Source organism: Myotis yumanensis, unplaced genomic scaffold, assembly GCF_028538775.1.
Source record: "Myotis yumanensis isolate MYYU_CA2020_CCGP unplaced genomic scaffold, mMyoYum1.0.hap1 SCAF_7, whole genome shotgun sequence".
Classification (NCBI taxonomy): domain Eukaryota; kingdom Metazoa; phylum Chordata; class Mammalia; order Chiroptera; family Vespertilionidae; genus Myotis; species Myotis yumanensis.
This window is the reverse complement of record NW_027223758.1, coordinates 64,239,824-64,762,764: the sequence shown is the minus strand read 5'-3', so window position 1 is coordinate 64,762,764 and position 522,941 is coordinate 64,239,824. Positions and strand designations below refer to the sequence as shown.

The 522,941-nt window shown below is 42.8% G+C and overlaps 6 protein-coding genes across 15 annotated transcripts; 2 read left to right on the top strand and 4 right to left on the bottom strand.

Moving 5' to 3' along the window:
* Nucleotides 1-39,839: 39,839 nt before the first annotated feature.
* LOC139014625 (large ribosomal subunit protein eL32-like) lies at nt 39,840-40,262 on the bottom strand. Its single transcript, XM_070421576.1, has one exon. The coding sequence runs from the start codon at nt 40,245-40,247 to the stop codon at nt 39,840-39,842; it is 408 nt and encodes a 135-aa protein (XP_070277677.1). The 5' UTR covers nt 40,248-40,262.
* A 22,901-nt stretch (nt 40,263-63,163) lies between these two features.
* MC2R (melanocortin 2 receptor) lies at nt 63,164-64,054 on the top strand. The gene has a single exon (XM_070421575.1). It carries the CDS (start codon nt 63,164-63,166, stop codon nt 64,052-64,054), a length of 891 nt encoding a protein of 296 aa, XP_070277676.1.
* A 27,193-nt stretch (nt 64,055-91,247) lies between these two features.
* Nucleotides 91,248-94,473, bottom strand: MC5R (melanocortin 5 receptor). Its single transcript, XM_070421573.1, has 2 exons — nt 94,291-94,473; nt 91,248-92,897 (listed from the first exon to the last, which is right to left on the bottom strand). The coding sequence occupies exon 2, from the start codon at nt 92,869-92,871 to the stop codon at nt 91,894-91,896; it is 978 nt and encodes a 325-aa protein (XP_070277674.1). The 5' UTR covers nt 92,872-92,897; nt 94,291-94,473; the 3' UTR covers nt 91,248-91,893.
* Nucleotides 94,474-117,017: 22,544 nt separating this feature from the next.
* Nucleotides 117,018-145,751, bottom strand: RNMT (RNA guanine-7 methyltransferase). Its single transcript, XM_070420713.1, has 11 exons — nt 145,694-145,751; nt 142,802-143,247; nt 140,903-141,038; nt 138,415-138,540; nt 136,311-136,423; nt 135,172-135,353; nt 134,273-134,437; nt 130,842-130,959; nt 126,407-126,508; nt 124,769-124,802; nt 117,018-121,438 (listed from the first exon to the last, which is right to left on the bottom strand). Exons 2-11 carry the CDS (start codon nt 143,207-143,209, stop codon nt 121,401-121,403), a joined length of 1,422 nt encoding a protein of 473 aa, XP_070276814.1. The 5' UTR covers nt 143,210-143,247; nt 145,694-145,751; the 3' UTR covers nt 117,018-121,400.
* A 176-nt stretch (nt 145,752-145,927) lies between these two features.
* On the top strand, nt 145,928-166,039 carry FAM210A (family with sequence similarity 210 member A). Of its 2 annotated transcripts, none has more exons than XM_070420725.1 (4): nt 145,928-146,096; nt 154,681-155,188; nt 160,913-161,024; nt 164,720-166,039. In XM_070420725.1, exons 2-4 carry the CDS (start codon nt 154,713-154,715, stop codon nt 164,951-164,953), a joined length of 822 nt encoding a protein of 273 aa, XP_070276826.1. In that variant the 5' UTR covers nt 145,928-146,096; nt 154,681-154,712; the 3' UTR covers nt 164,954-166,039. The 2 variants fall into 2 exon arrangements, with proteins under 2 accessions (XP_070276826.1, XP_070276825.1); XM_070420724.1 differs by lacking the exon at nt 145,928-146,096 and adding an exon at nt 147,158-147,279.
* Nucleotides 166,040-174,716: 8,677 nt separating this feature from the next.
* On the bottom strand, nt 174,717-511,756 carry LDLRAD4 (low density lipoprotein receptor class A domain containing 4). 9 transcript variants are annotated; one of them, XM_070420714.1, is made up of 7 exons: nt 511,367-511,756; nt 452,570-452,650; nt 384,802-385,265; nt 341,662-341,802; nt 197,365-197,519; nt 182,832-182,885; nt 174,717-182,058 (listed from the first exon to the last, which is right to left on the bottom strand). In XM_070420714.1, exons 3-7 carry the CDS (start codon nt 384,839-384,841, stop codon nt 181,528-181,530), a joined length of 921 nt encoding a protein of 306 aa, XP_070276815.1. In that variant the 5' UTR covers nt 384,842-385,265; nt 452,570-452,650; nt 511,367-511,756; the 3' UTR covers nt 174,717-181,527. The 9 variants fall into 9 exon arrangements, with proteins under 9 accessions (XP_070276815.1, XP_070276819.1, XP_070276818.1 ...); XM_070420718.1 differs by having other exon boundaries at nt 452,570-452,647; XM_070420717.1 differs by lacking the exon at nt 511,367-511,756 and adding an exon at nt 511,057-511,162 and having other exon boundaries at nt 452,570-452,647.
* Between the last annotated feature and the right edge of the window lie 11,185 nt (nt 511,757-522,941).

The following is a 522,941-nucleotide window of genomic DNA, read 5'->3' as shown; positions in this document are numbered from 1 at the left end:
TCTCATTTCATAATTTGTTGATAGGAATTAGGTGATTAAGTTTTTGCCTTTTTCTTAGGCATACTCCATGCCAATTTCTTCAGATATTTATCTATCTACCTACCTATCTATCTATCCATCCATCGATCTATTGAAGTTACATGTCACATTGACTCAGAACAGGTCTGTGGAAGTCTTAGGGTATAAAATCAGCCATCTGAATTATTCATCTGGATTCTTTGCCAATTGATGAGACAAAATAGAAGTACCCCAATAGAACTTTCATTCTATTGTTATAATTTTCCTTTATTATTAACCCTATATCCTGTTAAATAAAATGAATTTGTGATCTTATAAAACCCCCTGCGGGCCCAAATGGCTTCATTGGGAAACCTATAAAACATTAAAGGAAGAAATAGCACCAATCTGAACAGAAACTTTAATAATATAAAGAGGAAGGAACTTTTCCAACACTCTTCATAATGCCAGCCTGTATCAAATCTGTCAAGAATATTACAAGTAAATAAAATTACACACCAATATCCCCTCCAACAAAAATTCCAACAAAATTTAGCAAATTATCTATCTTCAACCACATGTTTTACATAAATTATTTCATTAAGTCCTTACAAGATTCTATATGCCAGTACTACTGTTAACCTCCATTTTGTACACGAGGAAACTAAGGGCCAAAGAGCTTAAGTGGTCAAAGTTAACATCACTGATATATGTTAGAGGTAGGATTTGAACAATCTAAATACAGATTCTGGGCTCTGAGGCACTGTCACCTATTACACTTAGTCAGCTAGAGATAACTTTTTTAAACCACTTGATACAATAACTTTCAAATAATGTTCTGAGGTGAACCAGGGGTGCTGAACACATGACTCAGACTTAGAAAGAAGCAGGTTTGGGTTGGATGGAGCTAGAGCCCGTCATTTATTATGAACTCCTCCGCCCAACTTCAACCAGAATGCCTCCATTAAATCCATTTTTGTGAACTGTTTTTCCATTAAACACTTTAAAAAAAATCTCCACCCAAGGATATGTTTGTATTGATTTTAGAGAGAGGGGGGAGGGAGGGGAGAGAGAGAAAAACATCCAACAGTTGCTTCCTGCACGTACCCCCTACAAGGGGATCGAACCCACAACCTTTTGCTGCACAGGACAATGCTCCAGCCAACTAAGCCACACAGCCAGGGCTTAAACATTTTGTTTTCTTTTTTTTTTTTTTTTTCTGTTGCTGGGACTGAGGGCCTCTCTATAGGCCAGACCCTGTTAACTCCCAGGGACTAATCAGATTTTTTAAATCCTTCGTACCATTCAGGGTGGAATCTGGGTGTGGCTGTATTCCTTGCCTGGAGACTGGAGGGAGGGGTTAATATCTTCAGGAGAAAATGGCTGCCCAGGTCCTGGGCTCGAGCGTGACTCAGCACTCAACTTGCTGCCACCTCTCCTGGACCCCCTTCTCTCCCCAGCCTCTCCCCAGATTCCACTCGTCCGCACCTTCTCCCGCTCCTCAGCACCGGTGAGTGTATCCGAAATGCCCTATGAACAGGGTTCAGTGAAAACAAACAAACAAACGCCGGCCGCAGAAACCGAGAAGACTGAGTCTGTGTGAGCTCCTCTCTTACCAGCACTGCGTGGTCTGGTCAGGGCTTCAGGCTGCCCCCTCTGGGCTCAGTCCTCCATAATTATGGAACCCAGATCTCAACAATCCCCCCCCAACCCGGGGGCCAACAGTCCTGCGGATCTCCTTTCCCCCAGTCCGAGGCTGTGCCTGTCCCAAGGGACGGGCTGGGTGCCGTGCGATTTTCCTCTGACCCTCTGGGCTCAGAGGTCTGGCAAACTTTCCTGCCCAGATCCCTGGTTTTTACCTTTCCAGGGGGACTCTGCCCTTCCCGGCTGCAAACTGTCTCACCAGCTGAGCCTCCTTTGCCAATTTGGGGTGGATGTTATTCGTTTCAGCTGCTCATTCTATTTGCTCCAGGACAAGCCTTGGGACGCATCTGCCTATTCTGCGGCCATCTTGTCTCCTCTCCTCTAAACACTTTGTTTTCAAAAGCTTTTTCCTCACTGGAAAAATGTTTAAAACCATTAATGTAGGGTAGAAGGATACCCCAAACATCAGCATCATTTTACAGAAAAGAAATGCAGTTTAGAGGATTCTGGGAAGATGGCAGGGTAGGAAGCACCAGGAACCTGTCTCCACACCTAGACAATGGCCTTGCTAGGATCTGTCTGCTCTAACTATTTTGAACCTTTGGATTCCATTGAAAGCTTGAAACTTACAGGGGAAGGTTTGGAGGGTAAGTTGTGGTTAATTTGGTCAGTTTCAGCCTTTAACACAGTAGCAGGTACCCATACTATCCCCCCCCCCCCCCCCCCCCCAACAGCTCTGTAGCAGCCATATGTGCACATGTTCCTAGAAGAGCTTGCACACAGCTTTCAGGAACTCTGGTGGGCAAAAGGGACCCTGACTTTTAAATACAGTGGGGCCTTGACTTACAAGTGTCCCGACTAACGACTTTTTTGAGATACCAGCTGTCTCTCAGGCGATTTTTTGCATTGAGTTGATCGAGTAATTTGAGTTAACGAGCTCCTTAACGAGCTCGGTCTCGGAACGAATTAAACTCGTAAGTCAAGGCCCCACTGTATGAGGAATCTGTGCTCTGATGGCTGATTGCTACTTCTTGATGCAAGCCGTTCACCCTCCAGCTGAAGGCCCTTCCAGGAGATTTAAAGGGCTGGGCCCTTTTTTCACACATACCCCTTCTCCTTTTCCTCATTTGGGAGGCAGACACTGAAGATTCCAAAACAGTTGCATAAAAACTACATTAAAAAAAAAAACAACAGGGAAAATTAGAAAGTGACCCCGTGTGCCCAAGAAAAAACTCAGAAAAGACCCGAGAAGACCTTAAGTTTACACCTCAGGGGCCGCGGCAAAGCCTACAACAATTAAGAAAATAAAAACAATAAACAAATACAATGACAAAAGCCAGCAAACCCTGAGGACGGGGGAAGAATCTGATTTACAGAATGACCACATAATTAGATTCAAATGTCCAGTTTTTAACAAAAAAAAAAAAGTGACATGGCATACAAAGAAACAGGAAAGTATGGTTCATTTACAGGAAAAACAATAAATCAACCGAAATGGGGCCAGAGCCTGGAAGGCAGAGGAGGGGACAGTGGGGGCACTAAGGCTGTGACTCCACCCCTGGGGAGCCCCTGGCTGCCACTCCACCAGGTTTAGCCCGGTGGGCTGGGCAATCCCTGCGAAGGCCCAGAGGGACATAAGGGCAGGAGCAGAGGCCCAGTACTCTTCCTTGGGGGCATCCGTTGTCGTGAGCCCTGAGCACCTCCAGGCATGGGCAGCACAGATGGACTGCAGCCCCCAAACACCAGGGACCGGGTAAACGCGGTTTGGCCACAGGCCTCCCAATCCATGAAAGTTGCTGGACGACCTGGCCCCTGAGGAAGCCCCAGCTGAGTTTGTCCTCACTGGGCTTACCCGGACACCAGGCTGGCCCCCACTACAAAAGGGGCTAGACTTGCAGCTGACCACACCCCCGCCGTCCCTGTTCTCCTGCAATAGGAAGGCTGAGTCAGCGGGGGTGCCATTTGCTCATACAAGGAGGGGCCTTGGCGTCGGTGCCCTCAGAGGGGACACTGGGGATGGGGACACATGGGCCTGTGCTTCCATGGGATTTTAAGGAAACAGAGGAGCAGCTACAACAAAGTGGAATAAGAAAGGCTGAGAATGCTGACACCATCCAGCATGTATGAAGCATTGCTCATGAGAACTCTCTCACTGCAATTTGCCTTCGGAAATACCTGTTCCTGACAAGGAAAACCTCCCATCTGGAAGGAACAGTGAAGCAGGTGGCAAAATCAACAAAAGCCATTTAAAAATTCCAGTGGAGCAATGGATGCTAGAACTTCATGTGTCATTGCATGCTCACCCAAGAACACGGAATAGTAAGCCAGGGCTATGTTAATTACGGGGCTATCTCCACGCTCCCGTCTGTAACGTGAGGAGGATCATCGCACCATCTCACGGGACTGCTGTGAGGACCAACACATAGCACAGCTTCTGGCACCTGTCACTGTGAGCAAGGGGGCTTCCGGGAGCGCCCTGCCCCGAGGGCAGGTTGGAAGAGAGGCTACTGTCTGTAGAGAATTTAACAACAATAATAAAACGGACTAGAAGTCAGTCTGCTTTTCATTAGTGCCATGGACAATAACATCCCCCTGCCTGCGAGGACGGGACATTCCCAGGGTTGTCACTTCCTCTCTTACACGATAGGCAGTACTTACAGCACCCTTAGAAGCAAAAGACATGACATTTGGACTTATAAAGTAGAAGATATTAGAGAAAGATAAAGTGTGCTTCTTTAATGAGTTGCAACTGCAAGGCAAAAGGTACAGTTCATCTTAAGAAGTCAGCAGTAAAATAAATAGAGATAAGACCACAGAATTCACTGTCATAAGTGAGCTTTCTCATGCGCTCCTAAGACAAGCCAGCCCACTCCCCCAAAATTTCAGGAAGAGCTAACACGTTCTGCAAAAACAGGGAGAAGATATTGGAGCTGCTGGAGACAGGGAGGAGAGAAGTTGGAAGGGTGGAGGCGAGGGGCAGACTGTCATTCTTCTTTGAAGAAGCAGAAAATGGTACTCTTTCTTTCTTTCATTCCTCCTCCTCCTCCTCCTTCTTTTTATTGTGAATGTGACTTCATGTGCTCTCTCAGTGTGCTTTCTTCTTTACTAGTTATTGAGAGTTTTTAGAAATAAATAAGACCAGGACAAAATAATTCATACATGACCAAATACCTTGCCCCAGATCCTGTACCTGACACAGTTACAAGGACTTCAAAGGGATCTCCCAGGAGAGTAGGAGAATAAATTTTGACTATAATGACTTGTAATTTGAAACCAAAGACAAGATGTGACTCTCCCAAGGAAAATCAAATTAGGGGGACATTTTTACCTTGCAAAATTTCTCTGATATCAACGATAATGCCTTTGAAGAAATCTTGTGGTGAACGCCTGCTTAATTCATTCAAATGGAGACATTTGCTTAAAATAATCTTTGATGCACTTAATTTTTTTTTTCAGCGTGTATGTTCAGTACTTTGAAGATCATCTGTGAGGAATATTTTGGAGTCTTTTTCCAAGGATAGAAACAAAAACAAAACTGGGATTGGAAAAATGTTCAAGTCATTTATTTGTGTGAAATTTAAGGTCAAAATAATTCTTCCTCAGATTCCTCTAGGTAAATCATACTTGCATGTTGGGCTATGTTGGTCACAGTGACCTTAACCTTTAGGATGTTTGTCATCAGGTGAGTTCTGTAGGATTGCACCTGAAGTTCCAGCCCTGAGAATTAATGCACACCTGGCAGTTCCCCAGGATGACATGCACTGATCCAGGACCCTGTCTCCTAGAATTGGTCAGCTCAGCACTCATGCATACGCCCATCCCTGCAGTCATCCATTTAAAAAGATGCTCAAAAATCCTGAAACACCTAGGCCTGCTACATAGTGAGTGGTCTAGGTGTTTCATGATAGCTATTTCCTTAATCCTGGCACCAAACTTCAAGGTACCACTGCAGATGTGGACTTTCAATCATCTTATTCATTTATATTAACTCAACATACTTTTATCGATGAGCTGCCCTGTGCTGGACAGTTCCCTCTGTGCTGGAGAGTGCAGCGATGACCACACCTGCCTTTGGTGAATAGGAAACACAGACAGACCTGCGTGTTCATAATTGCTTGCATGCTTGCATGTCGGGACTTCAGCACGGAGGAGGCAGGAAGAATGGAGGAAGGAGCTGTGCAATTTGAGGGCTTTCTTTCCTGTATTCTTGGTGTATGTAGCCTTGACATGATTTGGGAATTGAAAGATGAAAAGAAAATTCTGAAGTTGTATAGATAAGAAGGGTATATTATTGAACAGAAAATATGGTGCCTAATTTAAACTTTGTTCCAGTTTTTGCCATTGGGAGCTCCTTCAGTTGGCAGTGTGTTCTTTTTTTTTTTTTTTTTATTTTAAATCTTTATTGTTCAGATTATTACATTTGTTCCTCTTTTTTCCCCCCATAACTCCCCTCCTTCCAGCTCCCACCCCACCCTCCACCCTCACTCCCCACCCACTGAGTTCATCCATAGGTGCATGATTTTTGTCCAGTCTCTTCCCGAATCTCCCATTCCCCTTTCCCCCCCAAGAATAGTCAGTCCATTCCCTTTCTATGTCCCTGATTCATTATAGTCACCAGTTCATTCTGTACATCAGGTTATTTATTCACTTGATTCTTAGATTCATTTGTTGATAGATGCATATTTGTTGTTCATAATTTGTATCTTTACCTTTTTCTTCTTCCTCTTCTTAAAGGATACCTTTCAGCATTTCATATAATACTGGTTTGGCGGTGATGAACTCCTTTAGTTTTTCCTTATCTGTGAAGCTCTTTATCTGACCTTCAATTCTGAATGATAGCTTTGCTGGATAAAGTAATCTTGGTTGTAGGTTCTTGGTATTCAGCACTTTGAATATTTCTTGCCATTCCCTTCTGGCCTGCAAAGTTTCTGTTGAGAAATCAGCTGACAGTCGTATGGGTATTCCCTTGTAGGTAATTGAGCCTCTTTCTCTTGCTGCTTTTAAGATTTTCTCTTTGTCTTTTGCTCTTGGCATTTTAATGATGATGTGTCTTGGTGTGGTCCTCTTTGGATTCCTTTTGTTTGGGGTTCTCTTCGCTTCTTGGACCTGTAAGTCCATTTCTTTCACTAGGTGGGGGAAGTTTTCTGCCATTATTTCTTGAAATAGGTTTTCAATATCTTGCTGTCTCTCATCTTCTGGGACTCCAATGACTCTGATATTAGTCCGCTTAAAGCTGTCCCAGAGGCTCCTTACGCTGTCTTCACACTTTTGGATTCTTTTTTCATTATGCTTTTCCAATTGGGTGTTTTTTGTCGAATCTTTGGTTTGATTCTTGCACTCCTCTGGTCTGCTATTGGGTATAATATTCTTTATTTCAGTCCGTGTATGCTTACTTTCTAATTTCTTTATCGTAGCATCGAGGGTCTCATTAGTTTTCGTGAGGCTCTGCACAAATTTATGGCAAGCCCTCAAAATTGCGATTCTTAGCTCCATATCCTCCATTTCTGTCATGTTTTTTTGTCTCCGCATCTTTTATGCTTTCTTGGTGCACCCCCTTGTGGTCTCTGTGCGCAGTCTTGTTCTAGCGAAGCCTTAATTGTTGTAGTTAACACTAGAGGGATTTGACCATCAGGCCGACTGGCGGTGGAAATCAGCTGTGGGAAAACTTCAGTCCTCAGGGGAGGTGCTAGTCCAGCCCTTGCCTGAGGCGGTCGGCAAATGGTTGTGCGCAGGGTTTGGGCGGGGCGGGCTCAACAGGGCGGGGGGGAGGGAGCAGCTATGGCCGCTCTCAGTCCGTCCCCAGGGGCTCTGCCTCTCTGTCCCAGCAATCACTGCAAACCTCGGAGGGGCCGTAGCCAGACAGTCCCGCTTCTCCCGTTTGAGTCTGGGTCCCTAGAGACTCGCCCGGATCTGTAGCCCAGAGTCTGAGATTCGCTCCTGATTGAAAACGACAATCGCGCCCTCAGCCGCCAGCCCGCTTTGCGCGCGCACCCTCACCACCGCACCGCCGTACCTTTAAATTTTCCACACTGCGCCTCCGCTGAGCGTCGGAATGCTGTTGTTCTTGCTTCTAGTTGAAGAGACTCTCCTCAGCCAGCCTTCCCGTGGTTCTGGTTGATGTCCGCTCCGACTTTTAGTTGTATTTTTGAAGTGGTTGTCCACGGCGGCAGTCTCTGGTGTTTTACTTATGCCGCCATCTTCGATTCTCCCAGAAATCAGTGGCAGTGTGTTCTGACATATCCTCGTCATCGCGGGTTTTGAGGACAGTTACCTATAGCTCTATAAAACACCCAGGCTCATCTTGTTACTTTGTGTCACAGTCATAGAGTCAGCCATTGCTCCAAGAATCCCTGATTCCTGTCATTGGAGAATGGTATTAGGAACCAAGATCTGAGGGCTAAATATGCTTATTGTTACTGTTGTTTCCAGGCCCTTTCAGCTCACAGAGCAAGAAAATATACTAGTAAGTAACCCAGAAGACTCGTTATGAAAGAAAGCAACTGTGAAGTAGCTCCTACATGGTTGCGCACTTATCTCAGACTCATTCATCAAAGCACACGGAAGGGCAAGACTATTGAATCATCAAGGAGCTGGGAGATGTTTGTCAGTTGTCCATTCCACTAACCTTGCAAGCTGCACCAACTGGGTTAACCTTGGCTCATTATTACCCACTTCCCTCCAAAAGCGTTTCTCCGGTATGTGCTTAGGTCACATCAATCCTTGGTACAAATCCAGATGTCTGAACGATTCAGATGCTCACCGCTCTTTATTCTCCATTCGCCGTCCCGGCTGGTAGCTGCCTTCCTTTACTTAACCAGGGTCATAGAAATAATGTTTGTATTTAACCCACCCTTGGTCTCATTAGCCTTTCAGACTTTAATTTCTCTCTCACCATTAAGTACAATTACTTCCTTTTTCTTACTCATGTTGTTTTGCTCTTGACTGCCTCTTCCTCATTAACCTTCAACCCTGTTTTGATTTTTCCTCCATTAAACATATTTTTTCCTCAATTTCGCCGCTCCTTTTAGCTATTAATCTATGTCTATGTATTTCACTATAAAATATCTTTAAAGACACGTTTATGCTTACACCTAATTCATTCTTCTTTTATTAGTGTTTATAATTTAAACACATTTGTTTTGTTATATACATAATACAAACACACAGGTTCTTATCACAAAATTAGCCAATGTTAATATTTTGTTATATTTGCTTCATATTTTTTAAAATAAAAGAATATTGCTGATATCCATTTGTGATAAACAAACAAACAAACAAAAAAAAACAAACACCAACTATCAGCATAGTGGGAAAGGAGGGAACAAACCTCAACACTAAAGGCCATTTATAACAAACCCACAGCGAGCATCAGACTCGATATGGGAAAGGTAAAAGCATTTTCCTTAAGATCAGCAACAAGACAAGGATGCCCACTTTCACTACTCTTATTCAACATAGTTTGGAGGTCCTAGCCACAGCAATCAGAAAAGAGGAAGGAATAACAGGCATCCAAATTAGAAATGAGAAAGTAAAACTGTCATTATTTGCAGATGACATGATACCAAACTGAGAGAACCCTATAAAGATTCCACCAAAAAGTCTATTATATTTTTATTCTAGGTGGTATGCAACTTGGCAGAGAATAGAAATGCTGATTTTTTAGTGTTCACAGGAGATTCAAAGTGCAGCCAACCAGGGTGAAGTACCATTGCTGAATGCAATGCAGCGGGGTGGGAAAGGAAGGGAACATATAAAGGTAGAGCACCTACACTTGGAAATAAAAAAAGAAACCCATTCTTCATAAAAGAGGAATAAGTGAACCAATTTTAGAAGAAAATTACACCCAATTCATAGAAAAAGGTAAGAAGGTACTCATTAAACTGTTGACAGTTTTACCTCTGAGAATAGGACCAAAGGTGAAGGTCAAGATTGAATGGGGGAAGAATAGTTTTGAAATGTCATTCAGATGCAAGAAAGAAAATGCAAAAAATGGCAGCTCAGCTTAAACGACAAAAAAGTTTATTTTTCTCTTACACAACAATACAGGCCTGTTATGGTGGACTCTGTGGTACGAGACCTCCGAGTCCTTTAATCTCATTGCTCCAGGATGCATACTCTCCACACTCAAATTCACCTCATGGGCCAAGATGGCTGCTTCAACTCCAGCCATCACATCTGCATGCTAGACAACAAGAAGTAGAAAAAAAGGGGGGAAAGACTCCTCCTTCCCATTCTGATAACTTCCTAGAGGCTGCACAGACAATTTCCATTTAAATCTCCTGGCCAGAATTTAGTCACTTGGCCACTCCCAGCTGTCAAGGAAGCTGGAAAATAAAGCTTCCTTGGGTGGCTATATGACTAATAAAAATTTGGGGGTCAAATTACTGAGAAAGACATTTCTGCCAGTGGGGGAAACACATTTTACCATGTTCTTACTTAATCTGTGAAACCTTTATAAATATGTATACACATGTTACTTATGTAATAAAAATGGACATGAAAATTTGGGTGAAGAGTTAAAGGAATTCGAGCCTGGCCTTTATTTTCTTACTAGAGGCCCGATGCATGAAATTCATGCAAGAGTAGGCCTTCCTTCCCCCGGCTGCCAGCACTGGCTTCCCTCTGGCACCCGGGACTCGGGCTTCCCTCTCAGCCCCAGCTTCATCTGGAAGGTCATCTGGAAGGACATCCAGTCTAATTAGCATATTATACTTTTATTATTATAGATGAATGAGATAAGAATGATAATGAGAGAGTGTGTATGAGACAGGAATTTGAATATCAGGAGGAATGTATGGAAGAGCTTTATGGGGTCAGTGCAGAAGAAGGGTTTTCAAATGATGCTCCTGCAGAACATTAGTGTCCCATGGAATGAATCAAATACGTTTCTGTTAAAACTAAACCTCTTCTTAATATTTAGAAAAACATCCAGTTGTTATTCATAACTTTTGCAATTCTAAGGTTTTTCCAATAAGTAAAGCCTTTGGTGTTTGCTGCCACTTGCTCATTGGCACAACTTCTTTTACTTTCTTTTATATTACAAGAAAGTAATAGAAGAAACAAAACAGTAGTATCTTGAAACAATCAACTATGCTTAGTTCTCTTTCTTTTTTTCATGGGACATGCTACTGTGGATGCCAAGTTATATTGCATTTGTTATAATATATAGTTATAATCTGTTAGTAACGTTGTCCCCAAGGTATTTGATAGAATTAAACATTTCAACACTTCCTAACATTAAGCAAAGAGCATGGCAGGCGGGGAAGACTATCATGGCATTGGAGTCAGTCATCAGAGGGGAAAATAAAGATATCCAAAAAGTTAGGCTGCCCATCTGAGGTTGGAAAGCACAGATTGGTAGATGATCCAATCAGGAGTTGGACATTCCCAGTAAAGTTTAGTGCAGTCCAGGACAGGAACAAGAAGCATTGTGTCTGAGCAGTCACTCTTACTGCCCATCAACTTACTTGCTGTGAGGACCCTTGCTTGTTCAAGGAGATAGCTCCTCTTCTGGGAGAAAACCAGTTTCCAGCACAGCGATGAGTCTAATCAGTTCGAGCCAATAGGTGGCAGGTTGCCCAGATCTGACCAATGGTAAGTGAGTGACTCTACTGTGGAGCTTCTTGAAAAGGTGTTTTTGCTGGTAAGATGGAGACATTTGGACAACACCGTCACTGGCAGCAGTGCTGGGACTGCACAGCAGACTGTGCCCAAGAGGGACCTGCTGGCAGCTGAAGCACTCACTCTACAGGAGAGCTGGAAAGAACCGCATCCTGGAGGGAAGTAACCAGTTCTTGGACTAGCCTGTCTCTAGTGGGTGCAGAGAAGCCTAAGGAAACTCCGGAAAGCAGACACAAAGGAAACCGAAAGAGGAAGTGAAGCATCCCTCAATAGATTGCTCATGCCAGAGGATGTTAAGGGTCGGCACTGAATCTTCTAAGCTATTTCCCCTTATTCTTTTAATATTTTCTCATTGTCACCTTCAGAAACTATTGGACACAGTAGCATCCTGAGTATAGAAGCTGTCTTGCCCAGCCAGGAGGTTCAAATATGAACAGGGCTGCCATAGCCACCAGCCATCCTTTCCTTACGGTGAAACTATCTTTTGCTTAGACCTAAAAAATCAAATCCGTCACTGCATTTCATCAGTTTGGAAATTAGTCCATTTCCTCCACTTTCTAGAATCCCCAATCTGCAATTTTATAAAGCTTCTTGCTCTCTGAGCCTCTATGGCACCCAAATATATACCAAATTAGATTTTCAGTCCAATCTTCATTTACTATCAGAAAAATGGGTTACATACAAATCAAGCCATAAAATAGGTTAATTTAACAATGCTGCACGGTTTTAGTTGGAATTATTGTCAGTGTTTTTTAAATAAACAGAAATTATATTTTCCACATCATATACTTGCAATAGATATATTTGTAAAGCTAGAAGGCAAAAGTCTTGTCTTAGGAGACTGAAATTTTATCAGGCGTGTTCACATACGTGCAATTGGCCTTGGAGACATTTCCAAGTGTAAAAGCATTTCTGAGAACTTCATGATTACACTCCGAGCAGAAGTAGGAGTTTTCTGATAATGGTTAGGCATGACAGTTGCACAGTCAATAAATGTTAGGAAATGCCTGATTGTGGCCAGGCCTTTTAGTCATTTGTCTCGGTTATGCATGATGACAGGGACATTGCTTTTGATATCTTCCTGGGAGCTGGAAATCTCAGCAATCCACCCTGAAGCACAAGGGCGAGCAAGAAGGGAAGTATTTCATTATTGCTCAAAGCTTCAGATCCCAGTTGTCAAATATGTCCTCTTTCAGGAAATTATTAGCATACATGATGGGATTATTTCATAAAAACCAGATTAAAAATAAGTTTATTGCTAACTATTTAGACAAAATGTCTCAAGTGATGATAATAAAAATTTAATTTGTACAATAACATTAAAAATAAAAAAGCCTTTGGGGAAAGCCTGTTTTATGTTTATCCCCCAGTGTTGACCGTTGCTGTCTTGCTTTTGCCATTATTCTGGAGTCAGGGGTTTATGTGGCTGGGGCTGGTGTTTGGGAAATGTTTTTATGCTATCGAGAGAAAGTTAACTGAGGTCAACTTGTTAATGATGGGTTTGTTTGCCTTCATTTAATTGTAAGAGTAAAATCACTTTATTATTTAAAAGACAGAAGAGTACCTATTTTCAAATGGATCCCATTAGAAGCCTGATATATTAGTTTACCTTAGAGTCAGATTTAGGAAGATAGCAAGTTCTCACAGCTACCAACTGTTGCCTGATACACTCACAGTAAATTTTAGCCTCCTTTGTGTGTGTCTTTTCAGAACTGAATCCAGGAGAATTCTGATTCTGAAGGACATAAAGATTGTCAATACAAAAAGACTTTATAGCAAGTTTCCAGAATATTCATAGATATCACTTATATGAGTATTAAGCACATTAGATAGTATGTGATTCATATAATACATGCTATTAAAGGATATAATGGTTATTATTCCAAACAAGTGGTCAGCAAACTGCGGCTCTCGAGCCACATGCGGCTCTTTGGCCCCTTGAGTGTGACTTTTCCACAAAATACCACGAGCGGGCACGCGTGTTCAGTGCGATTGAAACTTCGTGGCCCATGCGCAGAAGTTGGTATTTTGTGGAAGAGCCAAACTCAAGGGGCCAAAGAGCCGCATGTGGCTCTCGAACCGCAGTTTGCCGACCACTGTTCTAAACTATTTAACCTAAATAAAACATAACAATATTTCAAGCTTTTGGACAAAAATTAAAACCTCATTTTATTTATTCTCACCGGAGCTCTTGACAAACTGTTACAGCACAGGGGTGGGGAACCTTTTTTCTGCCAAGGGCCATTTGGATATTTATAACATCATTCATGGGCCATACAAAATTATCAACTTAAAAATTAGCTGTTATATTTGGTCAAACATTTAATTAACTCACCCCTAATGCCTTGGCAGGGCCACACCAAATGATTTTGTGGGCCTTATACAGCTCTGGACATTCCCCACCCCTGGCTTTAGACTATGGGGGAAATGGCCTCTTAACGGTTTCCTGTACTACTACACCATCATGCCAATAGTCATGGGAATGAGATGGAATCCTTTATGTCCAGGCGTTTAAGTCTTTACACAATAAGGATTCAGCAAAGAAAAGGAACAACCTAATGATACAGAGAAGGGAATTGGTTTCAAAACCCCTCTCTGATAGTAAGACACAGGAAGAAAAGGAAAATGAGGAAATGAGTCTATTTAATGCCCTGAACTGGAGGGACCCAGGATTAGCAGCAGGAAGATTTCCACCCCGCTACCCCCACTACTAGATACCACTGAAACAGGGCCCAGAGGGCAATAGCCCCAACCCTTCATGAGGAAGGAATGGTCTCCCCCTTGAAGACCCAGCAAGGCACCCAATTTGCACCCAGGGAGCATCTCTATCCCGAGCAGGACTTTTCTGTCTGAGGTGATGCCCTACAGGGGGAATAAACCAGGAAGACCAGCCCACTGGCTACTATTGGGCGCACACTCCATTTTCTACTTCAAATTTACTGAATTGGAAGAATTCCAACCTCTAATAGAGCGAGAATCCTTAGAAAATGGCAGATCTTATCGCCTCCATTTTTGCCACTTACCATCCAAACTGGGCAGATGTACACGCTCCCCGTAACATCCTGCTGACGGCAGGTGAAAGGTGGGCAGTTATAAGTAAAGCTAACAAAGAAGCTCATCGCCTCCATCAAGCGAATCCCATTGGGACCTCCAACCCAGCTGGGCAATTCCCTCGACAGAGCCCAACTGAGACCCGAAAAGCAGAGACCTAGCCTTTCTGGAACATTACGAAAGTGCATCCGGGAAGGGCTTTAGAAAGGGTTGCCTAAACAAAAGAGCCTGACTATAATTCAGGCTGTTCAACAGAAACCAAATGAAGATCCTTCTGAATTTTTAGAAAGGATCTACCAGGCCTATGGAAAGCACACTGATGCTGACCCACAGGCACCAGAAAATGCTCGGATTGGTAAACATGACTTTTATTGGGCAAAGTGCCCCAGATATCAGAAGGAAGCTCCAACCATTATAGGGGTCATTGGGAATAAGTCCCTCCCAGCTGGTGGACATAGCTTTTAAAGTTTACCGTGCCTGGGAAACCAGGAAATTAAAGCAGGCCACCCCTTTTTAGAAAGAGTAGTGGGAGACCAGAAGGAGAAGTGAGACTTGAGGGGAAGGGGAAAAGATCCACTAGGTGCCAATCAATCAAGGAGGAGGGCCATTGGAGAAAGGACTCCCCAGAACTCAAAAACATTAAAAAGATAGAAACCCTCGCCAAGAAGTGTTAGAAAGGAATGATGAACCTGATGGCAAATGAGGAGGCCCAGTGGCTCCCCTAGACACCTGACCTATTACTATTTCCCCACATTCATTTACTTTTAGGATTGATCATGGGATTGATGCATCAGTCTTACACACTTAGAACAACCCAATTTGACAGCACACAAAATGGAACTAATTACTGGTAGAAAGGTGACGTGAAGTTAAACCCAGACCAAGGTCACCAAGGAAGATGATATATTTCCAGTAACAGATGGGCTACACATGTAAAATAATACATGCTTTTTTTGAGCCTGGAGATTTCTTTCTGAGTAAGGCCAGCCTTCAAGTGTGCCCTTTATGGTATAAACAGCCACCACAGCGCATCACCATGGCAACAAACATTCAAATTACAGCATGTGCTGAAAAAGGAGCGCTGGTCCCAAGCCTTACTTTAAAATTATAGAAATAAATAGAACAGTGATGCAAGAGCTATGGTTTTATTTTGAATCTTGTTTGGTTTTAATTATGTGGCTTTAATTTAGTGAGGAAACTTTAACTGAATTACTCCTCAGTAAATTGGGCAAACTTGTTTTATCTTCTTTTTACTGGATCATGATGGCAAGAGCAAAGTGGACACCCTGCACTCTGTGGAGTTCATCTGATAGAACCCTTACCAGTCACTTCATCACAGAAGACAACGCTTGAAACCAGCGAGCTCTGATGTGTGAAATCAAGAATAGTCAGCAGTTATAGCCAAGAACGACTTTGGTCAAGGCTCTCGTGGTTTTACCAACAAGAAGAGGATGAGCTTTTTACTCTGGTCTAGGCTGTAAGAATATGATTTATTCTTCGGAACATCTGGTTGTTGTGCAAGGTGTGTGGTTAGTCTAAGTGCGTCACCCACACTGTTGAATGGGCGGCGGTCACAGATCTCTAAGAATTTATGGATGGGAACAAGGATTTCTGGGCTGCAGTGAGAGAAAGAGAAAATAGCAGCAGTAATATGGCTTAAAGGCTCACCAGGAAATGCTTTGAGATCTTCCAGAAGAAAATTATATGGTAATAAAATTTGGTTCAATGATTTGTTCTGCCATTAAACCACCAAGTTTAAATCCTTAAACTCTAAATAATCCTCTCTGGAAATTTAATAACTGTATCCCCTGGTTAGCCACCTTCTAAAGAAATTCAAATAACTTGCTAAGAAATAGACATTGTTACCCGAGTCCACCTGAGAAAAGACCTGTAAACTGACTCAGTGTTAAATCCACCTGCTGAAGGACGTTCAGGCTTTACATGCGCAAAGGCTTCACACAGGACCTGGGTAGAAACGGAGGCAGAGCATTGGCTGCCTGGGAATGATGGCAGGATTACAGGCAACAGACAGAAAAAGCAGCACCCAGATGAGCTCTGAAACATCCCTTTTTACAGATGGCTACCCCCACCTCCCACCTCCCACCTCCCACCTGTGGCTAACCTTGGTCAAGTGTTCTCGCTGTGAGTGACTGAACATTTCACATTTGCCACAACTGGGGATAGAACTCAACATGGAGAGAGACCAGCACTGACAACATCAGAGGCAGGAAAGAGGGAAGGAGAAAACAGACAAGAACAAGAATGCAAGCCAAGATGGAGGAGAATAAAGATCAAGTGGGTATGCTTGTTACCTGGGATTTATCTCAGTGAGCTGCGGAAAAGCCACCTCTGTGCCCAGTTCAGTTATCAGGATGCCCTTTGTAAAAAGTGTCTGACTTCACACTGAAAAAAATAGAATTAATAAGAAGTATAATAATGCTGCATGCCTATCATGGCCCAGGCCATGTAGAATTTCACATCTAATTTCTTATTTAACCACCCAGTTAATCATGCTGTTTTATAAATAAGGAAACTGAGGAATGGGTGAGGTAAGGGTCATGCTATAAGTCATAGCTAATACGAGGCAGAGCTGAGATTTAAACCTAGGTCTGTCTTTAATTTGAGCTGTACTGCCAGATGGGGCACAGGGTCAACCAATGTTCAGGTCTTTATATAGAGAAAGAAACTATCTGAATGTAAGTACTTATATGAAATTTTCAGCAACAAAGGAATTACTTGAGAATATTCAAGGATTTAGGATTAATAATACAATTAATAAATTACATACTGCCTTGCTACGCAATTAATTTGGCCTTCACAACTCTACAGGCAGCATATTGCATGATCCTATCGAGTCCTCTGCCTGGAACCTGGCATGACCCCGGCTGTCCAGGTCCCTTTGCTTCTGTCCTCCCCACTTCTAGTCTCTGTCTGGTGCGACTCCTTTAATACACAGGCCCGGGTGCTTTGTACTCTGCCCCACTCTTGTTGTTTCTCTCTCCTTAACTCACTTTCCTCTTGCATTGCCCGCCCTGCATTTGGTTCACAGAGAAGGCTCAGTTGTGATGTTTCTCTCTCCATCTGCTTCGAAGGTGCTGCCTTCTCCTAGGCATGGTCTGCTCTCAGGAATCCTGGGCCTCTCGGGGATCTTACCTACCCTGGTCCTCTGGTTCTTCTGTGTATGACTGGTCCAGTCACAAGCATCTTTGCCCACTCTGCCCACCCTAACTACACAGCAGTGCTGACCACAATAAAGCTAGTTAACACATCCTCCACCTCTCATAACTACCATTTTTTTGGTTGTGTGGTGGCAAGAGCAGTGAAGATCTGTTCTCTTAACAATGTTCAAGTATATAAAGCAGTATATTAACTACAGTCACCATGCTGTCCTTTATACATCAAGAATTCATTCTTCTTATACCCAGAAGTTTGAAACCCTTTGACAAATACCTCCTCATTTCCCTTGCCCTCTTGCCCCTAGCAACCACCATTTTACTCTCTGTGTCTATGAGTTTGGCTTTTTAGATTTCACATAGAAGTGAGGTCATAAAGTATTTGTCTTTTTCAGTCTGACTTATTTCATTAGCATAATGCCCTCAAAGCCTATCCATGTTGCCAAAATGGCAAGATTTCCTTCTTTTTTTTTCTTTCTTTTTTTAAAAATTAAATCTTTATTGTTCAGATTATTACATTTGTTCCTCTTTTTTCCCCCCATAAATCCCCTCCTTCCAGCTCCCACCCCACCCTCCTCCCTCACTCCCCACCCACTGTGTTCATCCATAGGTGCACGATTTTTGTCCAGTCTCTTCCCGCATCTCCCACACCCCTTTTCCCCCCAAGAATAGTCAGTCCATTCCCTTTCTATGTCCCTGATTCTATTATAATCACCAGTTCATTCTGTACATCAGGTTATTTATTCACTTGATTCTTAGATTCATTTGTTGATAGATGCATACTTGTTGTTCATAATTTGTATCTTTACCTTTTTCTTCTTCCTCTTCTTAAAGGATACCGTTCAGTATTTCGTATAATACTGGTTTAGTGGTGATGAACTCCTTTAGCTTTTCCTTATCTGTGAAGCTCTTTATCTGACCTTCAATTCTGAATGATAGCTTTGCTGGATAAAGTAATCTTGGTTGTAGGTTCTTGCTATTCATCACTTTGAGTATTTCTTGCCACTCCCTTCTGGCCTGCAAAGTTTCTGTTGAGAAATCAGCTGACAGTCGTATGGGTATTCCCTTGTAGGTAACTGAGTTTCTTTCTCTTGCTGCTTTTAAGATTCTCTCTTTGTCTTTTGCTCTTGACATTTTAATTATGATGTGTCTTGGTGTGGTCCTCTTTGGATTCCTTTTGTTTGGGGTTCTCTGCGCTTCCTGGACCTGTAAGTCTATTTCTTTCACCAGGTGGGGGAAGTTTTCTGCCATTATTTCTTCAAATAGGTTTTCAATATCTTGCTCTCTCTCATCTTCTGGTACCCCTATAATTCTGATGTTGGTATGTTTGAAGTTGTCCCAGAGGCTCCTTACACTATCTTCGTATTTTCGGATTCTTTTTTCATTTTGCTTTTCTGGTTGGGTGTTTCTCGCTTCTTCGCATTTCAAATCTTTGACTTGATTCTTGCGCTCCTCTGGTCTGCTGTTGGGAGTCTGTATAATATTCTTTATTTCAGTCAGTGTATGCTTACTTTCTAGATGGTCCTTTATCACACCATCGAGGGTCTCATTAGATTTCCTGTACATCTCATCAAGTTTATCAACAGACTCTAGAAGCCTCTTGAGAGACCTCAAAAGTGTGGTTCTGAACTCAATATCCTCCCTTGATAGTTTTGTCCTGTTTCTTTGTCTCCGCATTTTTTATGCTTTCTTGGTACGCCCCCTAGTGGTCTTTGTGTGCAGTCTTGTTGTAGTTAAGCCTTGATTGTTGTAGTTAATACTAGAGGGATTTGACCTCCAGGCCGACTGGCTGTGATAATCAACTGTGTCTGCAGTGGAAGAACTTGTGTTCTCTAGGGAGGTGCTAATCTAGCCTTTGCCTGAGGCTATCCGGCAAATGCCTCTGTGCAGGGCTTGGGCAGGGCGAGTCCCACGGGATCAACAGGGCAGAGGAGAGAGCAGTTATGGCTGCTCTCAGTCTGTCCCCAGGGGCTCTGCCTCTCTGTCCCAGCAACCACTGTAGCCAGACAGTCCTGCTTCTCCCGTTTGAGTCTGGGTCCCTAGAGACTCGCCCGGATCTGGAGCTCAGAGTCTGAGGCTCTCTCCGGATTGAAACAGACAACCATGCCCTCAGCCACCAGCCCTCGCCGTGCGCACTCCGCACCTTAGTATTTTACTTCAGCGCTGCGCCTCCTCTGATTCTCGGTTCCTCCTAGTTGTAGAACTTCCATTCAGCCAGCTTTCCTGTGGTTCTGGATGATGTCCGTTCCGTCTTTTAGTTGTATTTTTGAAGTAGTTGTTCGAGGCAGCAAACTCCGGCGTTAACCTATGCCGCCATCTTGGTTTCTCCTCTGATTCTGTGGTTCTATCTCCTTCTTTTTTTTAGAGCTAAATAACATCCCATTATATATTATAACATTTCCTTTATTGTTTATCTGTCAATGGATTATTTCTATGTCTTAGCTATTATGAATAATGTTGCAATGAACATGAGAGTACAGATATTGCTATGATATAGTGACTTCATTTCTTCTGGAAAAATACCCAGAAGTGGAATTGCTGAATCATATGATAGTGCTATTATTAATTTTTTGAGGAACCTCCATACTGTTCTCCAGTGTGGCTGCACCAATTTACATTCCCACCAACAGTGCACAAGCGGAGCATAGTCAAACCTCCAAATAGAGAGGGAGGGATGCTGCAGCAGGAGAAGCAGAGAGCTAAAGATTGGTTGTGATTGAATAGTAAGTGAAGTTGGCATAGAGGATTGAGAAGGAGATACGACTGTCATCAGGGAGAGTTGGCAATTACTGATAAGAAGGTCAGGGTGTGTGACTGTGAGCTCTGTTCCAGATGTGGAGTGTGAGTGAGTGTCCTGGGATGGAATATGGTGGGAGAGTTCTGCAGCTCGAGTATCAGGTGATTCATCCTTCTGAAGGCTGGAACTGCAGCTGCCTAGTCCTCAGGGAACAGAGGTAGTTGGTACATGACAGTGAAAACTAGAGGGAATTGGTGAAAGCGCCTTGCATTCCTTATGCACTAACAGCCCCAGGGCTCCAGAAAAATCAAAGCAAGGCTTCTGGTGTTCAACCAATTTTAATACTTTAATCCATTTTGTCAGTAATATTAATCATTCTATATCTAGTCTATATTAAATAAATAGCAGAGGTAATAGAGAATTCAAGTTGGAAAGGTAGCTGTTAAAATAACAATGTCTATTTTTATCAATTTTTAACCTGTGGCTAATAAAATCAAACAAAAAAAAAAACCTGTAACACAGTTGGCATAGGTTTGGGGTGTAAATGCCATGGTCAACATAGGAAACAATGAAGGAACCACAGATTGCCAAGCCATTTGTTTTCTTTTTTCCTGCCTGCCCATCATCATGGGATCATGGCAGAACCCTGGTCATTTCCCTAATTATCTGTGTGGCACAGCAGGGCTCATGTTGGGTACAACGTTTTTGATCGATGACCAAAAGTAAACCAGCAATAAAACACATTCCATCCTATTGAAAAAAAGCAAATAAAGGAACTAAGAAAGAAAGAAGAGAGAAAGAGGAAAAAGAAGGAGTGCTTTCTAATAGCAAGTCTCAGCAACACCCACGTTCTTGCAGCTTTAGGACAAACAATATGAAATCATTTTCTCTATTTATGACCAAGCTTTGTCTCTGTGACAAGAATATTAAAATATGAACCTTGAGTTCAACAGTGACTTTTACCACCACGACTATACTTTTCTTTGTCTGCATTTCAATTCCAAGAATAATATGCCAGCTTCAGAGGAGGCCAAAGTCCGCAAAGTAGACAAAACAAAGGAAGTTGAAAGAGAAATGAAAGGCAGAAATGAAAAGACATGGAAAATCTCATTAGGCAGAAATGAGAGGATAGGAGGTTCAGTAAATGAAATACTACTCTATTAATGAAGCATAATGAAAAGTAAAAGGTAAGCCTGCTGTGCCCAATGAGAACAAAAGTAAGATTGGGAACAATGGTCCTTCAATAGGCTAAACTACAATGACACCCGCACACATATCACAAGATGAGTCAGGTTGTCAAAGTTACTAGTAAAACATGGTTTTGTGAGAAAGATGCTTTCCCAGAACAGCATGAATTCATCCGAGGGAAGGATGGTAGGAAGGGAGGAAAATGCAATTACTGTGCATGTAAATGATGCATTCGCATCCCACTCTTATGAACCCTGGTCATTTCCCTAATTCAACCACTTGAACTCTAAATGTTAAGGAACACTGCTCCTCTCTTCTCACCTAATCAGTAATCAACTAAATAAATCAAGTAGGACACACAATTTCATTTCTCACTGCTCTCTCCTCAGTCATGTGACAGGAGCCCAATTTGCCCTTGTCATGGGAGCAGTGGTCAGGCCCCATTGGGACACCAGCAGCCTGAGGGTCCACAGGTGGAGAAGGCAACCCCCTCATGATTGGGCCCCAGACCTCTGGCTTTGTGTAGACTTAGCTTGAAGACTTGAATAGAGGGCAGAGAAAAATTCCACCTCCACTGGTTTCCAGGCCTGTAGGTTCCATTTCAGCACTTCCATTCATGCGCATCCCATTCTGGCCACTCCCTCAGCAGCCCCAGTTCTGGGCTTTCTTCCTGTCAATGGCCATTCTCCTCAGTAGCTCTGCTCCTAAAGGGTCAGGTCCACTGATGTCACCGTCCTGCTCAGAACAAGCTACAGAAGAATGTGTGTGACCACCCACTCCCCAGGAAGGCCCTCCTGCTCAACACTCTGCAGGAGGCAAAGTAAAAGGGAGACAGTATTAATAGAAACTAAGACTGAGACAATGTGTTTCTGGGCCATAGAGATAGTAGACATTAATTATAAAGCAGATGATGCTATACGGCTAGGATCGTCTGGTCAGGAAATCATTTTCTCAAAAAAAAAATCAGTAAGGATGAATAAATGCAGACTATCTTCCTAATGAATAAAGAAAAATTTTGACTATTACTTAATAATAAATTGAATTGTATGCATGTAATGCTTAAATAATTAATTGTTAGCTGATAAAGAAAGAGAAATAAATGTTTATTCCAAAGCTATAGTAATACATAGAGACAATGTGGGAATGTGCGGAGACCTAGAAATGGAGACCAGTGGAGAAGAGCAGAGCTAGGGAGGGGTCAGCCTCCTATAAAAACAGGACGTGTCACAGAGCAAGGACTGTGGTCCCTGGGGAAAGGGTTGACCTTTCAACAAATAGTTATTTTTAAACAATATCTTTCCATATGAACAAATGAATGTGTTTTCTTACCTTACAAAAATAGCAATTGCAGGTAAATAGAAGTTTCAAGGCAAAGACAGAAAATATGAAAAAGTTTAGAAGCACATATAGGAGAACGTTCTTATGATATCAGAGGAATGAAGAACTTTAAGACACACAAAGTGGAAATCACAAAGAAAGTGATTGCTAAATATGATGAAATTAAAATTAAATACTTCTACTCATCAAAAGACATCATAAAAACAAGGAAGAGAAAAACCATGAAGTGAGAGTAATATGCGCAACCAGATAAAGAACTTACACAATTAAATATTAAAAAATAGAGGATGGCTAAAAGACATAAACAGGCATTTCACAGAAGATGAAATATGAATGTCCAATGAACATTAAAAAGATGCTTACTCCCACTAGTAATAAGTGAAATGCAAATTAAAATCACAATGAAACACCATTTCACTCCTCACAGTTGGGTACACATTTGGCAATACAAAGCTTGGCTCAGATGAAATAACAGGAACCATCATTTCCTGCGAGTGGGAATATCAATCGTTTGTCATTGCATAGTACAGCTGGACAAGTACATTCCCTGTTTCACTGATTCATATTCAAAGCATAGAGCAGGTACACGTAGCAAAGAGCTAGAAACACACCAGTGTTCATTAACAATAGGTTGGATAGATTTTGGTATATTTAAAGCATGGACTATTAAAGTAGCAGTGAAAATAATAAACTGCATTCATCAATATGAATGAATCTCAGAAACCAAGGTTGAACACAAACTAAAACTACATTGCAAAAGGGTAATCATGGTAATTCTATCTATATAAAAGGTCAAAGGGGGGAAAGCCAATGTCTTGTTTTGGAATATACATACATGTGGAATATTTATTTATTTATTTATTTATTTCCTCACTCAAGGATATTTTTCCACTGATTTATTTTTTTAGAGAGTGGAAGAGAGAGGGAAAGACAGAGAGAAACATCCATGTGAGAGAAACACATCCATTGGTTGCCCCCTGCACGTGCTTAATGCATTTTACTGCATAATGTGGTTAAATACTTATATGTCACACAAAAAAGGGAACCACAAACCCCATATTAAACAGCAGTTTGATAGTCTAACAAATAGCTCCTACAAATCTATAATAAAATGAACATCCTAGCAGAAAAATTGGCAGGATACATAAGTTAGTAATTTTCATGTGAAGAAATACAAATGATTGCTAGGAAATAGAAAAAATTTATCTCTGTACAAATTAAGACTAAAATAACATTTTTCTTCCACTAAGAGATAGGAATCTCTTAACACAATATCGTATACAATTTACAAAGGTTGTAGTTTCCATCCATTGCAGATCTATGTGGTTTAAAATCCTGCCCGCTTGGCCCTGTCATGACACTGATTAAAGAGCTTTAAAAATGGTTTCTGTTTGGCCTAGAAGTGTCTATTTTTACTTCCGAGAATTACATCGAATAATTAGGAGCAATATTTTAACTATACACATTTTTAGTCTACATTGAGAAATAATTTAATTGTTTAACAGCAGCAAGTTGGTTAAAACAAGCATAGAACCTTTCATGTCATGCAGCTATTTAAAACAGAAAATCTCAAGGAAGGTAATCTAATAGGTAAACTTTCTGGGTTGTGGGATTGATTGTAGGTGAATTTAGATTTCTTTCTGCATGTTTATCCATCTTTTCAAAGTTTGCTATAACAAATATATTCTGGTAATAAGAGAAATCTATAAAAGCTACTTCAAAAGAAACATGAATGTGATCACCGAGTTCTGAGTAGTGAAGGAGCAGACACTGAGAAGTGAACTCTCTGTGGGCGTGAGAGCCGGGAAGCTGGCTGGCCTCAGTCTGGGTGTTGGTGAGTCACTTACTACCTCTGCGGTCCCAGCCAAGTTACTAAAAGCACCAAGTGTCAGATTTGTCACATGGAAAACAAGGAAAAGTGTAGCTCTTCCTCAGAGCCTTGTTAGGAGGATTAAATTAGAATTTGAACACAAAGGGCACAGGGTGGGCACCCAGGAGGCGGTTTCTCCAAACACATCCAATGAAAAGTGGAGTTTCAGCTGGACATAATGAAGTCACTGGGGACCCAGGGGGCGGAGAAGGAGAAACAGGCCATGAGAGATGAAAAGGAGCTAAAGGAGGACCAGAATCCAACAGACACCCCCTGCCCAATTAGATACTAATAATGATCACTAGTCACTCATTGGAATGATTGAGGATGGCTCTGTGCCCTTATCCGTGTGCTAGTACGTAATCATCTCGTGTACTTCTCCATACAGCCCTATGCTACAGTCATATTTTCATCTTTGTTTTAGAAGGAAAATGAGGGTTAGACAGGTGCCCTGCCCATCTCACACGAACAGGAAGGGCCAGCACTAAGATTTTATGTTTTTGTGTGTGTGTAATTCAGACCCAGCTTTTGTATTTCCTGTAAGCATCTCTACTTCTAAGAGGCTGAGCCACATCTAACAAAAGCACAGCTTCCTTTAGGTTTGGGGAACTGTGAAAAGTAGTGGCCTCCTACAGAATTGGCTTAATTTTAATTTAAAAAACTATAAAAGTTTATTTAAGCAGTCAATATAATACTGCTGTCATTTTCTACTACATATAACAGGGAAGAGAGAGAAACAAATCTGAGTTCAAATAAAGCACATTACTCTATAACAGCGGTTCTCAACCTGTGGGTTGCGACCCCTTTGGGGGTCGAACGACCCTTTCACAGAGGTCGCTAAGACCATCAGAAAACACATATATAATTACATATTGGTTTTGTGGTTAATCACTATGCTTTAATTATGTTCAATTTGTAACAATGAAATTGGGGGTCACCACAACATGAGGAACTGTATTAAAGGGTTGCGGCATTAGGACGGTTGAGAACCACTGGTCTATAAGGTAATTATTTTCCCCAGTTAACTTTTCTCTCCCACCAATAGGCGGTCCCTCCTGCCTCCCACACTCACGATTTGGGGACTGTGCTCAGCTGCTGGTTAAGGTGCAGAGGCAAGGACTTCAGGAAGGTCATGTGGGCATCTCCCTTTCCCAGCTCAGATGCCCTCAGAAGCTCTCATCCAGGCCCTGGGCACACAGCCCCTTCTGTGGCCTGTCTGAGGCTCATCTGCCCGAGGCTCTTGGTCAGTTGAGTGACTTCTAAATGAAGTTTCAGAGGAAATATATTATCAGTGTTATATTTCCTCATTCTAACTCCTGATACATGGAAATTCCAATATTACCAATATTAAAATAAATCTCCACTGTTAAAAAAAAAAGTATATTTCACTACTTGTATGAGTTTCCTATTGCTGATGTAACAAATTACCAGAAATTTACTCTATTTTTAAAAAAAATGTTTTTTTCATCTTTATTGTTGAAAGTATTACATATGTTCCCTTTTCCGCCCCCATTGATCCCTTTCAGTCCGCCCCGGGCCCCCACCCCAGGCCTACACCACACTGTTGTCTGTGTCCATGGGTTATACATATATGCCTATAAGTTCTTTGGTTGATCTCTTCCCACCTACCCACTCACTGTTTCTTACATGGCAAAAGAGACTTTGAAGATGTGATTGAATTAAGGGACTTGTCAGGGGTAAACTCAGATTTTTTTGTGTGGGTGAAATATAATTACAAGAGTCTTCAGAAGTGGGGAAAAAGGGGGACATATGTAATACTTTCAACAATAAAGATTAAAAGAAAAAAAGAAGTTCACCTGGGCAAATTAGAAGTGCAATGTGTTTTGATCACAACTTTAATAGAGTAACCCTGGTCTTCTTTCCATTTGGTGTCCTGCTGGAATGACTCATCACCACATTAGGGCTGATCTAATGAAGCCCATTTGTTCTTAATGTTTTGTTGTTGTTGTTGTTGTTGTGTGTGTGTGTTTGTTAATCCTCATCCAATGATTTTTCCCCATGGATTTTCAGGGAGAGTAGAAAGGGAGGGGAGAAACAGAGAGAGAAACATCCATTGGTTGCCTCCCGAACTCACCCCAACCGGTACTGGGGATTGAGCCTGCAAACCAGGAACATGCTCTTGACTGGAATCAAATCCTTGACCCTTCAGTCCACAAGCCAATGCTATAACCACTAAGCAAAACCGGCTAGGGCTATTCTCAAGCTTTTCTATTATGCTCCCCTGAAATGAGAAACTTTGTAAATTTGAAAGCGTATGTGGGGTGGGGGAAGAACACGAAAAGCTTGAATAAACATGAGATGTCCTATTGAAAGGACAGAAAAATAAAAAACTGGGATATAAAACTCATCTGAATCAGCATTACCACTTAAAATTTTATTAAGTGCACATATTTGTGCATCCCATACAGACTCTCCAGGGCCTAGTGACTGTGAGTGAAAAGTGGAGCAGGATGAGGTAAGGTCAAGTACTTGAGAGACTTTGGGATGTAAGGGGGGGAGGCAGCTGCTGTAATTACTCTTGTAATTACACTAAAGTGATCATTTACCTCACTCACTAAACTTGGCCCTAACACTTGAGTGTTTCTAGAAATCAAGTTTTCTACCAGACCAGGGAGTCACTTGTACAGCGGATCTTTACGTGTATGGGAAGGCAATGAAGAGTGAGTTTTTGTGTTACAAGTATGAGCAGGCATTTCTAAGGTTGGCTTAGATGACCACCTCTCAATTTGGGACAGGGCATGTCGAGGCTGATTGTCTGGCTGCAGCTAATACCTATTGTCTGTGTTCATGACCACAGGGCAGAGGAAGATACCAAAGATGGGTACCTTTTAGTGTGCTTTCTACAGTTTCTCCTGGCCATCCCCTTGTAAACCAGACCTTTAACCTTTTCCTGAAGGAGAGATGATACACTTAACCATTGGGAAAGAACTAGAAAAAGCCCATTACCATAGGTCTTATGCTTCAGACTGACTTTGTGAAGGCAAAATCTAGGACTCATCCAGTGTGTGGAACCAGTTTATCTGGGTTGACTTGGCTATGCCAGGGAGAAAAAATCACCTGGGTACTCGGTGATGGAGAATCTGGGGCAGTGGAGATAGCACAGGTGCAGTGGGTAAGAATGTGGGCAGAGGTTTAGGGATTGTGACAAAATCTTTAAACTGAGTAATAGGATTATTGGCAGAAATTCAAACCAAGAGAAGAGGTGGCAACGTGCCATGCTGGACATAGTTCAAGGGCATGCAGCACAGCTCTGGAAAGCGAATCCAGGTTTTACCGGCTGTAAAGCATCACAGGACTTTAGGGTGACACCTTTGACTGGAGAACAGGACAGGTGATTAATGGGAAATAAATACAGACAAATAGGGCTCAGATATGGACAATTTTGAGTGTCCAACTCAGGAATTTGGGGAGCCATGCAAGATTTATGAACCAGGGAGTAACTTTTACAGTGGTGTGGTAGGAAACTCGATTTCTAGAAACACTCAAGAGAGGAAAGACTCAACATAGAGGTTATTGCAGCACCATTCATCAAAGTGTGTGAAGATACAAATAACTGGATCTTCTTACACTAAAACATAAGTACCATTAGTTAAATAATTGTGCCATTGGTTATAGGACAGAAATATTGTTTTCCTTAGTTTTTAAAATAAAAAGTTGTATGAGAATCAATAACCCTTGAAAGAAAATAAAGGTGTGTAATGCTCACTTTTTCACTCATTCATCTCTAAAGTCGTTTCAAAGCCCTGAGAAAAAGTGTCTTTGGAAGTTTCATTTTGAACCTCTTTACTCAAGTCCAAAGTGGCAGGTGAACAAAGATGTTTCATTTCACAAAAGGAAATCTTGAGCTAATAGTGTTTTTTTTCTTCTTTTGAAGAAGTCTTTGATCTTACGTGACCATCTGAAATAATAGATAACTTCTCAAGGTCTGTTCATTGAAATAGAACAATATCCCATTCCATTAATATAGCAGAAAATAAACTTCTTGTGAAATATCTAGTCAATTCTTAACATTTAACAAAATGCGAATTATCAAAGAACAATTCTGATTTATCCAGGATACACCTAACGGTTCCTTTCAAAACTTGTTAGAATTGGGCACAGTAAACATTCGAGACAGATAGTACTGTATAGCTACTCTTCTTTTCTTCGAACTAAAACAAACATTTTAGTGTCAAACAATTGGTGGATATTAAAAATAAGTGTCCTTGAAAAATCCTTAGTTAAAAGATCTCTTACTACTAGACAGAGTTGGGGAAAACACGTAGATTTGATCTTAGGAGACTCAAGACTTGTTCTATGCTTCTGTGAAAGTACATGTTCTCCAAACCAGTATTGAATACAGCAAAGTTGGAAACCTGTTAAAGGGAACAAAGTTTCTGTTTATTTTTCTGTCTGTTCTGATTAGCACTACTCTCTTTGAAGGGTCTGAAGTTTTCCTATAAACCATGCAGTTTCCAGCAGGTGCTTTCAAACATGATACTGACCTCTGGGCCACAGGGCTGGATACAGACCACGCTGTCCGCAGGTCTGTGCAGACATTACCCCACGCCTCAACCATAGTGATTGACTCAGGACACAACCTGAGCTCGTCACAATCTTTCCTGGCATTTTTCTAATTGCACAGGTGAAATTAGACACAGAAAACTGGTTCTACAATGGTTCCAGTAGAATGTGTACAACAGACTTAGGAAAATGAAGCAAAAGGCAGAGGAGAGGAGGGATGAGACAGCGGAAGAGATGGGGAGTTCCCAGGCCAGCTCACTGTGAGGCTAGAGCCACACCCTGCTCCTTCGGTAACCTGTTTCACGTGAGCCAGTACATTCTGGGTTTTACTTCCCAGACCAGGGCTTCCCTTCCTCAAACAAGTACTTTGCCCACCACACATCACTATAAACACCTAACTGAACAGAGCGGCTTTGGGCATGGCCACCTCTTGGGGTTGAGGTTGTTAACAGCAAGACAGAACTTCCTACCCTGCTGGCCTTCTCTCGACAATTGTGACTTGTCACTTTTGAAGTTTAAGACAGTTGTTTTGAAGCGTACTGCAATGTCTCCAAAATTAAATTTAGGTCGTGCATTTTCAGTGAGGATCTCCCAGAAGAGATGGTGTGTCCTATGTGCTGCCTCCTTATCCAGCGTCACATGACTGTGACTTGTTCCAATACTGGTCGTGTGTCCTTTGGTCACTTGAGTTAGACAGTGTCCACTGTAGCTCGTCTTATCCCCTTTGTAATGAATGCAATTGACAGGAGAGGCAGAGGAGGAATGATGAGATGCTGTAAAAATCTCTTTCTTCAGCAAATTTCATCCACTAGTTTTAGCATCCTTTGCTACTTCTTGGATGGTCAAATGGTGATGTTTGTAATCCATCATTTCTTTGACCTTTATTAGTTAGCATTCTACTGCAAGAAGAAAACTTTATCCTCTCTGCATGTGGTTATTCATTCATTTATTTATAACATTATAAGCTCATGGACTCCTATTGTATTCAGTGAATAATAATCTATTCCTATCATTATTTACTTTAATGCTCAATTCCCAGATTTAGATAGTGGGAGTTCCTTCAAGCTAACTTCTGTGTCCTTTTGACATCTTCCTATCATTTCCTTCCTTCCTTCCCTCCTTCCTTCCTTCCTTCCTTCCTTCCTTCCTTCCTTCCTTCCTTCCTTCCTTCCTTCCTTTTCTTTCCTTTCCAACCTTTCATTTTATTTTTTAGCATCTAGTTTCTTGAATCACAAAATATTCCAGACTCATCTTGAATCTCTTGCCTCAACATAGAATCAGCTAATTTTTTTCTAAGAAGCCCAACTCCATTTAGCAGAAAATAATATTTAAAAACCAGAACTTGGTGTGCTCATTGATATCGGGGGGGGGGGGGGGGGTCATTGCTCCTAATCCCTTGAGGATGCTCTCATAGCCCCCTTTGAGCTGTGATACTGTGTACTCTGCCTCCCAGGTGCCCCTTCACTTCACCTGGCTTCAGTGTTCCAATTCAGGCCCCGACCTCCCACATGGATGAGGTTCTGACACCCCAGCCTGGGCTGCTGCCGACATCGAATACTGCTTTCTTGTCTGGCTCTGGCTTTGACACGTGGCGCTGGGCTCCATGGATGCCCTGTTTACCCTGCTTGGGCTCCGTGGGCTCTGGTGTCCCATGCTAGGCTGACTGTATTTTGTGGCTATCTGGAAATGCTACTGGCTTGAGTGAGAAGGCACCCCATTTCCAGTGGCATGGTTCTCAACAGGGCATACGCATGTGTCAGGAATGTGTTGTGTCCCTCAGATAACAAGGGTCACATACAGATTGATAACCAATAGACTAGATGTTTTAGAAATGGCTTTCCAGCTGATATTCAATTGAGTGGCTATTCTGTCTCTCTTTTTATAAGAGAATATCTGTATCTGCTTAAGTGACAGGAGAGACTTTTTCCATGGGAGCAGAAAGAGTGCTCCAGTGAAACTATTCAGCCTGGAGGAAACATACGATGTTTAAAACCCAAAAGGCTCAGAAAACATTGAATAATTAACTTCACCATGAAGGAGCCTCAGTATAAAGATTTTTTTCCTTGTGAAGATGCCAGATAGATATGATTACAAAGTCCTGGACAATTTTCCTGCCATTATCTCAGCCTTTCTTTGATAACTTTACCTTTTCATTTTGAAAGCGATTTATTATTTTTTATTAGAAAGGTTAAAATAGTTACTAACATTTTGAAAACCATTTCTCATAAACCTCCATGAGACAATTGGAAAATTCCTTACTAATACTTAGGAAGGGAATTTTAAGTGTCCTAGAATTTTCTGGGTCTTGATTTGCCCATCCAATGTCCCATATTAGAATTATCAATGAGTCGATTAATGAATATTCTACAAGGAGCATATTTTCCTACTGTCTTCGGCATTGCATGCACAGCACATTACTTTCTAAGGATTGCAACAAGTCTTATGTAACAAGGCAATCTCCTCGAGAATGTCACAGAGTTGCAAAGTCTTACATGGGGATTGACAGTCTTCTAAATGCTTGTGTGTCTGTTGGTACATATGGAAATGGGCCACTGAATAACTGACTTTTTTCTTCATAGCTGGTTACTAAACTGGAATAACCAATCAAAGATTGCCATTAAACTCTGCTGGATTATAGCAGCAGCACCTGGCCTTTCCAAGAGTGGCGTGTGTGTTTTTCTTTTGTTGTTTTCTTTTTTTGAGACAGAAATGTTGCAAATGCTGGGTCTCTTTCGAAATAAAGAGCAAAGTTCAGTGGAAAAGCTAACAACCATATTTCTGAGAAGAAACCCTAAGGGTATTCAAGGAAAAACATTAAATGATGCAACCTCTATAAGTTAAAAAACAGGCTGCCCTGACATGCTGAAGGTATTGAGAAAAGAAGTATGTGCTTAAACAAGCATTTCATTGCAGATTCTAGCTGTAGAGATAGATTGTTATTTTCATAGCCAAACATTTAACTAGCTCTTGGAAATTATTTGCAGTAGTTTGGGGTGAAATGATGGACGTGTCTCTCCCTAGACTTTCCTGCATGGATTTCTAGCAGCGCACTGGCCTGGTGCCTGGGGAGCACTGATGGGCGGGCAGAGCTTTACTCCCTTCTATATTGCTGGCTCCAATTCAGTGACATTGATGAGCCAGATATTTTTGTGATAGTCTTTACTTTTTTAACTCCTTCATCCTATAAAATAATATCCTAATATGCAAATTGACCGAATGGTGGAACAACTGGTCGCTATGAAGCACACTGACCACCAGGGGGGCAGACGCCAAATGCAGGAGCTGCCCCCTGGTGGTCAGTACGCTCCCACAGGGGAGCACCGCTCAGCCAGAAGCCGTGAGAGCACAGCAGTGGTTGTGGGAGCTTCTCCCGCCTCTGCGGCAGTGCTAAGGATGTCTGACTGCTGGCTTAGGCCCGCTCCCTGGGCCGCTAGTAATAAAATAAGACCCTTCTTATTTTATTTTAGTGGAGAACCTGGAATTCTTTCTCTCCTCATCCAACTGCCATGCAAACCACAGACATTCTTCCTGGAAATGGATACAGAATTTGAAGTCAAAGGTCTTGGGCATACCATATAACCTCTCTGAATCTTAGTTTTCACCACGTGTTTACCATTTTTAACTATGATTGTTAAAGTTAGGTAAACTAGTTCATGCCGAAAAGAGCTTTGTCTATGTCTACTGTGCGATAGGTGTGTTAGCTGCTGCCATTGTCCTTGCTGGTAGGGTCGGCCCCATAGAGCTGACACAGGGGACTCTCACAGCATGAACTTCATCCTGTTTCCCAGGCTGTTCTAGGAATGTCCTATTGCCTTGGCACACCTGCAGAGGGCAGGGCAGCATCTGATTTAGTCACACTAAGATCAAGTCTAAGACTTGAAAAATGAGAGTTAAGAAATGGTACATTGAGTGGGATTTGGTATCTACAGTCTCCATGAAGCAGTCAGACATTTACCTTGAGGTCAGGGCAGAGTGCTGACCCGTGCTGCTGTACCCCTCCTCCGAGCAAGCATGTGCGTGGAGACCGATATGTCCACTGAGGTCTGTGTACCCAGAGGGTGGGCACTGCTGGGTTGGAGCGAGCTAGAATTCTAATATGATTGAGTTGCTAGATATTTTTCATTCACTATTTCTTATTTTCCCCTTATTATAATGTATTAGAGGCCCAGTGCACAAAATTCATGCACTCTGGGGGGGGGGGGGCTCCCTCAGGAGCAGGCCTAAGCTGTCAGTCAGACATCCTTGACGCTGCTGCGGAGGTGGGAGCGGCTTCTGCCACTGCGGCTGCACTTGCCAGCTGTGAGCCGGGCTTCTGGCTGAGCGGTGCTCCCCCGGTGGGAGTGCACTGACCACCAGTGGGCAGCTCCTGCGTTGAGCATCTGCCCCCTGGTGGTCAGTGCGCATCATAGCGACCAGTTGTTCTGCCATTTGGTTGATTTGCATATTAGCCTTTTATTATATAGGATTGATGAGTAATATAAGACATCTAGGAATGAAGTAGACTGAGCACGAGTAGAATGAAGTAACAGGACAAGACTGAGACTTGTGTGGACAGAAATCTTCTCAGGAAACAGGACCCATGGCAGATGTCACCCCCACCCCTGACTGGAGCACCTACTTTCCTTCCCCCACCCTCACTGGCCTCTTTAAGTCCAAAAAAAGGGTGTATTTTAATTGTACCAGTATGTGTAGTTTAAATTCCTTGAGGTCATATGTGTCTTGGCATATCTCCTTTGGTCATGCTGCACACAACTTTATATTTAGGGAGTTGTTGCAAGAGTTAGCCACAGAAATTATATTCCTAAACAGTAACAGAGCATTGTTTTTTAAGTGTGAAAATGAACTCTTCTTTAATAGCAGTAGGAAAAAAAAAAAGCAGACATGCTTAGACCAGATGATTTCCACATCTAAGTTGGATTTTGGGGCCTCTGGAAATCATCACTTCACGAGGATGTTTTTTTAAAAAACTTAATATAGTGATGAAAATAATAGAAATTCTATTTATTTGGATAAATAATTTATGTTAGAAAATATACAAAATGTTTTCATTTAATTCCTGGCACAACCCATCACTAAGTGCTATTATCATCCTTATAGCTCAAATATGAAGAAACTGAGGTTTATCAGAGAGTCTGAGGGACTTGCTCCATAACCGGACAATGGATGAGCTGGGCTGAGGAGCAGCGTTTTCAGCCTTTAAACCCTGCTCATCACGCCCATCTATTCTAACCTTTCTAATAATAATAAAAAAATAACAAATCACTTCCAAAGTGAAAAGGCGAAGTTTCTTACATGTGATTTTGAGCATTATTTCATGTCTCTGGGCCATCTGTATGTCCACTTTGGAGAAGTGTCTATTCAGGTCCTTTGCCTACTTTGTAATTGGATGTCTGTCTTCCTTTTGTTAAGTTGTATGAGTCCCTTATATGTCTTTGATATTAGCCCTTTATCAGATGTATCGTTGGCAAATACGTTCTCCCGTACAGTGGGCTCCCTTTTTATTTACACCACGAAATACTGTGCAGCAGCAAAAAAGAAGGATCTTTGAGACAGCATGGAAGGTCCTGGAGAGCATTATGCAAAGTGAAATAAGCCAGTCAGAGAAAGACAAGTATCACATACTCTCACTCATTGTGGAATCTAATGAACAAAATAATCTGATGACCAAATTACATTAGAGACATAGAGGATAGAATTGACTGACAAATCTCAGAGGGAAGGTGGGAGTGGGTGTGTGGGTGGATGGGGAGAGATTAACCGGGGAACTTATAGGCATATATGTATAGCCCAAGGATACAGACAATAGTTTGGTGAGGGCCTGGGGAGAGGGGTCCGGGTAGGGGAGGAGGGGGTCAATGGGAAAAAAGGGGGACATTTGTAATACTTTCAACAATAAAGATAAATTTAAAGAAAAGAAATCGCCATGGATACTGTCATTTGCAGTACCGATGGACAGAGGAGACATTATATGGTGGTCCCTTGGCCAATTTCCCTTCGATTTGAAGTCCCCTAATCTTCATCTTAGGATTGATATTTTTCTCCTCTGGAGAAAAAGCAAATGGAATTAGTCATTTGTGTCTGGTAGCTGTTAAAGTAGGTGTCAACAAGATCTAGATGAGCCTTTCCCAAAAATAAGTTCCATGTGCTGTATCCAGTACACATTTACTTCTTAACAAGTTTCCATAAGAAATCTGGCCATGTTCTCAACCCGGCCAGTTTGCTGTTTTTCTTTCTTTCTTTTTTTTTTATCCTCCCCAAGAATTCTAATACCCACCTGGCACCATACATAGTTGTTAGAATATTATTGACTATATTCCTTATGCTATACTTTACATTCCCATGTCTATTTTGTGACTACCAATTTGTACTTCTTAATGCCTTCCCCTTTTCACCCAGCCTCCCAATGCCCTGGCTTGCTGTTTGATGCTGCTAAGAAATGAAATGAAGTAAAGTTGTGTCTAACTGGATCTCACTACAGTCCACATTTCTGCTCCAAAGGAGATTATCAAAATGGTCAAAACAGCTTCTTTTTAAAAAAACAAAACAAACAAACAAACAAAAACAGTATCTGTTTTAGGTAAAATTCCTGTGTTCACTCCTCCAAAGCTAGAGGAGATATTGATTTCTTATCAAATATCTAAAAAGAAGAAGGAGAAGGAAGAAGAGGAGCAGGGGAGAAAAAAAATGTCAACAAGCAGAAAGCTAAAACACCTTGTAATAACATGTGAATGGTGTTACCTTTTGTTCAGGGCATAGATTAAAGGGGCATAAAACAACACACCGATTGATCTGAGTGTCTTGTTGTTCTGAAACCTCAGTTCTATTGCTTACTTTTAAAATGTTGGTTCTTTTCCAGAAAAGCCACCTCTGACTTTGGCAAGTGTACTCAAAGACCTTAAGTGCAAGAACCCATTAATGAGGCGATAGCAGGGAGTTGCAGAGAAAGCACCAGGGAGTTGTGCTGCAGAGAAAAGAGGTCTTTTTTTTTTTTTTTAATATATTTTATTGATTTTTTACAGAGAGGAAGGAAGAGAGACAGAGAGTTAGAAACATCGATGAGAGAGAAACATCGATCAGCTGCCTCCTGCACATCTCCCACTGGGGATGTGCCTGCAACCCAGGTACATGCCCTTGACCGGAATCGAACCTGGGACCCTTCAGTCCACAGGCCGACGCTCTATCCACTGAGCCAAACCGGTTTTGGCAAGAAAAGAGGTCTTAATAAGAAAACCCCTGTGCCTCCCTGCACCTGCTCTTCCTGGTACTTCACACAAGATCAAGTATTTTGACACATGGGAAAAATGGGTGGAGGACTAGCAACCCCTGAAATCATTATTATTTTATGTCAATTGTACCTACTAATATACACTACTAGGGGCCCAGTGCATGAATTCGTGCACCTTGAAAGGAACTGTGGGCCGCGAGGCTGCGGTGGGCACAGGGACAGGTCTTGGCCCATCTTCTGCACCCCCACCTGCCACGGCTCCCGTCCCTCTCTGCCAGCAGCCCCGCTCCCGCCGCCGCTTCCACTCCCATACACCGACAGCGCGGAACAATTGGGGCCAGTGCCAGCAGCAGGTGCGAGCGGCAGCTACTGCCCGATCGCCCCTCAGGAACAGGGGGAGGTGGAGAAGCTCTCAGGGGCGATCAGGGTCAGCAGCTGCCACTCACACCTGCTGACAGCGCTGAGCAATCGGGACTGGCACTGGGCGCCGGCAGTGGGTGGGAGAGGCGGCTCTGGTGCCGACAGTGGGTGCGAGCAGGGCCATCACTGGCAGCAGGTGCGAGGGGTAGCTACGGACCCTGATCGCCCCTCAGGAGCGGGGCGGGTGGAGAAGTCCTGAGGGGCGAACAGGGCTTGCAGCCACTGCTCACACCCACTGATGGCGCCAAGCGATCAGGGCTGGCGCTGGGTGCCAGCAGCAGGTGCAAACGGTGGCTCCAGCACTGGCAGTGGGTGTGAGCGGGGCTGGTAGCAGGTGTGAGCGCCGAGCAGGACCGCGGGGTGCAGGAGCCAAGAATTTTCAGTAATCACCAGAGGCTCGCCCTGATGACAGTGACCGGCGCCCCACCTTGGTCTGATGCCCTGGCTCACCTGCTACACCATCCCGCCGCAGCCGATACCCGCCATGTTCTGTGCTCTGCCACCTGCTGCTGATGCCCGCCATGTTCTGCGTGCACTTCTTGGTGGTCTGTGCATGTCATAGCAACCGGTTGTTCAGTTGTTCGGTTCTTCTGCTGTTTAGTCTATTTGCATATTAGGGTTTTATATATATAAACTAGAGGCCTGGTGCATGAAATTCATGCACTTGGGGGATCCCTCAGCCAGGCCTGCACCCTCTCGCAGTCCGGGAGCCCTCAGGGGATGTCCGACTGATGGCTTAGAGCGGGCCTAAGTGGTCAGTCGGACATCCTTAGCACTCCACAGAGGCGGGAGAGGCTCCCGCCACTGCCACTGCATTTGCCAGCCCTGAGTCCGGCTTCTGGCTGAGCAGCACTCCCCCTGTGGGAGCACACTGACCACCAGGGGCAGCTCCTGAGTTGAGCGTCTGCCCCCAGGTGGGCAGTGCGTGTCATAGTGACTGGTCATTCTGCCATTCAGTTGATTTGCATATTAGCCTTTTATTATATAGGATAGGGGTCCAAGCCCTCTAAATAACTGAAATATTTTGTTTTGAAAACAAATTATTTGATTAGGGGTGGGCAGTGGTGAGGACAGGTGGGCGGGTCATGCCACATCACTGCCATGATGATGCCTCCTGATTTAAGACCCTGCTAGTTATTTCCCCTGCACCATGCAAGAGCCCAAGATCCTCCAGCACACCAAGTGGCTGGCCCGAGCCAAGGTGCGGTGACCAACATGGGCATGGGGATGGTGGCCAGGCTCAGTCTGGGGCTGCTGCTTCTGGTGCTGTTTCTACCCACACAGATTCATTCAGACGTTCCTTTGCACAGCACACCAGAACCTCCTGAACCCACAAAGGTATCCAAATGTGCCTTGCAGTTAGCAGCCAGTCTCCTTGCGGTCTTGTTTGCCCTTCTACATCTCTACCTTTAAGAGACTCAGGCCAAAAAATATCTACAGTTCACCAACCCATATTCTACAGCCCAATCCATATGGCATCTTGAAGTACAATGTGACAAGGAAAAACAGGTCTTTATCAAATCTACTCATTACTAATCTACCAATGCAGAAAATATTGAGAATCTCACATTGGGCTGGTTTAAAGATCTGCAGGTCTGATTATGTAATCCCTGCCCCTGTGTAGTCTCCTTCCACCATGTTCCAGCACACCGCCTGACGCTTCCTCTGAAACGCTCTGCTAGCGTCCTACCATCTCACTAATGGGTTCTTGCACTTAGGGTCTGTGAGTGCTTGACAAAGTAAGAAGTGGCTTTATTTCAAAAGTAAGCATGACCAGTGGATGAGGCAGGGCCGAGAGAATGCCACTTTGGCGAATACATGATAGAGTAATACGCTCGGCCTTTCCTGTTCTCTCGTTGCCTGTTCTCTCCCTCTGGAGTCACAAGCCGCCACGCCGTGAACATCCCTGTGGAGAGGTCCATGTGATGAGGCCCCTGGGAGTGAGCTGGGGGCAGAGGCTTTGGCCTGCACAGACCTTGCCAGGACTGCAACCCCAGGCGAGAGCTTGGCCGGGATCTCGTTAGTGACCTGCGCCAGAGCAACCCAGCTAAGCTGCTCCTGCATTACTGAAACCTCAAAAGAACTGTTGTTTTAAGTGGCCAAGTTTTGGAATAATTTGTTCTGCAGCAAGAGATAACCAACATAATCTAAGCTTCATTTGTATTTTATAGATTAAAACATTTTATGCAGCGTCCATACATAATTTTGTGCTTCTTCATTTATTCCTTCTCAGTAAAATGTTTTTTTTCACTAGAAACAGTCCTTGAAAAAAAAAGGAAAAATATAAGTTAAATGTGTGACATGAATATTTTTAGATGCATTAAACATTTTTTCCTTACACCTCTTGAGGAGGCTTAGGAACAAGGAGAGTATACGAGGGGAATTTTGATGACTTCTGAGGTGTTACTGAGCGTTTTCCTTCCTGGCCTATACTTATTTGAAATTCTGTTAAATCTATTATTTATCAGCATTGCTGTGTGCTCACTTTTCTCATAAGACTTCACAGTGTTTGATTCTCCAGCTCCCTTCTTCATACCCTCTGGAGTAGTTAAATATTGAACTGAATTTGAACTAGAGAAAGTAAAAATTCATGGCTAGTCTTCCTATATAACGTTCTGGTTAGAATCCTTGATGAAGTTTTCTTTTCATTAAAAAGGAATTTTCGGGACTCAAAAAACATTGCCCAATTTTGAGCTTCCAACCCTTGAGGTATTCTCACAGTGGCTAACAGCCCTGATTCCTGACAAAACCCTGCGACTCCTGAGACAGCAAGTGAGAGAGGTTGGCAACCGTGACGATGCCAAGGAATAGCAAACACACACTTTTTGGCACTGCGCTCTACCCATCTGAGTTCTTTGGCCCCGTGTTTCCCAAGTCAGTTCTAATGGCACCTAATGTGACAAAAACCAGGGACAAGACTTGCTATACCCCGCCTGTTTTCAGGCGTGGCTTACAAGTATGTACCTTGCGGCAATATTGTTTTTTGTTTTTTCCCAAGATGGCAGAATTTTATGATTTTAGTAACACAAATACAATGTGTACACAATCTGTCTATTCATTTTCTTCACTGTGCAGCCTGGCATTGGGATTGGTGACTCTGATGGCCAGCTGGGCTGCTCTTTCCACAATGGTTTTGCGGTTCTTTGAGGAGACGTTGTGAGCCGTCTCAGCACAGTGAGATTTATTGCTCATCAGCAGCACTTCAAGCTCCTTGATGTTATGGACCAGGAACTTCCGAAAGCCACTGGGCAGCATGTGCTTTGTCTTCTTGTTGCTCCCATAACCAGTGTTGGGCATCAAGGTCTGGCCCTTGACTCTTCTACGCACCCTATTGTCAACGCATCTGGGTTTCTGCCAGTTCCGCTTAATTTTGACATACCGGTCTGACTGGTGCCGGATGAACTTCTCAGTCCTCTTTTTGACCATCTTGGGTTTCACGAGGGGTCTGAGGGCAGCCATGATGCCGAGTAGATGACTGCCACCTTCGCAGGCAGCGCCAAGGAAGAGAGGGGCTGCAATATTGTTTTGAGAGATTTGCTTTAAAGTTCTCTGAGACAGGATTTGTTTTCTTTTGATGATTTGTACACTAAGTCAATAACGCCAATAATCAGTCTATTTATTAAAGGTGTGCTCCACTCAAGGTCTTTACCAAGTTTTCCTAAAAACCGAATAAAAGATACTGAAGGGCCACAGGAACATTTGCTTTGATGAATGACTTGTGGAATCCAGATCGTGACTCTCAAATCACAACTTTCAAATGCCTATGTTTATTAAATAACACACTTCCCAGGTTTCCTAGTAATCCATATTTCAAAAAAAAAAAAAATAATGTTACTTATATGCTTTGTAACATTATTTTGAACTAGGACTTTGGTTACTGCCCCCACTTTTCATTCTTTCTTATTGGTTTATCCCAACAGTTATTGCCCACACATTATTTCCACGAAAGCCACTGCTTTTTCGTCCATTGTAGATGTTTCCCTTCACTGTGACAGCTCCCAGGCAAATTTGGAGTAACTTCCTTTTCCAGGACCCCTCAAAGCACAGGCACCGCTCTGCGGAGACCACAAATCCCCTCATTGTTATTGAGTTAATTGCTGACTGTTTACTATCCTGCACCCACCTAAGTAAAAGAAGTATGTTTTGGCAGTATGTCTATCATTTTACTTTTTATCCAAGCTCAGAGGTTCCCCCGCAACCCGCTTTGCTTCCTCCCGCCTCCCTAACCTATCACCAATGGAGTTCATGTAACCCACTTACGTCTCCTCCTTTGATTATAATGTATAAAAAAGGTACAAAACTGCCATTCTCCGGAGCATTATTCCAATACGTTGAGGTCCTGCTTCCTGGCAACTGTCGAAAGTTTGGCTCAAATAAACTCACAACAATTCTTTACAGGTTTGATTCTTTTTTTTATGTTAACATAGTATCCCTAACTTAAAACTTACATGCTAATTTTTTGAGAATTCAGGCCAACCACAGAAACCAAAAATTTCATGATACCACAAACTAATGATAACTATTACTAGTTTCATATTAATATATCAATTTCCACTTTCTTCTCTGAAGTTAAATGTTTTTAAAAACATGTATTAATAGCAAAAGAAAAATAAATTCACATCAAAAGTTTCATTTGTAATAAAGTGTTGTCTCAGTGCTTAGACCCCTTGTCCCCTTCTCACGCCTTGCAGATAAATGCTGTGTTGTTACAAAGCCCCCTGAATCCTCACCTGACAGTTTGCTTTGCTTTAACTCTCCCTCCTCTGTGAAATTAAAGAATCATCTCCTCCAAACACCATTCAAAGCTTCTATCTCCCTAACAACGCCCTTACCAACTGGCTATCTGACTTAAAAATAGAGTGTTTTCTAAATAGTTTGAAGTTGAATCATGATTTGCTTATAGTCTGCTCATTTGGCTAAACCCAAGATTAGTGACACATTGTAGCCTAGATTTTATCAGGTTGAGTCCTTCTCTGTTTATTTTAGGATGAATTGGGATATGAGAAAAGCTTCGTCCTTCAAATAGCCACAAGGAGGAAGCATAGTCCTTAGGTGTTAGCAGCCAGGGCAATTTTCTGAAGGTCTAAGCTACTTGGGATTCCCAGGCTTGTCCACCCACATTGCATATCCCAGTTATACAATCTTTTGCAGTCCATTTGACCAGTGTTTGTATCATTTTCTCTCACCTACAATAAATAGCTGTTCATTTTTTTAGCCATGGCCTAAATAATAATCATAGTAAGTTAATAATTATGAAAACTTATTCCAAAGATTGTCCTTATCTGGACTACATTCAAGCCGCATCACAAGGCTGAAAGTTGAGTACCTAAAGCTCAGAGGTGTGGGAGCCCTGACCACAGGATGTGAGCACACACACCTTCCCCATGCACACTGCCTCCCTGGCGACGGCTGAAGCACAAAACTGTGGGAAAGCAAGTCAATCACTGAGTATGGTTTCTGTTCCAAGTGGCCCAAGGGCAAAACAAAATGTTTTTATTTTATTTATCAATTCTGGGAGAGAGATAGAGATAGAGATAGAGATAGAGATAGAGATAGAGATAGAGATGATAGAGATTTGTTGTTCCACCTATTCATAATCCATTGGTTGACTCTTGTATGTGCCCTGACCAGGGATAAAACCCATAACTGTGGTGTATCAGGACAAACCTCTAACCAACTGAGCTACTCAGTCAGGGCAAAAAACAAAATGTATTTACCACCTCAAATTACAGGTTAATTACTTCTCCTTTGCATACATTTTAGCTTTTCTCATACCCCCTAAAAGCCCAAAGGAACACACAAAGAGAGAATACTAACAAAGCAAGTCATTGAGAGAACGAAAGATACAAACATACATAGATAGATAGATAGATAGATAGATAGATAGATAACTGATAAATAGTTAAAGGGAGTACAGAGATACATTTGACAACAGCTCCCACCACCATTCCTCAATGCCAATAATTTTTTATAGCTCCTTGGTAGAATATTATAGTAATTCTGGATAACTAGTAGATCTCTAAGCTGATAGGAATGGGAAAATATAACTTTTATTCTGATTAATGTCAAAGAAAGGTAAAAAAAATACTGTAGGTTTAACGCCCTCACGTTTTTCTTAAAACACCAATTCTAGACTTTGAGGTTTGCAGCATGCTGTTACACACAGGCTCACCTAGGGGCTCTGGGATTTGTGTGAGAATTTGTTTTTGTTTTCCTAAAGCTTTCTGATCCCAAGGAATGTTGCTTAAGAAGCCCTCGGAGGAGAGGGCAGGACCACCCTGCTGCCCTCCTCTCCGTCTGGAGAATCCCCGTGCCCCGAGGAAGCCTGTGCAGTGAAGAAAGGGGTTCACAAGTCTTCCCAGCGGGTTCTACCTGCAGGTCCTAATCTATCGTTTAAGGAAAGGGATATCTATTTCTATAAAATAATGTAAACCAGATAATCAACTAGACATAAATATCAGCTAAGCTGCAGTCTAACATCGAAAGATCTTCATTCAAACATTCATGATAAAAGCACGCTCTAAGTCATGTGGCATGAGGAAGTCTTAGTTGTCAGTTTCAGCCTAAGGTCGATATAAAAGCAGTAACAGAAGTTAAGAAGATATTTGCAGGACAACTGTGTTTTCCCAGGATCTTTGTATTGCAATCACCTGAACCATTTTTTTACATGCACATTCCCTGGCCTTCACTTCAAATCTAATAAACCAGAATCTCTTGGTAAACTACGCTTTTGACAAGTTCCTCAGGTTACACCTTGGACACTAAATCACTGGTAGTAATTTACTGTTTTGCCAACAGCACAATGGGCAGCGTCTGGTGAGAAGAAGCCCTCGAAGTCCCATGCTCTGATGAGTCCTTACTGCTTCTCTGGCATAGCTACATCTTGCCTTCCCAGAGCTGGTCCTGGGACAGTCTGGAAAACGTCAGAAACGTATTCTTGCTGCTATTGTTATGTAAGCCTGGTTGGCATCACCCTAGAACAGTGATGGCGAACCTATGACACACGTGTCAGAGGTGACACGTGAACTCATTTTTTTGGTTGATTTTTCTTTGTTAAATGGCATTTAAATATATAAAATAAATATCAAAAATATAAATCTTTGTTTTACTATGGTTGCAAATATCAAAAAATTTCTGTATGTGACATGGCACCAGAGTTAAGTTAGGGTTTTTCAAAATGCTGACATGCCGAGCTCAAAAGGTTCACCATCACTGGTCTAGAAGTACTACACACTCAGCCACAGTGTCAGTGACCCCCAGGCCCCTTCCTGAGGCCCTTCCTCCTTTACTGACTGACATAATGGGGTTCGGTCTCAGGAGAGCACAGCCCCTTCTCTCTCTGGTTCTTAGCCTCACGTCCCAAGAACGTTGGATCCTTAGCCTGCCTAAAAAGCAAGTATCGTGGATGATTCTCTTCTAACGAGCTATTCATGAGAACCCAGGAAGGGAAAGCCTTATCCCTAAACTTATCCCAATGAGACAGCTCCCTCTGAACCTCCAGTTGGAGTGCAGCAATGCCATTGGTGTCAGTGGTGATACCAGAAGCACATTGTAATCCAGCATCCTTCTCTTCTATGTGACAAAATAACTTCCAGGAATAACAACACACTGAAACGAAAAATAGTCATGGCTAAGAAAGAAATGGGGACCATGGGAAATTCCTTGTTTTGAGCTTTATAAGCATAATTGTGCCCATAAAAACCTAAATAAACGTTATAGTACAAAAATCACATTACATCAAAACTATATTTACACTAACACATTTTTAAAAAGGGAAATGAATCATATTCCCACATGTTGGATCATGGCAGTAATGAATGATATTTGTCCATTTGTGAATGATTTCATGTTCATGTTCCAAAAAGTAGGTAGCCATTTGTAGATTTGTCCATTTATCTTCACTCATCATTGAGGGGAACTTTTTATTATTTCAGTTTTGAGGGTTTTTTTTTTCACATGAAGCAACAAATATATAAAAAGTTAGGAAAAGTCACAAACAGCCAATTTTTTAAAATCCCATTTCACAATAAATTTCAAAAATTACAATACTTTTAATGTTGGGGTCCATTCTAGTTGCTTTCAAAAGTCCCCACAGTTACAAGAGTGGCCCTAGGAAGGGGAGGCCAAAGCTATGGCTTCCTATCCAGTATTGACAATTCATCTATAGTTCTTCAAATCCAGGTGCAAGCAGGCATTATTCTGGTGTAAGGAATGCTTCTTAGTGACATAGTTCATATGCTCTCCTTATCAAGTTACAGGGAACCAGAGCTAACTAAATGCCAAATTCTCATGCAGAGGTAGAGTGGGTTGCCCCCACTCCAACATCTCACCTACACAGTCCTGGAACAGAGAAGCAACATGAAAAAACCTTTAGGTATATTCATTAGGTAATATGGCACAAAGTGGGATTAGAGGCAGTAGAGACTAGAGGCAGGAAGGTAGGTAAGAGGTTGGTGAAATAATCCAATGATAGGCAGCATTTCAAGTAACGCCATTGCCAATGGGAATAAAAACGTAGGAAGGGAAAGGTTAACAGCTGGTTCTGAGACCCGTCCACTAGCTTCAGGAACATCTGAGGATTTGCCCATGTGCCAATCATCCTGCAACATCAACTCAAGGAATTGTTAGGGGTTTATACAACTGCACCCAAGATAAATGAATTGTTGACTGAAAACCAGCTGCTGACAATTTGCCAGAGCAAGTGGCCCCATTTCATCGACAAATTATTTTTAAGCCGTGAGTGATGGTGAGATGCCTCTGAGAATGGGAGCTAGTCCCATGGGCCTGTGGTAGATTGTGCCATGCCAGGGGGAAAGGTGAAAGGACTCAAGATGCAATGGCCTCCTGGCATGGGTTGCATGCACGTACTGTGCCTGATGTCTCCTGGCCATATGCATCCCTGGTGCCGTGTGACTGACATGTGGGCACTGCCTGGAAGCTGGAGACCCCCCTCTCCAGGCGTGTCTTGAGCAGAGTGCCTTTCTGTCCTGTAACTCATATTAAAAGTCAGCCTGATGAAGGGGAAGCCTGTTGTATGTCATGAGTTAATCCATCCAAACCAAGAGCACTATCACTAGTCCCGCAGGACAGGCATTTCAGATGTAAGAAAAATAACAGTAAGGAAGAACTGATATAACACAGTTACTGATTGGATAGGGGGATGAAAATTATGAAAATTGAAATATCCCACTGCAATTACTGGCAGAATGGCAGTGCCACCGATAAGGATATTGGCATGGAAGACACCATTCTGTTAACTTCAGTTTAGGAAATACTGACTATAAAATGCTGTCAGCCCACCCAAATTAATCTCAGAAATGAATGGGAGCTGAAAACAGAGAAGGAAATCATCAACAGAGATGTGATCACTGAAGCCTTGAGCTCGGAAAACGAGCTAAGCAGTGAAAATGAACTTCAGGGAACGCTAGCAGAGGACGGAAAGAATAGCAAAAAGAGAAGAAGGTGTAACAAGCTTTACTTTTTATTGTTCTCTAAAATAGTCTTGATAAATATTAAAACTGCATAATTGTCCAATCAGAACACTATCAGAAAACATTAGGCTAATGTTTTTTAACATTTGCGAGTGACAGACATATCCCCAAGGAAAATACATATGCACACAAATGTACAGTACTTCACAAACAGTTTCTGTGGTTCATGAAACCCTTGAAAGCCATCCAGGGCCATTATAGCAACCACAGGGACCGCTATGAAACTTGTATCCTGGAGGACGCTGGCTACATTTCTTCCCAGGACTTTTGATCATGCCTTTCCATAGATCCACAATGCTCTTCCGTCTCCTTTCCACCCTTCAAATCCATATCTACTCTCCACCTGTTTCTAAACCTAACAATCCCCCCTGAACTGATCTACCCCTCCTCAGAATCCTCTATTTGCACAATATATGTGCTCTAAGACTGTCACAAGAACTCGCTGTTTTGCTGGTCTGGGAGTTAATATTGTCTTCAGAGCACGAACTTTGCACAGAGTGGGTTTTCACTTTTGTAATCTGTCGGTATTATATGGCTTAATTTCCTGGTCAAGTCATAGACATTTGGTCTCTTTATAGCCTTTTCCAACCTGCAAACTCTCATAAATTAGCTTGCCTCCTCTAAGGTCACTTTATTATAACTGACATTTCGCATGTACTGTAGAACATGGTCCTTAGGCTTTGATTAGTCAGGGGAAATGTTCTTGGGCCATATCACAAAAATAGCCTGCAGAAGGAAAATGGCAACAACTGGGTAGGGAATCACATCTCTTTTAAGGTAATAGAGTCAAGCATTGCCTTAACTGGAAAACATCCTATTCTTCTTGTATTTTTTCTTTCTGTGTCCAGATACAGACCCTGAGGCACATGGTGATTTCCCGAGTCCCCATAACGTATCTGTGAAGCTGTCTCAGACACCCACAATGAACTGAGAGTGGGCAGCTGGGGCCTGTATGGAGTGTCTGGATCCTAAAATGCCACTAAGTAAAAACAACACAAAATGGCAAATGCCGAATGTCAAGAAGTGTATAGGGAAACACTTCCTTAATAAGTAAACAGAATAAAAGGCCTGCGTAATCCTAAAGATCTAACTATCTAACAAGAAGAAAGTTATAGCCCTGGCTGGTTTGGCTCAGTGGATAGAGCGTCAGACTGTGGACCGAAGGGTCCCAGGTTCAATTCCAGTCAAGGGCACGTGCCTGGGTTGTGGGCTCGATCCCCAGTTGGGGGTGTGCAGGAGGCAGCCAATCAATGATTCTTTCTCATCATTGATTTCTCTCTCTCTCTCTCTCCCTTCCTATCTGAAATCAATAAAAATATATTTTTTTTAAAAAGAAGAAGCAAGTCATTGCCTAGGTCAGATACAATCACCAAGATGAAAGGAAGTGGACAACGGGATATAAATCTAGAGGCAAAAGGGAAGGGAAAGTGTCACCCCCTGGGATTGACTCATCATTGTTAAAGACAACATCTGACATGAGGGGCCAATGTCGGAAAGATGAAGATGAGTGCATTGTAAGGGTTTTTCAGTAGGTAGAAGGCAGGGATGTTTCCCTGGCAACAAGGAAAAGAGCAATTTGAGAAACCTGAGGTTATTGTACTTTATTCTGGCAAACCTCACTCTGTCTGTGGACCAGGAGATTTGTCATAAGCATTTGCTAAGAGCCCCGGTCTCTTATGTGCATGAGCCTGAGGGTCACTAAAGGTAAAAATCAGAGCTACCACCTCTGCGGAGTTTAGTGAACTTTGGCAAGATGCTCACACTGTGCGGAGAAGTGGTGTAAAGAGCTAAATGGAGAGTTAGGGCATCTGGAATAAGACAGATCTGAATTTGCATCTCATTTCTATGAATTGCCAGCTATGTTACCCTAGGGAAATTACTTGCCCTGTTAAAGCCTCTGTTTTCTTATCTTTAAAATAAAGATAATAATAGCTATTTCACAAGGTTGCTATGAGTGTCAAATGGAAAAAGGTATGCAAGGCATTTAGCTCAATGCCAAGACCACAGTATACAGGATACTCATTTACACATAGTATCTCATTTAACCCTGACATGCAGTGGTACAGGGGAACTGAACTCTGGCACTGGACATCACCTCAATACATCATTCAAGAGATACAGAGCAGAACAAAATAAACTGATGAACAAAATAGATCCAGAGACAGAGAAGCATGGAACAGATTGACAAATCTCATAGGGGAGGGGGCAGGAAGGGCAGAAAAAGATTTTTTAAAATGTATATGCATAACCCGTGGACACAGAAAATAGTGCAGTGAAGGCCTGGTGGGGGTGGTGGTGGTGGTGTGGGTTGGAGGGGATCAATGGGGGGGGGGGGGGAGAACATCTGTAGTAATTTCAACAATAAAGACAAATTTTAAAAAGAGAGAGATACAGGACAGTGTAATAAAAAGAGGCTGAAATGGGTTCCAGCAAAAGCTAGAAGAGAAATACACAGGTAGTTAGGATGGCCTCATGCTTCTATTGAGCAGCAAGTCACATTAAAACTACCTCTGGGGTGGTTTCAAACCCCAGGCCAGATAAGTTTATGGAATGGTGCAAACAATGGCTAAAGAAGTTTAGAGGAGGGCAGAATTATCTAAGGAAGAATCCAACTGTTGTAAAACCTTAGCTTGACCCTAAACTGGAAGATTTGAGAGCCGAGGGCAAGCGAGGCCATGTCTGGGGACAGAAGACATGAACGTAGCCTCCAGGCCGACCTAAATCAGCATCTGGAACAACAGTAACTAATTAGGAGTCTGGACTTAAAATGGAAGGAGTTAGAGAATAAAGGTGTGAGAATTTTGGAGGGCTGAATTTTAAAATTATTTGGAGGGCTGAATTATTAGCCAGAACTTATAACATGTGGTGCCATCAAATTGCTGTTTATACTCATTAATTAGACGTGGAAAGTTAATCTCGCCTGGTCTCCAGGTAAAGCAGAGAAAAAGAAAAAAGAAAAAAAAAGGCAGGCTCATTTGGGGTAGTACATTCCACTGAGCCGACTGTCGTGGTGCTGCCTGCCTTTTGCATGCCCGCCCTCAGTGGTTTGTAGGTTTGTGATGACGCACACTGTGCAGGAAAATGGATTGGGCGCTATGAAATGCAGGTGAAGTACGTGATGACGAGGTGGGTCCCTGTGTGGGGGCAGTAGCTGGAAGGGGGGACACACTTAAGGAGAGGCACAGAGGGCACCCCCCTCGACTCCTAGGATGATGGTTATGAACAGGACCAGCAGTGGATGCAGAAGATCCACTTGTCCAGCTATTTTTGCATCTAGAACAACAAACACTTTTTTTGCAAGGAATATCCACATTATGTTTATTCCTCTTCTGATCACTGCTAACCTGCCAACTATAGCCTGTCCTTCCTGCCATTTGTGGTCTGACACATAACCTCATCACAATCAAGGTCTCAAGCCCAAAGTTATGATGCCTGCCCTGGCTGCAGAGAGAGGGAATGTGGGGAGGAAAGGTGGTGGGAGGAAGGAAGATTCTGACAAAGACCTTGGGAGATCAGCTTCCACTAACCTTGGGAGAGAAGTCCCCAGGGAGGGACCCTGACCGATGTGAGTTCCCAGCACCTCCCTAAAACACCTGAGCCCCCTATGGCCAAGGTGGACTAACTCAGACAGATTCACCCCCGTGAAGAAGGAGTTCGGTTGCAGCAAATGCGATATGACAATTGGCTACAAGTTTCTATTGAGCAGTGTGGCACATTACAAACTAAGTCGAGTGGGGTCTCAAACACCAGCCCCCGCCCCTGTCTTGCCCTTTCGTGGTCCCTGACTTCAGTTCCTCAACCAAGATTTAATCCACTTTTTTAGTTGGGATATGCCCTTGACCAGGAATCCAACCAGCAACCCTTTGGTACATGCCTGGCCAGCGTGGCTCAGTGTTTGAGTGTCGACCTATGAACCAGGAGGTCACGCTTCGATTCCTAGTCAGGGCACAAGCCCAGGTTGCAGGCTCAATCCCAGTGAGAGGTGCACAGGAGGCAGCCGATCAATGATTCTCTCTCATCATCAATGTTTCTATCTTTCTCTCCCTCTCCATTCCTCTCTGAAATCAATAAAAATACATTTTTTTTAAAAACGTAGCCACAGTAAAGCAGAGATTAAGCCAATCCCCAACCTATGAGAAACTCCAGCTAAGATTCTAGGAAAACACACTCCTTTCCACACCACCCAGCCCTGCACATTGAAGGCCTGTGTAGAGAGTAGAACATCTGAGATCATCGCTGTCGAAGTGCGCACTAAGAGTTGGCATGGGAGAGGAGAATAAGAGTCCAGAAACCCAAGCTACACTTCTAGTTCTGTCCCTACCCAGCTATATGACCTAGGGCATGTCACTTTAAATTCTTTGAAGCTTATAAATGAAATGATTGTATTTGAACATTTCGAGGGACATTTTCTGACCTAATACTTTATAGTTTCTAAATCTTAACCTCTATTCTAAATTGTCTTTTTTAAATGTTTCCATTTTCTACCAAAATCCCCTATCCCCAAAAGTTTTCTTTGTTGCCTCCTGTATTTTTCTTGCACAAATAAAAAGGGCAAACATCCGCTGGCTGCTTACCAGATGCTAAGCACTGTCTCCAGTATCCCTAGCAGATCAACACTCATTTTCATTCTTATGTTATAGGTGAAAAAACTGAGGCTTAGAGCACTGAGTGATTTGTTCAAGTTTTCATGACAACCTGGTTACACAAATATATTTTTAACCAATTGGCATGACTCTAGACCCCAAATGTATCCCTTTTTAATGCTATCCCTCTCTCTATATTGTCTCCCCAAGCCACACCACAACCATGGAGGCTGTACCTAGAGGAATTATTTGTCTACTGTTTTATAACATAAGTAGAGAAGACAAGGGAAGTGAAAAATTTCAGTAAAAAGTCTTTGTTTAAATAGCTAGAGGGAGATACAGTGAGAAAAGATGATTAATAAACAATGAAATAGCCAGTCCTCAAGCTCTAAAAACAACACCCAGAGAATGGCCAGCCATTTTAGTTCTTGGACTGTTTCATTTTATAAAACATTTGTTATATATTTAAACATCATTCTTATTGCACTTTGGAAAAAATGAACCTCCTGATGGTTGAGAAATATTGTACCCTGATATCTGGTAAACAGATCCCCAGTGAGTATTTGTTGAATGAATGAATGATTCCTTAACAATGTCCTTCACCTGACAACATGGCAATTGTGCATAACTACAACTTTCACAGCATGCTCTGATCCCCAATCTTCAGGGCCTCCAGAGCTCAGCTGGAAAGTTTCCCACTTAGGAAAAGAATTTATCAAATTCTCGTCATCATTAGTGCCACCAGCCCAGCACTGGGGCCTAACTTTTGGTGATCCCTGCATTATTGCGATTGATGTCTAAGATTGATAGAGTTCCCACATTCATTTCTCATTCTTTTCTCTTGCTAAAAATAATCATTGAGAATTTCATAACTGTAAGCCTCTAAAGTACATAATGTGTAAATAAGCATAATTCCTGCCAAAATAAATATTCTAAATCTCCGTGGAGGGAAGATAAGGTTTAATTAGAATACTCAAGGCAGGTCGTTCCAGGTGAGTGAGGATGAAGTTTGCTACTGTATGAAAGTGCACAACCACCCACACGCTGTTGGACTGCCAGTCCCAGCCACCTCCCCTCTCCAACTTGGCAGGACGCCTGCTTGTGAAATCCAGGACAAAGATCAGATCCACACAAGACAATGGTTCTAAATGATTCTAAATTACACCAAATTTGGAGAATTATGATGTCAAATTATTTTCCACTGTCTGACAAATTAGAGCCTTTGGGGAGAATAAGAAAGAAACTTGTTATTCCAGGAGTTACTCTGCTGTTATTCCAAGAGTTTCAGCTGAAGAATTTCATGCATACAAATAAGAATAAATGTTTTGTAACAAAGTTCTGGAGGAGCACAGAGGAGTGGTGGGTGGCACCAGGTGCTAAGTTAAAACACCCTCATCCCAATGACATGAACATGTTAGTTTTCTGACAAAATGTTCACATTCTTCTGTCGCTGTCCTGAGTGTAGAAGTAGCAAATGAATCCCCACAAATGAGTTTACATCCAGTGGGGATATTAATTTTTCAGTTTCAACCATATTTATATGTATAAAACCATTTCCCGTGGTTTAAACCTTTAATTGATTCATCCTCACTTCATTATCAACTATGAACAAAAATGAACAGAATTTGCTTCTAAGATTCAATTTTTCCACTAGTACAGAACCATATACAATTGAAATAATAATAGTACCCTTTCTCAATGCTGATAGTTCTGGATCCAACTCTATTAATCTCTTCCATGCTCTGGGTTTGTAATTTATTCTCAGGAAGGACATTATACTTTGCATGTTTTTTCTTTTCAATGATAATTTTTTCATACTTTTCAAACATTTTTCCCTTAAAATGGGTCACTAGTCTCAAATTGGTCAATGTCAGATTTATGATTTTATATTCCACATTTAAGAGCTCCAAAATATGGAGCTCTTAGAGGCCTGGTGCACAAAAATTCGTGCACTCTGGGGGAGTCCCTCAGCCTGGCCTGCACCCTCTCGCAGTCCGGAAACCCTCAGGGGATGTCCACCTGCCGGCTTAGGCCTGCTCCCTGGGGGATTGGGCCTAAGCTGGAAGTCAGACATTTCTCTGGCAGCCTGGGAGCCCTCAGGGGATGTCTGGCTAACAGCTTAAGCCCACTCTCTGTGGGAAGCAGCCCTAAGCCATAGTCGGACATCCTTAGCGCTGAGGAGGAGGCAGGAGAGGCTCCTACCACCACCGCTGCACTCATAGCTGTCAGCCCGGCTTGTGGCTGAGCAGAGCTCCCCCTGTGGGAGCGCAGTGAGCACCAGGGGGCAGCTCCTGCATTGAGCATCTGCCCCCTAGTGGTCAGTGCACATCATAGCGACCAGTCGTTCCTAGTTGTTCTGCCATTAGGGTCAATTTGCATATTACCCTTTTATTATATAGGATTGTTTCAAAAATATACTCAAATGCCCCTCTACCTGCCTTCATGCTCTAGTTGTTGCAGTTCCTTCCTAGTCATCAGCGCTTTCCATTGCAAATTCTTTTTGTTGTTGTTAATCCTCACCTGAGGATATTTTTCCATTGATTTTTAGAGAGAGTGAAGTGGGGGTGGGAAGAGCGAACCTGCAACCCAGGTACATGCCCTTGACCAGGAATTGCCTGGATCAGGAATTGAAAACATGACCCTTTAGTGCATGGGCCAAAGCTCTAACTTACCAGGGCTCATATTCATCTGTGAAAATATCTAGCAATAAGTGAAACTCTTAGAAAAGAAAATGATTCTAGTATAGATTATCTATTGCTGAATAACTAATTACACCAACATTTAGTGGCTTCCTTCCAGCATAATGGCTTTTTCAAAAGGGAAGAAGCGGAAGCTGCAGGTATTCTTTAGATATTAATTCAAAAGTTCTGGAACTCGCTTCTTCCGTATTTTTATTGATCAAAGCAGTCATAGGCCCTTCCCAGAATCAAGGGGAGAGACACGCTCCGGATGCCAGAGCATCATGTGTAAACGGGGAGAAACGGACTTTTTAAGGTTATTTTTGGACACTAGCTCCTACAGTCTACCCTCCAGCACAACAACCCACGTCCTTCCCACATAAAAGATATACGAATCCCTCCTGAGACCCCAAAAGTCTTGCTCTCAGGAAAGAGTCAACTCAAACACCAGGATCTGTGATCCAAATCTCAAGATAAGGTTCCTTCATTGTGGTTCCTTGGGTACAACTTCTTGAGGACCTATGAACTGAGGAGATGAACGATTAGTTTTCTATACTCAACACGGGACAGGCAGAGGGTCACTGCTATTGTCACTCCCATTCCAAAGGGAGGGGGCCGGGAGGGGGGTTGTGAGCTCAATTGCTCTGGACTCAAGTCACCAGTTTCTTGATTAGGGCCCAGTCCTACTGCCTGGGAATGGCTCTCTGTGATCCTTGGCTTCATCCCCTGAACCATCCTTTGCTTCCCATAAAAAATGTCCTGTATTTGTAGCTGAGAAATTTCTCTACCTGCCTCCTGCCCATAAGAGCTAGAGGGCCCAGGATCCTCTTTTTATTATAAACTGTCTTTGTCCCTTTAAGTCCAAGACGTTCTAACTCCTTTAAAACCTTTGTTAGTTTCTTATGTATACAATTAGATAAAAGTCACAATCATACTCCATTAGACAAAAGCCATACTCCTTTTTTTTTCTTTTTTTCTGAGATAGGTGTTTCGCTACCTTGAGCTCCATGGGAGACTGCTATGGGAGAGCAACCTTGAGATTCTTAGATGCCCAGTTGTCTAGTTCACAAGAATGCAAGCCATACCCTTTTATTTATTTATTTATTTATTTATTTATTTATTTTGAAGTTGGTATATGAAGATTTACTTCATTCTTTTTAAAAAATAATTCTTTACTGTTGAAAGTATTACATATGTTCCCTGTTTCCCCCATTGACCCTCTCCAGCCCCCCACCCTCACCCCCGGCCTTCAGCATAAGCCATACCCTTTTAAAACTCTGCTTTGAAATCTCCTTAGTCAAATCCTTGGGTTTGTTAGGTATCCATGCTAACTTCCATGTTGCGGAAACCCACAATTTCACCAGAGGTTCCACCACTACATCACACAGCTCCCCTTCCCCCAGTCTTATAAAAATGTCCTCCCTGTCCTTCCAGCAGTCACTAATCGTCTCTTTGGAAACGCCCAGGCCTCGCAGACCCAAAGTCACATTTTCTAAGTTGCTGTTACTGGAGCATTCCTTTTTTTAGCTACCAAATGCTTCTTTAATCAGTGTTCAATCGGAGATGCAAAGTCATTATGAGCATTCTGAAATAAGAAATGTATGATAGGAATAAGATCCTATAAATTGCAGGGAAAGTTGGAGAAGTAGGGCTGTTCATCTATATCCTTTATAATAAATCAGTAAACGTAAGTGCTTCTCTTGAGTTCTGTGAGCTTCTCTAGCAAATTATACAACCGAAGGAGGCGGTTGCAGAAACCTAGACTCAGAAGCACGGGTGGCAATCAGGGACTGGCAACTGGTATCTGAAGTGGGGGCAGTCTTGTGGGACTGAGCCCTTAATCTGTGGGATCTGATGCTATCTCGGGGATCTTGTGTTGGAATTGAATTAAATTGTGGGACGTGCAGGTGGTGTCAGATAATTGCCTGATCTGTGGAAAACACCCACACTTCTGGTACCAGAAGTATTGTGAGTGTGTGAGCAAAAGAGAAACCCAGGAGGAGTGTGTTTCTCTTTACAGAATTACTTTCCAACCCCCAGCATCTGATGTGCTGTCCAAAGGGCATGGCCCTGCATACCTGAATGACAGATCCCTGCCCCCCTTCTCTTCTTGTCCCTGTTCCACTTCTCTCTCTCTCTCTCTCTCTCTCTCTCTCTCTCTCTCTCCTTCCCTCACTCCCTCCCTCTCCCTCTCTTGCTTTCCCATTTGGAAGCATAAGTCTTAGTAGGATGGTGGAGTTGTGAAGAGCAGAAGAAAAGGGGTTGATTGTATGAGGAAAAAAAGATGCCCATGGGAGCTCCTTGAATGCTCTCTAGAACCCCTTTTTTCATCCTCTCTCGGGAAGGAAAAGAGACAGGCTGGGATGGAGCGAGTGGCGCACCTGCAGCATCTATTGTTACAGGTCTAGCAGCATCTCAGCTCACTAGTTTGCTTTTAAATGTTCACAAGCTAAATGAACTTCCCTCTGGCTAAGTTATCTCTTAAAACTGACCACCATTTCAATAACACTTTGGGCCAGAGTATAAGTCCCACAGGCACTGGTGTATGATTTTACATTCTCAAAGCACTTTCACAAAACTGGTCTCATTTAATCTTCCCAACAACCCACTTTACATGAGGAAATGACAGACCCAGAGACCTGGTGGAGTGGGGACTCTACCAGGTCTTCTGGCTTTAAATCGAATGTCCTTTCCACTCTGTCCTTGAACAATTGGAGGAAGATGAGCACCCTCCATCTCGAGGAAAAAATAAACTAAAATAGCAAAACTTAATCTTTACCAGGGCTTAGCCAAACCCTTAGGCAATCTTGTCCCTCCTCAAAATCTCTTTCATCTCTCCTAGATTCAGCTGCCTGGGTCTCCACACAGATAGAATCTGCTGAGACTTGCCTTCTCCAAAGAGCTCCCCAAGCTCTAACACCCCCTCCATCTGGCAACCTGCTGGGGCCGGCCTCTAGGGCCAGCCACCAGTTTTCCCAACCAGCTCATCAGATCCACAAATCTTTGACAAAGTTTTTGTGACACTGCAAATCCCAGGGCTGAGGACAAGGCGTCTCTTCCAGATACCACAACCGTGGCTTTCTGGAGGCACCGCCCAGCTTTTATAGACCATCTCAACGGTGTGGCTCAACTGAGCTCCAGGGAGTATTGCCAGGCACACAGCTACTCCCCAGCGGTCCTAAGCCCGGAATGACCCTGAGTCCAGCAGTGCCCAGCAGAACATGCTCTGCCTCAGGGACAGGCCGGAGGAAAGGCACTTGGTAAGAATGTGTTTCCCGCCTGGGGAATCACACTCAGACCTCTGTTCTCGGTCCTTCCAGACCACCCACATGGGAACATCTTTCAGCTCGGGGCTGGAGCTGATATTTTCAGAAATGGTTACTGGTTTGGAATCTGCCCCAAAGCTCCAGTTCACCCCCAAACTTGGCCCCGTGCCATAGTTACACATTCGGGTTGATGTGCTTGGATACCAACAGCTGTTCCTCACACTTTTATTTCCCTAGGCTGCCTTGAGATAACCCTACCAGCCATTCTCCTCACCAACACATGCATGTACACACATGCCCACATACAAACACATGCATTTACATGTACACACATACATATCAGCCCTCCCCTGCAGGCCTGGCAAACAGAAAACCAGCAAGAACGTACCCTACAACTAAACAATTTTGCTGTGAATGATGGAGGTGTCGGTGGTGGTTTCTGTGTAATGTTATGACAGAAGAATTGGCAGAACACGAGGGCTTTCTTCTTGCCTTGGCCCATGCTCCGTCAGCTGCCCTTTGAGCCCACAATTCCCTCTGTCTCGCTGCTCAGTCTTGTGAAATAGGGATAATAGGGTTATTCCCTTCTTCTTAATGAGATTAATGAATCCACTGTTTGTAAAATGTCTTAAAAAGTTTGCTGGAAATGTAAAAACAAATGCTTCCTAATCCATTTCCTCAAAGCCCGTTGATTGAATTTCTCAGTTTGAAATTCAATGCAACTCGAAAACGATGTTAAAAGAGGAGCAAGGTCATACGTCGGTAATCTGCCATGAACCTTGTCATAAACTTTGGAAGCAGCTTTGTTTAGCTGACCCAGGAAAATGGTGTCTTAATCTGTGTCTTCGACTCCACATTAGCAGCAACATGCAGTCCCCTTCATATGACGTCTTCCAAGGTTACGATAACAAACAAATGCCTCTCCCAGTGATGCATGTGTTCCGGTGCTTCCTGGCCCAAGGTCCATTCGCTGGCTTTTCTTTCAAACCTCATTCATTCTCAGCGATCCAGGCCAGAAAGTTCCTACTGCAGAGCGGAGGGTAAGTGCATTTTCTACTAATATCTCAGGTTCTTACGTTTTGGGATGATACATAGGACAGTTAGACCTGTCCTAAATAGGTTGTATTCAGCATTCCACCTAAGAGCTTATCCTTTTAATTGTGGTCTTTCATCCCTCCCGAGGGAGGATATCATTTTTCTAATTGAACTGTAACAATAAAATCTATTACTTGTTTGTCTAACTAAAGCAGCCTTCCCTGTTGATGAATTTATTAACTTCTCTATGTTCTTAGTCTCAAAATTATCATCAGGCTCTGTACACGGGCTATGGCCGGGCTTTTCTTAATGGAAATAGGGGTGAAAAAAATCATACTTCTTTTACCCTTTCATGAGAATCACCCTTTTACCTGAATACCGTTTGTTTTTACAAGCGCCATAGTTTTGCTGCCCTGGCAATTAGGAAACCTAGTATGCAGTTGGCTTCCTGCAACTCTGCCATTAACATACACACATGGATTATTTGTGGTTCTGGGGCAACACATTCTCTCTCTCTCTGCCTTTCTCATCCGTTAGCCCTGTAGTCCTCTGACTTCCTTGGAAGCAACACAGGGTGTAGTATAAATAAGCATAAGACACATTCCTTATCACAAACTCCTCCAAAGTGGTCATCGCTTAGAAAGCCACGCAGCCACTGCAGACTTGAGACACTGACTCTCCTTGGTTGGCTCTGTCACGGGGACATGCACTCTTTAGAACAGAAGCCCCACTCTTTCTATGAAAACAGCTATTTGCTATATTTGTATTTCCCTAGGCTGCCTTGAGATAATTCTACCACCCATCTTCTTCCCAAACACACGCATGTATACATGCACACACATGCATATACATGTATACACATATATACATATATGCAAAACCCTAAAGGGATAGAAATGGGCAAGGGATAGAGGGGGATACTGAGAGTAAGGCGTTGAGAAAGACTAGGAAGAGGAGCGCTCCCTTCAGTGCACCCTACGCAGAAGTGCAGGAGAGATGCTGACAAGCGGTGCTCCCTCATTCATCCTATAGAATAAAAGCCTAATATGCAAATCGACTGAACGGCAGAACGACCAGACACTATGACATGCACTGGCACCAGGGGGCAGACGCTCAATGCAGGAGCTGCCCCCTGGTGGTCAGTGTGCTCCCACAGGGAGAGCGCCACTCAGCCAGAAGCTGGGCTCACAGTTGGCAAGTGCAGCAGTGGTGGCGGGAGCCTCTCCCACCTCTGCTGCAGGTGGGCAGTAAGGAGCAAGGGGTCCCGGACTGTGAGAGCCCCAGACTGCCAGAGGTGCAGGTGGATATCCCCCGAGAGGTCCTGGACTGTGAGAGGATGCAGGCTGGGCTGAGGGAACCCCCACCCCAGTGCACAAATCTTGTGCACCGGGCCTCTAGTGTATTTATAAAAAATATCCACTGGGCCTTGGTGCCAGGCCTTGCTGCAAGCCTGGCCAGAGTGCCTGCCTGCCTTGAGCCTCTGCAAGCACCAGTTGGTGGAGCAGACAGCTGAAGAGCAGTCTTCACTTTCAGTGCTTCCTGCATCTCTCGTGGCAGAGGAAGAGCTCTGCTCCCACAGCAACTGAGCTCTCACTGCTCTGGAGCAACTTCAGGCAGTTCAGTGTAAGAAATGTCTAAGCCATTTTATTATTAACCTTGTTAATTTTTCCAGGTACGCGTCTCATCTAAAAACTCAGTGGCTAACTAACTTTTACTAGGATCTTTTTGTTTGGTGTAAGCAGCATTCTTCTGCCGTTGACTGTACACATATTGCCATGCCCAGCTTCTCTGCAAGTCACTGAGCATACTGAGGTGGTGAGGACAATGCTCATCCTAAAACTCAGAATCCACTTACCAGGGAAGACCACGTGTTTAATGTGAGCAATGCCATCAGAGAAATACAGACACATAGTGTAGCGGAGCACGGTGGGAAGCTCCCTCATGCTCCTGTGGGCGAGGGAGGCAGTTGAGGAACATCTGCACAGAGAAAGGCATGTGTGTCCTGACCGTGAAAAGGTGGTGAAGAAAGTGGGGAAGGGACACTACTTGTCAATCATACCACCGGGACAAGGAGGAAAAGAATGGGGCTGCCTCATCCCTGAAATTCAGGGTCACTTCAAGGCCCCCTATAACGGATGCTAGACAGAATCCAAAGAAGGAATTCTGCCTAACAGGAAACCCAGGAGAGAACATGGGCCTTGGAGCAAGGCAGACCTAGCAGCTGGAGAACCTTGTTACTTAACCCCTCTGAGCCTCTGTTTTCTTATCTAGGAAAATAGTGGGGTAGCGAGGAATAGGAATAGGAATAGGACCCCTTACATTTAATTGGAGCATTAAAAGAGAACACCTTTCACTGTGCTCCTTCTGACCTTGGACATAGACAGCACTACGAGAGAAGCCACAGTGATACCCAACTGCCTTTAAAATGAAGAGTTTTAAGAACGTAATGATGTATTGGGGAGTTTGGTTTTTTTTTCTGTGAGAGCGTTACTTTAAATTGCTAAGCATACATTTGGGGCCCTGCACAGTGGACAGTGCTTGTAGGCAAGCCAATCCTCTTCCACATCACGTACACCACGTAGCAGCCATGACTCATTAGCAAGTCACCATAACCTTGTCTGTTCTTTTTCTCAGATGTGCATGTTTTATCTCCTCAGCTAGATTTTTTTTATTCTCATCTGAGGGTATGTTTTATTTTTTAGAGAGAGGGGAAGGGAAAGAGAAAGGGGAAGTGAGAGAAAGGGGGAGAGGGAGAGAGAGAGAGGAATAAGAGAGAAATATCAATCAGCTGCCTCCTGGACACGCCCTCAACTGGGGATTGAACCCAAAACCTAGAGATGTACCCTCATAGGGAATTGAACCCACAACCTTTTGGTGCACAGAGCAATGCTCCAACCAACTGAGCCACCTGGCCAGGGCTCCTCAGCTAGATTGTTGTGGGCAGTATGGTATTTCTTATCGTTTTCATTTCCAACACACGTAACCATTTTCTGGTCAAATTTAGGACTCTCCCATGGATTTGCAGGATTGGCAACAGCAGCTCAGCAATGCACATCAGCAGAGCTGGGTTTCAGAACCACCTCTTCCTAAGAAGTGCCCAAAGCTCTGCCAGCATTTCCTTTTTCCTTATCAATTCTACCATCAAATGCACTCAAGACTGAAAATATACACCAAATCTGACCACATTTAATGGGCTCAAGTATAAGACGAGAGACTCTGTCCAGACAGTCTCCATAGGTAGTTCATGCTGGGCACAGGCCTTAGGGGACAGCATCTATTATAAGGAGTTGGCTCACGAGATTATGGAGGCTGAGAAGTCCCAAGATTTGCAGTCTACAAGCTGGAGACTCAGGAGAGCCAATGGGAGGTCCCTGTCAGGAAGCCAGCAAACCCCCCAAAAGAGCTGAGATTTCCATTTGAATCCTAGAGGCAGGAAAAAACTAATGCCCCTGCTCAGCAATCAGACAGGAGTTCTTCCTTACTCATGGAGCCTTTTTTTTTTTATTGTTTAAAGTATTACATGTAGTTTTACATATGTCTCCTTTTTCATGGAGCCTTCTTGTTCAACACATTGGATGAGGCCTGCCTACACTGGGGAGAGCAATCTGCCTTACTCAGACTACGGATTCAAATGTTAATCTCATCCATACACACCCAGAATAATGTTTGACCAAATATCAGGCACCGTGAGGCCCAAATTGACACATAAAGTTAACCATCAAAGGCCTCATTCTCCTCAGCATGTTGAACATGAGTGGATGCTTTAGCCTATAGACTTCCCAGGGCCCAAGTAGGTAGAGCTAGAGTAAGTAACCACGGCAGGTTGCCTGGGACTGAGAGAGGGCCCAGGATGCAGGACTCCCAGTCCCGGGAACACAGGATAAAGTGGTCAACCTAGGTAGAACCCTACCAGCAGCTACCACCTGCCACTCCACTCCTTTCGTAATCATCTACCTACCAAACTCAAACATTTCTGCCTTAATACTTGACCCCTGTCCTTTGTAAGGAAATTAGTTCATTTTCAGGGAAAACTTTAGTGTAAGACAGTGATATGTGCCCTGTGGACTTTGGATCAAAAGCTACACTTGATTCACTCTCCCAACAGCTGCTTTACAACATGGCAGCTGGCTTCCAGCAAGCCTGAATGGAGGGGGATTAAGCTCCATTTCTTGTGGGGAGGAGTATAAAGAATTTGTGGTCATATCCTTAAAACCACCACAATGGCAAAGGAAAATCTGAAACATTTCATAAAATCGTCTGTGTCACCCTAGCTGGTTTGGCTCAGTGGATAGAGTATCGGCCTGGGGACTGAAGGGTCCTGGGTTAGATTCCGGTCAAGGGCACATGCCCAGGTTGCGGGCTCAATTCCCAGTAGGGAATGTGCAGGAGGCAGCCAATCAATGATTCTCTCTCATCACTGATGCTTCTATCTCTCTCTTTCCCTCTCCCTTCCTCTCTGAAATTAAAAAAAAAAAAAAAAATCTGTGTCTAGCCACCTGGAAACTGAATCAGTAAAAATTTCACATGCTTTCACCTGAAGCAGACTTCTCAAAGTCACTCAACTATGATCTAGTCAGCCTTTTCTGCTTGAGGAAAACTGGATCCTTTTACTGCCATAATTCAACTTCAACCTAGAAAAAACTTGCAAACGTTGGAAATCTCCAGAAATACCATTCCTGTGAGTTCAGCCTTTGAAACAAAAATAATAACGTGTATTGCATTGCATAGTAACTTTGGAAATGTACATCAATACGTTTGCCATTATTCTATATGCTCTAAGGTCAGGCAGTGAAAAAGAAAGGACCTGAACATCTCATCAGTCCCCTGAGTCCAGCTACTCCTCCAAGTCAAAGAAAGGTAGTTGTGTGCTTTTCTGATTCTACACATGCCTTTTATTTCCTTACTTCTTTTCTCATTCTCATTTATCTCACATCAAAATGGGTTTCTGAGAAGAATAGGAAAGGGAAAGAGGAGAGGACAAAGGATAATCTTTATTTTTATTTCTGGGCTCAAAATTCCAGTAAAGATTTGTCACTGAGTGCTGAGGATGAAGGCCCAGTAAACTGTGCTATTTAAAATATTACACCATTATATTTCATTGAGGCAATAGAGCTTTCTTCAAGTTAACATGGCTTGTTTTTATTTTGCAGTTTATTTTGCAACTGATATTTTTATATATTCTTTCCTAGGTGACCGTGTAGTTTTTACCTCAGATCTCCCACAAGTACTACCCATCCCACCCCCAAAAAACGATTCTGAAAAATCAGTCCAGCCTTCTGTCAAGTCCAAGTAACATCATTGTCTTAACCACAAGCAGGAGAAATGAAGCACATAATCAACCTTTATGAGAACATCAACGATACAGCAAGAAATAATTCGGACTGTCCTCATGTGGTTTTGCCGGAAGAGATATTTTTTACAATATCCATCGCCGGGGTGCTGGAGAATCTGATCGTCCTGCTGGCTGTGATCAAGAATAAGAATCTCCAGGCACCCATGTACTTTTTCATTTGCAGCCTGGCCATTTCCGACATGTTGGGCAGCTTGTATAAGATCTTAGAAAATATCCTGATCATGCTCAGAAACAAGGGTTACCTCAAGCCTCGTGGCAATTTTGAAACCACGGCCGATGACATCATCGACTCCCTGTTCATCCTCTCCCTCCTGGGCTCCATTTTCAGCCTGTCTGTGATCGCCGCGGACCGCTACATCACCATCTTCCATGCCCTGCAGTACCACAGCATTGTGACCATGCGCCGCGCCGTTGCTGTCCTGGCGGTCATCTGGACATGCTGCACATGCAGTGGCATCACCATGGCGATCTTCTCCCATCGCATCCCCACAGTGATCACCTTTACTTCATTGTTCCCACTGATGCTGGTCTTTATCCTCTGCCTCTATGTGCACATGTTCTTGCTGGCCCGTTCCCATGCCAGGAAGATCTCAACACTTTCCAGAGCCAACATGAAAGGGGCCATCACACTGACCATCCTGCTTGGGGTCTTCATCTTTTGTTGGGCCCCCTTTGTTCTTCATGTCCTCTTAATGACATTCTGCCCAAATAACCCTTACTGTGTCTGCTACATGTCCCTCTTCCAGGTGAATGGCATGTTGATCATGTGCAATGCAGTCATTGACCCCTTCATATATGCCTTCCGAAGCCCAGAGCTCAGGGAAGCATTCAAAAAGATGATCTTCTGCAGCAGGTACTAGTAGAATTACTGATTCTCACCAGGGGGATTAATTATCATCACGGTGATAATATTGTCACGTGATAGAATAACATGACATACCAACAAATACTAATATTGCCCTATCATTCCCTAGTGTGCATGAGGATGAGCCCACTTACTAGTATTTGTAATAGTTTGGTTCTGTGTGAACAGGCTTGCTGGAGTACAACTCTTATAACTAGAGAGATAAAATAATGTACTAAAAGGGACAGAATACAAAGCACATACAGCAATGCAAATTTGAGAGCTTTGGGCTAAGGGGAGAACTTGCTCTTTTATAGGTATCCTGTAAGCCTATTACTGAGTGGCCTTTCCAGGCTTGAGGACACTATAAGGGATTTCTAGAAGTTAAAGTACCAGGACAAGTATTCAGGCCAGAAACAATATGTAGGCCTTTGTAAGCCAAAGGTGCCAATAAATTGCTGCAGCTGAATTTGCCTGTCCCACACTGCCATGCAGAAGGCCTGCCCTTCCTCCCGCCTACCTGTCTGCTTTATTAAATGCCATTCCAAATCTTTTTGGAAGCAGGCAGGATATAAATTATAAATGTCAAATAACCAGCTTTGAGTTTTCAAGAATAAAGGAACCTTCTCTGTCAGACTTCTTTACTCACGCAGTACCCCACTGGCTTTAAAATCCTTTCTTGGTTAAAACTCCTCATGCATTAGAAGCATACATTTCAAAGAAAGAAATAAAAATTTAGTCAGCTTGGTTCCTGTGTGTAAATAAAGGCCAGAGGAAAATTGTGACCATCTGAAGAAGGTATATCCAATCTTTGTGAATTTGTCCAAATGTAGAAGTAAAGGAAAAGAGGCCCCAGGCCCCAATATGTATTTTTTTAAGTAAAGAGAGAGCAGGAGAGAGAGATCATCATGCTTTGATACTCTGGGAAAAACCAATACCAAAATAATACTTCAAGAATTTCAAGAACAGTGTTATTATTGAGATCCAAGGCAGAAACCGATGGAAAGACATTTTATTTCCTTCCACAGATGAGTCTGAGAGACTCAGTCACTACAAAATTTCATCATACCATCAGCTACAGGACAGATGCCAGATATTAAAAAGAGGCATTGCCAATGGGAATAAAAGAAACAGTTTGTAAACTCATCTGTTATTAATAGCTTAAAATATAAAGCTTAAAGAAGAAGCAGAAGGTGGGCGGGAACAGATCAGCCAAAGAACTTGAATGTATATTTGCATCACCCATGGACACAGACAATAGGGTGGTGAAGGCCTGGGGGAGAGGGAGAGGATGGTGTGGCAGGGCCCGCGCCCCCCCCCCACCCCCCACCCCCCTCCCACTCCCTGCTAGAAGAGGTCAATAGTGGGGAATAGTGGACATATGTAATACTTTCAACAATAAATATTTAAAAATTAAACAAGAAGCAGCAGCTTCTGACCATACTCCTAGCGAAGTTGGAGAGTGGCTTAAAGGGGCAAGAGATGAAAGAGGGAGAGGAAACAAGCCAGATCTTAGGATTCACGGGTCTTCAGGATCCAAGGAGCCTTCTCGAAGAGGCAACACTTTACCTCAGTAGAGTTTTTCCTGGGCTGCTGAGAGCAGAAGCCAGCCACAGACAGGACTGCTGGTCTGGTGATGAGTTTGATAATAGATGTGAGGAGGAATGGGATCTTAAGAAGCAGAGCAGATGGCATGGAGTTTAAGGGAAGACAGCTGTAGGCATTTTTCCAGACGGCCTCCTTCACAGTTTGGAGGTGAAACTTAAAGTGTCGCTCGTTGTTCTCTGTTCTGTAATAATCCTTTGGTCCTTCCCCCTCACCAATGAGATATGTTACACTAATGTATATTAAACCAAATTTATTAATAGATAAAGTACTATATGTAAATTTATTTTCCATAAAATCTAAAGCACTGCTCTATAAATGACTTTCAAATGTTATTTCCACCATTAAAAGAACAATGTATAGCATATTTTTCTGTGATTAAACTGAGTATTCTCAATAAATTGTAACCTTTCTTTGATGTTGTGCTGTTCTACGGTCCTATAGAGGTGGGCAGTGCAACCCAAGTCCTGTCATAGATGGTCCCAAGCTGCTGTTCTGCTTTGCTACCAGCTTGGCTACCACTCTCAGGCTCTCAGCTGTCACATCTGACTGTGGTCATAGGAAGCCGCCTAGCTATACCTCTGCTTCTCACTGCCTTCAATTTGTTGTGTTTAATCTAAGATACAAATCAAGGAGGCTACTCTAACGGTGCATAAAGGAAAAACAGGCTGAGTGCTAACTCAGAGACATTTCCAATTCTAGGTTTTCAGCTATATTCAATTCAGATCAGCGTCAGCAGCACTCAGAATTACTGAAATAAGTATGGTTTCCTACCTCTACCTTCCTATGTAATTCAAACAAAAACAGTGTGGAAGTGCGTTCATTTGAGTAAGGAAGACCATCAAGGCTCAGATTTTTTGCACAATTATTATTTTAATTCTTTTATCAAAATATCAAAATTTTTAATGGCTTTGCTAATGCCATTAGCATATTTTCCGTTTTGTTGATGTTCTAGCCTTGGATCAATTCAGCTGAGAATGTCAGTAAAAATATGAAGTATTATAGCTGAGCTGGTGTCCTCTTTAAGGCAGGAATATACTACTTTTGTGCCCCCTCTAATAAAACGGGAGGGGAGTTTCCTCTTCCTCTCTCTCATTGCCCCATTGCTATGGTCTGAATGTGTGTGTTTTCCCCCCAAACTCACACATGTTGAAATCTGACTCCTGAAAGGTGGTAGCATTAGGAGGTGGGCCGTTGGGAGGTACTTGGGTCCTGAGGGTGGAGTCCTCATGAATGGGATTAGTGCCCTTATTAAAGGCTACAGAGCGATCCCTCACCCCTTCTGCCATGTGAGGACACAGTGAGAGAAGGCACCAGCTATGAACCCTGAGGAGGAACCTCATCCCACCGTGCTAGCCTCAAGAACTGTGAGAAACAAGTTTCTGATGTTCATAAGCCACCCGGTCTGTGGTATTTCATTATAGCAGCCCAAACACACTAAAACACCCATATATGCACGGACAGACATGAGTAAGTCAATAAAAACCCCGCTCCTTCAACCACATTTTCACTGGGCTGAGAGAGCAGTCAAGGACCACCCGCAGACCACTTGGTTAAAACCGACTGAGAAGCATAAGCACATCAATAATGAATCCTGGAAAGTTGCCAAAGTTAATGCTTCCTGGATTGTGAGGACATCTAGTAATAATAACAATAGTGCCTATCTATTACTGAACAGTTGCTACAAGTCAGGTATTATTCTGAGCTTTGCATACATTAATTCTCACCACAGTCTTAAGACTACGTACTATTACTATTACCATTTTTTTAGATGAATAAGCTGAGGTTCAGAGATATTAAGTAACTTCTCTGGCACCAGACTCTAAGGTCGTTCTTGTGATCCCTGCCCCCTGGAGTTTCCCATCTTTGTGTAACCCCTACCCCTTGAGTGTGGGCCAACTGTGACTTGCTTCTAACTCATAGAATATGGCTAGCGTGATGGAATATCACTCTCATGACTATATTACATTATATAAAAGACTGCTTACTGGCTTGATAAAGTAAGCAGACATTCTAGGAAATCCATTGGCAAGGAACAATAGGGAGCCTGTAGTTCTTTTGAAAACAATGGAGGCTCTCAGCACTGAACGCTGCTAACAGTCACCTGAGCCTGGAAGCAGACCCTGAGCATCAGATGAAAGTGCAATCCAGCTCATACCTCCATTGCAGCCTTGTGAGATCCTGAGCAGGCGATCCAGCTAAGCCATGCCCAACTATGGAAACTGCGAGATAACATATGTGTGCTATTTTAAGCATCCAAGTTTGTGGAAATTTGTTGTGCAACCATTGAAAACTAATACATTTACCCAACTCAAGTGAGTGAGTGCCAGAGTCAGGAGTCAACTCTAGGCTGCAGTGTGGCCTCAGAGTCCACTCTCCGTGGTGCTATGCTGCTCCACATGCAAAAAAAAAAAAAAAAAAAGGTCATATCATGACAGAATGACTATTCCCTTTTTCTCGTTCCATGCCAGGACAGGCAAGTCAAGAATAACTGGGCCTTCCTTTTCTAGCTGAGCACTTAGCTCCTAATATAGGGTGTCACTGAAAGAGAAGGGCATCATTATCCCCACCCTACTCCCTGGCTCAGAGATTTTTTCCTGAAAGGGAAAGCAGGCCATAAAATAAATAGCTCCTTATCTCTTCCCAAAGTAACTGACTTCATTGTCAACAGAGTGTAGAGAAACCCCAGCACTCTCAAGAACAGAGGAGGCTGTGGCAACAGGCAATTGGAAAAGGAACAATAGATTCATTAGAAATATAGACTGATCTACAGGCCAGGGAGTTTGCTGAGAAAAGAAGGGAGCAGTGGGGTCAGAACAAATCTCAATAATTGACTTCAAGAACTATCCCTTCAAAGGAAGCCAAATTTGATTAGTTTTTGGAGCAATTTATGCCCTAGGACATTGTTGAAAACAATAGTCAGCCAGCAATTAGTGGGGCTTAACATCTGGGTATGGTCAGGAAAAGACCAAACATAGCACTGTCAAAACCACTGTCAGTCATTCGAGGTAATGTAAGCTAGCCCAATTCTACACCACCACCCCCCCCCCTCCCCCCCCCCCCCCCCCCCCGGCAGAAGAACACCAGAGGCATAATACTGCAGGGGGGGGGGGGGGGTAGACTTCATTAAAAATAATCCAGCCAGGCACTAAACAAATAAACTAGCAACAAAGAAGAACAAACCCCAGAAGGGGGAGGGGACCAGTACCCAGAGTTACTACATCGCATTATCTAAAATGTCCAATTTTCAGCAAAAAAAATTACAAGGCATGCAAAGAAACAGGAAAGTATAACCAATAAATACAACGGTGGGAGGGGGAGGACTGGCAACAAGAACAGCCTGTGAGAGCCAACCAGATGTCAAACTTAGCAAAGATGTCAAAGTAGCTGCTATAAATATGTTCACAAAATTAAACACAGAAACCAGGGGCGTGCTTAATGAAGAAAGAGGTAGCTAAGTTTCAGTAAGAAAGCCTAGTGGCATTTTTTATTACTGTCGTCCTCCATTCCCCAGCTGGCCGGGGGTCGTGAACATGGTGGCCCACATTCCTGCTGGCTGGTTCCAGGACTTGGTTCTCAAAAACCTGGGGTTGTGCTTTTTTGACCTGTCGGGCGGTTCCCTGGGGAAGCAGCACAGAGACTGGCCTTGGTTGTACCTCCCTCAATATGGCATTAGGTTCCAGGAGGGAGCTAATGAACACATTTAAGGCATATGTTCTCCACAAGCAGCGGGCAGACCTAAAAGCCTGTGGAGGAGGATGCTGAGGAGGAAGATTGTTGGGCAAATAAGGGCTTTCAACTGCAACCATGTACACCTGGGAATCTGGAGTGCAACATGTATATTCATGGTTCAGAAATGACCTGAAAGGACCCTAAACTTGCACTTGTTTTTATTTATCTTTTTAAATTGATTTCAGAGAAGAAGGGAGAGGGAGAAATAGAAACATCAGTGATGAGTGAGAATCACCACAGCTTCCTGCACGCCCTCTACTGGGGATCCATCCTGCAACCCTGGCATGTGCCCTTGACTAGAATCAAACCTGGGACCCTTTAGTCTGCAGGCTGACGCTCTATCCACTGAACCAAACCAGATAGGGCCTAAACTCGCACTTCTGACTGACCCCTGGGCACTGCACAAACAGGAGGTGAAAGCTAAGGCAGAGCTGAAGCAATCTGGCTTAATGTTGAAAGAGCTTTCTAGCTTAGAGCCAACCTGTAAAGACCAGGAATGTTTATTTTTCTTTCTGCCTCTTGGCATGTAAGGAAGTCTCTGTCAGATCACTGGCTGAACACAGAGATAAAGGAACAGAAACATCAATGCTCACACACAAAAGAAATATAGTCTTTGCAAAAATTGTTTGGAAAAATCACTAAAATGGATGGTTGTAGTCCTCAGCAATGAACAATACCAAACTCTTGGGAGGGGAGAGAATCTGATTTTCAGAATTATCACATTATAGTATTTAATGTGTCTAATTTTCAATGAAAAAAAAAAGTCATGAAGAAACAGAAAAGTTTAGCCAACTCACAGGAAGAAAAAGAAAATTGGCAGAAATGCTCCCTGAAGAAGTCCAGACATTGGACTTACTAGATTAAAAACTTTAAATCAACTATTCTATATAGTATGCTCAAAGTGCTAAAGGAAACCATGAACAAAGAACTAAAGGAAACCAAGAGAATAATGTATATGAAATGTATATAAAAATAATGTAAAAGGAGATGGAGATTATTTTTAAAAGGAAGGAAATAAAAATTCTGGAGCTGAAAAGTGCAATATCAGAAATGAAAAATTCACTAGATGGGGGTTAGAAAGCATATTTGAGAAGGCAAAAGGAAAATATCATTAAGTGTAAAAACAAGACAATTAAAATTATCCAGTCTGAACTTATACGCATATATGCAGAGTCCATGAACAAATAATAGTGAGGGGAAGGCCTAGGAAGGGGGCAGGAGTGAGGTGGAGGAGGTCAAGGATAGGGTGGGGGGCGGTGTACATTTGTAATACTTTCAACAATAAAGATTTTTTAAAATTACCAAAAAAATTATCCAATCTGAGGAGCAAAAGAAAAATAAATTAAGAAAATGACAGAGCCCAGGGGATCTGTGGGATATCAAGTATATCAACATATGTATTATGGAGTCCCAGAAGGAAGAGAGGAGGGGCAAAAGAGGACTTGAAGAAATACCAGCCCAAAACTTCCCAAATATAATGAAAGACATGAACCCAACAGCTAAGAAGCTCATCTTAGCGCAGAAACACAAAAGAGTACAAAATTAAACCTTTCTGACCATGGGACTTAATCTGGTGTTGACTTCTTTTTCTTTAATATTTTTATTAATTAAATATTTCAAGCCTGCATAGTATAGAAAATACATAATGCGTATGAGTGTGTATGATCTAGCTTTATCAAATTGTAACATTTGTCTGTGTCTGTTTTATATTTTTAAAGAAAATAAAACATTACAGACTAGAGGCCTGATACATGAAATTCGTGCACTTGGGGGGTCCCTCAGCCTGGTCTGCTCCCTCTCACAGTCTGGGAGCCCTTGGGGATGTCCAACTGATGTCATCCATGGGGAGCAGGCCTAAGCCATCAGTCGGACATCCTTAGTGCTGCCATGGAGGTGGGGAGAGGCTCTGCCACTGCCATTATGCTTGCCAGCCATTAGCCCGGCTTCTGCTGAGCAGAGCTCCCCCTGTGGGATTGCACTGACCACCAGGGGGCAGCTCCTGCATTGAGCATCTGCCCACTGGTGGTCAGTGTGCATCATAATGACCATTCGGTCAATCTGCATATTAGCCTTTTATTATATAGGATAGACTGAAGACCCAGAGCACTCCTCTTTGCTGCAGGCTCCTCTCTTAGAGCCACCCTACAGGGGTCCTGCATTTCACAACTCAAGGGAGCATCATTCATATTGTATTGGGTGGGAATGCCATTGCAAATGAAGTCATGTGAATGATACTCCTTGAAGTAGTAAAAGATGGTGAAGTCTTTTATCCTATTAATATTTTTTGTATCTGTATGAGCATACATGATATTGTTTTGCATTTAAAAAAGTTTTTAGCCCTGACCGGTTTGGCTCAGTGGATAGAGCGTCAGCCTGAGGACTGGAGGGTCCCGGGTTCGATTCCCATCAAGGGCATGTACCTTGGTTGTGGGCGCATCCCCAGTGAGGAGTGTGCAGGAGGCAGCTGAATTGATGCTTCTCTCTCATCAATGTTTCTACATCTCTATCCCTCTCTTTCTCCCTTCCTCTCTGTAAAAAATCAATAAAATATATATTTAAAAAATGTTTTTATATCAGTGCTATCAGACTAAACATATTTACCTAAAACCTTTTTATTTTGCTTGTGTTAATGGGAATTATCCATGTTGATACCAATAGCAATAGTTCATTCGTTTCACGGCTGTGCATTATTCCATTGCATGAATGTAACATAATCTGTCTGTTCTCCTGTTGCTTGAGATTTAGATCATCTCACATTGTTTACTATTATGAACAAAGCTTCTATGTACATTCTCATATATGTCTGCTTGTGAACATGTCCAAGAGTTTCTCCAGAGCATGTTCACAGAACAGGTACACTGCAAATTAACTAGAAAATGCAAAACTATTTTCCAAAATGATTGTATTAACTTACAATTTCACCATCAATAGACAGAAATTCCTGATTGCCTGCATCCTCGCCAATTCATGATATCCTCAGACTTTTGTCAACTTGACATATCCAGTGCCTATGCCGGATAACTAATGAGGCCGAATGTATTTTCATGTTTGTTAATCTCTCTCTCTCCCTCCCTCCCTCCCTTAAATCAAGAAAACATATCCTTGGGTGAGGATTTTAAAAATAATAATAAAATAAAATGACTAATCCTTATAAATTCTTTTTTTTCTTTTTTTTTAAATAATTTTTATTTCTTAAAGTATTACAAAGAGTATTACATATGTTTCCTTTTTTCCCCCCTTTGACATTCCCCCGGCCCCTACCCACCGCCTCCCGCCCCCCTGCCCCGTGTCTTGTGTCCATTGGTTAATCTTATATGCATGCATATAAGTCCTTCGGTTGATCTCTTAATCCCCCCCAAACCCTCCCCAGGCTTCCCACTGTAGTTTGACAGTCTGTTCAATGTTGCTCTGCCTCTGTATCTACCCTGTTCATTAGTCTATACTGGTCCCCTTTATCTGTCCCAACCTCACTGGAGTAGTCTCAACCTCACCAGGGCCGTCTGAGCCTCACCAGGGCCGTTACAGCCTCACTGGGGCCGTCCTGACCTCACCGGGGCCATCCCGACCTCACCGGGGCCGTTTCAACCTCACTGGGGCCATCCCTCCCTCACGGGGGCCGTTTCAACCTCACTGGGGTCGTCCCGACCTCACCAGGGCAGTTTCAACCTCACTGGGGCTGTCCCTACCTCACGGGGGCCATTTCAACCTCACCAGGGCCGTTTCAACCTCACCAGGGCCGTCCTGACCTCATTGGGGCCGTTTCAACCTCACCGGGGCCGTCCCGACCTCACCGGGGCCGTTTCAACCTCACCGGGGTCGTCCCGACCTCACCAGGGCCGAGCCAACCTCACCAGGGCCGTTTCAACCTCACCAGGGCCGTCCCTACCTCACCGGGGCCGAGCCAACCTCACCAGGGCCGTTTCAACCTCACCAGGGCCGTCCTGACCTCATTGGGGCCGTTTCAACCTCACCGGGGCCGTCCCAACCTCACCGGGGCAGTTTCAACCTCACTGGGGCCGTCCCTACCTCACCAGGGCCGTTTCAACCTTACCAGGGCCGTCCCGACCTCACCGGGGCAGTTTCAACCTCACTGGGGCCGTCCCTACCTCACCAGGGCCGTTTCAACTTTACCAGGGCCGTCCCGACCTCACCGGGGCCGTTTCAACCTCACTGGGGCCGTATCGTTCTCACCGGGGCTGTCCCGACCTCACCAGGGCCATCCCAGCCTTACCGGGGAAACAGGAAGTTTGGCCCTCTGTCCCCTGCCGGCGGCTCCCCACCAGACAAAATCTCCAGGCGTTCCTGGTGGTTGAACATCCAGCACTCCTGCTCGGATCATGCCCTCCACCAAGTGCACAGACTGCCTGTCTGCCGTCCCCCAGAGCCCCACACGAGACTGGAACCGGTGGGCATGTTTGTGCACCTGCTGGTACAGCGGTTCCACAGCGCCGGCCCAGCCGGGCCCAGCCCCGGCCTGCCCCGGACCCGACTCCGCCCCCCGATTGCGTCCCTCCCGGATGCAAGGAGCTGAAATCTGCAGCCTGCTGGGATGGGCTCTGTACTTGGTGCCTCTGCACATCCTACTCAGTCTCATTGCTCTTCTTTCTATGCGAGGAGTTGAAATCTGCAGTTTGTTGGGTTGGGCTCTGTACTTGGTGTCACATCCTACTCAGTCTCAATGTTCTTTCTCTCCTTCCAGTTGTAGAGCTTCCACTGGGCCAACTTTCCCATGGTTCTGTATGATAGGTGTTTGTCTGATATTTGGTAGTTTTGATGTTGTTGTGTGAGGTAGCACGCACAGGTCTCTTCCTTATGCCGCCATCCTGGTTCTCCTGGGTCTGCTTCTTGAGTGTGTCTCCCATGGCTGCAAGCAGTTGAAGTCTGCAATTTGTTGGGTTAGGCTGCAAAAGCGCAGGTGGGTCTTTTTGTGCACCTGGCACAGCTTGGATGGGGATGTAAATTGATTAGGGCTGGGTCTCAGGGAGTCACTATGGTGGAGCAAATAGCACTGGCTGAGTCTGCGCGGCCCCTTGCCTCTCCGCCGGGGCTTTGTGTCCCCCAGTGCCGGCGAGCAGCCGCGCGCCAGAACCTCCCTCGCTTTCTGACCACTGGAAGGCCTTGCCGTCTCTCGCCTTGGGGCCTGGGGCCTCAGAGACCCGCCCGAACCAGCTCAGTTGATTTGAGAGTTTGTAAAAGCACAGTCATTCCCTCTTGTGCCTCTGGCACAGCCCGGATGATAGGGCGGGGTCTCAGGGAGTCGCCAGCGCGTCTCCACGCCCCTCTCCTCCCTGGGACACCAGGACTTCTTGTCCCTCAGTGCCAGCTAGCAGCCGCGCGTGAGAGCTTCCCTCGCTCTCTGACCACTGCAAGGCCGTGGCCGCCTCTCCCTGTGGGATCTGGGGCCTCAGAGACCCACCCCGAACAAGCCCAGAGGATTCGAGGGTTTGTAACTGCTTCCGATTGAAAAAAAACCGCGAATCCATTTGCAGCCCGCCTGGCGTGTGACTGCGTACCTCTGGTTTTGGTGCCTCCGTAGCTCCCACTCAATCTCACTGCGCTTCTTTCTTTTCTTCCAGTTGTAGATCTCCCACTGGGCCAACTTCCCCATGGTTCTGAGTGGTGGTTGTTTGCCTCATAGTTGGTCGTTTCAATGATGCTGTGAGAGAGCAGAACGCCCAGGTCCACTCCCTACGCCGCCTCTTGGTTCCTTCTTATAAATTCTTTTCATAAAGAAATCATAGTAAACCAAATTCTCAGGGGAACGAGGTTCAATGAGAAATTTCTGTTTATAACAAAGATGGCCAAGAAATTTTAAAACAGAGACCATTTATGCAATTTCAAGTAGTTTCTTATTCTATAGCATGTGGTAAAACTTCTCAGTTAGCTCAAATAATCCAGGAAAGCTTTGCACACTTTAGCCCTATGTTAGTGCTACTTTGGTGTATGAAGTAAAAAAGATTGTGACCACAGTGCAGAGAAAAGGAACTAGTGAGGGAGGGTGAAGTCCTGAGAATCAGAGTTCTAAGAGGCAGCCATTGGACATATTCTTAGAAATCCTGAGAATGTTTATAATGTGTTGGGCTTTTAACAGGATGTGAGATGCGAAACTAGTGCTGTCTTATTAAATACTGAAAGAAGGATGATGCCCCAAAGCTGGAAGAACACAATTTACAAGAACATAAGTCTTATTGGAAAAAATTCTCTACAAAGTTTATTGAAATTTAATAAAATATTGTGGTTGTAAAACCAAATATTTAATTTTTTTGCTTTAAAAATTGAAGTGCCATTTTTTGTCATGTGCTCTTCCTAATTTTCCATTTCATATGAGCTATGTGAAAAGAGCTTGTGAAAGGAAAACATTATTTCTATCAAATTTTAAAAATCAAAGTAATATTTGCTTCTCAAGCCTGACCACTAGGAGACTAATGGTGATTCCTCAGAATCCTCAAATGATCCTCAAACCAGTCCCCTTCCCAGGCTTCTATCCCCAGCTACATCTCAACACGTCATATTTAATTGTCAGTAAAACTTAGGAAAGAAATAAACCTTTTGGGAAAATTTGGGCTAAATTCCATTTAGTAAATAAAAGTATGAATATGTAAGGAAAGCATTCTCAGTTAATAAGACTTTTCTGTAGAGACTTTCACACTCTATGTTCTGAATTTTAAATCTCAGAAAATAAGCCCAGAGACCACAGTCACCCGTTAATTAAAAAAGTGAATAATTCCAAGAGGACTTGAACTCCTAGGTTATTTTGCCAATTTTATACAAATGCAGCACTTTTTCCAAGATCTCTTTCTAAGAACGATAGCATACATCTGCAAAGCACACTGCCGTCCTTATTTTGCAGCACAGTCCATCAATACAAAGTATTACTATAGCCGAAACCGGTTTGGCTCATTGGATAGAGCGTCAGCCTGCAGACTGAAGGGTCCCAGGTTCGATTCCGGTCAAGGTCATGTACCTTGGTTGCGGGCACATCCCCAGTAGGAGATGTGCAGGAGGCGGCTGATCGATGTTTCTCTCTCATCGATGTTTCTGACTCTCTATCTCTCTCCCTTCCTCTCTGTAAAAAATCAATAAAATATATTTTAAAAAAACAAAACAAAAAAAACCCAAAGTATTACTATAAATAATAAAGCATCTCAGAACTCAAAGAGCAAAAGGTCAGGACATTTAATACAATATTGTAGTTGCAAAATCAAAATACTTAATTTTTTGACAGTTGAATTTACCACAAAACCCTCACTATTCCATGTTCCCTCTTTTCTGTCGTTTTTTCCTTTCTGAACTATTAATGGCCTTCAAGCTTGAAGTTTTTCACACAATTTACTTAGCCTAAGTGCAAAGATCAAGTAGACTCTTCTAAGTACATAGCGGCATCTGGATGAGTTTCAATCATAGTTCACTCGCTGGCAATCGCAGTACTTGATTGTTGGGAGGAAGCTAAGAAGTTGCCCTTGCAGGAACTTTGGTATAAATGTGGTACTTTTTCACCCAGAGTCCATTTCTTCCAGCAAATGGCTGGCTGCAGCTCAAAGATTCAGAAATTTCGTAAATTTTCTTTAATTGGGACTCCAACCACTAGTCATCAACAAATTTGAGCAATTTTTAAAAATGTCTTTGAAAATTCATTTCAGGGAAAGAAAAAGGAAAACAAATAACAGAAATAAGCTCATCTTGAAAATTGACAATAAATACAATAGCCCTAGCCAGTCTGACTTAGTAGACAGAATGTTGGCCTGCAGACTGAAGGGTCCAGGGTTCGATTCCGGTCAAGGGCACGTACCTCGGTTGCAGGCACCTCCCTGGCCCCGGCCCTGGTCAGGATGTGTGCAGGAGGCAACCAATCAATATGTTTCTCTCACATCAATATTACCCTCTCTCTTTAAAAATCAATGGAAAACTGTCCTCAGGTGAGAATTAAAAATAAATAAATAAATAGTCTCAATTCTGAGAATCCCTAGCACCTTCTCAAGGACAGACATGGCAGCTCCTACCTTCATATCAAAGGGCCTCTCTACATGCTTGATGTTTTCGTTAATACATTCCAGAAGAGTTGTGCATGTGGGTTGATACAGGGAAACTACCTGTGTTTAAATTACACAGGGGGGAGCCTTTGTTACCCTATATGAGAAGTTTATTCATTTGTTAATTAAGAATGTTGTCCTAAATAATTTCTAAAGTCCCTAATAATTCTGAAACTATATAAACCTGAATGCTCTGATTTGCCATTAATATGAAGTCTAGAATATCATGATTAGTGGAGGTCGTAAGGGACTAGATTTGAGCAGATACTTAACAAAGGAAACCAATATTCTTAACTATGAAAAACAGAGGACATTGGTCTCACTTTTATACATTAAGTATGATACTTCCTCATCCATATTTTAAAAAAACATTCAAAAATAGGCTGAATAATCAGACATCATGATAATGAGAAGTGAGGAAGTGGTCAGCCTGAAGACCTTCAAACAAAGTGATCCTACAACCATGACTCATTTCAGATTAATTTAGAAAATGTATTTTGTTTTTTCTTTTGCAAACAGAAGCAATTATGTCTTCTATATTTTACCTATTTTATTCCAGCATTTAATTCTTCCCCACTATCTGTTTTCTGGTTTACTTTTTGCTGCAACAGAAGGGCCAGAAATAGCATCACTGATCAAGTTGGAGAGGCAGGCACCGTCCTTTGAATATAATGTCAGCAGTAGGGTTTCATTATGGAATGTCAGGTGGCCCAAGAAGTACACACAGAAGTTAATTTCCTGTTAACTTATTCTCACTACTATCTTAAGTATCACCAGGAACTAAACAACCTTTATGTGACCACCAACAAACTTCATGTTTAACATGCTTTCAGCTAAATTTCTGGTGGATTACTTCTTGTAGCAGTGAACAACTAAACTATCGTTTTTGAAGCTATGGGAATCTTGGTAGAGCAGATAGAGTGTTGGTTTACATAAAGAATGGGGCTTTTAGGTCAAAATATAGCATAGGATAATTGAGATAGAGTTTCCATAAAAAGAAACAATAGGCCAGTTAAAAACTAAGCCACATAATAAACTAAGCAAAAATTATTATAACCCAAGATCATAAATACAATGTAACGCAGTATCTTCCCTGACAAGATTTGTATTCTCTTTGAGAATAACTGTCCCCTGCTGGTAAGTGAGAGGATGGCACATGCAGTTATCAAAAAAGGGGCGGAAGGATTAAGTTGCTGAGAGATTTAAAGCCAGCAGCTCCCCCGCAGGGATTGTTTCCCGTCCCATGCTGGTTAAACAATGAAAGGCTCCAGGTGTTGGAGAGGAGCCACAGTGCTAGAGTCCTTTTTGTTTTCTCGCCCGAGGGAGACCTTCTGCCCCAGGGGCTCTCCCTTACCCCACTGGACCACAGAGGTGAATCAGTGGGCCTTACAGCAGCCCAGTCCACTCCACTGTTAGATATTCAGTGTGTAGCTAATGTGGCCACTGCCCACTGTCCAGCATAACCCAAGAGAGGAACAGATGTGAACCCAGACCTCTGCTTCTAGGAGGCCCATTGAGCAACCTGGTTGGCTAGAAACGGAACGTTTCAGAGGCAGGTGGCACAAAGGAGTGGCCTTGAAAACAAATGCAAGGTGCCTCGTCCCCAAATAAGCCCCACCAAAGTACGGAGAGTAGATGTGGCCGGGGAGCAGAAGACAGAGGAAGGGAGGGGTGGGGAAGAGTGGAGTCATCTCCAGGCCATACCTGAGTGATTCCAGAAACTTGGGAACAATGCTATATTCTCGAAGGGACTTTCACATTGTGTTGTTCTGGCCAGGAATCATCATACAATATGATCTACGTCACACAAATAATATCAAGAGACAGCTCACAGCAAAAGGCAGTTTAGGATGAAGACCATGCACAGCTGGTCCATATGTATTTCCATCTGCCTAGCAGAAGTATTCAGATCTTTAAAACCATCAAGTGCTGTGAGCCAGGCACTTTCTCTTGTTATCTCATTAAGTTTTAAGTTGATCCTCCCAACAACCCTATGACTTAATTATCATGACCCTTACTTTTTAGATGAGGAGGCAGAGGGAATCACTGTGAAAACCCCTTCACCTTCTAGAAAATAGGTTTGGAGAGAGAAACATTTTATTCCTGCACCAGGCTTAGATTTAAGTGTTGGGAAGGTGCCAGAACTGAACAGAGAGCAAGTGAATTCCAAAGAGCAATGGGAACTGAAGAGGTTGTGTTCAATGACAAGGACCTCCCTCTAAACCACACTCAGTTTAATCCGAGCAAGTCCTCCAGACCTCAGTTTGTCGCCTGTCCAGCCAAAGCCTCCCACTTCTTCAGGATCAGAATGACTTTAGGGCGGAAATTTGTTCTGGTCACTCTTCTCCCAAGTTATCTCACCCCTCATAACACTGGCCCTTCTAGGTAATTTTTTCACCTTGTTGAACCAAATAATTCATAGGCTGGTTAATGGATACAATATTTCAATTATATTTCACGCCACTCAGGTGTGCAAAATTGTCATTTTCTTTTCTTTTAACTAAACTTAATTTCTAATTGCATGCTTACTAGGTCTGATGCAACAATTTAATCTGGTTCTTTGCAGGCAGATTTGTTCGATTCCCTGTTTTCACCATTATTTCAGATTTAAGCTCTGTGGGTTCATTGTTCAGCCCTGACTAGCTCCCATCGCCATTTATCACCCCCTTCACTCCCTCACCACCACCCCCATACACACATACGCAGTGGCACCTAATGGCCAGGAGGTGTTAAGGAATCAGTGACAAGGGAGTGTCTGTCCACAGCTCTCACTTGACACCCACTGATAGCTCTGGTCCCTCCGGTGATTGGTCACTGCCCCTGTCTCTGCTGCTTCCTCTGTAGCTTCCATTGGCAGGGCCACCAGGATGCTCATGTCTGGTTCTGTTCCCTGCTCAGCTCCTTGAAGCTCATTTTGCTCCTACTGAGCATCACAGCAATATACTCCCCACTCATCAGGAAGCTGGGGCCGCGCCCATCTCCTCAGCAGCCTTCAGCCGTCTGCCTTGCTGGTCATGTGAGAAGCTGGACGAACAGACTACATGTCCCATACCCACCATGAAGCAGCGGCCCCCTTCTTGTCAGCCTCTGCCTGGGTTTCAAGGCCTTCAATTCAAACGTAAAAAGGTTGCTATCAAGGAACTCCTACCATTTGCAACATCATGGATGGAACTGGAGAGCATTATGCTAAGTGAAACAAGCCAGTCAATGAAGGAAAAATACCACATGATCTCACTCATTCATGGATAATAAAGACCATTACAAACTTTTGAACAATAATAGATACAGAGGCAGAGCTGCCTCAAACTGATTGTCAAACTGCAGTGGGAAGGCCAGAGAGAGTTGGGGGGCAGGAGGGAGGGGAGTAAGAGTTCAACCGAAGGACTTGTATGCATGCATATAAGCATAACTAATGGACATAAGACACTGGGGGGTAAGGGAGGGTAGGGGTTTGTCAAGGGTGGGGGGGGAAAAAGGACACTTATGTAATACCCTTTGTAATACTTTAAGCGAAAAATAAAAAAAAAAAAAAAAAAGGTTGCTATCAGACAAGGCAAGCCACATCTGGCAATGAAATCTCTTGCATTCCTTCCAAATGCTATTGCTACCACTATTGCTGACTTGATACAGTTTTCCGGCTGACATTTACAGCAAAGGTTATTGAGTGAGCACGCTGTTTTCCATACCTTTTGTCGAGGTGGCCTTGCCATGCCGGTGACTCAGCAGGACAAATGTTACATTGATTCCTGGCCTCTGCGTGAGGCCCACTGCAGATTCTCTTCCCTCCTGAGCTGTTCTGCTCCCTGACGATATCAAGCTGTAATCATCCCACTCATTCCCACCTATTCATCCCGCTGGGTTCATGGGAGAGAGTCTTCTACATAGAATCCCAGTAGATCAATCATAACTGAGAAACCAAACTACCTGGCTTTCACTTGGACACACATCTTCTGACTCAGACAAGTTACCTAACTTCTCTCAGCCTCCATTTCCTCACCCCTAAAATGAAGACAATTATGGTTCCTGCCTCCTGGGGCTGTTAAAATGATTAAATGGATTTCTGTATGACAGGGACTTAGAAGAGTTCCTGGCACATGGGAAGCACCCTATTAAATCTCCGTTTAGGGAACATGACAGGAAGCAGGAGTAATTATAAGTGCAGAAAATTTATTTGCATGCACACAACTTAGAAACAATTTGTAGATTGTCAACTGATGGTTGTTGGTGCCAATTCAGTGCCAACAGGAGTCCCCAATTTAGGATGCAGTGGAGAAGGCAACTTTATTCAGTGCAAAACAGCTCAATTGTGATACAGAACAATTATATGAACAGCACGGTTGTGGAACAGCTCAATCGTGTTACAGCTGGGAAAATGCACTCTTCAGTCTTTGATGGAAAGGGAAATATCACTCTTTGAGTCAGAGGGAAGCTGACTTATACAGACAGAAGTTCCCACCCTTGGTCACTGATTAATCTAGCCCCGTGCAAATGAGGGCTCTAAATCCTTGCAGTTTGATTGGTCCAAAAGGCACTGTCCTGATTGGTCAGACTGGAGCCACTCTGATCAGTGAACCTGCTGATGATTACAACTGTGTAGCTCCAATTGGATGAGGAAAATCTCCATGCTATTGGTTGAAACAGGATTCCAGGAACTTCTCAATAAGGGCTGCCTCAGATGGCAGGAAGGCAGTTCAGTGCAGGAGGCTGGCGGCTTAGTCTAGGCTTCTCCCTGAAGTGCAGTTTGTGTGAGAGACCCCCCTTTAGAAACAGCTGCTAGGCTGGGTCTTTTGTTTGTTTTTGATTTAAGCCCAGTGAAGCCACCAGTAGCCTTCTTAGTAAGTATCTTCTCTCTCAGCGTCCATGAGCTATGACCATGGTGTAAGCCTCTCGAGGTTCCCAATCCTCCTTCCTGGGTTTGATGCCCTTGTCCAGGTGTGCCGGGGATGAACAAAGTCTCTGCATGGTTGCTGGTTCCTACTCCTCCATTACATCGATTCCTCACTGTCTTCTTATCTATGAATGATCATGGGTAATCACAAATCTCCTAATCTCTATGAATAATTCGTGCTAGTCTGTGATGTTTCATACTCAATTCTGGTCACGTTCATATCAAGCCTTGGACCGCTCAGCCACTTTACAAGCAAAGTGTTGTATTTGAGGTACAAAACACTTAAACCTCAACCACAGAATACTCCAACTTCAGTTATTTTTGTTTTTAACAGCTAATGCACCAGGCCTGACATTGGTGAATTGCTTTTATCCATCATGACTTTCTATGCAGTGATAGAATATGAATGAAATTTGCTCTCTGTTGCCTGTAAAGTATCCTCCACAGTTATGGAGGCTGGGCTGATAAAACTCTTCAGCTTCAATGGAAAGAGTAGCAGATCATAGTAGAGAAAATACCCTCAGGGGTTTATTTACAGCACCTACTACCAAACATTTCACCTGTTTGGCTCTCCACTGCTCCACACAGATGTTTTTTAGATACTACCCTACTGGTGTTATATGTTGCCCATTTACACCTAATGGAGATTAGCTATTTAACTGATGGTTGTCCCCTGGAAAATGGATTTTATATTGTGCTAATCTGTGACTTCAATTTTTAAACAAGGGTGCAATGTAGTTTAACTTTGTGTGGATTAACAAAATTTAAAAAGAGACCATCCTGCCCTGGCTGGCATGGCTCAGTGGTTAGAGTGTCAGCCCTGGCACCAAAGGGTAGTGGGTTTGATTCCTGGTCAAGGGCACGTACCTCAGTGGCAGATTCAATCCCCAGCCCTGCGGGAGGCAACCAATCGATATGTCTCTCTCACATTGATGTTTCTCTCTCTCTCTCTTCTCTCTCACTCTCCCCTCCCCACCTCCTTTCCATTCTCAATGGAAAAAATACCCTCAGATGAGGATTAAAAATAATAATAAAATAGAAAGAGACCATTCTATAGGCATTAATAACTACAAATGAGTTGAACTGAATTGAAATAAAATTTTAAACTCTATGAAGATAGTGAATTGTCCAGAGAATACAGCTAATGTTCTGGTCACTGTGGAGATCAAAGTGCAATAGATACTGATGATGAGAGTTGTGGAAAGTAGAAGCAAAACTGGGATGCACTCTCATACACAAGCAACACGGATGGGAATTGGTCCAGGCTCCGCTCTTCCCTTCCACCTTCACTCCTGAGGCCCTTGTATGACACCTCACCCTCTTGTCTGCTTATGAATCCCATGGATAGCTACTTTAGGCAGGAGTGTGTGTGTGTGTGTGTGTGTGTGTGCAGGTGCATGTGATGAAATGGAGTGAGATACTGCACTGGGCATCTTGGAGGTACATTTTCTAATGGGTATACTAGATTCTGTGACTTGGAAAAAGATTTTTTCAGTCTTGACTTTTGTTGCAATTAACAAATTAAAGCATCAGAAGTAGGTCTAAATCATTTTGACTGGGAAAATTTATTCATTTGATCCACAGATATCTATTACAGGCAACTGTTCCAAACCAGAGTCATGAAATGAAGGCACATCTTTGAAGAACATAGGTATTTTCACGACTGTACACCTAGCACCTAGCATCATAACTGGGTCATGCTAGCCACTCAATAAAGATTTGTTGAGCCCTAATCGGTTTGGCTCAGTGGATAGAGCGTCGGCCTGTGGACTGAAGGGTCCCGGGTTCGATTCCAGTCAAGGGCATGTACCTTGGTTGTGGGCACATCCCCGGTGGGGGGCATGCAGGAGGCAGCCAATCAATGATTCTCTCTCATCATTGATGTTTCTCTCTCTCCCTTCCTCTCCCTTCTTTTCTGAAATCAATAAAAATATATTTTAAAAAATTACAACAACAAAGAAATGCAGCAATTTTTTTGAAGCCCCTATGTTTGAATTGAGATAATTTACTTAATCTCACGAAGCTTCAGTTTCCTCGTGGGTAAATTGAGAATGGTAATATTTAACTATTTTTAAGGTGGTTGGGGAATTAAATGAAACAATCCTTTCAAAATGCAATTTGCACTCAAGACACTTTTTTACTAGCTTTCAAGCAATGAGGTTTGGAAAGAATTCTCACCTGGAACTACTTGAACTCATTAACTAGCTGCTCAGAAGGTCAGATGGATGATAAAAATTTGGGGGTATGTTCACTGCCACCTACTGGCGGAAAAAAGTTTGACCAGGGCCATGGATGAATAGACATTTCAGGGACTCTGCCTGTCTCCTCTGACCTGGGTTATGGTCTTTGTTTGAATAGCAGATTCTGTTGCTCTCTCTAGTTAGAAGTCAAGCTAAGACTTGAAAACAAGGTGCCAGGATGAGACAAGTCTCATGCATCTCCTTGCTGTTGGCAAAGCTCTTGTGCTAGATGTGGCCAGGTGCTTGTAAGTAGAATCACAGTTAGAACCAATCCCTGGATTCTGGACCTTGAGAATATTATGTATGCTAAGCAAAATACGCCAGTCAGGAAAAGTCAAGAACCATATGATTTCACTCATATGTACTATATAAGACTGAAACTCATAGACACAGACAACCTGGTGGTTACTAGGGGGAAGAGGTTGGGAGGGGATAATAAAGGGTAAAGGGAGCCACATATATGGTGATGGAAGATGATTTGACTTTGGATGGTGGGCACACAATGCAATATACAGGTCATGTATCACAGAATTGTACACTTGAAACCTACTAACCAATGTTACCCCAATAAATTTAATAAAAAAGAGTCAAAATCAAGGACATTGAGAGATCCCTGAGAGAAAAATTATAAAAGAAAAGAAAAAATTCTACAGATACAGGGCAAGCCTATATGTGGGAAATGGGAGAGATAAGAGAGCCATAGGAAGTAAAAGTGTTGGCAGAAGAAAGTACCCCAAAATCAGCACAGTGAGTGTTATGGAAGCTAAGGAAGGAAGTGTAAAGAAGCAGATAATAGTTTCAAATGTTGCAAATGAAGCAAAGAAGGTAGAGCCAGAGAAAGCTGTTTGGAATTGGTGAATTGTACTTCAGTAGGGGTGGTAAGGGTTAACACCACATTGTCAAGAGCCCACGTAGAAAGGAAAAGTAAGCAAGCATTTTAATAGTAAAGAAAAGGAGAGAATAATAGCTTAAGAAGCTATCAGGTTTATGCTGGGAAATCCTAAGGAGGTTTTTGTATGCTCCTGCTTTCATACCTCATTATTTCTAACTAGAGGACTGGTGCATGAATTCGTGCACATGGTGGGGGGGCGTGGGACTGCTTCGACCAGTCCCAATCAGGGCCCATTGGGCTGGTCAGCCTGGGGAACAGAGGGAGGTTGGCTGGCCACAGGATGTTGGCTGTGGGAGTTCACTGACCACCAGGGGGCAGCTCCTGCATTGAGTATCTGCCCCCTGGTGGTTAGTGCACATCACAGTGACTGGTTGTTTGGTAACCGGTTGTAACGGTCACTTAAGCTTTTATATATATAGATTTTGTTATTATGCCTCAGACTCTACTGAAACAATTGAGTCATGCTCTAGTGTACGGCAAAGGGGCACCTAAGGGTCAAGTCTCCTTTGTAGTTAATTGGGTATCAAACAGAGAGAACCTTCCTTTAAAATGTCTTTCTCTTCTCTCCATCTCATTGCACAACTTGTCCAAGCCCTCAGGCCTGCAGCCTGCCTGACTGTGACAGCTTCCCTCCCATCTCTGCCAACATTAACTCAAATTTGTTCTCAAAATTATTTACAAGGATAGATTTTGTTGGTTCAATGTCATGTCTTTAATAAGAGGCGGGGGAGGGAGGAGAGAAAAACTTTCAATAGCTCTCTGGTTTCTATTCAAGAATAAAATAGATTTTCAAGGCCTTACCTCCTTTATTTTCAAGGCCCACATAATCTTACCTCTATAATTTCCAGTACATCTAAGTAATTTTTTACGCTTGCCCTAACATATGTCATCGGTTCTGGTCAAGCTATTTCACCAACCAAAGGGCAGCTTTTACCCAAGTACTTTCTGATCCCATGTTCCCCTTTTCTCTACAACGATGCATATCTAACCCATCCTTCAAGGACATATAGAATATGCTTATATATTAATCTCACTTTAGTTCTAATATTTCCTCTCTCAAATTTTGCACAATAATTATTGTCAATGGGGAAGGAAAAAAGAGCTAAATATATCCTAATCTTACCTTAGGGTCTTTTCCAAACGTATCCCCTCATCGCAAAATTCTGCTATGTGCCCCACAACCACCTGTGAGTATCAGTACTACTGATGTGGGAATGCATTCCCTCGTTTCACATAGCTATTCCACACAAGTTCATTCTTAGAGTTCTTAAGTTTATTAGCTCCTTGAGGGCAGAGACACTGAATGACCACACAATAGGTGCTGTTCACCAATGTCCAGTTCACCTCCTTCTAGGTAATTGGTAGAATTGGATTTCTCCAGCTCACTTTGATGTTAGACCATGGGACTTATTTTGGCAAATGAATTGTGAGTGAAATAGAAATTCATATGCAAGTATGTTTTAGGATAGGGCTTCCATTATCTTGGGTCCTTGAGTAATTACAATGAGACTCCCTGCTACTTTGTGCAGAACATGTAGCATGATGGAAAACTAAACTTTTATTATCATGTTAAGTCACTGAGACTTTGGATCTGTTTGTTTCTACAGGATGATGTTGTTTCTCAAAGTGGGATCCTTGGACCAACAGCATCTGAGAGCTTATTAAATATGTAAACTCTCAGTTCCTGCTCCATACCCACCAAATGTGAATCTGCATTTTATTTTAATTTTTAAATATTTTTATTGATCAGAGAGGAAGGGAGAGGGAGAGAGATAGAAACATCAATAATGAGAGAGAATCATTGATCGGCTGCCTCCTGCTTGCCCCCTACTGGGGATCAAGCCCGCAACCTGGGTATGTGCCCTTGACTGGAATCGAACCCAGGACTCTTCAGTCCCACAGGCTGGTGTTCTATCCACTGAGCCAAACTGGCCAGGGCTGAATCTGCCTTTTAACATGCTCTCCTCATGTTTCATATAGCTATTAAAGTTTGAGAAGCACTGTCCTTGACTATCCTGACAAGCACAGAAATTGTTGTGGAAAAGTGGCTGGGTCAGAATCTAACATGGGTAGGTACACAAAGAGCAGGGAAGGATGGCAATGCATGTTATGTTTCGGGAAAAGAGAGTTTGATTGATGGATATCAGACATAAGCATATGGGGGAAGGTCTGAAAACAGGATTTCAGTAGTGTGCATTGGTTACTGTTGGCTGCATTTAATGAAATACTACAAGGGAGTGGTGAGCTACAGAAAGAATTAACTGAATGCAAGCAGGAATAAAAGGGATTTCAGATGGTAGAACAACAGTATGAATGCACTTAATACCACTGAACTGTAAACTTAAAAACTGTTAATATGGTAAATTTATGTTATTTGTGTTTTACAATCAATCAATCAATAAATAATAGGATTCTTTACTGATACATTTGAAACCAGATTTAAAATTAAACTTTTTTTTTTAAAGAAAATCCACAGTCAGGGTCTCCAGCATGAGAAGAGATAGCTCTTCTCGACCCAATAAGTAAAAAATTAAATTTAAAACGTTGAATAACATAGGCCAATTAAAACTCAGATGTGGCACTAGGATCAAATCAAGGGGACAGGTTTCACCAGCACTGCAAATCCTCTTAGTAGATTAAGGAAGCTGTCTCAGAATAAATGCCAAGAGGGATATAGTAAAAGGATCCAGTGAATCCTTTCACTTGGACAAGAGGTCTCAGGGAAAAGAAACTAAAAGCAAGACTCTCCCTCACAACCTGATAGACTCAAAGCATATGTGATTAGGATGCGGGAAAGAAAAAGCCACAGGGACAGAGGACAAACAGGCAGCAGCCTGGGAGGTCAGTGCCCATCTGCACTGTCTGTGAGGGAGCACCAGCCACAGGTCGCTGTTGAGCCCTGGAAATGTAACGCCCTGTCTCCTCCTCTTCCTCTGCTTGAACGGGAGTGACCGTGTGGTCCCCTGTCCCACCATCATTTATCAGATAACTTGTCCTTTTAGTTTAATGGTCTCCAGCTCAAGAGGAGCCACATATGAACCTGATGTAGAGACAATCTGGGGCGGGGGCGGGGGTTTCAAAGTTACACCTTCACCACAAAACTCTAATATGCTCCCTGAATCTATCGGTGAAAATTGCCATTACAGACACAGGAGCTATCACAGCTCTCATTTTACAGCAGGTATAGTCTGCGCCTCACAAATTCACATTTATGTGTAGCATCTTGAACTGTGGACAGTGTATTCACATATCTCAAAATATTCCTGTCTTAAATAATTTGTCCCATAAGCTCTTTGATGGCAGAGAGTATCTGATGACCACAGCTTCTAGCCCCCAACTAAGCACATGGTTAGTGACATCCTCACAATACTTATTTACCAAGAGACAGACTTTAAGACAATGTATAATGTCAAGTGTACAGTATTATTTGATTTTTAAGAGTTAAATCATCTTGAACTGAGAAACGGCCATCATTCAGGCAATAAATACCGTCGGGGAAACTTCATCCTGACTCACTGATGAATATACCTTCTCCTTTTGCTGCAGCTGCTGACAAATGGGCAAAAACACCAAAAACACTTGGAATAGCACACATTTTATTAACCACTAGAGGCCCGGTGCATGAAATTTGTGCACTGGAGGGGGGTGTCTCTCAGCCCAGCCTGCACCTCTCCAATCTGGGACCCCTCAGGGAATGTCCGACTGCCAGTTTAGGCCCGATCCCATAGGACATCCCTCTCACAATCTGGGACTGCTGGCTCCCTACTACTCACCTGCCTGCCTGCCTGATTGCCCCTAACTGCTTCTGCCTGCCAGCCTGATCACCCCCTAATCACTCCCCTGCCAGCCTGATCAATGCCTAACTGTGCTCCTGCCAGCCCAATTGCCCCCAGCTGCCCTCCCCTGCTAGCCTGATCGCCCACAACTGCCCTCCCCTGCCGGCCATCTTATGGCTGTGGGTACTGCCATCTTTGAGGGTGTGGCAGCAATTAGCATATTCCCTTCTTATTGGCTGTGGGCACCACCATCTTTGAGGGTGGGACAGTCAATTAGCATATTCCTTCCTTATTGGCTGTGGGTGCCACCATCTTTGCGATGGTGTGAGGGTCAATTAGCATATTCCTTCTTTATTAGGTAGGATTGCTTTATCAAATGAAGTTCCGACAGAAGCAGAAAGAGTTAAAATACAATACCATGAAGTATTTGACAACTATATGGATGTTTTGTGTAGGGAATTTTGTGTTGGAGTCCCAGGGCTGGGCTAATTTACAGATATTATCGAATCACTATATTACATGTATTTCTTCCAACTGAAGACACATCTGAATACGTGGGTTATTTCTGCACTATTTATAGAGATTAAAAGACATGTGAGCATTTCCTTAAAGATCTTCCTAGGAAAGGTCCGACCTTGTCTGAAGTCATGAGGCACCCAGAGCAGAGGAGTAGCCTGGTGAGCTCCCAGGGGGAGCCGACTGCAAACCACAAGGGCCAAAGTGTGATTACGCACAGAATTGGAACCCTGGTGACCTCCCAGAGCACCCAGGGCTGTTAGGCAGCGGATTCAATAGACATTTACTCAGTCACAATAGCAAACAGCAGTGAAGTGCGTACTCTGTATCAGAAGCTACTGCAGGCAACAAAGCCACAGATATGAACAGGACAGCAGAGCGGTTGGCTTTCATGGAACCTGAGTTCCTGAGACATCCCATGTAAACATGGACTGTGGTTTCCGTCATAATTACATAGAGATCACTTACTTCCCATTCATAGATACACATAGCCTGTTCGGCTAAAAGGAACAGGAAACATTTGAAGGGCTAGCTGCCCCTTCAAAACTCATTTGCTAACAACCTGCCATATTCCGAAGATTTGGATGTCTTATGCACTTTCCTGCTTGTGCCAGTACCATTTTCTGTGTGTGTGTGTGGACTCTGAGCTGCCAGGGGTGGGGTCACATCTGTAAGTTATTTATGTGTTCTACACCCAGAAGCTCCTCTGCCCCAAAGGGCTTCAACAGCTCATTATTAAATGACCCTAGTAGTACACTGTTTTATTTATAATTTTCCTCCACTGGAAAGAGTATAGAAGTGAATACCCCCCAAAAAAGAGAAGTCATTAACACCAAAAATAACAGAATGGAATACAGGAGCTATAAAGACCAAGCCCTTCACTTCAGATAAGAACACTGAGACCAAGAGGTCACACAGCTGCTCCAGTCAGCAGGCCTCCTGGTTTCCAGACTATTGCTCTCACGGCTGCCTTCTGCATCATCCCCCTAGTATTGACCCCATCTGCAGCATTTCTTTAAAATAAATACCCAATCCCTGTTGTGCTTGACTAGTTCCCAAGGTATTCTCACACTTCCGCATGCAGTTCTCACGACCACCCTGTTAGGTCAGCACAGATGGGGAACCTGAAATGAGATGATTAAGGCAACATCACCTGTCAATGACAGAGTCAGCACCTGAACTCAGATTTTCAAACTCCATTCCACACGGGAGAAGACGGGACTCCCTGGGTGAGAGATGGGCACTGACCTCCTCTGGCTGCTGGAGTCGGATTGTGATTTGCAAAGTATACAGTGAGTGACAGGGTTTCAGACTCGGAGACAGACCCATCTTAGAAAGTAAAAAATGGCTTGGCTATGGGCATGTGTTACAGTGGGGGTGGGGAGTATGTGAGGGAGGCATGGGGACACTTGGAGCCCATGACATGTCCCCAAGACATTCATCTGGAAACCCCAGACTCAGTCAGAATAAGACAGTAAGAAGAGTCACAGAAACTTTCACACCACATGATGTAAGGTTTATAGCATCAAGTTTTATATCTGGGGAAAAGCAAAATCATGATTGACAGAAGTAGAATTAAGGAAATTCCATCCTTGGACAATTATGAACACAAGCCATTAAACCAAAAGTTCAAGAAAGAAGAGCTATAGAGAAATCCCGTAACAAATAAACAGGAACTTTCAAATGGAAAGAACTTCACTCTATTTTACCCTGGAAAGTGTGGATAAGTCCCAGGGATATCAAGGAAGTTACAAAACAGTTTCTGGGGAGAGAAAGCAATCACATGATGTAAATATTCACAAGTTTTCTTCCATTATGGTCAGCTCTTCATCCTGTGTAGACCCTGAGCACACACTAGATGGAAGATGGATGGGGCCCCCAGCAATGGGTGGGAGTAGGAGAAAAAGTAGTAGGCAAATGAGCCAATAATAAATTGTCACAGACCATTTCCAAAATGGATAAGTTGCATGTGCACATCTGCCCAACCACCACCACAGGAAAAAAAGCGGGGGGGGGGGGGGGGGGGGGGGGGGCGGGGTGCATCTTAAGTACTAATTCAAGAGTGAGAGAAAAGATAAATGGAATGCACAGTTTTGATTTTGAATTATCTTGATTACCCCTAACTGACTTCATTATAAAGTGAAGGAAGGAGAAAAGAAAGCTGCAGAGGGCACTTTTAATAGCTGCTAGGAAACCTACAGGGTATCCCGAAGCCGTGGCAACAAATAATCTCCTTAAAGGTCTTCCGCATCTCTTGGCTGCGAAAGGCGTATATCAGAGGATCGATCACAGAATTGCACATGATGAGTATGAGGTACATGTTGAAGTGAGACATAAAGCAAGAACAGTAGATATTCTGAGGGCAAGAGATCCTCAGAATGAGATGGAGGAAGAACGGAGCCCAGCACACAATGAAAACGCCTAGCAACATGGTCAGGGTGATGGCGCCTTTCATGCTGGTCCTCTGCCGCACGGAACTGTATCCAGGCAGAGCTGCTATCTGCCTGACATGCGTTCGTGCCAGGAGAAACATGTGTATGTACAGAGACACCATGAGGAACAGCATGGTGAAGAACATGGAGATGAGGCAAATGATGACGTAAGTGGACTCGTGGTAAATGATGAAAACAATGCCACAGCCTGTGCAAAAGATCCAGATGCACGCAATGATCGCCCCGCAACGCTTCACTGTCATGATGTGGTGGTAGCGCAGGGCATAGAAGATAGTGACATATCTGTCCACCGCGATGGCCAGCAAGCTGCACATGGAAGCCACCACAGAGATGCAGATCATGGAGTCAAACACATTGTCAATATTACGCACAAAGGTATCCGCTATCACCAGGTGCTTATTACTTATTAAGTATATGGCGATGGTCTCCCAGGTGTTGGACATGCTCACCATCATGTCAGCTACAGCTAAACTGCACACAAAGAAATACATGGGAGAGTGCAAGTTCTTGTTCTTTATTATGGCGCCTATGACCAAGATGTTCTCCAAGAGGCTGATGAGACCCAAAGTCAGAAACACCTCCACGGCGATGCTCATATCTTCACACGGCGAAGACTTGTTCTTGACATTCGGTCCTGAAAGGTTGCCCTCTGTGGCATTCAGGTTGAGAGCTAAGAAATACAGGTGAAATGAGGAATTCATTGCTCCTCTTCTTGGCACCAACTTTACTGCAAAACAGGTTTTCATTCATGATTCAGAGAGGTTAACCGTGCACCAAAGAAACACAGCAGCATTCCAGAAGCAAGCCAATCCTGAGTGGGGGGGGAATGGACTCAGGGCATTCACTGAGTACTAGGATTCTCTGTATTAGAATACACACATCCTGCCGTGGACCCGGATTCCTGGAAGAGTGTCCTTCCAACACGCAGGCTTAGAACTGTCACCAGCCTTCTGGTCCTCCTCCTTCTAGGCCCCCATTCTTTCACAGACCTCATAGTAGAGTGACCACACATCTCAGTGTGCCTGAGACGGTTTCACTTTTTATGCTTGTTGTCCTGGCACCCAAGTTCACTCTCAAAAGTGTTCCCAACACACAGCCTATAAAACCTCTTCCAGTCTCCGGATTTGTACACTCCTAAGGCCTCTACGCCACGGCATTTCCTCCAGTGAGCTTAGATTTCTGAAGGATATGTAGGCCCATATTCTCTTAAGAGAAACAGATGGATGTCTTCTTTTTTAAATAATCTACTATGTAAAATAAACATAAATGTCATGCTTTGTTGACATTAGTAACATTTTTACAATTATTAGAGTAGTAACATTGTGCTTATACAAATATTTGTATTACTCCTGTCCAAGATGGCAGGACCATCTTTTTAAATTTTTCAATTACAGTTTACATTAAATATTATTTTATACTAGTTTCAGATATATAGTGGTTAGACAATCATATACTTTACAGAGTAGTCCTTCCAATATTTCAAGTAAGGTGTCTTCCTAAGATTTGTCCTGACACTCCTAAAATCCACTAGGCTTCAGTCTCCATAGTTATCATTAAGACTGTAACCAAGGTGACTCATTAATTTTGATATAAGCACAAATAGTTACTGTCTTCAATTCACAAATTTAGTTGCACATGCATGTTGAATTTGAGACACACAGAATGCTGTTTTCCCCTCAAGAAATATTTTCCCTGATTCTGCATTTGAATTCCTCAAAGTCTGATTAATAAATACTTGTATAAGTACCACATACAAATAGCACGAAGAAGCGAGGGATTTGAATTGACCAAGAACTAGAGCAAGATCACTCCTTTGTTGCCCAATTTCTCTCCCATGATTTATATTGAAAAATCCCTTTGCCCTCCAAACTCAGCACATCTGGGAGTTAGAATTTCTGCCATCATTTTTCATCATCAATAACAAGTTTTTGCTGAAATGTAAGCATTTGTCACTTTGCCTAGTTCTGTCTCAGGGATAGTGAGTGGCCAATTATACAATTACATTAATCATCATATCAAGCTGTGTAAATACCCAAGTAGCTCTCCTGCCCGCGACAGTGAGGCATGCCTTTGCATTCCTTTCAAGGCGATTTTAAGTACAAAGAAAGTGGGCTATTTACCAGCGCTCTACCCCGCTCCTCTTCTCCTGCTCAGCAGCCCGTGGGCCCTTCGCTCGGGACACTGGCATCCACAGGCTGGGACAGCTGTCGGGAGCCGAACTGCCATCACCCCCGGACGGGACTCCTCAGACAACGCACAGGCGCCCTGAGCCGGGCTGCCGCTCCGGCCTTTGTACAGCCTCACAGCCCCGCCTCCGTGTCGGGCTCCCCGGGGACCCCTTCTCTTTGCTTTTTCCCAGGCGCGGGCCTCAAGCACCACCTAGCGGTCAGAGCCCTGGAGCATGACCCTCCCTTTCGCTGGGATGCAGCCCTGGCTGCTGGCCTTTGCAGCTCTCGGTGACACCTGCAGAGAACAACGTTCTGTTCTTCTGTTTGTGGAGAATCCTTCCCCAAAAGTGCGTTCAAATGTATTTCCTAAATGCTTGTGCTTTTTGACTTTGCTTCTTTTCTCTTCCTCTTATGCATCGATTAAAATGCTGATGGCTCATTAACAGCTCAGATTCTCCTCTCCCTCTACCAGTCCTTCTCTCCAAATGGTCCCCAATGATTATCTGGGAAACCCGAGTCTGGAACCCTCAGTTTTGACCCTGATGCACACTCCCTTGGTGGCCCAAGACTTTAAATCCTCCACAAGGACTGTGTTCGCCATGCCAGGTCGACCACTACCAACATGCTTTTGTTATTCAAGCAAAAAGAGAAGAGATTTTCCTCTGGCCAGATATCCTGGCTTTTGGCAATAGTTTCTGGATCTTCCATTTCTCTGGTACCTAATACAAATAAAACATTTTTAAACGGACAAAAAAGAGACTAAGAAGGTATTAAATAATGATAAAAGCGTCAATGCAAGAAGAGGATATGACATTCATAAATATTTATACACCCAACATAGGAGCACCTAGATACATAAAGCAGATATTTACAGGGAGAAAAGGAGAAAGTAACAGTTATAAAAGAATAGTAGGGAACCTTAATGCCCCACTTACATCAATGAATAGATCATTCAGACAGAAAATCAATAAGGAAATATTAGCCAAAATGACATATTAAATCAGATGAACTTTATAAATATGTATACAATTCATCCAAAAACTGCAATTCTTTTCAAGTGCACATTAAACACTCTCCAGAAAAGATCATATGTTAGACCACAAAACAAGTCTCAATAAATTCAAACACTTTTCATACCAAACACTTTTCCAACCACAACAGAATCAAACTAGAAATCAATTACAAGAAGAAAAAATGGAAAAACAACACATTAACACATGTAGACTAAACATCATGTTACTGAACAATCAATGGGTCAATGAAAAAGTCAAAGAGAAGATAAAAACTACCTTGAGACAAATGAAAATGGGAACACAGCTTTTCAAAATCTACAGGATGTAGCAAAAGCAGTTCTAAGAGGAAAGTTTATAGAGATATAGGCCTACCTCATGAAACAAGAAAACCCCCAAATAAACAATTTAACTTTATATCGAGAAAAAAAGAACTAGAAAAATACAAAGTGAACAGATGGGAGGAAATAATTAAGGTCAGCACAGAAATAAATGCAATAGACTAAAAAAATAGAAAATATTAATAAAACTAGAGCTGATTCTTTCAAAAGATAAGTAAAATTGACAAACCTTTAATAAGACTTGTCAAGAAAAAATGAGAACACAATTAAATAGAATCATAAATAAAAGAAAAGAGATTACAACTGACATGACAGAATTACAAAGGATCATTAAAAAATACTCTGGCCCAGCTGGCGTGGCTCAGTGGTTGAGCATCGACCTACGAACCAGGAGGTCATGATTTGATTCCCGGTCAAGGCACATGCCCGGATTGTGGGCTCAATCCCCAGTTGGGGGCATGCAGGAGGCAGCTGATCAATGATTCTTTCTCATCATTGATGTTTCTCTCTCTCTCTCCTTCCTCTCTGAAATCAATAAAAATTTATATATATTTTTTAAAAAGAATACTCTGAATAATCATATGCCAACAAATTGGACAATCTAGAAGAAATACATTTCTAAAAACATACAATCTTTCAATACTGAAACAGAGACTTTGAACAGACCAATTACTAGCAATGAAATTAAAGCAGTAATCAAAACCCTCCAAACAAACAAACAACCTCCACAATCAGAAGAAAAACATTTAAAGAAGAATTAATATCTTTCCTTCTCAAAAAAATTCCAAAACATTTGAAGAGGAAGGCATGCTTTCAAACTCATTCTACAAGGCTGGCATTACCCTGATACCAAAGCCAAACAAAGACACTACAATAAAAGAAAATTATAGGACAATATCCCCGATGAGCATAGGTGCAAAAATTCTCAGCAAATATTAGCAAAATAAATTTTAACAACATATTAAAAGAATTATACCATGATTTATTACAGGGGTGCAAGAATGGTTCAATAAACGCAAATCAATCAACCTGTTACACCACATTAACAAATCCAAAAATAAAAGTCGTATCTCAATAGAAGCAGACAAAGCATTTGACAAAATTCAACATACATTTATGATAAACACTCAATAAAGTAGGTATAGAAGGGGCATACCTCAACATAATAAAGGCCATACATGACAAATGCACAGCTAAATCATACTCAATGATGAAAAGCTGAAAGCTATTCTTCTAATATCAGTAAGAAAACCAGGATATTCGCTCTCACCACTTTTATTCAACATAGTATTAGAAGTCCGAGCTACAGCGACCAGACAAGGAAATAATAAAATAAAGGCATCCAAATAATAAGTGTTGATGAAGCAAACCCTTGTGCACAATTTGTTCCATTGTAAATTGCTGTAGCCACTATAGAATTTCATCAAAAAAAGTAAAGATAGCCTAACCGGTTTGGCTCAGTAGATAGAGCATCGGTCTGCGGACTCAAGGGTCCCAGGTTCAATTCCGGTCAAGGGCATGTACCTTGGTTTTGGGCACATCCCCAGTGGGGAGTGTGCAGGAGGCAGTTGACCGATGTTTCTCTCTCATCGATGTTTCTAACTCTCTATCCCTCTCCCTTCCTCTCTGTGAAAAATCAATAAAATATATATATATATATATATATATATATATATATATATATATATATATATTTTTTAAGTAAAGATAAAACCACCATACAACCCAGCAATTCCAATTCTGGGTATTTTGAAGAAAATAAAAAACACTAACTCAAAAAGATACATACACTCAAATGCTGATTGCAACATTTACAATAGCCAAGAAAAGAAGGCAAACTAGATGTCCATTGATAAATGAATGGATAAAGATGTGAAATAATGGAATATTAGTTGCCATAAAAAAGCATGAAATCTTGCCATTTGCAACAACATGGATGGACCTGGAAGGCATTTTGCTGAGTGAAGAAGTCAGACAGAGAAAGACAAATACCATATGGTTTTACTTAAATGTGGAATCTAAATGAAACAACAACAAAAGAACAGAAACAGTCTCATAGAGGACAAATTGATGGCTGTCAAAGAAGAGGGAATAGTAGAAATAGTGAAGAAGAATAAGAGGTAACAATTCTAGTTATGCAATTCGAAAGTCACAGGGATATAATGTATAGCATGGGGAATATAGTCAATAATATTGTAATAAGTTTATACAGTAACAGATTGTTACTAAACTTATTGTGATGATCGCATCAGAAGTATATGTCAAATTGTACACCTGAAACTAATATAATGTTGTATGTCAACTACAATTTAAGTAAATATAATTTGAAATATAAATAAATGAATAAGGTGGCTGTAACATTTTGCATCCCCACCAGCAATAAATGAGAGTTGCTCTTGCTCAACATTCTCATCAGTTTGGTGTTGTATTTTGGATTTTAGCCATTCTAGTAGGTATCTTATTGTTCGAATTTGCAATCCCTTGATGACACATGATGTTGAGCAATTTTTATATACTTATTTACTATCCATATATCTTCTTCTTCTTTTTAAATATATTTTTATTGATTTTTCACAGAGAGGAAGGGAGAGGGACAGAGAGTCAGAAACATCGATGAGAGAGAGACATCGACCAGCTGCCTCCTGCACACCCCCCATTGGGGATGTGCCCGCAACCAAGGTACATGCCCTTCACCGGAATCGAACCTGGGACCCTTTAGTCCGCAGGCCAACGCTCCATCCACTGTGCCAAACCGGCCAGGGCTCCATATATTTTCTTTAGTGAGATGTCTATTTAGATCTTTTGCCCATTTTGCAGTTAAGACATTGTTTTATTGGATTGCTCAGTTGGTTGGAGTGTTGTCCCATACACCAAAAGATTTTGGGTTTGATTCCCAGTCAGGGTGCATACAGGAGACAACCAATCAATGTTTCTCTCTCTCATTGATTTTGTTATTCTGAACAGTCTATCTTTAAATGGAATGCTGTGTGTTCCTAAGAAGTGGCAGCAGCAATTTCCGTGGATAAATAGGTTTGAATCCATGTGGACGGGACTTAAAATGTCATGTCCTTCTCCAATTAATGTCGAGCTCTTAAAATGACCTTGGCATAGAATAGTTAAATAATGTACCATCTTGACATGAATTTCTATTTTCAGAAGACAGAGATCATGAGGAGGCTATTTCCAGAGAAAAAAAGTAATATTTAAAACTATTTCCTCATATTAAAACCTCTTCATCTTGGGAATAATTTCAGAGCAGTTGCTTCATAACCTATTACAAACACATAGACATCTATGAGTTAAACCTTATTTCAGTATTTGCCCTTCTCCATGAAAGGGCTTCTCCCTGCCACAGTTGGGTGATGGGTTTCATGAGGGGCACAGAGATGAGGAAGCTCTATTTCCTCTTCAGGGAGTTTATAGTCCAGTTAGGTAGGAAGAGATAAGCCCAGCATAGTGATTATATAACCCAGATGTAATTAAAGAGAAGTACTAACATCTATAGGAATTGAGAAAGAAAACTGGCATGTGTCTAACCTACTATCAAAATCCCAGCAGGACATGGAGTTCTCAGATGGTCAAAGAGACAAACGGGAAGGGGGGGGTGGGCTATTTACAGATGGGGAGGTGACAGAGCCAGCAACTGCAGGAGCCTGACCCTCCTAGCCCTACAGGGGCCAGGGGGAGTGGGATCCAGCTCTGGAATTGATTGGGGGCGGGGGAATGTGGAGAACCACCCAACCCAGCACAGCAGGCCCTGCGATGAGGCATTGCCACCATCAAATTGAGGAGGATCTGGGGTTGGAGCTTAGGAAACTGCATTCTAACACACATATTCCTGGGGCCACTCTATAGGTGGAGCTTCAGTATTTCATGGTTTGATCATTTTTATGAAATATATCAAATATTTTTGAAGACAATGAAACAATTACATAGTTGATTGCACTCTATTATAAAATACACTCACAAATGCACAAACCCAAACACACCCAAACCAATAGCTTAAATAGATCAATATTCCAACTACACAGCTAAGAATAATATAGGTTAGCTAGATATCATTTTTATTGCAATATAATTGACATAATATATTAATTTCAGGTGTACACTATAAATGATTTGATATTTGTATATATTGCAAAATGACCACCACCCTAAGTCTAATTAACATCCATCCCCACCACAGTTATAATTTTTGTCTTGTGATGTAAACTCTTAAGATTTACTCTCTTAGCCACTTTCAAATATACCATACAGTATTATTTATTAATCCTAGTCACCTGTATATTACACCCCCATTCTTTTTTTATAACTGTAAGTTTTTACTTTTGACCTCTTTCACCCGTTTGCCCACTCCGAACCCCCTAAATCTCATCTTAAGACAATATCATATCATTTGTCAGGTGTCCAAGGTCATTCCACATGCATTATCCCATTTGATCCTCTAAAGCTGTGGTTCTCAACCTTGGCTGCACATTAGAATCACCTGGGAATCTTTTTAAAATCCTGATTTCTGGGCCTCATCCTCCAGAAATTCTGTTTCTTTGTTATGGGGTAGGGCCACAATATTAGTAACAAAGAAACAGAATTTCCGGAGGATGAGGCCCAGAAATCAGGATTTTAAAAACATTCCCAGGTGATTCTAATGTGCAGCCAAGGTTGAGAACCCCTGCTCTAAAGAGTCTTTTGAGGAAAGTTATTATTTTGCAGGTGAGAAAACAGTGATGTAGAGACTAAATGACTTTCTTAGTATAATTTAAGCTACAAAGTGAGTAAAAACCCCCAAACCTGAACCCAGATCTTTCAGCTCCAACTACAGTGCTCTTCCCACCATCCCTTGCTTACATTGCCAAGTAAGTTTACATGATCAAATCTGCTATATGTCACAAATACTATTTTTATTTCCACTGGCATGAATGTCACTTTTATGTCAAGAAAAATGATGAAAAATAACAAATTCCAGGTTCCTGTGGAGCCTTCTTCAATGAAAATAAAATAATGGGTTTTCTCAGGCAAAAAAAAAAAAAAAAGTGACAGTTCAAAAATAAACATCTACTAAGTTCCATAAGCAAGAGAAAAGTAACAGTAGAGACTACTGGAACTTATATTTCAAATGAGCTTAATCTGCTGGCTGACAGTATGGTTCCCTTTTGACATAAATCTAGTCAAAGAGGAATCAAAGGAAAGAAGCTTCGCAGTACTATATTTTAAAGCCTATTTAAGCAGGCACACCTTGTACAAATGCAAAGGGGTGCCAGCCAGGACCCCAGAAGGGAGAGTTGGGAGTTGAAATTATTCTGCTCTTTCATTTTTTATTAAGAAATTATAAATTCACTACCTTCCTTCATCATGTGTGGGTGGAAGGACACAGTATTTTGTATGTGGTAAGCAGGAGGGCTGGAGGAGACACACATCACCAGAGGAGCCACCTCCTGCCTTCCCCTGAAGACCCCTGAGACCCACGGCGGCCCTGGAACCCCAGCAGCACAGTGTGTGTGTGTGTGTGTGTGTGTGTGTGTGTGTGTCTGTGTGTGTGTGTGTGTATGAGAATATACAGACATTAAAACCATCATAGGTGCAGCCACTTGGAAAGCAATTTGACAGTTACTCTACCAATAGTAGAATACACAGGTTAAACATAAAGTTACCCAGCAATTCAACTCCTGGGCATAAACCCAAGAGAAATGAAAAGAATATCCACATAAAAACTTGCATACTAATGTTTGTGGAAGCATTACTCATAATAGCCCAAATGTGAAAATAATTTAAATGTTCTTCAGCTGAAGAATAGATAAATAGATAAATAAAAGGTAATATATTATTCATACAAGGTAATATTATTTGGCAATAAAAAGGAATAAAGTACAAGTCTTTTTATCAAACGGTGCTGAAAAACTGGATGTCTTCATGCAAAAGAATAAAGTTAGAGCCTTGCCTTACACCATATAAAAAATAACTCAAAATGGGTTAAAGACCTCAGTGTAAGACTTAAAACTATAAAATTCCTAGAAGCTTCATGACATTGGATTTGGCAATGATTTCATGGATATGACACCAAGAGCACAGGCAGCAAAAGCAATAAATAGACAAATAGGATGACATCACACTTAAAAACCTTTGCACAGCAAAGGAAACAACAGAGTGAACAGGTAACCTACAAAATGGGAGAAAGTATTTGCAAACCATATATCTGATGAGGAGTAACATTCATAATATATAAAGAACTAGAACTCAACAACAACAAACAACCCGATTTTAAAATCGACTTAAAGAGACATTTCTCCAAAGAAGATATACTAATGGCCAACAAGAGGATGGAAAGTTGCTCAATATCACTAATCATCAAGAAGATAAAATACAAAAGCACACTGAAATATCACCCCACATCCATCAGGATGCCTGCTATAAAAAACAACAACACAACACAGCAGAACATTATAAGTATTTTTAAGGATATGGAGACATTAGAACCCTGGTGCACTGATGGTGAGAATGTAAAATGGTGCAGATATTATGGAAAACAGTATGGCGATTCCTCAAAAATTAGAAATAGAATACTATATGATCCAGCAATTCACTTCTAGTTATATATTGAAAAGAATTGAAAACACCCATATTTATTGCCTGATTATTCACAATAGAGAAGAGGTGGAAGTAATCCAGATTTTTATTGGCTGATGAATGGGTAAAGAAAATGTGGTCTATACATACAATGGAAATTATCAGGCCTTCAAAAAAGAAGGAACTTCTGTTATGCCCATTTTACAACATGAATAAAACCTTGTTTATCATGCTAAGTAAAAATAAAAGGCAAATACTGCATGAGTTAACCTATGTAAGGTATCTAAAGTAACCAGACTCTTAGAAACAGAAAATATAATGGTAGTTGCAAGGGGCTGAGAGGAGTGAGAAAATAAAGTAGATGTTCAATGAGTATAGATTTTCAGTTTTACAAGATAAAAATGTTTTAGAGATCTGTTGTGCCACAATGTGCATATAATTAACATTATTGTATTATACAATTAAAAATAGTTAAGATGGTAAACTTTATGTTATGTGTTTTTTACCACATTAAAAAAGCCAACAGTAAGAGGAATGAAGAACTAATATTGACTATAACATAGATGAATCTTGAAAACCTTACGTTGAGAGAAAGAAGCCAGGCAAACAAAATGACTACTCATTGTATGATTTCCATTCATATAAATGTCCAGAATAAGCAAATCTATACAAAACAGAGTACAAGAGTGGCTGCATAGGACTGGAAGGGTTGAGGGAAAATGAGCAGTAACTGCTAATGGTATGGGTTTTCTTTTGGAGTTATGAAAATGTCTGAAAATCGACAGTGGTGAACATTGCACAAGTCTGTGCACAAACTAAAAACCACTAAAGTTTAAACTTTAAGTGGGTGAGTTGTATAATATTCGAGTTATAGCTCAATGAAGCTGTTAAACAAAAAAAAAGAAAATTGAAGTAGTTATATTAATATAGAACAATTTAAGATAAAAATTGTTACTACAGACTAAGAGGATGTGTTACAATGATAAAGACATCATTCTACCAGGGTGACATAAGAATTATAAACACATATGCACAAGGGAGTCCCCTAATACATGAAGTGAAAATGACAGAAATTAAGAGAGAAGTATACAATTCAATAATAATAGTTGGAGATTTCCATACCTCAATTTCAATAATGGATAGAACAACTAGGCAGAAGATCAACAAGGAAATAGAAGACTTGAACATCATAGATCAGTTAGATCTAATAGACATATATAGAACACTTCATGCACGAATAGTAGAATACGCAGTCTTTCAAGAGTACATGCAACATTCTCCAAGATAGAACATATGTCATAAAACAAACTTCAATAAATGTAAGAGGATTGCAATTATACAAAGTATATGTTTCAATTACAGTATCATCAGAGCAGTGGACCAGAAGGCAGCTGGAATTGGCAAAGTCTCCAAGTCTTCCCAGAAAACTCAAAAGGCTAAATGAATATCATCCCCAACACCTGCCACCCCCATTTTCATCAGTGGTGAGGAATAGTCTCAGAACTGTGTGTCTCAATTGGCCATTTAGGTTTAATAGTAAAAGGCTGGTAAATGATTACAAGGCATCATAAAACCTTCAGAAGGAAAGGAGAATGTTTTGTGGTGTATGTGTGTTTAAGTTATTAGTTTTTAAAATCAGTACTTTTCAATGGAAACAACTTGACCAAAAATCTGTCACAGAATTTTGAGACACATTAAAACAAAGTTGAATGAGAAACCTGTGTGTTCTTTTGGTCAACACTGTAACTTTCTATTAAACTACTGATGTGTAAGTTGCCCATAACCCACTTCTGGTGTTTTATCTGCTGATTACTTTAGAATTGGCTTCACTTTATCTTAAGGGGAGGAATTACCTGTTTACATAGTAAAAGCTATGGGGGGGGGGGGGGTCTGTTGGTGTAACACTAAATGGTTAGGACAGATAAGCAAAGAGTAATTTTGTTTATGTGTAAGCTAGTTTATAAAGGACAAGTTCTGTTATATGAAAGCCCACGTGTTACATATAAAATTATGCAGTTACATCAATATTGAGTAAATTTGTTGGTATATCAAATTTTAGTGTTCCAGTTTTACTGGAATATGAATTCACGTTTACAAATACTGAAGCAGTTTAAGAACCTAAAGTGAGGCTTAAGTCATACTGAGCACTGTCTTACTACAGTTAATTGTATCCAGATTCTAGGAAAAATAAATGATACTTGGAAAAAGACTAGGCAAAAGCATCATAAGAAAAAACATAGAACAGCATTTCTTGTTAATATAGACACAAAAATCCTCAACAAAAAGCAAGCAACCAAGTCAACAGCATATTAAAAGTACTATGCATTATGTCCAAGTATGATTTATCCCAGGAACACAATAGTGGTTTAAAATGTTAAAGTCGACATATTGTTTGAAAGGGAACCAAGGTGGCAGCATAGGTGAATGTCTATACTCACTGCCTCCCACAACCACATCAAAATTACAACTAAACTACAGAACAACCATCATCCAGAACCTCTAGAAAGCTGCCTGAATGGAAGCCCTACAACTAGAGAAGAAGAAAGCACACCGAGACTGGTAGGAGGGGTGGAGGTGTGGAACGGGCTGGTCTGGCACCCGGGTGTGCCGCTTTTTTAATCGGGAGGGAGGTCATCTATGTGGAGACTGCCCGTGAGGAGCAAGGGGTCCCAGCCCCACACCAGACCCCCAGCCCAGGGTCCCAGAGCTGGAAAAAGAAGTCCTTATGGGCAGTAAGAACTATAGGCTGTAAAAACCAGTGTGGATTGGGGCTGTGACACAGAGGCTGCTGGAGGAGACCCAGCTGTTCCTCTTAAAAGGCTGGCACCACAAATTGAACTTACCAGGTCCTGCTTCCTCTGAGCTCCAGCACCAGGACGAGGCTCTGGGGGACACATTTGTCTGGCATCAGGGCAGGAACTCGGTGGCAGCTTTCTCCCAGACGGAGGTGCTCGCAGGAATCATTGTTCCTATGCTAGGACCTCCCCAGTCACAGGGCTGACTGGCAGCCATTTCTGTTTGCTCTGCCCTGGTGATTTCTAAGACCCCGCCTCATCCAATTTATAACCCCACCCAAGCTGCCTGCAACAGCTTTTGCATATAAATAGCCTGTCCTTGTTCAGACTAAAATATCTCAACAAGCTGCAGCTGGGTCAGGGAACCCCTATTAAAAAAAGGCCCAAAACCCGGCACCAGCACCAGCCTGCCTTGCTTCACAGCTGGGCCTTATCTGGGCATTTCCAAACCTGATACAAAGAGGAGGAATTGCAGATCTCTCTGTAGCTCCTGCTGGGTGGCCCCAGGCAGTGGCTGACTTTGCACCTCCCTGGAGACCCAAGAACCAGTGTACCCAATGGTCAGTATCAGACCATACCAGATTACAACTCTTCATATCCATAAGCCACACACTCAAGGGGCAGACTCAGTGAGCACCAAAGCCCCACTGAAGCAAGTCCTGCTCCATAGAGATGTCTCCTGCACAGCAGCTCTCCCACTGTAGTTGCAGCTGGTCCTCACAGTCAATTGGCCTGGAGGTCAATTCTTCCCAGTGACAACAACAGCAATCAAGTCTCAACTACGAGACTGTGCTCACAGCCCACAAAGGGGTACACCTAGAGCTCCCAGTTCAGGTGACTGAGCCACTGGGCCCTATAGGACACCTACTACACAAGGCCACTCTACCAACGCAAGGAGACATAGCAGCTCTAACCAATACATAGAAACAAACAGAGGGAAGCAACCAAACATGTGGAGACAAAGAAACATGTCACAAATGAAAGAAATGGAAGAAAGCAAACTACTGGATATAGAGTTCAAAACCACAGTTATAAGATTACTTGAGAATCTTCTAGAAATCTCCAAGGGACTTAGTGAGACTTTCAAGGATCTTAGTGAGAACGCCAAACACATGGAAAAGGACCAGTCAGAAATTGAGCATACACTGACTGAAATAAAAAATAATATACAGGGATTCAACAGTAGAGTAGAGGATTCTGAGAATCAAATCAACAATTTGAAATATGAGGAAGCAAAAAACACCAAACAGAAAGAGGAAAAAGAAAAAAGAAACCAAAAATATGAAGATAGTGTAGGAGCCTCTGGGACAACTTCAAGCATACCAACATTTGCATTATGGGGGTGCCAGGAGAAGAGAGAGAGCAAGATATTGAAAACCTATTTGAAGAAATAATAACAGAAAACTTCCCCTACCTGGTGAAAGAAATAGACTTACAAGTCCAGGAAGCACATAGAGTCCCACACAAGAGAAACCCAAAGAGGACCACACCAAGACACATCATAATTAAAATGCCAAGGGCTAAAGACAAAGAGAGAATCTTAAAAGCAGCAAGAGAAAAGCAGTTAGTTACCTACAAGGAATGCCCATATGACTGTCAGCTGATTTCTCAACAGGCCAGAAGGGTGTGGCAAGAAATATTCACAGTGATGAATAGCAAGGACCTACAACCAAGATTACTCTACCCAGCAAAGCTATCATTTAGAATTAAAGGTCAGATAAAGCGTTTCACAGGTAAGAAAAAGCTAAAGGAGTTCATCACCACCAAACCAGTATTATATGAAATGTTGAAGGGTATTCTTTAAGAAGAGGAAGAAGAAGAAAAAGAAAAAGATAAAAAATATGAATAACAAAATGGCAACAAATACATACCTATCAACAATTGAATCTAAAAATCAAAATAAACGAATAAGAAATTTAATGAACAGAATAAACTGGTAAATAAAATAAAATCAGAGGCATGGAAATGGAACAGGCTGACGATTCTCAGAGAGAAGGGGGGTGGAGAGGAAGAGATTAAACAAAGATCTTATATGTATATATGCATTACCTATGGACACAGACAATAGGGTAGCCAAGGCCTGGGGCAGGGCGGGGCAGGAACTTGGTGGAGGGAGGCAAAGGGGGGGGAGGGGGAGGGAGACATGTGTAATAATCTCAACAATAAAGATTTTAAAAAAAAGAAAGAAATTTAAATGTCAAAGTCAATAAATGCAATACAACATATCAATAGAACAAAGGGGGAAATTACATGATAGGTAAAAACTATTTGAAAAATACCCTTTTATATTTAAATACACACACACTCAACAAACTAGAAATAGAAGAACACATCCTCAACCTCATTAAGGACATCTAAGAAAAATGCACAGCTAACATCACACCTGATGAAAGACTGAATGTGTTCTCCCTAAGATCATGAACAAGACAAATGTTTACTCTTGCCATTTCTATTCAAAATTGTATTGGAGATTCTAATTAGGGCAATTAGGCAAGTAAAAGAAACAAAAGGCATCCAGATTGGAAAGCAAGAAGCAAAACTATCTGTTAACAGATGGTATGCTCTTATATACAGAAATACTAGAGTCCACTAAAAAGCTATTAGAACTAAAAAATAAATTCAGCAAAGTTGGAGGACACAGGATCAATATACAAACATCAATTATATTTTTATATATCAGCAAGAATTTTCATTGACTAATATAAAATATTGCTAAAAATATTGAAGATCTAAATAAATGGAACCACATCCCATCTTCACACATTGGAACACAAAATGTTGTTAAGATGATATAGTCCTATTCAAATTGATCTCCAGAATCAGAACAATTTCTATCAGAATCCCGGGAAGTCACAAAGGACCACATAGTACACAATTCCAATTATTTGAAATGTTCAGAAGAGGCAAATTTATAGAGACAGAAAGTACATTAGTGGTTGCCAAGTGCTGGGGGAAGGGAACAATGTGGAGTGACTGCTTGTGAGTACAGAGTTCCTTTTTGGAGTGGTGAAATCTTCTAAAATTAGAAAGTGTTTATGGTTACACAAACTCTGTAAAGGGGCAAATTTTATGGCATGTGAATTACATCTCAAAACTATGTTATAAAAAATGAAGATGAAAACTTTTAAATTTAATATTACTTGCCACCTATCAAAATGTTAATGTCTCAGTAAACATTACTGAGAATCTACTATATGTCATTAACTTGGTCTATAGATAGAGGATGAATAGACGATAGATGGATGATGATAGACAGACAGATACTCATTTACTCCCTACTCCAGTCCTATTAAGTAGGTATTATAAAAAATTTGATTTCAAAGAAATATAAAATTTGACCAAGGTCACCCAGCTTCTAAGAGGTGAGGCCAGGTTTCTTAAGCAGGTCTCTTTGGATTTTATACACATACCTTTTCCCTATCATATATTTTAAATATCTAACATGTTAATAAATTGCTTCTCTTCAAATAGTACATGCTCCTAAAAAAGTTTTCTAATCCCAGCTTGTTGGTTAAACAAAATATGAAGGAGGCAGAGGAAAAAATTAACTTCGTGCGGGTCACAGAAGTATAACTCATTTCCAGCATTTGTCAAACCCTGTAACGTTTGGGATTCTGGCATGTAAATCAGTGACAGTGGAGATAGTTTTATTTTGCAAAAGAACAAAAAACAAAGTGTTTAAATAGTTATATTCCTCCTAGTTTTCAAAGCACACTTTCATTTATTTTTTATTTTATTTTTACACAATCTCATGAGATTGTTAGAATCTCGTTTTACAATGAGAAAATGATGGTTAAGTGACTTTCCATGGTTACATGACTTGCCAAAGGCCACATGGTTTGTAAGTGAAAGGATTAGGATTCATGTCCAAGCCAAATCTTTATTTTCTTTAATAAACAGGTAGAAATCTACCTTGAGAGAAGTAGGAACCTGAAGTTGGGCATCTGCCCCAGAGAGGTGATTACCAGTAAACCGCCATGCCATATTTCTACTCACATAAGCCCAATGGGTGCTGTGTTCCAGAGGGATGTATTTCTACAGGTACACAGAAAAAGAACATTACAGTGAGGTACTATTCCTGGAGGGCACAGTCTCGCCCTGTCCCCCACATTTTATGATGATAATATATGAGAATAACTTTGCCCTAGTCTAGGAGTAACCTTAAACCTGCCTAATTTTTTGAATAGGTAAATCACTTGCAAGCTCTGTACTTCAGCCATTGTTGGTTACTAAGCACATTCAAGAACCACTCACGGTCCAGCTGGTGTGGCTCAGTGGTTGAGCACTGACCTATGAACCAGGAGGTCACAGTTCCATTCCCAGTGAGGGCACCTGCCTGGGTTGCAGATTCAAGGCAGCGATCAATGATTCTCTCTCATCATTGATGTTTCTATCTCTCTCTCCCTCTCCCTTCCTCTCTGAAATCAATAAAAATATATTTTTAAAAAACACAACTTAATCATATTGCTTTATCTTCCAGCCCAAATGGAGCAGTAGGAACTGGATTTGCCTCTTGTTCAAAACAACTAGAATCTGGACAAAACATATGAAACAGTGGTTTTCAAGACACTGGACATCAGGCAATGGAGAGCAGTGATTCTGGGGAGATGGTAAACAAAGGAGGTAAGTCTTACAATTGCCCCTCACTTACTGACTACCTAGAGAGTGTCCGGGCTGTGGTACAGGGCAGGGGAGCACAGGCAGTCTCTGTAAGTTGAGGAGCAGAGTTAGGAGTCTGAGGAGTCAGGCAGTTAGGCTAGTCAGCTGCCAGGAATCAGGCAGAGATCAGAGTCAGAGCAAACAGAGTTATCAAGGCAAAATATCAGAGAAGAGACTGCTGCACAGAGATAACTAGAAATCTTCAGACTCCCTTCAAAATGCAGCTGAGATATGCACGACTGAGAGGAAACAACTCAATGCCAGGTAAAGAATATATATATTTTTTAATCCTGACCTGAGGACATGTTTCCATTCGTTTTTTGAGAGAGAGAGTGAAAGAGAGGGAGGAGAGGGAGAGAGAGAGAGAAAGAAAAAAACAATATGAGAGAGACACATTTTCGCACATGGTCAGTTATATGTTGCTTTCTCTCGAGTTTGAAGAGCATGTGATGTTACAGTTAAAGTTCTAAGTACTTCATCACAAGGGAAATTAGTCAAGCACTCTGAAAGTGTTTTCACTCTTAATGTGGTGTATAGGGAGATATTAGAATAAGTTTAATCACTTTTTCAGTCGTTGTTTGCATCACTGTTGTTTTCATATCATGTTTCTGTTGTTTTCATATCATGTTTTTGTCGTTTTTATATCATGCCTCTGTTGTTATATCCTTTTGTTACTGTTTATTTATTAATAAATTTATATATTATTTTCATATATATTTTACTAATTTCCTTTCATCTCCCACACTTCTATTATAGAGAAAGGGCAAATAGCAATATTAAAATATCTCTGCTAATTAATTCCCTTTTTTAAAAAAATATATTTTATTGATTTTTTACAGAGAGGAAGGGAGAGGGATAGAGAGTTAGAAACATCGATGAGAGAGAAACATTGATCAGCTGCCTCCTGCACACCCACTACTGGGGATGTGCCTGCAACCAAGGTACATGCCCTTGACTGGAATCGAACCTGGGACCCTTGAGTCCACAGGCCGACGCTCTTTCCACTGAGCCAAACCAGTTAGGGCAATTAATTTCCTTTTAATGTGCATGAATTTAGTGCACCAGGATACTAGTCCTATCTAATAAGAGGGAATATGCTAATTGACCCTCACACCACCACAAAGATGGCAGCACCCACAGCCAATAAGGAGGGAATATGCTGATTGACTGCCACGCCCTCAAAGATGGCGGCACCCACTGCCAATAAGGAGGAAATATGCTAATTGACTGCCATACTCTGAAAGATGGTGGCACCCACAGGCACAAGATGGCGGCGCCCAGTCCCCTCAGCCCCACTGGGCCCACGCGCCTGCCTCCAGAGTCCCCCAGTCCCCTAAGCCCCTCAGCCGCCCAGGGCCGCCCAAGGCTCAGATAACCAGGATCGGCTGAGGCTTGTGCTGCCGGCAGTGGCAGCAGCAGAGCTGTGATGGGGGTGTTGCCTTCCCCTGATCGCCGGGTCGCCTCCCACCCCTGAGGGCTCCCGGACTGTGAGAGGGGGCAGGCCGGGCTGAGGGACCCCCCTCTCCAGTGCATGAATTTTCAGGCACTGGGCCTCTAGTTTAAAATATATAAAGCAATACAAAAATACCAATGGCATATTTCACAGATCAAGAACAAATACTCCAAAAATTTATATGGAACCATAAAAGACCCCAAATAGCAGCAGCAATCTTGAGAAAGAAGAACAAAGTTGGAGGGATCACAATACCAGCTATCAACTTATACTACAAAGCCACTGTAATCAAAATAGCCTGGTACTGGCACAAGAACAGGCATATACATCAATGGAACAGAACAGAGACCCCAGAAATCAACCCAAGCCATTACGTTCAGTTAATATTTGACAAAGGAGGAAAGAGCATACAATGGAGTCAAGACAGTCTCTTCAAGAAAAGGTGTTGGGAAAACTGGACAGGTACATGCAAAAAAATAAAATGAGACCACCAACTTACACCATACCCAAAAATAAACTCAAAATGGATAAAACACTTAAATGTGAGTTGGGGATGATCAGGCTGGCGGGGGGGAGGCATTTGGAGGTAAGCAGGCCGGCGGCGGGGGCAGTTGTGGGTGAGCAGGCTGGCAGGCAGAGTGGTTAGGGGCAATCAGGCAGGCAGGCAGGTGAGTGGTTAGGAGCCAGAAGTCCCGGATTGCGAGAGGGATGTCTGATCCCTGTAAACCGGCAGTAGGACATCCTTCAAGGGGTCCCAGATTGAAGAGGGTGCAGGCCGGGCTGAGGAACACCCCCTTCCCTGTGCATGAATTTCGTGCACCGGGCCACTAGTATCTGATAAAGGGTTAATATCCAAAATATATAAGGAACTCATACAAGTTAACAAAAGGAAGACACACAATCCAATTAAAAAATGGGGGAAAAGACCTGATTAGACACTTCTCCAAAATGGATACACTGAAGGCCAAGAGACATATGAAAAATGCTCAAAGTCACTGATCATCAGAGAGATGCAAAATAAAACGACAATGAGGTAATCACCTCACACCTGTCAGAATGGCTACCATCAACAAATCAACAAAGGACAAGTGCTGGTGAGGATGTGGAAAGAAGAGAACCCTCGTGCACTGCTGGTGGGAATGCAGACTGGTGTAGCCACTGTGGTAAACAGCATGGAGTTTCCTCAAAAAATTAAAAATGGATCTTCCATTCGACCCAGTGATCCTACTTCTAGGAATATATCCTAAGAAACCAGAAACCCCAATCAGAAAGAATGTATGCACCCCTGTGTTCATAGCAGAGCGATTTACAATAGCTAAGATCTGGAAACAGCTCAAGTACCCATTAGTAGATGAGTGGATACAAAAGCTGTGGTACATTACACCATGGAATTACTACGCAGCAGTAAAAAAGGATATCTTACCCTCTGAGACTTGGAGAGTATTTTGCTAAGTGAAATAACACAGTCAGAGAAAAATAAGTATCACATGATCTCACTCATATGTGGAATCTAATGAACAAAATAAGCTGATGAACGAAATAGCTCCAGAGACATAGAAGCATGGAACAGACTGTCCAATCTCAGAGGGAAGGTGAGGGTGGGTGGATGGGAAGAGATTAACCAAAGAACTTGTATGCATATATACATAACCCATGGACATAGAGAATAGAGTGGGGAATGTCTGGGGTGAGGGGAGTGGGGGAGATGCTAGAAAGGGTCAATGGGGAAAGAGGGGCACATGTGTAATACTTTCAACAATAAAGATTTAAAAAAGAAAAAGGAAAAAATAGACTAAAAGAGTGCTGATTCGCTTTTGTGCCTCTACAACTTAGATTCTAAATTAACTTCAGCATTTGCTAAAATGCAACAGTTGATTAAATTTTATGGACTTAATACATATCGGGGCTCAAATTATAGTTATACCTGCAAATTCCACTAAGTAAATAAATTATTATTATTATCTTGTTAATCCTCACCCAAGGATATTTTCCTGTTGATTTTTAGAGAGAATGGAAGGGAGGGGGAGAGACACAGAGAGAGAACATTGTTGTGAGAGAGACACATCAATTGGTTGCCTCCTACATGAATCCCAACCAGGGCCAGGGATTGAGCATGCAACCGATTGGAATCAAATTGACTGGAATCAAATCGGGGACACTTCAGTTCACAGGCTGACACTATCCACTGGGCCAAACTGGCTAGGGCTAAATTTAAAGGTTGTATTATTCCCTGTAATCTTATGAAAGTGGCTAAATATAGAGAAAAATAGGTAAAGCCTTGCCTAAATTTCCCATATTCATGGTACTGATTGCCCTAAAATATCCCATAGCGGGCATAGGTGCTCTAATCTAATGAATAACAAGTTGAAATTAAAGCCAGCCTTTGATACCTACAAGTTGACTTCATATGATGGGATCCCATGGATGCCCAATTAAAATAGTTAATATGACCCAACATAAAGTAGTTATTTGAGAAAACAGGGCCTTCAAGGATTAAAACTTAGTACAGTATAGAAAACCTCATTACTAAAGGGGTGATTTTCCTGACCCACTGTCCATTTGGCAGCCCAAGTTTGCCTGTTCTTAAACCTGGAAAAAAAAAATAAATGGTGCTTCTTGGTGGATGACTGCAAGCATAATGCTGTGGCTCCCTTCCCTTAATGCCCCATACCCAATAGTCAATATTATTAAAATTACTGATTCTATCCAATCAACAACCTGTAAATAACTTCTCTTACAGATTTGGCTAATATGTTGTATTCAGTGATCATTTCCACAGCCTCTCAGCTGCAGTTCGCCTTCACGCCTGAAAGGGCCCAATATTCCTTTTCCACGCTCTCCATGGGGCACCCTAACAGCTTTGCCCTCGGGCACAGTCTTTGCAGGGAAGACCTTCACTGCATCCACTTTCCCCAGGGACTCGGGTAGAACATTGCATTGAGGACTTCCTCCCCCAAGGAGATTTGCTTGACACACTTATGGACACATCCAACATCTATTAGTCTTTTTGGCTTCTGGTGGCAACCTTTTCATTATTTACAAATTTTACTTCCCAGTTGAAAACAATAGGCACTCCTGTTAGTCTCCTCAAAATGGCTTCACCCTTGAGGCTTTGGCAGTCTCCTCTCAGGCCTCCTGGAGCCTCCGGTCCACATATTATGGCCATATGTTGCTCAAGGCATTTAATGCAAGAAACTGCTCCTTCTGACCTCATGCTATACACCATTAAAACAAATGACTGGCTACCTACTGGGCTTTCCTGAAAACAGAGGCTCTCACAGACCCCGAGCCTGTGATCCTCAATACCTGGACACCGTTACCTTTGGGCAATGGAAAAGAAATAGCAACCCACAAGCTTGGCAGGTCACCAAGTCCTCCTCAAGACAGGATGGATCCAAACCGGGCCCTCTGCATATTCCATGTGCAAGAGGAGATGGCTTCCTGTCCTCAGGCCCTTGCCAGATGTGATGGTATTGCAGGAGTCACTCCTTCCTCAGACCCCATTGGCTACCTGTGGCCCTTCTTCCATGGCCCTTTCCTTTATTTAAAGAGGGCTATGTCTTGCCTCCCTGTAAATACTTGTTATATCTGAGGCTATTTAATAGTGTCTATTCTTATATTTATAAAATGTTGATCTAGCCCCCATCCCTAAGTGCATCTATAAGGCAAGATGCCTGGAGGTAGATGGTTCCAATCTAGGCTAACCAAGCAGCTCAACAATGTCTTTACGTATCCCCAAAGACGGGGAAAAGAGGAGTTTCTTCTCGTAAAACTTTCATTGGGGAGTAAAACCTTTCCCAGAAACCTCTAAATAGACTTCCGTGGATGTTATTAGCCAGCACTGGGCCTAGTCATCACCCCTCAAAGATGCCCACATCCTCATCCCCAGAACCTGTGAATATGTGACTGTATGTGGCAAAAGAGGCTTGGCAGATGTGAGTGATTAAGGATACGGAGATGGGAAAAATTATCCTAGGTTGTCCGGTGGACTCAAAGTAATCACACAGGTACTTAGAAAAGCAGAAGGGCTCACATTCTTTACATGTTGGAGCTGAAACCACAAGTCCACCTTTTTTAAAATGCTTGCACAAATATAGTTCAAGTGCGATCTCAAGTATGTGGCAAGTCAATAACTCCCTCTAAGTAAAGTTCACGTGAGTTTCTGGGAGTTGTGGAAACGCATGAAAGCCACCCAAATGAGAACAGGCAGAGGCTCTTTACTCAGCGCTTACTAGAGCAAGGAGTCAGTTGCCCTCACAGGCATCTGGCAGATACTCAAAGGCAGGAAGGGAAGTAGGGACGTTTTAGAGTGAGAAAGGAAGGATCCACGTATGCAGTGGTGGCACTGGGAGACTGGAGGTGAGTTACCTAGAAGCAGTTTCCTGTGACTGGATGGGGGAGCATATTTGGCTTCCTCTGATTGGTCCAGAGGTACAGATGGGGCAAACATAGAGAAGTTGGTAGTCAATAACTGCAGAGGTTATGGGTCAGAGTTCTATTATCATCTATGGTTTGGCCATTGTCCAATTGTATCTTCAGTCTCTCAGAATTTGCCACTCATCCCTGCTTCCTGTTGCCACAGAATGGCATTTTCCCTTCAGCTCACAGGGCTCCCCAGACGCTGGGGAAGGCACTAGCTGTGAAGTAACACAGAGTCTGGGTACGGAGTTTTAGTTCTCAGCCAGAGTCAGTCAGGAGGGAGGACATCTGGAACTAGTAGTTTGGAGAGTTGTAGCCAGATACTAAAGGGACCTGGAAAAATTGAAAACTGGGTAAGGATTAACAAATTTGGCAAAGTTGAAAAGGCTGCCACATGAACAGCATGCATAGTACTTCACAATTCTGTGTATATATTCTGGTGAGAAATACATTTATATATTTACATCACTTACTGGGCACCCACAGGGCATGAAGAACTCTGAATTATCCCCAGTGCTTGAAAATTTGAAGGAATTTCCAATTAATAAACCCAGGGAGCCGGGTTTTGTCTGCTGCTAATGACTTACTCATTCTAAGTGTGGGGATCACTGTCAACTTCAAGGAAAGACCAAACATAAGGAAGGTAGAAGCATCAGACAATTGCTAATGGAGACCGTCAGTAGCATTAATAGCACAATGGTAAACATTATAGAAAACATCTTTCAGCATTCCAGGTTAGCCAGGGCAATCAGACACTGCAACAATCTGTGGTGAAAAACCACTGTTAAAGTTCTTAATGCAGTGTTCTTTCCCTAAACCTCACAAGCCGACAGGACACCCTCAGGTATGTATGGATTTGGTAGTTTTCATAATCATAAGCTTGGAGTAGACAAACATTTCCTGAGCAAAATATGCCTACTATGAAGAACACTGGTAAATTGTACTATATTAAAAGTAAGCGTTTCTTTTCATCAAATACATTCTCACAACACAATACATTCAACAAAGAACTTGTATCCAGAATAAATATATTTTTCAAAACCACCAAGTTAATAGAATAAAGACAGTCTACCCAATAGAAAATTGGGGAAGAAGTTGAACAGGTATTTCACAAGAGGACACTTAAAGACCAATAAGCATATATGAAAAGTACTCAATCTTGTAAATAATCAGTGTAATAAAACTAAAGCCACACTGAAATACTGCTACATGCCTGCTAGGAAAAAAAGGAAAAGACACCGTTAAGTGTAGGCAGAAATACAGGACAACTGGAACTTGGGAGAACTGGCTGGAAGCATCCAGCAAAGCTGAAAATATTGTATGTCCTGTGACCCTGCAATTTCACCCCTAGGCAGACATGTGTACCAAAATTCATGTACAAAAATATTTGAAGCAATACTACTAATAATTGTTCGCAAACTGGGAATGAACCAAACATCCATCAGATAAATAATATGTGGTTTATTCATGCAGTGGAATACTATACAGCCATGAGAATGAACCATGAACAAATACATGCAATAAAAATCTCACGTTAATGAGCCAAATACAAAATACATACTATTTGATTCTATTTGTGTAATTTCCCAAACCAGACAAAACTAATCTGTGCTCTTAGAAATTAAGATAGTGGTTCCCGTGGGGAGGTAGTAACTGGAGAGGAGCAGGAGGGGCTTCCAGGGGACTGGTAATATTGTTGATCTGGCTACAGTGTTCATGTGTTTCATTTGTGAAAAATCACTGTTACACTTCAATTAGAAGCTAAAACGAAGCTCAATGAAGAAATGATTCCTTCTCTTGGCCCCTCCCCTTGGCTACACTCTCAACTCCTGCCAGTTCCCAATGGTGAGGGGTAAAGAGAAGCACCCCTCACTGACTAGCATACGGACTAACCTAGACCTGCAATGGGACCGACTGCTGAAGAAGTAGGTCTACCAAATGTGAAATGAAGACTGCCTTCCTGCCTGATGATCATTCACTTTCTCCCCTCGTCCCCTAGTGCCTAAATGTCCCCCTGCTCTCTGCCCCAAAGCCTTACTTGGTAGTAAATGTTCCTCTCAGAGAACACTTAAATAAGTTTTGAACAAAAGGATGGAGTGTCCCAATAGTTAACACTTCAAGTTGCAGGATGGATAGGCAAGGAGTCATCTGAGCCTTTTTAACACCCCTGGAGGAATATAACATGCAATTGAAATGCAGGCCTGACTGGGTTTTGTGGGATGTTCCAATCTTGGCTCTGCCTTGGGCAAGTTTGTATCCCCTCTGTGCCTGTTTCCTCATCAAAATAAACTTAGCCCTATCCTTACCACATACAGTTTTTATAAGGGTTAAATGAGCTGCATATGAAAGTTAGAAAAGTGACTGACATAAGATAGGTGCTTAATGTCAGCTGACTTTGTCCAAGGTTTGCTGTCCCCAAGGAAGCAGGGCCCGGGAGTTCAGAGAGCAGAGGCTGGGCGTCCCACACTTGCTCGGAACTGCAGTGAGGAGCAGGCACACATGCTTCAGAGCTAAATGGGAGCAGAGGAGGAACCGAGGACACAAGGTGGAGGAGGTGGCCTGGCCTTCTCCAGCTACATATATATCTGTAAATAAGCCTACCATTAAATAAGTGTAGCACCCACTGCATCTGTTATCTTCAAGGAATCAGGAATGTTGCTGTCAGAGGGTGGAAAATGAAGAAACTTCTTATGTGGTGTGTAGTATTTTATATAATAGCAATTAGGGAGATGATGACATCATATACCTATGCTTCCTAGCTGACCAAAGGGCCAGTAAATGCCACAAGCATTTTCGTACTTTATTTACACAGCCCTGGTCCCTGGATCTGGCTTCTATTTAAAAAATCCAGAGAGGGTGGCAGTGACTGGTTCATGATACATCAAAGCCTGAGGTAGACAACAGAAAGTCATTTTATCAACAGTGAAAAATAATGTCCTACTGAATATCCACGAGAATATTCACACTGGCATTTACAAACACTTACGCAAGCCCAATCTTCATTAGAATACTTGAAGACATATCAAAATAACATAATGGCAATACACTTATGAAGGCTGAAGAATAAATTCCCCAAAGAGCTAATGGGATTGGAGATCTGAACAGCTGATTGATAGCTGACGCTTTTTCTGCCTCTCCAATGATGATCAACATTGTACCTCGCCTCAAAGCCTGTCTCCCAGTGTAAACCTCTTTTCTGATGCCCTATCTATGCTATTAACACAAATGCAGACCGCAATCCTATTTCCTCAATTTCCAAGTTAGGGAGGGGATAAGCCAGGAAACTGTACTGATAATTATAAGGATTCGTTAACAGAGGTCAAAGTCTCTAAATCAATGCCTTCTCTCCCTTCAGGCAAATTTCTTTGGGAGTTACACCAGAACCAGAGGCTTGGTAGACACAGAAAGAGCAGTTACTACCTCCAGGCTTCGTGCTGTCTGTAGGTTAGGACACCGCCCCTTTGAATGCAGCTGGAATCGCCATTTCTCTCCCTCAACACTATGGCTAGTAATGCCTTTCCTTAAGCATATTCTACTTTAGGTCCAAAGAATTCAATTTGAGTATTCTTGGTTATACCATACTCTATGTTCCTAGAGCAGTCCTTCCAATCTCAGGTTGTGTTCTTTCCACAAATGGCTGCTTTACCCTAATTTCTACTTTCATCTTCAGAGGACAAACTGAATGGCAGGTCTGGGAGTGCCCTGCGGTCATTCCCATGAACCACTTACATCACTGTTCTGACAATGAAAAGCCATATCTTTAATGGAAAATCACCAAATATTTAGACTGTAGGTATATGTGGGGGGGAGGGGAGGTCCTATCAGCTTTTGCCTTGGTGATGGTGGGCAGGGGCCACCTTTTCCTAATACAGGTGCAGAGAAGGTGATGAGGCCAACTAAGCTCAAGGAAAAGGGCAACTTCCACAACTCCGCATCCTCAGACATGACGGCCTCTCCTGCACACGCAGCAGCTCACTCAGACCTGAGCCCTGCTCCATCCATTCCGGATCTCTTCCGCTTCCTTCTACCCACGGCCCTGGACCTTGCTTCTCTCTCTGCTTTCTATTAAAATTACTCCATCCTTTAGGCGATTCTTCCTTTCTCCCAAATTATCCATGGAGTGGAAAGAGCAGGAGGAGGCTAAAAGCGGTTTATTATTTGCTTAGACTCAACTAAGACCATTAAATGAATAATGATAGGAAATAATAAAACTTTCGTTTCTATTGAACTTTCACAATACTCTCTGGTACTTCCTCCAGAACTAAAATAAACCTCGATATGCAATACTAAGAGCTCACCACCTCCCTCTCCTCAGCACCATTACAAAAACCTGAGCTTGCTAGCTAACAGCAGCCACTATAATTGGAAGTACTATTATTTATTTCCCCAAATGACTCATGGCAATCACCACCAAGGGAAAAAGACTTACTTTTTGTAAACTGTTAACAGTTTGGTGATTGACAGATTATTGAGGAAACAGAAATTAGGTAATTCATGTTTCTTGCTAAAAGATTTGCTATTCCAACACCATAAACAATAACATATATATAAACAAACTGAGAAATACACTTTTTAAACAAGTACTCAGGATTATTAGATAAATAATGTCTTTTAAATGTGCTTTAAAGAAATTATTTTTGAAAGAATATGCAGTAATTGCTCTGCTTTGTTCAAGTTCTTACTACATCTAAAAATTGGCAAGTTTTCTAAATTGTGATGTGACACTATTTAGGAGAACAGTTCACCTAGCTGTCAATTTTGGATGAGCAGTCAAGCAAGAAGCCATGATGATTGGAATGGTTTTGATATAGCAAATGCAAATTCTGAATGGTGATGAGATGCTGGATGCTACCATGCAAAGTACATTGTAACTGAAGAGTAGATACTGCTGCTTCTTTCTGGGCTGAAAGGAGTAACGGATCTATAGCATGTAACGCCATAACCTAGATCTAACATGGGAGAATGAATCTGAAGTTGTCAGCTTTTTTTACAGTCACATCCTACAATTGCAGTTCCATATTTAAATCTGAGGATAATGTGCAATAGGTTTACATGGGAGAGTTTTTATTATATCTTGAGAAAAAAACGATGGCATTTTTGTTCAATGAAGAAAGGTAAATCTAATTATATTCTTGATACCTAGAAACATTAATTGGCAGGAATTTCTTCAGAGAAAGTCCTCCAGATCTAAAGCAGTTCTGTGCTGGCATCCAAAATGTTCTATCCAGTTCCAGAAATGTGTCATATTAGCAAATAAAATAGTTACTATTTGTAACGAAATGTAGTAACTGGCTAAAATTCTAGGTTAATAACTATTATGACCATTTAAAATTTAGTTTATTACTTTAGCGATACCTACTGAACACTTCTTACATTCAATTGTACAGATATGCAATCCATTTAATCTTGAAAAACACTATATAAAACTATAGAAATGAGAGAACCCACTTGCAAACTATTACACTCCCTCATCAATTCTACAACTGTAATAAATTTAATACTGTAAATGGACAAAACAAATCAGAGCACTGTGGAAAGAGTTCAGCAGCTTTAACAAGTCATATTGTAATTTTTATGAGCTAAGAGAGTAGAGGCAAATGGAATTCTTAGAACATTAAAAATAGATTTTAAAGACAAAGGTCCCAACTTATTCTTATATACACACACAAAAGTTCATCTGTCACAGACAGCAAATATTGAATGCATACACTGGAGTTTCCGGCACCATCCTGTACATTAAGAATAATTAAACAGAAAGTTGACAAATTCATCTAAGGTGGATCATTCAAATCTATATAAGATGAAATACAGCTGGTTCTGGTGATCACTGCTGCTTCTCAAATGCAAAAACCAAGTAAATACCTAAAAAGAAAATAAGTAAAGTTACAGTTTGGTTCATCAAATCCTCAGGGAAAACAAAACAATCTCAATCCTATTTATAATTTGGTGAAAATTCTTAGGCCTTCAAGCAGCTTTTAATGAGTCATTTAAAAAGCAGATAAGGGATTATATGTGATGTTTATTTGAAAACAAATGTCAGTATACTCAGTGACAACATCACAGCCCCTGAGAAGACCAATTCAAAAGCTTTAAAAATCTCTAAACACAGTTTAAGAAAACTGAAGAATATAAAAGCAAAGAAAATTAAAACTAAAAAAATCTTAGGACTAATTTTTTTTTAATCCAGAGCAATATATATATATTAAGAATTTTATTCAGAAAAAAACTAAGAAGAAGAATTATAAGGAATATATAACATGCATGTAAAAATTCCAATAACTAAATTGCTATGATGCATGGCCTGGTAAGGAAAGTGAGCTAAAGGTTACATGATAATCGAAGCTTAAAGATATTAATCTGGCCCCAATGATAGTCCTCCATGAATCCAGCCCCAAGGGCACTCTCTCTTAAATAAAATTTCTTACTTTACTGTGTATTCACTCAAAGACATCTAAATGCATCTAAGGTTCTTCACTCTGAACCCCACCTAAGGTTCACACCTACAATATCTTCTTAATACAATACCAATAGGCTTTATGGTAAGAAAGTACCTGAAAAGATGACAAATCATCAAAACATCACAAGGATGTTCAGGGTGTGTGTTAGGACTTCATTCAACTAGTGATGGCAGGCCACATAACTTAGGAGTCTTCACTCCTTTAGTTAACTTTTGAACAAGGAACATGTGAAGGATGGCAGACCATGTAACATTCTCCTGATCCTTCAGCTTTCTGCCCTTCCAACCCAGCCTGTATGGATACCAGTTTTTCTAAAACACTACTTCGACTTTATCCATGCTATTCTCTGCTCCATATCTGCTAGTTCCCAATTTGATTTGATTTGATTTTGCGCCATGACAGGTGGAAAGAAAACAGGCAGGATAATCATCAACACTGCAGATTCTTCTAGAGCAGCGGTTCCCAACCTGTGGGTCGCGACCCCTTTGGTGGTCCAAGGACCCTTTCACAGGGGTTGCCTAAGACCATCCGGCATATCAGATATTTACATTACGATTCATAACAGTAGCAACATTACAGTTATGAAGTAGCAACAAAAATAATTTTATGGTTGGGTCACAACATGAAGAACTGTATTTAAAGGGCCAGAAGGTTGAGAACCACTGTTCTAGAGGATAAGGAAGCAAAGTAATCTAAACATTCATCTAAGATTTAGAACAGACCAGCATTACTTAACCTTGCCCAGCACTCCAAGGTTGCAGTGCAATCCTGCCCAACCCACTCCCAAATACCTATATACCTACTGCAACCGCCCTCCCCCGACAGTCCTGTCCTTTCCACCTCAAGAGTCATTTAAAACCACCAAGATACAGTGTCTGATTTCAGAGAAGCAATTGTAACTTTCTAATTCAAACATTCTGAAAGTCTCACTCATATAAAATGCTTTTTTGCGTAGGCATTTCAATTGGGATTTTAAGAAACAAATCTTGAACCACTTCTAAAAGCAACCCAGCAACAATTTTCTACTTCCCTTTCACATTTAAAGTATCTGTGTAGAAGCAGCAGGCTGGGGTAATAAATGCTTAATGATTAGACCAGCAGGAGTTCAAATGTAACTTCGTACACTTATTAGACTGTGAGACTAGGCAAGATACTTTCCAGCCCACGAAGCCCTCTAGTTTACAACAGTGTGCCTTATCAAAGAGTTGAGTGATCCCGAGAGCTATAACCTGACTGCAATTTGGCCATTGCTCCTTTCGTATTGCTTTTCACATTTCTAACCCATCTTCTCCTCAACTGTCTGGGGCTATCTAATTCATTTATAAAGTCTGCAATGAATATAAACATACAGCTATAAGCTACAGCCGTCACACCATCAAAGCCTCCGACCAAGTTGTCTGCCCTCACACTGTGCTGTGTCATCTCCAGTTTGGGGAAATGAAATGTGTAGGTTTATGCACACATCTCAGGTGTCAAAGAAGATTATGTCTCTATCTCTAGCACAGCTTCAATCCCTTTTCAACTAAGGGCACCAATATTCTGAGACAAGCTCAACATGCCGGCCCTATTTGTCTTCTTTCCTTTTCTTCTCTATCCAATTTAGCAAGTCCTAAGAAAATGTCTTCTGTGGGCTTCTATGAGGCTGTGGTTTTGAGTATGGAACACTGTGACCTTAGCCAAGTTATTTAACTGCTTTTTCACCTGTGAAAAGTAGATATAATAAACAATAGTCTACTTGTAAAGTTGTGAGGATTAACTGAGTTACAACATATGAAAAGCTAAAAATAGTGCCTGGGCACACACTAAACACTTGCTAATATCAAGTATTACTTTTTTCTCAGGTTTCAGGAGTTTTCATTAAACTTTCTTTCACCTATTTTTCCCATTACAGTTACTTCAGCAATTAAAATTGTTTGCCCAGCTAGTGCATTTATTTTGTCTGTTTTTTCCATTAGATAGTACACTTCTAGAAGGCAGAGATGATAACTTATTTACCTTTTTATTCCTTCCCTAAAGCCCTTTCATAGAACTTTATGTAAGTCAACACTCAATGTTTATCAAATGGCTTATCTTTGAGTAGTACTTATGCCTTCAACATAAGTACCAAGTATTTAAATGAACAGTGCAAACTACCTTTTAAGTCCTCAGGGCAACCACATAAGGGTATTACCATTATCCTACCAGTAAGGGAGCTGACTTCCTCAACATCAATTTGCTGAAGAACCTCAAGACTTCACAGATTTGTCAGGTCTCTGACTTCTCTTCCAAAGACAGGTACCTCACTTTACAGTGTCTCCATATCAGGCCTGTTCCCACCCTCTAAAATATTTACTCAGTGCTCCTTCACTAAACGTTCTAGTATCTATTACGCCTTCACTGTCAACACCAGAGTGGCCAAAATCAAATAAAATACACAGAAGTGTTCTATAAGCCATAATTTCCGATAGAAAGCTGAGGTAAAGCCATCAAATACAAAGGGCTATGTAGTTAATGAGCAGGCAATGAAAATGTTTAGGAATGTTCATAAAAGTTTAAATTAAACAACATTCTGCATATATTTTCTCTTGGCATTAAACAGCTGTGCAAACGGGGAATTGGACATAAATAGGGATTTTGTATAATTAAGTACATACACAACCTAATGTGTCAGAAAAATTCTCAATTTCAGATTTTAATGATCACTTTAAAACAATCTTTGAAAATGTCAGTAAATCTACACTGATGATATACTCACTTGTAGCTTCCCATTCTGATTTACTTAAGGTACCCTAAAATTACAAAAAAAAAAAGAAAGAAAAGAAAATTTCAGATTGACTATGGAAGTACAGTTGATCTTTGAACACAGGTTTGAACTGAATGGGTCCACGTTTATGTGATTTTTTTTTCAATAAAACATTTCCTTTTCTCCAGCTTACTTTATATAATACATTTAACATATAAAATATGTGTTAACTATTTACATTATCAGTAAGGCTATTAGTTAAATTGGGGGGGGGGGATGAAAAGTTATACATGGATTTTCAACTGTGCAAGGGGTCAGTACCGCTGACCACCATGTTGTTCAAGGGTCAATTCTATACATATGCACTTACTTTTCAATAATGGGCAGAGGTGTCCAAACACTATCTTTGCTCTAAATATACAAATTACTATAAATATTACTGTGACCTGACATAAAATAAATTATAACCTTTAACACCACCCTCTCAATACTTCTGCCCTCCTGCCAAATTCTCTAAACCACTACTTCTCAACTGAAGGGTGAATTTGTGTAAAGAGGGTATTTGTGTGTGTGTAACTAAAAAAGCATCTAGCTTGTACATTTAACTTGGAAAATAAAAAAAACCAAAATGCCTATCTCAAAACATCAAATAGCCCTAGAGGAAGAAATAAAATTTTTATGTTTTTACAGAGAAATCACCAAATGAAGTACATATCATGCAAAGGAACTAAATTATATTTAAAATAGTTATCAAAATATTAAAAAACATTTTGATATAGTAATGTAATGGCTAACGTGATAATAGTAGCAATTCTAGCAACTAATGTAATTTTGAAGAATTGATTAATGTAAACAATATTCTAAGATGCCAGCAGAAATGTGCTATGCAAATATATATAATTTCTATTAATGACAAAGTCACAGTTACAGATAATACAACTGTAGTATTATCGTGTTCATGTAGAAATCAGTGAAAATGAAAATGTAATTTTTCACCATCTGTTCATGAGCCCTGAATTTTATCTATGGAACACCATGGGATAGTAGAACCTAGGTTAAGATATAATGATATAGCAAGAAAACTCAAACTAAGCCTCGTAACATTTTCCTCATCTTTACTGCTTCATATATAGCACTCAATTCTCAATTCACTGAAGTATGTTTTATTCCACAGTCTATGGTTAAAAAAGTCATGAAAACGTAGGGTAAACAGATTAATGTGAATCTGATTTATAACTCAGTAAACCCACGTTCTGTATACCCAGCGGTTCTCAACCTGTGGGTCGTGACCCCTTTGGGGGTCGAATGACCCTTTCACAGGGGTCACCTAAGACCATCGGAAAACATATATATAATTACATATTGTTTTTGTGATTAATCACTATGCTTTAATTATGTTCAATTTGTAACAATGAAAATACATTCTGCATATCAGATATTTACATTATGATTCTTAACAGTAGCAAAATTACAGTTATGAAGTAGCAACGAAAATAATTTTATGGTTGGGGGTCACCACAACATGAGGAACTGTACTAAAGGGTCGCGGCATTAAGAAGGTTGAGAACCACTGTGTATACCAATGAAATAATTTCCTAAGTTTCCATATGTACTTTTTTTCAGAAAATATGTTAAAATTTGAAAACTTACCAAAGGTAATCTTACTTGGCTATTCTTTATGTACTGTGCTGCATGTTCATAGTCATCTGCCTTTTCAGAAGCAAGTTTGGAATTCTCATTTGCAGGATATGGCTAGGGAAGCAAGTCAAACTCCTTGTTAAAATATTACACTGAAATTTACAATGCAGAATAAACATACTAAATCACTGAAATAAAATAATTAACACAATAATTCCCAAGTATTACTTCAGGAAGACATGCTACATATACTTATGAAATATATATATCCTATATAATAAAAGGCTAATATGCAAATTGGCCAAATGGCAGAACAACCGATTGGTATGACATGCACTGACCACCAGGGGGCAGACACTCAATGCAGGAGCTGCCCTCTGGTGGTCAGTGTGCTCCCACAGGGGGAGCGGCACTCAGCCAGAAGCCTCTCCCGCCTCCTCAGCAGCACTAAGGATATCTAACTGACAGCTTAGACTCGCTCCCCATGGCTCCTGGACTGTGAGAGGGCGCAGGCCGGGCTGAGGGATACCCACTTCCCTCCCCTGTGTGCACAAATTTTTGTGCACTGGGCTTCTAGCATATATATAAAAAGGGTGGCAGGCAGCAGCAGTTATGGTGAACTTGATCATAATCAGAATATTTGAAGTTGGACTAAACTGTATCATCTAATCACCACCAAGGACCACTTAGCAACAAACACTTGCAGCTCCCTGACTCAGTCAAAGGCTTTTTCTGTTACAACACAAAGCTGAAGGAAGGTATTATCAAATGAGCTAAATACTAATTTGAGCATTACAGCTATTTAATAGCCACGGAAGGCATGAGCAGCAATTAGAAACAATACAAATGAAAAACTCTAGTCAACAGAGAACCCAGTGAGTTTAACAAGAAAAGGAAAATAATCTAGCCTCCAAATTATAGGTAATCTCCATATTCTCATAAGCATCTGAAGAAAGGTCATCAAAAAAAGAAAAGGGGTGTGTGTGTTTTTAAGAGTATGCTGGCCAAATGTTTATTCAAAGTACCCCAAGCACTATCTATAGGGCATTTTAACTAATTTCTCTTTATACTATGAAGAATAGTGCTTTGGAAATACATGTAAATCAAAACATAAATTACACAGACCCGTGGTTGGCAAACTGCGGCTCAGGAGCCACATGCGGCTCTTTCGCCCCTTGAGTGTGGCTCTTCCTAAGCCTTAGGAGTACTCTAATTAAGTTAATAACAATGTACCTACCTATATGGTTTAAATTTAAAAATTTGGCTCTCAAAAGAAATTTCAATTGTTGTACTGTTGATATTTGGCTCTGTTGACTAATGAGTTTGCCAACCACTGACATAGACTATTTAATATAACAACTATCTACTCTATAAAAATTATATATTCTTTACCAGCTAGCAAGAAACAATTTTAGACCTAGATCTCCCTGACAAATGTGTAAGAAAATGATCCGGGAATGTCTACTGTGCTATCTTCTCTTTCTTTTCTTTATAAATATCCTACAGTGAGTGGAGGCATTAGAAATTTAACTATTTGTTTGCTGTTTAAAAAGTATTTGGCTTTTTGGACTTCCATATTGTTACCATTAGCAACTATACTCTTGATCGCATCTTAACACAAGATATAAGAAAATCATTTGTGGTCACTAAATTCTTTTTTGAACTTTTAACCCCACATTTTATAGTTTCATTGCATCACGAAGCTTCAAAACTTTAATTTGAATGTCTGCCAAACTATTCTGTTGTAAATTTTTTCTTACCAGTATAATCAGACTCCTCCATGTGATTATTTGCCTGTCAAAAATCTAGTTTCACTCCCCTATTGATCATTTTCAAAGACCAAATAACACAACTATGAAGTTCCAAAATTGATTTTTTTTCCCTAAACTTGCTAAAATGTACATATCCTGTGAAGTATCTCCTCTCAAAGCAGTTACCTTTCCAGGACTGTTTCCAGGTGAGAAAAAAGGAAAGAGGTGTCTTATAACCAGTGATGGCGAACCTATGACACGTGTGTCAGAGGTGACATGCGAACTCATTTTTTTGGTTGATTTTTCTTTGTTAAATGGCATTTAAATATATAAAATAAATATCAAAAATATAAGTCTTTGTTTTACTATGGTTGCAAATATCAAAAAAATTCTATATGTGACACGGCACCACAGTTAAGTTAGGGTTTTTCAAAATGCTGACACGCTGAGCTCAAAAGGTTTGCCATCACTGCTTATAACTATAGTTCCTTGGCTTATGTCTTTTCATTCTTTCTTCCATCTGCTACACTGCTCCAGGAGAGCAGAGTAAAGTTGTACTGGTTCTACTGCTGAAACTCTGAAGGCTGATGCCTTTAGGAAAAGACCTTTTACAGCAAACATCAGAAAACAGATCCATTTAAAATCTGACCTGGACCAAAGCAATAGCTTCCTGACTGCTCTTTCTGCCTCTGGTTTTAACATCCCTCAAACCATGCTACCCCAGTCATATTCTCATTCTTGTTTGGTCATGTCCTCTCACTCAGTCCTTTACAGGCCTACAAAAGTGATTTGGTGAAGAAGTAGAAAAATAACAAAGGACTTTTTCAAACTACACACTATTATTGCTCATGTATGTCCCCAGATAGCCACAGTAATAGGTCATATCCGCAAAGGAAGAAGACTGGAGACCTACTGTGCTAAGAAATACTGAGTTACCAGTACTTCCTCAAACATTCTCTGCTCTCTCATGCTTCTTTGCCTTAACTCTTACAGTTTACTTTTCTTCCCAAAAGGCCCTCTTATATACTCACTACACTTTATTTCTTCATTACTGCAATTCTCACATTGTACTGAATTATTTGCTTGTATGTTTATCTCCTTAATACACCATAAGGTCCTCAAAGAAAGGGGACCATTATCCCATACCTCAGTGTCCAGATGTATTTTTGAATAAAATCCATTACACAAATCAATTTATTACCCACATGGGAAGAGAAAGTATAAATAACTGATCACTGTATATGCAAAGAACCATCAAGTAAGGATGATAGCAGGGGTGGGGAACCTTTTTTCTCCCAAGGGATTTAGATATTTATTTCATCATTCATGGGCCATACAAAATTATCAACTTAAAAATTAGCTTGCTATATTTGGTCAAACATTTAATTAACTCACCCCTAATGACTTGGCAGGGCCAGCCCAAATTATTTCACAGGCCTTATATGGCCTGCATTCCCCGCCCCTGTACTAAAGGCATGTATGTGTGTAGTGATTTATGCATACAACGTTCTGTAATTTTCTTCTTTTCCTCAAAACTAACAAAACTAAGCCTCTCCTCCTAATATAAAGTAAATACAAACATGCCTAATTCCAAAACAAGAAATATGACCAACAAAGAATATGACATGTTAGTGATTTATAGTTTTAAAAGACAATTTAGGATTTAAAAGTGACACTCCAATTCAAAATGAGGGGGGAGGGGAAGGAATGCAACTACAATAGGAAACTTTTCTTGGAATACAACTATAAAAACTGAAGAAAATCTGAATGTTAATAGCCATGTGACCCCAAACAAGCTACTTACCATCTCTGAGCCTCAGGCTGCCCATTTAAAAATAGAAAAAGTGGCTGCTTTGCCTACTTCATGCGATAATTGAGGATAAGTAAGAGTAAACTTAAAATATTTTTAAAATATTCTAAATTGGATGAACCCTCTAAAGAGGTTTAATGACTGATTAATATGACCACTGATCAATAACAAAAATGCTCCCTGACTATGATCAATCCAATTAAACAGTGATAAAGCACATAAGGAAACCTAATTAATTAATGGCTTTACAATGGGTTTAAAGCTTATATAGACTACCTTCACTACTGCATTAGGGGGAGCAGAGAAGAGTCCAGAGGTTAAAGCAGGTCTCGGGACCAATATAGGCTAAAGATTGAAATCTTGCTAGACAGCCACAAGGAACAAATTATACATGGTATGAACTTATCTTGGATCCTGGCCAGGAAGGTTTTAAATTACTGATTAACAAAAGGGCATTAGTGTAAAGAAGTGGTTCTCACCTGGGGGTGATTTTGAACCCCAGGGGATATTAGGCAATGACTCAAGACATTTTTGGCTGTCACAACTGGGCGGGGGTGCTACTGATATCTAGGGATACTGTTGAACACCCTACAGTGCACAGAATAGCCCCTATACCAAGCAATTATCCAGCCAAAATTCCAATAGTCTTGAAGTTGAAAAATCTTACTTTAAAGAATTACTATCTAGAAAATAAAATTTGATGACAGCATCACTCATTCATTTACTGAGCACCTAACCTGGAAAGTTTATGTGCCAAGCTCTGTCCTAGGTGCTGAAGAGTCTAGAGTAGTTACTGGTATAAATAATCTCTGTAACATATCAATATTCAGTGTCTATATGGCCTTGAAAGAATCTCAGAAGCAGCCATTGTTTTCAAAATACTTACCTCCAGGGCCTGCATTCGTTTTAACAGCATTTTATTTTCACTGTTCTTAATCTTTTCTTCATAGAATTCCAGAAATGTTTTTTTGTAGACGAGTTTCATATTATACTTCTTCACCATTCTGTCCAAAAAAATATTACATAATGAAAAGGCTTCTAAAATATTTGTAATTTCTCAACAACTTACTTTCACACAATAGTGACATCTTCTGGACGTAACTAAAAAAAACTACCATGTCTCCTTCATATATTCACAATAAAATGATGCAAAATAAATGATGAGCAATATACCACTAACCATGTCTATAAAAAAATATGTCTTCCAAATCTCAATGGGTCATAGGGAGCTCTCTATTAAAACAACAAATGGGTCAGGAACCAAAATGAAAGACTGTGAGATGGGAATAAAGAGCTAAAAGGAATACTTCTCTATAAAATCTATTTTATTTACTTTCATTTCTATAGAATCCTCACAACAGTATTGAAAATAGCTGCCAACCTCCTTAAAATATTCTTCCTCTTGGGTTCTATGGCAAGTTGTAGACGCTATTAATTTTTATCCCACATCTTGGGTTGCTTCTTTAGTTTGTTTCACAGGTTTCTTTTACCCAAGTTTAGTTGTTGAAGAGTTTGGCCAAGAGCCTTTACTCATTTTCACTCCCCTGATTTTACCCAGCATGCCAACAGCTATCAGTGCTCAGCTCTCTCTTCTGTCCCACGCATTTATTCCACTGCTTACTAGAAATTTCCACCAGGATCTGGCATAGGCATTCTCTAACGTCTCATGTCCAAGGCTGACTCCCACTAGATTCTCTGCCAACCTTTGCCATTCCAGTAAATTTAATGATTCATGCCAGAAATTCTAGGAGTTCTCCATACCATCACCCTCTCCCCATTGCCCACTGTATTCAACATGCCACTACATCCTCTCATCCTATATAATAGAAGCCTAACATGCTAAATGTCCATTCAACCAATCAAAGCATAACATGCTAATGATGTGCTAAGGCCACTCAACCATTCACTGTGACGTGCACTGACCACCAGGGGGCAGACACTCCGACTGGTAGGTTAGCTTGCTGCTGGGGTCCAGCCAATCAGGATGGAGTGAGATGGGTGGGACATGCCCTGGAGCCATCCCGTGGTCTCTCCTAGCTGGCCAACCTCCCAAATCTCTCCCCAGCCCTGACTGTGCACCAGTAGGATTCCTCGGCCTGGCCTGTGCCCTCTTGCAATCTGGGACCCCTCGGGGGATGTCGGAGAGCTGGTTTCTGCCTGATCCCGCAGGGCAGGTTGAGCGACCCCATTGGTGCACGAATTCGTGCACTGGGCCTCTAGTTAAACTATAAAATGTACTTCAATGGCTTTCCTTCAGCTTCTTGAACTAGCCAAGCTCTTCCTCACTTCAGGTCTTTCATACATATTGTCCCTTGTGCCTGGAAAATTCTTAGCTCCAGTCTTTAACTGGCCAACTCATCCTTTAGATCTTGATGTAAACATCACTTCTTCACAGATGGCTTCCTTAAATCCTCAATTACATTAGTTCTCTCAGTTATATCTGTGTGTCTGTGTGCCACCCCTGCATTCCTACAGCCTCCTTTGCTGCATTTGCCAACGTTTATAACTATGTATCTGTAGACATCATGAGAAAGCCTACGGATGATTCCAGGCAGCAAGTAAAGGAGAAAAGGAAAAAACAGAAGAAACAGCTGGAAAAACCCTGAGGACTTATGAGGTGAGGGGACAGGATGAAGGGAAATATATGCAGGCCACTGAGATTTGTATGTAAAAGGCATATGTAAGGCAGGATTTCCTGTATTAAATTAGCCCTTCTTGGAAAGACAACGTGAGTAAAGATAAAAATCTTTTATATTCCAGACAGTTCCTTTCTGTTATAAATCTCCCAAGTAAGCTTTTAGAAATAAAACCAAGCTTTATACATAGCCCAGCCAGTGTGGCTCAGTGATTGTCGACCCATGCACCTAGAGGTCACCAGTTCAATTCTCGGTCAGGGCACATGCCTGGATTGAGGACTTGTTCCCTGGTACGTGGTGTGCCAGAGGAGGCTGATCAATGTTTCTCATCAGTGTTTCTCTCTCCCTCTCCCTTTCTCCTCTAAAACCAATAAAGGCATATTTCAAACAATCAAAAAAAAACAAAAACCCCAAGCTTCACACCTCAGAAATATCAATTACAATGAACTGAAATTCAATTTGTACAGGTTTGCCATATGAAAGCTAATTATATTTTTTTCAGTTTCTTAATGAAATGGCAAAAGGGCATCTCAAAAATCCCTGTACATTGTTGGAAATCTGTCTCACAAAATGAATACCAATTTCAATAATTTTTAAAAATTTAGATATTAAAGTGATGACTTGTGACTTTTACATCTATTATCATCAGGCAAATTAAGTAGAAAAGATTGTTAGTGGTTGCTTAGCACTAAAAAATAGTTAACTAAAATCACCATCTTTGTTAATTAAAACATCAAGCTAACATATTAAACATGTGAAATAACACATTAAAAATGTGTTTAATTCCTTATATTATGAAGCTAAACAGTACCATTTCCCAAAAGTTAACTAGTTTCAAGAACAAATATGTGATTTAAGTTTTTTAATTTTACAGTTTATATTTATAAGTTGTGCATAGTATTTTTCTCATGTTGTCACAGTCCACCTCCATGTATTGTAGAACTCCTGAAAATCTTATACCCGTTATTTTACTGTCTGACTGAGATAAAATTCAAATAGTCACCAACTAAAAGTAAGCAGATAATAAAGCTCTTTTGTTCCCTCAGTTAAAAAAAGACTTTTGTTTTTAAAAAGTAGGAAATAAAATTCAGTCAACTGGCTTACATATAAGTTGACTCTTCCCCGCTCCCTATCAAGGAAAAGCCTAAGACCAACGTATCTCATAAGGCCTTGAAGCCTTACCTAATGAAGTCTGGTACCCCAACTTTCCCCGTGTCTATAAGGTCCCCAGGACTCCTAGAAATTCAGGTGCGTGAGAGAATGCATTCCTGAATCAGGATTTTATTATCAACATTGCCTATGAGACATAGGAGATTTCAGAGCTACAGTGAAATATAAAACAACGTTTAATACCCATCCCTGTAAAAAGGATCCATTTGATACTGCCAAGTTACTAGTTATTTTTTAAAAAATCTTTTGCTATTTGTAATGTCAAGTATTTTTGCCATAAGTTGAAGGTAATAGACTCCCTTTCTTACCTACAAGATAGGAATAAAAGAAAGCTAAGTAAGGCTGTAAGAGACCTATGGCATCAACCCTGGATTTGAGGGGTTTTTTGAAAACAAGGCTGTATTTTTTCTTTGGGAACCTAGAGGAATGTCTAGAAATACAGATTTCCCCTTTGCCCCTTTTCCTCCCTGAAGGCAAAAAGAGAATAGCAACAGATAAAAGACATTCTTACTCATTTAGTAATGGAAAATAGACCAAGAATTCAGGGACATCCACAACACCTTCCAAGCTGAAGTCATACTTGCAGCCAAATAAAGGATAATCTCCTTTCTTCTGAAATTTCACAGTATATATTTCATTTCCAAATGATTCTGTTTCTGAAGCTTCAAGGCGTCTTCTATATTTTCCCCAAACAAAAATAAAAAAGATTAAAATTGTTATCAGTTCAGATTTATTCTGATCAGATTATACACATGAAAAAAACACACCACGATGCAATTTAAAAAAGACAATCGATTAGCTTTTTTTGGTTAATCCTCACCTGGGGATATTTTTTTCTATTGATTTATTACAGAGAATGGGAAGGAGGGAGAGAGAGAAACACTGACATAAGAGAGACACACTGATTGGTTGCCTCCCGCACCCAACTTGACCATGGCCAGGGAACCCAGTATGCGCCCTTGACCCTTCCACCTGCAGGCCAACACTGAACCACACCGGCCAGGGCTGATTAGCTTTTTAACCCAATTTCAGTTACTTCAAAGAAGTAATGTGCTAGAAGTTCACTAACAATCACACTAATAATAAAATTAGGGTAGAGGGTAAGGTTCATTACCACAAAGGTTAATTCTCTGTGCCTTGGAATCTGATGTGCAGCTTGTCTAGCACTATAACCTTTGTTTGGCTCGATATAACATCAACCTCCAACTTATACATTAAGATGCTTTAGAAGTTCATTTGTAAATCTGTCTTTTGAACTTAAATCTTGAACTCAAATAAACTATCAAAATGTTTATCAATTTTTAGATCAACATGGCATGTTTTATCAAAGCTCTCTGGTAAACATTGCTACTTTACAATAAGCTTAATACTGAGTCTACTGCAAACCACAAAATATGTGAAAGTACTTACATCAGTTCGAAGCTATTGGGAGTGGTACCAATAAAATAGCCGCCAGGGCTAAGTCTCTCACAAGCATTTCTAAGCATCATGTCAGCCTGATCATAGGACTCAAATGAGTAATGACAGACAAACTGACAACTGCAGATGTCAAAACGCATTTCTGGGTCACGGAATTTGTCAATCAAAAGTTCCTAAAGCAAATAAAAATGGGTAAATATGTTAAAGTCCAACATAAAATTTATTTTAGCAAATTAATTTCTATAATCAGGTTCCTTAAAATAAAAGTAGGCATGCCCTCCAACTGAGCTATCCTTTCTTTCATGTATAATGAGGATCATAATGAAATCATATTTTCATTCTTGTTCAGTAGAAATTTGATTCCCATTTTCATAGCAATTTTTAAATAAAAAGTAGGGATTCTCAAATCATGTTAAAATGTATCAATCAAATATGACATGTAAAGGAGTTGATCCTTTTATTTGGCTTTATTGAAAATAACACTGAACAATAACTTGGATTAAAAAATTCCCTGAAAAAAAAATTTCCCCGAGGCTGGCCTTACAGACATTAAAAAAAATACACTAATGTTTTTAAAGGTTTCCAATATTGTAGCAGTATACTACCACTTTTCCTCTCACTTTCAAAACTGCTAACAACACATGTAGGATGATTAAAGATATCTCTAATAGTTTAATGAGCTAACAAGACAAAGAACAAAGTTCAAGGTGAGACTTTCACCATTCAAGTGTCTCTGTAGTTGTTAAATTTCATAGCTGTTAAGCAATTCAGAAACAAATAGGTGAAAAAAAAAAACAAAACCAGATTATAATATATTGGGAAACTACCCTCATAAATTACAAAGTGAACAAAACAATTCAGTTCTATTTCAAAACACTGGAAAATAAATCTTGCCCAAATGAGAAAGCAACAAGTGATTTCAAAAGTTCAAATTATTAAAACCAAAAAATTCTCAGTGGATCATTAAAAAAATTGATCATGACAGAATTTCTAGTTGAAATGGAAAATGTGTAATAAGGTTTTTTAATGTTGCAAAATACACTTTTTAAAAAAAGGTAATTTTTAACACAAATCATTTACCCAAATTAAATATATAAAAAATAAATTGACAAAAATTAAAAAACCTGTACCTTTGAACAATCAGCAGTTATAAATTCTGCATTGAAAATATATTCATTATCCCGACGATTTTTCATGTCCTCATACCGCTGCTGACACTGTTTGACAGAGACATCAGCAATATCTGGAAGGGGAAGGAGTGTTAGTAACTGTCAACGAAGACGCACAGAGATAAACTGTAAAGTTAACATAGCACAAATCCATACATTAACCCCAACGGATAAACTTCCGCATGAAATCTAGCCATAGTACAAGCAAAAAAATTTATATTTCCTTCAAAACAAAAGAGAAGTCTGTTCCTATTATTTTTCAAAAGACATTTAAAAAATTCTATAATCATTTTTAAATGCTTATTCAAAGTTAAAAGCAGAAACTTTAGATTCCAATTTGAATTATAAAACCTAACACTGTATGCCCAGTTTTGGAAATACTCATTTTGTATTTTCTTAATAAAATGTTATTTGCCCCTTTCTCTGTGTTGAGATTTGCACTGATGGAGCCAAAGCAACAGTGGATAAAATGGTGGCACCTTATCATGAATACAAGGTAGTGGCACTAAATGGTATTGCTAATACTTATATTCTTCAGCACTATAAAACTAGCATGGGGGGAAAAGCCAGTTTCATTTGAGAATATCCTTGGTAAAGCAGTAAAAATAAATTTTATTAAATCTTGGCTCTTGAATACATCTTTTTAATATTCTATGTAATGAAATGGAAAATAAAAAAAAATTCTACTATATAACAAAAGTTTAAACAGGACTGATGTGACTGTTGTGAGCTGACTGGCCAATTTTTTCATAGAAAATTATTTTCACTTAAAAGAACTACTGACAAAGTGGTTATTCAGACATGGTAATATAGCAGTCATTATCTTGAAAATAAAGTGAGCCTATCACTTCAAGAAAAACAATGAGCATACTTTTTACCAATGATAAAATTTGAGCTTTCAAGTGAAAATTACAATTCAGAAAAACTGACATCTACCACCATGGGCTGAGCATCTTGCCATTACTTCTCTGATTGTGGTGATACTAAACAAATGCAATTCTTGATGTCAACATAGAGATCTGCATAACTTTAGTGAACATTATTTTCCAAATATTACAAAATCTCATGGGGCAAAACCATTCAAAGTGCAAGATAAATCACTGGAATTAAATGTAACAGACTATGAAAAGTTCATTATTATGGTTTCAGATTCCACACTGTGGATCTTTAAGGAACTTGTCAAGTTTTGATACAATATCAAAGATGAATATCCTATCTGAAAAGACTATTAAAATACTCCTGCATTTTTCAGCTACTTATCAAATAAAACACAAATCACAACATACTGAATGCAGAAACAGGTGTGAGAATCCAGTTGTCTATTATTCCAGGCTCTAAAGGAATTTGCAAAAATATTTTTAAAATGCCAATCTTCTTACTAAATTTTATTTTTTTAGTAGTTTAAAAAGATTTTTAAAATTCTGTTTTAATTACTATAATTAATTGATATAGCCACACACACAAAAGCTTTCTGGGGTTCATAAGCATTTTTAAGTGTACAGTGGTCTTAAAAACAAAAAATCCGAGAAGTGCCCATTTAGGCAATACTCCATAGGTAGTGCTGTGCACTTCCTATTACTCATCACATTGGGAAGAACATGATGCCTGCTTGTTCTACTTTAGTGTTAAGATTGACCAGTGGGTCCAGGTACTTGAATCATTCAGTTAAGTTCCTTTCAACTTTACCCAATAGTTTTATCATCTGTTTATGATTGTAGCTTAGATCTATTATTTCATCAAGGTAGAAAAATTATGACTTTCATCATTCCTCCTGATTTTTCAATAAATTGACATTTTCCTTTCTGACCATTTGGTTACCTTGAAATACGGTTCATATAGGGTAGGGAAGATAAATACTCATTCTTAATTTACAAATTTCAGAATAAGTTTTGCAGTAACTTCTAAGGGTGAACATTACGTCATTTTAAAAACACCCATCTCATGCATAACCCCCATATATCCTGAAATAAAATATTTTAGTGTCATTTTGATAATGAGATCCATCTTATTTTCCATTTTCCTGACTGAACACAAATTATTTTTTTCCACACCATTATTATCTTACCAGTACAAACTAGCTTGTTAATTCTTCCCTTTTTCCATTTGAGCAAATCTCCACCTTTACCACATCCCAGGTCCAAAACAGTAATGTCACGTGTTTTTTTCTGCCGCAACTTTTCTAAAAATTCCCCTAAAACAGAGAATTAAGTCATAATAGATGATCTCCATTTTACTAAAGCATAAATTGTCGCCCCTAATAAACTATTAACTTTTGTCTGACATGTAATATGAAATATTATATTTTCATTTATGTAATTCATAAGTTTTGGTAAACATTTTAAAATATGACAGTTAACAACTTGATCTTCTAGCATTGAAGATAAAAAGGCATGTATCTGGATTTTAGGAAGTTAAGACAGGTTTTGAAGATTACTTTCAGAATCTGATTCAACATTAAAAAGCAGACATTTTAAATTCTAATTAATACAAGAAGACCCAATAATTGTTCATAAGAGAAAACCTAATCATCCGTAATTTTTTATAGTTTTCTCTTTCCAATGCTAAGTATTTAGCTTATTGTATACCTAAATTAATCAAAATAATTATAGAATAAGAGTGCTTGATTGTCATTAAAAGATGTCAGGCTTACCACCCAAAAAAATGGAATCTTTCATCCCAATCTACAAAATCACATTAAAAGCCAACGAACACTATCAATAGTTCCCTATATATTAATAGCCAAATGCTTCAAACATTAGTTACAGATATCTAAATACCTAAGATGATTGAAGTATTCAGCAATTCTAAAACTTGATACACTACTGCATTCCAAATCTACTTTTTCTGTCTTTATCACTCTGAGTTTAACACTTTCTATTTAAGGTGTATCATTTTGATTGCTAGCATATTCTGTATAAATACTTCTGCCTTTCACTGTCCACAGGATCTTAAAGTAATTTCAATAGAAGTACAAGTGTTCCATATTTAACTTACTGCTGTGAATCTTAAGAAACAGCATAAAAATAATATTGAAAGAATGAAAAACAATTACAAAATCTCTTTATTTCCATACAGAAAGACTAATGAGAGAAATCAAGAGACACTTCAAAGATATCTTCATCACATTCATGAATAGTACTCACCTATTTACTAAGCTACAAACACCAACAAGAAAGAAAGTGAATGACAAAGAATGGGTGTTGTGAAGAGAAAGGAAAAAGCCAGAGGGAGCTTTGCATACATAGACCACAAGATTGCATTAGGACCAGAAAGGCAGGTGTAGATGGCAAAGCATCCACTGAGAGAGTTGCTGGAACAGCTGAAGAAGGAAAATACCATGAATATGCTGAGATAAATTTTTGCTAAGTCTGACCTAATTCTTTTAATGAATAAATACACAAATAAATTATACATCATTAAAAAATATTCAATGATAAGTTATCTGCATCATTGGATCTGCAGAAGAAAGCAAGAGAGAATAAATCAGGACTAAGGTCCAAAGATTACCTTAAAAGTATAAGCTACAAATGACATAATATTAACCTTAAAAATAAAGAGAAAAGAAAACTGACAATTACCCTCACTGATAACTGGCAGAGTCAAATAAATAATGTTTTTATAATAAAACATGATTAAAAATAAAAATATCAAAGTATGTGAAAAAATGAGCCTAGTTTCCACTCTTAACACTTCTCAGAATGTCTAATTTATCTTTAAAAGTTAGTAAATTATCATCAAACCTAGTAGAAAGTATCCATAATTAGCACCTTTTTCCAGTGTAATCAAGAAAGTATTTTCACTTTTTCTAAGACTGGCTTTAAAAAAACAAAGAAAAACCTTACTGTGAAAAACTTCAAAATATGCTGGCTTTTTAAAAACCTAACCTCGTGTAATAGTCCAGTTGATGTACTAGATATACAAAGCAATAAATATATCCTGAATCATACTTCCTCAACTGACTTCCATTTTAATTTCAAAGGTGGATTTCCACAGATTAAATACTGGATCCAAAAAGTTGAATGTGTTTGTAATCCTCAATATAAACTTTATTTTCTCCTCAAACACCATACAAGAAAAATAAGTTTAATGGACAATCAACAAACAGGAACTTTACCGACTCATTAAAGACCTAGAAACAAAAAAATCATGATACCGCCAATTTCCTTGATTTAACTGAATCTGAATGTTTAATCCAACAACATGTCATTGCTCCAAAACTATTACTAGAGTAAAATATAACAATTACTTAAAAGCATTAACTCTAATAATAAAAGAGGCATACTACCTTTTGAAAGCCTGGTTAACTTTTCAATTTAATATCCATTAAACACTTACTAATATCTTTATGTAGTCAACAAAAAGTAAACATAATCTTTTTATCTCAAAGGCCTATTTTTAGTTTTGGCTCCAGTTTTATAAAGTCCAGGTTTGATAATTAAGTGAATAGAAATTAAAGATATAGCAACTTGATATATGATTAACCATTCAGGGGGGGAAAATGAGACATAAGCTGAAATAAAACATTCTAAAGGATAAATAAAAAACAATCATACCAATGAGGATGCTTTTCATCCAATTATTAAAGTTCCTTAGGTAAAAAATTCGACTTTGGCTACGCTTCTCCAAGCCAACTTCCTGAAGTTCATTATAGTGGGCAGCCACTGTTGAGCTGTGTCCTTCTTCTAAGTTCTGAAAATAAGAGAATGGAACAACATTAAGGATTAGAACATGGCAAAAATAAACCTAAAAGAGCATCTGATAAATAAGGATAAAATACTAATGAAATTGGTAAATTTCATTAAACAATGGCATTAGCCACAGAAATCCCACTAATTATAATCAGATGTAAGCTTGTTTTCCCATTCCCTACTTTTAAAAAAATCTCTAGGTTTAAAATTTTCATCTTGATTTTTTGTCTATATAATTTTACTATCAATGTTTTAATAAAACAAGTACTCTTACAATGTTCTAATTTATTCAATTCAATAAATTCCAGTCAGTGGATGGGATTCCTCTAAGAAAATAAAATAGGAATGAGTAATATGTATTATTCTATATAATAAAAGGGTAATATGCAAATTGACCCTAAGGGGGAAGGGTCACGCACACTGATCACCAGGGAGCAGATGTTCAACGCAGGAGCTGCCCTCTGGTGGTAAGTGCACTTCCACAGGGGGAGTGCTGATCAGCCAGAAGCCGGCTCATGGCTGGCCAGTGCAGTGGCAGTGGTTGGAGCCTCTCCCGCCTCCGTGGCAGCACTAAGGATGTCTGACTAATGGCTTAGGCATGCTCCCCTAAGGGCTCCTGGGCTGCCAGAAGGATGTCTGACTGCCAGCTTAGGCCCGATCACCCGGGAAGTGGGCCTAAGTCAGGTGGACATCCCCTGAGGAGTTCTGGACTGCGTGAGGGTGCAGGCTGGGCTGAGGGACCCCACCCCCCAAGTGCACAGATTTTTGTGCACTGGGCTTCTAGTAAAATTATAAAATAGCTGTGACCATTACATGAGGTCATACACAGAAAGGGATTAGAACTCAATAAGTTATGTTCAGTGCCAGTGATTCTTACTATTATTTGCTATTAATCTATTTCAACATTTTCAATTTGTGCTCCCTACTTAAGGCCCTGAGCATTCGGCAAAATTCCCATGGCAGGTACAGGGCTTCAGGTGCCCATACTTCCTGTTCAACCAAAGATTTTTATTTGAGAAAAGGGTTCCACTGCTAGTAAAAGTTTGAAAACTAAGTTTATAATACAAGTTTCTCTGTTACAAGTATTCACACTCCACTAATGACAAACGCTTAACCTATCTAAGCACACTCCTCCTCATGGCTGATGGCAGAATTTACTCATTCACTGAAGCTCTTTTTCCCTCCAGATCCAGATTTGTCTCTGATTCCTTCACAATATGGTATTCCCAGATGAAAATGACTTGCTATTCCTTGCTCTATAGTATCCCTGCTAAACATCAGGCTCCTGTGTCCACTTAGCTAAAATTGTATGCAACTACTCAAACAAGAAGTTGAAACAATATAGTTAAAGGAGTTGCAGTAAGAAAGAAATGTAAAACTGGGTATAATTTTGAATTGTATCATTTCAAGTGATACTATTTCAGATACACAAAGAGATGAACACCTAATAAAAAATGAAACAAGGTAAATCATCTGGGCCTCATACTCTTGTCTTTTTTATATGCTAAGAAAAAGCAAACCATAAAACTAGCTTTCAAGTTTCTAGTCAAATAAGAGTTCTGGTACCATAAAAGTTATCTCATTAGCACAAGTTTCACCTAAATAAAAACAATTAAAATACAAGAGTTAAAAGCTTACGCTATCTTAATACAATAAAAAAAACATTCTGAAGTTAATATGAAAAAACCGGTATTATTTCACAGCTGCTCCACATTTCAATTTGACATATTCCATTATGAATAAAATAAAATACATTCAACATACTTTCTGCTTTTCATCCTCAAGTTCTCTTTTTCTCTTTTTTGGAGTGCCATCTACAGGAGAAGGTTCATCTTTTGGAAAATCATCAGTTTCCAGCCTTCTTTTCCTTAAAATGCCTTCATCATCACCAGAACCTTTTTCCTCTGGTACAATTTCAGCATCAAGTTTTCTTTTCTTGGATGGAGTGTCTTCTCCACAGCTGGAACTCTCTTTTACAAGATCATCTGCAAATTCCATTTTTCTTTTTTGGGGAGTATCTATCTGTGTAGGAGCCTTTTCAAAAAGCCGAGTCCCAGGAGCAGTTGTGCTTTCATTAGTGCTGAATGAAGACTCTGTTACCGAATTTACTGATGCTTTCTCTTCTTCAAGAGAGATCTTTTCACATTCCTCTGCTTTTGCAGAATTTTCCATTTTTGATTATTTAAATAGATGGTAAAACTTCATGAACACTGAAATGGCAAAAATTTGATGTTACTTACAATCACTTTAAAATAATTTTAACCAGAAGCTAACCATTCATTTAATTTCAGTGATCAACTAGGAGTTTCTTAAATCTCATGAAAACAATGTTAGTTAATATGTATTAATATCAATTTATGAATATACTAATGTGGGAGTACTAATTACAATCCCTAAACCCTTTTAGCAATCTTACCCATAAAAGTCACTATTGGCATTAAAACTGACAAATGAAGTGGGAGCATATAAGTTCCTTTTCTATTCTGACCCTTACTCTATAGCCTTGATTCCCAAATTGTATGCTGGACACTATAACAAACTCATACAGGCACAGCAGGATATTTTAAAATTTTAAGGGAAGCATAGGGATATCTGGTATCTGGAAGATATCACAGATACAGATTCAAGTAGAGCACAATTTCAGCTGAGCAGATTGCACTATATCCCTTTCAATGACATAACTTTGTGAAGCAGATATTTTTGTGGCACTGAAGAAAATCAATTAAATAGGAAATGAAGTTGGTGATGTCAAATCTTATTTCAAGTCTTGAGAAGTTTTACAGAATCCAACAGGTGCATAGATTCTATTAGTAAGGGCTCGTGGTTAACTAAAAATTAAACACAAATTTTTTTAAATGAAGTTGCTGGGACATAAATATTTAAATTATTTTTAATGTATATATTTTTATTGATTTCAGAGAGGAAGGGAGAGGGAGAGAGAGAAACATGAATGATGAGAGAGAATCACTGATCAGCTGCCTCCTGCATGTCCCCCACTGGGGATCGAGCCCACAAACCCGGCATGTGCCCTTGTTGGAATTGAATCTGGGACCCTTCAGTCCACAGGCCGATGCTCTATCCACTGAGCAAAACCAGCCAGGGCATACTTAAATTCTTTGGACTAAACTACTAATGAGGGGTACTGTTAGGTATTTCTTTTGGCCTGGAGACATTGAAAAACACACACACAAAACACACATCAGAGATACTGAGGGCAACAAGAACAAGAAAAGTCTGGGAACATGTAGTTGACTTCTGAAATCCCTTAAAAGTGAAGATAGTGGCTTTGGATAAGAAGTTTCAAGACTCAGCCAGCAACTTAATAACCATTAAGACTCTTTCAAATGTTCTTAGGCCTAATGGATCCGGAGGGAAATAAGTGAACTATTTATTGAACAGGAATTGTTATGGAGATACATTTATCGTCACTTAACAGATTTACTCAACTCTTACTACAGAAGAGCTCAAGGAAGCACTGTGCGAATTACTGTTCCAGATGCTTTCAGCTTGTATATACATACGTGACTCTATAAAATGTTAGGCTGTATTATTCAAAACAAATGGAAAAGGGAGACCAGAAATCCAAATCAGAGGGGGGGAGAGATCACCCAAAAGAGTAATTTTCAGAATGACTACTTAAAATGATTATCTCGTAAAACTGGCCTCCAAATGATCAAATCCCTATCATCCCCTCTCTGCAATGTATTTGCTAATAAAGAACAGAAATAGGTTTTAAATGGAAATAAACCAATGTGACTTATGACCTCTTTAGCTGTAACTAACGCCTGAAATTTATTTTGGGAATAGGTGTGAAGTTTATATGTGCAACTCTACTTCCACAGATGTGATGCCATTAAAACAATCAATGCGGTCAGAATAAATGACAATAAATTCCAAACGATGGCAGAAGCAGGTGAGAATTTTTGAAATCGACCGTCAAAGTCTAACAACGAAGAGACTCCAAAATGCAAGAGTGTTGCCCTTCCGAATCCTGGAGGACGGGGTTTACGGACGAATCCACTAACATGGAGTTGGAGAGGCAAGATAACGACCGGACATTCTGACCCGGCTTTCCCAGGCACTTTTACCGCAAGCCGCCTCCGCCTTTTCACTCCACAGAGAACCACCGAGCACAGGGCTGGGACCGCCGGGCTGACGCTCAACTGGGATAAGCTCTCCGTCCCGAACCGCCAGCCAGACCGGGTCAACTCGAGGGCCCAAGAAGTCGCGGCCAGGCGAGAAGGGAATTTTTCGGCCAAGTTCACCCTCTTCCGTCCCTGACGCGGCCTAGCTCTTAAGCCAAGCCTCCGGCTCAGGTTTCGGATTCGCCGCTCAAGGTACACACAGGCTGCTTCATATCTGACACTCCCACACTCTCCGCCCGACCCTGCAGAGCGGCCTAAGGCAGCTCCCCGGCCTTCTTGGGACCCGGACTCGCTAGGTCTGGAGGAGCAAGAACGCCCACCGGCTCCCACAAGTACTGCCCATTTGGCTCCGCACTGAGGGCACCATAAACCCCTCGCGAAGGGTACCGAAGGCACGAGGCTAAGACAAAGCGAGCTCCTATCGAGAGTCGCAGCGCCCCTTCCACCTTGATGGTGGCGGAAGACCCACAGACAAAGAAAAGAAGGGCCGCAGTCCCAGCCGCACACTCACCCATACAGCCACACACGGTTCTGTTTGCGGAAGCGGCGAGCCGCGCCACGCTTGTGTAGTGACGCCACTTCCGGGGAGGGCGCTGGTCACGTGACGTCGCTCTCGACCGAGAGTGGAGCGACGCGCGACCTTCGCGCCGAAACTACAAGTCCCATCGTGCTGCGCGCAGCGGCGTGCTCCGGGACGCGCCGGCGGGTCGAGCAGTCGCGAGCACGTTGCTAGTGGGCGCGGCTGGTGGGGCCAGGGGTGGTGGGAGGCGAGCGTCCACCTGAGCTCGGCGGGTTCCAGTGTCCCGACCCACGCTCGGCCGGATCACTCTGTTGAGTGACACCGCTGTGGCCTCAGAGGAGCTGTCGTCCGGCCTGCGCGGCGGGAAGCGGCGGCGGCCTCAACGTCCGAAGAGGTAGCCTGGGCCCAAGACCTTTAAGGGCAACGGGAGGGGTGAAGAGGGCACCTTCAACCCGGTTCGCGTTGGGGAGCAGACCCGGGCGCGAACCCGACCCCTGCCCGGCCCCTCGGGCTGTGGCCGAGGGCCACCTGCGGGGATCCGGACTGGCCCGCCCCACCACCGCTGCGGCCGAAAGAGGTCACCCCCGCCCTTCTCTGTCGGGCCGGTGTCCTTGCACATCTGCCTTTGGGACTGTGTTGTAGCTTTCTGCTCTGTAACTCTGCACCCTCTGCTCTTCCCTTCCTCGGAAGCCTGCCGAGGAGGGGTCTGGGCGCCCCCGCCATCGGAGTTGTCTTGGGCAACATCTTAACTTCTCCCGAGGGATTAGCAGCTCGTTCCCTATCGCCCTATTTGGGAAGTGGCACCAGACCTCCCTCGAGGGAGGCCTTTCTGGGCTGTGAGATTCTGGAGAAAGAGCGGCCCTCACCTCGTCTAGAGAAAAGCCTCGTAGCGCGGTCGTCCGTGTTGCCTGCACTTTGATATGGGAGGGTTGCGGGAGACAGCACTTTCTTTGTCCATCCATCCCCGGCTGTGCACTGGAGAGGCGAAGGCACCTACTGTACTGAGACCGGGACGCTCCGTAGTTGAGAGTCGGAGATGGGTCACAACCGACCCGGTGGGCTAAGGTGATTGACGTGTGGACATAGGAACTTGATTGTGCCTCAGCACCTCCCCACCTTCGTGGTGTAAGAACGTGAGCACGTTTGCAGTCCATCTTGAATTATACTTTCCCAAAATCAATCCCTTTACAAGCAGCTTTGAAAGAGTGTTTCGCTGGCCTGCCGACTGGTCAGTAAGGGCAGTTGTGTTAATGAGTAGACTTCGCTTTGGGGAAGGCAACATTCGCAGCGTGTACTTCCTTTACAGCCCTGTCACTTCTAAAATGTGGACCCAAGAATGAATGAGGCCTGTTTTTAACAATTTTAGGGGGAAAATTTTTTTTAAATTTTCTTATTAGATTAAATGCTTCTTCCTATGTGTTTACACAAACTCCACCATGGATTGATGGTGTGCATGAGATATGTAGAGCTCACGTTTTGTAGTTTTTATAAAGCTCAACTGGAAGGCATGTAAATTCAGTTGAGAATAGAAGAACTCTTGAAAATAGTAATAATGGAGAGAGTAAATGGACCACCAGGTAAAAATGTTTTGAAAGTTACTGCTGGTGTTATTTTTCCCATTATTACTAAGTATAATATCTGTTTTTCTGGAAATTGAATTAAAATTAAAGTAGCTGATATTTTAGTACCTTCTGCGTGACAGCCAGATTAAGTGCTTTACACATTTGAACTCATTCGATTCTTACATAATCCAGTGGGATAGTTATGATTATTTTTGTGTTAGAGATGAAGGTTAATACTCCGGTGTCGGGTGAATTTCCCGCCAAAATATAAGATGGCGCGGGCAATTATTTAGGTTTCCCGCGCAAAATCAGGGATTTTTATGATACCTATTACCCCAATGGGTATGAAACGGTTCGCATACGCAGGTAGGTATCTTTGTGAATGGCAAACAAACAAATATTTGGTAATACGCAGTTACAATCGGCCCGAGTTTACACGTTTCCCGCACTCCACCGCAAATCTATATGAACCGAGTTAAGACGGCTCCCGCCGAGTACGCGCAATTCACGCGAGCCGACTTAACTCGTTTCCCGCACTCTTAAATAACTTGGCCAAGGTTGTGCATTTGGGAATTAGTGGAACTAGGATTTGGACCTAGGCGGTCTAGCTCCAAAGACCAGACTATGCTAATGATGAAACAGTGTCTGCTTAGAAAGCCAAACTCAGAACTAAAAATTGGCTGACAAACAGTAGATTTTCAGAAAATATTTTGATTATTCTTAATGCTTGATGTTTAATGTTCAGAGAAAAAATAGTTGTATAAGATCCCCCAAGACAGGATCATTATTTTGTTCAGGGATTTAACCTGAGTGTCTTTAATAGTGCCTGCCTCATAGTGGTGCTTGCTAATTGAATGAATGAATTGCCAAGAAAGGTCTTTAAAAAGCAACTTGTTATAAAAGTGCAGACGAATTACTTCAACCCGTTTTAAGATTGCTTTATGTGCTGTTTTGATTATTTGGCCCACTATTCACCCACTCACACCACCTGGTTTAGATTTCTCCTGGTTTAAATTATATTTTATCCGTGAAAGAAATGAAGTAGCAACTTGTAAATTTTCTGGTCAGAGTAAAGGCAAGCAACTGATTTAGTAGTTACCATTCCGCTTTTTAAGTCATTGGTTCTCAAAGTTAGAACACTCTGACTTGCAATTTTAAAGTGTAATTTCTGGTGTAGAGTCGAAGATCACTTTTTTTTTTAATCCTCACCCGAGGATATTTTTTTCCCATTGATTTTTAGAGAGAGAGGAAGGGAGGAGTAAAGAGAGAAAAAGAGAAACATTGATGTGAGAAAGACACATTGATTGGTTGCCTCCTGCACATGATCCAACCAGGCCCAAGATAAAACCTGCAACCTAGGTCCATGCCTTGACAGGGAAATCGAACCCATGTCCCTTCCATCAGCACTCTGACACTCTAACCACTGAGCAACCTACCAGAGTGAAGATCGCATTTTTGAAATATAAACACAGTTTTTAAAATGTAGATACAATGTTGTAGCTTCCTAAGAATGATATTCTTGGAGGTAAGAAAGAAAGGTGGTTTATGGAAGGTTTGTTTCTCTAAAAAGTCTTGGAGGAAGGACTGTCCCTCCAGTCCACTCACAAAGTGCCCTTACTAAAATTTTACTGCCTTTTGGATCACATAAGATAGTCTTATTTAAAAGATTTAAAAGCTGAAAGTAAGATTGGTTGAGAAATCTCTAAGTTTATTATGTTTAGAGATTCATTTTATATGTTAACTAGGCTATAGTACCTAGTTATTTAATCAAACACTAATCTAAGTGTTATTGTGATGGTATTTTGAAGATGTGATTAACATCTAAAATCAATGGACTTTAACTAAAAGAGATTACCCTCAATAATGTGGGTGGATCTTATCAAATCAATTAAAGGCCTTAATTTCAAACTGAAGTATCTCAAGAAGAAAGAATTCTTAAGATTGTAGTATTGCCTGGCCAGCGGGGCTCAGTGGTTGAGTGTCGACCTAGGAACCAGGAGGTCACAGGTTCAATTCCTGGTCAGGGCACATGCCTGTGATTCGGGCTCAGTCCCCAGTAGGGGCCATGCAGGAGGCAGCCAATCAATGATTCTCTCTCATCATTGATGTTTCTATCTCTCTCCCTCTCTCCCCTCCTCTATGAAATCAATAAAAATATATTTTGAAAAAAAGTTCTATTTTTTGTTAACGATCACTCATTTATTGCAGCCGTTTGTATTCAACATGTCTCTATCGAAATAAACCTACATTTCTAGCCATAACTGGTTTGGCTCAGTGGATAGAGCTTTGGCCTGCGGACTGAAGCGTCCCAGGTTCAATTCCAGTCAAGGGCATGTACCTTAGTTGTGGGCACATCCCCAGTAGGGAGTGTGCAGGAGGCAACTGATCGATGTCTCTCTCTCATTGATGTTTCTAACTCTATCCCTCTCCCCTCCTCTCTGTAAAAAATCAGTTAAACATATATTTAAAAAACAAACAAACCTGTTTCTATGAAAATTGAAGCTTTTGTTTTTTTTTTCGGCCCACATAAACTTAAACCTTGTTTGTTTGGCCTGTGTTAGCCTTTGGGTTTGACATACTTATTCTAGAGGAACAGAATCTTAAGACTGAATTATCACACTGGCCAGTGTAGCTCAGTTGGTTGAGTGTCCTCCCATGCACTGAAAGGTCACAGGTTCAATTCCAGGTTAGGGCACATGCCAAGGTTTCGAGTGCAATCCCTCGTTGGGTGCCTACGAGAGGCATCCAGTCTGTTTCTTTGTCATATCAATGTTTCTCTCCCTCTCTCTTCCTCTTTCTCTCAAATCAATAAAAACATTAAAAAAGAATGAGTTATCTGTGCAGGTTTGATCCCCAGTCATGTCACAAGAATCAACCAATGAATGCATAAATAAGTGGAACAAAAATCCATGGTTTTTTTTTCTCTCCCCCCCCTTCCTGTCTCTAAAATACATTTAAAAATTTGTTTTAAAAGAATGAGTTATCTGAATTGGTCATGGTGTTCTGTAATTGGTTCCCAAATCTGATTAGATTTAAAGGCAGTAATGGCTACCAGTGGTAAAGGGCACTGGTAGTCCAAGGTCTGAGGGGGCAATAGAGATACACAGAATATCACCATTGGATACTCCTACTTAAATACTTACAAAAGACAGAGTTCTGTTTTTTTGTTGTTGATAATCCTCACTCCAGGGTATTTTTCCATTGAATTTTAGAGAGAGTGGAAAGGAGGGTGAGGGACACAGAGAGAGAAACATCGATGTGAGAGAGACACACATCAACTAGTTGCCTTCTGCATGAGGGATTGAGCCTGGTTCGTCCGTGCTCTTGACTGGGAATCAAACCCCCCGGGACCCTTCAGTCCGAGGGCCAACGCTCTATCCACTGAGCAAAAACGGCCAGGGCAAAGACAGGGTTCTGGATGACATTTTTGTCAACAAGTCTAATGAGACTGACTGGTTGCTCCTAACTGTGTTGGGAAAAGTGGGGGGAAAAAAGGAGGAGCCTCAAGTCTTCAAATTCCCAGCTCAAGTTCTGCATAATTGACCTGAAAGTTTCTGTGTCCTCTCTAAAGAAACCTTTCCGCCTCCTGCCCCTGCACTGTTACAGAGCTGAGATTGCTGAAAACCAAACCCAGAGCCTCATCCTGCAAAGTGGCTGAATTATAATACAAAATGAAATCTCAACCGACAGTGTGTCTGCTGTTAAAATGAGGGCATTGATTGGGAAGGAATAAGATCCTCAAATTTGGAATAGGGTACTGAGCCCCTAAATTTTGATCAGTCTTTTTTGCCACCTGTTTGAGGAAGTTAACATGCTTTGACTGAAGAACCTGTAATGGCCTTTCCTGAGGTAATTGCCTTGCAAGATATTGCTGATTCTCAAGAACTGCCTCTACCACTCTTCCCTTGCTCCTAGACCAGTGATGCCGAACCTTTTGAGCTCGGCGTGTCAGCATTTTGAAAAACCCTAACTTAACTCTGGTGCCGTGTCACATATAGAAATTTTTTTATATTTGCAACCATAGTAAAACAAAGACTTATATTTTTGATATTTATTTTATATATTTAAATGCCATTTAACAAAGAAAAATCAACCAAAAAAATGAGTTCGCATGTCACCTCTGACACGCGTGTCATAGGTTCGCCATCACTGTTCTAGACCTATAACTCGACTTCAGTCTCAGCAGGCCTCCAAGGGTCAACTGCAAAGTGTGACCCATGAAGAGGTGTGCTGCACCCTTAAAAACTGATTTTTAGAAAATGCCACAGATAGATCTCTGGGGAATATGTGTGGGGATGGATATCAAAAGTGTGGAATACTTGTGAAAGAAACATAAAGTTAGATCAGGCTGAATTTATTCATAGAGGAGCACTAAGCAGAGACTTTGTATTCACTGTTATAGCTTGGGGGGTTAGAAAGGGCTCTAACAGTTTGGTTGAAACATGGACCAAAGGTGACCTATGCTAAATAAAGTTAAAATGCCAGACCTGCCTTGGTATACTATAAAGGAAAGGATCTAAGGGAGACTGGGATGATAGAGTGGATTTATATGTAAAACCTGTTCACTCACCTTTGGAGGTGATTTCACATGATTTTGAGAAGTAAATTTGTGAGAGGTGCCCCAGCATCCTTGGTGATCTGTGAAGAGTTCTATGATTGCTCTTCTCTGTGGGTCAGGAATTATATCAGGGACTGCTTTTACTGATCTGGGGATCCTAGAATGTAGTGAGGACAATTGGAAATTGGGCAGATATTACAAAGGAACCCATTTCTTAATGGTATATCAATATACTGAAGGAAAAGAACTCAGAGCAGAGGGCAGTTGAAGTACAGGAACAAGAATAGCAATATATATATATATATATGGGAAATGTGGTTGAGCAGAGTCTAAAACAGGAAGAAGTTAGCTTAAAATACAAGTGGAGGACTAGCCTTTGAATGTAGGGACAGTTTTATTTTCTGAGGAAGAAGTTAATGGATTCTTGGATGGGTGTGGATGCAGGTAACTCGGGGAGGGGGAAGGCTAAAGGTGAGAAAATTCACCCCTCATAACTTTGGTTCATTTTTAACGGGAAGAGGGGGTTGGCTTTATCAAATTATTTATTAAACATTTATTGAGTGCCTCCTATGTGCCACCCAGCCTTTGTTTTAGGGGCCTGGGATGCAGCAGTGAACAAAACAGGAAAAACAAAACTCTGTCCTTGTGGGACCATTAGTAGTAAACACAATAAATAAGTAAATTATAAAGGATGTTAGAAGATGAGTGCTATGAAAAAAGAAACAAATAGAGCAAGGTAAGGACGATAGGGATGGATGTCAGGGCTGGAAGGGAGGGGATTGGGAGCAGTGTTGCAATTTTAAATAGAATGGCCAAAGGAGGCATCAGAGAGCTGGTGCCATTGAACAAAGACTTGTGGGAAGCAAATTAGCCATGCTAACTTGAAAAAACTTCCTAGCAGAGGAAATATCTAGTGCATAATTCTTTTTTTTTAAATTCATTCTTTTTTTTTTTTATTATTGATTTCAGAGAGGAAGGGAGAGGGAGAGAGAGATAGAAACATCAATGATGAGAGAGAATCATTGATTGGTTGCCTCCTGCAAGCAACCCCAGGCATGTGCCCTTGACCAGAATCGAACCTGGGACCCTTCAGTCCGCAGGCTGACGCTCTATCCACTGAGCCAAACCGGTTAGGGCTAGTGCATAATTCTTAAGGCAAGAGCCCTTTTACCATATTGGAGGAGCTTTTTAGCATGTTTGGCTTTCAGAATTAATTCAGTTTTGTAAAAATAATTAAGGGCTTAATCTTTCTGTATGGCCTTTCTTACTCATTTAATATTATTTATTTGAAGCACCTTTCTTTATTTGAAGCACCTGTAGCTTGTCATGTTGGTCGTTAAATGGTCTGATTCTTCAGACTGTTATTTGACTTTGCTTTTGTCTGTAGCAATTTCTAGTATCACCTTTAAAGACTTCCTGGGAGCCTGCTAATTTTGAGATATTTACAATTTCATTTTGCGACTCATTTGCATTGTGTTGTTGGGTGATCTGTGAGAGCCTGATAGGAGCTGATGTTAATTATTAATTAGGGAGGGATGAGACAGGGTACTAATTTTATAGGGAACAATTCATTAGTGGATGATTTTATTTGATAATAGTTTGCACTGAGATAACAAATATTTGTGTAAAATGTAGTAGAGTAGCTGTATTTACTGGAGTGCTGATTTATTCGGGTGCTAACTCAAGTCTCGTTGACTCTTGTTTAGTATACAATTTAAAAAAGTAAGATCATCTATTCTCAATGTATTATCAGAAGTAGTAAGTTAACAAGTATGGGGTGGGGTGGAGATAAGGGGTCAGTGGCACTTCCTGATGCCAAGAGAGGGGAACTGATTTGCTATATAGTAATACATACTAAAATTCTATCATACCAGTGGGGAAACCTATATCTAGAGAGGCCAACTAATTTTCTCAAAATAATACCACTATTAACTCTGTTGGGTACATTTTATTCCAAAGCCCATGTTCTTTTAAAATTACATTTTAACTTTACTGACAAAAAAGTTATAGATATCTGGAAAAGTCCATCTCTCTTCTCACCAGCCAATAACATGTGATTTACAGTTTTATATAATTTAGTCTAAAGCAGTGGTTCTCAACCTTCTGGCCCTTTAAATACAGTTCCTCATGTTGTGACCCAACCATAAAATTATTTTCGTTGCTACTTCATAACTGTAATGTTGCTTCTGTTATGAATCGTAATGTAAATATCTGATATGCAGGATGGTCTTAGGCGACCCCTGTGAAAGGGTCGTTTGACCGCCAAAGGGGTCACAACCCACAGGTTGAGAACCGCTGGTCTAAAGGTATTATAGGATAAATGATACTGATAACTACTCATCAGACCGTAATAACTAACACTTATATGATGCTTGTTAATTTACAAAAGCATGTTTGCATCAGAAATTTCATAGAATTCCTATAACAACCTGTGAAATAATCATTTTACTAGGGGATGTGGGCTTGGTGTCTAAAAGGGAATTGCATGGAATTATGTCCCCATGACGTTAGGGCCCAGATCTTTTGCTTCCAGATCTTAAGACTTCTTTCCATTATACTATACTGCTTCTTTGTAGAATAATAGAGCCTTACAAATATCCATTTTGTAGTAATAAAATCACTTCAAAACAACCCTCCATGATGTCTGCTAGACTCATTTACTCTATCATATTTAAATGATGTATTTTAATGAGATTTTAAAATTGCATTATGTTACAACTGTATACCGTAACATTAATTTTGTGGATTTGGTGGCAATGTCTTTTCTTTTACTTCCTAATAATTAATGACTTGTTTTTAAGTAGATTAGTTTAAAATGGGAATCTATATAATCTAATTTTTAAATCTATTCTCTATAGAAGCTGAAATCCATCCATCACCATTCTTCAAAATGCAATGGAATGTACCAAGGGCTGTATTCCAACTGGCACATAGGACATGCATGGACCCACATAAAGCTGGTCTTTTTGGACACTGTCAATATATAAAGGGACCATTACTTTTGTATACAGCTGAATCCAGAGTAGTTTTGGTACAGGTTCCTCTAAAACAATGGCTGCATTTATCTGCTGCACAGTGCACTGCAAAGGAAAGGAAGCCATTCGATGCTCCTTCACCCCAGCTGAGGGCTCTTCATTATAAACAGTGGGAGCAAGATGCTTCCTCTAAGAGGGTTATGTCATCCAATGCCACATCTCCAGGAACGCCTTCAGAAAAAAAAGAAGAGCCTGATCCGTTACAAGACAAATCTATTAGCCTTTATCAACGATTTAAGAGAACTTTTAGACAGTATGGAAAAGTGTTGATTCCAGTGCATCTAATAACTTCTGGTGTTTGGTTTGGAACATTTTATTATGCAGCCATGAAGTAAGTTTTTGCTTGGTTGAGCATCTTTCCCTGTTTTATCAAAATATTTAATCTTTTAAAAAAAATTATTGTTGGAAATATTACAGATGTCCCCTTTTTTTCCCCTTTAACCCCCTCCACCCTGCCCTCCCCCACCCCGGGCCTTCACCACACTATTTTCTGTGTCCGTTGGTATAAATATCCTATATAATAAAAGGGTAATATGGAAATCAACCGAACAGCTGAGCGGCCGGTCGCTATGACGCACACTGACCACCAGGGACAGACGCTCAATGCAGGAGCTGCCCCCTGGTGGTCAATGCGCTCCCATAGAGGGAGAGCCTCTCAGCCAGAAGCTAGGCTCATGGCTGGCAAGTGCAATGGCAGTGGCAGGAGCCTTTCCTGCCTCTGCGGCAGCGCTAAGAATGTCCGACTGACGGCTTAGGCCCACTCCCCACACTCCCTGGGCCTGAGCTGGCAGTCAGACAACCCCCGAGGGCTCCCAGACTGTGAGAGTGCACAGGCCGGACTGAGGGAACACCCCCCCACACACATACCCCCAGTGCACGAATTTCATACACCGGGCCTCAGTATGCATATAAAGTCTCTGGTTAATCTCTCCCCACCTACCCCCCCTACCCCTGCCTTCCCTCTGAGAATCCTCAGTCTGTTAATCTTAAGTGTACTAGTTTTGAAAGCCTTAAATAGTTTTTTAAATGCTTTAATGTCTTTAATTGATAGAGAATGACTACTTTTCATAACCATGTCACATTTTAATAATAATTAACATTTGCTTACTGTGTACATCAGGCATTGCTAAATTTTTTAACTGTATTACCTCATTTAATCCTCACAGCAATCATATGAAGCAGGTAGTGCAATTATTCCCATCTTAATAATGAGAAAACAGATTTTAATAATAAGCCAAATTAACTTAGTTTTTCCTAGAAAAACTGAGAGTCTGATGTCAAAGCTCATGCTCTTAGTCACTGTGTTCACCTCCTATCAACATTTAGGGTAGCACAGAGATAAATCATATTTCAGAAATTTAGCTGCACCAGAAATTTTGTATTTATATATTTCTTAAAGTGTTCATAAATGTAAAAAACATTATTTTTCCATGTGTATGATTTTAGTGGAAAATTCATAAGATATTTTTGCAAAATTCTGGCTAATACCTGTTATACACACAAACTTGAGCAAATTGCAGACTTATGTATTAACATTACTCATATCTGATAAATGTCAATGCATATCTTTTATTCTTATCAGAAGTTAATTTCATGTACATTTAAAATTTTGTTAAGAGGATAGATCTCATGTTAAGTGTTCTTACCTCAATAAAATAAACTTTTTCAAAAAACTTAATTTAGTAGGCCTAGCCTGCCAATATTGTAAAACCTAGAATTTCTAAATGTTCCTTTCTTGTTAAATACTGTTCCTTTCTTTTGGAGCAAGAATACACATAGAAACAGCTTCCCAATAATTTCCAGTTTGTTTCTGCCTCTAGCACAGCGGTTCTCAACCTGTGGGTCGCGACCCCTATGGGGTCGAACGACCCTTTCACAGGGGTCACCTAAGACCATCGGAAAACACATATATAATTACAGATTGTTTTTGTGATTAATCACTATGCTTTCATTATGTTTAATTTGTAACAATGAAATTGGGGGTCACCACAACATGAGGAACTGTATTAAAGGGTCGCAGCATTAGGAAGGTTGAGAACCACTGCTCTAGCACAGTGGTTCCCAAACTTATTTGGCCTACCGCCCCCTTTCCAGAAAAAATATTACTCAGCGCCCCCTGGAAATTAATTTTTTTAAAATTTTAATAGCAATTAAACAGAAAAATATATGTATTAATGTTTCTACCTTTTTCGTAAAATATAGTAAAGAAAGGTATAAATTAGAAACATTGAAGTTTGAAATTATGAAACTATTTATTGAACTCAGAATAGAAAGGTAATACAAAAAAAGTTAAAACAAATGCACCTGTGGCCATCACCACCCCCTGGATCGCTGCAGCGCCCACCAGGGGGCGGTAGCGCCCACTTTGGGAATCACTGCTCTAGCAGAACCCAGTAGGTACCAACCTGTCCCTGTTCCTTCGAACAAGAAAAGTACTGGTCTGGTCCTGAGCAAGCCCAGTGAGCTCATTGTCCTGAAGGCAATGATGACAGCACATTAATGGCTTTTTACATCTTAAATTTCCTTTTTTGAGCCATTGAGGATTTTTCTAATTCAGTACTGTGGAAGATAACATGAGTAATACTTGTTTCTTCTGCCTTCCTTGGGTTGCCCTGAATAAGCATTCAGTCTCCTGGCGTTAGAGGCAGAAATCTAAATTTCTAATTAATTGAATATGATCATCTCATTTGGACTATTAAAAAGAGTACTTTTGTTTCCTTTACTTTTCCTTCTTGAGTTAAAGATTTCTATAACTAAAAAATCGGACCCCAAGTAACCTAGTGATAATAGTTATTCTTAAGGGTTTTTTTCATTGCTATCTGGCACCTGAGGCAGTTGTGACATTCTGCCATCCCCTGTGGAATGCACCTCTCTCAGTTTTATCCTTCCCCCTCTTTTCTGCAGAATGTTTGTGTGTAAGCATGGTGACAAGACAGTCTACTTTAAAAATCACACCTCATTCCCCATCAGAACTTGTCTGTTGGCTATTTGCCAGCATGCGAAATCTGTGTGCCAGCCCCACCACTGCTGCCCAGTTATGACTACTGGTCCAATTCTGTTATAGCATCTCATAGCTAAAAATTTGTATTTTGTAGGGTTTGTTGCTTCCCAGCATAGTCCTTAATGTTTTTACTGAATCTGTAATACTGCAGGAGTTGAAAATTGATTTGTTCTAGTAAGATCTTATTGCAGGTAATACTTTAAAAATATAAGGACTTACGATATGTTCAAATGGCAATTTATCTTTCATTGTGAGATGATTTTATTATAAAACTAGAGGTCCAGTACATGGATTCGTGCACGGTGGGGTCCCTTGGCCTGGCTGGTGATTGCGGCCCGTGGGAAATTGACCGGCCCAGGAGATTGGCTGTGGGAGCCACCAGGGGGCAACTCCTGCATTGAGTGTCTTCCCTCTGGTGGTTAGTGCCTGTCATAGCGACAGGTTGACTGGTCGTTCAGTTGCTTAGGCTTTTATATATATCGATTAGAGTTGATTGTATTAAATACAGGTGATTTGTTTTTTAATTTAACTGACAAGAAGCTGGCTTTATTTTATTTTAGTTTTAGCTTGTTGCCTGCTTACTATTAAAAGAAAGAAGAAAAAATAATTTGTAACTTGAAGGATGGGCATTAGAAGTCACATTGCATTACTGGCCAATGTTTGTTTTAGTCACTCCGACAACCAGCATGCTGCCTTGCTAGTCACCATAAAGCAAAATGCCATTCTTTATTTAGTTAAGTCAGTGATCAAGACCTCAGGCTTTTGAAACATTTTATTTCAGGGAGTTCTAAATTGTGCATGGTAATGGATTTTATTTTAAACTAAACTGTTGTCCCTATCTGGCAAAAACTTGCAGATACATTATGTCTTCTAACCAGAAGTCTTCTGTTTGGTCAAATGTAGCTCTGTGATGATGGTTTTGTCCTTATGTTTAGATGCCTCATGTTTTGGGCCTTAGGGTCCTAAAGCTACAGATTCACTCTGAGGCAAAATCCTGACTGATTTTTACTGCACTTTATTCAGACTGTGAATGTGCCTTTGCCCTTGTGTGTTTCTGCGCCACTAGGAACATCCATAAAGCTGGCAGTTTGTGAAGCAGAGATTTTTGTCAGGCTGTGGGAAGTTCAGAGTAAAAAGTTTCAAAAATGGATATTATTTGAATCAAACCTTCATTGATACTTCATACTTAGCAATTCCAAAGAAAATAAAAGTTTTTTTTATAAAGTCAAGTCATCAAATCAGTATTTTAGAAATAAGTGGAACCAGGTGCTTGTTTTTGTATTTTACAAAGGATACATATGTAAGGTGTGTGAGGTTATTATTATGGTAGTTTTTATTTTTTTAATCACCCCATTTTGTCTTATATTTGGCCAAATGTTTGTCTTTTTCCCCCTTTATGATTGCTGTTAAATATGTAGATTTTACATTCTGGGCTTAGTCTGAACTAGAAAATGATTAATGGAGTAATTTTATAATTTTATTGGCACTGGAAGGTAATTAGCATGTTATGGTAGGATGTTACTGTACATTGTGACTATTAGAGCCATAGAATAGTCTTTATGATACTAAGTCTTGCTTTAATACGATTCTGTCTAAGAAAGAGGTTTTTAAAAGAACTGATGGTAGAGATAGAAGAAACCAGATTGGATTTGTAATTGGCATCTTCCTTAAACTCTTCAAAGATTTCTTCAGTTATCTGGTTTTCTTTTGTAGATGATAGGTAATTTTTCTTGATGATGTTCAGCCATATCTATTGAGTAATCCCTGGTTTCTTAGTATTATAATGAAATCATAGAGAGGGACAACTTTTCCCCAGTTACCAAGTTATTTTTTAATATTAAAAATAAATCAGGATTTTGCAACTACCATAATAATAATGAATCCAGGCAATTTTTTTCTGAATTACAAAGAGAAAGAGTATGTGTTCTGTGGAACAATCTCTGGACCCTACCTTAACCCTACCTCAAATTTAACATCGGTGATGGAACAAACTACCATTATGTGGCCCCTGTTGACGCACCGAAATGAACTGTGCAGAATTAACTATGCAGTTTTCCTTTTGAAAAACATTTAACCAGAATCTAATCATGAGGAAACAATCAGACAAATCCAAATTGAGGGATAGTCTACCATGCAACTGGACTGAAAGCTTAAAATCTCCGTGTCAAGAAAGACATGCTGCCTTCCTCCTTGACAGAAGGTCCTGGGAATCATTTCTAGAGAAAAGGAGACTAGAGAGACACAACAGGATAGCATTAAGGGACATACTAGATCAATTCAGGAAATTTTATGTTAATGTAGGAGAATCACAGAACAAGAGCCTTGTTCTGATTTAGAGGTGAAGGGTCTCAATATCTGCAAATGCGTGCACGTGCCAATGTAATAAAATATTGATAATCAGAAAAACTACAAATAAATTAGGGCTTAACAGCTCAGATTAGAGACATTCTCTGCCTTCTCTCCCTCCCTCCAAAAATGTGTTGCAATTTATGGTAATTGTTCACCTGCCTATTCACTTCTGATAATAGTGTAGAAGCACCCTTTTAGAATAATTGAAGTTTTCATCAAATAATTTATTCATATCATTAGAATCATTTATTCTTTGCATAGTAGTACAGTAAGTAATGTTATATAACTTGCTTTTACAATAATATTATAGTTTGGCATGTAATACTAGAGGTAAAAAATCTTAGGTCCTGAAGTTTGAGTTGGAGCATTCTAACTAACGAAGTGATACTTAGTTGAGAAAACTAAGATCAGGTAAGTGATTCTGACCCTTTTCTCCTGGGCTACATAAAGTTATTAATTTTGCTTTGATAAATGCTTCTATTTTTTTGAATATGTTAAATGCAGAAGTTGCACACAGTAAGCTATAATACAACACTGGTGTTTGTGTACATATTGTTCGTTTAGAGTGAAATTAAAGTGCTTGATAATACAGAACTGATGTTTAAACAAAATTTGGTTTTGGTGTTTTCAGATAATCTTTTGAAACTATTTATCCCTAAAATGTGTATATGTATATATATAAATTACTTTTTGTTTCTTTCTTAGAGGAGTGAATGTCATTCCTTTCCTAGAGCTTATTGGGTTACCTGACAGCATAGTAAACATTTTGAAAAATTCCCAGAGTGGAAATGCCCTAACAGCATATGCCTTGTTTAAGGTAGGTACTATTAGAAATTAATTACTCCTCACACTTAACCGATGACCTGCTCATTTCCCCAGAAAACTCAATGTTAGCACCTAATAGTTCTTTTTTGAAAATACTGCATTTCATCTCTTACATGTCCAATAAAATTTTTTAAAATTTAAGTGTAAATAAAATGATGGTTTAGGAAGATGCCTTGAAAATAGGTAGATCATTCATAATCTGCTGTGATCACATGAAACTTCTGAATTTCTAGGGTACAAGTCATTTTTTTTGACATTTTTCCTATACATAGTATATTAATTTTTCTTATTCAGTGAAATTTAGCATTTATTTTACTGTTTATAAATAGTTCATTTCTTAATAAGTAAAATATAAAGTTTAATGCAAGTTGTTTTATATGATAAACCTAATTAGACTTAGTTGTTAGATGTTGTGTATGTTTTATTTTAGAAGTTCATAGACTTTATAACTTTCCTGGATTTAGACAGTGACATCTTAATAACTATTTCTACACCTGTGGGTCTTTTTTTCAGAAGAAGAGACTCATTGTGGAATTAAGCCATATTAATCTTTTTTTTCTCTATTGACAAATAATTATGAGGTTCTTTGTAGCTTTATACTAAGAGAGGAAACAGGTAGAAAGCATTTGAAAACTAGATGTTATTTTACTTTTATTATATGAAAATACTTAAAATTATGGTTTTATAATAGCACTCAAAACTAAAGTTGCTTTATTTTGTCATCCTTATTAGAATCCTCTGAAATCTTGAGAGATTTCCTCTTATTATAATTTTGACTTAGCTAAGCTTAATTGCTGAGTTTTTCAACATTAAAATTTATTAAATTCATAAATTATCAAGTTTATAGCTTTTGTGGACATAATTTAACCTTAATAAATCAAACTGTTTGATAATGATTTAAACCATTTCCTTAATTATAATTGCTCCTTATCCCATGCTCCCATAATGTGTGTAGCTCTTGTATAGTTCATACCACAGTCTCTGTGTTACTTTTATTTTTTAAAATATATTTTTAATTATTTCAGAGAGGAAGGGGGAAGGAGAGAGATAAAAGCATCAATGATGAGAGAGAATCATTGATTGGCTGCCTCCTGCATGCCCCCTACTGGGGATCAAGCCTGCAACCCGGGCATGTGCCCTTGACCTGAATCGAACCCAGGACCCTTCAGTCTGCAGGCCCATGCTTTATCCACTGAGCCAAACCAGCTTAGGGCACTACGTTTATTTTTTAAAGTTTGTTTTCTTTATTTGATTATGAGTGCCCAGGAATTTAGAATCATGTCTTCTTTCTCTTTGTGTTTTCCGTGTGCTTGGTATTGTGCTTTGCAGGCAAATTGATGCTCAATGCATGTTTGTTGGGTTTAGATTGAAACGTGAAACTGTACATGTAGGTAATTACTGTTAGCAGCTTTTCTTCTCACTCACTGTTCCTGTGCATAGTGGGAAATGTGGAGGGAGATTCTCTTGAGTATTTACTGTAACCCACAGTCTTAAGTAGAGCAACAAACACTGAGATTTATTGCTTTGATAAGGCAAAGCCCCAAAGAGTTGTGGCATAGATGAAAAAAGTAAATAAATAACCTGAGAGTATGACCTTGTGGCCTTGGCTAGGACACACTCATAACCCCCTTGTACTATCCTTGAAATGCACCATTGGTTGAGTTGCTTAAAACTTGTTGGGCCCCTACTGTGTGCCAAGTGCCAAGTCTAGGTACTGGGGATACTGTAATTAAATAAAATGGCACAGAATACCTGCTCTCGTGAAGCTTATATTCTAATGGTGGGAGGCGGTTAGAGAGACAAAGAAGGGAAAGTTAAAAAAGAAATAAACACACACACCCAGTATATTTAGATGGTAAGTGCTAAGAAGAAAGAACAAACCGGTGATGGGGGTGTATTTGTGTTGTGGCTTGGTGTTTTTCAGGAGGGTTACAAGAAGGTGAGAGAGTTAAGCAGCTATGGGGGAGAAGAATGTTTCTAGTAGGGGAAACCCAAGTACAAGGTCCTGAGGCAGCAGGACACCTGGAGTGTATGAGGGAACAGGAGGAACCAATGTAACTACAAAGAAGGAGCAGGGCCACAGGCAAAAGAGTGACTGCATCAGGGCAGCCTGCCAGGCTGTTGTGAGCACTCTGGATCAGATGGAAAGTCAGTGGGCAATTTTGAGCATCTGACTTCTTTTAACAAAATCACTTTAGCTGCTGTATTGAAAACATGGCAAGGGTAGAAGCCCGCAGGCCTGCCAGGAGGTTAATGCAGTGGTCTAGGTGAGAGCTGATAGTGGCTAAGACCAAGGTGGTAGCAGGAGAGGCCGTAAGAAATAGGTGGATTCTGGATATATTTTTAAACTGTCCAACAGGTTTTGGGCCTGAGCAACTGAAGAATACAGTTGTCATTTCCTGAGGTGTAGACAACTTTGAGAGGAGAGGTTTAGAATGGGACCATTGAACATCAAGAGCCAGTTTTGAACAGATGACATTTGAGATCCTGTTAGACATCCAGGTGGAAACGAGTAGGTGGTTTTATATACTGGAATTTAGGGATAAGGCTGGATCTGAAAATTTAAACTTAAGAGTCATCAACACATAGATGGTAGTACAGACAAAACTGTGTAAGACCGCCAAGGGAATGAGATGGGTGGAGAAAAGAAAGGCTCCAGGCACTGAATGCTGTTCAGAGGTAGGCGACAGGAGGAGGAATCAGCAAGGACCCCTGGAAAGGGGCAGCCTCTGATATAGAAGGAAACCAGGGACGGGGGGACCTGGCAGCCAAGCGGAGGACATGCACCGAAAAGCTGTCTCAGGTGGTTCTCGGGGTTCATGGAACTCTGCTCAGCTATGACAGCAGTTTTTGTGGAGGGGGTGGGGTGAAGGAAAGCTTGGTTAGGCTAAGTTCAAGAGAAGATGAAGAAGAAAATTGGAGCTAGCACACGCAGCTCTTTGAAAGACCTTTCGTGTCCGGTACCCTACATATACGATTCTGAATTTTAATACAACAGCCTCTGAGTGTGATACAGACTCTGCTTTTAAGATTCTCGTTGACCAGTTTGTCTACTATTTAGTTGTGGCTCTTAAATCTCTGATCAGAGTTAAACCTGTGCATGTCTGCAACACATGTACCATTTTACCACTTGGTCTCAGGGAGGTTCTGGTTGGGATTCCAGACCCAGGGCAGATTGTAATGAGGAAGGAGTGTAAGTCCTGGAAAACTCAGAGGAAAGAGATATGGAAGTGAAATGAAGCTAAATTCAGTCAAGAAGAAACACTTGGCCCATGCTTTCCTCTCACTATGTAAAGTGGTTTGGTTCTAGTTTAGTTCTAGATATTGTCTGTGGGTGGGCAGGGTTTTAAGCAATAGAGATCTGTGTACCTTTGTTGTTGGTAGTGGTTCTGAGCCCTCTCTGATTTCCCAGCGAATCGCCCCTCCTACCCCTTGCCCAGGTTCACTAGCACATGGTCATAGACTTTAATGCTGCCACAACGAACAGTCTATAATCCTGGGTCAGTGTCTGAGTAACAAATATTTATAAAGTGAGTTTACAGAAGAAGCACCCCTGGTTAGGAGGGAGAACCATATAGAATACAACTTCATTAGCATTGTAAAGCATTAAAGTAATTTCCCATTGTTTCTGCCTGTGACAATAGTCATAATCAGGTATTGATCTGCCTGTTTGCTTTTTTCCTTCAGATTGCAACACCTGCCCGATATACCGTGACTTTGGGGGGAACCTCCTTCACTGTGAAGTATCTGCGTAGTCGTGGCTACATGTCAACACCTCCTCCTGTGAAGGAGTATCTACAGGATAAGATGGAAGAGACAAAGGAGCTTCTCACAGAGAAAATGGGAGAAACGAAGGATAGACTCACTGAAAAATTACAAGAAACCAAAGAAAAGGTTTCTTTTAAAAAAAAAGTGGAATAGGGTGTCTTATATAAGAGGTTATAAACGATCCCTGCGCTTTAACCCTTAAGAAACGAGGGACAGATTCATGCTCCTGAGTATATTTTTGGTTGGTTTCCTAACTCTGCCAATTCTCGGAGGGTTAAAGAACTAAGATAACCTTTTTAACATTAAGTGTCACTAGAAAAATCAGTGTTCTTTGAAAAGAAAAAAATGAACCCAGTATAAGAATTTCACATCAATAGCAGCATTAAGCAGTGTTAATGTCTAAGTCAGACTCTTTTCAAGGTCCTCAGAAGCATACTTGCTTATGTTTTGTTGCAGCTATACTTTAGGCAGACGAGGCAATTGACTTCTTGAATAACTGATGTGGCCCTAGACAGGAAGTTAATGCTAGTGTTCATCTTTATATTATTCATTGAGGTTTTAACTGTATTCAGCCCTCATTCTCATTATGGAGACAAACTTTTATCATCAAAACTGCCTATGAATAAGAGAATAGTGTTTCTATAAAAAAAGTGTTTAACAGTTACATACCAGTTAAAATAATAGACTTTATATGAAGAAAACTGAATAAAAATTGAGTTACACATGTAAATAAGATGTATTGGTTATATGTAAATGAAAAAATTGACCATTTAAAAATTATTTTTACCTGAAACTTGTCATAATCAAATTTTCAAAGTAAATATATATGGCCATAGTACCTTTTCACCTAGAACATAAAACTATGAATTGTTTGTGTCCTTTTCAACTAATTTTTCAGAGAAAAAGTGAAAGTAATTATACCGTAAGTTCATTGTTGAAATCAGATGATCTTAAGCAGCGATTCACGTTTGTGGTTCTCAAGAAAATACCGCTTTGGAAGAATGGAAAATGGCACCAGGTTGTATGGACCTACCCACTCTCCTGCCACTAGCAGGTCTCGTCTCCATAAGCCAGCGCTCTCTCCCAGTGTCTTCTCCCAGAGTTAATGGTGATCTCATTATGGAATAAATTTTAAATTTGTAGCTGCTGCTCTTTCCCTGATTTTGAATCCTTGCTTGAGCGTTTTACTTAAAATTTTTTATACTAAAACTATCATTAAATTATCTGCTTGGAATGAAATTCAACCATTGTCAGATATGAAAGGTGTCATGATTGTGTGGGTGTGTTTAAGGATGTCTGTATCTGTTTTAACTGCCTTTTACTTCATTTCCCTTGAATTGATATTTGGATGAGGGAATGGCACCTGCGTAGATTGTCTGTTTAGATCATCAGAGGGACCAGCAGGAACAATCCTGCAAAAATCACCGCTATTTGGCAGGTTTTCGTATTTAATATTTAGTTTGGCCAAATTTAGAAAATACTTTAAAGGAAAAAGAATGTTTACATTTGATACATTTAATCATTATATTGGAACACCTCTTAAGTGAATATTCTGTGGTTGGAACTTCTTTTGTGGGTGGGGCAGAGTAGTGAGGGGAGGGCCAGGAGCCATTAGTGTGCCTGGTGCAGTGCTGATCAGGAGAATGGTTAGTCCTCTCACTCAGAGTGGAACTTGCGATTTCAAATTGACAGCACATTTTCAAATCTAAATATAATTGACATGTTTTAGCCTGTCTGTTAAATAATTCACCTATTTTCAGATATTAAATGCTAAGATATTAACAAATTTCTTGTTTTTTTTCTTCTTATTTTTTTAACCACTTGAGACTTTGCCTTGTGTTTTAATATCTTGCATTATATAGAACTCTTCTAAAACAATTTCCTTTCACTGTGCACATTGCACAGGACATATTTTCCAATGGGGATAAATTGTGGGTTCTTAGAAGGCACTAATAATCCTGAGACTAAAATTTGATTTTCTTGAGTATCCACCTTTTTGCTTAGTCCATTTGTTTTGCTACCACCCAGTTTCATAATTATGTTGCATTTATTCAGTTATAGAAAGTGAGATGCTGATGAGTGCTTTGAAATTCTCTAATAAAAAATTCTCTGAATTCCTCACCAGTTTCTGCTGGCCAAAACCCAACCACCCAGACTTCAAAGGAATATATATTTGAATGTGAAAGGTAAAACGTTGAGGTATATATAATTTTTAACTGTATTAGGGATGTTTGAACTAGTTTCAAAATGAGGTTTTATTTATTGAATATACATCAGAACTAGTGGTCCCTGTATCACTTCGTACCAGTGTGGTCTGCTTAGTTAAAACCAGTTCTTGCATCCCTTAATTTTTTATGACGGTTGTTATTTTTGTAGTTATTATTTGGGTTTCTAGTGTTTTCTTTTTCTTTGCAACTCTCCACACTAAAACTCACAACATTCTGGAGAGGCCATGGCGTAACTCTACACAGTAGTGAGGTGTAGCAGGAATCTCCCGGCGGGGCACTGGGGCTGTGGCTCACAATGATCACTATTGATTTAAAGCTTTATTTAGCCTTCTGTGTGTGTGTGTGTGTCTGTGTGTGTATGGATCTTCTGAAAAGTTTTTTGACGTACAAGTTTTTCTCTTTGATTTGTGGACACAATGCTGAGGTTCAATAACTACATGAAACTACTGGCTGTGAAAACAAAACAAAAAATCCAAAAGGCTGTTTTTCCAAGTGCCCTCTCCCTCCCCACCCAGGGAAGCTATGTGACAGTGGGATGCCAGTTTCAGAAAGATTCGTCTTACCTTCAACCCTCTGTTTGTCTCTTTGGTCTCTTCTCTTTTCTTCAAGAAAGAAGTTGATCCTAGTGATTTCAGCCCATGCATTAAACAGGAAAAAATAATATATGTATAGAATTCATATTTTTCTAAAGGGAACTTAAAAACTACTTCTACATGTTTGTACAAAACTGGTTTATACCACATGAGCAGAATCACAAGGTTAGCTTTGATACTTTGTTCGTCTTTGTATTCAGTTGTATAGAACTTCCAAATTCAAAATGAGAAGAAAAGCTGTTCTGTAGCAAACCATGTAAGCAATAAATATATTTTAAAACACCCCCCAAAAAATCTGTAAAGATGGGAGAAGTTCTTTTGACATTTAGCATCAGACATATTTGTATCATATCAAATGCTGTTGCTAGTATATTGCTAACCTTAGGTAAATTACAAGTAGCTTAAACGGGGACACCTGTAATATGCTGTATGAAGTTAAATAAATTGTTAAGCTATATAGAAAGTAAATATATATAGTTTGCAATATATATCGTAAACCCCATTTCATTTATAATAAACCTTACTCTTTGGATTAATTGGCCCATAAATTCTGGGAGCTCCAAGGCAGAGCAGCTCCCCATCTAGTCTGCATGTGTATAAGTAGGATGTGTTGACAGGTCAAGAGGCTATGACTGAGATTTAACCGAATATGAAGTGGATGAAAAGGGTTTGCTCAGCAAATTAACAATTGAAATGAAAAGATTAGGTAAGAGATGTAGTTTATTCAAGGATAATAGCAAAGCCGAACTTTTAAAAGTACCAAAAAATGTCTCTTACTGAAATCTTTTGCGTACAAGTGCTGTTTTCAGACCTCAAGAAGGGAGAAAAGGAATGCATATACTGAGATTACCTTCCTCCCAGTAGTGAAAATAATAAAATTATGCCTTCAAATGTAGTCTTCAATTTATTTTTTTACAAAATCTCCCTCCACTTATTTACAAATGAAAAATATTACTACTAGTATAGTCCTGTGTGCTCCAGGATGAAATGAGCTATTGGCTGACTTATTTCAGTGATCTGAGAAGATAATTCCAGGAATTTAAAAGATCTTCATAGTTTGGGCAGAAGTGTTTGAAGAAAAGAAGCAAGTTGTATATTAGACCCATGTAGCTTTTTCCTGTGTTCTTTCCACAGGATCGGGCCATCTTTAGGACAGTGTACACAGGCCACTGTAGAATATGGTGATGCTAATGAAATGGACAGGAGGGGATTTTGGCAATAAGACAGAATATGTGTGCACCTTTCATAGCATGTTTGAAATGATACCATTTTTACAAAATGTATATGTGAGATACACATTTCTGAATTATTAAAGGATTCTTTCTGAAAAATACTTGTTTTAATAGTAATGTAGACATATATCTTCTGTTGGCTACAGTTCATGTTTTTTTTTTTTTTTAAATGGGGACCTTCATTTAATTAAGATTTTCAAAATTGTGTCTCCACAAGGCCTAAAATAAAGTAGATTAAATGTTACCAAAGTTGGTTGGAAGTATTTTTCAGTATTAAAAGCTTACTACTTAACTTTATCTGTGTCACGGTCGACAATGCATTGGATTATATTGGCCTACGTGCCCAAGTACCATAGGAGGATTCATGTAGAAAAGTGTGGGTCTCGCTGCCACCTTTGAATTTAACCGTCTGAACCAGAAAGCTATAGAACCAGAGGTAGGTACTTTTAATTATTCATTTTGCAGTATTAACTTGGTTCAGTTTCTATTGGTCCATCTGTATGTTATGTAGTACCAAGTTAGTATTAAATGGGATCCCAAAAAATTCTACATTATGCACCTGAACAGACTCAAGACTTCATTCTTTCCTTAGAGATTTGAATGGTCTGGGACAGCAGTCGCCAACCAGTGGTCTGTGGACCACTGCTGCTCCGTGGGGTCCGAAAGGTTGGCAGCCGCTGGTTTAAGGAAACCTTTGGAGCAGCGGTTGCCAACCAACCGGCGGACCACTGATGGTCCGTGAGGTCTGAAAGGTTGGCGGCCACTGGTCTAGGACACCTACTCCTTCCCAGAGTTCATCATTAGCCATGCGTTTTGCCCTGGCCCTCTGATGTTCGGAAGATCTTTCTCCTGCACATTGAGCTTGTAGGTTATATTTGAGAAGTGCTATGTTAGGCCAATTGGATATATTTTTCCCTCTGTGAGATTTTCCCTTTGTGACTTCTGGGTCAAATTGGCTTATTATAACTAGACGAAACAAGTTTTTGATTGTCTTGCTTCTTCAGGGTTAGGCTTTGAAAATCAAGCTGTATTCTTCCCTATGCATCATTGGCAGTCACCAACAATAATGACAGCTCATGGTTATCTTGTGACAGTTATCTGCCTATTTTTATAAAAAACAATCTTAGTATGAAGAATGCATCTTGATTTCAGAATCCTTCAGGGCAGAGCAGAACAGTAAGCCTCTTTATTCTGGACACTTGAGTAGGACAGTCATCGTGGGGAGGCACACAGGCTGTAGTTTCTCTTTACAGAGAAGAGTGCTTGTGGAGAATAAGATGAAATAGAAGACACTTTCACATTGTGTTTTCTCTGGGACAACCTGGTCCATAAGAGCAGAAGTCCTAGGATGGTCAAGAGATGTTCCACATGCTGCCAAAATCAAAATATGTTTTTTTTATAAAATATATTCTTACTGATTTCTGAGAGGGAGAGAGTAACATCAGTGATGAGAGAGAGTCATTGATGGGCTGATTCCTGCATGCCCCCTAATGGGGATTGAGCCTGCTGCAACCCAGGCATGTGCCCTTGACTGAAATTCAACCCAGGACCCTTCAGTCCACAGGCCAACGAAGGCTCTATCCACTGAGCCAAATGGGCTAGGGCTCAAAATGTATCTTCATTCTGTGTGAAAGTGAGGATTGCATAGAACCTTTTTTCTTTCCTTTTTGACCAATTTAAATGTTAAAAACTCTACTTGAAGTGAGACAAAAGAAGGCAAGTTTGAACATGAGCATGCCTGACTGGTGGCACGCCAGTTCTTTCTCTCAGCCTCTAGTGGATAGATCCACGCACCCCATTCCTCGCTAAGAGTGGGACAGTAAACCTGCAGTTGTTCCTGACTTTTTAGTTAAGTACAGGTGAAAGTTAGCCCTTTGTTATGATAATTACATAAAGTTTAAGCATGACATGAAATAATGTCGTTTCTTTATCTTTCCTTATACCAATTAGACTCCTTAAAACTGGAATTAAAAACAAACAAAACAGCATTTTCTCTACACATAGGTATCTCAGTTATTACCTTGTACAGGGGTGGGCAAACTTTTTGACTCGAGGGCCACAATGGGTTCTTAAACTGGACCGGAGGGCCGGAACAAAAGCATGGATGGAGTGTTTGTGTCAACTAATATAAATTCAAAGTAAACATCATTACATAAAAGGGTACGGTCTTTTTTTTTTTTTACTTTTATTCATTTCAAACGGGCCGGATCCGGCCCGCGGGCCGTAGTTTGCCCACGGCTGACCTTGTATGTACCTCTAAGTACTAGATTTGAGATTCTGCAATGATTAACCCATATTTTAACTATGTTTCGGTGAATTTGAGTCAATATTTTCTTTGGACACTTAATATGGTGACTTAATTGTCGCTGTTGCTTTACTTTTCTAAGAATAGTGGCTACTGTGGTTCTCTTATGTTCAGAGCCAAAAGTGAGGTCTGTGAAGTCCTCAAATGCCGGCTCTGCCTGCCCTTCAGCTCTGTCTGGAGATATAATTACAGGGCTGGGTTGCCATGGTGCTCCACCAACATGCACTTTTTATTCCCCTGTTGAAGAAGATGCAGGAGATGGTGGGTAGTAATTTGCATTCCTTTCAGAAATAAAAGACAAGTCTTAGTTTCCCAAAAAAAGCTGAAAATATCAAACACTTGAGTTCACAAAACCTAATCGACTAGTTGAGAAATCTAGACCATTTAGCAACTGCATTATTTTGGAAGCATTTTAGATTAATAGGAGTTTTGAGTCAAACCCCAAGCTTACGGAGGTTTTATATAGAATTTTGCCATTAGTGGGTCACTGTAGGAAACTGAGGCCAATATTTTTACTTGAGGGAGGCACAGGAGACCTGGTTCTGAAATTTGGAAATCAGCTTCCAGTTAATATTTTTCCTTTCATCTGGGTACTAAAATAAAGCAAGTCTGCGCTTTGGAACTTGAAATTCTTTTGTGTTTTTGGAGCTAAAGCCAATTTGTTCATATTTACCCTCTTTCCTACTGGTGCCTCTTCTTTAGGCTCTTGGTAATTTTCCTTTAGAATGACAGGAGGAGAAGAGTAGCTGTTCTGTCATCTCAGTATGATCACAGGAAGGAGGCATCTCCTCCCTCCTCCCTCTCCGCCGGCTGGAAGGGAAGGTTCGCAGCAGGCCAGTTCAGAGCCGGCATCTTGTTACTGTCTAGGCTGTCCTTGGCAAAGCAGCTGGTAGCTATTTTCAAACACCTAAATCTACACTGGAGAGCAAGTAATCTAAACTTTGCTAATTACATCTAGTCTTATACATCGGTGCATGTTTAATATTTCAGATATCCACAGAGGATTTGACCTCAGGAAGTACCCGATTGCCCCCTTGGTAAAAGCGAGCCTGCTTTTTCCTATGGCCCTGGGTGGCAGGTCACGACAATGAGCGTGATGTCTGAGGCTGCATTTGCGGCATACTTGGAGCCAGCTCAGACTGGAATTTTCCATTGACTTGAGGCCAAGCACTCGAACATCGGAAGCGACCAGACGCTGGTGTTGGTGGAAAACGTTAGCACTGAGAAGTTCAGTACTACATCCCTGATTGAGAATTTTTGTTTTCACCGAAGGACAGAGGTTGGCCTCTCTGAATCCCATGAAAATGACCAACCTTTAAACCCTGGCAGCTCTGCGATACAATGAAGTGGTAGAGAAACAGTGTTATTGTTATGTGGGCTCTGCAGGGACAGTGTCTAATGGATCGGATAGACTAAAACTTGCTGGGTTGAATTTGCCTTGTGCCCCTCTGTCACTCACGTGTGGGTAGCATGCATGCACATTTCACAGATCCACAGCGAGGGTGGTGAGCACCATATATGAGCCTGTCGTGGGCAGCCCCTCCGTCTGAATGCAGAGGCCTGGGCGAGTTGCAGCATCTTGCCTGTCCCTCTCCTTTAGCTTGCTTAGGAGACCAGCAGGTGGTGAAAGAAGTGTAGGAGGTTGATGGGAAGGCAGAAGACCGACTGCTTGTTGCTCATGTTCCAGAAGAGAGTGATGGTGCTAATAGTAGCAAAAAGAAGTGAAGAGCATGGCATGGGTTCCAGATGTGAAAAGGCCAAGGAGCCCTGAAGTGCAAGATGCCAGCACTTGGAGCCTGAGGTTCACCTGGGGTCTACTTCAGGTCTAAGCTGGGGAGGTGAAGAGAAGGCTCAGTAACAGTGCTCAAATCAACATGTGAAACTATTTACTCTCCCCTTGGAATTTCACATTTTATTACTAAGGCTGTAAGAAATACTAATACTTCCCCTCAGCCCCCACAATGTGGTTCATTGACCAAAAAGTCTGTGTACATCTAGAATAATGGGGAAAATAAACAGATGGGTTGTGCTTAAAACCTATGGGAAGAAGTTTCAGGCCTGATGATTTAGTCACCTTGACGTTGGGCACTCCCACCCTACATGGTAGTAATTGCCAGAGCATTAAAATTGGTGCCGTTTCTTTTACTGGCATTTGAAGCTGCTGTGGTTAGTGTAGCGAGCATTCCAGGACAAAGTGCCGTTTACAGGCCTGTAGTAATTGGGCAAAATGTTTTTAAAATTAAACCTAGAATGTGAAAGTAACAGCAAAGCAATGGCGGCTCCCTTCCTTGTTGAGGGCCCTGCGTGGCAAGCACACTTCCTCCTCCGGACTTCCCACTGGTGTTCCTGCTGTATAGACACCCACCCTTCAGGGACGTTAACTTGAGGCAAAGGTAATATTTGACCCGCTCAGGTCTGGGACCTTCAAGCCTGTGTTGCCATTTACCTAAATAGGGAATCTCCCAGAAGTGGACAGGTGCTCAGTCACCTGTGAGTCCCAGGCCGGAGTCGGGCGTGACAAACCGAGCCCTCGCTCAGGCAGCAGCCCAGGGTGAAGAACAGGAAGTTTCCATGAGTCTTAGCTTCACTCAGGGATAGCAAGTTTGGGGGAAATTCTTTAGTATTCTCAAATAATCTGCTGAATAAGACTACAGAATTGATTGCAGAGCATAGTGTGGTTTATCAGTGACTATTTGCTGTTTTAAGGAAAAGAAATCCGCCTCTTATAGTTATTTTCCTCCTTATAGCTTTCTAATTCCCTTTCTAAAATAACAAAATAATTCAGAATCTAAGATAGGAGTTACGACTAGAGTTTTTAGCTTTAATTGTATACTTATTTAAATGGTGTCTTTAAGATTTCATTTTCATTACTAACATAGAGAAATGCAAAAAGAAATTGTATTTCCTGCAACCGTACTAATCTCACTTATTTAGTAGTTTGGTAGATTGTGTGAGGTTTTTTTTTTTTTTCACATCGACAATCATGTCATCTGTGACTCCATACACTTATTTAGAGCTCTTCTAACTTCTCAGTGAAGGGAATCGGGTTCTTGTGCTACACTCCCAGGGGCTGAAAACCCCGGGGCCCTGAACCTCTGCACCCTGAACCTCTGCGCCAGCTGTCCCGCTGTCGGGCAGGTCTTATTGTTAGAAATCTTGTTCACCTTTGCGTGAGTGGACCTCAGTTGCTCTGTGACAGCCACCCAGAGACTTGACGACAACTGCACATTCCTCCCCAGGCATCTCAGCTCAGGTGACGCAGTTCCATGGTCCTCTTGTGGTGAGACCTGAGGACAATCCCTGATGCTCTGTGGAGAACACAGAATTGAGAAAAGCATCATATGGTGTGATCGGCCAGAGTTGTTATAGAAGAATATAATGATTTTTTTAAAAGTCTGAATGAATAATGCTGAATGGAAAGGTTAGCCAGGGACCATAGAAGTGTTGGAGATGGGTTTTAAAACATATGTAGTCCCACCCCCCCCCACCCCTGCCCGACACACACATTCACACACGTGCTTTGTTTTTGAAAGATTAAAAAACAAACTAGGAGACACATGAATTACTGATTATTTTTAATAATTTTGTGCTGTGGTTTGACCATAGCATTACGAACAAGCAGAAAAAGCTGATTTCATAGCTTTAACAGCACTTAGAGCAACATCTTTCTTTATTGCAATGACAGACCTTAGGCCTAAGAACTACATCACCAGTGCTCAGTTAAAAAGAGGCAGATACACAACAGTTGGAGATCTTTTTTAGTACATAACTGGGAATTATTTTGAAAAGTAAGCACAAATGGCTGTTAAAAAAGACTTTAATGACTTATTATCATAACTCATATGATCAACTTGAAAAGTTCAAATACAGTTGTACTTTTTTAGTAGGCTGCTTTATAATAATTAAATGAACTAAATCTGTGAATAGTATTACATGTTTTAAAACAGCTTCACACTAGACAAATATACAATTAGAAACGTGATTTTTGAAAGCCATGAAATGAAAAATAACATACCAATAAGCACATTAAAATGAACCAGTATCATTAACAATAAAGTTTAAGCCTTAATTAGTTCTGTAGAGAGAAAGCAATGGTGTGGTAACAAATGTTAGTACCTCTGAGTCCAGAACATTCTGTGATGACACCCACCCTCAACAGTTCTCCCCAGAGATTGAACCTGGGGGGGGGGGGTATGGGGGGAAATGTGGTTCCTGACAGCAGTGAGCCCCTGTTTTTAATGCTGAAGCATGGGGAACCCTGCAGCAGACAGTGGGCCAGACAGTGGGGTTGGACAGGAGCAAGAACACACGAGATACCGATCTTTTCATGGATCTTTCAAAACAGATAATAAAAGAAGGGCTGACTTTTAGTTTATTCAGCATTAAGAGCTGCATTGTAGAGGCGTTTTCAGTTTAAGGATGATCTGTAATAATTTGTTTTCTGGCGGGTAAGGGTATGATCCTATTGTGATTTGCAAGATCAGAACATACACCACAGAGCAAATAAAAACCATGGAATTTATTAGAATTAAGATCCTCTAGTGACAGAATACACTGGAAAGGATGCTCACACCCATGTTCAACAGTGGTTTAGTGAGCATGTTGTTATAGGCTCTTTTTATTTTTATTTTGGTAACTTTAGGATATTTGAAGATAAATGCAGAGAGCACAGTCAGACACTAAAAACTGAGCTGGAAGAGAGATGTGACAACATGCAACTGCAAATGTAATCCCTAACCCGTGGCAAAACCTAGTTTATTTTTTTGGATCAAGATCACCATGAGACACCAAAAGGAATGGATATAAGATTCCCAACTCGGGGGGCTGATAGCTAATTCTCTGCTAATATAACCCATAACGACATTTTTTAGAAGAATGGGGTCGCAAGTGGCTTCATTTTCCCTGAGGTATGCTTTCCCTACAAACCCTTCTGTTATTTCACTGGCTCCACAGCTTCAGTTTGTGAAGGAGGAAGGCAGAGAGAGACTCGGGACCCAGATGGTCCCAAATGCCTCCGCACTGAGCAAGGCCCTCCCCTGCAGGCCCACTGACTCTCGATGTAATTTTTGCAATTTTAGCAAAATGTGCACTTTCTCTGGGGTCTGACATCATTATTCTACGCGACATTGATGTCTTCATAAAACAAGTTGAAAAGTCAACTATTTTTTTTTCTAACACTGGTCCAACTGAGCGTTAAGAGCTGAAAAGAAGAAGCATCTAGTGGCAACCAAAAAGCTATGGAATTTTTTTAAACTTATTTTTTTAAAGTGTTTTCACAGCAAAGATGCAACTCTCATTTGCTATACATACGCTGGTCATAAGCTGGCTTGCTTGTTCAGACTTCTTTCCCTTGTGTTATAATATTGGTATTTAATAGGAAAATAAACTACATAGACTTTTATCTGTATGCATCCATTTGCAAATTTCCTTACAAAAGAGGACAAAGCACATAGGCATTCACAAATTCTATGCCATTTCTGTTAAAATTGGTATCTATACATTATATTACAGTATTAACAATGTATGTTCTACCCATTGGGTAGGATATGTGCATAATATATTCAAGTTATATACAGCACCTTACAAATAAAAACGTAAGAAAAGACAAACAACTGAAGAAGCACCATTATCAGTGAGGCACAACAAAGGTGGGAGCGCGGAGTGCGGCAGCGGCGGGGGCTCGGGTCCTACGCCTGCTAAACCCAGAACATGAGACAAGGCAGCTGCTTGAAATCTACTGACATGCAGAGCTCTCCGCAGGACATGGATCCGTGTACGATGCATGTATCATGTGAAGACAGTCTCTGTCTCGCGCTAAGCCCCACCACAGTCCACTTAAACAAGCACACACTGAGGGGGAGGAAGGAAAAGGAGGAAAGGAAGACGGTGCTTTGCTTTCATAGCAAGGCATCCACTCACACACGACGACTTCCGAATGCAGCCAACCCCGAAAGCAGCAGCAGCAGCAGCAGCAGCAGCAGCAGCAAACGGCTGTCTAACCCTGGCAGAAACGATAAACTTGAACTATGCAAAAGATGCAGCACTTTGGGTAGTAACATGGCCTAAGCGGAAATGTAGGGGATCCCCAGGCAGGAGCATGTTTCCCGTTCTCCATCCACCTCTCTGATCTCTAGCAGCTGGCAGCACGGCCTCGGCCCCCTTTAAATCCGTAAAAGTGAGGTGAGCCGCAAAGCTGTGGCCTGGAGTGAAAGCAAAGTTCCTTGATCTGTGACTTGGGTGTGTCACGGTTCGATACAGTGCTCCTCACAGCGAGGAGGGGTTCCTGCCAGCTGCCGCCCAGTCCTGCTACTTTATCTAAATTTGAGGGTAATGGAGGTGAAGGTAAGCAGAGCGGAAGCCTGCGTCCCTGCGCTTCACTGAGGTTGGGGATGCTGGCAGCAAGCAAGGCGGACTTGGGGGACTCTGTCACCGTATGAAGACACAGTGCCAAACACTGGCATAGTTTTGCTTTTAGACACTTAGACACAATCAAAAAGTTAACAAAAACCAAGTATCTTTCCCAGTTTCTTTCCGTCATACACTGCGGAGCTTTCGAAGTTTTAAGAAAAACGAAATGCATAGCAACGAACATGCAGTGAATGTCGCCGTGCTAAGTAGCAGACCTCGAGAAGCAAGCACCCGTGCAGCAGACCAGCCAGGAGGTGGTTCGGAGCATGCAGCAGCCTGAGTGGCCAAGGATGGATGGACTTTCTCCTGAGGGGCAGGGGCTGGACGGGCATCTCCCTTTGCTATGGACCGGTATCTAAAGGCCATCGCACCAGGACTCTTCCTACAAAGGACTTCCTGGAGACAAGAGCCATTAGATGGAAGATACAGGATCACCCCTGTCAGGATGCAGCTACTGGTTGCGGGAGGAAGGCAAGGATGTGCATGGATTCTTCTAGATAACAGAAGCTGTCTGAAAGTAGTTGCCGAAGATAAAGGTGAGGAAGATAAAGGTGGAGAAGATCAAATGGAGATATAAGAAGCTCCAGAAGCACTCATCTGTGTACCACGTTCCCCTGCGGGTGTTGGAAGGCCCCTCTTTCCTTGCCCAGGAGCTCAGTGGCTATCTGTGCACCCTCATGACCAATCTTTGTACGTTTTAAATATTCTTCCCCGCAATCTTGGAATTTCTTGCGGGTTGTGTGCCCGTGTGTATAGGTGATGGGGGAGGCCAGAGGATATGCTTGTCGAGCTTCTTTAACACGGAATTTTGGTTAGAAACACCAAGAATAGTTTAACGTTTTAAATGCATAATTTGTTTAGCACAATCTCTTTGGGATTCGGGACTGCTTCAGTGTCTGAAGAACACGAGACTTTCTGAAAACACAGATACCTGCCTGAGGGCCGTGCTCCTGTCAATGGGACTCAGCACATGCTGGGCGTCATGCTCCAGGCAGCCCCTGGGGCAGGCAAGCCACAGCAGGGTGCTCAGAGTCCCCTTCCCACCAGCTGCTCTTCTGAACTTGCAAGCCTTTGTTTCAACTCTCTACTGAGGTAACCAACCTATCACTGATGATCTCAATCACTGCTTTCTCAACGGGGTGCTCGGGCTCCATAAGCACACAGGCTTCTCCCACCTTAGGCCCCACTGTGCAGGCTGCACCTTCCTCACTCCTCTTTCCATGCCAGGCCAGCGAGGAGCGACAGGTCAGCCAGCACCTTCAAAAGAGCTACTGATCTAAATCACCTTTTCCCTGCGCCAAAGGGAAAGTGACTAATAAGTAAGCTTATGACGTTGGCTTTTAAACTAATTCATTATGGAGGCCTAGCCTCAAGACCATTCACGTTCATGGTTTCAAACGTCTCTGTCTTTAAATAGCTATTTAACTTAAAGGACAATTCTCTAGAGTGGCTGAATGGGAGGAACCTCGCTTTTGAAGGACGATGGCATTTATGTGAATTCAATAATTTTTGCCAATACTGTGGACACCGATAAAAACATTCACATACTTGCAAGATAACTAAGAATCGACAAGTTTCTGACTACAGCTCATTCTTGCAGCAGGAAGGAAAGTGAAGGACTGCAAAACCATGTTGAGCTAGAGTTACAGGGTGGGTTCACCTGCTTTACCAAAATTGCAGGCGAGGTTTGGAATGATGATATCATTAGCTGACCTTGTCATCTTTCATCTGAGGGGACACCTGACCAATAATTTACCCAGCACCTCCACCAGGGGTCCTGACAGGCACAAGTGCTTCCTAACCTTCACCTGACAGGGTGACAAGGCTCCATGCAACAAAGAGTGCCAGCTTCCCTCCAGCACAGGCGTGGGATCCAGGCAGTGAGCTGACCGGGTAGGGGGCCTCCCGGGGCTCTGCCCAGTCTTGGAATTCCCACTGCGGCTCTTAGCACGCACACGTCCCAACAGAGTCTGTATTCTTTCTTTCTAAGAGTTTGGCTAGTTCTGTGGCTGTTACTGGGTGAAATGAATCAATTTAATGAAGAGTCCAATCCTCAAAGTAAAACAAAAACCAGCAGCAGAAAGGAGCAGAAGGCAGGGGACAGGACTTGTAGCTCAGAACAGTCTCTCCAGCTCTCGGCCGACAGCACCAAGTCACCTCACTGACAGATCGTCTGAGACCCACAGACAGACTCAAGCGCGTGTGTTATTCAGCATCAAAACTGCAGCGATCAGTCACTGGGTCATCCTTCCAATCCATTTTGTTACCTGCAGAGGCCAAGGGGACTGACCCACGCAGAGCAGGCGGCGGTGTGGCACTGGTTGAACTTGTTGGCTGGTGCTATTATAAAAGCCAGATGCTCTCTTCCCCAAAAGAAAGCTGTTTCTTTTACATAAGAACACCTTTTGTAAAGATCAGGAATATTAAAACTAAAACTAACAATATTTAAAATTAGTTTCTAGTTGCATTTTAACTGCATGTTGTGCTTTTAATCCTGTGCTTTTGGAGTCGCCCGCCTGCCCTGCCCTGCTGTGGAACTGACCGTCCAGTTCTGGCCACACTGCAAAGGCTGCACGAACTCCCACGGGAGTGTGGGCTGTGAGCACAGCATTCCCCCGAGAATGCTGAGCCCATTTAGTGAAGGGCAATGGCTTGTTATCATGCTCAGCAATGTGGTGTCCTCTGTCCATTCCAGGAGTGTCCAATGAAGAAGTCACTACCAGCATCGCTCACACGCCGAGGCCGGCGGGCTCCATGCGGAGCAACCGCTGAGAGCCCCTCGGGCACTGACCAGCTGTCCAGGACTGAACTGAAGTGTCTAGAAAAGGAGGCTGACAACGGGAATACACTGAGAAGTCACAAATCTCAACAGTATTCAAAATAACCACCTTGCATTTTAAACAATTTATTGCATAAAATTATGTATGAGTCTACTTCATGCTACAGTGAAAAAAAAACACACCTAAGTTACTGAAGAACTGCACTGCTGGAGGGCGAGGGCACCACGATACTGGATGGTCAATGCATGTGTCGGTCACGTTTAACAGAACAGGTGGCCTAGGCTAGCAGAGTAACTCAGCAAGTCCCAAGTGCTGGACCTTCGCATTCCTATCTTATACCCAAATGCCTCCATGTTTCAGACGCCCTGCTCTCTGCGGCAGACTCTCACAGCAGTAACGACCTTCTTGATGTACACAAGTCGGCATGTTAGGCTACGTCCCCAAACATCTTTTCTGGCATGATTACGGGAAGCACTCCAGGGCATTCCTTAGGCCAACTAATAATCCACAGGTGAAAAGACAACATACAGAACATCACATACAACAGTTCCCTCATATATATTTTCAACACTAAGATAGTGCAACTTTTAAAAACACATCATCATAACAACACAAATCAACTCCTTGCATTCATCGAGCTTCCCCACTTTATACCTTGGCACACAAAAACAGGAATTTTGAATCATATTTTTAAAACAAAATAAAAGTTCCACACCTTGGGAGAAAAAGCAAACTGGCCAATTCTTCCCCATGATAATATATAATAATGCTTCCTTCTTTATTTAGTTAATTATAAATTTAAGGCCATTCTGGCCTCTTTCTCTGCAGTCTCCTTTCATAATTAAATAAATCAAATACCTCTGTGTTTTATTTCATGATATAGTCAAAGCACCCCTTTCTCTGTTCCCATGCCCACCCTTTGCCAAAACCACCCCCCTCCCGACGCCTGCCCCAGAATAAACACTGTTGACGGTCAGACCGGATGGAAGTTTGTATTGTTTCAGTCTGGTTTGCATGCAATTCCCCTGAAAGGAATCAGAAACAAAGACCACATTTGCATATTTGGTTTTACTTAGTTGTCGCACGTAAAACTGAACAACACTGTGCCCGGGAGCGGAGGAGCTGAGCAGTCCTCCTCCGTCCTCGGTTTCTTCTTCTCCACTCAAGCGCATGCTGGAGGATCAGACGAGATTCCCAGGCTTCCTGTCCTTGCCCTGGATGGGCACCGCCGTGCTCCCCGCGCTGTCGTGCTGAAGTGGCAGTCTGCCCCCTCTGTGCGTGTTGCTGTGCTGGTGATGGAAGAAAGAGGCTCCTGGGTAGTGGCCCATCACCTCGCTGTAGGTCGGGGGCGGCCCCTCCATTCTCCCGTTACTGCTGCAGGTGCTGGCACTTATGCCCGAATTGCTGCTGGGCGGGCATGGGCCCCCGTTGTACACAGAGATGTCTATCAAATCGCTGTCGAATATGGTCCGGTTGGGCGGGGCCCTCACAGATTCTCGGTTGAGTTCCATCTGCTGTTCGGGGTCCCTGAGCTGCAAGGTGCAGGGCCCCTGGTAAGGAGGCGGCTCCTCCCCGTCAGACAGGGAGATGGTGGGGGGAAGGTCAATCTCGTGCTGCACGTAGGGGTAGGTGGGCTGAAAGCGGCTGAACCGGTCCCTCTGGATAAAGGACGGGGCAGTGAACCTGTCCCGAGACCGCGGGGCATACATGATCTGCCAGGAAAAGAGCAAAGGCTTGAAGACATTCTTGGCTCAATAATGATCACAAACACGATGCTATAAGAACAGCCCCACTTGGTCTGTGTTCTCAACCGTCTGAAATATTTCCCCCTCCAACAAAACAGGGAGAGATTACCCCAGAAAAAAATGTAGTTGTTTTATTCCTCATGAGTTAGACCCCTCACCTTGCCAAACTATAGTTTATCCAAGACGATTCAACAATGGACAATGCGGCTAACTGAAAATTTGGGTTTAATGGGAGTTACTGCATATGCTACGTATGTGTTTCCCACTGGGACAAGTGTGAGTGTGTGTGTGTATATATCCACCCATTGACTTCTCCCACATCATATTTTTAAATTAAAGGCAAAAAAACTATGTTAGTTTTACGTCATTCTATTAAACCTGGAGATGTGGAAATGAATCATGCTGTATTTATAAACTATGCCCCCTTCTGCAGAGCCTCGTTGTTTGCAGCTTATGGGATCACGTAAAGATCAGCGATTCTCAACCTGTTTTCTGTAGGGAGCTCTAGACTAGCACAAATAATCCCTAGGAGACTCTAAAAATCCCCTCCCCCACGTTAAAAACCAAAGTTATAGGCATATGCCTTAATTTAAATGTTATTTCCTAATCTACACTGTCATACATTTGACTTTTCCACCCATTTTGTTGTAATGGCATATTTCCCTCCTCCCCTCTCCCATCACATGGGGCCGAGCAGCCATCTCCAGCCACCCACATCCCTCCCTTGTCCAACCCCTTACCTCCGAGGCACCAGGCTGAGGACCAGAGCTGTCTGAAGGCCACAGGCGCCCTTCCTGGCAGGGGGTGGGAGGGGGACATCACAAGAAAATCATTAGTTTCATGCTGCAGCACCTAAAATCAAGGAACCACATTCCTCTTGGACAATGGCAGACCTGTTTAAGTCACAGAACAACAAAGAACTGGTCCTTTTATTACACCGAAATTATTACACAAAACAGTCTCCTTATTACACAAAAGGAGAATTGTGGCCAAAAGGAAAGTTAGAATGTACGTGTTTGACATACACTCCAAATGTCATCAAACCGTATTCAGTCACTGCCTAGATTTGGGTAGAGTCAGGGTCTTTAAGCTCATTTGTTTGTTTGTTTGTTTGCTTTAATTCTCACCAGAGGATATTTTTTCCATTGATTTTTTTAGAGAGAGTAGAAGGGAGGAAGGGGGAGAGGAGAGAAAGAGAGAAACATCAATGTGAGAGAGACACATCAACTGGTTGCCTCCCACACTTGCCCCAACCGGGCCGAGGAAAGATCCTGCAACCCTGGTATGTGCCCCTGACTGGGAATCGAACCCGTAAACCTTCAGTGCTCAGGCACTCTAACCACTGAGCACACCGGCCAGGGTTGGGTGCTTAAGCTCTTATGCAGGTGTGCATGGCCACAGCCGGCATGCCAGCCAAGGCCCTGCAGAACTGGGCTTTGAGGTGAGCAGCAGCACAGGGAAAGCACCGCCCGCCACACTGTGCTTTCACACTGAAAACAGAGATTCCAAATTACTCTTCAGTCAATTTATTCTTCAGTCCCTTTATTCCCAAGGCAGATGTAACCTGACATCTAGCTGTTTAACATCTTTTTTCAAATATGTTTGACCAGACTGTCAAGGTGACAAGCTTTTCTAACACCATAAACTTGTTTACAAAGCACTTCAATATGTTTTCCCTTTTGAACCCAAATTGTTGGCAAAGGTCTGTTGGGCTACTCTAAAGGCCTGTTATTGTCATAAAGAGAAGAACATGGCGAGCAGGAGCAGATGTCTGCATTTTTGGATTCCCAGGAATATTCATACATGACCTTGTACCATCACTGAGCCTCCTGAGAACCTGAAAGCACCCACAAGTAGACCTGCAAGGTGAGACACCCCTAAGTCTCTCTTTTGTATTCTGTAGGCCAGCATTCTAATACAAACACCCCATCTGGACAACAGGGTGTTTAAAAACCAAATACATACAACCTGATCCTACGGTCCTTGCAGAACACCATGGACTCAGCAGCAAAAACAGGAACAGACCAGCAGTGTTTAGAGGAAGTTTGGGCTTAAGGTGTGACTATAAAATTATGTAGTAAGCAATCATGGCTCTGGCCTGGCGACAGGTGACAGATCTCATCAAATCTAAGGAAGTGGCTGAGCCACACCCACGGACAGTCCTGCACCAGGCCAAGGCAGCTTGCAGAGCACACCAGAGCCTGGGCTCCTCTGCACCAAGAGGAACAATCACTGTAGTTCCGGGCTGTTACAGAAATTCTCGTATTAAAAACAACATACAAACTCATCCTGGGATGTTTCTAAGACTCTGCCCTAGTTCCTCAATGAACACTCAATCTTACGTTTCACCCAAATCACATCGATTATTAAATCCATTCAGCACTTTTTGGCCCTCCTCTCCCCTGGCTCCCAGCAGCACAGGACCTTCTCTTGTTGGCTCAGAGACATCACCCCTCCTGGTTCACACCCTGACTCTCTGGCTACTTTCCTGCTCTTCGGGGGGTGCCCCTAACTCTTCATTCTGGTTGAACGTTGGAGTTCCTGAGAGTCCTATCTGGGACCCCTCTCCTCTCAGCACAGTCGCCCTAGGCCACCTCATTTCCTTCACAGCTTATAGGACCGTCCATATGTGGTGTCCACATTTGGGCTATTGTGAGTAATGCTGCTGTGAAGAAGGGTATACGAATCTCTCTTTGAATATCTGCTTTTCATTCTTGTGGATATACACACAGAAGCAGAATTGCTGGATCATATGATAATTTATGTTTAATTTTTTGAGGAGTCACCATACTGTTTTTCAATAGTGGCAGATCCATTTTACATCCCAACCAGCGATGCACAGGGTTCCAATTTCTTCACATCTTTGCTAGCACTTCTTATTTTCTGTTTCTTTAATAATAGCCATCCCAGTGGGTATCTCATTATGGGTTTAAGTTGTGTATGATTAGTGCATTAAGTCAGGTTTCTCCAGAGAAACAGAACCAATAGGATGTGTGTGTGTGTGTGTATGTGTGTGTGCGTGTGTGTGTGCGTGTGCGTGTGCGTGTGTGTGTGTATGAATAATAGGAGCTGGCTCATGTGGTTATGGAGTCCCACAATCTGCTAGGTGCAAGATGGAGAGCCAGGAAAGCTGGTGGTATAGTTCAATCTGAGTCTGAAGGTCTGAAGGCCACTGGTGTAAGTCTTAAGGACCAAGAACCGGGAGCTCCAATAGCAGAGGGCAAGAGAATAGAATGTCCCAGCTCAAGAAGAGAGATTTGCCTGCCTCCACCTTTTTGTTCTATTCAGGTCTTTGGGGAATTGGAAGATGCCATCTACACTGGTGAGAACAGATTTTCTTCATTCAGTCTACTGAGTGAATGTTAATCTCTTCTGAAATTATTCTCCTAGAGACATCAGAAATAATGTTTTATCAGCCATCTGGGCATCGCTAATCCCACTTGTGTTGGCACGTAAAATTCGTCATCACAATCAGTGATACTGAGCTCTTTTCAGGTGGTTTTGTATATCGTCTTTGTAAAAATGTCTATTCAAGTCCTTTGTCTATTTTGAAATTGGGTGGTCCATTATTTTGCTGTTGAGTTTTAGGAGTTCTTTATATATTCTGAATATTAACCCCAATCAGATATATGATTTGCAAATATTTTCTCCCATTCTCCCAGTGGCCTTTCACTCTCTTGATAGTGTCCTTTGACAAACCAACGTTTTTAATTTCTAAAGGTCAGTTTATTATTTTCGTTTCATTGCCTGTGCTTTTGGTGTCATATCCAAGAAATCATTGCCAAATCTAATGTCATGAGTTTTTCCCCACTACTCTCTTTAAGAGTTTTAACTCTTACATTTAGGTTTTAGATCCATATTGAGTTCATTTTTTGAATATGGTGTAAGATATGGGTCCAGTGTCATTATTTTGCATGTGGATATCCAGTTTTCCCAGCACCATTTTTGAAAATACTGTCTTTTCTCCTTGAGTAGTCTTGGCCCCCTTGTCAAAAATCATTTGACCATATATGAGAAAGTTTATTGCTGAGCTCTCTCTTCTATCCCATTGTCTCTCTTTATGCCAATACTGTACTGTTTTTGTCACTGTAGCTTTGTAGTAAGTTTTGAAATTAGAAAGTGTGAAATGTCCAACTTTGTTATTCTTTTTCAATATTATTTTGGCTATTTTGGGATGGTGCTTCCTTGAGGTAGCACATGCATTTTAGCATGGACTTTTCTATTTCTGCAAGAAACATCATTGAGATTTTGATAGGGATTGCACTCAATCTGTGGATTGCTTTATGTAGTACTGACATCTTAATATCAGGCTTTTTAATCCATGAATACATGATCCATTTATTTGTATCTAATTTCTATCAGCAACATTGTACAATCGTCAATATAATCTTTTACCCTCTTGGTTAAGTTTGTTCCTAAGTATTTGTTTATGCCATTATACATTGGATTTTTTTAAATTTCCATTTTGATTGTTCATTGTTAGTGTAAAGAAATGCAACTGACTTTTGCATGTTAATTTTGTATCCTGCAACTTTGTTAAATTTGTTTCTTAGTTCTAGCAGGTGTTCTTTGTTTGTTGGACTCTCCAGGGTTTCCTACATGTAAGGTCATGTTACCTGTTTGTAGGATAATTTTTACTTTTTCCTTTGTAGTTGGAATGCCTCTTCTATCTTTTTCTTGCCTAATTGCTCTGGCTAAAACTTCCAATAAGTACTATGTTGAAAAGAAGTGGTAGAAGCTTGCATCCTTGTCTTGTTCCCGATCTTAGAGAAACAGCTTTCAGTCCTTCACCATTGAGCACAATGTGAACTGTGGGCTTTCCATAGAGGGTCTTCATTATGTTGAGGTAACTTCCTTCCATCCTAGTTTGATGAATGTTTTTATCGTGAAAAAGGATTGCATTATGGCAAATATTTTTTTCTGCATGATGTGCTGATCATGTAGTCCCCCCCTTCATTCTGTTAATGTGGTGTATTACACTTATTTTTATATGTAAAACCATCCTTGCATTACAAAAATAAACCCCATTTAGTCATGGTGTATAATCTTTTTAGTATGTTACCAAATTCAGTCTGCTAGTATTTTGTTGAGGATTTTTGCATCAATATTCATGAGGGATAATGGTTTTCTTTTCCTGTTGTGTTTTTGTCTGGCTTTGGTATTAGGGTAATGCTAATTCACTAGAGTTTGAAAGTACTGGTGTCAATTCTTCTTCAGATGTTTGGTACAATTCACCAGTGAAGCCATCTGGTTATTTGTTGGTAGGCTTTTGATTACTAATTTAATCTCCTTAAGAGTTACAGATCTATTCAGATGTTCTATTTCTTCATGATTCAGTCTTAGTAGGGTGTGTTTCTAGGAATCTGTCCATTTCATCTAGGTTATTCAATTTGTTGATGTACAATTGTTCAGAGCACTCTCTTATAATCTTTTTTATTTCTATACTAGAGGCCCAGTGCATGAAATTCATGCACTGGGTGGGGGGTGTCCCTTAGCCCGGCCTGCACCCTCTCACAGTTGGGTCCCCTCACTCCTTACCGCCTGCATGCTCGCTGCTCCTTACTGCTCTGCTCACTGCTCCTTAGCGCTGCTGCGGAGGTGGGAGAGGCTCCCACCACCGCTGCTGAGCTCACTAGCCGTGAACCCGGCTTCTGGCTGAGCAGCACTCCCTCTGTGGGAGTGCACTGACCACCAGGGGGCAGCTCCTATGTTGAGCGTCTGCCCCCTGGTGGTCAGTGCGCATCATAGTGGCCACTCCCACAGCCTGAACCTTCTTGGTTTTATGCTCTCAGCTAAACTCTCCTTTCCACACATTAGGGACTACAGACAAGATCATCAGACTTGGGGACTGAAAACATCTAATACTAGTATGATCTTTTCCAAACTGTGAGATGCAACCTCTCAGAGAGTTAGAAAATCAATTTAATTAGGTCACAGCCAAAATTTGAAAAATGAAACAGAATGGAAAATATCATTGTCTGTAAGTACTGTTTGGTGAAAGTTTTGCCTTAGCTGTGCATATAAGTATTGTAGATTGTGGTATAAAATGTGTTTCCACTGTTCTTCTTGGTCAAAAACAATCTGAAGGTCTCTGATCTAAGCCAATTATTCCTCATTTTATATGGGAGGAAACTGAGGCCCCCAAAAGGGTACATTACTCACTGAAGGTGACAGTTAGTTTGTGGTAAAGCAAGGCCATTGGTGGATATTTTGGCTTCTACTCAAGGGTTCCTCCCAATGAATGAATGTATTGTACAGCCTCAAGTATTTGGAAATCTATTTTTCTTTTTGTCCCAGGGTGAGAATTTCAAAGTATAGGTAAAACTGATCTTGGGTATTCAGCAACAAAACACCTTTACCTTCTGATAAAATCAATTTTCTTTCTTTTCTTCCCTTTCCTTATGCAACCTCTCTACTATCCAATGCTTTACAGTATTACTATCTTTTCCACCCTAGATGGCAGTAACAGCTTAGATGTAAAGGCAATACCTCTAGCTGTCAATGGCTGTGTTCTCTCCAGCGTTTCCCCTTTTATTCCTCCTTGGAAATCCATCATCAGATTTCTCAAGACTCAATATTTCCCTCCCAACTCTACTCAATCTAGGGCATGTCCCTTAAGAGAAAGATAAATTATCCAGGAAGGTATGTTGGGAAGAAAAGAAAGGGAATCCTGTATATTTCCAGAATAATACAATAGATCAGGGAGGTCTAGAGGCCCCACGGAGCAAGCAGAAAAGGAGCTGTGCAGGTGCCTCTCCAGGGCTCAGTGCTGGAGGAGAGTGAGCAATTTCAGACTTCACCGGAAACCAGCCTGGGGATCAGAAAGCTCAGGGCAACAGGGAAATGTGCAACCACACGCCATCAGCTCAGGTGGGCACAGTCACCTCCTTTAGGGCGGGAGAGGAAGCTACGGCACAGCCTGAAAGCTTTCCCCAAGGTCACAGAACCACAACCCAGCTTCCTCCCTTGGCATCTCTGACAGCTCTGGGGAGCCTCCCTAACGGGTGGCACTCAGAATCAGAATAATTTAGAAAATTGTTTTCCCCTCAGAAAAAGCCACAACAACTTTCAAGAACTAAGTAAAAACAAACAAAAGAAAAAAACATTATCATTGGATTATTCATTTTAATGCCTTATTTAAAAGATTATTAAAATTTTATGGTTCATAAAATGTTTAATTAATCCTGCTTAAAAATCTCGTTTTAGCTTGCTTTGGTCACAATACAAACCATGCTCAAGTGAGTTCCCGGGGGAGCCTACAGATGCTCAGGACATTATTGGAACTGTCTTCAGCATTCACTTATGTGAGCAGAGGCTGTTTTTTAGTTGTAAAAATAATACATACAATCATTCTTACCATAAACATTTTAACAACACAGACCAAACTCCTTTTGTCCACTTCCTCCTATCCTGGCTCCTCCCCCAAGGAAACCATCAGTTTATGTGGTTTCCTGACCTTTCTCTACAGTATCAGTTTGTAACTTGGGCAACATCATTTTTACTAACTGAGTCACACTTGGTTTTGCAGCAAAATTGTATAATTTATTGTATAATGTTAAATTCATAACATTTAACTCTGGATGGATTTTGATCGATGCCAAAAAAATCAAATCCATCTTCAGAGAGCAAATGAGAAAAAGGAAGACTTGCCATTATTGAAAATTTAAAAAATTTTTCACTTAAAATTTTCCCAAAAATGAACTGCAAGCTCTAAAGGTAATTTCAAAACTGCTGTGAGCAATGTCAACATAAGTAGAAGGACTATTTGAGCTCCTCACGTTGTTTAAAGACAAATCTTGGCTATTAAAAAGGCCTGCCTACTTTTGTTCGCATGAGAATCACTGGTAACAGCTATGGCCCAGCATCCTTATCCAATTTTTGCCAACAAGTTGGCCTTCTGCTTCTCTTACTTAAAGGGGACATTCTCATTTTGAAGCTGTTGACATTATCCATTTTCCCCCCAAATTAACAACTTTCTATCTTTAACTACACACACTGGAGGGTAAACCTGATGACTGACCAATCTGGCAGCTTGGCTATGTTAACACCCTCGCTCATTCAGGGAGAGAAACAGCTTGGCTGATGGTAGGAAGCCTGTGCTTAGAGTTGACATTAGGAACTGACCTGCCCTCTCGCAGTCCCCTCGACACTTGGAAATGCAGTTTCAGGGGCTCATAAAATTACGGAGAATTATTATTGAACGCAGTTGACAACAAGTGGCCCTGGTCTTTCTGCCTCACCCACAGGAAACTGGTGCCCGGCATCTTTCATGCCACCCCGATGCTGAATGCAGCAGGTGGCTCTCTTCTCCTTAGTCTGGAATGGCAGGGACATACCTACTATAATTGCATCTTCAAACCCGTTAGTTCATTGTTTTGGCACCTTACTGAATGAAAATAGTTTATTTCTGTCGTTTCAGAAATGCTTTTCTCAACGCAGATGAAGTAGGGAGAAATGAGAACAGGCAGGCGCACAGGGGTCTAGCTCTTCAGTCACAGTGGTAATGAACCCTGTGTGTGGTGACTCCCCCACCCCCTGCGTCCTTCACTGGACCTCAGGACACAGCCCGTGGGCTTCTCCAGCTCTGCGAGCCCCGAGCCCAGTGGGGCCAGAAGTGTCCGTCCTTGGGCCACCCCTGCTCTCAAGGCCAACAGAAAGGAGCTCACAACCAACTCTGCCCTCTTGACCACAGACTCTAGCCCCAGAGAGGAGGGCCCTGCCCCGGGAGATGATGGGACAGCAAGGGCCAGGGACACGCACGCCAGGCTGGCGCAGGAAAAGCTCTACTCGCTGGCCCAGACACACTTGGTTGAACTCCTAATCTTGCAGGAATGACCTTTCCGCCCACAAAGAAGTGCTCTCCCATTTTTCTGGAAACCAGTGGCCCTCTGTCTTTTATTTTCACCCTTGTGATAAAGGTGTGAGCGCAGAAGAATATTTTGTCTAAAAACAATCTACACAGAGAGATGGGGCCACAGCAAAAGGTGGGCACCCGCCTATCTTGAGTGGCAGCTGCTCTGCAGCCCCCGGCTGAGGATGCCAGGCAGGCACAGAGGCCAGCGTGGCCCAAGAGGCTGACTGTCCAAGAAAAGATGTAACTACAAAATTTATGTGGAATCTCATTTTTACAAGTTCGATCAAGTTTTGTCAAAACACCCTGTGGGGCAAACCACGCACACTGGCCACACCCCAGGCCAGATCTACAACTTCCGCAGAGAGCGTCCGGGTACAGACTTCCCCATACAAGGGCACTGTGGACCCAAGAACCCAGGTTCCTGTCCCAACAGGCTGGCGGCTGCAGCCCTGGTCCTCCTTGCCAACAGCTGGGAGAAAGAGCAAATGGCCTCCTGGCCTGCGCCCCCCACAGGCTGCGCTCAGTGCCTGCCTGGCGCTGCTGTCTGCACAGGCACCCGTATTTTCACTATTGATTGAATCCCTGCAGCCATTGGTAATGAAGAAATGCCCGAGGTGACTCCTTTTGTTAATTTTTAATTGAGATTGCTGTGTTATAGGTCACAATGGCTGGATAGCCACAATTTCATACGGTTCAAACTAAGTAAATGTTCTTGTTTCGCTGCTGGTCCTCAGCAAATGGCTGGCCACCTTGGCTCTGCCCACTGTCCACCGTGCCCTGGGCTGGCCAGGCGGGTTAAGCTGGCCCCGCTGGCTGGGTACAGGATGTTGGAGAAGGCCGCTCAGGCCTCTGCCAGCTGTGGCAAGAAAGGCTTGTGTAAACTTCTCTCAGGGTTGTGTCTGGATTATTTATGCCCCTTTATTGTTTTCCTGTTACTTGGAGACCTAAGGTAATGAATAATAATCTAGAGAGTATCAAAGCTCTGAAATCACACAAACCAGGCTCTGAAAAATCAGCCTGGGCTACCTCAGAAAGAACACGTCAGGTTTACATCACAAGCCCACTCACTGCTGTCTGCCGTTATTCAAAGCATTCACTTTTCCTGCAATTTCATTTTCATTCAGAAAGGGCTGCTTCCACTACAGTCAGAGCCAGCGCTGTCCCATCCCTTGGACTCCCCGGAACAGCACCTCGGGGACACTGCGGTGACGCAAGCTGACCGGCCTCAGCCAAGGCAAACTCCATCCAGTCCTCCCTTGGGCAGCGGAGACCTGGCACGGGGAGGTGTTCTTGCAGCAGGCACTGCTGGAGCGAGAAGGGAAGAAACCAGGAGAGAGGTGCTGCACGAGGAAGACAGGGCGTGATGAAGTCGGGCGTGAGGGCATCACACAAAGAAAACCTTCCAGAATCCAGACAAGCCTGGACAACTGGCGCAACCCACCATTTTCCAGAAGAAGATCCCGTGAAAACCAGGATGTTCCGAGTTACTGAGACCCTACCTTACTAACCTGGCTTGCTTCTGCTTTGGTGGAAAGCCCGTTAGGGAGGAGCGGGCAGCTCCACCAGCGTAGTGAAGTTTACTCAACCAGATCGTAACATCTACCTGCTCAGCAAGCCTCCTTCTCAAAACACACCCAACTGTTGTCTTTGACTTTTCCATCCTGACTACCAAGTCTTCCAGCAGAAATAGAGACAAATAAATGTAACCAACAGTGTTCAACCAAATTACCTAGAAGTCGATAAATTAGATGCCCAACCCTTCTCGCAGCATCTAGAATAAATACACCTTTTACAAACATGCTTATGGAGACCTCAGAGAGTTCTAGAACAAATGGGCCCAAAGGGCCCCCAGAAGTAAGTGGGTCCCAGCGATGCACAGGCTCCCCCACAGGGAGGCCGGCAGTGGGGACCTACACCCACAAGCTGCTAACCAGCTGGGTGCCGCAGCCCCCGCCACTCAGGCCCCTGGGATGGCAGGATTTAGGTGCTGACAAAGCGAAAGGCACTCAGGGGCTCTGACAACAGACACGAAACCACATGCACAGCAGCCACCACAAACACCTATCCATCTTCACCACCGGGCACAAATCTGCACCACAGCATGGGGAGCCCAGAGGCCATCACTTGTGCATCAGCAGTGAGGGCAGGGCCTTCCCCATTGCCAGCCACACCTGGACCTAGCTCTTCTAGGCCCCTTAGGGGAGGAGGCTGCTTGGCACAGGCAGTCACCTAGGGATGTGGAGGGAGAGCCACCTTCCTGGAGGGGCAGCTTGAAAGTGCTCATGCCGAGTCCTCATGCCCCATCCCAAGTCCCTCCTACAGTTTATATCCACTTGATACACACCCCAGTGCACACACAAACGGCCACTGGAGACCCCTGGCCTCCCCCAGTGAGACTGAGAAAATGCCGGTTAGCATTAGCTCGGTGGATGCCGCTGACGGTGGTGGGGGCAGGGCAAGGGCAGAGCATGGCAAGAACACCTGGCATTGCTTCTTCATTATCTTGGGCAGTGCCTGGCTCCTGTCCGGTGGATGACCGAATGAATGAAGGAGGGAGAAACCACTGGAGGGACACTACTTCCAAGGCAGACTCCTAGACTAGGACCGTCTTGAACATGCAATTTCTTGGTGGACTCCCAACATTTTCTGCCGAGCTGCTGGGAAGTGTTCACCCTGTGGAAGCCATCAGAGATCCACTTATATGAACAGGCATCCTCTTCAACAGCGAAGTGCCTCTGGGAAGGGTGGCATCCAGTACCCGGTAAGATCGGGGGCTCCCCACTCCAGCACTGCTGACATTTGGGGTCAGGTCATTTTTGTTGAGGGGCTGCCCTCTGCGTTGCACGATGTTTAGAGCAGCCCTGTAACAACTCCCCGACTTGAGTTGACCAAAACATGTCTCTTGAAATCGTCAAATGTCCCTGAGAGGGCAAATCCCCGCTGGTTGGGGACATGAGTGGAAGTGAATCCGATTGCCCTCCCGGGGCTGCATGCAGGGAGTTGGCATTTCTGTAGGTAATTGGGGGGCAAGAAGCCTGGTGAGGAAGCACCTTCCTGGGCCAAAGGACCGCGAGTGAGATTTCTATCTGAGTCCAGGAGAGAAGTTAAGTTGCTTCCTCTTTTGACTATAAACTAGGCCAGTGGTAGGCAAACTGCGGCTCGAGAGCCACATGCGGCTCTTTGGCCCCTTGAGTGTGGCTCTTCCACAAAATACCACGTGCGGGCGCGCACGTACAGTGCGACTGAAACTCTGTGGCCCATGCGCAGAAGTCGGTATTTTGAGGAAGAGCCACATTCAAGGGACCAAAGAGCCGCATGTGGCTCGTGAGCTGCAGTTTGCTGACCACTGAACTAGGCTAATGGTCCTAGTCATGAAATGGAGCTACCATCTGGGCCTGAATTGTCTTGGTCACTGTGTAAAAACTACATGTTGAGCTTGTGAAACGTTGAACAGAGCCTATTGCAGTGATGGCGAACCTTTTGAGCTCGGCGTGTCAGCATTTTGAAAAACCCTAACTTAACTCTGGTGCCGTGTCACATATAGAAATTTCTTGATATTTGCAACCATAGTAAAACAAAGACTTATATTTTTGATATTTATTTTATATATTTAAATGCCATTTAACAAAGAAAAATCAACCAAAAAGATGAGTTCGCGTGTCACCTCTGACACGCGTGTCATAGGTTCGCCATCACTGGCTATTGCTAAGCTGCACGATAGCCACATTCCCATTTTATTGGGAAGGAAAATTCAAGCCTTGGGAAGCAACAGCACTCATATTGAGCTCCCAGCGGCAAAACTTTCAAGCGTTTATTAATGAAATTAGACACAGATGGTGATCAAGACCTCTGCAGACACGGTCTTAGCTACTGATTACCTTCACTTGCCATGCAGTGTGTGGCCCTGCAGGAACCTCTGAAAGTCACTTCATCGCTTTCTTGATTTCAAGAACAGCAGCCCCCTACCCACGGGACCCGCTTCCAAATGAAACAGAACACACATCCCAAGTAAAACCACACTTGCATTTTTTATTTTCTCTTTTTGTAAAATTGTTTTCCTGCCACCCCTGTTTGCTGGTATTACGCAGAGTGACTGTCTGTGTGCTGACCTGGCAGGGAGCTCCCAGTCTGGGGACAGAGACCAATGAGCAGGCGCTAAGGCAACAATGGCTGGGGACAGAGGAGGCCTGGCCAGGTCTGTGCTGAGGTGTGGAGGAAGGAGCCACCTCTCCTAGCCAAGGCAAGGCAAGGCAAGGCAGGGGGCAGAAAGATGATCCCTGAAGCAAACCTGAGGGGAGGACGGGGTGGTGGGGCCCAGGCTGGGCAACGGCAAATGCACCCGAATTGCCCAAGTGCAGTGACTCCAAGTACTCTGGGGCTTGAAGCAGAAAGTGTACGATGGGGAACTTGGACACGTTCATGGCAGGTACTGCCCGGAAACTTGAGAGCTGCCTATTGATGGTGATAACGAGTGGGATAGTTTTACCTATTTCTCCCCAAGGCCAGGGGTCGGAATTTATAGTCCTCGCATTAAGGCTCAGGCAAAGCAATGCTGGCTGATTCTTTTATAGTTCTAAACTATTGCTGTATCCGTCCTCTCTCTTTAAACTCAGGACGATTACGTGTATTTTGGGTTAGAACTTCAGAGGAATTGGTTCTCTCCTTCAGGTAACAGAGTGTGTTTGTGTGGAGGGGGGGCAAGAGAGGGGGTATCTACAGGCTCAGGACACCAGTATCCTGTGAGTCTGGACCCTGCAGGCGCCAGGTTGCTGAGATAACAGGGGTCCCACAGGAAAGCCACCATGGTGTGATGAAAGCCATGTTAACTTGTGGACCGAGCTGGGGATCTGGTGAGATGGAGGAAGGGGACAGCAGAGGACAAGAGAAAACAAGAAGGACTGACTCTTGTCACTGTCATGGCATGCTCTGTAGGTCTGAAGGGTGGCCCCATCCCTTTGCTCTCTCTCTGCATGCCATAGACACAGAACCCTTGGCAAACCTGAGTTCTACCCATGAGAACAGCAGAACTGATGGCTCACTGAGCCACTCTGCAGCCTCAGTGAAGCACGACACTGACCTCCTAAGAGGTCCCAGGGGCCCTGGGTTGGGCTGCACCATACCCACCAGGACAGTTGTACCCCACACTCACGATGGTCTCCCTAAGCCAGGTACCAGACAGCGCTGGTCCTGACACGTACTCTGAGAAGCTCATATCACGAGGGAATTTGGTGGGGGTGCCCACCACCAAAGCCAACAATTTATAAGCACCTAAATTTCCCATTCCCAAGCTTTTCACGAAAGATCACCAGAATCAGTCCTGGCCAGGTTGCTTAGTTGGTAGGAGCGTCATCCTATACAGCTAAAGGTGGTGGGTTCAATTCCCAGTCAGGACACATACCAAGGTTTCAGGTTCAATCCCCAGTCATGGCACATGTGGGAGGCAAATGATCCATGTTTCTCTCTCACATCGATGTTTCTCTCTCTCTCCCTCTCTCTCTCTCTCTCTCTCTCTCTCTCTCTTTCTCCCTCTCCCTTCCTCTGTCAAAAATCAATAAAAGAATATTGCAAACTATGAATCTGGTGGTTTTTAGTTTTTTATTTCATATAAAATAAAAAACTAAAAACCGCCAGAATCATAGTTTGCAAAACTAGCTCAGAACAGAAAGTTCCGGTGGCCCTTGGTCTACCAGGTGCAGATCACAGACCAGTTTAGCTGAAAATCAGTGTTTTATTTTCTAGTGGGGGATGGTTCAGAAGTAGCTAGAAACTTTAAAAAACCAACCTGAAGAGCCTAACTAAAGGCTGTTCTGTAAGCCCCATCACAAACCAACCTGCCCTGAGGCACCCGAGGAGGCCCGAGCCCTCGCCGTCCCACCACCGCCCGCCCCTCCAGCTCACCCACACCCAGCACTGCTGACCTCCTCAGAGTCTTACAAATACAGGTCATGAGCATACGTGTATTCAAGGACAGGTCTCTCCATAACAACACGGATGGATCTCAGAAGTGTGAAGTGAGCGAAAGAAGGCAGACACCAAAGAGCACCTATTGTATAAGCCTATTGTTATCAAGTTCAAGCTGGTGAAAGTCATCTGTACCGACTCCGGGCAGTGGTGACCTTCTGCGGGGCACGCCTGGGCCTGGGTGTGTTTCTAGAGGCTGCTCCTGTCCCTCTGCTGCTCGGGTGCAGGTTACACGGGTGCGCTCAGTTTGTGAGGATTCACTGAGCTGAACATTCAGGATGCACATGCTTTCCCGTGAGTGTAGTGACCTTCGATGGAGAGTTTCCCATACTCCTGAACCGCGATGGGCTGACACGAGAGGCTGTCCTGCTTCGTGGCCCTCACGGGCATGCGGCCGCACTCTTGGAGCCTGGGCTAGAGGCCTGGGCAGCACCGAAGAGGCGCAGGCCCACACTTACCTGCTGCAGCCGGTCCTCTTGCCTCCTGCTCTGACTCGGACGGTTGATGAACGACCGTGTGGACACTTTGTAGTGATTCAGCAGGCAGACGATGACCACGACCATCACCGTCACCACCACAATGATGATGATGATCTGGGCGAACTCCAGCTCCGCTGCGAAGGAAGAGGAAACCGTGTTAACCACGTGCCCCACTCAGCTCCCCAGACCCCGTCTCCTCAAGGCACTCTGACCATGACAACCACCAGGCATTGAAGGCCTCTTGCACGAATCTGCTCCTCAAGAGAACCTCATGAGAGAGAAGCTATTTTTCCCCAGGCCTGCTGCCCAAGGCCACTGCCAGACTTTGACATTCTAATAACATTTAAATAAAAGGAGACCCAGGCAGACCTGTGGTCTCAGCCTAACCTTGGTGCTCAGACAAATCTGTCTTTGCAATTTTATAATGAGAAGAACCAGGGGAAAATGTATTCCATTGGCCCTACGAGACCTCTGGAGGTGCTTGCTGTAACTGACACCATTTCACACGGGAAATGCAAAGACCAGCCCAGTGCGTACGCCATAGGCTGGTGGACACACAGGCTACCCCTGCCTACTGGGCAGGTGAGCCCTTAAGGGCCATCTCTTGGGTATGAAAAGCTCAGCATCTTCATTACCTAAACTCTGTTCCTGTGAGATGACTCGCCCACCCTGAGGGGAGTTAAGAAAGTCTCTCAAAACTGAAGCTGTTCCTCCCAGTATGTAATTTCTCTAAGAAAGTTAAACCCATCTTCATGGTTGAGTTTCCCAAAGCACATCCACACAGGACCCACATGGTACACACTGAAGAGGAAACCTATGTTGATAAAGTACTCCAACCTCCTTTCCTCAAAGCCGCTGCCTTTGGAAGTACCAGTTAATTTAGAAAATACATCTCCACTGTGTTGAACTCCGCGGGGACCACACTTTATGAGCAGTCAGGTCACCGTGGGTTCTGACACTGCCATGAAAGGGATTGTCTAAATGCCATTAACACATGCTTCACACACAAGTGTAGCGCCAAGGAGCTACTTCTGGAAGAACAGCACAGTGAGCTGTCAAGCAGAGAGGGAGGTGGTTCAAGCCCTTCAGTTCGCAGGGAGGAGCAGAGGCTCAGTGCTCAAGGGCAGCTGCGAACCCAGACTTTCTGCTTCCTGGCTTCCAGCTCATGGCTCTGCTGAGTGTTGGCTGCCTCTTCTCCCGAGTCTCCGCCCGCTAAAAGGAAGTGACTGTCTGTACAGGGGCATCACGTTAAAGGGTGAGAGGCTCAGGAGGACGGCGAGGAGCACAGTGCCCACCTTTTGCTGTGAGGTGGGGAGGTGTGGGGTATGATGAAGGGCAAGAGAAAGAGGGGAGAGCTCTCTCTACTATGCTACTGCGTCACACTTGCAACACATACCGTATGCACACTCATACACACATATACGTGTGCACACAGATACACATGCATGCATGCACACATGCACATGCACACAAAAGCACGTGTGGACATACACACATGGGCACAATGCACACATGCATACAAATACACACCTGTATGGGTACACATGCATGCAAGGCATGCGCACAATGCACACCCTTTTGCTGCAGCAGGACTCAGGCCACTGGCCAATCGGGAAGCATTATGGCTCACACTTGGGATGATGCAAAAGGGGACTGGGTAGCACCTTCCCCCCAGTATTTGCAGCTGTGTGCCTCCACCATCCACACCCTGGGAACAGAGGGGCAGGGGCCGGGATGGGGGTAGAGGGAGGGTCTTCCTGAATTCCACCATGTCCTGCCCTGTAGCAGTGTCCTCCACTCCTATCCTTGGCCCCCACATACCTGAGGGAATGGAGATTTATATCGCACCCTCTGGACTGGGTTGGAATGCACTTGGCACTGGGCCTGTAGGGCCGTTGGTTCAGAGGTGCGCCTTAGAGAATGGAGAGCTGAGTGTGAGGGAACTGAACTATTGAGCCCCAGGTGGGGAGCAATTAAGGCCAGGTAGGTTTGCCGGGTACACCCCTAGCTGGCAGTAAAAGGGCAGATCCCAGTGGGCATGGCTGACTGTGGAGGTTCAGGCAGCAATGCCCGGAGTGGCTCTAGAGCAGCGGTTCTCAACCTGTGGGTCGCGACCCCTTTGGGGTTAGAACGACCCTTTCACAGGGGTTGCCTAAGAACATCGGAAAACACATATATAATTACATATTGTTTTTGTGATTAATCACTATGCTTTAATTATGTTCAATTTGTAACAATGAAAATACATCCTGTATATCAGATATTTACATTACGATTCATAACAGTAGCAAAATTACAGTTATAAAGTAGCAACGAAAATAATTTTATGGTTGGGTCACAACATGAGGAACTGTATTAAAGGGTCGCGGCGTTAGGAAGGTTGAGAACCACTGCACTAGAGGCTGGCAGTCAGCAAGACCCAAGCTCCCCACCTCCCCTTCCTAGTGTCACCTCTCTGACACCCCTGAGGTCTAATGGCTGATTTGGCAAGGCCTCCGGAGGCCCTGGGTGCCAAGTTCATCCCCGAGGGCTTCAGCATTTACTTCCTGTGGGGAATTTATGTACACCCAAGCCCCTCCCAGGGACTATCAGAACATGATAGGTGCCTCCTGGAAAAGACTGAAATTTCTCTCAATCGGAGGGAATAGACTAGGAACCTTCACATCTGAGGTACAAATATAAATGTGACCTCATTTATCCTTACAGGCTGTGGGATGTGTAACATGCTTATTAACCCAGAAACACTGCCTTCACGACCCTGCCTTTGCACATAACATTTCCATGTCCAGGACACCCCGTGTCTTTTGGTGCCCATGTCACCTGGTGCGTGTGTGGCCATGTGATTGGATCCCTTTCTTTGCCACTTATAAGATGTTGACTGTCTGTCTCTCATAGGAAACTATGATCAGAAACCTACTTCTATTTATCTTGTATTTTTGGTGTCAGGCATGGGGCAGTGCCTGTCAGGTAGCTAAGTGACTTCATCACTAAGTGGGGAATCAATGAATGAGTCTGGAGCACCCATGTTGAGGCCAAGACCTCGCTTCCGGGACGCATGGCTCCACCTGCGCAGGTGTGCTCCTGCGAGGACAGCTACTGCTGACAGGACTGAGGCCTGCATGGGCCAGAGTACACGAGGAATGCGACTCAGCAGAGCTGTGAGGATATGTGCAGAGGGGTGAGCTGCCAACCCAAGGACTATCTCCAAAGTGGTAAGCAGTCACTGACCTAAGCCGAGAGATTCTGCTTAGGCCAAAGGTGGCCAAGGTAGCATGAAGACAACCCAGCCCTGGCTGGGTGGCTCAGCGGGTTGGAGCGTTGTCCCTTGCACCAAAAGGTTGCAGGTTCAATTCCCTGTCCAGGCACATACCTAGGTTGTGGGTTAGATCCCCGGTCAAGGTGTGTGCAGGGAGGCAATTGATTGACGTTTCACACACTCTCTCCCCCACTTCCTCTCTCTCTGAAATTAATTAAAAAACAACAACACATATCCTCAGGTGAGGATTAAAAAAAAAAGACTGAACCCATAATAATGTGTTGTTTTACTAACCTTTATTTTCACTTTGTGGATGAACAGCAGTGTGTTCATAAATTGCCTTTCAGGTTAAATCCTGCCCTGAAATTGACAAATGGTTTTGTTTCCCAAGAAAACTTCATTGCTTTATAGCCATGGGAAGAGAGGAAAGTGATAACTACAGTGAGGGATCTCACACAAAGTCTTCATGGGTTAACCCTCCACTTGCAGAATGTCATCCTAGGTCAGTGGTCGGCAAACCTCGGCTCGCGAGCCACATGCGGCTCTTTGGCCCCTTGAGTGTGGCTTTTCCTCAAAATACCACGTGCCGGCGCGCACGTACAGGGAACGTTATAAAGTGAAAGAAGATGTAGTGTCGAGGACTGAGAAAGGTATGTTGAGATGGTTTGGACATATAGAGAGGATGAACGAAAGGAGATAGACGAAACAAGTAAACAAGACGAGTGTGATGGAGAGTTGGAAGGGGTCAACCTCAGCGAACGTACCTCAATCAGATTGAGGACGTTTTTAGCAAAGGCCAGCTTAGGAGTACCCTAATTAAGTTAATAACAATGTACCTACCTATATAGTCTAAGTTTAAAAATTTGGCTCTCAAAAGAAATTTCAATCGTTGTACTGTTGATATTTGGCTCTGTTGACTAATGAGTTTGCCGACCACTGTCCTAGGTCATCTTTTCCCGAATATGGAAAGCGATGCAGATACCCATTCATAGCAGAGTAATCCAATTATATTTTCATAATTCTATGGACATATTTGGGCATATTTGTTGCGTTCCATTTGAAAAGGATTTTTATTATAAAAATGACCTTTAAAATTTAAATGATATAGAATGAAATAGTGTATAATGTAAAAGTTCCCCTTTATGGGCCGTGCTGTCCTGGGGGTGGGGAGCACAGTTCACCCATTGTGTGTATTTGTACATTTGCCTATTGAATAAGGGCTTTCTTCTTATTAATGAATGGAATCATTGTACAAACATTGTTCTAGTTTTTTTCATGTAATACATCACAGACATCTTAAACAAGAATATATATAGACCAATCTCAGTCTTTATGGAGGCCATTATTCCAGAATACAAATATACTAGGCCTTACATTTTCCACTTGATGGATGTTTAGGTAGTTCCTTCTTCTTTTTTCTTTTTTCTATTATGACCCAAAGATTGTGTGTACATGCATGTGTGTGTGGGTATCAATGTGTGTGTTGACCCACATTTGCAAGTATCCCTATAGGAAAGATTCCTAAAATTGAAATTTCTGGATCAAGGATATTTCTTTTAAATGCTGATGGCTATGGAGACTCTGCTTTATAAAAAGGCCCTTGCCAAGAGGAGGTGCTCCTCACATCTTCATTAATACTGAACACTCACCCTTTTCATTTGTACAACTCTGATGGGCAAAAATACATATCTTGTTTTATTTGTATTTCCCTAATTCCTGGTAATTTTAGATCTTTCCCTATGGTTATTGGTAATTTATATTTTTATTTTTCATAATCACATTAGCTTATTTATAGTTTCCTCATTTGTTTGTAAGCAGTCTTTACATATTATGGCTATAAATCTTTGTCTGTTACATGTAGTGCTAATATTTTCTCCTAGTCTTCACTTCTTTAAATTTTGCTATGAGTTTCTCTATAGGAAATATAAATTTTTATGTCATCAACTACTGTCTCTTTTTCCTCTATGGCTTCTACACTTCCTGTTTGATTAGAAAGGTCTTCTCTAATATTCGTAAAGTATTTTTCTTCTAAGTTTGTTTGCAGTTAGCATTTTTATGTTTTATTCACTCTGGATTTGATTTGTTTTCATCTGAGCCAGCAGATAGCACATTTAATTGTCTGAAAGGCATGAATCTTCTGATCTAACGTCATATTAAAAAGTTCACTGAAAGCAAGGGTAAAGCAAGAAAGATCTCAGTTGTGGGAAACAGTGTACAGTCCCACCATTTTTCTTTCCCAGGGGACTTCCTGCTCTTGGGCTGCACTTTACCAGCTTCTTGTCAACATTCCATGCCTGCTGGGAGGTGCTGGCACCTGGAAGGCCCAACCTACCCCCCAATGTGTCCAACATTGCTGCACTTCCTTCCTCGGCTCCACCCTCCTGATCTGCTTAGACCAGAGTTCACAAGTACTTTGGTCTCAGGATCCCTCCATTCTCTTAAAAGTGACTGATTATTCCCAAAGAGCTTTGTTTGTGTGATGACGTCTATCAATATTTCCCATACTTGAAATTAAAAAGGGAAAATTTTAAATATTTATTCATTAAACATAAACTCTCTATATGCTAACATATATCACTGGATAAAATAACTGTATTTTTCAAAACAAAAAAAATTAGTGATAAGAGTGGCATTCCTTTTGTTTTGTTTTTTCTTAAAGATTTTAAAAATTGATTTTTAAAAAGAGAGGGAGGGAGGGAGGGAGGGAGAGAGAGAAAGAGAGAGAGAAACATCCATGTGAGAGCGATGGATGCCCCCTACCGAGGATGGAGCCTGCAACCCAGGCATATGCCCTGACCAGAATGGAATCAGCAAGTTTTTGGTACACGGGATGATGCCCAACCAAGCTGCACCAGCCAGGGCAAGAGTGGCATTTCATTATATTTCTGCACATCTCTTTAATATCTGTCTGAACAGAAGACAGCTGGATTCTCCTCTCTGCTTCACTCTCAATGTGTTGTGACATGTTGTTTTAGTTAAGGTATATGAAGAAGATCTGGCCTCACTGGCACCCTGGGAGGGTTTTGGGGACCCCCTGGATCTTCAGCCATACTTGGAGAACTGATGGTCTAGACCCGGGGTGAGCAACCCCTGGCACGTGTGCCAAACATGGCACGCCAGTAACTTTTGCTGGCACGCGAAACCCTCTCTTATAATCTTCCATTTACAATTTTTTTCTTAATATCGATCTTTTTATTTTTCAGATAAATTCAGTGTAGGTGCATCTTAGATAAATAAATAATTTTACACAATAATTATCTTAAAGACCATAGACATGGATTGACGAGAGAGGGGAAGAGCAATTTCTATGCCTCTGCCTTAACTCTCCCTGCCTTCCTAGATCCAACCAGTGTTTTGGTTTCATCCACATACGCTTGTGAATCTTTGTTCTCAGTGATGAATTTTGTTAAGTCTCGTAATAGGAGTAGCCTGACGGATGAAAGTAGTAGCTCGTGCATATCTCTGAAGGTCACGAAATATAAACCTGATGTAAAATCTCTGTCATCAGTGATGCAGCAGCAAAAGTCCCACTGATAATATCAAACGGAGTCATAAAGTTTTCTGTCGGACTATCAGTGTACATGTATACATTAAAAAATAAATGCATTTTTCATCATCATATACTGTGTTTTTGTCGCTCGAATGAATTTTATTATTTCTTCAAGGTTCTTCCCATACATACACCTTAAGAGATATCAAGTAGGCGTAACATGTTCTCAAAAAATTAGGGTTGGCATGCAGAAGAATTTTGAGTCAGAGATTTTGCTGGTTTTGGCATGCACTCACAAAAAGGTTGCCCACCCCTGGTCTAGACCAACTGACAGTAGGCACTCTAGTAGAAACATTAGCAGCCTGGCTTTCTTGGGGACATTCCAGATGCCAGGATTTGAGATGTGGTTGAAATAGCTCCAGGGTCATTGTCCTGAGTTTTCATGCATGAGTATGGCCACAGCAGGTGCATTATGACAGAGGACACACAGTGACCCTAGGGGTTCTCGGGCATTTGAAGCGCTGAACTTGCCTGGGGCAGGGCGAGGGCAGAGCTTGGAAGAACTGGGTCTTCAGGGCGCCACTCACTGAGGCAAACAGTGAAGCCCAGCTGGCCACTCTGGGTGACAGAAGCCCCATCAGAGCCTGAGCTACTATAGCCCTTGGGCCAGCGTGAGAGGCAGCTCTTCCTGCAGGACTGGCCCAGGTCCCAAAGACCACTGTCCTACAACCACGTCCTCATCAGGCACAGAAGCAGCAGCAGCAATCTGACCCCTGGCTCCATGTCAAGCTCACCTGTGGCACTCCCTGAAGCCCCAGCGTCGGGGACCCATGCGACACTGTGAAGCTCCCAGGCACAGAGCCCCACTAGAGCCTTGCAGCCCCCATCCAATGAGCAGCAGACCTTTGCTTTGAACTCTGGGCCACATCAGTCAATGAAGACAGACTTTTCTTGAACACTAACAACTGGAAAAATGAAGCTTTTACTCTCTTTGGGGCTACAAATACTCCCCCAAGAGGGGTCAGAGGATTCTTAAAGTGAGAATTCGTGCAAACAGAGAGAGGGTTCTAGGAAGCAAGCATGATGACTTCTGGACCCCAGAGTCCTATGCTACCAGTACCCTCTCCCTTCAAGACCTTACTCAAGCTCACGAGGGGAATACAAGCAACCCCCATGCCTGTCCTCCCACACCCTCTTTCACTCCAAACAGGAAGATTCTACTGAAAAATACATCACAAAGAGCAAATTAAGTCAAGACCATACCACCACAGGATATCTGCAGCCTGGGTGGCATATGGGAAGGGCAGATGGGGGAGGGAGCCGTAGACCCGCAAACCCAGCTGCCCTCCTCCCCTCTGTCTATATGTTTTGCAATAACTGTGATAGGTGATCCTTGTCTCTCCTTTTGCCATTCCTGAACCCTCCCTCCAAGTCCCCCACCCCTACATGGAGACTGCTCAGGGGCAGTCAGGACCCCAAAGGGTTTTGCCAGCGCCCAACATGACCCTGTTGCCAAAGGCCTAATTTTACATCTTCTCAAGAAAATAACTTTCATAGGACAAGTAAAAGAAATTTTATATTTAAAAAAACCCTCAACAACCCTGCATTCCCACCTCTGAATGTATCAGATGAAATTCAGCACACCTGTTCTTCAAAGTCTCCAGTTTTAAGATTTCTGTGTTTCTGATCTCAACCACAGACATGTCCAGGGCTCCAGGGACCTCACCCAGCAGCGCCCTATACACAGTCAGGACTCAGGTGGGCCAAACCCTCTCCACTTCCTGCTGAAACCACTATCCCTTCAAGGTGGCAGCTCCTGGCCACACATTCCCGCACACATGTCCCCCTCCCCCAAAACACACTTCCAGCTTGTACCCATTTCTCTCCCATGTGCTCCAGGCTTGAAGGCCCAGGGTGCAAGGCTGTGCACAGGGCAGCAGAAGGTGCAGTGAGGCCTGTTACCCACCCCACAGGGAACTCTCTGGACAAGGCCCGGAGACGCATATTATCAGACAGGTGCATGCACGCTACTGCTCCGGAGAACCCATGCACCCCACCCTGTGGAGCTGCAGTCTGTCCACAAAAGTGAGGCAGATGCCAGCTGACACCTGGCACTACACTTGGGCCTTGCTGCCCTTCCTGCCCCTGGTCTGCCCACGTCTGGCCCTTCAAGATGTTGTCTGTTTTCATGTTGAAGGGCAGAGGCTATGTGCAATGGTGCACAGGAAGGAAAAATGCCGATAACCTCTCTCTTCAAGACCATATTCCAGCTTTGGTTTTAGGGGATGGGATGGAAAGGGGAGGCTAAGAGGAGAATGAATTTCAATGAACTTAATAAAGTTTAAAACAACTTATAGGAATGGTAGAGTTCTGAGAGAATAACAGGGATACTTTGGGGTTTCCAAAATGTCATATGCCCAATAGGGATTCTAACCACAGCCCACTGAGTCAGTATTCCTTGATTTCAATAACTACTGATATCAACAGAAGAACGTCAAAAAGCAGGCCACACAAGGAGAGAATTTTAGGCCAAAGTCAAATTTTCACACTCTCCCTCTTCTCATGGGGCTATACAGCTCATGACGTTGCAATGGATGAGTCAGTGCCACCCAAACACCAGTAATTTTATAATAAATCTATCCTTAAATGTACAGGAAGGCATCACACCACCTTACATAATTACCGTAAACCGGTGACAGTGACAACAGTGATGATGGCATCTCTGTGTTTTTATAGAAACATCTCCGAGAGGTTCCAAGATGCGCAGCGGAGAATTACAGAAACAGGGGGCTGTGTGAGGCCTGTGGGTCTACTCCCTGGTTCAACGAAGAGCTGCACTGACTCATACGAGAGGCATGAGCGTCTGTACTATTTTTGAAGAACTTTGGGGGAAGTGTGGTTCTACCACCTTAGGTTCCTAATATAACACTCATTTCTATTTGTGGTCTGGTTAACACCATCTTCCATTTGGTCTTTCCTCCATGAATATAGCATCCTTCACAGAAGTCCTACTTTCTAAACGTGTGATTATTTTTAAGTTTCAGATACCTAAGTTATGCCCTTTCTGACCCTATAACAGGGGAGGTTCTGGGCCTCCCAACAGCCCCCTCCTTCCACCAGGCCAAGCAAACACCTGGCAGCATCAGAAAAGTTGCAACGCAGAATACGATGACAGCGCTGACTGCTCTCCGCAATCCCTGCACAGCACCCCAGGGGTTCATCTCCCACCCTGGCCATCCCCATGAGGTGCTGCCCCTCACTCCCCCAAGTGCCAGCATCTCCTGGGAACACTGAGACCCCTGGGGGCGGGTAGGCCAGCTGCCAGGGCTAGCGCACCCTCCAGGCAGCCCCTCTCTCCAGAGCTCTCCTAGGCCCCCACCGTGGCTCAGGCACAGTGAATGGATGCCTGCATTGCCTTCCTCTCTATCTTCCTGGGCAGAGGTGGGTGTGGTGAGAAGATGACAGCCTGGGGGTGTCTTACTCTTTATTTATGGCTCTGTGACACTTTTTAAAGTGCTGAACGTTCCTAAAGGCTAGTGGATTCTTTCCCGAATCCTACAGAGACTGGGCGGTGGGGGCAGGAAGATGGGTGGGGGCAGGAGTTGGGATCCACATAGACTATAATTGTCTCAAGTTTGTGAACTGTTAGTATAAAAATACTCTCAGAGACTTTAATGGTTGAATGAAAATTCACACTCATTGGTTGAGGGGGGGGGGGGGGAATTCAGCCTGTGTTATAAGAATAACTTCACAGCTTGAAGGTCAGAAGGCAAATGAGTAAGAGCTGTAATCATAACGATTATATTATATGCAGGGTGGGGCAAAAGTAGGTTTACGGTTGTGAGTACGTGAAACAGAGCTTACTCTTGTATTATTACTTAGTAATTATTGTATTATTTTCTACATGAGCAACTGTAAAATAAACCTCCTTTTGCCCCACCCTGTATTCTGAACTTTCTTTTCCTCAGGGTGGGTTGGCTACTCTGATCTATCCTACAACAAGCAGAACAACAGGAGGGGAAACGAGCCACCCAGATTTGGGTCACTCCTGGCGTTAACTTCCTTTAGAACGTCTCTCCTAACTCCTTGCTGATGGGCTCTCTACCCCTGGGGGGGCTCCCCTGCATGCATTTGAACCCTGGCACAGCACTTATCACTCACTGTCTTGTCGGTACCCATTTTCCGGTCTTCCTCCCCCATGGAGTGAGCCCTGGGACAGCATCCTGTTCTGTAGCATCCTCAGCAGGTAGCAGGCACCTGGCCCAGGCTGGTGCTCGTTACAGATAACTGAGGAAGAAATCCCTGAAGGAAGGGGCCCCAAGGACCAAGTCATATTTGAACAGTGTCTAGCGCAGAACCATATTCCACTAAACATTCATTGATGACTTCAGTAGAAAAGTTTTGCTAAAGTTTTCATATTCTGTAACAATTATTCAACGATTGCTACTTCCTCTAGGTGGTGTGAACTGTCCCTGGAAAGAGCCTCGGTCTGTGACAAGCTACCTGTGTACAGAATCCTACCGATAGTCACATATTTATAATGAACGTTTTGCATGATAATGAAAGTGGGGATGTTCCTATGATCTGTAGGGGAGAGATGAAAGCAGAGCATAAATGGCACAGGGCCCTCGGAGGGCAAGGTATGGCCCGGGCACATCTGCTGGACTCTGGTCCAAGGCCAGGTGCCTTTGATGGCACTGGCAAGCAGGTAGTAGTGAGAGACAATCAGATTGACCATTTAATCCCCAGAACTCGGATACTGTGAGTCCATCTGGCTAGAATAACATCTTTTTAATTTACTCAGGTCGAAGCACTCATCCAACACAACTTTCCACTATGCATTTCAGAATCTAGAGTTTCGTGATCTCTTCACAAAGAAATTTAGCTAAATATGTTCCAATCAAAGATAACTGGCAGGATTTTCTGAAAACACAGCAGAGCAGCAAGAGCAATTAGGACCTTTGAAAAGTCTATCCCTCTGCCAGGCTATAAATGGGAAGAGATACCTGGGTAAAACCATAATTCCCTCTATATAATTCATTTGAAGTCCACCCTCCCCCAGCCCCACATTAGTACATTAGAAAAGTGTCTCAGAAAATAATAGCTGCACCAGTCACTGTCTTATTCACAGTTGAGAGCAGTGGGCTGTGAGTGCTCCCTGGCCAGCAGTCAGTCTGTCTGTCTCCCTCTCAGAGTCGCAGGTCTTTCCTAACATCTACTGTTACTGCACTGGTGCCTGAGAAACTACCCAGGGAACCACCCACATCCTGAGGAATGCATCTTTTCTTTAAAATGCTGTTTTTAGTGACTCAGGGTGAAAACAAAGCACTCACGAGTGAGTAACAATATCCAGGGGAGGTCTCAACCTCACTCACAGAGCATTTGAGAACCCCAAACTCCAAAGCAACAAACCTATGTATTTATGCACAACATCTCCAACCTAAACAAAATGATTATAGAGGAGGAAAAAAATGAAAAAGCCTAAAATACATCTTCCTAAAGAGAGTTGAGCCCCGAAGTGTTCTGAGAGCTGACAGACCCACCCCCACCCCCACCCCCACTTAGGGAGACACAAACTTCTTACTTTTCTCAATTCTATCCTCAGACTAAACTCCAAGAACAACCACAAGCAGCCCCTGAGAGCAGGCAGCACCCACAGCTGGCCTTTGGAAGTGTACCTCTTTTCAAGAACAGGTCTTTAAACGGGGCCTCCTTCAGTGTGCTGTTGCTCAGGTGGTCACTGGACATAATCGAGTCCTTTGCAAGGGGGAGTCCAACCGTGATGCTGCCCCCCCAGTTCAAAGCATCCCTTCAGCCTCAGGCTATCTCCTCTCCAGGCAGCTCAGAGGTGCAGTTATAGCCAGCGAGATGTGTGTGTGTGTGTGTGTGTGTGTGTGTGTGTGTGTCTTTCTACTGTATCAGCGGGGCCCAGCCCAGGTGCTAGACTCAAATGCTGTGGCTCTGACCGCAGACTGTGGCTACCAATTATCAACTGCCATCCACAGAAACCGGGAGCTCTGCGGCAGGAAGCCGCTGGTGTCACAGAGCAGATAACAAGCCCAGGGTCTGAACTCCTGAGAGCATCTGAACACCCAGGGTTTTAAACAGCAACACACAGCAATTATTAGTTTGCATTTCTTGTGCGTGGCCTCAGACGGGACATGTTACACACACAGATGAGTGGAATGCTGCTAGACAGATCATCTTCTGGTTCAATTACGTCCAGTAATCTTTTTAACAGGCAAATATCAAACCAGACAAGAGAGAAAGGGGAAATCTACAAATCTCAATCCAATATTTCTCCCCATGATTTCTGCTAGAGGCTTTCAGAGTTGAAGAAATGGAGAGAGAGAGGGGGAGAGCTTACCGAGGCAGCATGCAGCAGCATGTATAAACAGGCAGGGACGCTTAGCTACTCATGCTTTTCTGCTGTGAATCCAGCCTCAAGAGCACGTCCGGGCGCAGAGCGCACGCTGTGTCCCTCACGGCAGGAGCCAAGCTGTGGGCTGTCCTCTGGGTTCTCTTCTCCCCAGAGTCTCTAACTGATGGGAGCAGCGTGCGTGGCTCCTGCAGCTATGCTCTGCACTGGCAACTGGCAAAGCCATAACCACAGCAGGAAACACTCACAGTTTCTCTCCCCGTGCTTTTCTCTCTCTCTCTCTCTCTCTCTCTCTCTCTCTCTCTCTCTCTCTCTCTCTCTCGTCACCATTATGTCTCCATGCATGGTAGTACAAATATTCCCCAGAGAATCCTCTACAGTCAGGACTCTCAATCTTCCTGTGCAATTTTAGTTTACAAGGTTCAGAAATTGCAGAAAAACAATCTCAGGTAATGAGAAAAGGCAATTCAAACACTAAAGCAGAGCCATATCTCAGGAGGGCGCTTTTTCCTGGTTCATTTTGTGCAAGCTCAGTCTCTTTTCCCCCGAGGTCTAACCAGTTCGGTTCATGTGTGCATAAAACATCTCCAGCGCATTCTGATGCCCTGGGCTGTGTGCAGAGACTTCAGAGAAGGCTCGGTGTCTGTCACCACACTGTACCGAAAAAGTCCTGCTGTGGCCTCAGAGAAAAGGGCAGCATGCCACGGGAATATTGCAAATAACCCCAGCCACAAGCACTGCTCTGTGACCAGAATAGCCTTTGTTTTTCCTTATTTAGGGTAAATAGCAATGATGTGGACCATAACAATAGTTTTGGCTGTAGGAGGAGTTGTCAAAGCAAAACTAAACTGTTGGTTACTGCCAGCATTAGCAACAAGAATAGTTACGTCAGCAGCTGGTCCCTGCTGTCTGTCACCTGGGGCCAAGGAGAGCGGCTGGGCCTGATGTCACCTCTGGTCCTCAGGTTGGCGAGAAGACACCACTCTCTCATGTTCTAATTACTGGGGTGAGGTGGGGGGAAGGGGGCAGGAAAGGAACAAAAGAATCATCAAGAAGATTTCCCCAAGATTTCATGTGGATAAAAGACATGGGAATTTCAGCAGGAAAATTAACAGTTGTATACATTTGCATGTGCCAATCAAGACAGCCTGATTTTTCTGGAGCCATTTCCATATTTAAAATGTAACACCCCTCTCTTATGTTATACTTTTCCCAGACTTCTGCTCAGAGTCACGTAACTGGGTGAATGAAGAGGGCAAGGCTCCAGCGACTGGGCTGGGGCTTGGTCACCCAGCTCAGGGAACCCTCCTCCGAGGAGAGCTGGCCTCAGAAAGCATTGAGAGCCGCTCCTGCTGCGAGCTGGGCCTCCTGGGTTCTCCCCGGTCCTGCAGCCCTGGGTCCTCGCTGTCCGGGAATGGCAGTTTCTGGGCAGTTTAGTTGTGGTGATAAGATCGCTCTGGAATCAGATCCTTTGAGAGGAGTATTCACAAGATTGCATATGACTGTCATGCGGGTCTATCATTGAAAATTTGAGATTTTGTCAACATCGGGACTTGAAAATCTGTTCTGTCATTTGCTAATAGACATATTAGCATTTTCACATGGTGGCAAATAGTCCTCTTTGGGGACTATTATTTAAAATGCAAATTTCATGGATTAAAAAATCAAGATATTTTTCATTCTTAATGGCTGCAGGGTATTCCACTCTGCCTTACACATTTATTTTGTTTGGCTAGCTTCCCCATCAACTGGGCATTTGGGTTATGGGAAATCGGTCTTAATTAAGCTCCTTGTTCATTCTGTGTAATCATGCTCAGCGTTTAATCTGTTTTTAAAAGTCACTTTAAGAGCCTTTGACTTTATGGATGATACCTTCTCTTCAAAACACTGCCCACACCTCGCAGCAGGCTGGCTGCATGTGCCGTGCTGTTCTCGGGGCGGAGGTGAGTGTCCATCAGAGCCACAGGGCTGTGTGTCACGCGTGTCTGCCTGCCGCTTGGTTAACTCGGCACTACACCGTTTTCCCACATTCACCGAAGGGCTGTGGGGCTACGTCACCAAGGGGTGGTTTTAATTTCGTTCCTATTCCCTTTTAAGCACCAGCCTGAGGAGAATGCTTTGGGAAGAAACTCATGACAAACGTATTATTTTTTTCCCCTTTCTATTGAATTTATTGAGACGACACTGGTTAACAAAATTATACAGGTTTCAGGTGCACAATTCCACACACATCATCTGTACACTGTATTGTGTGTTCACCACCTCACGTCAAGTCTCTGTCCGTCACCTTGTTTCCCCCCCACACCCTCTTCCACCTTCTCCCACCCCCCTAAACATCTTATTCTAGCTGGTCACGGGGATATGTGGATCACGGGGGCCTTTTAAATAAGTGCCAATATTTCTGTCCCCCTAATTCAGGGAAAGTGGCAGCATGCACAGCAGAAGGGCCTGAGAAGAAATAAGCCTGCTGAACAAAAATGTACAAGTAGGAAAGTGTAAAAAACCATGTGCATTCAAGAAATCTTTCCTCCTTGTCTTTAAATATGCATCTTTAAATGGAGTACTCTGACGGCTGATTTTACTAATGTAAGTTTGGTGTAGTGACCAAATGTCCCCAAGCTGTGTGAGGTTTCCCTGTGTACAGCAGAGGCCTGGGGAAAGGTGCAAGGGCGGGTAACTAAGACAGATATTTGCACAAGGGTCTGTTGATAGCAACAAGGACCTCAAGAGCCTCTGCCTTCACAGGCTCACTCTCCCAACATCTTCCAGGTTTCCTATATAAAGGTCTCAGTTCATTACTTCATCTGATAAATATTTACTAAGTGGTCACAGTCTTCAGGAGGAAATATATTAGACCGTCCATGTAATCCGACAGACAAGCATTTACTGTAGAGTTGAACTTGTCTTAGGTTCCATCTGTAGAAAGTAGCTTATTTAAGGAACTGAACCAGCTCTAAGGATTGGCTTCCAGCCCAGATCTGACTATGACAAGCTGAGGTGGTGGAAGCGCCCGTGTCCTGAGTGGCCAAGAGAGGCAGCACAGGGCAGGGATGTTAGCTCGGGGGCTACTCAGAGCTCATTAGCTTCCGAAAAAAATCTCTGGGTGATAAAGGGGTGCTCTGCTCTACCAGAATCTTTCTCTGTCACATACAACCTGGGTTGGCATCTAGCCTGGCCCAGTCCTCTGACTGAATCACCGTGGGCTTCTCAGTCATGCCCTGCTGTCCACCCACCCACCCCATTCTCCCACCTTCAACAGGTATCCCAGTCAAAACAGAGTTTTCCTACAGAAACAGACCATTTGGAGTTTGGAATACCTTTACGATGGTTACACAGCATAAAATTAGCATGTAAAAACATTTACAAAGATCTACTGTTCTGTTCTAGACACTTTCGAGTACCATAGTATATCCTTTATCTTCATACAACCCTGAGAAACACATTTTCTTATTCTCACTTTATAGGGAGGGAGCTGAGTCGCAGAGAGGATGTTTTGTCCAAGGTCATGTGGCTGCTAAGAGGCGGTCTGGGAGTCAGAACCCTGGGCAGTCTGACTCAGAAGCTCCTACCCACCCACCCATCACTCCGCTCAGTGGGCAGTGAACTCAGAATTAATTATCTGACAGCCAACAAACTAAAATCACCTGAAGCTGACCAGAGGATGTTAGTTGATTTATATGAACTTATTTGGATAATGTTAGCCTGACTGCCTGATTCCTTTTAGGAACTAACTTGCAAATCCATGTTAAAGACTCTGTATCTTCACGTGTTGCCAGAGGCTCTTAGAGCCGTTTTATATGTCTCTTATGCCTGTTAATGTGACTCCTGCTAAGAATTGATGGCCCTGTCCATTACAAATTCTCATTCTTTGAGGTTTATGACTGTGCTATAAAATTCTGCTCTGAGATGAAATTTTCCACATAAAAATTAAGCCCTGGAATTTGGCCTTTAGAAAACACAACAGTATATTTTAAGTAAGGCTGCTATGCTTAAAGTCACGAGGATTTTAAAAGAACACAAACTTTGTGCTCCTGCATACTCAAAACACAGTAATAGTTTGTTTGATATTTGTGGACATTAGCCTACAGCATAGAATAATTTTATAATGTATTCTTGGTGCTTAAAGATTTTAACACAGAGAGGTTCTTATGTAGAAACCTGAATGCTCTGCATGTGATCCAACCACAGTACTCGATTCCCCATCATTTTGTACAAATGTCAGCAAATATAAAATATGAGACACGATGGAGCTAGCAAGAGAAGGTGAATTAAAAGTGTATTAAATAAATTAGTTTAAATCAAATAGCCTTGAAATAGGTTCCTAATATGCAACAATAATCCTGTATTAACAACAGACTTTGAAGTTTACCTTATGCATTATCCATGCTGCTACAGTATTTTTTCCTCTAATGGAAAAAAGAATTACATGTTATTCTGCATTTATGGCAATATAGATTTTCATAATGGCTAAGCTGCTCCTAATACGTGGGTTATCCACCTTTTAAAACTGCAGCTACTCTTCCAAGTCCCAGAAGAAAATGAAAGGCAGTATAAAATTTTTATAGTGGCTACATTCAGGGGCCAGCTGGACCCAAGTTTGGGCTCTAGTCCGGCTATCTGACTATGTCAGCTTGAGCTAAACCCCTGTTTTCTCATCTTTAAAATGAGGCTAAGAATACCCACATCATATGGTGATTAGGAGGATAAAATGAAGAACACATAGAACCCTTGCTACTCCAAGGGTGGTCCACGGACCAGCAGCAGCACTGTCACCCCGGAGCTGGTTAGAAAGGCAGGGGCTTGTGCCCAGCCCTACTAAACCAGAGCCTGCCTTTGAACAAAATCCCCAGGTGACTCATTTGCACATCAAAGCATCTTCTGAAACTTTGGTTTAATCCAAACTCCTCATTTGGACTAAATGAGCAAACCTGGGGCTCCGACAGTTTGTGTCTTTTGCACATCACACAGAGGAAACGAGACTGGAATCCAGGGCTCTGGTTTTGAACCAAAGTGACTGCTACTCAATAATGACTTTAACAAATGGTGCTCAGCATGCAAGTGCTTGTGTGCACCTGTGTGTAAAATCACCATGCGGCCCTTCTGGGCTGAGGGCAGGGCCCAGTCCCACACAGGACAGGTGCTGCTTGCTGTCTTCCCACCTGTGCTGGCGGGCTGTTCCGGATCCGTCCACACCCTGTAGGAGAGGCGGTAGGGGTTGACAGTGCTCTCAGGGCTCATGAGAATGGCAAAGCCAACCAACCTATGCTAACAGAGGCTCTGGTACCAGAATACAATTCCTAGGATAGTTGGCATTCTTTATAAAATCTCCAGAAGTCCCTCAGGAACTCTGGATACCATATGTTAAGAAAGAATTCTAATTTTGCCTTTTGGGAAAAACTCAAGTGCTATCAGCAGACTCTTCCTAAAGACAGAATTATGAAGATGCCATTGGTCCACCGCTATGAACCTGGCCTGACTCCCTCATGTCCTCCCTGCTCCCTGAGAGAGCCAGATGAAAGGAGAGTAGAGTCCTGGCACTGGAGAGTTCTGGAAACAGTGTTCCACTCCTGGTGCATGTGCTCTGCCGGTAGTCAGCTGCCGGCACCCCCAAACTGTTCTCCCTACCAACAAGGCTATTCACATAACTGACACATCAGCGAGGGGAAGCTCTTGAAGGAGTCGTAGAGGTGATCTACTCTAAGCCCTCTACATGTCAGGTGACATAGTCTATATAAATCATACTAAGTATTTTAATTTTTAAAATATTCAATGCAGTGACTCAGAAAAATATTTTATTCTGCTTTTCAAATATAGTACATTTCTTGATTTCATCCAAAAGCTGTAAGGCTGAATATCCTTCACAAGTCATCCTATTTCTGGGTAGATCCTAAAAAATGAGGCTCAGATGTTTTAACTCAGATCCTAGACTCTACTCCCAGGTCTTGATTCCTTAAAAACTGTAACTGCCCCTTGAGATATGGGAACCACACTGACATCAGCACTGCAAACACTGCATTTTTGTGCACAAACAGTATATGGCACACATGTGGCATCCACAGTCGGTGTGGTGGTTCCGACATCACTCAACAGCACTGATCGTTATTCCTGAAGACGGTAAGACAGCGGTCCCTGCCATCACACGCATTTCCGGATGGCCGGACTCTGGACAAGGGGCCACACTGTCATCTCTGGAGCTTCTCTCTGTCTTGCCTACACATTCTAGGATGTGTCCAGTTAATCCTAAGACCTTCAGATTCCTGGCTTTCTCAAAAGCATTCATTTCCTCAGAATGAGATAAAGTCACAGCACATCCGAGGCTGTTAGTTAGTGGATTAGAGCATAGGCTAAGGCAAGCACTGGAAACATCCAAGCTAATCCAAAACTACGCCAGAGCTATATAACTAGACTCTGTTTAATCTCTGGCACTTTAAGACTAGTCCAGCACATATATGCTTTAAACACAAGAATCACTGCTCTCTGGTACCAGATCGCCTTTGGAAACATGAAGCGAATTCTCATTTATGTCAGTGTTTAGAGCTGGGCACTTACTATGTGCCACTCACTGTGAGGGGACAGGGGATACAAAGAAAATCAGGAACTGTCCTTGTCCCTGACGTCTCCAGTTCATGTCCTGAGCACTAGCTAGTGACATAGTGAGACTGATGGGACTTAGTGCAGTACCCGACAGTGCTCAGCACAGAGCAGGTGAATGAACAAATGAATAAATGTATGGGGTCCTCCAGGAGCACATTGCAGGGATACTTAACCCAAATGACAACAATAATAATAGCTAACACATAGCACTTACTATGTGCCAAGCAGTACTCCAAAGCAAGTACTCATTTAATTGAGCCTTACAACTATCATATGAGATGAGCACTAGTTATTACCCCAGTCTTACAAAGGAGGAAACGGAGGCACAGAGAGGTTATGTGACTTGCCCTATGTCACGCAGCTAGTTAGTGGCAGTGCCAGAACTTGAACCAGGAAGTCTCACTTCAGAATCTACTAACCATTAGTCAGGCTAACTCTAAACGTGGCTGGTCCAGAGATGACCCCTGAGCCAAATCCTATTTTTGGAAGGACCTTGATCTAAGGGTGGGGCAAAAGTAGGTTTACAGTTGTTCATATGGAAAATAATACAATAATTAATAAATAATAACACAAGAATTAACTCTGTGTTTCACATACTCACAACTCTAAACCTACTTCTGCCCCACCCTGCATAAGCTCCATTTAAAGGATTCAAGAAATGAATTCCTTCTCTGAGACCAAGGCTCCTGGAAAGGCTAGAAGTGCACTGAGACCACTTAACTCCACCAGCGGAGAATGAAGTCCTCCCCATCGTAGGGAAGATAGTTGGAAGCAAACTTAACCACTGAAGCACTGGGCAATTCTCCTTCACGTTAAACGAAACCTATCTCTGGCAAATTAGGGCTATTGTCTTTTATGACTTTCCTTTTCATTGGCTCCGAACAGATGAAGTGGCTGGCTCTGTACTGTATAAAAAGGTAAGTAAAAATAAATGTAAATATTCATAAAAATCAGAGTTTTCCAGAAAAAAAGCACCCCTTCCTTTTTGTTTTCTATTTCTAATTTATTGTGTCCATAACATTTCCTTTTCTTTCAGACTCAAAATGTCCTTTTGGTGTAGGGATTCACTGGAAACTATCCTAACACTAAACATTATAATGTGCCTGAAGAATTGCTGTTTAATATCTTATTCACTTGTGAATTGAAAAAGTATTGAAACTAAAAGATTATTTTTATTTTTTTAAATATATTTTTATTGATTTCAGAGAGGAAGAGAGAGGGAGAGAGAGCTAGAAACATCAATGATGAGAATCATTGATTGGCTGCTTCCTGCATGCCCCCTACTGGGGATTGAGCCCGCAACCCTGACATGTGTCCTTGGCCGGAATCAAAGCTGGGGCCCTTCAGTCCGCAGGCAGAGGCTCTATCCGCTGAACCAAATTGGCTAGGGCTAAAAGATAATTTTTAAATACACTTTGATGTCAGTCATATTTCTTTGTTTAAATGAGGAATCAATCTACATAGGCAATGAAATCACCACATGGAAACATGAAGAATTTAGGTGCACATACCAGGCCTGTGATTACCGAGATAATGAAGATAAAGTGGGCTTTATGAGAACATCATGCCACCATGAAACAGGCAGAAACCAAAATAGTTAGGAAAGCAAGCACCCACTGCTCCAAAGGCCTGAGAGGGCCTTTTATGTGGATAAGGAGAAATGTGGTTTTGTTTTGATTAAAAGTGGCCTTAATCAAGTCTGTTATTCTCAACAAAAACATCCAAATTAGGAAAGCAATAAAATATATCAAAATAGAGTGGCAATAATAAAAATCTTCAGAGTTTCCATAGGAAGAATGGGTTTCTGGCACAAACTCACTTAATCTTGGTGATACAAATAAAACTGAATTTTTAAAAATTTAAAGAGCCAGAACGATAATATTGTCAACGTCTTTACAATATTTTTCTTGAAATATACCTTACAGAAAAACTTTTTAAAATTATCTATTATCATTTAGTACTCTGAGAGGCAACTACAGCCTTACAAAATGTATCCTACATAATAAAAACCTAATATGCAAATCGACCGAACAGCGGAATGACCAGTTGCTATGCCGTGCACTGACCATCAAGGGGCAGACACTCAATGCAGGAGCTGCCCCCTGCACCGCTCAGCCAGAAGCCAGGCTCAAGGCTGGTAAGCACAGCGGCGGTGGTGGGAGCCTCTCCTGCCTTTGCTGCAGACGGGCGGTAAGGAGCAAGGGGTCCTGGACTGTGAGAGCCCCGGACTGCAAGAGGGATGTCTGACTGCTGGCTTAAGCGGACATCCCCTGAGGGGTCCTGGACTATAAAAAGGTGCAGGCCAGGCTGAGGGACCCTCTCAACCCCCACTGCACAAATGCCATGCACCAGGCCTCTAGTTTCTTAAATAATAAAGCTTTAAAATTGAAATCAGTCCTTGATTCATGGGCAGCAGAATAGATGTTGTGTTAGTGTCACCTCAGGTGACCTTTAGTTGGAGCATAGGCCTGGCTGGCCACTTCAGAGGTGCGGGCTACACAGGGGCTGTGCAGAGGTCTTGGACATGCTGGGATCCAGGTCTGCCTCTCAGACTCCAACTGGCTACCCAGCATGTGTGGTGGCAGTGTCCAGTGTGGGAGGTGGGCTGAAGGCTGTAGCACCTCCAGGCTTCCTGCAGCTCCCGCTTCCCCACTACCAGAGACAGTCCGTTGGAGTGCCAGGGAGTCTCCCCCATTGGCCAAGATGGTGCAGGGGAAGGTTCTTACACTGAGCATGCCAAAAGCTAGAAAGGTGACTGGATAGGACCCTGGCATGGCATGCCAAAAGCTAGCAACAGAGGGCTTTATAAGAACAGCGGGCTTGAGCAGGAAGCGGGGATGGTCTTTGAGACGAAAGTCCACCATTCTCCTAGGTTGCAACACCTGAATAAAACGTCTTTCCTTTTGTAGCAGCACCTATCTCATAAGTTTGGCTTTCATTGGGGCAGGCAGCCGAACGTGGGTTTTTGGTTACATCAGCAGGCATGAAAACATTAATCTCATTGTATGTCTCCTTCAAAGCTTCCTGGTGACCAGGTGCATTATCAATGAGCAGTGATACTTTGAAAGGAATCTATTTTTCTAAGCAGTAGGTATCAACAGGGGACTTAAAATATTCAGTAAACCATGTAGTAAACAGATGTTCTATCATCTAGGCTCTGTGGTTCCATTTATAGAGGACAGGTAGAATAGATTCAGCGTAATTCTGAAGGGCCCTAGGATTTTCAGAATAGTAAATGAGCACTGGCCTCAACTTGAAGTTACCAGCTGCATGAGTCCCTAAAAAGAGAGCCAGCCTGTCCTTTGAAGCTCTGAAGCCAGGTATTGGCTTTTGCTCTATAGGTACGAAAGTGCTAGATGTCATCTTTTTCTAATATAAGGTTGTTTTCATCTACACTGAAAGTCTGTTGTTTAGACTAGTCACCTTCATTAGTTATCTTAGCTAGATCTGCTGCTGCAGCTTCTACATCAGCATTTGCTGCTTCACCTTGCACTTTTATGCTATGGAGAGGGCTTCTTTCTTAAAACTCATGAACCAACCTCTGCTAGCTTCAAATGTAGTAAACAGATGTGCTGTCATCCAGGCTTTGTGGTTCCGTTTCTACAACTTCCTCACATATCTCAGCCTTCATAGAATTAAAGAGATTTAGAGCCTTGCTCTGAATTGAGCTTTGGCTTAAGGGAACAATGTGACTAGTTTGATCTTCTATCCAGACCACTAAAACTTTATCCATATCAAAAATAATGCTGCTTTGTTTTCTTATCATTTGTGCATTCACTGGAGTAGCACTTTCAATTTCCTTCAAGAACTTTGCCTTTGCATTCACAACTTGGCTAACTGGTGTAAGAGGCCTAGTTTTGGACCTCTCTCAGCTTTGATATGCCTTCGTCCCCAAGCTTAAACATTTCTGGCTTTTGATTTAAAGTGAGAGACATGTTACTCTTCCTTTCACTTGAATACTTAGAGGCCATTGTAAAGTTATTAATTGGCCTAATTTCAATATTATTGTGTCTTGGGGATTCAGAAAGTCCAAGGAGAGGAAGAGAGGCTGGGGCACAGCTGGTCAGTGGAGCAGTGAGAATACACGCAGCACTTATTAAGTTTGCTGTCTTATATGGGCATGATTTGTGGCACCTCAAAACAATTACAATAGTAACATCACAGGTCACCATAACAAATATAATAATGAAAAGGTTTGAGCCTTAACTGGTTTGGCTCAGTGGGTAGAGCGTCAGCCTGCAGACCAAAGGATCCTGGATTTGATTCTGGTCAAGGTTACAGGCTTCTCCCTGTCCCGGGCCCTGGTCGGGGCTCATACAGGAGGCAACCAATCAATGTGTTTCTCTCACAGTGATATTTCTCTCTGTCTTTCCTTCCCTCTTCCACTCTCTCTAAAAATCAATGGAAAAATATCCTTGGGTGAGGATTAAAGAAAAAAAAAGTTTGAAATATTGGGAGAATCACCATAATGTGACACAGAAACACGAAGTTAGCAAATACTGTTGGGAAAATGGCACCAATATATCTGCTCAACACAGGTTTGCTACAAACTTTCAATTTGTAAAAAACATAGTATCTGAGAAGTGCAATAAAGTAAGGTATGCCTGTAGTGTGTTTGAAATTGAACATATCCTATATAATAAAAGGCTAATATGCAAATTGACCCAACGGCAGAACGACCAGTCGCTATGACATGCACTGACCACCAGGGGGTGGCTCCTGTGTTGAGTGTCTGCCCCTGGTGGTCAGTGCACTCCCACAGGAGGAGCACCACTCAGACAGAAGCCGGGCTCACAGCTGGTGAGTGCAGCAGAGGTGGCGGGAGCCTCTCCTGCCTCCGCGGCAGTCAGACATCCCCCGAGGGCTCCTGGACTGCGAGAGGGTGCAGGCTGGGCTGAGGGGACCCTCCCCACCCCCCGAATGCACGAATTTAGTGCACTGGGCCTCTAATTAAAATATAATATAGGAGATTCACTTCCAGAATTGTAGGGTAAGGAGTTTGATGGACCCACTCCCCAGAAAAATAACCATTATTTAAAAATAACCATTTAAAATCTCTGAAAATTATCCAAAAGGAATACAGCAAATTAAGAAATATTTAGGAGTAAATGAAACGTAAATCAAGAAGAAGGTGGGAAATAATGAAGATTAGACAAAAAAATAATCAAATATAAAACAGAAAGAAAAAAAAAATGAACAAACCCAAAATTTGGTTCTTTGAAAAGGTCAACAAAATTGACAAATCTTTAGTAGACTTACCAAGAAAAAATATTCAAATGACTACAATCAGGAATGAAAGAGGATGTATCCATTTGCTTCAAAGGATACCATCAAGGAAAAGGAAAAAAGACAACCCACAGAATGAGAGAAAATTTTTACAAACCATATATCTGATAAGGGACTCGTATCTAGAATATACGAATAACTTTTACCACTCAAAAATAAAAATAAAAAAAATTAAAAATGGGCAAAGTATCTAAACAGAGAGCTCTCCAAAGAAGATAAACAAATGGCCAAAAAGCACATGAAAAGGTGCTCAGCGCCATTAGCCATCAGGGAAATGAAAATCAATTCCGTAATGAGATTCCACCTCCCACTCAGATGGCTATAATCAAAAGACCAATAACCTGGTGAGAGCATGAAGAAATGAAAACCCTCATATACTGCTGATAGGAATATCAAATGGTGCAGCTGCTGTGGAACACAGTCCGGAAGCTTCCTACAAAGTTAAACATACAATTACTATATGACGCAGCAATCCCACCCAAGAGAAATGAAAACATATGCCCACACAAAAACTTGTACACAAATGTTCCCAGCAGAAATATTCATAATGGCCAAAAAGTGGAAACATCTCAAATACCCATCAACAGGTAAATATGTTATATCCATAGAATGGAATATTACTCGGCGATAAAAAGAAATGAAGTATGGGTACATGCTATCCATGGACAAACCTTAAAAACGTCGTGCTAAGTAAAAGAAGCCTGTCACAAAACACCAAATACTATGTGATTCCATTTATATGAAATGTCCAAAATAGGCAAATCTATAGAGACAAAGAGTAGATTAGTGGTTGTCTACAGCTGGGAGCTTGGGAGACAATAGGATGAATATCATTGGGTATGAGGTTCCTTTGTGGAGTGATAGAAATGTTCTACATTTAGATTGTGGTAGTGGCTGCACAACTCTGTAAATATACTAAAAACTACTGAAGCATACACTTTATTTTAAATGGGGGGGATTGTATGGTATGTAGATTATATCTCAATAAAGTTGATATAATAAACAGAACTATGCAATGAAATGTTTTATGATATTAACAATTAATTGCATTTTACTGATGCTTATCATTTTTTTATTTCCAGCTTTAAAAATCAATGGGCTTGTGTTTGTAATATTTATGTTTAGTGCCATTGTTTGCAAGCACCTTTTTGGGAGGAGATGATCATTATTCTCAATAAATATAAAATTAACTTGAATATAATTATTGATATGCTTTTCCTCGGTAACATTAAATTTTGAAAAACCAGACGCATCTATCAGAATAATGAAACATATAGATCTGAGCAATACTACACTGAGATACATTTGCAAAGTGATTGCGTTTTTTAATCTCCTCGCTAGTATTTCAATATTAGTGTTTCTTAACCAGTGGTTCATAATGGGTATAATTTAAACAATATTGCTTAGAATAAGGTCAAGTTGAACCAATAGTGGTCAGAATCACTATGGTGGCTGGCAATGTCAGCTGATGGCAGACTGACAGGGAGTCTGAGCCAGGAGCCATCTCCTCTAAGCCCTGCTCTCACCAGGCGAGCTCCTGGGCATGCACTCATGCCACCTCTGAGAGGGAGCTGCTCCTCAGAGCACCTCTCCGAGACAAAGACTCTCTTTAGGACCCCAAGACATGCTGTGTGTGCAATGTAGTTATGGATGTGTACATATGAATACACTAGAGACCTGATGCACAAAATTCATGCAAGAGTAGGCCTTCCTTCCCCCGGCTGCTGGCACCAGCTTCCCTCTGGCACCTGGGCTTCCCTCGCAGCCCTGGCTTCATCCAGAAGGATGGAAGGACGTCCGGAAGGATGTTTGGTCTAATTAGCATATTACTCTTTTATTATTATAGATGATAATGATAAATAAGGATGGAGATGGAAAATCAGGATATAAGAAAGTTTAGGAGGAAAAGGAAAATTTATAAAGACTGCCCAAAGCTCCCATCCCCATACTCCTCAGCACCCGCTCCTCCATTCCTAAGCCACAGTCAGACACAGGTGCAGGTGGAGCTTCCCTGCAGCAAATGATCACAGAGCATCTCCTATGTACACACCACTGCGCAAAGCATTGTGAGGAAAGAAGAGAAATCCATGCCCAGGGCAGCTCACAAAAACCTCACAATCTTGCTGGGGAAACAATCCTCTCCCCACAAAGGCAATTAGAAAATTTTAAAATAGTATTTTTATTTTGCAAATGGCACTTAATAAATTTAAAAATATTTCTACATTCATTTGATATAATCAAATTTTAAAATGTGAGAGTCAGATAAGAAATTCCTAGAACTTGAATCCCTTCACCAGTTTGGGCTTCCTTCTACACCCCAACTGGGAACTAAGACTTTACAAAGTCCTTCTAAAATATTTATAGACTATAAATTTTATTTTTTTCATGTCCCTGGTTCTCATCTTGAATTTTTATGAGTTAAATGTAAGATTGCCAACATTCATTAATCTGCCTTGGAAATATCATACCTACACTCTTTTGTGTAAGATTTTTTTCCCTCAAAAGGGTTAAAAGCCTGGTTGACTACAGAGTGCCAAGCCTACCAAGACTATAACTAATAATATATCCTATACACCCTACCTAATAGTATTCCTTCTTTAGCCCACAGCAGATCTTTCCATGTGGCTGTATCAGACAGACAGGCCATTCATTTCCCTAATCACGATGTTACCCTTTTCTGGCCTTCAGAGAGAAGAAAGCTGTACAGTGTATTCAAGTCCTGAGTCACAATCCATGAGGGCAGTTAGTGCAGTGGACTGCAACCAGCATTTAAAGAAACAGGGTAGAATAGAAAATATCAGAGAGCAAGTAGTAAGGATAAGCACTATGAGAAGGTTTGATTGGGTTCCGCATGTCCAGGCCTGTGTTTGTACTGGGTTGTGAGGTAAGTTGTATTTCTCACGGTAGGTCAGGGTTAAAAAAGTTTGAAAGGCAGTGGTTGAAAGAGTAATGACTATTCAAATATTTCATTTCCCCCTATTATATAAGGTAAATCATCTTCCACAAAAGTCCATTCTTCATCAGGAACTTACTAGCAATTCATTAGTGAAGGTCTTTTTAAGGTTTGTGATTATAATTCAGAAGACTAACACATGGACACCAGGTGGTATCCTTCTGTTTGAAGGTCCTGGGCTGGAACCTGACCCCCCACCTGTGAACCATGTGATGCTGGATTCCTCACATAACCTTCCCTAGCGTCTGTTTCCTCATCATCAACCCTAAATGCCCTAAGTAAGTCATAAAGATCAAATAAAACCATGTATGTATGTACATGGCATACACTCTCATTGGCCTCATTTACAAATGCATTGGCTCCATTGCTCACAATCCTTGAATTCAACTCTGCATATATTCTTTAGAGCAGTGGTTCACAACTGGCTGCAGATTTTATCACCGGGTATTTTACAAATACCAATGGCTCAGCCTCATCCCAGACTGACTAAATCAGAAGCCTCAGAGGCGGACTTAGGCGTCTGGAGTTTTTAAAGCTCCCCAGGTGATTTTAGTGTGCAGCCAGAGTTAAGAATCACTGTCCTAGACCGGATTACTGCTGCATTTGCTTTATTTTTAAAATTCTGTCTGCTGTCTACTTCTCTCTATAAATACAGACAGACACATCTTTTTGGAGTACATTTTTTCATACTGCAGCTGACTTTAGAAAGAAATAAAAAGCTAAGGCTGATTTACTTAACTTCTTCATCCCTATTCTATTACCCAGTGATATTAAATGTGAAACACAAAATCTTTGCCACCAAACCAGTTTCCATAATAAAAATCTTTAATTTAGACAAATTATTACTCTTGATATTCTCAAGAAAATCCCTAAAGAGTTTTTATTTATATGGAATTATTTTTAAATTGTTGGAAAGAGAAGTAGAATTCTACAGTGAGAAACAGCACAAGATTTGAGTTGTCTTTTTTCTTCTAGATATTTTAATTGTTCAAAGACCAAAACAACTCCCTTTTCAAAGGCAACTACAACCCACACATGATTACTGTTAGTAATTCACTCTCAAAGACTGGGGAGAAAAAGGAACCCTCATGCACTGCTGGTGGGAATGCAGACTGGTGCAGCCACTGTGGAGAACAGTATAGAGTTTCCTCAAAAAACTAAAAATGGAACTCCCATTTGACCCAGTGATCCCGTTTCTAGGAGTATATCCCAAGAAACTAGAAACAACAATCAGAAAGGATATATGCACCCCCATGTTCATAGCAGCACAATTTACCATAGCTAAGATTTGGAAACAGCCTAAGTACCCGTCAGCAGATGAATGGATTAGAAAACTGTGGTACATCTACACAATGGAATACTATGCTGCGGTAAAAAAGAAGGAATTCTTACCATTCGATACAGCATGGATGGAACTGGAGAGCATTATGCTAAGTGAAATAAGCCAGTCAGAGAAAGATAAATATCACATGCTCTCACTCATTTGTGGAATATAATGAACAATATAAACTGATGAACAAAATAGATGTAGAGACAGAGAAGCATCGATCAGACCGTCAAACCTCAGAGAGAAGGTAGGGGAGGGTGGGCGTAAGGGGGAGAGATCAACCAAAGGACTTGTATGCATGCATATAAGCCTAACCAATGGACACAGACACCAGGGAGTGAGGGCATGAGTGGCGGGGGGGGGGGGGGGGGGAGGGGGCAATCGGGGGATAAGGACACATATATAATACTTTAATCAATAAAGAATAAATAAAATAGGGTCAAGATAGTCCCAAGGAACCGATGGGGATCACATATTCTTTGTGAGGAGACTGTGTTGAACAGAGAGACAGATCTAAAAAATGTCTTCCAAAATTGAAGCTGCTTACGAAAAACACCAGGTATTGCCAACGTCATATCTGATAAGGGCTTAATCTCCAAAATTTATAGGGAACTCATACAACTTAACAAAAAGAAGATAAACAATCCAATCAAAAAATGGGCAAAGGATCTAAATAGACACCTTTCAAAAGAGGACATTCAGAAAGCCAAGAGACATATGAAAACATGCTCAAAGTCACTAATCATCCGAGAGATGCAAATCAAAACAACAATGAGGTACCATCTCACACCTGTCAGAATGGCCATCATCAACAAATCAACAAACGACAAGTGCTGGAGAGGATGTGGAGAAAAAGGAACACTTGTGCACTGCTGGTGGGAATGCAGACTGGTGCAGCCACTATGGAAGGCAGTATGGAGGTTCCTCAAAAAATTGGAAATGGAACTCCCATTTGACCCTGTGATCCCACTACTAGGAATATATCCCAAGAAACCAGAAACACCAATCAGAAAGGATATATGCACCCAGATGTTCATAGCAGCACAATTCACCATAGCTAAGATCTGGAAACAGCCTAAGTGCCCATCAGTAGATGAATGGATTAGAAAACTGTGGTACATCTACACGATGGAATACTATGCTGCTGTTAAAAAGAAGGAACTCCTACCATTTGCAACATCATGGATGGAACTGGAGAGCATTATGCTAAGTGAAACAAGCCAGTCAATGAAGGAAAAATACCACATGATCTCACTCATTCATGGATAATAAAGACCATTACAAACTTTTGAACAATAATAGATACAGAGGCAGAGCTGCCTCAAACTGATTGTCAAACTGCAGTGGGAAGGCCAGAGAGAGTTGGGGGGCAGGAGGGAGGGGAGTAAGAGATCAACCGAAGGACTTGTATGCATGCATATAAGCATAACTAATGGACATAAGACACTGGGGGGTAAGGGAGGGTAGTGGTTTGTCAAGGGCGGGGGGGGGGGGGGGGGAAAGGATACTTATGTAATACCCTTTGTAATACTTTAAGAGGAAAATAAAAAAAAAAAAAAAAAATCGGCTGGTATAAATACGGAAAAAAAAAAAAAAAAAAAAAAAAAAAAAAAAAAGAAAAACACCAGGTATGTCTGCTACAAACCAAATCATGGGGAGAAAACATGCCTTTTGTTCCTTCACTTGATGAGGTAACAGCCACATGTTATACTTAAAAAAAAAACCCTAAGGAAAGTTAAAAAACTAAAGACTTAAAAATAATGTATCAACTTGATGGTATACTTGAAAATATATTCCTTATTGAAGCTCCATTTGTGAATTGATTTTTGATATTCTATTAAAAAATAAGGAATAATAACCCAAATATTTCCAGAAAATGGAGAAATCGATATATAGGTTTGTTTCCCAGCCTCCAAAAATTATTTATCTATAAAATCCTTGTGTAAAAACATACAGATCTGCCTGATTCATTCAGAGCAGAGAAGCTCAAAATGATATTCAAAGGGGGAAGAAGAAGGAAGCTCTTGCCGAGGGTGAAAGAGAAGGCACAGGTGTGGCCCCAAACATTTCTGGCGTAAATGTCACTAGTGGTTTTAACCTCAAGCAAGGAATGAGTGTGTCTTCTCACAGTATTTTCATAAAGGTTTCATTGGGAGGGGAATATGAGGGACTATTCTTTTGACAATATCATTTCACAGATGAATGATGTTGGACCATGTCCTCCTTAGGAACCTAGAAAATTATGCAATCTGTATCAACAGCTTTCTGAACTCAGGTGCTCCATGAGTCTAAAATAAAGAAATTATCGGTAACTTAAGGAACATCATCTAAGTTATGTAAAAGAGAGCCGAGATCAACTATTATTATTTAAATGTATTCTGGGACTAATTTTTAAGGTTGAAAGTGACCCTATTTATTTGTAGGCACTGGAAAGCTAAGTAAATGTACATTGGATTTGATATGAGGAAACAGAATTATGAACAAGATTAGGCTCAATCATTAATGACAGTTCTTAAATATTGGCAAAAAATAATCCCACTGTGTACCTGGCCTGGGCATTGGCCCTAGAAGGGATTCAAGGACCTACAGATCTGTCCAAAGATCCAGCTATCCAAGGGAGAGTTTACGCTGCAAAACCTCCATGTCTACTGGAGGAGGGAAAGAGGTCTAACCCAGAAAGGCAGAAGTAACTGGAACGGGTTAGCCCTCTGTGCCTTGAACCATTCCACCCCAAAAGCTAATTAAGGTCTAGGGAATTAGCTAGTCCTCACCTTACCCCTGCAGGCAGGCTGAGGGTGAATGTGGTTGATGGATGATGAACAGTTAACTGCTCTCAATAAAGGCCAGGACAGTAAGTTTCTCAGATTCCCTGCAACTAACATAGTGCCTGGTACTGTAAGCACTCAATAAATATGTGCAAAATATATGAGCACAAGACCATCTAACACGAATAGAATTCAGGAGTATGATGCCTAGGGCAGCGCTTCTCAGTGTGGTTCCTGGGCCAGCAGCATCAACATCAGCGTCAGCATCACCTGGAAACTTGTCAGAGATGTACACTTTCAGGCCCACCTCAGATCTACTGAATCAGAAACTCTGGGTGTGGGGCCATCAGTCTGGGTTTTACGGAGTCCTCCAGGAGATTCTAGTGCATGTTAGAGTTTGAGAGCTGTTGACCTGGGGAAGTTGAGGCATTTTAAGAGTGAAAAATCTCCAAGAAGAAAACGAATACACACATAATGTTTTGATACTACCAGCTTCCTGGGCACTTGGATTTCTCTGGATCTTTCATTCCCATGACTCTGGACTTGCAATCCCTGTTGTCGTTTGAAGTAGATATAATGCTACAGGGACACATATGCATATAGGTACACCCTATTTTTTTAGGTGTCTAGGCTGTTTCAAGATTGACTTGAAAGTTAGACCCTTGAGTATTTTAGAGTGCATTTGTGAGTGCGCACATGTGTGCATGAGTGTGTAGATGTGTTGTAAATAAACACAGAATTGGAAAGTATACAGTATCTTCAACTAACCCATTCTGGGAGAAAAACAAAAACCCTGTACAATGAGAAATAACTTCCTGAAAAGGACCCTTGTAAAATCACAACCCTGTCACATGAAGTCTGATTCCGATGAGTCCGAGAAGAAAACCACTGCTGTCTGGGAACGGAGACCCGGGGAAGCCTTCGCCAACGTAAGACAGCCCATTTTCCTAACCAGGGCCTCTTTCTGATGCACTTTAACATGTTTTTTTAGCCGTCTACTATTTAAAATTAATATTGTGACTGAATCAATTTCTTCTCTCTTTAACATCTCTCATTTCTGCTCATTTCATTTGCAGGTCTCATTTTTTTCAAGAATTCCACTGATAGCACTAGCCATGTGGATCATTCTGTATTTGAGTTTTGTACTTATATTCCATTGTGACTCAGCATTCATTTCCACCCACAAGGGAGACTGTAGAACATATATCCATGTTAATGGAAAGAAATTTTTAAAAAGAATATTGAGTCAAAATATCTTAAGGATTGAAAGAAAACGCTACTGCTGATCACACTGTGCCCTCCCTCTACTCTTCCCCCTTGCATGTTATTTTGGCTGCAGGAATGAAGTTCCTCTTTACATCATTTCAAAACCGGCATGAATGTCACAGAAAAACTGTGGTCAGAAGGGCATTTCGGTGCTAGAGGAGGTAATGATAAATAATGAAGGGGGAAAAAGAACTTTCTATTTTTAATTCTCCTACTGGTATTTTAGTTAAAGTAACCAGGCAGTTCTTTAGTAATCACTCCCATACACTTCATAATATTTTCATTAAACTGTGACTGTTACATAGTTTTGCATTCTGTCATATCTGAAGGATATAAAAAGCAACGGTCTATTTAAGTCCTAACAGATAAATCTCACAAACTCCCAGGCTTCCACCTTGTGCAGTCGAATGTGCAATGTGAGACTGAGAACTTTTTAAGAAAGTAACCCTTTTCTTATCTGAAGTCATACTGCAACCTTCCTACTTGAAATCTTTAGGTTTTAGAACTTTGAAATGAAATATAAAAGCACTTTCTCTACATTCTAGGCTTGAAAAATAGTTCTTGGCTGATGTTCTTATTTCTTCTCTTTTTACTTTGTATTGTCTGTTTTGCCTGAACTCAGTGACCATCTTTCTTTTTCTTTTAAATAGTAATAGAGGTCAAACAAATCCACAAGAAATGAGATACTACGTAATATCTAGATAGGGAAAGAGAAAAAGGAGAAAGAAGGGGACTGTATGCATGTGTGTGCATTTCAGGGTTCTGAGGCTTCCCTTATAATGGGAAAATCATTATCATAATCTGACTTCATTTGGCTGTGGGAGAAAGACAAAATGCTAACTGTGACTCAGAATCCTTCTCAGCTTTTATTCTTTACTATATCTTCTTCCTTTTTTTTTTTCACCTCTTAGATAAGAGTAATTTCAGCCTCAAGGACTTTGTCACACTTTCAACTTTAATTCACTTTAATTCATCAGCTATTTGGTATTAACTAGCTTGTGAATTACACACATTTTTGATCAGCTTCTTAAAGGGAAGAAGCAAGGGAAATGTGATGGTTTGATGGACAAGTTCATTCAGAAAGAAGTAATTTTGCAGATATTAGCTACCTTTCAGTTCTCCTATTTGATTTGTCCCCCTGGCTTGGTTCAATGTTGAGATATTTTTCTTTCAACACAGAACTTATTATTCTGTCATGTAGTGTTACCAGGAATCTGCAATCGCCACATAACCTAACACCAGCCTGTGTTAAGTAACAGATAGACTGGTTGGTGTAGCAATTGTGCTTACATTCGGAGAGAATCTAGGAGAGCAGTTGTCTGCATCAGTAAAATTCATCACTAAAATTAAATGTTTTAATTTTCCTAATGGGCTTTGAAGAGGGAGGGAAACCAAATGTGCTTTTGAAAGATAATCTCCTGGAAGAGGAAGTCTGTACGGAGGCTTAATCAAATCTGGGGCAGAAGTTGTGTTGCCAAAAAGACTAATCATCAAAATGACCCTTCCTTCTCATTAGTGCGTTAATAAGTGTGGACATCCCTCACCTGGAGCAGGCTGCTAATCCCCATTGTCAGGCATAATCCGTTTCTTCTCCCCTCTCTTCAACCTGACATGAAAAGCTTAGGCAGGCCCCTTTTAAAAACTAAAACCAGAAGGCACTGTTATTCACCACTAAAGATATAAATGAGAGCTGGTAACAAATTGGCTCTTGATGCATTAGAAATGAACTCCATGGCAAACTCCTGCTCTCTCTCCTGCAGAGCCGAAGCATTGGCTAGACAGCTGTATTGGGGACGCGGGCTGTCTGGGTGCTATGGAAATCACACCATGTGCATCTGACTATCGGCAACAGAACCAGACAAGCTCGAGGCTCATTCTTATTCCAGCCAGGGAAGCGCCGAGTCTGCATTTGCCTTCAGCTGAGAGGCTGCCATATTTGTCAGCTCAGACGTGTGCAAGATAAGCTCTGTCCTCGTTATCTAATTTTTCACCAGGCAGTAGAACCGAAGGATAAGGACAATATAAGTGCCCACATGGGCAGGAAAGCTGCGGGGCCAGCAGGCCAGCACAAAGCCTGAAGCCCGAACAAGAGAAAGTTTATAGCAGAAGTTAATCACTTCGTTCGGAAGGAAAGCTCGGAGGGATTTAGACAGACAATGATGATGTATCCTGGTTATATAATGAACGAGGAGACAGCTCCTAAGGCATTTGCTGCAGTATTATCCTCAGACACGTTCTTTACTTTCTTCCACCCTGCATACTCTTAGCTTAACGTTAATCTAAATTAAACAGAATCGAAAGAAGTGGATATATGTAACCGGTTGGTCCAGAGTTAATGAGAAATGGGTATGAGGAGAGATCCCTCCTTCTGGCCACCCAGGGGGCCACCCATTTATTAAAGCTCCATGAACACCACACAGGGCTAGTCACTGGGGAGAACAGGGTAAGTTCCTCTCTGCAGAGAAACGTGGAGTTGCTGTGGAAGGAGGGCATGAGCTGATAGCTAAAACCAATCGGCAAAGACTGTAATTCAGATATCGCAGTCCCCAGTGGGAACAGAGAGAAGTTCCTAGCTAGTGGGAAGAAGAGAGCTGAGAAGGCCCCCTAGAGAAGGTGGCCACTAATCTGATCAGGGATAAAGAATATTTAGCCAGATACAGAGGGAGGGGAGAAGGGTACAGGGTTCCAAAGGGAGAGACTACCATGAAACAAAGGCTTAGAGATGACAAAAAGCATGGTGTGTCTGGGGCAACTCTAAGCGCTGGGATGTGGTCAGGCATTAGTACAAAAAGGCTAGAGAAGGTGGCTGCAGACTCCAGATCCTGTGGGTTATGGGATTCAGTGTGGGCATCAGATCAGCTGAGCTCTGTCTAAAATGGGCTCTGAGGAAAATGGACTAGAGAAGAAGAGGGAGATGGGTTAGTAGCCTATAGCAATACTAGAGGGAAGAGGAGAGGAAGAGAGGGTAGGTTATGGAAATACACAAGAAGTACAATGACAGGATTCAGGGAGTAAGAAACAGGAATTAGAAAGGACTCCCAGTTGTCAGAGAATGGCATAAAATGGTTACAAGTAGAATTCTCTCTAAGCAAAACATTTATGAAGCCCAGTGATACGCTAGAATTGTGGAATTGAGAGAAGGCCTCAAAGAAAGCCAAAGCAATGTCAGAAAACAATGACAAAACGATGCCAGCAAGGCCACGAGGTAGGAGTACCTGCCTCAGGCATGGTCTGCTTAAGGACTTATGTGACAGCCACGACTGTACCCGCAATGACACAAGCAGTTCCCGGCACATGATGGGCATCCAAAAACCACTTATTAAGTGAATGAATAAATGAAAACCACACTAAGATCACGCCATCTACTCTTGTATTCTGTGTCTCTCTGGGCAAATAACAGTGTCTCTTAAAATCTCATTCTCAGTTAAAAGTGATAATAATTTTTTTTTAAAGTGATAATAGTAATATGTCCCCTAAATATCTTAGGGGCTAAACTACTTTATTTTTGAAATTCCAATAAAACATTATTTTTGCAACTTATTTAGGTTCCCAAGCCTATGTTTTCTAGAACTACTAACTGGTTTCTAAGCATCTGAAAGGCAGAGCCTGGGCCACATCCTTCCCAGAGGGCTCAGCAATAAAAGGCACTCACCAAACATATGGAGGGCAGGAGTCCAGTTCCAGCCCTGCACCAGGAGCTGGGTATACTGAAGTCAGTTGGCCATATTGTCTGCACCTCACAGTACAAAGGTAGACAAACTGTATTTCCTCTACCTATTTCATAGAGCTGTTTTAAAAAAGTAGGATCGTACCAAAGAAACACTTTGCAATCTTAAGTTATATATAGTATATTTACATAATTCAAAGATAATATCATAAAAGCAACTAGTTTTTGGATAGCAACTAGCTCACTCTGATTAGTTAGTAAATCTTAAAATAAGAGCTAGAACTCAGTCTATAGTACACGTAAAATAATCTAAAAACAAAACAAAACAAGAATCCAAAAGAATTCTTTGGCAGTGAAACATACCCAAGTGTTATTTAGACAAGTGTTGAGATGAATGAGGCCATGTGGGAGGTGGGCCGTTCAGGAGCAAAGCACAGGGGCAAGGCTGGTAAATACACAGGCTCAGGCTGGTGCCTGCTGCCCGCCATGCAGGTGTTTGGCCAGTGGGTGCAGGGTATTGAAAACAACATGTTGTCAAATGCCTCATCACACCCACTCACAGGAACCAAAGAGAGCAGAGCAGACAAGTTGCACCCTTAGTCCTCCATCTTAGCCGGGCCTGACTGCTGGTCTTAGGACAACCTGAGAGAGAATTACATTGGCTCTGAAATTCACATTCAAAGGCAGGTTTAGATATAATTCTTTGTGCAACTACCGTTATGCTGCCAGAATGCCCACTTGGGGCTCAGCATGGTGCCCACACAGAACTGAGATGGACACATATTTATTCCTTCTCCGTCTCTTCCCAATAGCTTCCTGCCCCTTAGGCAACTCAACGGTGCTTCTTGCCACACACTGTCCTAACTGCTTTATGTTTTTCCCTGCACTTTTGGCATAAATCACTATGCTCATTTTTATAGTGCAGTGGTTCTCAACCTTCCTAATGCCGTGAACCTTTAATACAGTTCCTCATGTTGTGGTGACCCCCAATTTCATTGTTACAAATTGAACATAATTAAAGCACAGTGATTAATCACAAAAACAATATGTAATTATATATGTGTTTTCCGATGGTCTTAGGCGACCCCTGTGAAAGGGTCGTTTGACCCCCAAAGGGGTCACGACCCACAGGTTGAGAACCACTGCTCTAGGTCCATCCATGTTGGCACAAATAAGATTTCATTCTTTTTTATGGCTGAGTAATATTCCAGTGTATATATGTACCAACTCTTCTTTATCTAAACAGGTTGCGAACCGCTGTTATAGAGGGAGATATTGAGGCTGAGAGGAATGTTACTTGACTAAAGCTGAATGGCTAGCATGTGACAGTGACTTCAGAGGCCATGCTCATTTCAGTGTGGATAAATCACGAAAAAATACATGATTTAAAAAAAAAGTTCTAAACTGGTCTGCCCCCTGCTAATCCTTTGCCACACACACGCACGCACACACACACACGCAAATACATGCACATGTGTACACATACATGCACACATGTCCATATAAGCACGCACGCACACACACATGCTCATGCACACAGTCCTGGCACGCATGGCAGTCGAGCTCACAGTGCTCAGGGGCCAGCAGTGCAGTGAGTCCTCGGCCCCTGTCTCCTCACACACCCACCAAGCCGGGTTTGCCGTTTATATTTTTAACCACTGGATAAGGGTTTGGGAGCCAATAGAAACCACAGAACTAAAATTATCAGGTTCAAATTGCTGGAAAAAGTTTAGGAAAGGATGAATAGAAAATAAGTGGTAGACAAAACAGAGGCTAATGCTAAGATACAATTTTATAGCTGGATGATCTCTAGTTTCTTTTTATAACTGCATAAGTCCCTTTTCTATGTTCCCAAAGAGAAGGCTCCAAAGAATTTAGAAGAGTCTACCCAGAAAAGACAGAACGCAAGCAGCTCAGCTGTTGGAAATATGCTAGACTGTTCCAGACAGTTTACTAGGGAGACAGACCAGAGAGACAAGCCTCTGTAAAAACTGCACTACAAGATAAACAAACCAGAAGGAGTGTATTATACAGAGCACAGATCTAGGTATCAACCAATGGGCAACCCTGTAATCATCCAATTTCATAACTAAAAGTTACGTTATTTTAAAAAGTGAATTTGTTATAATTAAGTGATGCTGCTTTTCTCTTTGCCAAGGGCTTTCTTAAAAAGAGAGCTATAGTTCAAAGGCGTTTTTATGGTTTCATAAACCAGGAAAACACAAAATCCTTAGAGACCATTATTAGGTCCAGAGCCCTGCCTCTGGACAAGGCCATGGCCCAGTCAACCAGGAGAGGAGGTGGCTGGTGGTCAGTGAGGGAAACAGAAGAGGGAAGTGGAGAGAGGGAGGAAAAGAAAGAGGAGAGGAAGAGGAAAAGGAGAAAAAATAGAAATGTTGGTCTGGCAGGTCATAGAGTGAGACTAGGAAGTCATTCTCATATATTGGAACAAGTAGGCCCCAGATTAGTCAATCTAATTTAAGGGGGAAATCTCAAGGTGTTCCACAGGAATATAAATAGCTACTGAAATTAGAAAACATAATAGTAAAGTGATCATTCATCAGAAAGATGATGCAACCAATTTATTTTAAAAATTTTAAAAAGAGGCACATATTGAGTTTGCAGCAAGTGCTGTTAACTGAAAGTCTACGTGGGGGCTTTAGGGGTATGCAAACCCATAACTATATGAAACTTGGAATATTTTCATTCTTCTAAAATGAGAGTTGTTGGCCTGTATCACATTCTCAAAGGTTAAGGACCACTAGTTATTAGAGATCGATTCTCTCCATTCGACCTCTCTCTCCACAGAAAAGAAATAGAAAGGCACTGACCCCCTCTCTTTACCCCGACTCCAGCCTCACTTGGGTGTGGAAGGCATGAATAATCTCTATTTAAAGATACAATTTGTAGCTTAATTTATACAGTTAACAATAGAAAAGCCCACCCAGGACTGAAGAGCAAGTAAAAAGTTCAGAATAAAACTGTGCTATGTCATTAGAGCTTTTCCACTTTGAAAGAGTCTGTTTCCAGGTAATGTCATTTTGTTTTCTTAAGAGGCACACCTCAACAACCAAATTATATTAGAATTAGCTTACGGCAAATCAATTGCAACTGATAATACACCTGCAGTTTTCCTTATTAAGGTTCCATTTGTTCATTAAAGAGGATTTCTGTAATGCCAGAGGTTTCACACACAAAAGCCCCCTCTCCTTTCACTTTTTCTCTTTCCCTCACCGTCCCCAAGAATGAATTCACATTTTAGTTTTTGGAGAATAAGAAAATCTCCATTTCTTACGTTTTCTTTTAGGATTCTTCTCAAAAATTGCTCTTTTTTTCTAATTATAATCAGCAGAAACATAAATGTGAACCTGGGTAGGAAAAAAAAAGGCCTGCTAAGAAGGGCTCTTGGTGCCTAATTGGGCTCAAATTTAAAAAAGGGAGGAATATCCCATACAAACATTCCCACCAGAAACAATAAAACACAGAGCCTAGCAGCAATTTCTGCACAAGGGCCTGTCACACAACCTGTACTTCTCAAAGAAGCCTGTGCTGAACTCCCTGCCTACACTGTGTTTCTCCCACCTGAGCCAGGAGTTTCTGGAATCTTATTTCAACCAACAGGACTGAGGTTTTCTCCCATCCAATTGGAGCTGTGCAGCTCTTGCCAATCAGAGCAGCTCTATTCTAATAGTGTATTTTGAACCATTCAAACTGTGAGGATTTGGAGTCCTTGTTTGCATGAGGACAGACCAATCAGGGACCAGCAGCAGGGACTCCTATCCATACAAGCCAGCTCCCCTCTGAGAGCACCCTTTCCCTTTCCACTAAAGACAGAAGACTGTCTCCCTGGCTGAGTTGTAACACTGAAGATATCTCGCTGGAGCAGACCAGACCAGCATAGCACGAAGCATGCGGCATGGAGCAGAGCAGAGCACAGCATCATGGAGCACAGCAGAGCTGTCTAGCTGGAGAGGGGCCTGGCCCAGGGCCACCAGGCCCCAAAGCTGTTCTACATGCTATATCACAATTGAGCTGTTTTGCAGTGAAGAAAGTTTCCTTCTTCACCGCACACCAAACTGGGGATTCCTGTTGGCGTTGAATTGGTGCCAATGACCATCAGTTGACATAACTACTCTGCCCAGGTCTCTGATATCACCACATTGAAAAGACTGGCCTCAGATGAGCAGAGCTTGTCACTGGCATCTCTAGGTGCTCCCCAGATGCCTGCAAAGCAATTTCAATACGAGCCACTCTCTGAGACTCTCAGTACTATAACCTCAGTTCTCAACGGCTGGTCAACATGACCTTTTTGCCCATTACACAACCACTGAAATATTAGTCTCATTTCCCAAAGTAATCAAATTTCTTCACAGTCAATGCAGGCATGAATGGCATGCCCAACAGTTTGCTTTCCCATTATGAATCCTGTTTGTGTTTACTATCACATCTGCTTCAAATCACTCGGGTTGAAACTTGCTGAAATATGAAACTAGTTTAATGTAAATTCAGATACTTATAAAAAGGCTAAGCCACAAAATAAAATTAAAAAATGCTACCAGGAAATTAAATGCAGAACTTACTAATTAAGTGTCATGATATCTCATATTTTTAAAACTTATGCTAAGAATCCCTTTCCACAGAAAGCTACATGTCATTTTTCTTAATGTTGTCAATTCTTTCTTCAAAGTCATCAAGCCAGCAGGTTCCCCTAAGGGCCACCCCTGAGGGCCTCTTCCCGATACCCCACTGTCTACATCCCTCACTTAACACTCCACTTTCCACTGCCACCAGACATCCTCCTGCTACTGCTGTGAATGATGATTTAACTCATCCTGTGTTTGTTTTCTCACCCAACAAATCTGAAAGTCCTGAGCTCAAAGGGCCTACTAGAGGGCCATGGAGAGAGCAGATAATCCAGAGGATGAAGACTTGATTTAACTAACCCAGGACAACGTTTATCATCTAACTCAGAAGCTTAGTGAAAACAATTTTTAATTCCAATAAGAAGGGTTTAAAATCAGAACTATCAGAACATGATTTTGTGAACATTAAATGATGGGCTATAAAGCAGTCAAGAAATTGGGCAAGAAATTCACTCTCTTAACACTTGCAGTAACTTTTAGGAGATAAAATATCCTTCCCAAAGACTTTCTTCATAATACCTCCCACCTTTAAACTTTTCTTTGTATTTCTGGGAGTTTTATTTTTAAAGGTATAAGCAGTGTCTCACCTGGAGAAGAAAGAAACTGGGATGATATATCACCTCTTCTGTCTAAAAAGGCTTTGTGCTCTGAGGAGCCAAGAGACAAAAAAGGGAGGAATCTCCCATACAAACATTCCCACCAGAAACACAAGCTTCAAACTCTGAATTCTTGCCTTTTGACTGCTGCCTGGAATCTGTTAGAACCTGATTCAAGAGAAGCAGGAAGGTCTTTGTTTCTAAAACTTCACAATAATTTATAAAAATTCTGAGGATACTTGTCATAGGGAGAGCCCCTTCTAAGTTGTGGCATTTCAGAGAGCAGTGGTCTGTGAAGCAAGCACACCCAGCCTGTGCTCCAACATTGTCAGAGCTCAGGACTCTTAGGCAGCGAGGGAAGGGAACCCTGAGAGAGGAAGGTTACCCTGGGAAGGGAACCCTGGGAAGAGCCACATCCCCCTGTGATTCTGCAATGCATTTTACGTATATGTTTCAGAGGGCTTAGCTACTGGTGTTGGGAGGACAAAGATGAACATGCCATAGTTTCTGCCCCAAAGGAGCTAGTGCTGTGGTGAAGAAGGCGTCCAGGTGTACTAATCATAATGTGACAAGGATGGAAACAGCAGTATGGATGGCACACTGTGGATGGTGAGGCGAGTGGTCACTCTGCCCAGAGCTGGGGACAGAGCCAGAGAAGTGCTGTCTTGGCTGGCTTCACCTTAAAGCTGCTTTCTTTCCTATTAGACTTTCTAATAATACAAAAATAATCAAGTAAACATAATGGATGATAGAACAGCCATAACTAAGTTTGATAACAGATGTACTTTTGCAAATCTGGTCATTTTAAAGTCTTCTTTCTTGATTATCAATGAAGGGAAGTGAGCATTGGGAATAACTGAAAGTTACAGACTTCTAATCGATGGTCAACAAATTATGCTTACTTTGGTGTTCTCATCACCAGTGTCCTCATCACCAGTGTCCATCCAAGGCTATGCATGGACCCTATAGAGCCCACACTGGCTATAGATACCAGCCTGGGAAAAAATGCAGCCTCTCTTTCAAGAAGTTACTGACCAGAAAATATCGAAATGGGGATATGAGACGGAGCATGTCAACCATAAAATATTTGGTTTCTCTTCCCTACAGAAACTCTAAAGCTGTGGTCTCACCTTCATTACCCAAGAAGGTTCTAAACATCCAAAATTAAATTTGACGTCAGTTTCTCTACCCTCAGTTGGCTTCTCTGTCTCGCTTCCTTCTACCAAAAAGTGTTACCCTCCTCCCCAATCTAATGGGAAATGAATTCCAATCCAGTGTTTGTTCGCTTACAACGGATGTCTTGTCAACCCCTCACTTTAGCCCAGCTTACTACTAGGACTTCTAAGAAAATTTTGAGAAAAAATTTTACAGGAGAATCACTGTGAAGCAAACCTTATGAAGCAACAGTTCCCTCCCAAATGAACACTGTCCTTTCTATAAGGAGTACCCTGTGCAGAGAGGAGCAGCTCTACCATGCAGAGCAAGCAGGCATGCACCCCGGACTTCACTGGGGATCTGTAGGTCTGATTTATGCAGTTTTGTACCCTCTGTGCTCCTATATTAGTACAGAAAGATGCAAGTCCTTTAGGTAGAAGTTCTACCACTGGAACTGGTGAAAAATGCCTAACTCTATGAGGATTCATGTAAAAATGATCTCTCCTACCTCCTAGATGAACAATGCTTCAAATGAGCTACCTTAAAACACCACGTGACAGTTACCAGGATTTAGTAGCCCTGATTTAACTAAAAAATGGTCTTCTGTGGGCATTGGGAAGCACTATCAGGAGGCATACGTTAGAAAACATAAGACAATGCTGAGCACACCTACTTTGCTCCCACTTATAGTTCCTTCTCGCTTTCCTCCCGAGGTCTCTTACTCTGTATGTATTAAGGCACAACAAACGATATAGAAAGCCTCCTGAAAAGTACTGAAGGGTCCCTAAAATCTTTTAAGGCAAACACAAAAATGAGCAAAAAGGCTACAGAGTCTCCTTTCCTTCCAGATCTGCAAGCACTGTCATCTGCATCCAGACAGAGTTGGGGAACTGGTGGAATTCACAGTATCTTTTAGCAACTTCAGAATGACCGTGGCTGAGAAGGTAACCAAAGGGAGGGCCTGTGATAGGGGGATGATTTCTTAAGTTACTTGAAATCCATCAAGAAACCTATCACTTTAAACTTATTGAACTATTCCCCCAATTAGCATGCTGGGCTGTTCTAGAAAATGAATCCTGTATATGCTTCACCCACGTTAGCAAATGGTTAATGAATTAATTACAGTTTATGAATAATTGCTCTACCTCTTTGTTCAGAATTCTGAGTAGCACTGGCATGTAAGTGGCATCAAGCAACCTGGAAACTACCAGAAACAATCATCTACAGTTTTAGAAGGACACATTTTCTCTGACCTGATGAAGATTAAGCCCAGGTCTTCACATCATTGGCTAGAGTGTCGGCAGTGGGCGTGGCGGAGGCGTGGCTTCTTGGTACTCCCCCCGTGCAGGGACTACAGATGGAGCGGCAGAAACAGTGTAAGGGGCCTTGTTCAGCTGCTTTATATAGGGGCTTTGGAGGCACTGGGAGCTACTGGGAAATGGAAGCTCTGTTTGAATTTAGTGGCTCTCAGCTTTTGACTGCTTTTTGGAGGAAAGAGAAGATATGCATACCACCTCCACACTTCAAAAAGGCAGTCTGAGACTGTGCCTTATAGTCCTGGGCACAGGAGAGCTGGCAGACCCTCGGTGCCGTGCCCGCTAAATCTCATCATGGGAGGTCTGCGAGGGACCTCAGACATGGAGTCAGTCGAGGGCCTTCATGTTTACCTCTCCAAGTACAAAATCCGGAGCATGCCCCTCCTGTGTATGCAGAGCTGCAATGATCAGCGGCGTTTCTCCACTCCCGCATTACCCAATTAAGAAGTTGCGTGGCCAAGGCCATGGTGTTTCTCTGCTGCCAGGCGGCAGCCTTTCTTCACCACCCAGTCGGCAGGAAGATACCTGGCTGATCTCGGGGCGACTGTGAGCTCCCCCATTCTCACTGGTGCCTTTGCCTCCCGCTGGCTCTAACACCCCTGAGGCCAGCATGTCTGGGCTCCCATTTGGCAGTAGTGGAGACAACAGGCTGCAGAACAACGTCTCTATGTCTTGAGCTCCTAGTGGCATTTTGAGGAGACCGCTGCCTGCTGCAGGGCTAACACATCAGTCAGACTTCCCACTTCCTATTGTTCAGACCTTCCTTGATGGTCATGAGTCTGTAATTCTTTGTTGTAAGACACAAAGTTTTATGAGGTCCAGCTTGCTGAGCAAACTAAAATGTCATCTTCTATCACTGCCTTTTAGCTTTGCTTCAATTAGATTGAGAATGTCCTTTATAGGCCTAATGATTTTCTTAAAAAAAAAAAAAAAAAGAAAAACCACCAGCAAAAGAAAATATAATCACTGCTACACCCCCCACCCCCCGCAAACACTCCTTAAGTCCAGCATCTGAATTTTGATGGAGAGCAGCTGTTTTGCCTCACTCATGCACAACAAAGAAAACAAATAAATAATGATAAATAGTACCTGTCCTTCCAGGGGAAATTTAATACAATTCAACCAAATTGTTGGTAAAATTATCAGTTAATATCAAAAAGGGACATTAACTCAGAGTAAAGCTAATCATTAGCACAACAGATTTTTAAAAGAATATTTCTTCCTCCCTGGTCAGTATTGCTAAGTGGTTAGTGTCAGCACATGTATCAAAGGGTCGTGGGTTCGATTCCAGTAAAGAGCACATACCTGGTTTGCAGGTTCATTCCCAGGCTCTGTTGAGGCATGTGCGGGAGGCAACCAAGTTATGTGTCTCTCACAGCTCTCACCTCTCTCTCTCTCTCTCTCTCCCCCTCTCTCTCTTTCCCTCTCTCTCTCTAAAAGTCAATTGCAAGCAATATCCTTGGGTAAGGATTAACAAAAAAAAAAAAACCCATATATTTCTTCCTTGAAAGTATACAATAAATTCCTTTTAAAATAACGTGAATATAAGCAGAGTCCAACTTATGAAACAGATTGATTTCCAAAATCAATTATAATTGACTAATCCTTCAACAGATAAGCATTTTTTCCCTAACCAAGCAAGAATACAATGATTTATTCCCTTGATAGCTCAGCTCTATTATTGAGCTAATATTGTGGGCCTGAGTCTGAGCCTGTAGGAGGATGGTACAGCTGTGGGAGGGCAGCGAGTTGATTGGGGTTACATTGGTTATTACAATTATATAGGTTTCAAATGTACCATTCTGTAATACATCATCTGTATATTGTACTGTGTGTTCACCACCCAAAGATAAGCCATTTATCTCCCTTACTCTCTTCTACCTGCCTCCACGCCCCTTTCCCTCTGGTAATCACCATACTGTTGTCTGTGTCTACGAGTTTGTTTTTTGGGGTTTTTTTGCTTAATCCCTTCAAGTATTTCACCCAGCCCTCCAAATCCCCTCCCCTCTGACAGCTGTAAGTCTGTTCTCTGTATCTATGAGTCTGATTCTGTTTTGTTTGTTTAATTTATTCATTAGATTCCACATATAAGTGAAATCATATGGTATTTGTCTCTCTTTGGCTGGCCTAGTTCACTTAGCATAATGCTCTCCAGGTCCATCCATGCTGTCACAAAAGGTAAGATTTCTTCTTTTTTATGGCCCAGTAGTATTCCCTTATGTAAATGTACCACAGCTTTTCTATCCACTCATCTATTGATGGACACTTGGGTTGCTTCCATATCTTGGCTATTGTAAATGGCACTGCCATGTACATAGGGTGCATATATTCTTTCCAATAAATCAAAACATTTTCAAGCTAGAGTTTAAAAGCAGCATTTATCATTGTGTTATTTTCATTTTAAAATGAGCAAATAGTCTAATATTTTTGGCAAACAAGTTCTCATAGTTCCATTGTTTAGAAGGGAGAACCTTCTCTATTTGACCAGCTTAACAATTAAGGAAGTAAGATGAGCAGGAAGCAGCAGAGGAAATTCATTTGCATTCAGGAAAAAAGAGAAGGAGCCACGAGAAAACTCTTGGTTTGGTGCTACTAGTCTCAAATCTTCAGAGAATTTCCATGCGGGGAAAATGTTTTTAAAGCTGTAAACAATTGGAGAGTTCTTACTTTTATTTGGGCAACTGGGTCTTCTGCAAAAGAGCGGCTTCCTCGGGGTGCTGCCATGACAGGAAGGCAGTGCTCCTGTGAGTAGCACGATGGGGACAGCCGAGTGCGCATTCCACGTCTTCGTAACTCAGTTGAGCGAAATAGCTACTACAGCTCCTGGGCTAATCAGCCCGCTCAGGTAGGAAGGCCTCGTGTCTGCTTTCAGCCCACCTACCCCAGGAATTTCAAGCACTCCAGATACCTCTGAATTAGGAATATGCGAGGTACATACTTTTCTTCCTTACGTGTATTCATCTCAGCCACTTCAGTGAAGGCTATTGTACCCACAGGAGTGCACATCACAGCTAAAACAGTGAGGCTGGGCGATGGGGGAAATGATTAATATCGACCAAAATAACGCAAGAGGAGAAGGTCAGTGAATCCGAAATAGGAACAACTCTGAGAAGCATTCGCAGCTTCCCTTCCCTGCGGAGCATGGACCAGACGTAGGCTTGGAGTCTTCCATGGCACCCACATTCACTGTGTGAATCGGGCAAGTTACTTAAGCGTGCTGGCTACAGAGTTCCCATCAGTTCAATGGACACAGTAACACTCCCTTCAGACGGATACTGATTAAATTCCCAACACAGTGCTCTTCACACAGCAGATGGTCAATAAATCTAAGTTATTTTTCACTTTCCATGACACTCTCATATTCTTTTGTGCAGTTGTTTATAAACAAACAAACAAAATCTATTTTTAACCGCTCCTTGTCTTTTGGGGGGAAGACTCATGTATCAAGGATAGCATACAGTCATAAAACCACAGTATAACACCACATGGTTCTTTTCGCTGGGCCAATACACACCTGCTGTCATTTAATACATAATAAGCATGCCAGGCACACCATGCTATTAAAAAAGAGAAGGAAAATCCTGTCGTGCCAAGCAGAAGACATTCCTGGGGTAGAGGGACTGAAAGCAGTGGGGTTCCTCTCTAGGAGTGGGCCGGCTTTCAAGGGGCAGGGAAGCAGCAGCCAGGAACACCGCGTTCACCCAGCTCAATGGCCTTCCCCAGGGCCTCTTCTTCACTGACTGGAGGCCCCTACCTGAGGCCCTCGGTCCTAGCATCGGTTCCCATCAAACAGATGTGACCAGTAAAGCCCCCTTGTCCCCATCTCAGACCTTCCCATGTCTAACAGATGTCACACTCCCGGCAGCAGGGGTTGTGCAGGTATATTTCTGTACCCCCATGAGGAGACAGGGCCTATGCCGGAGGAGAGCTGCAACACAGGTTTGCTGAGTGAATGAAATGACGATGAATGCTGCACAGAACCTCACTCTTCTTCAGAGCCACAACTGATGGACAGGGATGATTTCTTCCCTCAAAAACAAATACAAACCCTTTATGGCTCCATTCAAAATGTATGACCCCATAAGTAAAGAGTAACTATCCTAGGAGCTAGAAAAACACAACGGTACTAAAATGTCCCCTCTTCACACGAAAATAAGGTGTAGGTAAAGCATTCTGCTATAAATGGGTATTGCTCTCCCTCGGCTGAGGAAGGTTCTGATCCCTGTATGAACCACAGTGTCATCTCTTTTGTTTGCCTGCTTGTTGGCAAGAGAGTGGGAGAGGGGAAAAGAATGAGTATTTCAGTACAGCTGGGCTGGCTCCCTCTCCAGACCTGAGACTGGGTGCCAGGATGGCCCAGCTGGGAAGGGCAGCTCATGCCAATGTCACGACCCCACTACGACAAGAGGCTGTTATTTCCCAGCCCTGGTGGGCAGCAGCCCCTGGCTGGGTGGCGGGGAATCTGCAGTCCCCCCGTCTCTCACCCCACAGGTGTCCGGCTGTTCTTGGAGCAGCACTGGTGGGCCCTGACTCAGCCCACCAGCTTGGTGCTGGAGACAGCTCTGTTCTTTTCTGCTGCTTGGGCTGCTCCCCATGCAAAGGCCTGTCAGAGGGGCATCTAAGATCATGGAAGACTCTCTTCAGCAAGGCTTTGGTCCACCCTTGGGTACCCTCTGCCACCCTTCTATTACAGACAACTGGTAGACCTAAAAGACAATGCATTATTACTTTAAAAAAGCTCTCTGAGACATAACTAGCCAGGGACACTTTATGCTTTAAGGGGTGTTATAGTCATAAAAAAAAGTATTTCTTTAGTGGCATGGCTTTGTTTTACATTGTTGCTTTGAGTTCAAATTATGGTGACATGAGATTTAAATTACCTTTACTTTTTAGAGAAGTGTATACTCTATGTTTCAAAATAGCAACGTAAGAGAATAACTGACAGCCGTGGAGTGATATTCACTATATGTTCCCAGTGGCTGAGTCTCACTTTTAATCTGTCCTTTTTCTTTTCTTTTTGGAGGGAGTGGGGGCAGTATGGGCAGAGCAGAGACAGAAAGAATTCTTCCAAGGAGTTAGGAGATTCAAGCCTAAAGTATAACATCCACCTGAACAATTTAAAGACCCCACAAGCTACAGGGAAATTAGCAAGGGAGGGTTGGAGGGCAGCCACTGTAATGAAAGAAATATGGTTTCCAGGCAAACTTCCAAGTCAGGAGAAGGGGAGGTGGTGAGGGAGGGAAGAGATAGCAGGAGCAGAGGAAAGGTCACAGGGGCCTTGGTGTCCCTTGCCTGCTGTGGCTACTGAGTCCCCAAAAGTTCTGGATTTGGAGGTTTTCTTTTTCTTTTCTTTTTAAGCAAATGGGAACATCTAAATGAACTGTTTACATTCTCAAAGCCACACAAATCAAGGAGAGCAGGAGAGGAAAAGCTTTTCAGCGCAGACCATGCCGGTCTTGTCAGACAGGGAAAGACAAGCAACCCCAACCTCAGGGGCTGGCCCACTCGGCAGAGGTGGGTCGTGTGGCTGCTGACCTCGATGTACACATGGGGAGGGAAAGTGCCAGAGATGTTCATTTACCTTCAGACATAACTTGTCCTTGCTTCTGACAAGGACTACTTGAATAACAGCCATTCTTCAATCCAGAATACTGCTGCATTAGGGGCAGAGGGGGGCAAAAATTTCTGTAACTACCAACAAAAAGCATAAAAAGGGGAGGAATCTAGCCATTTGAAAATGGTCCAGCTATGATCTGGTTATCTGTGTTTAAATCATGACTCGGAATATCGCTAAGGGGTCTTTAAAGGCCATCTATTTAAAGATCCTGGAGACCTAGGATCTGTCTTGTGGTTTGTCTGTCTCCCATGGGGCTAGGTACTGGATAAGTATTTATTGATGTGTGAGAACTATGGATCCTTCTGTTTTTCGGCAGTATTAGCTAGGACCATCTATCCCTATTGACCTGCTAATGTTATGACCATCAAGACATTCTACAAGGAAGCTCTGTACCCTCTATTCTTCTGTTGAATTGAAAGAAGTAATGTGGAAAAGCCAGAGTGTCTACTCTCTGCATAGATTCAACTATCCCTAAATGAGGACTAGCTTCCTTTCCCCTCCTCCTTCCTTATGCCACAATATCTGGAAAGCCATTGTTTGTGTGAACAGATTTTGGGAGTCAGGACACTCAATATACACTCACCAACAATTCTTTAAGTTTGCCCATGATCCAACCATATAGAACACAGCCCTTTTGCTACAGGCATCCACAGGCATGGCTGAAAATACCCGGAGGGCATCTCTGTAATTCTGCCACCTATCCTACATTAAGTTGAACCTAATCATCAACCTAAAAAAAAATGCTCTATGGATTTTGGTTTAAGGATTAATCAGGTGTTGTGAACATGCTCATGTTACTAAAAAGAATCACCGGTTATCCCTAAAAGAAAAGATATCTGTCATCTCTGGTGATATAAATTTTTTATTTAAAAAGACAGAGTGACAAGAAACAGTAAATCTTCAGGTATACCCATGTTAAACCATCAGGTCTGTCTCCAAATAGTCAGAAATGGGATATTGGGGCTAAGTTTCTTTACCTCCTAACAAAGAGCTGTACTAATTACACTAGATCAAGCAAAACAGTCTCAGTATAGAGGGTAACAGTTGGTTTACATTCTACCTTCCTTTCTCAGTCTGATCTATTTTAAGTCTGAGCAGAGGAAACTTGGCAGCTGAATGTTTCCAAAAGTTAGCATGCCACTTCCCTACTTCAGATCATATATGCAGGCACAGCCTGAAAAGCACAGAGACTGCTGGGGTGGGGGGCAGGCAAGCGCCAGCTCAGAACTCCCCTACGTCTCCTAAGTGCATCAATGTCCTATCAATAACCTTTATTGAATTTTTCTTGACATTTACTGAAAATTAATTTGAAAAGAAAAGGACCTAGTTACGAGGGTGGAGAAGTGGGAAAGGCTCAGATTGAACTGATTTGGTCAGCAGAGATGGCTGAAAGTTAACAGTCTCCACGTGCCCCTCTGGGCCCTAGGCGTCAAGGATGATGTTATCCATGACAGTCCCTTGAACTAATACAGTGTACGCTACCATTTACGTTCACAACAATCTACATCTACCTATAAAGTAAGGAGGTATGGTTATCACCTTTTTACAAAGGAAGAAATTGAAACTTAGAGACATTAAACAACTCGCCTAAGGGCACACACCTTAAAAAAGTGACAAAGTCATGATTTGTGTTCTGGATCTCCTTAATCCTGCAGCTCTTAATTCTCTGCAATGCCAGAGGTGAGGGAGGTTTCTGATGCCAGATGGCTGAGGAAAAATTACGGAGTTACATAATCCTTCTAGGATATTTTACACTTTATACATTTTTCTTACCATTGCTCATTGTTATAGATCTTTGGTTTTTAAGTTTTCTCTAGTATACATAAAGCAATGGTTTTATGATTGCAGGAGGATTTGACAACCAGGAGAACCTTTGGGTTCAGCTTTTCCTAAATTAGTTTCAGATTCACAGTACATCCTCCTCATGCTGTGTCACTAGAGTAAACAAATGTATATTTCAGTGCCTGATCTCTCACAAGGTCCAAGAAGCATCTGTAAAGTCCCGCATCAAGTGGAAGTAAGTTTCAGGACATGTGTCTGCGAATGGATGTCATCACACTCTTGTCTCTGATCATGCTTCCTGAACTGTAATCAAGATCCCACTCATGATGATCAAGTACACTCCCAACAATGACTCCGCTGCTCGTCAAGCATCTCAGCTGCAGTGTTTAATCACACGGCAGAAACCACTTATTTTCTCATATACTTCTCCTTCTTGAAAAATCTTTTAATTATCGCATTTACTCCAATATAAAAATGCTGCTCAAAATTTTAATTACAAGTGCAAAATCTTAAGGAGTTGTGAAGTAGGCATCTATTTCTCATTGAGAAATTTTCAGAATTCTATGACCAGAGGAAAAATTACTGGGTGATATTCTAGGAAAGGGGTAAGAGACAATAGGATACATTTACAGAAGTCCATTTTAAAAAGGAATAAGCAAAACTACTTAAGTATTGTCCACCCAAATAATTTTAGCTATTCATTTCAGGTTAAAAATTTTAAAATATTTCAACGTTTAAAACACAGAACTTGAAGAATAGCTACAGTGTAGGGCCCTTAATATCTATTTGGTTTATTCCCTAAGATAATTAAGATCTGGAAACTGGGAAATTTTACACACCCCTAAGGTCCTGGGACAAAAATTATAAGCCATTTATAAGTGAGAAAACAGAATCAGAGCTCTTAGGAGACTTTCCCAAGGCCACATACATGGCATGTGGAAAATGCAGGACTAAACTCATTGTTTCCTTTATTCCACACAGTCTTGACGTTCCTTTTTGTTGAGAGAGCCATAGTTACCCCTTGCAGACTCTTCAATGGATAATTTCAACCACAGCTCTGCATTCTATTCCCTATGTTCTTATCAACCATACCAACAAAAGCTACTGCTTCTTGAATATTCAATGTTGAAATTAGAGTCATCTATAATTATTATTCTTAACATAAAAGGTTGAGGTTTAAAAGGAAGCTTGATCTAATTGAGACCCTTTCACAGAAAGCTAATAAGATGAACTCAGATTTCTTGTCTTGTAGGGAAGGGTTCAATTAAAAAATCATGGATAAGGAGAAGAATTTGGGTTTCAAAATCTTAAGATCTTTAAATCAGTCACTCAGAATCCTACCGAGTCATGTGAAATGCAAGTGCTTGAGGCCCTGTGGGAAAGGTGTCAGTTCTACTTCTTCCCACTGGCATGGAGACCATGATAATAGATCTCTTCCAGGGCTGGCCCAAACAGTAGTCACAGCCTGGGAAGTTATGATCCCAGAATTCCCTTGGGTTCTGAGATTTGCCAAGTTACCTTTCATTCTCAAATATTTGTTCAGAAGGCACAGAAAAACAGCACAGTAGCCAGACAGACTCTTAGTGACTTGTGTTGTCAGCATACCTTCCTTTAGCAGTCTCATCTATAGTATTTTGGGGTATATAGCTGGCTCATGACTATAGATGCAAAAGCAAAGGGACCTTTCTTGTAATCACCTTACCTACTGAGGGCTTCGATTCCCTGAAAATAATTCCCCAGTTCTTCTACTGAACAACATGAATTTATAAAGAAAAAAAAATAGAAGCAAAACTGAGGAGTTCTACTCTTTCCAACAGTGAACCTAAAAGCTAAAAAGTACCCAAGATACTTGAAAACATGAGACAAAAGGACTGAACTAGGAAGTCCTTGTTGCTAGGTTTTAACACCCAACTTCATAGACTATTAAATGGAAGACCAAGCATTTCACAGATAGAAGACTGATGCCTCCTGGTTAGAGGGCATGGGCAGTGCCCAGACACATGCAGCAATCTTGCAAACCCTGCAATCTTTGACGCAGAAGAGGCCTCACAGGTCTCTAGGCGACTCCTCTGATAGGGAAGGTAAGACCAGGAGAAGGGAAGTGATTTAAGTAAGGTCACTGAAAAATCAATTTGTGCAGCTGCCTACCAAAACCTCACTTCCTGACTCTCAAGCAGCGTGATCATGGCCTCTAGACTTTGAGGAAATAGAAAATATATTATGCCCTGACCGGTGTGGCTCAGTTGGTGAGTCTTGTCCCATGCACCAGAGGTCAGCATTTTGATTCCCAGTCAGAGCACATGGTTGCAGGCTCAATCTCCAGTAGGGGGCAAGCAGGAGGCAGCCGATAGATATTTCTCTCATATTGATTTTTTTTTTCCTCTCTCCCCTCCTCTCTCTCTAAAATCAATAAAAACATTTAAAAATTACTTTAAAAATACAGTATATGCTCATATATACATACATACATAAACATATATACACACATACATATATGTGCACACATATATTAGAAATTCCAAAGACAAAAAGAGGCTAATAGTCATTTTGCATTTTTTTAGTGGATTGGGCTTTATATGTAATTAACAATTATAAAAATACCTTGGCTTAAATATCTAAACATTTTCCATGAATGCTATTTCAAGGTAGGTACCATTTCCTAGGTCTCTGCCATTCATTCATTCATTCAATCATTCAATGTCCAGATAGATGAGTCAAAAATGTAGCTAGTAACATTTCAGAGACCCCCTAGGATGAAACAGCTGTGCAGGTGTTGTTCTAATCATCTACTAGGAACTGAAATATCCCTTTGTTATTAATTAGTCAACACTGCGAGAAAAAAAATGGAAGTAGGGATTCTCTCCTTAAAGAGACCTTTACAGCATGGTGATTCACAATTTAGACTCATTTATTACTTTTATTAATTTCATATTGGTCTTGCAGACAGTGGATGCTACTGCATTCTAGAGTAACAGCAGTGATATATCTAGTGACAGTGCCAACACTGAAGTTTCTGAAAATTGGCAAGACATTCCTGAGAACAAAGATATCAACCAGGTAGTTTATGTGCTTCATAATCCTGTGCTTGTCCAAGATCATGGGATGGCCAGTTTCCAACTTTCTCTTGTAGCATATTGGAGATGGCGGGAGTTACTTGTGGGAAAATTAGAGGTGTTCATTTATTATATAAGTGAAATTATTCTATGACATTTATTCTTAATTATGCCTATTAATAGAAAGTAACATTGGCATATATATTCTTTGGGAATTCATGTATGACACTGTTACATATTTTTCTTAGTTATGGTGTATTTAACTAATATCAAAATTATTTTGCATTTCTGAGCAAACACTAACTGATATGGAAAATTAGCCAGAAACATATAAAGTCCCTGTGGGAATCTTTCAGCTAGCCAATGGGCATTTATTACTGAAGCTCTCTATGTACCTACCCTACTAGGAAAAAAAATTTGCCCACCATATACCAGTGCTGCCCATTATTCGGGTTTTGCCTACATAGATAATGGCTTTTCTGTTTATTGCTGCTTTAATGCTTTATGAGTAAGCTGAGTTGGCTATGGCCAAAGTATTGGGTACAGAACAATATCTTCCATGAGTGTTCCTCTCCACATTGCCTTGACAACCTGCCCTGCTGGTCAGAGAAGCCTGGGTGAGAATGGAGGGTCTAAGTCCAGAACAGGGGCCTCTGTGCCCCATTCCATCACCTAGGCTGGTCTCCCATGGATGTCTTCCTACTCTTCAGAACTCATTCTCTTGTTTTCTTCTGCCAGAGTGACACCTACTGGAAAGTATGTATGAATGCAGCCAATTCCTGTGGCATAGTACTACACATTCTCCCTGGTCTATTTTTATACAAGGGTAAGAATTTCAACCAGCTTGGATAAACACACAAGTTGTGTGATGGGAAGATAAATTTGGCAATGGTTGCTTAGGAACTGACAACAGTGCAATCAATAGGCAGTTTCTTAGCGCTCCCTACTCCAACACTTTTTAAAGTGGCAATCAGTTTGTAAAATATGTGAACTTTGCTTATACCTTGAAAAATGATTAGATTTAGTTCTTCTTTAAAAAATTTTCTATAATTCAAAATCAAAGTGGAAATAATAAAATTGATCATCAAGAATTTGGGTATCATGGTGTCTAGTATCTGGATGCTTCAGCTATTCAATGAAAGTAATGATGATGATAATGATGATGATGATGTAAAAAATGATGGCTAACATACGGTCATCATCACATGCCAGATGCTAAGACAAGTGTCTTAATTCATTTCTTAACAACTTCTTGTCTCTCTATTAAAAACGTTGTCTAAAGGAAACCACCTCTAGGTAGTAGTTTTAGAGAAGGTCAAGTTTAGATTAGAATCTTTTTCAAAGTTTAGGCAAAGTCTAGTATTTGCTTATTATTTTATTATGCCTGATGAATGGCCTGAAATATCCATAATTTTTATAACAATACATTGACAAGTTTCTATTTTATAGAGCACTAATCACCCTTTAAAAGGTGGCTCCTGCCCTGGCCAGGTGGATCAGTTGGTTGGGTCATCGTCCCATACAGCAAAAGGTGGCAGATTGGATTCCCAGTCAGGGCACATACCTGGGCTGTGGATTTGATCCCTGGTTGGAACACATATGGGAGGCAACTGATCAATGTTTCTCTCTTCCTCTCTCTCCCCCACCCCCCACATTCCTCTATCTCTCAAATCAATAAAAACATGTCCTTGGGTGAGGATTAAAAAAAAAAGGTGGTTCCCTTTAGACAAGGGGGAAAAGAGAAACTTAACAGTGGAGAAACCTGATAAATACCCCCTTAGCCAGGTGATAAAGACCAACATCAGTAGTCATAAATCATGCTGGCAGTATGTACTCTCGATCGATGTACAAAGACTAGGAGTCAATCAGCAACAACTAACTTTCTATCTTGGAGTTTTCCAAATGTATCCTAACTTTTCCCAATTGGCATGTCTTTCTTTACCAGCTGAAATTCATTTTCCTCAAATGGATCCCCTACCTCTAGAAACTTACTCATACTTACAAGACCAGGCTTACACCTGCTACCTCTTCCATGAAGACGTCCTTGCTTTCTAAAGTCAGAAGTTATTACTCTCCCTTTTGTCTGTGTGGCTATTTGACAGAGGCTCATAATTCCTCCTATTATAAAAAGCTTATCTGGGTTCAGGCATAGCCAAAGCACCATGCCTTACTCTCCCAATGCATCCACTTTAACCCTCACCTATGTATCTCACATGATTGACGAGATATATACAGTATATTGCACGTAATCATGTATCTTTACTGGATTGTAAATTTCTGGAAAGCAGAGTTTATACCTGCCAAACTTTCTCATTCCAGTGAGGTCCTGTAGCCTACTAATAACATGTAGAAATAATGATGACTTATCACAAGAAGGTAAGCTCTATCCCTAAAAATGTTCCCGGAATTCCTGGAAATGAAAATCAATAGTTTTAGAAATTCAAAGTGACAATATGTAACTCATTTAAATAAAGTTTCGAGACCCGCAAAAACAACACACACTAATGCTAAGGAAGATGATTTTTATTTATCCAATTTATGAGTATGCAAATTACATATCTCAGTGACTGACTAGAAGGGCAAGAATGCATTTCAAAATGATCATTTACGTCATGCTAGATGGATAATAAATCTAATGCTTAACATAAACTTGCATTCTCTTTATAATAATGAAGCCACAAGGAAAACACTGATGAAGAGAATAATTCACACACAAAAGACTACTTAGAAAATAATACAATTCTGAAACAAGCTCTAAGTAAGAATCTCAGCTCCAGTTTTACTCTATCTACCTAATAAGATAATTTAATTATATACTCTATAAACTTCTTCCCATTTGTAATTTTGTCTTTGTCTAGTTATAGTTGAGTTTCATTGAGGCACACCTGGCTTACTTGTTAGGACAGACCATGTAATTTTTCAACTCAAGAACCAACTGATCTACATTTCTTTGTACCCTGATGTAACAACTGGTATACTCATCAGAATTTAGATACTTATAGTTCGATTGCAGTCTTCTAGCCCATTTCAAATGAAAATAATAATTTGAAAATTGATACTTTATCTAATATTGCACCCCATAGATAAGTAATCTAGCTGAATAATTTCTAAAAACAGGAAGGGACTGCAATGAGAAACAGGGAGAAGGCAAGTGGTGACTTCCTATCTTACTGCATTGCACTTAAAATTTTGTTCCCAAACTAATCCAGAAAGGTAGTGTTCAAATAAAATGACTCTACTGTATGAAATTCTTTCATCTTACAAACTACAATTAAAAGAAAAATTAACTAAGGTTCATAGTATATTTATATTTCCTTAATCTCTTTACATAATGATATTTTTCTGTTTCAGGATCCCACCCAGGATACCACATTATATTTAGTCATCATGACTCCTTAGGCTCCTCTTGGCTGTGACAGTTTCTCAGACTTTCCTTGTTTTTAACGACTTTGACTGTTTTGAGGAACACTCAGGCATTTTGTAGAATTTCCCTTTATTGGAATTTGTCTGATTCCCCCCTTCCCCGCCCCCATGATATTAGATTAAGGAAGTTGGTTTTGGGGAGTAAGACCACAAAGGTATAATGCCATTTTTGTCATACCATTTCAGGACTACATACTATCTACATGACTCATCACTGACCATCTGGCTGTGGTAGTGTCTGTCAGGTTTCTCTACTGTAAAGGTACCCTCCCCCATTTACACTATACACCTGGAAGGCAGTCATTATGCAGAACCCACACCTAAGGAGTGGGAGTTAGGCTCCCCCTTCCTCCTTGGGAGTGGATATTTACATATATGACTGATTACCTTTTGAAAATATGCACAAGCAGAAATCACTAAAATTTAAATTATGTTGTAGTGTTCCTGAACATTAGTTATACCTAAATGAAATAAAAATATTAAAGGACAATAGTTACTGTACCAGAACATTAAGTAGATCTATTTGAAAGTATATTTGGACTCTGAGTATTTGATGTCTAGACCAGGGATCCTCAAACTTTTTAAACAGGGGGCCAGTTCACTGTCCCTCAGACCGTTGGAGGGCCGGACTATAGTTTTAAAAAAAACTATGAACAAATACCTATGCACACTGCACATATCTTATTTTGAAGTAAAAAAACAAAATGGGAACAAATACAATATTTGTACTTGCATGTGGCCCGCGGGCCGTAGTTTGAGGACCCCTGGTCTAGACATTCATGTGCAGATTTGGCATCTACACATTCTACACATTACCCTTTCCAGGTAGACTTGGCCATAAAAAGGTGAAATATTAACAAAAAAGGCCCTATCTAAAACAACATTTAAGTTTAATGCATGAAATAGAACTACCAAAATAAACAACTCTAAATATGGACTTTCTGACTTAGAAAAACATAAAAACAACTAATTAGTTATGTTCTCAGTTATATATAATAGTATGGGTTAATTTTGGATTTGGGCCATAACTTGTAATATTTTCATATCCCATATATATGGTTTGGGAATTATATATATTTTTTTGTTTACAACTGACATTAAGCAAACAGCTGAAATATAAACAGTTATGCTTGTACTGCCTATGAATCATTCATCTCTCTATTGATTCAATAACCATTTACTTAAGACTTAAGTTATTTCTTTAAAAATTTGAAGAAGACACAAAGAAATGGAAAGATATTCATAGATTTGAGGAATCAACATAGTTAAAATGACCATATTACCTAGAGCAATATACAGGCTTAATGCAATTCTATCAACACCCCAGTGCATTTTTTAAAGAAAACAAAATATCATCAGATTTGTATGAACCATAAAACTCCCCAAACAGTTGGAGCAACACTGAGGAAAAAGACAACCCAAGACTAGAGGTATCATACTCCCTGACTTCAAATTATACTACAAAGAAACAATAATCAAAACAGACACACAGATCAATGGAACAGAATTGAGAGCCCAGAAATAAACCAACATATAGATGGACAAATAATCTTCAACAAAGGAGCCAAAAACATACCATGGAAAAAAGAAAGTTTCTCCAATAAATGGTGCTGGGAAAATTGGAAAGCTATGTGCAAAAGAATGAAACTAGGTCGCTATTTGACACAATACACAAAAATTAACGCAAAATGGATTAATGACATAAATATAAGACCTGAAACAATAAATTACATAGAAGAAAACATAGGTCTTAAACTTATGGACCTGGGTCCAAGAACTGAGGCAAAGGAAACAAAAACAAAAGCAAAAAAGTAAATAAAGAAATAAAAAAGAATGGGATTGTGTCAAACTAAAAAGCTTCTGCACAGCAAAAGAAATTGTCAACAAAACAAAAAGCAACCCATCAAACAGGCAAAGATATTTGTAAATAACACCTCCAATAATTTGGGTTTAGGATTTCCTAACTCTTTAATTTATTTTGTTTTAAGAGGCAATTTGCAGACGTATTTTAAGAGTACCATTCTTTAAAATCTCATCTCACATTTTCAGACACTTTTCTGTCACTATACCCAGTGTCTAGACACCCAAATTAAGTACTATAAACCCAGCAGCAACCAAAATGATCCTTGTGCCTCAGATAATGTGTACACAAGGTCACAAACACGTAAGTGTACAAATATTTTCAACATGCACCAAACAGGAGACCTTTATTTGTGGACAAAAATATTGATGTTGCTAAGTGATACCAAACAAATCACCAACTATAAGTCTTTTTAATTTATTTCCATCTATTTCTCACTCATAAATAATGTTTTTATTTATAAACAATTTTAACACTCTTCCAGGTCTACATATATTCAGACTCAACTAGAATGTCACATTTACTAAAAATATAACAAAATACTAACCCATTATCATTTTTCAAATCCTTCCTTAAGAATATATCAAGGATGAGTGAAGTCTTAACTAATCAAACACAATATCATAAATGAACCCAATGAAATGATTACGGTTAGTTTCAGCCTAACTCTAAATCCTTTTTTGTAGAGCAAACTTTTAATTTTCCTTAATAAGACAGAAATAAAGCCAGATTTTAAAAAATCCACAAGACAACCCCAAACTGAAACCCAGTAAATAAATGCATTCGCATTCTGCATGAGTGTAGCTGATGGAGAGTGAAGCTGGCTGATTTTAGGTTCTGTCACCTTCCCCATGCCTTCTAGAAGAGCAGTACCTTCTAAAATTGGGACACCTCAGGGAAGGAAAAGTCCCCTAGCAGCCACAGTGACCATCAACCCAATCACTAGAAGGTAATGGGAGAAAGATGAGCACCTGGCCACCAACCAAAGGCCCAAACGAAACTGCAAAGAATTAGGGAGAGGCGCAGAGGGAAGGAAGCACGGCAGGGCTGGAGCATTGACTCAACAGGGGCTACAGAAATCTTGAAGACACTTCAAAGATGAGGAAACCAGGGTCTAGAGATAGTGCACAATCCCACAAATTCATCCGACGCAGAGAAGACGGGGACACATAAAATGCAAGCACCATGAACAAAGTAAACCACCTTCCAACACGCCTTCCAGCGGCTCCGGGGTTCCACGACAACAGCAGCTCTCCATCCGCACTCCCCAGCAATGAAGTGACAGACATGTCACAGAAAAGGGCTGGTGGGAAATCAGAGACTTGGGTTCTCGCCCTGGCTAGTCACTGGGCACCACAGGACTGGGTCGCTCACTTAGCCTCTCTGGGCCTCACTCTGCTTATCCACCCACTTCACAAGTCCAAATGCACCAGAGGTCCGGGTCTTCTCAGTCTGTTCTGCAAGTGGTTTCTTCCCTGTTCTCCCTGCTTTCCCCCTCAGCTGGGGCCCTCTACTGCACCCCACTCCCCCCCATCAGGTGCTCTGTGATGCTGTCCTGCTCCCTCATTTAACATCATTTTAATCAATCCCTGTCTTTCTTCTGTCACTCTCAGGCTCCCTGCAAACCAGGATGCCCTCAGCTCTGTCACATGTGCTCTCTGACAGCTAAGGCTTCAGACACCTTGTAGGACCTGCTCTTCCCACTGTGTCAGTATGCGATTCTGGTCCAGGAGTGTGACCCAAATAAGTCTGTATATAGACAATACATGAAATGACTCTTTATAGAAGGAAACCCAACAGTAGCACTAAATCAATGCGTCTTTCCAAGATGACCCTGGACTGGGCAGGACACCCGACACTGCTTATGGCAGATGAAAGACCCTGCTTTGTTTGCAATCACTGGAGGGGAAGTCAAAAATTGGGTTCTGCTAAGAGTTGTAAGAAGTGGTGGTGGTGGCATCCAGAGACTTAGAGAAAATTGCTGGCAAGGCCCCTGGAAGATTAGAAGTGCTGAACACTCTGCTACCTCATGATCCAGAGGTTGAGTCTCTGGGCACGAATGGAGAAGAACTCACATCCACACTGCACACCTCTGCAGGGAGGGTGTGGGTAGGTGGGGGGTGGGGAGTGTGGCCAATGGGTCCTGGCCCAGGGGGTTTGATGGAAGCAAAGAATGCAACATAACAAATTGGAAATCAGCACTGGCTACACACTGAAGAAGGGACTCATGCTGACATGAGGGGCAAGAGTCCAGCTCTAGACACCATTTTCAACGTGACTCAGGTTCCTGCCCTTCCTAGAACTTTCCTGATCTGTCAGCAGGAACACCTGATATTTTTGGCTTGCACCTAGACTGCAGTCTGCTCCTGGTTCTCTGATTTTTCTTAACCTGATGGCGGTGTAAATCCTTGTTTAGTCATTATTCGAGAATATTACAGAACACTGTTTGGCAGTACTCAATCTTTGCAGGCTCCTCAATATAGCCAGTCTAACCCACCACACCCAGCACCTTCCTTATCACTGTTATCAGGGACATTTTCCTTTCTTATTATCAGAACTCACTTTCATAATATAACTGAACCCGACCCTTTTTATACCTACAAGCTTTGATTTATTCCAAATCCTTTGTTGTTCCCAGTATTAAATATCTCCACAGACCCATTATGGGTTCTAGAATTTTGTTTTCATCCATCACAAGTTGCCTAACACCAACCAGGTGAAGATTTTTCTCATACTAGTTTCCCCTTTATTACAGAAATTAAAATTCTGTGGATGAAACAGTTTTCCTATTACATTTAAAGTGAGTTTCCACTCACGGCTCAGTACTTTTTATATACTCTGCATGAAGCCATCCCTATTCTCTCTGCAGAACTACTAGAACACTTTGTTGGGATCTTATGTGTGGTAGTCATCATTTCTAATTTAGAGTAATCTATTTTCAAATCTTATGTTAACTAGACAATAAGCCCACTGCGAACAGCAACTATGTCTGATTTCTCTTTGTGAATATGGCCAACACTTAAACAAAGCTTTGAAAGTATGCTAGCTGGATGATGGCAATTGTTCAGAAAAATCCACAAGGCAGGCAACATCATCTCCATTTTATAGGATAAACGCAGTTCACAAAGATTAAGAAGCTTGCTCAAGTTCCCCTGGCAGTGTCCGAATCTGAACCTCAATCTTGATCACTCTGCTTCTGGCTTCACCAGAAAAACCAAGAGAGTAAGAACAACCAGCTAGAAGCTGTTCAGTTCCTCAGACTAAAACAAGACAGTCAGTCCTATGTGCCCCATGGCACTGTTTGTCTGGGGCCCAACAGGGTCCAGGGCTAATTTTAGCTCTTTGGTTGTTCTAAGCTTCTTCTCTCTGGCCTCCTATGGAGACTCTGAGTCCTCCTCTTTCAGTGGGCACAGACTTTTCATGCTTCCCTCTCACGGCTGAAGTACTCAGGTTCGGTTTCCTTTCTCTAAATACAGGGGTGGACAAACATTTACAGTAGTGAGTACACAAACACAGTGTATTCTTGTATTATTAATTATTAATTATTATTATATTGTTTAATTGTATTTCAACCGTAAACCTATGTTTGCCCACCCCCGTATGTAAAACACAATTATACATTTGTTCTTCAGTTTAAATGCTTCTGTAAATAAAATAAACTTAACAGAACCATGCGGTCTTTTTGAATCTTACACGCAAAACCCCCTTGTGCTCTTAAGCTTTCTGACCAGACGTACCCCCCGCACCTTCCAGAAGCGGCACCTCAGCCTGTGACCTGGACAGGCTCCCCTGTGTGATGCTGATTCCTCAACCATGTAATTTTCACTATTTCTGAGAAATGATGACAGTGTTTTTATTATGGTTCCAGCCTAAACAAAACTCTGATTCCTTATTACGAATGTTGTTTAATAAAATCAACAGGGCATTAACAACTGCCAGCAGGGAGCTTAGCAAATTAGATACTTGCATGGTGCCTCCCTCTGTGCCTGGATGCAAAGATTTCTCATCTTTATACAGCTCTTTGAAACATCATGGTGCCACCCCAGCCAGGCTCCTCCCCTCCCCCAATGTGACCATGTCTTTGTAAGGTGCATACCAGCATCACTTGGTGACAAAAGTGAATCTCAACTAAGTAGCTGCTTGCCTTTGGGGAGCTGGAAATTTTTAAAGTTTCTTTAGAATTTGTGAAAGTATTAAGAGAGCCTCGCCCTGAGATGGTAAAATGGAAGCAATCAGTATTCATTACATTGTGCCATCTAGTATTTATTAAATACCTAATAAAGTGGACCCACATTGCTAGACATTGATGGGTTTTCTAACAAGTTTAAAGCATTGTTCTTACTCTCAAGTAGCTTGTGCAGGAAGATTAATTTTTCGAATAGTTCTAGCTTTCAAAGAAACCCAGACTCTGCAAACCCAAGTTTAGGGTATAAAAAACCATGTGCTCTGAATGGATGCTACTCAAGTAAATGAGGCAACGCTACAGATTTCCTTCCTTTTTACCACAAAAGATGATCTAACTGAAATAAAGTCAGTAACCGAGAGGAGATTAACAAAGGGAGATATGTAATTCTTACAGGCAGGAGAACTGTAAATGCCAACATCTGGGCTCATGTAATCTTATCTAGCATCAATAAATTTCAAGATGGCAAAAAATTTACAACAGCTGCACAGCCTTACCTCACCAATCAGAATTTCAAATGTTATCTTTTTAAATGGCACACATTAGAGAGAAGAGGATGTAGTAAAATTGCCCCTCTAAGTCAGCTCTCTCTCCCCACAGCAATCTCACAACCCGGCCAGAACACTCCCCTGCTGCTTCATCATCCGTAGGGTGGACCCACCAGCAATCAGGAGCGGCACTCTCATGCCTGCGCTTTCACTAAGCCAGGTGAGCGGTGTGGTGGGGATGGGTACCCCTCGACAGCATCATGTCTAATTAGTTCACAGTAAGTGTCTACCACACTGACCTATAAACCACAGTGAGCAAACGCCCTCTTCATGTGTGACAGCAGGATGCTGAGCAAACCCACCAATATTATTCAGTTACATCAAACTGCAGTGGGGTTTGTGGTTTTTTAAAAAAAAAAAATCACCATCTTCAGCCATTGAAGATGGCTGTTGAGCTGTTTCACTGTTAAACAAATTACTCTCAGAGCAACACACGGTAATTAAACGGCGGGAGAGTAAGCCTGCAATATTCCCCTGCAGAGGTTTCCTTGCTGACTTCCCTTCCCTAACCCCATGGTTTTCCACCTGATGAGTTACGAGCATTGGACAAAGATGGATTGCACTCACCTACCCACCTGTGCATGGAAACCTATTTCCCTGCCTCGACTGCTGTTGGCTTTCACAAGTACCCCCCTACCTGAGCCCCCAACAGAAGGGCAGAGGCTGTCCTTAATCCTGAAAGCCCTCTCAGCACCGAAGCAAATGCTCTCATTTCACAGGTGGGGGTACAAAAGGGGGCAAGCAGTGGGATTGTGATCCCACAGGTACAGCCACTGACCAGCACCCCATGCTCTCATATTGCTGCTAAATAATTCCATCTCAGCTTTAGGCTTAAGGTAATACCAGTAGTATGATTTCCAAATGAAGTCAACTAACTCTCACCTATTGAATTCTTCATAACCCCAGTCTTGTTTAATTGGTTTTCCCTGCCTTTCAAGAAATGTTTAGAAGCAATACTTCTTAATGACTCGACCCAAGTAAGACCTGAACCCAAAAGGCACTCACTAAGGGCCTTGGTGTAATAAATTAGCTTTCTTCACTCCATAACATCTCCCATCTCTTTCCTGCCCTTCCAGGACCGACACCATCCCTGTGACTCATTTGTAGCTACACCACTGCTCATGGTGGACCACTGCATGGAAGTCACATAACAGAGCAACCAAAGTTACTTCTGGTATTAACCACATCACTGCATAAAAGAGAAAGCCTATTAATGAATCCCAACATGCTGAGGTCCAGCCCCAGCGGGTCCAGGGGTTCCCAAAGGTGTGGACGGAGTCGGCGAAGGATGTTTTACACAGAGACAGCGTTCAGAACTCTCTAGCTTTCCTCAGTCTCCGTGGATCTTCCCTGTGCCTGGCTGAGGCCACAGAGAAAGATCCCAAGGCAAGCTGAGCCTTTATTTTATAGTGAGCGGCAAACAAGGTAGTGGTTTCCATAGTTACACAGTAAGTTACACTGTTGTAAGTTTTACTTATTTTTGTTCTTGTAAGTTTCATTTGTTTTTGTTCTTGTTGCACTTCCCTCAGCCCATTAGCTTCCCAAGTAAGATCTAGAGAGCCTCATAGGTCAAGCCTAATTATGCTAAGAGGACTGTGCCCTCTAAGCTGGGAATTGTTTGTGACTTTGCCCACAGGGCAGTCGGAGGCTTAACCCTATATCAGCTCCCCACATCTCACCCTTCTTTTATTTTTTAAGCTACTATAATGAGAGTTTTTAAGCTATCATAACCAACAGGGATAAGACAAGACTACACAGAACACTTCTCTTCGGGCACTGGGATACTTAGAGTCGCTGAATAGGTCCTAATCCCCGAAAGTTAACATTTAATCAAATCCATATTTTCCCATCCTTCAACTAAGGGTTCAGCATGAATTATGGTTTGAAAGGATTCTTTTACATATAATTTGGATATAATAGAGCAAAGTTTCTGTATTTATAAACTAGAGTTCTTGGGTTCCAGGCATCTGATCTGACCTGAACATGCAAGGCCAGTAGGTAGCTCAATAATGTGGTAAAGAGGCAATGAGTTTTGGAGAGCCAGGTCAGAAACACAGATTATTGGAGTTCTGGAGCCATCTTCCCTTATGCTCTGAGGAACCTCGATATGTAAGATGGAATTGTCTGGCCATTAAAACCTCAGGGCTGACTTCGTACAATGGATCTTTCATTCTAAGGAAATTTAATGCCTTATTTAATAATATCATTGGTTACTAAAGAATAACTCATTGTAGAAAATTTGGAAAGCACAGAGAAGCATATAAAAAAGAGACAAATAAATGTCACCCGCCATTACTTTTAACATTCTGAAGTATTTCAGGGAGCTGAACCCTTTTTTCTAGATAGCATCTGAAATTTGAACTATAAACCTCTCTTTGGTCTATAGAACATCACTATTATAAAGGTGGCTTATCTCTGCTCTCTTAATATTTGCTGGTGTGGTCAGACTTCAGGTTAAATGTCAGTAAGTCCCTGGTTAGGTCTACCTGTGAGCTGTGACTACCCTCCCTTCTCATCTACTTAAGGGAAATCAATGTGTTTAAGTAGGTGCTTTGTAACTACACACAAACTTCACTTTCACAGCCCCCCATGCAGGCTACCACCATCAAGAATCAATAACAGGCATTCTTCAATATCCACAGGGGATTGCTTCTAATCCCTTAGATCATGGCGTAGTATTTGCACACAGCCTACTCAGATCCTCCCATACACTTTAGATCATCTCGAGGTTACTTATAATGTAAATGGTATGTAAATAGTTTTATACTGTATGTTTAGAGAATAATGACAAGAATAAAAGTCTGTACGTGTACAGTACAGATGTAACAACGTAACATTTTCCTCCCCAAAATTTTTGGTCCATGTTTTGTTGAATCGTGCAGATACGGAGTGCCGACTGTATTTCCAAAAGCCACGCAAGGTAAACCAATCTCTGGGCCTACTGCGGGGCTGATTTCACAGTTTCTGTCTCCTGAAAACACATCTTTGCACATAGTTTTCTTTTTGGGTCTGTAACTGTAATAAGCTCAGGGCTCAACTCCTTCCAGCTTCAAATACCTTCCCTGCTTAGGAGATGGAAAGGAAAGCACAGCTTCTGCTATTTATGGTGTCAAGAATGTTTGTTTACCCTATTAACAATATCAACAGTTGTAACTCCATGGCACCCTAAAAATGTCCCTGGCCCACGGCAGCACCCTGGTTGGCAAATAACAGTCCAGGAAAACAGCCCCAAAGCAGAGGAGTGTCTAGGGCAGGAGTGGGCAAACTTTTTGACTCGAGGGCCACAATGGGTTCTTAAACTGAACCGGAGGGCCGGAACAAAAGCATGGATAGAGTGTTTGTGTGAACCAATATAAATTCAAAGTAAACATCATTACATAAAAGGGTACGGTCTTTTTTTTTTTTTTTTTTTTTTTAGTTTTGAAAAGCAGCTTGGTTCCATAGCAGGCCCAGGAATTTAGACATTAGTGTCAGGGCTAAGAGTTTGTGACTCTAGGCTCAGTCCCATGGGTGACTCACACTGTGTGTATGTGTGTACATATGCGCGGTGTGCATGTGGGGTGGGCCTTGTCCTAGTGACCCAGGGCACCCACTCCATGTCAGGGCCTGTGCTGGTTCCCTTGCTTACATTTCCTTAATTAACCACCCAGCAGTCCTGTTTTAGGCAACTGTTAGGTCCTTATTAAAGAAACTGTGGCTCAGAAAGGTTGACCTACTTCCCCAAGGACACAAAACAGGTAAGGGAGGAGTTTGGATTTGAACTAGAGTCTGGCTGACCCAACAGGCTGCCTCTCACTCACCAACAAACTTCAGGTGACTCCACCAATCTAGCTCTGAGACCTAATGTCAGACAGTCCAAGAGGGTCAATGCACAAAGGTAATGTATAAATGCTTGTCAAGAGATGGAATGCTGCCCTAACTGGTTTGGCTCAGTCAATAGAGCATCGCCCTGCGGACTCAAGGGTCCCAGGTTCGATTCCAGTCAAGGGCATGTACCTTGGTTGCGGGCACATCCCCAGTGGGGGGTGTGCAGGAGGCAGCTGATCGATGTTTCTCTCTCATCGATGTTTCTAACTTTCTATCCCTCTCCCTTCCTCTCTGTAAAAAATCAATAAAATATAAAAATAAAAATTAAAAAAAGAGATGGAATGCTAATTTTAATAATAATGCCACAGAGCAAATGTTCTCCAGTTGAAAAAGGTCAGACCTTTAAGACCCTTAAATTACACATGTTCATATCCCCGTCTCCCACCAGCACACTAGTCAGTAATCCAAAGCACTGCTTCGTACATTCCAGGGCTCAGGAGCACAAGGAACAAACTGTGGAAAAGAGACTGATGGTCTCAAAACTCAGATGGCTCCACACCCAGGAAGTTCACAGCTGCTGGGAGTACCCTAGTGGAAGGGTACAGAGATAGGATGAAGATAATTTTAGGACCTTCAACTCCAGCTGGACTTAGACACAGGAAGGCACAAACAATTTCACCCAAAGCTGACTGCTCATCAGTGCACTTGTTACCCACACCTGAGAAGGGAGGACTGGGGTTTCATTGGCAGGACTGAGTCTGAAGAACCATGTTCAATAAATCCTTAAGAAATGTAAACAGGTGATCCCTAAATTGCCTTTATCTGAGCACCCCTGCTAACACAACAGATGCGCCTCTGGCTTGGGAGTGGGCCTCTGTGCCCAATCACACCATTATCTGTCAAAGGCAGGAAATGCAGACCATGTCTTCCTTATTTAACCAGAAAGGTGATTCTCCCTGAACACCTGGATGACCAGGTCTCCCAGAGACAATACAAGCAAAGGGAAGGCACCTCCTGTCCCTTGGAACTTGGACACACTTTTTCCTTGTAAACTTGGAGAACCAGAGATCTGTGCTTGAAATAGCTTCAGTGGGAGGGAAACAAACTCAATGAAGAGGATCTGTTTAAAAACACCAAGGACTCACCTGGCCGGTGTTGCTCAGTGGTTGAGTGTTGACCCATGAACCAAGAGGTCCTGGGTTCAACTCCCAGTCAGGGCACATGCCCGGGCTGCGGGCTCGATCCCCAGTAGGGGGCATGCAGGAGGCAGCCGATCAATGATTCTCTCTCATCATTGATGTTTCTGTTTCTCTCTCCCTTCCTCTCTACCTAAAAATCAATAAAAACATTAAAAAACCACACCAAAGAATCAAGTAAAAGCAAAATAAAAAGGAGAACCAAGGGGAGTTTTGTGTTTCTGGAACAGCACCTCCATCCCCACTATTCCTGAGGACTGCCACGAAGAGGGCTGCAAGCCTACCTTCCCTAGAGGAGCTGAGAGGACGGGAATGGAAACGGACATCTCAGCAGGAAGGGTGACACAGTGTGCACAGGACCGGCACAGAAACCTGGGTAGAGATGCGCGGGGAAAACAGTAGACTCTGCCAGGAGAGTCAGGGCTGGCTTCATCCAGGAGGGGGCACTGATCTAATTTGGACAGAAAAGGTGCATGGAGGTAGAGGGAAGTGTGAGCACAGGCATGAAGGTGTGAACGGGCCGGTAGTCCTGGGGCACGCTGCACAGGAAGTGGTCAGACATGGAGTAAGGAGGAGGCGGTGCCAAGTGGTGAGCCTGTATGTCAGGATTACATAAGAGCCAGATATTTACTGAGTCCGCAAGGCCTAGTCCAGAAGCAGATATTAACTTCTCCAAAAAAACACACGAAATTGACACAACTCTTTAAACCACATATTGAATCCCCAATGTAAACTACGTATCAGTTCCATGAATAGAGCTTTACTATGGTTAGAAGTACACTTAAAGTTCAAAATTTTGTTCATATATTACATTCATTGTACTAAAGTTCTCAGAGCAGAGAAAGTCCAAAGGGAAGTCACAGTTTACAGCTAGATAGAGCATCGCCAAGAACTGGGAACATAGAATAAAGTCCAAGGCATCTCAACTGCTAGCAATACGTAGTATTAACCAGAAACATGCGGACTGCTGGACGCTACAATCTTTCAGTAAGAAACAGCAGTTCTAATCTCAACCCGCTCAGGTCTCAAAAGGGAACCTGGGAATCCCACCACATGAGAATCCACCATTCACATTTTGGTGGTTATTCCTCCTTCCATCTCTGCACACCCACACACGTGTGTGCACATACACTTTTTTCCTTTTCTTTTTTACACTTTTACACAAAAGATCAAAAGGCTCACCACTCCACCCCCCCTCTCCCGCCCCCCCGCCTACCACCACCACCACCACCACTCAATCTATGATGAATCTCTCTCTGTAATTTCTTAAACCAAGTCCTCATAGTTGGCACTGGTTAGTGTGAATCTGAGTTCTCCGTATTACAACAAGCAATTTAAAGTGAACCGTTTTTAATTGTTGCACTGAGCATCCTTGAATGTGTATCTTTATGCACTGAATAGCTGAGTAGAGTGATATGCACATTTAATATTCTGTTTTCCCCAACACATTCCAATATGGCAGCCCCAACTTATACCCTGATGGGAATGCCTTGTTAGGTTAGGCTGGTGTTGGAGGTGAGGGAGAGACCTCAGCTACTTGCCTTCTAATGGGGCCCCACTGGCCACACAAAAACTCCATCGTGGAGAGTGGAACATGAAGGCCCCCATGCGTCTAAGCTCTCAAGTGCTCAACACCACTGAGAGACAGCCAGCAGCGCCCACAGAAAAGGCCCAGGCACTGGCTCTGCTTACTCCCCACGTGGAGGTGTCAACAGACTTGACAGGACCAGAGTGGGCAATCCCAGAAGAATAAAGAAAAAAAATGCTGTTGAGACACCAACAGCGTCTTCCATCTTAAAAACTGCTATAAGCAGACACTGATTATCTATGTATTTCACAGCAGCTCTTTCTCCTGACATGCTATACATGTGTGGAGTTTCCTTTAAATTACCTTTCCTATCGCTCACTATAATCTGAAGCAATTTATAATGTTTCTATGAATCACACTGGATAGATTATTATTTTTAATTCTAGCCAGACTAATAAATAACCACTGTAGGACCCCTACTGAACTCTCTAAAAAGGCTGTAAATATATTTAACAACCCACAGCATAAACACATCTCCAGCTCCCAACCAGAACTGAATACCTTTCAGAAACTCTGTTAGTTATTAATATATCTGAACAAACAAAAAAGGCTCTATAGGACACATCTGAAATGCCTATTTCTTCCAGAAAAAAATACAAGTCCTGCACTTCCTGATTTCCTTATCCGGGCCCTTAGCAAACGCAGACATTTGCAAACATTAGGGCTGTTATACATATTGACTTTAATGTCCATTTAATTTTAGATACAAATCTACTTTGCCTTAGAGACTAAACAAAGAATTATGAAGTTCTGAATTTCTTGGCCCTCGTCTCTTACCAGTTTCTTTTTAATTGTATTTTTAACAGAAGACAAATACAGGTAAATAGGTTAGTACAAAACTAAAAAATAAAACAAATCAAAACCAGAAAACCAACTTGTTTGCCTAACCTCCACTGGCTACTGGTCATGTAATTTTTAAGTCTGTATCTTACTTATTTCCTTGTTCTTGGGCCAGAAGGAGCTTTAGTATATTGTTGCCTAACATTCAGTTTGCCTTCCCCTCCCCCCCAGGAATGTCAGGGCCTCTAGATCTGCCCCGTGGGCCTAGCCATGGTTTGCAAGAGCCCAGTAGGCCATAGCCAGCCTAGGGTGCAGCCACCTGGCCCCTTATCAGGTCATTTGTCTGCCAGCTAAGCATCTATTACTTCCCTCTGGTATGATACTTCCCTTTCACACACTGGAGATTTTCTATTTGAAATAAAAAGTACATTTGACAGTATACTCTTTATCTGTTGCATGGATGCAAACATGCAAATATCAATCCTTATGTTAGACCCATACATTTCTAATGTAACTTCTTTCCTCCAATAAGATAGCCATCATACCTAGTAAGTTATTCCCATTTGTGCAAAGAAGAAAAAACAAACACAATAGTGATGAATATTAAAATAGGCAGTGGTAGGGAGGGAAGTATGATTGCCTTTACAGAGGGGAAAAGAATGTGCCCTAGCTGGTTTGGCTCAGTGGATAGAGCATCAGCCTGTGGACTGAAAGGTCCCAGGTTTGATTCCAGTCAAGGACACATGCCCAGGTTGCTGGCTTGATTCTCATCATTGATGTTTCTCTCTCTCTCTCCCTCTCCCTTCCTCTCTGAAATCAATACAAATATATATATTTTTAAAAGAGGTGAAAGGAATGTAGAAAATAATCTGTTTGTTTATCTACAACACACAAACACAAGAGCACTTTATAATGAAGAACACAAAGTCAAAAAGAGCTTGCATCTGTTTTTCTTGTTGGCAGAACTTGAGCTTGACCTCAAGTTCTGGTTTCCCTCGTGAACAACTCTGCCAAGAAAACAAAATGAAATTGAACTACACCTAGTGACTGAAAAATCACTCTACTAAATTCCTCCTGCAGCTGGTCGGTCTCACTCAGGCACCTCCTGCTCCATGGTGTGTGGTCGCTGTGCTCAGCAATCAGATGCTCCACACCCATTTCTGGACCCCAAGTCTCTGTGGAGGCCTCAGAATAAAGTGCTGCTGGGAAGGCATAGAGATGATTTCCCAACGAGCTTTCTCCACTCCAACACGCCTGTAAGAGCAATCACTCCACACTGAGGAAAACAGACCTTGGCAGAAAGCACTTGTGTTCTGTATTGTGTGTTTTTTTTCTCTTTGTCATGAAGGAAGAATTAAAGCCAAAATCAAAAGTTACACTGAAGGAAACTGCATTTCTCATTAAGAACCAAAGAGGTACAAAAATACTGGCTTCAATTTCCCTCCTAGCGACAGATAAGAGAAAGTTTAGTCACCATGCCTTCAAAGGTTCACTGAGTAGATAAACCCACGAGCCTTGAACACTAACCAGAGCCAAACACCCCCCAAAGGAGGCTTTTTCACAGTGACAGTAAGAGTCATAGGAAGAAATCAGAAATTTAAATGACACCCTTCACATAAAAAACCCCACCTATAATGGAAAGCTGCTTTTTGCTCCCACGTATACTACACTGTCCCACTCTTTTAAATGTTTAATGGTGTTTTGTCATATGCAGAAAGGTCCACATAAATTAATGTGGTGTGAGATAAATACGAAAGTATTCTTATCCCCATTTCACAGATGAGGAAATCAAGGATTGCTAATATGATCAAGGTTGTACATACTATATTTATCCATGCTTGGATTGCAACCATCAGGAGACCTGAATTCCGGCTGCAACTCAGGCAGTGATCGACTCGGTATATGTAACCCTTGACCACATTGCTGATCCTTAGTTTGCTGGGTTTCCAGGCAGTTTCTCAGTCTCCATTTTGATAAAACACTTTTCACTTTCCCCAATACCCTTGCCCAATCCTTTGATTACCTTTCAGAAATAAATAGCTTCAAGTAAATTGATTGAAAAGATATACAGTACAAAGAGTAAATATAAGAAGGATAGATTGGCAACATAATATAAAATACAATGAACTTCATGACATCACCAGAGATAAAAAGGGACTTCTATGACAAAAGAGTCAATTCATCAGGACATCTATAATAATAAAAGTGTAACATGCAAATCGACCAAACGGCTGAACAGCAGAACAACTGTCCAGATGACCTTCCGGACAAACTTCTGGATGAAGCCCGGGCTGCAAGGGCCAAGGCAGCTGTCAGGGCTGCGAGGGTCGAGGCAACTGCTGGGCTGCTACCTTGGCCCAAGACAACCGGGGCTGCGAGGGCTGAGACTACCGGGGCTGCGAAGGCCTAGTCTTACACAAATATTGTGCATCAGGCCTCTAGTAAGAATCATAAATATGTATGTGCCTGAAAACAGAGCATCAAAATACAAAAAGCAAAAGTAGACAGAATCAAAGAGAGAAATACATCTGATAAGGGATTAATTTCCAAAATATATAAGGAACTCATACAACTTAACAAAAGGAAGACAAACAATCCAATTAAAAAATGGGCAAAGGACCTAAACAGACACTTCTTCAAAGTGGGCATAAAGAAGGCCAAGAGACATTAAAAAATGCTCAAAATCACTAATCATGCAAGAGAGGCAAATTAAAATAATAATGAAGTATCACCTCACAACTGTCAGAATGGCTACCAGCAACAAATCAACAAATCAACAAAGGACAAGTGCTGGTGAGGATGCGGAGAAAAGGGAACCCTCATGCACTGCTGGTGGGAATGCAGACTGGTGCAGCCACTGTGGAAAACATTATGGAGTTTCCTCAAGAAATTAAAAATGGAACTGCCATTTGACCCAGTGATACCACTTCTAGAAATATATCCTAAGAAACTCGAAACACCAATCAGAAAGAATGTATGCACCCCTATGTTCATAACAGCGCAATTTACAATAGCTTAGATCTGGAAACAGCCCAAGTGTCCATCAGTAGATGAGTGGATAAAAAAAGGCTGTGGTACATTTACACCATGGAATACTATGCAGCTGTAAAAAAGGATATCTTACCATTTGAGACAGCATGGAGGGACCTGGAGAGTATTATGCAGCCAAGTGAAAAAGCCAGTCAGAGAAAGATAGTATCACATGATCTCACTTCTATGTGGAATCAAATGAACAAAATAAACTGATGAACAAAATAGATCCAGAGACATAGAAACATGGAACAGACTGATGAATCTCAGAAGGAAGGCAGGGGTGGGAGGTAGATGGGGAGAGATTAACTGGGGCATTTATATGCATACATGCATAGCCCACGAAAACAGACAATAGTGTGGTGAAGGCCTGGTGCGGGGGCAGGTGTGGGGTGGAGGGAGTCAATGGGGAAAAAAGGGGAGGAAATCTGTAATACGTTCAACAATAAAGATAAATTTCAATAAAAACAGAGCCAACTTAAATATAACTAAATGAAGGAGAATCCAGCAGGCCTAACATCCCCTCCACTGAGACAGCACACTCAAAACTAAAATTCCCAAGGGGCTCGCTGCCTGGCAATCCCTCATGTTGTTGTGCTTCTACCCTTTGCCCAGGTAAAACACCTGGTCAGAGCTAAGGCTCTGACTCTAGCCTAAACCACCTGAAAATGCTACGGGAGTATTTTTGCTATTTGTTCAAGAGAAATTAGAAAACTTTCTAGCCCTCTTTTTTAAAACATTCCCTGTTCCAATGTTAAAATTTACAAATAACATTCTGCTTTATATAAAAAAAAAGCTTTGATTACAGGAAGATGTAACTATGGGCCCCATTAAAATGTTAACCAGCTTTCTGAAAATAAAATTTGACACATGTAGAGCATCACCGAGGAACCCAAATACCAAACATACCAGACTGTGCAGTGAGCTAATTACCCTCTAATTTCAAAAAGTGTTGATATATTCATGGGGATGTTATATTAAAGAAAAAGAGAGAGTTATGAAAGTGCAGTGAAGAACTGTCTTGAAATAGTAATCTGTAAAATCTAAAGAAGGCAGAAAATATAAAGGGATTTCAGTGGCAGAAATGCGAAGGATGTGGCTGGTTCGAACAATCCACAGGAAGCACAAGCAGGAAGGCAGCTTGGAGCCAAGAGACACACCCGATGTTATTCCAGGGAATTTAACAGAAATACAAATAGGAAGGCAACAGCTTCACAGCCCATTCGAATGAAATACACTTCAAGATTGCATTTAAAATTAGTGCATTTCACAGTTTCACAGCATCATTCCATTTTGCCTTTTATCAAGTAGGAGAGCTGTGCAAGTTCAATGAAAGGCACATTATGTTCAAGAGAGAAACTCAGAAGTCCCTTCAATTCCCCAAATACATATATATATATATATATATATATATATATATATATATATATTCAGATATATATTCAAATATATATATATTCAGATACATGAAATACTAGTTTATGGTAAGAGTCACAATCATTTCCAAAACATGAATGGTAATGAGCAACTGGGGTACCATTCATAAATAAAATTCATATTTAAATTAAACCCAGATATTTAAAACCAAATCCTTACGAGGCATAGTGGAAAATGCTGTAGTTTGTGCAAAGACTATATAAAATTGAGATCATGAACTAAATGTAAATCCTTAGTTCTGTTTCTACTTTCATCACCATTAAGCCTTTTCTCCTTAAGGTGCTCTCCAAGCACAAGATCTGCTAATTTCAATGGTATTTTCTTTATTTTCCCTTTCTTACTTTTTCTAAGTAATAGGAAATTCAACAGTCAAATGTTTGACAATAGGGGACTAGAAGTATATAAAAATGAATGTAGCCAAACCGGTTTGGCTCAGTGGATAGAGCGTCGGCCTGCGGACTGAGGGGTCCTGGGTTCGATTCCGGTCAAGGGCATGTACTTTGGTTGCGGGCACATCCCCAGTGGGGGCCGTGCAGGAGGCAGCTGATCAATCTCTCTCATTGATGTTTCTAACTCTCTATCCCTCTCCCTTCTTCTCTGTAAAAAAAAATCAATAAAATATATTTTAAAAAATGAATGTATTATCAGTCTAAAAAAACAATTAGAGCAAGAAAAATATCTCATTTTGTAGATTAATGTACACAATGTATTCATATAGGGTCCCCTCTGGCTGATATTAAACTGGAAGCTCTAACTAGAACAAAAAATGCTCTGAGGAACAGGGATACTGTCATGACACATAGCAGGTGCTCAGAAAATATGATGGATGAATTAATAGGAAATAATAAAATGGATGGGTTAATAGCTGTTATCAACCAAAAACCAAGAAAAATATGATACATACTACTTATTGTCAAGGAGGCTCACCTCCATTTTGTGTTTTGTTTTGCTTTCCAGCTTGCGAACTAGACATTGGGTCTTTGAGCTCCTGGCTGAGGGTTCCTTCTACTGCTCCTGCCCAGGATGGGGTTCACTGGCCCCCGGCTTTGGAACCCGAAGGACTGAAGGCCCAGAGCCAACTGTGCCATCACACAGTAGGGAGCACAAGGCGAAAAGAGGGCTTCTGCTCTAGTGTTTCCAATGAAGCCCCTTCACAACAAAGACTTACTGCCTGGCACCATCCTGGCCCACGTGAGTATACATCTGGGACTTCTGTCTGTGCCACTCACCAAACACTGTGCTCCAGCTAACGCTCCTTATACAACAACTTCTTCCTCCCAACTCCACTATAAGTTCCTACCAACTCTCTGGAGATTCATTGGTAGCTCTGCAGAGTCCCTGCACATCACACATGTTGCCAAACTGTATTTAAGAACCTATGTTTGCCCGGCCAGTGTGGCTCAGTGGTTGAGCATCAACTTATGAAGCAGGAAGTTACGGTTCGATTCCCGGGTTGCGGGCTCAAACCCCAGTGGAGTACTTGCAGGAGGCAGCCGATCAATGATTCTCTCATTGTTGATGTTTCTCTCTCTCTCTCTCTCTCCCTCTCCCTTCCTCTCTGAAATCAATAAAAATATATTTATAAAACAAGAACTTATGTTTGTTATGTGAGGGGAATGAGGGCTCTGACTCGGCTTAGATGCCTCTCTCCTCTGGACCAGAAGGTTATTCTTTGGTCAGTTTGCTGGTACTGTAGATGTTACTAAAAATTTTATTTATTTTGGCCAGGATATTCTTGGAATTGTGCTGGAAGAATACTTTACCCAAGAACATGAAACACTGTTAGAATCATGTTTTTCCCTATCTAGAAACATAATGGCTATTTTCTAATCTACTCTAAGACTGTTCATTAAATGGCTACAGGATTCAATTACATTTTTTTAAAGGGTGATCTCTTTTAGATCCAAAGATTGTTTTTCTTCTGGGAGAAAAACAGAGGGAGATGTGTTTCTTCCTCTTGTTACTTTTAAAGTCTGTAGCTACACAGTACATTTCAATACCTATATTGACTTTTGTGTTTTTTATTGCAGCAGCTTGGTGACCCCACAAATTATCCTTCAAGGAGTCTGGAGATCCCTGGCTGGAATCACAGGTGGGAGCAAACGTCATCCTTTGGACTTAAATGTGAACTTTATGATCAAACAATCCCTTTCTCTATAACTTGAACCATAAGGTCATGTATTTGAGGATAAGACTCACGTATTTTAAATAAGTCACCTTAAATTATCTAGATATTTCAAAATAGAAAAACACTAACCAAGGACCACAGTGCTTCAAATTATAATCTCTTCCATCTCCAGGAGATGGTACCGGCATGTCTCTAAAGAACAATAACTGTAACACAATAGGATGCAATGTGTGCAGACAACATTCATGGATGAAGTACAAGTTAATTACATCAGCAGGATGGCTTCTGTGTACCCGTATGTTCAAATGTCCTGCCAATATTCAAATAAAGGCTCTCTATTGATCTGAAGATTTGTTTTTCTTTCTCAGTGCTTTTATTTTTCACAACAGAATGGCTGGAAGCTCAATTCCTGTTCTTTTGTGGGGTTTTTTTGGCACATCCACTCTGGATATGAAAAACACACTTTACAAAGCAACTTGATAGATTCCATCATAAAAGCAGGTATTATTTGCTTGTGCCTCGTGCTCTGAACTCTGCAGTGGCCCAGCTCCCTCCAGGGCTTTCTAAAAGTGCCGCAGAGCTACAGCCTGCTGCCTTCACGGCTGCCAAAGTCTCAATATGCATCTTACCATCTGCCACATGTGGAGGGCCTCCTTTTAAAAGGAGCCATCGTTCCAGGTAGCTTGCAATAATCACTACCCATTTGTATTGTCGAAGGCCATCATCAGAATGCCTTTCTGGGGTAGCATTCTATCTGGAATGTGGGAGAAATAAATCAGAGCTGCACAGTGGGCATTTGGACTGGGGCCTGCATCTGGAGGGCCAGTGCAGCCCAGTGAGCAGGAGTGGAGGGGGTGGGGTGAGGACAAGCCCTGGTCTGCTCAAGAGCCAAAACCAGACAGTGCAGTCTTTGACCCAACTCTCCCTACACTTTTTTAATCTCCATATATTCCAAGCAAGGGTTTCAAGTAGGTAATGCTACGCTGATTTCCCATCAGTCTGACTTCAGTTGGCTCTGGTGTCTCTTGCCTTCCTGTAATCCAAAGCCAGTACTATGGCCAAGGATCTAAACCCTCACTACTCAAAGTGTGGTCCACAGGCTGGCAGCTGATGCATCACCTGGGTGGGGTTGGGAGAGATAAGAAGAAGAATGCGGCCGTCCTGAGGCAGCAGGCTCCCTCAGACACAGCCCAGTTAGGCCAACAGCCCAGTCTCCCAAAGGTGAGTTTGCAGAAGACCACCTGAGCCCCCGCATCAGCCTGGAGGCCCGCCTGCACATAAAAGGCCTCATTAAAGGACAACTTCACAAGCCAAATGGCAACCCTGTCAGCAAGATTAAGGCATCTATCATGCAATGCTTTCTAAAGCTCATCTGTGCAGGTTGTCATCAAGTGTCTGTAGGAATGGCACTTTCGAGCATCATTAATTCATTTATTTGGCTTCTCTGCCTTAGAGCTTCCTCCATCAACCTTATGGCCTCTAATTAAGGGAACCTGCATCGGGTCATGAGGGCCACTGTTTTTCAAGTTCTTCTGAAGAGTCCAACCTCAGTCATCATTGCCTTCAGACTTGCCTCTCTCTGCTACTGCAAATGACAAAGATGCTTTTCATTACGCAATACAAACATAACAGTAACATGCATTATAAACACCCATCCAAATGATCTTTTACATTCATCAGGTGGATAGGAATATTAAAAAGGAGACTATGAGGACACTCAGGGAAGGGAGGGAAGGAGGGAAGGAAGAAGAGCGTGAAGAAGGGAGGGAGGGAGGGAGGTAAAGGGAGGAAAGGGAACCTTGGACCAGGTCTCAGAAGTCTTACTACCAACCACGTCTGCCATTTATTGGAAGTCCCGGTTTCTATAGCAAGTCTCTTACCTTCCCTGAGTCTCAGTTCTGTTCATTCAGATGCAAATGAAAAAACACCTTCAAGTATTTGGTAAAGATAACATAATACATGGAAAATACTTTGTATATTATATATCATTGTAGAATTTACATTTTATTTTTGCTCTGACTAGGATGACATAACACCACAGTAAGATAGGAATAGTGCTTAATGCTCAAGACAATTGAGAAAATTTTGTCCATTATTTTTAAAGTATGGCTCAATCGCAAGTGATCAGAGGATACAAAAAATGTGTGTGTGTGTGTGTGTGTGTGGGGTGGGGGTGGCTTCTATACATTCGGCTTCATGGTTGCAGCTAACTTCACTTCCCCTCTCACATGCATCTCTTTTGTATTTTTAAGCGTATAACCCTGTTCAGAGTGCACCATAGGTTTTCCAATATTATGAAAATCCCTTCCACACACTTTATGATCTGGGGATGCTTTTCCCACCACATGCAGATCAAGGAGTCACTACAGGCTCATTGACAAGACGGAGCCTAAGAGGCTCCTGCAGGAATTTTGAAGGCTCCAGAGGCACTGCTCATCTAAATTGGGAAGGGAAATGAACATGCACAGAGAACATATTTCACACATTTCTGATGGGAGTGTTTGCTTATAATAGAACCATAAAAAAAAATCCCACGGGAAATCAGCCCTTCCCCCATAAAATAATATTCCCAAATTGAAATAGAGTCCATGAGATTTCAAGCACGTTTAATAATTTTAAAGTGTTCTAAAATGGGGAAAACTGCTCAAAATTTACAAGTACAGGGAAAACACACACATACATAGGAGGGGGCAAGTTACCCACTAGAGAAACAGTACTTTAAGGAGAAGAGAGTGGTAAGGTGTAGCAGCCACTGACTAATACGTGGTGACCCTGTAGTAATACCACTGTGGTTATCATCTGGGCCTCGGGGTCTTGGTCTTTCCTCGCTGGGCCTCACTAACGTGGGCATGACAGCAGGTGGCCAATGCCTGGGTAGAGAAGTGCCCCAGATGGGGCTCCAGGTCAGACGGATGGAAGGGTGCCACTGCAGAGCCTACAGGTCAGGACTCAGAGCATCCCAGGGAGGGGTAGTGGCAACACAGAGTGAACTTGCTTGTGGGCACATGGGATATATCCCCAGGAAGCACCCAAAATATTTGAGCATACCAACTGGAGTCAAATGAAATCACATTAACAGAAATTTCCAGGGATCTGTGTCCCCTCCTGCCTCTCCAAAGTCCCTCTCTGCTTGAGAATTTCTGCTACATCATGGTGGTCACTTGGGCTCTGCAATCCTGTCACCAGTGCCCTGACCCCTCCTAGTGCATCAGCTCCTAGTGGCCCAGGGTACAGGGAGGGAGGATGGCAGTTCCTCCTTTTTGTTACACTGCTTTAGAGTATTTCACATAGCTTGGTCAAACAGGTCTTCAATTTTTCATTTACAGGGCACCATTCTCCCTGGGACCCGTCCCAGTTAAGCTGGAGTGCTGGTCTCCACCCTGGGCTCAGATCTCTTGCTCTCCAGAAATGACTCAGGTGTCACGGCTGGGCCCAGCTTAACATACCTGGTGCCCTTTCCTGAGGTGACCTGAGAACCTGAGTGGCCCCTACTTGAGTTTCTCTTCCAGAGGCTCCTCAAGCCAAATGAGGATGGGCCCCTTGTAAGCAGGCCGTCCCACCAGACTTCAAGGCCCTCCCACACACAGTGTAGACTCGAGACCCCTGCACTTGAAGCAGGCTCATTACCTCAATGGTGGTGGGGAATTCTGTACAACCAATCAGGTTTACGGGAATACCCATGCTTTCCTGGGGATCCTGACTGTTGGTACTCCAGCTGTCCAGGGTTACCAGGACCTAGAGGAAGCTCTATGGTCTGAAAGGCAGACTTCAAAATGTCTAAATGTAAGATCTGAATGAGAGACTCAAAGGGCAGGGGGACTCCTGCGCACTGCACACTGGCTGCGTCCAGGTGCCAGCAGGCGCCGGGCTGTATGCTCTTTATTTTTCCAGCAAAACAAAAAGTTGAAGTTTGTATCTCTATTTACAGATAGGGACACTACAACGCTTGGGTGTTAAATTGTTTGCCGAATGTCTCTCTTTCTCTCTCTCTCTCATACACACACACACACACACACACACACACACCCCTCTCAAAATGCAGGTCTTCCGATTCCCAAACCACTCTCTGTCCATCATCAAATACTGTTTCCCAAATGAATGCCATTCAGTGCACCTGAGTACCTGCGTACAAATGTGTCTGTGTTTGCTTGTGAGCATGCACCAACGCAAAGGCACACACACAAACCAAGTACAGGGGTTTTAATTCAGCTCTTCTAATATGCATGGTGAGGACGAGTAGCTTTAACTAGGGCAGCCTTAATATAGAACGGGGCCGAGATGGATAGTGAAACAAGCCAAATTAATTGGCATTTTAATTCTTTTTTAAGATCAAGTCACACTTACTAGTAAAGCTTCAGAGGATGAGACTAAAATCATGGGCTTAGTTCATTCAGACCTGGGGAAGAACGCAGGGTTTCACCCACAGTGATCCCGCATTAACAGCGTCGACTTTGGTGGGAGCATCAACACATACAGTTCATTCCACAGGATCTGACTGTCATGGCTTTGGCTGGGATGCGCAGATTTTGGAGCAAAGACAGGTTGGGGGTGCGGGGGGGGGGGTAGGGTTAATGAGCAATAATAAATGGTCACTGTTTTAAGCTTGAGTTTTTGGAATCATTTGTTACACAGTATTAGTGAGGAACTAGCTAACTGATACAGATAGTAACTTTCCTTTCTAGTAACAAGACGACTGAGAAAGTTAGGTTTGGCCCTTCTCAAACTCTATTACTGGACAATGGAGTAACCATTCTGCTTATTTTTCCCCTAAAAAAAAAAAACAGATTAAAAGACATGCTGCTATTTAACTAACTTGATTTTAAACATAAAGAAACTATATATTACTTTTCTTTAGAAAAAAATTAAACAAGTATGACAATGAGAAATTGGAAGTTTCAAATAAAGCATCAAAATGTAATAAATATGTCAACAGCAAGAGTACAGATGAAGTATGTATTTTCAAAGGAAAGCATAAAATAAAAATAATCAGCACCAGACAGTTACAAAACCCTTTAATGCTTACCCAAACTGAAATACAGAAGGGCCATGGGAAGAGGAGGGCACGTCTGATCTGAACTGATCTAGGGGCCCTGAAGTTGGAGAGAACAGTGACGAGACACTTCTCTGCAGTCTGTGCTGTGCTTCTCACTAGGACTCCTGGCCAGGGGTTGGGGCAAACGGTGCTTCTCCCTTCGTCTCAGGCCAAGGCAGCGAGAGGTTCACAGAACCATCCAAAAAGTTTCAAACAAGACAGGGAGGCTACTGGACTCCTGCCTGAGTCCCACCTGCAAAATCTAGAGACCAAAGAGATAGGCTGCCTCGCTGGTGCAATGCTAGTGAAACCGTGAAGGAGAGCAGCTGTTCCTGCTGCGTGGGGTAGGGATGGAGGGGTTTCCTGGAGTGTGCAAAACAAGGATATGGACCTTGAGGGACAGCCCACTGAAGTCAGTTCAAATCCTCCCCAAACAGTCCAGCTGCAAAGGGATCCCAACAGAAAGGGTCTGTGTGCAGGGGTCATTCTTGTCCTAATGTATCTCCCATATTTAAATTCCAAAACACAGAGCAAGTAAGCAACAGGGCTTAACTCGGATAACTCCTGGTGGGATGCTCATTGCAGTGGACCTTGGGACAAGGATGGATTCCAAACGGAAGCTCCTTCTCACACCACTCATCATAAAACACCCCCCTGATCAAGAGTGTCCCTAGTCTTGTGACTTTAGTACCACCTCCCAATTCATCCCAGAGGCAGTAAATCCAGCACAGATATTCACAGAGGGTGTTAATAAAGGTACTCGGACATCTGTCATAATTTGAAATCCCCTGGTTTGTTTATTGTATCCCATATCTAACAAGAGCAGGAGATAAAAGCTCTTAATGACTAGAATATCATCACAGCAGGCCGATTTTACACCTGTATCAAATTCCAAAATAGTCTAATCATGTAAATATGCTTAACAAGAAGATAATTAATCATCTCAACCAAATTTTCCAAACAAACATTCATAGTTAAGACAGAACAGTTCCAATGAGGAGGTTCAGAGCACACACACCCTTGCTATTTAACTACAGCAGAGACACAGTGGACTCCAAAAAGGCAGAGCAGGAGGGACAGGGTCTGGGTTCTGCTCGCGTTAAAGGCAGATGAAGTGGGGTGACGAGGGATACTTGGAGAGGAGGACAAAGGAGAACACAGAATGGTTATCCCAAGTTTGGCTTAAGAGAGGGCACCTGCGAAAACTCTTAGGCAGGGCAGGGCAGGGCACCTTGTGGACACTGATTAGTTTCCTTCTCACACTGGAATCCATCTGTAATACTCACGTCCCAGAAAACTCAGAGTTTGAATGTCCTCATCATTTGTAATCAGGCAGCATGGGAAACTGAAAGCAAGAACAGCGGTTCAAACAATGTCTCCTCCCAATCAACTGCATGGAACATGCATGTTCTGCAAGCTGCTAATGGGTCTTTTTCTAAAAATTCACAGAAGAAAAACCAGAGTAGCCAATAACCATATCAAGTAGATGCAGATTAGAGCGCCAATGAGAGGTTATGTCACACTCAACAGTCTGATAGGAACAGAATACTTTCACAACATCAAGTGTTGGTGAGGACAGAACAATCCTAACAAGAGTGTAAAATGGCACACTCTCTTTGGAAAACAATTAGCCTCTAGTACAACTGAAGGTGTTCATATCCCATGATCTGGCGATATAATTCATAGGTAGATAAGACTAATGAAATCTCTTGTACACATGCGCCAAAAGACCTGAATAAGAAAATTTATGTCAGTACTGTTTGCAATAACTAAGCATTAAAGCAACTCAACTGTCCATAGAAGAATGTATATATATACTTTGTGGCATAATTAAATAGTAGAATACTACACATGCAGAAATATGACTAGATGTCATAAATATGTTTAAAATATAGCAAACTGCAAAAGAAAGCAGATATGACTAATCATATAAAGTTTAAAACAAAACAAATTGTTTAGGAATATGCACAAATGAGGATATCTATAAAGAAAAGCAATGAAATATATGCCAATAATGAACTATCAGAAATAGGAATGAAGAAAACAGTTCCATTTACAATTGTATCAAAAAGAATTAAATACCTAGGAATATAACCAAGGAAGTAAAAGATCTGTACTTGGGAAACATTGCTGAAAGAAATAGAAGACACAAAAACCAGAAATATATAACATGCTCATGGATTGAAAGCACTAACATCATTAAAATGTCCTTACTACCCAAAGCAATCTGCAGATGCAATGCAAGCCTTATCAAAATACCAATGGCATTTTTCGCAGAACTAAAACAAAAATAATTTGAATATGTATATGGGACCAAAAGAGACCTTGAATATCCACAGCAATCTTGAGAGAGAAAACAAAGTTGGAGGTTTCACACTACTTAATATCAATCTATACTACAAGGCTATAGTAATCAAAACAGCATGGTACTGCCATATAAGGAGACACATCAACAGAACAGAATAGAGAGCCCAGAAATAAGCCCATGCCTGTATAGTTAATTAATATATGACAAAGAAGGCAAGAACATACAATGGATAAAGACAGTCTCTTCAATAAATGATGTTCAGAAAACTACACAGATACATGCAAAAAAAAAAGGAAAGAAAAAGAAACTATACCATTTTCTTACACCATATATAAGAATAAACTCAAAATGGATTAAAGACTTGAATGGAAGATCTGAAACCATAACATTCCTAGAAGAAAACATAGGCAGTAAACTCTTTTACATAGGTCTTAGCAATATTTTTTTGGATATGTCTCCCTGGGCAAACATAACAAAGGTAAAAATAAACAAATGGGACTACATCAAACTAAAAATCTTTTACACAGTAAAGGAAACCATCAATAAAATGAAAAGGCAACCTATTAAATGGAAGAAGATATTTGCAAATGATATATCTGATAAGGGGTTAATATCCAAAATATATGAAGAACTCTTACAGCTCAACATCAATAACACAAACAATACAGTTAATAATGGATAAAGGACATGAGTAGAGATTTCTCCAAAGAGGACATTCAGATAGCAACAGACACATGAAAAGATGCTCAACATCACTAGTCATAAGGTAAATGCAAATCAAGCCTACAATGAAATATCACCTCACACCCGTCAGAATGGCTGTCATCAATAAACCAACAAACAACAGTGTTGGCTAAGATGAGGAGCAAGGGAACTTCATGCACTGTTGGTGGGATGGTAAAGTGGTGCAGCCTCTATGGACTGGGTGACAGGAATATGAGTGTCCACTGGACTGTGATGTTTCTTAAAACCTCACACATATGTTAAGAATATTTCCTTCTAAGAAACCATGTTTTAAGGAACGCCAGCTGCCTGAGGATCCCGGGCTGACACCAGCCCACTTTCCTTCAATGAAGGCGCCAACCGAGAAGCATTGCGGGGCCTTTTCTCCCAGTGAGTGAGCTGCCACATTCGGAGTAACAAACCCAAACTCATTTTATATGAGTTGGTAAAACTTTCTTAGGATTAAAACACATTGATGTTCTGAGACGCTGATCCCTGAATCAAAAATAGTGTCAATTTGAAGTGCTGCTCTGTTGGTTTTTAGGAACAATTGGCATTTAGAATGCCACCCGAACAATCAAGAGCCCAACTATGTAAGCTTCTGTCTGGGGAGACCCCCGCTGCCACAGAGAGAAGGTTCTGTCTGCATCCTCAGATTTCTACACACATCACACCCTCAACTTGCGCCTCACAGGGAGAAGAGGGGCCTCCTCAGCTTATGAGACCGAGCAGACAAGTGAACCAAGATGGAAATGCCCACTGCAGCACAGAGGTCTAGAACTTTTTGTAAAGAATGAGATATTCTTCGGAACATCAACAAAGGAGGTCATTCATGATTTTGCTGCTGCTGGGAATCTTATTAGAACTTCGTTATGGTAACATGTATTTGCAACACCCTCAATCTTTCTACCTTCAGTTTTGGGGGCAGGGAAGAAGGAAGAGATGTAAACATGTAAATGTTTGATGCAGGTCCAAAGATCCAGAATATTCATTCTCATTCTCTCTCTCTCTCTCTCTCTCTCTCTCTCTCTCTCTCATAGAGAGAATTTTAGGAATCAAAACATTTCAGCTTCCTCATAAAATGCAAATAAATGCCTCAAGCACTAGTGAACTAAATATGATTTAGAAATATTTTCAGCCCTAGAGAGCTTATATCATTGCTTGATTTTTTTTGTTAGGTCTTAAAAAAGGTAAAACAAAGTGTTAAATGATGGGAATTAAAATCTGAATTTGCAAGTCTACTTAGATTTCTTCAAGAGGTTGCTAAAACCTGAGGGGACCTTCCATTAGTGCTGTTGCATTGGCAGGACAGCTATCTGCACTTTTCTGAAAATGCACCTAAATGTCTGTTCAATGGCTTGATTTATCTGACATTATAAAGTTTATTTATCTTTGATTCTATGTGCCTTCAGTTTCTTTTTTTAAAACTTCTCACCCAAGGACATGCTTTTATTGATTTTAGAGAGAAAGGTAGAAGGAGAGGGAAAGGGAGAGGGAGAGGGAGGGGGAGGGGGAGGGGGAGGGGGAGGGGGAGAGGGAGAGGGGGAGGGAAGGAGAGAAACATTGATGTGAGAGTGAAACATCAATCGGTTGCCTCCCACATGCACCCTGACAGGGGATGGAACCCGAAACTTAGGTATGTGACCTGACCAGGAACCGAACCCATGACCTTTCCATGTACAGGACAATGTTCCAACCAATTGAGCCACACTGGGCAGGGTGTGTTTTCAGTTTGTTAAAGACAATTGTCCTATATCCACACGGCTTCTAGGAAAAAGTTAGCTGTCATAGCTACATTCAAACTGAAACCCAAGAGCGACCACCACGTCTAGGACCAGAACCCTGCTTGTCTCCTGTCCTTTGATATGTATCTGGAAGCTTTACATAAAGCAAAGTCAGAGCTACTCGTGTTTCCTTCCTCATGTCCACAGGCAGCTCCTCAAGGATTTGGGTTTATTTAAAACAGGTCTAAGCACAGAGGCAAGCTCTCATGAATCAGAAGAGTGCCTGCCAGAGTTCTGTTCAAGGCAGGGCACTCTGAGCCATCTCCACAGAGAACTATTTACAGTGTGTCCCACCATTTATGTTCTTTCTCAAGCAACAGTTAACCCCTTACCATTCATGTAATTTAATTATTTGTTAAATATGTAAATATAGCAAAAGAAAAGGCCATGAACAGAAAAGTTGTCCACCCGCTAAAACCTCTTCAGTGTTTAGCCCAGAGTGGTGTCGAGTTGGTCGTGTTTGGGCTAATCCACCCTTCAGTTACAGCTCAGAGCGAAGTTTAATTCTGCTCTTAAGGACAGTCTTTTCATCCTGCTCACTTACAAACAATGAGATTACGCCGATTTGAGCAGAGTCATTGAACTCTCACCCGCCCACTAGAAGAGGCTGTGGTAGCAACACAGGCCTGGTTTTCATTTGGGATTTATGTGTGTGCTTGGATCATCGGTCGGCATTGGTTAAATCTGATTCTGGAATGAGCACTGAGACACAGCTGCTCAAGGCAGAATTTAAAGTGCCAGGAGACTGATAGCTTCTTCAAATGAGCATACATACACACAGACGCAATACTGAATCTGAATAGTCGTAAAGACTATGTAACAAGTAGCACTTCAGTTAGGGATACCACAGGCGTATCATTAGCTGGTGGGTCTCTATTCTGGACCCAGAATGTTCGTTCTTCTGTCAACTAGGTCCACCAGACTTAAATATATATTTTTAATGATACAAGAATGGGTTATTTAATTATGAAAAAAGAAAGGAAATGAAATGAATATTTGTTTAGTATCTACTACAAATTAGACCCTGTGCTAGGTGATTTTTTTGCATTTATTTGATTCCTACAACAATTCCACGAAATCGGTGTACTATCTCACTGCACAGATAAGAAAACTAAGGTTTAAAGAAACTAGGTTAACGCTTTCATGGTCAAAGGAGTCAGGATTCACCCAGGACTTCAGCACTCCAAAGTATTATGGATTCTTTGAAAACAGTGGGTCTATAGTATAGAATGAGAACTATATACAGTTTACTAGAAGTAAATGTAAGAGTTAGTATGCGCAACACACTACAAATGAAGTACAATAGTAATTTCCAGTCTCTCCACTTTCCCATTAGAAAGTGGTAAAACCTCAAACAGAGTGTAGGCAAGAGACAACGCTGTCTGAGATGCTTTGAATCATCCTCTTTTCATCATCCCAGTCGCCTGCAGTTATCCCAAATGACACGCTACAAGCCTGAAAAAGCCTTTATTACTTTCTGCCGAGAATTCTCAATTTGTCTGTCTGCAATTTCTCCAAGTTCTGACTTAAACCAGAGTCTTCATCAACTGGACTTCTAAACTTTCTTATATGCTGCAAACTTAAAAGGATAGGCTGCCCTGGCCCGTGTGGCTCAGTGGTTGGGAGTCATTCTGTGCACATAATTGAAGATTTTTCTTGGGCATCGCTGGCTCACTTCCCAGTCAGGGCACATGCACAGGTTGTGGGCTCGATCCCAAATAGGGGGCATGCAGGAGGCAGCTGATCAATGTATTGGTCTCACATTGATGTTTCTCTCTCTCCCTCTCCCTTCTTCTCTCTCTAAAAATCAAGTTTAAAAATCATTTTTAAAAAAAGGATAGGCTAATGTGTGCCTGGTTAGGATCCACCTTTTACTCTTACCTTGGTCTGACAGGTGTTTTATAAATAACCTCTAACATGCTTCAATGAAATCAAAGCCCAACATATCTCCAAAGCTTAGGTTGGGGCCTTGGCATTTTCTACATGACAAAAAAACTCAGCAAAAGCTCTTGAAGTTCACAAAAAACTGAAATGCCATGAACTGATGAACAAGAAAGATGTGAGGTGAAAGGCTGTGATGCCCCACCCATGAGCCACCCATCAGCTGCTGTACTAATATGCTCAGTATCGCCACTCTCCCAGGGAACATCCGAAGCTCCCGAAGTTTGAATTTTCCCTAAAAAAAGAAGGGAAAGAAGCATGTAATTTAATTACTTTTAACTATTTAAGTACAGCAAAAAAGTTTATGAAGAAAAAGTTTTCCCACCTGAAAACAATCTTGTGTTTATCACAGTAGTTGTATGGAAAATGCAACTTGTCTAGTGCTGTCTAAAGCAGTAGGCAAAACAGATTCCAGAAACTGGAAGTGGGAAAAGCAGAATACTAGGAAAAATCTATCTCCAATTTTTTCTAGTTCAATGTAGTAGTCAAAGCTACTCAAGGAAGAACTGATCAAGGAGACTTGACATAGGAATTATGGACCACATAAAATTAGTCAATGAACCTAATGAAACTACCATGTGAATAACAAAAGCAGCAAAACTATAAGGAACATAATAAACTTTCAAAAGCATCAACATTTGAAAGGAACCCGGTACCAAAATTGTAAGTACCCAACCTTTTCCACTCTAGAAACTCCTGTTAAGTGCCTTACGAAACCTATGTAGCATACGCAGGATGTTCCTGTTCCAGAATATTTTCTTACAGAGTTGCCCATAGGAAACAAGGCCATTGCTGATTAAGTGGCTATTAATTTCAGAGGAATTTAAAAAGAACAATCATATTGTAACTCTGGAGGATATTTCTTTTTTTAATATATTTTTATTAATTTCAGAGAAGAAGGGAGAGGGAGAGAGAGAATCGTTGATCAGCTGCCTCTTGCACACCCCACACTGAAGATTGAGCCCACAACCCAAGCATGTGTCCTGATCAGGAATCAAATGGCACCCTCCTGGTACATAGGTTGATGCTCAACCACTGAGCCATGTGAGCCAGGCTGGAGGATATTTCTTATTTTAATCATGCCACAAAAGATGTGCAGCTGAGAGGCTTAAAGAATGGTGTAGCTAAAATAGAGCCACATTTCGTTATTAAGTCTATATCCATCCTGGAAGCCCAATGCAAGAGACAACCATCAAAAGAAACAAGGGAAACTATATTAAAAACAAAACACTATGGCTTGTCTTCCAACCCATCTTACGTAAACACAGTAACTGCTAGAAGAAAATTCAAAGAACTTTAGTGATAAGATTACAAGTACTCCTTGTTATAAAAATGTCAATGCCCAAGAAAAGTCTTCAATTAAATACATAAGCAGTCATAACAATATACTCTTCAGATGTTTCACGTCTTTGCAGTCCCTGGAACACCTTTCCCTCATTCTCTAGGTTCAGCCTCCTTGCTCCCACTCTCTGCAGCAGAGATGGAGAGTTGCTCACCAGGCTCCAGATGTGAGCCTCAGAAGGTGCTGAATCCAGTCATTACACGTCAGGAAAGCTAGCCATGTTGTCTTACTCTTTCCTCAGACATCTCCTTTCGCAACCCTTTAATCATCTTTATGACTTTCTCTGGAACTTTCTCTCCAAATCATAGAATCAAATGGTTTCCAAGCTGAAAGCGGAATTATCAAGGTTATCTGGCCTTTTTCTTTTTTTAAAATATATTTTATTGATTTTTTACAGAGAAGAAGGGAGAGAGACAGAGAGTTAGAAACATCGATGAGAGAGAAACATCGATCAGCTGCCTCCTGCACACTCCCTACTGGGGATGTGCCCGCAACCAAGGCACATGTCCTTGACCGGAATCGAACCTGGGACCCTCCAGTCCGCAGGCCGACGCTCTATCCACTGAGCCAAACCGGTTTCGGCTATCTGGCTTTTTATAGAAGAGAAAACTGAGATCCAAAGACACTGAGTGACATGCTGAATGTCTCCCATATGATTACTGCTGCAGGTTATTTTTTTATTGTGGCAAAGTACACATAACATAAAATTTAACATCTTAACCATTTTTAAGCACACAGTTGAATGGTATTAAGTACATTCACACTGTTGTGCAACCATCATCACCATCCATCTCCAGAATTCTTTTTATCTTACAGAAACTCCCCATTTCCCCCACCCCCTAGCTTCTGGCAACCACCATTCTGCTTTCTGTCTCTATGAGTTTGACTACTCCAGATACCTCATATAACTGGAATCATATATTACTTGGCTTATTTCCTTGAGTGTAATGTCCTCAAGGTTCATCCACATTGTAGCATGAGTTGGAATTCCTTTTTTTAAAAATTTGTTTCTCAATTACAGTTGATGTACAATATTATATTAGTTTAGGTCAGGTGTACAACTATGTAGTGATTATACATTTATATGATGCAGTGATTATACATTTTTATACCTTGCAAGTATTCATCTCAATAAGTCTAGTACCCTTCTGATGCCACAAATAGCTATTACAATACTACTGACTACATTCCCTATGCTTTACTTTACATTCCCATGACTAATTTTATAACTGGCAATTTGTACTTCTTAATCCCTTTTACTTTTTTATTAGTACCCATATCCCCAACCCCTTCCCATCTGGGCAACCATCAATTGATCTCTGTATCTATTTACTGATGCAGTTTTAACTAGAAATAATGGATTCCAATTCCCATAAAAACATATTACCTGTTCTGTTCAAGATTAAATGTCTACAGGTTATCCTTGCTTTACACAGTTCAAATATGAAAAAATTTTTGGTTACCACAGATTAGTTAAATGTTACCACCCACAGCACAACATGGTTCATATTTCGGTTATCAGAATGTATTAACTGTAATTGCATAAAGTGGACACTCTACAGCTAGCTCTTCCGTCCACAAATCACTATGTAAAGAACAGATGAGCATCATGACCAGTAACCAATCACATCACTTCTTTTAAAATCTGCTGGTGATTGGTCATCACACAGCTGTTATCCACACACAGACAGCACACCATGCAGTTGTGTAGTGGCCTATCTCCCAGAAATACATATACAACAAGAAGAGGGAACCAGCCAGCCAACAGAGGTACAAAGAAATGCAAAATGATAGTGCTGGAAGTAAAATTTGAATTTACCATAAATGGAGGTATAAAAGAAATAGCTGCTGGTGGGAATGGGGACCCTGCTGCTGTTCGATACTCCTGACACACAGGCAAGTTTGTCAACATAAAGGAGGAAAGTGGTTGTGATGAAAAGGAAGAAGCTGTCCCAGAGGAAATGATGCTGATAAAAAACTTTTACACTAAAGGAATTCTCAGTGATAATTCACAACATTGAAAGCATAAGGGATAAAATGTTGGACGCTGACACAAACCAAGAAAGGAGTATGACAATTCATCAAGGCACAGAAAAAGTTCTTGTTCCGTATCAGAAATTACAGCACAAGAAGACAGACAGCAAGCATGTTGAAACTACTCTTGATAAGTTTTACAAAGAAATAAAACACTTTAATTCTCAAATGTTTCTAATGTTTTAAATTACAGTATATTAAATAAGTATTAGTTTTACTATTATTTGTCATTTCCCTATTGTTTATAATAGAAAATATGAGAGTTTTTGGTGCTTTGTAATTTTTCCATTAGTAGGGCTAACCTAAAATAAAATCTCCTTTTTACTCCTGGTAGAAGCTAACTAAAACTTAGGTTAGGGTGATGAGCTCCTACAAGCTAGGGGAATGAAGAGACATTATTACATTTCCTTAACTAGAAGCAACCACCATATCTTGGAGTCCCCAGGGTGTGCCAGGGATTGATCCATCATGACAACACTGTGAGACAGGGAGTAAGTGACTTGTCCAAGCCACTTGGCAGAGCTCAATTCCAAAACCGGTTCTCCAGACTCCAAGCCACCCTCTCTGCCCACCCCTCCACCGCCTGCCCAGTCCTCTGGTGGAAGGACGGCAACTCTTATGAAGGATGGATATTCCTACATCAGAATCCGTAATAAACAGCAGTGGCAAGTAACATCTTTGTGGGAATGTTGGCACGGGACTATTAACCAACGGCCGGACCAATCATAATTCACACTCCTGCCTCTCAAGGAAGAAAATATGTGTATTCCACATTACTTATTTATTTTTCAGTATGCAACATTTAAAGACAACGGGTGTTCTTCTTTAAAGTCATGGTCCTCTGTTCTCATCTTCTGCCTGAGCTATAGCCTATGAAGCCCTCACATAATAAATCAAAAGTCACTTCAGAATGGGCCTCATTCAAAACACACACATGCTTTGCTGGTCTGGGCCTCTCTAGCACACCTATGCTCCTATTCCCAGATCTACAACTCTTCTACTGGATCCTGAGCTGTTTTAAATCAAATCCATACGTCTCTTTCACAGCAAGGAAGCCCCCTTCGGATCCCTTTTCAGATCTATTTCCCTTATCTAATATTTAAAGGAGAAAAATCCAGAAGATTTTTAGAAGTCTCAATTCCATTTCAAGTCTTTAAGTTTTTTTTAAAGACTTAAGATCATCGAGGGAAGATCATCCATAAGGCCATTTGTTCTGGTACCCGGTGGCAGGGAAGCATGTCGCCCGCTGGAAACAGTGGCAGACTGCCAACTATCTGTAGAAAATGACTTTCAAAGGTTGCACAGAATAGAAATATTGTGGGCACAAAGTGATGCATTTCTCAATGATACCACTTACAATAGTATTTAGTGGCTTCTTCCATGTAACTGAGAAGGGGGGAAACATGGAGTAAACTAAGTAAAACAAAACAGAACAAAATAAAACCCTTAGCATCAATCTCCACTTTCAGGCATATAAGTTAATAAACATTTTATCACATCGTCAGTGGATAGTGGCCATAGATAAACCATAAGGGACAGAATTGAGGCACAGTTAAAACTTAAAATTCCATGTAATACCATCAACACCTCGTGTCCATGTTAATATAAGCAAATAATCCAGACTTAGACAACAAACCCTGCTGTTGCCCTTCATTCTCAAGCATTCCCCCCCCCCCCCAAATTCTTTCTATTACAGCAAATCTTTGTTGCATCCACTAACCTACAACAACCATCTCAACAGAAAGTTCCTGAAAGGTAGAAAGGACCCCCCTCCCCCCCCCCCCCCCGCCCTCACCTACCCCAACTAGCCTATGGGGAGAACGGAGCTCAGCCTGTCAACATGGGTGACCACACAGGCCTTCGAGGATTCCCCGAGAGCTGAGCTCTCTAAGGACGCTGTGAAAAGATCAAGATCCACCCCAAAGTATTAACCAGTTAACTACCACGCGTCCAAAATGGAAATCATCTCCACATGCCACGATATTTTGAATTTAATTTTTAAAAAATCAACTTGGAACAAATATTATAAAAATAACTATATTACTCACAATTCGGGTGTTCTTGAATATTTTCAGCTGAAAATTCTCACGAAAAATGATTTTAAAGTTGGTCAGGGCTGCCACTTAGGGAAAACATTTTTTTTTATAGACGCGCATGGCATGTGGGGAAGGTCTGCCGCTGTGTCTACAGACGCTTATGGCATACAATGGGTTAAGAAGATCTGTTTCATAGGCAGAGCCCCTTCCTAGGCTTGACCCAATCTTCTCGGTATAAGTCCCCTTTAATGTCAACCCTGTGGATCCCATGGCACAAGCTGGCTGAGAGTGGGTGAAGAAGGGGGTGGGGCAGGTATGGCTTGGAGCCCAATTCAAGCTACCTTAACATTTATATTTGGAAATGTAGTTGATTGCCAATGGTTTCGTCCCCCTTCACAGGTAAAACTCGAAATTCCATATAATACCATCAGCACCTCATGTCCATGTTAATACAAGCAAATAATCCTGAACTGCCAGCTAGAATAAACTTCACACACAAAAATTTGGTAATACACAGGTCAATAATCAGTATCCAATGATGGGTGTGTAAGAAATGAGTATAACTGAAACCCAAATAAGAGCATTTTAGAAAAAAAATGATCACAAAATGTACCACAATACGGTCCTAAAAGCCCAACACCAAGACTGTTTAGCTCTATGAAGGAATTTAGAATACCTGACATCAATTAATAAAAGTAAGTCACTTTAGTAGTAATAGCACAAAACATACATGATATGAACTGTGAATCAAGAGCTAAGGAAAACATAAGGCAGCTGGTCCTAGGAGCAGATGGAGTGGATTTCCAAACCCTATTTAGAAAACTTGTGGGATGAATATATGGTACTGTACTTTAGTAATAATTCAAAGCCTTTGTAATATTTTTAGTATTACCCAAATATTTTATTTTCTAACCCACATCAGCCTATTATGCTTACCCAGGACTTCTACACTGTGTACAGTACTAATTTTAAAAAGGTTTGAGCCCAGTGGAATAAAAGGATTTCAAGTATTTTGTTTTCTTAGGTTAGAAGCATCAAAAACACATTTTAGTACAATTTCAAATGCTCCCCGATATTATTTTAGTTGTGAAAAATCTTGAAATAAAACTTCCTTCACTGTGGAATGCTTCTTTGTATTTATCATGAATTAAAACAAATCCAACAAAAACCAAAACCCATGTCATTCGTCTGCCCCCGATTCTTACAAAAAGAGAGGCGCATGTGTGCTTGAAAGTGTGAGGATATTTGTGCATATCACTCACACACACACACACACACACACACACACACACACACGGGCACTGCACTTTTCCTCCTCTTAATCTGGCCTTTCAGGTCTCTTTGTAGATTAATACCTGCCCACCTGGCTGGCAGACCTTTCACGGTGTGCCCTTCAAGATTAAAAAAGAGGAATCAGCACAGTTTGAAAACAGACAATGACAACCCCATGGAGGGCTGGAGAGAGAAAGGAACTAAGGGCAAGACCCAGACAGACACACTAACAGAGACTCTCAAGGAAATCGCTTCCAACCAGGGTCTGGGGCTATGCAGCTAATCAGGCAGGTATTCAGCTCTTCACTTCTGCAGACTTGCTTAGCATCTAAATCGGCTGTCTGCCCAGGAGGATGAGGTAATGTCTAGGTTTAATGCCAAAATCTCTCTCACTGGCAGGACACATCGGGTAAATATTTCTACTGCAGGAGACCACATTCATTTAACGCTGCTGCCAGTTTTATTATTGTTATTATGCTCATTAATATTAATACTTAGCCACCCTACCTGTTTAAGATTGGAAATGGGAAAGGAAGGGTTTTTGCTGAAATCGTGTCAGCAGGCATGGGAGGAAGAGAGTAAGCCTCCCACTCCACTCCCCACCCCCGTTTTTCCCTGACAATGACAGCCACAGCACTGGCCTCCTGCAACCCCTCTCACACACCGGGGCTGCACAGAGACCCCTGCCCCCTGCCACACCTCTGCTGGTGGCTGTGACCTGGAACCCCTAGGGTTGATCCCCATTTCATCCTGTCAGTGAGAGTGGGTGAAGAAGGGGGGTGGGGCAGGTAGGGCTTGGAGCCCAATTTAAGCTACCTTAACACTTATAATATTTGGAAATGTCATTGATTGCCAATAGTCTCGTCTCCCTTCTTATAAAAAAAGTCTAAATTTGCTACACCATTGATTTTGATTTGGGATGACCTTTTTGTCCGACCTCACACATAAGGGCACCATGGTGCTGATACCCAATAGGTCGCATAACTTGTTCCTTGATGATCTGTCTCTGGTTACTGTCAACAATAGGCATTCACATTGAAGCATATTATCTCACAGAAACATTTACAGAAATGCTCAAGGCTTCTTTAATTTTACCTGTTCTTTAATAGTCCCTGTTGTTACTGGGTGAGGTCTCTGACATCAGCCTTATTCAGTAAAAAGATGGGACTTTTTGCCTGGCGGTGTGGCTCTGTGGTTGAGTGTTGGCCCACGAACCAGGAGGTCACAGTTCGATTCCCGGTCAGAGAACATGCTCAGATTGCAGGCTCAATCTCCAGCAGGGGGTGTACAGGAGGCAGCTGACCAATGATTCTCTCTCATTATTAATGTTTCTACCTCTCCCTCTCTTTGATGAATTAAAAAAAAATTTTAAATGGAACTTTTATTCTGGGAGTCAGCAACTGAATGTCAAACTTCACATGAGTTCACAAAGGACCACCTAGAAGGGATAATCAAACTCTCACAATCTTATTCCTGTCACCAAAATGTTGGGAATAATGCTTCCCTCCCATAGGCATTATTCCAGGGAGGGGGCAAGAATGCATGATGCCAAGGCAAAACACCAAAGTATTATGTGTGAACAATGGGAAAGAATGTCTGAGACATGGGAGAGAGAGAGAGAGAGAGAGAGAGAGAGAGAGAGAGAGAGAGAGAGAGAGGAGAGAGAGAGAGAGAGAGAGGAGAGAGAGAGAGAGGAGAGAGAGAGAGAGAGAGAGAGAGAGAGAGAGAGAGAAAACTCTTCACTCTGACATCACCTACATCACAGGAAGGAGGAGCTCTGGAGAAGGGAGTCAGGAGACAACTCACATGTGCCAAGAAGGGAAAATAAACAGAGAGATGCTATTCTGTGCTTGATTAGGGCCAGCCCAACCCAGCTAGATGCTAAGATCTCATATCCAGTGACTCTAAAAGGTTAGCTGAATATTTGTTAAATAGATCAAACAACCTTCTGTTAACAAAGAGTTTGGAGTTATTCCTAACATTTCCAAGTTTCTGAGTCTTGGGCAATATGTGTAAACCTGATATGTGCTTCTAAATGGGAAACCAAAATTATCTGTGAATCAGGAAGACGGCAGGTGGGAACTGGAGATGGGATATACAAAATGGTGATTTCTTTATTATTAGGAGGGTGAAAACCTGGCTGCTTCCAATATTGGAAAGAGAGCTGAGAGTGAAAAAGAAAGGGGATTGTGGAGGTTTACCTCCACACAGCTGACAAAGGTGTGTGGTCAGAAGAATTTCTTCAATATCATTTCTTCAATATCAATGGCTTCCTTCCATTGTGATAAAAGAGAAGTAAGGCTCCCAAAATGTGTTTTGATCTGATATTCTGACATGAAAGCCACTTGCAACTTCTCTGGGGCTTAGTGAACTCTTTTTGAAAAAATGGTAACAATTAAGGCAGGTAAAATTGTACAGTAGTCACCCTATCAAAAATGCTATAAGAACCCTTTCTGTAAGTTGTAAAAAAAAACACAAAAGCTAAATAAAATTCCCTAAGAAGTCTAAACTTTAGTTAGATTGAAGAATGCTCATTATGATTCAGGCAATAGGCTGAATGGAAATTACTAATAAATTGAACATTATGGCTTTAAAACTCATTAATTCATCTTACTGCATTTCCTGAATACATGCACTTTTAATGTTTTGTTTAGCTAATAAAAATACAATTTTATTATATTATTTCTTGACATTCAATTTTATTTTATATTAGTTTCAGGTGTACACACCATTGTAATCAGATAACCACATGATCTACAAAGTGATCCCCTGATAGTTCAAGTACCCACCTTGCACGATACACAGTTATTATAATATTATTAATTATATTCCCTGTGCTGTACTTTACATTCCCATGACTATTCTGTAACTACCAATTTGTATTTCTTAATACCTTCACCTTTTTCACCCAGCCCCCTTCCCCTCTGATAATCATCACTTTGTTCTCTGCATCTGAGTCTGTTTCTGTTTTAGTTGTTTATTATTCCACATATAAGGGAAATCACATGGTATTTGTCTTTCTCTGCCTCACTTATTTCACTTAGCATAATAACCACTAGGTGCATCCTTGTTGTCGCAAATGGTAAGATCTCATTCTTTTGTATGGCTAAGTAATATTCCATTGTATATGAACTGGGCAAAAGTAGGTTTACAGTTGTGAGTGTGTGAAAGTTTATTCTTGTATTATTTATTGATTATTGTATTATTGGTTTGTTGCACTGTAAACCTACTTTTGCCAAGCCCTGTATATGTACCACAGCTTTTTTTATCCACTAGTCTATTGATAGACACCTAGGTTGCTTCCATATCTTGTCTATTGTAATTAGCACTGCAATGAACATAGGGGTGCATGTATCTTCTTGAATTAGTGTTTTAAGTTTCCTCAGATATATACCCAGAAGGGGGATTGCTGGGTCATAAGGCAGTACCATTTTTATAATTTCTAAGGAAACTCCATTCTGTTTTCCACAGTGGCTGCACCAATTTGCATCCCCACTGACAATGCACAAGGGTTCCCTCTTCTCTACATTCTCACCAATGCTTGTTGTTTGTTGATTTATTGATGACAGTCTAACAGGTGTGAGGTAATATCTTATTGTGGTTTTAATTTGCATTTCTGTGATGATTAGTGATGTTTAGCATCTTTTCATATGTCTATTGGTCGTATGTATGTCCTCTTTAGACAAATGTCTATTCAAGTCCTCTGTTCAGTTTTTAATTAGATTGGGGGTTTTGGTGTTGAATTATATAAGTTTTTAAATAAATTTTGGATGTTAACTCCTTAGTGAATGTATCATTAGCAAATATTTCTCTCATTCAATAGGTTGTTTTTTGAAATTTTGTTAATGGTTTTCTCTGCTGTGTAAAATCTTTTTAGTTTGATGTAGTCCCATTTGTTTATTTTTTCTTTTGTCTCCCTTGCCAGAGGAGACATATCAGAAAAAAAAATATTGCTAAGAAAATGTCAGAGAGTTTACTGCCTATACGTTATTCTAGTTTTTTATGTTTTGATTTTTGTTAATCCTCACCTGAAAATATTCTTTCCATTTTTAGAGAGAGTGGAAGGGAGGGAGGGAGAAAGAGACAGAGAAACATCCATGTGAGAGATACACATGGACTGGCTGCCTTCTACATGCACTCAGACTGGGGCTGGGGATCAGCCTGCAACCCAGATATGTGCCTTTGACCAGGAATTGAGCCTGTGACCTTTCAGTGTGCTGGCCAGTGCTCTAACCACTGAACACACCAGCCAGGGCTATTCTAGGAGTTTTATGGTTGCAGGTCTTACAGTTAAGTCTTTAATCCATTTTGAGTTTATTGTATATGGTGTAAAAAAAAATGGTTGTTTCATTTACTGCATCTATCTGTCCAGTTATCGCAACATCATTTACTGAAGATACTCTTTACCCCACTGTATATTCTTACCTTCTTTGTCATATACTGATTAATGATATAGGCGTGGATTTATTTCTAGGCTCTCTATTTTGTTCCATTGATCTATGTGTCTGTTTTTTACAGCAATATCATGCTGTTTTGATGACTACAGCCGTGTAGTATACTTTATTAACAGCTAGCATGATACCTCCAAATTTGTAATTTTTTTTCTCAAGATTGCTGTGGCTATTTGGAGTCTTCTGTGGGTCCATATAAATTTTTGGATTAGTTGTTCTAGTTCTGTGAAAAATGGCATGGGTATTTTGACAGGGACTACATTAAATCTATAGATTGCTTTAGGTAGTATCAACATTTTAATGATGTTAATTCTTCCTATTCGTGAGCACGATATGTGCCTCCATCTATTTGTGTCTTCAATTTCTTCACTGTCTATACATTTTTGAGTACAGGCCTTTTACCTTCTTGGTTGAATTTATTCCTAGGCATTTCATTATTTTGATACAATTATAAATGGAATTGATTTTATTTATTTGGGTCTTCTCTATTTTTTTTTCTTGTTGAATGTGGTTAAAGGTTTATCAATCTTGTTTATCTTTTCAAAGAACAAGTTCTTGGTTGCACTGATTTTTTTGTGAGTTTTTTAGACTTTATTTTGTTTATTTCCATGATGATCTTTATCACTGTCTTCCTTCTACTCACTTTGGGCTTTGTTTGTTCTTCTTTTTCTAGTTCCTTTGGTGTATAAAGTTAGATTGTTCATTTTGATATTTTTCTTGTTTTTTTGACAGGACTGTATTGCTATGAATTTCCCTCTTAGAAATGCTTTCCTTGTGTCCCATAGATTCTGGTTTGCTGTATTTACTTTTCATTTGTTTCAAGATATCTTTTTATTTCTTCTTTGATCTCACTGGTAACCCATTCATTGTTTAGTAGCATGTTATTTGGCCTTCATGAGTTTGTGAGCTTTTCAGGGTTTTTTTGTGAGTTCTAGTTTCATACTATTGTGTTGGAAAGGGTTCTTGATATGATTTCAATCTTCTTAAATTTACTGAGACTTGTTTTGTTCCCTAACATGTGGTCTATCCTGGAAAATGTTCCATATGCACTTGAAAAGATGTATATTCTACTGCTTTGGGTAAAATGCTCTAAAAATATCAATTAATTCCATCTGTTCTAATGTGTCATTTAAGGCTGCTGTTTCCTTATTCATTTTCTGTCTGGAAGATCTATCCATAGCTGTCAATGGAATGTTGAAGTCCCCTACTATAACTGTACTAGAGGCCCAGTGCACGAAATTCGGTCTCCAGCAGCTGCCGGCTGCTGCCTGGGTACTCCCTCCCTTCCCCCAGCCGGCCCCACACCCTGGTCGAACTCCTGGACAAATTCCAGGTGGAGGGGACAATTTTCACACTACGCTTTTATTACATAGGATTACTGTCGATCTCTCCATTTATAGCCATCAATATTTGCTTTATATATTTAGGTGCTCCTATGTTGGTTGCATAACTGTTGACAAGGGTTAATCCTCTTATTGGATTGATCTCTTTTTCATTAGGTAATGTCCTTTGTCTCTTCTTGTAGCATTTGTTTTAAAGTTTATTTTGTCTGATATAAGTATTGCTACTGTAGCTTTTTTTTTTTTTTCATTTCCATTTGCATGAAATATCTTTTTCCATCCCTTTATTTTCTTTGTTTGTCTTTTTATCTGAAGTGGACCTCTTGGAGAGAGTATATATATGGTCTTGTTTTCTTATCCATTCAACTACTCTTGCAACACTTAATTCATTTACATATATTGATAGGTACATAGTTATTGTCATTTTATTATTCATATTTATGAACACACAATTTTAAAAGATTATTAATTCTAACTTTTGTGCTGCTTGGTTACCTTTCTTCAACCACTGAGGTACCAGTTGCAAGGTTGGCCACCTTCAGATTTGCTAAAGCAAATAAATGTGTGAGCATGACATTTTATACTATGTGGGTTTAATTTGCTTACTTAATGCAGTGGTTTGGACATAAACCCTGAAATTGCACTCTTTTCCTCTGACCTCCTAATCCCTTTATTAACCTCAACTAGGAGACTTTGACTGTAATACCAACACCAAGAGTCAGATTTCTATGATGTCCTTCTCTGAAACCATCGGATGCTGTGACCCAGTTCAGTGCCAATTCTTGACTCTCCCTAACTCTAAACACTCTAAATTTAACTGGATATTTTACAGGCTGAATTCTGATCTCTTCTGCTCTTCACCCCCACTGGGAACATGGCTTAACTTACACAGCAAAGATTTAGGTTAGATGAAAAGATAGAATTAATATTTTCAACAAAAGACTCGTTAAACATTGGACTGTGCTACTGACTTTGGAAACCTCATCCCCTGAAAATCTTTTAACAGAATCAAGAGGGAGGATGAGAGGGTCTTCCGTTCACCCCCCAACTTCAAGCAAGACCCTACAAAAATCATTCTGGGCGGTGAGGCTGCCTTATTTTTAAGGTGTGATTTTTTTGTTTTCCAGAGGAGCAGATTCCACAATCTTCCTTAATAACTGACTCTAGTTCCTGGCAGTCTTCATGACTCAGGATTCATTTCCGTATGCTTAACCTAAACCTTCAAAGCTGCCGCTATGCTCAATTCCCCCTGTGCTCTCATTGGTTCTGATGCAGAGCAGCTGGTGCCTGTCCCCTCTGCATGATCACTCTTCCTGCTCCTCCAGACACAGCCAAATATCCTCCAGGCCAAGAAGGGGAGGCCGGCCGGAAGGATGGCAGGAGAATCTAAAGAGCCTGCAGTTTGATACAGAATTAAAAGAGGGATCTTAAAAGGCATGGGTAGGGAGGAAAAATCAACAGGGAAAAATTCCACAAAGAGGCCAGCAGGTGAAGGCAAAGGCAATGTGACTGAGTTAGGAGATGAATGGAGATCTTTGAGTTTGCTTAAATTTTTTAAAAGAACAGTGCTGGTGATGTTTCTATGTGATCTAGGTGAGGCATATAATCCCTCTGAGTGTCAGCTATCATCTCAGTACAAAATGAATAACTTAATTGCCTAAAGAAAGCGGGCTAGACCCCAATGACCTTAGAAGTCCTTTCTTGTTCTAGAATTTGTCATTTTATTAGCTTATACCTGACGTATCTTAACTACACTAACGATTATTGACCAAATTCTGAGAAACAGCTAAGGGAAGATTTCAGAATCCTTGATATACGTCTTTACTTTGTACTAAGCCACATTAGTCATCACAATCGCCTTTCAAGAAGACCATCTCATGCATGCTTCAGCCAAGGAGAAAAACACACCCTTGTATTTCCTGTAAAAGATAAATAAATGGACTCACTGCAAGTGACAGCACCAAAGTTATTTCTTATGTTCATGAACAGAAAACGTTTTATTGACAAAAGGCAGGCTTAGAAAAATAGATGAGATACATCTACAATTTCACTTGTCAGTAAAATGTTAAGCTCTGAGATTTGTCAACTAAAGAACAAAAGTGATTTGTATTCGATTCCCTCCTCAATTCCAGATTCCCTTCCCCCATCTACATTCACTTTTTTGACCCTGGAATTGAAACTGTTCCCTAATTTACAAAATGAGGCCATTAGACCAAATGATTTCTGATTTCACTCCTGTGATGAAACTCTATATTTACAGATGGAGGTTGGAATTTTAATAGTCTTTCCTCAGAATTCCACTACACAAACCCTTCTCAATAGTCCCATACATTTAGATTAAGAGGTCATTTTCTCAATGATTTACTCGCTGTGAAAACTTGGTGAACTTGGAAATCTCTCCTCAATGCCAAATAAGACCTTAAAAACTATTGTAACTGCCGTGCTGGGAGGCTGGGGTCGCTAGGGTTGAGTTATAAAGGGTTGAATTGTACCTTAAAATGAATACCAGTCCATTAGGTTCACTCTCACTATTGTAACAGCAGGAAAAAAAGTGTTTCTTGAAAGACATGTACAGAGAGAAGACACCAAATTATAAATGACCATCTTACAAGATTTGTGTAACAATCATTTCATCATTCATTGATAAGCCTATATCCTAGGAGGCAGTGGGGGACACCCAAACTTCTTACAAGTTACATATTTTCTTAGAGGTTACGTAAGTTCCCACTATAAATGTCATTTATTTAATGCATATTATCTGTCATATAGGCACACTGTGAACATGAGTTATAAGAAAAATGGTTGAGCATGGACCCAGGAACCAAGAGTTCGTGATTCCATTCTTAGTCAGGCAAATGCCTGGACTGTGGGCTCAATCCCCGGTGGGGGACATGCAGAAGGCAGCTGACGGATGATATTTCTCTCTCATCAATGTTTCAATCTCTCTATCCCTTCCTCTCTCTCTTAAAATCAATAAAAATATATTTTAACAAAGAAAGTATATTTTACCTGTTTTATAAAACTCGGACACAGACTTGAGAGAAGTCCTTGAGGCAGATTCTGTTTCGGTGGCCATAGGGCACTGTGATGTCATTAAGGAAAAGCTTTCACAGACTTCAGTGACTAAGCTCTTCCCCGGAGGCAGGCTGGAAATGAATCTTACTAAGGTCTGTCTATTTTTTTTTTTTTAACTAAAGGCTCTTGAAGCAAAATTCAGATGAAGTTTTTATTTCCTCTTCCAGTGAATATATGCTTTTGTGTCAGACAAGCCAAAAGCCACCAGAGTTGGAGTACAGTGAGTGTCAATATTTAATCTGTCCCTTCCGTTTCCATTTTAAACCACAATGCATCATCTCGGCCTGATTAATACCAACCAACCCACTTCTTCCCTCCAACCGACTCCAGCTCCTTTTATTGCCAGGTAATGTTTGCAGTCAGCTGTCCTCCAAACAGGGGCAGACGCCTCCCGGAAACCACTGCTGACGGGCTCCCTCCACAGTCCAGGATGGCAGCATGGCAGCTGCTCTTCCAGGGCCAGCATGCCTGTCTCCACGCTGCAGGGCACCACCCCAGCCTTCTTAGGAAGCAGGACCTCTCGCGCTGCCCTGCACACAGAGGAGAGGAAGCAAGGGCCCAACAGGGGAGGAGGGAAGCCGGATCTAACAAGCATTCCTCTTCCTGAGGACCACAGTGGGCTGTGGCGTTAACCCCTGCCTCCCTTTGCCTGTTCCATGTACTCCTTGTCTCGGAAATAGCAGGGCCAGCAGTGCATGGAGTCAAGCAACTGTGTTCTGTCCTGAGCCCTGCACTGGGATTTCCTGGCTCAGCACACAGAAAACCACCGAATCTTGGCCTCCCTGCGTTTCTTCCTGAAAGAAGAAAAGCTCTTATGTTACAGGCCAGGCAGACTGTTCTATGAGTTAATGAAAGGATGCTATTCAAATCCTGGAAAATATTTCCAAATCATTCAAAGCAATTCCCAACTAAGAATACCCTTCTTCTCAGAACATTAGGGACACCAAAGCCAGAAGCAGTATGGGGCACGCAGTATAAAAAGAGGAAAATGATTTGTTTGTTTTACATAAATTATTTTTTAGTGATTAATACTTCCAAGATCTAAATTTCTCTCTGCATTTTTTTCTAGTCCAAAGAGCTGACTCCGTGGTGTAACAAAAATACAAAAGAAACTTCATGACATTTTACACAGAACTACAGCTGTTGTGCAAAACAAGTAAACGGAAAGATTCAAACAACTGGAAAGGAAGACTAGCGCGTCAGGACCGGCCTTCAGATGAAGGGCACGTGCATTCCCAGCATCGGCGGGCTTATAGAAATGGTTTTAAAATCGTTTGAAACAATTAAATGTACTGATTGTGGGCAGCATGTCAAGGTAGGGGCTATGCTTTAGAATGTCCCTTTTGCTAAGAGGAAAGACATTTGCTTGGGGAGAGATATCCCCTCCTCAGAGACTGCAGGAGTAGGGGAGCCACAGGGATGGAAGAAAGTGGGAGGTCCAGATGGCAGGAACTTTGGCAATGGCTGGAGGGCTCAGTCTTCTGGGGGGGCAGCAAGACCCCTGCAGGGCATCTTCAATCTTAGGATTCTGGACATGCATCCAGTTCAGAGGTGAGTCAGGTGGGCTCTGCGCAGAGAGGGTCACGAGAGGGTCAAGCCACCACACCTAAGATTTTCCTGGAATGGATCAAAGGGCCTGAGACTCCTTCCTTGAGGCTGTCCCAGTCTGTTAGACACCCCTCCCCGCTCCTGGGTAAGGTCAGACAGTGCCCCTTAGCCACGTGGTGTCTTTTTCAGGGAAGTGGGCTGTCCTGTTGGCCAGAGGAGAAGGTGTTTGTTAAGGAGCCCCTTCCTCCTGACAGACTAGGAGGGAACGAGTAGCAGCAAGCTGGAATTGGGACACAGAGGGAAGGGATACCCACTTTCGTTATACTAAATAAAACAGACCTTCCACCCTTTTTTCACCTTTACAGTAAGGCAAAGGGAACAAGCGAAACCCTGGGCAGCAAAAGGATGTCACCTCAGGCACAGGCAACTTGGAGCTAGAGGAAAGCATCTCAGAAAGGCGAGGTTTTGTAAGAGTCCAGGCACATGGGGAGAAATCCGAGTTGCTCCTTCCAGAGTGCCTTGCCGGCTGCTGAGAGCTTGCCAGTAGGCCGCTTGCATTCAGCTCTGTATTTCTGAGTCCTCGTGGTGTCACCTCATGGTCTCCAGCCCTTCCTGGTCATCCCAGGAACATCAACATGACCCATTTCTGGCCAGACTTGGCCTATGTGGTGTACATCTTGGAGAACAGAATGACAGATGCATTTTCAACTCCTCCCTAGGTGCTTGTATATCTTTATTAGCTCTGTTGTGGACCAACAGTGAATGGGGGGCAAAAACTTCATGAAAGCAACATAAATTATCTCTATGGTATTAATTATGCCCATAAAATACAGTATTACAGTGCTGGAGACAAATAAGGATGCTTAATAGCCATCCATAAATTGATGGCAACAACTCTACTTCTCCCTCGGTGATTAATGCACAGCCTCTTTGGGGAGCTCTGCAAATTCAGTGAGCGACACCAACATGCAATGCTTTGGCATGACAAGGCACAGACCTGCGCACCGTCACCGAGCGGGGAAAGCACTGGGTGAGAAAGAGGAGATCTGTTTTCTTGGCCACTAGTTCTATATCTTATTCCTTACCTGTAAAAAGGGTATAAAATTCACTTTGGGGCCATCTGACACTCAACTCCTGCTGTTGTTTGTGAAGGGAGGCAGGGAGAATTAAGATATTTAAATATTTATCAATACTCCTTGTCTAATTGCTCAGGAAGAGTGGTGATTTTTGCCAAGCAAAACAATTACTTATAATCACAATGCCAACAGGAATCTGTATTTGGGGGAAGTTGGAAGAATGGTGTTCATAAAAGAAAATGGCATGGCACAGTATAGCTGCCTGGCCTCATTCACTATAGAGCCTCCCCTTGTCTATGGCACAGGAAGTGGGGGCTGGGAGGCTGGTGGCCATGGAGGTGGTGAGGGGCACTAGTTCTCCCCCTGAAGTGCCCCACTCTGGCTCTCTCTGCAGGCCCCCAGCCCTCACCACAGTCCAGCTCCCTGCTGTCTCTCTTAGAGACAGTGTCCACCGCTCTGAACTTGCTCACCTCCACCACACTTCTCCACCTGCCGCCTCAGAGACCTCTCACCTCCTGCCCATACCCAGGGCCAGCAGTCCTTCCCATCCCCCAGCCCCCCCCCCCCCACACACACACACACACCTACACCCCATCACTCGCGCCTGTTTTGCCTGCTCTCTCCCCTTCTCCTCTCTGTAGGCCTTCCTTCTGTTATTGGCGTAATTAGCTAGTTTATTAATATTAATAGAAAAAGAATAAAGGGAAGGCCAGACATTATAAGCGTGGTCATCTGGGCAGCTTCACCAGGAAGTTAGAGCTTCATGCTCCCCAGGGAACCATGGGTCCATTCCCTGTAGATCACTGGAGGAAGGGGTCGGCAAAGGGGGAGATGGGCACATGTGCGGTGAAGTGGGGTACATGGGGAAGGTGACTGCCTGGGGAGCAATGGATTGGCTAGGGGGTGGACCCCATCAGAAGCGTACAAAATCTTGAAGGGTTAATTAGGTAGTTTGAAGACGCTTCTGATTAAACCCCCAGACAAAGAGTTCCCTCTCTCTGTGCTCTTGCTTGCCCTTGCCTGTGCACTTGCCTATTCTCTCTCCATCGCCATGTGGCCTTACGCAGTGGACCCCACATGCAATGGACAGTGGCTGGCAACACAAGCTAAGCTAACCAGATACTGGACTGGGCTTTAACATGGAACAGAAATTCTGGGCCGTGGCCTTCATTCTGGCCCTGCTGAAGACAAGACTGGACTTCTTCCTCGGTGAGGAAGGGACCTTGGAGGGGGACCCCCCTTAATTTTACACCATCAACAAAGCTTTGCACGAAACCCCATCAGGAAATGTTTTCCTTGTGGCACCCCAAGATCTCCACTTCCACACGCCACTCTCTCACCCACACGCTCTACTCACCTTTCACATCCCAGCTAAAACATCACTTCCTCAGGAAGGCCTTTCCTGGCCCTCGAAGTTGGAGATCCTTATTCAGAACCCTCCCATGATTACTTATCTAACTGCTCACCTCATCCAATGAACTGCAAGCTGTGGAGGACAAATGGCACCCTGCTTATCCCGAGACCTGCGGAGTCCCAGTGCCCAGCACAGGACCTGGCTTAGGGCAAGCAATTAACAAATATTTGTTGAATGAACAAATAGATGAATGATGGTGTCTGGGAACAGAACAAGGAAGAGGTCTGAGTGGTGGGGGCGGGAGCTCTGGGGACAGGGACTGTGACTATGGGAGCCAAGCCTAGGATAGCATGCTCAACCTTGTCACCTCATGTCTCCTAAGCCTTCCTCTGCAGAAATCGTGCCTCCTCAGGTTTGAGCCTGAATCACCCCATCTACCCAGAAAGCAATCATGGAATTAGGGGCCTTGAGGGAAGAGAGAGCTGAGGTACAGCAGCGGGAAGTGTCTCCTCGTGACTCACTGCTCCCAGCCTCCTCCTCGTGGGCATGTTCACTCTCAGAAGAGGCAGAGAATCCATCCAGCCTAGGGTAACAGTGGAAGGTGTTGGAGCACAGTTGTGCATGCTGTCAGTCAGGACTGACGCCATCTTCAGCCCACACTGGCGTGTCTGTCTGTGGCCCGACGACGCATGCATTCACCACTTCCAGGTCAGAGCTCCTGGGAAGAATGATCTGGCTTTGCCAGAATCCTCAATTTTTACTTAGGGGATCCCTATATGTTCTTTCTTCGAGACTGACACTGCCCGCGCCTCTCACGGCCAAATCTAACTTTAAAAGTATTCTTCTACATTATGAAGCTCTATTCAGGATGTTTTTAATTAAGGGGGGGGGGGGGGGAGGAATGGAAAATACTGAACTTTTATGTAATAGTGTCTTTCAAATATTTTTAGTAATTTTATCTAATTTGCGATGTTACTATATGATTCCCTCCTTTGCCAAAGTAATCAAATAATCCCCTAATGAGAATAAGAAAGGCTAATTTGATTTTCCAAATTGTAATTACGCAATCATATGTTAGACTCGTTAAAAATAGTAATCAATAACCATAGCAAGAACACTGGACATGGCATCCTAGCCTGAGGTGCAGACACCCTGTGTGGCGTGACGCTCTGTGTGCCTGCGCCACCGTAGGCTGACCCAGAAGATGCTACTGCTATGTTTGAACTTAGCATGAGTTATTTTAAAGGCAAAACAGCAACATAATATTATCATGAGAGACTACCTTCCCTAAAATGAATAAGCTAAAAAAGCATCTAACTATTGCTTAGTGGAACAAATCTTTGGGTTTTTTGTTTAAGAACTGCTTTTGTTTTTTAAATGCTAAAAATTATTTTATGGTGAACTCCACTCTTTAAGAAAGGAATTCAACTTTATACCTATTGAGTTTACTCACATCCCTGCAAGTACATATGCTCTGCCTGTATCTATCCCCTCCGTGCTCTTAATAATGTTTTAAAATATTAGGACAGCCAAAACTTTGCAGAGGACTATACCTAGTGCCAGACAAACTCACCCCCAGCTGTCAGGCAGGTGATGTCCCTGAGTGAAGTGGGAGTGGGCTGAGAGGAAGAGAACAGGGCAATCCTCGGGAGATCTACCAAAGACTCTTGGCCTCTGTGTGAAGGAGACAGTAAGGACCCTGGGGAACCATGTACCACTCAGCCATCACCATGGACCACTGACAGTGCAGGCCCAATGCTACTACATCTTCCCATTTTTTAAGAGAGAAACTTGACTGGCTTAGCATAAAGTTTCCTAATTTTTTAACACTGGCAGTTTATTCATAATTTTTAAAACACTGACAGACAAAACAGTGTATACACCAAACCAAACACGTGTCTGGACCAGAGTGGCCATGACTGCCAATTTGCAGCCTTTCATGTACAAAGCAGCCCCCATCCCTAAGGAAGTTACACGGGTTTACAATCAAGGCTCTCACTTGCCTCTGCATCAAGTGTAAATTCTATTACAGGTTTAGAGATCTTTCATTGTCTGGTCCCCCAGATTAATCCAATTTATGCCACCTATTCCCCTAACAAGCTCTCCATTCTAATAAAACCAATGTCCCACACCCGCATGAACATACCATTCTCATTTCCATCTCTGATCCTCTGCCTAAGTTATTTTGTTCCCCTATAATAAATGGCCTCTTCTTGCCCTTCCACTCATGAGGTACAATCACATCCTACCTCTCCATACCATTTTCTTTGACTTCTCTGGTGAGTGCATCTTTTATTATCAGTACCACAATTTAGCATGGAGTCATACACTGCTTATGACTGTGAACTGTTCCATATTATTCATTTTTCCTGAAGAGGCTGTGAATTCTAGGGGAAAGGGAGAAGGTCTTGTTGGCTAGTCACAAGATCTCACGTACTTTAAGCAGGGTAACAGGAGTCCACATACCATAACATATAAAGGCATCTGGAACAGCAGCCACAAAACACACTACATTAATTAATATAAAACAGAATAGCCACTGCTAACTTGGCATTCCTTATAGTGGGAGAGAGAAGAGCTGCCTAGCCTAAATGAAAAAGGTCTAGTTAAGAAAAAGGGCAAAGCACAGAATCGAAAACAGAAAACCAATGTGACATCCCTGAATTTGCCAGTCTATTCTATTTCCTCTGGACTCAAGTCAGCACTCCATGGGTCTAAACCTTCCTTGGGGGCTTTCCAAAAACCAGGAGGAGCGAGATTAAACATGGCAGCACAGTGAGTCGATGCTGCAAGGACATGCTCCCAAGAACAAACTGGAATTACAACCAAAATACAGAAAAACTTCCTGAATAATCAACAGAAGACTCACTGGAGAGAACCCTGATACCCAAGGACAGAAAGTGGAAACCGCATAGAAGACTAGTAGGAGGGGCAGAGGGGAGAAAGGGCTGGCCGGGTGCCCACAGACAGCAACTGAAGTTCTGGAGAGATATCTCAGCTGTAGGGGGCTGCCACTGAGAACTCTGGGATCTAATCTCCAAGCTGGGCCCCCCAGCAGAGAGCACCAAAACTGAGAAGGGTACCCACATAACATCTGGCTGTGAAAAGCAGCATGGTTGCTGTCTGCCAGGGAATTCAGGTACCCTCTTGCTGGAAATTCAGGCACCCTCTTCAAGGGCCAATACACAAAATTCCTTGTGGTTCCACCTTGTGCTCCAGCAGAGGGAGGGTAGAGTGGACTGAAGCTGTGTGAGCAGAAGCCAGGATTGGGGACTCAGGGGTTAGGGCTCAGAAGGCAGATACCCCCAGTTTCCTATCCTGAGACATTCCCTGTGTGGGATAACATCTTTCCCACACAGACATTTGCCTTGCCCGGAGGGAAGAAAGTTGACCCACCAACCCTATTGGAAAACACCCTGAGGCCACTTAAGAGACTAAAAATAACAATTAGCCTCCAGGCAGAAGCAACTGCCCCACCCTGTTGGGGGGGGCCTCTCATCACACCTGAGGACAATTGCCTGGGGGGCAATTCAAGTAGGAATCCTATCAGTCTATAGCAGTGGTTCTCAACCTTCTGGCCCTTTAAATACAGTTCCTCATGCTGTGGCCCAACCATAAAATTATTTTTGTTGCTACTTCATAACTGTAATATTGCTACTGTTATGAATCGTAGTGTAAATATCTGATATGCAGGATGGTCTTAGGTGACCCCTGTGAAAGGGTCGTTCGACTGCCAAAGAGGTTGCGACCCACAGGTTGAGAACCACTGGTCTATAGGCAGAGGCAGTTTCTGGAGCTTTGAGTCTTTGCCTGATCTAATTAGTCAGAAACAACATTTGACACTGTCCTGCACTAGAGATTGAGAGGTGTAGAGGATCTACCTAATACATAGTCACAAACCCAAACAGGCAGCCAAAATGAGGAGACAAAGAAACAACCCCCAACTGAAAGGGCAAGAGAATTTTCCAGAAGAGATAAATGAAGCAGAGATAAAAAAAAAAAAACTTATCTGAAACCGAGTTCCGAGAAATGATTGGAAAGATACTCAACAGCATGAGAAAAGATATAGTAACTATGAAAAAGAACAGTTGGAAATAAAGAATGACATAGCACAAATAAAGAACAGATTGGAAGAAATACACAGCAGATTAGGGGGAGCTGAGGATCAAATCAGTGAATTAGAAGACAGGGTTGAAAAAAAATCACTCAATTAGAAAACCAAAAAGAAAAAAAAATTAAAAGACAGGAGGACAGCTTAAGGAAGCTGTGGGACAATGTGAAACGTAACAATATTAGAATAGCAGGTGTGCCAGATGAGGCAGAAAGGGAGAAAAGGATAGAGAATGTGTTTGAAGAAATAATGGCAGAAAATTTCCCTAACCCGATAAAGGAAAGTCATACAAGTTCAGGAGGCACAGAGAACCCCAAGCAAGAAGAACCCAAACATGCCCACACCCAGACACATCATAATTAAAATGCCAAAAATTAAAGACAAAGACAGAACCCTAAAGGCAGCAAGAGAAAAGCAAACTGTTACCTACAAAGGAGGTCCCATAAAGCTGACACCTGACTTCTCCTCAGAAACTCTACAGACCTGAAGGGAGTGGCATGAAATATTCAAAGTAATGGAAAGCAAGGATCTGAAACCAAGATTACTGTATCCAGCAAGGCTATCATTCAAAATAGATGGTCAAATAAACAGCTTCTCAGAAAAAAAAAAAAAAAAAAAAGACTAAAAGAGTACATCACCACAAAGTTAGCATTACAAAAACCAGGAGGAGCCATACCAGAGACACAGAAAAACTCAGATCCCCAGCTGCAGTGCCCAGGAAACCATGGCATCTATCTCTGTTCCATGAACCAATTTAACCCCAAACCGAACAGGATCAATACTCTTGTCAGTGACCTGACTCCAAGAGGAATACTGAACCAACCCCATTGCCTGGAGTCCTTGGGTTATCCAAGGACTAGACCCGCCGAGACCTGTATAACTGTCACCTGGAGCCAGACATACCCAGCCTGACTTCGGGACTCCAAGACCCACCAAATGGGCAAATGTGTCTGGCTGGGGTATTGCACTCACTCAGAAACAGCTCGACTCTGGACAATTGTCCATGACAACTAGAGAAGCTAGAGATGGCAGGAAGCATCCAGGCTCTTCCCTTCCTGTCTAGGATTGTAGTCTGGACAAGATGAAGACAGATTTAAATGTCTCCATTTTAAAGTGAACACAACTCACCTGGCATCCTTAGGCTATAATTAGGTTTGCTTTTTCTGCCAGCCATATTCTGCCTTCAAGTGTTTAAACCTATCTGATGTGCTGGGGGGAGGTAGAGAGGAACGGAAATTCGCTGTATTCCTGTAAAGTATTTTCATTTCAGTTGAGACGCTTAATTAATGTTACTTCTACAAACAAATGCTGTTCAGAGAATAATAATGACATACTGAGATTATAAGTACATAAAAATTAACACTATCTTTGAAAGTTTGTAAAAGACAGGCAGACGTATACCTGGCCACAAAGTCTTCTTTAGATATTACCAAAGAGATTAATTTTTCCTCATAGATGCCCACTGTGAACTATCAAACCTGCCCTTTTTCATCCATTGAAAACAAAGATGTAATACATTTGTGGAACAACAATATTTATGAGACAATATAACACTTCTTAGTGCATTAACCAGGGACCTGTTGATGCATAAATAAAATCATTTTACTGCACTTGACTTTAAACTGTTTGTCCATAACCTTCCTGGCAACATGAATGCCAGCAGGTGCAAGTTAAGGTAAGAAGACAGAGAGGATGGGGGTAGGAGAATGAACAGAACTGTCAGGTGGATTTCTCATTAGCCCAAAGGACGCCCAAATCCTGAGACTTGGCTCACAGCCTTGGCAGGGTCAGATCCTGCAGACTCCACAGTGCTGCTCCTTTGTTCATATTCCTAATGTGTTTCACAGCACAGAACAGAAGCTACATTGTTATGCTTTTGGAACATTTCACGAACCTCAAGTCTTTTATCTGAAACTGAAGCCTAAATTACTTCTTTTATCTGCCGAGCTTGCTGGCCACCCCCTTCAAGAGCCTGAGTGAAAACAAGGAAGGCCAGGGCTGTCATAGTTCCAGGTTTCAGTGAACTCCACAGCATCTCAAAGTGCAGAGAGCTGATTTGATTACTGGGACTTCGGAAGACAGTTCTTCAGGAGACGTAATGTGTAAGAGAGTGCACCATCTGTGGCCTGGCCATGGTGGTGGTGTTGGCTGGATGCAATGGAGTGAGGCCCCTTCCAACAGTCATGCCTTTTTCACCCTCGATCTTAGCAGGCTCCTGGTAGGGAGGTGGCTTTGATTTCTGTGGCTAAGACAAATTCATCCAAATGAATGACTTCTGCCTAAAACCAAGCATCTAGTTTCTCTGGATCAAAATCAATACTTTTGTGCTCTGAGTTTCCTTCTTTTCGTGACTAAGATTCATGTCTACTCTTGGAACAATAAGGGGCTAGTTATTGAGTAAATTTCTTTTACAACACCAAAGACTTCAAAAAAGCCTTTAAAAAGACAACAAACAACATTGCTCTTCAAGAAAAATATAGCCTCATTAGTGAGTGATCAGCATAAAGCAGGGGAAAACTCAGTTTATGTGGATCCAGGCTGTCCAGGCGAAGCTGTTAAGTATGCAATTCTGTCTTGAGCAATCTTCTTTTCTCCTGGCACTTCCCTCTTTTGCTGCCTCCAAGGTCCACACTCCATCATGCTCTCTACTGCTCTAGACTACTGGTTCTCATTGTGCAGTCCCTTTGATGTTGCAGCAGCAACAGCATTATCTGCAAACTTGTAAGAAATACAAACTTTCAGAACACTCCAGGATTTTTGGATCTCAGGGGATGGAAACATGTCTATTCAGGTCTTTTACCAATTTTTAAATGTGATTATTTGTGGTGTGTGTGTGTGTGTGTGTGTGTGTGTGTGTTGCTATTGAGTTGTACGAGTTCTTTTATATTTTGGATGTTAACCCCTTATCGGATATGTCATTTGCAAATATTTTTCCCATTCCATAGGTTGTCTTATAATTTTATCAACTCTTTTGCTGTCCTTTGCACATTGTTTTTTTTTAATTTTTTTTTTTATTGCTTAAAGTATTACAAAGAGTATTACATATGTCTCCTTTTTCCCCCTTGACCTTCCCCGGCCTCCCCTACCCCCCAGTGTCTTGTGTCCATTGGTTATGCTTATATGCATGCATACAAGTCCTTCGATTGATCTCTTACCCACCCCCCAAACCCTTCCCGACCTTCCCACTGTAGTTTGACCATCTGTTCAATGCTGCTCTGCCTCTGTATCTATTTTTGTTTATCAGTTTATAATGGTCTTTATTATCCATAAATGAGTGAGATCATGTGGTATTTTTCTTTCATTGACTGGCTTATTTCACTTAGCATAATGCTCTCCAGTTCCATCCATGCTGTTGCAAATGGTAAGAATTCCTTCTTTTTTACAGCAGCATAGTATTCCATCGTGTAGATGTGCCACAGTTTTCTAATCCATTCATCTGCTGATGGGCACTTAGGCTGTTTCCAAATCTTAGCTATGGTAAATTGTGCTGCTATGAACATAGGGATGCATATATCCTTTCTAATTGGGATATATTCCTAGAAGTGGGATCACTGGTGCACATTGTTTTTTTATTTTGAGAGCATGTTTATTAAAGCTGGGGACAGTGAAACAAGAAAGGGCGTAGGACAGAAGAAGCAATAGGAGAGAGCGTAGACAGGGCTGCTTTGTCTCTAGAAATGTTATAGGAAAGAAGTGAGCCTAGGCAGGCTGCTTTAGCTCACTGGGAAGTCAGAGAAAATGGGATCTCAGAGACAGGTTCAGGAGGTTAGCTGGGGACGAGCTGCCACTGCCCATTGCTTCCCTGGTTGCAAGTCTTGTGCTGGTTGCAAACCTCATGGAGTCCCTTAGAGTTTAGGAGATACATGCGTGAGAGGGAAGAGGGAAAATTGAAAGGGTTGAGTGTGCTCGCAGGAGGGCATGTCCCTTTGCACATTTTTAATTGGGTTGTCTTCTTGTTAAGTTTTAGGAGTCCTTTATATTGCCTAGATATTGAACCCTTATGCGATAGATGATTTACAAATAATTTCTCCCTTTTGTAGCATGCCTTTTCACTTCCTTGATAATATCTTTGAATGCACAAAAGTTGATGAAGACAAATTTATCTATTTTTTCTTTTGCTGCTTATGCTTTTGGTATCATATCTAAAAATCCCCTGCCAAATCCAAGGTCATGAAAATTTTTCCCTGTGTTTTCTTCTAAGAGTTTTATAGTTTTAGCTCTTACATTTATCCATTTTGAGTTAATTTTTGTATCTGGTGTGAGGTATAACTGCAACTTCATTCTTTGGAAATTCAGTTGTCCCAGCACCATTTGTTGAAAAGAATATTCTTTCCCCATTGAATGGACTTGGCACTATTGTAAATCAATTGGCCATAGATGTATGGGTGTGTATTTCTGGTCCATTCTATTCCTATGGTCTCAATATCTGTCCTTATGCCAGTATCACTATTTTGATTACTGTAGCTTAATAAGTTTTGACATTGGGAAGGGTGAGTCCCCCAACTTGGTTCTTTTTCAAGATTATTTGGTTATTTAAAACGCTTCACAATTCCATATAAATTTGAGAAGGGGGTTTTGCATTTTTTGCAAAAACAAACAAACAAAACAACCTGTTGGAATTCTGATAGGGATTGCATTGAATTTATAAATCATTTGGGTAGTATTGACATTTTAGCAATTAAGTCTTTCTGCTGAGTTAAAGTCTTCTTTAAATCTCTTTCAGCAATGTTTTATAGTTTCCAGTGTGCATGTCTTTCCACCTTGATTAAATTTACTTCTAGTTATTTTACACTTTTAGATGCTATTTTAACTGGAAATACTTTAATTTTCTTTTTAGACTGTTCATTGCACATGTATAAAAAATAACTACTTTCTGTGTTAATCTACTTCCCTATACTTTTGCTGAATTTGTTTATTAGCTCTAGTAGTTTTCTTATGGACTCTTTGGGATTTTCTATACATAGGATCATGTCATCTGCAAATAGAGACAGTTTTATTCTTTCTTTGCAATTCGAATGCCTATTATTTCTTTTCCAACTGCTCTCGTTAGGAGTTCCAGAACAATACTGAACAGCAGTAGTGAAAGGAGACATCCTTGTTTTCTTGTTCCTGATCTAGGGGAATGCTTTCAGTCTTTCACCAGTGAACGTGTGTTAGCTGTCGGTTTTTCATAAATGGCCCTTTACTTAGTTGAGGAAGTGCCTCTCTATTTCTGTTTTATTTTTTAAAGATGTTAAATAATGTCAAATGTCTTTTTTTGTTTGTTTCTACTGAGATGAGCATGTGGTTTTTGTCCCTCTTCATTCTGTTAATGTTGGTGTATTAAATTAGTTGACTTTCTTATGTTGAACTACAATTCTATTATTTTTTAAGGATAATTAATTGCAAAATATATATTACTATACAAAAACTATATTCTGAGCATCATTTTAAATATTAGTTCATTATTTCATTCAACATGTATTAATTGTACTCCCAGGCGTTGCTCTAAGTACTGAGTGTACTTCACATTAGTGAGATAAACAAACATATATACCCTCCTAGAGTAACATTCTTGGGAGACAGACAAAAAGCAAAATAAATAAGATACATAGTATGATCATTAGTGACAAGTGATACAAAATCAGCAAAAGGGGAAGAGAGTATGAAGAGATTGAGATTTTAGATAGAGTGGCCCATCTAACTTTCAGCATTATAGTTTATATACATGTCCAAAATTTAGAATTGCTTTAGAAGTAAAGAAAAGTACTGTTAGTGAAAAGGAAGAAACTGCCTAAATGAACTTAGTGCATTTTCCACAACAATCCTCTGCCAAGCCACAAGCCCTACTAGGAGGTCCCATTTCCATTTGGCTCTATGTTCTCCACCAACAGATACTAACCCTGATGCCAAATGCAATGTGGTTTTTAGGTGTTGTGAGCCAATGAGGGCGTAAGTGGCACACAAGATTGCCCTCTTGAACCAGAATGAGGTTGTAGAATCCATCAAGTGATGAATGAATAAGTAGCACGCCAAAATTAAATGTTTCAACATACCCACCCTCTCCGATCTGCATCCCTTTTATTCATTTTTAACAGTTGAAAATATTCATGACGGTGTATTTATCCATAACTCCTATCAACTAATTTCCTGATAGTGTGTAATTCTTTAAAAGGGTTTAAAAGGTTAAATCATCTTTTCATTTCTGACTCCAGCGTGCTAACAGAATTTGAACATATTCATCTGACCTTCAGAATAAATGAAAAACACAGCATGAGAATGAAAGGTGGGCATGGTATTTAATAAGCTGACTTTACATAAAAGCAACAACTAAATACCACTTAACTAAATCCTAGGAATAAACAGAATATATATCCAGATTTTTAAAACCAGCTTTATGCAGGCTAAACATTACCTAACTTAAATTACCAAACAGCATATACTTATTAATAGCTGTGTCAATTTTTAATATAAAGCTTCCTAGAAAAGACAATCCTTTGAGCTTATATCCAAAGGCTGCCATCCTGGGCTGAGCAATGTTTCCTCCAGCCCCACTCAACTCATTTGCCTTCCTCTCATCACAGAAGACAAGACACACTGTGCGAGCAACAGGAAGCCTGCGCTTCCTAGTCTTGTGCCCAGGCCAACCAATTAGCATGTCACCAAGAGGGGCAGATGCACATGAATATGGAGCACAGAGCCTCATTTTTCCCTTCAGTCTATCAAGACATGAATTCACTAACCCAGTTCTGTCCTAAACCTTTTTAGGGGGTAAGGGAAGGGGGCTGATGGGGAAGAGGGTGTCACAAGTCCCACCTATAGGCATGTGAAGGTTGGCCTCAAAACAGGCAGGCTCTGCTGGCCTCAAAATGCATTTCTGAATGCAATGGCTCCATCTTTCTACTCCCAGGTATGCTTCCTGGTGGAAGATGCTAGACACACAGTGACCTCCAAATGAGTCCCCGTAGAAGATAGTCTTGATGTGATGTCATTCTTTTACATAAAAAAAGGAAGACTTGCTGTAAGATTTTGAGCCTAAAGACAACAGGTATAACCAGACATTTACTAGTAATAAGGTAAACCAAAACACTAAATGAGATGACTGGTTGACCTGAGCTCAGATAGATGAAGGGGAATGAAAACACCCAATGCCTAATTTTATTTATCAGATTAGAGCACTTTCTATAGAAAATAGCTATTGTTTGCTCATCAACACAGTTTAAGGCAATGTAAACACATCCCCATTGCTACTGTGCCCAAATACTTCTCTGCTGAGCTATTAGCCATAGTTTCATATTATAAAAACCATAATAGAAAATGTGGCCAAACAGCTAGATGGAGTGTTCCCAGCAATATGGAGAAACAGTTGTGTTTATACCAAGATTAGTCTTTCAAATTGAGAGATCTCCAAAGCTCCATTTGTACTTGAAAGGCTTGTCTTTTTGTTACTCAGTAAATAGCTCATTCATATTCCACAAAAGAAACCCTCTAACTTGGGAGAAATAGCCATATTTAACATTAGGTAGGAAAATGGGGCTGAAGCTAGAAAAAAACACACATATATTTCCCCCAGTTTCTTGGACTAGATTAAAGCTTGTTTTTATAATTTAAAATAGCCTCTGGGTTTTTTTCCCCCACATATAAAAGGCAGAAATTTCATGAAAGGCTGAGAAGTACTATCCATAAATGCAGAAATTATGCCGGAGAACAAGTTAAGAAACACATTTTTAAAACAGAAATCTTGAGTCCTTTTCTCTTACTCTGCAGCACATATTTCTTAGCTCCTACATTTTCTCCAAAGATGGAAGGGTAATTGTCAAGATGGTTCAAAATGCAGGCACTGCTCCTGGCCTTCATGCCAGGGCCACCTTTCCCAAATCACGAGAATGCCCAGGGGAGGGTCCTGGGGTGACTAAAATGTGAGTTGCATTTAATTTCTCCGTATCAGGAATTAATATCAGAATTGTGTGGGAGTGTACACTCTATGACGCCAAGTGGAGCCTCTGGGAGGCACATGTATGTTGCTCAAAAGAAACATACTTGGGTGTTTTGTTTCTGAGTTTATATCCAGAGGCTGCCTTCCTGGGCTGAGCAATGTTTCCTCCCGCCCCACTCAACTCATTTTCCTTCCTCCCATCACAGAAGACAAGACGCTATCTTAAAAAAAAACAATTTGGGAGATAGGACTCTGTGTTAAGAATTGTTTTAAAGCCTGTTTAAGTATAAAAATAACAGAATGGAGCTACTATGTTAACAGGCAACGAAGGCCAGGATAGTATTTTAAAATAAACACAAAGAAAAAAAAAACAACTTCCTAGATATAGACAACGGTACAGTGAATATCAGAGGGAAAAGTCGATGGGGGAAGGTAGAAGAGTGTGAAAGGGGGAGAAATGGTGAAGGAAGAAGATGTCTTTGGGTGGTGAACATACAATGCAGTGTACAGATGATGTATGATAGTACTGTACACTTGAAACCTATATAATTTTATTAACAGTGTCACCCCAAGAAAAATAATAAATAAATAATAAATAAATTACACAAGAAAATAAACACAGATGTAAACTACATGTACACACACACACACACACACACACATACACACACACTTATACCTTTCGTCGCTCTGCACTTTGTGCTATGCTCATTTCAGACCATTCTTCATTTCTCAAAGTCTTTATCGACTTGTGTGGCAGCTGCCTAAAGTGTCTGTAAAGACCTAAATAGACAAAGGCCACAGCCCGCACAGGCAGGCAGGGTGCAGCAGACTCCCAGTGCGAACTTCCTCCTCTGGTATGTTAGGGAGCCACGGTCATAGGGCTGTGCACCTCTTGAAATCTCTGTCTGCCCCTGAGATACAGTTTCATTTCCTATGCCCTAACGCCTCTGCTGAAATCTTCATTCCACACTTCATTGAAAAGAACCCAAAGTACAGAGGGCAGATGTCATTATCCAGGTTAAGGGAGGGGCGGGGGAGGGCGGGAGAGGAAGGCAGAAAAAGGAGAAATAGTAAGAAGTGAAGGAGGGAGTCAGATGGTAGGGCAGAGGGAGGGAAGGGAAATACAGATGAGGGAGTTTTCAAAGTTTTAACTCTTGTGTGGAAAGGTAGCAAGCAGAAAAAATGTGTTACAGAAAAATATCCTTCCAAACTTACTATAACAATGTATTAAGAAACGCTCAGTGGCCGAAACCGGTTTGGCTCAGTGGATAGAGCGTCGGCCTGCGGACTGAAGGGTCCCGGGTTCGATTCCGGTCAAGGGCATGTACCTGGGTTGCGGGCACATCCCCAGGAGGAGATGTGCAGGAGGCAGCTGATCGATGTTCCTCTTTCATCGATGTTTCTAACTCTCTATCTATCTCCCTTTCTCTCTGTAAAAAATCAATAAAATATATTAAAAAAAAAAAAAAAAAAAAAAAAAAGAAACGCTCAGTGGTTGAGTGTCCACGTATGAACCAGGAGGTCAGGGTTCAATTCCTGGTCAGGGCACATGCCCGGGTTGCTGGCTCGATCCCCAGTAGGGGGCGTGCAGGAGGCAGCCGATCAATGATTCTCTCTCATCATTGATGTTTCTAACTCTCTCTCCCTCTCCCTTCCTCTCTGAAATCAATAAAAATATATTTTTAAAAAAGAAAGAAAAGCCTGAAAGTGGGGTGACTGTGGTTTTAATTAGAAGCTATAATGAGTTTCCCCAATACACAGCAAAATACTTTCCCCAACTATATGCTAGTGACCTTGACTGCAGGTGGGATGAAATAGCTACTACAAATCCTATTGTACAGAGATATTCCAGAAGAATATGCTCCTGATATATATATATATACTAGAGGCCCGATGCACGAAATTTGTGCAAGGGGCTCGGCCCTCACAGCCCCTCCTGCCTCAGCCAGCCCTCGTAGCCGTGGCTTCATCCGGAAGGTCATCTGGAAGGATGTCCGGAAGGTCATCCAGCTGTCCAGTCTAATTAGCATATTATGCTTTTATTATTTTACATATATATATATATTTTTTTGACAGGATGCCATCCATGAGACAGTTGGGAGTCATTTCTCTTTCCAAGTCCCCCTTGGCAATTCTGCTACTGCTCCATTCTTCAGGTTAAAGGGAGCCTTCTCCCCCCTCACATGGAAAGAGGGTCCTGCCTCATGAAGATGTGTGCCTAGGCCAGGCCGGCAGGTTGGGTTCTAGGTGCAGGACAAACCTTCCTGTGCAGCTGGAACTGAGGGGGAAGCACAGAAATGCCAGAATGAGGGGTTAGGGGCAGTCCAAGGGGACGCACACTTACCATGCCCTCCCTTTGCTGTTGTCCTTTAACAGTAAGATGCATCTTACCACGTGCACGTGCACTGACTAAATTCCATTAGAGCAGGGACTCTGGCTTTACTCGTCTTTATCACATAGACGCCCCCCTCAAAAAGTGTTTCCTGCTCAGCTCACATTTTCAGGAGTGTCCTGTGTTAACACTCCTCCTCAGCCACTGCCCAGTGTGGGTCTGAACACCAGTGAAGGGAAGATGGGCAGCCAAGCTCCCGGACAGCTTCCCTGGGAGCGGTGGGGAACAGGGACGGAACGAACGCTCACTCTGCCCCAGGTGAGGGAGGGTGCCTCTCTGTACCTGCTCTTAGTCTCCTGTCTTAAGCACATGCACAAAGTAACCGAGCCCGACCCCTCCATGAGGAGTGAGGACACATGGGGCCGTGGGGAGGACACACCCTCAGGGGGATGTAGAGGCTTTGGGATAAGGCTGAGGAGCTCCTGGTATTTCTCTACATTCTCGAACCAGAGCAGATGTCATTGCAGGCTCCAGCCTCTTCTCACCACAGGCTCCCTGCGGAGGGTGTGGGGAATGTGTCATCCATGTCTGTGCTTGCTCCCCGCCCTCTTAATCCTGTCTGCATTCATGTCATCATGACTTTACACTCCATTAGTTGAACACAAAAACATTATATGACTCACGTACCTAATATGAGTGGTGTATTCATCCAGATATTAGAAAACAACGAAAACTGCTTTACATCTATTTATCAAGGGATTCTTTTTGAGTCCTTGTTTATAACTCCCCTCAGCCATCAACACTCACAAACAGGCTTTCTAGCTCAGGTTAATGGCTATCCTCGGAGCTCCTGCGAACTGAATCCAGCCCTTTCTTCCACCATTAAGGATACAGTAAGCATGTCCTCTACTGCTTCTGCCACTCTTCTATCCTGGATTAAAACTAAAAACTTTTCAGGCTACCTCCTCTGTTTTGTTTCATCAACTGACAGTATAGTATAAAGATTCACAGTTGGGTAAAATATATATTTTATACTTAACATCTTTTCTGTGTGGTTTTCCCTGGCTCCTTTAGTCTTACCCTTTTTGACAGCATGGAGAGACCTGGAGAGTATTATGCTAACCAAAATAAGCCAGTCAGAGAAAGACAAGTATCACATGATCTCACTCATATGTGGAACCTAATGTACAAAATAAACTGATGAACAAAGTAGATCCAGAGACATAGAAGCATGGAACAGACTAGCAAATCTCAGAGGGAAGGGGGAAGGAGGAGCGGGAAGAGATTAACCAAAGAACTTACCCCATATAATAAAAGGCTAAAATGCAAATGGACCAAACGGTGGAACAACCAGTCGCTGTGACATGCACTGACCACCAGGGGGCAGACACTCAACGCAGGAGCTGCCCCCTGGAGGTCAGTGCGCTCCCACAGGGGGAATGCTGCTCAGCCAGAAGCCTGGCTCATGACTGGCGAGCACAGTGGTGGTGGCAGGAGCCTCTCCCACCTCCGCGATCGGCAGGTGGTAAGGAGTGAGGGGTCCTGGACTGCAAGAGGTCACAGGCTGGGCTGAGGGACAACCCCCTCTGAGTGCACGAATTTCGTGCACCAGGCCTCTAGTATGCATATATGCATAATCCATGGACACAGACAATAGTGCAGTGAAGGCCTGGGGGGTGGGGTTAGTTGGGTGCAGAGTGGAGGGGATCAATGCGGGGGAAAGAGAGCATCTGTAATACTTTCAACAATAAAGATAAATTATTTTCAAAAAGAGCCACTGAATTTCAATTTTAGTTTCAAAATGTATTTGGAATTTGGCCTGAATGGGCCTCTCAGATGCTCTCTATACCAATGAAGTACACCCGTATCCCATAGGAGATCATGAATCATAGACAGTTAATTACATGTTTTCATTTCAATTTTGCAGTTTTCTTTTCCTATCATGGGGGAAATACCCTTTTTTTCAGGTTTCCAATATCTCTGTAGACCATTGAAAAACATGGAGACCCCAAGCTCCCTGCCTAAGCGTCCACTGGTGGTCGAGCCTGGGGAAACCCCAGGCCTGGTGCCAGGATGAGCTTCGGCACGCCTGGCCATCTTCCCAGCTTCTCCTGGTCCCTCCTGGACAGCACCCACTCCTCCTCCCTGATTCCTAGCTGTGTGTGTGTGTGTGTGTGTGTGTGTGTGTGTGTGTACACAGGTATCCAGCCTCAGTCTACTTTACACCCTTTTTGTAGATAAGGACCACCAAGTCTTACACACTTTGGATTGCCCAGCACAGTGACTGGTACATCTGAATCTACTCAACCAATACTGATTGAATACCTACCTGGTTGTGTGCCCTGTTCACGCTTTGGGGGACTCAGCAAAGTGTGCATTAAGTGGGATATTTAAATGGAAGACGTATAAGTGATCATGACCTTTATCTGGGGGCTCAGGGTTGTATGATCTCCGAGGCAACACAAAACATCCAATGTAACAGCTTTTGTCTTAGAAAGGCAGTGCTTCCCTGCTCCACAGCACCTTCTGGATGAGGTCTGCTGAGTATCTGCCCAAGCCCCAAGTGCAGTCAGCACCCTGCCCACCTCGCCTCTGCCAGCTGCCTGGACCTGCAGCTTAGGTGAACTCCCAATGTGAGCCAGGCATTTCCTCCTGCCACCCACCTTACAGAGACGCCAGCCATCCTCCAGTGTGGATGACCCCACCAGCCCTGTACAGCACACAGCCAATGGCTGTCCTGCCCATTCACTCTGAGTATGTTTTTCACCCGACTGACTTCCACAAAGAGAGAGCAAGCCAATTGGGGCAGAGGGGAGAACCAAGGGTGCACGTAGGCATTAATAAGAGCAAAGATTGTGAAGAGAATGGAATCATTTGTTAATATGAGCCAGGAAGCAAAACAAGACAAAACTGTAAGCCAGAAGTTAAAAATTCTACATAGTTAAAATTTAACATAATACACTGAAATCATCCCTTTAAATTTAGTATACTGGAATTCTTTGATGCACTTATAGAACACATTTAGAACCTCTTTCTAGGGCTCGGAAACTCCATCTAGATAAACATTAACCACAACAAGGTAAAATCTAATTTATTTTAATCAAATAGTCACATCCTATCATTATCGTTAACAATGATCCTCCGCATGAACTCCGCTCTCTTGCTCACTCTCTCAACAGTCACACCACCCAAGGGGGTTCCTCAATCGTCACAGGCCCAGAAACGCAGCGCACTTCTCCAAGGAGACAGGGGGTCCCTTTCAGAGAGTAACACTGCAATGAGCAAAAACAACCGCCAAACACTGGGATATGAGCAGCGTCCTGGCAGCCGGCAGCTGCGCCAGAGTGAACATCTGCAGTGTAAAAGCGGTGCCCATTAGCTCCTGCAGCTTGTTAGCATATTTTAATGCTGCGATCACAGCTTTCTATTTCCACCAAGGTGCTACGAGGTGCCAGACTCTGGATTCACACACTGCGTCATTGTTGTCTCCGATACGGGGGTGGAAAGGTAATGAGCAGGGGTGCCAGTGGGAAGGGCAGGTTGAGCACCTGGTACTTGGTAGCGAACGGCTGGGCCAGTCCCACAGCGCAGGCTCTAACTTTAGCCAGGACTGAGAGGCATTTTCTGCCCTGAGGAACACCTCTCTCAAAAAGCCTGAAAATAAGTACATGATTTACAAAGAAACTCCTTTGTTGGATGCATGTTGTATCCGATATTAATCTTATTCAAGTTAATAACAGAGGTCAAGTCACTAATTCAGATCATCTTGTTCTTTTTAGCCACAGGGTACTCTGGGGACCAAAACTGCCTTCCTTCCCAGCAGGCCGAGAAAACTTGGGCCCAAGGTGCTAACAAGCCAAGGTCACTGCAGAGCACGGCAGCGTTGCTGATTCCATATTGCAACTCATTCCTGGGACACACAGTAATGCCAAAACCCACTGTCAGCCACGATCAGGACAAGTTTCAGTGCTCGGCCCCCAAGAGAAATATCATTAAAGGTCCTTCCCCTTCTGAACATTACACCCAGTTTCTAGGGAACACTCCAGCAAGTCCTGGGTCTCCCGGTTTCCATAATGCATGTGCATGAACATGCACCGCCAATGCACAAGCAGCAAAGCCAAACAACGTCCATCACCATTTGTTTTCAAAGGGGAAGAGAGCTGGGTCCTGTATCTTTCCTCGGGCACAGGCCCCGCTGCTATGCAGATGTTGCGTTTACTAGTACACACAAGAAAATCCCAAGACAGACATGCTCGCTTACATGTACATACATGCACCACTGCCATGGGGTGAGGGAATAGGGAGGAACTCGTCAAAGGGCACAGACTTTCAGCTGTAAGGTGAATAAGGTCTGAGGTTCTAACGTACAACAGGGTGACTACAGTATTATATAAATGAAATGTATTAAGAGAGAACTTAAACATTCTCATACAAAAAAAAAGATAAATGTGAGGCAATGCGTGTGTTAATTCAATGGTGGGGGCCTCGTTTCACAATGTACACATATGTTAAATCTCCATGACATACACTTTAAATAGCTTACGATTTTGTCCATTATACCTCCAGATAGCGGAAATTTTTTTTAAATTTTAAAAGGAAGTTTTTATTATATGCATGTAAAATACAACCAAGATATTGACCGTTAAGACTGTGGATTCTTCCTACATTAGGATTTTTTCAACTTCCCAACCCTAAGCTGATTGGTGGCAGAAGACCCTAACTACCCCTTACTGGGAAGATCGGCCCCAGCAGGTACTCTTTCCTCCGCCTCTGCAGCTCAGCGACTCTCCCTCTCAGGACCAGCCTGCTGCCAGGTCGCCCAGGACGAGTTCCCCCTTCGCTATGCTGGATCCCATCCACGCAGAGACTTGCTCACAGGGTTCTCCTCCTCTAGAATCGCCCAGACTTCCCTGTGCCCTGAAATAACCTCGGTCCCTTTCTCCTTTCACAGCACTGAGAGCCTCGGAGGGCTGCCAGGCGCTGCACAGGCCTGAGGTACAGCAGTGAGGGTGGCTGCAGAGCCCCAGCAGGCCCCAGGCTGGGGGACACCCCAAGCTGGGCACACCTCCAAGCTGGGGCGCACTCAGACTACCTACCTGTTCATCTCCTGATGCGGCTTGCACATGGATTCCTCCAAAAAAATTTTTTTACATAATCTTAACAATTAGAACAACATGACTGCCTTCAAAAACTGTTGAAAAGGTACCACTGGTGACAAATGTACTGCGCCTGCCCCCTCTGATAAACCCCTGGCTATATCTCTGTGTCTCTGCCCCCCTGGGGTGCACACCAGGTCACCTAGAGGCCGCCTCGTTTGTGCAGAAGAATCCTTCCAGGTGACTCCCTCTGTTTTCTCTGTCTTTTCCTGTCACTGCCTCACGTGACAAGTTAGCATGAGGATGTTATACAGTGGAAAGAAAACTGGCCTAAGAGATAGGAAGCGTTCATACCAGGGTCTCTGCCAGTCACTATTCTGTGTTGAAGTTCCCTGTCTGTGAAGTGCAGTGAAGGCCGAGGTGACCTCTCACACCTTCTTGCACTGTGTCACACCCTCACTCTCCCACTCAAACACCTTCCCTGACTGACTTCAGGATAAAAAATAAAAACTCTTTGGCCTGACAGTCCTGGCCTTCTAGAATCTGGCCCTGACCTACCTTTCTAGTAAGACTCCTCAAACTCAGCTCTCACCTCCAAGAAAGCTAGCTTATCATGACAAGTCCTACATGGTATCTCTGTTAACCCTCTCCCCAACTGCTCCCGGCTCCTCCTGTCAGGATGCCCAGGAGAGTAAGAGATCCCCAGAACCACACACCCAGTGAGGTCTGTCTTTAGTCACAAGTTCAAAGGGTTTTCCCTGCTGTCCCACACACTGGCCCTGGAGAAACTGTCCCAAACCTTTGTGGATCTTCCCAAGTGCACTGTTTTAGCACCAGATGCAAAAACCTGGAGAGCAGAGACCACATCCTGTCAACACTGCACCACCACCACCCCCGTTCCCCCTGTACCCTGCCCCTACTCCTACTCCCCCTGTACACTCTGCCCCTATTCCTACTCCCCTGTACACCCTGCCCCTACTCCTACTCCCCCTGTACACCCTGCCCCTACTCCTACTCCCCCTGTATACTCTGCACCACTCCCAACCCTCCTGTAAATTCTGCATCTACCCCATTCCCGTTGTATACTCTGCACTACCTCCATCCATGCTTTACTCTGCATCACTCCCATCATCCCTGTACACCCAACCCATCACCCAGTCCTATGTCTTTCACATATTCAACACTCACAAAAATACTCTCCATGAAATACAGAGACTTGTTGCTACTATTTGAGACATCATTTTCTGCAAATAACAACCCCAAACATGTTTTCTAGAGCATTCTCCAGCCTCCTGTCCAGACATTATCTTTCAATCACTCATTCTCTTTCAACAACTTCTGAAAATTGATTAGTCCTGGCATCTATTTTTTTTTGGAAAAGGCTAATTGCATGGCTATCAGTTCCTGTCATTTCCAGATTTAAATGTCCCAACATGAGAACAAACACGGACACGGAACTACAAGATCATGAGGTGGCAGTGCACTAGCCCTTGGCAGCCCTGCAGGATGCCCTGGTGGCGCCAAGATAGTGAACACTTTCCATTTTTTAAGGTCAGATTGGCATTTAAAACTTGGTTTCATGCCAACCCACCTCCCCATGGAAAAGACACACTTGACATTTCTGTCTTCTAAGCACATTTAATAGAGGGGGGGGTCTCTCTGAGGGGTGCATTTTTCTTGGTTACCCTTCTGTGAAAATCATGTCATGTCACAGACACAGACCTAAATCAAGTCCTAGCAGACAAATCATTATCTTTGCCTGGCTCAGCCACTCACCCCCGCTCCGCCCCCATGGCAGGGAGAGCCACCACTGTGCTCCAGCCTGCTGCCTGCTGCCTGCTGCCTGCTGCCTGCTGCCTGCTGCCTGCTGCAAACCCAGACTGACTGCAGAGGCTGCTGGCCGCATGCCCCACCGCTGCACCTCACCAGGAACAAAACGTGGGCCTTCCCCCCAAGAGCGAAGGAGAAACGGGTCAGAAGTTTAACTCAAGTGCCTTTTTCTTCCTCTTTTTTTTTTTTAAATCAAATTAATAAAGGAAGCCAAGAACCCCCACTAAAGATAAAGAGGTAAAAATAAAAAGGCAACGTGCCCAGTCACCCCTTCCAGAACAGGTGTGTGCCAATGTGAGGGCAGGTGCCTTTTCTCAAAGCAGAGGAACAGTGGTACATGCTCCTAGCCACGGCACGTCCATGAGCCCAGGAATCACCCAGGAAACCTTTGGAGTCTGTGAAGTAGGCAGATGCATGTTTTGTTCCCTGCTTATACGTGAATGGGACCGAAAGGCGCTGCTGGGGTTCTGCCACGTGCTGGGCTCGCCTTCCAGACCCAGAGGCTGTCAGTGGATGCTGGCATCACATTCCCACCTTACACATTGTTGCCACAAATGGATGCTCCTTACAGCTTATCCAAAGGGTGGGAGAGTTATGCTCTGAGTGTAAGAGCCTGAGGGGGCAGCAGACAGGAGTTTTAGGGAAAGAAGACCCCTTTTGGGACGGAGAATCGTTTGGAACAAGGCAGACTTGCTCACTGTTTATGGTTGCAGCTCTTGAACACGGTTTTCTTTCTCTCCTCTCCGGGAAATGTGTACGTTAAGACTATTTCTTCTTTCTGGGAAGGAAGAAGCAAAAACCATCTACTTTTCCCTCTGCTGTGAGCTTGTAGGACATAATGAGAATGAATGAAGGAATGAAAAAAATGATTATTGCTAAGTTTAGATGGCTGGAGATTTTCCCCAAATTAAAAGCCCATCCTGGCATCTCCATTGAGACAGGACTAACAGAGCTATGAGCCCGGATGGTTAATTCAGAGGCCTGACCCTCAGGGGGTCACCCCACCTCTGCAGTAGACCTCTCATCACATGACAGTTGAATTTCAGCTTTATTTTCGTGGTTTCTCAAAGATCGTCCCTTCCAAGGCAAATATGTGACTACTGACAATGAAGCCCTCCCCCCTGAGCCGGCATGCTCTCCTTGCCTTCCCCCATCATTTCACCCTGATGCCAGCATCTCCTTGCCCTCCCACCACCACATTTCGATAGTGAGTTGTGATATGCAGAAACTCACTACTTCTGTCACGTAAACTCCATCCCTGGCACCAAGGAAAACACCGAGTACAACACCCACCAGACGTGTCCGTGTACCCAGTGCAGCCACGCAGGGTGCTTGTGAGATTTTAGCTCATTCCCCACAGCACCATCGGCAGAGCTGCCTGTGGTGAGAACCAGCTTTGGGAAGTTCTGAGACCCCTCCGAAATGAAAGCAACCCAGGCGAGTCTCTGAAACCCTTCCTAATTAAGAGGCTAAACCCAAGAAAACGAACAGTCAGGACAGACCGTCTCGACTGGAGCGGTACCAGGCTCATCAATCCACACAATTAATGCAGGTCATCCGATAGTCTGGGTTCTTGTTTTCATGACACAAGAAGACGTCCTCGGTTTCTGCTCTCCTCTGGCCTTTCAAGGACCACGTCTGAATGAAAGCATCCCGCATCCTGTGGCTGCGTACAGTTTAATTCAATAGTGTTACCATGCTACACCTCTCCGTTCCCATTCTCCCTAATGCCTAATACTAGTCACGTTTTCACTAAAATTGATCGGGATCAGACGGCGTTTTCTCCTAACACCCCCTAGGAACCTAGACTCCCCTCCCTCCGGCCTCCCCCAGGAAGCAGATCAGCACTGATTTCTATCTGATTACAGGAGAGCCTGCCCTGACTTTCCCCAGTTACTTAAGCCAGCGTCTCATTTCGCGTCCTTAGAGACCGCGGCTTCGCTCAGGCAGAGCGTCTAGACAGTATTCATGACCCATCTGTCTGGCACAGCCCAGCGGATGGCAAACTCTATTAGAACTGAAACATTTTTACCTCCTCCTCCTCCCATCCCTCTCTCCCTTTGCAAAGCAGGAATCTGACACTGAAAATTACTATCATTGTTGCAATTCTCAAAATAGCACTGCCAGACTTTCATTAACATCCACGCTAGACTACTAAATATTTAAAGAAGTGGATAAATTTCATCTGAAGGGGGACAGCCCCACACACATGAAAGCAGTAACAGAATCAAAATGTAAATCTAAGAGGTTGTTTTTATCCACGTAAATTTAGTGTCACAGCAGGAGGAAATGATGCCTAAGAATTTATTGAAACTTTCCCTCCCATTTGTTCTCTGCCTTTGTTTATTTGAAAAGGCAGAATTGCCTTTCAAGACCCTATACGATTTTAATTGGTCAGAAAACCGGTTTGGTGAAACAAAGGCAGCAAACCCAAGGATGGCGGGGGGGGGGGGGGGGGGGGGGGGGGGGGGGGGGGAGTCTCCTCTTTGGCAGTGAAGGAGGGGGTGAGCCCTGCCAGTGCCTCCTCTGGGGCATCCCCTCTCCCAAAAAATATACCCAGGTTGCCAGTGAGCACCTGCAGGCTGATCAGGCTCAATCTAAGTAAGAGATGCCTACCCTCCCCTCCCCTTGTTTGTAATACCGTCTTGAATCATTTTCACACAAATCAGTAATTGTTTTGTCATGATATCTCTCTCTCTCTCTCTCTTTTTCTTTTAGTTGAAAAAGGGAGCAGGGAGTCCTGTCAAAAGAATACACACTGTTCAGCACAACAGCTTGATTGACTGAAAGCAACCTCTACTCCCAGCCTTGACCAAGAAATAAACAGATGGAATCTTCAGAGCCCAACAACACAACACCATGGGAGACCCTCACCCACCATCCCTGCAGTCAGCATCATCAAGAGTGCTGAAGAAGCAAGGAAGCAGGCAAAGCCTACCCATGCTCCCATGCCCCAGCTGAAGGAGTCTGAAGGGGCCACAGTGCTCAGACAAGATCCAGTGCAGGGGTCCTCAAACTTTTTAAACAGGGAGCCAGTTCACTGTCCCTCAGACCGTTGGAGGGCCGGACTATAGTTTTAAAAAAAAACTATGAACAAATTCCTATGCACACTGCACTTATCTTATTTTGAAGTAAAAAAACAAAACGGGAACAAATACAATATTTGTATTTGCATGTGGCCCGCGGGCCATAGTTTGAGGACCCCTGATCCAGTGGGAAATTAGGGGCTAAAATCCCACGTCTGGCCAAGAAAGCCTCTTGGTGTTCACAGCAGGTTAATGGGAAGAGTAAGAGCAGAAACAGAGTTGCTCTGCTCACTGAGTCCCACCAAGCTTGAGCCACACAATCTCTCAGGTCAGCTGTCATCATACTCACACTTCTGATGTGGAAAGTAAAACTGAGAGAGGAAATGACTTCCCCCAGGTCACGTAAGTAGTGATTTATCAGTTAGTGGAGGAAAATCAAAGGAACTCAACAAAACTAATAACCCCTGGTACCCTGGGACTCCTGGGTTAATTTTTTGTAATCTATTTGAAAATCCAAAATGAAACCAAGATGAACATCATCTGTATATCAATTAAAAATTGTCATATAAACAATTGTTTCTGGAGGACTCATATCTATGAGCCTTAATAATAACAGATTGTTTGTTTGATCTCCACCGGGAAGTCAGAGGTAGACAGGTGATGACAAAGGACAGAGGAAGCTGAGAGTGCATGCGAGGAAAAGGAAAGATAAACCCAGTAAGGTGATGAGCAGGTGTGAGAGGGTGAGCTCATGAGGCTCCCAGGTGCTGTGGGACTGTGGGTTGGGATCAAACCCTGAACTCTTGAAATTAAACAGACCATGGGAATCTCAGAATCCTGGATAAGACCTGGGAGTTGGTCATCCAAGTTCACAGAGGGGATTTCTAAAAAGGTCCCATGTATACATCAAATGTATAGTAATTCATCAGTTCATAATGACACATAAGAAAATCTCACTGAATGCTAATAGGGGATTTTCTTATTATTAATAAGACTGATCCTATATGATATCTACTTTTATGATAACCACATAGTTGATAAAAGTTTCTATTTAAAAAGTATCCCCACTAATGAGTGGAGAAAAAAGGTCAATTAATATATGACAAAGGAGGCAAGAGCATACAATGGGGTAAAGACAGTATATTCAACAAATGGTGTTGGGAGAGAATCGAAGATGGCGACATAGGTAAACACCGGAGACTGCCGCCGTGGACAACCACTTCAAAAATACGACTAAAAGTCGGAGCGGACATCAACCAGAACCACGGGAAGGCTGGCTGAGGAGAGTCTCTTCAACTAGAAGCAAAAACAACAGCATTCCGACGCTCAGCGGAGGCGCAGTGTGGAAAATTTAAAGGTACGGCCGTGCGGTGGTGAGGGTGCGCGCGCAAAGCGGGCTGGCGGCTGAGGGCGCGATTGTCATTTTCAATCAGGAGCGAGTCTCAGACTCTGGGCTACAGATCCGGGCGAGTCTCTAGGGACCCAGACTCAAACGGGAGAAGCGGGACTGTCTGGCTACGGCCCCTCCGAGGTTTGCAGCGATTGCTGGGACAGAGAGGCAGAGCCCCTGGAGACGGACTGAGAGCGGCCATAGCTGCTCCCTCCCCCCGCCCTGTTGAGCCCGCCCCGCCCAAACCCTGCGCACAGCCATTTGCCGATCGCCTCAGGCAAGGGCTGGGCTAGCGCCTCCCCTGAGGACTGAAGTTTTCCCACAGCTGATTTCCACCGCCAGTCGGCCTGCTGGTCAAATCCCTCTAGTGTTAACTACAACAATTAAGTCTTGGCTAGAACAAGACTGCGCACAGAGACCACAAGGGGGTGCACCAAGAAAGCATAAAAGATGCGGAGACAAAAAAACATGACAGAAATGGAGGATATGGAGCTAAGAATCGCAATTTTGAGGGCTTGCCATAAATTTGTGCAGAGCCTCACGAAAACTAATGAGACCCTCGATGCTACGATAAAGAAATTAGAAAATAAGCATACACAGACTGAAATAAAGAATATTATACCCAATAGCAGACCAGAGGAGCACAAGAATCAAACCAAAGATTCGACAAAAAACACCCAATTGGAAAAGCAAAATGAAAAAAGAATCCGAAAGTGTGAAGATAGTGTAAGGAGCCTCTGGGACAGCTTTAAGCGGACTAATATCAGAGTCATTGGAGTGCCAGAAGATGAGAGACAGCAAGATATTGAAAACCTATTTCAAGAAATAATGGCAGAAAACTTCCCCCACCTGGAGAAAGAAATGGACTTACAGGTCCAAGAAGCGCAGAGAACCCCAAACAAAAGGAATCCAAAGAGGACCACACCAAGACACATCATCATTAAAATGCCAAGAGCAAAAGACAAAGAGAAAATCTTAAAAGCAGCAAGAGAAAGAGGCTCAATTACCTACAAGGGAATACCCATACGACTGTCAGCTGATTTCTCAACAGAAACTTTGCAGGCCAGAAGGGAATGGCAAGAAATATTCAAAGTGCTGAATACCAAGAACCTACAACCAAGATTACTTTATCCAGCAAAGCTATCATTCAGAATTGAAGGTCAGATAAAGAGCTTCACAGATAAGGAAAAACTAAAGGAGTTCATCACCGCCAAACCAGTATTATATGAAATGCTGAAAGGTATCCTTTAAGAAGAGGAAGAAGAAGAAAAAGGTAAAGATACAAATTATGAACAACAAATATGCATCTATCAACAAATGAATCTAAGAATCAAGTGAATAAATAACCTGATGTACAGAATGAACTGGTGACTATAATGAATCAGGGACATAGAAAGGGAATGGACTGACTATTCTTGGGGGAAAAGGGGGTGTGGGAGATGCGGGAAGTGACTGGACAAAAATCATGCACCTATGGATGAACTCAGTGGGTGGGGAGTGAGGGTGGAGGGTGGGGTGGGAGCTGGAAGGAGGGGAGTTATGGGGGGAAAAAAGATGAACAAATGTAATAATCTGAACAATAAAGATTTAAAAAAAAAAAAAAAAAAAAACAAATGGTGTTGGGAAAATTGGACATATACGTACAAAAAATGAAACTAGACTACCTCTCACATCACATATGAAAATAAACTCAAAATGGATTAAAGACTTACATTGAAGAAAGTCTTTAATAGGCAGTAAACTCTCTGACATTTCTCTTAGCAATGTTTTTTCTTATATATCTCCTTGGGCAAGGGAAACTAAAGAAAAAATAAACAATTGGGACTACATCAAATTAAAAAGTTTTTGTCCAGCAAAGTAAACCATCAACAAAACAAAAACACAACCTACTGAATAGGAAAAAATATTCACCAATGATACATCCGGTAGGGGTTAATATCCAAAAATTTTTTAATACATTTTTTTATTGATTAAGATATTACATATGTGTCCTTATACCCACGTTACCCCCCTCTCCCCCCCCCCCCCCTCAGGCCCCTACCCCCCGCCTCGCTGTCCGTGTCCATTGGCTAGACCTACATGCTTGCATGTAAGTCCTTTGGTTGAATATCCAAAATTTATAAAGAACTCATACAACCTAACACTGAAAAATCAAATAATCAAAATAAAATGGGCAGAGGACATGAATAGTCATCTCTCCTAAGAGGACATACAGATGGCCAATAGACATATGAAAAGATGCTCAATGTCACTAATCATTATAGAAATGCAAATTAAAACCACAGCAAACCTATCAAATGCCTATCATCAATAAATCAACAAACAGTAAGTATTGGAGAGGATATAGAAAAAAGTGAATCCTCATACCTGTTGGGATTGCAAATTGGTGCAGCCATTGTGGAAAACAGTATGGAGCTTTCTCAAAGACTTAAAAATAGAGCTACCATATGTTCCAGCAATTCCACTTCTGGGTATATATCTGAAGCAATCCAAAACACTAATTTTAAAATATATATGCCCCCTTATGTTCATTGCAGTGTTATTTACTATAGCCAAGATATGAAAGCCACCCAAGTGTCCATCAATAGATGATTAGATAAAGAAGAGTTGGTACATATATACACTGGAATATTATTCAGCCATAAAAAAGAATGAAATCTTATTTATGCCAACATGGATGGACATAGAACAGTGGTTCTCAACCTGTGGGTCGCGACCCCTTTGGGGATCGAACGACCCTTTCACAAGGGTTGCCTAAGACCATCCAAAAACACATATATAATTACATATTGTTTTTGTGATTAATCACTATGCTTTAATTATGTTTAATTTGTAACAATGAAATTGGGGGGTCACCACAACATGAGGAACTGTATTAAAGGGTTGCAGCATTAGGAAGGTTGAGAACCACTGACCTAGAGGTTATTATGCTAAGTTAAATAAGACAGACAGAGAAAGACAAATAACATGTGATTTCACTTATATGTGTAATAAAAAAAAAAAAATAAATAAACAAACAAAACAGAGACTGTCTCATATTACAGAGGAAAAACTGATGATTTCCAGATAGGAGGGTCCGGGGGTTTGGGTGAAAAAAGAGAAGAGATTAAAAAGTACGAATTGGTAGTTTCAAAATAATTGTGGGGCTGTGAAGTACAGGATAGGGAATACAGTCATTAATACTGTAATAAGCTATGTATGTTGCCAGGTAAGTACTACAATTATCTGGGGGATCACTTTGTAAATTACATAAATGTCTAACCACTATGTTGTATACCTGAAACTAATAACACTGAATGTCAACTGTAATTGAATATATTTTTAAAAGAGAGAAAGAAGCAATTCTCCCCTTCAGTAGGAATGGGAACTCCCTTACTCCTAGTTTTCCCTGCATCAGAAGTTCCACTGAAGCTGAAAGTAAAAGTTGTCAAATTGACTGCTGGTTTCATGTCAACTGTGGGCTTACTCTTATAGTCTAGTAGCATGAATTTCATAGCAGTGATTGCTTAAGGAAGGTCTGTTTTTGCCAACACTTTCAAAGTACACAGCTCTTTGTGTACTTTGGATCCTCAATTATTGCTTCTAGCAAGTCAGGGGATCTCTGCTCTCCCCACCAAGACATGGTAAAGGGTCTTTGAAAATGTAGTATAACAGGAAACACTCTGCTTAATAGGAACAGTGAGGCAGAAAAGACTGGTAGCAGCAATGTGAGCATCACCCAGGGCGACAGGCAGGCTATGTAGCTCTCCCCTAAGCATGACATCGGACCCCCTAGGCAGTCTGTCTCTTTTTAGAGACAAGGGAAGAAGATGTAGCATGACCTATTGGCTTTTCTCTATGGGTCCAACCCACCTTTCCAACTTTATCTCAGGCTGCCTCCAACCCAGGCCTTCAGAATCAAGGCATCCACCCTCACTCTCACTGCACTCTGGCTACTCTCCATCCTGACACTGTCTTCCCCATGATACCCAGTATGCCTCCTGCAAAAAGCCACCATGACTACTAAGTCCAATCAGAATTATTCTCTCTAAACTCCTAAACCAAGAATTGCTGGAACTTCTTAGTTCTACATACTCTGTGTTCATTTTCAGTTATCTTTATACCTGTATCTTTCAATTCCCTGACTCGAGTATCATCACCTTGATAAGAGACTTTATGTTTTCCTTCATCCCCCACAATGCCTGGTATAATAACTACAGAAGACACTTAATTTTATTTTTGGAATAAGCTATGTAAATAAATAACTTTATTTGTATGGTTTGCATTTTTAGTGCTCAAAAGTACAATATTTTGAGGCAGCAGTCATGAGAAAAGCTAACAATTTAGGCTGACAATTCTCTCTTCTGTAAAAAGATGAATCCAGCAAAACTCTTTCTTTGTGAGATAATCAATGCCAGCCCAGTCCTCCAAGTCTGTGCAAAACCCTTTGGGGCTCACAAAAAAATAAACTAGTCTCAGTCAACAGACAGCCTGTCAGAGTAAAGTAGAGAAGCAAGTGAAACTGTTACTTTAGAGTCTAGACAGTCAGGACATGCCAGGGAGTCTCTCCCATTGGCCAAGATGACACTGGGGTGGTTCTTACATTGAGCATGCCAAAAGCTAGCAAGATAATTGGATAGAGAGAGAAAAGCCCTCCCCTCCCTATGCCTATAAGAACAGCAGGCTTGAGCAGGAAGAGAGATGATCTTTGAGACAGAGAACGACAGGATTATCTTTGAGGAGGCAGTCCACCATTCTCCCAGGTCATGTGGTCCCTGAATACAGTCTCTTTCCTTTTGCACCAGAACTTGCCTCGTGAGTTTGGCTCTCATTGCCGCAGGTAACCAAACCTAAGGTTTTTGGTTCGGTTATAAAACCATTTGGTTTAGGGCCTCCATTATCATTGCATTGCTGACTTCACAAATGACAGTAACATTTTCTCTCTAACCTTAATTCATGCTAAATTTCAGAAAATATCAAATGAGAGACAGAGAAGACCAAGACATCTGAGCTATGGTACATGTCCACAGCCAACAGTACAGGCAGAAAACTGCTTCTAGCTCATCTGGGAACCCGGAAGAGTCCACCTTGCTTTATCGTTTGTGCAATCAAACAGCAGAACACAGTGCTTCCTCCAGGTGGAAACAAAGCACATCCAGTAAACAAATCTTGTTCATATATAGGAGCAGGGAAGAATCACTATTTGTTTTTCTGGAATGCAACATTTTATACACAAGAAATCCTGTAGCACTTCAAGTTCTCAAGGTGGAAAGAAAAGTGAGCTTTCTCATCAGAGTTGGCATTCCATGAAGGGCATGTTGTCCATCTGCTGCAGGAAACATATTGGTAGATACATTAAAACCCACTTATGAATGGAGAGCCTCTAAGCCTCATTACACAGCTATTAATAGGAGGTAAAATATCCTTTATTTACTCTGTACTCTTGCACAACAGGGTATCGGGAAGAGAATATACTCATTCAATATTAGATCACCCTCTAGCATCATCAAAGAGCAGAGAAGCTATGCGCTTTCCCAATGGTGCCTGACCATAAAGAACAGACCAGCTACAACAAATCAGAATGCATGTCTCAACGTAACAAGTGAGCCTAGCTCCCTCTGGTGCTTGAGAGAATCAGAGGAAAGCAGTGTAAAGGGAGCTGCTGGCTAGATCACAGCAAGCCACCTTCAGCTCGGAGGCCTTCCCCAGGGGACAGGATAAGTGGGAAACATTCACACGCTCTGAGGATGATCTCACCTTTGAACACATAGGAAACTTCTGTTACATAAGAAAATGGCTCTGGCACGAAGAGAGATGATACACCTCTCTTGTTCTACCTCCCCAAGAAATGGCCACACAATGAGTGGGGATAATGTGATTGTATAGACCAGCGGTCGCCAACCGTTTGGACCTCACGCGGACCACCGGTTGGCGACCACTGGTATAGACTACTCTCTTCATGTATATTATTTCACTTAAATACTCAAAGAATCCTTATACGGCAGAGATTATTCCCATTTCACAGACAGAGAAAACAAGCCTTAAAGGGGTTCAATCACTTCTATAAGCTGAAACTTGAATCCAAGTCAACTTGAAGCCACAGCCATGGTCTTGCCTTTTGTCACCCTATCTCCTAGCTCTCCAGTCTTCTTTAAAAAAAAAAAGCGCATTGTAAATAGTCTCCCATTTTAGCTCTAAGGACACAACAAGTTCTATTTATATCTCAACAAAGGAACTAATAATTTGCCAACAGGATCTTTAGATTCCTCTGTTAAGGCATTCTTGTAGCTGCCTGGGCAACACTGAACCATTTATAGATGTAACTGCTTCACCTGCTCCTAAGCAAAATTAAATATTCACATTTATAAAAAAATTTATAAATAGCTTGAAATAGGCTTTTAAAACTAGCAAAGAATACTGATGAGAAAGGGAGGAAGGAAAGGAAAAGGAAGGGATTCAATACAATAGGAGGACCACAGTGAAGGACCCTGAAATGAAGGAGAGGCACCTGTAAGATTCAGAGAAACGGTCTGTGAAGTGCCGTAGGGCAGAGGGCCAAAGGTTTTGTCTGCTCGCTTTACACGGAACTCTTGAATCCAGTCAAGGTACCACACACAGTCCTAATAGTCTCCCCATAGCTTATCATATCTGTGTTTGCTGTTCCTCAAGTCTAGAGAAAACAGAACAAGAAAATGCCTTTACATTGCTCTTCTCCTTCTAAGACCACCCCCCTGGCTTAAGTCTCACTGACCTACATCAAGAGCTTAGTACTAGCAACGATTCTGTTCTAATTGTTTTAGTGGACCATCCCACCTAATCCTCACGATACCCATTTTTATGACCCATTGTGCATAAGGCCACAGAGCTGCCCAACTGTTGGGTAGGGCCAGGATCCCCAGCCATCAGCCTGGCTCAAAGCGGGCAGGACAGTCACTTCCGGGCTCCCTTCTCTGCATCTAGGCAAGCTGCATTACACAAGCGACAGTGTTGATGACTGCAAAGGCTATTGCACAAAACATCACCCGAGGAAACACGGACCAAATACCAAGAAAGCGCACACCTAACTGTCTTCTGAAGGTAGAGATGGGACTCTAAGAAAAGGCAAACCGATGCAACAGAAAAACTTGAGGAAAACTATTGCACTATTAGACTCTTGGATTTAACAAGCATTAGATAGCAGGCTCAAAATTCACCAGGCACAGTCGTTTACTGAGCTTTCCCCCAATGTAACAATATAGGAGGAATAGAGAAAAGTGTTTCTTTTTAAAAATCTCTTCCCATTTCACATTACAGTATCAATATTTATGTAGTCTACATTTCATAACAAAAATGTTAAAGCTGTAAATAAAAACAAATATCAGAAAATCCCATGAAGAGCATCAGTGCTGTAAACATTCCTCCAGGGCATTCTACGCAAAACATTCTCTCACCCTCAACCCACTTCACTGAGCCCAAGGAAACAAGCAGCCACTTTTCCTCAGGGAAGGTCCGCAGGGTTTCAAAGCTTCCTTCTCTCATTCTCCTCTTCATAAAAACCATGAGATAAAAACACACAACCTATAATTTCACCTTTTCAAGTTCAAGAAATGCTCAGCCTTAGCCTTGGGATTCACACATGTAAACACCTCACGTAAGTTGCTTTCCATCCAGTTTTAAATAGAAAACCCCCCGGTTAGAACCTTTTTTGAAAGTCCAATATAATTTTGTCTATTTTATTATTTTAACACATGATTAATTATGAACTCTCCACATATCTTCCTTTGCTTATTTAAAATTTATTTAAAATTCTTTTTAAATTGTTTAAAATTACTCTTTAAACAATTCTACAAAACGGATGGGAAGAATACTAAATCAATATTTTATTTCATGGAATCCAGTCAGTGCTTCTAAAGCAGCAAAAGCCTATTTCATCCTATAGTGCCACTGGCCATCTCTGAAAATAGAATACATTTCCCACTTTTAAACACACCATCTTCCTAACCTAAAAGAAAAAGCATTCCGTTTGTGAAAACGCAAATCTCTTTCTTACCACCCCCCTCCCCCAAAAAAACACAACAACAACATCCTTCCCATTTCCACATTACCCTGCCTCCTAGCCATTTCCAAAACACAGTCACACTTCCTGATGCCAAGGTGAGTCGGAGGGACTTACAGTTGAAGATGCCCGGAGGTGGATGCTCTGTCACCAGGAGACAGTTTTCTTCATCACTGTTGTCCCCACAGTCGTTCTGTTGGTTACAGAGCAGTGAACCAAGATACAAGCATTTACCGCTGGTGCAGGTGAATTTGCACTCTGAAAAAGGACAGGGAAAGCATGCAGTCATCAATGCAAGTGTGATACTCTGGAGTTATTTCTTTCTTCCCCGTTTGCATGCCATGACCGTTTGGGAACTCAGTCTACCTGGAGACCCCAGGAAACCCAACTCAGAGAAGGGCTCTCTTAGTAAGGACCTTCCTTCTAGGAAATGCACAGGATAGTGCCCCAGGGGCACTTGCCATACATTACTCCCTGCACGTCTCTATCCCACAAAATGAGTAACACAGGTGCTTTCTTCCCATGACCTGCCAGCAAAAGTCATAGCTATGAGGCTCTTATTTCCTTTGAAAAAGCCCGTGGCACTTTTCCATGCCTCCAGCGCTGAGGCTACGGCAGAGCTTGGGAGCTCAGGCTTGGTAAAAGGAGGCACGTACATTTTATTTCCAACTTGTCACTAGATGATGTGAAGCTCTGAGCAAAATATTTAACCTCTCGCCCTAGCTGTTTTGGCTCGGTGGATAGAGCATGGGTCTATGGACTGAAGGGTCCCTGGTTCAATTTTGGTCAAGAGCACATGCTCAGGTTGTGGGCTCAATCCCCAGTGTGGAGTATGCAGAAGACAGCCGATCAATGATTCTCTGTCATCACTGATGTTTCTGTCTCTCTCTCCCTCTCCCTTCCTCTCTGTAATCAATAGAAGTGTATTGAATAAGAAAAAAGAAAAAAAACATATATATATACATATATTTAACCTCTCTGGTGTTCATAAGATTGGGCATCAACACTCCACGGCCTTCTCCAACTATACTAAGGATACATAGGGCTGCAAAGAGAATAACCTTAACCTATTGTAAAGAGACAGAACTTAAATCCTCAAAAGCATTTATTTCTGTGACCCAGTATGAAACATTATAATTCTCCATTTGTTCACATTCTCTTAAAAGAGTATAGAAAAAGACACCAACCACAGTCCCTGACCTAGCTTAGAATAACATGTGAGCACAGCCCAAATGCACAGCCACAAGTTCATTGCTAGCTGCACTGTACAATGTGCTGAGTGTGGTCCAGGACATGTGGTAGGAGCGATGCTGAAACCAAACTCTCTCTTCCCATAAAGTGAAAAGATTAAAATCTAGCTGTTTGAAATCACATTTATGAAGTGACTTTTTTTAACTTAATGGGAAAAAAGGATGTCAAGAAAAGAATGTATCTTCCTTTCTAAAAGAAAGATTGGAGTTCCAATTAATACCAAATATTAAAAGGACGTCAAGCCAAAAACAGGTATTCCTGAAACTAAAATGTTGATTAAAAAAAAAGGGCATATTAACCTAACTTGAATCAAAATCCAACTAGAAAAATTAACCATTGCTGTGGTTTGAAAGGATCTCAGGTTAGATTACCACACTCAAGTTCACGTGGTACTTTTTAAACGAGCAGGGAAATATAATGACATTTCCACACTTGACTCATTTCAACTTGTTCAAGAGAGATCCAGTCTAGAGTCACAAAATATTTTTAAGGAAATGAATGATGAGATTCATTCATTCACATAACCAGTATTTTAGCCCCTTCTATGTTATGTGCCAGGTAGTAAGACATGGAAACACAAAGAGGAAAGAACAAGTCCTCTTCAAAGGCCTTACAATATGAATTTTTTAAAAATGTGAGCAGTTGCCAAAACCGGTTTGGCTCAGTGGATAGAGCGTCGGCCTGCGGACTGAAAGGTCTCGGGTTCGATTCCGGTCAAGGGCATGTACCTGGGTTGCGGGCACATCCCCCGTAGGAGATGTGCAGGAGGCAGCTGATCGATGTTTCTCTCTCATCGATGTTTCTAACTCTCTATCTCTCTCCTTTCCTCTCTGTAAAAAATCAATAAAATATATATTTTTTTAAAAATGTGAGCAGTGACTAATATATTTGCTAACTCCTTCCAAGGACTAATTTCCCTTCTTTATATCCTTCACATCTAGAGTGCTGCCCAGCAAGTAACAGACACATGGTGAATCACATATCTGCTGAATAAATGAATTATCTAATCCGAGCCTCATAAGAACCCTGTGAAATAATTAGGGTAGATACTCTTATTCTCATTTTATAGATGAGAACCTTAAAATGCAGAGATTAAGCCAGCCAGCGTGGCTCAGTGGTTGAGCATCTACCTATGAACCAGGAGGTCAGGGTCCGATTCCCGGTCAGGACATATGCCTGGGTTGCAGGCTCGATTTCCAGTAGGGTGGGTGCAGGAGGCAGCCGATCAATGATTCTCTCTCATCATTGATGTTTCTATATCTTCTTCTCCCTTCCTCTCTGAAATCAATAAAAATATATTTTTTTAAAAGATGCAGAGATTAAGTAACCACCTATAACTAAACTGCTAATAAATGGCAAAATCCAGATGAGTGTCCAAATTCTCTGCCTCTTTTCTCAGACTCTGCCCATAGTTGCATCTCAGTGTCCAAACCTGCTTTCATAAATGTCTAAGATTCATTTGTAATGAGGATGCCCATTAATGTAACAAAGTTCTCAAAAGAGTTAGTTATTGTAAGCAGGCTTACTATTAGGACACATTAACAAGGCGTATGCTACTGATTTGCTCAGAAAGCTCTTACTCCTTAACAATGGAAATATCAACATCAACACATTGAATTTCAAATTCCTAAAATCTAAATCTTCTCAACCATGATCATTAGCTGAATATCAAACTAAAGGTCTCTCTGTCACATGGCCCCTTGAATCAAAACTACCAGAGAGAAATTTTGAATCTATCGACTTCTTGATGTAATATAGAAAACACTGGAAAATTGCTATAAATTAAGTGTTGAAGATTAATACTAAAGCTGGAATAAAATTTCAGACCAGAGTGAAATGTCTGTCCAAGTTAACGTGAGTGGTGTTGATGGAGGCTGACTTCCAACTTGGTCCTGACTCACCCTGCAAGGCCATCTCTACCACATGTTGCTATCCAAAAGCCCAGTACATTCAGCCAGTGCGTCCAAACATGAGGGGATGGTCCTCTAATAACTAAATTATTGTGATATTTCAAACAAACTAAGAACCCTAGATGAGCGGATCTAACTGGGTCTGCATATTGCAATCACCTGGGCATCTTTCAACACCACTGGTACCTAAGCTCCAGCCCAGGCCACTGGCTCTCCCTAAGCTGAGGAACAGTGTGGGCAGTGGGAATTTCTAGAGAACCTTAGAATGCTCCTGATGGGCAGCCACGATGGAGAACAACTGCCCAGTGAGAAGTACATAACTCACCTACGGGAAGCCCTCTCTGTAGCTAATAGTATTTTATTGGAATGCTTAGTTGGTATTTGCTAATTTACTAAAAAAGAAAAACCAAAAAAAAATAGAAACTAAGGTATAAACTCTTAAAATATATATATATATATATATATATATATATATATATATATATATATTTTATTTCAGAGAGAAAGGGAGAGGGAGAGACAGAAACATCAACGATGAGAGATGAGAGAGAATCATTGATCAGCTGCCCCCTGCACACCCCACACTGGAGATCAAGCCTGCAACCCAGGCATGTGTCCTGACCGGGAATTGAACCGTGACCTCCTGGTTCATAGGTGGTCACTCAACCACTGAGCCATGCCAGCCGGGCTAAAGTATAATCTCTTAAAATGGGTGGTATTTTGATGATTCCTGGATATAAAACTGGGTTGCTACAGCTCTGTACTGTCAATGGGATACTTCAAAAACTTTGGGCCCTGACCAGTTTGGCTCAGTGGATAGAGTGTCGGCCTGCAGCCTGAAGGGTCCCAGGTTTGATTCTGGTCAAGGGCATGTACTTTGGTTGCGGGCACATCCCCGGTAGGGGATACGCAGAAGGCAGCTGATCGATGTTTCTATCTCATTGATGTTTCTAACTCTCTATCCCTCTCCCTTCCTCTCTGTAAAAAAATCAATAAAATCCTAGCTAATAAAGATGGATTATGCTAATTGACCCTCACACCATCACAAATATGGCAGCACCCACAGCCAATAAGGACTGAATATGCTAATTGACTGCCCCACCCTGGCTGGTGTGACTCAGGGTTGTCCTGAGGGTTGTCCTGTACACCCAAAGGTCATGGGTTCATTCCTGGTCAGGGCACATACCCAGGTGGTAGGTTCGATCCGCAGTCAGGGAGCATATGGAAGACAACCAATGGATGTTTCTCTCCCCCCCCCCCCCCCCCACTTCCAATCTCTCTAAAGTTAATAAAAACATATCCTCAGGTGAGGATTAAAAAAAAAGAATAAGAAAATTATCCAGTATTGTGTTACCTTTTTAAAAAGCCATTTAATAGTCCTGAAGCCAAAAAAAAAAAAAAAAAAAAGGAATATCCTAAAGTGTTCTGTGAATTCAAAACTTTCATACAAAAAACTATGAAAACATTTTAAGGACCAGTAGCTCAACAATTTGAATATTCTAAACCTAATTCTAGACAGAATTAAAAATAAATGTTCAGCCCTGACCGGTTTGGCTCAGTGGATAGAGCATCGGCCTGCGGACTGAAGGGTCCCAGGTTCGATTCCAGTCAGGGGCATGTACCTTGGTTGCAGGCACATCCCCAGTAGGACGTGTGCAGGAGGCAACTGATCGATGTTTCTCTCTCATCGATGTTTCTAACTCTCTATCCCTCTCTCTTCCTCTCTGTAAAAAATCAATAAAATATATTTTAAAAAATAATAATAAAATAAAAAATGTTCAATCTTGACTTCCAGGAGAATAAATCTGCATCTCAGAGACCAGAATTAATTCACTTGGTAGAACCAACATTTTATTAGTTAAAAGGCATAAAAAGTACTTGAAAGTTACTAAAAGAGTAGATCTTAAATGTTCTTCCCACAAAAAAAAGAAATAGTAATTAGGTGGCATGATGCAGGTTTTAGCTAATGCTATGGTGGTTGTCATTGTACAATAAATAAGTGTATCAAATCAACATGTACACCTTAAACTTACACATGTTGTAATATGTCAATTATATCACAATAAAGTGTGTGGGGGGAGCCAACAAATAGTTGTTCTCAATTTTTCCTACACTCTTTTTAAAGCCTTAGTTTTCACAGATATGATCTCAGCCACAAAATAAAGACCTGTATAGAGTATCACATCACAACTGTAAAATCAGCCATTTTGTGAATTGGCAGAGTAGTCTGCCACAGCTATTTTTGTTAAAATTCATACAGCAACATCGACTCATTCAGTTCACACTTCTATCATTCACCAACCTCAAAATTGAGATCCTGGCTCCAATATTTCTGACATTAAAACCTAAAACCTACTCTCAGTAAAGTACGTATATTGTGAATAACAAAAAAAAATTAAACTTAGTCATTAACAGCCTGTAAGTAAAGAATTAATAGGTTTCTAAAATTAAGATGAAGAACAGACATATAGATCAATGGAATAGAATAGAGACCCCAGAAATCGACCCAAGCCACTATGCTCAATTAATATTCGACAAAGGAGGCATGAAAATACAATGGAGTCAAGACAGTCTATTCAATAAATGGTGTTGGGAAAATTGGACAGATACATGCAAAAAAAAATGAAACTAGACCACCAACTTACACCACACACACAAATAAACTCAAAATGGATAAAGGACTTAAACATAAGATGGGAAACCATAAAAATACTAGAAGAATCCACAGGCAGCAAAACCTCAGACATAAGGCCGATGCAATTTCTTCACTGATACTGCTCCTAGGGCAGTGGTCGGCAAACTCATTAGTCACAGAGCCAAATATCAACAGTACAACAATTGGAATTTCTTTTGAGAGCCAAATTTTTTAAACTTAAACTATATAGGTAGGTACATTGTTATTAACTTAATTAGGGTACTCCTAAGCTGGCCTTTGCTAAAAACATCCTCAATCTGATTGAGGTACGTTTGCTGAGGTCGACCCCTTCCAACTCTCCCATCCACACTCGTCTTGTATACTTGTTTCGTCTATCTCCTTTCCGAAAACCGACTTCTGCGCATGGACTACGAAGTTTCAATCGCACTGTACGTGTGCGCCCGCATGTGGTATTTTGTGGAAGAGCCACACTCAAGGGGCCAAAGAGCCACGTGTGGCTCTCGAGCCGCGGTTTGCCGACCACTGTCCTAGGGCAATGGAAGCTAAAGAGAAAATAAACAAATGGGACGACATCAAAATAAAAAGCTTTTGCACAGCAAAAGAAACCATCAACAAAACAACAAGAGAGCCCACTGCATGGGAGAACATATTTGCCAATGTTATCACCGATAAGAGTTTAATCTCCAACATTTATAGGAAACTCATACAACTTAACAAAAGGAAGATAAACAACCCAATCAAAAATGGGCAATGGACCTAAATAGATACTTTTCAAAAGAAGACAGAAGGAAGGCCAAGAGACATATGAAAACATGCTTAAAGTCACTAATCATCCTAGAGATGCAAATCAAAACGGCAATGAAGTACCATCTTACACCTGTCAGAATGGCTATCATCAACAAATCAACAAACGACAAGTGCTGGCAAGGATGTGGAGAAAAAGGAACCCTCATTCACTGCTGCTGGGAATGCAGACTGGTGCAGCCACTGTGGAGAACAGTATGGAGTTTCCTCAAAAAACTAAATATGGAACTCCCATTTGACCCAGTGATCCCACTTCTAGGAATATATCTCAAGAAACTAAAAATACCAATCAGAAAGGATATATTCACCCCTATGTTCATAGCAGCACAATTTACATAGCTAAGATTTGGAAATAGCCTAAATGCCCATCAGCAGATGAGTGAATTAGAAAACTGTGGTACATCTACACAATGGAATACTACACTGCAGTAAAAAAGAAGAAATTCTTACCATTTGCAGCAGCATGGATGGAACTGGAGAGCATTATGCTAAGTGAAATATGCCAGTCAGAGAAAGATAAATATCACATGATCTCACTCATTTGTGGAATATAATGAACAACAAACTGATGAACAAAAACAGATCCAGAGACAGAGAAGCATCATTCAGACTGTCAAACCTCAGAGGGAAGGTAGGGGAGGGTGGGGTAAGGGAGAGAAATCAACCAAAGGACTTGTATGCATGAATATAAGCACAGCCAATGGACACAGACACCAGGGGGGTGAGGGCATGAGTCGGGGGGGGGGGGGGGGGTGAGGTGGCAATGGAGGGATAAAGACACATATGTAATACCTTAATCAAGAAAGAAATTTTAAAAAATAAAATTAAGATGAATAAGTTTACTATAACCAAGGTAAGTTTACATTTCTTAGTGTAGAGATAATGTTTTCATTGATTTATATATACACACTGCTTACTTGCCTTCAAGATACAAGATTACCAATCATAAAAGTGAAGTTCAATAAAAATGGAAAACTGATTAAAACATAAAAATCATGAACCCAAAAATGCAGAGGAGAGGCAGTGTTGTGGGGGTGGAGGGACTGAGCAGAAAAGAAAGAGAACTCATGGACACAGACAACAATGTGGGGGTTGCGGGGTGGGTGATGGGGAAAATAAAATAATAAAGTAATTAATAGGTTAAAAAAGAAAGAAAGAAATGCAGGGGAAAGGAGAAAGACTGTGACTAAAGAGAATTCTAATAACTGGTCACTAAACGGAACTCCAAGCAAATGAGGTGCCAGGAGACAAGGAACCCAGAGCCTGGTGGTGGGCCTTCACTGGCCCATAGTAGTAGACATTCCAATGATTCAGAAAGAGCCTTTCCTCTTGATTCTCAGGACTAAAAAGATCTATCACTCTTTCAATCAAAGGGTGTAGTACAATAACATGAAGGCTATCTTAGATACCAATGTTATCAAAAAAGGAAAAGGGCTCCTCAGATATTTTCTATTTCAACCTTCAGTGAGGTTGGAATACTGGAGTCATTTTTCTATAAAAGGAGCCAGAATTATAGTGTCCAGAAAGTAGTGATTTAGGAAGTTATGAAAATAACGTTTTGAAAATCTTCAGAAATGGAAGATGAATTCTTAAAGCTATTCTTCTCAAATGTCAGCTTTGACGACATATGAATGGCATAAGGATGATATATGCACATTCTCCTACAGAATTTTTCAATGTAAGAAATACATTTTGAGTAATCTGTAAAAGACTTAATATCTCACATATTATCAACACTGATCCCCTTAGAAATCCGAGGAGAGATCTGCAGAAGTTGTGTGGGCTCCATCTAACGTCACACAGCGATCTGCAGGGCATGCTGGGAAGTCACACTTGAAGACACTGCATCACTAATGATGCTCTCCCATCACTCAAAGAGGAGATTGACTTTCCTGGTCATAAATTTGGAACAAAAGGGAATTTAATTTGAAGGTTTATATTCTGTATAATGAATTAAGTTACCCCACGAGCATTTAATCAAAGTCATATCTTAAGTGGTGCTATGAAATACTTGTCCTTCAGAAAGATGAATATGACATGATAAAAGGATATTTTCCCATTTAATAAGATTAACATAGAAGAGCCTCCCATTGAAAATAGTAATAAAAAAAATTAAAAACTCAATCCATTTTATGACATGGCTTATCACTCCCATTGTGGTGCTGATTTGGGTTCTGAAAAGATTTTAATATGTCTGAAATTCTCTGAGAACCATAAGTGGAAAAGTCCAAGGTACTTTCAGACTTTAGATTTCAAGTGCTAAAACTACCCTTTATAGCAGCTTTAAAAACTGCCCAACTTTCATCAAAACACCATCAGGCATTTTAAAATTCAGTGAAGTCCTTTAGGACTTGAATTAGAAAAACAGCACTGTTTCTTTACTATGTTTAAAGACAATGAATGAATAACTTTGAGCCCAAGGACTAATACACTCAGACATTTTTTAAAATGTCTGTGCATGAAAGGTCCAAGGTCAATGGGTTTATACAAAGGAAAAGAAACCCCCATGTAACAAGCACATTGGTCAAGATAGAGAAAGACACAGAGAAGTAGAGGAATGTTTCCAGGGGGGTTCTAGCTTTTCATTTTGACCCACTCCCTGCTATGGGAAAGCAATACTGAGGGGCCAGGCATCCAATTGTGAAGGGCCTTGTATGCCTTGCTGAGGGCTGTTAATGGTTCTCCATCTATAGGTTTAAAACAAATGTATTTGAATGTAATGGTAACCGGACAGTATCGAGCATTTAATATGCATTCATCAAGACTACTCCATGACTTTGCTCCACTGAGTAAGCAGCATAAATCACAAAACTCAACAAGAGTTTTAAGTTATCTACTAACAGATATCCTCTCCATGAGCAGCTGAGGTAAAGAGATTATGAGGTCCCTAAATGGATGCACTGGTATTTTACAGCACAAAACTGGGCTCCAAAGTGGGGACCACAGGGGTGAAAAGATGACATTATTTTTTAACTTTTAATTTTGTCCTTCTTATCTCTTAACTACTCTTTCAATTTTCATTTTCATGTACATCTGGATTAGTTTTCAGATATGTTTTCCACTACAAAAATGTTCCATTTAATTCTATCTACTTTGCTGCTAAAGTCTTCATCAATGAAGTTACACAGGCCTCATCTTACTAGACTGCTTATGACACAACGCTCATTAAATCTTTGTTAAATAGGGAGAAACCAAGATGGCGGCATAGGTAAACACCTGAAATTGCTGCCTCGCACGACCACTTCAAAAATACAACTAAAAGACAAAACAGACATCATCCAGAACCACAGGAAGGCTGGCTGAGTGGAAATTCTACAACTAGAAGGAAAGAGAAAAGCACACTGAGATTCAGAGGAGGTGCGGAAGTAAAGTGCAGAGGTACGGAGGCACACATGGAAAGGGCTGGCAACTGAAGACGTGGTTGTCTTTTTCAATCGGGAGGGAGTCTCAAGCTCCCGAATGCTCTGAACTCCAGTTCTGGGCAAGTCTCTGGGGACCCAGACTCATATGGGGAGAAACTGGACTGTCTGGCATCAGGCGGAACTCGAGGGTGGCTTTCTCTCAGAGGTGCTTGCAGCGATTACCACCAGACACTGAGACCTGGGGCCTCTTAGGGCAGGGCTGAGGATCAGCCATAGCTGTTTGCTCCACCCTGTTGATTTCCTGAGACACCGCCCCACCCAAGCTGTGGGCAGAGGCTTTTGCATATGAATGGCCTGGCCCTTTGCAATGTAAAATTACCAAACAAACTGCAGCTGGGTCAGAGAGACCCAGAATATCCAAAAGAAGGCCCAAGGCCCCACAGCAGCTTGCATTGCTTCACAGCTGGGCCTCATATGGGCACCTCCAAACCCCAAACAAAGAAGAGGAATCTGCAGATCTCTCTGTAGCTCCTGCTGGGTAGCCTCAGGCAGAGGCTAAATTAGTACCTCCTTAGAGATCCAAGAGCCAGTGTACCCAGTGGTCAGAGTGGGACCATCAGATTACAACTCCTCAGATCCATAAGGGACACACTCAGGGGGCAGACTCAGAGAGCACCAAAGCCCCACTGAAGCAAGTCTTGCCCCATAGGGTGTCTCCAGCACAGAAGTTCTCCCACCGTAGACACAGCTGAATCTCACACCCAATTGGCCTGGAGGTCAATTCCTCCCAGTGATACCTACAACAATCAAGGCTTAACTACAACAAGACTGTGCACACAGCCCACAGAGGGGTGTACCAAGAGTGTCCACCTCCGGTAATTGGGGAGGCTGAGCCACTAGACCTTATAGAACACCTAGCACAGAAAGCCACTCTATCAACACAGGAAAGTATAAAAAATGCGGAGACAAAGAAACAGGTCACAAATGACAGAAATGGAGGAAAGCAAACTACTGGATATAGAGTTCAAAAACACGGTTATAAGGTTTTTTAAGAATTTTCTAGAAACCGCTGATAAATTTAGTAAGCCCTCAATAAGTCTAGTGAGACGCTCGAGGATATGAAAAAGGACCAACTAGAAATTAAGCATACACTGACTGAAATAAAGAATATTATACAGAGATCCAACAGCAGACTAGAGGATCGCAAGAATCAAGTCAAAGATTTGAAATAGAAGAAGCAAAAAACACCCAACTGGAAAAGCAAAAAGAAAAAGGAATCCAAAAATATCAAGATAGTGTATGGAGCCTCTGGGACAACTTCAAGCAAACCAACATCCAAATTATAGGGGTGCCAGAAGAAGAGAGAGAGCAAGATATTGAAAACCTATTTGAAGAAATAATGACAGAAAACTTCCCCATCCTGGTGAAAGAAATAGACTCACAAGTCCAGGAAGCGAAGAGAACCCCAAACAAAAGGAATCCAAAGAGGACCACACCAAGACACATCATAATTAAAATGCCAAGAGCAAAAGACAAAGAGAGAATCTTAAAAGCAGCAAGAAAAAAACAGTTAGTTACCTACAAGGGAGTACCTATACGATTGTCAGCTGATTTCTCAACAGAAAGTATGCAGGCCAGAAGGGAGTGGCAAAAAATATTCAAAGTGATGAACAGCAAGAACCTACAACCAAGATTACTTTATCCAGCAAAGCTATCATTCAGAATTGAAGGTCAGATAAAGAGCTTCACAGATAAGGAAAAGCTAAAGGAGTTCATCACCACCAAACCAGTATTATATGAAATGCTGAAAGGTATTCTTTAAGAAAAGGTAGAAGAAGAAAAAGGTAAAGATAAAAATTATGAACAACAAATACATATCTATCAACAAGTGAATCTAAAAATCAAGTGAATAAAAAGTCTGATGAACAGAATAAACTGGTGAATATAATAGAATCAGGGGCATAGAAAGGGAGTGGACTATTCTCAGGGGGAAAGGGGTGTGGGAAGAGACTGGACAAAAATCATACACCTATGGATGAGGACAGTGCGGGGGGGGGGGGGGGGGGGTTTAAGGGGATAGGGTGGGGTGGGAACCAGGTGGAAGGGAGCTATGGGGGGGGGGGGAAAGAGGGACAACTGTAATAATCTGAACAATAAAGATTTAATTTTAAAAATATATATATTTGTTAAATAAACCAATGAATGGAAGTAAAACCTTGTTGGGTGGTTCTTATAGGAACCACTATTATCTACTAATATCCTTTGAGCAAAGAACTTTTTCTCTAACTGAACAAACAGCCTCACTAGATAAACTAGAAACAAAAAACTCAAATATATTATTAGCAATTACATAAGATTTTTAAGACAAATAACTAGTTAAAATTATTAGCCACAATAGTTTTTTTTTAATTACCTGTGGCCTTCATGTATGAAATCATTCTCTCTCTAGTCTTCAATGTCATAAATATTTAGGCTTTTCCATCTGTCCCTTCCCACTCATTTGGCCTAATTCCTAAATCACAATGATCTCTCTCAGTGCAGCCACCATGTGTTTTAGAGAGAAACCCCACTGTCTGGCTTAAGCATTGGACTGTTTATTCTGGGAACAGCCAACTCCTTCCCTCACAGCTTTAAGCACCCTGAGAACTGGGTAGGGACACTGAGTTCTCCACCTGTCTTATATTTTAATGTCTGCAAACAAGCCTGGGAGCCAGGTAGCAAGGCAAATATTTACCGATTCATGCTGTTGCTGACCCAGTCTTGTCCTCAAGTTGATCACAGCTAGTTATTTTCCTATTTGGGGAAAAACTGCCTCAGTTGTTTTGGTGTGTGTGTGTGTGTGTGTGTGTGTGTGTGTGTGTGTGGTTTTTGTTGTTGTTTTGTTTTGTTGTGGGGTTTTTTGTTGTTATTGTTAATCCTCACTCGAGGATATTTTTCCATTGATCTTTTAGAGAGAGTGGAAGAGAGAGGGAAAGACAGAGAGAAACATCGATGTGAGAAAAACACATCAGCTGGATGCCTCCTGCATGTGCCTGACCAGGGCCCAGGCCGGAAGGAGCCTGCAACCAAGGTATATGCCCTTGACTGGAATTGAACCTGGGACCCTTTGGTCCGAAGACTGATGCTCTATCCACTGAGCCAAACCGGCTAGGGCCTGCCTCAGTTTCTTGCCTTGAGACTTCCATGGCTGCCTGCTTGGGAGCCTCCACTGTCACACACCCTTTATAAAATGTCCCTTCTTGAAAAGATCTACCTTCTGTGACCTCCACAAAAATCAAACCTCAAAGTGTGACAGGGAGCCAACTACAGAAATTCCTGTGGTCCCTGGCTCCTTTAGCCAACCACATGGAAATTTTGAGATGGTATATTTATGCTTTTTTAATGGATATTAGGATGTTCTACTGGACAGAGAATGTTCCTTGCCCCAAACAATGAAGGATTGCTATCTATTCTTTTGTCTTACTTCCTCATTGGTTCTCTAGAAGCCCTTCTTTGCACCCTCCAATAAGCTTCCCACTTTAAGCCCTATTCAGCCCTACTGTCATCCAGAATAAGCTGCCGGTCTCACCATTCACACCCTTGAACATGGTGCCACATCCACACAAGTCTCAAAGCTTCCTCACAACACAGATGGCCCTAGAAACACTAAAGGATGTTGGCAGACAGAGCTGTCTCTTCATCTCCTAGAGGGAGAGCTTCAGATACTTAAAATAATGGCTTTTGGTTTCCGCAACTAATCAAATTTGAGACCAGGAATCAATGTGGGCGAAGGCCATTCACATGTATTCCTTTCAATGCTATACGTTAGAGGGAGGAAAGATAGAGAGACCTTCTTGGTTATCAGCTGGAGGCTCTCACTGATCTCACAATCCTGCTTTGGGCAGGAGAGATGTAGGACCCTCTAGCCCTGCACTCCATGTCCATCCATGGTCACTGCTTTGTTAGAGAAAATGACATATTTTTGACAACTTAGACCAGGTTAGAATCTCAAGTTCCACAAGGACAAACTTTTTTTTGCCCTAAACATGCTCATTTAGGTCTTCATGGAGAATAGTACCCTGGGCTAATTAAGAATTTCCTGAATTCCTTTGCCTATCTAGCCAATAACCAAAAAGATACTATTTCTGCTCAACCTTAATTTGATTATAAGCAGAACTAGGGTCTTAAAACCCATCCTCCTCCATGGAACACTAGCTGATAACATTTTTACCTTCTGAAATGAACAATTCCTCTTCCTGCTCAATTCTTCCCAGAGGGTACCCGCAGTTGGGAGCTTGCTCTGTGTGTGGTGTGACTTGATGACCCAGCACCACCCTGATGGGCATATTGGTCATCAGGGGACAAATGACCACGATGGAAAACTCATGTTTGTCTGTACCCAAGCCTTTAATGCTGAAGCTAACCCCCTTTTATCTTTTTCTGTCAATAGTGGAGATAGAAGTACCTGGCCTAACTTAAATAACCATCCTCGAACATAGTTCTGAGGTTACTCTTTAGCTTTCTCATCTCCAAATTCCAACTTGTTATGTTTATCCACAGTACTGAAGGAGTAAATACACTAAGTGGACGTGGAGTTGAGTTCTTATTCTATTTCATAGCCAAAAGGGGAGGTTTTCTCAGTACTATTTCTGTAAACAATTTTCTAAAACAACAATAATAATTAAAATAGAAACAAATGTGACATAGAATCTGAGTCCTAAAACACACACTAAAACCAAATTCATAAAAAATACAAACCAACGTAATTTTTCTTTATATTCCAATATAACAAAGCACCCGATTTAAAATGTAACCCTCCATACCCATGTCCAAGACTCCCTATTTACATTCCTTGCTTACTTATTTCTATAGCACTTAACTTTTAATAAATCACAGAATTAACTTTTTGTTTTGTTTACTATCTCCTATCACTGGGTTGTAAGTTCACCTAAATGTCCGGAATTTTTACAATATTGTTTCTTTTCTGAGGACTAGAACAATATCTGGCATGTAATAGGTTCTCAAAAAGTATTTGCTGAATGAAGAAAAGTTTATTCTGTAAAGTAAATTGTTACTTCTAAATCATAAATACTGTGCCATTCTTCTACTTGAAATCCTTCAACAGATTTCCTTCACCTTCAGAATGTAGTCCCTGTTAGGTAGGCATATTAAGATCCTTCCTCCTAATGTGGTCCTGACCATCTTCCCCACCTTATTTCCCAACTCCTCTATATATCACGCTGGAAGCCTTACACACCAAAACATTCTCAAGCACCCATGACTTCCCATCACTGTGCCTTGATGCACACTATTTCTCCTGTCTACAGTGACTTGCCCCTCCTTACCTGACAAATGCCTACTGACCTTTCTGCATTAAAAAAAATTTTTCATGTCTGTCCCCATCCTTTTTCAAAGCCTTCCCCATCCTTTCCATTCCCATCCACAATTAAATATTGCTGCTTCTATGTTCCCATGGCAACCGTGCATCTCTCCAGTACAGCACTTGTCACGTTGCTGTCATTATTTGTCTGTCTCGCCCACTGGTGAGATCTCTTGAGCTCAGAACACATGACAGATTTGTATGCCCAGTGTCTAGTATAGTAGGTGATTAATAATCGCTTCCACTGAAATTGAATAAAAAACACTGGGAGGAGGGGAAGAGAGAAGTGCAGTTTGGGGTTCAGTTTTTTCTTTCACTTGCAAATGAAGTCTATGCTTTCACCACACACTATCTACACAGATATACAAGCTGGAGAGAAAGATGTAAAAAGAACAGTACATGCTTCACTACACTGGTTCTATGTTGAGCCAGAAGGGCCCATTTGCCTTTGTTAATTCAAGCTATTAAAGCTGAGTAAATCATACAAACTAGTCTCTACTACATGTCCAAATTAGGAGGCAATAAACACTGGAAGATAATTTAAGTATATATATTTGTCACACAGTGAAAATTATACACAGAAGTTATAAAATGTCGATGATCACAGATTTCCTATGAGACAAAGGACACATGAGAGGGACCCACATGAACAGGACTCTCTACAGCTCTTCACGTCCACACATTGGAAACAGCCTCCAAGAATTTCTGTAGATAGATTTCTGTGGGTCAGCAAAAAGAAATGCAGACAGAGAAGTGAATGTGAATACTCATGGACACAGCCCTCTCAGATCATAGAACCAGGTGAGTCAGACCTGAATGGGAAATGTGGTAAATAAGGCTTTTCCTAAGTCTCCTTCAAATCAGAAACTTTTTTCCCCAAATGCCAAAAATTGCCAGAGTTCTAGACAAATGGTGACTCACTATGCTTACACCAATATCAATGACATTATTAAAAAGGCTTCGAACACCAATAGCATTATAGGCATTTCCTTATCAATTCTGAATAGTAGGTTAAATTAAGCCGAGCCAGTGAAAACTGCTGAGATCAATCAGGGGATTTGCTCAACTCCCCAGGCTGCTACTAATAACTCCAGTGCCACACTCTTTTTCCAGAGTAATCTTTTAACTTCTGGTTAGTGGAGGTCACGTCACCACGGCTGAGCTGCAAGCACCTATAGCCCACAGTCTTACACAAGCCAATCAAAAGAGAAATGTGAGCCTGTTATAACTAGGACAGTTGTACCTAACTACATACTCTTCTGGTGTGTGGCTTGTGGAGACAGGAAAAGAGGGGGAAAAATAGATATATTCCTGGTGACAAATCAGCAAGCCTAGTTTTTTCTTTCTTTTTTATTGTTGTTTTTAACAAACACATTTGCAGCATTATGTAATGTCTCTCTGTATTTGCAAGTGGCAATTAGCAAGGCCTTATTAGGCTAGAGAGACAGACTATTGCTTTGGATTTTGGAACTTGAAGGCCTGAGCTCTTTTTCTAACTGTGGTTCTCTCCTCACCATCCATGGGATGAGCCCCACGGGACCAGTGTGCTGAAGTACTTTTCCATAATAATGAATGGTCAATGAATAAAGGAACGATGAAATAATGGAATGAATTAAGGAAATACACATTGGCAAAAATTTGCTATTAATTTAGTAATACATAGTGATGGATGAGGAATGTGTTCATCACAACAGAAATTAAATGTATTTCATCTACAGTGAGCATCAAAAGTATGGGTCAGCCATTCTGTTGGAATCCACTGGTTACCTTATTGCCTGGACTCTAGATCAGAGACGTTTTAAGCCATTAGCATGTGTGGAGGACACCAGGCTGGGAGCAATATGCACGGCCTGATGCTGCAGGTGCGGCGTGAGCTTCTCCGTGCCCACAGCCTCCAGCCCCTGCCCACCAGCAGGCTTGCTCTACTGTGCTCTGCAGAATGTGCTTTGCCTGCAGCTGACCCAGCTCATGTAAATATCGGCATATCTGCTTGCCCTATAGTACCCAACGTGTCTTCATTCTATAAACCAGGGAATTCTGTAAACCAGGAAAACCCCGGGACAGGTGGAGGCAGCCTCTCGGAAGAAGGTCTATAAAACCACAGGGAGGCAGTGATGAGAAGCAGATGGCAGCAGGGTGCCTCACCTTCTTCTGCAAAGGAAAGAGCTCCATCCTCGGTGACAGGAGGCCTAGAAGAGACTCGCAGAACCATAAGACTCCCGGGCTGGAAGGAGACTTGGACGGGATGGGATGGGCACAGGCTTTCTCAAGCAGGCAGTGCTCTCCCTGGGCACAAAGGCCTGCACTGGTTTCTCCATATTCTTGTATACGTTACAGCTTCCTATTCTTCAACTTCCCCTTCAGACTAACCAATTACGCTGAGTGAAATAAGTCAGACAGAGAAAGACGAATACCATATGATTCCACTTTATGAGGAATCTAAAAGGACAAATAAACGAACCAGCAGAACAGACACATAGACTCAAAGAACAGAGTGAAGGTTGCCAGAAAGGAGGGGGCTTGGGGGATGAGCGAAAGAGGTGAAGGGATTAAGAAGCACAAATTGGTAGTTACAGTCACGGAGTTGTAGAGTACAGCATAGGGAATCAAATCAATAATATTGTAATAACTATGTGTCATGCCAGGTGGGTACTGGAAATATCAGGGAAAACACTTTGTCAAGTACATGATTTGATTATCTACCACTATGCTGCATTCCTGAAACTATTACAAAGTAATAGTGGAATGCCAACTGCAATTGAAAACTAAAATTTAAAAAAAAACACAACTTGTCACCTTCTCAATCTTACTCTCACCAAACATCAGATGCCCTTGACTTTTTCTTCCTTTATCCCCATTGTTATTCAATCATTTAGTATTCAGTCAATAAGTATTATATGCCAGGTGCAGTATTAGTCTTTTGCACATTATCTTAGATGGGGAAGCTGAGGCTCAGAACGTTTCAATGAGCAGTGTGTCACCTGTGGAAGAGCCAGAAAATGATTCTTTGCATGCTCCCTCTCCGCTACTCGGACACTGAGCGCCTTGGCCCACACCGGGCTGTGGTGTGGGCGGGAGGTGGAGGGACAGGAAGGAGAACCTTCTGTGGAGACGGTGGTGAGAGCAGCAGTCCCTGCAGACTGGAGGAGAGGGGTACAAAGCCCAGATCTGCTTCTTAAATTCTACACACCTTTCCTGCCTACCCCCAGGACACAAGCTCTGGAAACAAGTGTCAAGATGTACATAAGTATCTTCATACATGGGTTTAGAAACACGTGTCCACAAACACCCTCTCCACACAGCAAGGGCCTCAAAGGCAACTTGAACATTCCATCCTGCACAGCAATCCCCTCTACAGAGGCACTGAAGAGTGTCTGGCCAGGCCAGTGTGGCTCAGTGGTTGAGTGTCAACCTATGTACCAGGAGATCACGGTTCAATTCCTGATCAGGGCATATGCCCGGGGTTGTGGGCTAGATCTCCAGTGGGAAGGAGGGCGGGGGGGGGGGGGGGGCAGGAGGCAGCCAATCAATGATTCTCTCTCATCATTGATGTTTCTATCTCTCTCTCCCTCTCCCTTTCTCTCCAAAATCAATAAAAATATTTTTTTTAAAAAAAGAGAGTTAGTCTGGGGTACTAAATGAAGGAAGGCTACTTAAGGAAGCTGCCACATCCCATCACTGAATCTGGCCGGCTGCTCGGATGAGAACATCCTGACTTAAGTCTCCTCCAGGCTGCACTGGGTCCCTTTGTACACTTGGGACATATAGGAAGAAGGTACCTTTCAGCACCAGTGAACGTAACTAACATTTTCTATGGTGTCCAGACCGTTCTACAGTGAGCTCTCCATAGCCACCCACCACCCTGTGCAAAGCTTAGGAAGCATGAATCAGGGCTGACCAGGGACCACTGTGCTCCAAGAGCCATGCAGGGGAGGTCCCCACTTGGACTCCAAACCCTGAGCCATGTTTCACCGGCACATCTTTAGCAGAACCAATGTTGGAGCTAAAATACGCTTTCAGAAAGTTTACCTTCAATGAAGACCCGTGTCCTTTACTTTTGTGAAGAATTTAAGATGTCAAAAAGACATTCTGTGTTCTGTTAGGCTGTGTCCCAAGAACCCCATTCTTTGAAAAAGGTTCTCCATATTGTGGATGTCACTTTCCCATTATAAATCACCAAGTCCTAGCTAATTAACGGGGAACAAACAGGTGTTTCTTCCCTCGAAGGTGCACACAGAATGATACAGAGATTCTGTCTTCATTCATTGTACTCAGACACATAATTGATGCAGGCCTTTCAACCACCCAGTCAGGTCTGCATATATGAGGCTTGTGTGGACATATGCATAGGAGTACATTCCAGACTTCTAACAGCTGAGAACACAGTCAGGGCTGGAAGAAATTTTAGAAATAATGGAAGTCTCTCATTTTAGAGATGAGAGGAGTTTACAACATGGTGGGACAACAATTAGACTGTCTAGGTTCAAATCTGGTATGATCATTGTGAGATCTTGGGCAAGTTGCTTAGCCTTTCTGGGTCACAGTTTGCATGGTGGTAGAATATACATAACAGTATCTATCTCATGGGGATATTTTAAGAATAAAATTTATAGTTGGTGTAGAGAACTTCAAAGAATTACATAATATTAGATCTGAAATTAAGTTTGGGCTAAACCATGATTCAACACTTTGGCTTAATGACTTCCAAGCTAATTGCTTTCCTACTTGAATCATCACTTATATTGCACAATATGTAGTAAAATGACACAAAAATTGAACATCAAAGAACATACAGCTGTGTTATATATGTCTATATACAGAGGTCCTTGTCTCAAAACTTACGTGGCTTCCCAAATGCCATTATATTTTCCCCAATCAAATGCAGCCAAGTACAGCTGAAAAATTTAAGAGACACCTTTAGACTCTTAATGATTCCATTAGTATAGCCTTAAGATGGTTTATAAAGCTCATAAAGTACATTCTAACGGAAGTATTTACTGCAAGTTGTTTTGTTGCTGACAATATTACAGATGTCCCCCATTTCCCACCCTTTTTTACCCACCTCAACCCAGCCCCAACCCCCTCTCTCTGGCCTTCACCACACGCTGTCTATGTCCATGGACTATGCAGATATGTTCTTTGACTAATCTCTTTACCTTCTTCCATGGCGATAAAAGTATATGAAGAAGTTTTTTTATGTCATATAATCAAGCTACCATTGAATTCAATAATCTTTGTTCTCATTTATATAAAATGTATATTTTTATTTTTGTTTTGCGACCCAACTGTACAGAGAGTCTAAAGGTGGCAGGGCTGAGCAGAAAGGCCCCTGAGGGGGGCAGCCATGAGTGACTGGCTCTGGCCCAATAGCCCATGAATAGATACTCCTGAAACCAAAATATTGTCTGGCAAGCAGTGCCAGCAAACCATAGCTCAAAAGGTTTGTTCACTAGCTGCTATTCAAAACTTTGAACTTGGCTCACCAAAGGAGATTTGAGTGTCTCAGCCTACAATGTACAAAAGTACAGGTTATTCAGAAGTTGACCATATTAGACCTGAGGGCTGTCTGCGGTAACAAGGGCCTGTAATAAAATAATAAAGACCCAGAACCTAGAAGAGATGAAGTGGGGGACAGAGGAAACATGAAAAGAGATCCAGGGCACGGATGTAAGGTGCCGTTTTAAGGGCCCTGTAGGCAGGAAGAATGGTCTGGGAAAGGCCCAGCCTGGGCCAGGTCCAACGGCGTGAACCTCCACATCTCAGCTGGAGAATCAGACAGGAATACAGAACTGTGAGTTGCTGGAACCAGATGAGGGCCCCAATAAAGATGGCACTGAGCTGACCCTTAAAGGCTAGTGTCCAAACAGGGGTGGCAGTCCTGGCATGGAGCCAGTGCCCTAGAAAAGTGAGGCACAAAGGAACCTGCTCACAGCACCCTGAGTGTCCCCCATGGCCAGGACCAGGCTGGGAGGTTGAAAAGGGACGAGCTGGCGAAGAGGCTCGAGTGGAACTAGCCCATGAGGGTTTGGTGATGGGCAGGTGCTCCAGGCTTAGTGGGGGCACAGGACCTTGAACATCCAGAAAGCCAAGCATCTAGGACTATCGACACTTAAACAAAAGGTGAGCTGCAGAATTGGGGTAACCTTTCATTTCCAGGCCTCTCTTCCTCAATGACAAGTGTTACCCACCAACACAGAACTGCAGCCCAGTAGTGTCAGAATTTGGCATGTTGTAAAGTGTATATTAAAGCAGCAGGATAAAAGGAGACACACAAAAATTACCTATAATAAGTTAACTGAGCAAAAAGGAATCCTGCTAAATTTGTGGTTTGAAATATATCAAACCATTAAATTATTTGCAAATACAGAGATGTGTTTAGGCCACCACACCAAAGCACAAAAAAACTGTTTGGTTTTCTTTAGCACCTTACTTTTGGATTGAACTGTGGTAAAAAGCTTATAAATTATGGCAAGAAATCCATTTATATAAATACATTTCGTAAAATGCTTTTTCTAGTTGTCTGATAGCCCTTTTTCTAGGTCTACTCCTGCCGCACTGAGGTGTGAACTATGAAATTCCAAGCTATAAGCCATTCCTCATTAGACTTCTCTGTCCTCCTTTTCCAATGTAGCAACTGATTTCAGAGGCGGTGTGCACAGTGGGTGAGAGGAAACACTGCTGCCAGAGTGTCTATATTTAAAGCATGGCTCCGCCACCTACTGGCTGTGCAACCCTGGCCAAGTCACTAACCTCTCTGTGCTTCAATTCCCTCATCTATAAAAAGGAGACAGAAAGAGTACCTCTCTCATAAGGTTGCTATGAGAATTAACTCCAATAACATAAATGAAAGCAACAAGAACAGTGTGTGCATAGAGAACACCCTGTAAGTGTGTGCCATCATTAATGATACCTTCTATTATAAAAAGGTTTGTTTTCCTTTTATTATAAATCTTGCCATTCATATTTTTGATGATAACATCCAGCATTGCTTTTTTGTTATAGACAATACATTTTTTTACAAACAGAAAATAGAGTTTTGTTGAATAAATGAGTGAATGAATGAATTCCTATTTCACTAGATACCGGCACAAATGTTTTAAGGCACCAGAATCATAACAAGAAACACAGACATCTGAAGGAGACACGGATCTTTTCCCAAGCTATTATAAAATTAACACAGCAGTTCTTTGATGAAGTTTGTTTCATTATTTACCTTTTCAGCAGGGTGTGATAATGAGCCCTGCTGACCTCATGCATCAAGTAAGATAATGTTCCCATGAGTGAAGGTGGAACCACAAACCACTAAAGACAAGGCTACTGTTATTGTTGGAAAGAAAACTGGAAACAAAACCAGAATTTCCAAAGGTGCTGATGCTGGGATGATCCCATTCACACAACTTGATAAAGGCAAGAGCCTGAAGTGGCCCCGGGCTGCTGCACACTCTGGCTGGCAAACACAGCCCTCAGGATCCTTCACATCGATAACTGGGCAGGGGCCTCGTGTGCATTCTCCCACGTCAGCTTCACCACAAACCCACAAGAGGCCCACTTCCCCAAGGGATAAAAGAGGATGATGATTTTCCCCAGTTCAGAAGCCAGTGTGGGACCCAGCAAAGACTTACACCCAGGGGTCAGGACTCCAGTTTCAACTCTGCTAAAAGGTGGTTGTGTTACTTTAAACCAGAGGTTCTCAACCTGTGGGTTGCGACCCCTTTGGGGGTCGAACAACCCTTTCACAGGGGTCGCCCAAGACCATCGGAAAACACATATAGCATATCAGATATTTACTGTTACGATTCATAACAGTAGCAAAATTACAGTTATGAAGTAGCAACAAAAATAATTTTATGGTTGGGGGTCATCACAACATGAGGAACTGTATTAAAGGGTCGCGGCATTAGGAAGGTTGAGAACCACTGCACTCTTTGGGCCTTAATTTTCACACCTGAAAAAAAAAATGAGGAAACTCAATAGAAACATTTTAAGAACTTTCTAGCATTAAACTTAACTCTAAACAACCCGCAGCATCAACTTCCTAATTATGTCCTACTGGACGACCATGGGACTCCTTAGTCCTGTTTCCGGGGCTGCTGCCCTCCTGCTCTGAATCCTCTTCCTTTATCTTTCCTTCAATCCAGCAGTTTCCATCATCACAAAGAATCAAAGCCAAGGGAATCGAAGATGGCGGCATAGGTAAACACCGGAGACTGCTGCCGCAAACAACCACTTCAAAAATACAACTAAAAGACGGAACGGACATCAACCAGAACCACAGGAAGGCTGGCTGAGGAGAGACTCTTCAACTAGAAGCAAAGACAACAGAATTACGAGGCTCAGAGGAGGCGCAGTGTGGAAAATTTAAAGGTGCGGAGGTGCGCGCGCAAAGCGGGCTGGTGGCTGAGGGCGCGGTTGTCGTTTTCAATCAGGAGGGAGTCTCAGACTCTGAGCTCCAGATCCAGGCAAGTCTCTAGGGACCCAGACTCAAACGGGAGAAGAGGGACTGTCTGGCTACGGGCCCTCAGAGGTTTGCAGCGGTTGCTGGGACAGAGAGGCAGAACCCCTGGGGACGGACTGAGAGCAGCCATAACTGCTCCCTCCGCCCATCCACCCGCCCTGTTGATCCCGCCCCGCCCAAGCCCTGCGCAGAGCCATTTGGTGGATCGCCTCAGGCAAAGGCTAGATTAGCACCTCCCCAGAGGACAGAAGTTTTCCACACAGCTGATTCTCAAAGCCAGTCGGCCTGGTGGTCAAATCCCTCTAGTATTAACTACAACAATTAAGGCTTAACTAGAACAAGACTGCGCACAAAGACCACAAGGGGGTGCACCAAGAAAGCATAAAAGATGCGGAGACAAAAAAAACATGACAGAAATGGAGGGTATAGAGCTAAAAAATGCAATTTTGAGGGCTTGCAATAAACTTGAGCAGAGCCTCATGAAAACTAATGAGACCCTCGATGCTACGATAAAGAAACTAGAAATTAAGCATACACGGACTGAAATAAAGAATATTATACCCAATAGCAGACCAGAGGAGCACAAGAATCAAGCCAAAGATTTGAAATGCGAAGAAGCAAAAAACATCCAACTGGAAAAGCAAAATGAAAAAAGAATCCGAAAGTGTGAAGATAGTGTAAGGAGCCTCTGGGACAGCTTCAAGCGCACTAATATCAGAATAATAGGAGTGCCAGAAGATGAGAGACAGCAAGATATTGAAAACCTATTTGAAGAGATAATGGCAGAAAACTTCCCCCACCTGGTGAAAGAAATGGTCTTACAGGTCCAAGAAGCGCAGAGAACCCCAAACAAAAGGAATCCAAAGAGGACCACACCAAGACACGTCATAATTAAAATGCCAAGAGCAAAAGACAAAGAAAGAATCTTAAAAGCAGCAAGAGAAAGAGACTCAATTACCTACAAGGGAATACCCATACGACTGTCAGCTGATTTCTCAACAGAAACCTTGCAGGCCAGAAGGGAATGGCAAGAAATATTCAAAGTGCTGAATACCAAGAACCTACAACCAAGATTACTTTATCCAGCAAAGCTATCATTCAGAATTGAAGGTCAGATAAAGAGCTTCACAGATAAGGAAAAGCTAAAGGAGTTCATCACCACTAAACCAGTATTACACGAAATACTGAAAGGTATCCTTTAAGAAGAGGAAGAAGAAAAAGGTAAAGATACAAATTGTGAACAACAAACATGCATCTATCAACAAATGAATCTAAGAATCAAGTGAATAAATAATCTGATGTACAGAATGAACTGGTGATTATAATGAATCAGGGACATAGAAAGGGAATGGACTGATTATTCTTGGGGGGAAAAGGGGAATGGGAGATGCGGGAAGAGACTGGACAAAAATCGTGCACCTATGGATGAGGACAGTGGGTGGGGAGTGAGGGTGGAGGGTGGGGCGGGAACTGGAAGGAGGGGAGTTATGGGGGGGGAAGAGGAACAAATGTAATCTGAACAATAAAGATTTAATTTAAAAAAATAAAAAATAAAAAAAAAAGAATCAAAGCCCCCACTGGCCCCCATGTCATTCATGAAGATCTGGTAGATCCTCCTTTATCTGTCTGACCTGCAAGTCCCCGAGTGACTAATGCCACTGTGGAGCCAAACACCGAAGATCCCCACAGTGGGCAAAGCATGGCGGAGATGAGGCCAGGGGCCAACACAGCCCTATCCACCCACCATCCTGGAAGGCTCTCCTCTGGGACGAACACGAAGCTTCCGGTAAGTGCCCGCTCCAGGCAGACACGCCTGCCGCCCCCCACCCCCACCCCCCACCCCCACTGACTGATGGGGCAGCCAGCAGTCCTTGTCTCCAGGCCACAGCCTTGGGGAGTTGGAATCCAGTGTGAAAAACAATATAGCAAACCCCAAGGGATTGGCAAGACTGTTCTGGGGGGATGAGGCTTGCCCCTCTGGTAAGCTAGAGGTGAGTCCCCTTCAAACATTATCCCCGGTGGCTGTGTCAAAAACAAGTCAGCTCTCCTCTGCAGTCCACATGCCTTACGGCGCTGTGAGCACAGCCGGCTCCCTCACACAGTCCTGAGCACAGAGGAGACACAGCTGCCCCACGAGAAAGCACCCATCCCCCATCCTCAGCAGAGCAGGTTTGGGACCCTCCCTGCTGCTCTTGAGAACAGACTTAACAACCCAGGCATACCACCTGCGAGAGAAACGCACAAACCCCGTTTCTTGGGAAGAAAATCATCTGAAGAATGGTCATTCCTCTAGTCCAGTGGTTCTCAACCTTCTGGCCCTTTAAATACAGTTCCTCATGTTGTGACCCAACCATAAAATTATTTTCGTTGCTACTTATAACTGTAATGTTGCTACTGTTATGAATCGGAATGTAAACATCTGATATGCAGGATGGTCTTAGGCGACCCCTGTGAAAGGGTCGTTCGACCGCCAAAGGGGTCGCAACCCACAGGTTGAGAACCGCTGCTCTAGTCTATTCCCCATCATAATGAACAAATGCAAATGACAGGTCCTTTTCAGGCCATAAGAGACTATGTGTGCCCTGGAAACGTGAATAATCTCTTAGCTGGGAGTAAACCAGCATTTCTGGGGCTCCATGCAAAGACATCCCCAAAATCTCATCTCGAGTTTGAGCTACAGGTGAATTTCAATTACCCACGGTCATGGGTGAAAACAGAAGCAAGGGTGCTCCCCAAAAGAACTGTTTACGAAGGCTTCACAAAGAGATGTTGTGCTTTTTGCATAAAGATGGGCCTGGTGTTCAGAGAGTTTACTTTGTGGCAAATAATGAAGCCACCCTCAGAAAGGGCTGCACTACGGAAGGACTGAGGGCTGCTCTGAGCTCCCACAACTGCAAGCTGAAGACAGATTTGACCTCCCAAAAGTAACCATGTTTTTCACTTAAATATCCAAGAGATGTTAAACTTTTTCATACATTTATTTTTAATTAAAAATCCCTGCCATGCAAAAAAACATGTTTCAGAAACATATCTAGATTATAAAAACTGTTCAAGTTACTAAAGATACAAATCTTAGCATTCAAAATTTAGCTGCTGGGCAACTACCATTGCCAAGCAATTGAGTTTCTGAAAATGGGATGTTAATAATTAAAATATGAATTCCAATCCCAGCAGCTTTGATTTTGAAGGAAGGGCAACAGGCTGTACCTGACTTCTTCACAAAAACAAGGAAACTCATGCGGTTACCAGCAAAAAGGAACCAGACCCGAAAGCCTCCAGAGAAGAGTTGGAAGAGAAGGACAAAGGATATTTTTGGTTCGTATCTTTTTTAAATGCTGTATTTAATGCTGAAAATATCATGAAAAGTGCATCAGATGTTCTCCTGTTAAGTGAGAAGAGATAAAGTATGACAAGATTAAAAACTGATTTGGCAAAGCGCCACTGGTACTGATTCCCATCGCTTTTTCATTATGTAGTTGTCCCAGATAAGGATGCGCTACCCTGAGGAAGTCGGTCTGGAACCTAAGAGAAATAAGTTCCAGCATGAACTCAGGGTTCCTGCCAGAGGGGTGGCATTTTGACAGAACATATAATAAGAAATAGCCTCGGTGTTGGCTTAGGTGGGCCCGGTTTGGAGGAAGAGAACGAGGGTGGGATGCATTCTCTACATGTATGGCCCCACGTGACTGCAGCCTGCACTTGAGAAGACAAAGCTGGGCATGCCAAGATGGAGTGGAAAGTCTCTCGTGTCCCTTGAACTCTGCTGGAGAGAAGCCCAGGCTCTCCCAGACCCGAGGAGCTCATCACATGGAGCTAGGCGGGCTGTTTCTCTCACATTTCTCAGTGACTAACAATGAGAATGTGCTTAGCCACCACATGCAGTTGTTTCTCTCACGTTTGTATCAACATGTCTGAGTGATGTGTTTAGAAAGTGCCAGAAAATACAGACACTGACGTTCAAGAACTGACCTTGAATACATACACCCTTCTAGTGGACATTTTGGGAGATGAATAATTTTTGAAAGCAGTGATTCAAAACAAGACATAATTTAAATGTACTAAATACATAGCAAACAGTGCTAGCTGAAACGGACAGATCCTTACCCAGAGTCTTCCGCCCTCTAGAAGGAACGATGGGAATCAAAACAATGTAAAACAAAAGCACAGTGGCCACCCATCTGCCCAGCCTACTCCTGGGCACCTGACCATTGAGGCAGCTACCTGCCGTTCCTCAAACACCGACTCTGTTCAAACCCAAGCCCTCGGCACTTGCTGGGCCCTCTGCCCAGAACTCTCTCCCTCCCTTTCCCTTAAAAGGCCTTCCCTGATCATCCAGTCGATAAGAGTTACTCCCCATCACTCTCTTCTTCCCCACTTTATGTTCTACAAGACTTGATTGCTATCTGAAAACACATGTTTGTCTGTTTCTTTATTCTCTGTCTCCCTGGTCAACCTGTAAACTCCTTGAGTGCAGGGGCTCTCTCTGCCTTGGATCCCCACTACAGTACCTGATACAGAGCAGGTGTTCAATAACGTGTTAAACGAATAAATCTAAGAGTGCACCTCATGTCATGGACCCATAAATATACCATGACCACCCGGCCAGCGTGGCTCAGTGGTTGAGCATCGGCCTATGAACCAGGAGCTCACAGTTCGACTCCCGGTCAGGGCACATGCCTGGGTTGTGGGCTCAGTCTCCGGTATGGGGCGTGCAGGAGGCAGCCGATCAATGATTCTCTCTCATCATTGATGTTTCTATCTCTCTCTCCCTCTCCCTTCCTCTCTGAAATCAATAAAAATAGACTTTTAAAAATAAAAATAAAAAAATAAACCATGTCCATTTCTTCATCATCCTTAAGCTAAAAGCAAGGCTTCCTACTGGTCAAAGTGTTTTTTAGGAACTATATGAGCAGGAAAAAAAGAGAGAGAGAGAAAGATCTGCTTCCATATGTATGTAATCAATCATGATCAACTTGTAAAAATACATCTGAACACACTGGGCTTGTTTCCAGTCATAAATCCTCTTTTCGCCATCTTGGGGTGTCTCCTTCCCTGTTACCCCATCTAAGAGTCTTCTCTGCTCACCTGTGAACAGGGCTCCATAAGCAAAGGGGCTTTTATCTACTGAGCTCCAAACTGAGCATCAAGTACAGAGTCCCAGCTTCCTTGGGGTGGGGTGGGGGGGAGGAGGGGCAGCCCTACTCTCACCCCTCTGCACTTTGACCCAAGCCCAAATGCCAGCTGCTGGAAATGGAAATTTCTCAAGGCCTCCAGGATCCTGAAGGACATAGGGAGGACATAAAACACCCTCCTGGCACTTTTTTACATGGAGAAATAAAATCACCAAGTCTTGGATGCTTCCCCCTCATTTTGGTCCACACTGAAAGGTAAGTTAATTGTACAAACATATATAAGACAAGGGCATGCTGCCCTGAAGAAGCCAAAGCCTGCCATCCAAGTAAACAATGCAGTTTTTTTAAAAATATATTTTATTGACTTTTTACAGAGAGGAAGGGAGAGGGATAGAGAGTCAGAAACATCGATGAGAGAGAAACATCAATCCGCTGCCTCCTGCACACCCCCTTCTGGGGATGTGCCCGCAACCAAGGTACACGCCCCCGACCGGAACCGAACCCGGGACTCTTGAGTCCGCAGGCTGACGCTCCATCCACTGAGCCAAACCGGTTACGGCAACAATGCAGTTTTTTTATTAAAGAACATGTTTCCCAGTTTTGTAAGTCATTTTACTATATATTCCCAGTGCCTAGCCCAGTGCCTGGCTTAAAATTCAATATATGTCAATAGAGAACCAATGCTGATGGGCTCTCTAAGCCAGAAACGTTCTTTACATCGAGCAAGACAATAAGAGGAAGAGTAACGGAAAAGATTTAGAACCTAAACTGTTTAGCAACATATTTGTATTACATTTCTTCCCTATTATAAGATATAGCAAAAACTACCTCCGGGAAATAAAACGGGAGGTGTGTGAGTGTGTGGGGGGTGTGAGTACACAAGTCATCTGGAGAAAACCTGAAGGCTTGGGCAAACGAAGGACCCAGCATCAACTCCAACTGGCCCAGAGACATCAACGAGAAATACACTCAGGGCACCACCACCATGCACCAGGCAGCAATGCTACATCTAACGACAGACAGAGCTCACGTGGCCTGTGGCCCGCTCCAGGAGGGAAGGGGATGGATCCCAGGGCAAGATCTGTAAATAGGAAATTAGGAAATGGTGGCGGGGGGGGGGGGGGGAGGGTCCCCTAGAAGGAAAACAGAGGCTTGCAGGGAAGGGCTCCATGAAGGAGGAGGGGACTCTGTTTCTGAAGAGGTAGAGACAGAGCAGGAGTGGGCTGTCCCCAGGAGAGGATCATCTGTGAAGAATTAACTTGGCTTTTCTCTCAAGTTCTGTAAATCGTCTTATTTGATGTATTGTGTCCATTTGGAGTCTCTTCCTATCCTGTGGTCCCGCTGACTCTGCAGCCCTCAGCAAAGCTGGCACCCACTGTCTCGTGCTGCAGGTTCAGGCGGCAATGAGAGCGGCCTCAGCTCCTGCAGGAACACATCAACCACAGCATGGTTTTCGGGGAAGGGCAGCCCCGGGGTGGGGGGCTCAGAGTGAAGCAGAACAAGAAGGGAGGTGCTGGGGCTGAGGCAGCGTCAGTGTTCACTGTGAAATGGGCTGCTTTCCCCAGAAGCTTTCTGTAAGGCAGGGAGGCGGGTATCTGCTGTACATACAGAGCCGCAGGCGACAGACGGCTGCTCTCAACTCCTCACATGCAGCCCTGATTACAGTTGGACATGCAGGTTCGTATCCACCATTTCCACCATGATGTCTCGAAGCACCTCAAATTCAATACGCCCAAGACTAACCACGAGGTCTTCTCCACAATACCTCCCCTTCCTTCTGCATTACCTGGCTCAGGGGATCACCCACCTGTCCTCCAGGGGCCTCAGCCGACACCTCAGCGTCAGCTTTGACTCATCCTCTCCCTCACACTCTACTTGCAGTTCATCATCATCCCACAGAGCCAATCTCTGCATCGTCTCTCACAGCACATCCCTTCTTCCCACGGCCACCGCCACTGTGTGGGTCCCACCCACCTGGTCAGTCTCCACCGCCAATGCTAAGCTCTGGCTGGACAGAGCCACCACCCAGGCTCTCCCCACTCATCTCGGGGCCGTTGGTCCTGCTGTCCAGTCTGCCCGGGATTCTGCCCCACCCAACCTACTCCTTCATTCACCCAAGTCCTATTGCTGATCTCTGTTTAGAAGTCATTTCTTATGGAAAGCCCTCTCCTAATGCCCCTGATGTAGTGCAGGTGCCTCTACTGTGTAAGCCTGCGCAGCGCCCTAGAAATGGTCACCGTAAAGACAACTGTTTGCTCCCTTGTCTGGGTCATTTCTCGGGCTTCACACGCCCTGGGAGCTCCCCTCCTCCAGCGCTCGGCACATACTAGAAGCTCCACAAATACAACAGATGAAGTAGATAAATGTGGTCTCCACACAGTGGCACAGCCTCATCCCCAGAAGCCACACAGCAGTCATGTTTAGGTGCAGTGTCTAACATGAATGAAGCGAGGTGATGCCACTTAATCCGTTAACATTTAGTTCCTCTGCTGAGAGGCTCTAATACTTTGATAACCTCAGTGGGCAGTCATTTTCTTTTTAAGGAAGGTACACAAAGTCTGCCACCCACCACACACCCACACACAAAGATGTGAACGTCAATCCCCACTGGGTTTTGGTCCTTCTTAGTCCCTCTCCCAAAACCCCAAGCTGAGCGAATCCCACAAAGTTGTCTGTCATCTCACAGCCGCCTGAACTACACACCAGATAAGAAGCACATATGGCTTGTGAAACAATGCAATCTTTGGCAAGAAAATAACATCCCATCAGCTCAACTTATGCAACGTATTATCTGCAGGTTATTCCACTTTGCAGGAAGAGCTAAATGTTTGATATACATTATCTTAACTCTTGTGTTTTGTTTTGTTTTGTTTTAAGCAGCACAACCCTCTTTCCACTCCCTGAGTGCTGACAGGTGTTCATAAATCTCTCCACACTTCTGGCTTTGAGCAACAGGGAATAAGTTCTTTATGCTCAAATGAAGAGAGTGTGCCTTTGAGATAAACAGGCACACACAAAAAGCCGTTGAGCCCTGCCCAGGACCACCAAGGGGGGGAGGAGAAGGGGACTAAAAAAACACGCCCCTGAGCTGAGCATAATCTACAACCAAGCACAGACTTCCTTCTGCTTGGTCCCCCTGCCTCCCCTCTTTCAGGGACACTGCGGCTTGAAATCTTCAAAGGCTCTTTATTCACCCCCACATCAACGCCAACCCTCACTCTGACTGTCCACCACCCCCACAAACTCCTGGCCACAGAGTCACTTGGGCCTGCACGGCTTCTGCCTTAATCTCCCTCCTCTTCTGCCTGGAACCTCCCTGGGTGCCGGCTCAGCTCAGACTTCCTAAGCCGCCCAGGAACCTGCCTCCTAGGGACCCCCAGTGCCTCATCAGTGCACTGCATAGCACTCAGACCTCTCTGCTTCGTGCTGTAGCTATTCTGTCCGCACGGGGTAGTTACCTCTTCTAATAAAACAGGACACTGAGGTGAGGAGAGACGTCCCATTAATCTTCATTGCTCCTCCATCCTTGGCCAAAAGTAAGCAGTTACAACAGAGGGACAACAAATACACAATCACAACTAAAGGGCTTCAATGAAGCCTGGAAGATAAGGTATTCACCTGTGGTGTCATTGGGGATCAAGACCTTTACAGATTTAAAAAAAAAACACACACAAAACCAAAAACAAAGTCTGATGAGTTTCTTTTTTGTTTGTTTTTCAAAAGTGAAAATTTATTCCTTCCCTTTCTTAGCCTTTTCCCCCCAATTACAGTTGATATTCAATATTATGTTATACTAGAGTCCCGGTACACGACATTTGTGCCCTGGGGGAAGGAGGTCCCTCAGCCTCGCCTGTGACCTCTAGCAGTTCAGGACCCCTCGGGGGATGTCTGCCTGCTGGCTTAGGCCTGCTCCTTAGCGCTGCCTCAGAGGCGGGAGAGGCTCCCGCCACCGCTGCTGCACTTGCCAGCCGTGAACCCAGCTTCTGGCTGAGTGGCACTCCCCCTGTGGGAGTGCACTGACCACTAGGGGGAAACTCCTGTGTTGAGTGTCTGCCCCATGGTGGTCAGTGCACGTCATAGTGACCAGTAGTTCCACCATTCAATCAATTTGTATATAAGCCTTTTATTATATAGAATTGGTCTCAGGAGTACAGCACAGTGGTCAGACATTTATGTAATTTACAAAGTGGTCCCTCCAATAATTCCAGTACCCACCTGGCACCAAACATAGTTATTACAGTGTTACTGACCATATTCCCTATGCTGTACTTTCTATCCCTGTGACTATTACTACCAATTTGTACTTCTTAATCCCTTCACCTTTTCTACCCAGCCCCCAGCCCCACTCCCCTCTGGTAACCATCAGTTTGTTCTCTGTATCTATGAGTCTGTTTCTGTTTTGTTTATTCATTTACTTTGTCCTTTAGATTCCAATACAGTGGGGCCTTGACTTACGAGTTTAATTCGTTCCGTGACGGAGCTCGTAACTCAAATTACTCATATGTCAAATCCACAGTGAACGAGTGAGACACGTGATGCTGGGCTGATGTTGTGGCGTTCACGGTGACATTCGCTGCGCCAACTAGTGGTGGGGTATCTGAAGCTGGCTCGCAAACCAAATTTTAGCTTGCAACTCAAAGCAAAAAATCGGCCGAGAGATGGCTCGTATCTCAAAAAACTCGTTAGTCAGGACACTCGTAAATCAAGGCCCCACTGTCCCGACTAACGAGTTTTTTGAGATACCAGCTGTCTCTCTGCCGATTTTTTGCATTAAGTTGACAGAGTAATTTGAGTTAACGAGCTCCTTAACGAGCTCTTTAACGAGCTCGGTCTCAGAACGAATTAAACTCGTAAGTCAAGGCCCCACTGTATAAGTGAAGTCATATGGTATTTGTCCTTCTCCATCTGACTTTTTTCACTCAGCATCATATCCTCTAGGTCAGGGGTGGGCAAACTTTTTGACTCGAGGGCCACAATGGGTTCTTAAACTGGACCGGAGGGCCGGAACAAAAGCATGGATGGAGTGTTTGTGTGAACTAATATAAATTCAAAGTAAACATCATTACATAAAAGGGTACGGTCTTTTTTTTTTTTAGTTTTATTCATTTCGAACGGGCCAGATCCGGCCCACGGGCCGTAGTTTGCCCATGGCTGCTCTAGGTCCATCCATTGGCACCATATCCGCAAATGGGAATATTTCATTCTTTTTATGGCTGAGAAATATTCCATTGCATATATAAACGTTTTATCCAATCATTTATCTTCTCTATCCATTCATTTATCGATGGGCCAAGTCTATGAGTTTCTACCACTCATCAATAAAAATTTCTGAAGCTCCCACCGCAGTTCTCTCTCCCCTGTACTCATGACGAGGCACCCAATTCAGTAGTTCAGTCAACAGTAGAAACACCATATTTATATGGTGGGTAATTTTGTTTATAATCCTTAAATGTAAAGAATAACGAACTTTAACTGCAGTCAACATTCACTTGTATGTGCATGATGAGTTGATGCAAGGCCGTTTGCTGAGACCTCATTAACCCTCACGACAAACCCTGAGGGAGGTGGTGCCTACCTGAGAGGCAGAGGTGGACCCCACTCGTTGGGGGAGCCAGGGCTGACCCAATCCTGCGGTTGGCGCCCCTCCCCGCATGCCCCATCGCCGCAGGGTTTACCTTCTAATGACTCACGTTTCACTGACTAGCAAACCTCTATCGCTGAGAAAGCCATCCTCACACGCGGTGCTGCCAGACGGCGCAGAGTGCGGAGCACCCACGGAGGGCTGCCTGTCCTCCTCGGAGCCAGAGAGGAGTCGCTCCTTCAGTCGGGAATCGGCCATGGGTGCAGCGATCACATACATGTTGACCGTCCGAACGGGTACATTTTGAGCAGTGAGAAGGGCTCTCAGTTATTAGGTTTGCTAGCTCTTGTGTAACGTTTTGAAATTTACACAGCACTTTCCATATGCTTTTGAAAAAGAGGGCTCCGTATCCCCACCTTGGAAAGTGGGCGTTCGTTCATACATTTTTCATCTTACAGATGAGGCTGGTTTCAGAGAAATAAAACATTTGTGAAGGTGCTCGCGGGTCCACTGCTCCAGTGTGTTCTCGCCACTTGGGTCACGTTCCAAGAGAACAGCTTCTTGAGGGAACAGACAACTGTGGGCAAGCGACAGGACGTTGGGGGGGGGGGGGGGGGGGGCGCGCGCGCAATCCCAAGGCAGAGAGAGCAGGACAGCCCTGGGGGTCACGAATGGCGACAAGGATGAGTTTTTCCAGTGTTGGTTTTTCCTCGGGTCAGTCAAGTATCTTACGCCAACACATTAATATTTAACATTAGAAAATAGTTTTAACCAAATAGCTGCTCCCCCACCACAAAAACAACAGGTAAAGTTCAAAGCTGGATAAAGAAACATCGGACTGTGCATTAGGTCCTGTTCTATGACTTCCCACATCAAAAACCCAGAGAAGGGCAGGGACAGAATTACCCGTCAAACCCACCCATACTCTCCTGCCCCCATACGGCCTTCAGGTCCCAGCACCTCAACCCTCAAAACAGTGTCAGCAGCATGCACACACAGCTACACGGCGAGGTTTCCCTTGCAATGTGTATCCCTGCCGCACACCCCTCTGTGAATGTGCCACACACACATGCACACGCAGCTACACGGCGAGGTTTCCCTTGCAATGTGTATCCCTGCCGCACACCCCTCTGTGAATGTGCCACACACACATGAACTAAAAACTGAAGGCAGCGACAGCGAGCAGGGGCCTGGGCCCGGCTGGAGAACTCCCGCCCGGGACAAACTGTGTCTGAGTCCTGCCTCCCCGTCAGGGACTCCAGGACACTCACGACGCAGCTCCCAGGTCTTTCTAGCAGCCGTGCCATGAAGGAAACCGGTGGCCCTGTCCAGCGCTGTCACTTAGGCCCGCTCTTTAGCTATCACAGGCGTATGGAGTTGTGATCATGACTCCAATTTCACAGGCAAAACAAAACAAAACCAAACCTGAGGTCTAGACTAAGTAACTTCCCCAGGTTGCAGCACTTAGATCAACCCATGCCTTATGAGCCCGAGTCCACCCTCTTCTATCCCTGCTGCGTCCCGGGCACAGACAAGTGGCTCCGTGAAGGGCAGGAAGAGCGTGGTCCGCATTCTCTAGAGCGGAACTGGAACCTCCTGCTCCAGGTCCAGGAGGACCTGCTAGTGCTCAGCTGCCGCCCAATGTCCAAGCCCTTGAATGGAGCACCACGAGGCAGGAGCAAACCAGAAGCAGGAGACAGAACCTCTTCCGTCTAGACCAGTGGTTCTCAACCTTCTGGCCCTTTAAATACATTTCCTCATGCTGTGACCCAACCATAAAATTATTTTTGTTGCTACTTCATAACTGTAATGTTGCTACTGTTATGAATCATAATGTAAATATCTGATATGCAGCATGGTCTTAGGTGACCCCTGTGAAAGGGTCGTTCGACCGCCAAAGGGGTCACGACCCACAGGTTGAGAACCGCTGGTCTAGACTATCAGCCAACATAGCCAAGTAACTGAAATATTTCTGTTGTTCACGGTATGTTTTTTAAAGGGGAAAATAAAAAGACTTTGTGAGAAACAAGGTCTGCACTGAAAACATGCCCGCTAGACCGTTCAACGACGCGTGCTGCCCCAGGCTGCACACAGCGCAGCCCAAGGAGAAATGGGCGCTCCCGTGCCTCCGCACTCCAATCCCAAACTCCCGACAGACCGCCACAGTGACGAGACACACTCCGGTGTGGTCTAACGGAACCCAGAATTAGAGAAGGTGAACAGGGCTGCAAGTCCGTATACTGGAAACCATTGTTTGCACGCAGGCTATGAATGTATCCTTTTTATGTCAAGAAAATGTCCTTACAAGCTAAGACCTCTTAAATCTACAACTGAAATATGCATTTCTCCATGAAGTAAACCACCTCTCCGAGAGCAGCATGTGGATCATAGGTCTCTGTGGCCACTGGTAAGCTGGAAGGGAAATGCTTCCTGACAAAGGCTGGTGAGTCCACTCATTTGTGCTGACTCCAGAGGCTGCAGGTTCTAATCCCAGCTACTCACCTTACCAGGGGTGTGACCTTGCCTTAACTCTGTGCCTCAGTTTCCTCATCTGTCAAAGGGGCTTTAATATAGCACCTATTTTATAGAATTGCTTTGAGGCTTAAGTGAGATTATAAGTGCTTCTATATAGAAAGTTGCTTAGACGGCATCTGGACTGTGAATACCAGGGAGAGGCATCTGCTTTCAGTCCAGGATGAGGAGTCCAGACTCTTTAGGAAGCAAGAAGAAACCACAGAAAGTGTGGAGGCAAGAGAAGGTATTTCCAGCAGACCTAGCGAGGGGAGAGGATGAAGGCAGGAAGGCAGTGCCTCGTTGCATTCTTTCCAGCTGTAGCGCTTTACATCTGTCTGGCAGGGGCTCCGTAAACCCGCTCAGGAAACGCAGCCCTGTTAGGAGACTACACTCCAGCTCCAGTGGGGGCAGGACAGGGACACCTGCACTGCGGACTGGAGGAGGCAGCACCTCAGACCGGCAGCACGTGCTATCCCTCCGTGGTTTTCTTTCTAAAAAGCCTTCAGGGTCTTGTCACTTGGGAAATGCTGCCAACTCTCTGCCTATCTGCCAAATATTTAGCTGCAGTCTCATACTAAACTCTGTAAAGTTCTGCAGTAAAGAACCCGATTTAAATGTCTTCTTCCCGAATTTGACCATAAATCCCCCCGATTCCTTTTATTGAGAAACAGCGTTCACTATCTCCTCCTGGCAACTCTGCAGAGTGTGGGCTGAGGTCATCTACGGATCAGCACATGGGCGTGACCTTGAAAGGATGAGTAATAAGCCGAAGGTCTGGGTGGTGGGAAGGGGGTGACCCAGGATCCTCTGGGGCCTTTCAGAGCCCTGGGAACAGTGCGGCTCCAGTCACGCCTCCAGTTAAGGCCACATCCCCCCCGGGAAGGGTCCCAGCGTTCCTGCCAGTGTGAACGAATTCTAGGGGAGAAAAACAGGCATCCCAACAATCCAATTTAAGCAGTGCTTCCTTTTTGTTCATTAATAGCTAAGTAAACCTGGTCACCATCATCTATAAAATAGCTCTCTTTCAGATACCTAAAAACTATTAAATCAACTCCTACCCTTCTCCTTTATGAGTGAAGGGTAGGAGTTAACTTATTAAACAACTAGGTCTGATTATTCTTTTATCAAGAAAGACTTGCAAATCCTATAGGAATTTAATTCACTTACCTAGTTATCCAAGTTTAAATGTTTTTTCAAACATCGAATGAAATGATTCAGAGAACTTAAGACAATACTGCAAACCCTTTACAGTATCTAAGAGTGACATTGGGGGTGGGGAGGAGGCAGGATCTCAAACCAGCATCTTCTTTAGGATGTGCATAGTGGTAACTCAGGCAGGCACACTCCACACCACCAAGAGCACAGTAAACCTCCGACGAAATCTCCATCACCATTAGGATGCCTCAGCGGAGGCCTGACTGACATATCCTGGAAGGATGCCCATTTCTATTTGCCCAGAGGCTCTGGGGGGTTGTTTCTACAAGAGTGCTGGAGTCTGACTTTGGAGTCATCATTGCCTCACTGAACTATAGCCACACAGAAAGACTGCCTGGACCCGTGGTCGGCAAACTGCGGCTCGCAAGCCACATGCGGCTCTTTGGCCCCTTGAGTGTGGCTCTTCCTAAGCCTTAGGAGTGCCCTAATTAAGTTAATAACAATGTACCTACCTATATAGTTTAAGTTTTAAAAATTTGGCTCTCAAAAGAAATTTCAATCGTTGTACTGTTGATATTTGGCTCTGTTGACTAATGAGTTTGCCGACCACTGGGCCCTGGACGAACAAAAACAGTAAACTGAGGATGCTTGAGTTTCGCTTCGCCCCGATGAAATACTAGCATTGTCGTCCTAACGGTGGGTCCCAGGTAGCCTACAGCAGCGTGCTGCAAAAGCTCCACAAGCGTGAATTAGTCTCAGGACACCCCGCAGGGCAGCAGGGCGGCTCCATCTCACAGCGGAATGGCAGGGACGGGCCCCAGCAACCGCGAACAGGCAACTGGAAGAAACTGAGCCCAGCGCAGTCTCAGAAGCTAGGACCAACCAATCCCTTTGGAAATTCAACCAAAAACCTTCATAAAGTTCACTTCTTTGGACTTAATAATTCTGTGTCTAGTAGTTTATCCTAAGGAAATAACCCAATATTCAGAAGAGTTTTTTTTGCACAGTGTTCATCAAAGAATTATTTATAAGGGGAGAAGCTGTCAAAAACTCCAATATCCAACAATAAAAGCACAACTTTAAAATTCAAGTACACATGCATAAAAGAATATCATAAAGCAATTTTAAATCATATTTAAAAGAAAATGCTCATAATGTAATTTTAAAAAGGGAATGATCAGGTTATAAAATTGAATATATATTATGAACACAGTCCTGTGAGAAAAATTTTGCACAGGAAAAAAATATTGAAAGGACACAAGCCAAAATGTTCATGAAAATGGCAATATTCTGCATGGGTAATTATTTTTCCTTTTTAGACTTTTATGTGCTTTCCAAATTTTCTAACAATGAGCAGGTATCACTTATAAAAAGGGAAAATTAATTTTTTTGTTACAAAATAGTATCTAAGTGATTAAGATCATTTCTAAATTACATGCACTGAGAAAATTTAAAACAGCGTATAAATTTCTTTATGCAACATTTAGCCTGAGAAAATCATAATTGGGAAGTTGAATTTGAAATATGTATCCATGTGGGTATATCTACATTCACACAGGAAGCAAGAATTAAGAGAAGGCTTCGAACCACACGGGTGGGCCAGCAGTGTCATGGCGAGTGGGGCCTTGCAAGCTCCCACCACCCGCCATGGGAATGCCATGCACTGCAAAGAGGCAACGGGCTTGCCAGGCAAACACAGCTTCACACAGGTCTCCCAGCCTTCCCTCCCAGCCCGGCTGCAGCCCCCAAGTCCTTATTAAAGAGGAATCTTGAACACTCTCCACAAACAAAATACAAACTGACATATTTTTCAAGGGGAGGTATGGTTAACTGTACAGTAACTTTTGTTTTGTCCTAAAACAAAAGCCAAGGAAAAATGCCCTAACCCCTTCACCATTTAAGTTATCTAAAGCAAGGCTCCTTTCCATGAGCCTAAAGAATCAGCAAACTCAGTCTATCTTCCATTCCAAAAACTAAGACATTAGCATCTTTAGTTGCCCTGGGATAAGAAAAGACTATACTCCACAGACATACGAAAAGCAAACCAACTAAGAGGGTGGGCACCAGCCTCCCACTGACCTCCATCTAAGACCACAGCTTTAGCTAGCAGCTTGGGCAGGGACAGAGGGGCAGCTCTTGCATCCTACATCGTAAGTAACATTTACCGACTGTGTGGGCAAAGAAAGATGAGAAGAGCAGGCAAAGAATAAAAATGATGAGCTGAGTCCACCGGGACCCACCTCCAGAGAAGGCCGGGTACTTACAACTCGCTTATTTTACCGCTGGTTATTTCCCAGAGATACTGGGAAGCTAAAACCATTGTCTCACAGGTGCTGTCGGTACTAACATTCAACACAGCTTCCTTAAGAATGGATAGATCCGTCAACACAATCCTCCCTCTTACAGGAACAGGATACGTCAGTTCCTTTTCTCAAGAACTGACTCTCCCAACCCATCCCTCACCTCTAAACACCACTCTCTGTGCAGTGCTGGCTCCCAGTGCTTCCCAGACTTCCATGTGTGCTGACCACCTGGGATCTTGTTAGGATGCATGCCCTGAATTAGCAGGGCTGGGTGATACAGAGACCAAGTCAATCCCAATCTCTGCGGGGTGAGACCCAGGCAGTGCGGCAAGGCTCCCCGGGTGATCCCTATGGGCAACGGAGGTCACACACATGCTAGAAGATTTGCAAGGGCCACCAGCTCGATCTGACTCCTGGGTACTCGGAGTGTGGCCCCCGCACCGGCAGCAGCAACACACTAACACTGGCATCAGAGCTGTTGGAAATACTGACAGAGGTAACACAGCAAGAGCATGCAGTAAGTTCTCTAAAACATTAGCCGTGGTTATTATTTCGCTACTAGTCGTGGTATGATCACTATTCAGGTAGGCTGACGTACCTGAGGAGGCCAAATTCGTAAGGAAAGAAGAATTCTCGGTAAAACTATGAGTTAAAAGGAAGATAAGAAAATGTGAGCAGGGGAGTAGCCTCAAGAGGGTGGTTGAACTAACGTTGCAGTGAGGGTGCTTCCTCTATATATGAGTGTGTAGGGAGGTGACCACAGCCAAGGCAGTAACAGTCATAATGACAGCTGCCATTCATGTGGGCCTTAAATAATGTGCCAGGTACTATCCTAACCACTGAGAATTCTCCAGGCAGAACCTAGGGGTTTCCCTTACTCAGAGCCTACGGTCCCCAGGCCACAGACTCAGGCACGCAATGGGATCCTGATGGGGTGGAGGATTCCTTTCCCTCCGGGCAAAGGAACTGCAGAGCCCCCCAAAGAGTGGTGAGGACGGGACGCGATGTCTAAGTATGAGCCACGACAGAAAGGTGCCAGGCTCAGAAGGGTGAAGAGACTGGACCCAGAAGCCCACCTCGGGGCTAGCCTACATTTCGAACCATGTGCCACTCGTCCTCGGGTTCTCTTTGTCCCATCCTCTCCTCCTTCTCTTTTCTTGCTCCCTCTTCCTCCCAGAACTGCTCCTAGGAGCTTGTTCCCACGCGTCACCTAGATGCCTCTCCTCCCAGCGATCTCCTGGAAGATGGGGAGGAGAGTTTGAAGGGCAGTGTTTTTCACAGAGGTGCTTCGTGCCGCGGCCCTGCATGTCACCTCTGCCCAGAGGAGGGGCTGACATTCCACGAAGGAGCAGCTCATGTGACTGAGATAACTGAGGTGTAGCCATGAAGGGGAGGCTGAGGGCATGGTTTTGAGCCTGCCAGGCTGGACGTCTGAAGATAGTTCCAGAGAGCTCAACTTTGTGTGCTCTTTGGAATCTACATTTCAATAGCTGTTTCACTCCTGTTTCACTGAGCCATGGCCAGTCTAGGCCATGACTTCCCTAGCCTCCAGGATCAAGGTCCCCATCTCACAGAGGCAGATGCTGAGAGATCTAGGAGTTTGCTCAAAGGTCTGAGCACAAGGACCACCAAGGACTGAACCAGGCAACCTGGCCCCATACTGGGGACTCCATATCAGGAAACAGCGGAAGCCTGCAAAGGATCAAGATCTGTGTTCTGCATCTCACATATGTTGTCTCCTTTTTCCTCTCAGCAGCATCGTGAGAGCTGCACATGACCAGCTTGATTTACAGAGGGAACCGGAAGGGAGCTTGTGACTGTCCAAGTGCAGAGCACTGGTCAGTGGAGGAGGAAGAGCCCACTCCAAGCCTGTGTGGCTCCCAAACCTAAGCCACACCTCGCTCCAGGCACCCCAACAACCTGGCCTGCCCTTTCCACAGCTACATACTTTTAGGACTCACAGGACCAGAGAATATGGTCACTTCCTGTGATTATCCTGTCATCTTTTCTTTAAAAACACCTCTTTTATGTTTCCCCTGAATTCCATGAGGTTCTTCAACGTCACAGCCCCCATTTTATAAATGAGGAGCCAGACACCCAGAATAATTAGTGGCTTCCTGGGATATTAAGCAAATCAGACACAGAACCAGGATCCAATTTCAAAAGCCCCTGTGTCTTGGGCCATGGCTCTGGGGCTCCAGCCAGACTAAGTGGTACCCTGCAAAGTGTTCAAACTGGCAGGGGGTAAACTGATGTCAAGCAGTGATGCCAGGCTTCTGGGTGAGCTCATCATAGAAGCATCCTCGCTGCAAGGTTAGTTCAGCAGGGTTGCCACCCCACCACCATCTGCACACGAATAAATCTGAGGAAGATAACTTAGGACGGGGAGGAAGACGTTACTCGTCAGCAATAACTTCATTCACTCGAAGAGTCTTCCCAGTTCTGTAAACAAAACCAGGTCCCTATACATTCCTCCACAAGGGACAGATCCTTTAGAGAAATGTGACTTGCAAGGTATTGTGTGTGCTCTATTGCTCAACAAGAACAGACCCGTAAAATGTCAAATGCTTTTTCTAAATTCCTATTTAGAGAGAAGGAAAACATGCTATTATTTTGTCAAAACCAGCCACCTTGGCAGCCTGAGCCCCTTTACTCTGTATGGTCTTTAGGTCATCAAAGCAAATGTACATTCATGTTGTACAGTTGTTTGGTATTGCATTGCCTATCAACGAAGAGCTGAAATAGCATTTTCATTTAAATGTGGAGAATTCTCACCTGTGAAAGCATTTGTGGCCTGAAAACCAGCTTCCTGCATACTGCTCCCCAGACAAGCCTGTGCTCCGACTATTGAGCTGTCCTGGCAAGAGGAAACCGCCTGGGCGAGGCCTCAGGTCACTTCCATCTTAGCTTGTCGGAGTCCATTGCTTTGCCCCGTCCAGCTTTGGGTAGCATCTGATGCCCACCTGCCCTGCTCCCAGAGAGCAGGCGGTACCTGGGACAGCACCCAGTCCAGCACGTGCACACTTGGGGCGCACAGTCACGTCAGCCGTCCAGCCAGAGAGTGCAGGCCATGGTGAGCCCGGGAGGGGCGGAAGCTGTCTCAGTGAGACCTGCTCGCCCCCTCAGAGCGGGGGCCTCCTCTGCAGCTCGGCAGCCAGCATCCTCCACGGCTCCGACGCTCCAGTGGAGTTCGGTGTGGTCTGATCTGCTGCTCTCTGTGCTTTGCGTCTCTCCTCTTTCTGAAATTAAAAAGAAATAGGTCACTTTACTGAGGATCTGTAGGAGCATTAAATTTGCCAGACCCACCCAGAGCTCAGAACCACAGGGAAGGCACGGGAGAGCTCTGGGAAGAGGCAGCTGCAGACCTTGTCCTGCGTGACAGGAAAGGGCGGAGGGCAAGACAAAAACAGGGCTCACTGCTCCAAGCCTCTCCAAGGACGGCCACAGAGGCCCCCCCAGCTTACAATGTCCTTCCCGAGGTTATCATAGTTCACAGACACCCCGAAGAACCCGTTTTCCAAGCTCATTCCCAAGGTCTTAAAAGTGAGATCTGAGGTCCATACCCACTGCTGTCTAGGAAGGACAAGGGTTGAGAAATTTTAAAAATGACTCTTAAGGGGGAAGCAAAGGCTCATATTAATTCTTTTAGGAGAGTGAGAAGGAAGGGAAAATTTAATCTACAAACTTTTCCATATATATAACATAATAACATTTTACAAAATACTTTCAGATAGCCCACGATTGTTATATTACACAAGAAGTAGCATTAACAAGAATGTCAGAAGCCCAAAGGACCAGACTTTTAAAACGGAATCCTAAATATGAATCTCCAGTATTAGAGGAAAAAAAAATTTTTTCATTATCATCACCTCATCCTACTCAATTTATAAGTAATTTTTAGAAAATGTAACCTTATTCCTCATTTTCACCATCAAACTAAAAGAAAAATAATTTAAGAAAACAGCACATAACAGAAATCCTCTATTAAAGCCCCTTTATTGCTGTAAATATAAATATAAGGTAATAAAATAAAACATCACTAATACAGACTAACTATAAGGAAGACTTTATGTATTGATGAAGCACTTTAATTATATTAAGAAATTCAATTACCTTCACACACCTGCAGTAACAATCTCAGATAATAAGGTATAGCCCAGTAGGAATCCTTAAGTTTAATGAATAGGTAAAATTTTTATTTTAACTAAAAACCATTTATATAAATGGTGGTGTTGAAGTTCGTGAAAATGTGGGAAAACGTTTTTTTTCTCTGAATTTAAATATTCCATATAAAATGACCAACACATACAGTATCAGCATCCCAAAGTCCTGCACCAACTTCTAAAGTAAACTAATCACATGCACCATAGTTATCCATTTCAGGAAATGGCATTGCCAGATAAAAACAAAAGCCCACCTGGCCTGAAACTTTAATTTTCTTTGGCCTTTTCTATGATGCTTAGATGCACAGAAATGCTAGACTTTACCTGTCCCCTTTCTTTGAACTCAGAGAAAAACTGAGAGTGGTGAGGTTTTTGTTGTTTTATTGGGAGGAGGCATTGTTTATATTATTTCGTTTCATTGAGAAAGGTATGACAGCTCACTTTTTAGGAAATCAAGCTATCCTCTACAATATTGCAAATGGCTATGGGAAAGATTGAGGCAGATGTGGGTAGCAATAGAAGAAACAACAAGCTTTTTTTCTTTTACTGTCATTATCACACTCAGCAATTCTTAACTTTACTTCTAAAATAGAGGTAGTTCATTGCTAGGGCTCAGCCATGGTCTTGGCCAGGAGTTTTAGAGCATGATGTGTGAGATTCCCAACAAAGGATGGAGGGACACAATCGTAAGTCTCCTTATATGCAATTTTCAAGTTAAAATGAAACCATAAGGGCTATCAGTGTTTTCTTCCTAACCGCTAACAACACAGCAAGATACACTTTCTAGAAACATAGCACAAGGGTCTCCAGAACCTGGAGTCATCTTTCTATTCAGTGAGGGGTCCAACCAACCCGAACAGGGCCAAAAACCCAGCCATCTCGGGAACAAAGTGTCAGATGACCCAACAGTCTGGGCAACCGAGAATCAGCAGAAAAGGCAGAGAAGCTGACAAATCATGCCTCATCCGCTTGTCCTTCCATCCTCTTGCCCATCCCATCTCCCACTCTCAGGTGGCTCCTGCTCCGGAACCGCCGCTCACTTTCTCATCTCAGCTCCAACAACCCTCCTCAGAGATGCCTCCTAGGTCGTCCCCAGGCTAAATTCGGAGTCCGGTTCCCGGCACTTGCCATAGTTGTGGCTGCATGCAGGGGTGGCGACTGCTTAGCGCCCATCCTCCCACTAGACCTTAAACACCACGAGGACAAGAACAGTGACCGGATGACTCTCCGTTTCCCCTCAGCACCGAGGACGGGCACTTGGGAAACACGAGTTTACTGGATGAGTGGATGAGTGGATACAGAGAGGGGCACATACAGAAGGGCTCAGCAAATGTCTACAAAACAACCCCCCACCCCCAGCCGTGAACTGACAAGCAGCGTTTCCTGGGCTGAGAGGCTGCTCCGCAGCGCTGACTCCGGCCTCTGGACTGGCAAGCGCTTCTCCTACAGCCCATCTAGGTCAAGAGGAGACAGTGCTTATGAGCAGTGATTCCACTGCACTCACACTTCACAGAACCTCCTACCCAGGAAAGGGCCGGAGGGGTCATGGCTTTAAATTCTTTCCACCCTCGGGGAGAAAACTCTAGCCCCACAGAGGTTAAACAACAGCCACAAAAAGTAGTGTGCCGGAGAGTCACACTAATCCCTGAATGTCTTGCCCAGACAACCACTGTTCTTCCCACGCTAGTGCTGAATCTCACGCAGTTCCCCAAACCAAAGTACCTTTAAGCCTAATAATACCCAAATCAAGAAAATCAAGGCTGTGGGGAGAGAAAGCATAAAGAAGGAGGCAACTTACCCAGGACACAAGGTCACCGACTAATCCTGAGCCACAGCCACACATTCAAAGGCCCCCTCGACCCAAGCACGCTACTGCCATCCTGTCGTCACACACACACACACACACACACACACAGGCGTTCTATTTATCCTGGGAAGATGGGCAGGACTAACCAGGAAATAATTAATTCAATATTGCACTTGAAAAATGTCATTAAGCCCCTCCCATAACAGAGTAACAGTTACTAAGGAAATAGAGCACACCAAACGGAAAAACACCCCCACAGGAAGGGACAGTTTTAAAAAACATGAACACCCACAAAACCTCACCAAATAAGTTGTGGAGATATGTTTGCTTTACCTCTTGTGCATAAAACTTTTATGAAATGCAGTGCTCCTAGGAATCACTGGGTAATGAAAACTTAACTGCATTCGACAGATCCGAGGTTTCGTGGAAGTGCACACTGTGAAAACAGACACAGCAATTCCGGAAACATTCGGGTGACACGCCGGGCACAGAGGCCAACACCCAACAGAGAAGTGAAACAACCCCTTTTCAAAATCTAGTCACATTCAAAAAACGCATAGTGCATCAACAATAAACACTGCAGTTTCATTTTTTTATTTCCTCTCACTGTGGACAGACTGCTTTGCGGGCTGCATGTCGGTTACCTAGGTGACGGCTAGACGGAGCAGCCTGAAGGGCTCCAGGCATAGAGACCTGGGAGCGGAGGCCCCGGGCTTGTGTCTGACAGACCCATCCCTGCTCTGCCCACCAGACAAGGCCCAGGGAGAAAGGAACACTGAGAGACAGATAGCCCTGGCCTTGACAAACTGAGGCACGGTTGTAAAATTCAAAACATAAAAATTAATGTATTAAGACTTGTACTGCACTGTTTACCAAAAAAAAAAAAATCTCAACTATGGGCTGGTTCATTTAAGTCCAAAGTGGCAATGACCAGATGTGAGAATAAGTGGAAAAAGAAACCCAAGGATCTATTTCCGACCAGAGCTAGACTGTGTCATCCTGGGAGAGAGACATCACACTCCTCCATGAGCTTCTCTGCCTCATAAACAGACGGTTTTAGACCTCAGCAAGTACCAGTCAGCCAAGATGTCCGAAAAGCAGTAGGACCTTAGAAACACCAGGCCTGCCTGCATGGCAGCAGTGGGGCAGAGCACAGGGCAGGGCATCCCCCCGGTTCTGGGCCACTTACGGGACTTGGGCAAGTCCTGCAGCCTGCCAGGTTCCCATTCCCTCCTGTGTAAAGTGAGAAGGGGAACCAAAGGTCCCTTTGGATCTGAGTGTGCCCCTGAGCCAGTGTCTCTGATCAAGGCAGACAGGACACATGTGCATGAAAAGGACACGGCAAACAAGCCCCGGAAAACAGCACACAAACACAAGTCTGAGAACAAGGCTGAGAAATGGGCTGCCTGCAACGCGGGGAGGTTGAGTTGGGGTGCTACTGATTCTTCAGGATACTTTTAATTTCTGTGGTTCAGGCTATAAAACAAGTGTAGCTTTTAAAATGTCACAAACAGGGAAACGTGGCAATTATATTAGGACATCCTCTGAAATGTCTCCTTGTCAAATATGACACTTGATAAATCCTAAAGGATCTACACAGTCTGAGGCTCTACTCATACCAGATTGGAGAAAGTGTCCTCGCAAAATAATAACGTATGATCACTGTCCCTAGTGAATCGTGAAGTCTATATCTACCTCCTTATACCATCTAGGAGCAAAGGAAGCAACAAGGGACCATGGGTCCCACCCTTTCATTTCACGGAGAAGAAGAATGAGGCTCGGGGAGGAGAGAGGACCTGCTGAAGGTGACTGTAGTGATGAAGGCAGAACTGGGACCAGATCCAGGTGTCAGTCTAGGCCCAAGCTCAGAGTTCTTCCATACATGCCAGTTGGCAAAGGAAGAAGCTGAGAAAGGGGTACAGTATACATCTGTACCAACTGCCACTATTTCCACTTTCCCAAGCCCAAACTGGACCACGCCCATGACACCAACGTGCCTGAAAGAAAAGGCAAGGAAGAGCCAGCGGCTTGGCACAGAGCCACACAGCCCTCGGGAGAACGTGCGCTGCAGTGTGCCTGACTGCATCTGAGCATTTCACGGTCGGTCACCTGAGGACGCCAGCTAAGCAGAGGGAGCCGAGTAAGAAACGGTTACTTCTCCCGGCCTGATGGGACAGGCTGGCCACACCAGGAGTTGGGCTCTGCAGTGCTCTCCCCCATCTCAATTTTCTTAAGATAAAGGCAGCTTACAATGGGCCTGACAGGCAAAGAAAAAGGTGTCATGCAGGGAGCTAACAAGTGTGAGCAGAAGGGGAAGGGGAGCTGTCATCTCATTCTTCGGTGAGAGTAGAAGAGAATATGGATTAACGAGCTATTTATATGAAATAATTTTTGCCCTCCTCACAAATATCCTCCAATGCCCTCATCACCCATCAAGGCCTGCTCTGCCAATACCTGCGCTCAGAGCTCCCTATGCCAAGTTACTCCCTGCCTCCGCTAATGGCAGGCTCCCATCAGATACTTGGGCCTTGACCAGGACTCTCTCCACTCTCTGGCTGCATCTTCTCATTCAGTATTTCAATGATTTGTGGGGTCGTTACTGTAGCCAGGCATTATTTTAGGTGCTGGGAGACAGCAGTGAGCAAAACAGACCACACTCCTGTGCCCACGGTGCCCATCTCATCTCTGTCTGTGGAGGTGTTTCCTAACAAAACCTTTTCTTGTTAATCCTTGTATCCTTGGCATTGATGCTGGAGACCACAATACAGCAATTCCTCAGGAAATGCTGGTTACACTGCACTGAATCGTAGCTGAGCTTAAGCTGGGTCACCTTGTCACTCTACTGCCTCCGTCCTGCATCAGATGCACAAGCACCAGGGGCACAGTACACAAGGAGGTGGTTGACCACAGCACTCAGACCCTGGAGGGCACTCCGGATGGGAAGTGCCAGCTGGGCCTCTGAAGCACAGGGAGGGACGACCCCTCTACCATCTCCGGAGATAAAACACGCTCAAATGAGAGCCTCACACGCAAACAGGCCAGAGGACAGAAGGCCAGGCTCTGACTCAGACTACCTTGGGTTGACCTCATTCTAGGCTGCCTGTGATTTTGGCAGTTACTTAACACCCCCACCATGGGCCTCAGTTTCATCATCTGTAAAATGGAAGTAACAGGGCATCTACTTCATAGAATTAGGATGTATTTAATGAGAAAACATGTACAAAAAAATTTTCTCTAATAAATGTTAAAGAAATAATAGTCGCTACAATGATTACAGCTCACCTGAGCAGGTGACTGATAAATTACGTCTTTGAGAATATACCCCACCCGCCCTCTCTCAGTTCTTATCTGACCATGTGCAATTATCTCGTAGTTCCTCAGTTGATTTGTCTTGTGTGTGTGTGTTTTTTAAGTTCCCAACAGATAAAAAATCTAAGCTCAAAAGCATTCTATGTCAGTCAAATTAATAACAGAGAGAAACAGAGGAAAGGATACAAAATTTTAGAAAATGTGTGGGTGAGGTATCTGGTATGAAATGTGGTAGAAGAAAAAAAATTACAAAGAAGAAACTTTAAAAGGAAAAGAAGCCTCTTGATATTCAGGGGTTTTTTTTCATGTTTTTATATTGAAATATCAAATTTGCAAAATAACAATAGGTAGTAATAAGTAAGTTTAACAAAAGGTTCTATATCCTCTTGCCAGGGTCTCCCTCTCTTCCATCCTCTTCCATTTGGTTTGCTCTGTTTGTAAAGTGTTAACTTTTTAAACCCTTTACATACACTTCCCAAGCTTTCACAGGCCCCAAGAATGACACTGCACTGAGAAGACACCTACCCGCCCCAGGGCTCCTCTACTCAACAGGGGGTGTGGGACAGAGGCACCAACACTCTAACAACTAAAAAATGATCAACAGGAAAACAGCCGATGCTCCCTACAGAAATGAATGACCTGCATCATTTCATCACTCGCATTAGCACAGGTTTCCTAAATGCCATTTGTTTGCAAAGCTCCAGACCAGCTCCTCATCTGTGCCTCTTTCATCAAACACACCAGGAATGCCTAAATCGTCATGAAGTCGTTTTGTCTTGTTTACTCAGATTCATCTTCTGAAAAAGTATATTCCTTTAGGAAAAAGAGAACTTGCCACTTTACAGTATTTTACAACTCAATCTCCAGTTTGAGGTAGATAGTGGTGACCAGAAATACTCCAATCATATTTTTCTTAGCTATTTCCAAAGAAAAGTCTATGTTGTCTGGGACAGACACGAGAGGAGGGTGACATGCAGAGGGTGCCTGATGGGCATCTCACTAACACCTGCAGCCTGCAAAGCTCTGACCAGTGGCCAATAGAAACCACTGCTCAGTTTAATGTAGGCGCAACTGTGAGTCACACACACACACACACACACACACACACACACACACACACGGTTGTTTAGCCATTTGTGTCCTGACGGAAAGACTCCTTTATGCCCAAATACACCCATTACAACAAAACTCAGAAGCCCTGCTTGCCTCTGGAAAGAGAAGGAAGTTCCCTTTGTCTGCAGATACAGATACAGACAGACTCATCCCATATCCTCTAAGAACTTCAACTTCCACTCAACCACTGTGCTAGTTCTCTCAAGTAAGGGCACCAGAAGCAGCAGCAGTATCACACTTCATCCTAGGAAGATCACGGATTCTATGCCTGCCTTAGAGAAGCCACGGGTTCTTATATGAGAGCTAAAGACATCATTTGAGACATACCAAACTGCGGAAACAGAACTCATTTAGCCCAGTTAGTTAGCATTGGTGGAACAATTTAATCCGATCACAAAAATCTAAGATGAACATTTCAGCAGATGTCTGAAAAAATGTAACGCAGCATGGCACTGTCTGCAGTTGGCCCCTGGAGCCACTACCGCCAGCAGCAACCAGTCCGAGAGCGTGATAAACGAGCCCTCGGTGGTACAGTTACACACGATAATGAACGTCACCTCTGCGAGAGGCCCCAGCCATTGGAGGGGCAGTGCCTGACTCCACATATATTAGGGAAACACTGATAGAGTCTCACGTCTTCCTGGAAGGCTGGACGAGGCAGGGCCACGCAAGTGCTTCTGTCCTGAAAAGCAGACAATCAGGGGCAAGGCTGACTAATGGGCCCACACAAACCCTGTCCCTGTGTGTGCTGGAGGCCTCCAGCCAAGCAGAAAGAGTTCATTAGACCAATTTCCGCTGCCTTGGTAACAAAGGCTATGCGTGTGATCTTATGCAGAAAAGCAAACGAGTGTTATTCATGGGGGAAAAACACGACAGACAGGTACTGCGTGTCCCGCCAAGCAGCCCAGACGGTGGTGGAAACGTGCCTGCCTGTGAGACAGCGCTGGCCCCGCCGGAAGTCAGAGTGTTCATCAGAAGCAGTCTCCTGCAGCACCTGAAGCCACGTGTTTGTGAGTTCACTGCGTTTGCTCAGCTTTAGAAACACTTACCAGTGGCTACGGAAACCATCTCATTCCAAGCAGTGTCCTCACCCCAGCCTCAGTGTCCTGGATGCAAAGTGAGTCTGCCTACATGCCCGCCATCAGGTCTGCACAGGAGGCCACCTGGGATACTACCAAAGAAAACCACAGGGCCCTGGCAGCAAGAGGAGAGTTTAACCACCAGATTTGGACCCCGAAATCACAGTTCATGTTCCCGTCACCTGGCAAAGTTCACTGCACAGTATCTGCCAGGCCTTTCATGATCGAAGTACGCCAGACCTCATCAGCCTGACAGGCAACTTTCTCTGCATCTAAAATAGCATCTCCTTTCCGTTCTTCCTTTTCCCTCTCAAAGTCTAGTCCTTATTTACTCCTTTCCCCTCTGGAGCTGACAAGTAGGAATTGCCTTATTCTAACCAGGTTCAGCAGTGGGCCCTCAGCAAGCTTCTTCAGACAGAGGCCCTGGGAGGCCCGGAGGGAGGCACAGGTGGTGGGAGGGCAGGGAAGGCAGGAGGAGGCTTCACCACAGTGAATAACCATTCCTCCCCATCCCCCACCCGCCCACAGTCCTGTGCATCAGAGCAGGAGAGCAAGCTGTTGCTGCTTTTTTACCAAAACACTCTCTCTAGGTCAGTGCTCCCCAAATATCCCCAAAGGAAGCATGCAATCATCAAAACTAGATTTTACCCATTTTAATATATATATATATATTAAATATATATATATATAAGATATATATTTACTGATTTCAGAGAGGAAGGGAGAGGGAGAGAGAGATAGACACATCAATGATGAGAGTGAATCATTGATTGGCTGCTTCTTGCATGCCCCACATTGGGGATCAAGCCCGCAACCCAGCCATGTGCCCTGACCAAGAATCAAACCGTGACCTCTACTTTCATAGGTTGATGCTTAACCACTGAGCCACGCTGGCTGGCCGGGCAATTTTGCCCATTTTCACCTAAAAATAAATATATTAACAAATACATTTGAAAGGGGAAAATACCCATATATAAATACACAAGACCAACGTCAAAGAGCAAGGAGCTGCCGTTGTACTTGGGTGAGCTGGTTGGAGAACATGACAGAGCAGCTCCCATTAGGTGACAAACTCTTGTAGCCAGGGACTCTGCCATCCCCTTGGTGCTGACACAGATGCTCAGTCCATGCAGAGCTGTGCTCAGAGGAGCCAGCACGGCTCTGGGGTCAAACAGGGCTTAGAATGGCAATTCTGCTGAGCAGCCCCACACCCTGCTCAGCCAGATTACACAACCTCTCTGAGCCTCGGCCTCTTATCTGTCAAATGAGGCATTAATACAATTGTAAGACAGTGGCGATGCCTAAATGAGAAAATACATGAAGGAAATGTACACGGCAGCGGCACAGTCACAGGCCCTCCGTAAATGGAGAGGCAGTCGTGAGGAGCAGGAAAGAAGGGCAGGGAGGACATGGTTCCCAGACCCCTGGGAGATGTGAGGAAGATGTGGTCTTTCAACAGTCTCTAAGAAAGGTGGGAGAAAGGGTAGGGGGAGGAAAGCAAAAATACAGCATCTCAGTGGGACCCAGTGAACTCCTCTCAAAGAGTTAAAATCTAGCCCGGCTGGCATGGCTCAGTAGTTGAGCCAGGAGGTGACAGTTCGATTCCCGGGCAGGGCACATGCCCAGGTTTGGGCTCCATCCAAAGTGAGGGGCATGCAGGAAGCAGCCGATCATGATTCTCTCTCATCATTGATCTCTCTCTCTCTCTCTCTCTCTCTCTCTTCCCTTCCTTTCTGAAATCAATAAAAGAATATATATATATATATATTATAGAGAGTTAAAATCTAAGGCCTTGTTAGATTAGAATTAAATATTTTCATCTTCAAATAATTACTTAAGTAGGTCAACATCAGCTGTGTTTCACTTTTTCCTTACCAGAGGCCGAAACTTGCCCATCTAACGAGCGCATCCACCCTGCCCTGCTAAGTGAGCCCCTCTTTCACTCCTCCAGGCTCTGATCCCCACACAACACACAGAGACAGTCAACGTTTACTGCACAGCCGCTAACTGTAGGGATTCCCCACATCAGAGAAATCACTCCGATTGAAATAACGTAGCTCTTCACTTCCTTTGAATAAAAACATGTTATTATATTCAATAAAACCATGCAGGAAATAATAGCTAAATATGACATTTAAGTAACTTATACCAACACCTAAAAATGGCTTCCTGGAAGAAAAGAAAATAATCGGCATTTTCCAGAATATTTTAAGAGCTCCATTTCTCTCCTCCTTCTCCACCCACCTCCTTCTACAGATGAGTCACGGCCACATTCACAGCCGCTCTGGCCCCTGGCCTAGAGATAAACTTGGGCTAAAGGGGTTTTATAGTGAGGACCAATGCTGACATTGAAATTTAAAAGCAGTCTAGCTACTCTACTACCATTCCTTTTCCCTTCTGGTTCCCATGGAAACAGACCTCAGATCGCCAAAAACAGGGTAAAGATAGCACCATGCCCAGTTTTCCTGCAATCTGTTTCCATGGGAACTGGAAGAGAAGGGAATGGAGGCTGGGTAGCTAGACTGGCTGCAAGTCTGCATCCCCCTCAGCTGGAGAGGCAGACAGTGCTGGCACGCTGGTCCAGTGGCCTGCAAACCTCCACGGGCTCTTCAGGAATGACAAGTCCACTCTTGGATGGAGTTTCCGAGAAAACAAAGCTCACAGCAGGCCAGGCTGTGGGGCTAAAGCCAGCTGTGGACCTCCAGACACACACTCAGCAGGTGATTCACCTTCGAAAATATCCCTTTACCAACCAGAGGCAATCCCTCTCAAACCAGGGTTCCCACATCAGGCTGGGCATCGGGATGATCACAGGCCTAGTGAGTCAACATATCAGGGGGCTGTGACCAGGATTCTGTACTTTTTAATCAGCTCAAAACGTGATTCTGATGCTTGGTCATTCTGTAAAACCAATGCCCTAGACCAGAGTTTCCCAAAAGTTTATGGTGCTCGTGGTCCTGAGGGGACCCTAGTGAAGTGCAGATTCCAATTCAGCTGGTCTGGAGCAGGGCCTGAGATTCTGCATTTCTAATTCAGCTCCCAGGGGATGCTGATGCTGTGGGTCCTTGAACCACATCTGAGTGGCGAGTATCTAGACTCCAATGAACCTTCTCCACAGACCAAAGATGGATACAACCATTCCCACAGTAGCAATTACTCCCACCTTCAGCCATCAGTCCACACCCGGGCCAGACCTTAACGTCAGACATCTCTGACAGTAGGGGCTGAATAATCTTGCTTCGTATTACCCTCCCTCTACCTGTTTGTTCTGCCTCCAGAGACCATCTGCATGGATAAGAAGGCAACAAAATAGTCAAAAATTATGTATAATCATCAGGGGAATGAAACATGATTGTCTCCACCAAATCTGGTTTCTCTAGGAAAAGTAAAAGCAAATTCTGCATAGTTGAGGATTATATGTGGAAAATGTGTTAAATATTTAGAATATTTATAAACATAGAGGTGTTATCAAAAAAAAGAATGGAGCTGTCCACATGTAATTTTTTAAAAATATATTTGTATTGATTTCTGAGAGGAAAGGAGAGGGAGAGAGAGATAGAAACATCAATGATGAGAGTGAATCATTGATCGGATGCTCCTGCACACCCAACACTGGGGGTTGAGCCCGCAACCCAGGCATATGCCCTGACCAGAAACCAAACCGTGACCTCCTGGTTCATAGGTTGACCCTCAACCACTGAGTCATTTTAAAAGAAATGAGAATTTTTTAAAACTCTATAATTATTTTAAGGAAATTTCTCAGCTCACCTTAAAATCTCTAGTCTAAAAGAAAATGTACAGAATAAAAATAGAATCCACATTTCAGCTAAAAGTATGCAAGGTAATAAAAAAGTAATGTTTATTTCTATACTGAACCACAAAACAATTTTAAACTACATAAAATACCAGTGTGTTATTCAAAGGCAAGTCACTGATTTTCTGCTTTAAGAAATCTCCATTTTGCTTATATATAAAAAAGGGAGGCATTTCTGTTTCTCATTAAATACATTTTGTACCTTCTTGAAAAAGAGTAACATATATTAATCTCTGAAAATTAAAATATGACCAAAGAATTCAACGTGAGAAATAATCTTCTAATTCGAAAAACGTAAAAGGCAGGAGGAGGATCAATTCTTTGATTAGTCAGCGCACAAGCGACAAAGCGAGCTCAGCATTCTGCCCAGTCCCGTCGCTGCAGGCAGCCAAAGAAAATTTCATGGTACAGTTTATGACACACATCTTCATTCCAATGAGGCAAAAATACATGTAATATGTATTTATACACGCATGTATAATGTCACACGCAAACTTTTTTAAAAAATGAGTTAGTTTTGAGACTCGGTTGCTTTTTAGGTTCCCAAAGCACATGAAGCCAAGAGTGGTAAAACTGTTGTGATGACAACATGAAGTCAAAATAAGGGATTTTTGCATTTGCTTAAAAGACAACAAACACGCACACAAGTCACAGATTGAACTGCTGCAGTAAAGGATGCAAAGGGGTGTGAGCTATTAAGTGCTCCATTAAAAAAGATAAAAATAATTGGGAACAAATGCAGAGATGTGCTTATACCCAGCTCCACTGAAATCTGTTAGTCTGTGAGATCCTAGCCAGAGAACCAGTTGTGGGTATTTGTGTACGTGCATTTACTCTGTGTTTATATAAAGAAGCAACTGGAGCAGGGTCCGCAAACTTCCTGCAAAAGGCCAGATGGTAAATGGTTCTTCAGGGTATGAACACCCTGTCCCTACTCCTCGATTCTGTCATTACAGCATGAAAACCACCACCAAGAGCAGCATATAAATGATTGACAGTGATGTGTTCCAAGAAAACGTTATACAAACCAGTGCTAACTAGGATATGGCCTATGAGCCATAATTTACCAACCACTCGACTAGACTATAAACAGCTTATTTGGGGTGGAATGTCCTATTGAACTTCCTCTCCACAGTTTCAGAAAAGGGAGGGGGAAAAGCTGCAGAATCTGTCTCATATCGATTCTTCAGTCACCCCTGAGGAAACTCTGGATTATCAATACTATAATAGTCTAGTATTTTCCAGCAATATACCAGCTCTATACAGCTGCTACTAATTAACATACAATAATTGGTTGTTGCATGCTGTTTGTACTTTTCTTACATTTATCTTGTCTCCTTCGCTGGATTCTAATACTCCCAAGGAGGAGACGTTTTCATTTGCATTTTCCCTCAGAATTTAGTTTAGTGTTCGGCAAAAGATGCTGCTGACAAACAAAATCTTCCCCTCCCCTAAAAAGGTGGGTAAAAATATGGCTAAAAGAAAAAAGAACAAAACACCCCCATCTTTATACATACATATATATATATATATAATTTCTGAGAGGGAGAGGGATAGCGAGATAGAAACATCCATGAGGAGAGAGAATCATTTATTGGCTGCCTCCTGCATGCCCCACACAGGGATCGAGCCCACAACCCATGGTTTGATTCCAGGCCCAACCTGGAATCAAACCATGATCTCCTGGTTCATAGGTCAATGCTCAACCACTGAGCCATGCCAGTCGGGCCCCCATCTTTTATATTAACCCCAATGCAACTGTGGCAGGAGGACAATCTACAGGTCTATCTGCAAAGGCCAAGTGTGTAATGGACACGTTCACACTGGCTGAGCTTCCTCCAGCAAAAAGAATTATGGCCTGTAACATTTTCCTCTTTCTCCATTGACCTTTCATCTCACCTGGTCAGAAAGTCATAACACTAACTAGCAGGGTGAGCAGAAAAGAGAGCAGACATATCCTACAGTGGACAGATACTCAGAGATAAGAACTCAAGATGGTAAGCACTGTAAAAACAGGCAAACACGTATCTGTGCCATACTAGTATAATATTACATACAATTATCTATATATATAAAAGGCTAAGCAACCAGCCTACCGGCAGACAGGTATGATGTGCACTGACCACCAGGGGCCAGACACTCCACACAGGAGCTGCCGAGTGACAGCAACATTGCAGAGTGCCCTCTCGTACTCTGGGATCCCTCGAGAGATGTTGGACTGACGGTTTTGCCCGATCCTGCAGGCCAGGCTGAGGGACCCCACCTGCAGGAGGGACCCTGCTCACTCCTCAGACGCCCTTCGAGCCCCGGAGCCACCCCAGGTGCAGACAGATGGGGAGGGACCGCAGGAGGTTGGCTCCAAGGCATGTTCGGCCCATTTAGACCAGTCTCACCCTGCCGGCCACCTTCTAATTAATTTCCTTTCAATGTGCACAAATCCATGCACCAGGCTTCTAATATGTTATATATTGTACATTACGTGCTATATATATATAGGGTATATACGTGTGTGTGTGTGTGTGTGTGTGTGTGTGGAGACAGAGCTAGAGATTGAGGCAGATATAGAGATAGAGATAAAAAATACCTATCAATAATGATGAATTAACACGACATTGGGGGAAAAGACACATATCCTAGGCTCATCTCAACAAGATGACAACAGTGCTCCCAAAATCCAAAAGATGACTGACTCTGCTTGTGAAGTTATAATAAACATTAGAAACTGCAGCTAGTACAAATGACAAAGCCATCATTAAAAGAAACAAAATGTGCATCTGATAAGCTCCTGGTGACCATGCAATGTGACTCCAGCCAATCATTATGCACCCAGCAGTTTTATCTGCCATCCTGAGCCTGCTCATGCCATGTTCCCAGGGTAACAGAGACTGATTACCTGCTCAGCAATGTTGTTTACTCACCTGCATGGGCCACTGGCAAGAAGGTGAGGTGGGCCTGTTTTTGAAGGCATTCAGGGGGATTAAAGGGCAGGAGAGCCTGGCTCCTGGTCCTTGCCTCTGAAATTGGAGAACTTTCGAACAAGAGAGTAAATCTCATCTTCTCAGACCATGATGGAGCAAGCCCACCCTTCTGGCCTCATCCACACCCACAGGAGAAACCCTGCCTGTGTTTTCTTATGGACAAAGGGGATAGTACTTCCCCATCCAAGGGGACAAGAAGAAATGGGAGCTTCCCCAGTAGGTGGTACTGACAAGCCCCTGGCACAAGTAGAAACTCATTAGTGTTTCCAATCCAATGTGTAAACTGGTTAGAGCCTGGAAACAATGCTCACTAGGGTAGCAGGTTTGCCCTCGGAGATTCAGAGCACTTTCCTATTACCCCCTCCACCCCACCCCACCCCCAGCTTTCACAAACCAAAGTAATTCAGGTAAAAAGAAAGAGGGGCTTGTTAAGGATGATACATGGCTACCTACACCTTTCACACACCACCAGCAGCATGATCAGCAGGACTAAGGGCATCTCAGAGCCTCTAGCTGGCCCCGAACCTGGACCTTAATGCTCCTCCTGAACCCCACCTGTGCCGTGCACACCTGGCTTCCTCCCACATTAGCTGTCTAAGTGCCTCTCTGCTTCCTGAGCAGGGCACACACTGAGCAGGGCTCTCGCCCTGCTGTGCTCAGGAGAGGCTCTAATCCTTTCTAGTCCTGCCTCCCTGGGGATGAGCTCCTGCTGTCCACCCCTAGACGCCGCCCTCCATGGGCTCCCTGGGTCACAGAACCTCAAGCTGTCAAATATTTCATCTTAAAGAAGACCCTGGGGTCATTTTTCAATTCTGATGGGAATTTAAAAGTAATCACTGAAATGTGTATATATTTCTTTATAATTCATTACTAGAGGCCCAATGCACGAAATTCGTGCAAGAGTAGGCCTTCCTTCCCCTGGCTGCCTGCACCGGCTTCCCTCTGGCACCCAGGACCCGGACTTCCCTCCGGCTGCCAGCAGGCACCTGGGACCCAGGCTTCCCTCGCAGCCCTGGCTTTGTCTGGAAGGTCGTCTGGAAGGACGTCTGTTCTAATTAGCACATTCCACTTTTATTATTATAGATTGTTTCACATCTATTATAAGGCTGGTCTCTTTGCTCCAGTCCGATAGCTTTGCCCATTTCTCCTTTATAGAGAAGAAAGACTGGAGTCAGAAAGGCGAACAGCTTTGCTGAAGGCTGTGAGGTTAGACTGCAACACAATCCAACTTACAAGAGCTCTTCCCACTGGAAAGAGCCTCTTTGGACGACACCAACTTGGCTTCTCCACAGAAGCAGGGCCCGAGCCACCACACCCTCGTGACCTCCCCACCACAAAAGATTCCGTGCGCCCTCCCCTGCCTGCGGGGCCTCCAGCCCTAAGGAGGAGCTCCATGGGATCACGGCTACCAGAAGCTGTGTAGCCGGACCAGCACCGATGACAACAAACAATAAGCCAGAATCACAACAAAACAAAGAACGCCAAACAGTTTGTTCTCCTCCTCTCCCAACTGAAAGAGTTCAGAGAGGATGAAGACATAAGGAGGACAAAAAGAACCATGAAAGAAAGTCCTCGCACTTTGCAAGACGAACCAATTCAGCTTTAAAAGGGGCAGGTGAGAGGGCGATGATGCTTGGCTGGTTAGGAGCCAAGACAGCTCAGTCCACTGAAGCCTGGCTCCTGCCACCCTCCCCATGACCTTGGACAACCAATCCAACATCTCTAGTCTCAAGTTTCCTCGCAGGTAAAGGGAGAGATGGAGCTAGAAGCCCTTCAGGTTCCTTTCCTCCCCAAAATGCAAGAAACGAGAAATTGGTGATTAGCACAAATTAAGCTGCTTATCAGTAGTTTCTGCAAACAGGCCCTTGGCTAGTAGCACCTTCTAAAACGTAAGGTATTCCTAAACAACCTGGTCCCAAAACACCTGCGAGAAGGTGCCTAGAGAAATCATATAAATGAAGCGACCCAGGTAAGTGCCATGAAAGCACCTAGAAAACCACTTGGCACACAGTGAGCTTCATCTTCCTGGACAGATGGACAACAGATGGATAAAATCAGAGTTGCTTTAAGAGGAACAACTGCTTTACATCTATGTTTTTAATATTTGTTCCATTTATATCTGATGGTTAAAGTTCAGTTCTGGTATAGACTGGACTATTAGTAACTGCAGTTCCTTAAACAGAAAGTAGCCACAACTAAACGTTGTCCAGGCCAGGGCAGCACACCTCACATGGCCAGGCAGCTGACTGCATCCTTCCCATCCTGCTGTCGCGCCTGCCCTCAAGGCCCTCACTCTTTCCAGGTCCCCTAATGTGTGTCTGTTTTTCCTCTTTTTCTTTGTTGCTTCTTCCTCCTCGGCTCATCCCCTAAGTGTTGGTGTCTCCAAAGTCTCATAATCAGGCTTCTCATCTTTTCCTTCTAGAGACTCACCAGACCCCTTCCTGTCCCAAGGAATGACCCACACAGGTCTGAACCCCCTTTCCTCCCTCCCTGCCTGCTAGTCCCTATGTGTCCGGAAAGTCTTTCGTAAACTCCGTGTGCCCTCCTCTGCATGACATCCCCCCACTGTCAGCACCACCTGATACACTGCCCTCTCAGGTTGCCATAGTCCACGCACTGGTCTCCCCCGCCACGCAATGGTTCTCAGACTCTGCGTCAATGAAGCAGTGGGCTCCCCATCACTGCAGTTGCTGGAGCAGGGCAGAATAACCACATGATGAGGGTACTGAAGAGGGAACTGACCATCACATAGGACTGCATCAGACGGCCAAGAAATGCCCTCCACCTCTGAACGCTTTTACAGTAATAGTAACTGTGTGTGGGTTAACCCTTGTTGAATCTGGCCCAGAGCCCTGTTCTCAACAGTGATCTCAGGGACACACCCTGAAAAGATGAATGGTTCTCCCGAATACCAGCCATAAAGATCGGCCATGACCCAGATTTCCACAGAAGCCATTTAAAGACAAAGGGTTTAGGAGCCAAGGCCAGTGTTCATTAATGATACCTTACAAATGGAACTTGAATTTCAAGTATTCTTACTACTAGAAGCAAGGCACTATGAAGGAGTGTGTTTTTTTTATTTGAGAGAAATTAGACTAAAGATAGAACTCAGATATTAAAGATCAAACAACGCTCATTTTTATTCAGAAGAATTTTTCCTCATATATCAAATAAATATATTACAGACCCTGACCTCTGTAATATACTTATTATTATTATAAAATGTTCAATCCAGGGGTGAAGAAATACTGATCTTCAAAAATCACACTTAATTGTAGCTGAACATCCAACAATCCTGATTTTTCCACCAAAGGACCTGGAAGTCATAGAAACAATGCTCTGTCCTCTCCTCCCACTGAAAGATCACCAGGGCCTCTTCCAGAGCACGCACTGACTCCGAGATACACACATAACTTATGGTGAACAGATATTTACTCTGAATTTCAAATAATCGGTACATCCTTATGGTCAAAAGAGAGAATGAAACCCAGCTAGGGAACCTCTGTGACTTTGAGACAGAAGTACTTCAAACAAAATGACTTCAGTCTAATGGGCTTCTGCAGGAAGCATATTTCAGTTTCAAATCAGTTGTCTTGTGACAATTCCTTATGCCTAGATACAAACTGGGTGCTGTTAGAAAAGGAAACTGTCAATGGAGGGGACTCATGTGCATACCTGACAGACAATGTTGGGTTTTTTTCTTATGAGCAAAAGGTAGAAAAAACCCTGGCTGGTGTTTCTAGGTGGTTAGAACATAGGTCTAAGAACCGAATGGTCCTGGGTTCAATTTCAGTCAAGGGCACATACCTGGGCTGCAGGTTGGGGCCCACGTGGGAAGCAGCCAATTGATGTGGCTCTCGCACACTGATGTTTCTCTCTCTCTCCTCTCTCTAAAATCAATGGAAACAATATCTTCCAGTGAGGATTAACCAAAAAAAGTTCTTTATAACAAAGTTTACCATTCTCTACAGAGCCCTACAAGTATTATCAATTATCATTTCCGCAATAGTGACTACAGAATTAAAAGCAGCTTGACTTGGTGCTAGAATCATCTGCCTCCCACAGTCAAGGTCCATTCTCAGGGGCATTAATGAAGACATGTGAGAGGAACAAAGGTTTCTCTACAAGAGGTTTAAGTTAACAGAGCTTTCTATTTTAGTAACTCATAGAACCAACACTCAAGGAGAAAAGCAATAGACTGATCCTGGAGCACCAAGGGTGCTACGACACAGACCTTTCCAAGAACAAACACCTGTTCTTCCAGAGGAAAGCACAAACAGAACAATACCAAAGTGCTTCCCTAACGATTCCTATCGACATCCATCTTTCCCTGCCTATGTCCTTTGCACCCACTGTCTGCATCGCTCCGTGAGTGGTTGTTCCAACTAGTACTGCACAGCTCAGCAGCACACAGCATACTGTGCCAGCCACTAGCTGCTCTGAGCGTGTGCCTCATCTCCCCAGCCGGACTGGAAGCTGCTCACAGACAAGGACACTGTCCGATGTTCCTTGCATCCACTCCCTCGGAGCGCCTCACACACTTCACACACACAGCTGGCGCTCTATCGAATGCGCAGTTTAATACCGCCTGCCTGCTGGGGTGCTTGCTTCCTTTCTTCCTTTCCTCAGTGAGGAATTTGTGAGGGACTCCTGCATAGGTAGTACTATTCAAAGCAACATCAGTTTAAGGTAGGCAGGAAGCAGAGAACAAAGTGCCTTTACTGGGGATTTTAAAACGACTTGCTACTCAAATAACATGTGCCTGTAAACAAACAAAAAAATCAAATAATACCTGTCATTAAAGAAGATTTTTTTTAAAAAAAGCAATAATGTTCACTGTGGAAAAGAATGGAAAGATAAGTAAATTGAAGAATACTTATAATCCTATCACCAAAGCTAGTCAGTGCTAATATCTCGGCATGTATCCTTCAGAACAGTGCTAATATCTTGACATGTATCCTTCATATATGTGTGCATATATATATATACATACATTTGTGTATATGTGTATATATGTGTGTGTATAATAGTATATTACATAGCCTATTATAATGTTTTCATTAACATATATTAAAATTCACACTATGTTGCTTATTCTTTGGAACAGAACATTTATATGACCTTAGTATATTTGAGGACAATCTTCTAAAATTCTGAGTAAAACTAATCTTCATTCCTTGCTTTTAACAAGATCAAGTCTAGTAGAGACGGCAGCAGAGAATATGAGCAGTACATGAAATTATTTAGAGACTTTTAATACCGACAAGCACCACAAAAAGTAGTGGCAGGTTGTACTATAATTTTACCTAAAAGAGTGCTCCAGTGCATTAATTTGGCAATTAAAATGTTTCATATGTTTAAAAATGAGACTAAATTTTAATTATAAAGACATAAGGTATCGCACTGACCGGTTTGGCTCTGTGGATAGAGCGTCGGCCTATGGACTGAGGGGTCCTGGGTTCGATTCCGGTCAAGGGCATGTACCTTGGTTGCGGGCACATCCCCAGTGGGAGGTGTGCAGGAGGCAGCTGATCGATGTTTCTCTCTCATCGATGTTTCAAACTCTCTCTCCCTCTCCCCTCCTCTCTGTAAAAATCAATAAAAATATTTTTTTTTAAAAAGACATAAGGTATCTATGAGACCACAACTAATATATATTTTTATTACAATACTACTCCTGACTATATATTTTACCATAGAAATGAGAATTACTATTATCACTGTCAGCAGTCAAACACACTTCCTAAAGCCAAGGTTATATGACAATACTAACTCGAAGTTAAAAATGCAAAACTGTCCTCAGAACTGACCCCTAGACTCCTCTCATATGATGCATAACAGGTTCTGTTCTGTTTAGACAAAGCTCTTTTAGGTGCTGGGATAATTAAGCCACATAGGAACACCTGAGAAATCTGCATTTTGATTTCTATTGTCATTTTTCTCCAGTGCTGTCCTAAAGACTTTCATTAAGAGAAGTAACCTGCAGTCTGGCCACCCACCCACCCCCATTCCCATTCTCCTTACTCTAGGTCTTTCTGCCAGGTGGCATTTTAACCTGATAACTATGACACACAGACCTGGTTAGAAATATGAATTTTCCCAAAAGATGAGTCAGGCTTTCATATTTCAAGCAAAGGACAGAAAAAAGCATTGTTCCAATTAAGCTCTTCTCTGAAGGCATAAATAAAAGTATCCAACAAAATTACATCTAATGATCCATCAACTTCTCATGTAATTTTCATAATGGGAGTCAGAAGGAACATTCCAACCCTTAACACAAATAAATACTAAATCTCCTTCAAGAATAAATGTATGATGTTTATCATCTTTGCATTCCCCTTTCCACTTCTATTAAATTGGCTTCTAAAATGTTATTTCTATCAAGCTGTTTTCTGCCTTTTGAAGTTTTCTAATTGTTTTATTCAATCTGTTTTCTAAGATGTGTTTATATTTCTACTAAGTTCCAGCCGGAAATGTCTGGATGCATACCTGAAGCAAGCCGACGGAGCGCCAAATATAGCCTGCCAGGGCAGTGGTTTCGGAGGCAGACAGCCACACTAGGTTGGCTCTATGGTATTCCTAAAGAGCTGCTAAAAATCATACCTTGATCTCCTCTATGCATCCGTTTCCTCTACTTACAGACGTTGGCATATTCCAAAGCTCCATGTGTAAGGTCTATTTGGACTGCGGAAGACTTCAAATGAGAAGGTCACTAGAACACTAAACTGACACAAGTGTATAAAAGTAAAATTGTGACTCACATGCTGACAAACCAAGAAATGTTTAGTACAAGCTGTGAGGAAATCAGACAAGAGCTGCTGCCTGACATTCCTACATAAGCTGGCAAAACACACAACCAGTCTTAAGAGAAATGTTGGTGTGCAAGGCAAAGTAACTGTAACAAATCCCAGAGATGGCCTCTCTTCTCTTCCACCTCTGCTCACACTGTATTCCAAACACGTCTTTGCCCATCCACCTACCTCTGCGGGTAACACAAGTTTATGCTCCTCTTGCCCATTAAACCACCAGTCAAGACATGCCAACTCTGTCAAAGCCCCTTGCTGACAGGAATCAGAACAGGCATGCCCGGCATGCCGTGACCCTGCTATGACTAACAGGGACAAAACCCCCATGAAGAACAACATGGTGTGTAGCTGACATCATGCTAGGCCCGTAATGGGAACATGCAACTCATTTCTCATTCATCAAACTGTTGCAACAGGCCCTTCCCAGCTCTGTCAGTGTAGTCTTTACTGCAGCAATAACACCTAACGTGGATGAGGCACCAATGATGTCATCCAGACAACCCGCAGATTCCATGCCCTGGAGCATGAAAGAACCCACATGGGAAGGCCCAGAAAGGTGATGTCCTAAGCATCTAGTAGCTGAGACAATACAAATCTGACTTGGGGCCATGATGATGTTGCCTGTCTTCTGGGGGGTGGGAGGAGCGCTGTACTTAGAGCTAGGGAACCACCATCCAAAGTGAAATGCAACAGGAAGCACTTAGGATTTAAAAGTATATGATACCCTCTTCTTCGACCCCAAATCTCTCTCCCTCATTAGAAATCATCGCTAGAAAAGTTGGCATACTGCGTATACTAGCATGACAGAGGAAACGGGAACTTACATGCAGAGGCATACTTTGAGCGAACATGGAAGAGAAGCCCCGTGGCCACATGAGAAACTGGCTCCTTTCACTGGGTGCTCAGAACTTTAAACATATGCAACTACCCCCACTCCCTCCCTTTATAACCCAATATCTACAATTTTATTTACTTAAGCTCTTTTCACAAATATTCACGGTCATTTTGTATGTGTGACGTGGGACATCCATGACTTAAAAATTCAGGAATCTTTTGTCATACTGACTTATTTTAGCACTGATATCTGCAATGGAGATTGAAGGTCTAAACAGACAAAACACATGACAGCACTGAGGCCAAAAACTAAACCGGATCGTCACTAATAAATACTGCTACTATCCTTGCTGGGAACAGTGTAATACTGTACATATCCTTTCTTGTATTTATCTTGCTACATCCCCAATTAGCTTACAACCTACCTGAGAGCAAGGAACACATTTTTCTGAGAAGAGAAGCTATATAGGATATTTTATACTTAGTCTGAACCTAAAATAAACCTGTTTCCAAAGTGGCTCAGAGATGCAATTTTTTCCCCTCCATTGATGAGAGAAATGACTTGTAGGAAAGCTGAAAGCCTGGGTCCTGGTTAGAGTAAACTTGGCAGAGATCATGGGTGGTCAAGCTTCGTCTATCACTCATCATGAGAGATACCATTCTCCAAGACTCACCACAGGTTGCCGTCTTTTCATTCCATGGCCTACTTATACCTCTCATTCTCTATGCTCCATCAGAAGCTGAAAATACCTTAGTCTCCTTGATTTCAAAGGCCAAAACCAGTCAGAAACAGAACTTACCAATTTCCAGCTGTGCCTCAGCTATATGCCCATCGGTGGGAAGAAAATCTTTGAAACATACAAGCCAATCTCAAGAACAGTGTGACAGAAGTGTTAGGCACGTTGGAGGAATCTGTACCCTCTGCAGTTGTTCATATCCCCTCTAAATTTGTATGTTGAAACTCTAACGCCAAGGTGATAGTATTAGGAAATGAGGCCTTTGGGAGGGGATCGGGTTATGAGGGCAGAGCCCTCATGAATGGAATTAATGCCCTTAATAAAAGAGGCACCAGAGCGTTCGCTCACCGTTCCACTATGTGAGGTTACAGTGAGAACACGGCCACCTGTGGGAAAGTGGGCCCTCACCAGATGCCACACACCAAATATGCCAACACCATGATCTTAGGGTTTCCAGCCTCCGGAATTGTGAGAAATAAATGTTGTTTATAAGCCACCCAGTTTATGCTATTTTTGTTATAGCAGCCTGAATGTACTAAGACAGATGGCTTATATTTTTAATTGGAAACAGTACACATATCACAGTACAACCTTGATAAAATGGACTGTTAAAGTCGAAAGTCTATTACATAATAAAGTAGGTTTTCTGAATGTGTATGTTAAAAAAATGACAAATTAGTTTACCTGTTTTTGCTGTTGTTTTTGTTATTTTGTTTGCTTGTTTTTTAATAATTCTTTATTGTTGAAAGTATTATATATGTCCCCTTTTTTCCCCATTGACCCCCTCCAGCCTGCCCCTACCCCTCCGCCCCAGGCCCTCAACACCCCATTGTGCCCATGGGCCATGCATATATGCATACAAGTTTACCTGTTTTTACTTATATAGACACATTTGTGTAATTAAAATTAAGTATGAATGAAAAATTTAATTTCACAGAAAAGTTTTCTATATGTATTACTGTAATTTTAAATTTATACTGAATATATCTAGTAAATGCGTGCATTCACCCGTCACCGGGAGTCAACAAGTGCCCGTGGTTGGGGCCTGGCCAGCAGGCATTAAAACTGCTGCAGAAAGTCACACACACACACCAAAATCAATTACCTCTCAAGATGTAGTGTGACTACATGCTAATCATTCCCAAACATTGTTTACAAGTGGTGACTCTTGGATTTAAATAAAGTAGACTATAGTTGTAGATATATAATATTTATTTGTGTTGGCGAAATTACTTAGTGTTTTTTCCAACGTTTGGCTTATTCACCAAAATTTGTTAAAATAACACTGAATTAATAATAATTATAAGCAAGTCTTGGTAATAATGACAGGGAAGGGATTGAATATTTTTATGGCAGATAAACATGATTGTGAACTCATTTTTGTGAATTTAATTCCCTGGGAGTTGTGTCTTCTGGACAGTTAGTCAGGAGACAGTGCCAGTTGAATTTGATTTTATAAATGTTATAAATGTTCGTACTTCATCATAAATATTGTCCGTAAGACTTAAACTTTCTGGTGAGAGCTACATTAAGCACATCTTGGGGTAGGCCAACTATAACAACTGCAGAGGGTACCGATTCCTCCAACGTGTTTCACCCTCAATGACACTGTTCTTGAGACTGGCTTATATGTTTCACATATTTTCTTCCCATCGATGGGCATATGGCTGAAGCACAGCTGGAAATTGGTAAGTTCTGTTTCTGACTGGTTTTGGCCTTTGAAATCAAAGGTATTTTCATCTTCTGATGGAGCATAAAGTTAATGTAGCCAATCTGAGTTGTTTTTCTAATGTCTCTGTGGATGAATAAGGGCCTGGAGCTTCTTAGTCTGCTGTCTTGCTGACATTACTTCTCCAGACAATATTTCTTTTTTGCCCAATTAATACATTAGTGATTTAACTCAAAGGACTAAAAATATTTAAAATTTCATTTACTTAACTACTTTGAAAAACGCAATGTGAAATTGTCATTTTCTTACAGCAAAATTTCTCACCTTGAAGTTTTTATTGTGCTGATTTTGCTGCAACACATTTCTTATTCACAAAGAGGGAATTTGCTCTTAGAAGTGATATGAATTTCTGTTTGATTTTGGAGCAAACGGCATGGAATGAACATAAATCAAGAATGTTCTTGCACTGCTGTTAGGTGCACAAACCTTGGTTTTCACATGGGGTACTGTGATTTGGAAATTACACTTATTTGTGTGATGGAAAGATGTAGAGAAGTAGATGCAGTCTGAACTGATTGTGCAGATCCATTAAGTAAGAGTACAAATAGAACTGGGCCTGTGATGACTTAGGTACCATCCTCCTTCAGGAAGGGGAATGGGTAAATGACCATCTGGGGCTTCTGGATAGTGTGATTCACAGACTATTCAGCTGGTGTTCTCAACCCAGGATCTATTAATGTGTCTAAAGCAAACTTGTAAAATATATTTCAGAATCATTTTCCAGAGGATTTTGCTAAAGTATTCTTTAGTGTACAGTCAGTCACCATTGGGAGGCCGAGGGGCATGTTGTTAGATAATGATAGATACGGTGTAGGCCTTCCCTGAGTTCTTCGGTAATTTAGGGTGGACTTTGTGCAGTGCCATTTCCAGTGTCATCAATGTCCATCTTCATGGAAGTGCTATAGATTCCAATCATGTGAAGTACACAGAGTAGTCAAATTCATAAGGAGAATGGTGGTAGAATGGTGATTTCCAGGGAAGGGCGGGGGTGGGGGGGGAGATGGGGACTTAATGTTTAATGGAAACAGCATTTCAGTTTTGGAAGAAGACAAAGTTCTGGAGCTGGATAGTAGTGATGGTTGAATAACACTGTAAATGTACTTAATGCCATGGAGCTGTGCAATTAAAAATGGTTAAAATAGTAAATTTTGTTATGTATATTTAATCACAACATTTAAAAAAACAGTTAAAAACATATTAACAATCCCTACCTCTAGGAAGTAAAATTGAATGATTTTTATTTCCTTTTTAAAATTGTTTATCTCGATTTTCAAAATGTTTTCATAATCTTTTATTACTATCTTGATAATAATAAAACTTTTGTTTTTATTTTAAAAGAAAGAATGTCAGCATTACCTTTTGTTACTGTACCTATTCTGGCTATCTATAGTTTTATTTATGTTTTTATGCAAATTTTTACCTTTACATATGAAAAGGGCACAAAGCGTAATAAATAGGCATGTAAAAAGAAAATGTTTAAACAGATGACATGTTCACCACATAACACATTAATTTTTGAAAAGCCATTATTTTAACCAGTGAATGTTATTTACAAGCTGCAATGGAAAGAAGTCACTGAAATATAGGAAATAAAACTATCAAATGCCTCCCCCTTCCATACCAAAATATGCTGATATGTCACAAGTATTATACGTTAAGCATAAATGAAATTTTAAGCTATCTTACAAATTCTTCAAGAAGAATGTGTCTTTTCTCTCATCCAACCCAAAAACAGATACACACACACACACACACACACACACACACATCTCCAAGCCTCACCAATGTCCTCTTCAGAGGAAACAAAGTCAATGGAAAGCATCATTTGGAAACACCATCATCTTCCCTCTCTCCTCTCCCACCAATCTGCCCAGCTAAAACAAACACAGAAAAAACACACAAGCCAGAATTTGTGTACAGGACACATATACAAACAATTATCTTACGTGTTAGCAATTAAGCCTTCTTTCTCACACAGAGTAGCAACCACTGATAATTTCTGAAAACTAGGCTGTTCTTTGCAGAAATGCAAAAATGAAGAACATGGCACAGTTCAATTCTATTTTCACGAGAACCTTATCTTTACAGAGTAAACATATGTGTGAGAGTAACCTTTACACTCTCAGAAACATTCACAAACAAATCCACCAACGCTGTATTCAAGAAGGGCACATGTGTGTTCAGGGCTGAGGATCCTGTCACAGTCAACAGCAGCAGTTACTGTTTTTAAATCTCTGTTGCAGGAAGCTCAACCACTCTAAACGTGTGAAACTAGACAAGATTAGAAAAGAAATGTGATTTTATCCACTCATCCCTCACCTCCACAGAATGTCTGACTAGGGGTCCCCTTAAACAAAACAAAGGGAGAACACATTTTTTTAGTGAGTCTAGTTCTAAAAAAAAAAATATCAAGGGAGAATAGAAAAGGTAGATGATATAAAATATCGCATTTAGGACAGTTGCAAGAAAGACAGAAGATGAGGACAGAGAGCCTTATGTACTGATAGTCGCCTTTCTGGGTCACAGAAGGAAGAAGAAAATGAAAAAGGGAATGGAGAAGAGAGGGAGGGAGGGAAAGAGGGAGAAAACTTGAAACTATAGAAGATCATGAAGTTCTTAGTGATCCACTAAATGAAGGAGCAAAATTTTTCTAAAATCATCATTTGCTACTTAGGTGCATCTACCTCTGGAATAAATATCCAATGACAGCAGGGGTAATTACTACCTACTAGTAATTACGCTGCTATGACTATATATCCAGACCTAGAGAAACACAATGATATAGTGACAGAGCACAAGTTTTTAAACTTAGTTTTGAATCCTCACTCTGCCTATTGCTAAGTGACAATAATCAAGTTATTTAACCTCTGTGAAACTACTTTTCTTATCCATAATAACGGATACAACACAACTTTTCCCTTCTCCTCTGGATATCAAACAAACACCAAAGGACAATGAAAAAAGTTGTATGGAATTTTCCAAATCCACTTTCCATGCAACTAGGAGACAGATACAATCTACAGACTTCAAACTAACTTGTAAAAACTGCCAGAGGCCACTGAGATTGGGCAGAGAGTACACACGGGGAAGCAAAGATGAAAAGCAGAGAAATGAAAGGACTCGGGGTTGAACGATCCCACCACCACAAACAAAAACATACCTGGAGGGGAGAAACACAACCTGAAGAACGAACGCAAGCTGTAGGAGCAAGGAAGTAGCAGAAGACCTCCAGGATCTACATAGGCCCAAAGAATCAGAAGAGATAAGACTGTTATAAGAACCTCGTAGCTGGGGAAGATAAGCTCATGGGTGAGTTATATTTGTAGGAAACAGCCTGTCTCTGATGCAGCAGGGATGGAGGGAGGCACTGGGGGTGAAGCCTGGAAAGCCACACTGGAAGCTTTGACAAAAGCTGGTCTTGGAACCCACGTCACTCAACAATGAGCAGTAAAAAAGGAATTGGAAAAGCAATTAAAAAGATATCCTATGAGAAAACCATAAAACTTACCAAGAGACAGAATACTCCCTAGAATGGTGCCACTGGGCACATAAAGCTGCAACCAAACATTTTGTCATAAAATTTTAAAACTTCAAGAGGCAATCACTTCTATGAAAACAAAGGGGACAGAAAAAAGATGGCAAAATGCAAATGTAAGAATTCAAGGTAAAATCGTAAGAATCAAGGAGATAAGTAAAATATTATTTAGCAGAAATCAGAAGAAGAAAAAAACAGCCTTGGGGAATAAAAAGTCGTAGAACCTAAGTCTTACATTCAGTCCTCTTTGCTGGCCCAACGCTCAGCCAGCCACTCCCACAAATATCCACAGCCATGACTCCAAGTCGCACTGCGCATGACAGGGACTCGAGGTTCTAAACCTCTGGCTGTTTCCAAGCAAGCCCTTCCGTGGCCCACAAGGACATGTCCAGCATGGAAACCCAACATCACCTCAAAATCAAAATGCTCAAACTTGAAATCATCATCTAAATCCACCGGTCTTCTCCTTCTCCCTCTTTACCATGTCTTTTACTTTCTTAAAGAATACTTACTTAGCAAACCATTTCAGAACCTTGACCAAAAAGAAAAACAAAAAACACTTGTTGTTAATGGAGCTCAACACTTGTTTCTTTACCTGAAGTTCATTCTCTCCTTCTTTATCATCAATGTCCACAAAGGAACAATACCAATATGAAAAATAATAAAATAATCCACAATAGTCACTGGAAGCCCTTATACACTGTATACATTTAATATCATTCCCAAGAAAACTGATTCCATGTGAATTTTACATCGTACCAGAAACAGAATCTTCTTTTTTGTTGATACACAATCAAGAATAAACTCCATTCATAAAACTAAAATAAAATCAAATGTTCATCTGAATATATCTATCTAAATATAAATGCTACAATTTATAAATAGTATAATATATTACCATAAATTTCTGCTTGTTGTTATATATTAAACTCTTTTTGTGAAATTTATTAAAGCACCCCAAGAAAACTTACATGGTAAAAGCACCTCATTATTTTTTATTTATCCAAACTAAATACAAGAAAAGGCATATAATTTAGGCCCTTTAAAATGTATATACAAATCATCAACAACAAACCAACAAAAGAAAAATTGAGATAAAGCTAGCTTAACCAAACTGGTATAGTAAACAAGGTGTTTGGGTATTCAGTCATATTGGAGTCTGAAGCAAAAGGAAACCAGTGATATTAATCCTGTCTTTATTTAAAATTTTAATATTTTCTTCATCATAGGCTTTTGCTATAATTTTGATTTTTTTAAAAATATTCTTTATCTTGATTACTGATGGGTTTATTTTGGGTACCTCCTTAAACTCTGTGCTAGCCCTGTGAGGTGATGATCTCATTTGGGGGTTGGGGCTTGAAGCAGAGAGTACCAACATATTTAGTTCTCTATTTCCTGCTTAGGACACAAACATGATCTCGAGACACAGCTCTTGCCTAAAATCATCGCTCATTTAAAATCACCCATTCTCTCCTAATTGCTAGTCCTGCCATTAAGCGTAGCACAAGTTCTCACTTTTAGGAGCTTCTGATAAAAAAAAAAAGGAGCATCACTGGTGAAAACAAACACACAGAGAACAGGCAGGCAGAAAAACAGAAAATGCACAAAGATGTATTTCGTAACAGAACATTTTCTAAAGAACAAAAGCAAAGCCGCTCCTGAGGCGTTTGGAGGAAAGCGGATTCTTCCTATGGCTCCCCTGCCCAGCGGCCTCCCCGCTGACCACGTGTCCCAGGAGGAGCACCCAGAGCCGCTCCTTCTCAGCCCCTCCTGACTCTGTACATGACACTCACTTACACTGGCCAAAAACCGAGCTGGGTGGTGCTAATGCGAGTACAAAAAGAGGTGAGAGCCATTTTTGAAATCAGGTTTGAAGTAAAATTCCTTTTGTTTTAAAAAAAAAAAATCAGAAAAGAAAACATAATTTTTCACAGCCAGTAATTGTCAAATTATGTGTGTGGCAATACAACACAGAATCTGACTTGATTTTCTTCTTAGGATAAAGTTTTCCATGATTTAATATTTTTTTATATTTTCTGTTTCACTAAGAAGAACAAGCATAGCTAGGTTGTTTTGGGGGTTTGTTTTGGTTTTAAATTCTAAATGTAACTATACTGGATTCCACTGCTTTTTCAGAAATAAAGATTTTAAGTTCTTGTGTTTATTCTTAATACATTAATTTTGAAAGAAGAGTTGTCACTATAATCATCCAAATCTGACAGCTGTAAAATTGTATGAAAAAGACTAGAAAACAGAAGACTCAAAGAAACTAATTCAGAACTGTAAATAACTGCTTAAAATGTGAAGGAGATTCATAGAGTGCAAAAAAAGGAATAATTAAATAGCCACTAAAAGCCAAACAAACTATGACTTTAAAAAAATCTAATCTAATGAACAAAATAAACTACCAAACAAAATAGAAACAGACTCATAAACACAGAGAACAGACTGACAGCTGTCAGAGGGAACAGGAGTTGGAGGGGTGAAAAAGGTGAAGGAATTAAGAAAAAAACAAAAAACAAAACTCACAGTCACAGACAACATATGGTGATTACCAGAGGGAAATAGGGTAGGGAGAGGTAGGAGAGGGTAGAAGAGGGATAAATGGTGATGGAGGGAGACTTGACCTGGGGTGGTGAACACACAATACAGTATACAGATGATGTATATAGAATTGTACACCTGAAACCTATAGAATTTTATTAACCAGTGTCACCCCCATAAATTCAAAAAAAAATTTTTGAAAATCGCAGTCATAGATGGGGAACATGTTTTGAAAATGTCTGAAATCACAGAGCAGTAACTTTCAGAAGCAAGCTAGAGAGGGAGCCAAATCATGAACAGATTTCTGTGCAGAGAGGCAGCTCCTAACGACACAGAGGTGCTGGGATAGAAAATAAACCAGTTCTTCAATAAACAGCCTGTCTACTGGGCCAGATAAGAAACAGGGAGCTGAATTTCTCCAAACCCTAAAGGATACTCTGGGTGAAAATTAAGTCCCTCTGTTTGCTGACTTTATAAATGCGGAGGGAGAGCAGGAAACAAAAGGTTGCCATGAAAAGAAGCTGTAAAATCAAATATCTCAAATTACTTGATTTAAAATATGAGCTCATTTTGGCTCACTAAAATACTCCATTTACTCACTATCTCCAATGCACTCCCCCCCCCTAATTAATTAGTAACCATTTCACCCACAGATGAAGGCAAGGCTTGGCATAGCCAACAAAGAGAGAGGCCACATCCTGGGGGATCCCATACAGGAGGGAACCCATAACTATTCCCATTTGGCTTTGCAATGTGTTCTTGAATTACACTTGACTATGGCCCACCTGATGCTGTGGGCATTCACAACATGTCAAAAGAAATACAAGGTCAAGAAACATCTTCAGTCCAGCTCGTGTTGCTCAGTGGTTGAGCGTCTACCCATGAACCAAGAGATCCCCAGTTCCATTCCTGGTCAGGGCACATGCCTAGGTTGCAGGCTCGATCCCCAATGGGGGCCATGCAGGAAGCAGCCGATTAATGTGGCTCTCTCATCGATATTTCTCTCTCTCTCTATCCCTGCCCCTACCTTTCTCTTTAAAATCAATAAAACTATATTTTAAAAAAGAAACATCTTCAAACTCAGAAATATCCTACTTGTAACCCCTACCGCCATGCCATGCTACCAGCAGGAAGCAGTATTTTTCAAGCCTTCACTGAGCTTATCTGGTGAGAATTACAAAGAAAGATTTTTCACCTCTATACAAAGAAGAGGTTTCCACAATTAGAGCTTTCCAGAAATAGAATTATGCCAACTTCTTTGGTGAGTTCTCTGATATTGGAAGAGTTCAAGCACAGTCAAGGTAACCGCTTATCAGAGGGAACTAACTTACCAAAAAATGAGGGAGTACTGTTCCCACTGCAATCCTAGGGAAAAGGCAGCAGACTCAAATGAGGTTGTTTCTTTTTTTTTTTTTAATTTCTCTTCCCTAGTTAGAGGATGCATTTTGAAATGTTTTCTTTTAAAAGGCTCCCTCCTAGGCTAGAGGTAGCATAAAAGTAAAAATAAAGAAGAGACAACAAATTTTATCAACATTGGACTTCACAGCACATTCCTCCTAATTAATACAAACTTGAAATCAGGACGGGCAGAGTCCGAGATGCAGATAAGAAACTTGAAAACTACTGAAGAGTTTCTAATGAGATATGTAATAAAATTCATTACCTCCTTGAAAGCAGGCCCTAACACTGAAACCAGACTCTAATAGGTCTGTTGTTGTGGTTGTTCCTCCTAGTTTTGTTTGTTTGTTGCTTTGGTTTTGTTTTTAGCTTTTAGGAGGTAACAGCAGGCCTCCTCACAGTGCCCAGAAGACCAGGAGACCACGCCGAATCAGACTGGCCCCAGAGACTTATGCAGAAGCAGGAAGCCAACAAATGAACTTCAACTAACCTTGGCAGGTGGCTGGAAGTAAAATTCCACCCTAGACCAGTGCTCTCGGGAGCCAGAGGTATCTAGTAATTTGTGCTTGGCGAGCACCTAGATCTTACTAAGTCAGACCCTGCCAACTTGGAATTCCTTTATACTTTCCCTCATCTTTCCCATTCCTTGCAATGACTTAGTCCCAAGACTGTCTAAACAAGACAATAAATATACAAAAAGTTTTTCCTTATATTTATCCTTTATTTTTAAAAAAAAAAAATATGTCTCACTGATTTTAGAGAAAGGAAGGAAGAGGAAGAGAGGAAGAAAAAGAAGGAGGGAAGGAGGGGGGGGGGGAGGGAGGGAAACATAGATGTGAGAGAGAAACATCAATCGGCTGCCTCCTGCACGCCCCCAACTGGGAATCCAGCCGGCAATCTGGGCATGTCCCCTGGCCCAGAATCTAACCTGCGACCTAGAGATGACACTCAACCAACTGAGCCATACCGGCCAGGGCCTATCCTTTAAATTTGCTCTAAGTCCTAATTAGTGGAGACTGATCTGAGCCTTGTCTCCAGTCTCATTCGGCAACTGGACAAATAAATATTTTTTCTACAAAAACCTGTTGCCCACATGATCTCACTCATTCATGGAATATAATGAACAACATAAACTAATGAACAAAAACAGATCCAGAGACAGAGAAGCATCAATCAGACAGTCAAACCTCAGAGGGAAGGTAGGGGAGGGTGGGGGTAAGGGGAAGAGATCAACCAAAGAACTTATATGCTAGCATATAGGCCTAACCCATGGACACAGACAACAGGGGGGTGAGGGCATGAGTGGGGGCGGGGGAGGAGATAGGGAGTAACGTGGAGATAAGGACACATATGTAATAACTTAATCAATAAAAAGATTTTTTTTTTTAAAAACAACCTGTTGCCTCAGATGCTGGCTTCTCTGTGCACCTTGGGCATCAAACTCCTCAGAAACTTGAGTTCAGTAATATCATCAGACTTTGGTAACATTATCAGAAAGCTGAAATCTCAGGATAGCATAAGAAATAGCTATTGCCGAAACCGGTTTGGCTCAGTGGATAGAGCGTCGGCCTGTGGACTGAAAGGTCCCAGGTTCGATTCCGGTCAAGGGCATGTACCTGGGTTGCGGGCACATCCCCAGTAGGAGATGTGCAGAAGGCAGCTGATCGATGTTTCTCTCTCATCGATGTTTTTAACTGTCTATCTCTCTCCCTTCCTCTCTGTAAAAAAAATCAATAAAAAATATATTTAAAAAAAAGAAAAGAAATAGCTATCATTCTGCAACAACGTGGATACCATTGTTTCCAAGTCAAAACAAAAATCTTTTTATGGTCTGTGAAAAGCCGTACATAGTTTTTTGGTTTGGTTTGGTTTGGTTTTTCACCCCTTCTTACATTTGGGGGCATAGGTCCAGAAGTCTTTTATTTATAAAATTATTATTATTTTAAAATTATAAAAGGTCAACATAGTGATCCTATGGAGTGTCTCCTGACCGGAGCACTAAACATACCAGTTTTAGCGTTAGACACCTATCATGTCCTGGAATACACACGTTTGGAAGTCACTTCGTTCAGAGTGTCCAAAATTTCAGTTACCTGAGTGTCCTCTTCTGTGTTTGTTTCCAGATCAACTACACTCACTACTTTTGTATAAACCAGATCACTTTTTCACTGAAAATACATTTCTTTAAAAGGAGATCTCTTGGTCCTACACCTAGTGGTGCCCATGCTGGCCAGCTTCAGGCTCAAGTCCCACGTGAACTACTGCACTCCTGTGGGCACAGATGTACCCTGAAGACCAAACACCTCTTTCAGGAAGCAGCTGTACCTGCTATCAAAGACTTCAAGGACAGGACTTTTGACCCTGAGCACCCGGAAAAGTAAAGCTTTGAGCCCACACATGAAGACAAGTTCTTCCAGCTGCACCCCCAAAATTTCCTGCACTAGGAACAGAGAAGAAGTGACCACTCAGTTTGACTTCTAGCTGACAACTGCACCAAACCATCCTCTTCAGCCACTAATCCCAGAGGTGAGCAACTGGGGAGGCGGTTCATTCATTTGTTTTATTAAAGATCTTGGCTACCATACAAAAGAAATATTTCTCTCACTGCCATAAATAGAAAGCCAGTATCACTGGTCATAAATTAAAAGCAAATCTAAAACTAACAATGAGAAAATAACCCAGTAATAAATGTTAAGAAGAAACACTTACGCTGAACATTGACATGTGTCTCAAGTGAATAATGAACTTGGTCCATGCAAGGAGAAAATTCAATTCCCACTTCCATCGACCTCTAAAACTCCAGCTTTCTGTGATCTACAGAGGTCCAGAAGTAGCTTGGTATCTGTAAGATACCAAGTATCATTGGACCAAAGAGAAAATTCCGGCGCTCTCCCTGCCTCACTTCTGAGGGGCTCAACTCCTGTGTCAGAGAATAACAACCTTAACAGTGGACGTGAAGAAAGGTCAGGTACACTGTACAAATGGACCAAATCATTCAGAGGAGAAGATACTCAACTATTTTTTAAATGATAGATGCCTCCCAGTGGAGCGATACTGTTTGTAAATTCATCAGAATTAATTCAGACAAACATGACACACTGTTCTTTAAAAAATAAAAAAAAATCACACCAATAGCTGAGCAGTGAGGGCCTTCCATGCATGTTGCTTTTGGGGGTGTATGCATTATTCCTAGGGGTTGAAGAAGTTGGGAGTCTTGACTGACAAACTGTCCCTAAGAGCTTTGGGTATAACTAGGGGTCATCTGAAGTCTACTCCTTTGTGGTTACAGATCCTGCCTTTACATTAAATTAACCTCCTTGGGGATTGACCTTTTATCATTATGAAATGCTTATCTTTAGCAATGCTCCTGGCCTTAAGGTGTACTTCACCTCATATTGGTGTATCGCTACACCAGCTTCCATTTGGTTGGTGTGTTCACATGATACATCTTTTTCCATCCTTTCACTTTCAATCCTTCTGTATCCCTTTACTTAAGATATGTCTATTGTAAGCAACAATCGTGGGTTTTTTAATATCCAGACTGACCATCTTTGTCAATTAAATGAAGTATCTAGTCTAGTTGCATTTTATGTAATTATTAAGTCTGAGTGAAAATTGTCCAGGATGCTATTTCTTTCTGTTTGTCCCACCTGTTTTGTTTCTTGAACTCTCCTCTTATTTTCTTTTAGATTCATCAAGTATTTTTTATCACTTCAATTTCCCTTCTATCACCACATTAATTATACATGATTATTTCAGTGACTACTATCTGTAATAACAAAAGGATAATATGCTAATTAGACCAGATGTCTTCCGGATGTCATTCCAGATGGCCTTCCTGACAAAGCCGGGCTGGAGGGAAGCAGCCCGGGTCCCGGGTGCCTGCCAGCGGCCGGAGGAGGGAAGCCCAGGGCCCAGGTGCTGGAGGGAAGCCGGTGCCGGCAGCTGGGGGAAGGAAGGCCTACTCTTGCACGAATTTTCATACATCGGGCCTCGAGTAGAGATTATAACACTGTTAATTTATTGGAGTCTAACATAAACTACTACAGAGAGTCCCCTAACTTAATGATGGTTCAACTCATAATTTTTTGACTTCACAATGCTGTGAAAGCGATACCATTCAGTAGAACTTGTACATCAAATTTTAAATTTTGATCTTTTCCCAGGCTAGTGATATGCGGTACAATACTCTCTCATGATGCTGGACAGCCACAGTGCACCATGGTTCCCAGTGAGCCACACTGTCACAAGGGTAAGCAACCAATACTCTACAGTGAACTGTGTTGCCAGCATTGTTTGGATATTATGTCTTCACCTCCCATCGTGTCTACAAAGTGCCCACCTGTGTCTCCTGCTTCTGGTGGGAAGAGGAGGAGGAGGAAGGCAACTACTCTTGAGATGAAACTCAAAATAACTGCCCCCCTGTAAGCAACATAAGTGTCCTACGCTTGTTTAAGGTAGGCTAGGCTAAGCTCTGATGTTCAGTAAGTGTATTGAAGGCATGTTCAACCTACGGTATTTTCAACTTACAGTGGATTTATCAGGACATAAGCCCATCATAAGTCGAAGAGTATCTGTACTTCAACAACTTCCCTTAACAACGTAAGTTCCTTCACTCCACTCCCACTTTTTATACTATTGTCCTGTATTTAATACTATATGCACATTATACCTCCACAAAATATTGTTGTTATTGTTCTGTAGCAAATTTTTATTTAGAATTATCCACATATTTATTGTTCTTGTTGCTTTTCAATTCTTTTTATGTTTCCATGCTTCCATCTGGGACCATCATCCTTCAGCCTAAAGAATTTTCTTTTCCTATTGGTCTTCTGGTAGCAAATATTCTCTCTGCTTTTCTTTTCTAAAATGTCCTTTGGTTGTAGGTTGACAGTTATTTTCTTCATCAATTTAAAGATTAATCAATTCATTGTCTTCTGATTTCTATTATTTTTGTTGAAAAGTCAGCTGTCAGTCTTATAATAACCCCTTTAAGACAATGTGCCCGTTTTTGTCCTCTGGCTGCTTTGTAGCACTTTCTCTTTGTGTTTTGGTTTCATTATATGTCAGGTGTGGTTTTCTTTGTATTTGGAGTTTGTAGAGCTTCTTGAGTCTCCATCTTAATGTCTCTAGTTTTGAATAATTCTTAGCCAATATCAGTTCAAACATTGTTTCTGCCCCAATCTTTCTCTCCTCTCATCATTTCCCCTTTACTTACACACCTGTTGGGTCATTTCACCATGTCTCATGGTTCTTATGCTCTTTTTTCTATCTTTATAATCCTTTTCCTCTCTATGCTTCCATCTGGATATTTTCTATTGGCCTATATTGCAGAGTTCACTAATTTTCTCTGTCTAACCTGCTATCAAATTTATCTACGTAAGTCTTCATTTGTTGTATTTTTCATTACAAGCATTTCCATTTGAGTCCTTTTTAAAATATATTTCATTTTACTTGTGAAGTTCTTACTTTCTTAAACATATTTATGGCAGCTCTTTTTTAAAAGAATATATTTTTATTGATCTTCGAGAGAAAGGAAGAAGAAGAGAAAGAAACATCAATGATGAGAGAGAACCATTGATTGGCTGCCTCCTGCATGCAATGCCCTTGACTGGAATCAAACCTGGGACCCCTCAGTCCACAGGCCAATGCTCTATCCACCAAGACACCAGCTAGGGCTATGGCAGCTCTTTTAAAATCCTATCTAATTATTCCAATATCTGTATCACCTGTTGCTGTTTTCATCATCAGTGTTACTCATTTTTTTTCCTTTTAATCATTTGGCCCTGTTTCCTGGCATGCCTGTTGATTTTTCATTGAATGCCAGATATTGTGCATCAAAAACTAATGAGACAATCTGAGGTTCTGGCTGATGTTATCATCCTTCTGAGAGGGTTTATTTTTGGTTTATTTGGCAGGCAGTTAGATTAGGGAAAGACCACTATAATCCAGTCTGACTTAAACTGGTTCAAAGCTGAGTTTCAGATTTTCGTAAAGGCTATCTTATTTCGAGTTTACATTTATTCCTAGGGTCTGATCAAGCCCAAACAGGAAGTCTAGGGTGCTTAACAGGGCTTCTCCTCCTTGGAAAATTCTGAACTCTAATTTTTGTTTCCCTGGATCCCTGACATTGCCCGCTTCACCTCCCACCTTTAAGGATAGCTTTGGCTTCACTTCTTAGTCTCTGGGATGTTAACACATCGGCAAATGCATTGAAAAGAACAGCAGTGCAGATTATTGGGCTCATGTTACTATATTCCCCTTTCCTCTAAGACCCTGACCTTTTTTTTTTAAGCCTCATCCAAGGATATTTTTTCCATTGATTTTTAGAGAGAGTGGAAGGGAAGGAGGAGAGATGGAGGGGGTGGGGGGGGGGGAGAGAGAGAGAGAGAGAGAGAGAGACATTGACATGAAAAAGACACATCAATTAGTTTCCTCCTACATGCACCCAACTGGGGCTGGGGATTGAACCTGCAACTGAGGAACATGCCCTTGACCATGCCCTTAACCGGCAATCGAACCCCCAATCCTTTGGGTCTTCAGGCTGATGCTCTAACCATAGAGCCAAACCGGCCAGGGCAATAGTGATCTTTTAAATCCTCGCTGCCGTGGCAGCTTTAACTCCAAGTTTTGTCTCCACGGCACCATAAGACTGCCAGCAGCTCCATTAATGGTCCCAGCTTCTTGGAAAACACTTTGTTTGGTTTCTTGGCATATCTACCCCCAGATCCCTTATGAACCAGAAAACATACTTCAAGGGGAAAAGCATCACAGAATGTTGGGCTTGACCAGTATCCTTTCCTTCTCTTCGGTACCCTGGTCCCTCAAGTCTTGGCCACCTGTTTTTGTACTCTGTCTAGTTTTTCTAGCACTTTATGGGAAAGTTGGTCTACAAGCTATTCCGTTTTCATTATAGACAGAAAACCTTCTGTGGTAAATTGAACTATTGCTTTCATCTTTGGAGCTCTGTCCTATCCAGATACCTTCTCTCTTCTGTTAGAAGCCGCTGTAAAAGCCCTTACAGTGCACTTAAATAGTTAAAAAGCCCAGATACGCAGCATCTAATTATCCCTGGGGAAGGAAAAAGACACGAGTCAAAACGCGCAGAGTTCCAAACAAGATGAACCCAAAGAGGATCATCAAAATGCCAAAGGTTAAAGACAAAGAGCATAAAAAAAAAAAGAAAAAAGATTTTTTAAAAAAAGACAAAGAGCAGAGTTCATCAAGCTAAAGCAGATTAAGATGAGTTTGTGTGGAAAGAAGGCTCAGCCCAGGAATGGCGGTGCCCATTGGGCAAAAGGAAAGACAGCCTTCACACTAAAGCCATACAGCTCAGCCAAAGCCACAATGAGGAGAGGGCCCCACACAGGAACAGTGGCACTGCTTGGGCCCCCAAAGAAAACGGCCCTTGTCCTAATGTCACACAACTCAGTCTCTCCCTGTGTGCCTCTGGCAAACCCAAAGCTTGCCCAGAATTCCTCATAAGTTTTTTAAGAAAGGCTGCGATGCAGGCCCAGGCTGGTGGCTACTGGCAGAGCTTACAGTTGTGTGCGAACTGGGTAGGGCAGGGCTTCTGAGAAGGGAAGATGGCACGTGTGGGCAGCATCTGAGGGACTCAACACAAGGACATTAGCAGCTGTCCCACCAGCCTTCTCCCCGACACCACACAATTCAGTCCCTCCCTGTGTGACTCCGGCCTCCTCTGAGCCATCATCCCTCTGCTGGAGCCTAGAGTGAGTACCTGTGAGCAAGATTTTGTGCCCTGTTTCTGTAGGGCACCTGGGTTGCCAACAGCCTTCCATCTCACCTGGGCAAACGGAACCCCCAATGCTTTCACAGCCAGATGTTAGGTGGGCTCCTCTTCCTGGCACTGGTGCTCTGGGCTAGGGAGCCTGATGTGGGGTTGAGACTCAGGGGGACCTCTGTAGCTGAGACATCCCTCATTTCTTAACTACCACACCATGGGTGGGTGCCCTGCCCCTTCTGTGTCTCCACCCCTCCTGCCATTCTCAACATGGCTTCTTCTTTATATCCGCAGTTATAGGATGTCTGTTCAGCTAGTCTTCAGATGGTTATTCAGGTTGATTGCTCTAAAATTTAGTTGTTAATTTGATGAGGTCATGGGGAAAGGTGAATGCAGCTTCCACCTTCTCTACCGTCTTGGTCTCTCCCACTATCTCCAATTCATAAAACATTCCATTTAGTTAAGTCAAAATAGTCTCTTTTTACTAAAGTGTCCCTTCTGACCTGCCACTTGGCAACTGAGAAATCCCAAGGCATTAAGAAATATGCCAAAATCATCATAATCATACCAAGATATTTCCCCTGAAGCCCCACTGATTTCCATATTCATTACCAAAATCACTTGAAGATAATGCTTTTTCACTGACAACCTGAAAACAGACATTTAAACACTGACTTTGTGCTGAATCTCTTCAGGAGATGCTACTAAACATATTTTTTGCTCACATCTAATTAATAGTAATGATTCCTCTTGCTTCCCTCCCTTTCTGACTTCCAAAACATAAAAAACTGCAAAAAAAAAAAATTATTTTCCTTAACCGAAGCAGTAAAATACCACTCAAAGCAGGAGAGGAGCGGGCCACCTCTGGTTAGCAAACATGACCCTGGGGATTGGCATGAGGTAAAGGGAGAAAAGGCAAAAACAGGCAGAAACTGTCACTCTCCACAAAGTCCTTACCCTTTAGAAAAGGGGGGTGGGGGGGGACCAACAGAGAAAACAGCTGTGAACAATTAAAGAGCAGTACATCAACAGGTGCAAAATGTTCTTGTTCAAATGAAACGCACACACAAGTGCCAAGGAGAGTAACTGTGTTCCCACTGCAGGGAAGACTACGGAGGAAGGCGGTCCTTTAACAACTGTTTACCACAGAGAAATCGGGTTCGCCGCAGAGATAAAAACAGCCTGCACGTGCACTCTCCTGCCACAGGAAGAAAACGGTTCAAGGGCGCGTGTGATGGCACCGGCCGCCACGTCTGCTCCCTCATCACCGCGTGGCTGAGGCACAGAGGACTGAGTATGCCGCCTGCTAGCCGGCTGTGGGGAAGAGAGCTATTTGCGGCACAGTCAGAGCTGGAATAACTGACTCCGGCCTCTCCTTGAGGCCAGAGGAGGCTGACATCCTCACCCAGACAGGTTGGCCGTACATCGCGTGATGATTGGCCCAAGTCTCAGCACAAATAAGGACACAAGACGTCTTGCAAGCTTGTCCTTTCTTCCAAAGACCAGAGACAGCAGAAAACGGGTAAAATAACAGATCCCTTCTACTTGCCCCAAAATTCTATGAAGCCTGGGACCCTCTTTAGCCCTTGATCATCAAAAATCCTTACATACGTAGATCAAGCCCCACAGCTGAATGCAAAACAGACCAATGGAAAAACACACACACAAATAGAATCTTGTATTGTTTTCTATTATTTTATTACCAAATTTTTATTCATTCCTAGGCTGACACAGTCAAAAAACGTCTTGTAACTCATATAATGCAACTGGGGCTTAGGAAGTTTTTCCCTATGGTTTCATACTTACTAGTAAAACATCAATGATGAGAGAGAATCATTCATCAGCTGCCGCCTTCAGCCCCCCACTGGGGATCAAGCCTGCAACCCTGAGCATGTGCCCTGACCAGGAATCGAACCATGACCGCCTGGTTCAGAGGTCGATGCTCAACCACTGAGCCACACCAGCTGGGTCAGATCGGTATTGTTTTTCCCATTTGATGGAGCAGAGAACTGAGGCTGAGTGAGTTAAATAATTCATTTAAGGCCACAGTAATGCTAAGGGGTGAAATCTGAACTTTCATCCTTTTGCTTCCAAAACCTGTATTTTCCAACTTTCCAAATCATCTTAACAAAAGTTTGAGTCTGCAAAGTTTCCCAAGTAATATAAAAGAATAAACAAAAGTAAATGTTAATTTCAAGATTAAAAAAATAGTATTTCTCAGACTGTTCACTATAAATAATATAAACCAAAACAGGCCAAAACACAAAACTGAGCTGAAGATCAAAATCCATCTGGAAGCTGTTATTCCAGATGGAAACAGCAAATGAAGCACCAAAACCTCAGGCCCAGTGTGGAGGAGGTAAGGTCAGGACCAAATTCAGAAGAGGAGTCTAGGGGATGCGGAAGGAGCATGGCCAGCTAAGCCTGCCTCCTCTACCCTGCCCTCAGGGAGAATTTACTGGTCACTCCACACCAGTGCCGATGGCCTCTCTGACCATCTCAGAGTGTAAAATCTCTGAGGGCAAGGACTTCCGCCTATATATTTGTTTTCTACCAAGACATCTATCTCCACACTGCACATATCACAATGGTTCAAAAAATGTTAGTTGGATTAATGTTGAATTAACAAATGAACAAACGAATGGTAAATTCTGTAAGCAAGTCGAATAAAGTCAGAGCATAAAAAGAACTGAAGTGCTCATTGTCACTGGAAAGGGTTCTGCTTTCTGTTGTTTGTTAGAGCAAACAATGTCCTACTTCTTTCGTTCCCCTTGCAAGCCCAAGCAGGCCTACCAGCATCTCCTCTCTTGGAGCTCAGATGAAAGAAGTAGTTAATGCCGGTGGTTAATGTGAGAATTTAGTTTTGTCTGTCCTATGGGAGGAATCCAAGGTCTAACACTGAGAAATCACCTTCATTTCTTTGTCACTGCATTTGCTTAAATGACATATAGTTAAAACAGCCTCATGACAACTGACAAGTCCAGTAAGATAGCCTTACTGTAATAGCTCCAGCAAGGAAAGGCTCAACAAATCATTCTGCAGAATGGCAAGCATGGGACCACCATTTCAGTCTTAAATACTGTCGTCCCGGTGCAGGGAAATTGGTATGACACCTTTTGGAAAATGAGAGAGTGGTGATGGTTAATATATTTTCAAATATGTTTATAAATGCATAAGGAAATTCTAGAAAGATAAGAAACTAATAATAGTGGTTATGGGAACAAGAGCACAGAGTAGACAGAAGTACACTTTTAAATTAATACCGTTGACAACAGATTTTCTTTCTGAACCATGTGAACCTGATCAAAAATAAAACAATAACTGTAACAGCTTTTTAAACATGACATGATAGCTGGCTTTCATACCAGACTCCCAATCAGCATAAGGAAACTGAGTCCACCTTCCTTAGACGATTCTTTTGTGTCCCCATCTTCAAGGGATGCTTAATATGCCCTCTCTCACAGTACTTGGGGTATCAATCCTTTATCCTCAAGTCTGTTTCTATGACAAGGAGTTTCAGAAAATTATTCCTAAATATCATAATTTGAAACAAAAACAGATGGAATCCATTTGCCTAAACCTGCACTAGGTACACTTAAAAGGGCTCAAACCTTTTCAGTTTATCAAAGGAGAATAGCTGGTTGATCTCCTTACACAGGGGTAATCTGAAAGACAGCCACCTTCCCTAGCCTCTCCCCCAGCACTTCTCCAGGTGGTCTGACCCATAGCCTGCCCTGTGCCAGATCTCCAGGCACATCTAAGGTGCCCAAGACTAGAGCTGAGCATGGAACCTCAAAGCCACCACAAGTCCTGGAATGACAGCCTCTGTGCTGGGTCCAAGATGACCCACCTGGATGGGGTGCCTGGATCTACCCTGCACAGTACAGGACTGCACTCAAACCTTCTAGCTTTACCTTTACCTAAAAATTGCCAAAAATGACTTTCCCTGGCTGGCACTGCCTAACAAACTGCACTGTTTAACAACACTTTATTTAGGCCATAGTTTTTTTTGTTTGTTTTAGTTTGGGTTGGTTTTTTTTTATTGTGCATGGGATTTTTCTATATTAGAGACACTTCAATTGGGCCTCCCACACATGCCCCGACCAAGGCCAGGGATCAAACCTGCAACCCAGGTACATGCCATTGACAGGAATGGAATATGCGACTCTTCGGTGCATGGCCCGACACTCCAACCACAAAGAGCAGGTCTAGGCCATAGTTTTGTATGGCTCCTTGGCCTCTAACAGTTGAAGCTAGTTCTTATCATCTTATGGAGCAATTAGGACCATTTTAATTATTTTACTGGTAGAAACTTATGCTCATCTATCTAAACCCTTTTATCAAGAGATCCATGGAACACAAGTGCTTCCCATTCACAAAAGAGTTTTATTTGTTTGGCTATTTTTTTTTCTCTTCAGCCTCCTTTCTCTTTTATAGCGCCTTAGAGAGTGAGGGGCCAGAGGATTAGTTTAGAAAGATTTAGCTCATGCATAAAATAACTCCTTCTTTCATTCATCAAAAGCTAAGTCTTCAGAGAGCAAAGGTCATCTATTTCCCCCTCAGTGGCCATGGGAAGACACATGGGTAACCCCAAGACGGCCAGCCAGGCTTCGAGAGCCGTTACAGCGCAATCTAACACATGCTCTCCTCATGCTGCACTCCTACCTGCCTTATGCCTTTCGTGTTGGCAACGCTAGAGTCAGCTGAGCAGCCAGAGAGAGCAAGCCCCAGAGTGCTGGAGAAATCTAGAGAAGCAGGCTATTTATTAAAGACTGCCCCCAATAAATCTTTCTAAAAAAGAAGAAACCAAATGCTTTCCGTTTGGACCCTGGCCAAGCTCTCACTTTACAGTCAGCAGCAGGTCCCAGCACTCCCCAACAGAAACAGTAACTGCGTATTTTCCTTTTTCCTCTGCAGCTGGGGAGCGAGCAGGAAGTCCTGCCAGAGACCACAGGGGGCCTCCAGGAGCCTTCTCACCCTGCGCCCCATTACAAGAGCCACTCCGGCATTTTCCTTTCATTCCAGCACTGTAAATTCCAGAAGGTACTCATCTGCATTTGGCCTCCATGTACATCAGTGAGTATATAAACTGAAAATGTGAAATCTCTCCCATGAGCAACACTAACACAGGTAAACCATGAAAGCCTCCTTAACCTATCCCAGAATTACCTGTTCTCCTGAAGTGTCACTTTCCTCTGGTAGCATCAATCCTTCTTCGAGCAGTTGCTTTTAACAGTTTTCTTGGAAACGAAATACCACCCTAGCAAGCTGTTACTCTCCTCTACAGAGCTGCTGAAAACTAATAATTGAGCTGCAAACACCAGGTTTGGCAAACTGACTATACAGAAAACCATTCATCTCACCATGGCATTTTAGAGGTCTCCACAAAATCACATTTCCAAAATGAAATAAGCCCAGTCTCCAAAACTGGGCTGCATTGGAACAAGGAAACAAACAGCCAGAGACAGCAATGAATTACACATGGCATGCTAATTACAAGTCTACATCCAGAAATAGCTGAAGACTGCAGGATTTTGTTGTTAAAATAACTACAGCCTTTATTCCAGGGTTGAGCAAAAGCATCTGATTTATTCAAATGCTTCGACTTCTCAACAGAATCACGTTTCTATGTGCTCATCTGGGAGGGAAAGTTGGTGGAGAGAAACACTGGGGGCAGGGGCATGGGTTCCCGGGGACAGCAGCCACTGGGGAGAGCTGGCCACGCAGTGACTGTCCACCGGCATCACCACACCCACCCACTGTGGCTGGTGGACGAGGACTCTCCTGCTTGCCCTTAGAGCAGTGGTTCTCAACCTTCTGGCCCTTTAAATACAGTTCCTCATGTTGTGACCCAACCATAAAATTATTTTCGTTGCTACTTCATAACTGTAATGTTGCTACTGTTATGAATCGGAATGTAAATATCTGATATGCAGGATGGTCTTAGGTGACCCCTGTGAAAGGGTCGTTTGACCGCCAAAGGGGTCGCGACCCACAGGTTGCGAACCACTGCCTTAGAGGCACCCACCTCAGACCCTGAGAAGAAAGGAAGGTGGCAGAGGAAGCCAGCCTCTGCACAGTATCTCTTAGCACCTTCAGTTAATCCAGGGGAGATGAGTGACCAGCCACAGGGCCCCAGAGTTTTCTTGAGCTTAGATTAGAATCCTGACTTCAAGAAACCTACTATCTGCTAGAGCAGAAAACAGGAAAAAGTACCCGAGCACAACAGAAAAAGGGTCATTTTATGCCACTGCCCTTGGTTCCCTAAGGACAAGATGAGCACCGCCCTCTGCATGTGGGAGTTCAGCTCAAAAGATACATCTCACCCAAGGTTCCTGTTTGTGCTGTAGATGCAAAACATGGCCCACAAGGTCTAATTTCAAAATTTGAAGTTTGAGCCCTGTTTAAGGACTAACACACACACACACACACACACACACACACACGCGCGCGCGCGCACTAAACCTCAACCTTCTATCACCCACCCCTCCCACCCCGGCTCTCAAGATTCTAGAATGTTCCAGCAAGAAGTCTCCTTCACAGTCATCTGGCCAAGCCAAAGTTCCTCTAGGCTAAATAGAGCTAGAGGAAAAGTGTGTTCTTGGATTAAATACGTTTAGGAAATTCTGGGTTTAACAACACTAAGGCTTTCTTTACTGCCAAACTTCTCAGGGCCTCTAATATGTTTAAAGTTACATGAAGAAACCTCCAGAAAGGGCTGTAACAGGCAGCATTTATAAACTCAGCTGACTGGAAAAATCTTTCCTTTAGCCCAGCCTCCTGAGGCCAGCATTCCTCTGAACACACACTGGGATAGGCTCTGGGCCCACCTCCTGCTTCAACTGTTGGGCAAACATTTGCTGAGCACCTACTGCAGCCAGGAACACGCCGGTGCTGAAGATGTAAAAATAGAAAAGACACACATTTCTCCAGGTACTCACAGTTGAGGATTTCTGAGACTCAGGGAGGTGAGCTGCTCAAAGTCATTCAGCTAGTTACCAACTGGTTTCAGAGATGAACTAGTTGCCAACTCCCAGTTCACCACACTTTCTTCCTTCCTACCTCCCACCTCTGATCATAAGAGGTGTTCAGCCTTAGAAATGTAAGATCAGACAGAGGTCTCCATAGGGAAGTCACCAGCAGCCTAGATCTCTCATTAAAATAAAAGACAATCCATTTCCTTTGCCCACTTGAACAATCCTGTGTAGTGTTAATACAACGAAGGAATTCTTGGGTAAGGTGGTTGATAATATCAAGATGAAATAAATACACCAAATTCCCTCATCCGGCTGTCACTTGAGTTTTCACCTCAAGGCCAATTCTCACATATCCACCCAAAAAATAATCAGAGTTGACTCCAGGCATCTCCCCTGGGACAGGCCTAGGACAGCTGACCTGAGGAGGCAGTAACACTGGCCAGCATAGGCACCAGTCCCCACATCACAGCCCTCCACGGGAGAATGGAGACTTCTCTTATCAAAGACAGTGGTAATATACTTCCAGACGATGCAGCAAAATGAAAAACAAATGCCCATGAGAAAAATTAAGCAGTGAATGATGTACCATTAAAGGCCCCAAAAGACTATATACTTCATGTACAGTATCTCCCTCAAGTCTACAAAAATCCTATGTGAGTTTAAGTTAGTACCGCATTTTTTAGAGGAAGTTATATAAGTTAGTATCTCATTCTACAGAGGAAGAAACTCAAGTGCAGAGAAGTGAAGGAACTACCCCAGTCACATAACTGGTATACCCCAAAATCAAACCCAGGTCTGTCCACCTACAAAGATCATGAACTTTTCACATAACCATGTGCTAATGATCTTGTAGAAAGCACATATTTAATTTTAAAAGACTGAAATAAAATGCACAGAAAATAAAATGGTTGTGTGAAAATAATGGAACCATGGGCGACTTCTGCCCTTTGTTTTTAAATAATAAAATACTGTTTATAAATCAAAACTGCATGAATATCAGTGAAGGGGTACTTGCCATTAGTTCTATTATAATTTCTTAAGAAAACAAAATGGGGCTTGTCAGTCATTAGTGCCATTCAGTCCCTGAGAGGCACGTGGAAGGCGAAGACCCTGGCCCCACGTGGTGAGAGGGGCCATGTGACTGATGCTGCTCATTTCTGGGCCGAAGTCTGGAATTGCTGGAAGAAGCCTCTCCAGAGCTCCCTTCCCCTCCTTTACAGCCGAAGCCCAAAGTTTTGAGATCCCCTCGGACTAAGTGGAAGGAATCTACTGCCTTCTATCCCTGCCCCCTTTCACCTTGGCACTGTGCCGCACAAACCCTATGGGAATGACCTAAGGGAGGCAGCAAGGACAACATAACAGAACACAAGGAGCGCAGACAGGGAACGCGGGAGTGCTGGTTCTGCTCTCATCTCCACGACTGGCTGACAAATCAGTCCTGCAAAAGTCACTCAACCTCTCCAGGCTTTAGGTTTTTCTCCTTGTACAAGGCAAATGAAGGACTCAGTGATCTACGTGGTTACTGGAGTTCCAAGACTCTGACTTTTTTATTTCTGCCTTTGTCAGTGTACAGTGCTCAATCTCTCACACAAGCATCAAATAAAACTTTTTGTACAATCATCAAAAGCACATGTATCAAAATATACAATATAGTTTACTTCTATTGGAAAAGTCTTATAGCCTCATAGGAATATGTATATATATATATTTTTTCTCACCCAAGGATATGCTTTTTATTGATGAGAGAGAGAGAGAGAGAGAGAGAGAGAGAGAGAGAGAGAGATCGGTTGTCTCCCATACACTTCCTGACTGGGGATCGAACCCACAACCCAGGTATGTGCCCTGACCAGAAATCAAACCCACAACCTTTCGATGTATGGGATGACATTCCAACCAACTAAGCCAAACCAGCCAGGGCAGGAATATGTATATTGAAATAACAGTGGCTATGCTATTTGTTCAAGAACATGTATTACCTAAAACAACAACATAAATATTATCTTCCCACTTGGAAGTCACCAGACCACTACCCCACTAACTCAATGAACAGACAATACCAAACATTTCAAGGTGCCAGTTGATCCTTTGCAATCCATTCTACTTCCTCTATGGGTTTAAGCTTCATACAAGCCACTTGGATATGTGAAGCTATGCTTAATGTGGCTAGTGGTCCCGGGGATATCACAACTACAGGCTGACTTGTGGAGCATTGTCCAGGCTTCAAGTGCAGGAGCCACTGGTTTTCCCTGCGTCAGGCTCAGGCACAGTGATCTCCACATGCATGGCCTGATGGGGGAATGGCTCTACAGAAGGAATCCTACAGAAGAATCAACTTTCAGGTCTCCCCAGGCATGAGGTCCATCCCAGCTTTCCAGGATGCTGGGCACATTATGCAAGGCTACACTTGTCACAAGCCCCGACATGAGGGAGAATTCCAAGCAAGAGAGTAAATATCTTGAGCTACTACAAAGTCCAGATGCCAACAGGGGCCTCGCTATTGTTGATACTTTTGTTTAAGCAACTTCCCTTAGAAAAACTGTTGGTTTAATTCCTCAGTTGCAAACAAAGCTTCCACAACAGCTCTGTTTCAGGGCAAGAAGGGTTTAGCTGCCGAAACCGGTTAGGCTCAATGGATAGAGCGTCGGCCTGCGGACTCAAGGGTCCCGGGTTCGATTCCGGTCAAGGGCATGTACCTGGGTTGCGGGCACATCCCCAGTGGGAGATGTGCAGGAGGCAGCTGATCGATGTTTCTCTCTCATTGATGTTTCTAACTCTCTATCTCTCTCCCTTCCTCTCTGTAAAAAATCAATAAAATATATTAAAAAAAAAAAAAAAAAAAAAAGAAGGGTTTAGCTACAGACTGAATGTTTGATTTTCGTTGTGCTTGTCTACTACAAAATATTTACATATGTCCCTAAAAAGTGACCAGTCACCAAACCTCTTTGTTCTTGAGCATTTTCTAAGGACTAATGAACAAAGCTGACAGAATTCACCTTTATATCTATTGTTAGTACAGATAATTTCTCATTCTTCTATTAACAATCTCTCATCTATTCCATATCAGACTAAACTAAAAAGATAAACACTTTTTACTATTCAATTAGCACCCAAACAAGAAGGAGGGATGTCCTAACATCAGCTATGATATAAAAAGTGTGCAACCAGAATTTTCCTAACAACCATACAAACTGTCATCTTCAAAAGGCCTTTCAATGTCCTTCATCCACATCCTCCCGTGTAGGACAAGGTCTCAAAGGGCCGAGGTGCAGTAAAGAGCACTCACTTCAAGGCTCACTCCACCACTTAATAAGGGTCTCACCTTCAGCAAGTCACTTAGCCTCTCTATTTCCTCACTTGTAGCTGAGGTTTTTTAATATATATGCTAGCTTTGGTCCCTCTCAGTTCTAAAGAAAATTATATAACTTGATTTCCTATTGAAAACAACTTTAAACTACAACAGACCTCATCCTCAGGCTCTTGCCATGTATTCAAATTGAGTGAGTTAAGCCTTTTTAAGAACAGACTATTTCTCATAATTATCTCTTATTTAAGCCATTTCTGGCCAGGTCCTTCTGATATGCCCCCAGGCTATAGCCTCAAAGTGACAGTCACCTTGACCATCATCAGCTCTTCTGTCATTGGTAGAAACTAGCACCCAACATGTACATTTCTCAGCTTACTGTTTTTTTCTTCTTTTTTTGTCAATCCTCACCATAGGATATTTTTTCCATTGATTTGTAGAAACAGTGGGAGGGAGGGGGATAGAGAGAGAGAAACATCCATGTGAGAGACACATTCATTGGTTGCCTCCCACACCCAACTAGGGCTGAGGATCAAGCCCGCAACTGAGATATGTGCCTTTGACCAGAATCAAACCCACAACCCTTCAGTCCACAGGCTGACACTTTAACCACTGAGTAAATCAGCCAGGGCTTCCAGCTTACTTTATAGAATTAAACTTAAATAGCCACAAGTTAACAGGAGAACCCCGAGAACAAATATGTCATCTCGACTTCAGAAATAATTTAACCTGAATTTAGAGAGAGCTACCACTGAACTTGTACTGAAGGACTCCTCCTGCCCACACAAACCTATGAGCCTGACTCCTACAAAACCCCTAAAAATGATAGGCATAACTCAGACAGTACACTAACACATGATTTTCTGGGACTGAACGCCAGGTAAAGTGCAATATAAAAAAAAGTTTAAAGGTAAATTTTAAAAGTAGCTTCAAAGAATGTTTGCAGAGGTGACAATGACTAGTGAAGTAATACTGACACCTGAAAATTCACCTGCAATGTGAAAAAACAAAGAGAGGCGACATTCATCCAAGGTGACATTCATCCAAGACTTCTTAGTGATGCAGTCAGACTTTTTAAGTGAAAAAGTATCCTAAAGTTATGATTTAATTCAAAAATGAACCATCAGATAACTATACTACCATATTTCTTCTGTGATGGCAAGTGCTGGTGTAATACAATCTCCCAGTCCAGCCAGCTCATTTGTTTATGATTTGCATTCATTTGCATAACTTATACATGAGTAGGTGTTCTGTTCATGCATCTAAATTTAATTGAATAATTTCAGTATCTGTTCAGAGATGGTAGAGGGGAAACAGAAGCCATAAAATAATCGGTCAAACTACTGCTGACTTAGATAAAACACACAGACACATTCACTACTAGTAACACATAATATCGACTACAGTTCGTCTACATAGCAAAAGCTTCCCAGCAGCAATCTAGAAATAAGGTCTCCTCTCCCTTTACCCACTCTACTAAGTTAACTCTTTGCACTCCGCTGTCCCCTCTCAGGGGACATCGGAATTCTAGCATATCACTCACATGTCCCCTCTCAGGGGACATTGCAGTTTATTAGTGATTACGGGGAATTGAGTTATTTCAACGCAACTTTTTGAGACATGCATGTTTCCCTGAAGTTTTATCTTGAAATGGCACAAGAAATTAAATCAAAATATCGTAAAATTACTAAGATATATACAAGAAATGTCAGTGGATTTTGTGTCGGATTAAACAATAAACTACATATTCCCGATGTGGGACAAAGAAAACGGGACTGCATTGTGTGTTCTAACAGGAAAACACCTGGTGGCAGGCGTCAAACCACTTATTACTGTCAAACATGCACTAATCAGCCTGCAATGCATATTGGGGAGTGTTACAAAACTTATCATACTGTACAAAATTATAAACAATAAAATATTGGGTTTTTTTGCAAATATACATTCCTCGATGTCACCCAATTCATATAAGTCCAATATCATTATAATACGTTACTTGGTTCCAAAATTATACTAAATAATACGAGGGTCTGTAAATGCACGTTTCCGCCGCAAAGTAGCGTCGAGTAGCTGGTAGCCAATGTCCAGAATGGTTCGGAGTGCAAAGGGTTAATATGTCCACAAAGAGATCCATTTTCCAAAAATCAAAACTAGTTTAACTATACAGAGGCCACAGAAGGGCTGTAAAACTGAGTTACAAGGAATGCCAACCCAAGCCCCAGTGCTTCAAAGATTGTCAAAAAAATTGTAACTTTGTCAAAATCTACGCCAGTTATTTCAGGTTATGTTTTCATCATGTGTCTGGATAAAAGTTAAGAAGTCGCCCTATTGGTGTGGCTCAGTGCATAGAGCATCGGCCTACAGACTGAAGGGTCCCGGGTTCGATTCTGATCAAGGGCACATGCCTGGGTTGCAGGCTCAATCCCCGGTAGGGGGCATTCAGGAGGCAGCGAATCAATGATTCTCATCATTGATGTTTCTATCTCTCTCTCCTTCTCCCTTCCTCTCTGAAATCAATAAAAATATTTTTTTCATTTAAAAAAGGAAGTCAACATTGAAGGTTCACAGCATTCCTCTAATTGGGTGCCCAAGCCCCAAAACCACAGCACACCTGCCTCAGTAGCATCCTCACCAGCATCCAGAACTGATCTCCCAGAGTCCACACAGCCTCCGTCATCATCCCTGGGTCAGACAGATCTAAGCTCTCTTTCCAGGGGTCTTTGTACCCCAGAATTACCAAGAAACAAGCAAAGAGGTAGCAATTGAAAAAACCTGTATCAGAACTGATGATCTTCCACAAAGTAGAAGGCTGCTGCCTCATTTATTGCAAAACAAATCCTCTCTGTCATAACCAGAAAACAATGTGCTGCTAAATCATTTGGTTCTTATGCTTTAATTTCTTCACCTGGGGCCAAGATTTTAAAATGTTTTCAGCATTTCCATTATAAATTTTGGAGTAGAACTAGGCAAGAAAAAACTTACCCCAATAGTGTTCACTCTCTCCTTACTCAAAATGTATTGGTGGTGTTTCATTTCACTTGGTATTGTGAAGGGTATCCCTAAGCCTAAAGACTGAAGACTGCCTAGAATATTTCTAGAGGCTAAAATATTTTAAAACTCAAGTTTCCCTGACCTATAGTCATCCCAAGCTACATGATCATCTGAATTAGCTAAAGAAAGCAACAGGAATAGAATATGGGTCACAGAATCACAAATATGCACAGAACACACCCAGGAATTGTCTGTCAGCAGCCAAACCACAGATAATATATATGCATATCCAGGTGCACCCAACATTATTGTTACTATTTGCCACATGCTTTTGAAAAACCTAAGACAATGAACCAAGACCTTCATAAATGCTTTCTCAAATAGCAACCAGATAGCTCTTTGAGGCCAGGAAACTCCTGAATCTCATAGTGTTTCCTTGTCACCTGCTGAGCCCTTGGATGGCACACAACCAACACAAGAGGTCTGGCCAAATTAAAAATACCCAACATCTAGAACTTCTTTTTGATAGCCTAGAAGAAAAAATTCTGTTTAAGTCAGACATTTTCCAAAATTTCGTCTGATTGGCTCAAAAAGTAACCTAATCAGCTAGACTTAAAGGCAATATTTCCCTGTTAAGCAGAAAATTCCTGATGCTGTGGCCTCTGCTTGGGACACTCAGTCAAACTCAAGTATAACAAAAGCACAATTTTCAAAAAATAATTATAAGCTTAAGAATGCAGGAAAAAATTCCATTGGTCCTGAAATGGCACATCTTTATTCCTCAGGAACATTGCTTTGGTAAAATTCAGGCGTTCTTGAAGATAAATCACTTTTATATTGAATGTGATCCTCATTGTTCGTAGGATTCTTAAGATCTTAGTTGTTATGGTTTAGAGTAAAACAGCTGCACCTCAGACCAGGCCAGGCTACAGAGTCTGCAGTGAAAGAAAAAAGGGCTGAGCCTGAGATGAGGTGAAAGGTGCACAAAGGCCCCAGAGACCTGAGTCGGGCCCTTGCAGTTCCATTTACATGCTCTGTAACCACGAGCAAAGCATTGCAGCTGTCTGAGCTTAAGATGCTCCAACTATACAATTCAATTTATAAAAGGCTTTGGCCAGGACTAATATGTATTTTATAGTTTCAGTCAGCAAGTGCTCAATAATTATTTATTGAATGAATGAATGGAATGAAAAAGCTAAAAACTGATTTTGCCTTCAGATGCCCCTCTTGGTGGCAGAGAGGGCTTTGCTGCTGATTACAGCGTTTATCATTTTGTTTTCTGGAGAACAAAAGATTGAGCCTCAGTGGGAGATGTGTAAAGACATCAGCAGCTCAGACTGGCTGAGGGGAGGAGGGGAAGAGTGTGGTTATGTCCACCCCTAGTCAGACTTACTCTCTTGAGGGGCTCTTTTGCTGTGATTCAGGGGCCCAAACATCCAGTCTTGATAGACAGTCCATTTTAGTTTCTTGTAGGTTTTATTGTCTGTAAACTGAGAAAATATCTCAGAGATTAGTTAGTCTCAGGAAATTAAAATCCCTGTATATCACAACAGATCCGGGTCTGGCCCTTGTGTGAGCTGACCTTCTCTCAGAAAGCCATGGATCTGGTCACTAGTGCCAGCAGCGATGATTCTATGCAGACTGTACCTTCCTATGTTTTTATAGGCCCACCTTAGAAGCAAAGGTTTGATATAAATCAGCTATGGTTTAATTTATAACAAAAGAGTTTTTCATTTTTCTGGTATGCTCTAACTTCTTAGAATATACCCAGTATTTGACTTCTAATTAGTTTTATATCTTACTAAGTGTTTTGCTGCTGCCCACAAATAAGAAGGAGGCCACACATCTGCTGGTGGACAACAGAACTCTCAAGATCCACTCATTCTGCTTATCAAAGAAAATATGCAAGTACTAGTACAGGAATAAGGCATAAAATGATGCCTAAAACAAGCGTGTGTGTGTGTGTGTGTGTGTGTGTTTAAAGAATACCTGCCTGTAGAATAAATAAAAGGAGAAAACTGAAAAAAGTAAATAAATGAACTCTTTAACAGCTATTAATTCTTCTGACCAAACAAAAATTGGGTAGTGTTCTAATGGCTTCAGGATTATTTTATCCAGAATAAGTTAGATATTAAGGTAGATGTTAAGTTTGTAAGAAAATGCTTAGGATATAAACAAAATCAGATTAATGAAGAGGCTGCTGTTACAAATTCTTAAATTGACTGTATTATTCAGGGGAAAGAGGGCGGGGGGTGCTGAGAGATTATGAAGTATTGGCTCATACAGTTATGGAGGCTGAGAAGTCCCATGATCTGCCATCTGCCATCTGCAAACCCAGGAAAGCCAGTGGCATAATTCTGGTTTTAGTACCAAGTCCTGAGAATCAGGCGAGCCAGTGATGTAAATCCCAGTCAAGGGGCAGCAGATCGATGTCACAGCTGAAGCAGACAGCGATGGGGGCAAATTCATCCACCTTCTGTCCTATGCAGACCTTCAACAGACTGGATGATGTCCACCCACAGTGGGGAGAGAAAACTATACCAAATCCACCAACTCAGATGCTAACCTCACTGGGGAATGCTCACAGACATGTCCACCAGTGTTAACCTGGGCATCCCTGGGCCCCGTCAAATTGACACAAAGAATTAATTATCACATTGACTACAAGCTATATATTTTAGGCACCCAAAATATTAAAAACTTTTCTATGAAGAACCATGAATAGAAAGGAATCCCCTTTTCCTCTCTCTCTTCAAGGTCCCTGATAATCATGGGGAAACAAAGTCATCCAGACTGATATTCAGTGCAAGGAATGGATGCCCCACCAGCAAAGAGGAGGCATCAACAGTCAGAGCCCTGCTTGCTCCTCCTGCCACAGTCAGGAGGCCTGAAGGTCTTCTCCAGTGTGCGGGCCCACCCAGTTCCCGAGGCCACACCTACCAAGGCATAAGAGCTACACAAACAGATGTGGGAAAGCTACACACATAGGGTGGAATCAGTCTTGTTGCCCTAGGCCCAGGGGTGGGCAAACTTTTTGACTCGAGGGCCACAACGGGTTCTTAAACTGGACCGGAGGGCCGGAACAAAAGCATGGATGGAGTGTTTGTGTGAACTAATATAAATTCAAAGTAAACATCATTACATAAAAGGGTACGGTCTTTTTTTTTTTTTTTTTTTTTTTAGTTTTATTCATTTCAAACGGGCCGGATCCGGCCCGCGGGCCGTAGTTTGCCCACGGCTGCCCTAAGCCAAGTGTACAGAATGCCCCAGTGGTTCCCCTACAGGCTGGTGTTCCTCTCTTGTGATCCCTCAAAGTTCATATGAAAAGCTGAGCTAGAGTGTGGTTCTTCTTTAAGTAGGAAGAAGCCTATACTTGAACATGACTCTTCACCCCTAGAAGCTCAAGCACCCACCTTCAGCAAGAAAACGTTTATTTACATCTGGTGGTCTGCAAACCAGCTGTTCCCTCTGTCTCTCCATGGCAGTCCCCATGGCTCAGGTCTCTAAGATAGGGACAGACGGACCCTGGATGATTTTACCAGTGATGTATCTGACTTTTACTTGGCAGAATTTGTTTTATTTTATTTTTCAATTTCAGTTTACATTCAATATTATTTTGCATTAGTTTCAGGTGTACTGCATAGTGGTTAGATAATCATATAGTTTACAAAGTGCCCTCCCCCAACGTTTCTAGTACCCACCTGCCCCGTACACAGTTGTAACAATATTATTGCCTAAACTCCCTATGCTGTACATTACATCCCCTTGACTATTCTGTAACTACCAACTTGTACTTCTTCCTCCATTCACCTTTTCACCCAGCCCCCCAACCCTCCTCTACTCGGACAATCACCAGTCTGTTCTCTGCATTTATGAGTCTGTACTTTACAAAGTTTTATAGTGGACAACTAGCCATTCTTAACCACAGTCCTATTTATGCTTTCTCCACTAAAAACTGAAGTTCACAAAAGATTGAGTCAATTTTTTATTCAACTCTAAATTAAAGATACTCCTGAAGAAGGTTTAAAGTTAAGCGACTAGTCAATTAGCCAACTAATAGTATTAAATCTTACTTATATTTACACATTTCTGAATCCTTCAACAGTTCAATGTGTTGCAATCTACAATACTCTATTAACCCCTTCCAACACTGTAAGAGTTATCACAAATACTATCATATGCCTCACAAAATCTCTCATTCAGTGTATCCATCTACACAATAGGAGCAAATGAAAAAATAAATATAATGTGATTTAAGTCCCTAAGAAATAAAGTATTATATACTCTGGAACTGAATTATTTTACTTTTAGAATTCAGAATAATATAATAAAAGCTCAGTATGTTCAAAACAACTACCTAACAGGTCTAGTGTTGGAACCCTAAAAGTAATGTGAACAATACCAAGCAGTGGAGCATTCTGAGTTGCTGCAGAGCCCGGGTTCCTTATGAAGTCCAACTGGGTTTCTAAAAGCCCCCAACTGCCAAAATGTCCAAAGGCTGGATGCTGCTGTTTCCACAGTGTCTTAGTTCTTCTGCCAAAGCTCTGTTCTTGTTTATTTTTTCTAGGTGGTATTTTAAATGCTTCTAAGGAGGACAATTGTGTCAGTAGTTATATCATTACTGCTTTGTTAGTGTCACCAAACAAAGGACAGAAGGGATGAGCAATTGCCAAGGTTGGTAGGACTGCTATTACGACCCTTGATTCACGTTATAGCAATGGTTCCTAAAGCCTTTTTCCTTTGTAGTCACAATATTGTGCAATTCCGTTATGAACCCTTTTTTAAAAAGTATTGAAACTGTATTATTTCGGCAATGTTTTAGTGTGAAAGAGCCAAAGTTCTACATCTGGCCCTATCATCGATTAAATTTTCCTTTGCTGTGAACTTGAGGTAGTTTAGTGTAAATAGCTCTAATATGGGTGGCCAAAGTAAAACTTTCAATTTCAGTAAACTCTTATCCTTTAAACAGATATGGAATAGGCTTTTATTGGTGTAACTTGAGCTAACATGATGAAAGGTGGTTAAAAAGAGATCATTTCACTTTAGTTACCTGAAATTGAGGTTGAGGCATTTGCCTATTTTATTCTGGGTTATATTTTTTGTTGAAGAACTATGAAACTGTTATGTTTCATCAATTAAAAAGCCCCACAGAACACAATTAGAACTGCTACAGACATATATCTTCCATTCAAAATGTGAGAGGAATCTAAATTGATAATTATTCCCATTCCACCTTCTTCATGAAATAGAGTAATTATTTGGGGAGATAATAATAGCAATACCTGGTCATTTATCTGATGGCTTCTAGGTCTATATTAGATTTTCTAAAAAACAAATGATTAAACTAAAATGAGCTATGCAGATACATTTTGCCTTAATCTCTTTGACTCCTTTGCTAAAAAGTTTTTTCTCTTCATTAAACCAATGTCATCAGTGTTTTTAATCTGATCTTCTATTAATTATTCTTGATTGCAGAAATTTCAAATTACTAGCATTTTCTCTGAAATAAACATTTAATTGTCTTATTTTAACTTGGACTAAGCCCATTCCTCATAATAAGTTTGTCCATTCACCCACATTAGGTTCCATCTAAAATCAGAATAGGAAGAAGAAGAATTTAAGAGCCCCCTCCATAATGTAAGAGCAGATGATGAAAATGTATGAGCCTACTCAACAAAGTCATCACAGCCAAGGCATGAGACAAGAATGTAACAAGTATACACAGGCCAAGAGTAGATAATTTATCCAAAAGATGTCCCCCACCACCTCCCCCTTACCTTCCAAAGTGAAGCAAGAATTCATTTTTCACATCTCCATATCAGATCCAACCCAGGAGATACAGAACACAAGACTGATTTTATCCTTACCTTTGATCATGTATTAGTAAAGTAATATTCATTAAAATGCTTTTGTGAAAGAAGATAGATTACAAAGCTTTTTAGTGTTCCCAATTTCTAATGGCAGAACATCAACAGTGAAATCTTTCCAACTGCATTTAGAGATAGGGCAAAATTCTTTTTTTCCCCCAGCTTTATTTTGGGGTATGACTGACAAATGGGGTGAAATTCTTAAACGTACTTTTGAGTAGTTATAGGAAGAAGGCAGGATATTGGGTCAGGGGATTTTGAAATCAGGAGTTCACTAGCCAAAATCATGCAAATTGAAGGCTGGCTATAATATGCACTATTTGGGGTAGATTTTTAGAAGGTATATACAAGAGTGAGGGTGAGTTGCAACAGGCCTAAGGCATCCAGGGATAGGCAGGAAATACTTTGAATCATGGGTATAACAAGGGGGAAAATCTCTAAAGTTGCACTGATGGATTAAAAGGATACACAGTACTGAATGTTAAAACTTAGCAACTGTTTTCAAGATAAAAATAGTTCCGGGGAATGGATGATGGTGATGGTTGTACAACAATGTGAATGTAGTTAATGCCACTGAACTGTACACTTACAAGTGGTTAAAGCATACTGTTTTCCATAGAGCAACTGTACCATTTTTCATTCCCACCAGCAGTACATGAGGGTTCCATTCCAAACTTTTCATGTTATGTATATTTTACCACAATTTTTTCCAAAAGAGGAGCAGAACATTTGAGAACCAATTAAAGATCAAAAACTAGGTAACTAACAAATATCACAATACTAAGTGGTAATAAGTTCTTTAATGAGAACTCAAAAGAACTCTTGTATCTTGCAAATCACTAAAAAACACTTCACAAACCCACACAGACCCGTGAAACAACTTTCTTTCAAAGAATCTCAGTGCATTTTCTTATTTTTATGAAATTAATGGGGGTAGTGAGATGAGAAGTAAGGTGATAGGAAGTACAACTCTGCCCAGTCACTGTACTGGGTAAATGCAGCTCAACCCAAGTTCAGAAATAAAGAAAGCCAAAAGCATCATTACTCTTGGAATATAACAGCAGGTAAAATATTCCATCAGACCAGAACCTGCATAATATGTAGCAGCTTTGCAACTTTTAAAAAGTAACTGTACACAGACAACAGTCTGGTGATTACCAGAGGGTAAGAAAGGGTGGGAGGAGGTAAAAGAGAGTCTAAGGGGACAAATGGTGATAGAAGGAAACCTGAGTTGAGATGGTGAACACACAATACAATATACACATGATGTATTATAGAACTGTACATCTGAAACCTATGTAATTTTATTAATCAATGTCACCCCAATAAATGCAATTAAAAAAATAAATGCAGCCCTAGCTGGTTTGGGTGAGTGGATAGAGCGTCGGCCTGCAGACTGAAGGGTCCCAAGTTTGATTCCAATCAAGGGCAAATGCCCAAGGTTGCAGGCTCAATCCCCAGTAGGGGGCATGCAGGAGGTAGCCGATCAATGAATCTCTCTCATCATTGATGTTTCTATCTCTCTCTCCCTCTCCCTTCCTCTCTGAAATCAATAAATACACACACACACACACACACACACACACACACACACACACATATTAAAATAAATGTAGCCTGGGGTTGCAGAGTTTTAGAATGAGTCCTCCCCGCCCCAATGCCCCATCTCCAAGCACTGCCTTACTGCCCTGGGACATAGAGAAGTGACCGCTGTAACTGACAAGCCCAGCAACACCACGGCTTCCCTAGCTAAACCTATGGACTCAACAGAAAACCTTCTGTCCCTGAGTGGAATATGCAGCCCAGGCAGCGAACAGCACTCCTGACCTGTCCTCCTCCATGATCACTTTGCAGCTACGATGCCTGGTATTTGTAGATTATCTGTACACTTATTCAGCAACCTCATCTCCCAAATATGACCAGCCGGGTCAGAGTGACAGTGCTGAGGCAGAGCACCACTGAGCAGCCACCAAGCCCACAGCACGCTGTGAGAGCAGAGGCGAAGCATTCGCTGCCTGACGTTTCCTCCTCTGTCCTCTGGACCAGCATGTCCCTGACTTCACTATCATATTCCCCTCGTGCAGAAAAATGTAGAGAACCATGGCAAAGGAGGTCCCAGGGGAAAAAGTGGGAGCCGATTTATTAAATTTCAGGCTGAAGCCACGCAGATCCCAGACACCCTGTGTGCAGCAGGCGCCTCTCCCATGCACCGAGCTTGCAAGGTAACCAAGCATCCCCAACACAAAAACAAGAATGATATGAAGTTCAACAAGGAAGCCTGCAAAGAAAAACCCAATAGGAACCTGAGGAGCCCCCTCTTGCGCTGTCAGACCACACAATGCATAACTGCATCCGTCTCCTCCCTGGGCCTGGCCTGGCCTCTGCCATCCTGCCCAGGTCTCTCTCTCCCACACTCCTGACATCTCCGAAATGATTTTCCAAGCTAAATGAACTTCACATCTCATGCTCCACTGCAAACATGCTTCACCTCTTTGGAGGTCAAAACCTTACTAAGAATCCCATTAAATCCCTGGCTTTCCCTGCAGACACAGGCACAGTTTCAAGGAATTCACATATGTCCTGGGTCTCCTGGGGGTTAAAAACTCTGTCCCAGTGGCTGCCTCCTTCCTTTTCCTTTCTGCATTGATTCTGAGAAACCCTTGGCAGCCTACCTCTATTTGCAAGAATTATGTAACTACAACAAAGTTCAAGAATCCATAAGGACGCTTTTTGAAGGGTTGGCCCATCCACCCCACTGATAGCAAGATTCTAAGACAGTGATGGCGAACCTATGACATGCGTGTCAGAGGTGACACGCGAACTCATTTTTTTGGTTGATTTTTCTTTGTTAAATGGCATTTAAATATATAAAATAAATATCAAAAATATAAATCTTTGTTTTACTATGGTTGCAAATATCAAAAAATTTCTATATGTGACATGGCACCAGAGTTAAGTTAGGGTTTTTCAAAATGCTGACACGCCGAGCTCAAAAGGTTCGCCATCACTGTTCTAAGAGGAGGGCGTCTCAGATAGACTCAAGAGGTCCAGCCAGTCTGACACAGAGCAGCCCTGAAGGGCAGCCCCCACTCCCAGATGATGATTCCTGCTCTCAGTGACTGCCCTCGCACAGGGACCAATGTGACTTTGTGGGGACCGCTGAGACTCAGTCTGTTACAACTGGCATCGGTTGCCATAGGCAAGTCATCACAAGAACCTGACCTTGGTAAGCACATTTTACACTTGAGTGCTGTTCATCCGGGTGACACCACGCGGGGAGCGGGGAGGCAGGAAGACAGACAGAGACGCTGCCAGAGCCTGCTGCCAGGCACTGCCCCCACCCACAGGCTGCAGGAGCTGCCTCGCCCACACAGAGGGACTGAGCCCACAAAGCCAAATTTTTGAGCTGCTGCTGAGAATCCCATAAAAAGCAGTGCTATTTCTAACCTCCCGCACCATGGAAAAATACACACTCCACCAAGCAACCCAAAATCTCTGAAAGGCTTATTTTTATACTCTTCCCCACGCCCCCCACCCCTACTTCCCCCACAAAAATTTTAGGTGGAAAATTTGCTAGCTTTTTTGCAGTTTGACACTACTGTGCTAGGCCTCCACTGATGTGGCTACTAGCATGTTTGATTTTAAAGCGAAAAGTAAAAAGGAGTTTTTCTAATACAACTCTGAGTGTCTACTTAATAAGAAAACAATATAGTCCTATAACAGGAGGACAGAATCCAACAAACAGGCCAAGAAAACTTCCCCGGTACCCAGCCACAGACAGAAATGACAGCGGCCACAAGTTCCTCTTCCCGGCCTGTGAAAGTGGTGTTCTACCTGCTGCCGTCCCCGGTGCACTGCTGTGTTTCCCTAATTCAAACACGGCACAGAGCATCCCTGACGCCCTTGCTGACTTGCAACTTTTCACAGTGCACGCTTAACCTTGGAGTTGAAGAATGAGGGAAAGCAGTGAGATGGAGCTCAGATCCGAGCCCCCGATGCTGCGTAGACATGGGCCGGCTGGAGGGAGGGTAAATGAGGCCTGGAGAACCCTTCTTGTTGGCTCTCAGAAGCCAAGGGGGACCCTAAAACTAGTCTCCCTAGGATCCACCCCACCCACTGGGAACCTTGGCATTACTTCCCTGATGACAACCTGGAAGGTGAGAGGCACCGGCTCCTCACACGGATGGGACGTCTCAGTCCAGCCTCTGAATGCTCTCAACCTCACTGTAAGGCACAGTCTAAATCCTCCTTCAAGGCTGGGAACCCCCAGCAGAAGTCGGTCATTTATACCACAGCTCGGAATGTGTCTGTTTGACCGCATTTTCATGGTTTAACCTATTTAATTGTACACTACCAAGGACACATCCAGAGAAAATAAGCATTACTTTATGTGCCGCTGTAGACATCAGGGACTTACACTCAAAGGTGGCACTTCTCCCAGCACCACTGATCCTCTTTGACTTACCTTAAAAGTTTAAATTTAATGCAAATACAGGAAATCCAGGTCAGGGGTGCATTATCTATATCTAAGGTTATTTTTTTATTCTTTTTTTTTTTAATTGATTTCAGGGAGGAAGGGAGAGGGAGAGAGAGATAGAAACATCAATGATGACAGAGAATCATTGATCGGCTGCCTCCTGCATGTCCCCCACTGGGAATTAAGCCTACAACCTGGGCATGTGCCCAGACCAGGAATCAAACCGTGACCTCCTAGTTCATAGGTTGACACTCAACCCCTGAGCCATGCCGGCTGGGCCTAAGGTTATTTTTTAATTGCTGGAGCATCTCCCCACAGGAACCACAGGTCTCAGGCTGATTTTCAAATGGCTCCCGGGTCCTCACCATCCACTTCAGGTCCCTTAAGGACCTTGGGGGAAAACAAAAGAGAGGTGGATTTTCCCCACCTAACCCTTTCTTGTCTGTGCTGGGAGCCAACCAGTTCTCAGTCTGAGGTTTCATTCTCTCATGAATAGGACAAGAAATCGTGCAAAAGCTTGAACAATGATTTCTTCACCTACATTCAGCAGCTCTGTGCTCAACTGAGTCACAGCACCAGCACTCCACCACAACTAACAGAGCGATTATAAATTCCAGGACAGTCAGCTCTAAGAACCTACTTTACACATGCAAAGTTCTTAAAACATCTCAGAATCCCAGTATGAGCTTGAAAATGACCTGAGCCCTGGCCCATGTGCACAGTGGTAGAGCATCAGCCCACACACCGAAGGGCTCAATTCCTGATCAAGAGCATGCACCCCGGTTGCAGGTTTGCAGCTTTGATCCCGGGCCCTGGTGGGAGCACGTGCGGGAAGCAACCAATCAATGTGCCTCTCTCACTTCTTTCTCTTCTCCTCTCCTCTCCTCTCCTCTCCTCTCCTCTCCTCTCCGCTCTCTCTGTCTCTCTCTCCTTCCCTCCCTCCCTCCTTCCCCCATCCCCTTCTAAAAATCAAGATATCCTCGGGTGAGGATTAATTAAAAAGAAAGAAAGACAATGACCTGAGAAGCACAAAGCGGCGTGCAGTTCTGCAGACAGGATCTGCTGTCTAACTGCTGATGTTCAGAGGAGCACTGTACCTTTGTATTTAAAATCCATATACAGTAATGTAGCTAGAAAAAAAAAGTTTTCCATTACCAATTTTGAAAGTTGCTTAAAATAGCTGACAGAGGCAGTAACCCCATATATGAGGGAAATCAGGTACTTATGTAATTTGCAAGAATTATTTCTACTTTTGTTGAAATTTTGTAAATCAAGCTGTACAGTCCTTAGGGGCATAATCCAGTGGTGTATTTAGTTATTCACTAAAATTCTACTTGAAGACAGTTTTAGTGTTTGGTGGGTAGAGTCAAAGAGGACTATATCTGAGATGATGAAAGAGAAATTAAAGAGCGCCCACACTCTCTGGGCCCTGGTAAAAATGAGAGATCACCTCCACTTAAAGTTGGTGGTGGGTGTGCCAAGTTATGGAAGAAAAAGAGCCCAGCTCATCAACACTCTCCAAGCCAGGGAAGATAAGGGATCCTCAAAGATCACGGCGTCCTGTCACGTAATCAAGAATCACACGAATGGGAAGTATTTCATCCGTCACTATGCATCCGTGAGGCGCGCAGCCCGAATGCGCCATGAAAGCTTACCACCCACCCTGAGCGAGCCCACTGAATGGGCTCCAAGCCTTCCAGTGTCTGGTAGGGAAATCCACTCTGGAAAGAAACACGTGAACTGCACACACGCGGCAACGCAGAGGAACTGCACCCAACACTGACTGAGAGTGTGGTGTGTTACATGCCGTGTGCTCCTCAGCACCTACAGTTTTAGGAAGGTTCCAAACTGTGAAAACTCCATTTAAATTCAGGTTTCCATGTGCCTCAATGAGAAAGCACATTAAATCCCTCCTGATTCGCCCACTGCCTCATCTAGTTCCAACAGCAACCACAAATAAAAAGGCTAAATGAGCCTCCAGGAGTGATCTTCATTAATTCATTTCATTTGACAGAAGTTGTACTGAACTCCTCCTGTGTACCAGGAAGTGTTTTAGGCCCTAGAAAAAAAGAAATAAGTGGGGGGGGGGGGGGGGTCCTTGACCTTACAAAGCTTACATTCTAGTAAGGGATTTAGCATAAACAGTGAGTTACACCTGGCACATTAAAAATTTAGGAAAAAGTTACGCCTTACATTTTAGAGCCTTTCTTACTTTCCTGAAGACTCTCAATATTTCTCCATTTGAGGCTCCCACAGCCTGGTAATTGGGCAGAACAGGAATCACTAAAATCCCTTAAGAGTTTGAGAAAAATAGAGGCACAAAGCTGTGAAGAGGCACGCCTCAGGTGAAAAGCTGGCGCGGGCAGGCTGAGGGGGGCAGGATGCGCCTGGCACCCTCCTGACTGTCCCCACTGGGGCTGGCTCCAATGTAGGCTTTGAGTCTGAGGATGTCCAGAGATAACCAAAACACATAGGGGTTATCGAAGCTTCTAGTTCCAGAAACCCCAACGCCCAGCCACTTACACCCCACCCTCCAAAAACATAAAACCAAATGCAGCAAATTAGGAGGTCAACCCCCACTTCATTGCACAGACCATGTGTACTACCGATACAAAGAAAAATCTGCTCACTTGATGTCACAAAGCTGAGAGAAAGGAACTGACATTTATTTAGTGTGTGTTATATGCCAAGTGCTGTATTAAGCAGGGTGGCTCATTTATTTCTCATGGCAACCATAGTATTATTCCATTTATGAAGTAAGAAACCAAGCAAAACAAAAAACTTAGAATGAGAAATAAAGAATCCCTTGTGTCTGGGCATTAAATGCTCAAGCTCAGCAAAATAGTAAAATTATTTTTCTTCAGGTATTTTAGTAAATCTAGAAATATTTAATATATATTCCAGCCCACTGGAAATATGCTTATGTATTCAACAAAAAGGTCATATTTAATCTGGTATCATACAACTTTCCTCCTATCAGAAAAAAACTGCTAGTAGTTTTTACACCTATAAGTTGGTGCAACTTTCTTGAGAAGAACACCATCTCAATGGTTAGTGCTGGGACAAGGTCTGCTTCACAAACATTATCAAAAGGAAGAGTCTGGCCCTGGCCCTTGTGGCTCGGTTGGTTGAGCATCATCCCATGGACCAAGAGGTCACTGGTTCAATTCCTGGTCAAGGCACATGCAATTCCTGGTCAGGGGCACATGCTCGTGTTGAGGGGACATGCAGAAGGCAGCCAATCGATGGTTTTTCTCTCTCCCTCTCCCTTCCTCTCTTTTTCTCTAAAAATCAATTTAAAATTTTGTTTTAAAAAAGAAGAGTCTTAAGTTCTACTCACCTTTAAGCTGTATGAAAACGGATTTCAGTTCTTGAAATGGTCTTGTAAGTGGATGATGTTACAAATGTAGAACTTGAACTGCTAAAAGGAAAAATAAAGAATTTCAGCGAACCATTTCTTGGTTTCACTTAGTACATCCCCTTCCCCAAGTTCCAAAAAATATGTGAGGACTGTCACAATTAAAGGCACAAATACAAAAATGAATAAATTAAGAATACAAAAATAAGCATCAAATATTAAAGAAAAGGAGGAGGGAATTTGAATTAAAAATCTGGGGTAAGAGATGTGACTGAAGTGGGAACAAAATCTCCCTGTCGTCAGCTCTCCAGCAGCCACAGGGGCACCGAGTTCTCATCTTCCAAGCAAAGGATCCACACTTGTTCTTCTGAACACACAGTCCTCTTCTTCAATGAGGGGCCACAAACAAATAATGGATGATGTCCTAATTGGATTTTGGGGTTGTTTTTTTAAAATCATAAACATTCTAACTATGGCTGTGAAAAGACCATTCTCTTTCTTAACAATCCAAATTATCTTGCAAACACAGAGATCCACCGATCCTTCATGGTAAAGAAAGGCAGGTCCAGCCCCGTACCTTTTTCCACCCATGAAATTCATATTTAATTTTGTGAGAGCAACACCGACCCCTGCTTAGTGAAGACCTAGCTAGGGTGGTAACATCCGTGATTCTATCTACAAGGCTGTCTTTACACCTGCCCTTCACTCTGTTAGTAGAACGTCCTCCACTTAGTGCTCCAGACTCTGTCCACTTCCAGGTCACACAATCTGTCACCAGCATCCTCATCCCAACTTGATAAGTAGACTCTGTGAGCACTAAGCCATCCAGGTCACATCAGGTGACCACCTCATGCCTTACAAAGCCGTTTCAGGTAAACTCAAGTCAGCTCTGCCTCAGATACCACGAGCACCTCTCAGCCCGCCGCCTGCCAATGAGGAGGATTCCACTCCTGTCCAAGGTTGAATAAGCCACCATCTGTCCAGCTTGTGTGCTGCAGTGTACTCTCCAGGAGACTTGTCCCTCAAAGCGTGTTCCTGCCATATGCCACTCCTGAGTGATCAGCCAATGCTAAGACATCCAGATTTTAAAAATGACTACGTCTAGCCAGAGGATACTGTGAGATTCCGGTGGCGGTCCACCCCAAACACAAGAGCCGAACACCTCACTATTTTTGTGTAACTCCTTCCTGTCAATATTGTGAACCTACAGGCATTATTTTCTCCGCCTGTTTTCTAACCACTGAGGGAAGAAAACAATCCACCTCTGATTTGCCAGATAACAGATTTTATTTCTCAACGGGGAGTGCGCTTTCATCAGTCTTCCTGGCATTTAAATCATGATCAGATTTCTTGGGAACACAAGTCAGTGGAACAACCAGAAATGTACTGAGGTGGGCAGAATTCTAAGGTGACCCCCAACAGGTCACACCTTTGTATAATCCCCTCCACCTGAGTGCAGGCAGAATTTGTGACTTGCTTCTAACCAACAGAATATGGCAAAAATAATGGGATGTCACTCCCTTCATCCGGTTATGCTATTTACCACTCCACTTCAGCAGACTAGACAGTAAGACTCACTTTCTGGAGTTAGAGAAGTGAGCTGCCATGTCATGACAGGGCTTGTGAGGGAGCCACATAGCAAGGATCTGAGAGCAAGCCCCCAGCTGACAGCCTGCAAGAAAACAGGGACATCAATCCCACACTTACAAGGAAATGGTATCTGCTAGCAACTTGAATGAGCTTAGAAGTGGACTCTTCCCCATTCACACCTCCAGAGGAGAACACAGCTGGGCCAGCACCTTGGCTGCAGCCTTCTGAGATCCTGAGCGGAGAACCAACTAAGCCATACCCAGACCCCCGACCCATGGAAACTGTGAGGTAATATAGGGTGTCCCAAAATTCACACAAGATTTGAATTTGTGTGAGCATTAACAACAACAACAAAAAATAAAAGCCTAATTTTACTTGGTTTATTGAATCAGATTCTAATATCTGTTGCCCTTTGATTTCAATCCCTTCAATTTGATAAGCATTACCAAGTACCAATTATGGCCCAGGAGCAGGGACAATGAAGACCAATGAAGACCATGGCTTTTCGTATGTGCCAGCAAAGCCATGGAGGCCATTTACCTGATGTGCTAATTGCATACATAACCCTATACTGTATACTTTATGAATCAATAAAAAATTTACAATTTTTAATTATAAACCTATGTTTTCTATCAAAATTACTTCTTGCGTGAATTTTGGGACACCCTATATATGGGTGTTGGTTTAAGCTATAAGTGTATGGCAATTTGTTACATAGCAAATAATTTAGTAACTTACTAAATATGGGGATATATAACATATATTTGTATTAAATACATACATAATTGTACATCAGAACAACCATCTCTACCGGCCTCATCCAACCATAAATGAAACTTCATTTATCCTACTTGACTATGAGCAACTTGTGGGCAAGAACCACATCACCATCTCCCTGGCATCCCCAAGATTTTGCAGAGTATGTGGCACATGGGAGGCCCTTAACATTTTTTTAATTAAGCCAAATTAAAAGAGTTATGATTTGTCAATCTCTAGTTACTACGATAAGGCCAAAGCAACAGAATTCATACAAGCCCTCCGGGCAGAGCTTAGAACCTCAAAATTAATTTCCAAATGGGTGGAAGACACTTAGCCTCATGCTCTATCCCAAATGATGCAAACACAATTTTCCAGTACTGGTTATTTCATTTTACCTGTGAATCTCAGTGAGCACTTAGAAATGTTATTCACTAATGTTTTTGTTTTTGTTTTGGCTTTTTCCAAAAATCCTTGCCACTTCTCTGGCATTCTGCTATCTCACAGCTAAAGGTTAAACACAAAAAAATTCCCTAAGAAATTTTTTGAAGTAAGAATTTGTGACTCATTCTTAATTCTCCATTCATATCAATAATTCATTCCCAATCAAAATGGAAACAGCTGTACAAGTCAAATTTTTAATTCTAAAACAAACGTTAACCCAACTTCTTGACAACCTATTTCAAAAGTCCTTTAAGATTTTTCTATTTTTAAGCTGATGATTTTTAATTCTTTTAAGCAAGATTTTTTTAAAATCTCTGTTTAAAGTTGAATGCATAAATATACTGTTTCTGTTATCCTTAAGAGATAAATTATTGTCTTTTTATTTCAAAGAAGATTGTGACTAACGTTGTGTTTATTTTAGATTTTGAAAGACCTGATTTACTAAAAGGGATATTTTTAAGTATTCAAATCAGTTAAATTACTTAAGAGAGTTCAAAATAAACACTTCATTCATAACAGAAACATATCATGCTCTCCTGAAACCTATATTCAGGATCTTATTATATAGTCCTATTCGCACATAAATCACTCAGTAAACCTGAACGTCATCTCCAAGGTTTATCCATCCCCTGGTGCTCAGTCTCTCAGGCAGCAGTTCTCAAACTCAAGCCAAGAAAAACTTAAAAACACCAGTCCCATGACATACGAGGCAGAGAATTTCAATAAACTCGCCTCTTCTTCCCAGCATAATTTTAACTCTCTTGAGCCCATCTCTATGTGTGAAAATAGCCAATGGCCCACAGCAGGGAACTGGAGGGTCACTGAGATGCCTCCCCGTGCAGAGAAAGAAACAGGCCCAGAAGATGGACCCTACCCAGTTCCCTTCACCCTCAGTTCTAGTAAGTGCCTGCCTTTTCCATAATCTCACAAAACACAGGTCTTCACAAAGTCCAGTGCTGCAAGGAAAAGAAGGCTGAGTGTTAATGCTATGCCCTCACAAATGAAAGCAAGCCTTCAGAAGAACTGTTCCCTTGAGAGAAGGGCACTGAAGGGAATTAATAAGCACAGGGGCTCACAGAGGTGCTGGCAGAGGTCCTCTCACACCCTTGGCGCGAAGCATTTGAGGAATCTACACATGGCTCTTCAAAGTGATAAAGCGTGGTCCTGTGCACGATCTCACTAACCCCAAGCCGTCTCCTCAAGGCCACGTTCCTGACACGCTTCCAGCAGCTCACACGGCACTGCAGGTTCAGTGGCTGCAGTTTGGGAACCAGGGACTGGTGAGAGGCAGAGCAAGAAGAGGCGGAGTGCAGGTATTCCTGAAAAGTAACACACAACAAGGACCTGCCTCCACCCAGAAGGGGATATATGAATGGCAGGTGCTGGGAAATCACAAAGGAAGTGAGGCACATTTGTTCTCAATCTTCAGAACGTCCTCACTTCCTCTTTAAGGTGAAGGAAGACACGTGTTCCGCACAAAGGTTACGAGAGAGACCTGACCGCATGCTTCCTTCCTTTCTCTGACACAGGGCTGGCTCCCACTGGGGATGGGGTCCCGTGAAGTGCAGCCATTGAAAACACCATGACCTCTGGAGGGAGACAAGAGGAGAGAACCACTTGGCGGACATTTATAAACTGGGACAGGGAAAAACACAAACGGAGGTAATGTACTTAACGCTACAGAAAGAGATCAAGGAAAACAGAACACACAGGTCTCCTTCCAGAACCATGTTTTGCTTTACAACATCTTTCAGAAATGTTGTGGTGTTCCTTAACAATGGGCCCACACGCAGGAACATACATGCATGGATTTTTGTGTCAGATACATTTTCTTCTCTTTTTGGCTTCTTTTCTTTTTGTTAATCCTCACCCAAGGATATTTTTCCATTGATTTTTAGAGAGTGGAAGGGAGGAGGACAGACAGAGAGAGAAACATCGATTGGTTGGCTCCCACACGCGCCAGGAATCAAGCCTGCAACCAAGGTACGTGTCCTTGACCAGAATCAAACCTGGGACCCTTCAGTCCTCGGGCCGATGCGCTATCCGCTGAACCAAACCGGCCCCGTCAGGTTTGGCTAGGGCTGTCAGGTACATTTTCAAGACACAAAATGCATGTGTGCATTCATTCAACCCATAAATGCCACAGTTTTCGTTTTGATACTTTCTTTCATGGAGCTGACTTGTTTCAGAGTAAACTAATGCCAAGAAATGCTGACCACAGGTGTGTCTTTGTGGCCCAAGGATCGGCTTCCTCACGAGCTGAGACTGGCCTGAGGGACCCACAGGAAGCACTGCCAGCAGCCTCCCTGCAGAGCCCAGCATGAGATGCAAACCACCGGTACCAGGCGGCCACACGCAGGGTCTGGCCGTCGGGCCTCGACCAAGGGCTTGACAAGTTGCTTCTTAACAAAGCATCAGAGACCATTTCTTGGTGCCTTTCAAACACTGAGGGATGCACGCAAAGAGGGTGACTTTGAGCAACTCCCAGCAGGCACTAAGCCGGAGGGAAGGAAGGAGAAGGACCCCAAAGCCAGATGTTGTCTATCGGCTGTCTGGCTTACTTCCCAAAATAGAAAGGAAGGACCTCTTCAAAGCAGATGCATTCTGTTTCCTGGTAGAAATAAAGCGTTGCGACAGCCACGCCCACAAATCATCTCTTCTGGAGCACAGAGAACTGGCCCTGGGGCTTTCCTGGTGTACAGTCGAAGGGATCGGACTCTTCAAAGACCTGGCCCCCAAAAGCTCCTTGGGGGGCACATCTAATGGATGAAGGCAGTCCAGATGGACTCACACACACACCCTCTTGGCTAGCGCAGGACAGAAACAGCCACCGAGGTCTGAGCTGACAAGACAGCAGGGCAGGGCGGCCAACAGACTTTCAGAGAGAAGTCCCCATGCCAGGGCCCTTCATGCCCGGCCTCGCCCTTCAAACAAGAAACTCTTCCAGTCAGAGCAAAAAACAGTCCACCTGCCTAAAGCTAAACAACAGACAGGTTTCCTATCTTCCTTGCTGGTTTGCATTGAGTTCTTCATGCTGCAAAGTACGGCAGTTCCATCTCCCAAGCTTAATAAAGGCCAGAACCATCTATGAGGAAACTAGGACAAGGCCACCCTCAGACAACACTGTGCTGCAACCAGCACCACAGCCAAGGTGCGGCCCGGGCACAAGGGCACGCATGCGCACAAACACACATGCTCAGGGGCATGACAAACCTTAAGATGGGAGAAGCAGATGTTTCATAGCATAAGATGGGGGGTGGGGGGTTGAGGGAGAAGGAGGAGAGATAGTTTTTAACAAAGTTGGAAAGAGCACATTAAGGAAATAACAAAAAAGGGGATGATTTATTTTAAGTGATATTCAAGTCCAACAGTGACCAGTCTCCTAGTTACTTCCAAACTCAAGGGAAAAAAGACAAGACTGACACCTCCACAGAAGATCACAAAGTACTTAAAAGGGATGAAAAACTTGACAATTTTTCTAAGACATCAAGATCCTTTTTCGTTCCTTAAGAAGAAATACTGTCTTGTTTCCCAGGCATCATGGAAGGAGTTCTCGGGGTCAAATTATACTCTAAAAAAAGCATACTACCACACATCCAAATGAAGATGTTACCATATCTGTATGAGCCAAAACGGGAATCAAATACTCAGTCACTGTGACAGGAAGTCCATGCGCACAACTGGGCCATTGAAAGGTAGAGCCACAGACACAGCCTGGCCTGGATTCAAGTCCAGATCCACCACTTACTGCCTACAAGACCTCAGGCAAATCACATCAACTCTGAACTCAGCAGCTAACAAATGAAGATAAGGGGAGCCACACCAGCCAGGCCACCCTTTTGGTCTTTTCCGTGAACACTCCACAGGCAGAGATGAACATGGACGCTGTGGAACCACACTGGCAGATGAGAGTCCTGACCCCCAAAGACTGGCGCAGGGGAAGGCCACAGCCAAGACTTTTCAGGAGCCACAGCAGACTCAGTCCCAGGCTGGCAAAGCAGCAATGTTTTTGAAGACCCGTTATGTCTCAAGTTTCCTAGCACATACTATCAGAAACTAAAAAGGACTTAAGTTATTTCTATGAAAACCCAAAACTTAATATGGGAAATAGAGCAAACATCAATAAGTCTGTGCTGTTAGAAAAAAATGTCAAGATTGGTTTTCATAAGCCAAAGAAAAAAATTATCAATATTTTATTGACCTTTATTAATATTTAACATTAAATATAGACCCAACTCTCCATTTCTATAAGAACTTCTAAGAGAGTTGTTTCTATGTGCTGAGTCCCTAGTACTGTGGTGGGTGAATGCTAAATGCCAGGAAGAGACCAGAAAAGTCACCACGTCACGTAAGGTGGAAAGAAGAAACCAAAGTAGGTCAAAATCCACACTCAAACTCATTCAACCATGCAAACCACTGGCAGGTTGTTATGTGTGCCCACTAAGTGCCAGATACGATCCGGGGTTACATCAGCAAGCACAATCAGGGTGGACAGTCCAACAATAAACCTACTCAACAGGTAAATGAAGCAATTTGCTCAGAAGTGGTAAGTGCCGTGTAGAAAGGCAAGAATAGGGCAGGGCAGGGGATAGACAGTGCAGGGTGGAGGGAAGCTGTGTTGGAGAAGGCTCCCTGAGAAGGTGGCATCTGAGCCAAGGCTGGAAGGAGGCAAAGGGATGGACACATGGGTATGTGAAGGAGAAGTCCAGGAACAGGAAGCAGGGTGGCTGGACTGAGTGAATGAAATGACGTGAGGCAGGCCACAGGGAACCCATGGGCTTTTAGACAATGGTAAGGACTTGGCTTTTACTCAAGAGAAATGAGGAGCTACTAAGAGAGTCATGCATTCATTCAATAAGGATTTACCGGCCCTAGCTGGTTTGGCTCAGTGGATAGAGCATCAGCCTGCAGACTGAAGGGTCCCGGGTTCGATTCAGGTCAAGGGCACATGCCAGGGTTGCGGGCTCAATCCCCAGTAGGGGACATGCAGGAGGCAGTCAATCAATGATTCTCATCATTGATGTTTCTCTCTCTCCCCTCTCCCTTCTGCTCTGAAATCAATAAAAATATACTTAAAAAAAAAAAAAAGATGCCCAAACCGGTTTGGCTCAGTGGATAGAGCATCGGCCTGCGGACTGAAAGGTCCCAGGTTCGATTCCGGTCAAGGGCATGTACCTGGGTTGCGGGCACATCCCCAGTGGGAGATGTGCAGGAGGCGGCTGATCGATGTTTCTCTCTCATCGATGTTTCTAACTCTCTCTCTCCCTTCCTCTCTGTAAAAAATCAATAAAAAAATATTTAAAAAAAAAAAAAAAAGATTTCCCAGATGCTAAATATGCCAAGCCAGATGCTAAAGACACAGGAAGAGGAAAGAGGTTGAGAAAAGCCAAAAACTGGACTCTTCAACCTTCAAGAGTAGCTAAGTAATCGAGAAAACATGCCAAGCCTCAGATGGGAACCTGGAAATGAGCATTCTATGTCTTAAAGGCTGCCTCTCCATGCTTTTCTTACACATAGATATTGAACGTTTACCACGATTATGCCAAAGATACAGAAGATCCTAAAGTTGGCTAAATCAGCAGTAAAAAATCAAAGCAAGTTTAAAATACCCCTGGCGGGTATGGTTCTTGCAGTGGTTCTCAACCTTCCTAATGCCGCGACCCTTTAATACAGTTCCTCATGTTCTGGTGACCCCCAATTTCATTGTTACAAATTGAACATAATTAAAGCATAGTGATTAATCACAAAAACAATATGTAATTATATATGTGTTTTCCAATGGTCTTAGACGACCCCTGTGAAGGGGTTGTTCGACCCCCGAAGGGATCGCGACCCACAGGTTGAGAACTGCTGGGTTAGAGCTTCATCCTGTACACCAAGAGGTGGCCAGTTCAATTCCCAGTCAGGATACATACCCAGATGTGGATGTGATCCCCGTCGGGTCATGTGTGGAGGCAAGCAATCAATGTTTCTCTCTCACCTCTCTCTCTCTCCCGCCCCTCAAATCAATTTAAAAAATTAAGTTCAAAATCATTTTAGTTTTGACTAAAACTAAATATTTAAATCTATCAATGGCATTATGATAGCTCTATGGTAACAACAATGGCTGAAAAATCATAACACTTTATTTCCCAACATTTCTGAATGGCAGAATGTTTACTATTCATTAATATGTAGGCTACATATTTGTCATTTGGTAAACTGACCCAGTAATAAACATATATGCTTGGTCTTCCTCCTCCATTAAATTACATGAACTATATCTTTTACCACTTTCTCTGTAACTCCCCATAATACTAATCATTTTGTATTTTCAAACATTTTTAATGCAACACATACCCACATACATATATATAAAAGTACATGTATGCATATATCTTTATATACATATATACCGAGTTGTAATATTAAATATCTATATGTACATACACATATCACATGTAAAACATTTTTAAAGCTTCTAAAAACAATCTCAGCCTTCCTATGTGAACTATAACCTATCTTCTCTTCTATTGCAGATCACTTTTAAGTGCTGTTTGTCACCTACTAAGGTGACTTCATGGACCACCAAAGAGTTGTTACCTGCAGTTCTGAAACACTGGTCTAGGCACTTAAATAATTAACAACTGCTAATGAATGATTAACTGCACAACATCGGCTGTCTCCCCCTTTGTCCACCGATCCTCCCAGCCTGTAGAACAGAGCAGACTCTACTCTACTAGTGAAACCCTAGGGCATCCTGAAGGATGATCCTTCCCAGCACAGCCCTCAAGCCTCGTGGAGAACCAGAAAGCAGAAAGGAGCCACGTGTTCTCTGCTGCAGCAAAACAGAACTCACTCCGCCTGCACGACCCATGCATCAACTTTTCAAATAGAGTCCAGGATCCAGTCCTCTGAAGTAACTTAATGAAAACATTCTACTGCTCAAGGATTTTGCCTTTGGCTTTCACGGCTTTGATAAACTTGTAAGTGGTCATTAAAATAGGTCCAGTATAAGCACTGCTTTACACTCTAAGGCAGGACAGATGCAGACTCGGCAGGTCTGCAGTGAGCCCCAAGGTTCTGCATTTCCAACAAGCTCCCGAGGGGGTGACAATGTGGTAGTCCAGTAACAACGCACAAGACAGCCCTCGGTGGTTTATGGATCAAGGTACCCCTTCTCAGACTCCGCTAATAATGTGTGTTCAGATGCAGAGCAGACCCCTCAGCAGAGAACACCAGGAATTCAGGTGTTTAGGTGACATCCACAAGCATGTCCACGTGGGCTTCGGCTGATGGCAGCCCAGCAGTGATGGCGATGGAAAGGGCCATCTGGGACGAGTAGAGGACAGCACCCAGGCGAGGGAGTAAAGAAACTCAGAAAAGAAACTGACTTGGAAAGCAGGACAAGGCCGGGTGCAGAACCTATACGCCATCAGAGGATGAAGAGAGGACATCTATTTGGAAGTAGCCCCTGTACCACAAACTTGGATACAGTGAGCCACGTTCAGTCAAATGAGCTTATTAGGGCTCCCACAGGATGGAAAACATATATTAGTGATGAAACCATCATTTTAAAAAATGTCCATCTATCCTATCTTCTTTGAAAGGAACACAGAGGCTCCAGATATTCCCATGTTAATTGAAAATAGATACACACTTATACTACCTCATCAGAGGTCAAGTTCAGAACACAGTGTCTGATTGTAAAGACTGTTATTAGCCAATTTCTTATATTCCGTTATGTCACAGTTTTTATTGTGTTTTTAATAACCTCACTCACCCCTCTTCATACTTTCTAAGAATAGTGATTTTATGCCATTCTTAGAAAGCATTTCCCGGCATCTCCTACATGAGGTCACCAAAAAATAACTATTGGAGTTGAAATTCTACCCATCTGGAGGCCACTATTGACCAACTAAAGTATGGACATGCCATTCTACATGCTACTGAATTAATAGAGTAAAAATAAAATCCCAGAAAAGGCGAAACCTACACTCGGACAGCCTTCTCTCATTTGAAGTCACGCAGTCTCTCCTCATTCTTATGGGTTTCATTAAACTAAGAAGCACAGAACACACTGTAAACCGATTTGCAAGTTTCCATACTTGCTGCCAAATTTCCACTTCTGAAAAACTAATTTCAATTTTTTTTAAAAAAAGAAAAAGTAAAACTAACCTTCTAGTTCTTCACATGGTCCAATTTATCTAGAATGTAGGATAAAAAGTTGGAAGAAAAATCAATCCTTGGTAAAATAATGCAAATGTTAATTTATTGTTTTTATTTTTTAATTTGCTACATTGTCTCAGAATCATTTCCTCCTCTGAGATCTGGAAAGTTTTTAAAACATGGACACTGCCAAACAATGACCTTGTTGTAAGCCAAAGTTTAGCTATTTTTAAGGAATTTACTACCTTTTAGCTAAAGGAGTTCTCATGAAAATCCTTCCAAACCACTAACTTGGTAAGAATTTTTACAGGTTTACAATATAATACTGCATAGCTTCTAAATGTTTCAGGGTTTTACTTTGTGCATGACTTCAGTCTTTAAGAAGGCAGTGCAATCTAAAATTAATGACCCAGGTCAGAGAAAGGGAAGCGAACAGGGGAAAAGCCATGAAGTGACTTCAGTATAGCAACGCTACAGGGGAAGATCAAGCTATGAGCGCAGTATGCTTCAGCTGCTAAGTACTAGACAGAAGAGTGATTTTGAAAGCATAGCATTTTGCAACCACTGGCTTATTAAAATATCTCCCTTCCTTTGTGTCAACGGTAAACTCCGATATGCATATGGAGACCAATAAGCACCATGTTTTCAGATCCTCAGATGAAACTAAGTCCCACTTAGCCGGAATCCAAACAGCAGGGTCATTCAAATAACTGAATTTTTGTGAGAAGGAAAAGAATTATAACCACGAGACCTCAGCATGCAATGGCTGCCTGGAGCAGGAGGGAGAGCGGGGAGGAAAGAAGGGTCAAGCCAAGAGAAGAAAGCAAGAAGAGCCGGAACCGGTTTGGCTCAGTGGATAGAGCATCGGCCTGAGGACTGAAAGGTCCCAGGTTCGATTCCGGTCAAGGGCATGTACCTGGGTTGCGGGCACATCCCCAGTAGGAGGTGTGCAGGAGGCAGCTGATCGATGTTTCTCTCTCATCGATGTTTCTAACTCTCTATCTCTCTCCCTTCCTCTCTGTAAAAAATCAATAAAAATATATTTAAAAAAAAAAAAAGAAAGCAAGAAGAAAGGGACCCAACGGGAGAGGAGGGTGAAAGAGGAAACTGAGGCACAGGAAAAAGTATGGACTGAGAGGGAAGGCACAGAGTCAGCACCATCTGCAATCCATCAAGAGATACGAAATATCCTGCCATAAGATCATAAAAACAAAGGAAATCAGTATAACACTGAGGTCTTCGCCTAAGAGGAAAATCTCTCTCCATACACATCGCGAAAAGTACAGGAATACAAAAAAGCTTAGTGAGAGAATGCACGGGTCTGCACATTACTTAAATCAAAGCTCAGAAAAAAAACAGTGACTCACAGGCTGTGTTAGTTCTCATCATAAGGCAAGCTGTTACCATGGGCCCCAGGTAAGCCGCTGGACAATGCTCACGGGTGAGGTACCATGCTAGTCCAAGTGAGGTTCCCGTACCTCGGGCAGGCGTCAGCCTCCCAGGGAGCAATGGACGAGAATGACCAGTGAAGAAGCCGAGCTGCATACTGCACCAGCAGTACACGGCATGAGGAGCTGGAGCTGCGTGAAAACAGACAGTTCCTCTCAAGCAGACGTGCTCTGCACGGGTTGTTTTTATTTTTATTTTATTTTATTTATTATTTTACTTTACTTTTATTTTTTTATCCTCATCTGAGATATGCTTACTGATTTTAAAGAGAGTGGAAGGGAGAGGGAGAGAGAGAAACATAGGTCGGTTGCCTCCCATGCACACCCCAATCATGGATTGAAGCTGCAACCTAGTTTTGCGCCCTGATGGGGAACTGAACTTGGAACCTTTTGGTGTATAGGAAAACGCTCCAACCAACTGAGCCACCTGGCCAGGATTGCATAGGTTTTTTTAGAAAGTGAATTATCATGCATAGGCTATCCTCTTGAAAAAGTTCAAAATCCTGACAAAACTGCCCTCATTCCTCTCAAATCCCACCACAACATGTGACAAGAGGAGTTGGTGCTACTGGTTTCAAAATAAATAAGAAAGAACACTCTTATGATAACTGTTAATTCTGCAGGCCTGTGCACACACATGAAACACATACACAGACACACACACACACACACACACACACACACAACTCAGATGACTGGAAGTAAAGTTTTCAAAAGTGTCAAACATTTCTCTGATAACTTAAAAGTGTATGATGCCCTAACCGGTTTGGCTCAATGGATAGAGCGTCGGCCTGCGGACTGAAAGGTCCCAGGTTCGATTCTGGTCAAGGGCATGTACCTGGGTTGCGGGCACATCCCCAGTAGGTGTGTAGGAGGCAGCTGATAGATGTTTCTCTCTCATCGATGTTTCTAACTCTCTATCCCTCTCCCTTCCTCTCTGTAAAAAAAAAATCAATAAAATATTTTTTTTAAAGATTTTTTAAAAAGTGTATGACTACACAATCTTGTGCAGAAAATGTTTCTAATACATTTAATCACTTGCCCTTTCAAGTGAAAGTACATTTTGCAAATATAGGTATAACTGAAGACTGCTCTGTAATTATAGAAGTCATCTTTATAATTCAGAATTGCAGTCTGAGAATATTTTTACCAACCTCCCCCTTGCCAAAGACGCCCTGTTGAGTATAGCCTAGACCTAGGCAGAACTCAGAAAATGATGTTACAACAGGAAGAGATTTCATGTGAAAGTGGATCTATCACTGGATTAACATAGAAGGTTTTCAATCTCATTGGAAGATAAAAATCACAACTTTTAGTATTGCTCTTACTCAGAATTCTGTTCATTTCAATTCTACACCAAGGCAGCAACTTGCCACCCGGGGACACTGTGATCAAAACTATAGCTCACACCCTGAAAGCAACTCCAAGATGTGGAGTGGGGGACAGGGCTCCAGGGATGTGACCAGGAGTCCGGCCAGAACTTCAGGGCTGGGTTCCCTGTAAACCAGCTTCCTTCCCTCCATGTATAAGCTCTCACCAGCTGCCATCCCAACATGAAAGCCACTTCAGCAGCTTTTCTTTGACCTAAGACGATCCTTTTGCCAATTAAAAAACAACTCGTTCTCAGCCAGTAGAATTCCAGAACTGGGGAAGGCAGCCATCAGAGACCCTCAGAATTCTTTCCACCTCTGGACATAGAACCATCACACAAGAAAGAAAAGAACAAACAAAACCCTGAGTTTGGTGCCTTCCCCAGTTTGCGGCATGCACTTAGCCATCAGTACTGAATCCAAGGCACCAGGCTTTGTGCAGGAAGAATAAAGCATATGCCTCGCCCTCAAGGAGTCAGGGGTCTGCTCACGGAAATAGAGCCGGTAGCAGAATGATTTAACTATTTATAGCAAAATGGCCTTTTGTGTTGCTGGGTCCAAAAAGGGGGTGGGTAAATGCTGCTCACCACTTGGCCTACAGAGCAACTACAGCAAAAGTGTTTTAATTCTTATTAAAACACATACTCCTGGGCACCATCTCAGCTTCCCTGAGTAAGAATCTCTTGGGGGGCGGCGAAGGGGGGCTCTAGGAATCTGGATTTTAACAAACTACTCAATTCCTAAACATACCAACATTTGAAAAATGTTTGAGTTTAGAGGTCTACCTATGTGAGGGAGAAAGGAGGCTTCGTGTTCAGAGGCTGCAGGAGAAGAGCTGGAGGAGATGGAGACAGAGAGGCAGGCTGAGAAGGCTCCATGGCGGATGGAGCTCGGAGCAGCTGAGCGAATGTTCTCCAGGACTAGGAGGGGTGGGGGCACCCCGACCCGCGTGACTCCAGCAGACTCTGACTGGGTACCAAGCAAGCACTTGATTCATGAGTAGACCACCAATAACAAGGAAGTGGGTGCAGTGTGTGAGTGACAAGTCCTGGGCTACACACTCCATCCTCAAATGACTGCTATGAGCTGTCTTACCTTTCTTGGTGGGTCAGGGTTCAAATGAGATTTAATTGCTCTGGAAAAATAAAGAGATGAGCCATGCCTTGCTCCTAAGTGCCATGGAACAATTCATTCCTGTGACACATTTCAACAAGTGAAGATGAGCCCAGAAACACCTCTGTGAGTGACATCCATGCTAACGGAGGAGGGTGGCATTCCAGACACAGGTGCTGGGAAGGGGTTGGTCCGTTGGGTGTCACTAGAGAAACGGGATGAAATGGGGAGCAGTGGGAGAGGGGGCTGGAGACAGAGACCCAAATCAGGCCACTGTGACCCTGTGGCCACACAGGCAAGTCTGGCCTTTACCTTTTGAAGCAAGGCAGTGGCAGGCCAGCTGTGTGGACTAGGTAGCTGGAGAGGTGGTCCTCAGAGGGCAGGGTCCCAGATCAGGGGCATCCGCATCCCCTGGGAACATGTGATGAATGCGCATTCTCAGGTTCCGCTCCACACCTACCAAATCTGAGGAGCCCTCCAGCTGGTCTGACACACACTGAAGTCTGCCCCTCTGCCCTAAAGCACAGGGAAGAACCTGTGGGGATGGGAGAGGAAAAGCAGAGGTCCACGGCAGAGCAATCTGTCCAGAGGCTGTTGCAAAAGTTCGGGCAAGAAGCGCTGAGGGAGAAACCAAGATGGCGGCATAGGTAAACACCGGAGTTTGCTGCCTCGAACAACCACTTTAAAAATACAACTAAAAGACGGAACAGACATCACCCAGAACCACAGGAAGGCTGGCTGAGGAGAGACTCTTCAACTAGAAGGAAAAACAACAGCATTACGAGGCCCAGAGGAGGCGCAGTGTGGAAAATTTAAAGGTACGGTGGTGCGGTGGTGCGCGCGCAAAGCAGGCTGGTGGGCGCGGTTGTCGTTTTCAATCAGGAGGGAGTCTCAGACTCTGGGCTACAGATCCGGGCGAGTCTCTAGGGACCCAGACTCAAACGGGAGAAGCGGGACTGTCTGGCTACGGTCCCTCCGAGGTTTGCAGCGGTTGTGGGGACAGAGAGGCAGAGCCCCTGGAGACGGACTTAGAGCAGCCATAGCTGCTCCCTCCCCCCGCCCTGTTGAGCCCGCCCCGCCCAGGCCCTGCACAGAGCCATTTGCCGATCGCCTCAGGCAAAGGCTGGACTAGCGCCTCCCCAGAGGACTGAAGTTTTCCACACAGCTGATTCCAACAGCCAGTCGGCCTGGTGGTCAAATTCCTCTAGTGTTAACTACAACAATTAAGGCTTGGCTAGAACAAGACTGCGCACAAATACCACAAGGGGGTGCACCAAGAAAGCATAAAAGATGTGGAGACAAAAAAACATGACAGAAATGGAGGATATGGAGCTAAGAATCGCAATTTTGAGGGCTTGCTATAAACTTGTGCAGAGCCTCACGAAAACTAATGAGACCCTCGATGCTACGATAAAGAAATTAGAAAGTAAGCATACACGGACTGAAATAAAGAATATTATACCCAATAGCAGACCAGAGGAGCACAAGAATCAAACCAAAGATTTGACAAAAAACACCCAACTGGAAAAGCAAAATGAAAAAAGAATCTGAAAGTGTGAAGATAGTGTAAGGAGCCTCTGGGACAATTTCAAGCGTACCAACATCAGAATAATAGGGGTGCCAGAAGATGAAAGACAGCAAGATATTGAAAACCTATTTCAAGAAATAATGGCAGAAAACTTCCCCCACCTGGTGAAAGAAATGGACTTACAGGTCCAAGAAGCGCAGAGAACCCCAAACAAAAGGAATCCAAAGAGGACCACACCAAGACACATCATCATTAAAATGCCAAGAGCAAAAGACAAAGAGAGAATCTTAAAAGCAGCAAGAGAAAGAGACTCAATTACCTACAAGGGAATACCCATACGACTGTCAGCTGATTTCTCAACAGAAACTTTGCAGGCCAGAAGGGAATGGCAAGAAATATTCAAAGTGCTGAATACCAAGAACCTACAACCAAGATTACTTTATCCAGCAAAGCTATCATTCAGAACTGAAGGTCAGATAAAGAGCTTCACAGACAAGGAAAAGCTAAAGGAGTTCATCACCACTAAACCAGTATTATACGAAATACTGAAAGGTATCCTTTAAGAAGAGGAAGAAGAAAAAGGTAAAGATACAAATTGTGAACAACAAACATGCATCTATCAACAAGTGAATCTAAGAATCAAGTGAATAAATAATCTGATGTACAGAATGAACTGGTGATTATAATGAATCAGGGACATAGAAAGGGAATGGACTGACTATTCTTGGGGGGGAAAGGGGAATGGGAGATGCGGGAAGAGACTGGACAAAAATCGTGCACCTATGGATGAGGACAGTGGGTGGGGAGTGAGGGCGGAGGGTGGGGCGGGAACTGGAAGGAGGGGAGTTATGGGGGGGGGGGGGGGAAGAGGAACAAATGTAATCTGAACAATAAAAATTTAATAAAAAATAATAATAAAAAAAAAAAAAAGAAGCGCTGAGACTCTAAGGCAGTAACTACATGTAGGAATGGGAAAAGTCATGCAAAAAAATACTCAGAAGTAAAATTGCAGGACTTGATGATATGGAGATCGGATGTGCAGAGAGGATGGGGAGGAGCCAGAATAAACCCAGGTTCCTGGCATGGGTACCCAGCTTTAAATCAGGTAAAGAAAAGAGAGCCTTTACATCATCGTACAGATACATTTACCAACGTCTGCCTCCAACTTGAAACACTCGAGTCTGTTTATAAGCCACCTCGGAATTTTCCAGACTCAGGAAGATTGCGTTTCAAATGCTTTTCTAAAACAGCACAGTTGTGAAATACACCCCTGTGCTTTTTGCAGACATTCTTCAACTACATTTTTCTGCAATGCATCTCGGAAAGCTTTATAAACAACAATTAATCCAGATTCAAAGTCTTGGGAGAAGTGAAAGGCTACAGAGAAATTACTTCACACAATCCAAAGCGCAGCCATTTGCAAAGGAAAGTATTATTCAATGCTCAGCGCCCATCACAATTTTGAAAAGAAAGGAAACACAGTACAGGGTCTAATACAAAACACATGTTAAAGGTTTCTCTGCCCAAGAATGTTATTTACCTAAGATATTGGGCTTGGAATATTTATGAAAAAAAAGTCCATTCTTAATTAGCTCTACTCAGAAAGGATATTGTATAATCGAATGATAACAAATATGTTAAAATCATTCATTTCTGGCTTTATAAAATGTTTTTATTCTTATCGTGAAATATGGGTGTTTAATGTTCTGGATATTCCCCTTTAAAGCAGCAAGGCGCCCCCTGAGGATGTGACCCCGGGGCTCTGGGAAGCTTTCCAGCATCTCCAGGCCGGTCCTTCCCTCGGCGCTGAACGCAGAGCAGCCGTCCTCATAGGCTGTGCAGGACCATCAACAGCCACTTTCCTCCCCCATCAGCCCTGGCTCTGTGAAATGGCATCCAACTGACCAACAGCAGTGCAGGGCCTATGAGGGGAGGAGCAGGAGGGACCGTGCACCCCTCCCTGAGTCCATCACAGCACACTCCAGACCTCCTCTCACACCATCCTGTACTCAACAACCGCCTTACAGACTTACTCCAGGTTACATTACAGTTTCTCCAAAATTCTAAAGTCATGCTGACTGGATGTTATTAAGTGAAGTAAGATTACTAATACAGCAGAAGCTGAAGCTCAGCTGTAACTCAGTCATGACCCTCAGATAGAGAGGCTGTGTGGTCAGACGGACCTGGGTGCTCACTTAGAATCATAACCAACACTTAGGACAGGCCAGCCATGTACCAAGCACTTTACATTATTAACTCTGAAATCCTGATAAGAAAGAACTCTAGGCAGTGGGTGATACTAATACCACCATCTTCCTCTTACAGAGGGGAGGAATGAGGCACAGGAAGGCTGAGTGCATCATCCAAGATCACTCAGCTGGGAATGGGCAAAGCTGGGATCTGAACCAGCAAGTGGTGGGAAATGCCACCACGAGTCACTACCTCTCTCCTGGCCACCTCCTGTCCTCTTGAGTCTGGGTATCTTCACCTGGTACCCTCACTGGCCTCTCCAGGCTGCTGTGAGAGCCGCTGGGATGCAGACAGGGAGGCTGGCACACGGCCCTTGGGAGTGCGCACATGGGCAGTGCTCAGAGCTCCGTCCCTGTGTATGAAACTCTATGTGGGTCCTCCCGTTCCCACAGCGTCACCCCCTTTCCTCACACCCTCTTTGGTCTCTCTGGCCCAGCTGCATGTGCAGTCCTGCATCCATGGTCCCCTCCACCTTCGCCTTCCTAAGCACACACCACACAGGTTCCACACACAGGCCTGGAGTGACGCTGTGTCCAGAGAAGCCATAGTTCTTGGGCAATCTTCAGTATAGATGAGGTCTTTACAAATCCTGGAGCTCATCCCTGAAATGCCAAAGCAGGACAGAAACACTGCACTTTCTAACAACATCGTCTAAGTTTCTACCCACAAGGTTAACTTCCAGGTGGGCGTCTCCCTAGCTCTGTGGGCCTAGTCAGTGCTGCCTTTAGCAACAAATCTCCCCAAAAGTTCTGAAGGTCTGAGGTTGAAGTGTGTGACTGACAGAAAGAATTTTTAGCTGAACTCGGATTTTTACAAATATTTGCTGCAGTCTACCCTGTCCCAGACAGAGCATTTTCTCTAAATTATCTTTCTATAAGTGAAGAGTCTCAGCGCGCTCTAACAACAGTTCACCAGGAGCCAGGAATCCAAGTCCTTGGCTGAGAAACCACATTCTTTCTTGGTAAACAATACAAATATCTATCATCTAGTAAGCAGAACAGCAAGAACCCACTGGTCTGTTTTTCCACCAGTAAATGGAATGTTGGAGCAGGTTTTGCTGTTCACTGGAGCCAGGACTAAGTGCCCCAGTAGCTCAGCCTCACCAATGCTCCTGTCACCTCCTCGAGCCTGCGCACTGAGACGGTGCATCATAGCTGGGCTCCGGAAAGCACTCCTACCACTATCTGGTGAGCACACCCTCATCTAAAATAGGAACACAGAGGCCCTGACCTGGTGGCTCAGTTGTTTAGAGCATCATCCCGTGCACCACAGGGTGTGGGTTCCATCTCCAGTCAGGGCACATACAGAGGCAACCAATCGATGTCTCTCTCACATCAATGTTTTTCTTTCCCTTCCTTCTCCTCTCCTCTCCTCTCCTCTCCTCTCCTCTCCTCTCCTCTCCTCTCCTCTCCCTCTCTCTCTCTCTCTCTCTCTCTCTCTCTCTCTTCCCCACCTCCCCCCCCTCTAAAATCAATATAAAAAAAACAAATCCTCAGGTGAAGATTATAAAAATATAAAATAGCCCTGGTCAGTTTGGCTCAGTGGATAGAGCATTGGCCTGCAGACTGAAGGGTCCCAGGTTCAATTCCGGTCAGGGGCACATGCCTGGATTCTGGCTCAATCCCCAGCAGGGGGCATGAAGGAGGCAGCAGATGAATGATTCTCTCTCATCATTGATGTTTCTATCTCTCTCCCTCTCCCTTCCTCTCTGAAATCAATAAAAATATTTTTTTAAAATAATAATAATAAAAAATAAAATAAAAACAGGGAAGAAATGTCAATATGCCAGAGAAGGAATGGTGAAAGCAAGCTGGGCCATCTGACCTGGAAAAGAGGAAAGTCAGATGGGGTGTCAAGGTATCTGCAAATATCTGCAGGGCCACCATGGAAGAACAGTAAACCTTGCTCTGAACAACAGGCCAGAGGAGGCCACGGGAGGCACATTTCAACCCAGTCTAGAGGGGTTCCAACTGCTGCACGGTCCTTAAAATGGGCTGAATTCAGTGATTAGGCCCCCATCCTTAGAGAGGCTCAAACTAAGGATAGATAGCTCCTTTTAGTCAAGTAACATAGCAGATGGAATTCAAGGGGAAGTGAGCACAGGTGACCATTCATGTCTATGAGACAGAAGGTCAAAAAAAGACAAGTTAAGTTCTAGAAAGACATCTACAAGGAGGGAAAGAAACAGTGAGAGAAAAGAACAACAACAAATAACACAATATGGAGAAGGAAATAACTGGCTGAGTCACAGAAATGCTACACTTCAGAATCTCGCCATTTCCCACTAATTGTGATATGCACCCATTCATTCCAAACATGATCAAATTTGGCGAAGTTCATGTTAAACCAATACTACTCAGCTATTTGTCAAAACAGATTAGAGCAAGATTTGCAAAGCCTTTAATATACTTAAGTTGATTATGACTACATAAAATACAACTTTATCCAGGCAGTTTACCAAGGCAAAGAAAGGCTTTGGTGCTCTCAACAGGGCTGCTGGAAAGCAAGAGACGGTACTGTGTTCACAGACATCAAGGGAGCAATTGGATAAGAGGGAACATGTTTGGTGCCATCATCAAAAAGAAGCCCAAGGCAGCACATGGTTTGGCACACAGACCACTCAACTGTCATTGAAAATTAGGAGATCATAGCAATGACCTTCTATAAAAAGCAGTATGTGCTCTTAGAAAGTTATTTGAAAATAAATTATAGCCTTTTCTTTTTCATACAGTCTTTTCTCTTTAAGGGGAAGATAGAATGAATACTCTGTGTTTTGTGAGTAGGATGGATGGATGGATGGATGGATGATAAATAGATGATAGATAGATGATTGATAGATGATAGATAGATAGATAGATAGATAGATAGATAGATACAGAGAGACATTAGGTGATTGGTAGATGTGATAAATAGGTAGAAACAGATATAGATGATAGGTAGGTAGATAGAGGGGTAGGTAGGCAGATAGACAGAAAGAAATACATATTGATAGAGACAAACAGATAGGTAGATATGATAAACAGATGAACAGACAAAAACATAGAGATAATAGATGGATAAAATCAGAAAACAAGCTAAAGAAACCACTGAAAGAAAATGAATCAAAATCATATAACAAAGCATGATATACATATAACAGAACATTCTAAGGCTTTTGGTTTCTTTTTATTTAATACTTCTCTAAGAGCTACAACTATGGGACGTTTTAGTGTTAAGACTCATTTTACCCAAGGAGATAGATATAAGGAGGTAGCCACCATCTATACAATTCACCCTTCACTTTGGAGACAGTGTGAAGTTGTACATGTGCTCCAGGAAAACAGTTTGCTTCAGAAACATACTGTCATCGTGAACTGAGCATAAAATGATAAACTATCACCCAGTCTGGGGACTCAATGATCTATCATAGCATGGGGCCCAGCAGCTGTCCACGGCAGCAACACCTGTCTGTTCTGGATTTAAATTATGAGTCCCCTTTAAAGAGCATTTTCTGGGAAGACTTTGTGTTATAGAGGTTAAAAGGCCAGTTGTTTTGGCCTAATCCTTCTTCTGCCTCATTTTAACATTATCAGTAATCTAGTTAAGGAAAGAGGAAAACTGTATCATGAGACCAAACCATAGCCCAATAAGCTAGAAAGAAAAATTATTGGCCTAAAGAATGAATTAATGAACAATACATTTATCAACTGCAAATTTCCATAAACTTTAATCAAATCACAAAAGCTTTTAGGGAACCTGGTAAAAGGGAAGAAGGGCAACTGTGAAAAAGTGCTTAATCTTCAGTACACAGGTGATAGATTACTCCATTCCCCGAACTCCCCTCTAGTCATTTTAAACACTTCTTTAAAAAAACTTGTATTTTGAAGTCATGAAAGCAAAATTTAAGTAAATATCCAAACTTATCGACCATAAAATATTCAAGAAAATGTGTCACACTTCCAATGTTTCACCCATGTCCCCAATGGATTCCATTTTAAATGCTAACAAAAAAAAGAATTTCATATAATTCACTGATTAAGACAAATCAGGAAGTCAGAGAAAAAAAAAACCCTCCCATCCCTTTAGAGATGAGCTTCTTCACCGTCAAGCACAGAAGCAAAGTAGGGCCACCTACGATGAAGGAGTGTGCTCATCCAGACCTCAGCAGTTTGTGACTATCTGTCTTGGTTGGAAAAAATGAATTTGGAACAAGGGAATTGTTTTTTCTGAGTATTAAGTAAACAGATGAAAAAGGAATAGAAACAGACACTGGATTTCTGACATCTTCTCACCCACCATCTGGCCAAGGTATATGCTCTAATCTTAACCCACTCTATCCACCTATCAAAACTGCCACTAATATAAGGCATTTTCAAAGGGTTTCTCAGCCTCAGCACTACTGACATCTGGGGCTGGATAATTCTTTGTTGCAGGGGCTGTCCTGCGCATTGTAGGTTGTTTAACGCCATCCCTGGCCTCTGTCCAATAGATACCAGTGATACCCCGACCTTCCCCACCCTTGTTGTGACCATCAAAAAGGTCTCCAGACACTGCCAAATGTCCCCTGGGAAACAAAATTGCCTCCAGTTCAAAACCACTACTATAAAGCATCCAGACTCATTAAAAAAATACCCCATATAATTGTCCAGTTTCTCACAATTCGCAAGGCTATACTCTAAACCCCAGACAGCCAACGCAGAATAAGCCATGAGCACAAGATGGATGGGGTGGGAGAGACAGGTCAGGGCATATCCTGCATTATTAGTGGGAAAACAACTACATGCCATGTCTGATCAATGATGAGCTAATGGCACCACCTCTGAGTCTGACAAACATCATAAAAGAACAAAAGGACACACACTGACTTTCTCTCTAGCCTAGCCATCAAAGGAATGGCTAAATCTCAAACATGTCTATTAATCTCAGGCTTCTGAGGATCATTATAAGGGAGAAGATTTTCAAAACAGAACTTTTCCCCAGGAACCAGGCCATTTTCACCCTTTACAATTCAATTTATCGATTTAAAAACCAGACCCACAGCATACAAGCTTGGGCCCTTCTTGAGCTGGGACCATGAGGCCATGCGTCTCCTCCCAGACTCTTCCATTACTACTTGATTTCAAGGCAGCACATTTTAACTGGAAATGATTTGTGACAGCTCATAAACAGTTCTGAATACAAACCATTGTCAAAGGAGGTATTAACAAATTTGCACTTCTCAAGTTCCCACATAAGCAATTTTCTCATCATTCTGACAAGAGAAATGTTTAAGGAAAATTCAACAAACAGTTCTGAGATCTATAGGCAATGTTTTCCAAATAAGTGTACCAACATACATCAAACAGCTATTTCATTTCAGCAATATGAATTTCCTTTCACCCTAGCAGGTGCATCCGCAACACTGGGTACCCGGACACCTGGGCTTTCCCCCTCCATTCACTCAGCCCCCGCTTTCGACCCTCTCCTTAGAAAAGAGAAGGCTCTCTATTGCATGCCCAAACACATGCCAGCTTACCAGGGGTCTCATTTTCAAAGGGCTCTCTAAGAAAGCATCTAAGAGGTGCCAGACGGCTGGAGATGCTGTTGGCAGTGATCTGTAACTTGACCCTGTTCACAGTAGTTCCAAAGCCTGCTGCAGTTCATCGGATTTAAACGCAGTGCCCATCGGATTTAAACTGACCCTGAAGCAAGGCTTCAGAAACACATAAAATTGTTCTCACTCGGTACTTCTCAAACTTTAAGGTGCCCAGATCCCCTGGGGACCTTGGTAAAGGCAGGTTCTGATTTGGGGGGGGGGGGGGGGGGGTGAGGCTCAGAGTCTGCATTTCTAACCAGCATCACAGTAGGGTAACTCAGATAGCAGAACCAGGAAAGGGACCCAAATTTAAAAGAGAAGCCATTTCTACTCCCAACATAGAGACACCCACCTCAAATACAGAAGAATGTTTTTAGAGGAAAGAGATTTAGATTCCCCCAAACTTCCCACCTCCACATTCAGGGAAGTTCATGGATCTGAGTCCTGTCAACATATATAATCACTATTCTAATTGCCATATAGTAATAGAGCATTAAAACCTTGTGTGTGTGTACACAGCACCCTTTCCCCTGAAGAATCAAAAGACATTAAACTGAATCTTTCTGTCAAAGACGCTCCATTCGATTTCTGGTCAACAATTAACACTCATAATGCCCTAAGTAAGCGGAAAGCTGTTTTCAAAAAGGTTAGAAAGCACAACGGTTAGGCAGAAACAAGATGACAATAAAGAGTAGTAATAAAAATTGGCCAAAATACTACTACTACTAATAATAATAATAGTAAATTGTCCCCTCACAATAAAAAACGATGATGAAACTGCGCCTTCCCTAGCCCAACAACTCCAGCTGCTCAGGCACAAACTCCGATGCACCCTTATCTTTCTCGCCCTCAGCAACTCCTCAAAGCTCCACCTTCCAGGTCCTGATTCACGCTCTGCACCTGGACCATCCTGGCCTGAGAACATCATCTCCAGGGACTCGATACCGCAACAGCCTCCTCTACTGTCACCCCACTTCACCTCACTTTACCACAGTCACGAAACCTAAGCCAAGGCACTGCTCTGCTCCAAGCCTGGACTGGCTCCCTTTCCCCAGAGCCCTGTAGGGCCATGCACACTCACACATGCACACATACACCTGGACTCACCCTCACTATGCCCCTTGCTCCTCTCCAGCCGCATGACCTTGAACACTCCAGGCGAGCTCTTGCCTCAGTGCTTTTGCACAGAATTCCCTCTGCCTAGAAATCTTCCCAAATATCCACATGGGTCCCAGCTCAAATGTCACCTGACCAATAAGGCATCTGCCCTTACACATAGAACCCCATTTTTCTTAGCAGTGGGCCTTTTTAAATGAAAATAATTGGGTTTTGTTCTTTTAAATGTTTTCTATTTTGTGTGCTTGTTACTTGTGGTCATTTTTGTTTGGTGAGGCTCACTCCAGCTCAGACTAGGACCACAGCTAGTTCTAGCACAGCCATATTGAATACATCTGTGACAGCAAACACTTCAGCTGCAGTTTTAGGCCCAGCTATGCCCCAGATTAGCTCAGCAGCCTCAAAGCAGCCCTTGCCCTGCCTGTGCCCAGCCTCCCTCATCTGTGTGGTCAAGTGGAAACAGAACTTGTCATCCCACCACTTCAAATACTCCAATGGCTTCCTAAAGCCTACAAGTTCCCACACAGTCTCCAAGGAGAAACCCCTTAACCAGCCTGTGGGAGCCCTCGCTGCCCCCGACTCCCTCCCAGGCTGTTCCTTTGACTGCATTGTGAGAACCTGTCCCCGGTCGGCTCTCCTTGCACACCTGCCAGGGAAGCAGGAACCTCTCTCACACGTGTGCGTGCCTTGGGGCCTCACAGGGCTGCTTGATCAGTGTGTTCTCCCCACTTTATAGTCAGCTCCTAAGCTGGTGAGTGAGCCGGTAAGGGGTCATTGGAAACTCACAGTCTCATGGGCAGGGACACCAGAGTGTAAAGAAGCAAGTACAGCCCAGTGCCCGATCAAGAGCACTTGTGTGTATTTCTACAAAAAAGTAATAAAAATATGATTGATTCTGATTGTGAGGCCTTTAAGAGAATAGCGAAAGACTCTTCTGAATTCCAGGTTTCTCTGTTTTCATTGAATGCATTCCTTCTTTCCTTCTGTCTCTGTCCTCTCCCTTTTTCTTTTTCTTTTTTTTGCAGAATTTACAAGATGATAGGCCCAGTACCTCCCATTACAAATCAATCCTCAATAACACCATGTGTCCTAATCAGTCCCAAGAGGAACCTTGCCTTCTCTTATTAAATCAGTCATAAGAAAGACTTATTAACCATCCTAATGCTAGTTTACCCTGCAGGATTAGAAATTTCTTGGGGCAAAGCAGGGGAGAAGAAAAAATGAATTTTTAAAATATTACTCTTGCTAGATTCCTATTACATCACTATAAAGAAATGGAGTCAAGGACACATTCACTAAACAGCCTAAACATGCTCATGGTAAAAATGGCAGAAGCGGAAGATGGTGGCATAAGTAAACACCTATACTCACCACCTCCCACAACCACATCAAAATTACAACTAAAATACAGAACAACCATCATCAGAACTGCTGGAAAGCTGGAATGGAAGTCCTATAACTAGAGAAGTAAAGAAGAAAGCACACTGAGACTGGTAGGAGGTACGGGGGCGCAGAACGAGCTGGGCCAGCACTCACATGTGCCACTTTTTTAATTGGGAGGAAGATCATCTCTGTAGAGGCTGCCCGGAAGAGCAAGGGATCCCAGCCCCACACCAGGCCCTCAGCCCAGGGTTCCAGAACTGGGAAGAAAAGTCCCTGTAACTACGGGCTGTAAAAACCAGTGCAGATTGGGGCTCAGAGGCTGCTGGAGACCCAGCTGTTCCTCTTAAAAGGCTGGCACCACGAACTGAACTTACAAGGTCCTGCCTCTTCTGAGCTCCAGCACCAGAGCGAGGCTCTGGGGAACAAAGACACATACCAGGAGGAACTGGACTGTCTGACATCAGGGCAGGAACTCAGGGGCAGCTTTCTCCCAGACAGAGATGCTCGCAGGGAGCATTGTTCCTCAGTGGCAGGGCTGACTGGCAGCCATTTCTGTTTGCTCTGCCCTGGTGATTCACTAAGGCCCCACCTCATCCAATTTAAAACCCCACCCAAGCTGCATGCAGTGGCTATTGAATGGCCTGACCTTGCTCATATTAAAATCTTTCAAACAAGCAGCAGCTGGGTCAGGGAGCCCCAAACCTAACAATAAAAAGCTCAAGACCAGCACCAGTACCAGCCTGCCTTGCTTCACAGCTGGGCCTCGTCTGGGCACTTTCAAACCCAATACAAAGAGGAGGACTCTGCAGATCTCTCTGTAGCTCCTGCTAGGTGGCCCCAGGTAGTGGCTGGCTTTGCCCCTCCTTGGAGACCCAAGAGCCAGTGTACCCAGTGGTCAGTGTCAGACCATACCAGATTACAGCTCTATACATCCATAAGTGACACACTCAAGGGGCAGACTCGGTGAGCACCAAAGCCCTACTGAAGCAAGTCCTGCTCCATAGAGGAGGGTGTCTCATGCACAGCAGCTCTCCCACTGGTGTTGCAGCTGGTCCTCACAGCAAATTGGCCTGGAGGTTAATTCCTCCCAGTGACACCAACAGCAATCAAGTCTCAGCAGTCTGGACTCTTCATGCAGAGCCCAGGCTGGCCAGAGAGCCCAGAGAGCACTCAGACTTGGGAGCAGGGGCAAGAGAGGTGGGGTGTCAGGAGTGAACAGGCCTGAACCCTGGACCCTCTGGCTGCCCCGGCTGCCACACCAGCATGCGTTTGTCTCATGCCATCTATTCCCTGAGGCCTCGTGGTGTGGGCAGTGGTTTGGAAAACTAGCAAAACGTCAAGACACAAAATAAACAGAAGAAAAGACTAACAAGACTGTATGGATACTACAGGGTGGGCAAAAGTAGGTTTATAGTTGTGAGTACATGAAACAGTTTATTCTTGTATTCTTATCTATTAATTATTGTATGATTTTCCATATGAATAACTGTGAACCTACTTTTGCCCAACCCTGTATACTAGGAACAAGGATTGCATCTCTGCAGAGGAACCAGATTCAGACACCCTTGGAAGACGGCACAGGAGGCTGTTTTTAAACATTGCACATAAGCCACACTTGTAAGATCAGCCAGTGGCCTCTTAATTTTTCACACCAGCTCCTCCGCATTTTTCAATGGTCTTCCCACATTATATATAATTCAGATATTTGCCACATGCATCGCAGCCATCCCTGAGATTCCACCCTGTTAAGTGTGGACTGATTGATTCATATGAGGACATCACGTGACACCACAGAGCTACAAATGCCACATTTTTATGTGATAGGTACACAAAAAAAATGCAGCAATATCTACCCGTAATTAATCCCTACTTCTTAAGATGACTAAGTACAGAGGTCGGACCTTGTCGCCCACATCTACGGCAGTCCCGGTACCGAACACGGCTCTGGGGACCCACCATGTTCCAGCGGAATGACTACAGTACTAACCTCGTCATCAGTCTTGGGTTTCTATTTGTAATTGTAATAATATTAGCAATGACTACTGGGAGTATATCATGTGTGTAGCAAAGTCAACCTGAGGCCAGTCACCTGGGTAGACATAGGACCTGGGCCTTCCCCTGGGTCTCTAGCACCTGGCAGAGTGTACACAGAAAATAACTGATGGAATGAATGTGTAGTTGCCTTTGAGCTTCAGCAATGACGTCAATTTTTCATTAAAAACTTCATTTACAGCCAGGAGAGTTATTCCAATATGAGGAGACATTTCAACACATACTGTTACTCACAGGAAGGCCCAGGTCCCCTTCAAACCACCACATTTCTATGGAACCACAAACAAAACATTCTTTTCGATTTGTATCGTTTAGTTACCAGGGTTGAGTTTTCATATAAGCTGCTAACTTGTTTTGAAGATGAGTAAGAAAGGCATCTTAGCCTTCTCCAGTAGCATGCTCACAAGGTCAGGAATTCCACATTTGGGGTTAAACAACTGTTCTTCAAGACACCATCTCCTTAGAATGTAAATAACTCCAAGGGGTCAACAGTGAAAACACTAATAGCTATTAACACCTTAGTATGATGTAGCTTAGCAGTTAAACCCATAAACCTATTTATTAGTAGGTTGGTGGTTCATTCATTCATTCAACACACTATTAGCAGATAATGCTGAACCTGAGTAATAACTATGATGGGCACCAGCCAATGCACTTCACATGAGCTGACCTCTGAGGTTTCCTCAAACATGGGAAATTCTACCACATAGTTTGTGGTAATGGGGGACTGCTTCCATGTTCTCCCCGGGGGAGGCGGGGTGAGAAAGAGAGAGAGGAGAAGAGAGAGAGAAAAGAAAATTTTTTTAAAGATAGAAAAAGCTACAAGAAAGACAACTCTGCCAGGAGAAATAGTACATTTGGAGCAAGGGGGTAATTCTTCAACCCTTTGTCATCCACGGGTGACCTAAGGATCCTGGGCACCTAGGGAAGATGGAATATGAAAATAAGGCAGTTGTTCTCTTGCTAGACTCTGCACTTTAGTCTGGCTCTTGCCATCACATATTCTCAAGAAAAGTGCAGTTATGTGGAGTTGAAGAGGTGTTTCTGAACTGCCTGGTCACACTGAATAACAAACGTAACTAGAAGTGAGGAAGAAAGGCTCTGGAGTGAGTGTGTGTGCCAAAGAAGTTCTATTGCATACCCCTTGTATTTGGAGCATTTTTCTTAGGAACTCTGGTGGCAGAAAGCAGGGAAAAGATAAAAATCCAATTCTGATTTAAAGGTGCTTTTATTAGCAACTCCAGCGCATTAGGAAGGGACCACGTGATGTTGCGCAGCAAACATGCAACCAGGTACAGCCTCAGCAGGCCTCTTATACACACGTGTGGAGGGTACTGCTGAGGGTCATGATCACTCGTTTAAGGCCAATGTATTCAATGGGAAATGAGAATTGTTGGGGACCAGTAAGATTAGCCATGTTGATCACCATTGAGAGCTTGTTTGGAGGTTCTAGCAGGGGAGCGCAGCTACTAGTATACCCTTGACCGAAGACCGGTCCTCTCCCCTGGGGGGGGAGGTCTTACTCTCCTACGGAGTGTGGGGGATCAGTGAGGGAGGAGGGGGCCACCTGCCTAGCCAGCCAGATCAGCCGACTCAACCCTGGCATCAATGGGGTGACAGATGTTGCAGCGAGGTCACCCTGACATCCCATGTTGATCACCATTGAAAATGGGATTCACTATACTGTTCTCCACTTTTGTAGATTTTGAAATTTTATCATAAAAGAAGGTTAAACATAAAATTGTTTAAAGAATAAAAAAGACCTGGGTCTAAATACAACGTGGCATATTGGGTTCGACCTGGGAATAGAAAAAAGGACATTAGTAGAAAAACTGGTGAAATCCAAATCAAGTCTGTGGTTTTAGTTAGTTTTTGATAGGTGATCAAATTATCACAATGTTAATGTGACAAGTGTGTTGTGGTTGAGTAAGAAGCCAATACAGGCACACCTAGGAGGTATCCAGGTTCAGTTCCAGACCACCGCAATAAAGTGAGTGCTGCAATGAAGTAAGTCCTAATCTTTTTACCAGTGGAGGGCCTTGCCCTTTAATTTATAAAAACCCAACATCTGTGAAGTGCAATAAAGCAAAGCGCAATAAGACAAGGTATGGCTGTGTTAGGGGAAATTAGATGAAGGGCTCATGGGAACTCTGCATTATCTTTGTAATTCTTCTATAAATCTACAATTATTTCAAAATAAATAAAGGAAACTTATTTTAGAAAACAATAACTTAGTGACAGAAAGGGGAGGGATATAGATTTTTAAATCCTGCAGCCTGAAAACATAACCCATAATACCTTCTACCTCCTGGCTCCTAAAAAGCTAGCCAGGGTAGAATCTAAACAATCCCATTCCAATTGCTTCAAAAAAAACACACACACCTATGAATGAATTTACCAAAGGATGTAAAAAACCTATACTCGGAAAATTATAAGACGTTGAAGAAGACACAAATAAATGGAAGCATACACCGTGTTCATGGACAAGAAAAATTAACATTATTAAAATGTCCATTCTACCCAAGGAAATCTACAGATTCAATGTAATTCCTATCAAGACACCAATGGCATATTTCACAGAACTAGAGTAAATATTAACAAAAGTTTAGATGTAACCACAAAAGCACCAGCAATCTTGAGAAAGAAGAACAAAGTTGGAGGAATCAAGCTACCTGATATCAAATTACACTACTAGTACAAGGCGATAGTAAATCAAAATAGCATGGTACTGGCATAAAAACAGACATATAGATCAATGAAACAGAACAGAGAGCCCAGAAATAAACCCACGCCTTTATAGTCAATTAATATTTAACAAAGGAGGCAAAAACATACAATGGGGTAAAGATAGTCCATTCAATAAATGGTGTTAGGAAAATAGGACAAATAAGTGCAAAAAAAAAATGAAACTAGACCACCTTCTTATACCACACATAAGAATAAACTCAAAATGGATTAAAGACTTAAATGTTAGACTTGAAACTATAAAAATCTTGGAAGAGAACATAGGCAGTAAAATCTCGGACATTTCTCATAGCAATATTTTTTCTGATATAGTATGTCTTCAGGCAAGGAAATAAAACAAAAAGTTAACAAATGGGACTGCATTAAACTGAAAAGTTTTTGCAAGCAAAGTAAACCATCAACAAAATGAATAACTCACTGAATGGGAGAACATATTCGCTAATGAAACATCTGATAAGGAGTTAATATCCAAAATTTACAAAGAACTTGTAAAACTCAACACCAAAAAAACAAACAATCTAATTTAAAAATGGGCAAAGGACCCGAATAGACACTTCTCCAAAGAGGACATACAGATGGCCAAGAGACAAATGAAAAGACCTTCAATGTCACTAATCATCAGAGAAATGCAAATTAAAACCAGAATGAGGTATCACCCCACACATGTCAAAATGGCTATCCTTAAAAAATCAACAAACAACAAGTGTTGGGGAGGGTGTGGAGAAAAGGAAACCCTGGTGACTGTTGGTGGGAATGCAGACTGGTGCAACCATATGAAAAACAGTATGAAGTTACCTCCAAAAATTAAAAATGGAACTGCCATATGACCCAGAGATTCTGGGAATTTATCCGAAGAAACCCGAAACACTCATTTGAAAGAATATATGCATGTTCATTGCAGCATTATTTACAATAGCAAAGATTTGGAAACAACCCAAGTGCCCATCAGTAGATGAGTGAATAAAAGAGCTGTAGTACATTTACACACTGGAATACTACTTGGCTGTAAAAAAGGAAGGAAATCTTATTCTAAGATTATGCTAAATGAAATTTATGCTAAATGAAATAAGCCAGTCAGAGAAAGCTAAGTATCATATGATTTCAGTCATATGTGGAATCTAATGAACAAAATGAACTAACAAGCAAAACAGAGACAGACAGATAAAGAGAGTTGGCTGACAGCTGTTGGGGGCAGGGAGAGGCTGAATGGGTAGTAGAGGGATTGAGCCAAAAAGAGAGATAACAGTGTGGTGATTGCCAGGGGGAGTAAGGAGATGTGGAGGAGGGTATAAGGTGAATAAATGGTGATGGACAGAGACTTGATGTGGGGTGGTGAACACACAATACAGTGTACAGATGATGTGTTGTAGAATTGTGCACCTGAAACCTGTATAATTTTGTTAACTAGTGTCACCCCAATAAATTAAACTGAATTACGACAGGCAAAAAAAAACTATCAGTGAGAATGGATGTGTTTCTAATTACAGTTAGGAGCCTTGAGGTTACCCCCGGTCTGCTTTGCCCTTAAACCGCCATCATTGTATCTATGTGCAATGAATATGTACACATTTGCTGTTAAAAAGAAAAAAAATGTAAGTGATTATAGATAAAAAGGCATCACAGACTTTCAGGAACAAAACTAACTTAGTTGTGAAAATCTCGAGTCATTGATCACTTGTGATCTGCAAGACTGGTTATTCCACGCATGTTCTCATTTCCAAGTGTGACTAAGAGAACGTCAGGAATGCAGACCACCAGTTCCTCCAAATAAACTGGCTAAATGTTGCAACAGGAGAAGACAGCCTCTGACACAGCTCATTCCACAGTTCATCTCTGGAGGCCAATTTTCCAAGACACTGACAGAACGGGGAATTCTATCGCTGTGGATCACGTTTCTTTACAGAATCCTGCCCACTCCAATACCTACTCCAGCCAAGAGGCAGCGGGCCAGTCAGCCAGTAATGGCTGCGGCATCTGCGTTTTATATTATGCAGGGGCCAACGAAAGGGAAACAATTGCACACAACCTCAGTGTGTGAATACCCATAAATAATAAATTGCTCTCCCTCTCCTCATCACCAGGGAAGCTCTTTACAGAAACCTGACCACAGATTTCTGTCCGTGATTTAAACAAGGCAGGGAAGAACTCCACACATGTCCCAAAGTCAGGGCTGCAGAAACACACCCACTGCACATCGCCAGGTGCCAGGCAGCTGAGGTCCTCAGGGCTGAGACCTTTGAGCACAGTCTGACCTCAATATGGGCAAAAACAGTTGGAGCTTGAGGGCAGTAACAGCCACAGGCCACCTGGACCTCTGCAGGCTGCCAGCACAGCATCCTATGACATTAGCTCTTTAGTGAATGCTTTATGATGATTTTAGACAATATGGGTTATATGAATTTATCATTGTTCATGCACTTTAATTAGCCTCTAAAAATACAGGAACCCAACCTTCATGCCAATCTTTGTTCACACATTGAATCCATTTTTAACAATGCATTTTTAATTTGCTCTTGAGCATCTACTTCTACATCTGTCAGTGCCTGCCTTGTAATTCCAGGCGGAGACCCACTCTGTAGAAAAGAGTAATTGACAACAACAGTGTTCTGCGCCCTGAGCCCCACTACAGGCTGGACATATGCTCAGCACCCTGCACACCCTGTCCCGTGGCCCTCCCACCAGGCCAGAGAGGAAGAGAGGTAGAGAACAGGCCCACACTCACATCTGAGCAGAACTGTAAGGGCCTTTGCTCACTCACCCCCAACAGAAGGCCGGGAGCTGCCATCTGTACGTGACCTGGGAAACACTGCTTCTCTTCGCCCCTCCTGCAGCAGAAACCATCCTCCTGTCTGCTCTCCTCCTGTTTAGAGAAACTTTGCTGTCCACATTCCTTAGGAATGTGTGGGCTGTAGCAAGACATAGAGCCCAGGTCCAAGATGTGAGCTAACTCCTTCCTGCCCTGTGACTTGGGCACGTCACTCAATCTCTCTGAGTCTTAGTTTCCACATTTGGAAAGAGATGACAATAATCTCTGTATAGAAAGCATTAGGCAAACCTTATATGAATATTAATTGGAGGAGGAGTATTTTCTGCTGGAATAAACTCAGCAAGAACTTCAGGCAGCCCTCAAAACTGGCTTCACTTAAAGCCAATGTATGAATAAAAAACTCCCCTCACTAGCCTGTCTCATCTCGAATCTGCCCCATTATCCCTGGAATTTATTTAATAAGGATTCACTGATGGTGAGGCCGGGGTGGTAGTAAGCATGCCTCCCACGGCTTGGGGCAAAGCATCATCAGCCCTTCCTAGGGTTCAGGACTAGCTGGGTGACACACATGCTACTCTTCCAAGTCCAGGGACATGTGATCCCAAAAAGTCAGAGCCACTCCTGCATACATGATTCATGCATACCATTTGCCCTCAAAATCGTTTCTCGACATTTTCACCTAATGGCACTCACGCAGGCACAGCTCTGCTTACAGGAACCCATCGCCTCCACCAAATGCCCAGGGAACTGAGACAGGTGATGGCACTCTCCAAGACTCTCGTGTGCCTAAGAAGTAACGCCACCAAAAGTGATAAGGTTCACAGGACACAGTTAATTTATGTGTTTCCGTTTGTTTCTTCCAAAGTGCCTAACAAAATTGCTAATGAGGCATATGATACATTGTGCTTTCTAGATATTTATTAACTTTAAAATGAGTGCTCCCACATGTCAATGAAGATAGATAATCCCAACCATAGCGTCAATTGATAAGCTGTGACAGAAGTTCAAACTTCACACAGGAACTTCACACAGGAACATGGAAACATAAGACTTGCTGTGTGTGTGTACTGATATGCATGTGTGTATCTGAATGGGTATATGAGTGAGTGTGTGTGTGTGTGTGTGTGTGTGTAAGATAGGGGGGAAAATTTACATTTTTTAAAAGATTTTTTGAATTGATTTTTAGAGAGAGAGAGGAAGAGAAAGGAGCAGAGAGAGAGCAAAACATTGGTCAGCTGCCTCCTGCACGACCCCAGCAAGGATCCAGCCTACAACCCGGGCATGTGCCCTGACCAGAAATCGAACCAGCAACCTTTCAACATAGAACAACACCCAACCAACTGAGCCATACCAGCCAGGGCATGGGAGACCTAGGCTTCTGATGTCTACACTCACAGGTGTAAAAGTCAGTAATTTTGTTAACCACAATACACTTCATATGGATCAATAAATATTTTTTAAAGATTTCAAAGGCTAATTAGGAATTATAATAACAAAAAAGCATGGGTAGGTAATATAGAAAATCAGGGGCCTTTACCCTACCATTAATATAATTTGTACTTGGCAATTAAATTTAATAAGTGACAGCTAGATAGGTGGGTGGAATTGTGTGGGGTAGATGAATGGATGGGTGGGTAAGTGGGTTGGCAGATGGATGGGTGGATGGATGGATGGATGCTGATGTAAAATTTCAAGTGCTGTCTCCACATTGTCTCATTTTCCCTCCTCACAGTTTGGGAGATGTTCTTATGCCCACTAAAGAAGTTAGTAAGTGCCCAAGGTTAAGAGCCAGAGTGGCAGAGGCCAGGGACAGCTCCAGTGGGGCCCTGCCCCTACACACCACTCGGACCCACGGAAAGGTGGCCTTCCCCCTTTAGAAAGTCGAGTTGTAAAGTGCTCTCAAAGAAAACATGGTCTGGTTGGGAAATTAAGATCAGCTGGGGTCAGATACAAAGACTCTAAGTCAGCGGTTCTCAACCTGTGGGTCACAACCCCTTTGGGGGTCGAATGAACCCTTCACAGGGGTCGCCTAAGACCATCGGAAAACTCATATATAATTACATATTGTATTTGTGATTAATCACTATGCTTTAATTATGTTCAATTTGTAACAATGAAAATACATCCTGCATATCAGATATTTACATTACGATTCATAACAGTAGCAAAATTACAGTTATGAAGTAGCAACGAAAATGATTTTATGGTTGGGGGTCACCACAACATGAGGAACTACATTAAAGGGTCGCGGCATCAGGAAGGTTGAGAACCACTGCTCTAAGTGCTTCCAGCATAAAAGCTGGCTCAGAGACACTCAAATAGGGGACGCAGACATGAGCATGGCTGTGGGAACAAAGGCACAAAGACGCAGGGCGCACACCGGGAGCGCTAACTAAGCCTCCCAGACAAGCAGATGAGATGCTCCCGGCAAAATGGAGAGAAGGCAAAGGAGCTGCCAGCACTGCTGCTCCCGATAAATAAGATGACTAACTAGGATGACAGCGATAATTTGGAGCTAACGGGGGCTCTAATTGTTTAACAACTGAAATTAAGTTGGGACAAGTGAGGTCAGAGCTGAGAGGAAGGCCAAGCAAAACTGTTAGATGAGATTAAAATAAACTACTTGAAAATTACTTTTATTAGAGTTAATAAAACAGTACACCTCTTGCATGTATAGTTCTTATTTCTTTTTCTAAATACTATGTAAACTACAAAGTATTCAATGATTATCACATTTTAAGAAGTAAAATATTATCAATCTCTGTATTGCAGTTCTGAAAAATCCATTTCTTAATGAAAATAATCAGCAAGTGCTTGAAGGTAGTTTTGCTATATCTGAATGAAGTCCTCACAGCTCTTGCCTGCTCTTCCATAATTAGATGTCGCTAATCACACAAACACAGCTCCAGGCCTGAACCAAAACACTAGAAGAAACTAAAGGGCCTCCTAAAACCTTCCCACTTAACTGTGAAAGAAATGTAAACTGGTATTGGGGTGACGTGAAATGTACTTCTATTGGGAAAACTTGAAATACTAAAATCCTAAACAAAACTGTTTCAATGGACTTTCCTGGACACTTGTAAATAAAGGATCCTAGTAAGTCAATGTCTGAAATACTCGGGTTAATAAAGCTATGTTCAAATTCATATTCTTTTTCCTAAAAACCCTCCATCTCTTATTATTTTTTAACATTATAAGTATTTTGTAGCTGTTTTTTAAATCACTTCTGAAAGAAAGCTGGGCATGAATAAAGAAATAAACAGTATGCAGCTGGTACATGAGGAATGAGTCTGAGATCTCCTATGGGATATAGTCTCTGGTAGACACACTGGTCTGAGCTACTCTTCAACATGATGAAACTAAAACCTGGGGCCTGAGCCCTATTCCCACAGCAGAAGGTGACAGGCAGCAGGAGCCACAGCATACATCATAACCAGGCTATCCTTGTCTCCTGCAAGTGGCAGAAGGTGCCAATGAAAGTCATCCACTACTCAACCTACTCTGACCTCTGTGGTACATGAGAGTCTCTACAACTCAACCCTGCAACATTTATGTTTAATTATAGTAAAATACAAAGATATGCCAGGCAACAGAGTAGCTGTGTTTAGACCCTCACCCTCCAGCAAGAGTGGCTTTGATGTAGGATAACCTTAATAATGTCCCAGGAAACCAGCATCTGGAAGGCCCTGTCATGAGGTGGACAGGGGGCGGTGGTGGAGGCGCAGCATTCTGCTAGTAAGGAAACAGCACTCTGCAGCGCCGCTTCAGGGGGACACAGCATTTGGGCCACCCCTGCATCATCCAATCGGTCCATCAGGGTAAGAAGCTGCGAAGCTGGCTTGCCATCAAGGCCCACAGATAGCAGCCTTTTGGTAGGAAGGCCTCTGGGAGTGAATTCGCGACTGTTTCCTCTGCTCCTAATGTGTGTCCCTCAGACACACAGTCCCACCACGCTGAAGCTGATTTAACCAAGATGACGTCTATCTCCAGGAGAGAGCGCTGCCACATCTCAGTGCACAGAGTATTAACTCTTTCGCAGAGCGAGGATGAACGTTCAGATTGCTGGAGAACCTCTGTGAGGTTGCCCCTGAAGAGTATTCTGGCTGAGCTGGTGCGTACACAGACAATGATGGGAAATCACACAGGAAGCACTTTGGCCAGTGTGGGACTTCACGCTTCTTTGGGTCCTCATAAACTAGCACGCTGCCACATGAGGTGCCCAATAGGACACAAATACAGAAGCAGGCGACTAAGTCTGCCAAAGCAGGGCCAATTCTTTAGGGGAAACGCATGAGACTAGACCATAAACTGCCATTATCCCCAATGCCACTGTGTCGCATCTAGCCATTCTCCCCACAGTCACAGGAAACCTGTATGTACCAGTCCCTATGTGGAGTGCTTGGAATATAAAAGGACACAATACACACCTCGATGGCTGAGAGTTCGTGGTCTGTGGGGAAGGCAGGTGTGACGTGCACACACAATGCATGCAAACACGAGTGTACGCACACACATACATACAAACTATAATTAAACTCTGAGAAAGCACTGGGGACAGAGGGGAATCTGCCAACCTAGGGTGCTGGCAAGTCCTTGGAGAGCCTCATGGGAAGAGGGAAGGTGAAGTAGCATCTTCCAATCCAAAAGCCCCAAGGAAGGCCAAGAGTGTAGGGAGTGCAAGCCTGGAGAAGGATATAGGCATGTTGTGGGGTCAGGGGTGGGGAGGGGGTGGAAGGGACTGAGCCTGCAGCTCATAGCACCTGCAGGACCAGGAGCTGAGCTTTCAGCAGCTGGACCCCATGAGGCTGGGACATCCCAGCTGCTCTGCTTGTAAATGAACTTGAGACTCTTCCCAAAGCCCCCTGACCATATGTGTGACCCATCTCCATCACCAAAATGGGTCTGGGTTGGGTCTTTTAAAACATCATCTATTTAACTATGGAGCAATGAGTTTCTATGTGCAAAGCTGCCTGAAAACAGCAAGGCCAAAGAAACAGTGACATGTTTATGAACTCCCTTCGTTGGCCAAACAGGAGCAGCCCCCAACACCCGCATGGGGAGGGCCTGCAGCGCCACCCTCTGCAAACATACACAGTGCAGCCCAGAGCCAGTCACAGCCAGCCCTGGGAGGGACAGCTACAGCCACAGCCTTTGCTAGTGGTGAAGGTGGTGCAGCCACAGGCGCAGGCGTGGCGCACATCAGAACACCTGGGGTCCCACCAGCCAGCTATGTGGGCTTCTCTCCTCACAGGGCCACCAAGGAGAGTGAGGGGCCCACATCTTGTCCCCGCTCCACACTGCTCCAGTCCGGGATTGAATGGGTAAAGAATGCAGTATGAAAAGAGAGCACAGCCTTTCTGAGACTATTTAAAGTCCCTCGGCGGATGGCTGGCCGAAAACCTCTTTGGATAACTACTACTTTCATTTGCTCTAAGACCCGCACAATCATTAATACCTGTAATTCATCCTGACTAATAAAAATTCATACTAGTTAATTCACAAGCTAATTAGAATTTAAAAGGGCGCTATTGCCATTCAGGCCAGCTCATTTAGGAGCTATTGAAATCCTTACACAAGAGGTAGGTGAAAAGAGAGAACTGAGTCTGTTTAAACTTCTAAGTGGTCCCTTCAATACCCTTTGTCCCCTCCAAGCCTGTAGCTCAGTAGGCTAATCTCATTGGATTAGTTGCATTAACATTTTCAGCATCCTCTCATCTCCCACTAGGCCCCCCACCAGCAAGTTGGGACCCAGGACACAAATGTTCGGTCCAACCCTCAGCTACGAGCAGCGACCTTTATGCTCACACTCCATACAGAAACTGCCACATGAGCTCTGCTGGGGCGGGAGTGGGGACCAGTGGGTCCTGGGCTGAATGCGTCCACAGTGGCCTTCGCTGAGTCGTCTGGCAGCCACTGGCTCCAAACACAGGAGCAGTTACCAGACCTGCAGCACCTGCTGTGTGCTGGCACCACCCCGGGCACCATCTCTTTTAGTTTCTCCAGGACCCTTTGGTGCCCATTTCAGCAGAGATTGGAACCCAGGTTAGTGGACTGTCTACTAGCACATCTCTTTCACTCACCCTCTTCTCTTAACTAACCAGCAGCTCTCCAAATGCCCAGGGCAGTCAAACAACTGAAGGATCGGATCTTGAGTTGCTCTGGGGACAATGCTACCTGAGGACAGAACTAGGAACAAGCATCCATATTTCTTGAATGTCTTCCAACTGCTTTTTCCATGAAGCAGAAGCACCTTAACTCCACTTGGCCCTGAGGCTGAGAGTGAAAGTACCACCTCTGTCACCACGGCAAACAAGCTGGCATGCCAGCCGGTCATTGTCCAGGAGCCTATCAATCACAGTAACCTTCCTTTGTACCAGGCATTTAAACTAGAATCTACAGGTGCTAACAGCCCATTCCCAGATATGCTATCAGATAACCAGAAAAAGTGGGCAGGATACCCAGTGACCAGGGGTCAGGACATGGGGGCAATGCACCTGACTAGAAAGCAGACACCTGCACCATCTTATCTGACAGTCACAATAACCCTATGAGGAGGCAAGTGCTGCCACCTCCATTTCCCACATGAGGGAACCGGAACTCAGACTGGCCTAAGACCACATCCCTAAAATGAGAGCAAGAGCAGCACCAGTATGGGGGTCCCCGTGGTATGTAGTCCAAGGCCCCCACCAGGGTTCTGAGAATGCCACCCAATTCCAACCAGCTGGCTGCCTGGCATCCCCAAGCCAGGCTCTGCACCACTACGTTAGCCCTACAAGTCCTCCAATGATGACGAAAGACCCAAACAAAGAGAAAGCCTACTGCTTTTCACACTGAAATTGAACTTTATTTGCATGTATTATGTCTCCACCATGACCCCAGCACAGAATGTTATAACCTTAGTAGAGGCCCGTTGCATGAAGAGATTCGTGAAATAGGCCTTCCTTCCACTGGCTGCCGGCACCAGTTTTCCTCCGGCACCTGGGACCCAGGCCTTTGCTCCTCTGGCCAGAGCCTTCAGTCTTCGCTCCACTGCTTCACGCCTACACATGCAAATTAACCGCCATCTTTGTTGGGTTAATTTGCATACTCTCCTGATTGGCTGGTGAGCATAGCGGAGGGACGGTCAATTTACATGTTTGTCTATTATTAGGTAAGATTCTAATTGAGATGGGACCAATTGGCTCTAAGCAAGTGCATGAAGAGAAGACCATGCTTTCAAGGGGCAAAGCAAAGGGAAATAAAAACAGTGGCTCTGAAAGAGATGTCAGCACTTCTGCAAAAGAAAATTAACTCCAACTGTGATAAAAGCATGACGCTGTGCACCCTGTTCAGGAAACAGCTCCACTCCACCCTCGAAGACAGAAACCCTTCTGACGTAGGTAACGCACCAAGTCCCACAGGTGGGGACAGGCACAGAGCAGTCAGAGGCTGTGGAATGCAGCCCAGAATTGTGTTCCTGCTAGTAGATCAAAGCTAAATGGTGACTTGAGGGGGGAAAGATGGAATCGAGATCGTATGGGTAATTGTTTCCACATCTAATGAGAAACTCTGCTGTGTAGGACTGCCCAGCTCTGCTCAGGGAGCATGTGGTGCCAGATGGAACCACACTCTGTAGAGAGTAAACCTTATCATCCCCATAGCAACTCCATCGCGCTTCCAAAATGCTTAAAAAGACACACATCAAATTGTTTTCCACCATTTTTCAGAAACTGACTTTTTTTCCCACACCTTAAGGAAATAAAAAACCGGGAGTGTCCTTAGTATAAAAATGATCATTGTAGGAAATATGGAAAAGATAGAATTTTGTTTACATCACCCATAGTGCTACACTGGAGACATCTATTTTTGTTGTTGTTTGTTTGTTTTTATTCATCTTCACCAGAGGATATTTTTTCCATTGATTTTTAGAGAGAGTGGAAGGGAGGGAAGGGGTGAGACAAAGAGAGAGAAACATGGATGTGAGAGAGCTACATCGATTGGTTGCTTCCCACACAAGCCCCCACCGAGGCAGGGGATCAAACCTGCAACCCCTTGACCAGGAATCAAACCCTCAACCCTCAGGGCCAACATTCAAACCACTGAGCAACCCCAGCCAGGGCTGGAAAACATCTATTTGTAATGGCCTGGTACAATTCCTCCAGTCTGTTTTCTGGGTGACGGGGTGTGCGCCGTTATCAGTCAAACCAGAGATTCCTAATAGAGGCAAAGATTGGAGCTTAGCCCTCAAGAAACCCCAGCCAACCTGGGGTGGGCATGTACCATCACTGGTCAGGGCAGGACTGCAGGTGGGCCCTCTGGATGGGAGCCTGAAGGAAACCTGCAGCCCTAGCCAGTTTGGCTCAGTGGGTGGGGCGTCAGCCTGAGGACTAAAGGGTCCCGGGTTCAATTCTGGTCCAGGGCACATGCTGGGGTTGCAGGATCCATCCCCAGTGGGAGGCGTGCAGGAGGCAACCAATGATTCTCTCTCCTCATTGTTTCTGTCTCTCTCTCCCTCTCCCTTCCTCTCTGAAATCAATAAAAATATTTTTAAAAAAGAAAGAAAAACCTGCAGAAGAAAGACCTTGACCCACCCAAGGCTGACCTTCTCATCTGCAGGCAAGGCTGTCACACGTGGGCTGCAAGTGAACTGCTGTCTTACTCACCACTACTTGGAATCTGTCTTATTCGGGGTGTTTTCCCCTGTCCCATTGGTTACTAATCTTTGTGGGTTTTAAATCCAAGACAACAAAATGAGAGTCAAGAAGACATCTCTAATACCAGAATAAAAGCACAGTCAGATGTCTAGAAGATGAGTCAAACTTCCAGGGAACTGTCAAACTGTCTTCTGTGAAGAAATGGGGGAAAAGATTCATAGACCATAATTTTCTCTACTTTGAACTTTCCCTGATCCCAAAAAGAGAAGAAAACAGCTTAGGGGGCACCAAGATTATAACAGAGAAACCTTACCTAAACAGAAAACATCTACCTCTGAAGATTTCAATAAAACCAATAAATCTGATGACCTTTTACAGTTTGATAAATTTGTTTGAAACATATAAAAAAATATCTAATTCATCCACGATTTATTTAGCCAGCAAGTTGAATTTGCAAGGGGGGAGGGGAGATGGAGTGCAAGAGTTGGTCCAGAAAACAATTGCTTCTCCTGACTCCTAGGAGGTAGTTTACTCGGGGGGGAGGGGGGGAGAATAAACAAAATGTTAAGGTAAGTGAGTAGAAAAACCTAAGACCACGAAGGGAGGGGATGGGGGGCGGCAGGGATGGTGATGGCATTGATGTCACTGAGATGTGCCTGCTTTCTCATCCCTTTCACTTCTGGGGCTACACCTGAGCCTTGCCAGGGGGATGCTCTATCCACACTAAGGTTTGACCTGACCAGAGGTGACTAAGCTGAGACACCCAGCACCCACACCTGCCCCACCCAGGCTTCGAGAGGGAGAAGGGAGCAAGACGGCTCACCCTGAGCCTGGAGCCTCGAGCCCTGCACATGCCACGCTGCCCCATCCTCCCCAGGCTGTGCCCAGTGCTGCCTGCCTTCTGTCACGTGGCTGTGGTCCCTGGGCTACACGCCTGTCTCCTGCACTTACTTTCCAGTGGGAAAGGTAACAACCCGCACTTGTGGAACAGCCAGAGAAAACCAGGACCGGGTCTGGGCAGGGCCCATGGTCAGGGATGGCCTCCCTGGGAGAGGCTCCTGGCCAAGGCCTGAATGAAGGGAGGGGACAGACGTGTGGGGCTACTGGCCCCTCTGCCTGGCAGAGGAGCAGAGCGATCACTGGAATGGCTGGGCTGAGACTACCCTAGGAGGTAGGAGGAGAGCATGAGCCGGGAGAAGGGACACACTGAGCTGCTAGCGGTAGTGCTATGACAAGTGACCAGATATGGGGCAGACTTTGAAGACAGAACCGACAGGATTTGTGGATGGCCTGAGTCAAGGAGACCTCCAAGATGTGTGGCCTGCATCACTGGGCCAGCGGGAATGCAGTTACTGAGATGGGACAGTGAGGTGGAGGTGTGGAGGAACCAAGGGGGCAGTGGGGGAGGTGGGGGATCAGGAGATGCCCATTGGACACTGGAGATGCCCACTAGGCAGTTAGATATGAGTTTGGAGTTCCGAGTTCAGAGGCAAAATCCTCTATGTAAATATATAACCAAATCCAATACATGCAACAGAATTCTGCCTCTAAGCTCTCCAGATGTGGGTAGAAGGTGCCTGGTTCCCTGACAGGCCCCACTGAAGGGCGACTCTGAACCTGGCCATCCCTCCCCCGCAGCTTTCCTTGGCAGGCCAGCTCTGAGGTAGGGAGACCAAGTACCCAAACACGGCTTGCCTAGAGAAAGTTGCCATAAAACCGCACCAGAAATGACGGCAAATGGAGTATTTCAAATAGGGGGGGGTTCAGTTCTTTAGCCAGCTCTCAGAAGCAGCCATAGATTCTTTGCTGGGCTCTGCTCGCCGTTCCCCTCTGTCAACCCTAAGAACAAGCCAGAAGGGCCCGCTGACATCTTGCCATCAGCTCTCCTCAGTGAACAAGCCAAGGAAGCTAAGAGATCACAGCACCCTGTTATCCAACAGCAGAGGGTGTATTCGAACTGGTGCAGAAGACAAGCTCCCCCTTAACGGAGGGAGGAGAGCATCTCATCAGCACTGTCCCTCAGGGCAGGTGCCTTCCTCAGAGGTGGGGCCATGGAGCGGAAGCCCGCCTCCAAACTCACTGCTGCAACTGCCTATTTACCCTATTGATCACCTGAACCAATGGCCCAAGGAGATCAGAAAGCACTTCATTTGCCACCTTAACTATTAAGCCCTTGATAGTGGTGTCCAAACCAGGAAAAGCCAGCAGACCCCTGGCCTCTGTCTCCATCATTAACTCGAATGCAGAGGCCGGTTTCCTGTCCCTGGGGTAGGGCACAGGGTTCTAAATTGCAGGAACTCTATGCATCATCTTAGACAAAGTGAAATAAGCAGCCCCCTCCTCACCCTTAAGGCTGCTCCCTCTCACCCCTATTCTGAACACGTGTTCCCATGGCCCCAATGATCCCCCAATTTTTTTTAATTGATTTCAGAGAGGAAGGGAGAGGGATAGCGAGATAGAAACATCAATGATGAGAGAATCATTGATTGGCTGCTTCCTGCCCGCCCCCTACTGGGGGGGGTGGGAATCGAGTCCACAACCCAGGCATGTGTCCTTGGCTGGAATCGAACCTGGGACCCTTTAGTCCACAGGCTGACATTCTATCCACTGAGCCAAACCAGCTAGAGCAGTCCCCCAATTTTTTAAATCATATACTCCTATGAGCAAAAGTGTGAACACACACACACACACGGGTCATGTATATAGGGCGTTCCAAAAAAATGTATACACACTTTGAATGATTATAAAGTCAGTGTTTATTAACATACAGGTCATTTTCAAATTTTAAAAGAATCTACACAAATGAATAATTTTTTTGTCAATGCCTGTTTTCAAACCGATAACCATTCTGGTCCAGGCACTGCTGATAACAAGAAGCAATGAAATCGCAAACACCAAGAATAATTTTGTTTGGTATTTGTGCGCCCTCAATTCATCAACTGTTGCCAGTTTTGTACTATAAAATTTATATTTTATGTATCCCCTTAAAAAAAAGTCTAGTGGATAAATTTTCTTTGTTCAAAGTTTAGTCTGGTTTCACCCATTATTCAAATCAGTTAAACCTGAAAAGGAGTAAAAATTAAGTGAGTTGTCAGCTGTTAAAGTGCATATACATTTTGGGGGGGGTCCCCAAAAAAATGTATACACACTTTGAATAATTATAAAGACAATATTTGTACTTCAACTGCCTTTTCACACTTCCAGTAGCATTTTAGGATAAATTTCCTTTGTTCAAAACTTACTCTGGCAGAAAAGAAAGAAACATCAATTGAGCTATCAGCTGTTAAAAGTGTGTATACATGTTTTGGGGGACGCCGTGTATTTATTTATAAATCACATACATGTATCAGAGTAATAGTGCATCGTACACATTATGCATAGAAATTAAAAGCTCCAGAATTTGTCTTCTAGACCCCAGTGCACACAACTCTCTGGAAGTCACCGATGGAGAACACCCGCTCCCTGTTGTCCACCTGGCAAAACTCTGTTCTTTCACCAAGTCTCAGCCCAAAGCCAATCTGCCCGTGAAGTCTCCCTGGATTGACCACAGTAGACAGGGAAGTCCTCCTAGCTCCCCAGCCCTTATACCAGGGGTCCTCAAACTTTTTAAACAAGGGGCCAGTTCACTGTCCCTCAGGCCGTTGGAGGGCCGGACTATAGTTTTAAAAAAAACTATGAACAAATTCCTATGCACACTGCACATATCTTATTTTGAAATAAAAAAAAAAAACAAAACGGGAACAAACACAATATTTGTATTTGCATGTGGTCCGCGGGCAGTAGTTTGAGGACCCCTGCCTTATACCACCCCAGGGAGGCCATCGCCCGTGCAGCAGCTGAGTGGGGACAGGGGCAGTGCCTGGCCGTCAGTGCTCGTTAAGAATGTGGAGCAGAAGAAAAGGGAAGGGAGGGAATGAGTGAGGCCATCAGAGCTCACCGCCCTTTAGGCCCAGCGGCCTCACTCTTCAAGTACAGAGCCTTTCCTAATAGCATAAATGGTGATTCTCAATCTCAACCAGAGACTTGATTATACTAGGAAACTGCCCGCTTTTATTTTCTGGCTGCTTCCTGTACACATAATCTATCTTCTCCTTGGGTCTCCAAGCCCCCAGGGGGCAGGAGCTGTGTGTCCACCCCACCAGGCTGGCCGGGCACTTCACAAATACTTATTTGACTTTATAATCGCCATTTATTGAGTATTTGCTATGATAGTGCACTGGATCTCTCCCAGCTGGTGTGCATATACATGATCTTATTTAATCCTCTTCAAAACCTAACAGGTGGGCAATTAGTTGTTTTAGAGAAGGGCAAACTGACTTTCCACAGTCAAACAGCCTTCCAGGACATGGCTGGACAAGAACCCAGAAGACACAATTAGGAGTGGCAGGCGAAAAAAGAAAAGCCCTTATGGCAAAACCTTCCTCAAAACCAGGAGACAGGACATCTGCTCAGATCCTTCCACACACACTGGGGACAGCAAGTTGCTGCAGGCGGCTGCCTCCCAGGCCTGCCGCTTTTTCGGGTGGGTCCAGTGGCACAGTCTGCTCCATGGCAGATGCCAGAAAGGAGCCATTGCTTAGGCATGCCTGATTTTTAAATTCCAATATATAAAACAGGTTACCACAGTGAAAGAGGAAGGATTCATATTACAAAGTAAAGCACTAAGAGTTCCATTAAATAACTAATGCTCCCACTCCATTTTAATTTTTTTAACGATTTTTAATTGATTTTTTAGAGAGAGAGGAAGGGAGAAGGGAAGAGAGAGAGAAACATACATCGATTAGCTGCCTCCTGCACGCCCCCCACTGGGGATCAAGCCAGCAACCCATGTATGTGCCCCCAACAGGAATCGAACCAGCAACCCTTCAGTGCATGGGATGAAACCCAACCAACTGAGCCACACTGGCCAGGGTACTCCTCTCCATTTACTGTCCTCCAACTTTGTCAGAAAACAAATATCATGATTTCTCTGGTCTAAATTTACTACATAAATTATGTACTTGTAACTCTATGTGTACAATAACTGTCTATTATTTTTACATTACTCTTCAGATGAAAAAATGTTTAATCTCAGGACCTCTAGTTTAGAAGTAAAAGATTTTGAATCTCATATTTAAACACCAATAGGATGAAAACTGCTTTTTTGTAAGGCAGTTCTGTAAGGATGTAATATTTATATTAACAGCCAAAGTAGCAGAGAAACAAATGTTCAATAGAGCCATTCAACTGTAAACATTACCTCCACCCTTGAAATCACGCACGCCTTATGTCCGAAAAGGCCCTCTGTCCCTACTAGAAAAGCATTCTGGCATTTTATCATTCTGCTGAAGGCACAAGCCAAATCCAGCAAGGTCAAATTAAACATAAGTCTGTCAGTCCTGCACCCATCAGCCAACAGCAAACAGGGGAAAAGGACACGAGCTGTATTTTTCAGTCACCCAAAGTGCACTGAGCAAATGTTCCAGAAACCCGTTCCATAACATCGTTAGCATGTAACTCCCCTGGGAACCTCCCACCCACCCCCGCAAGGGACCCTGCACAGGCTGCTCCCCTGAAGACCATGTCCAACCCTTGCTGGCCAGACCACCTGCATGGCCACCAGCTGGCCCGCCCACCACTGAACCACTGCACACTCCATCTTCTAGTCCTTGGCACCGTTGGCACCGCCAGCCACAAATAAGGTAGGTTTGCACCTGGGAATGCAGACTGTGGTACACTGTGTGGCCAGGAAGGCAGAGATGTGGGCCAAGCCCAACTGCTCAAGCAGAGCTCCCCACCATCTGTGCCTGGAGTGCAGGGACTCGCCTGAGCACAGAGGCAGAACAGTGCCCACCAGGGCCCCAGAGACCCTGAACACTGCTCACCGGGCCATGCCACAGACGGTGCACACTCCCAGCATGCACCCCTGAGCACCCACACCTGCTGAACAAATGGATGCATATAGATGCATGTGAATAGAACAAGCTAATTGGGACTAGCCCCCAAAATGGGGGTGTTACATCTTGCTCCCTTCAACCAGCATTGTAAGTGGACTCCCCTCCAACCAGTCCCAACCATTCAACTGAAAAGGCTGCCTTTGAAAAACACAAAACTGACCTACCTTTAGATAATGGCAACCAACTAAAGTGATTTTTCCTTTCTCTCAAACTTCAGAAGTAACCAGCTTAGGAGGCCAGACACTGTTAATAGCTGCATGTGATTCTGAAAGGGCTCAGGCCTTGGCCAGAAGCAGAAAATTCTACCAAATCTGTAGAGGGAAGGAGTGAAGAACAGGCAACAGTGGGCACCAGCATTAAGCGTTGAGCATCAACAACCATCAAGTGAAACATTAGGGGAATGGATTTTATGTCTCCATCCTTGAGTACAAGGCTAGGGAAAAGTTTAATCTCAAAAAGCGGACATTTAAAATGGAGAGAGGTGACTGAACAAGATGTCACACAGCATTTTAAGCAACTGGATGCTGAATCCACTCCCTCTCCTGGCCCTCATCCCTCTATTGTGAGTCCAAGATGCCCCTGTGAGGAAGGGTTAGCATAGTGGGAAAAGACCAGGTGCAGTCCTTGGCCATGAAATCCTGCACTTTCATTTAAAAATATATCATTAGACTGTTTCGTGACCTTAACTTGCCTGAGTAGAATTTAATTTAAATTTAAAATAGCACAAAGGTCTTATCCCTCCTGATGAGATCATCTACTGTAACATCATTGCATTTGCCCATAACAAAACTCTCACAAACAGCAAAACTGTTCACCTATGACCCGGATGACATAAACCCAGATTTTTACATCAAAAAAACTGGGAAGGAAAATTTAAATATCATACCATTTTACTGACAAATTTGCAAAGGTTTTTTTCATAATAATATTTAGCACTGCCAAGGGTACAGCCACCCTCATATCTAGAGTGTAAAGTGTGCCATCCTTTCTGAAAAGTAACCTGGTAATACTTTTGGAGGAACCTCTCAAAGTTCTTAGACACCCCCCCGCCAACTTCCCTCTTAGAAATCTATTCAAAGGATGTCATCAAAACATTCAATGTAGCCCTGGCTGGTGTGGCTCTGTTGGTTGGAGCATTATCCTGTATACCAAAAAGTTGCATGTTCAATTCCCAGTCAGGGCACATGCTAGGTTGCGCATTCGACCCCCAGTTGGGGCATGTACAGAAGGTAACCAATCCATGTTCCCTCACATCGATGTTTCTCTCTCTCTCCGTGTGTGTGTGTGTGTGTGTGTGTGTGTGTCTCCACTTTCCCCTCTCTCTATAAAATTAATAAATAAAAAAATCCTCGCCCTGACCGGTTTGGCTCAGTGGATAGAGCATCGGCCTGTGGACTGAAGGGTCCCAGGTTTGATTCCGGTCAAGGGCATGTACCTTGGTTGCAGGCACATCCCCAGCGGGTGTTGTGCAGGAGGCAGCTGGTCGATGTTTCTCATCAATGTTTCTAGCTCTCCATCCCTCTCCCTTCCTCTCTGTAAAAAATCAATAAAATATATTTTTTAAAAAACCCCTGCCGAGGCCGGTTTGGCTCAGTGGATGGAGCGTCGGCCTGCGGACTCAAGGGTCCCAGGTTCGATTCCGGTCGGGGGCATGTGCCTGGGTTGCGGGCACATCCCCAGTAGGAGATGTGCAGGAGGCGGCTGAGCGATGTTTCTCTCTCATCGATGTTTCTAACTCTCTATCCCTCTCTCTTCCTCTCTGTAGAAAGATCGGTAAAATATATTAAAAAAAAAAAAAAAAAAAAAAAAAAATTCTTTAAAAAAAAAAAATAAAAAAAAAAAATAAAAAAAATAAAAAACCCTCACCAGAGGATATGCTTAAGTTCAAGGTAGTTCTATATAATAAAAGGCTAATATGCAAATCAACCAAACAGTGGAATAACTGGTCGCTAGACGAGCAATGACCACCAGAGAGCAGACGCTCAATGCAGGAGCTGCCCCCTGGTAGTCAGTGCGCTCCCACAGGGGGAGCGCCGCTCAGCCAGAAGCCAGGCTCACAATAGTGCTAAGGATGTCCAACTGACGGCTTAGGTCTGCTCCCCACCCCGAGGGCTCCCAGACTGGGAGAGGGTGCAGGCCAGGCTGAGGGGACCCCCCTCCCACAGCGCACAAATTTCGTGCACTGGGCCGCTAGTGTTATTTATAATAGAGAAAACTGGTAACAGCTTCAATGTCCCAAAGCAGGTCTTTTAAAAATAACAATATAACTATACAGTAAGCTATATTGGAGAATATTTAAATTACATGAAAAAAATTTTATGATGAAATGCTGTTTTAAAAAAGTACATAACTTTTTTATATGATTTTATAATTAACCAATAAATACACCTGGAAGAATCTACTAAACTGTTAACAGAGGTCATCTCTAAATGTAGTGAACCATAATTTTGGTCATTTTTATTTTCTCCTTTGTTTTATATTTTCCTGATTATCTTCAATAAGTATATAATCGGGGGGAGGGGGAGGGGGAGGGAAGGATTTCAGAGACAGGACTGGTGACACTGGGTTCAGCCAGGCCTGAAAGACTCCATGGAAAAGTCAGGTTTGGAAAACGAGGGCAGAGCACTGGATCAGCAGCACGCCCTGGGCCCCCACATCTGTCCCTGACTGGCTGTACTCACACCTGCTCCACAGGAGGTATGGGAGTGGCTTCACCCTGGTGCTGAGGACTAAGATACAGTCTGGGGCAAGCCACACAAAATGTGGATGCTCAGTGCTGTGGAGACTGGAGGACAGAGCACAGGCCAGAACAGGAACTTCCAGAGGCCTGCCTTACCTCAACTGCAAAGAGAACACTTGTCCAACCCCATCCCAGGGGGCTGTAAGGATAAAATGTGACAAAGGATCAGAAATCCTCACAATGTGTGGGCACAGTAATAGATATTTACATGAAGGGCATCACCATTCCAGCCACCCGGCCGAGCTCAGAGGCTATGACAGGCTCCATCTCCGTTCCAGCCCTACAGCCTGGGGAAGTTTTTGCAAAGCGCTGAAACGCTGTCCTGCCAGACCCCAAAAAAGCTGCATCTCCTGGGAACTCACTTTAGGTTCTGTAATCTCAAACACTTAGGTTTGTCCAAGATGGACAATATTTCACAAGAGGTGAAATGTGTTTAATATTTTTATATTACTCTTCAGATGTTATGTGTGGTTAATTTATGGCCCCCATGGAGCAAAACAGAGAATCTTAAAGACTATTATTTTTTCTTCCCCCCGCCCCCATATGTGAGAAGCAAAGGGAAACAAAAATGTTCCAAGTACTGGAACAAGCTGGATCCTTCTGAGTGAATGGACAACGGGAGGAGGCCTCATCCAGTCCATCCTCACCCCCAGACCCACAAGCCTCAGTTCACCAGCCAGGAAACAGGTCCTAATGCCCTGGCACCCACAGAAGACTAACAGACATCATTTGCAAGAAACACTGCAGAATACCACCTTCTTCCAAGGAACTGGAGGCTGATGTGGCCAAACAAAACCACCAACGGCTCAATTACCAAAACTGAGGTTCTTGCCATAGGCAACATAGGAACAGAGAGCAAGAGTTAGAAATAAGAATGGGGAAGGAAAGTAAGGGGAGTAGAAACCAGAGCCACAGTCAAGGCAGCAAGAAGGAAGGGGCTTGTTGGCTGGTCACTGGAACTGTATGGGGACAAGGAGAGAGAAGTGCCACTGTCCCCCTCCACCCAGCCGGTAAGGGGTCCCTGAGGAAGACCCAGACCCCAGGGGGACACTGCCTGGACTGCATCAGACTCCACCCTTTATTTACAAGAGCTGTGACTCTGGGGAATTTCAGGGCTCCCAGTTGCCTTCCAGCAAACTGGGGATGGAAGCCGTACCTAGGTCATAAGGCTGCTGTGAGGATTAAGTCAGTTAATGTGCGTGCAGCCCTAAGAACAGTCTGGCACCGTTAGTGATATGCAAGTGCTTGGAATCACTGCTAGTATTCTCTGACCAAGTGCCTGGTGGAAGACGGGTGGGGGACGGGGCGAGGAGGGGGGGGGGGGCGTCAGAGGTCCAGGAGCCCTTCTGAAAACAGCCTGGATTCAAGCTATGGGCTCTCCGCTCTTGCCTTCCAGAAGCAGTGAGATTTGATTATGAAAAGTCCCTCCCCAACTCTTGAGGGCCAATGAAAATAATCCCTGGCCATACCTCCACCAGTGGCCAGGAGCCCAGCCCATCTCTGGAGGATGGTGGCCCTGCAAAGGAACCAACAAGGCACAGCAGGAAGCCTGCCATTCTGCAAACCCCAGAAGCAAGGCGTCCACCCACTTACACAGAAGGCCTCTGCCGCACCTCACATGGAAGGATGGCTGGCCAGGGGTGGGTGAATGAGATGGAGCCTTCTTGCAAACTGGAGAGAACAATCGTACTTTGAAAAGAAATTCTAGATCCACTTAGGGATCATGTGGATGAGGGTACACAGATGTTGCTCACACCCACCCAATTCCTGCTCTTAACGTCACCCGAGTAGTCCAGGTCCTGCATCCAGTCTGCGAAGAGAAGAGCAAGTCATTTGGCAGGGGCCCAGTTTAGGAGGTGGCTTTGTAATATGAGCAGTGTGTCCACTAACAACCAGAGCGAGACCATTAAGTTCATTACACCTGTCACTCTGCCAGCTGACTATCCAAATTGCCAGAGATGAAAGTACATTATGCCCAGGAGTGCCACCCAGCCCCCGCCCAGGGCAGCACCACACTTATCTCAGACAATTTGTTCTCAATGTCTGCACCTGCAGAAAGAACGCAACTGTAAACAGTTTGAAACTTGGCTCTGAGAAACCATCGGGCCAGAGCAGGTCCATCTAAGAGCAAAGTTTAGTTTCTTGGAGCAGGTCCCTGCGGGGAAGACTAGGTGCCATGTGCCCTGATGAGGAGGAAGAAAGGGCGGGGGGGGGGGGGGGGGGGGGGGGGACAGGGTAAGGGGGCAAAGCCACCAGCAAAACTAAGGACACAGAGCTGCTACGTGGATTCTGCTGCCCCGAAGCACTGCCAAAAATACAGCGAGGGACACACCCTTTTCACTTCCGAACCAAGTCACAGAATTGTAAGCAGTAGGCAGAGGCCTTCCCTGCAGCTGCACAGCCAACCGCCAGGCTCCCTGGGTGCGCACCGCCTGGGCCGCCACTGGCTGCAGAGTGCGTCTGCAGTGCAAGCGCGTTGCAGACAGCGGTAATTTATTTATCCCTGTCATGTAACATTAGCAATCTGTCTGGAGCTTGGCAAGCAGCAACTTGCACTGTCATATAAACTGTCTGACAAACTTAAAGTTTCATAAATGCTTCTCTTTTCCAGCACACAATAAAACATCATTTTTAAAAAGTTACCTCCTTTTCTGTTCCTTTTCTTTCTTCCCCTTCCAAAAAAAAAAAAAAGGAAGGAAGGAAAAGAAAGAAAAACAACAACAAAAGAACCCATGCAAACAGAAATGATCCCTCAGCAGGATTCTTAACCTTAAAAGTCTCAACATTTTTCCAATGCCAAGTAAATGAATAAATAAATGGATGGGGAGAGGGGTGTGGTGGGGGTCAGTCATGATGGGGGGCGGGGGTTACAGAACAAAATCTGAAAAACAAAAGTACAGTCATTAAAAATTAATAAAGGGTGTGGACATGAGCTCCTATCCCCGTCTGCTCATGGGGATTTGAGCCAGACATTCTGCATCCTCATTAAGTGGTGTCTGGCAGGCTGCCGGAGTTTTAGTGGGTTCTGGGAATGCCAATATATTAACCAGAGGACTTTTTGCATACCCTTTAGAGTTTTTATTCTAGAAAAGTCAACCATTTGGCACTGTGCAGCCTTATTTTTGTCCGGGAAAGCTCTCAGCTGCCAATCGAGGGAGAACTTATAGCTATGTTCTTAGTAATTTCCAAGACCTATCTGGAAAACAAGCTTGGTGGGAAGAAAAGTCCTCACAAAAACAGCTGAAAAGGCCAAAGTACCATTTTTAGTGGGAATTCAAAGAAAAGCAATCCATACTTAAATCACCTGGATATGACACAGCATAGATATTACTTTCAAGTCCTCCTATGATAGAGGAAAAGATAATATTAATTGGAAATATAAATCCAATTAATAGTATAGGCGCTTGGCTATTTCCCTTACGGGCTTAACAGTGAAGCAAGTAATGCCAGACCAAAAAAAAACTCCCTAAAAAATGGCAGGTCTTGTGGCCTAAATTTTCAAATAGTAGGCAGAAGCTTTACATTCCTATTTTAAAACTTAAGATTCACCTTCCATGAACATCCATAATATAGGTCAAGGTGTAATTGTAGACTAACAAATCCCATGTAGCAGAAAGTCACTTTGACATCAGATAATAATGGCTTCCAGGCGAGTTCTCTGAGACCTAAAAAAAGGAAAGGAGGAATGGAAGGCAGAAGGGAGGAGGAGGAAGAAGGGAGGAAAGGGCAATTTGGGACTACTTAGCTATTTTGCTACTGTTCACGTATAAATAGCCATGTGCCTATATAAAGTGTGTTAATAAGCATTTCTAAAAATTTTCCAGGTTAACATGGAATAATCTTTTATAGCTATTGCTCCTTGAGTTTTCTCTATTAACTCTCACCCAAAAGGACAGACACATCAGAGAGACTCCCTAAGCCGAGATTCAGAAGAAAGATGAGGAAAAAAAAAACATGATGAGGGCTACCAGAAAGATCTAACCCAGCGGTTCTCAACCTGTGGGTCGCGACCCCTTTGGCGGTCGAACGACCCTTTCACAGGGGTCGCCTAAGACCATCCTGCATATCAGATATTTACATGACGATTCATAACAGTAGCAACATTACAGTTATGAAGTAGCAACGAAAATCATTTTATGGTTGGGTCACAACATGAGGAACTGTATTTAAAGGGCCAGAAGTTGAGAACCACTGATCTAACCCGTCAGTCCCAAGTGTCCCTGCCCTGAGTCCTCCAAGTGCTTGGGTTTTACAGGGTGACACAGAGCAACCACCTCCTGCCCAGACCATAGGGTGACTGAATGCTGGGCTGACTGCATGCTGGGCAGTGCAAAGGGACCCAGACAGAGCTTGGTGGTCTCTCCTTGGCAGCAGCCCAGAAACGACCTTCAGAGAGCAAAAGTCACTCTCACCTCCCCATTCCCCTGTCCGGCTGGGAGTTGCCCCTCCAGAGTCCCAGATAAAACTCTGTGTCCATGAACTGTAAGGCTGCTCTGCAGAGCTGCGAAGTCAACCAAAACCACAGTAAAGTCCCAAAGGGAAAACACCTCTACAGATGGGCCCTTACTCTCAGTGCACCAGGCAACTAAACTATTCTTAGGACACTGACAGCAGTTGGGGGAAAATAAATATTTGTCTATGTATGTATATACTCGAAGGTGGGGGGGGGGGGGGGGGGGCGCTGTGAAGGTGGACTTTGAATCCAACAAATTGGCACAAAATCCCCAAATAAGCAGCTGGCACTGCTGGGTTCCTCTTCAGGGTTGTGGTCATGCAAACCAAGGCCCTAAAAGGATTCAAGAGACAGCCCCCCAAAGCCTACTGGGAATAGTCCTCTTCATCATAAATACAAACCTACACAAACTGGAACCATGGCCAATGAGGGCAAATTCTTCCAGGGGTAACAGCAGAATGTTGGAAACGTAGAGGGATATTTTAAATCAAGAGAGGAATGCCACTACAACTCCATTACAACAAATCCCTTACTAGCATTTACAGATTGGCACCTAATTCCTAACAGTGTGTTCAAATGTCAATAGTAACAGGAAGCTCTCAAAAGAATTAAGCTTCCAAAGATCACGAAGAATTTCTCCCATTTTTAAAAGGTACTGCTCTGCATTCAAGGGTTGATAGGAAACCAAATATTGTAATCCATAAATGTGCATGGGTAATATTCTGATCTACTCATTTGTCTATGTAATGACTCAAATTTGACATTATGATCCTTTACTAAACATAAAGAATGTGTTCCGAGAGAATTCTGCAGAATATAAAGGCAGATGTACTGATGACAGTAAACTCAATATAAATAGCAGAAAAGACTAAATACGCATATGCAAAATGCAAAACACGGCTTGTGCAATGACAGCTTCTCGGTGCAGACTCTACAGAATCTTTCCTGTAATTCAATACTCAGTCCTGAAGCTCCAGAGGAAATACAAATGGGAGAATACCTTCCTTGGCTAGCCAGACAAGAGGAAAGGGCCATCTTAAAGAGCAGTTTCCCAGCCCTAGTCCTGAGGGAAGGCACCAACCTTCATGCCAGCCACAGAACCCAGATATTTTTAAGAGCCAAAGCTGTTCACCATCTCTACCCACCTCCACTGAAAGAAACTTACTAATGATAGCTCTCTGAATCAACACTCTTTACAACTTATTTCACCTTGCATCCCACAATGCCAAGCACACAGTAGGTCATCAATCAATATCACAATCACATTTAACATTTAGAAAGGAGCACTGAACTATAAGTGGAGGGGTCCAGGGACAAGAAGTTGCCAAAAATATAAGAGAGAAAAAGAAGGGAATAGATGGGACACAAAGGAAGAGAAAAGAAGCAAATCAAACTTATCCAATGCTAGCTAATTAAAAGACTGAAGAAAATAAAAATTAAGCCGGTTTATGTGGCCATTGCCACTCAGCAGTCATTCATATGCCTGGGTAGGAGGAGCGAGGAAGCCCTACTTGCTATAAAGAGTTTCTTGCAGTCTAGACAAGCAGCGCGGTGCCCTGCCAGCAAAGCCAGGAAACGGGGCACTGACCCGTGCGCCTTCTCCAGGTGCCACCCACCCACAACGCGCCCATGCCGTCCTCCAGAAAATCCGCCACGTTGGGAAGCCTCCTCCTTTTCCAATTTAAAAAAAAAAAAAGTTTAAAAACAAGCAAATGTCCTCTCTGCCACCATAACGAATTAACCTGAGTAGAGCCAGCCCACTGTCTTCCAGCAGCGTACTTGCAAGGCGCGCCCCCAACCCCACCCTGGGCGGCCCACCGGACAGGGGCACCGGGAGCCTCCTCACCGCTGTGCAGGCTGACCCCACAACAAAGGCAAGTGCCGGGCCTGGGCTGGGTGCTCGTCGCTTCCTGTTCATTCCACCGTGAGGGTCAGAGAGAAATTCAACACACGCCTGCCTGCTTCCTCCAGAGCTCGGAGACCCAACCTCAGTGTAACAGCAGCCGCCCGAGACAATCGACTTCCCAGCCAATGCCGGGAGCTCCGGGCGGCCCCGCGACCGACGTCAACGCGCGCGGGGGAACCCGGGTCAGCGCCGGGAGAGGCAGGTCCTAGGGTTTGCCGGGCGTGGGGCGCAGGATGCCGGGTGCCGGGGCGTGAGGCTGCGGGGCGCCGGGGCTGCAGGTCCAAGGGTCCATAGCAATGCCGGCTCCCGCCTCCTTTTCTTTCCGCAAACTCCCCCGCAAGGTCCTGCACAATGTTCCCGCTTCGCTCTGACCTCCAGTCCCCCGACCCGGAGGCCCAAGGGAGCCAAGACCTCAGTTTGAGCGGCCACCCAACCGCTGACGCCGGCCTCCTGGTGCAGAATTAAGTCCTGCAACCGCAGGACAAGCCGCGCCGGGGAACCGGGAAATAGAAAACGGGGTGGGGGTCGGCAGTGTACCTTCAGCAAAGCACCCCCGTCCCCACAACCGGGGTGGCCTCCGTGCCCACGGGAGACACTGCCTCGCAGACTTCGGGCATTCGTGTCCCAGCCACTCGCCAGGGTGGGGAGGGTGCCCAGTGCTGGGCCGCTCCCTCGGCCCCCGCCGACGGCGCAGGCTCGTGGACGTCCCGTTCCCGGAGCGTCCTGTCCCCGGGTCCCCACCACTCCGCGCCCCCCCCCCCCTCCGCCCCCAATCCCGGTCCTCAGCGCAGCGCTGAACTTGAGCCAGACGCCACGGTCACTGCAGCCACCTCGGGTCCGCACTCACCTGCGGCCGCCCCTCCGGAGCGGAGGCTGGGACCGCCCGCAGTGCGGCTCGTTGGGCCGCCGGGCCCTGCCGGGCGCGGGGGAGGGGCGCGGGGTGCGGGGCCGCCGCGGCTGGGAGGGGGGCGGGGGGGCCGGCGCGCTGGGTCTTTTTAAGAGCCGGGGACCTTATACCCCGGCCTCCCCTGCGCTCCCCGCCCCCCTTTCACTTTCCCAGGGACTCGCAGTCTGTCTGGCGGCGGTGGCGGCGGCGGCGGCTCCTCCCCGGCTCGCAGGGGATCCCCGGCCGGCTGCGGTGTCGCGCGGGGCAGGGGCAGGCAGGGCCAGCCGCACTCGCCTGCTAGTCCCCGTTCCGTCCCGCAGCCTCGGGGCTGGGGGTACAGTGCTCCGGCCGCCGAGGGAGGTGTCCCGCCTCCCGTCGCCGGAGGGGGGAGTCTCCCGCCGCCCGCCGCCCGCCGCCGCCGCCGTCTGTCTCCTGCCGTAACTGTGCTCGCGGAGGCTGTGTCTGTCTCCAACTCCTCGTCTCTCCTCCCTCCCCATCCCCCTCCGCGGCGGGGACCGGCGTGCGGCCAGGCCGCCGGGGGCCGCGGTGCTGGCAGGTGGGGCCGACCTGGACCCCGCGCGCACAGTCCGCACCGACCTCTGCAGGCTGCGGGCACGGAGCTGGGCGCGTGCGGGCGCCAAGGCCGCGGGACCCCAGGGCTCCGCGGGGCGACTGGCTGCGCACGCGGCAGCGGGCTCGGGCCTCGCGGGGCGCGCGCCCACCGCCGGCCGGACGGGGAACTCCAAGTGCCCAGAGATGGCAGGCTGTGGGGCCGGCAGGAGCCGGCTCGCGGAGGAGGGCTGGAGACTCTCTCCAGAGGGCAGGCCTGCGTGGCCAGTGCACAGTTAACCTCGCGGACGGCCGGACTGCGTGCGCCCAAGGCAGCGCGCCTTCAGGCACCAGCCCCGAGGCACACAGTAGGGCTGCAGGCCACTTAGAGTGGGGCGGGTGAATCATCCATGAGCCAGCCCCGCGGACTCCCCCTGACCTCACATAATGGCCCCTTTAGGACCCCCTCCCTTTATAAGGGAAATGACTCCCAACTAAAAGTTCAGTTGGATTCTTCCCGCTACTGACTCTTCTAGAAGAACCTACATCTCTCCTCCTCTGAAGGCTGTTTAGGACTTGAACTTTACTTGGGTGCAGGCAACATGCATTTGTGTCCTCCAGAAGTACTGGCACTGACATCAGCCAACCTAACAACAACGTGTCATAGGGGTTTGGTTACTGCCGTAGCATGTGAGCATTTTAACCCAATTTTATTACATTCAGCAAAATTAGACCATTGCCCTCTGCCAAAATATCTTAACTAGAGGTTTCAGGCAGGGTCTAGCAGAGGTACAGCTAATAAAGAGATAACAACTTTCAGCCTGTGCCCCCCAAAGTCAACTAGTTCATACTTCCAAAATATCAGGGGAAAAAATCTTTTGACATGTGATTAATTTGTAAGTAACTTTTTAGTTGGTGAAATATGAGTTTAATTCAACTTCCTTTAAAAAGCGCTCAGCTCTTCTCAACTCATAGTAATTGTACTGTAGAATGTGGTCAGTGCCCATATGCAACGTAATATAACTACCATTCATTGAGAGGAATGAGCCAAGTCCTGTGCTAAGTATCCAGATTGCTTTATTTAATCCTCACAGTAACTGTGGCAGCTATAAGTTTCCCATTTTACAGATGAGAAAGTTGAGACGATGAAACATTTAGAAACTTGTTCCCAGATTACAGAGAGATGGGTGTAAAGTTCCTAACTGGCTGCATAGAAAGATGTCATACTGCCATCTACCTACAGCTTTGACATCCAGTTCGGTCCCACTCAACCCAGCAAAAAATTTACAGCATCTGCTCTATGCCAGGCACTGCCAGCACAGTGGAGAATGCCCATCCTAGGCTAATCGAGGAGCATTTAGACTCATGGAATCTGATACTAGGCAAACTTTTTAAATGAGCAGTGAGTTGGTAACTGCTTAACACAGGTTATCTGAATCGGAGAAGCAATATACATAGTTTACATTTAAAGTACACGGATACCTGCCAAACTAATAGCAGCTCATATGCTGCGGGATTGGAGGCACTGCGTTCTTACCCTCCTGGGGTCAAAAGAGAAATGGCTTTTCTGTTCTAAACCAGAAAGTGTCCATGGACAGTGAAGAATAAATTGTTTTTTTTCTAAAATCACAAAACAATTTGTTCTTCTATTTCATGTATAATTTCCTTTTGTGTAATTCAACCCTTTTAAATTGAAAGCTGAATTTTAAAATATTAACCTCCATTTTACCATTTATGATCAATCTTAATCTTGCATTTCCTTTTCTTGTTGTCTTCCCTAATTTATAACTAGAAACTGCACATCTCTATTTCTATTTCTAGAAAATAGCTATAGGAGAAACCTCTCCCTGCATTTTCCACTCTGTCCTCCCTGTATTTGTTTTCCATTTCAGCTGTTGCCTCCCATAACCCTCCAATCTCTCTCCTCTCTCTCTCTCTCGCTCTCTCTCTCTCTCTCTTTCTCTCTCTCCTTATAGCAATGGAAGAGTTGCATATAACATTTAGTTATATGTTTGCTCTCTGTAAATTCAACATGATTATATGTCAGCTTTTACCCTCATCATTAGTAATCTATTGCATTCACTCTAAGGGCCCAGACTGAAGCCCAGACAAGCAGGACTTTGTTTTGCTCAGAACAGAGGACAATGTGTATCCCCAGCACACAGAACTGGGGCTGACACTCACTAAGGACTCAAGAGATATTTGAGGGACTAATGGAGTCTCATATTGGGATAGACAAGTAAAAAAACATCACTAAATTGGGTGGAAATCAACTGAAATTGGTTTCAAGGAGTAGGGCATGAGAAAAATTCTTTCTCAGTATGAATCCATAGCAGTTTACTTAGTGTGATCATATCCTGACCATACTTAGTTCATAGAAGAAGGTCAATCATCTAAGGCAGTGGTCGGCAAACTGCGGCTCGCAAGCCACATGCGGCTCTTTGGCCCCTTGAGTGTGGCTCTTCCTAAGCCATAGGAGTACCCTAATTAAGTTAATAACAATGTACCTACCAATATAGTTTTTTTTTTAATTAAATCTTTATTGTTCTGATTACATTTGTTCCTCTTTTTTTCCCATAACTCCCCTTCTCCCAGTTCCCGCCCCACCCTCCGCCGTCACTCCCCACCCACTGTCCTCATCCATAGGTGCACGATTTTTGTCCATTCTCTTCCCGCATCTCCCATTCCCCTTCCCCCCCCCCCCCCAAGAATAGTCAGTCCATTCCCCTTCTATGTCCCTGATTCATTGTAATCACCAGTTCATTCTGTACATCAGATTATTTATTCACTTGATTCTTAGATTCACTTGTTGATAGATGCATGTTTGTTGTTCACAATTTGTATCTTTACCTTTTTCTTCTTCCTCTTCTTAAAGGAAACCTTTCAGCATTTCGTATAATGCTGGTTTAGTGGTGATGAACTCCTTTAGCTTTTCCTTGTCTGTGAAGCTCTTTATCTGACCTTCAATTCTGAATGATAGCTTTGCTGGATAAAGTAATCTTGGTTGTAGGTTCTTGGTATTCAGTACTTTGAATATTTCTTGCCATTCCCTTCTGGCCTGCAAAGTTTCTGTTGAGAAATCAGCTGACAGTCGTATGGGTATTCCCTTGTAGGTAATTGAGTCTCTTTCTCTTGCTGCTTTTAAGATTCTCTCTTTGTCTTTTGCTCTTGGCATTTTAATGATGATGTGTCTTGGTGTGGTCCTCTTTGGATTCCTTTTGTTTGGGGTTCTCTGCGCTTCTTGGACCTGTAAGTCCATTTCTTTCACCAGGTGGGGGAAGTTTTCTGCCATTATTTCTTCAAATAGGTTTTCAATATCTTGCTGTCTCTCATCTTCTGGCACCCCTATTATTCTGATATTAGTGCGCTTGAAGCTGTCCCAGAGGCTCCTTACACTATCTTCACACTTTCGGATTCTTTTTTCATTTTGCTTTTCCAGTTGGGTGTTTTTTGTCGAATCTTTGGTTTGATTCTTGTGCTCCTATGGTCTGCTATTTGGTATAATATTCTTTATTTCAGTCCGTGTATGCTTACTTTCTAATTTCTTTATCGTAGCATCGAGGGTCTCATTAGTTTTCGTGAGGCTCTGCTCAAGTTTATAGCAAGCCCTCAAAATTGCGATTCTTAGCTCCATATCCTCCATTTCTGTCATGTTTTTTTGTCTCCGCATCTTTTATGCTTTCTTGGTGCACCCCCTTGTGGTCTTTGTGCGCAGTCTTGTTCTAGCCAAGCCTTGATTGTTGTAGTTAACACTAGAGGGATTTGACCACCAGGCCGACTGGCTGTGAGAATCAGCTGTGTGGAAAACGTCTGCCTTCTGGGGAGGCGCTAATCCAGCCTTTGCCTGAGGCGATCGGCAAATGGCTGTGCGCAGGGTTTGGGCGGGGCGGGATCAACAGGGCGGGCGGAGGGAGCAGTTATGGCCGCTCTCAGTCCCGTTCCCAGAGGCTCTGCTTCTCAGAACCCCGGCAGCCGCTGCAAACCTCGGAGAGAAAGCTGCCCTCAGGTTCCAACTGATGCCGGATAATCCCGCTTCTCCCGTTTGAGTCTGGGTCCCTAGAGACTCGCCCGGATCTGGAGCCCAGAGTCTGAGACTCACTCCCGACCGAAAACGACAACCGTGCCCTCAGCCACCAGCCCACTTTGCGCGCGCACCTCGGTACCTTTGTATTTTCCACACTGCGCCGCCTCTGAGCCTCGGTTTGCTGTTCTTTTTCCTTCTAGTTGTAGAGTCTCTCTTCAGCCAGCCTTCCTGTGGTTCTGGGTGATGTCCGTTCCATCTTTTAGTTGTATTTTTGAAATGGTTGTTTGCGGCAGCAGTCTCCAGTGTTTGCCTACGCCGCCATCTTCCTGGATCTCCCCTACCAATATAGTTTAAGTTTAAAAAATTTGGCTCTCAAAAGAAATGTCAGTCGTTGTACTGTTGATATTTGGCTCTGTTGACTAATGAGTTTGCCGACCACTGATCTAAGGCAGTGGTTCTCAACCTTCCTAATGCTGTGACCCTTGAATACAGTTCCTCATGTTGTGGTGACCCCAATTTCATTGTTACAAAATGAACATAATTAAAGCATAGTGATTAATCACAAAAACAACATGTAATTATATATGTGTTTTCCAATGGTCTTAAGCGACCCCTGTGAAAGGGTCATTCGACCCCCAAAGGGGTCGTGACCCACAGGTTGAGAACCGCTGATCTAAGGGAACAAAACTAGAAAGGGCAAATACAGTGGGGCCTTGACTTACGAGTGTCCCAACTAACGATTTTTTTGAGATACCATCTGTCTCTCGGCCAATTTTTTGCATTGAGTTGACAGAGTAATTTGAGTTAACGAGCTCCTTAACAAGCTCAGTCTCGGAACGAATTAAACTCGTAAGTCAAGGCCCCACTGTATGAGCAAATGTTGAAAAAAAAAAGAGGCTTCAACTGACCACAGATGAGTGTAAAATAGAGTATAATCCTGTTATTTGGATCTCGTGCATAATATTTAGGTGAAACATAAGCTATCCAGAATGATCCTTCCTCCTCTTTGCACCTTTTAATTTAAATAAGAAATGGAGAGGAGGAAATGAGAAAGAGAAGCTCACATTGAGTGGTTCTGCTGGGGAAGCGAGAGCCTCAGTGTGGATGAATACAGAGGACCAGCATCTATGGATTAGCTCAGCTCCAGGAGAGAAGAATCTGTCCCACATGCCTTGAAGATGCCATAGGCACGTTTCATCACCATGCTGTGCACCCTCAGACTGTCTGAGTGTTCAGCCTGTAAACTGGAGATAATTCCTACAGCACAGAATCTGTTGTGAGGTTGGCCATGTCCCCACATACCTTCTTTGGGATCCACAAATCACCCTCCTCCTCCTATGGATTTAGGTTTAAAATCACAAGAGACAGAAAGGAAAACGTTTTCATCAGGCAACTTCTGCTTTCAGCCTTGCTGCCATACTCTCCTTGGACAAAACAAAACAAAAACCCACAGTATCTGCTTTCTCCTTGTAGGAAAAAATGCAGCAAGAAATAATGCAAATGGTTACTTCAAAGATTATCAGTCCAGACACATTTATGTATTGTGTCAATACCATCCATTGTACCTATACAAAAATGATGGAATAATTCCTGAGCAATGACACATTATTTTCAAGTCATTTACAAACATTATAATAGAATCTTCACCGTCTTTTAAGGCCACAGCAGTTCTCTCTCTCTCTCTTCGTGCCATGCTCCCACTCGGCTGCCTCAGTTGGGTCTGATTCTCAGTTGGGGCCTCTCCAGAGGCACCCATGGCCCCCAGTTGCTCTGGCCTCCAATTCTGCCAGCAGTTTAGCAGGTGCATCTTTCCTAAGGTCCTGGAGAACTCTGACTGGGCCAACCACGTGTTCACCCAAGATCCAATCACTGAAGCAGGAAGATGGAGTGCTTGGTCCTGTGCCCACCCTCGTGTAATGGGCTGCCCAGAGGAAAGATGTTTCCGTACCACATGAAAGCAGAGGAACACTAGTTAGGCAAGAACAGTAAATGCTCCCTCCAGTTGTGTCAGCCACTTCATCTTGGCCACCTCACATGCCCATCCTGGGTATGGAATCAACACCAAGCCCAGTGCCTACAATAGCAGGCCTCTCAGCATAGATGACACTGCATGTTGCTTTGTCACCTCTGTTGTTTCACTTAACATCATGGTATAAACATTTTTCAAGTCATCAAGAATTCTTTATGACATATTTTAAAACACTGGATTCTATTTCAGGAATGTACCATAATTCGTTTAAATGTTTCGCTATTTGTTAGACATCATGCTATTTCCTTTTGTGTGTGTGTGTGTGTGTGTGTGTGTGTCTACGAGGAATATACACCAATATGAACATTTATTACATCTTTTCCAGAATTTCTGCTGATTACTTTAGAAGCGATTCCTAAGAGTTGAATAAATGTGTCGAAGAATATTTCAGAGTTCTTGAACATATTACCAAATTGTTTTCCAGAAAGATTATACCAATCTACATTCTTGTGGAGATAGTGGTAGGTGGTAACTTAAACCTGAACACAAAACCACAACATATAAGATCGTAGCTAGTTCAGAGACTGCACCTCTCGGTACATTATATGCCTGCAAATGTAGGCTAGACATTTCCAGATTTAAATTCAGAGACTCTGAGCAAGGAATTCTCATACCAAACTACCCACGAGGAAATGGTGTAGTCGGCAAAGTTTGCATTGGCCATCCTGCCATCTCAATACATCTCACTCTTCCTACAGGCCTCACCCATTTCCCCATCCTTTCCCTTTTCATAAAAAGTGCCAGTAAGATTATTCTCACTAAATGGCTTTAAAATTTAATGCAAGGAGATTAACAGAAAACAAAGTTAAATAAATTAACCCCTCATTCTGACCTTTCAAGTCATCAGACAAACCTCCTCATGGTCCTGTAATCATATAGCATGAGCAGCTACCATTGCGAATATGTCCTATAACTAGTCTTAGTCCTGTAAATATTCAAGGACAGAGTAAATTATAGGAGGAGCATTTGATATCTCAATGACCAAGAGTGTATTATTTATAGTATATCAAAGTATCAGTGGGAAATCAAAGTAGAAGTTGGAAATTTTGAAAAGAGTCTTTATTGTAAATATTAGAGGCCTGGTGCACAAAATTTGTGCATGGGCGGGTCCCCCAGCCCAGCCTGCACCCTCTCCAATCTAACCACCTCTGCCTGCTGGCCTGATCGCCCCTAACTGCCTCTGCCTCAGCCCTGCTACTGTGGCTTTATCTGGAAGGAGGACCGGATGACCAGAAGATGTCCAGTCTATCCAGTCTAATTAGCATATTACCCTTTTATTAGTATAGATGCCAATTATGTGAAAATAATTCTAAACATGCTACAATTTATAGAGTACATCTGAGCACACAGGCACCCTACTGAGAAGCTGCATATTTCGCCCTTAAAAGCAAACCTAGCTCTAATGTATATTAAAAGATATGCCCAAATCATACAAACACTACAACTGGGAGTCGGATTCCAAGCTAGTGTCATACTGCCACAGCATCAAGACAAAACTAATCCTAAAACAAACCCTAACCCTAGGCATAACCCTAACCCCGAAACTAACCCTAGCCCTAGGCTTAGCCCAAAGACGAACCCTAGCCATAGACCTTGCCCTAAACCTAACCCTAACCCAAGCACTAGCCCTAGCAATAGCCCTAGCCTTAGCCCTAACCCTAACCCTAACACTTAACCTAGCCCTAACCATAGCACTAAATCTACCACTAATCCTAGCCCTAACCCTAAACCTAGCCATAGCCCTAATCTTAATCCTAACCCTAGCCATACCCTTAATCTTAACACTAAAACTAACCCTATCCCTTGCCCAGCCCTAACCCTAACCCAAGCCCTAGCCCTAAAAACTAATCCTAACCCTAACCATAGCCCTAGCCTTAGTCTGAACCCTAACCCAAACCCAGCCCTAGCCCTAGCCCTTAGCCCTAATCCAAACCCTAGCCCTAGCACTACCCTAACCCTAGCACTAGCCCTAGCCCTGGCCAAGCCCTAAATCTAGCCCTAAGCCTAACACTAAATCTAACACTAACCCTAGCCCTAGCCCTAAACCCTAATCCTAACCGTAACCATAGATCTAGCCCTCGTCCTAACCCTAAGCATAAACCTAACCCTAACCCTAGACCTAACCTTAGCCTTAACCCTAGACCTAACCCTAGCCCTAGATTTAGCCCTAGCCCTAGCCCTAGAACTAACACTAATCCTAGACTTAACCCTAACCTTGCCATAGCCCTAATCATAACCCTAACACTAACCCTAACACTACCACCAACCCTAGCCCTTCCCTAACCCTAACCCCTAATCCTAACCCTAACTGCAGAGGGTGCAGCCTTAGCTCCTAGCCTTAACCCTAACCCTGGCCCTACCCTTACCCCTAACTGTAGCCCTACCCTAATCCTAAATCAAACTCTTACCCTAGCCCTAGCCATAGCCTTACCCTAGCCCTAACCAATAGTCCTAACTCTAACCATAGCCCTAGCCCTAGCTCTAAACCTAACCTTAACCCCAGCCCTAACCCTAGCCCTAGCTAGAGACCCACCACCAAGCCTAGCCATACCCTAACCCTAACACTTACCCTAGCCCTAGCTTTAGCCCTAGCCCTAGCAATATCCTTAGCCCTAACCCTAACATTTCTCCTAGCCCTAGCACTAGACCTAGCACCAGCCCTAGCCCTAGTCCTAGCCGGACCCCTAACCCTAACCCTAACCCTAACTCTACAGGTGATTAGAATGTGTATCCAAGGACCCTAGCCCTAGCCCTTATACTAGCTGTAACCCTAAACCTATCCCAACCCTAACTCTAACACTAACCCTAACCTTAGCCCTAGTCCTATCTCTAACTGTAACCTAACCCTAAAGCTAATCCTAGACCTAGCCCTAACCAAACCTTCAACCTAACTCTAACCCTAACTCTCCAGGTGATTCCAATGTGCATCCAAGGACACAAATCCTAACCCTAACCCTAATTCCAACCCTTACTCTAACTATCCAGATGATTCCACTGTGCATTCAAGGACCCAGACACTAACCCTAACCCTAGCCCTAATCTTAACCCTAAACCTAACCCTTACCCTAGCCCTAAACCCAACCTTAACCCTAACCCTCTTCTGCTCTGTGCTCCTGGTGCACACTGGTGTAAAAAATAATATAAACGGAGCCACTTTAAAATGGAGCCAGAGCTGCCATCCCAGAGGAACTACCTTGTACATCTTATGCCTCAAATATTTGGAATGTTAAAACTGGGCAAAATAACCTTTGGACTGGGCCTGAGGCAATATTGCATCCCAAAGAACCATTTGCAAAGATAACAAGAAGGAAGATGTCATAACTACTGGACTGATGAATACCGGACTGAACATTTAAAACATTGTTTGGAATTAGCATCACTATGTTAGGTTATCTGCACTAACAAAATGTCTTCCTTCTGTTGACGTAATCATTCCCTTTCCCGCTCTTATAAATATCTCTTGCCTTTGTCTCCTAATCGGAACACTATTTGGGTTTCTGCCTAAATCAGTGCTTCCCAAGCAGCTATTCTTTTTTGGTTTTTTATATCTCAAATAAATACTTACTGCCTCTCATTTTGGCTTTTTATTTTCAGCCTCCCACAATTCTTTTTTTTTTTTTTCAATTTATTTTAGGGGTGGGGGGAAATAGTGAGAGAGGGAGAAAAGAGAGAGAGAGAAAAGAGAGAGAGAGAGAGAGATCAATCTGCTGTTCCACTCATTCATGCATTCACTGGTTGACTTTTTGTATGTGCCCTGACTAGGGATCAAACCCATAAACTTGGCATATGGGGAGGAAGCTCTAACCAGCTGAGCTACCCAGTCAGGGCCTCCCTGCAATTCTTGAGCAAGCTAAACTTGCTCCTACTCTGCACCCTGCATCTGCTGTTCCCATCTCATGTCCTAGAGCTCAGCTGGCTGACTCCTTCCCTGTCCCAGTTCACTGCTCAGATGTTACATTGGTCTCTCTACCAACTGAGAACAAACAGGATCCCCCACAGTACTGTCCTCCATCACCCCTCTTCTGTTTTATTTTCACATAGCACCACCTCTCCTGTTTTATTTTCACATAGAGGGCATAGACTGTGGTCAGTCTCTGCACTCTACAAAATCTGCAACATGAATTTACTGCTATGGCCTAGAAACCTTACACTGTCCACACACATAGGGCTGCACAGTAACCCTGCGGAGGGAATGGCTGAGAACCCCGTAAGAAGGATGTCACAGAGGAGCAGGTGCCAGACCATGGAGATGTGGCTAAGAGAGGGGGGTAGAAGAGGAGCAAGGAGGAGAATCTGAGAGCTATCAAGGCAGAAAGGCCAACACACTGAGGAGATGGGCTGCAGGGGCATTGGGTTGCCCTCTAGGTCTCTGCCTTGCACAGCCAGATAGAAGATGGTACCATTTCATCCAGAGAGTCGCCAGGAGAGAACCAGGATGCAGAGGAAGGCCAGGAGGTGGGCATTGCACGGGAAGTACAAGCTATATGGCTGCCGGAAGGTGAACTTTCCATGGTCACTTCACAATCCAGGGCCGTGAGAACCCAGTGTAGCAGAGCAGCCGCACAGAGGAGTGATGCCCAGGACTTTGGCTGGCAGCCTCTCTGCCCCGTGTCAAGCGGCAGCTGGCAGCAAATGGTGGAGAGCACTAACCTCGGGTGCCCTTCACACTCGGCGAGCATCTGACCTGCGGGCTGATGAACTCGGAGAAATGAGGGGACTCCCAGAGGCTGATGCTGATGCCCCTGCAGCCCATCTCCTGGCCACTGGTTGGCCAAGTGGTACAGCTGTGCCCTGTAATAAAGGAAGCTTTTCTTTCTTAAAGTCTGGGGGCAGGGGTTTTCTGAGAGAAACCGATCAAAACCTTTTCTGTCCACTGCAACTTAACTGCATGGGCAGCATGACGGTGTTTGGAAGGCGATATAAAGGTAAGGAGG

Coding starts and splice junctions, on each gene's coding strand:
- LOC139014625 (XM_070421576.1), bottom strand. CDS start 40,247: ATGGCTGCCCTCAGACCCCTCGTGAAACCCAAGATGGTCAAAAAGAGG.
- MC2R (XM_070421575.1), top strand. CDS start 63,164: ATGAAGCACATAATCAACCTTTATGAGAACATCAACGATACAGCAAGA.
- MC5R (XM_070421573.1), bottom strand. CDS start 92,871: ATGAATTCCTCATTTCACCTGTATTTCTTAGCTCTCAACCTGAATGCC.
- RNMT (XM_070420713.1), bottom strand. CDS start 143,209: ATGGAAAATTCTGCAAAAGCAGAGGAATGTGAAAAGATCTCTCTTGAA. Junction 141,039..142,801: donor TTGAGGATGAAAAGCAGAAA/GTATGTTGAATG, acceptor TCTTATTTTCAG/AACTTAGAAGAAGGACACAG. Junction 138,541..140,902: donor GATGAAAAGCATCCTCATTG/GTATGATTGTTT, acceptor TCTCTGTTTTAG/GGGAATTTTTAGAAAAGTTG.
- FAM210A (XM_070420724.1), top strand. CDS start 147,255: ATGGAGAGAGTAAATGGACCACCAG. Junction 147,280..154,680: donor GAGAGTAAATGGACCACCAG/GTAAAAATGTTT, acceptor TATTCTCTATAG/AAGCTGAAATCCATCCATCA. Junction 161,025..164,719: donor CAGCATATGCCTTGTTTAAG/GTAGGTACTATT, acceptor TTTTTCCTTCAG/ATTGCAACACCTGCCCGATA.
- LDLRAD4 (XM_070420714.1), bottom strand. CDS start 384,841: ATGCAGGAAGCTGGTTTTCAGGCCACAAATGCTTTCACAG. Junction 341,803..384,801: donor GGCCACAAATGCTTTCACAG/GTGAGAATTCTC, acceptor GTCCTTTTTCAG/AGTGCAAATTCACCTGCACC. Junction 197,520..341,661: donor ACCTCCGGGCATCTTCAACT/GTAAGTCCCTCC, acceptor CTTCCTTCGCAG/CGGAGCTGGAGTTCGCCCAG.